At 49.7% G+C, this 560,159-nt stretch overlaps 4 protein-coding genes and 3 long non-coding RNA genes across 15 annotated transcripts; 2 read left to right on the top strand and 5 right to left on the bottom strand.

The window, feature by feature from the left end:
* Positions 1-82,104: 82,104 nt before the first annotated feature.
* LOC137214510 (uncharacterized) lies at positions 82,105-236,000 on the bottom strand. Its single transcript, XR_010938935.1, has 9 exons — positions 235,894-236,000; positions 234,738-234,800; positions 233,491-233,601; positions 228,290-228,455; positions 226,967-227,122; positions 128,256-128,311; positions 118,548-118,688; positions 87,033-87,209; positions 82,105-83,514 (listed from the first exon to the last, which is right to left on the bottom strand). It is a non-coding gene; the product is annotated as an uncharacterized lncRNA (long non-coding RNA).
* Positions 236,001-236,573: 573 nt separating this feature from the next.
* On the bottom strand, positions 236,574-343,752 carry LOC137214511 (uncharacterized). Its single transcript, XR_010938936.1, has 4 exons — positions 343,508-343,752; positions 333,286-333,365; positions 238,638-238,774; positions 236,574-236,705 (listed from the first exon to the last, which is right to left on the bottom strand). It is a non-coding gene; the product is annotated as an uncharacterized lncRNA (long non-coding RNA).
* Positions 343,753-356,503: 12,751 nt separating this feature from the next.
* On the bottom strand, positions 356,504-418,706 carry C20H16orf95 (chromosome 20 C16orf95 homolog). The gene is given in 9 exon segments (XM_067718422.1): positions 356,504-356,615; positions 401,342-401,464; positions 406,592-406,805; positions 409,595-409,631; positions 410,516-410,544; positions 410,547-410,661; positions 415,945-416,085; positions 416,840-416,894; positions 418,491-418,706. Coding segments are annotated over 7 exon segments (771 nt in total). The 5' UTR covers positions 416,840-416,894; positions 418,491-418,706.
* Positions 418,707-418,918: 212 nt separating this feature from the next.
* Positions 418,919-419,719, top strand: LOC137214317 (uncharacterized). Its single transcript, XR_010938852.1, has 2 exons — positions 418,919-419,115; positions 419,260-419,719. It is a non-coding gene; the product is annotated as an uncharacterized lncRNA (long non-coding RNA).
* Positions 419,720-424,183: 4,464 nt separating this feature from the next.
* FBXO31 (F-box protein 31) lies at positions 424,184-469,938 on the bottom strand. Of its 9 annotated transcripts, none has more exons than XM_067719791.1 (10): positions 469,555-469,937; positions 454,998-455,069; positions 451,474-451,560; positions 443,787-443,863; positions 441,047-441,214; positions 440,357-440,431; positions 432,883-432,992; positions 431,678-431,831; positions 430,247-430,608; positions 424,184-428,296 (listed from the first exon to the last, which is right to left on the bottom strand). In XM_067719791.1, exons 1-10 carry the CDS (start codon positions 469,901-469,903, stop codon positions 428,074-428,076), a joined length of 1,677 nt encoding a protein of 558 aa, XP_067575892.1. In that variant the 5' UTR covers positions 469,904-469,937; the 3' UTR covers positions 424,184-428,073. The 9 variants fall into 9 exon arrangements, with proteins under 9 accessions (XP_067575892.1, XP_067575894.1, XP_067575899.1 ...); XM_067719793.1 differs by lacking the exon at positions 469,555-469,937 and adding an exon at positions 456,183-456,721; XM_067719798.1 differs by lacking the exon at positions 469,555-469,937 and adding an exon at positions 455,744-455,897.
* Positions 469,939-477,301: 7,363 nt separating this feature from the next.
* On the top strand, positions 477,302-491,390 carry MAP1LC3B (microtubule associated protein 1 light chain 3 beta). Its single transcript, XM_067721396.1, has 4 exons — positions 477,302-477,458; positions 485,663-485,718; positions 488,283-488,389; positions 489,555-491,390. The coding sequence occupies exons 1-4, from the start codon at positions 477,419-477,421 to the stop codon at positions 489,727-489,729; spliced, it is 378 nt and encodes a 125-aa protein (XP_067577497.1). The 5' UTR covers positions 477,302-477,418; the 3' UTR covers positions 489,730-491,390.
* Positions 491,391-493,718: 2,328 nt separating this feature from the next.
* ZCCHC14 (zinc finger CCHC-type containing 14) lies at positions 493,719-551,825 on the bottom strand. Its single transcript, XM_067721387.1, has 13 exons — positions 551,198-551,825; positions 526,163-526,286; positions 518,926-518,999; positions 507,768-507,839; positions 505,013-505,122; positions 504,142-504,236; positions 504,006-504,060; positions 502,706-502,985; positions 501,136-501,227; positions 500,636-500,763; positions 499,286-499,426; positions 497,721-499,202; positions 493,719-496,582 (listed from the first exon to the last, which is right to left on the bottom strand). The coding sequence occupies exons 1-13, from the start codon at positions 551,762-551,764 to the stop codon at positions 496,527-496,529; spliced, it is 3,276 nt and encodes a 1,091-aa protein (XP_067577488.1). The 5' UTR covers positions 551,765-551,825; the 3' UTR covers positions 493,719-496,526.
* Positions 551,826-560,159: the final 8,334 nt, after the last annotated feature.

A 560,159-nucleotide genomic window follows, 5' to 3' on the forward strand; every position in this document is an offset into this window, starting at 1 on the left:
AGATATAGGTGGCATTTTGGAATGAAATATTGATTCCTCAATATACAAATTACATATCTGTATGTAAGTCAAATCATTATGCTTAAAATCATTATCACCTTCAACCTACATAGTGGATATGTCAATTATATCTCAATAAAGATTGTACCTCAAGAAAAAAATACACAGAGATACACAGAGTCTTTCAGAATCCAAGTTTAAAAAGCTGAGCAGTATGTGGTGAATCCTTTGAACCCAGGCAATGGAATCGGACAAACCAGGAGTGGAAACTCAGCTCTGGCCACGTGGCCTTGGAAGTCGCTTGAGCTGAAAAACGGGGAAACCAGGATTTCACAGTTCCCAGTGTTGCTTCAAGATAGCAGGGAACAGAGTAGCCTTGGATGACAAACGAGACAGAGGAAAGTCTTGAGATGATTACAGTGAATGGAAAGGAAACAGACAAAGAGAGGAGGTCCCCACAAGCAGAGAGAAGAGGGTGGACCCTGAGGGCAGACAAAGACAAGCCCATATTTGGAGACAGCACCAAACGTGGCCTGTTTAGAGACAGGTGGGAACATTCCCCTTAACAAGGAATTAGAAGTGCTGGTGGAAGGGACTCCACACCTCCACATTTCATGGCAGGAGATGATGGAGCAGTTTCCCCAAAGTTCTGAGCAAAAGAAAACAGGATGAAGAATATGAAGCCCAGGTACATTGTCTTTCAAGTATGAAGACAACAAATCGGTATTTTTGAGAACAAAACAAGAAAACACTGAATGCTACACTCATTCATCCCATCAGGGCACTGGAGAGTTCCTCGATGACGTGGAGCTGAACGAGAGACTTACGAAGAATCCCAAAAGAAGACACTGTGGGGAAGCGATGGGTGATACCATGAAATCCACAGAGATTGGGATTCTGCACACTCGGGGCGATTGTTGTTACAGAATAGAATTTACCCTAAACAGTATAAACCCTAAATATGGAACTTTACACCTGGGGGGATTAGTATTCAGAACACAGTTTATATCGTATGGGTCCCGTCAAAGGACACGTGATACAGGCGGTTAGCGGGGCCGCGTGGAAGCTGGAGCCTGGGGGGAGTCGAACAGCGTTGCCTTAAGGGCACAGCCTTTGGGTCACCCCTCCCCACAGTTTTGGCATCCACTTTTCTTAGCTTTGGAGTGATTTTTAGGAATCACCATCTTTTTTTTTTTTTTTTTAACATCTTTACTGGAGTATAATTGCTTTACAATGTGTGTTAGTTGCTGCTGTATAACAAAGTGAACCAGCTATACATATACATATATCCCCATATCCCCTCCCTCTTGTGTCTCCCTCCCTCCCACCCTCCCTATCCCACCCCTCTAGGCGGTCACAAAGCACCGAGCTGATCTCCCTGTGCTGTGCGGCTGCTTCCCACTAGCTATCTGTTTTACATTTGGTAGTGTATATATAAGTCCATGCCACTCTCTCACTTCGTCCCGGCTTACCCTTCTTCCTCCCCATGTCACCATCTTTTGTGGTAAAGAATTATTTTGGCAATTCCCTTGGTGTTACTTTACATTTTTTCAATTAAATTCAAGTAAAAGAAATACATTTTCATTTTTAAATAGTGTGGATAGTGTTACTCACGTGTATTAACTTCCTCTCTTCAGCTTTCTATCGATATTTGTGTATGTATGTAGGAGGACATTCAAAAAGACAGCCACATTAATATTAATCCCATTTTGGAGGAGTTAATACATTTTGGGCGGTTGGTTGCTTTCTTAGGAATTTCTGCTTAAATTTTTTTAAAAAGCAAGCATGAATGATATTTATAAGAAGCAATTACACCAATACTTAAAAATACGCCACTATATGCCTTTCTTGGAGAAAAAGAAAACCACAATGGAATATATCAATATATTGTACCTCCCTGAAAGATAAATCTAAGTTATTTAATTGTGGGAAATAAACCTATAAGCAGGCAAAAAACACTGAATCACTAAACGGAATTCCATTTAAATAAAAGGGCATCTGGCCTAACTCTGAGATGCAGATGTCAAATGCTTCCTTTTTTTTTTACTTTATAATTTATTCATGTATTCAACAAAGTGCCGAGTGCCTACCATGTGCTGGGCTTGTCTCTTTTATTTGATGACATTCCCCTAGGCTCCTACGGACGAACGACAAGATTACATTTAGACGAAATAAAAGTGAGATCCCAAATCATCAGAGGGTTCACTGAGTCACCGTATACCAAAAGGCAGCTTTGAGAAAGCACCCTCTTGGGAAGGAGCCATGACCGTAATGGCTGTAAGTGTTCATGCCCCCAAGATCGCACCTCACTCTTCTTCTAAGACGCAAAATCTCTCAAAAGTTTCCGGAAGAGGAGCCAGAAGCACGATGGTGAGAGAGTCTGCCAGCTTTTAGAAGGTCAGGTGATGCAGAAGTGCTGCTGGTTTGACTTACTGAATACACAACGAAAGGTGTATTTAAAAGGGAAACCCCAGGCTGGTGTCAGGCCAGACACGACCTCTTCCCCTCCTTCTCGGGGACTAGACCTTCGTTGTGACCTTGGCCTCCTGGGGAGACTAATTACAGCTCAGTCCCCTCTTGCAGGGACCCTGCAGCCCCACTCCCAGCCCCCTGCTGCAGCCTGTTGCCCGGTCTAGGGCTGCCTTCCACTGGGTGGTCCCTCCAGCACTGCAATGGCCCTCACAGTCTGTGGGCCCCAAGCCAGGCCCACCAGCGCCCCCACTGTCATCATCCTGCTGGATGCTGCGTTAGAGCCTCCCAGGCCACTTCCTGCCGAGATGCCGGGAGGGAGCTGCACTCTAAGCTCTGGACTGTCCAGCCTGTAACGGGCTGGAGCCCAGTCAACCAGCCTTGATCCAGAAGCCTGGGAACTCAAGCCTTGAGCATCTTAGGGAAAAAACAAGAAAGACTTTCCTCATTCTGCTGTCTTCCGAACACCACTCTGGATTCTGGCTCCAGCCCCTCTGAGATTGTAAACATCTGGGGGGTGACAGACAGCCTGACCCTGTGACTCCGCCGCAGGCCCCCTGTGGATACGCAGATGACGGGTGGAGAGCGGTCAGCCGTCCCAGCCCGATAAGGGTCCCTAAAAACCCCAAATCAATGGGCAGATTTAGCCTTCTCAAACCACGCCACATACCAGCATCTGTGACATATGGTACAAATAAAATGGGCTTAGTCTTACATCGGGAAGGAGGTCATTAGAGGCAGCTGAAACCGGGAAACCTCACGGCAAAGACAGAAAAGGCCAGGCTTGGAGACGACACGGCTGCACGTCCAGCTGCACACGCTCCGTGGGTCAACGCTGGCTTTGCGTCCAGCCTTGGAAGACTCTGCTCCTTCACTGGAGGCTAAATTTGTCCCCGAGCACCCACTGCCCTGTGGAAAACCTGGGCTAAGACTTCAAATATGACCTAAGTCTTGGTCAAAACACAGGCAGGCATTCATGTGAGTAACAGACGTGTCACTGTGTGCCTGCCGCACACGGTGCCCATGGAGGGGAGGAGACCAGAGCTTCTCCTCTGTTTCAGGACCTGCTTTGGGTCCAGCTTCCCAGGACAGGCCTCCGAGGGTCTGTCCTCCTCTTCTCTCTACTCCCAGCGCCCCGAGTCTGCACTTCCTGTGCTTCAGAGCCGGAGGCCACTCCTCAATTCCATAAGCTCGGGTCTAAATGCACCAAAGAGGAGGGTCCTCCCCCAGATGAGTGCCTCCTTGATAAATGGATGGAAAGGGCCCCAAATCTCCCACCTGAAAAGGGCCAGGATGTAAGGAGGCCACAGAACACGAGCAGTGATGCGGCCATGGGGACGGGGACCCGGCCGCCGTTTTCAGTACATGCTTTTACTTTGATTCATTTCCCCCTTTCTCTGTCCAGGCTGAAGGGTCACTAACAGCTCCGGGTCCAGAATATGCTCTGGGACAGTCGTCCCCTACCTTTTGCCCTCACAAACTATGACATCCAGCCCCCCACCCCCACCCCCACTGCCAGGCCTGCGAAAGCCCACTGAGCCACCTTTGTTTTGTTTGTATTGATCTGTTTAATTGCACGATTGCTTTTGAGGCTTATTTAAGGAGTGGTTTAATTTGTTTCTTCCTGGTCTCCTGGCCCCGCCCCAGACGTCAGGTCCTAGAGACAAGGGACCTGAGCTGTCATTTGCACGGAAGTGTCTTGGCGCCTGGAATCTAGTGAGCGGCGGCTGACCAGAGGAGGGGGTTGCCCACGAGATTGTGGGGTGCAGCCACGGCGAGCGCTCGGGCTTTAACTTTGACTGTGGCTTTTACCAATGAAACATTCCCTCCCTCTGCATTTTGTCCTAAGAGAAGCAGTAGCGAGCGGTGAAGACCTCGTTGTTTCCATCACCGTGGAAGCTGGCATCTCATCTGGAAGGCACCAGCCCTGTCAGGCAGGCCCGGCCTATCCAGCCCCCAGATGGGTGTCAGGCGGCTGGGACCGTCCCAGCTGGCTGACATTACGGCGGTTACTGTAATAAAGACCAGGGTTAGCTGACAAACTTGGTATTTTCTTATACGGCTGCTGTGAGTTTTACAAAGTGTGAGGCAAGCCTCAGGTCGGCAGCGCTGCAGCAAAACAAAAACACACAACAGAAAAAACCCACACTGCTGAGGTCAGCTGTTGAGGTCCTCCTCGTGTACAGCTGTTTGAAAAATACAACACGACACAACACAACACAACACAATACAATACAAGCAGCTGTGCGGTGGGGAGAAGTTAGGTCAAATCCAGGACTGAAAGAAATCTGTTTGGAGCTGCCATTGGGGGTGCAGGGCTGCCCCGTGGAACTGCTGCAGGGATTTAAAGAGGCAGAAGTTCATTTCCTGCGATTCAAGGAACTTTGCTGACGCCTGTGCTGGCGCGGGGTTCGAAGGACCGGGAATGGATCCGGCCACCCAGGCACACAAGACACGCTCCCCCTGCAGCTCGTCTAAATGTAGGGCTGCTCCACGTTGATTGACGGCCCGGGCAAACGACCTATTAATCCAACAGCAGCCCCACTTCTATTCCTAACTTACTGGAGGCAGAACGGCCACTGGAAGTGGTTTTCAACTGCTTCCTGTGGTTCCCCTGACTCTGCGGGGCAGGGGCTTCTATTTTTAGAAAGTGACCATTGCCATGAAGGTCCAGTCGGCCATAGATGCGATGTGGGGACTTGCGGGTGGCCTGGGCAGACTGGGTGGGCTCTTCATTCAGATGGTATTTTAAGAGTTCCTTTCAAGTGACGCATAGTGGAGAAGGCCACCACTTCCTCCTGAAGGATAAGAGGGTGTGTCGAGGCCAACAGACGCTAGGACGCTTGGCCGTAAAGTGTGTCACTGTGTTTGGAGGGCTGGTGGCCTCCCCATATGAGGCTGCATGGCTGGCGTCCATGAAATACCGAGATGTGTACACGCTCATTTGCATTTACCATGTACCTTCTCTGAGTATGACGGTACGTTGTGGATTTTTGTTCAGAATGGCTCAGTTTCACATATTCTGTTCCCCTCCAGTCAACGGGTCACGTGTTAGTTTGGGTTTCCTGGGAAGCAAATCCTGGCACAGGGGTTCACGTGCACGTTGCTTCTGTGGGAGATGGTCCCCGTCAGCACCCCTTGGGGCGTGGGCAAGCGAGGCAGGGATGGGAGACAGTCAAGGATGTCGGTGAGTCGGAGATTCCTCAGAAGGCACTGCGGGGCCAGGTGGCCCATTTCTCCAGCTCTCCGAGGCCGCAGGTTCTTCTGAAGGTGAAGGACCCTCTTTGTGGCCAAGCTGGGGCTCCAGTTGACACATAAGCCTGCAAACATGGGAGCAGGAAGCAGGGAACGGAGCAGGGAAAAGAATTCACAGAGCATCTGGATGGCGAGAGCTGAGGTTTCTGTTGGTTCTCCTGCCCCCTTGGCTGTTTTTTCTCACGGCTCTCATTTCATCACAGATGAAACTTTGTCACAATTCAGTATTCGTACAGCACTCCTCCTGGCTATGAAGCGTGATCTGAATGCTTTAGATGCATTTCTTTTTCTCTCTCTGTTTACTTTGCATCTTATTTTGTGCACTCATTTTATGCAAATCACACCCACAATGAAATATCCCCACGCGGCCACAAGGACAGCTAAGGTTAAAAAGGCTGATAATTCCAAGTGCTGACGAACATATGAGCAACAAGAACTCTCACACGTTGTGAAGAAAACAGGACGGCCTATCTTATAAGGTTAAATACAGACTCACCATAGGACCCAGTAATACCCGCTTCTAGATGTTACCCCAAGAGAACGCACGTCCACACAAAGTCCTATGCATGGATGAGCACAGCAGCACTACTCATAGTAGCCCCAAGCTATCTGGAGCATTCTGCCTGGGTTCAAGCCCCGCCTCTGCATGTTAAAATGCTGAGTGATGTTGGCTTAGAAACTTAGCCTCTTTGAGCCTCTCTTCCACATCTGTCTAATGGAAATAACAGTAGCGACCACCTCATAGGGCTGTTGTGAGTATTAAATGAGTGAATATGTCTGAGAGCTCCATATTGGGCTACTTGTGTGCCTCAAAAAGATATGTTCAAGCCCTAATCCCTGGAACCTGTGAATACGACCTTATTTGGAAACACGGCCTTTGCAGACCTCACCACCAAGGGCTGAGGTGAGATGTCTGCTGGGACTGCTTCCCAGAGGCGCACAGCACCACCCAGGGCCTTCTCCACCGCGTGCAGCGATGAGAGACAAGCTTCACGGGCATCCCTTGGGCCAGCAGACGGCCAGGGGTGTGGCCCAGCTCACCTGTATCCTACCTGCGCCGTCTTAACGGGTCCGTCACCCCCTGGGGCTGCCCCCGCAGAGCGCTGCCAAGCACATGTCCTGACATCGGCGGGCGGCCAGGCGCGCTCACACACATGCTTGGGGAGAGATGTGTATCACAGCCCCTGAGATGTGGGTTTTCTTCCAGATCAGATACGGGCCGAGGCCTCGCAGCTCCAGCAGAAGGGAGGAGAGGCACCGCACCTGAGTTGCATTAGCCAAACCGGCCCCAATTTATTTTTCCATGCCTGAGAGTAATGATACAGTTTTAGCCTTGTGAGATGCTGCACTTCAGGGAAAAGGCACGAAGACTCAAGCAGCCCTGAATGCGGCTGTGGCCAGGCCCCTCCGTGGACTCCCCCCGCCTCCCCGGGGCTCCGAGAGACCCAGCCCCCGCCCCCGGCGCCCCCACCCCACCCCGCCCGCTCCCGCCCCCGACACCCCTCTGCAGGTTGCCTTTTATTCCAACACAACACGCCAAAGAACGAGGTTTGGTTTTGGGAGCCCAGGCTTGTTGCTTGCAAAAGGCTGTCTAAATGGAGTGACGCAGGCGTGCTTTGGGGCTGGTCTGAGAGACAGAGAAGCCCGCGGACAACACCAAGCCCGTGGGCTAGTGCAGCCCCAAACCGGAAGCTTTCCAGCCAAGCAAGCGCGGTGAGGAGAGACTGGATGGGTCTCAGCTCAGACCACAGTCATGATGAGATCCACGCCTGTTCTTGGCAAGTATCCGATAGGAGAAAGTCTGCTTTCCGTCCTATACCACTTTCTGTTTGTGCTTTTTCTCCTTTATTTTAATGCAACTCCCTCTCCCCTTTAACACACCTTTAACCCTCTGTGACCTTGTGCACTCTCAGCAGCGCCGCCCTACTGAGACTTGTTCCAAAAAACCAGTGTCAGTCATTTACACATTAGTATAAATAAGCCATGGACGGGCTGCTTTTCTGGGCTGGAAGTGGCATTTAAGCCCCAGTTGTTCAGCGCTTGAACCAGCAGGCAGGCTGCGGCTGTCTGTATCTATAGCTGAAGCTGCTCCTGCCTGAGGTGGACAAAAACACGTTTGCAGCACATACTCATCACGGGCACGTGGGCACACGTGCGTGTGCGTGCGTGTGTATAGGTGCACACGCACACTCTTCCAGGATCCCAGGGTGGAATATAAGTCACAGTTTCCAAAGGTCATTATGGGTGTTCCAGCACTGAGAAGTGCTGCCAATGTTGTCCTCCGAAAAGGAAGCAAGTGAGTGTTCCCATGCTGGAACGAGCCGGCTGTGTCTACCCTTGATGGTGGCGGCGGGGGCGGGGGGAGGCGGGGAGGTCAGGTCCCCGGGACGCTGATGACCCTGGGTATGAGGTGTACGGGGCTTTGCGCTTATTACAGAGTCGCGTTATAAACAGGACTTCTTTTTAATGGTAGTGGGCACCAACTCAAAGACGTCTGCTGAAAAACTGTGCTCTTCTCTCTGCTGACTCATTTGGTGGGAATTACAGCCCCAAATGCCAGTGTGTGGCTGAGCCGCATGACCCTCCACTGAAAAATAAGGACAGGATCGTTTCAGTCTTGCAAACAAACAACGGAGATGCAGCCAGATCTTCTTCCTCTGTTTGTTTTTTTCATTCACATCAACAGCTCTACACCCAGCATTCAATGTGACCCCCCTGGGTCGGTGCCTCCAGATTTGAGAAGAGAGAGGAATGGGTCACAAAGTGACCGCGCTGCTTTTTAAAATTTTTTTTAATTTTTTTGCGGTACGCGGGCCTCTCACTGTTGTGGCCTCTCCCGCTGTGGAGCACAGGCTCCGGAGGCGCAGGCTCAGCGGCCACGGCTCACGGGCCCAGCCGCTCTGCGGCATGTGGGATCCTCCCGGACCGGGGCACGAACCCGTGTCCCCTGCATCGGCAGGCGGACTCTCAACCACTGCGCCACCAGGGTAGCCCTGCTTTTTTTATTTTTTAGTAAGTGAAAAGGAACCTTGGTATGTAACAGAGGGAGGAAATGAAAACTCTGAATGGTCTGATTTTTCGGCCGAGTCCTAGAAGTAGTAGCGTGATAAATAAGCTGAAAGGAGAAACAAAGCCTGGACTCCAGCTCACTCTGCCACTAACTAGCCTGGTCACCCGGACTGCCATTTTCCCTCTGGGACCCCAGGTTTCTCATCAGCGAGATGAGGAAGTTGGTGTTGGCCAGAACGGCGCTTCCCTGGAACATAGAACCCCAGGCCAGCACCCACCCCAGGCGCGGCTTATAGGTCAGCTCATGTTCTCCGGCAGACCTCTGAACCCTTCTCAACCCTGCTCTCTGTGAGCCATTAGCAATCGGTCAGAAATCTAACAGCTACATGTGGTTGTCATATCCACATGTGCTGTGTTTGCCAACTATTTCCAGTAGTTTCCTGTCCAGGATTTTGGTAGGATTGCACTGCCTGCCTTTTTGGGTGACTAGTTCAGGCCAATGAGTCATGAGCCAGTGAGAAATGGGTCACTTCTGGGCTGGGGTGCCTCAGTGCTGCCATGAGACCCTCCACATCCCCCATGCCTCACAGGGCAACTGGAATTATCAAGTCATTGGGCAGAGGGCCCTGCTGACCTACAATGGACCTGCCCCATGAATGAGAAATAAGCCTTTATTTAAAAAAAAATAAACCTCAGAATTTGGGGGTTGTTTGTTACTTCAGCGTGTCTTGGCCCTTCCTGACCGATACATCATCCTCGGCCTCTTGGGCCCTGTGGTTTTACAAGTCTGGGTCTGGTGACTTGGCCGTTCTGCCTGATTCAGAGCTGTCCCTTGGGACACTGACATCAGACCAAAAAGTTTATGGCAAGAACTCCCATGATGTTAGCGCTCAGATCTGTTTATGGTCCTTCAAGGACAGTTTTCCCAGCTAGTCGAGACACACCAGAGCAGAGCCAATGTCCAAACACTGACCACACCCTTCTGGTGTCGGGATGTCCTGAGAAGCAACATAACAGCTAGCAGTTCTACGTTCACCTCTCTTCGTTTGTACGACATTTGCCAGCTTGAAAAACAAGTTCTCACACCAGTTTTCCTTTAAAAATGGTGGGTCCGGGGCTGTCCAAGGTTCTGTGTTTTACTCCTAAACCTTTCCTCTAGACCAGTAGAAGCCATGACACTAAAGCAACGTGTGAAGACAGAGGGAAAGAACGCCACCCATGGTGCTAACCGACCGGAATCTTACTCACCAAAGAGGTAGCTTCCTCCAGGAATCATCCGGGCCCACGCGCGTGCAGGGCTGTGTAGGCGCAGAGATGGAGAGAAATGGACCCTTCCCTCGGGGCGCCACTGTCCAGGGGGTAGAGTGCAGTGTAGCAGGAGGTGGAGTCTGTCAGGCTTAAGCCTCCCTGTTAGAAAGTGACAATCCCGAGGTTAGTCTTCAGCAGAGAGGCTGAGTCACGTAACGCTCAGGCCTCTGGAGCCTGCAGACCTGTCTTCACGACCAGTTTGCCCACTTTACCACTTAATTCACTGTAAACGTGGGCCAGTTGTTTAACTGGACAAGCTGAAAAACCACCTGTAACTAACACAACACTGTTAATCAACCATACTCCAATATAAAATGAAATTTTTAAAAAAGTCATCTGTAAACCAGGCAGCAACATCCATTATTACTAACTTATGTATGAGTGATGGAGCCCATCCTTTGTGCCCAAGCCTGCTGCCCGACGTCTGCTGGGGACTCCCTAACCGCTGGCTGCTGTCACCCCACTTCCAGCAGGAAAGGGACACCCCGACACTCGAGGGCACCCCACACGTTCTGTCCCTGCCTCCCTGTGCTCAAGAAATCTAAGACTCACTCCCTGAAAGAAACATCGGGCAATCGAGGAGGCTCTTAGGAGCCCGACAAGCCTTTGAAGGTGCCGGCAGCCCCATTGCTGAAGCTTTAAGTCCCGAGAAACAGTCACTATATGAACAGAACACTTGCATTAAATGTGCCAGACATGTCTAAGAGGGTAAGAATACAGAATCCCTGCTCTTTTTTTTGCCATTTACAAAATTTTTATTCAAAAATTAACATACCGTAAGATTAATTTTCAAAATTCCATTTATAATAATGAACTAATTCAAACATACAGAAGAGCTCAACCAGCCCTTGCTTTGCACACTGCCGCGTTAACCCAACTCACGCATAAACCCACGGGCACGCGTGCCCGTGAATGTGGAGCCACCAAAGCCAGGACTCCTTACAGAGTGATGTGGTAAACACTTCTCTACCCCCTCATGGGCTTGACAAGCTTTTTAAACACTGGGATGGGATTTCTGGCAATTTTTGTTCCATCCTTTGCACTTCTCTGTGTTTTTTTCCCCTTGAAGTCTGTATATGGAACATGCATTCCCTCTGCAATCATACTTTACGGTTAAAGTAATAATGCAAAACAATAATGCATCTTGAACTCTGCTCTTGAACTGTTTACACCTGATAGCGTGTTTCCTTTCCGCCACACCCGTGTGAGATACTTGGGGTTAGTACTATTTGATTGTTGCGGACACAGGCTCAGAGAGGCGACGTGAGTTGCCCAGGGTCACACAGCTCCTAACAGGGTGAGGTGGAGAGTCAATTGGTGTTTTTTCATGTAAGACAGCTCTTATCACTGAACCAGAGCCACCTCCTTGGATGGTGAAAAGTTCTTGGGAAAATCTTACTGCTGAGATGATATGCCTTTTTAAAAAATAATTAATTAATTAATTTTTGGCTGCGTTGGGTCTTCGTTGCTGCGCGTGGGCTTTCTCTAGTTGCGGCGAGTGGGGGCTACTCTTCATTGCAGTGCGCGGGCTTCTCACCGCAGTGGCTTCTCTTGTCGTGGAGCACGGGCTCTAGGCACACAGGCTTCAGTAGTTGTAGCACGCAGGCTCAGTAGTTGTGGCGCACAGGCTTAGCTGCTCTGCGGCATGTGGGATCTTCCTGGACCTTTTTTTTTTTTTTTTTGGAAAGATGTGGCATTTTATTAACAGATGGTCATAATGGAAATGTGACCAAAATTCACAAATAGGGAAACTGAGGAACACATAAACGACTAGAATCAAATCACAAGACCTGAATGAATACTGATGGAATCAGCTCCGTCACAGTTACAGTTCTGTTTCCTATCCATTTTTCTTTGAATCCATGTCCCCTGCACTGGCAGGTGGATTCTTAACCACTGCTCCATCAGGGAAGCCCAAGAGACGATATGTCTTTTAAACAATGGCACACGTCCCTGTTGAAAGAAGCATTTCTCTTGAGTTAAGGGCTAGGAACTCACTCTCCTTCAGAGAGAATGCTGAAAAGAAGCCGTCAGCCCTTTCTCCCTCTCCCTCAGCTGAAGAGTAAATATACTTTGGCTGTGTTTAAGTTACGAGAACGTAAAGAGAGAGAAGTTTACTAGTTGTGGGTAATCTATACAATCTGTAACTACAAAATCATTTCTATTTACTTATTTTGAAGGGTCTAACCTGGTATTCTTTTAAAACAACCCCTGTGTAGACTGCAGAAAGGAAAACTAACCATGGCAACCTGGTCGTGGAAGACAGAGAGCTGACAACAGACAGCGTGCGATCGGAGTCTGAGGCTCAGAGATCATCTGAAGCAGCACCTCCTGAACTTCGCTCTGTGAGCGATTTTCCTGGGGCTCTTGTTCAAATGCAGATGCTTATTTGAAGGTCTGGTGTGGGGCCCAGGACTCTGCATTTCCAACCTGGAGTCTCAAGGGCCTTGGATCTGGTTTCGCAGCTCGGAAGCACGTTAGAATCACCTGAAGCTTTGAAGATCCTGGCACCTGAGCCCAACAGCAGACAGATTCAATCACACACCCTGGCGCTGGACCCAGGTGATCCCAGTGTGTGCGGCCAGGCTTCAGACTCACTGCTTACAACAAACAGTTCTCCAACCTTTAATCCCAGGAACACTTGACACGCTTAGACATGATTCAGGAGTTTTTTATTTTTATTGGAGTCTAGTTGATTTACAATGTTGTGTTAGTTTCAGGTGTGCAGCAAAGTGAATCAGTTACACATATACATATGTCCACTCTTGTTTTAGATTCTTTTCCCATATAGGCCATTGCAGAGTATTGAGGAGAGTTCCTCGTGCTCTACAGCAGGTCCTTTGATTCAGGATCTTGAAGAGCTTTTCCTATCCTATTTATCACATTAGAAAATAAAACTAAGTAATACAAAAAATTCATTAATTGATTCACTTTATTTTATGTTAAAATGAAAACTTGTTTTATGAAAAGTAACTATCTCACAAAACAAACAGAATCGAGTGAGGACAGTGGCACTGTTGCCTGTCTGTGCCTCGAGTGTCTGCGTGACTAGGACACGGTTCGGGCCTCCCCGCTGCCCCTCCCTGCACCCGACCTGCCGCTCTTCATCTTGTTTCATCCCCAGCGACGCTGGCCCAACGTGGAACTCACAGAAGAGGAAGCCGAGCTCCGAGGGTGCAAGGTCTCTGTCCAAAGTCACACCGTGAGTACCAGGGCCTAGGCTGACTGACTCTAAAACCAGCACTCTCAACCGCTAGGCTAGATCCCCCCCATGGGTGGACGAGACACAAGGGACTGGGTCTCATGCTCCGTAAGACCCCCGTGAACGTTTCCTGGAAGGTGCTCAGTGAGCCCCCAGCGTCCCTCCGTCTGACGCCTGCAGCCTGGACTGTCACGTGTCCAGCCTTCTCGCTGCCCAGCCTGCAGTGATGGATGCGTTTTTGTTTGATTCCGTGAGATTGCGCAAATTCATGCAGCGCTTCCTGTGGGTCAGGCACTCCTCTGGCATTCCATAAATACCAACCCCTTTTATCCTCATGGTAACCCTGTGCTGTAGGTTCAGTGTTGCTCCCATTTTACAGGTGAGGAAACTGAGGCCACACAAAGCCGGGATTTGGACCTCTGCAGTCTGGCTCCAGCTAAAGATCTGTCCTCTGCTGCGTCCAGTGACAAAGGGAGCTGCTCTGGTCTAGAAGGCCACCCTGAGGCGGTGAGAGCCTCTGCCTGGAATACTGGAGCATCTTTCCCTCCAGTTCAGAGCGTCCACCTTGGCACTGGGCTCTGGAGCCATCCACTGGCCCTGCCACTGCTCACCAGGGATTACCTCTGTCAGCCTGCAGTTCCTCCTCCGTTCTGTTACCTGCTCACGACAGCCTCTCCTCTATACCTTGCTGGCCGTCACTGTGGCTGGGGTGTACTTCTCTGCCCCTTGGTGACGGCTTTGGTTAGTGGCGTGTGGGCAGGAGTGACAGCATGTGAGTTCTGAACCAAGACCTGGAGAGCCACAGTGGATTCCTCTTCACCCTCTTGCATTCCTGCCACCATCACTGGAAAAGCATGCCCGTGTAGCTGCTGGTCTTAGAATAGGCAACACGTGGAGCAGATCTAAACCTGGCCCACAGCAGAGCCACCCGGCTTACAGATCTGAGAGAAAGAAACACATACTTGCTACTGGAAGCCTCTGCGATCTCAGGGTCATTTGTTACACAGCATTAAGTGCCGAGTGTGTCATTTGATAACAAGGGTGGAGACGATGTGTGAGCGGCTCTTAGTGCGGTGTCTGGCTCAGGGCAGCCCCCGTGAACATGAACCATTATAACAGCTACTTCAGATGCAGTTTCCACACAGCCCCTCCTCTTTCTCCTTCCTTAGTCAGCCGAGGCTCTGCAGCCTGCCCACCCTCCCCACCCAAAGGAACGAGGTGCTCACATACCACGGAGCAACAGGCTTGGGAGCCTGGGCCAGGTTTGTGGAAAACGGGAAAAAGCCCTGGCCTCAGTGAATGGGGTTTTTCAACCTTATCTCGAATTCTCTTGGTGAGGCTGGTGGGTTTGTGCCTGACGGTGTTTTCTGAAAGGGTCTTTGTGGTATGAGCGTGCATGAAAAATGAGAAGCAGGAAGGGAACAGGCTTGACTTTGTTCAGAAGTGTTGCGGGTTTCAAAGGGAACTTGAAGGTGAGTCCAGGGCATGGGCCTGGCTCTGGGTTTACAGCAGGCCCAGGACTCAGTGCCAGGCACGGAGGGAACCTGCCGTCCCGAAGGTGTCCTGGACGCCGTCCTGAGCCTGCTGGTGCCACACCTGCTTTCTCTCGTGACGTCTCACACAAACACACAACTTCAGCTATTTACTGGACCAGGAGAGCAACCCATGATCCAATCCTTTTCTGATCATCTAGAGAAGGCAGTAGAAAGGATCTGCTGTCAGGAGCTCGTTCCTCTCTGAGCTGTGTGACCCTGGGCACGTTAACTTTAGCTCTCTGAGCCTCTGTTTCCACGTCTGTGATAGATGGACACTGTAATGCAGACCTCATAAGGCTGTGCTGAGGACACAGCAAGAGCGAGCGTGTCCGAGCTTCCAGCCCCTTAACTGTGGCTCGATGCTGGCTGTTAGGACTGCGGTCCTCACCTTTCTGTTTCAACGGATGCCAAGCTCCCCCACTTGTCTCTTAGCTCTGACTCACAGTGGCCGCTGCTAAACTGAAATGCCCTCTGTTTATTGACATTTCTCATCTACAATTAACATGTAATGAGTGCCCTGGACGGACGAACGAAGAAGAACCTTTTCCTTCCAAGGAAAGTGGGAACTTACTCTGTGGTGCTGGGCAGCATAGTTAAGACGAATGGAATGAATGAGGCAAAGGAAACTCAAACTGGATATCAAGAAGTTCTGCGCATAACAGCTATTAAAGGAAACGGTGACAGGGCCGTGTGGTGAGCCAGGCGGAGCCAGGCTGGGAAAATACCGGCAATCTGTAATTTCACAGCAGGACAGTGGGAGACGTCGTGCTCGTGCCCAGGCAGAGAGGGGAGCAGGGGAGCGGGACGCAGCCAGCAGGGTGGCAGTGGCTTGTAACACTCACGCAGGTGTCGTACGGGGGCTGTTGCTAACCACTACGGGTCACTGCAACTAAGCCGGGCTGTCATTCGGGTCATTGCTGAATCTCAAAATAGTGCAATTATAGGCGAGAATCTGGAATCAGGCACTGTGAAGGGATGCATTCATTTAAAGGAGGGGCTTAATAATAATCTATAATAACTAAATAATAAATAATAATCTATCATAAGTAAATAGTGAGCAATAAGCTATAAATAATATGTAATAATCTATGACAACGGAAGGTACCCCACCTTCTTCACTTTTCACAGCCACTAAGAATTCATTTTCCAGAACATTCCCCTCCCCACCCCCAGTTCTCTTTTCCCAGACCAAATCAGACACAAAACTCTCGCAGTGCTGACTTGTTCTTGTTCCTCATTAATCGTTACTTGAATGTTCTGGAGGTTTTGCATTCCGGAACCTTCTTTGGCCTTCTCGTTTTTTGTAATTTTCCCAATGAGATAAGACATTTGGGGTCTGTTTTGGGAGTAGTGAGGGGTGGGTGAGTGTCAGTAAAAAAGAAAAACCCAAAACACGGGAAAAACTGTCTTCCCTTCGACATCCACAGACTCTCAGTCCATAACTGGCTTCTTCATTCCATTTCTGTTTTGGAGACCATCACAGAAAATCCCTGACACTGCCTTCTGCTGATCTGCAGTGTTTCTCTGTGTCTCAGGAGTCCCTGTTTTAGGGCAAGCACACAGGGAGATGGGGGTGACCCAGATGACACAGCAGCTTAAATGCGGCCCCAGCGTGTCCCCACCCCGGGGAGACAATGCTGGATGGAAAGTCGGGTGGATACGCTCATTGCGGCCAAGTGGGGACTGTGCTCCCTGAGCAAGTGCTCTGCAGACAAAGGGAAACTGAGTCGAGGAATGTTAATTGCTTCTGGTACCGTCCCATTTAGCCATGGATTAACCCTTATCAGCAAGTGGCTTCTTAAGTCTAATTCTGTCCCAGAAGGGAGGCTTGGCCTGTGCCGAGCTGAAGTCGGCCCTCATTTCCCAGGATTACCTGGCCAGTGGGGTCCCACACTAATCCCCACCTCATTTTAGTTAATTTCAACCTCCTGCACAGACCCTTTCCCCAAAGCTACCAATAAGAGACCAAAAAAAAGAAAGCCCAGCTTTGCTTCCTCCTCCTGTCCTTGCCCAGATTTTCGGAGATAAGAATGAGCCTGGAAAAGCCACCAGCAGACTCCAGAGCCCCAGAGAAGTGGACAGACTTTCCCCTGCGGAAAGGCCGACGTCCTCTTTCTTCCAGGCTGTGCAGAGGCGCCATCTGTGCCCGTCGCTGGGCAGGGGCATGCGTTTGGACCTTGCAATCCCCTGGGTTAGCTGCTCTCTGAGCCTTGCTGGTTGGGGACGACCAGGACCCCTTCGTGGGGCCGAGTTGGGGCTTACAGCCTCTCCCGGGTCCCGCATGGGGCAGCATGCTCGGTTGCGATTATTCCTCATGGTGGAGAGTTGGTCCAGGACTTTTTCAGGGGTCCCACTAGGGACTGCATCTTCTTTCTCTCCTTTCCTTCCCCAGCTAGCATGGGGAGCAGATTCTACAGGAATAACCAGGACAGGCCTGTGAGTCTGTGCCCTCCTTGCTAGGGATCAGCTCAGGGCAGGGGGGCGATCACACTGAGTCTACCCTCAGTGGGAATTCACGGGGAGGGGGCAGCGCTGCAGCTGTGTGAGCTCACAGATGACTCGGGGCCTGAAGCAGCCAGGTGCCTGGGGAATAGATTACGCCCCCCAGATCGACTCCTAGTGGCTGAGCTGGGGACTTCGGCCAGAACTGCGGGACCCGCAGGGAGAGCAGAGGCACCCCCATGGGGGAGAGGCTGCACTTTCCTCCCACTGCGTTTTTATTAATACGTCGCTCTCTATTTGAATTTCCTCCTGTATGCAAGAGAACAAGACAAAAATTCAAAACACCTGGTAGTTCAAAACTTACTCATTAAAAAAAAATCCTGCTAATAAAGATGATAGCAGAAAAGATGAAGTCCAGATGAACCACAGCTGCTGGTTCAAGTGACAAATTCGCATCCCTTTCTTCTCTGTGAGTGGGGAAAGGGGAAGGTATCAGCGGTTTAAAGTCGTTTAATGCAGATTTCCATCGTTGTTATCCTAAGTGGAATCATTGTTATCGTTGTAATAACATTTACCCAGCGTGCCTGCGCTGGGTGCCCTGCATATGGCGACCACATTGTCTCACAGAAGCCTGGAGCTTCCCGGCCCTGACAAGGGGGACGCTTCACGGGGCGTGGGGAGGGGGCTGGCGGGCAGGACGCGTAGGCCTCCCGATTCGGTTTGGCGGCGTTTCCCAGAACCTCGTAGACTCTTTGCAGCAGAATACTAGACGCCTGGCACATCGAATGGAAGGGGACTCTGCATTTGTTTAAACAAATGCTGCAGATTACTCTTAAGCACATGAAATGAGTTTCCCCATCGATAAAAACAGACAGATGCTAACGCCTCCCTCACAGCATTACTGTTGGGGTGTTCAAGGAAGACGATCCGGGCAAACAACAGGACAAGGGCACTGATTACTGTTAAAAGTCAGCAATTATTATTATTATTGTGGTTGTTACTGTTATGGTTATTATTGACAAGCAAACCCAGGCCCAGAGAGGGAAAGCAACTGGCCCAGGGTCACACGGTGACGAGGGGGCCAGCACCCACTGTGAACCCCACTTCGGGGCTCTCCCCAGCTCCACATCCCCTAGCGCCCAGTTTTCACTTCCTTATTGTGTGGACCAACTCTGGGCTGAGGTGGGGGGTGCTGAATGCTGAGTCCCTTCCCTCGTCTGGGTTCCCTACAGGCCCTCCCCCAGAAGGCATTTCCTCTGCTCCCGACGAGAAGAGAACATTTCAGGGTTCTCCCTGTTAGAGGCGTGATGACTCTCTAGATGTTTAGGTTCCCATCAGCCGGAGCTCCGAATGGGGCTGACGTGAACCATCTCAAGGCAGGAGGTTCCAGCAGAATGACCTTGTGGCCATTTTCTTAGGGAAAACAGGCCAATCGAGGCTTGATTCTTCTGGTTCCCACACACTGCAGTGGGATGGGGACGCCAGTTTGGCTGCACGATTCTGTCCGCATTCAGAGTTTTTTCTCGCTCATTCCGTAACCCGATCAGGATTCCAAGCCCATGTGTGTTGGGCTGTAGCTGGAAGCCCAAGCTCAGGGCTATAACCGCGGCCTTCAGGCCTGTCTCAGTGACCCAGGCAATTTGGGGGTCAGTTGAACAGAAGCGGGCTGCGAGTTCACAAGAAGGCCAAGTTGTGTGAACAAAATGCTTATGAGATTCCCGGGTTCACGTCTCGCCTTGAGGCGGCCTCACAGGTCTCCCCGGCAGGCAGCAGCAGGCCAGGCGGTGCAGCTATCGACGGGGAAGAACGATGAAAGGCTGGCCAGCCAGCGCGTGGGGACCATCGGTGGATCATAGGATCGAGTGGTTCAGAAACGCAACACGTCGTGTTCTCTTCCAGTAGTGGGCGGAAAGCTCTGGGTAAGATGAGAAGCAGCTTGAATCCGTTCCATGGAAGATTCCAGGAGGGGTTAGCGTTCTCTAATTCCCACTGCTGATTCTGCCCTATAGATTTTGTCAGGCACTGGGGGCTGAAGCATACCACCTTCCTCATTCGTGGGTTTTCCATCCAGGAAAAACTAGGAAATAATGGGAAACTTGAAAGAAATCCCTCAGCACGTGTTTCCACACCAAAGAGGCTGTGCTGTTTCCCTGTCTGGAACCTCTGAGGAGCTTGAGGCCGATGCACCCACCAGATGAAGAGTCTGGAGGCTAACATCTGCTCTTCGGTCAACTGCACCCAAGGGCATGTCCAGGAAAGGCTAGTTAGGGTGGACTCTCTCTGGTTGCCTCTGTTTGGTTCTGGGTCAGTTACGGCCTCCGTGGTCATGGTCCATGTGGTCTTGGCATCTCAAGAGCGTGAGCTCTGGAGCCAGGTTGCTCCTCCCATCCCTGCTGTGTGTCCTTGGAAAGTCAGTTAATGTCTCTGAGCCTCAGAGGTTTACACTCTTCATATGTAAAGCGGGGATATTAAAAGTACCACATCACTTGGCTGTGAAGATGAAACGCCGGGGGTGGGAGGGAGAGTGATGTACGTAAAGTGCTTCACCCAGTGCGGGGCACAGAGTAAGCCCTCTTTAAGGATACGTTGCTATTATTGGTGTTATCATCCTTATTCAGATAGTACCCATTAGTAAGCACAGCTGTGATCCCAGCTTCTGTTTTGTAGAATAGAAAGAGCCAGAGGTGGGAGAAGGCAAAACCAGGAAGAGAAACTCGTGGGGAAATGTCCCAAGTCTTTCTGAGCTCCTCTGCTCCATCTGTGAGTGGGAGGAGAGGATGCACCTACTCTAGTTGGGTTGCTGAGCTCTCGAGAGGGAAGGGGTCAATGGCAGGCCTCAATGCAGGAAATATGTTCTTTAGGCAAACCTCTGGGACCTTTCCCTTCCTGGGTTGGTGTCTCCTTCTGACCTCAGAGGTGAGTTTGGCCAGTCCTTTGGGCTATTCGTGTCTGTCGTGTTTGAGATCCCCAGAAGCTGCCCCAGGACAAGGATTCTAATGTGAGTTGTTTATTTGGGTGGTGATCCTAGGGAACACCAGCAGGGGAGTGGGCAGGTGGAGAAGGGACCCAGAGAAGGGACAGAGTCAACTGGGGAGGGTTGGAGGTGTCACTATCAAGCAAGTTCATCTGGGAAATGATGTAGAGCACAGACCTCAGGATTGTCGCACCCAAGGGAGGGAGCTGGGGTATTGACACGCCAACCCCCATTAGTCACTGACTGCGGGCTACTCCTGCGTGGGGGGAGGGCGGTTAATTCCCTGGAACTCTGTCCCGCCATGCATGTGTGTAGGCAGAACGGACTCTGGGGACCTCGGACAGCCCTCCACCAATGAGATGGGAGTGCCGAGAGCTGGAAGAGGTTAGGCAGTGCCCCGATGGTGTCAGCTACGGATCACTCAAGAACATCGTCTGCCTTCCTCTAGCCTACCTTGACTTCTTCCTCTGTTTTATTTCTTTCGTATTTATTTCCCAGTGTTGAAATGCTGCTGCCCTGCAACTCTATTTTCAACTTATTTTACTGAGTATATCTTGTGCCCTGTGTAGCTGGTAAGTTCTCTTGAGGGCGGGAACACGGTTTCCAAATGCTCAGATAACAGGACACAAATTCCAAACACAGATGTGTTCATGGGTTTCCTCTGTCCCTTGAGGCCACTGCAGAATATTCTAAAATCGCCAACACTGCCTTTCTCTTCCCAAAGGAGAGTCTTCAGCGAATGAGCAGCTAGGTCTATAGCATAATAATGGAATGAGGGGCTGGGGGGAGAGGAAAGCGGCTCAGGGCTCAGAGGGGAGTTTGGGAAGGACTTTCAGCGCGCACAGCTCTGATGCGGCATCTGGGCACACAGGGAAAGGAGGACAAGGAGGGTGTTTCCAAGCATGCTGTTAGGGATGGCAGGCCCAAGTCCCTTTGTGGTTTTAAAGAAAAGTAAGTAAAGTATCGGAGTTATTCTGAAATTACTTTTGATCGGTATACTGTGTATTTGGATTGCAATGGATTCTTGAGACCGAACTACGTAGATTCTGGGCTTAGATAAGGACTCCAGTGTATTTTCCAGAGGGCAAAAATGCACATGCCATAGGTAACCAGCAAATGCTTGTTGAATGAATTAGTGGATGCTTATGAACGTTTAGAGCTGGAATATGCCTGAGAGGCTCTAGTCTAGGTGTGTGACGCTCAAACGCCTCTGTAAAATTTCCAGATAAGACGCAAGATGCCCAGTGAAATGTGAATTTCAGACTAAAAAAGAGTACCTGTTAAAGTATAAGCATGTCCTCAGTACGACATGGGACAAACTTACACTAAATCTGCTAAATCTGGCAGCCTAGCTTTAGGAAACGTGCCGGTCGTGGAACTTAATCAAGTGCAACAAGCCATCGGAGGATCGGGAGAGCCGGGGAGTGGGGATGTTTCAGGATCGGTGGGCACAGGTCCTAAGTGCATTTCTTTAAAAAAAAAAAAAAAAAAAAACACAACAAAATCATCCTCTGGGCAAAACAAAATGCACCTTTTAAGCTAATGTCCTTACTTTAAGTAAGGAATCTGAAATGCAGAGGAGAGGAGAAGCAAGGAGCCTGCAGACCCCAGGCAGTCAAGGCAGAGACGAGGCTGGGCCCAGGTTCCTCCCCGGCAGGCCGCTGTCCCCTGCCCCACAACACAGGGCGGGGTGTGCATGTGTCTAAGGTGTGGCTTTTGATGCGCGCCCGCCTTCAGAGGGCAGGTGATGGGCGAGTATTCAGGGTAAGAGCAATTTCGTGGATCACCAGGTGTAGCCAGTGCACATTCCCCCCGAAGACCCTGAGTAGACCCCCTTGGTCTCCTCTTGCATCCAGCAGACACTATGGCTTTTCTCCCAGTGCAGCCAGCTGGTATTATTTTTCTTCATTTTTGCCATTTGAGGTGCTCTTGATGAAGGTACAACAGTTGGGATATTAGGTAACATATTCCATATCTCGGGCAAGTTATCCTGCCTTTTGAGTCTCATTTCCCTCATCTGAAAAATGGGAGGATGTCAGGTCTCTCTGATCTCTAATGAGGGGGACCGGTGCACCCCACTTTGCCTGGGAGTGTCCTGGTTTATGCCCGTTGTCCAGTGTAGTCATCAACTGCGCTCCCTTTGTACCCTCCAAGCCATCCTAGTTTGCATGAAAAATGAATGGTACACTCCTTCCAGGCAGCGGTGTGCTGGAGTCGCCCAGCATGGGCTCTCCAGACCTGATGACTATGTGTTCCCAGTGAGGTCCCACAGGTAGCTTGAAATCAGCTACAGAGTAGTTACACCACGGCCATGAGCAAGCACTGCTTCCGCCCAGAGAACTGGCTGTTAACACTAGTCAGCACACCACTGACTCTGCTCTCATGGTCGACAACCACGTTACATACATGTCTGGACAAACTGCCAGGTAGTCAGTGAGTGAGCATTTGACTCCAGAATCCATTTTATTTTTGTTTTTAGTTTTTGGCTACGTTGTGTCTTCATTGCTGCACGCAGGCTTTCTCTAGTTGCGGTGAGCAGGCGTTACTCTTCCTTGCGTTGCGCAGGCTTCTCATTGCGGTGGCTTCTCGTGTTGTGGAGTATAAGCTCTAGGCGCGTGGGCTTCAGCAGTTGTGGCACGTGGGCTCAGCAGTTGTGGCTCCCGGGCTTTAGAGTGCAGGCTCAGTAGTTGTGGTGCACCGGCTTAGCTGCTCCACGGCACGTGGGATCTTCCCGGACCAGGGCTCGACCCCGTGTCCCCTGCATTGGCAGGCGGATTCTTAACCACTGTGCCACCAGGGAAGTCCCCAGAATCCATTTTTAAAAAGATATTTTGGTCCATCCATGTTGTTGCAAATGGCAAGATTTCATCGTTTTTACGGCTGAGTAATATTCCATTGTACAAATGTACCACATCTTCTTTATCCATTCCTCTGTCGATGGACGCTTAGGTTGCTTCTGTATCTCAGGTATTGTGCATAATGCTGGGAGGGCAAAACGGGTGGTGGGGGTCAACAGTATGAGACGGAAGGAAACTAGAGTTCTGGTGGCGAGCATGCTGAGTGTGGACAGAAGTACAAATGGAATCCTGCACACATGAAACTTATATAATGTTATAAACCAATAAAAATTTTAAATAATGAAGAAAGCTACTTTGGTGACGATTGAGTTGACATAATCAGTGTTCTAGTTCTTCTGTAACTGACGCATGAATATGTCCACTTAAGCCAATGTCTGTCCTGGTCCTCAGTGGTTATAACGCTGTGAGAGCAAAGTTCCCTGGCTTTGAGTGAGTTTTTCTGTTTCATCCGTCAGTTTGGTTGGATGGACCTGGTTACTGTGGGACACAGTGTCTCAGCAAAGCTGAAAGCCCCAGATGCTCTCGAGGAAAGAGCAGCCTGCAGTTGGCTATTCCGGGTCGCCCCCTGCTTGGGTGACCATTTCACCTGACGCTCTTCTGAAAAAGCGCATTTAAAATGCAGCCCTTGTCACGTGTGGAGAGGCTGCAGGTGAGGCTAGCTTTGCTCCTGGGCTTCCTTCCCCGTGTCTAGGCCGACAGACTAGGAACTTTTCCCTTGAGATGGGGAGTCTTTTCCCCACCCCACCCTTGGGAAGGGGTGCTGATATCTCCCCACCCTCCAAGAAGGCATGCCTGAAATATGCTGTGTGTGCCCTGAGCACAGCCACTCACAGAGCCACTCCTCCGACCTCTGAGCTCCTTACGTCATCCGCAGGGAGCCCAAGACCCAGGGGTCATGGATGCTAAAGGCAACACAGAGGGTGAGCGCCGAGGCTTCAACTCCCAAGAGGGGTGAGATTCAAGCAGCCTAGAACATCAGAATGGTGAAGGCCCTTAGGGGTGATAAAGTTACCCCAACTCATTTTACAGATGGGGAAACCAAGGCTGAGAGTGGGCGGGGCCTCCAGGGAGGCGTCTGGACCTGGTTCCCCAGAAGACCTGACGCCGATGAGACACAGACACTTAGAGCACCGCACCTCTTGGGTCCCAGTTTGCTCATCTACAAAATGGGGAGATGAAGTGTCTACAGCTGAGGGGTTTTGAGACTGAAATGAGATAAAGCCTGCAGGGTGCGCACAGAATGCGATGGTTATGCAGCATGGTACTGGACCCACGCAGTTTGATAATCAGAAGTTTGCTGTTATTGTTAGTTGTTGTTGGGGTTTTGTTTTGTTTTGTTTTGTTTTGTTTGCAGTGGCTGTAATTCACTGCTTCTCAGAATCTGTGATCCCCCTTCTTTCCTTCCTTCCTGCGAGGAACCTGAACCTCCTAGTCATGTGATTTGTTCAGGCCCCAGGTGGTTTGGAAAAATCACATACTTCAACGTGCTTTGACGCCGTTATGGATTCAAGAATGGGGCTGCAACATAAACCCATCCAATCAGAGCAAATCTCGGGACTTGGGTTGGGTGAGGTGGGGGAGACACCCCGTCTCCTCTCCTGTAGGTGAAGAAGGAAGCGTGGAATCTGGTGCAGTTGGCAGCCACCTGACCACCTCGAGGGAAGTCATTGTGTAGGTGGAGCTGCCCTAGAGAAAGAGAAGCACAAGTCTGGTGGCACTGTCAACTGCTGGAACAAACCGAGCCTGAAGCTCGCCTGACCTCTGGATTCTCCACTTACATGGGTCCATAAATTCAAATTAACGCTTAAACTAGTCTGGATATGTGCTCCTTGCACCCTAATCCATTGAAATCCACTGCACCTCTGCAGTGAGGCAGTGCCAGAGCCTTCCAGCTAAATGAGACAGTGTACAGTGAGATAGAGACAGTGCAAAGCATCTCCTACAGCACTTAACACATACAGGCGCTCCACTGAAAATTCTTAGCTCTCCCTTCCTTCCATCCCTATTGTATTCAAAGCAATTTCAACTACACCGTCTAAAGTTAGATTTCCGGACTGCTCACAGAAAAAAGGCTCTTTGGCCTGGACTGTTTGGGGCTTTTTCAAGTAATTGCATGCCTTGGCAAATCTTAAGACGATGCCTTTATTCCTCCCTTGAGACGGAGTATGTGACACACAGACCCGCTTGGAATGCAGTGAAGCACCAGAACACCAGCTACAGGGTTGAATTTGAATCTGGGAACTGGTTATGTTCAGTTAGGATTTTAAGAGCTGCTCTCCCCCCATTCCGCTTGCTGCTCGGGACTCAGAAGCAAAGACAGGGGTCCAGCTGAACGTCACTCCTTAGGCCAGCGGGCGGCTCTCCCCTCCAAAGTGCAGCTCAGGGACCCAGGCCTCTCCCGCACTGCAGCTCTCACCTCCTGCAGCAGGGGTTCATGACCTGCACCCTTGGACCACGGGGAACCCAGGAGGTCCACAAACTAGGATGGGAAAAACATTCTACCGTTATTTGCACTAACCTCTCGCTGAATCATAGATGTTGCTTCCGACATGAATGCAGGCAGCAAATGATGGCAGCGTAGCAGCACCAAGGAAACTTCTCCCCTGCAGAAATCAGATATTTTCATATCACATTTCCGTTGTTGTGGATACCTTGAAACTTTGTCTATCCTCGTTCGAAATTACAGTCGACATCTTGTTATTGAATGTATTTGTCAAGAAATGCATACATTACTATATCACAGATGTTTACGTTATTGCAATGCTCTTCTGTGACCCTAATATGCTGGTTGTTATTACTATTATTATGTAATCATTATGTCCCCACATGTCAAATGTCCCTGTCATTCTCCCCAGGGAGACTGTGAACTCCTTGATGAAAAGGGCCGTGTCTGACCCATTTTTATTTCCTGTGTTGAGCACACGGTTGAGAATCCAGTAGGAACCTAGCAAATATTGGGCCAAGTGAATAATGAGGACGTACAGTTACTTCATGACACTCTTGTCATAAGCAAGGTGAGGGGCCTTCTCAAGGGACATGCTGGGACATGCACTTAAACGTGGGCCACATCCAAAACCCTGCTTCCAAGTGAGGTTTGCCTGCTCGGTCACACTCGTTGAAAATCAGTCCCACAGAGGTTGGGATTGACATGTATGCACTAATATGTATAAAATGGATAACTAATAAGAACCTGCTGTATACAAAAATAAATAAAATAAAATTCAAAAAACAAAAAGAAAGGAAATCAGTCCCCCCCACATACACGTGCACACATGTACAGGCACACACATGTACACACATACACACAGCAGCCAGAAGCTGCCCCCGGCCTCCAAGGAGAATATTTATGATTTTTAATAAATTGGGACCACGGCTCATTAAGCTCCTCACCCGCGCCCCCGAGGCCCCTGCAGGGCCCTGACGGTTGACTTTTCATATCTGAGCGCAGTGAGGCCGTGCATGCCACACCGATGAACTCACAGGGGACCCGGCTCTGTCCCTGCCGCCCAGAGAGCGCTCCTCTTTCAAATCAGATTAAAAGAAAACAAGAGTGTGGCCCATCCCCAGTGCGAGGAGCACGGAATTGTGTACTTCACTGAAGGAGGAATGTGGCCCATTAATTACTATTTGTCGTCAATTAATTGCTATTTGAAATATGGCCCCAGCTGTGAGCAGCAGGGGAGTGACAGTCGTGTGCTTACGAGCCGGTGTAATTCATCCTGGGGGCGGGCAGGGAGGCCCACGGAGGTTTGGGGGCATTTTTGTCGGGAGAGAAAAGATCCAGCAGCACGTTTCCTGAACTCATGAGTAACAATGATAAGTGAGGGGCTTGGGCCATCGGGGGCCCAGGCCAATGTATCCCATGCAGTTTAGAGGTGGGTCTTGGAGCTGGCACGGTTTTCTGGGGCAGTAACTGAACATTCCTGGCCACTGACGCCAAGGGCGGGCTTGACGTGGGGGGAGGTGTGGGGCAGCAAACTCCTTCCCTGCGGTGGGTTAAGGGACCTCATGGTCAAGAGACATTCACGGGCCAGCTGCTCATGCAGGGGAGGAAGGAGCGGGGTGGCAGGGGGGTGGGGGGCGTGATTTCACTCCCGTGGGTCCCCACCCCGACCCCGATCACCAGCCCAGGGGCCTGGGCAGTGACTTAGGTTAGTCAGTGAACTCAGGGCCAGCTGGTCCCAAAGCTTGGCCGTGGGGCTGAGTGTCCAGCAGTGCAGTTATTTCAAGTGTTAAGACAAGAGCGTCCCTCTTTGGGGGGATTTTTGAGTGAAGGATAACAGACATAGGGTAAAAGGGCGCAAAGCTTAAGCTCTATAAACTTTGCAAAGCGGACGCGCCTGCGTAACCATGACCCGGCTTAAGAGCCAGACACCCGCCAGCCCTCAAGGCTGTCCTGTGTCCCCACCCAGGTCGTTCCCCCCAACAGAGGAGCCCCCTGTTCTGGTCGCTCTCGCAGGAGAGGTTCTGGCTGTTTCTGAGCCTTTGACCGGGCTGCGACCGTTCCTCTCACTTAGCATAAGGGCTGTGACGCCCGTCCGGCCCGCAGCGTGCAGCCCCGACTTTCTCACTGTGAAACGGCAGCACTTCTCAAAGCCTTTGGTCTCAGCACACTTCCACTTTCTTTATGTCTATGAATGTATACTGAAATTTAACAAAATGGAGAAATTTAGAAACATATTTATTAGCTTATTTGGAAAAGTAATAAACACACTACGTGTTATTATAAATAACATGTTTTAATAAAAATGACTACATTTTCAAAACATGCCGTGAGTGGAGTGCCCTTGTTTTGCCTTTTTACAAATCTCTCTGTGTCTCACTCAACAGAGGAGAGCTGGGCTCTCACATCTGCCCCTTCATCCCGTCTGCTGCGATGTCACGTCACGCAGGAGTTCTTCTGGAATTCTCCTCCAGATGCTCTTGCGATGGGAGTATGAAAGCAAACGGATCTTGGTGATGTTATGAAAATGCTCTCTCAGATCCCCTGAAAGAGTCTCGGGGACTCCCAGGGTCCCTGCACCCCACTCTGAGACCCTCTGCTGGACGCTATTCCGGTGTGCGAATACGTCACAACGTATTTTCCATCCTCGTGTTGATGGACATTTGCGCTGCTTTCAGTTTGGGGCCATTCTGAATGAAGTTGCTATGGACATTTCTGCGTGTGTCTTTCGGTACCTCCCCACCCACACATACACACGCAGTTTTGCTGAGCACATACCTAGGAGCGGGATTGTTGCGTCCTAGGGTGGCTCAGATTAGGTTCAGCAGCTCTTCCCAAACTGTTTTCCAAACTGGTTGTTCCAGGTGGTACCCACCCCCCTGACCCCAGGCAGCATATGAGGGTGCCAGCTCATTTTTCTCCTCTTTTATTAAAAGTAAGTGATCTTATCACAGCATGGTGATAGTCAATGTAGGGGAAGAAAACTTGTGAACACGTATATTTTTAAAACCTTCCGTTTGGAAATAATTTTAGGTTTTCAGAGTTGCAAGATTAGTAAAGAGAGTTTCTGAATACAGTCCACCCACTAAAGGTAACTTCACACCTGACCCGTGGACCTTGATCAAGATGGAGAAACCAACACAGCTACAGTACTAAGACACGACCTCACTGGGATCTCTGTTTCCCACGAAGGCCCTCTTCATGCTCCAGGATCCCATCCAGGGGACCACGTCACATCTAGTTGTCACATCTCCTTAGGCTTCCCCGTCTGTGACGGTTTCCCAGACCTCCCTTCTTTTTTGTGACCATAATGCTCTGAAGAGTCCTGGTCAGATCTTTTGCAGAATGTCCCTTATATTGGGTTTGTGTACTGTTTGCTCATGATTAGACTTGAGGATATGGATTTGGGGGAAGAATGTCACAGAATGGATGTGTCCTTCTCATCCCACCTATCAGGAGGTGCATGCTGTCTGAATGGCTTATCATGGGTGACGATCACTTGATCACTTTGGGCGATGCCTGCCAGCTTCCTCCACTGAAAGTTCCCTGTTCTCCCCTCCCATGCTCTATCTGGTTAGGAGAGAGTCACCAAGTCCAGCCCATATTTAAGCTGCACGTCTTGGAGGGCAGAGTATCCGAGAATTTGTGGACATACGGCTACAGCCGTCACAGCAATCGATAAATCTTTCAGGGGAGACACTTTGAGGCTCTGCAGCTATCCTGCTTCTCTTAAATTCCCACCTACTAACTTCAGCATCATCGGTAGATCTTGCCACAGCAACTCTTCCTAACGATGATTTCTGATCTCCCTCATTCCTTGTACATTTATTATGTGGAATTCTTTTGTAGGAAGGATTTGTCCCTTCTCGTCCGTTTATTTATTTATTCAATCATCTATTTATATCAGGATGGGCTCATGGACATTTATTTTGTTGTTCGGGTAATAACCCAATGCTCTCATTATTTATTTTGTTGTCAAATGGTTCCATTTTGGCCACTGGAAGATCTTTTGGATTACTGACTTCTGTGCCCTCTTGACACTGCCCATCTTTTTTTCAAAAACACACACTTTAATTTCTGGCACTACCAGATGCTCCAGACTCATCTTGTATTTTCCCAGCACAGCCTTCAAATCAGATCTTCAAGGGGCTTTGAACCAGGTCCCTTTTCAACCTTCTCTAAAGTTATACTGCTTATTTACACGTGGAGAGTATTGTATAGGGTATTCTCATTTCCACAGGGTAAAAATGAAATGTTTTGTGTCATCAGTGGTTGAATGTGTGTTTTATGCTCTATCTTTATGACATAATCAAGCATCTGTTTTCCTGGTAACTTTCTTTCACAATTATAATGCTTATTGATAAAGCAGGTAAGGATTGCTACACGGTGGGGGCACCCTGTGGTTGAGGATCTGTAACACTGAAGTCAGCAAGCGGCTGGTGGGGACGTGGGCGGCGGCAGCTGAGTGCACAGACACTTCAGGCTTCTCCGTGATTGGTGTGATGTATGTTGACCAGGTCACTACACCAGCGTTTGGCCATTACTGCATCAGAAAGCAATGCAATCACCCAGGGTGACTGCGCTGGCAGACGGGACTCTCAAATATAAACCCCTAGGAATTCTACCCATTAAACATTCTTCATACCATCCTCGACATGGGTGACGCACTGAGTGGATAATTACACAATTTGGTGATGATGATTTAGACCCGTGACGCGACTCTAAACACATGTAAAAACATAGCTGGTGTTGAAAATGGTGCTGAGAATTCACGGCACGGCAGGGCCATGGCTCTTTTCTGCGGGAATGGAAGGCTTCCGATTTCACTCCTGACCAGTGGTCACTGAGCTCCTGAAGCCATACTTTTGGGTTCCTCCTGAGCCCCCAAATGTCAATGCTCTTTGACACTTTTCCCTTGAAGTGAGCAGTGTGACCTGGGCATGTGGGCCACCTCTCCATTCGGGTAGGAGGTCACAATCTGCACACACATCTGCTCTCCGTCCCAGAGAAAGGCGCTGACATCTGAGGGACAGAATGGCATTTCCATGTTGGTTGCTATGGTGTTTTTGGCAGGAAAGGGACTAGAACGGGTCTCTCTCTGGGGAGGGTATCTATCTTCTGATATAATTAGCCCACGTGAATCTCACCTCCTGTGGTTCCCTGGCCCAGGAGCTGTGCATTTGTCAAAGGGCTGTGATGGGACCCCCCACCTTGCAAGGGCGACATGGGGCTGAGGAATTTGCATCACCAGGAGCCCGCCTTGGGGGCTCTTCGTTCCTGATTCATGACCTAAACTGCCCACCTCAGAGCCGCCTGCTCTGAGCAGCCTTATTCAACCGGAGCTGAAGCCATTGGAAACGAGAGCTTATGGAAACTCAAAAATCACCATCAAAAATTTTCTCTCTTTCAAAGGCTGGATCTCAGTGAACGCCTTTCAGTTATTTTAGTGAGTCTTGTTGAAGATAATTTGGGGCAAAAGGGCCCATCAAAGCACTTAAGGAAAATGCGTACAGCAATGCAGAAAGCGTTCTTGTATTTTAGCTCCTCTCAAGCTAAAGTTGAAAAAAAAAAAAGCTATTATTTATTCAGTGCTTTCCAAGTGCTGGCGTTCGGCTAAGCTCTTTATGTATTTGAACCATATGAAAGTGCTAGTTTTGTAAATGAAAACAGGTCGAAAGTCAGTACTTTATACGGTTCAAACTAAGAGCTTGCCTCATTTCTTGCAAGTCTGTGAGACAGTTGGGAACGTTCCCATTTTATGGACGAATGAAGCAGAGGCTCAGAGAGGTCAAGTAACTTGACTTCGGTCACATAATTAATAAGAATGGCAGAACGAGTATTTAAATCCATGTCTACATGACTCCAAAATTCACACCTGAAATTACCACGACACAGTGCTCACACTGCACAGGTTAATTTCTGTGAAGTGCTCAGAATGGTTCTTGACACAAGGTAACTGCTACACAAGCAAGGCTCAATAATAACAAATCACAAAAGCATTTTGTATTCATTCCATTAATTACAGCATTAGATCCTAGTCAGCTACTTTGCATAAAATCCTCCATATATGGCTATGTTTGGGATTTGCCGAAAAGTCTCCCAGTCCCCCAGTCTTGCCATAAACCATGCACATGGCCCCAAACATCACCGCCTCATGCATCAGAGAACATTGTCCGCCAGATTCTTGCATGTAGAAATCGCCCACAGACCCTGGTCAAATTATAAATCTCCATTTTTCTTTCTGAAAACGTGGAAGCCATTACAGGGGCTACGTTTTCTTTTTTCATTACAGGCTTCTAGAAACTTAGAAATGGAAAGTTCCAGGGAGGGCATCTGGCCTATCAGAGCATCTTCCAGGAACAGAGGCTGGTGACAAACGGTCTGCATGTTAATCCCATTTGTGCCCCAAACCAGCTGTGTGGCCTCAGGAGCACCTCCGACTTCTCTGGATATGTCTATCTGTCTGTGACATGGGGGTTGGGCCAGATCTTTAACGTTCTTCTTTAGACCCAAGGTTCTATACAATTATACGATCTCACCATGAAACAATGAATCCTTGTGAAATGCCATGTTCCCATAGAGTTGGACCTCATGAGAGATAGCCATCAGCTTCTACTTAAAACCATTTTGTTGTCTACCCCCGATACCAAAACCAGACAAAGACACCATCAAAAAAGAAAATTACAGGCCAATATCTCTGAGGAACATAGATACAAAAATTCTCAACAAAATATTAGCAAACACATGAAAAAGCTCGTACACCCTGACCAAGTGGGATTCATCCCAAGTTCACAAGGATGGTTCAACATATGCAAATCAATGTGATGCGTCACATAAACAAAAGAAAAGACAAAAAACACACGATCATCTCAACAGATACAGAAAAAGCATTTGACAAAATTCAACATCCAATCATGATAAAAACTCTTACCAAAGTGGGTATAGAGGGAACATACCTCAACATAATAAAAGCTATTTATGACAAACTCACAGCCAACATAATACTCAATGATGAAAAGCTGAAGGCGTTCCTGCTAAAATCTGGGACAAGCCAAGGAGGCCCACTCTCACCTCTTCTATTCAACAGAGTATTGGAAGTCCTTGCTACAGCAATCGGACAAGAAAAAGAAATAGAAGGTATCCAAATTGGAAGGGAAAAGGTGAACGTGTCATTATATGCAGATGACGTGATACTATTTATAGAAAACCCTAAAGACTCCACACAAAAACTACCAGAACTGATAAATGAATTTAGCAAGGTAGCAGGATACCAGATTAACACACAGAAATTGCTGTGTATTTGCACACGTTCCGAATGGCTAACACATGAACCCGGAACAAAATTTACAAGGTACAAAAGGGTTTTCAGTGCAAAACAACTCCCCTGCCACCACAGTCTCTGGCCACCCAGCCTCCCCTGGAGGAGACTCGTGAAGCCATCACTCCCTCGAGGGTCCTTCCAGAGGGGGTCCCTGCGCGGGAAAGCAAATGCCCTCAACGTACAGGGTGCAGTCAGCCCACCTCATGTCCACCCAGCCATCTGCATCTCACCCGACCCCCGGGCAGCTCCTGCCTGTGTTGAGACAGACATCTCTGCTGTCGTCTCTGTGTCTCTCTTTGCTTTGGAAACTGAGTCCAGCTCCTCAGACCCAGACCTGATGGACCTCCCTGCATCCAGAGGAGAAGCAGCTGGGAGAAAAGGCCAAGTTCAGGTAGGGTGTGGAAACGGCAAATGCAGTTCACTCCCTTCAAGAGAGAACCCACCAGGAAGGGCGGGGAGCATCTTTTCTGCAGCATTTTTTATTGCGTGTTCATCTAAAGCAAGTACAAGTGATCCCGTTTGGACTGGGAACCCGGAAAAGCATTAACACTGCCAATGTCTCCCACGAATCCATGACTGGAGGCATTAATGCAACAAGCTTTGCACGTGGAGTAGATGGGAAATTCCTCACCGCAGCCCACACGCCCTCTGGGGTTTGGTCCTGTCCATCTCCACGGCCTGACCCTAGAGCAGCCCTGCCCTGGCCTCGGGGCCCTTCCTCCTGTTTCTCCACCACTAGAACCTTTCCAGCTGGGGTTTTCGGAATATGCTGATCAGTCTCAGGCACTCACTCTTCCCTGGCGATTCACAAAAGCAGCTCGTTTCCACCATCCAGCCATCACTCCAATGTCACCACCTCAGAGAATGCACCCCGGCCCCTGGGCCTAAACTAGCTAGTGCAACCAAGGAACTGAATTTTCATTGGTTTGATTTTAATGTATTTACATTTAAATGGCCATACATGGCTAGTAGCTACCATGGCTACCACACTGGACCCATTAAACCAAACCAGGATGACAGTGCAATGGCTCAAAGCTCAGACTCTGGAGCCAGAAGACTTGGGTTCCAATCCCAGCTGTGTCCAAGAGCAGATTCCCTGACTGCCTGGTGCCTCGGTTTCCTCATCCTTCTTTTTTTTTAATAAATTTATTTATTTTTGGCTGTGTTGGGTCTTCGTTTCTGTGCAAGGGCTTTCTCTAGTTGCGGCGAGCGGGGGCCGCTCTTCATCGTGGTGCGTGGGCCTCTCACTATCGCGGCCTCTCTTGTTGCGGAGCACAAGCTCCAGACGCGCAGGCTCAGTAGTTGTGGCTCATGGGCCCAGTTGCTCTGTGGCATGTGGGATCTTCCCAGACCAGGGCTCGAACCCGTGTCCCCTGCATTGGCAGGCAGATTCTCAACCACTGCGCCACCAGGGAAGCCCCTCCTCATCCTTTACATGGGGGATACAGCAGTGCCGATATCATAGGGGTTTTGAAGGATCAAATCAGCTGGGGTACATTAAGCACACTGCAGGGGGCCTGGCATGCCATGGACTTTGGGTAAATATCAGCCATTATTTTGAGTTACGCTGGAGAGATGGTGGCTGTGACTCCACCATGGGGCTGTTTATTTCTAATTGGATGCTTCAAGACCTCAACGACCAAAATAAGAGTGGATTTAGGTGGGATGAAGGGTCAGTGAGAGAAGGTATTCTGGAGTTAACACAACACTGACAGCTAGCGACAGTGGGGGCTCCAAGGGCTCAGGGTGCCGTCTGTTTAGTGTACCACCTGCGTCTGAGCACCGTGGTTGGGGGCCTGGCTGGGGACTCTGACTAGATGGGTATCTTAGGAGCAGCAGCCTCGGCCTACAGGGGCAAATCCACCTCCTTTGACACACCAGGAAAGACTTCCAGGGGAGGAGGGGTCATCCAGTGCAAGACCTCATGAGTTGGCCAAGAGAGCAGGTTCACCTGGGATGTCAGGACCCAAAGGGAGCAGCGTGGTTTACCCCGGAGAAGGGGTGTGTCCGCCACAGCCCTGCCACCTCTCCAAGCCCCTTTGCCCCAAATGGGACATCAGGTCCTCCCACCTGCCATGCCCCCTGCCTCACCTCCTTCCTTCTAGAGGCAGGGATGATGCAGCCTACGTCTGGAAGCAGCAGATTCCCTAAAAATGGCCTCACATTTTCCCTTTCCAGGCCAAGCAGAGGAGAAGGATGCTCTGAGTCACAGCTCTGCCTGCCCCTGACCAGGCTGGCCAGAGGTCCTCCCTTGTGTGCAGAGCCAAGAGGGTAGCCTCAGACGTTCCTGCCACATCACCGGCCCCCGTGTCTGTCCTGCGTCCGCAATTGCTACAGGCTCCCAGCTGGTTAGGGCTCAGTCTGCATTTCCCCACTCATTCCTTGGGGCAGCTCCTCGCTCCAGAGCTGTCCACGGCCCCAGCCTCCACGAGCGCCGTCCCTGCCCTACTTCGCACGTAGCACATGCGTGTCCGGCCGTAAACATGTAAGGGAGCCCTGCTGCGTTTGAATTCTACGAAGCACCGTCTTAGTGGCTGTGTATTGGTGACTTGCTTCCTTTGCTTGCCACCGCGTTCACGAGTTCATCTGCGGCCATTCACCGCGTTCACGAGTTCATCCGCGGCCATTCACCGTCATTCTTATAGATGGCACCACCGTCACCCACTGGAGTGACTGTTCTTACATATTTGTGTTGTTTCCAGCTGGGGCACCTGATGATCACGCTGCCGTGGACTGTCTTGTGCACCTGGACCCGGGTTTCTCCAGGGGATACACCTGGAATGAAATGTACACAGCTTCCACTTTCTAGATGATTCTAAACTACCTCTCCAAGAGGCATCCTGGTGTGTGTGTTTTCCATCTGCGATCAGCCTCCATATAACGTCTACCCATTGGTTCAAATTGTGTCCTCTGAGATCCAGAAGGGCCCTGCTTCTTCCTGCCCTCCTTCCCTCAGATAGCAGACTTCCCAGTGCATTAACAGATGCTCAGAAAAACACTGTGGAATGAACGAGTGCATGAGTTCAACTGGAAAGTGGTGTGTCCACCCTCCTTTTGTATTTGATGGTCAAATTCTTCTGACCAGAGCGATGCTCGCCTATAAGGCATCTTTGTGCGAATTAGGTAGGGGCACCCCCTCTGGGTGGGAAAATTGCAAAAAGTCACCGCTCTGCTAGAAGCAGTCCCAGTGGTTCATGTCATGGCCAGCCGGACCCAAGCTGGCTCCAGCCCCCTTGGCCTGGTGCTTTGGTGAAACACACAACAGGGCACAGCCTGCGGGGAAGGGCAGCCCCGCGTTCACCTGCCTCCCCGTGGTATCAACATTTGTCCCTGCTAATCAGCGTTCCTCCTAAATGGCTACTCGCAGAAGGTCACATAATCCCCCCAACCTTTCTAGTTCCCAAGAAAGCAAATTTTCTAAACCATGAAGACAGGGACGTGGAAGTGAAAAATATTACAGAACTTCTGTTTATCCGTGAACTTGAGGGAAATGACAGCCACGGATGAATCCAGCCAGGGACGTCCCCAACCCCATTTTTAAGGCTGAGCCTAATTCTAAACCCTGGAATCCCCTCTGGCTTCTGTTCTGGAGTCTCAGGCTGGTTGCCCAGGCAGGCGGCACAGTGACACACAGAGATATCATCACACCACGGCCCCCACGGCGTGCGGGTGCCGGTAATTTCAGTGCACGATTTCCAGAAAAGAACTTGACTCAGACCCAGTGGTTTGGAATTAACCTGCTCAGTTGCTCCCAACTTGGGAGCAAATCAGATTCCACATTCGGGGGCACTGTCTGGGCTGGAGGCGCCGCAGAAAGTCGATGGGAGGGAGTGGAACTTCTTAGCAAACGAAGGACACGCTGGGCAGCCCGAACCCTGCCAGTGTTCTCTACAATGGCGTTTTATTGCTACATCATGCAATTTCATGACAAATCCTGGGCTGCCCTCCCACGCCTCTTATTAAGTTATTTCTTTTTATTTTGCTGGTTTTATTGATGATGTCATGACATGGCCCATCAACCTTTAATTAAAACCATGGCCGCAGTGTTAGGCTTCCTTTAAACCGTGAAAGCCAGGGCTTTGGAGAGGTCCCTGTGGAGCGTCCCGATCCTCGGGAGCAAACAGTCACTGTGCGTTTCAGGAGGCACCAAGAGGTTCCCAGAGGGGCTGGGGTGTGGAGGGACTGCTGGGTGCTATGGGCTGAATTGTGTCCCCCGGAAGAGATATGCTGAAGTCCTGATGCCAGGGACTTCAGAATGTGACCTTCCCTGGCAATCGTCATCACAGATGTGATCAGAGATAAAGTCAAGATGGAGTGGGGTGGACCCTAACCGAACACGGCCGGGGTCCTGATGAGGAGACAAAGGCACAGAGGGTCAAGGAAGGATCCCTACAGGTTGCAGAGGGAGCACGGCCTGCCGACACCTTGATTCCAGACTCCCACGCCAACCAGACAATAGTCTGCTGTCTTAAGACACCCAGTCTGTGGTTCTTTGTCATGGGGCCCCCGCAAACAATACACAGGGTTTGGTTGGATCTCGCTGGGTTCCAGCGTGCCAGACCAGAGGCGGCAGGCGTGAGGCAAGTCCCATGTTCCCTCCTTCTGAACCCCAAGCCGGGCTTCCCCAGCGGCATTCCTGCCCTGGCATTCAAAGGCATCCTGTGCATGGCTCGGCTCTGCGGGTGGCTGGGTCAGACCCAGCCCTGGACACAGTTATGATCTGAAACCTCAGCAGTTGGGGGAAATCAACACAGCCGGCTAATTAACGATAGGAAGGCGGCTAGGGAGGCTCTGAGAGTTCCCTGGGTTTGATCTTGTCTGGGCTCCCCAAAAGCGCTTTGGAAAACCGGGGTGGCTCCAACATGACGGCTCACTTTCCCTTTATGCAGCACAAAGTTTAGGACCCTGACGTTGGGACCCCTGGACGTGTGCGAGTGTTTTTACTGAATCCCGGGCGGGGAGCCTTGGTCTCCGTTTTCAGGAGAATAAGTGGCTGGGCCCGAGGTCACACCGGGATGTCCGCACTGCCGTGACAAGCATGCTGGTTGTCTGCGGTTACAGATGTGGTGTGTGTGTGCATGGGGGAGGGGGTGAGTACAAGTGTGTGTGTGCTTGTGAGACAGGCATGTATAATTATGCCCCATGAGGAAGGTGACAGACCCACACTCTCGTTCTCTCCCTGAGGTTATCAATGGTCATTTTTCCTTTTAAAAGTTTCTTCTCACCGAATAGCTTCTGCTTCCTCCCCATTGCTGTTTGTGTTACTGTGGTAAAATGCACGTAACAAAATTTGCCTTTTGGCCATTTAAAGGCGCACAGCTCAGTGGCGCTAGGCACATTCACAACTGTGAGTGCCCATCACCTTGATCCAGTACCCAAGCAATTTCATCACCTGAAAAGACCCTGTGCTCGTTGCTGCCACTGCCCACCCCCCAGCCCTGACACCCACACTTCTGCTCCTTCTGGTGCCACGGCACACGTCCCTAGGCTGAGAGACCGGGGCGGGGGGGAAGGCCTAAGGGAGAAGGTGTCCCTCTTTTACTTTTCTTTTAAATTTATTAATTTATTTATTTTTGGCTGCGCCGGGTCCTTGCTGCTGTGCGCGGGCTTTCTCTAGTTGCGGCGAGCGGGGGCTACTCTTCGCTGCGGTGCGCGGGCTTCTCATTGCGGTGGCTTCTCGTTGTGGAGCACGGGCTCTAGATGCGCAGGCTTTAGTAGTTGTGGCATGCGGGCTCAGTAGTTGCGGCTCACGGGCTCTAGAGCGCAGGCTTTAGTAGTTGTGGTGCACGGGCTTAGTTGCTCCGGCAGCATGTGGGATCTTCCCGGACCAGGGCTCGAACCCGTGTCCCTGCGTTGGCAGGCGGATTCTTAACCACTGCGCCTCCAGGGAAGCCCCGAAGGTGTCTCTCTTCCTTGTCATCCTCCACTGTGGCTCACTGTGTAAGTGGCCAAACTTATCTGATTAGGCAGATTAGGGCCAGGTACACACCAAAGGGTCCAGCACCTGCTTGGACCCAGGGCCGTGTTCTCTGTAAGAAGTCATGCTTCAGATGCTTAATCCAGCTCAGACTTCAGGGCAGTCCGGGGTGAGGGGTGTGGTGAACTCACTCTGGCCCACAACATGCTCACAGTGTCACAGGTCAGAGGGCACGGTGTGGGATTTAAACCAATCACCAGCTCGCAATTCTATGGACAATTATCCATGACGCATGTTAAAAGGCCAGTGAGGACAGGACCCAGTCACCACACACGTCCTCCTGTAAGGGCTCATTTCTTACAAATGCACAAACAAATAAAATAAAAAGCCTGTCTCAGGATTTGGGTAAAATTATGAATATGCTTAGTGATACAGATGCAGTAAGAACAGCTTTCAAGGGTACGGGGATGCCTGGTGATTTAAAATAAACGGAGCTGGGTTAGGGAAGAAAGAAAATAGAATGTTTCAAACACCAAAACCCCCTAAATTCTCATCCCAGGAAGTCAGTGACCCCATGGATGGGCAGTTGGAATAAAGGGTCACTTGGAATGAGAACCTGAGACCGTCTCTATTACAAAGAAAGCAGAGGCGTAAGGGAATACCAATTGGTAACAATTAGAGCCGGATCAGATAGGTGGGGGAAAGTTCAGATCCCCTCTGGGGTATATTTATGTATCCTCTCTAGAGCACAAGGCTCGTTAACCTGGGACTGGCTATCGGCTTCCTCCATCGGTGACCTGATCCAGTCCCCCTGCAAGGAATTTCAACTGTGGATGACTTTCCTCCACATGAGCTGTGAACACATCACAGAGGACAAGTTTCCCCAACTGTGTGAAGCACTGCAGACCCAATGGCCTACGGGGACCAGGCAGGTAGTGTGGCCTAGGGAGGCGGATGGGGGCAGGCAATAAGGAAGAGGGGGGACTTGGCAAACTGAGAGCGCAGGGCTTGCCCAAAGTGGACGCCACAGCTGGGCTCCGGGCTCTTGTTTCCAGACGGGAACACTGGCCTGCTGTGGCCAGATCTTCTGAGTTTATCAAGAGCATCAGGCTGTGTGGATTTACACATGAGCTGTCCTCCTTTTTAAAACATCGAGGGCCAACAAAATATTCCTGCAGCAGTTGAAGACTCCTGGACTAAAGTCACAGGAAATGACAGTGACTTCTCTGAATGCATCGACCAAAACCTTCTTCTCCCATAAAGGGGTGGCCTTTGGTGCTGGGCAAAATACAGGTCTGCTCACTGCCTTCTGGCTGGGCCAGGGTGCATCCCACCCCAGACCTTCGCCCAATCTGTGCCTCGTGCCAGGAGGCCCTTCTTGCCCCTCTCTAAGTGTAAGTGGAGTATGAAGCCACGAGGTGAGATTTGCTTTATGATTTGCGAGGAGTCTGCCCGTGACTTGACCATGGAGATGGTCTCCAGTTCCCCAGCTGGCTGGTCCACCCACCCTAGACCTTGGAGTTCCAGTACTTGGTCCCGTCTCCAAGGCAGCTTTATTCATTCACTCACAAGAATTGACCAGATGCCTTCATGGTCTCAACACTGGGCTCTTTGGTGGCATTGATCTAAAGCTCAGCCTCCAGTTCACCTGGCGAAGAAGCTGACACAGGTCTGATGCACGAATGGTGGATCCATTCGAATCTCTGGCAGGGTCTCAGCCCCTGTGTATTTATAAAGGTCCCACTGAGATGGATGTTCGTTTAAGCCTGAGCGCTTTCTATGAAATCTTCTTATCCAACGAGCATCTCTCCCTCAAAATGCCCGAAACTTGTTTCTGTTCATTTGATACGTGGGACCACAAAAAAAAAAAAAGGGTACATTAGAGATGACCCCGTAAGGTCAGGGACCACATTTCAGCACCTCCGATAGCATGTTATTCAAGAAAGGGCTGTGACGATGGATGTCTCCACTTTCAAAATGACCAGGTTTATCAGCGTGAAGCTCTCGTTAGGAGAAAATCATCAGTTACCTGGTTTAATAAGCTAACAGCACGTGCATCTAGAGAGGTTCAAACTTGAAACCCACATGAATGAAAAAGACGCAGAACTATGGTGGGGTCCAATCGCCCTGGAATACGGAGCAGAGCTCACCACAGCCGTCACCTCTGCCCTGGGATGGAAACACGTCCCACTGGGTTCAGCTCCAGCAACTTCTTGCTGTGCAGTGGGTGTGATACAATTCACATGAGCAAACAAAGCAGCCCAGGTAACAGGACCGGCCTCGGCCTCAGCGTTCAGATGTTAATCCACCTAAGCCCCTGCGGTTGATAACCATGACATTCTGGAAACCAGACACCGTGGCTCATTACAGAGCAGTGGCTTGTGCCCTGAACCCTCGCCAGTCCCCGGGTTCAAATCCCAGAGGCCGACTTTAGTTCTAGATTTTCTTTTTCTCTTTTCGGTGGGACACAGTGTAACCTCCACTTCGTCTGAAACCCTTGGGCCAGGGTCACCTTTCAGCAAAATAGCGGCACCCTGCACATGGTCAGTGTTCATTTTTCAGTTGTCATCCCCAGTTTACCTTGCAGAACTTGACCTTTAAGTGAGTAACAAACAGCTACTGAAATCTGCCCAGGACTTTTTTGTTTTGCAGGCAGAACAGCCAGTACACCAGTCCCGGCAGGAAAGAGTGGGGTGTCCACTGCAGAGTAACAAGCTTTTGAAAGACAGATCACACACCTCCTTGGGCACATAACATGAAAACAAATGACCCCGGAACAATAGCACGCCGTCTCTTTGGCTGTGGGAGTAATGTGTCTATGTGGATGGCTTTCCAGGAGCGCCTCACAGGTACTTTGCATAAAGTGAATCTGGTTGGTCTCCTTGGCCTTATCTTTTCCCTGCCAACTTCAAAAGCTGGAGCGAGCCCTGTCCCACAGGGTAAAGTTTCCAGGGTGACAGATGCGAAGAGCAAATCGACTTGAGGTCAAAGGCAAAAAGAAAACAGTCTCTCATCTGATTAATGGTTTGAATTTAATTAGTGGGGAAAAGCGCAAATCATACAGTTTGTGACTTGGTCAAGCCCCAGGTCCCTTCCTGCAAAACTGCAAAACAGAAGAAGGGTCGGTTGGGCTGAAGGCTGACCTTTCCGAGATGCCTGCCGCTTCGTGCTGGTTTAACACGAGTTAAGTGCGAGTGGGCGGGTTGGTGATGTTCCAAGCCAACAGTGAAAAGGTGGTTTCCAAGGTTGTAAATGTGAACGCTTTGGCATATGAAATAAAATTTGAAAATATGGCAGCAGCACCATCCCATCTTCTAACCTACCACCCTGTGAAATGTGAGGGGCTTGGTTTTCGAGTTTCTAAGAAGTCTGGATTTAGAGCCATAAAGGATTAAAGCAGGTAGGGAGGGTGCCTTTCCAGGATTAAGTTCAGTTATTTGCATTTGCATTTGCTCATGCGTTCATTCCACAAGTATCTGTTGCTACTGGTGCCGGCAGCGGGCTGGGTGCCAGGGATAGGGATTTAGACAGGGTCCTCCTGAGAAGGAACTGGGGGCCAAGGAGCCAAGGGACTCAGCTAAGACCACACAGCAAAGCCGGGCGGCGTCTCCAGGGCCCAGCCACCACCCTCACTGTCATATAGGGGTCCCCAGTGGCACCCCACTTACAGAAACCAAAGAAGTCTTCACTCTTAAGAAGGGGAAATGGGCGAACGCATACTCATATTTAAAAAGAGCTCTATTTCAGAGTCACTTCTACCCTGGATGCACCTTAGAATTAAGCTGGAGATCATTACAGAAAGTAAAGAAGGAAAGAGACTCCGACCCCTCCCAGACCGGCCCAGCCAGGATGGCTTAGAGGGGGCACTTGGGCACCAGTTCCTCTCAGAGCTCCCAGGGAGCCTGGGTGAAGAGGCCATCCATGGCTCAGGGAGCTTCAACACAGGGCTGCTCTGGGTGAAGGCCAAGTTAGTCCATCACCATGGTGTCCGGGTACCATGTTCAGCAGCCTCCTCCCTGGTGGAGAGCGTGGAATCTCTTGTTGTCCAGGTCTGCAAGTAGAGCCCTGAGTCACCCCACACCCCCGTCCCTCTGCTCCACCCCCAGTCCTGTCCATCCCGACCTCCTAATCCTGTCTCCACTCTCTCCACCTGCTCTTCGCCCAGCTCCCCACCCCAAAGCCTGACCTGGGCTTCCAGGCTTCAGTGAGAATGATGTTTTGCTATTCTTCCAAGATCAGTCTCATTATTGTATTTCCACTTGTCTTACGTCTTACTGATCCCAACATCCCCTTGGGTCCCTCCAGTTTGGGTTTCCATTTCCTAATTATTTTAAATCCTAGGACTTTTCCTCCATTCTGAAATGGATAGCACAAAGGCATAACAGCTCCAGCTGGGGGATTCTATGTCTGATGTTGGAGAAACAGCGTCTTCATCCTTTACCCTTGTGAATGATTCACAGAGGGACCAGTGCCTTCCTGTGCACTCTAGATGAGCTTCCGTATACACACTTCCCATCCTTAATCATGTCTTCAAACAGAAAGGTGTAGCAAAAGGCTCAAAAAATCCTCCATAAGTATCTGATTAGTGAATGAATGAAGGAATGAATGAACTGCAGAGAGCCCAGATTCTTAGGGCAGATGGACCTGGGTTTGAATCCTGCTTAAGCCACTTATTAACTGGTGACCTAAGGCAAGTTACTTAATAGCTCTGAGCCTCGGATAAGGAAGCACAGCCTCAGAGGGTGGCAGTGAAGATTAAATTAGAGAATCTTTGTGAAGACCCAGCAGAGTGTCTGGCATGAAAGAAACAACTAAGTAGATGAGCTGAAAACAACAGCAAGGAATAATGTTGTACAATCATTCGGAGGTGAAGATGCCAAGCAGTGTTTGTTCAACTGTCGAGTTAAACCAAGCTTTTTTATTTTTTAAAAAAGTTGGAAGACCGTCCCTACCCTGGCCCTGTTTCGGGCGAGAAACTTGCTTTCCAAGAACTGAGAGTAGCTCCACGGTTTGGTATGAACATGGTTTAAATAATACTACTGTCATCTTTATGCCTTAAAAGGATCATATTTCACATACGGTTCTACAACTTCCTTTTTTCATTAACTATACATTTCATTCACGACATATTATTCACAGCACATCAATTTACAAAGATATCTCATTTTTAGATGTTTCCATAATACTTCACCACATGAACATTCCATAATGTTCTCGTCTCACCCCCTATTAATGCACTTCGGACTACTGCTAATTTTTTATAATTCGAAGTTTGATGTATATCCTTGGACACAGACCTTCATACTCTTTTTTAAGGGGTCAGTTGCTGGGAATGGAATTTCTAGATAAATTTGATAAATGGATAAATAACAATTTGATACAAAGGGCCTAACTGGCTTCTCCAAAACGCATACCAGCCATGTTTGAGAGGACTTGCTTCCTGGCATTCTGACCAACTTGGAACATTGTGGCATTTTTAAAATCTTGGACAATCTGGCAGACAAAAATAAGGTCTCGTTTTAAAATGTGTGCCTGTATTTGACTGCTAATAACGTTGGGCATATTTTACATGTAAATTAGCCAAAAACAACATACGGTACTTTTGGGAAATGTCTGTTTATGCCCTGTCCTTTGCCCATTTTTCTATTTTAGTTGTTTATATGTTTCATACTGATACATAGATGTTATTTTATAATATGAATCTTAATCATATGTCTGCCATATGTATTGCAAATTTCCAGGTAATGGTCTACCTTTCAATCTTTTACTACAAATTTCTGTAAATCGTATTGTATATCATTCTGCCTTATTTCACACAGACCACTGCACATAATTTAACTTCTTATTGGTCACCATAACCTGCCTCTCTCCAAGCGCCCTCAAGTCTGTACAACTGTTTGCCCTCTCATTAAATGGCCTCAGATCGCCATACACTTATGAGCACTTTCCTCTACTTTGGTTTCCCCCTTAGTGATCCACTATCCACATGTATTCCTTGTTATTAATGTATTAAAAATTATAATATTCTCCCCCGATTTCCTTAATGCATTTTTCTCTAGCAGCTACAGCCAGGGAACCAGACAAACAAGTCTGTAAGAACTAAAACTGTGTCTGAGGTAGGAGTCATTAGGTCGTACATGAGAACCCTAGGCGCTCTCCTACCAGTAAAACGCGTGAACTCTACGGCATCACTTCAGAGTTCTCAGAGTCATTTTGTATTTTCTTGCTCATTCTTGGTTCTTTTTCAGCTAGTTAAGAGTGCCTGATATTTGAAACCCCAGTTCCTATATGCCAGAGACCCTTAAACAGAAGCCAGTGACAGTGCCATCCTTGTTGACTGATCGACTCTCGGACCCAAGATGTAACCCAGTCCACCTCCTCCCTCTCCAGGGTTTGAAACTCTTCAACAACACCCTCAACCACGTGCTCCTCTAAACTTTCTGAACAATTCCCATGGTGGACAGACACACCAATTATTTAATCAGGGTGTTCCATTTTGGACAGCTCTCATCATTCCAAGCGGTATCGACATATGGAACCTAATTCCCCAGAACTTGCATCCCATAGTCCGACATCTGCTCTCTGGTTGGCCTAACTCTACCATGTGTCTTTTTCACAATAAGACCAATGGTTGCTCTGTGGTCTGCACAGATCTCCCTGGGTGGGCCTGAACCCCCGCACCAAAACCAACCTTTTCCTTCCCCGGGATAAACACCGGGCTTTCCAAGTCCCGCGTGGGGGTGTGGAGTCACACAAATGGAGCTGCCCTGAGCTCAGAGGTGGCGCCAGAGCCGAAGAGTGCCAACGCCGATGAGGTCAGCGCTATTCCAATCCCCTTAGCCCCCCGCCCCAAACACTGCGAGAAGCCTGCCCACCAGGCAAGGTGCATGTTCAATGTCAGCCGAGAAGGGCTCTAAACCAAGGCAGGTTAGGTATTTAAGCTTTCCCTGAACCTTGCTTTGGACGCCGGCAATTGGCTCTCGTTTCCTTCAGACCGCTCCTGATTGTTTTGGCAGCGTCTCTGACTGCGTCTCCAACACCAATTCTTCCCCCACAGATCCCCCAAAAGGAAAGAGATATGCACAAAGCAGGTAGTTGTTTCTGTTCAACGATCTGGTCGCTCAGAAATGAGAACCTGGGCCTGTTCCCCTTGAGGCACAGCACCTGCCCCAGCCGCCATGGGGGTGCCCCTGGAGGTGGGTCCTTGATGGCCCAGGAGGCAAAGGGCCTGGCCCACGTAATGCTGTGGCAAAGGGCAGCTCATCGCAGGGGTACTGAGCCTCAGCCCTGCACAGGACAGAGCAGCTCAGAGGAGGATGAAGACCACATCACCGAACAGGTCACTTGGTTGGCCAAACCCAAGGACCACCCTTCCTACAGGTAAGGAAACAAAGTGCTAAACGCCTGTAGTCTCGGGCAGGAAGAGAAATACCTGGAGCTTTCCTCCCGGACCTTCGGTATGTTCTCATCCGAAAATACCGAAATCCAAACGGGTGGATTGGACCACAAGGTCCTGAACGCTCCTATTAAATCTAATGCTCTTTGAGTCAAGCTGGTTACTTGGAGGAATGGGCACCAAACCACATCGACTGCCCTCACTCTCCAGGACCGTTTGTGAAGAACACGTGCACACAAGTCAGCACTGACGGTGCTGGGGTGTCCACCGGCCCCTCACGGGTCTGTCTCCATTGCTGCCATCACTGTTACCGTCATCGTCATCACCACCGTCACCTAGGGCTCTGGGACGTTTAGCTGGAACGAACGTTCAGGAGTTCGTGGTCGTCCTAGAGACGACACGCTGTCTCTCACTCAGGGAACATAAAAGTTGTGTTTTATGTTGCCTATTTTGGTTTTCATCTTGACAACACCCCTTTGCATCAAATTCCTCGTCCCTTCTCCATCAGCACATGGGTGCACGCACACAGTTTACAAACGGTGTGGGGAATGGGATAGAGCAAGGTGTCAATTTGATCACTGAGTGGGGGCATTCTGTAAGCGAGATGCCATAGGTGAGCAACAAAGTACAGTCGAGGAAGCAGACAAGCTGAGGCAAGGGTCTGAGGAGCCAGTGACTTTCCTGCACACTAGCAGGCAAGGGGGAGGACCGCGATTTCTCCCTGTTTTCTAAGCCAATGTGATATACTTTGACAGAATCATGTACATAATGTCTTAGATCTCTCTCCACTTCTTGCTCCTCCACACAAAAACCTTTCAGACCATCATGTAGAACAAGAAAAGGAAGAAGGAAGAACTTTCACTGTGTGTGCATATATCAAAACGTCAAGTTGTACCCCTAGAACAGTGGTCCCCAACCTTTTCGGCACCAGGGACCAGCTTCATGGAAGACAATTTTTCCACAGACTTGGGGTGGGGTAGGAGACGATTCAGGCGGTAATGCGAGTGACGGGGATCAAGGGGGAGCGGCAGATGAAGCTTCGCTCGCTGGCCCGCCGCTCACCTCCTTCTGTGCAGCCTGGGGTTTGGGGACCCCTGCCCTAGGGGGGTCCAAAATATACAATTTTGATATGTCAAATGATCTCTCAATAAAGCTGTTGGTGGCGGGGGGCGGGTAAGAGAGAAGGGTGGTAGCAGAGGGAGAAGCGAATCTCAGAGCATCACGTGTCCACTTCCTTCTACTGAAATCTAGAACAAAAGCATTTTGAAAGAGCATTAAAAATATGTCCGCCGGGTCATGGAGTAAAACCAAAGTCTTGAGCACTGACCGCACTAGAGGTCCACCAGTTCTCAGGGGGACCATATAACTGACTGTCCAAACTGGGGCCCATTTGAAAATGAAAGGAGACATTAGAACCAATTAGTGGGCATTAATTAATTAACAATCAGCTCAACTTAACTGTCCCGGCCCAATGGGGACTTATGTCGTCCTACAAATATGAGACCTTGGGCTCAGCTGATCTATAACTAATTTTTACCAAAGGATAAGTGAGAAAAATAAGGACAATGTAAGTATGTAGAGATGTGTCTACCATCATCCACTACCCCTTCTTGAGACGGTCTGTCCTTCACCTGTGATGCTGTTCTCCCCACTTTGTGTGTGTTAAAATGCTCTTTTTAAAATAAATGGGGACTTCCCTGGTGGCGCAGTGGTTGAGAATCCGCCTGCCAATGCAGGGGACATGGGTTTGTGCCCTGGTCCGGGAGGATCCCACATGCCACGGAGCAACTAAGCCCGTGCGCCACAACCACTGAGCCTGCGCTCTAGAGCCCGTGAGCCACTACTGAGCCTGCGTGCCACTACTACTGAAGCCCGCACACCTAGAGCCTGTGCTCCGCAACAGGTGAAGCCACCGCAATGAGAAGCCAGCGCACCACAACGAAGAGTAGCCCCCATTCGCTGCAACTAGAGAAAGCCCATGTTCAGCAATGAAGACCCAACACAGCCAAATAAATTAATTAATTAAAAATAAATTAAAAAATAAAAATAATAAAAAAATAAAATAAATGAATTTGTTCTAAGGGTAGATAACAGGGATATGTTATTTCTGTTGATCTGTTTGTTTGCTTGTTATTTTTCAAGTACTTAATTGACACAGTAAAAGTTGGTGAGCCTATGTCAATCCACCCAATATTTAAAACATTTCCCAAATTGTTTAAATCCCCAAATCTGGGACTACTTATGTGGATCTCTCCAGCTGACTAGGGAAAGTCTGGGTTTCAGCCTGTTGGCTGCCCCACACCCACACAGCGCTCAGACCCACCCATTCCTCCAGTTGTGTGGCATTATTATTTCCTAAATACTATTGCCCATTATTCATTTTTAACTTGGACCCCCTTCCCCGCGAATCATCAGAGGGGGTCAGGTCCCTTGAGTCCCAGAAGGGCAGCGCCTGCACCCCACAACGTTCGCCCATTCCCAGCCCTCCCCCACCCAGGAGCCGCGGCTCCCCCAGCATCACAGATACTGGAATTTGCCTCCGAACCATCTGGCCTGCATCGCCATGCAAACGACATCCCCACCGAGGGAGCCCAAGGCCAGGTTGCTATCTCAAGACCCCATGTTGGTTTGTTGTTATTTTTAAAGACAGCTCATTCAGCCGCGGCAGGGAACTAATTTCTTTTCAGCAGGGCTACAGCACCCATCCTGAAGTCAGGGCAGCCGGACAGAGATGGAGGAGCTGGGGGCGGGGGAACTCGTATTAGCACAATTTCTAGGCTCAAAGTCCTTTGTGACCTGAAAGATCTCCAGCTGTTAGATTATAAATTGGGGTTTAATTAGAGCCTTGTCAATCAACCCTTATCCCTGCCTTGGTTTGGGCAAATGGTTCTTAGTTTGGCAAGTCATTAATTAAGAGTTCGGAGAACACACGCTCAGGTTTTTGTGTCAAGCAGAGAAGCAGATGCGGGTGGTTTTCACTCTTCCAGAACTTCTTTTGTTCTCATTTTAGAGAGTAGAGATGCATTCCATTGGCTTCAGAAAGATAACCAGAGATGGGGAGGTTTACAAGTCTTGAAGCATCTATATCTTGTTAATTCAGGGGCAAAGACGAAGGCACAACTTTGTCTAGAGGTTGAAGTCTGAGATTTGTGTTAACCGCCACCTGACTCTCGGTTCTGACCGCGGCGCCAAGCAGCCTCGGGCAAGCTACTGAGAGTCAGCTACTGAGCTTCGCTCCTCCCATCTCTAAGGTGAGAGCAGCGATAGTAGCGAACTTGTCAATATTGCTCTTTCATTCAGCTATTATTTAGCGTCATCTACTAGGTCACAGGCACTGGGCTACGTTCTGGGAGTCTCACTGTCAATAAAGCAAAAAAGCCCTTGCGAGGTTTACATTCCGAGCGGGAGAGTGAGGGGGGCGACAGCACACCAATAAACAAATAAAGATACAATGTAATGCCCCGTAAGGCTAAGTGCCAAGAAGGAAATTGGAAGAGAGTGCAGGGAGAAAAATCAGACGGAGGTGTAAATGCACACTGAGGGCTTAGGATGGTGCCTGGCACATAATAAGCGGTCCAGTTAGGGATGTGATGATAATGATGCTGGCGGTGACGACGATGGCGGTGAGGATGGTGACGGTGAGAAGTTTGGTGAGAGCGATGATGATGATGATAACAGTGGTGTCAGTGACGATGACAGTGATTCCTGAAATTGTTGGCACACCAGATCCCTTCCTTCATCTTTTTCCATCCTTGGAAACAACACTTCAACCATCCTAACTGGAGTGAAAGGATGCCAAAACCATGCCCACTTTTTCTTTCTTCAAGTTCAACACTTCTCCTTAGATTTGGCCAAAGGTTTTGGAGCAAGTGTTCAGCTAGAGCTTCATGAAAAAGCAACACACATGCACGGCCCAAAAAAAGCATCCAAACTGGGAAAGAAAAGCGTTCCTTGTATTTTCTACTTGGCAACGAGCTCGTCTTAAATCAGAACAGGACTGATTCCTCGTAGATAGGAACTCTTAGAACCAGCTCTCCTACTGCCCTGAGCCGCACGTGGCTGAGTGCCCCTCAGCTACACCTAGGCCTTTTATTAGATTCTGGGAGGAAGGCTCTTAGGCCAGCCTGTTCCATTACTAATTTAGCACCGCAAAGGCAAAGCACAGCACGAGGAATGAACTCTGCTTGCCTCCCCCACCCCCCAGCCCTTTATGATTAGTGATCATCCCTTGGCAAAATAAAAGCGATGGTCATTTCCCTGTGAGCCTGTGACAGTGACAGAATAGTCCTGTTCCAAGGGCGTTTCTGGCTTCATCCCAAATATGAGGTCATCATGTTCATCTAGCTTTGGACAAAATCCACGTATTTGCCACTGAGGCTAGAGCCAGGCTAAGCTGGAGAATGAATCATCCCCATCCATCTCTCTCTCCCCGTCTCCGTGAGTGAAGGCGAGAAGATAGAAGGAGATGACAAATAACACTAAGGGAATCCCAAGCATTGCTGTTTCTGCTCATCCAGACACATTTAGAGGGAAAGCATTTTGTTGTATTAAGGGGCATTCAAACAATACTGTTAACCAGGAAGGATAAAAACAAAGTTCCGTTATTTGGGGATTTTTTCATTGCAGTGAAAACATTTCTAGCTTAAGAAAAAAAAGGAATCCATGGGTTGTTCTGGGATAGTGCAAAGGCTTGACAGGAGAATTCCAGAACCAGGTCTCAGAATGGCTGGGAAGCTGCACGGCTCTAGGGCCCTGGCGGGCAGCCTGTCTCCAGAGACCACCATCAGAATGAGTGAACGCCAACCATTCTAGCCTTTGGGTCAATGGACATCAGCCCAGGCGGCAGCGGATGGGTGTTTAAGGTGGATTTGCTAATGGACTGGGAGGGTACCTGGAGGGGCAGATCGAGCTGGAGGCGACCACCGAGGTGTTGGCCTGGCAGGAATGCAGTAAGAGCGGACGTTCTGGGTGGGGGTGGGGTGGGGGAATCAAGAGTTCAGATTCGAACATGAGAAATCTCCAAATCCAAGAATCTGAAGGAGTAAATCAGCCGGTGCAGAGAGAATGCTGAGTGTGGTGCCTGGCACCTGGAAGCTACTCAAAAATATTACCCATTTGGCCGCTTCTTGATCACCTTACAGCGGGCAGGGCTCTGCCTATCTTTGCGTGATTGTCAGCCCCCTTGCACTTATCTCCCCGTGAAGGTCCAGGAAATATGAGCTGCGACTCGATGGGGGCCATCCCGGGCGGCTGGGGGGAAGATCAATGTCCTGTTTGAAGGGCGAGTTCCCCAGGGTTCACGCGCCCACGCATCCTGAAACCCGATCACTGCTGTGTCTTTCATGAAGATGGAATCCTTGACAGGTGATTATTTTTGCTCCCCACTGCATATCAAACATGCTAAAGATTAGTCACTTGTTAAGGGCCACCTGTTGACAAGGAAGGCGGAAGGCGGCAGGCAGAGATTCCTGCTGTTCCGGCCGGGATCTGATTATGCGAAGCACCAAGTGCCTTCACCCCTGAAGCCACTGACAGCCAGGGAGCTGGGGCCTGGGGCTCTCTGGAATTTGGGCAAAGACCCTGCGGCTGGCTGGCCTCTTGGCTTAACGAGCTCCTACTGACCATTCAGGTCTCAGCTGAAATGCCCCTTCCTCCAGGAAGCTGCCCTGCCCCAGCCCTGAGGAGCCCCCATTGTGCGCTCTCATGGAGCACCTGGCTTTCCCCCTCCAGCTCTTCCTATATGCAGTGATTTTATTAATCATCTCTTATGATGTGTTCAGCACTTATCTCCCATACAACTGAGCTTCCTGGGGCGGAAGGCCCCAATCTTTGGATTCTTTAACTCCATCCCGGACTGATCAATATTTATTGACTGGCCGTTGGCTGCAGAACGGAATGGGAAAATACGGGTTTATGAGTAAATACAGTACAATCATCACTCTGCGCCATTCTGACCTAAGAGATTAAAAACAAACCCCCCCAAATTTGGATGACAGGTATTCACCAGTTCTAAAACCACTGGTTCCAATCTGTGGGCTACAGGGAGGGGCAACAATGTGAATTCGTACTGGACCAAGGATTATCTTTACTGAAATGTTTTATGATGAAAATTGAAAGACGTAAGTAGGGGAAAGTGTAATGAGCCCCCATACACCTACCAACTACATTCATCAGTGCAAGACTTCGCCATGCTTCCCAGAGTTCATGTCATTTCTTTCTTTTCTTTCCATACTTAAAAATGCATCTTTTAAAAACATAGGCATTTTCTTCCAATAATAGCAAAGGCATCTTGAGAGAAAATACTCTGTCCATATGAACTGGATTACGATTTTTAAAATGCACGCTATTGCAATGACCGATTTTCTAAAATTAAGAGTGTTACAAATTCACAGAAGGCATTCTTGTCAGGCTATATTTTCTTAACTCACAGACATTAAAAGTAACAACAGCTATCCTGAGGAGTCTGGGATATATTCTGATGTCAAACGTGAAAAGCACGGGAAACTTTGGTTTAAAACTTCATTTTAGCCACAACCAGGATTTCTCCCTGGGCCCCCTCCTGTTGGAAGTGGCAAAGGGAACAGATCAGAGAGGCGTGGGGGTCTTTTTCTTTGAGTGGTTTCTGCTCTCCCCATGCCGAGCTGCTCCAGGAGAGGTGGCCCGTGGTGAGGCCGTGGCCCAGAATGCACCCAGGGTGAGGCCAGTCCGGAGTGGACTCGGGTTTCTAAATTGCTTAGGGAGATGGATTCAAATGTCCAGTATGCGGGATACCTAACAGATAACATGGTTCTCGTCCTAGTCTGCTGTTTGCTAACTGTGTGTCATCGCTGGATCCTCTTAACGCCTGAACTACGGTGCTGGTCCTTTGCAAAATGAGTATAAGAATTCTGACCTCCCTGCCCCGCTTCTCAGGGTCAAAGACCCAAATGAGAACTAGAGAAGTGTTTGCAAGCTGCTGGGCGCTGCACACATTTTCAAGGGCACGTGATGTCCTCCTTTGCTCCGGGCTTTGTGAAGGCTCCTGCTTGTCGGGGGCGGGGTGCACCTTGGCGCTTCACCGAGCGTCGCAGCCACTTTGCCCTCCCACTCTTTGTCTTCATCCCAGCCGAGGTGGCCCCCGCCCGAGGAGGCCAGGACACCTGGACCCAACGCAAAGACACCCAATCGATCAGCGGCTTTGCCTACGACACTCCAGACAACTGCCCCAGCGGGTCCTTTCCTCGCCAAAAAGGCCAAATGGCCATCAAACGGTTGACCCCAACCCCCGCCCCAGTGCACAGCCCAAAGCTCCATGCTGCACATGCAGGTGGCGATGGCCTCGTCCACAGGGGGCAGGCTGGCCACTGCAACTGTGTGGTCCAACGCAGCAGTTTCGAGCCTGGCTCCTCTCATCCCAGAATCCCCCGGGGAGGTTTCAGAAAGGACCCTCACCCAGGCCTCACCCTGGAGACGCCGGGTTGGACTCTCCGGCATTGGGGTCCAGGCACTGGTGTTTGCTGACAGCACCCAGGTCGTTCTAATGTGCGGCCGGGGCTGAGAACCGGCAGGCTAACCGATCGCTCAGGTCACCACCTTGCCTGTTCCAGCTGCTGAGAAATAAATTAACCAAATCACTTGTTCGACAAAAATCGTTTTCTAACCAAACAAAATAATAAAAACTTTATCCAGAGCCACATGGAGACTGACCCACAAAGATCAAACAAAACCACCACTGGCCTCCAACCCTCAATGGAAGAGATTCCAGTGGGCTGAGTGACCGTGACAGCTTGGCTGGTCTTGTCCGTGTGGAGTTCACCTGGTGACGCTGTCGCTGGTTCAAGAGCCGGAGGTGAGCTTTGTGCCTGACCTACTTTAACCCCTTGAGCGTTGGCTGTTTCTCTGACAATATCCTGTCCTGCCAGGACCAATACTATTCATTCACTCGTCATTCTGACGGTTGTGGAGGCTTCCCTGCACACCAGCTGTGCTAAGTCACAAGGATATATCGATTAGGATTTGATCACTGTCTTCAGATGGGGAGGAGTTATGGGAATACAACAATAATTATAGCTGCAATTTATTGTGTTTCCTTTGTGCCAGGCATTCTGCTAAGAACCTGACATGCATTCTCTTGTCTGATCACTACGGCACCTCCATGAAGTAGTGAGTATTATTATAATCATTCTCTGTAGAGGAATCTGAGGCTCAGAGATGTTGGGTAATTTGCACAAGGTCACACAGCAAATAGTGCTAGAGCTGGCATTTCAACCCAGCCCATGACTCCAGGTGGATGCTCCTCAGCTCACACACTGCTGCTTCCCACAGTGGAATCACCAGGACATGGATCCACAAGCATCGGGAGGCTGTCAGTGAATGCAGAGGCTCCACTTCTGGGGCCATAAGAAGGCTTCCCCTCCACGGCAGCTTGTTGATATTGGCTGATTTTCAGCTCTGTTTACGCTGACTCCAGCGTGGCTCAGAGGGAACAGTGGGGCTGATAAGTGTTTGACAACCCGCACCCTGCACGAAGCCCTGATTGGCTGAGTTTGCCAGTTTCCACGATGTAAACACTCCCACCATGGCTGATTTTGAACTTCCAATGTGATGTCACTGAACTCAGAGCTGGGAGAGATGCCCACAGTCAGCTCTCACCAGCTGGTGTAAGTGGGCTCCAGCAAACCTGGGAGGACTTCTCTGATTCTCTCCACTTGAAGGTCTTTGGAGGACCATTAGGGATCATCTGATCCTTTCTAATTTTCGTTCACGCAGGAGTTTTTAGACTGGAGTCTCCATAACGGAAGGGGCCATTCCTAGTCTCGCTCACCATTCATCTACCCTTCTACAGTCCTGGCTTAGTGTCTGCTAAGGAGTCGTCCTCTCTGGCTTGATGGGACGATGGCTTGGCCAAGGTGGCAGTGATGGAGCTGGCAGGATTAGGGCTTGTTTCAAAGGTAGGGTTGATGGGATTTGCTGTTGTTCGGTGTGGAAGGCAAAAGGGAGGGGCCAAGCCTGACCCCTTATCCCGAGGATTGGAACTGGATTTTACGGGGATGGGAACCACTGGGAGGGGCAGGTTTGGGAGCATAGAAATGCAAAGCCTGGTTTGGACCATCCGAGTTGCCTGTTAGACCTGTAACAGGAGGCTGAGTAGGCTGTTATATATGCCAGTCCAAGGGATGTTGACAATGCAGTCGGGGACAGGACTGGCAAACCCTGGACCCCACGAATTGGTGGAAGAAGGGCTGAGGTGGAAACACTGGAGATGGTGGTTGGTGATGAGATGCTTGGAACTAGAGAGGGAATACAGTGACAGTCCATACGCTCTTGGGTTTGACCATGGAAGGGATGGATAAGAGCTTTGGAAGAGAAGATGTGTCGGCTCTGAGAGGCTTGAAGCATCATTGACAACTCTACATCATTATTAGGGCCACAAGTATCAGGACAGAAGCAGGTTTGGAGAGAGTGAGACATTCGGCGTATGAAAGAGAAATCAGTGGACAAAAGTTGGGCTTTTAAATAGGTAGTCCTGAGGAAATTGGTTATCAACAGGAAAAATAAATTAGATTCTTACTTCAGATCATTTACAAAAATAATTTCTAGATAAAGTCTTATAAAAGGATAAAACAAAGTTTAAAAATCTCTAGAAGAAAATGTAGAAGACTCTATGATATTAGGACAGAGAAGGACTTTTCTAAAAAGCATCAAAAATTCACAAACCATAAAGGGTTATACTGTCAAAAATTATGCTGTTAAATGTTCCTACATGCTAAATAAAGTGAAGAGATAACCCACGTGCTGGAAATATATTTGCAGCGCATACATGTGGCAAAGAATTGGTATCCGACCTACATATATAAAGAACACCTATGAATCAATAAGAAATGAAAAACAACCTAATAGGAAAAAAGGAGCAGAGGATATGAGCAAGTGATTCATAGAAGAGGACACCCTACTGACCTGTCATGGGGAAATGCCAGTTAAAGCCAAAAGGAGGTACCGTTTGTTCCCCACTGGTAAGTTTGGAGAAAGGAGACCACGGGGGTGTTGATGGTGTCTGTGAGCTTGAGAAGCTGACACCACAGCTCCGAGAACAACACCCGTCTCTACTGAAATCCAGTATGTGCAACCCTCTACCCGGATGGCACGTCCGCATAGACACCGAGAGGAACTTCCATCCACATATGGGACGGCCCACTGCTGCTGAGTGAATTGCAGCAAAAACTCTGAAATAACACAGATATTCACTGATGGGAGAGCTGATAACTAAATTGGGGGAGGTTCACTCAAAAGCACACTCCAGAGCGGCGAACTTGAGGGACAGAGCTACGGTATCACCACGGATGAATCTCCAGGCATCGTGCGAAGCCAGCAAAGCAATTTGCAGGATGAAATGTGCTGTAGGAAACCATTTATAGAGCATAAAAACGTGCAAACCAACACTTCACATTGTTTATGGAGGAATCTACACGTGGCCAAAATATAAAAACATGCCAGGGGATGATAGACATCGAAATCAGGATAGTGGTCGGCTCTCGGGAAGGGAGAAGGGAAGGCGGGGCCGGGGAGGAGTACGGAGCGGAGTTCCAATGCCTCTGCAATGTTTTCCTTCATAAGATAATATCCAGATAAACAGTGTAAAAGGCTAATGTTGGTAAATCTGAGCTCTAAGTGTATGGTTACTGGTTACTTTATTCTCTGTACTCATCTGTAGGCTTGACATATTTCAAAGTTTTTAAAGGACAGACATTCCTTTCTTACTGAGCTGGACTTTAGATTCTAGAACTTTCGGATTTTAAGTCTAGAGGAAGGATTTTACATATTGTTGAATGTCATCACTTTGGGCCCTTCATTTCAACCTGCTAAAATTCACTGAGTTCATAAACATTTAGGAAAGCACCTCCTAAACAGCAGGTCCTAAGCTGTGGGCTTTAAGTTGTTTAGAGAGGCATTGGGCATAACTGTCTACCGTCTTTTGAATCGCTACTTTCTCACCAGCTCATGAGAATTACTTCTGAGCTTTGGGAACTCTGCTGTTTGATAAAATGGTTTGTTTTCAGTCAAGTATTTATAAAAATAGTGATTAGGTCTGCTGCCCAACAATGTACATATAGTTAACATTATCGTACTGCACACTTAAAAATGGTTAAAATGGTACACTTTATGGTATGTATTTTTTAACCACCAAAAAAAAAAAAAAAAGAAAAACTGAGTAGGACAGCATTAAATGCAGAGCCCTGTGGCAGGCTACTAGAGACTTCTCTCCAGATTAACTTTACATCCTAATCGACTCCGTGCCCGTGCATGCACGTGTGCATGTCTGTACACACTACATTTCACTTACAGAAACGTGGCCCAAGTTTTAGATGGTCAATTCAGGAAGGAAAATATCCTGAATCACCTCGAAGCATTTTTAAATTGTTTGCTCAATTAGTAGAAAGAACAAAAAGTTTGCTGGGCACAGATCTTCTTGTGTCTGTTTATGAAACCCAAGTGACAGCATTACGGGAGAAAGAGAACACTCCGAGGGCCTTCTGTTGGCGACAGTGTCCCCTCTTTACTCTTCACCCCGGGCAGTGGTTGGCCCCTGGTGTTCTGAGGCCCCACAGTGGGTTTCACGTCTCTTCCTGCCTGACGACAAAATCTACCCTTGAACAGCCCCTCTCTGAGCTGTCTCATCTCCCCTCTTCCTTCTGTATTTTTATTTTCTTTACCACTCTTCTTTTCCTGCGTGTTTTGTTTTTTCCTTCTTTGCTATGCCGCTCCATCAATATTTAGTTTCTAAATATTTAGTTTCCACATTGCTGTTCTTGTACTGTTTAGCCAGAATCACTTGTCAATTCGCTCATTCACCACACAGCTCCTCGGCCCTGGCTGCAAGAAGAATCACCTGGGAAACTTCGAAGAGGTACCCCAGCCCCACAGCAGGCCAATTAAGTCAGAATCTCAGGATGAGGTTTTTTGTCAAAAGCTTCCCAGATGACACTGCTGTGCAGCCAGGGTTGAGAAATGCTGATTTCATAGATACTAACTAAATCCTTCTGTACACCAAGTTGGGGGTTCCTAAGGGGGTGATAAGGAGGCCTTCCTGGAAGAGGTGACGGGTAAGTGTGGTAGGTTGCATTTGCCGGGGCACAACAGCAGCGCCCATCCCGAAAGCTCCTGCGCCACGGGGACCCTGATGTTGCTCATCACGTGGTCAAGTTCTCCCCACCTTGAACCTGGGCAGGTTTGTCACTGCTTTCACCAGCAGAATGATGGACATGGTACTGCCAGCCCTTACCTGGGCTCTGCTTCCTCACTTGGTAGTTCCTGTCTTTCAAGGAACAGGTCTATCTCATTTAAGTTATCAAACTTGTGAGCATGGAGCTGCTCTCATAATTCCGTTTTTATCCTTTTAACGTCCACGGGATCAGCAGTAACGACTCCGCTTCCCTTTCTGAGCTTGGTCATTTGTGTCTTCGCTCTTTCTTTGTTCGTTAGCCTGGCTGGAAGTTTATCGATTGTGTTGATCTTTTCAAAGAACCAGCTTTAGGTTTTGTTGATTTTCTCTAAAAAAATTTAAAAGTTCCTGTTTTCAATTTCATAGATTTCTGCTCATTTTTAAAATGATTTCTTTTCTTCCACTTTAGGCCTAAATTCCTCCTCCTTCTCTAGTTTCCTAAGGTGGAAGCTTTGTTATTGATGTCAGATCTTCCTTTTTAGTATTTGCATTTAACTTCATACATTTCCCTCTTCTAAGCACTAGTTTCATTGCATCCCACAATTTTTGATAAGCTGTATTTTTGTTCTCATTTAGGTCAATGTATTTGAAACAATTTCTCTGGAGATTTCTTCTTGGACCCACAGGTGATTTAGAAGAGGTCTGTCTTCCTCTTCCTCGGGATGCTCCAGCTGCCATGACAGGGGAGGCCCAGGCCCCAGGAGAGGCCAAGTGTGGACACTAGCGGGCCACCTGCACTCAGCCGTGTCACTGAGCCCCCGAGAGGCCTGCACAGTTGAGCCTTCAGGCGGGGCAGCTGCAGCTGAGCTCTGCCCGCGATGGCCATGTTCAGCATCAAGGTAGGATCGGGCAGCTGCCGCTCTAAGCTGCTGAGTTAAGCTGTAAGCGAGGAGCAGCAGGTAACTGCACAGCCCGTGGAGACGGCGGGGACAGGCGGCAGGCTTCCCGGCCAAGGGGAGAGGAGTGCAGTCCCAGGTTCGGGAAAGGTCTGGCTCCTCTGTGGGCTGCAGGCCTCCAGCGTGACTAGAGCGCAGGGTCTGGGGAGAAAAACACCACCCACTCCACTTAAAAAACAGCAAAACGAGGAAGCGGAAACTCGCACGTCCAGTGTCTCCACGTTGCAGCTGCACCAAAGGCGTAGGCGCCGAGGGAAGCGTAGCACTGGCCCAGCTTCAACTCGGGGCCTCTGCAGCTTTCCCCCGCCCACGCCCCGTCCCCCAGAGAACCCACAGTGCCCCCTGCGTGCAGAACAGAGCCATCTCCCCTCTGGGTTTGGGCCGAGAGTGAGGGTGGGGTCAGCTTTGCTCTAGAAGCTGTCTGGATGGGAACAAGCCGTTCCTCTCACTTGACCTCTGAGGGTTTCGTTTATTATCCGGTGAAATGCCACTGGTGATGATCTCTCCTCGTGAGCCGCTTCCCAGCCGGGCACCGAGAACGTGACTGACGTCCAGACCTTCGCCAGCACCATCTCTACGCCTCTGGCCACGTCCACGGCTGCTGCTGGCAGCTCTAACGGGAGCTTTGTGGTCATCGTTTACCCTTTGTGACCTGCAGACATGCTTGGCTCGGGCACTTAGGGACCATACGTGCTGCTGCGAAGCTGCCTCTGCGCCCACGTTCCCCATCTTCAAGAGCAGAGCCCAGGTTTTTGTTGGGGACCCTTCCCCACCCTAAATGAAAGGTTGGAGCTGACCCCACGCAGGATCCTAGGTCCTTGCAACTCAGGTCTGGCCCGTCAGTGTATCACCTACTCCTGCCAGAGTGATTGGCTCATGGCCCAATGCGGCCAATCAGCGCCACTGACTCAGTCCCAGGACTTCTGTGGACGCACCCTGGTATCAGGCCCAACTTTTCTACTCCCAGGCATGTGTCCCAGGATATAAGGTTCCCGCTGATATAAGGGCAGAAGGGGCAGTTCGGTTTAGAACGTTCTCGCCTGGAGCATCCTTGCCAATTGTGTGACCTTTGCCCTCCATCGCTCTGCTTTGTGGTCCTCCCGGCTGTAAAAAGAGAGAGGGGTTGGCTTCGCTTCCCTCCAGGGCCCCTTCCAACCCTAAGACTCTGGGAATCCAGGAAATCCCAATTTAGATACACGGCTTCGGAAACTGGCAGCAGACAGAGAATGGAATCCGGAAGGCCCTGGCCATTGTGAACGCCAAGTCTAGACGATGGAGAGGGGGCCACTGAGGCAGGAAGAAGTGAAAGTCCCCTTCTCAGCGCCGCACCTTCCAGGAAGCAATAACCACACAAGTCTCAGCAACGCTCCCGAGGCTGCGATCTGGTTACCCTGGGGCACAGCCAAGGCCGCTGTTATTGTCCTCTGTCTGTTCACATCCAAACCCTCACACACCCAACCTAGTGCTTCCTCTGTGATAACACCAGTAGCAGGAGCTGCCCCCCGTGTCATCCTGGACAAACAGGTGATGTTTATTTACAGCGTGTAAAAGAGACCATCTGACCAGCCGTGCCAGCTGAGAGCCACGGAGGCTGATAAAGGCGGCTTATCACAAAGGATTAGCAAATGTTATTTTCTCTTTGTTTGTTTGAAGTCCGGCATTTGGACAGTCACTGTGAGGCCCAGTGTGGTCGGGGCCAAGTTTAACAGTGACCACAGAGATGGCAGTGATTGCTCGGTGAAGATGAAACAGAATGAAATGAGCCAGCCGGCCAGCGCTATGTGCCAGGGAGAGACACGGCAGGGACCGTCAGGCTGGTTTGACAGCGAGAGACACAGTGAGGGTTAGTGAACTAGGTTGGCTTTGGACAAAATAACCACATGAAGCGAAAATTCTATGTGCAGATGCCCCGGGCCTCTCAACCTTGATGTTCATCATATAAATCACTGAGGCACCTGTGCATACCCGGGCTGCACCCAAGCAACGGAATCCGACTCTGGGGGTGCAACTTGGGCGTCAGTAATGCAGCCGAGTGTGAGATGCGTGCCCTAGATTAATGCTTCTCTCTCATGCATTACGTCCCTGGGAATCTGGTTCAAGTGCAGGTTCCAATTTGGTAGATCTCGGGTGGGGCCTGAGGTTCTGCATTCCTGACATCTTCCTGGGGATGCCCACGCTGCTGGTCTGGGGACCACACGTCGGGTAACAAGCCTAGCTGACTGTTGTTCAAATGCCTCCAGCACTGCCCCTAGTACTCCCCGATGCTGGCAGAAGTGGGGCAGAGAGAGGGCTTCTCCTCTGTGGAAAAGGTGGGCTCAAGCTGCTACTGACCCAGCAGAGGAGAGCAGAGGTTGGAGCCTGGGGCACCACTGCAGCGGGTGGGACTGCGCGCCCTCTCAGGCAGGCGCCCCCAGGCTGAACGGGGCTGGGCTTTGTGGGTGAGCACCAAATGCGGGTCGGGGGACAAAATCTCATGATGAGATGCTTTCTAAAACACCCTTATTGAGATATAATTCACATACCATAACGTTCACCCACTTATCGTGCACAGTCAAGGATTTGTAGTATCTTCCCAGAGTCTACAGCCATCACAGCTATCTGGGGCTAGAATATTTCGTCACCCCCAAGGCTGCTATTTCAGGCCACTTTCACGCCAAGGCCAGCGCCACCTGCAGGAAGATTAGGTGCCTGAAGACTGTGTGCGAATACGAGAGGGAGCTGGACCCTTGGTTGGAAGCATGGAACACCGGCCCATCCGTCAGGGGAGGCGGAGGACACTGATTATCACCGACTTCAGGAAGCCCTCCAAGCCTTCCACAACCATTAACCTCCCCAGCCAGGCTGGGGACCCCGTGAGGGCAGGGTCTGTGCCTTTCTTCTCTGCAGCCGCATGCCTGGCCCCGCGCCGGACCACAGTAGGGTACGGTGAGTACGTGTATGCCAAGACCTTGCACCCAGACCCCGCTCTGCTACGGCGCTAGTGTCTGGGAATGGGCAGGGTGTGGTTTTGAATTTGTTCTCTATGATTTTAGTAGAACAAACACTGAATTACCACCCAGATGGCTTTGTCTCAATCTCACAGTTGGCACCTGGGTGTCCTCACGTGTACAACAGAGAGGAGCCCCCTCCCAGGCCCAGAGCTGTCCCAGGGCTTCTGTAACCCAGGAGCTCTGAGGGTAAAGTTGGAAGCAATGAATGGAGTTAAAGGTTGGAAAACTCTTGCTGAGTATAAAGCAACGGAGATTTCCCTGAAGTTGGAGATGCCTTCAGGGAGGGAGCCCCCATTTCTGGAGATATTTTAGGTGAACGCTTTCCCAAGATGTCACACAGGAGGCGTAGGTGACCTTGAGATCCTCCTGGAATAGGGTGCTCCTTCGGGTAAAAGACGGATTCTTACTAAGTGCTGACCATATGCTCACTCGTGATTTCTATCCTCCTATCAGCCAGGACGGACGAGGCTGGCTGCAATAACAAAACTTGGTGCTACAGACATGAAAGCTTGTTTCTCTTTCACACGATGTAATCCGCCTGCCCTGTGTTCTGATCTCCCAAGTGCTGGCTGGGAACTCTCTGACACTGACCCTGCCACCATCCGTGTGTTACCGGCTGCCATGGCACAGGCCAAAGAGTCCCAGCAAATCACACCCTGGGTTTTTAAACTTCCACCTGGAAGATACGTCACTTCTGCACACCTTTGTCTGCACCGCAAGGGCACAGAGAGGTGCAAGTCTACATGGGCCTAGAAGTCGGGGCTCAGCCCCAGTGACCACCACAGTTCCTCTCACTTGCGGGCTGCCCAAAGGCACACACGCTGTGGCTATTTTCCAGGCCGCATTATTATTATTTTATAACAACAGTCATGGTCATGATAACACATATTCAGTTATTAGGTGCAAAACACCACTCCATGTGCTTTCCATGAATGCATTCTTTCGTTCATTCCACAGTTATAGATTGAGGACCTACTATGTGCTGAGCGTTGAGCAAAGCAATTCACAATCATTATCTCATTTATTCTTTGGGACAACCCCATGAGACAGCGCACGCGTCAGGGCTTGTCAAGCTTAGGCAGAACAGGAATATTTAGGAATTTCTGTGCCAGACTCTCCGGACCAGATTCAGGCCCAGAGGCACTGGAACCAGGAGTAACAGCTCATGGCTGAGGCCCCTGGGAGGCGACACCGTAGCTCGAGGGCCGGCGCTGGGCAGGTCCTTCCCGCCACCAGCCTTCCTGTGAGGGAGAGTGGGTAATGGTCTCAGGACGCAGCACGAAGAGGAACCCTGTTTCCACGCTGCTCAGAAGCCACAACGCAGCAAAGGCTCACGACAGACGTCCTGTGGACGACAAAACTGAGCCTCCAGGACGTTCAAAATAAACCCACAAGGTAAACAACCACCACCACCCAGGCCCCAGCTGGACGGTGGCACAGCCAGGCCAGGGCAGTCCACTCCTGGCCCCACTGCCGAGCTGCAGGGCCTGGGTGTCACACGCGAGCACGTTCTAGGGGGGACGTTCACAGCCAGGGAGGCTGATGTGTGTCCCCCACTGTCACTGCAGCCTCCCAGGCTCCCAAATCCACAAGGGCAGGGAGCAGACAGCTCCCCGCAGACAACCTGCTCCTTCCCAGCTTCTGCTCGGCCTCTGACCCCATTTGGCCCCTGGGCACTGCCTTCCCGGCCACAGGACGGCTGTGAGGCTGGTGAGCAGGGGGGGTGGGGCGGGAGGGAGGCACGTCTCAGGCTGGATTTATGGTCTCACTCCAGCCTCTCTACTACGCGAGCATCTTGGGCAAACCCTTCACCCGAGTCTCAACTTCCCGGTGGGTAGAACAGGAATAAAGTAACAGCAGAGCTCTGACGATTATTGTTAAATGGGGATGATGAGCACGACAGCTAGTTCCAAGCTGAGAAGGGCTTTCTGCACATTAGCTGCTTTTCAGTGTCACCTCTGAATGAATTTGTTTCCATTTTGCCATAGACATTTGTGGATGATCTCCTGGTAGGACAGTGCCATCTCAACTAGTGATGCCATAGCCCAAAGGTTTTAACGACAGCTTTTCCTGACTCCCAACAAAGCCGTGACCTGCTCGCCTAGAGAGCCCCAGCCTGGTTCCAGCGTGGGGAAGGCGGCCCTGGGCTCCGGGGCAGTGGGTGTGGGAATGCAGTGGCGGTAAGACTCACACAGCACGGCGGGGACTGTGGGCTGGCTTGATCCCTTCCTGTGTCTTCTATGAAAGAAGAAGGAAAAAATCCTCCTTCTGAAACAAACCCCACTACGAATAGAACTAAAATACTCATTTACAGACTCCAAATCAGACGTCTTTTGGCTGTGAGAGCATCCTCTACATCTGACAAAACAGAGACGAGTGGCAACTGCCCTGCCCCTCCCCGGGTCTCCTTCTCCACCACGTCCTGGGACACAGCCTGCCCAGGAGATGAGTGCAGGTGGGACATTCGGGGCCCCTGGAAACCACCTGGCGATGCTCTTCTAAGTACCCTGAGGAGGTGGGGAGGAAGCCCCCAGCCAGTGGAGTCTTCCTGGCCTCTCACACGTGCAGATCGCCCCCTTTAACGAGCTGCAACAGGCTTTGGCTTGAAGCCTCTGGCAAACCCCGGCGTCCAGCGTGAGTTTCATAACACCGTTATGGTTTATTGCGTTTATTTTTACGTTAGATTCTAATGGTGACGAGAAATTACCATTTCCATCAACGGCCGTGATGCAAACTTCTTGCAAAACAAAATAAAATAAAAACGAAACAAGACTTGATTTAAAGAAATAGTAAGTGCGTGGTAATAGTACAAATGGAACGGAGGTAAAGGGAGACCAACGGTCAAAGTTTCAGAAATGTAGTTTTCATTCAACCAGACAGAGTGAAGGTGAATAAGACAAAGTGTATACAGCAAGAGTCCAATGTTATCAATATTTTAATTTACGTTTTCACTTCTCTCCTATTGCATGAGTTTCAAAACATCACAGTGGCTATGCCTGGGGAAGAGAGTAGGATCTCTACAGGGGGATCAGAAACCGCTGTCCCGGCGAATCATCACCTTTCAATAGCGAAGCAGAGACAGGGTGTCATTTGGAAAACGCATTTTCTCACCCAACCCCAGGGGCCATCCTTGTCCTCTGCCAGAAGCACCTCAGAACTACTCCCCCGCCTCCCAGTCTCTCCTCTGCTGACCAGTTCAGCACCTCATCTTGGCCTGGGTTGTTTAAAAAACTAAAGCAGGCCTTTTTTTTTTAAAGGCAACTTTAAAAACAATAGTCACAGCTACCGTGCATTACACATTCTCGTAAATGTTTTCCCAGAGTTATCTCTTCATCACACGCTCTGACAGGACTGTAGGCCTCTCCTTTCTCCAACGGAGCCACGGAGCAAATGGCAGAGGCTGGATTTGGGCCCAACTCTGTCCAGCCTCAGGGAGGTAGAGCCATTAACCTTGCAGTGAGGACTAAAAACTGCAAACGAGGGATGCAAAGAACATCCAAAAAGCCTAAGAGAGGGAACAAGGAGAAGACACAGAACAGCAAGAGAAGGATGGAAAATAGAAGAAACAAAAGGGGGAAAAACAGACGAAACTGTAAAAACCAATAAAACGTGTGAAAGGAACCATTCTGTTGAACGTGGGCTTTTGCAATCTCGGGCAGGATCACTTCCCCTTTCTTTTCACTAATGAGATGCCTCTATGCTCAGCGTGTGACAAATCGGTTTGGAATTACAATATTTTGACAGCCTCCTAATTGGCCTTCCAGCCTCTACTCCCACCCCCTCCAGGCCACTCTCTCTGCTGCCAGGGACATCTTTCCAACATGCCAATGTGACCTTGCCACTTCCCTGCTTTGCTTTGCATTTTTCAGTGGCGCCCCTGAGGGCTGGATCCAGTCCCAGGTGACCCCAGGCAACCTTTGCAGCCTCCCTGCAAGGAGCCGGCATGGGGTCTACTCTTCCATGCAGATCCCCCTGCCCTGACTCCTCTCTCCAACTCAGGACACTCTTGGGCTCCTGGGAGGGTCCCTGCGACATAGATACCTCGTTCTTTGCCCTGTGGCAGTGTCCCCACTTCTGTGGCTGGCTGTGCATAAATCTATCTTCTCTTTACTCCTAGAGCTCTGCAAGGGCAGGGCTCACATTCTGTCCATCTCTCTCTAGTGCCTCACCCAGGAAGAGAATGGCAGAGGCCAAAAGAGATGAAATGACAGAACAGTTTGGTCAGATGTCTCTCAGAGAAGTACAGATCCGGTAGGAGCAAAGAAAAGGGGTCATCAACCAAGTGTGGGGGATGGGCAGGGCAGGGAAGGCTTCCTGGAGGAGGCGATGGGCAAGCCGAAAGCTGAGCTGGAATCTGTCAGCTGAAGAGGTGGGGAAGAGTGTTCTTGGCAGGGTGGAGGGTTTGGAGGGGCAGGGAAGTCTGCCTCTTTGAGTAGAGTTGGGAGGATGGTAAGAGATGAGGCTGGACAGGCACGTCAGGGCCTGGAGTCCTTGCGACAGAGCTTAGGCTTCATGGTGAGAGCAGTGTGGACACCTAGCGGGTTTCTGTAAGCAGGAAGTAGTCTGGTTGGTTTCCATCTCAGAAAGGTCACTCTAGCCATAAAGGGGAGTACGGATTGGGAAGAGCGGTTGATGGGTGCCATGTCTGGCTGTGCAGGTTGGGCACTGCACAACTCTAGGGGTGCTACTGTCCCCTCTATGGTGGCTGTGGCAGTTGAAAAGGGCTGACCTCATCTGATGGCAGGGATTTCTGTCAGACGGTTGTCAAGGCAAGTTAGTAACAGGAGTTGGGATGTGAACCAGTGGCCTGGCTGTGACTGTAGAAGGAAGGGACCTGGTGCGTCCAAGAGACTCAGATGTGGATCAAGGAGGGCTTTGACCCTGTGACTTGGAATCAGCCTGGGACACAACCCAGCTGCCAGCTGGGTCCCTGAGTGTGTTCCTTGTGGGATCCAGGGCCACACAGAGGTGGGTTCATCATGACGCTAACGCAGTTTAGCTTCGGGGCCTGAACGTGCATTGGTCTCTTCCGATGAGTTCCCAAGGTCATAGGTTTCGGGGAAATTGGCAGAAGCAAGATGTCCTCATCCAATTGGCGGTGACTTCTGTCTCCCTCCCTCTGACTTGCCCTCTGCTGGGTGGCGTCTGCAGTCTAGGAGTGTGGCTGAGGGCAGCTGGCACGTGGAGCCTGGCTCGTGGAGGACGGACAGCTGTGGAGCAGTCGTTCTGGCACAGTCGGGATGCTGCTGGCTGTCCTGGCGGTGGGCACGGCTTCCTGTGCTGACTTTCCTCATAGCACAATGCGAAGGTGCAGACCCAAAAGTTGGACAGGTGGGATGAGCAGGCCCTGTGATGCCGCCACAAGAACTGCATGGGCAGTGGAGGGTATACGAGGTTGGGAGGCATGGAGCCAGTCGCTGGTCTGTGGAAAATTCCTCCAAACAGATGTGTGTGGTCGTAAAAGGAAGATTCGATTCTCTTGGACTCAAAGTCAAAATGGAAATCCATTTCCATCACGAGTACACTCAACAGTGCAGCGTACGCAGCGACGTGTGTGCCACCACCTTTTCAAAAAGTTTTGGTGGGAATGGTATATTTCATAAAGTTTGAGTATGCCATTATAATTGGAATTTGGAAAAGCATTTTGGAATACTTCAAAGAAACAAGTGAGAAATGATGAACGTATCTGAAAGGTACCTTCTTTTGTCACCTTTAAATTCCATTATTAAAGAATCAAGTGACAAATTGAGATAAGATACTAACAGAATATGAAACAAAAGAGGTAAACATTCTGACTTGAGAAGTGAATTGTAACTGAAAATGTCCAGATCATAACAAAAGCACTCATTAATTTAGAAGAGATCAATTTCAGATACAAGCGATGAAGAAGCACTTGGATAGTCTGAAAACCTAATGAACGTGGAGAAGTGAATCATGTAATAAATATTGCAAAAATATTTACATTTCTGGCTAGTTTGACACAAAATAATCGACATTGAGGAAGACAGCATAAAATTCGCAAATAAAAACAGTGCTAATTTTCCAAGAAAACTTGAAATGGTGAAATCTTACAGGTCCTACATGAAAGAAATTCAGTAGAAGTTTCCCCAAATTTGACCACAGGCTTAAAAATTTTCCAGAACTGTTGCAGTTGGTATCTATGGGCCAGGTAAAAGTATAATTATGCAATGCGAAACTAAAAGACCTTTTTTCTGAGCTACCAACAAGCATACACATACAAAAGCAAACCACAGTCAAAGATGTCACAGGAAATACTCGGCTACCTTTCCATTCTCTCTGTAGAAAATGATGCGGCCAAATTCGTATTATATGAAAAGGAGATCAGAGCTCGTGCAGCCGCCCGAAAAAAGCAGGGAAAAAAGTGCTACAGATGTGGGTCAGGCAGCTACTTAGTAAAAATGCTATGTTACTTTGTGTATTTAGTGATGTCTGTCACACTTGTCAGGTTTTTAACATCTGCCATTTGTTAAGGTTTCTTTTCTGAGTATTCACTTTTGTAACTGCTTTTATATTTGGATTTTGAATTAATTTTCTTAGAGAAGGACCCCCAGATCGTGTGTACTGCTGGAGCCCAGAAAACCTGAATCTGCTGGTGGGGCCAGGAATATGTGTAGTAACTTCAGACCAAGCGGAGGTCACCTGGGGTCAGACTGATACGCGATGGTGCGGCTGCAGAGCTCAGGCTGGGAGCCTAGCAGGGGCTCCAGCTGAACTAACACGGCTCTGACCGTGGGTTCGCAGTTCTGGGGGCCTTTGCAGGCCGTCCCATCATTAATATTACCCGGCTCAAATCTATGAAGTCGACACCTCCCACCCAGGGCTCTGTCCTGGAGCCAAAATAACACACTCTAAGCTCGGATACAGTTGAAAGTGAAACCGCATGTTTTCTAAAGGTTTAAAAGCTCTTTTGAAGAAGGGCAGAGGGTCAGGAAAGAAGGAGCTGCGTTTACAGAGATCTGGCAACCCTTGCACGAGGAAGAGTCCCACTTATAACGTGTGCTTTCTCCCTGCGCGCTGCCCTGGCTGGAACGGACAGGCCGGTCCACCTTTGTGTCCACAGTGGTGACAAGGGCTTGGCCTCACAAGTCAGCTCCTGGGAGCGAGGCAAGCTCAGGTGCTTCAGAGGTGGAGGGAGGGCTCAGCTCGGCAAGGAGGCGGGGAGAAGGAAGTGGGGTAGAGCTGGGGAGAGCCCTGAGCTGCAGGCCATGAGATGTTACAGCTGGCTGGGATCTCGGGAACAATTTACTCCAAATGATTCTCATATGCCCAGGGGAAAACCACCAAAACCCAGGAGCTTATGCATTTTGCCTGAAGTCACTATGAAATCTGGGGGGCAAAGGGCTGATTGGAAATCTGCTTTTCCACAGGAGTCTTTAGAATCTTATTCATCATATCGACACATAGTTGGTGTTCAGATTTTTCTGAATGAACTCACTGCTGGGGTACCTAAAAGGCTGCTGGGAGACTTCCCCAGTCATCGTTACGCTCACATTTTAAAGTACCACTTTGGGGCCCTTGTATCATTATTAACAACAGCAACAACATTAGTAATACTGACAGTATTACTAATAATACTGTTCCCCGTCCAGAGATCTTACATGATCTTACATCAATCCACACTGAATGTGACTTCCTTGAGCATTTCTATTCCACTCCATGCTTTGCACGGGTGGGAACAGATGGCGGCTTGAATCTAAGTTCTGTCATTTTTGGCTGTAGAAGCCGGGACAAGAGATGAGACATCATACAGCCTCAGTTTCCCCAACTGTAAAATGGGTCCGACAGCCGTGCCCCATCCCTGGGTAGCTCCAAATCCTAAATGCAAACCTGAAAATACAGCCAAGGGCCAGCCCCAGAGGAAGTGCTCAGGAAACGCAGCTAAAGAACAAAATCAGGTACCAGGCGTTGGAGCCATTAGCCCCCTACGGGGTCTCACTCCCTGGGGTGGATGGTTTTACGTGGGCTCAGGGTGCCCAGGGAGCTGGTAACACGCTAGGTCTGGGTGTGTCTGGGAGGTGCTTCCAGACGAGACTAGCACTTGAACTGGTGGCCTGAGTAAAGAGGCCACCTTCACCAATGGGGTGGGCATCTCCCAATCCAGCGAGGGCCTGAGCAGAACAAAATCCAGGAAGAGGGGCAAATTTGCTCTCTCCACTTGAGCTGAGACGTCCACCTTCTCCTGCCCTCAGATGTCTGACACCCCTGGTTCTTGGGCTTTTGGACTCAGGTGGTAACTTACACCATCAGCTCCCTGCCCGTAACCCCCCAATTCTCGGGCCTTCAGACTTGGACTGAACCACACCCCTGGCTTTCCTGGTTCCCCAGCTGGCAAACAGTGGCCTTCTCAGCCTCCATAACCAAGTCCTATAATTTATATATATATATATATATATATATATATATATATATATATATATATATGTAATATATAAAGTCTCCTATTGGTTCTGTTTCTCTGGAGAATTTAACACTTAACGACTGCTGTCAACTGACCGATATGGTAAGCAAGGGTGGCCCTACCATTGCTTGTTGAATGAAAGCGTGCATGAGTGACTGAGTGAGGGGGCAACAATCTGGGGGGCCCGTCTCAGTCAGCCCTTTTCTTCTTATAAGCCCTTTCAAGGATGATGATTTGGCAGGCTGTCAGTGAGAACGTCTTCAGAGGCAGGCAGGTGGCCCGGAGGAAAGAAACAGGAGGGACTCAGATGTCACTTTGTTCCCCACCAAAGACACCGAAAAAACTGGATGTTTAAAGCACGGTGGTCACTGAGTAAAATACACCCCCAGGTCTTCCTGAAGCCCACCAGCCTGCGACCTCCGACACATCACCCGGGGACGCCTGCTTGCTGGCGACAATTCTAAATGAGATTATTTCAGATCCCCAATCCCTTACTTGAAACTGCTGGGGCCAGATGCATGCAAAACTCAGACCTTTTATGGACTTTAGGAAGGTGATAGGGTGACTGTACCCTACACCCCGTCATCTTCCCGTGGGTCTGGGGCTGCCCTGTATCTTCAAACAGTTCTGCAGGCAGTGGTTGAGCTTTCACTTAAGGGCAGACTTCGTCACCAACGGAGGTTTTTTTAATCTCGGTTTTTCGGTTTTGGATACTGGAATTGAGGGGGAGGCATCGCAGATCTGTGTTGCCAGGGTTTTTAGTCTCTCAGGCGGATCGCAATAAACGTGCTGCCTCGAGTTTCCACGGGTCTCCTTCCCTTTGGCGGGCGGCGGCAGAACCTCCGGCTTCTCCTCCAAGACCAGGCACTTCCTCTGTTCTCCTCTCATCACCGACCTTTCCACCCAGACTTCTGACAGCCTTGAACGGATTTTCCTCTCTGCACTTCTTGCAGCATCAAGACTCTGAGTGCAGAGGCCAGTGTAGCTGCCGACGCAGAGTATCAGTACCAGGTGAGCAAACTGCTATCGGATGAGCAAAGGCAGCCCGTGAGGGCCACCCAGCCAGCCGTGGCGAACCGGGGCTGGAATCCCGTCTTTCAGCTCCTGCCTCCCAGCATTTTTCTCTAAGAAAGAAAATAGCCCAGGCTGTCAGGCCGAGGACAGTACATCATGGCTGAATTTGGCGAGGAGGCCTGTGGCCCCGATTCACATCCATCTAAAAGCCTCTTGCCTTTGGCAATCGTTTCTCCTGAAAGTGAAAATCCCTTTTGTCTGTGGGAAAAACCTCATAAAAAAAGAAAAGCCCAACCGAAAAGCACATTGGTTTCTATTTATAATTGGGGGGAAGGAATTTCACACAGATTCAACTCACATATGAAAAAAAGAACCAATTACTCAGAGGCAGATGTGTTTCCCATTTCCTATCAGCTCTAATTTTTTAGGTCACCACTCAGCTATTTGGAGAGTGTTTCATTTGAAGATGATTTCCTTATCGAGGACGCTGGGAGACGCTCAGCGCGCTACACTGGGAACACGCCCGTTCGCAGGGTCCCTCTCTGCTCACACACAGGAGGAGAGTCAGCCACCAGCTGCCACGCAGCACCTGCTGTGTCTACCCCCCAGGAAGCCTGTGTCACCTCACAGGTAGCCCCCAACCTCAGCGTGGGGGACACGGTTGAAAGCAGTTCCTAGTTTCATTTCTTGCTCACAGATAGGAGGAGAGGAATGAAAGAGAAGATGAGGGACCGACTTCCAGAAAGCCAACAGTGGGAGGATGGAGCTGGAATTCCCAGCCACCCTTTCTGCCTTGCCCCTCTGCAGCTGGCAAGTTCTATGGAAAATGAAGATGCCTTTGAATGAATTTCATTCCACGGTAAAGTCCAATCTCAAGGCTGGAGGAATTCAGAGAGATTTGAAACGTTTGGCCCCTTGGCCGAGTCTGTCTGTCTGTCCGACTAGTGGCCATGAGGAGGTCATGGCCTCCTCCCATCAGCCAGTTAGATCCAAGGACGGCTTGACCACAACCATGGGGCTTGCCACCAATCGGCAACTGAAAACCCCCAGAGCTGAATTAGTGGGGTAGGTGCAGCCTTTCTGCTCTAGTCAATGTGAACCTGGGTACCTGGTCTAGTGGTTCATGAAAAAGCAAGATAACTACAAAAAAATAAACCCAGCAATAGCAAATCTTGCTAAGTGGTAAGCATTTGCAGATGCTGCAGGAAAGGACTTTCTTTACATGAATTTTCTCAATCAACGCATGGTCAAATTGTGTCCCCGCAAGAGATGTTGGAGTCCTAAGCCCCAGTACTTGTGAATGTGACCTCATTCTCCAAGAGGGTCTTTGCAGATGATCAAGTTAAGATGAGGTTGTTAGGTAGGCCCTAATCCAATCTGGCAGGTGTCCTTATAAAAAGGGGGAATTTGGACAGATAGACAGAAACACATGGGAGGAGACCATGTGAAGACAGGTTGAATGCCATCTACAAGCCAGGGGACACCGGAGGCCACCACAAGCCCGGACAGAGGCCTGGAAGAGACTCTCCCTCATAACCCTCCAAAGGAACCAACCCTGCTGACACCTTGAGCTCAGATTCGTGGTCTCCAGAGCTGGGAGGCTGCCAGAGCTGGGTGCCTTTACTATTCCTGTTTTACAAATGCTAGTGCTAGAGAGAAGCTTTATAGATGCAGAAACTAAAGAAGTTAAGGGACTTCCCCAAGTTTAAACAGCTAGTGCGTTTTAGTCAGGACTTGAACGCAGCCCTCTCTGACTATAAAGCCCCAAGGATGTCAAGGATGCCCAAAGGGGTCCCAGAACGTGTGCAAGCTCACTTGGTCCAGTAGCAGCCAAGTGCACACGAGGACCCGGTCACTGCCGGGGCTCGGCCCCCCACGCCAGGCTGACCTCCACCCTGAACCAGGCAACGAGCACATTCGGGTCTGGAGTTCGGGTGGTGCCCGGGGATGCCCGTTCAATCGAAAGAGCAGAAGGTAGAGTAGGGGAGGAGCCTGCCGAACCCAGCTTCTCACTCTGGGCCACGCGGGCAGAACGGACGTGGCAGGCGGGGGGCAGGACACCTGGAAGAGTGAGGACACTCATTTCCAGAGCACCAGTTTACTCCAGGGTGAGTTGCTGCAAATGTCATCTTTATATTAAAGCAATAATCATAACTGACATTCTCAGTTAGAACTGTGCTCAGCTGCTGGTGATAAAGCCCTGAAATGAAAGTGGCTTAAGTAAACCAAGAGTTCCTTCTTGCTCGACACAAAGGAAGCCCGGGGGCTGGTGCGGTGTCTCCGTGACAGAAACATCCAGGCCCTGAGCAGGAAGGAAGGACTGGAACCTGTGCACACACTTGCTGAGGGGGATGGAAGGAGGACTCGGGGTGTGGGGACCAGGGAATGTCCTGCTGGGCCAGAGATGAGAGACCAAAAGGTCACAGGGGATGTCAGATTGAAGGGTTGGGTTGAGGGTCCACCACGGATGGTGGCGGCATAGAAGAGCGTCCTGGGGGAAGGGAGCACAGGCAGGAGTGTTCGTACACCCACACCCTCCTTCAGAAATGGGGACAGAGAGGACCTGGGATGACATTCCCCTGGCTAGACTGCCCCCCGCCCCCACCGATGGAGGGGGTTCTGCATTCAGCTGGCCTCACCACCACAGAGGATCCTGACTTCCCAGGTTCTCATTTCTGTCACAAAAGAAAAGAGGGGCGGGTCTTGCTTCTGTTTTAGGAGAGAATTGGGGAGCAGCTGCGACGTGTGAGGGGACTGGACGGAATAGCAAAAGGATATTTGAAAATCGTTTGCTTTGGTCCACTGATGCCCTTCACAGTGGTTGACAGATGCAAGTTAGCAACTTGGGTTATTTTTAACTTTGCTCTGGTTGCCGGACTCGGCTTCTCTGATGACTGCACTGTCCCGAGACTGGACCACATGGGTGATGGCTCTGTAGACAGGACGTCTGTGGGTCAACATGGAGAGAGGGGTCACTTCTAAATCCAGTCGGTAATGCAAAACCACAGTGGTCAACGGTACCCTTGAGAGCCATTTAACTCCCCCTGGAATGGCAGGAGCTGAGCTCTTAGGAAGCTCAAAAATCTAAGAAGGGACTTCTTTTGTTTATCTATGAATTTTGGCCAAGGTGTCCCTATCCCTGGGGCTGGCCTAGTTAAAACAGGAGGAAAGGAATTTAAAACATGATTTCCTTTCAAGCACATCTAATCAAATTCCGGTCTGAGAACTGTCCGCCTATGTGTGACATTATGATTCCACCAAACTACTTCACGGAGGAGGGGGTCCCGCATCCCTGCAAGGTTCGCCGGCCCTCCGTGCCCCAGACCCGCCTTCCAGGAGTCAAGGCCGTACTTCTTGTCTGCTCCCTCTGACAGATGCGCTTTCAAGAAACAAACCCTCCATGCAATCCAGCCTTGGGGCTTGGGGCTTGGCGACTTCTCCATGCCATTCGTCTTTCTAAAGTGGGAACATCAAGGTGGGAAGAGAAGGAAAAGTCAGCAAGCAGCCAGCCAGGAGCCGGCCGCCAGGGGAGGCTGGAGCCCCCGACGGCAGGACCACTGCTCAGAGCCCGGGGCCTGGGCCAGGCGGCAGGCACCCTCCGTGGTGCAGATGGAAACATCACAAACGGCCCTTTGTCGCCCCGCCGGGATCTGGGGGCGTCCCGTGAGCTGCAACGCGCACACACCCACTGGATTAAGAGCCGTCAGACTGGTTCCCAAAGCAAACACTGAGTTAATTTTTCCAGCATATTCCTTTCATGTCTGGGCTGCTTCAGGCTTCTCTGGGTCACTGGGCTCTTTGTTGCCGGCTTCGCTGAAGCCCCCCGGCCCACTCCGCCTCGCTGGCTCCTGGAGTCCCCTCCCCTCTACACCCAAGTCCTAATACAGTATTCCGTTTCGCTTGGGCAAGGAGAGCCCCCAAAGAGATTGGCCTTTGAAATACGTGAGTCAGAGAGAAGCAGCTCCTGGAAGTTTCAGATCGCATTTCTCTGGGCCCCTGGCACGTGTTGGCCTGTAGAAACCAAGTCCTCATTTCGGGATGTGTCCCAGAGTCTGCTGGGGCGTGGGAGTCTCACCCCTCCCCTACTCACCACGCCACACCACCCCTAATCCTTCTTAAAGTGCGCCGGGGGCTCCCGCTTCCCTCAGATCACAGCCACGCTCGTCCATGTGGTTCACAAGGCCCTGCCTGGTCCAGCCCCACCCTCACCACTCACCCCCAAGAACTCTGAATTTATTTTAGTTCCTTGAATGTCCCTGTGCTCTCTTACTGCTGGACACAAGAGGAAACCTATTTGCCATCTGTGTCAGTTAGGCTCCAATCAGGAGAGGAGGGAAAGCTCTGAATATTGAAAACAGAGAGAATTTAATACAGGGAATTGGCTGCACAAGTGATGGGACTGCTAAGAAGCCAACCAGGGGACAGTGAGGCGACCCATAGCTGAACAAGAGCAGTAGGCCTCCAGCATCACGAGGCTGGGGATGGAGGGGTGGGTCACCCAGCAGAAGCAGGAACCATGGAGGAGGGCGAGGAGACAGCCGTTGCTGGAGACGTCGCCCGAGGCAGGGAGGGAGAAGGGAACCCCCCTGGCTTCTCCCCTCCTCCTGCCTCTGACTGTCCCCCAGCGCCCTCGCTGGCTGAACTGGCTGGAAGTCAGCCAACGCAGAAGTCTGGGAAGGCGGCCTGCAGATGGCGGCCCGCCCATAAGACAAAGCAGGATGGGGAGGGCAGGGAATGCTCCTGAAGGCCAAAAGACACAGGATCAACGGCCCATCTCCGACCCAAGGTCTGCTTAGGAATCCTTCGCTCCGTATCCGTACTTCTTATCATCAGCTGCATCTATTATTCAAAGTGCTATTGGTTGTAAGTGACAGAAACTTACCTACGCAAGAAAAGGAACGTTGGTTTGCCTAACTGAAAACTCCGCTTTTGGGATTCGGTAGGGCTGAATCCAAGGACTCAAACAAAGGAAGCGGTCTCCCGTTCGGACCTCGTCGGCTCTCAGCTCTGCTTTCCTCTGTGCGGCTTCCATTTTCAGGGTGAGCGAGATGGCAGCTGCAGGCCTAAGACCCACCTTCTCAGAAACCTTGGTGGAAAAGCTGTCCTCCCGCTGCTAACAGCTCTAACCAAAGCCCTGGAACTGAGTCCTACTGGCCTGCTGGGACCTCGTGCCAGTCTTGGCACCAATGACTGTGGCCCAAGTAGCAGAATGTTCTGATTGGCCAGGCCTGGAGCCAGGAGATGAGGATCACATCCACCCAAGCTCACAGACGAAAAGGGGCAGAGGAGGTAATACCAGTACAGGAAGTAATCGATGCTGGGATGACAAAAAGATCCTTTGCTTATTTATGGCACTGCTACCCAACCCAAAGAATGGGACGACTGGTTCTATTTATGTCTGGGTACGTCATCTGAATCTCCCATCAGAGATGAAGTTTCTCCACCGAGGGGCCACATCCTAGGAGCACTTTATTCTGGTTCCTTCTCGTGGGTCCGCTCTTCACACAGTCTGGATCATGCACAGTTTTCCAAGCTTCCGCATCAGTTGTCCCATTTGTTCATCCTGATTATCCTGAGCAATAACTAGGAAAGAAGATTTTCTTGCCTCCTAGCAGGGGAGACCGTGGACTAGGGGGGTTGAGGGAAGTGCCCGGGGCCACTGCAAGGAACACCAGTAACGGCTACAGCCACCAAACCCACTGAGCACCGAATAAACACCAGGCTTCTAGTATCCTAACTCCTCTGGCCAGCAGCCCAGTGAGGCAGGCACGACTATCCAGTCCTGATGAAGAAATCAAGGCGCTTGCTTGAGGTCACACAGATGGTTAGTGATGGAGCCAGGACTTCATGTCAGGAACTCTGAGTCTAGAAAATGCAGGCTTTATGCCTCCCCCAATTCATCCTCTCTGCCTAAACATCCCTAGTTCCTTCAACTCCGTCTCGTGGGCTGGCTTTCCATACCGCCTCCACACCAGAGCCCTGGACAGCCCTGGTTTACACCCACGTCCCAGCGGAATGACCAGTAGCTGCCCTTCTGCCTGGACAGTACATTACACAGTCATCCCAGCCACAGTCAAACCCACAGCTCCCATTATTGTGCTGACCCCCTGCCCCACCCCTCTCAGCACTTCCTCCTGGCAGATGGGGGTACCGCCCTGGCACACCATCCAGCACCCCTGCTCCAGCATTCGGGGTTCAGGAGTGGAGCGGACCAGCAAGGCTTGGCTCAGCTGTTCTATCCCGAGCCAGGCCCCCGACAGCCCCACACCCAAGATGTCCCCGTTCCTTCTTTCAGGTCTGACTTTTCCCATCCGACTGGCCAAATACGAGAGTGAGGCCCTGGCTTTAATTTCCAAAACACTGTTGAATAAACCAATTTCTCTTCAGGGACTGGAGACCCGGGAAGCTCTCTCTTAGCTGGAGGCTGACGGGAGGTGCTGGCACCTTGCTCTGCGGTGTCCTGGCTTTGTCCCAGGATGCCAGGGATGGGGATCTGTAGCGCTGGGCTGGGTGAGAGTGCACCGCAGGAGGGGAGGCTGGCTGACAGAGGGAGCCATGGGGGCCGCGGGGTCTTCAGGTTGTCCTTCCTGTTTTGTCTCCACTGGCTCATTGGTTCAGCAGGAGACAACTTTCTAAGGTCAGGGTTCCATTGGTCTTCGGGTTTTCTGCCCACCTTCACTCTATAGGCGCAGCAGTGAGAAGCGAACCAGGAACGACTAGCAGGGTCCGGACCAGGAGCCGACGGCCCCAGCAAGCAGTCCCGTCCCCCACCCTGCCTTCCCGCTCGTTCCTGGAAGGAGATGGGTGCTGGGGCTCTAGCACGAACCCTGGCACCAAAAGCACGTAGGAAAAAATTAGAATCAATGCTTTTTAAAGGAACGCAAACTCAAAGGTCTGTGTTTTCCCACTGGGAGGGGTGAGAACCCATCCCACCATGGGGCTGCAAGGGGCTGATGGCCAAGCCTCCACCTCTCAATTGGGGAAAATGAATTGCAATCTGATGCTCCAAAGGCAACTCACTTCTAAATGTTGCGTTCCTCAGTGACTTCCCATTCCTTGTCCTCCATCACTCCTGCCCCAACGCTCCATCCTCCAGCCACACCGACCCGCTAAGACTTCCCTGACTGCTACGTGAGGACTCAGGACGCGGCACCAGAAGGCTGTCCCATCAGCCTGGAGTGAGCGTTCTTGCCTTCTCCCTTGCCATTTGTTAAGACCCAGACCAGATTCTGCCTTCCTTTGGAAGTTTTTCACACCCTGCCCCAACTCCTCTGCTCTGTGGCCCTGCAGCACCTGCACGTCCTTCGATTGCAGCTCCTACCTGTGACTGCACACCTGTCGCCTCCAGTGGGCTACGAGCTGCTTGAGACCTGGACAGACACCTTTTTCTTCTGTCCCCACTGAGTCTGACACAGCATTTGGAAGACAACAGGCACTTGGTAATTATTGAACGAAAGCATACTTTGGGCACTCGACAAATCCTAACGTGGAAATGGAAATTGGTTGCCTGCTCTGTGCTAAGGTGGTGCTCAGCTCTGGCTGCACCTGGGGGAGGGCAGCTTGCCAGGACCCCAGCCCCAATTAGAACATCATCAGGGTTCCTCCAAAAACTAAAAACAGAACTACCATATGACCTAGCAATTCCATTCCTGGGTATTTACCTGAAGAAAACAAAAACACTAACCCAAAATGATACATGCACCCCAGTGCACATGTTCATAGCAGCACTATTCACGATAGCCAAGCCATGGAAACAACCTAAGTGTCCATTGACAGATGAATGGATAAAGAAGGTGCAGTACATATATGCAATGGAATACTACTCGGCCATAAAAAAGAACGAAATAATGCCATTTGCAGCAACACGGACGCAACTAGAGATTATCGTACTAAGTGCAGCAAGCCAGAAAGAGAAAGACAAATGCTGTATGATATCACTTACATGTGGAATCTTAAAAAATAAAACAAACTAGTGAATATAACAAGGAAACAGACTCATGGATATAGAGAACAAACTAGTGGTTACCAGTGGGGAGAGGTAAAGGGGAGGGGCAAGCTAGGGGTATGGGATCAAGAGATGTAAACTCCTATGTATAAAATAAGTAAGCTACAAGGATATATTGTATAGCACAGGGAATACAGCCAATATTTTATAATAACTATAAGTGGAGTGTATTCGTAAAAATTGTGAATCACTATGTTGTACGCCTGAAACTTGTATAATATCGTACATCAAACACATCTCAATAAAAAGAAAAAGAACATCACTGGAACATTCTAAAAGATCTCAAGGTGAATTAATTAGCCAAGGGTGAGCCTGCCATGCTAGGGAATAAAAGCTGAGTAAGGCATGGTTTCCCCTCCTTAGAGACATCGAGATGACCAAGCTGATTTTTTTTCTCCAAGACAGGAAAAGAATAGTTCTCAAAGTGGGGTTCCAGTAGCAGCAGCAAGGCCTCGCCCAAGAATGTGTTAGTTCAGATTCTGGAGCTCTGTCCGTGAACTGCTGCATCGTAAGCTGCAGGGAGGGGCTGTGCTCTAACACAGCCTCCCAGGGATCCTGAGCGGGCTGGAGTGTGAAACCACTGCTCTAGAACTTGCCTCCCAAACTGTGACTCATTCACAGCCGCGTCAGAAAGGCCAGGTGTTGTGAACGTGTAGATTCCTGAACCCCTTTGCAGTGCCAATGACTCGGAGCCTTGGAGAGAGAAGCACGCCGGTATCGAGTTGGAAGATGGACGCACATTGTATAAATAGCTTCCCAGGTGCTTCTCAAGCTCACGGAGGTGTGGTAACCAGTGCGCTAATACGATGACAGCTCAGATAAATGCCGTCTGTCCCACTGCCCTCCCCTCTCAAAGCATGGACTTTGGTGAGTCAGGGCACAGTCAGAACGTTGGGTCCAGCTGCCTTCTGTGCGCGCACCTTCCGATCTCCTCCTGAACCTCCAGTACTTAGCGCGACCTGGAAGGTTGCCCAGGACCCTGCTTTGAAGTCTCTGGTTTGGTCAATTCCCAGCTCCCCCTGCACTGGGGCACAGGGGGAGCCCGAGCACCACCCCCCACCGGCACCTTGCCAGTATCTCCTCGGCACCCTCCTGCCTCGGGAAGGGACCTCCTCCTTCAGGCAGACGGGCCATCACGACTAACAGACATGGACGAGTGTGGAGCCATCACTTGGGACTCTGAGTCAACTCCCAGCTCCATGCCTGGGACCGGAGAGCTGCCAGACCTTCCACCAACGCACGTTTAATAACCCTATAATAACCCTAACACCCCCGCTTGTGAGCCGAGATTTCATTCTGTGCACATGTAAGCAAACACGTGAGCTTCTCAGCTGCTAACTCGGCAAGTGTAATTATATCCCGCGTTCCATTTCTATTCCATCGGTGAAGCCGAGCCAGGCTTGGAGGGAAACGGGGACCTGTCCCACCGAGGACAGCAGAGGCCCGAGCTCCGTTTCCTGTTGATGCTCCTGTGACGGACACGGAGCCAAGCTGCCCCTCCGTATGCACCAGCGGCAAGTTCTCGTCAGGCTCCAGGCAGCTGCCCACTCTGCTGTGCACAGCGTCTGCAGAGGCCTGTTAATTGGAGACTTTTAGGCCTCAGTATTCGCGGGTGGGCAAGAATGTGCCTGTCGGGGAGACGAGCCATTTCCAGATTTAGGAAAGAAAACACCTCGCTGTCAGAGCACCTGGTGAGCCCCACTGGGTACAGTGCACGCTGAATTCCGTCCACTCCTCACCACCTCAGGACCACAAAGGATGACCAAAGTCATATAAATAACCACACGGCCGACTGGGAAGGCCCATGAGAGAGTGGCTAGGGCCATGATTTTCAAACTGGGTTCCAAGGAACCCTAAGGTGCCTCAAGGAGCCCATGGGGAGACGGGGCTGGAGCATCTACTGATCATCTGTTGGATGACCTTGGGCAATGAATTCCCTTCTCTGAGCCTCACTTTCCTCACCTGTAAAATGGAGGTAATAGTGCCTACTTTGCCTACTTTGTACACTTATTTTGAGGACTGAATGAAACACCATCTAGACATGAGTGACAGCTTGATGCCCTTGTTCCCACTTTAACCCTGGAGGGTGATTTGGCAGAGAGGGCAAAGGGCGTTTGAGGAGAAAGGGTGGCCAGGTGACAGTGCACGTGTGTCATGTGCTGGGTGAGATGCACCGACCCAAGTGGATGGTGGGGCTCCACATCCTCTGAGCGCTGGCATGTCTCACAGCTCCCATGGCCCCAACTCCTTTCTAGAACAACCAGACTTCTCCTTTCATTTGCTTCCTGGACCCACACTGATCAGAGTCAGGCAATGGGTTTCTCTTTAGCATCTTCCTCGATTTAGGGTGAGGACACACTGTGGAAAACATATCATCTGACTGCCAGAAACGTTCGACCCTTGCAACCACAGATGAAGTTGCTTTGTTATTCCTAGCAATGGTCGTGGTGCTAAGACCATCATCATCATCACCACCATCACCCTCTGATCACCTAACCTTCCCAGTACCCGTATGTTAGGAGCTAGGGTTACTCTCATCTTGCAGACAGGGAACAACTGAAGCCCAGAGAGTAATCCGTCCTCAGCTCCACATCCTGGCTGTGCTGGGATTTGAGCCCAGACCCCACTGCTGACACTCTCAGCCATGGGTGCTCCTACGCCAGTTTCGGTGCCGAAGGGTGACTGGAGGCTACTTCAGCACTGCGTATGTATGCTCCATCAGCCCCACGATGTTAATGGCGGGGATGATGGGGGCGGTACTGGACCCCACGGTGAGGAGGAAAGCTGGACACGGTGGTCTTTCAGCTGGGCACCTTGCCCCTTCGCATAAAATCTGAGTTCTCTTAGGAAGAAAGTAGGGGAGGTACTTGGGTATTAGGACTCCTTTTGACGTTCAAAACGTGACTTGGGTTTATGGTGTCTAACATCACTATGGCCCTGCCTTCCCCACCGAGGGCCTTCACAAGCTGGGTCCATGGTCCCACAGTCCCTGTGAGGAACACAATATTAAATGGTGTATCTGGAGGGAAGCCCAGGGATAAGGGAAGAGTGGCTGCGTCTTTTCTGAAGGCGAGGAAAATCTCCCAGTCCTGCAATTCACTCCAGAATTATGGCCCGAGTTCTTTGTAGTGATCCATGTGATAGCTCTGCAAGCTCGAGTAGGACTGGGGGGTGTGGGAAAGATGGTTTTCATTCATTAGAATTCCGGGGGGGGGACCCATTTTCCCTCTAAATTTCCCCCTCCAACTTGAATCCTCTAAGGAATTCCCTCGAAGGAAATTCTCCAGCATGTCCTTTTCATCGAGAGAACACAGTCCATGTCACTTCAGAGAACATTCAACAAGGCAAGTTCATAGCTTTGGAATCCATCACACACACACCAAGGAAACTTCCTTCTCAGGCCTCTTGGAAAGGCTTTCCAAGTAGATTGTAAAGAGGTCCAGTGTGGTTGTTCACCAGCCAGAGGCGTGTCTGCACCCAAGTGAGCCTCTGTTCTTCCCTCTGCAACCCTGAGGCCCTTACGCCCCTGTCGTGTTGCCTCCAAGACACAAGCTCTGTGCCCCCCTTTCCAGGTTGGCATGGAGTCGGGTCCAGAGACTGTGCCAAAGGTGGAGCCAGGAAAAGCAAAGAGGTCTGACTCGTGAGGTAGGAGCTCCAACCCGGTCTTAGCTTCGCCCAGCAGAGAGGAAAATGCCACGAAGAGAACAAGTCAGACCCCAGGTACTCGCTCGTGAACCCTCAGGTCTCCTCTTCACGGACGCAGGCCGCACGTGTGACGGGAAGTGCATCCCGCAGTCACTGGGTGCGCTGGTTTCCACAGCTGCTCGCCCACCAGCAGGGTGACTCAGCAGAAGGGGCTCCCCTTGGTTACAAAAGTGAATACGAGAAAAATCACGTACTTCTTATTGGAAATACAGGCTGGGGCTTCCCCACCTGGCTGTTCTCTCCACATGCAAGGAGTCGGCCGGTGGGGCACTGCTGGGGGACGAATTCCCTGAGAGAATCCCACCCTTCTATCCAGGACTCAGAAATCTGGAAGTCCCATTCATTCATTCACTGATTCTATAAATATATTGAGCATCTTCTACACACCAGGCACTGTCCAAGGCAAGGAAGGGTGGCAGGGAATGAGGCAGATTAAGTCTCTGCCCTCAGGAAGCTTACATTCCAACGGCAAAGTGGTGTGTAGCCAATGCCAGGGAGGGGCAGTGCTCTGGGGACAGTGTTCTCCTCGGCTGGGGGCTGGGAGCTGGGAGCAGGGCAGACACGGGGGCCTCAAGGCCTGTCCGTGCATACGACTTCACCCTTTTTACAGCCAAGAGGTTAATCCACCGTATGATTCCAAACAGCAGTTCTCCTAAATGGATTGAATGAGCAGGGTACAGAGTGTTGACCACCAAAATGGTTAAATCTTTCTACGTTCATGATTTAGAAACGCAGTGCACTCTACTCAGCCCCTTACTTTCACTATGGGGCCAGTGGAAGCCAAGGGATTAAGTTTGAAATGAAAAGACCTGGTGTTATTTTTATTACAACATCTCCAGGGATGATAGATCAATTTCATCTCGCCAACTTCCAGCAATCGGTACTGAATCCCAGACATCCTGTGTCGAGAAGAAATGAGACGCTAGCTTCAGATTCTGTGTGAGAGTGTCACTAAGGCCTGCCCTGGGCCCAGGAGCAAGGGCAGCTCGTGTGTACAGTGTGCCCTGGCCCAGGTCTAGGCGGACAGTCCCAGCTCTGATGCTGAGCCCTCTGCAGATCTCAAAATATTAGCAGACTTATAAAAAAGTCTGTCTATAAAATTAAAGTATGGTGATTAAACAAGGTACACATCACACCACACTGCAGAGAGAGGAAGAAATGGGATGGTGTCAGGTGCTAAAAATATCCCACAGACCCTCCTAATGCATCACAATTTTCCAAAGGGTGGAGCCACTGAGCTGATTAGTGACAGGAAGGGGAGTTGGGGTGGCATGTGTGTATGTTCCATTTCTAGAATTCAGATGCCAGTTTCCTTGTTTGGGGGAAAAAGTGTTTAAAACAGATAAAACACAAGGAAAATGGAAAGTTGTTCAATTAATGTTGTCAAGGTTACAAGGCTCACATAATTAACATTGCAGCGCTTTGATGTAGAGATGCTCCACCTGCTTTGAGGAGCCTGTCTGAAGTTTCTGACTGCTGCCACCGTCACCATCATCACCATCTTCATCAGCACCGTCATGACCACCATCACCATCATCATCTCCATCACCATCACCATCAACACCATCATAATCACCATCACGAGTGCCATCGTTACCATTATGGTGATTAATGTCAACAAGCATCCCGGAGTAATTGTGAGATTCTAGAGCAAGCCTGAGTCAGGTCAGCGGGAGCAGACAGTGAGAGAAGCCTCATAAACGGCGCCTTTCTCTCTGCCTCCTCTGTACACAGTTATAGGCAACCGGGAGCCCGGCATTTTATGCACCAGCTGTAGTGTCACCTCTGTCCCCGAGTTCTACCCAGAGCCTGACCTCGTGAGTCAATTACAGCTGTTTTCACCGTGCTCATCGGCCTCCAGCATCCCCCCGGCCCCGCTTTCAACAAAGGGTGGATTCCCATGAACTGGCTTCTTTATTGCCAGCTGGTTCCGATTAGGGATGAACCAGTAAAACGAGGGGGTAATACAGTCGCAGTATGTTCCTAAATGTAGCACTTTTCCATGTGTTTTGATTTACCAGTTGACCAATAAAACCCAGTCCTTCAACAAGGTGGAGCCCACACCTCACATGTTTTACTTATTTTGGTAAATGTAGCTTTTTAGAAATTGAAAAAAGATGGGGGGTGACTCGGGTCGATTATATCTCTTGCAGTGTGTGCATGTGTGTGCGCATAAGAGTTTGTATAAGTGTATGAATGAGTGTAGGGGTATGTGTGTGAGTATGTGAGAGCTTGTAAAGGTGTGTGTGAGTGTGTATGTGTGTGGGTATGAGTGTGCACCATGGTCAGAAGCTGGGTCCCTCTGGCAGGGTATTAGGCATTGATTTCGGAGCATCTAATATTTCTATCCAAATACTCCCCGTCAGCACCCTTGGTTAAATGGACTATGAATCTAAGAAGAAATAACAACAGGGATGTTTCCTCCCTCATCTTGTTAACTGGGCCCTTCCCTCCAAAACATCTACCTGCCACCTGCTTGTCAGCTCCCCTGTGAAGGCAGCTGTGTCTCAACAATCTTCCTTTCCCTTGAGCTGGATGGAACTGTTGACTATTCAGGCAGCAGGACTTTTATCTGAAGTAGAGAAAGCCCCACACAGTAGCTTTCTGGCCTGGGAGCAGCTCTGTAGGCTTCCAGTTGGAATGAAGGACAGTGTCTTAAACACAAAGAAATGGCTTGGGAAAATTAGTACCAGGATGCTTTGGGTACCACTCAGAAGACCCTAACTCAGTCTAGAACAGGAGCCAGTGATGGGAGGGAAGATTCCTAACCCACAAAGCTCCGTGAGCCCCTCGCTCCTTGCATCTGTGCTCTGTTCCACGGGGGCCAGCCTGCGTGTCTGAGACAATGCTGTTCACAGCTGAACCTCCAGCCAAGTGCGGTGCAGGCATGCAGCTGGCGCTCCGTGTATGCTTGCTCACTGGACGCAGGATCAGAGCGGGCATGGGGAGAGGCCTAGGAGAGGTTTTCTGAGGGAAGCGGATTTGAGTTTGGTACTGTGGATTCCATCCAGGAGGAGAGAAAGGAGGTTTTAAATGAGACTTGGACCTGACCATTGGGATCAAAAAAACAGAAGGGGACTTGGAGACCACCCAGCCTGCTCTCCTGCGACGCACGGAGCACTGTGCCTTTAAGAACAGGAGCATTGTACATTATAATCTATCATTCATTCATTCAGAAACGAAACTACAATGTTGAGTCCCTGCCCTCGTGGAGTTTACCCTCCAGGTGGGAAAAAACAGAAAGTCAACAAGTAAACAAGCAGGAAAAACAGGTGATGAGCAGAGCACCACACAGGACGATTAGCACGATCACTGTCTCTAGACATTCCCGAAGCCAAACCTCAGGGAAGAGACGGGAAGAGCGTTCCAGGGAACAGCGAGCGCACAGGTGATGCCAAGGTGCACCAGGTAGGGAGCCACTGCTCAGGTAACAGGGAGCATCCTCTGGTGTTAAGCACGAGAGCTGGCTTATCTGAAATCTGTGCCCCCAAAGTGTGCTCAGGCCTTTCGGTGTGAGGACGGTCACGGCCACGGGGCAGACACGGGTCTTTGGTTTGAACACGATTATCCATTAAAACTTAATAATGCAGGTTTTTTCCTCCATTTTTCCTTAAACTTAGCAAGTTTTTCTGGCATTCAAAGAAGAAAAAACAAACCAATACAAATATCCCTTACTTGTATCTTTGCACAAGACAATGTGCAGAGGAAACGTCCAGTTGCTTCCTCTTCCAGGGGTCACTGCAGAGGCTGAACTCCGTGTCTCATGCGATCACGGCAGCCCTGACGCTTGAGGCTGAGTCGTCCCTCTCAGTAGGAGAATCGAAATAAGGTCAGTCTTCCCACTGGGCCAACCTGCGTGAAGAGGGCACTTCATTGTTTTAAGGTAGTTCAAAGGTGGTGGAAAAAAATCCCTATAAAAACAAGCAGGAGTTTATTAAAACTCTAATGAGTATACAGTTGCAGACACAGCGATTCATTCCTGGACATGGTTCCTGGGTTCATTTCTTTCCGCCCCCACGTGGAGAGATACCACCGGATAGAGGCACCAAGCAGACGGAGCCGGCCCAAGTGCTCCTGTGCAAGCCTTGCCTTACACTCCCCAGAAAATGGGACCGCGTCCTGGGAGACGGCCTCTGCGCGTTACGTCTCCCATAGGAGTGATTCAGTTTCTCACCACCACTAGTCGGACCGTCATGACACAAGTAGCTGGGGGTGGGGCTGTCCAGCTTCCTGCTCGGTAGCCAATATTTAACGCCAGCCGGCCATGCTAGGAGTAATGACACCAGCGGGAAACCAGGCACAAACTACGGACCTGCGGGCACCCTATTTCTAATGCTGCTCCTGGGGGCGGCCACTGTTGACAGTTTGGAGCATGTGCTTCTGCAAGCCTGGCAATGGTGGATCGAGAAGAGGCATTCTGCTACTGCGTGAATTCTTGAGAACTGCCCAGCCTAGCAGCTGCCTTTATGTCGCCATCCTCACAGCGGAGCAGAAGTGGTACAGAGGATTTTCAGAAGGGGGTCGAGTGTGTGGGTGTATGAAGTGTGTGGACATGCGTTCTGTGCCTCACTGGGGCGAAGCCAGGAGAACAGCAATATACTCATATTTTAGGTCTATGCTCAACAGTCACACTTACGTCCCACTGGATGGTCACTGTCTGATATCAACCGGGGGATGGGTCCCTGATAGCTACTTTCACTGCCTCCATCAGATGCGGTTTGTAACTGTTGATAATGACGATGATGATGGTAGTGAGACGGGTGACGATGGTGATGATGGTGGTGGTGGTAATGAGACTGGTGATGATAATCATAAGATGGTGATAATGGCGATGGTGATAATAATGTCAGTGGTGATAGTGATGGTGGTGATGATGATAACGATGGTGATACTGGGGATGGTGGTAATAATGTTAGTGGTGATAGTGATGGTGATAGTGATGGTGATGATGGTGGTGATGGTGGTGATGATAATGATAAGGTGGTGATAATAGCAATGGTGATAGTAATGTCAGTGGTGATAGTGACGGAGATGACGATGATGGTGGTGATGACTAACACGTATATGGAACTCACAGGTGCCAGGCCCCGGTCTAAGCCCTTTGCATACATTAACCTCTTTAGTTCTCATAATTACCCTGTGAATGAGGAATTATAATTGTCTCCATTTCACGGGTGAGGAAACTGAGGCCTGAAGAGTGCAGACCCTCGTCCAATCTCCAGACATTTTAGAAAAACTCACTGTGGGAGCAGTGGCACAGAGGAGTTAAAATAAAAGGTTTTGTTTCTTTGGAAGCAGTAAACATAACTATGAAAACTTGTTTTTTAGCTCATTTGGAAACTGAAGGTCAGCAGGATCACCTTGCCTTTTCTTTATTTCTTCCCTTTTTATGTATTTACTTTTAAATATTTGAGCCTCTGTTTCACTGATGGTCTGTGAAAAATATTTGTCCCTCTCGAGGTGTTTATTCACCCTGGAAAACTGGCTGCCGTCCAAATGCTGTGTTTTCCAACTATCAATGTAAACTAAGGATTCACATTCTCAGAACAGTTAGGTATTGTTCATTCATTAAAAACCCTTTAAACCTCACGCTGTTTATCTCTTTGCTTTTACCTTGTTTATCGTACAAAAAACAGCACAAACACGAAATGGAAAACAGACAAGACAGACGGAGTGTGTTTAGGATTTTCCATAGGTCCTCGACGTTTTCCAGTGACGTGGAAGCGGAGGGTAGACGGGTGAAGAAACGACCGATTGCTGTCGGCACACAGTGCAGAGCATTTGAGAAACCAGGGCACCACCCAGGGCCTCAGGTGTCCGCTGGGAGCAGCTGGCCGTGGGTCCTGACTGGGCTTGTGCTCCACGCGGATCCTTCGCAAACCTTCATGGTCCCTCAGCAGGGCCCCATGCTACGTGCCCAGGGCAAAACTGGGGAGAAACCTGAAATCCAGGGGCCAGAGGAACTTCGGTCTGGGCCAGGGAGTGAGCAGAAATTAAACAGGAGCATTCTACGACGGGTGACGGCAGAAACCATTCCGTTGTATTTTCTTTTCCTGAGCACACAGAGGAGTGCGTGTATTTCTCTTCCCCCTCCCAGGTAGGCTGGGGCCAGGTGATTAGGTCTGACCAATGGGCCGTGAGCAGTGACCCCTGGCACTTTGGGTCAGAGGCAGTTAGGGCAGGACTGAGTTCGCGACACTCTCTCCTCCTGGCTGTGCCCAGAGCGGAGCCTCCACCCGCCCAGGTCCCTAACTGGGGATGGGGAACAAGGCCCCAAGGGATTTCTTTGAACATGGACCCCCAAGTGAGAAGTAGACCTTCGTTGCGTGACGTCACCTGGGCTCTGGGGTTGTCACTCGCCCATCCGCTGATACAAAGGGGCAACCCCACAGTGCTGTGGGGTGCAGGGGAAGGTAGCGGGTGGAGACGGTGGTCAGCACGGGCGTCCCCAGGCTGTGAGGGGTAAACTGAGCCGCAAAGGAGTCGGCCAAGTGATAAACAGAGGGAGAGCGTCCCTGCAGAGGGGGCAGCTTGTGGAAATGCTGACAGGCGAGAACCTGGCACATCCAAGGCAACGCGGACGGTCCAGCAGGGAGGAGAGGGCACAGGTGCGGCTCACAGGTGGAAGGAGCTGGGGCCTTGAAGACCATCGTAAGGTCATGGTCTTAGCTCAGGCTGCCGTGACAAAGTACCGCAGACTGGGGGACCAAAACCACAGACACGCTTCTCCCGGCTCTGGAGCCCGGAAGCATGAGATCAAGGCGCCGGCATGTTTGGGTCCATGGTGAGATCTCTCTTCCTGGTTTATAGACGACGGCCTTCTCCCTGCGTCCTCCTCCTCTTTCTGTGAGGGCACTGATCCCGTCACGAGGGCCTCAACCTCTTAACTTCACCTAAACCTAATCACCTTGGAATTACACCTGCGAACACTGCCACATTTGAGGTTAGGGCTTCAACGTGTGAATCTGAGTGCGGCGGAGCAGAGCGTGGGGGACACAGTTCTACAGCATTGTGAAAACCGGAGAGAGTCATTAGGATGCTCTGAGCAGGGGTGACACAACCACACTGCATGGTAGCCCAGTGAGGCCTGGAGGCTGGAGAGGAACAGACTGTGGGGGGAAACTCCAGCTCCCTCTTTCACCCACGCACACATGTATTCCATTGATACGTACCGAGGACCTAGTGCGTGCCAGGCACTGTCCTAGGTGCTGGGGACACAGCAGGGAGCAAGACAGACCCAGACCCCTGTCCTCGTGGAGCTCACATGTAGAGACACACGTGGGGCTGGGGGCACGGGTCGGGGGTCTGGGTTCTCTTCTGCCTATATGCTGTATGCCCATAAAATGCTGAGCACACTCAGGCGATCGTGTTCCAGGTAGAGGTCTGACAGTGTATCTAGGGATAGTCCCTTGGGGAGGTAGAATAGGAGCAGGTCACCTCACAGCCCAGGGACCCCAGCCTCCAGCCCTCTGCCGGCTGGCCCAGCAGCTCCCAGACGGACATGCTTCCCCGGAGGCCCTCGAGGCACTTTCATGGTGCGTGGGTGACGCATCTGAAATATATTAACTGGTTTGTACTTATAATAATGTATTTTAAGAAAAAAAAATGACATAACCCACGCTAATAATTGTACTGTTTATGATGACGTTGAGTAAAAAATGAGAGAGGAGGGTGTCAATTCGAAGTCGATGCCAAGCAAATATTCATCAAAAGAGTCATGGAAGACGTGGCAGGAGGGTTAGTCACGGGGCAGCCGGGAGGGAGGCAGCGGCCCCCGCAGCTGCAGCCGGGGCCACAGTGCAGGGGCGGAAGGGCTGCTGCCTGGCTCCCCAGCGCTCCCTTTCCTCCTCCACGAAATTAGGGCAAAACCTTCCCTGATCACCAGGTGACCATATCCCATCAGTACTGCAGTGACTTCTTACCGTGCAGACCAAAGCCAGTTCCAAAACTCATCCTGCAGAGCGTCTGAGCAAGAAAAAACTGAAGATAAAAATGAAACGGGGAGATGCTGCCCCCTGGGCCGCTTCTCAGACAAGCAGACGGAAGCAGGTGGTGGGCGTTCTCTGAGAACTTGGAGGCTTGGGTGACAGGTCGTGTGCCCTGCGCACCGAGGTCCACGGTGCCGGGGGAGGGCAGTTTCTACAGTAGAGAACACAGCTTCCGGTGCAACCTGCTCCTGGCCGCTGAAGAGACCCACCGGTGCCCTGTGTGCAGGGCAGGGGCGTGGACCCTTCCCTCGCTCTTGCCCTGTCTGGGCACCATGCCCACAGATGGTACAGATGTCATCAACTCTCAGTGTTTATTTTTTGCTTTTTCCACTGCACATGAAGTCAGCTATCGGGTCAGACACGTTTTGCTTTTTTAATTTAGCCTGGCCTGTGACTCCAGCGTTGAGACGGGATCTAAGGGCAGGCTCTATCTGCGTTGACACAGAAGCGCCAACTGTGTCTCTCTGATGACAAGAGAAAAGCAGTTTTCAAAAAAGGGGAGAGCACGTGCAAAGCAGAGGTGGGGCCTCCCTGCTGTGGAGGGTCCTGGGGAGGCGGCCACCGAGCCGCGTCTACAGGAGAAGGAGGGGTGCTGTGACCAGCCGGCAAAGCCTGGAACTTCTTTCCTTCTGTTTCCCCTGAGACGCATGGTGGGTGGTGGGGCGGCTGAGTCCCTGGGGTGCAGGGTGGAGCAGCTCAGCTTCCTGAAGGCCCCACAGCACACTGAGTGGCCCAGGGTCTCGCAGGATGTTACTGCCTCGTTAGCCGTGTCGGCCCAGTGGTATTTGCTCAGCAGATGCCTGCTGCCACCTCTCATACACTCTTATGCTCTGGGGACATAACGGTGGATAAGATGAACCCACCCTGTCCCCACGGGGCTTCCCATGCGGGAAGAGAATGGATCCCATGAGCCACAGATGGTCTCAGAGCAAGAGTGGTCCTGCTTGCGCTCCCCTGCTTCCTTCCCACCCCTCCAGCTTCCCTCCTGGGCTGACCCTTCCATGCCTGACCCTGAAACAGCAGGGCTCCCCAGGGCCTGGGCCGGCCCTCCTCCTGCTCCAAAGCTGGACCAGGCCTCTTCTTCGACTCTCAGAGTTCCACCGAGCATCTCTGTGCTGTTTCCAAACAGAGCTCAGCCCTCTCCCCTGACCTCCCTCCAGCTGTGTCCCTGGAATCCACCCACCCACCTGTCCGGCGCTTGGGCAGCCTTGCATGGGGCAGGGCTCCCTCCACCTGCAAATCCGCGGTCACCGCTGGCCTGAATCTACCGGGAGCACGGCACTGGCCTCCCCCCGTCCCACGCGTCCCCCTGCTCCCCCTTCCTCGATCTCAGCCCAGCAGCAGGAGTGGTCCTTGCAAAACCCAAGTAGATCTGACAGCAAACGCAAGGGATGGTTTTAACACCGGCACCAATTTCCCAGCATCAGTTCCTCTCACTCCAAACCAGGCGATGCCCTCTGGCTGAAAGACGGTTATCTCCCTCACAGCCTTCTCACAGACCACCTGCCCCAGTCCCAGCGGCCTGCTGGGCCACTGCTGAAAATGGGCCGGTGGCATCCACTGCACCTGGAGCCTGGGCGACCCTCCAGCAAAGGCAAAGGTGAGTGTGAGTCACTGTGAGTGTGAGTGTGAGTCGGCTGAGCATTACAAGCCCCTGTGCGAGCCCGCCGCTGCGACGTGGAAGCAGCATTGTCCACAGATGACCTAACTGCTCTTTCAAGGATTTTTTCCTTCTGTACTGTTCTTAGCTGGGGGCCTGCAAGCTGACGTCAGAACTTACTTCAAGGAGAAGGAGGTCAGCCCCACTACACACAGTGCCAGGCCCCCTGCCCCCTCACTGCCACTCCCAGCCAAGGGGCCCAGAGACAAAACGTCACTCACTGTCCCCTGGCCAGACCAGGGGTGCCAGGAACCACAGAGGGCTGCTGGCCTCCCCTGAGGGCCCACGCGGCGGACAGCCCTCAGCAAACCCGAAGTCCTGCACGTGCTCACAGCCCTGCACACACATGCATGTTCACCCACGCGTGTCCTCCTCAGCTCCCTGCACACAAACTTTGGGGTGGGGATGGCGTCTGTCCAGTGGAGGACAGGAGCTGGACGTGTCCACCTCCACGCCAGTGCCAGAAAAGGGCGAGCACAGACACTGAGGCCTCTGCCCTCCACTGGGGTGTCCACAGGGCCCCCACTGGGTGCTGACCTCCACGGAAGGTCTGTCGCTGGCCACGGCCATGTCCACCCAGCAGGGGCTCAGCCAGCGCTTGCCCAGCCAGACAGGCGGGGTCCAGAGTTGGGCCAAGGTTGAGGTCGGCACGATTTAAAATGATGCCAACCCCCCGCGCCGAGAGCAAGGACAAGGGCAGGAGGAGTTTCATCCTCCCCCTCCCTCTGCCCTGCCTGTCTCCTCCATTCACTCGGGGGACAAACAGAGAATGAGCAGGAGCTCCCTCGTGCTGAGCCAAGGGACTCAGGTGGACGCTGGCCGCTGCCCTCAGGCGCACAGAGGCATGTGTGGCCCCATCCCCCTTCCTCCTCCACGGCTCCCCCTCAGCACAGGGCCAGAGCCGTCCTGTCCTGGCTGCAGGCCAAACCGGGCGAGCCCCCGAACCCCGCCGGAGTCCGTGCTGGGCAAGCCCTGCGCAGGCTACGGCTGGGCCTGAGGCTGCCCTCTGGCCGCCCATGCGAGGTGATCGCGGAAGTCGGTCAGCCCTGGCTGGGCGGGCGGGCTGATGAGGCCCCTTTGGCACGTGGTAAACGGCCTGCAGTCCGACGCTCCCGTGTGTAGACAGAATCCCAGTCTCCCTGACTTACGAGCCCCTGGAGGTGGCGCTGGGAGCCCGCGGCAGTGCCGCCTCCTCCCGCCTCTCCGTGTCCCGCACCTCTGGTCTGCTGCCCAAACCCAAGGATCTTCGCCAACTGTCAGCCCTGAGCACAGCTGGGGAGCCCGGCGCCCAGTGACCCCACAGCACGGGATGTTCCAAGTCCCCTTGCCTGGCCCTTGGCCCTTCTGTAGTTGAGACAGGAGTGGCGCCCTGGGGACAACAGTACACAGGCCGTCCAAGGACTGGCACACAACCCCCCTCTCTTTTAAGGGAAGTTTGAGAAAATCTGGCAAAGTAGAAAAGGTGGCACAGGCCACGTGTGTCTGTCTGCTCCTGGCTCAAACTCGGCAGAGGGTGGGGGACATACAAGGTCAGCTGGTGTCCCAAGGTCAGAGATCACTGACTATGTGGCCTTGGGCAAGTCACTTACCCTCTCTGGGCCTCACTTCTCTGGACAAGATTGGGGGTTGAAACTTTCAGCCGTGGCCCCTGCTCCCTGACTGCAGCCTCGCGTGTTGAGATGTGTCCGTCCGGGGCCCCAGGGAAGCTGTAGCGAGGATGGAGTGGGACGGGAGGGCTGTGCTGGGTGGGCCGGGGACAGTGGGCCCGAAGAGGAGGGAGAGCCTGGACCCGTGGACGCAAGGAGCGTGGGGTAACCTCGGCCTTCCGTGCAGCTCCGGGAAGGTCTCCGCCAGGCTGATGGCGAGCCCTGAGGGACGAGGCCCCTGGAGGGTGTCCCTGCTGGCAGAAATGGCGGGACCTTGCACTTCTGCTGTGCTTGGCCATCGGCTGCCCAGAAGGCATGCAGCCTCGGCCAGAAAGTCAAGGCAGGCCCTGCGGTCACCACAGCTGGAGGCACCAGCTGCCCTCACTCGCTGCGGCGGGGAGATCCGAGCCATACACGCCCATGGGCTACTGCCACGGGGCGTGAATTTCGTTTGCTTCTTTCAAAAAGACTTAGTATTTATCAAACATTTAAGAACACAAGACTCTACCAGTACAAAGAGATAAAAATATTGTGCCAGCATTGTTTGTAATAACCAAAGATTGGAAACAACCCAAACGTCCAGTATCGGGAGACGGGGCTCCATGCATTGTGGGCGTCCAAACATGGAGTACCATGCAGCTGGTTAAAAAGAACAAGGCTCTGCTCATGTGGCAGCAGCGTGAATTCCAAGAGAGACTGCTGAGCGACAGAAGACGAAGTGTGGGACGTGGGACGAGCAGGCTGCCGTCTGCGTCTGCGTGAGCAGGGGCAGGAGGCCACCCATTCCGCCGGCGTCTGGGGGAACCGCCCTGGAGGAACCGCTGAGCTGGGAGTGGGCTCCATCCTAACAGCGAGAGGGACTCACCGTCCTGTTTTACGCGAAGGCCTTACTGCTCTGAAACTACTTCTATCTCCCCGTCGCGGCTCGCACGGCTTCTCTTTACGGTATGAATTAATGAATGGCTGCGTGCAGGCGGACACAAAGCCCTCCTGTTCCCAGCGAGTCTGTTCTGGTCTGCAAGACGCTCTGCAGCGCAGAGAAGCAAGTCCACGCTGAGCTCAGCTGTGCACACTTGAGCCGCCGCGCCTTCCTCCTCCTCCTTCCCCTCCCCTCCCCCTCCCCTTTGCAGACTCGAGCGTCGCATGGAAGAAATGAGTGAGGGTATTCGCGGTGCACGAGGATCTGTTTATTCCTTATACCCTTACCATTTAATCGGCGTTTACACTCGCTCACAGTGCTTTTACTCTCCCATCCAAACGCCTGATGAGAGACAAACTGTTTATTCAAAGCTGAGAGCTTCAAGGAATGAATCCTCGTCACGAGGGAGGTTCTAAACACTCCCCAAAATTAACCTTCTCAGGACGGCACGGCCTCAAGGCCAGCAAGCGAATCCGGGAGGTGAGGCCTCGCCCTCACACACACTCACACTCTGACACATTCACACCGTCACACACATTCACACACACACACTCACACAATCACACCCTCACACAAGCAGACAACAAAGGCCACTTTCTCTCCCTGCAATGGGTTTTCCCCTAATTCCCTCGAACTTTCCCGTTTATTTCCTGTCCTTGGGAAAGGGAAATTTCGAAATCCTTTTGGGGTCTCTCATTAGGTCCTGACAAACGAGAGCACAAGAGGAACTTGAAGCCCACCATATCACCAAGTATGGGATAAAAATGTGCCCCTTCCCCTGCCCCCGCACCCCCAGGCATGAGCACGGGCTACCTAAGGCCCGGGAGGGCTGTTCCTCCTCCTGTCTTCCCCAGCTCCCAGCAAACGCTAAACTGGCCAGGTGGCCACACAGCCGGTAAAACCCAAGATGCAAATGGGCTGCTCTTCAAAAACAATACGGGGCTTTCTTTCAAGGCAGCCTGACCCGTCCCTGTGCCCCTGCCTCTGCCCTGATTGACAAGGCCCCTGGGACCCACAGGGTAAGGCCCTTATTAGGGCTGTGGCCTTTTCTGGGGCTTAGAGGCCCCCAGCAGATTATCGGGATGGCCCCGTGGGGACCCATCTTTCAGGTTGTCCTGTCAAGGGTTCCTGCCTCCTCCTTGGGATGCAGCCGAGGGGCCGGCGGGCGAGTGCTCTCGTCCACCATGTGGTTCCCTCTGTCCTTCCATGAGCACACAGATCACCCCCTGGAATGCCCTCATTTCCAGCCCGGGGGTCCCGGCGGTGGAGACAGGCTGCGAGCCGTGGGTGGGACGTTGGCTGCGGCTCCCGCCCCTGGGCCATGACTGTCACCGCAGATCTCCGTGAAGAATGAGCCCCTAATCCTCGAGGGCGCACAACTGTGGCCTTATATTTCCCCACAGCCCCCAGTGTGACCTCAGGCCCCAAGGCCAGACTAGGAGGGGCTCCTACTGCCACCCCACCACGTGGGGACATCGAGGCCCCAGAGACAATTCATCGCGGCTGCAGAGTTGGACACACCTGTGAAGAGGTTGGAAAGCCACAAACCCAGTGCCATATGCTTCTTCCGTCCCCACTCCAGGCCCACTGGTCTCCTCCTTGTCCTGGAACACGCATGACCTGCCTGCCACAGGGCCTTTGTACGTGCTGGGCCGCTGCTTAGAGCGCAGCTGGCCCAGCTGGCCCATTCCATTCACCCATGTACCTGCCAAGCGTCCCCACTCAGAGGCCTCCCTGTCCACCTTGCCCGCTGCCCCCACCATGTCTCCTCACCCGCCGGATGCTTGTTAGAGCCCTGGCTCCCCCAACACAAATGAACGGACCTGTTTACTTGTTTGTGGAGCCCTTCCTCCGCTAGGTTGTAGGCAGGCTTTTGAAGGTAGGAATGTCCGTGTATTTTGTCCACGGACGTATCTCCAGGCCCTAGAGAAGTGCCCGGCACATGGTAGGAGCTCAGTTAAGTATCGGACGGAAGCGTGGACAAAGGAAGGAGAGACGAGGCACCTGAGGGTTAGCGTCTCCGCTTTCAGCCACTTCCCGTAACTGCCCCGTCACCCCGGTGCCACTGCTCCCACCACTGAAGCCATCTATACAGTGTGCTGACCCCCCCTACACAGCCCCAGCCACAGGCGGCAGGTCCAGGGAGCAGCCTGACCCCAAGTGGGGCAACCAGAAGTCAGTCCCCTCCCTGAGAACCTGGAGCTGGGACCAAGAGAGGAGTCCAGCCTTACGTCCTAGACAGTATGTACACTGCTGTGAAAACGTCCACCGTAGCAGGGGAGACGGACTCAGGGGAGAAGGTCAGTGAAGCAAAACACAGACACACACGGGGTGTGGGGAGAGAGGATTCCCACACCATCCGGGGACCCGGTCCCACACCTTCCAGGGTCCAGCTCCATCCAGGTGTTCTTAGAAATTCCCCTTGTTTTGCAAAAGCTGGAACCCGTGCTCCACGCCAACAAGAACCTTGCTCACGCTCGCCCTTGGCCTGTCCTCCCACTGGCGAGGGGGCACTGGGCTTTGTGGGGATGGGACTGGGTGTCCCAGCACACCACCCTGACCTCCTGTGCTCAAGGAACCCGACCTGCTGGCGTGTGCATCATTTGGGATGTGCGTCCTCTGATCCACAGGGTCTTCTGAGCCCCTCTCTGTACTGGGGACACGGTGGTGAGCCCACGGGCAAGGCCTTCATGCTGCAGGGCTCACGGCGACCTCATGACCCCGAGAAATAAAGTCAGTTATTACTCTGTCAGTGTGATGGAGAGAGCTGAGGGGCAGGGAGGGGGCAGGTGGCACTGACACGGTGACAGTGGAATGAAAGGGTAAAGAGGCTGCAAAGGCCCGGGGGTGGGGCACGCCTGTCTGAGAAACGGAGAGCCAGCCATTGGTCTGGGTGGAGGGGAGTGAGCAAGGGGAGATTCTGGAAAGAACCCTGTGCGGGGGGGGTGCTCAGGGGACAACCGCAGACGCCTTTACAGGCCGTGCCTGTGACTTATTTGGGCCTCACGGGATCTTGGCGGGTCAGGAATGAGGAATGAAGACTCACACAGGTCAGAGGAGGTTAGGGTCACACGGCTCCTACAGGGAGGGTCTGGGGCTCGAACACAGCCCCTCTCCTTCCCACTGAACAGACCCTGTGGCCTAAATCCCAAGTTACCGTTGTACGCAGGGGCTGCACCGTCTCACATCCCCGCCAGCAGAGCACGGTGTTCCCGTTTCTCGGACTCCTCACCAGCACTTGTTCTTTTCTTTTCTTTTTGATTCTAGCAATCCCAGTGAGCGTGAGGTGGTATCTCATGGTGGTGTGATTTGCATTCCCCGGTGAGTACCCTTTTACGTGCTTGTTGGGCACAAAGGCTGCCGAGTGTGTGATTCCATTGTGTGAACCGTTCAGCACAGGCAAGCCCACCGGCAGGAAGCAGACTGGTGGTTGCTGGGGGCTGGGGGAGGGGCTGGGGAGTGGCTGCTAGTGGGCGCTGGTTTCCTTTGGGGGTGACGGAAATGTCCTGGAACTAGAGGTAATGACTGCACAACGCTGTGGACGTGCTAAATGCCGCCGGACTGCACACTTGAACACGGGTGAAATGGTGGCCTCTGTGTTTTACCAAAACAGGAACAGAAACGAAGGGCTCTCGGGGGTTCCGGGGAGGGCTCCCTGGTGATAACTGTATCATCTCCTAAAGTTCCTTTTTTCTGTATTTTGGCAAATTTATGGACAGGCTTGGACCCTCATCAAGGTTTTCAGGAATATACCTCGAGGAGAAAGTCTCAGGAAGGCCCACCGGGGCTTTCCCCACGTGTCCTGTCGGGGCCGAGGGGGAGACTGCCGACTGCCAGCTTCATGATAAACCAGATCCCAAGGTGCCCAGGAAGCACCCCTGATGTCACCCCCAACGCGGCCGGCACCCAATTAGATCCACGCCCAACGTGGAAGCTCGAAGAACATGGACCAGTAACAATAAACAGCTATTTGGTTACTTTTTATGGGCATTTGGACTGCATTTCAGGCAATTTTAGGCACAAATGCTAACATTTCCGAGGGTTCCCAAACTCCCAAACTGCACGTGAAATATCTACAGGGTGGACACCTGGAGTTTTACACTGCAGCCCCTCGTGCGGGCTCGCGGATGTAAATCTGAATCTGTCCCAGGTCCCCGGCGAGACCAGTCCAGCCCCCAGTGCGCTTTATTGCCGGTCAGACAGGCCCATCTGGCAGCGGCCCCGCGTCCACAAGATGCAGACCCCGTGGAAGGGGCAGCGGGCGGTGTGGAGGCGAGGCCGCGGGTCTGGGTCTCTCGTGCTCAGTGGAGCCTCCAGCCTTTGCTGTCGGAGACCGTGCCCAGCTCTCTCCCTCCTTAATCTGGGTTTGTCCCAGGGGGCCCCAGGTGGATGAACCACCATCACCTCCCTCCAAGTCTGTGGCCCCTGCACAGAGGGAAGGTTGTTCTCAGACCTGCCTACGGCTGCCACTGCTGCAGGGGGAAGATCAGGCTCGTCACCAGGACTCCCCGGGCTGACTCCTGCCCAACTGCCCTCAGCGCACCTGCTCGCAAGTTCCCGGGTCAAGAACCCTGCCCAGCAGACGCTTCACCGCTTGCGAGTAAACAGCTTTACATAAATTCACAAACAGCTGAGTGAACAAACGATGTTATCTAGTCGACGAACATGCTAGAGTGAACGTCAGCTGGCTGTGGGACGCACCTTGGCATCCTTCTATCCTGACGGCTCAGGACGGCGTCAGCTACCCCCTCACCCTGCTGTCTTCACCCCCTTTTCACTGGCGCATCTCCTTTCGGCCTGCTTCCACCTTTTATGATGATTCTTTCATGATTGCGACTAAACGTGTGGTTTTCTGCCTTCTTACATTAACGTTCCATCATTTATATTTCCCCAAGTTTCTGTAGGCTCTTCAATCAGCTGCTAAATAGTCCATCGTAGTTTATTGTTTCAGAATCGGACAACCACGTCCTTTATTATAGAAGCGGGGCAGCAAACAATGGTCTGGGGGCCAGATCAAGTCTCCCTGGAACGAGTCACACGCACTCATTCACGTGTTGCCCGTGGCTGCTTTTGCGCCACCTCAGCAGGGCTGAGGAGCTGTGACAGAGACCATAAGTATGTGGCCCGCAAAGCCAAAAATGATTTCTACCTGGCCCTTTAAGAAAGAGTTCCCCAACCCCTGTTCTAGGACATTTCGAGGTTTTCCAGATATTGGAAGTTAGATAACCGAGCAGGGAACATCCTTGCACATTTGAGTTTAAACTTTTGATGCCACTTCGCTTTGGTATAAAATCTTAGAGATGGAATTTAGTAAAGGGAACAAACATTCTATTTCCCTGAATTTGCAGTCATGTTGTACAAAATTTACTAGGCTACCAAAATTCAGTGAACTCTCTAGTTTCACTACTACCATCAAATAAGCACTGAATGTCAATGTTTATAGAATGTCAGGGGTTAACATGGGAAGCAGAGAAATGATACTTGAGGGCTTCTTTAATTTCATTACTTTGAATATTTAGAGACCAGATTTATATTTTGGTGATGTCTTTACTTTCCCAAAAGTCCAATGATGACGCTATGGTTTAAAGAGATCCCCAAACACCTTGGCTTGTTGTGAAAATCCTCTTCTAGGGAAAAGGAATTCCTGGGAAGAGGAAAAGGTGTTATTTTTCTAAGAGAATTAAATTTCTGTGGGGATAGCAATTTCAGAGGGAAGCTTTTCCTCTGTGCTGGTATATTTGCTGGGGAAAACTGACAAGATTAGGCCTAGGAACAAGCTGCTTTGGAAATGTGGGGTTTCCCCATAGCCTGTTGCTTGTAAGCCCCCAGGGAAACTCATAAAGAGCATTAATGCAGCTCTAACTGACCCCCTCCCCCACCCCCTGCTCCAGCCTTCAGGTTGGAGCTAGGGCTCCCAGTGAGCACTGCTGGTCGACCAGGTGGCCAAGAAGTGGCTGTTCTGTGCCGCTGGCTCTGGTGGGAGACAGCTCCAGGTTGGAGCCGTGTGTGCCTTTTGTATTCCCACGGCCTCTCCAGAGCAGATAGACACTTTCTAAGAGGCTGACAATTCCATGGCAGCAGACCAAGAGTCCCCAGGCGGAGGAGAAGCAAAGTTTCATGATTTGTTTATGCAGCTTCTCAAGTTGACCAGGAAGATATTGTTGGGTGTCACTCAGCCCCCGGCCCTCCACCCCGTCTTTACCCTGTGTGGCAGCCCCCTGCTTTGAGCCTGGATGTGGAACAAAGAAAGTTCCCTGGGAATAAAGTTGTAAATGAAAGTGTATCTCAAAACAGACCAAGTCAGGAACCCTCATGACTGTGGCCAACGCATCCCTTCACGATCCACCCGGGGGGATTTGACCCCCAGCTGCACATTAGAACCCCCTTGGGGAGCTTTTGAAAAAAAAAACCACTGACATTTACTTGGGGGTCCTACCCCCATATATTGTGAGTTAATTGATCTTGGGTGGGACCACATCACCTACATTTCTTAAGGGCTTCCCACGGAGATTCAATGAGCAGAGTGGGGACCCACGGCCACTACATAACTTTCTAGCTCCTCCCCTTGGCCCCTCCACCATCCCTTCACCCCCTCCGCCAGCCACACTGACATTCTCTCCGCCCCTCACCACCTGACCAACCCTCACTCACCCATGAGGACAAGCATCCAGTAAGATAATGGATGTGAGTGTGGATTGAACGTGGCCCAGATTTCAGAGGCTGACATACCTGAATTCTGATCCCAACTCCAGCATCCAAAGATTGCCTGATTTGGGGCAAACTTCTGCATGCTTTCAACCTATTTTCGTATCTGTATGCAAGTCATGATGGACTAAATATGAAGAATACACTCTCAATAAATTGTGGCTTTTAAATTACATATTATTATTTCTAAAGCATTGGCCCCTTAGAGGGAATCCAGCCACTGACTTTAATGGCGCTGTGAGTCCCCAACATGCTTGTACAAAGGGTCTTTGAACACTGCCTGCTTGTTGCCTCTTCAAGGATATTTGTGTGTGGACTCTGTCTTCGATCATCTTTAGGGATAGCAAATCTTTATAAGTTGGTCTGAATATTAGAATAGCCAAAAATCTTTCAGAGCCCGTTCTGATGATTCACTGATTTAACAAGCATGGCTTGTGTTCCAAGTGAAGAAATGAAACCAATTTCACAACTGGATTCTGCAGTACCTGGGTGGATCTGAAAGTCTCAAATGTCAACGACTAATGTTGATGGTGCCTTTGCAGATTGGGGATGTCTACCTATTGGTCTGTTTATTTAACAAGTGTCTCCCATTCCTTTGCAGAAGGAGGCTGGGGAGAGAGGGAGAGAGAGAGACAGAAAGAGAGAGAGAGGATAGATACATACATAACAGAAAACTACTTTGTCTTACAAAGTACACATAGAATAATCAAAGAGCATTGTGAGAAGACTAATGACAATCAGCCTTATGAAGCAAAATGTGTTAAGAGCCATTGTTTAGGACAGCAACCCTCAGTTAAATAAGCAAAACTCTGAGCAGAGACTGGAGGTGGTAGCTGAAACCTGGTCCTCTCACTGCTAAATTAAGCAGTGAATCATTATTGGACAGACTTCAGATAGGACACAAACATGTAGATAGTGTTGGTTATCCCAGAGCCAACGTTAATCACCAGCATCTAATAATCATAGGTCATAAAAGAAGTTTATGTGCATTTCCCGGACTTTCTGTCTCAAGCCATTGGTTTCCTTCAAGGCAAAATCAGTGAGGAAGGGCCATGTGGGGAAGTGGTTAAGAGCATTAGCCTTGCAGCCAAACGAGCCTGCGATGAGTTTGGCCCATGACAGTCTGGCTGTGTGGTCTGGGGCAAGACCCTTGAGCTTGGCACGTGGCCTGATGGGAAAATCCCTGGCTCTAGTCCTGGCTCTCCAGGCAGTTTTACACAGTAACTGCCCCTCAGTTTCTGCCTGAAGTTAGGTCTCTGCACCATTTCAAACACAGCTGCTAATGACGCTTGTCATAAAGACCAAGCAAGTGGGCCAGTTGTCAAGCTGTCATCTTAACCCAGCCCAGCATGGCAGCCATTCCAACTGTGTGCCTGGGTCATTGGGATTGTCCTGCTGAGCAGGGCCTGTGCAGCTCCTCCAAGGCAGGGATGGAAGAGATATGGCGCCATGGACAGCATCAGCCAGAACATCGAAGTCGGGAGGCCCTCTCAAGTCCAGTTGTGTGACCCTTGAATGAGCCACGTAACCTTTCTGAGTGTCAATTTATCTTTAACTATACGGATGTGACAGTGTCTACTCCAACCAGGGGACAAGTGTCTCTAAAGGTCAAAAGACACCTGCTGTTCCCTGATGCCAGTGCTAGAACACTGTACCCTTCTGCCTGTCAGAGGGTGGGGGGAGGGAGGGGCCCCTTGAGGCAGGGAACATGTCTTGTCCATCTACACACCCCCAACCCTGGCCATGAGAGGCCTCAGTTCAACTGGGAGGTCTGGGTCCAGGTCCTCTCCTGTTTCTTAACTTCCCTAAGCCTCTTCTATTTTCATCAAAAGAGACGGACAATAATGGTTCCAGGAGGATTAACCAAATCTGTATGTATTACACTTGCATGGCACCTAGAGGTGCAAAGTGCTCAGTGTACATGAAGGGAATCATCACCATCATCACCATCGTCACCACCATTATCATCATCGCCACCATCAACATCATCACCATCATGATCTCTAACTTCCATGTGCCAGGAACTGACCTAAGAGAGTCTGTAAATTGACCCACTTAGCCTCCCAACCCATACTGTGGGTACTTTGATCATTATTACCTTTGCTCAGTGGAGCAACCTGAGACACAGAGAGAGTGAGTAATGCTTGAGGCTGACCCAGGCAGGAAGTGGCAGAGGCAGGATTTGAACCCAAGTATCTGGCCCCAGAGCCTGCATTCCGAAATCTCTCAGCTAGGCTGAAAGCCTGTTTAAAGCTAGTCGAAAACATGCCGTTGGATGCACTTACACATAAAAACTTGATTTATATGCCTGAATAAAATTAGAAGATTTCACAGCTAATTGAACACACTGGACCGTTATGCCGGATAATCCAAATCAGCTCTTCTATTTGATCTTGCTTGAAACTGGTGGATGCTGTTATTACTACATGGCTAAAAATTAAGAGGAAACGCTTCCTGTGTTGTCTCACAGCCAAATCAGCTGAGTTTTCTAATACCTGTAATTATTAACTGGAAAATTTGTCCTGATCTCCGCAAAAGAAAGTTTCCAAGTAAGATCTTTATCAACCAGCACACTGTGGATATGGAGATAAACAGCCCAGCTCACCCCAAATGCCTTTTGTGTTGTTTATTTTTTAAGAACATGCACGATTTCATTTGAAGTTCGGCATTTTTGGTGGCTGGCTCTCTTGGCCTTCTGTTTTCCCTTTCCGCAGGTCAGCACTTCTTCCACATGGGATGTAGAGACACTGGGATGTTCGAGGCCATGTCCTACGAGGAGACTGGCTCCTTTAGACCTTGAGACCAGGCTCCTGGTGAAAATTTCAGAACAGTGACCACGATGCTGACTCATCGGAGGTCAGGTGCTTCCCCACTAGGTTCTCCATCCTAAAGCTTTAGGTCAGAGATGTTCTGGGGAGGGGTGTCGTTTGCTCCCCTTTTTTGGGGTGGGCAACCACAAACTACAACAGTAGTGATATAGAATACAAAGGAACATTCTATTTTGCAATATTAAAAAATTATGGGTGGAAGCTTTCTTCACAGAACTTGAAAACAAAGAGTGACAGAATACTTTTAGTCTGTGGAGATTTTTAGATGAGGTTGTGATTACTAATGAGAACTCTAATGAGAAGTTCCTCTCATAGCCCTTTGGGGGAATGGGCGTACAAATCAGTATGTGAAATGGGACGTGTTTCTGGAAGGGGATATTTGTGTAAGAAGGTTGAGAAACCCTTCTTTGGAAATGAGTCAGAGAATTAGTTGAGAAGAAAAAACCAGTTACTTTGCATTTATTCAATAAGTTATGTATTTATTCAAAATATATGAACATCACACCTGCTGGGTGGTCAGCACTGAGCATGAACGCATCTGAACTGGGAGAATGACAGCTCTGACTTAGGGGGTGACGTAAGAGCCTAGTGACACATGGTTGGGGTGGTGGCCCATCCTAGCCAAGACCCACGGCGACCCACGGGGGCCTGACCTTCCTTCTCTGAGGCCGACGTTCCCATCACGAAGAGCTGTCAGCATCTGAGTTCTTAAGAAAGACCACCGTCATTGATAAACCCTTGGTGGATGAGTTTCTTCTCAGAAGCACCATTTTATCACCTGTTCCTCCTGCTGTTGCACAAATCCCTGCAATGTGCCAGCCGCTCTTGTTTACGGTGTGGTCCTTCTTTGGGATGCTTCTCCCTCCAGCTGTGGAAGCATCTATTTATAGTTTTCCATGGAGTTAGAGGGAAAGGATCAAATCTTCTAGGTTCCACCACCTGGGAGACTGTTCTCTAAGGCCCATAGCAGTGAGGGGCACGTCCAGGGCCACGGTGGGGCTCACACACGTGTAGCTTCTGAGACTGGAGGCTGTGGATGGACACTATGCATAGCATGCCATGTGGAATCTGGGCCCGATGTTGCCAAATCTGTTAATTTTTTAAAAGGTGAAGTCTGTTTTTATAATGGAAAATTCTCTCATTTTTAAAAACCCTGGTTTTCCAAAAATGCATAAAAGCTCAGTTGAATCCTGTCGAACAAACTTGAGTAGAGGGACAAACTGCAAAAGGGCAGGTCTGCACTCTTCCCAAATGCTGATGAAATGAAAGGCAAAGAAAGGCTGAGGTACATTCCAGATTAAAGAAGACTCGTGTGACATGACACTGAATGCAACGCGTGGTGCTCGGTTACAGCCTGGACTGGAAGGCGAAAGTGGCCAGAAAGCACAGTTCTGGAACAAAGGGCGAGATCTGAATATGAACGTTTGCTAACGCACCATGGCAACGTGGTTGTGCGGGAGAATGTCCTTGTTCTTAAGGGGACAGCGCTGCAGCGCTCAGGGGCAGAAAGGGACACATCCTCCCCAAGTTACTTTCAAAGAGTTCAGCAAAAATAAAGAAGTAATGATCACGATGATGTTGACCGTGAGAGAGAAAAGGAGTGAAAAAGCAAACATGGCTAAATATTGACAGTGGGTGGATCTAGGTGATGGGCACAGGGGCATTCATTGTAATACCTGGCAATTATTCTATGGGTGGGCCCAACAATTTTTCAAAAGAAAACCTTCAATAGAAATAAATAGAACAAGAAAACGGAAGGCTGAGTGAGCCACACCAAGCTCTCTCACACGTCTGCTCTTCGTCGTGGACCCCCAGACGGAGGCTCCCAATGAGAAAGCATCCACCGCTAGAAGGGGCGCAGGTTACTAACTGGGTGTCTGACTGCAACCTTCGCGTCATCATTCAAGACTACGGAGGGCTGGGCGCAGAATGGGAGAACAGGTCAGGCAGTTCCTGCCCTCGTGGGGTTTGTGTTCTAGATGCATTCAGATAACCACCTACATGAAACGACAGACCGTGCTAGCACGATGAAGAAAGCAGAGTGACAGCGTGACAGCCACGTGACGAGACACTGTGTCTCATCCGTCCACAGGATGTCCTATGGACCCAGGCAGGGACGCCAGCTTTAGGTGGGGTGGGCGGGGTGCTGAGGAGAAGCCCAGCCCTGAGAGCATTCGGGAAGGACAGAGGGATGGACGATCAGGCTGGAGACGGTCCCGAGGAGGCAGCCAGTGTGACGATGGGGGAGCGGGGAGCAAGACCCACGTGCCCAGGCCCAGTGAGAAGCAGGAAGCCTAGGGGACATGGGGACGTTATTCTAAGGGTAACTGGGGACCACGGAAGTGAGTGACATGCACTTGACCCTGACCCTCTCTCTTTCCGCGTTGTTTTCGGAGCCCCGTGGCTGAAGATCAGAGTAAGAACAGGACCCCTTACATCCCACTGCTGTGTATCAAGCACAGCTCTGAGGACTCTGCATTTCTGAGCCGATGTAATCCCCACATCAGCCCAATGAAGGTGGGACTATTATCCCTATTTTACAGATAAGAAAACCAAGACGTCCAAGCAAAAAGCGCCCTTGTGGAGAATAGCTCTGTACTGGGTTCAATGGTGTCCCCTGAAAAGGTCCATTCAAGTCCTAAGCCCCAGAATCTGTGAGTGTGACTTTATCTGGAAATAGGGCCAAATCACTGTCCCATTAAAGAGGGGAATTTGGACACAGACACACACGGGGGGAAGATGCACATGTGAAGCAGAGGCAGAGAGAGACTGGAGTGATATATCTGCAAGCCAAGGAGCCCAAGGACGCCAGCAACACCCGAGGCAGAGAGAGGCCGAAGGATCCAAGGACGCCAGCAACACCAGAGGCAGAGAGAGGCCGAAGGACCCAGGCCGACACCTTGACTCTCACTTCCGGCCTCCGGACTGTGAGAGACGACATTTCTGTTGTGTGAAGCCGGAGGTTTGTGGTACTTATTTTGGGCAGCCTCAGGAACCCTCCACCAGCTCGTAGAAAGAGTTAGACTGCATGGATGCACACCCGACAGGAGGCTGGTGGCACTGAGGGGGTTCCTGGCCTCATTTTGGAATCGCCCGCACATTATTTGTGAGGGTCCCCCCAGCACTCATCATCCCCACCCCCAGCCTCCAGAACTGTCAGATGAATGTCCTATGGACACCACTGTCCCGCAGTCAGAAGGAACAGAAGCCCCGCGGTCACCAGTCCCTTCCCTTCCTTTCTCTCCTTGAGGGCCCAATTACATAAATTATGAGCTGGGGCCACACCCGAGTTCTCCCACCCACGTAAGGGCCGCCCAACCTGTCCTGACAGACAGCTGGCCACGGAGGGGGCGGCAGCCTCTCAGGGCCCATGCCTGCGGGACGGGACGGGCTGCACGGGGCCTCCGAGGTGTGAGAGCCACAGCCCCGCCCAGATGCCCGACCAGATCAGGGCGCGCAGCTGTCCAAATCCTGGTCCTGAAACCCGACGACCGACCGGGGCTGCCAGAGGTCAGGAGCACCCCCTTCCTAATGAAACATTTGTGGGAGAAACAAAGGAGACTTTCTCTCTGTACGTACGTCTCCCCTGGGAGGCAGGGAGAGAGGACAGAGCAGAAGGAGGGCCTCCGAGGCTGCGGAGGAAACCTGCGGACACTTGCCTTCGGCGAGGCTCCTGTGCCCCCACTGGAGGACCCCCGCCTCCGGGACATCTGGCTCCCAACCGGGAGCACCGTCTGCGTAAACAACCCTGTGAGCCGCGAGCTTCTCGGCTGCGAGGCAGCCAGTCCGTCCCGTGGGACCCTGAACGTCGCAGTTTCCACTTGTGAGTAAACAAGCCCTTTGATTTCCCTCACGAGTACGCTGGGAGTAGATACTTTGGTCCGACATCCAAGCCGGGAGATGGCCTGCTTTTTGTATAACGGTAGTGACTGTTTAGAGAACGGAGCGGTCGTTCGGCTTTCAAGTCTCAGCCAGAAATTACACGTAAACAAACTGTCGTGACGGCACCAATGAGCCCCAGATGTGGCTATAGGTAGAGGGTGGGGGCTCCTCTAGGCCGCCCCGGATCGGAGGACGGTGGCCAGAGCGAGCCAAGCCTCGGTGCAAACAGTGGGCACTCTGTAAATGTGTGCCTGTGCAGCGGACACCAGAATCACAGGATCCGAACTCAGGCCAGAGCAGCGTTCCGGCGGGCGCCTGGGGTCACAGCGGGGCTTCGTGCAGGGAGTGCCGAGGCCTGAGATTTGCAGCCATCACCCATGTGAAGGACGCTTCCACCCTAGATCCCAAGTCAGACGCGACACAGAAAGCAATGCCCGTTGTAACAGGAGGACGGGATGACGCTGTTCCGGCGGAAGCACGTGGCTCTTTCCCGAAGAACCCGGCATCGGTGTACACTGTGGATGTTACAATGGTCGGCAGCATCGGCATGGCCCATGAGCCAGGCGCTGAGTGATTCACGTCCATCTTTCCTATTAATTCTCCCAACATCTCACCAGAGGCCCTGTTGCTGTTCCCGTCCTACTTCTGTGCTGGCTGAGGCTGAGCGAGGTTCAGCAACTTGCAAAGTCCCACAGCTGGCAGGCAGAGGGACAGGGAGTGGGAGGCATGGTGGCCTGACTCCTGGGCAGCCTGTCCTCCGTGCTGGAGCGCTGGTCTCTCTCAGTGGCCTTTGCAACTCCAACAACCAGTCTGCTCAGAAGTTTCACAAAGTATCGCTAAGTCATGGATTAATCCATCTGAGTCTTTACTGAGTAGCTACTATATGTCAGGCCCTGCAGGCAGCTATGCACAGAGGATGTGTCTAGGCACTGGGCTAAGTCAGAGAACCAAAAAAGAGAGAAGCCCTGCTCTCCTGAAGTGGACATTCTGGTGGGGAGAGACACAGAATAAACATGGTAAAGAAGTAAATTACATCACACGCTAGGAAGAAGCAGAACAGGATGGGGGTTTGGGGAGCGGTGGGAAGGTGTGCACGTGGATTTACCACGTGCCAGATGGTAACGTGGTAAGCTAAGGTAACCCTTAGCTTCAAGCCAAGCTTCACCCTTGGCTTGAAGCTAAGGGTGAAAACATGAACAGTGTGAGGATCCTGCAGACAAGAAGTGACGGCTCATCGTGGGGACCAACATGGCAGCAACAGTAGTGGGAGAAGAGCTGTGATGAAGGTACAAACAGGGCTGCGGCAACAGGCGAAGGGTCTAAGTCGGCTCCCAGATAGTGTCGGGCAGCCCAGAGGAGGGGCAGCCCCGAGGTGCACACGTGGCACATCCCCTGCGGGGCACACAGCTACTGCTGCCATTGCGACGTCTCCAGGGCTTACCCCAGGCCAGCCCCTGCTAAAGGTTTCACACACTTAGCTCCTTGGACCCTCAGAACACCTCCACGAGGAAGAAACAGAGGCCTCAGAGACGTCAGAGCACCTGCCTCGGGTCCCACAGGGTGTAAATGGCTGATGCGGGCTTCCCACCCATATGCAATTCCCTATATCACGACGCTCCTGAAGGAAGGAACTACTGCTTTTCTTCTATCTGCTGTAGACCTAGCATGGTTTCTTGCATAGATTAGATGCTCAAAAAACATGCGATGAATGAATGAGTGAATGAATGCACTTTACAGCTGTGCTTTGTTTCCTATGTCCATCCATTCTCTTTCTCTCTGTCTGTCTCCGTCCTGTCTCTCTCCCTCTCTCTCCTCCTTCTACGTGTGTGGGACAGCGAAACATTTAGAGACACACATGCCCAGGTTGCAGATGTGCAGCCGGCTCAACTTCTGGCTGAAGGGCAAGCTGCCTTTCCTCCCGGCCGTGTCCCTCTGCCCCGCCCGACACGAGGACGTCTGCAAGACGCTCGGTTCTACAGCAACTTGGTACCTGGGCTTCCTTCTCCTCACTTCCCAAACCATCCACCCTTGGGATATAAGCGCACTGGATCATTCGCAGGCCCAAAGCCTTGGCCTTGCGAAAAGTTAGGCCTCTTACTAGCCCCAGGCCAGGTGGCCTCACTTTGCAATCCTCCAAGGCCGAAGGAAGCCATCCAAACTCAAATCCAATTAGTGGCAGCTTGCAAGTCCCTTCTGAATGGGAAGGCATGGAAAGGTGTGACCGTTCTTCAAAGGCTCCCAGCTCCTCCCTGCATCTGCTGGCCTGAGGCCTGGGCTGGCCCTGGAGCAGAGCGGGCTGAGGTGAGGACGAACTCGCCCAAGAGGCTCCGTGGGTTCGGAAAGCTGTCCCAGAGCGGGTGGGCCGCCGTGTCCGGCTGAGCCAGCTCTGAGTCCAGGGTGTCAGACGTTTATCCGAAGCCTCTCCAAACCTCTCACGTTGGAGAAACTGCGCTCAAGGCTGCCATCCATCAGTTTTCCAGCGAGACTCTGGCACCCCCGCCCTCCATCCTGGCCAGAATCACTGGAGCCAGCATCTTTGCTTCCACGGCCCAGGTCTTTTCAGTTGCACACAGAGCCCCATTGACTTCAAAGGCCAGAGGGGAGAGGACGTGGGGCCGGCTGACGGTGGAGGCTGCCCCTGTGTGAGGCCGGCATTTGCAGCCCGACCCCAGCAACAGGGCCAAGTATCCATGTGGACTGGAGGCAGGGGAGGAGAAGGGGGAGGAGATCCCTTGAAAATGAAGACCGGCTCAGGCCACACTCGCGTGAAGGCGGACTCCAAAAGTGCAGGGGAGCCCCGCGAGGGGGCCCTCTTTGGTCCAGGAATTGTCCTCAGAGCCCCCATTCCCTGAGCAGGGACCACCCAGGCCCGTCAGAGTCAAACGAAAATCAGAAGGATGCCAGCGCATCCCTGTGAGGACGAGCCCCCTCCGGCAGCCGCTGCTGCGGGGAAGCGAGCGCAGCCAGAGTGAACTGGGCCCCGAGAACTGGGCCCGGAGCTGTGGATGGCTGGTTCCCAAAGCAGGCGGCTGGAAGATGGCAGAACCAGGGCTGGAAGGGGAGTCTTCTCTTCTGCTTGTCTTTTCCTGAACCACTTCCCAGGTAAGACCTAGCTGGGGACAGGGTCTATCATTCACTCATTCACACGCTCAGTAAATGTGCCAAGGCCTCCTGGGGGCTAGACCCTAGTCCAGCCTGTGAGACACAGAGGAGAAGACAGAATTTAGTTTGCTAGAGGATACAGACCAGCAAACCAACAACGACAACACAAGGACTGCAATTACTTACAATCCAAGGTATACACCCTAGTGTTAAAAGGTCCCCAGATGACTTAACGTGAAGGCAGATGTGAGTATCTTATTCCTACCATGGTTCCCCAATAAACATCATTCCTGCAAATGCAAAACAGGGAGCTACTCCCCGAACAGGAGACGTCACCCCCTCTTTTGACCCTGATCTCCACGTTAAATCCCCACACTTCGGATGCCTTTACTAAAACACGCTTCCAGAACCTGAATCCAGCTTTAACCCCTGGCACCCAGCGATATGTACGTGGCCAGTCTGGTGCTAGCCTTCAGCATCCATTCCAGACGCGGCACTGAGGGATGGATGTGGTAACACTGTCACAAGGGCCCGGCCACGGGTCGGTTTGCTCCGTTAGACCGCATCTTGACACAGCAGATCCTCGTTGAATGCCTACTCTGAATTAAATGGTGACTTCACTCCATCCAAAGAGGGTGAGATCTTTTAATGTAAATCCAGGTCAACTGAGGTTTCCAAAGGAAACCTGATGGTATCCTCAAGCTGGATCTCCGGCCGACACCCCGAGCTCCACGCACCCCCTCGCCCCTCACCAACCCGAGCTTGCTGCGCCCCACGCTGGTTAACGTCAGCACCAGCCTTCCTCCTCCTGCTCAGAAACTCTGACCATCACTTACGCCTCCTTCCTCAGCCGCCTCCCGCGTTTCCAAACCAGCACAGCTCAGCAAACACACTCAGCCCCTAGACGGCTTCCTTGCCAATCCTTCAACGTACGTGCTTTACATCCAGCTCCAAGTGTCCTCCCTCTTGGCTGACTGTCTAATCTCCTCCTTCACAGAGAAGATGGCTCACTGGGCATTCACCTGCCCACTTAAACACCTCTTCCCCTCCCTCCCTCCCTCCCTCCCTTCCCTCCTTCCTTTCTTTTTCTTTCTCTTTATTCTTCTTTCTCCCGCAAGATTCTGACATTCTCAGAACAAGAATGCAGATGGACCCCAGAATCAGGGTTCATTCTCTGAAGACTGTGACCATGCAGTCCCCTCTGGCCACTCGGTGCTGGCTCATAGTAGGTCTGCAGGGAATTCTTGTTGAGCAGAGGTGACCAGACTGTTCTGAGCCCAAAGCTGGGATTTGTGTGAGCGATGGCTCTTTCCCACCAACAACCTATAACTCGTAGGGCCCGTGGGGGGTTTCCTGGTCTGGCTGGTTATTCTACGACCATCCAGCACACCCAGGTCCCGGGATGGAATCAGAATTTTGCTGCGGCGAGGGACCTCCTATTTACTATGGTGACGACCGCTATTTTATCAGTGCCAATGCTGGGCTGTGAGCCCTTTACACCTTTCGACAAGAACGCTTCCAAGATTAGCATCGTTATCCCCATTTGACAGATAAAAAGACTGGACACCAGAAAGGTGAAAAGGCTTGCCCGAGGTCACCCAGCTAGGAGGCAAGGGGGCTGAGCTGAAAGCCTGGTGAGAACACTCCAGCTCCCCTTCCCGCCCTCCACACCACGTTCCAGGTTGAACCCTCCGTCTCTTCCCGCAGCCTTGGGACCACACTTCTCCTTCATGGTCTCTGGACACTCGCCACATCACCTGGACGGTGGGACAGGCATCTCCGGGGACTTCAGATTCTCAGTGTCAGAGAGAAAGGCATCCTCAGGGATCACCTGCTCCCAACACTCTTGCTTTGCAAACCGAGGCCCGGAAAGGCTTGGGGGCTTGTTCTGAGTCCTAGGTGCCGCCAGACCCAGAAGCCCTCAAGTCAGTTTTCCTTCCAGCATTTTGCATTGGCTTGAACTTCCCCACTCTGGGAGGGCAGCGGGGGACAAAAGCTCCGAACTCCACAGCAGAGAAGGAGGGACCGCACTGGACGGATTCCTGAGGAGGTTCCAGCAGCCCTCCCACTCACACGAGCGTCACATGGATCGCAGCCTCTGGGCCGGGTCAGCAGAGCCCGGGCACAGACCCAGAATGCTTGGCTGCCCGTCACGACTCCTTTCTACATTTCTCGTGCCCTTGCAACCCACCTCTTTTCTCCTTTCGAGGCTGTTTAAAGAATAAAATGAGAGACTCTGAAACAGGATCACAGATTCCAGTGCCTACAGCAGCCAGGCATGTGCTTTAAATTACCAGAGTCTGGGCCAGGCGCAAGCCGGCAGGGAGCAGTGGGGACTGGAACACACTGAGAAGCACAGCCTTAGCCAAAGGGGATGCCCGCACCCACACCCAGCCAGTTGTTGCCATATCCGACTGCAGCTGGGCCTTCCAATTTGTCAAGAGAAGCCGGACGTCTAGGTTTTTAAATAAAATATTCTGTTTTTAAGCGCTATGAAGCAATTTTTAAAAATGTAAATACACCTACTGACTGATTCAGCCCCCAATCCACCACTTACACCCTCTGCTTCAGAAAATTGAAATCTCTCCGGCAGGGACGTCACTGCGCCCCGAGCTGCACGCCAGCCCCACAAGGCCTGTTCTGTCGTGGCCAAGCATAGCGGAAGGAGCCTTCTGGCCGAAATGACAACCGACATCAACTGTTTGAAATTAGGCATGTCTGTGCAACCTGCCACCCGTCTTCACGTCCGCAGTCTGCACCGCTATTAGCAGCTGGGCTTCACGGCGTGATGAGGACAGCAGGCAGAGGCCTGCACAGCGTCACCGTTCTCATCCTGTCATTAATGAGAGTCAGTTTACATGAGCACCAAGTGCTGATAAGGGTGTCTGAGGCCCATCACTGTAGCTGCCCCATAGAGCAGACAATTTATTGGACAGCCAAGTCCAGCCCATTAGTCATGGACTATTAGAAGACGTTTCAGATGTTGTCTTCAAACCATCTTTTGAAACCCATTAGACATGAACTTCACGCAGGTAATAGCAGGGAGGGTGGGAGCTGCGGGTCGCCTGGCAGCCAATGCAACAATTTCCATCCAGACACCCGCATGGACTTTTCGAGTCTTGGTGCCTGGGGGCCAGGAGACCTGGGGGCGTGCATTCAAGGCAACCTCTAGCCAACTCTGGAGGCTTGAGGAGTCCCAGGGCACCTCCAGGCTTCAGTACGTTTCTCTGTAAGATAAGTGCATCGCACAGGGGACTCTGAAGACACCCTCCAGCTAGGGTGAGGTGACCGGAATCCCGTGTACTCGGGACTCTCCTGGTCTCATCACTGAAAGTCCCTCGTCTCGGGAAACCTAGCAGTCCCAGGCACACCCAGTGCTTCGTCACCTCACTTCCAGCTCTGACTTTTAAACACCCATCAGACCAAGGAACGTGAGGGCACCTCTCACTATCAAAGCTCGGCAAATAAACACCAAGGTGGCACGGACACGTCAGGAGTGGTCAGGCCTTCTGAGAACCTCACAAGGGCTGGTCCCTCTGTCAGGAGCCTTTGCCTAAATGCCTTGAGTTTTCATGACACCTGAAGTGGGTTGAAAAGGGGGGTGGTGGTGAGAGCCTAAGTTCTTTGCAGATTCTTTTGTGGAAGAACAAACTATTGCTGTTTCCCTCTCGGGCTGAGTTTATTGCCACACACGTCTACTGAGGGGCTTTCTACGTGCAAGGCCCTGGGGACGGGGACAGCAGGGGGTGGTCGCTGAGAGGAAGCCACCTGCCCTCAAAGCTGACCAAGTTCTGTCAGGGACGCAGCTGTAGCACTGTGTATGGGGTTGTTTTCTACCCTGCCTTTGTGCTGTTTTATAGGAGGTAGAGAGGGATCAACAGATGTGACTTACGGTCTCAGGGACAACATGTACGTGAGCTCTCCAAGTGCTTCACGTAGCATGACTCCCCGGGCTCCTGTTAAAATGCAGTTCTGATCCTGTGGGGCCTGAGCCTTACATTTCTAACAAGGGCCTGGTGGTGCTAAGGCTGGACCGGGACCACACCTTGAGCAGCCAGGGGCTGGGTGACTGACTCCTGAGGCCGGAAGCTGGGTCTGACTCATCTTTTACCCACAGGAACAAACACGCTCTTCGGCGGAGTCACGCGGATAGGGAACAGACGAGCGAGGCACCATTTAACCTGGCCTGACTGCCCAGACCCCCAGTCCATGCTGCTCTCACCCCAGGCTCCCTGCAGCCCCAGACATCCCGTTCAGCCCAGTCCGCACGTCTGAGAATATTCGTCATGTCGATGGAACTGCCCCGGAACAGAACCGACCACGCAGGTAAAGATGACCGCAACCCAAGCCCAAGCCCCCTCCGCCCAATCCGCCAGGCCACAGAGGAGGTCCCGCCCCTTCTCCATCAGGCTCCAAGCAGGTGACTCCTTGGTTCTTCCCCCTTCTCCACACGCCAGCCTCCCCAGTGACTCGAGAACGTTGTATTTGTAAGCTACCTTTGCTCCAATTCGAAAACCATTAAAATAATCACAGATAAGTACAAGGATGTGCAATCTGGCTTGGTCTGTAAATAAGAAAAATTAGGAAAAGCCTTGTCAAAAATAGGGCTTGACTGAGTAATTTAAGGCATATCTATTAGATGGAACATTTGAGAACCATATTTTTGCATGTCAGCCACAGGAAGTGATCACCCCATGATAGCAATCTTAAGTACAAGGTTGCAAAACTACCTAGAGAATACAATACCGATTTTGTGAGAAAAAATATTCCATAGAGGAAAGCTCAAGAGAAACTGTCTAAAAATCTTAACAGGGTGCTGTCGGGAGTGGGGGTCACAGTGCTTTATCTTCCAGTTTGTCCTTTGGTGACATAGTCAAACGTGGGGCTCTGGACACAGATTTCTGGGTTCCAATCCCAGCTCCACCACCAGCTAGCTTTGTGGACCCAGGCAAGGTCTGAGCCCGCCGTGCCTCAGTTTCCCCTCTGTGATATGGTTTGGAGGGCGGACCTGGGAAAGGTCTGCGGGGAACGAACCGGTCCAGGAATTAAGGGGGAGATGCAAGGACCCATCATGAGACAAACCTGGGGCGCCTCAGACACCCTCCTCAACCCCCGCTCAGGTACAACACGCACGTGCACGCACACACACGCCCTACTTCAAGCTCGACTGGCGCCCTGGTCCTGTCTGAGATGTGGGTGCCAGAGTAGGGCCTCGCCCCCTCTTTGCTTCTGTCTGGCCCTCCCCCTGCCCAGGGAGCAGGTGGTGAAGGAGCTGCAGATGGGGAAGCAGCTTCTTCATGAAGACAGAGCTCCCGGCTGCGGGCCTCCGCTTGCTGGGTCAGCCCCAGGCTCAGGCTCCATGGGCAGCGTCCTGGGATGCAGAAGGGCAGGGTTGGCCACACGGGAAACCGAGGGGGCACCACCACTGTCCAGTTGTTTTCTGCGAAGGTCCCTGTGGGTCCCTCCGCATGACATCACAGCAAGCCTTTGTGCAAAAGGAAAAACAAAACCCAGGGGGCTTGATTCGGCTCCGATATGCACATACACAGGTTGGGATTTTCTAAATGACAGCACCTGTTAATTGTCTGGTTAGGTATGACCTATTAAACATTTACCGCCCATTTCCTGTACACGTCTGGTGAGGCCGGCAGGAAATTTAGAACAAATTAAACAGCAGCTGCAAGCCCTCATGCTTTAATGGTCCCCCACGATTCTGTGCGGCATTGGAAAATATTAGGGGCAGATCCGTTAGGGACAGGAGGGTCTCCTCAAGCAAGCCTCCACGCCCTCCTCCTCCTGCCAACCAGGCCCCATAAAGTTAAATTGGCCAGGGCGCATCTCCCCCTTCCCTGCTCCCCCACTGCCGTATATTTCAGGGGAGGCTTTTTCATCCGCACACCCCACTCACCCTCCTCTCTGTTCCCCCACCCCCTCCCAACCGTTCCCACACGATTTCACATGTGGTCCGAGAGGGGCACTTCCTGCCGTTATAAAAAGCAAAACCAAGACCCCAGCAAAAACAGGCTGTGCACAGAACACCCAAGTTGACAGTGTGAGAGAGAAGGCCTAATCCATTCCATATGACAAACAGCAGTGGCCCGCAGGGGAGGCCCAGCCCTGCGGAGAATTCACAACAGTCCCTCCTCCGCCCCTGTCCGCCTTCCCAACCCCCCCGACTCCCTCCTCAAGTGGACCCTTCAAAACAGGAGAAAAATATTCTTAGGAGCACGCCCCTAACTTTAAACTGATTATGTTTGGGTTTAATAGCCTACTATGCATTGTTCTTTCTTCACTTTGAAAATAAACTCTAGGAAGCATTAATGCAAATACAATATAAACACGCTCGTTCCTAAATTTTCGCATCTCCCTGGTGTGTTTGGGTTTGCGCCTTAAGATCGTGGCTCAGCTTGATGTAAGAACCAGATGGATCTTTAAATTGGAAGCTTTGCAAATAGCTCACCGTGTAAATAGACAGCTGTCCGGATGATGTGAGGGGCGGCGAAAGCACCCCCAAGAATACGGCTGTTGGTAACCGCTTCCATTGTCCTTCCGGAAACAGCAGAACGGAGAAGGTCTGTCCAAGTCCTCTCCGGTGGTTCTGCTGAAAAAGGACAGACGTTGCCTCAGTTGTAGAAGGAGGTGTAATTACAGAGGTTCGGATTTTAAGACAATGAAAAGAACAGATTTCTGTGCCAACCATACTTTAGTCAGTGTTTTCACATCTCTGTAGATAACCTTTGATGCTGGGTGATGGACAAACGTGCTTCATTCTTTCAGTCCCACCACTAGCAGCTCATCCAGGGTACCAAGCCTTAACCTGCTTATCAGCTGCCACGTCCAAAATAGAACTTTTCGACTTCCTGTTTCCTACTTCCTGCTTCCTGCCCCCCAGTTCCATAAACCATTCTCCTTCAGAGGCGGTAAAAATGGAAAGGACGAGATGAAAGAGTCCGTCAAAAGATTTACACTGGCCCATAAAAGTCTCCTCCGTGTTCCGTAGACTAAACTGTCAGTCCTGCCTTCACGGGAACTTTTATTGAGTAGTCAGTCTGAATTTTGTCTATCATTCCATTAAAACCTATGAGGCCAACCGTTTGCGGTGTGGTTGTTCTGGATGACTTGACAAATTAGTCTAGTAAATTTTGGGTGTCTTAAGTACTAAATTAGGTCATTTGTTTAATGAGCCAATCCACTGCCCAGAGTTTGACCTCAGCCCACGAAGGGGAGTTCACATGGAGTTCCAAGGCGGGGGCCTGGGTCCCTCATTTGTCTTCTGCTTCTAGAGAAAGTCCTCTCAAGCCAGGACTGGACAACAAATTCCAACCTTAATGCTGACTTGTTAGTGACGATCAGCAAAGCAAACTCCTTTGCTCCAGTCCCTCTCCCTCCCATCCTCCTCCTGCACTGCTGCTGTCACTGTCACCCACCTGCATCGTCTCACCTGGCCCTCCCAGTGACCCCACAATGGTGAGCTGGTGGCATCACTGTCTCCTTTTCTAAATGAGAAAGTAAATCTTGGAAATGCTAACCTCCCCAAGGGCACATTCAATCTCTCAGCCTCACTCATCCGTTACCTCGTTCACTAAATATTTAGTAAGCATCCCCTAGGTGTCAGGCCTGGGGTTCCAGCGCTGACGAAGCCATGGTCATGGCTTTCAAGAGCTTCATCGTTCGGTTGAATAGTCACGCATATCAATAAATGTAATACAATTCTACAGTTGCCGTAATTCCGGTGGACCGAAGGTACACGTAGGGCACAAAGGAATAAGCAACCACCTTTGTCTCTGACACGCTGCCTGAATCATGTACATGAAATCCAGCCTCTTCACTGATACCCACCCACCAGCATGGCATCCACTCACAAGTTTATGTGTGTGAACTTGTTACCTTCCAGCCATCAGAGCTTCCTTACTGGTTCTGGGAGTATATAGTATAAGGGGATTGGCATTCACAGTCAGGACTCAAAAGAACGGCCAACCCCCCAACTGCTCTGTCAGTTGGCCACTGCTCCTTTCTGGGCAGAAGGACAGTGTCGCTGAGATATACAACCAAGAGCTCCTTGAGGGCACGACTGGGTCATTTTCATCTGTGACCAACAGTGCTAAGGACAGAACATGGAACATAGCAGTTTCTCCCTAAATGTCTATTGATTTGAAAAGCTTTGATTTGAATGAGTTCTTTGAACACCAGTTACACATGTAGGTTCTGTGTGGTAACTCTCTGTTAACCAGATCATTCGATTTAGTGGGGTCATTTTTCCTTGTAGCACAAATGGGATGACATGAGCTTGCTGTAGACTCTCCAATAATGACCATCTTCACTCAAGAATCAATCTTAGGTTTAGACATGCACAGAACCTTAATTTAGCAAGAGAGAGTATAGGGGCCATCTTCCGTTATTATTTTATCCAATATCCCCACACTTGGTAGCGTTCCATTTCCTGTCTGCCTTACTCTCAATAGTTAAGGACCCATCCCAAGCCTGGCGAGTAATCAATCCACAACACATGCTCCTCTGGGGCAATAGTTTGTTTTATTATTCTGTAAAGGGCTCCTGAGATAGCTAACTGGGAAGAGGGACTTCTGGGGGGTGGTATGCTCAGGACCCTTACAAAGGGTTGTCACATGTGGGACAACTGCAGTGTGACTGTCAAAGTGACAGCCTCCCATGGCTGCCTTCACAAACCCCCACCCCGAGCCAGGTGGGAGTTCACTCTTCTGTCCTCTGCCTAAATATACACGGACAGCGTCAGAGGCCAAACCAGAGGTTTAGGTGTTTAGGAAAAACAAGAACCATTGAATAATTGCCTGGTGTACTTAGACCACGGGTGGTAACAATGCCAAAGAAATCGTTCGTTTAAACTTTCTGTATTTGGTGCAGGGATGTAAAAGCTCAAATCAGACACACACATACAGAGAGATTCATGTGTGTGCACACGCATACAGAGGGAGAGATTCATGTGTGTGCACACACTGACATGGACCTTGAAAATAATGTATGAAGGTAGAGATCACCCTCAACGAGGGTCTGAAAGAGACTCTAAATCTGTCTAACTCAGGCTTCACTGTCCCCTCTTTCTGCCCCACCACCCCAGTCCCTACTGGTTCATCCCTTCTCTGCACGCCCTGGAGTGAACCAATCACCCAAACCAGGCTACAAGCGGGTTGAGGACAATGCCTGTGCTTTTTCCTCGATTTTAACTGAAGTGTTATAAATACATAGTAAAGCACGCAGCAGCTTAGTGAATTTTTAAATATGTAAACCTGGTGTAGCTACCACCCAGATCAAGATAGGGAGTATTTCCAGTACAGCAGAAGGCTCTCCCGTACCTCTTCCCAATCAACATCTCCAAGGGAACCCCCATCACCATGGGTACCATCAGTGTTGCCCGCTGTCTAACTTCACATGAGCAGAACCCCACAGTCCGTACTCTCGTGGTAGGACCTCCTTCACTCATTGTTAGCTTGTGAGAGCCATTCGCGTGTGTGCAGGGGAGTTCTGTTCTTTTCTATTGCTGTGGATGTAATCCCTTCTGTGAATGTACTGCAATTTATTTACCCATTCCGTAATTGATGCACGTTTGGGATTTTCTCACTTGGGGTTATTGTGAACAAAGCTGCTATGGGTGTTTTTGGTCCACATGTGTCTCTGGTGGATGTACAGATTCATTTCTCTGGGGTGTATATGTGGGGTCATAGAATAGGTGGATGTTTAGTTTCGAAGGTACTGCCACCCGGTTTTCCAAGGTGTCTAATGGTCATGCTGCTTGTAACAGGGCATCCCCGGCTGTTTCTAGCCCTTTAGCCCTGTGGGTTTAAGGCTGCGTCTTCTTTCTTCTCAAAGCCTCCTTAATGCCTATTTCTCAACACTTGCCGAGCCTTCCAAGTGGCGTGTGTGTGAGCCTCCCGCCTTCTGCCGGCTGCCCCCTGAAACGAGCAGAGCGCGGCGGCTCGAAGCGCCAGCCTGGTCATGTGGCTTCCTTCGCGGCTGGGTGGCATTTCAGATGCTCCATTTCCCCAAACCTCCATAGAGTGGCAGCAGCCATCATGCCTTCCACCTTCTAAGGTTGTCTGGGGATAAAATGAGGTAAAGCCTGCAAGGTGAGCAGCACAGTGAACGCTCCATACAAGGCAGTGATGGCGGCCGGCGCCGGCGTAAAAACGCCAGCAAAGCAGGTGTTGCCAGCTTACGCACTCTGGCGTGTCGGGCGCTCCACAATGCTTACTCCCCCAGCATTCTGGGCTCCACGTCGCTGCCCGGAGTCTCCTGTTCTCATCCAGCTCTGTGGGTGCCGGGGAGGTAGTGAGAACACTGCTCCTGTCCACTCCTGGTAGGAGAGATCCTGGGGCCCCAAGGGCTTCAGTGGTCCTTGTAAAGCCCAAGAGGAGCACCGGGGAGCAGACCAGGCACAGATGCCCCCCTCCTGGCACTGCGGCTCAAATCTCAATCCCGACTCTGAGGGCTGAGTTGAATGCCACGTAGGAGGATGTTTTCCTTTCGGTCCTTTGCTTTGCTTTTTGGTTTCGGTAGGGGAAGCCCCCTCACCATCACCTCTTCCCACCCCCCTGAACAAAAACACCATTCTCCACGCTGAACTTTGCCCCGGCGCAGGGGGGTCTGGCTTCCTTTGCCACGAAGCCTGTCAGGTTTCGATTAGGCCAGGGAAACACCACAGGAAATGAGTCAAAGAAAGGAAGGCTGTGATTTTTTTTTAATTTCAAATACCAGATTTATTATTTTTTTTTTAAATGACGGTGTCCCGGCCGTGCCAGGTCGAGGAGGAATGTGGAAAATGTGCAACTCGAAACGTCTGGGGGGCAGCTGGATCCTCCAATTGTTTCTAATAAAAACCCATGGGAAGCTCTCAGCGGCCCCCGGGAAGACAGTGCACCCGCTGGAGGCCACGGACGCCGGGTCCTGGGCGACGTTTGGGCACAGAGGTGGCCAGTGTGGCTGGGCTTCTCTGACCTCCGTCTCCTGGCCTGGCCACGTGGTGGCCATGTGATGGGCCGGCCACCTTCCCTCCCTCCGAAGGGCTGTCATGACTACTTAACGCTCTAACCCTTGTGAACCTCAGTTCTTTTGCAGAAAGCACAGAATATACAGGCCATTCAAACCCTTCCATACACAAATGCCATCAGAACTGCCTGTGAGTGGAGGTGGCGTTAGCATGGTTGGGGCCACAGGTGTCGCATTCCACGCTGGCTCTGCCACTTCTGCGCTGTGACGCCCCAAGCGAGTGATAGAACTTTCCTGGGCTTCCATTTCTTCCTCAGCAAAGCAGGAGTTACTAGTTACACCTGCTCTGTGCCAGCCATTCTCAGTGCCTGCCATGGGGTAACTTAGTCCCCATCTAAGGAGGCGGGCACTCTTATTAGCCCCATGTTGCAGACGAGGAAACTGAGGCAGAGACGTTAGACAAGTCGCCCTAGGTGACACAGCCGTGGTGCGATTACGTCAGTCTGTGCCAAACCAGAGAAACAGAACGAGAGGGAGACAGATAAGAAGAGATTTAGCTCAAGAATTGGCCTAGTGATAGTGGGGCTGGCCAGACAAGTCCAGAATCCGCAGGCCAGACCCCCAGGAGGGCAGCTGGTAGCTGGCACTGCGCAGCGCGTAGCCCTTTCAGACTTTCAGGCTTCTTTCCCTTAGCAATATGCTAAGTGCCGCTCCACGCTTTAGCATTTAAGCTTCCTCTGTGGCTTTTCAGGCCTTGAGAGCTCATTTCTATCTAGTGCTGAATAATAGTCCACTGCCTGGACGTGCCACAGTTTATTTATCCGCTCACCTACCTAAGGGCATCTTGGCTGCTTCCAAGTTTTGGTGATTATGAAAAAAGCTGCTATAAACATCCATGTGCAGGTTTTTGTGTGAACGTAAGTTTTCAATCCTTTGGAGAAATACCAAGGAGCACGACTGCTGGATCGTGTGGTACGAGTATATTTAGCTATGGAAGGAACTGCCAGACTGTCCTCCAAATGTCGGTACCATTTTGCCTTCCCCCGGTCATACTGCTAATAGTAACTCCTTCTATGAAGGGCATGGTGTAGGGTGGGTATACAGGTGCTGAGCTAACGCAGGTGAGCTAAGATCATCGCTGCCATGCACAGGCGTCCACAAACCAGTCCTGCCGGGGGGGCCGGCGGGGTGAAGTTAACCCCACCAGATCTCTGTTCTCTCCCAAGCTGCAGAGGCTTGCCGAGAAGCTCCCGGAGTAGACGGCGCCCCATGCCTCTCGGCAGCCACCCCAGCACACACTCTCTCCGTCTCAGCCCAGGTCACAGCAGGTTCAGTTATTTGAACTGCTTCAGGCATCCGTGTCCTGCGGGCCTCCGGATAGAGAGGCCGGAGGAGACACTGAGGACTAAATCACGCTGCTCTGGCCTGGGCGCGTGGTTCTTACTTTTCATTTGCAAATAAAAACAATCAGGCCATCCAAGGCCAACAAACAGGGCTGCCTCCCCAGCTGCTCAGCTGGCTGGTCCCGCCCCAGCTGCAGGCTGAGGCCCTGGTGTAAGCAGGCCCCGTTAGGGCCTGGGACACAGGAGCACCTGCAAATCCCAGGATGGAGGCAGCCAGGCCCAGGGGAGGCCCGCACAGGGCCTTCCGTAGCTCTTTAGGGCCCAGGACGTATTTTCCAGGTGAGGTCTATGAAAGAGCAGCAGTGGCGGCAGTCCTCGCCATCGCCGGGGCAAGCGTCTCGAGTGCTTCCTGATCGCTTACTGCATGCCTCGCTAAGTGCTTTGCCCACAGTCTTGCGTGGCCTCCAAGCTGCCCCGTGACCTGGGTGCTGCTACAGACACAGAACCTGAGGCTTGGAGGGGTCCCGTGGCCTGCCTGGGGTCACCAGCTGTTGAAGGCCAACCTGGGGGTTCAGACTTAGGTTTCCGTGACGCCAGGGCTCACGGCACATGGCAGTCCGTGAACAACTGTTGACAGGTAAACGGAGAGCAAGTGCTGTCACTTAGTATGGAAAAAGCCCTTCCGCGTCCTCGCTCTGGACGGACACCAGCAGCGGTGCACTGGACGAGGAGGACGCACAGCGCATCCACAAGCTTCCAACTTCCTGATGGGCTTAACTCTTTAACCAGATCGCTGAAGCGCTGGCCCAGTGTCCCGGGCCTGGACACCCTCCCACCTTGCTGGAATGGTAATTCGCCAGCAGGCAGCCCCCGGGAGGCCCTGCCCTTCTTTTTAAAGAGGTTCCAAATGGCCCCCAAATCGTGTCTTTCTTCCTTGAGGCTCGGGCAATTTGGGTGTCACGGGGGCCTTTGTAGAGACGTCAATGGATTATTTCACGAGAAGAAACCCCCTCTTTACACCCTGACGTGGCTTCTGCTATGGAGATGAAAGATCCAGGGAGGCAGGTTGGAAAACAGATAATTCACGGGACTGTCAGAGCGCGATGATCTGAATTTCATTCACAGCAGGCAGAGCCAAGGGGCGGGGCCCGAGATCCCGCCCGGGGGTCTTGCTCCGGGGGGAAGCGGGCTGAGCTCTCAAGTGCCGAAGTGATAATCCAGCCCGCGGGGCCCGGACAAAGCTGGACATTTTGTCTTCACTGTCAGAACGCCACAAGCTCAGGAGCAGATGGAGTGGTGTCGGCAGTCGTAAAACGCCCCACCCCACCAGGGACAAGCAGGTTAACAGAAGGGATTGGCGCCATGCACATCATAAAAGCCCTGCAGGCCTGTCATGTTCCGATAAATCTTGATTTGGTAACGGAACAGCGCTCTGGTTCCCAGCCTTGGGTTTCACAGGTGAGCCGTGGGCTGACGGATGGTGTGGAAGCCAGTGGGGGAAGGGGGCAGGGGGAACCTCACCCGCCCACCCCTACCCCCCCTTGGATTCCCAGCGCCAGGCAGGAAACCCAGCCTGCAAGAGGCCAGGGGAGCCGTGGGTTCTCCCTCCCCATCCACGCTGGAATGCTGCAAGGCCACCGGCTCCATCCTCATCTCCTGGCCCTCGTGCTGGTAGCAAACTGTAGGAGCTCAATAAGCACTGTCTCTTCTCAGTTAGGCTTCCGGGCTTGCCTACCCATCAGAGAGGGGCTGCTGAGGAAGACGAGGCCCTGCTCTGCACACACAGGCTTGCTAGCCCTGCCCGGCACCCTGCACCCCACATCAGCCCCCCGAGGAAGGCGCACTTTTTCAGGATCCATCTGCCCGGGGGGGCACTTTGGAGCCATCTGTCCATCCAGAGGGGCTGACGTTTGTATTTTGCATGAAGGCGCCATCTTGCTGGCAAGAGCCTGGTGAAATGTCCACTCTGAACACTTTCAAATAAAGGACAGGGCCCGGAGGTGACACGGATGAGTGGGGTTGGCCAGGTGGGAGAAGAGGAACCCACGGCCTGGAGTCAGGTGCAAGAGGGAGCATCATGGGGTCATGCCCACCAAGGGCACATGATCCAGTGGTTGCCAGGAGGGACTCAGACCTTCTGACATTGAGAAGGAAGACACAATCTGGACTTCTCCTGATTAGTAAGTATTAAGGAGTCATTCAGATGTGAAATATGGTGCAGCATTTAGCAAGAGAGTCCAGGCAGGCAGCTTGGCCCTGACAGCCTCAGGCCTGGGTTCTGCGGTAGGATCTCAGAGCACAGAGCACAGAGAAGAAGGTCCTATAACTGAGGGGCTCACAGGAAGCCCCTTCCCCTCTGAGACTCAGTGGCCTCACATTTCCGGTCCTGCCTCCAAGCCGCCTGCCCCCTTTCCTGTCTGCGCCCCCGCCACTGGTCCTCCTGGGCTTCACGGTGAGTTCTCTGCAGTTCCCAGAGGGACCCTGCTCTCTGGCCTCGGCCATTTCCCTTCCTGAGGCCCCTGCCCCCGCCTCCCTGCACTTGGACCCCACCTCCCACTGCACCTCACGTTTCAACTCAAACGTATGTTGTGTGCCTGTGGTCCCCTCTCCTTCCTCACTGCCCACTGGCCCCAAGTCGCAAACCCTTGGGCCTTGCCTGCCCACCCCCGTCCTCTCCACCCCCACCGGGCCTTAAGCTCCCTGAGGGCCGCGGCCCCCTCCCTGAGTTATCCCAGTGTCCCCCCCCCCCACCGCCATGCCACCAGTTCTACCCAGCCAGCAAGGGTGGCCCCCAGGGCTCAGACACACCCCGCTCGGGCTGGCCAAGCACCCCAGGGGGCCTTGGAGGTAGTGGTGACTCGGAACCAGGACAGAGGAGACACGACGGGCGATGGCCAGCATCTAGTCCACGGCTGTCTGTTAACCAGTTGTGCACCATGGAGACGGGAAGCAGACTTGGGGGTCGTAGGTCTCGGGAATGAGGGGGCTGGGGTGATAGCTGAAGGGTGCAGGGGTGCTCTGAGGGTGATGAGACTGCCCCGAAATTTACTGGGGGATGGCTGCACATATCTGTGAGTACTCTAAAAACCACTCAATTGTACACGTCACATGGGTGACTTGTATGGACGCAAATTATATCTCCGTGAGGCTGTTAAGAAAAGGCTTGAAAACGGAATCCCATGGCCTGTCATGACGGAAGGCAGTGGAGGGCAGGACCCCCAGGCGCCCTAGCTGTGCTATTCGCTGACGGGGGCCTGTCCCTCCCGCCTCCCTGGACCAGCGTTTCCTCGTGCAGGAAGGGTGATGAGCTGTGTGCCCCTTAGAGGGCGTTGAGACAATTAAACACGAGGTAACGGAGTACAGCGTTTGGCACGGCAACCTTGTAAATTCTCAAGAAACGGCGAGAAGGGAGTGATTATCGTTGTCCCAGCGTGAATGTGGACCAGGCGCCCGCGAGTCAGCACTTGTTTCTGCAGCAGCCCTGCTGGGCCATCCCGTCAGCACCTGGCTGCTGGGGAGGGCGGGCTTCCTTCCTGAAGGGGTGGTGATGCGGGAGCTGCTGCCCTTCCATCAAGGCAGCGCTGAGCTCTCTCCCAGAGATAAGCGCCGGCCTGCTCGGCCGCATCCTAATCGGCAGCAAGACCCTGGGCTTGTGAGCTCTCCTGGCTGTCAGGAGGAACGAGGGCCGGAGGATGATTAATGAAAGAGAAGGAAATGTAATAATGCATGGCCGGCCCGCCAACAGCATAAATCTCTCTGGGGATTGTGGAAAGGATGGATTCCTCCCTCTCTGGGCCTTGAGAAAGGGCATCCTCCAGGTTCACCGGAGTCTGAGAAATAACCACGGACATTAAATCAAAGCTTACCTGCACTCAAGTCACACAGGAACCCGCTGGCTGAGGAAAATCACCATCCCGTGGGCCTGAAACGAGGGGCTTGGGTTAGTGGCATGCTGGGAAAGAGGTCTGGCTGCAGTCGGGCGATGGATGAAGACCACCCAGCAGGGGCTTGGGTTCAAATCCAGACCCCACCACTCACTAGCTCCGAGACCTTGGGCAAGGTCCTCGGTTCTCTGCTTCAACTGCTTCCTCTGGAACCCCCGCATGGCATTCTTGTGGGGACTGCCTGGGCCACCTGAGTAAAGCTCTTGGGAGGGAGACTGGCTGCTACTGTGGCCGTGCATTTGCCCTGCAGCATCTCAGGTAATCACCGACACTCTCAGGAAAGAGGAATTATTATTAGTCCCATTCTACAGATGTGAAAACAGAGGCCCAGAGCATGGCCTAACTCCTCCAAGGCTCCCCAGTGGGGACCGCCTGACCCTCACCGCACTGCCTTCCAGCAGGCTGAACCGGGAATTCGAAATCCTGCGGTCTCGTCTCTGACTTCTCACGGGTGGGTCCCAGGGCCTCCCGCACGGCCCTCACGCTACCATTTGTTAGGACTGACTGCAGCTAGAACAAATGTCCCCTCACCCCCCCAGGGCCTCCACAGCGGCCACGCTCCAGTGGCCTCACACTTATCTCCGCGGGGGCTGTTCTCCGCTGTTCCTCTCCCCATCTGTCCCTCTTGCGCACTGTCCCTCTTCATTTTAATCGAGAAACGTCCATTTCGCCCCACCCGGGGTCTGCACAGTGTATTGGCAGCTCGGAGGTAGGAAACCCGAGCCGGGCACTTCTAGGGAGGGACCCCTTAATGGTTCTAGCAGATGCCGCAGGAGGGAGGGGGCCCAGGCAGCCCCCAGCTGCCCACCCGGAGATAACCCCTGACCCCCTGCCTCTCTCATGGGGCCGTCAAAAAGCCCGAGCCCTGGGAAGGCCAATAAATCCTTGGGTGTTGCCCTCTCAGGATTCCGGCCCCTGCCTGGGAGAAGGCATTTAAACTTCTTAAAAGAACTCTTTTCTAAGCCTGCAGGAAGCCGCCTGGGCCCTCGGGGGGCTGAGGGCACTGGTTTCTGCGTGGGTTCTAGGACCTCAGTGCTGCAGAATTCCCTCTGTGCTTGGGCATCCTTGGCCCACAGCCAAGCAGCACCAGCCAGGGGCAGGGCGGGGGTGCCTGGGAGCCGAGACGGGGACAGGCGGGCACTGTGCACCCCTTACGCAGGCTTACTCTCACTGCCCACAGAAGGGCCCCTCGCTCACCTCTGGGACACCCAGGGGAGACGGCAAGAGTCCTTGGGCATAAAGGGGGTTGCGTATTACTCAAGAGGCCACCCAAGTTTAGAGGATAGCATGGAGCTTTTTAATTCCTTTTCAAGGTCATATATTCACATGGCCAAAAATTCAAGACATAAAAAGGTATCTCCCTCTCACCATTTCCCACAGACACCTTCCCAGGGCTACCAATATCTAGAGATCTTTTAGGAATATAAACATATAATTATGTGCATGTAAGTATATGAGTATGTACACTTACGTGTGTAAGTATACACACACACACAATCTTGTTGCTTTTCATTCAACTACTTTGGTGATCATTCCATATTGTTATATAAAGAAACCTCATTCCTTTTCATGGTTGCATACTATTCCTTTGAACGGCCCATTCATCATCTATTTATTTAACAGGCCCCCTACTTAATGATAAGGGCCTTCATGATAAACATCCCACTTCCCATAGGCAGCATCCCCGCCATGGCCATCTGGGACTGCCGGGCACTCTCAGGCTCGCCCTCCTTTTTCCTCCTCACAGTCTCTGCAACCCCCTTTGTGGGGTCCAACTCCAGCCTGAGGCTCTGTTCACGGCTGGGTGAGACTCCAGGTCCTTCTGCATCTTTAGAAGCACTCTCCTTGCTGATTTTGACCACCTTTCACACCCCGGAGCTTTCTCTCACATCTATACCGGAAGCATAGTAGGTGCTGGATCATCCTCATTTAAAGGAGGGTAGGAAAGATAAACCCTCATGGAGGGGGCCCCCCTCCACATGCCTCACGGGTCAGAAAAGAGCAACAGGTTTTGCCAGAGGGCATTGCGCCTCTGCATCTGTCCTGTGGTGGGACAGGAGGGGCCCAGTGGAGCAATGGAGGATTTGGGATCTAAAGATGTGGGTTGGCCTCCTGGCCATCCTGTCTATTAACCTGGGCCACCCTCAGCCGCCCCCACCTGTGCAACAGAACAGAACACACATGGTATGTTCACATGGCAGAAGCATTTAGCTGTTCAACCCTGGGCTCGGAAGTCAGCTCCAACTGGGTCCAAACTCTACCTCTCCTTCTTGGGCAGATACCTTTCCTCTCTGAGCCTCAGTTTGGATAAATGCAATAGGATGCCCTCATGGGCTTACAGGCTTATGTGATGATTAAAGAGATTAAATGCATACATGTAGCCACTCGGCATAAACTAGCGAATGGCAAGTGCTCAAGACATTTTCGCTTTTATTGTTGTCACTGATGTTGTGTGCTTGGTGCCACAGCAGTGGTGGCTGCTCTCTGGACACACTGTGCTCTTCTCCACAGATGTGCCCCACAGATCTCCGCACAACTGGTTCAAACCCCAAAGCGCTAGCTGGGCTCGCAGACTTGGACAGCTGGCAGGGTCACCACGTCATCACTCTCTGCAGGCGCTCGCAGGTCTGTTCTCTTCCCAAGCCACCACTTGTGTCCTTGCTTGTTGGAGCACACACCACGACTCTTTGCTGGGAGAATCCTGCCTGGAGGCAGGGGAGTGAACCAAATGACCTTCTGACCTCACTCCCAACCCCAACTCCAGGGTTCAGGATAGCCCAGCATGCACAGGGGCCCACAAAATTAGCCACACTTTCCGGAAGTAGGAGGTTATGCAGCTTATGCAGCGTTCCACAGCTCCCAGGGGCTTTTAGATAAGACTTGCTCCAGGCTCTTTTCTCCCCGGGACTTGTGGAAATCTCTGGGTCTGTCGGACATCAACTTGTCTCCTCCAGATCCCACCAATGACCTTCCATTGACCTTTGGATAACGGCGAGAGAAAACGTCATTTTTCCCCTAACCCACTGAACTCTCAGAAATGACAGAGTGACAGAGGCCAGCCTGGCCTTTCCCGCCGTCGCTGTGGCTTAGGGAAGGTACCCACCCCCAGCGAGGCCACGTCACCCAGAGCCCCCTACACCGAAAATGAAGTGAGGTCTTCCTGAGAGGGTGTCTCCTGCGAGGCACGGGAAGAGCGAGCAGGAAGGCCACGGGGCAGCCGATAGGACACCTAAAGGAAGAGGAGGAAACGGCCAGCGGAGTCTAGACGCGTTATCTTGCCCCCTGTGCGGGCACCGGCCCACGCTCATCCATCGTCCCTGGAACTGACTTCCTGCCTCAGGATTTACACCAATGACTTCACCCTCTTGCTATCTCGACAGTCCCGCTGCTGCCCGCTCTGGGCTCTCAGGAATTAGAGGCCAGATAACAAGTCTAGACAGCTCAGAAGTTTTAAATGCATTATCCTCCAGGGGGAGGAGGACGGCTAGCGACTAGCTCTGGGGACTCCAAGGCTGAAACCCTGGACCGCGTTCCGGTTCTGAGTCTGTGTGGGGAGCGTAAGACAACCTCGCTCCGCCTGCCCCTCCGCCCCTCCCTCACCCCCCGCCGCCCGGAGGCTGAAACAGGCACAGTAGAGCCACTCACCACAGACTCTGCTCCACCTGCCATTCATGGGAGCTCCACACCCCACCTCCCTGCCCCCGGTTCAGGGAGGACCCTCGGGGCTGCCTCAACAGAGCTGGATGAAGTCCAAAGGGCCCTCGTGTTCACAACCAAGGGCAGTGGTGAAGCCACACGAGTGGAAGGGAGCCCGTTCATTCAAACCTCAAGGGTCTCAGATGAAACGCTTGGTGCCCTGCTCGGCAGGTGACCTCGGCACGTACCCCCACCTGCCTGGGGGCCTATGCTGACCTGAATCAAATCCCCTCGCACGCGACGTGGCAGCCCCCTTTGCCGCCTTCTCCCACCCTTTACGTGTTGAACCGTGTCCTCCCCAAGTTCCCATGTTGGAATCCCAACGCCCAGTACCTCAGAATGTGCCCTTATTTGGAAATATGATCCTTGCAGATATAATTAGTCAAGATGAGGTCATATTGACGAGGGTGGGCCTCCAATCTAATACAACTGCGTCCTGATAAAAGGGGGGCTGCGGACACAGAGGGCACATAGGGAGAGGCCACCTAAAGACGACGGCGGAGATCACGGTGACACGTCTACGAGGCAAAGAGCGCAGCATGGCCAGGGAACCCCCGGAGCTGGGGAGGCCTGGAGCAGGTCCCCCTCGCAGACTTAGATGGAGTCAGCCCTGCCCACACCTTGGTCTCAGACTTGGGGCCTCCAGCCTGTGGGAGAGGACATTTCTGCTGTTGAAGCCCCCATGTGTGGTGCTTTGTTACTGCAACCCCAGCAAACTACACCCCACCTTCCTGAAGGACAGGGCCAGGCGAAGGAGTGCCTGGGGGCCGCAGAGAAACTACAAGCACCCCCTCAGACTGCTGACAACAGAAGGCTTCCCTGCAGTTGTCCAAGCCACAAAGCTGTCCAGTCAGCAGCTCACAGCTGGAAGGCAGAGAGTGGCTCCGTGGGGACCCGGGAAGGTTTTGTCAGCTCAGGACACGGCTGGAGCATCACTGTCGGTGTCCAGCCTGTACCCCTCGGTAGGCGTCGTCCCAGACAGCAATGGCTTCCTCCGGTGCCTGCGGCCTTTTATGGGCGCTTCCTCTGCTACAGACGAGTATTTGGCCCGCTCGCAGACGGGCAGGCCAGAATTGCCAGGGGCCACTGTCCTTGGGAGCAGTCCTCAGTCAGTGACAGTGACCGCTGGTGGGCAACGTCCCAGCTCCCTGGCTGAGCAGCTGAGAAACTCCGGGGGTGATCCACACAGTACCCCCCAAGCTCTCACCGTGGTCACAGGGCCAAGAATGTACCCGGCACTGGCCCCTCTCTTCCACCTCTCCTTCCCCGATGCCTCCTGAGGTCACCTTCCAAACAGGCGCGCCCAAACTTGACCCTGGTCTGTGCTGGGGGAATCCAAACCGAGACAATGGGAGGTTACACCTCGAGGCACAGAACGACCGGGAGGGGAAGGCACATCTCGGCTGCACACGAAAGGGGTGTGTGCCCCTGCGCACTGACTTCTCTGGGTGTCTCAGATAGAATATCTGTCCCCAGATTAACACCAGCCTGATGCGCGTGAAGGCAGAAGTTGCTAGTTCTCGCCAGTATCCATTCTCCTTCTTAGGGGATAATATTAACTGTAACTAGTAGGCATGACCGTCCTTCCCAGAGACTCACCATCCCAGATGCCGTTCTTACTAAAGGTGCAAGGTGCCAGGCGGGTGTGACCCTGTGTCTAGACTCTGGCCAGTGGGATGGGAGCGAAGTGATGTCCCGCTCCAGACACGTGCCCGCAGGTCCCCTTCCCCCCTCCGACTGTCTGGACGCAGCTGCGGCGATGGGAGCACCTCGTGCCCCTCAGGCTCATCCTCGTCCCCGGCTTCCCATCCTTCTCTCCTCCCCCCTCATCTCACACCAAGAAGGTGTGAGGGTTAAAAAACGCTGCAGAGTCTCGTATCGGTTTTTCTCCAGCAAAACCGACTTTGAAGCTTCTGACCCAAGCAAGCCTTTCATCCATTTTAGGAAGCCAGAGACAGATTTCATTTACATGAATCCAAAAATAATAAAGGGAGAGAAATAAATAAAGGTTGAGAAAGATCACCGGTGAATCCCTGAACTTGCGGATCCAGGAAGTGTTGGGAGAGCCGGGCTCCTTCCAGGAAAGACCAGCCTGTTCTGATGAATTCTGGAAAGTGAGCCTCCCCAGTATGTGAGAGGTGACCGGACACCTGGTGTGTGGGTCACCGGGAGGCCCCTCTGCCCGAACCTGCAGGAGCCCCATTGGGAAGAATTTCCTAAGGTGACGATGAGCAGGGAACAATGGGTGAGTCAGGTCTCTAACCGCCAGAGACGATCCTGACTTTCACAGCACGCTGCAGTGTTCAGAAGGTCCGTGTCACGCGGAGTTAAGCTGTGTGAGGCTCGGAGGCTGACGAGCAGCCCAAACCACTTCAGACTGATGTCCTGCACCATCCCCCGCAACGGGGCGAGCAGGCGGATTCGTATCTAAGATCGCTGTGGGTCCGGCTGCGGGGCCCGTGCCCTGCTTGTTGGCTGCACAACGGCCAGTTCAGGAGCCGCACTTCATCGCGGCTGGTCCGAGTGCATCCTTAGGGCTACAGGGAGGAGCTCAAGATCTGCTGGGCCCACTGTGCTGACCACGCCCCTCTTCCTAGGAGCGAGAGCACAGTTCTGGTTCTTCCCAGCTGTGTGCCCTTAGACAAGGCACTTAGCCTCTCTGAGCTGCATTCGGCACATCTCTTAAGTGAAGTCAGTACCCCTCTCTTACTGGGTACCTGTGAAGACTGGATGAAGTCATATGACTGTGGGCTAATGTCTGAGTCCCTTCGGGCTGCTATCACAAAACAGTACAGACTGAGTAGCGTAGAAACAACAGAAGCCCATTTATCACAGTTCTGGAGGCTGGAAGTTCGAGACGAGGACACTAGCACCGTCGAGTGACAGCCCTCTTCCGGGTCACAGACTCTCGCTGTGTCCTCACGGGACAGAAGCAGGGAGGGAGCCTGCGGGGTCTCTTTTACGAGGGCGCGAATCCCCTTCGCGAGCCTCCACCCCTGTGACCTCATCACCCCCCAGAGGCCCCACCTCCCAACAGCATCGTTAGGATTTCAACATGTGAATCTCAGGGGGACACAGGCATTCAGACCACAGCAGGTGATATCTGGTGCACGAATTTCCTATCCAGTCTCCTCCTCTACCATTTCCCTTCAAGAGCCGTGGACAGAAAAACTGGGCTGCTACGGGCCTGGGGCAGATGGAAGGCGGCGCGGTGTGAATGCGAAGCAGGGGGTGTGTGTGAAGGGTGTGTGTGGGTGCCATGTGGTGTGCGAATGAGGTGTGAACGTGAGGGGATAGAAGCGTCCCTGGACAGGAAGCCAGGAGCACTGGATGGGTGGGAACATTGAAAGCAAAGTTCCAGTTTTACAGTTGACGCTATCACTGTGGAGCAGGAACGCATACTTCCTGTGGGAGCGGTAGGGGTATAAGGCACACACAGGAGGAGGGACCCGACTTCCCGCAGAAGTTACCCTGGGGAGGGATGGAGGGAGGGACAGAGGCCTTTGGCTGTTTTAAATGGACAGTGTGGAGACAAGGACTGACCCCGAGAGGAGGTTTGTCCAAAAGCCAGTAAGCGTCTGCACAGGGGTCCATCGTTACTAATCACCCCTGCACTGCTTCACACCCACCAGGCGTGCAGTGTGTGCCGACGTGGACGCTGTTGGCCTCGTATCCAGTGGCACAACCATGGACACAGCCATTTGGCAGCCTCTGGTACAGCAATCCCACTCCGGGCACCCACCACCAAAACCGGGTGCTGTGTAGACAGGACACACGCGCCGGGAAAGGCAGAGAAAGTTCAGCCCGGTCAGCCTTCAAAGGTGACAGGGAGCTTAAGTTACAACATGAGGACTTTGGGGAGGTCCACTGGTCCGAACAAACCACAGACTGATTTGTTCTGGGTCACAGGTTATCAGAGGCTGTGCTTAAAGTAAGGGGAATGAGGAAGCGGGGTGTTTCATGTGGGTATCTGTGAGCAAAGGCAGGAAATGGCAGAGATTTTCTCAGACCAGGGAGGAGGGTGCAGGACCCCCTCCCCAGCAGAGGGTGCGTGGACACCCCGGCAAACCGATACAAACTCGGCAAACGTGTGAATTCAGGTCCACACACACCTGAGGGCCATTTCAACATGAAAACACAGAGAAAAGAAGCCGTCAGCCAGTTCCCTACCCCAGGTTCACCAAAGTGTGCGCCTCAGAACAGCAGGCCCAGGCGACATTCCTATACCACACACACACACACGCACATGCACAGACATGTGCACGCACACATACACACGCAAACACACACACAGCCAACGGGCTCAGAGTTCAGGGAGGGGTGCCGACAGCCATCCTCTCAGGAAGTCACATTGGACAAAAGGCTCAGTCTCAGGAACTCCCACCCCTCAGTCTCTCTAACACTTTTATCGAGATGTCATTCCCACACCCGACAACCCACCCATTTAAAGTGTAGAAGTCAATGGGCTTTAGTCTATTCACAGAGTTGTGCAACCGTCACCACAGTCGATTTTAGAATACTTTCGTCACCCCCAAAGAAACTCAGTGCCCTTTAGCCATAGCCCTCAAACCCCCATCTCCCCAAGTCCTTGGCCACCACTAATCTGCCTTCTGTCTCCGTAGATCTGCCTGTTATGGGCGTGTCCTGATAAACGGATTCATCTGATACGTGGTCTTTGGCCTCTGACTTTCTTCACTCAGCACGTTCCCAAGGTTCATCCACGTGGTAGCTACGTCAGCACTTCACTCCTTTTGTGGCTGAGTCATATTCCACTGTGAGGATGGACCCCATTTTATTTATCTTATCTTTTGTGGATTTTACTTTGAGACCAGTGCTGTTTTCTCACTGGTACACCAACACTAGTTCTGAGGTGAGGGTACTGTCCCGTGCTTCAGGTATTCTCAGTGTTCTCAGACAGGGGCCGGGAGGTGGATGTGCTCCCCTGTAGCGCTCCAGAAGCTGCCTTGTCTGAGAATTAGTGAAAGAGTACACATCTGCTGACACAGGTGACTGCAGCTGCCAATAACATCATAAAGTAGGCAAGGCAGCTGTGTCCACCCCCCAGTGTCCCGATGATGAGGGGCACGGTGACGGTGCTGCAGTGCTGGCCACCCTCCGTCCACAGACCCTGACAGCTTCCCTTGTCAGTTCAGAGGCCGTCCCTCTGCACGGTCCCGGCTGCCTGGCCATCTCCTCACTAAGAAGGTCCCAGGCACAGAGTCCAGGCTCGTGGTTCTGATGGACACGGCCTGAGCTCGTGTCCATTTCATGGCCTTCCTCTCCTGAAACAGACCTTCCCACTCCCCCTTTTAGCACCCAAGGGCATCCAGCTCCCCCTGGATTGATGTGGTGTGGATGTGGCAGGCTCTGATTTCACTAAATGCCCAGACACGAGTCCATGCTCCAGCAGCCGCGCTGTGCCCGTTGTGGGCACAGAAGAGCCTCATCGCTTTGGGGACACAGTCATGCTCTTATCTCTTATGGCTTCAAAGCAACCATATTTGGGAGTCAGATATTTTTCATAAACAAATAGGGTCAAAAGCTGATAAAAATCAATACATCTGAATCAACGCGCGGTTCCTGGTATGGCGTTCCAGCGGATATCTTGCAGCCCGCCAGGTCCCTTTGAAATGTTCACAACAACAGAAAGGCTTGTTTTTCCATCCAAAGCAAATGGAAATACTCGCAGGAGGGCAAAAACAAATATTGTTCAGGGGTTGGAGCGTTTCAGACAGCCCAAGGAAACTTTGGGATCCAGGAGATTCACAGCCCTCTGCTGTGTCCATCTGCCCAAGAGGGGTGCCCATAGAGCATGGAAAGACGGAAGGCTGTCTTGGGGCTGGAAGAGTGCGTGAGAAAGAACTCAGAGTGTGCAGAGAGCGGTTTCTGGAGCCAGGTGAACCTGGGTCCCATTTCTGCTGCCCCCACTTATCCACATTCCTTCCCTCTTGGAGCGTCAGTTTACCTGTCAGCCAAATGGGACAATAACGGCTACCTTGGAGGGGTGTTGAGAAGGTCAAATGAGTCACAGAACATGGTTAGGTCAGTTCTCCAGTTGTCCACATTAGTAATATTTTCGTATCGGAAACTAACGAACTATAAGTCCTTTTCAAATAGCTCATTTTCCATCTGTACCATAAAATCCAGCATGGTTCCATCTTATATTGCTGTTTCATGTCATTCTCAGAACCAGTAAGTGATAACCATGTACCTTCCAAGAGTTAGGCCCTGTGGGTGAGCCTTTTAGAGGCCACGCCTGATACTCCTTCTGTGCCCACAGTGGATGTGTATTAAGTAGTTACAGCTAATGGTCACTGAGCCTTGATGAGCAGTACCTCCTACAGCATGGCTCACTTAATCCTCAGGACAACTCCATCATCCCCAAGTTACAAATTGAGACTGAGGCTCAGAAAGGCGGTGACTGCCCCAGCGGCATCCAACTTGTGTGTGGCAGGGCCAGGATTCCAACCAAGACAAGCAGCCCCACTGTGTCCACATGGGGAAGTGAAGCAGGGGATGGGAAGCTGGGGTGGTGTGGACACTGCAGGGAGGATGGCCAGAGGACGGCTGGGGCCGGGGGTCAGGGGTGACATCTAGAGCAGTCACGTTTGGGAGAAACCAGGAGAGAAATATAAACCAAAGCAGTGGAAATGTAACGTGGGGCAGCCACAGTGGGCAACAGTCTGCCAGCTCCTCAAACAGTTCAAATAGAATTAGTATATGACCCGGCATTCGCACTCCTAGGTATGGACCCTAGAGTGGAGAGCAGGTGTTCAAAGACACGAACACACATGTTCACAGCTGCACTGATCACAGTCGCCATGAAGGTGGAAACAACCCAACCATGGTGGGTGATGGATAAACACAGATGCGGCCTCTGCATACAAGGGAACATCACTCAGCCATTAAAAGGGCTGAAGTCCTGACACACATTAGAGAGCATCACGCCGAGTGAACAAAGCCTGTCACAAAAGACCATACTGAATGACGCCATTTATATGGAATGTCCAGAACAGGTAAATCCACAGGGGCAGAAAGAAGACGGTGGTTTCCAGCGGCTGGGGGAGGGCAAGTGGGGGTGACTGCAACATGGGTATGGGGGTTCCTTTTAGGGTGACTAAAATGTTTCGGACCAAGATAGAGGGGGTGATTGCACAGCACACTGAATGCACTAAATGCCACTGACCTGTCTGCTTTAAAATAGTTAATTTTATATTATGTGAATTTCACGTCAACCGAAAAAGAAACAAACAAAAGGGAAGAGGCTGCTATACAGAAATAAAGAGAGAGATAAAGAGATCTACGTACCAAAGGACAGAGGAGAGCCCCAAGGTAGGAAGAGGCAATGTCCACCCTGAGCAGGGACGTGGACCTGGGTCAGCTCAGAGGCAGAGGCAGAGTCCAGATGTTTCTGGGGAGCAAAGAGAAGGGTCCAGGCTTGTTCTCGCCGGGCGCAGATTGCTTGGCAAGTGGGTATGGACCACACAACCTCACCCAAAAGGGCAGGCGGCTGAAAGGCAGTGGCATGAGGGTGCTGCCCACTTTGCCAACAGTGAGATTCATTCATTCACTCATTCATGAAACAGCATTAACTGAGCACCTATTATACCCAAGTGGGAACATTTAGTGGAAAAGGAAACCCAGTTCTTGCCCTTGTAGAAGTTGTATTCTAGAAAGATACACAGATGGTCAGCAACTGTGGTAAGTGACCTGAAAACTTAGTAGGTGCCCCAGTGAATTTCAAGGACCCCTTAACTGGCCAGTGAGTCAGGAAAGCCTTCCTGGAGGAAGCGATATTAACCAGGGAAAGAGAGGAAAGGAAGAGCATCCCACGAAGCCAGGATGGTGTGTGCCAGAGCCCCAAGGTTAGAGGGGGAGAACAGTGAGCCTGAGGGATGGAAGGAGAGCAGATGTGATGGGAGCTCAGAGAGGGAGGGGACCCAGCAGGTGGTGACAGCAGTGCCTAACATTTATCAGATGTTAACCATGTGCCAGCCATGGAGCTCAGAGCCTGACACACGTGCAGTTGTGTCATCCTCACAGCAGTCTAGGAGGTAGGCTCTACGCTTGTTTGTATTTTCCAGGTTGGGGGATGCTCAAGCACAGAGGGATAAATTAACTGCCCACGGCCCTCAGCCATGGAGCATGGAGCAGGCTTGCACCCAGCCAACAGGCGACAGTCTGGGCTCTGAGCGGCACACCCGTACATGAGGGAGGGCGGCAGGGGCCAGGCCAGTGTCGGATGTCACGGTAGGGACTTCCCACTTTGTCTTAAGAGTACGGAGAAGTTCTTGAGGGTCAGGCTCAGGGTCAGGTTTGCATCGTGAAGGCAACGTTCCTGGGAGAATGAACTGTTAGGCACGAAAGGCCAAGCAGGAAGACTAATTTGAAGATGGGGTTCACATAAATTTTCACTGAAATTCATGAAAATTTTTGTTTTCATGAAAATTTATGTATGTTCATAGTAGCTTTATTCAAAATAGAGAAAAGCTGGACACAAGCCCAGTGTCTTACCTAAGGTGAGTATTACACAGACAGCAGCGCATCACCATGGGGAATACTACACAGCAATGAAAAGGAGCGGATACCTCAAACAATGTAGCTGGAGCTCAAGAAAATGACACTGCGCGAAAAAAGCCTGTCTCAAAAGGTTACACACAGTGTGATTCTATTTATATAACACTTTTGACGTGACAAAATGACAGAGATGGAGAACAGGCTGGTGTCTGCTGAGGAATGGAGGCAGGTGGCAGAGGCTATGAAACGGGGCACGAGGGATCCTTGGGATGTGACGGAGCTGTCCTGTGTACTGACTGGTTGTGGTCACACAAGTGAACCCAAGTCACAAAACTGCTCAGGACAAAATACACACGCGCACACACACACACACACACACACATGCATTTCACACACAAATGAGTGAAATCTGGTGAAATCTGCATGAGGCGGATGGACTGCGTCTATGTTGGCTTCCTGTCGGGGCTGCTGTACTGTAGTGGTTGATGCAGGGGCTATTACGGGGGAACTGGGTAGAGGTACAGGGGTCTCTCTCTATTATTTCTTACAACTGCATGTGCATCTACAATTATCTCAAAGCAAAGAGTTTTTTAATAAAACTGAATTGAGTGTCACAAAAAACAAATAAAAATAAATAAAATGAGAAGGTGGGCTCACCAGGTGGGAGATGGGGGGGCCTTGGGCGAGGGTGGGAGCAGGAGAGCTGGGAACCAGTAAGGGGGCCACGCAGATACATCACCGATCACGCTGCTGCGTCTGAGCTGCTGTGACAACCTCGTTCTCCTTCCAAAGAGCAGGGCTGGCTGAAGCAGAGCTTCTCAACCTGGCTGCCTGTCAGGACCGTGGGGAATGAAGGCTTCCTGGGCCTCAGGTGGGGCTCGGGCACTGGCATTTTTTTAAGCCTCCCCACATGGTAGGAGTGCGGGCAGCCAGGGGTGAGAGGAGCCCACATCTCCAGCAGGCCCCGTTCTTTAGGGCTGGAAAAGGGGCTCTTCCCTCAAACCAAAGGAATTCAAGGGCCCGGGAAAGAGTCCATGCCCACAGAGACGTGGCAAGGGTTTGGTGTGGGCCGTTCTGGAAACTCTTTTTATTCTGCCTGTTCCCCCATCATTTTCTCGAGGGAAAAATAAATACCAACATCCCCTCTTGTGTCAAAGTGACGGGTGTGTACACCATCAGCGTGAAAAGTTATGCCCCAAAGCCCGGCTAGACAACCAAACGAAACCTCCCTGTCAGTGAGTAGATGTGTCCAATATTTCAAGTAAGATGGTTTAAAGCTATTTTTGTAACGTGACTCTAAGTGGATAATGTAAGACTATGGCGAAGCCCAGGGAATGAATACATTCTTGTTTGCAATTTGAAAATCAATAGCAGACTTGGAGAGCCTGCGAGCGTTCCTGCACAAGACGCCCGGTGTCCCCTGAGCCGGCCCGGCGGCAGCGGCGGCAGCTTAGATGGAATGAGGCGGCCCGGAGCAGGGACAGACCTCCAGCACCACCCCCACCCTCACCCCCCCGCCCAGCGCCAGCCTGGGGAACAGAGGGCTCCACCAGTGTTGCTGACAACCAGCCGCGTGCGTGCAAATGTCGTCCCCGGGTTCCAAAGCTCTTTCCAAATCTAACCTGCAACGCTGGGTTCGATGCCAGGGAAAGTTTACTTCACCTGCAGTGAAGGTCTTGCCCGTGTCCAGCCTCACTTGGCCTCCTTGGGCCCCAACATGCCAAGCAATGCCTCCGCTCTCATGGGCTCCCCTTGAGGGAAGGTGGCAGCCCTCCCCGGCATCAAGGCAGTCAAGTACTGAGCTCCAGAGTCCTCAGAACCTCCTGCCTGAACTGCTAGAAAATGCAGCCAAGCTGAGTGATAGCTGGGCCCACATCTGGCTTTGGGGCTCTGTGAGCCCACTGGAGCTGGGTACAGAATTCCACGCAGGGGGCCACTTTCCTGTGGCCAAAGTCCATGAGCTTTATAGGATTCTCACAGGAATCCTGAAGCTTGACCCTCTGTCTCCTAAGTTGGCCCAGCTCCACTGCCCCCACCCAAACGCCTGCACAAGGCTCCCTGTCACACCACTCTTGGAGCTTTCAAATATCTTTTTTCCTTCCTACAAAAGCGATGTGTTCTCCTTCCAGAAAGATGAGAAAGTCCAGAAAACATGGTGATTCCAGACCCCCGATGCTAAAACTCAGGTGTGAGGGTCTCTATTGGTTCCCACCCCAAACCCCCCAAAGCGCCCAACATTCCGAGGTGAAGCCCAGATCCTGTGCTGCCCGTGGGCCTCCGGGCCCCTCGCTCCCCACCCAGCACCGGACACCTATTAGCTGCTCTACAAAAGTCTGCATAATAAGGACATGGGTGTTTCCAAATCGGCATCTGGCATCGTAGAGATAAGACGAGAGATGTAACCCAGAGGACAAAGCTTGACCAGTACTTTAATCTCATTCTGCATCCAGCCCCTTTGAATAATAATAACCGCAACTATTTAGTGAGTGCTGTCTTGGTTGGGTCCCCCCAAGCACACGTGGGGACAGTGAGCTATTTTGGAGGTGAATTCAGGAAGCACCTGGAGGTGGCTGAGGGGGTGAGAACGGGAGGGAGGAGGCAACCCAGGGGCAAGATGAAGAGCTTGCTGCTGGCGTTAACGGGGGTGCTGGCCTGGTGGGGATACTCGTGGAGCCGTGTGAAGGCACCTTGGAATCATCTCCCTGAAGGACAGAAGGGCTGGCTGCTTGCCCACCTTCTCGTGCCTCTCACTGTGGCGGTGGAGGGGGCGTGCTGCTCTGGGGGCACTGACCCCCTGCGTGGCCCCCATCCATCTCTGAGCCAAGAAAGCTGTCGGTGAAGAGAAGCAGGTGCTTAAAGAGGGAAGCTCGGGATGATCCAGCCGAGTGTTAGGCGACCTCTGGAGAGGCGACGGAAGGTTCCGGTCACTAAGCGAGCATTCAGTCCGTGCCAAATGCCCTGCGAGGAACTTGGGCGCAGTTTCCATTTTCTTGTTAATCCTGACCACACCATGTGGTGAGGAGTGTGGCCCTCACTCTCATCCCAACTGTAAATAAGAGATGCCGAGATTCAGGGAAGCAGAGGAGTTCTCCCGTGGTCATCCTGAGCAGCTGGTAAAAGGCACATTTAAACCGAATCTTGTCGATGCCAAGTCCCACGACCTTAAGCGCCGTGCAGGGCGCCTCCCTGAGGAAGAGGGCTGTATTCCTCCTCTCCCGGCCGGCAGGGAAGGTGGTAGCAGCAGAGGAAACGCTGAGTCACAGCACCTGAAATTCTGCTGATCTGATCTGTCCCAACGCTTTTAGGAAAAACAATACACCCTCTTTGATCCATGTCCAGGTCCACGATGGGCTCAGGTTCAAAGTCAACACGTTCCCAAAGCGTGGAAGCCCTTGGGTTCTGGGAAAGTGGGGAGAACGGGTTTTTTTCTTCCTGGAGTTGAGGCAAGGTTTCCCCTCCTGGTGCCGCACGAGTACCCCTGAGGGGTAGTGCTGCAGCCAACACCTGGAGCGCATGATGCCGTGGGCCCTGCCCAGCCCATGGTGGGCACAGCCTTCCAGGAGAAGCCTTGACGAGATGCAGGGCGCCGGGCTCCCTGGAAGTCATTACCAAGACCGGCTGCGGTCACAGACCAGCGAGAGGGAGAAAGCACACACGAGGCCCCAGCTCCATCTCACCTCTGCCATCACCACGTGGGAAGGAGCGTCACAGACAGTGAAGCTCTGAGTCTCACAGGGACCCAGATGTGAAATACGCATCTGTGTGCGACAAGGAGGGCTTTGAAGGGAAGAGCGAGATGCAGAGGAGACGCAGAAAGGGGCGCCGATCCTTGCTGGGGCATGTCCCGTGACCAGCAGTCAGAGCCTTAGGGCCAACAGTCCCGCTCTAGAGGCCCTGCTTTCCGCCACAAGGCAACACTGCCTCCTCTGGGGTTTCTTTGCCAGGATAAGGAATCTGGGCACCCAGAGAGGACCTTGGAGGTCCTCCACGCAATACCCTCCTGTGTTCTCAGGCCGTCTGCAAACGGGGAAACTGAGGCACAGAGCAGGTAGGTGAAGTTTCTGAACCCACTGGGTGATCAGAACCCCCCCTAAACCAGGGGTGCCTAGGTCTCCTCCTTTGGGGCCTCTCGGATTCTCTTCAAAATGCAGCAGAAAGAAAAGTTCATGCAGGGGAGCAACTCCTGATTTTTGGCTTCATTTTGATGAAAAGGACTTCATACAGGAGGTTGGGAGGTGAGTGCAGGCTCGATAAGCACGCATGTACTCTCTCCCGGGAGGCAAGAGGCCAGCTCTGATGATAATACATTTCCGGAGACCGTTCCACTCTCCCCGACACACTTCTAACTGTGTCTGGAGTCTTTCCTTCCTAACCCACAGGATGAGCTGGGTGTGCGCTCAGCAGTCTTATCTCTTGTGCGGCAGCCTGGAGTGGGGCCAAGAGCTGTGAAGGCAGAGCAGGAGGGGAATCCCGGCCCCGCAGCGGTGACCCTGAGCATCACCCACCTGAGCTGCAGTTTCTCACCTGCTGTCTGCACACGCAGGTGTCACAGGAAGGACTTGACGGTAGGGTGAGTGGGAGTCCTCCAGCCCCGCCGGCGGCCCCGGCCCCGAGTGCGGGCTCTTCCTGCCGTGGTTCCAAAGGTGGAAGGCAAAGGGCAGCTTCCCTCCCATTTTCTTTACTACCTTCTCGTTCTTAAAGCCAAATGCTTCTTCAAGAATAGATGGGGCAGCTGGGCCAGCATGTCCCCACCTGGTGTCACCACTCACCAGGGGGTCCCCAACCATCTCACAGGGGCATCATGTAGTTCCCGGACCAAAAGAGAACTCAGTTCTCTTTACATAAATGGTATTATAATAAGTCATAAATCTATGATGCCTATGTTTCCCATATAAAATAAGGAGATGATGCTGCAGTTGGGGACAACAGGTGAGTGTGCAGCAAGGACTCAGGGCAGTAAAGCCACTCAGCCTTGTGCCCAAGCCGTGGGACAGGTCTCAGGGGTCTTGAGTTGTCACCCCGGCCCTGCCTCTTAGACCTGGCCTCTCCAAGCCTGTTTCTGGATCTGTCACAGTAGGGCAAGGCCCCCATCCCGACGTAGCTGACACATTCTGCAGCAGCCTGGGTGCTGGTTCGTTCTCGCCTGCGATAGCTCTAGGAGGAGTTACTCCATTAGTCCCTGGGAACAGACAAGGAAACCGAGGCTGGGAGAGGTGCAGTCTCTTGTCTGAAGTCCTGGGAGAGAAGGTTCTGGAATCCTGAGTCCCAAAGCCCATGTCACGCAGGTCTGTGCACACACCTCCCGGGCTGGCAGTCAGGACTACGTGTTTCTTTGTCGGCGCCTTCCAGTCCAGCAAACGCAGCTTCCAACACACATCCACACTGCTGTCTTTTCCTTCCCTTTCCCTGCCGGCCCCCGGACTCCACTGATCACCCAGCCACTCTCTGATAACGTGTGAGGAAACGCTGGGGGAAGGGGTACCTCCACCCTCCCACCTCCTCCCAAGATGGCGGTCTATGCTCTCCACTCTTGGGTGGGGTTGGTCCCCAGAGTCTGGCAGCCCTGGTGGCTTTGACGGGACGGTAGAGTCTGCTCTTTAGCAAGTCTCATTTCACTGCACCGGGACCTCGAGCTCCAGGTCTCGTTTTCCTGCATCTTAGTGATCACGGCATCCCCAAGGTCTTGCACTGTGCCTGGCACGGGGCCAGCAGGTAGTACAGGTGCACGTGGGCTCTGGCACCAGACAGACCTGCTACAACTGTACCCGGCTACCAATCAGTGATGTGACCACAGGCAGGTTACTTTACTCCTCTGAGCCTCAGTTTCTTCATCTGGCTCACCGGGCTCTTGGGAGGACTAAATGGAATGTATACAGCACTTAGCACAGCGCTGGCTGACAACACTCTAAAAATGACAGCTATCACCACAAACACCAACATCACCACCACCACCCCCATCATCATCGCAATCAACATCACCACCACCATCACCATTATCTTTATCATCACCACCATCGTCACCACTATCATCATCACCATCATCGTTATCATCATCATCACATCACCATCATCACCTCCTCTGTGGATGCTTTGCTGAGACAAAGGCTTATCTCACGTCAGACACCGCAGCTCAGCTTAGAGCTAGTTGAGAAGCAATCCAAAACACATCTGAAATCTGGCTTTCCCCAGTTCCCCGGCACGTTCGGTTTAGCTAGCCCACTCTGTCAGTGGCATGACAAAGGCAGGAAGCCCAGACAAGAGCCAGTGCCTCACATGATCTGATCCCTGGGGGTCCTCCATGCAATCTGGAACAGGTGGGCGGATTTCAGCAACACCACCTCTCCCCATCTCTGCAACAGACGCCCCCACTGGCTTCAGCCAGGGCACGGTGAGAATTACTCCATGGCCTCCTTCAAGACCTGCCCAGGAAGTGAAGAAGTCACTTCAGAGGCCCCCATCCAGAAACGGAACATTTTCTTCCCACTTGTGAGCTCAGTGTGTACTCAACCAGGATGAGAAGCACGCCAACAGGCTACGCCGGGGTGTCAGGAACGTTTAGATCCCTGAACAGGGAAATGAGAAGCAGGGCTATGCCCGCACTTCCGATGACCGGTGGCCATTGCTGAGTGTCTCCACTGTGGTAAGAGCTAATGGTTTTCTAACCCCTGAAGCATGTGGGTGACAGGGGAGATGCCCTCAACCTGTTTCCTTCCCACCTTCAGCACGGAGCTTAGGTCATTCTTGGCAGAGGGTGTGGTGAGCTTTTATGAGTGATTCCTTCCCAAGAAAGTGGTTGTTATACCTGTTTATTTGAAAAGGGGCCCAAGCCCAGATGTACCAGGTCCATGCTGAGAGCTGGATAATGTCTGCTGGTGAATTCAGGCCTTGGTCTGATCTCTGCTTGAACCCAGTTTTCTGAAGTATGTGCCGGCTGATGTTTCCCGAGGGTGTGCTGGTGGCTTCATGTATGCTATCATGTTTGCTCTCCATAACAACCCAATACGTTAAAAATGTTCACCATCCCGTTTGTGGATGAGGACATCAAGGCCGAAAGACGTTATATAACTCACTCAAGGTCACTCAGCTAAGAAGTGGGGACCTGAGATGCAAGGCCAGGAAATCTCTCCCCAGAACCCCATCATTAGCCACCTGACCTTTGGTCTGTGCTGGTCAGGACAGTCCCCTCCCACTTCTCACTGCTTTGTATCTCAGGGAACTACATTTCCCAGGCCCCCTTGCTCTCAGACGCCTGGGTAAGCTCAGCCAATGGGAGACACTGGTGCAGCTGGGCAGGGCAAGAGGAGGGAAAAGCTGGAGTATTTCTCCTTCCCGCTCTCTCTCTGCTCCTCTCCTGTGGGAATGTCCCTCCCTCCATGGTCCCTGTTCCCAGCAGACAGGACCACGAAGGTGCCAGCTCTCACCAGGCAGCCCTGGCTGCTGGGTTCCATGACACCATTCCCTCCCTTGTTCCTCCAGCCCAGGGAGTGCTGGTGACTTTCTGCTCTTGCTAACCCAGGTGGCACCTCGCTGTCCCTACTTGATGTCTCCACTCAACCACCACCTACAAATCCACACCCCCATATTAAATCCTCTCTGTAAAACACCTGCAGTGGCTGCTGTCTGTAGAAAGGACACAGTGCTCATGAGAAGAGCGGGTAGGAGGGAGGGTGGATACGCAGTGAGTGCAGGCCGTCTCCACGGCATCACCCTCCATGCCTATCAGACATCGGCTCTTTTTACCCTCACAAGAAAATCCCATAAGCGGGTGTCATCATTAGCCCCATTTTATGAGGAGGAAAGTCAAGCAACTTGCTTGTCTGACAGAGAACAGAGATAAGATCCAGACCTTCTCTTCTGGGCACCAAACCTGGAGCCCTTGGCCCTACACCCCAGTGCTGCCCCAAGGCCACTGCCTACCCAGGTCCCATTTGTGCCTCACGGGATGAGCTCACGCACCTGATGAAAACAAGCCCTAACCACCACCCGTGGAGAACATCACTCCCGCCACGTTCTGTCCCTTGGACTCTGACCACTTCTGAGTCCCTGGGCCTCTGGTGGCCGCACTGTGTGGCCTGGGCTGGTCGCCCTGAGCCCAGAGCTGCTGTGGCAGCCCCAGATTTATGGCTTTGTTATTACTGTGTTTTGGAGTTTTTACAGCCCCGCGCTCCCTGGAGAATCCCAGCGCTTTCTCTAGGACGTATCAATCAGACGGCAGAGGAAATATCCAAAATGCTGGGAACATCCTGTGTCATAGTGTCTCCCCGGCCTCCAGGTACCGGCAGCCTTTTGTCTGCAGCCAGGGGGAGGAGGAAACTGATAAAGGGCGGGGGCTGGGGGGAGGCCTCGCCGGCACCTCTGTGCCCTGGCTTGTCCTCCCCCGCTACAATGTCCCCAGCTTCCTGACCAAAACAGTCATCACCTTGGGTCCTCTGATGCGCAGCCAGCGCTCACGCCGGAGCGAGCCCTCTTAATTAGCCTCTCACTCACTCTGGGGCAGGACGCTGACTCTGCAAGGAACCGACACACTCGCCAGTGGGGTCCAGGGGGGTTGCGCCCACACGGAAAACAAGACCCCTTTGTCCTGCGGCTGCCCCTCCCCCACTGCCGGCCTCCCTCTCCCAGAATCCTCTGCTCCATGGCTCACTTGGGGAGACTCGGTGAAATTCTGAGAGGGGCCGAGGTGGGAGGGGAGAAATGGGCCTGGGTACAGGCGGAAGGATGAGAAAAGAGAGCAAGTTAGTTTCACGGTTAGTGCCTATTAATAAATATACACAAATAGTGAAAGAAATAATGATAAAAATAAAGAGGTCTGGAACCATAAACACTAAATGGTTAAAGGGTGGTTTTCTTTGATGGGTGGGAACAATTCTTTGTTTGTGTTTTTTTTTCCTTTAGGTTGTTCTATATTATTTAGAAAATATTTCATGAGTATCTATTATTTTTTATAGAAAAATTACAGTTGTTTTGATTTAAGAAGTGTAACGTTGATTATCTCCTCTAAGTTTCCTGCCAATGAAGCAAGAAGCAAAGAGGTATTTGGGAGGAGTGAGTGTGTAGACCCTGCCGCCCTGTCTCCCTGGCATGTGGGTGGGACAGCTTCTTGGTTCCTCCCGTCCACCGGTTCTAGATGCTTCCTCGTCCTACTTGGAGGGAGGAATGGCTCTTACGGGACCCCTGTCCTAGGGCCATATCCACCTTTGCAGTCACAGCCCTCACGAAGCCCCCAGACCAGAAGCGGCAAATGCGAGACCAGATAGCCCCGCCCCCATCCCCCAGCATACAGTACAGGGCCAGGTGCTCTCAGGACTTGTGGGCCAGGCCTCAGTGAGAGCCCGAGCCTCGTCAGCCAGCAGCCAGGTCCACAAGCTCACCTCATGGGCTTTGCGGTCACAGGCTGGGCCCCGGGTGGGCAAGGGCTGGATGGGGACAGAGGCACCAGGGTCACAGCTCAGCCTCCTGCCTTTTAAAGAGAGGCCACCCAGGTACTGGGCCCGGTGTCCCACCCCGAGAAACAAATGTGACCTGTCCTCTGACCTCCAGCTCACTCGCCTCCCCTCGGACCTGTCCCCAAACCCAGGGCCCTGAGTCCCTGCCTAGGCAGCTGCAAGGCCATGCCTGTGCTTTCAAGTGCAGGTTTTCGGCTTCCCCAGTGCAGGCTGCTGCTAAAAATACATCGTTATTGACGGGCACCATGTGGAGGGCTGTTTTCGCTGTCGGCAAAGCACAGTGGAGCCATTCATAATTTTGGCGTTAAGGGGCAGAAGAAATGCCCCCCCATGGTGACAGATGTCCCCACGTCCAGATTCCAGTCTGACCCGGGCCTCTGAGTTGGCGCAGGGCATCGGTGATGGTGAGCTGTGTGCAGATCGGGCTTCCCTCCGTGTACAATTCTCCTCTGGAGCAGCCTCCCAGAGTCCCTGGAAAGTGTGCCTTTTGTGGCAAGGGAGTTCCCCAATCCCTGAGCAATGGCGTGTCCACACTTCACCTGCTTCATCTCACTCGATTCACCCAACAGCATCGTCCACGAGGAAGTACCATTCCCATTTCAGAGAGGGAAACTGAAGCAACACTTCCCAGCTCAGAGGCTTTGAAACTGCTATTCCTTCTACCCAGAATTCTTTTCCATGTGATCATCACACAGTGGACCAGTGAGTCAGGCATGTGAAGCACATAGAAGTCTGGATGCCCTAAGGCATCACCCTGGAGGGACCACGTAGGGAGAGAGATGCCCGAGGAGCTGCAGCTGCCCCAAGGCCCAGCTGTGTGAGTCCTCCCAGCCCAGCTCCTAGGAGAAAAGAAGCCTCTGAGATGAGCCCATCTACCGGCAGCTGTGTGAGACAGCCTGAGTGAGAACCTCCTGGCTGAGCCCAGGCAACGCCTGGACTGGTGAGCCACAGCTTTGGGATGGTTTGTTACGCAGCAACAGCTGACTGGAACAGACCTGCAAGGCTGAGCCCCACCGTGCTTCCCGGGGAGAGGGCATCCAATGCCGACAGACCGCTGGGAAGAGACTCACGTCCCAGCTGAGTCTCCCTTAGCAAGAGCCCTGGGGGACTCTGACTTGCCTTCTCAGCTGCATCTCAGGAAAGCACCAAGTGCCAGGGCTGTGGGAAGAGTAATAACACTGAGAGGGGGGCTGTGTGACTCTGCAGACGGTGATGATGTAGGGAGGGAGACAGCAGCCCATGTCTCTACCTGAATCCATAAAAGGCTTCTAAGAAGGAAAACAAGGAAGCCATGCCTGAGTCCAGCGGGCGTCAGGAATTTTCACGTGCATTCCCCTTCCGTCCTCCCTGCCATCTCATCAGTTAGGTGTTATCACAACTTCCCTCTAGAGAGGAGACTCAGAGACCTAGAGTAAAGTGTCCAAGGGCACAGCCGTGACTACCAGAGCTCGGATTCAGACCAGGTTTGTCTGATTCCGCTTTCTCCGCCAATAACAAAATCACTTGGGAGGAAGGAGAGGGGAGAGGGTCCACACTGTGGGACCCACAAGCCAAAATACTACGTACAGAACTACCCAAGTTAAACACAGTACAGCTTAGAATTCTGGGGTTTGCTCTCATTGGGTTCAATACTTGTTCTTCCACTGAACAGCCTGGAAACATATGGCAAGCTTCAGGTGGCATAAATAAAGAGATTGGGCGGGTGGGCCATGGGAGCCAGGGGTCCAAGTGGTCCCCTGCAACAGAGAAAAGAGTTAGACCACAGACCTGGGCCCCATCCCTTCTGGTCATCCTGTTCTGTGAATTCAAATATTGCTCCAAAGAGCAGGGCCAGTTAGTTGAAAGCTAGTGCAGGACCTGCTTTGTCCACGATGAGCCTTTCACACTCTCCATGCTAGTTCCTTAAAGGTGAGAATTGGGACCTCGTGGCTCCCTTAGAAAGAGCCCACGAGAGCTCGCGTCTTCCCTTTTATCCTCATTGCTATCGTCATCCTCATTGTGAAGATGTCAGAAACTCAGTTATCCAAGGAATCAGGTTAAATAAGAAAGTATGTGCCTTTAAGTACCTCAAAGTTGGGGAAGAAAGCAAAGTCACAGGCGTCTCACCCTGGGCCTGCGGACTCACAGCTTAGGCACGTATATAACCCTTAGCCATTTTCAGAGACAGAGCTAATGCGTCAGCAGTGGCCTGGGACCTGTAATCCAAAGGGGTGGCTTATAGTTCTGGCTGCACCCCCGCTTCCCTGGGCAAGGTGTCCCATGTCTCTGAGCCTGAGTTTCCTCTTCTGTGCAATGCAGCAACGAGATGGATGGGATGACGGTCCTTTCTAAATCCATACTTTGGCTGAACAAGCCAGAGAAGGAGACTGGAAGAGACGTGTCCAGCCGTAGGGAAGCAAACAAAGCCATGAGGACACAGAGTTGCTGAGGGGACAGCAGTCGAGAGCCAGGTCTTGGGCAAGTTCACTATTTTCATGCTGGCGTGTGACCCTCAGCCGGCCACTTGACTGTCACAGGCCTGTTTCTCTCTCTGTCTAAACTGGGGTAACAACGCCTACTTCCCAGGGGAGCTGTGAAGGTTAAACAAGGTTATAGATCAGAAATGCTCAACTCAGCACAGCACCGGGCCCGGAGGGAGCACCCAAACCCTCGGCATGAGATGAGACAACAAGCCATGATCACCATTAAACCCAGGCGTCACAAGCCACCCCAAAACCTAGGGCCACAAAACAACTATTTTATTATGCGCCTGGATTCTGCAGGTCAGGAATTTGCTTAGAACACAGCAGAAGTGGCTTTTCTTTGATGCACACCTTTGGGGGGTCTCAGCTGGGAAGATTCAAACGGCTGGGGTGAGGTGAGGGAATGCAGATGTCCAAGGACTTGAATCTTCTGGAAGCTTCTTTAGTCACACACCTGGCAACTGGCCTGAGACAACTGGGACGAGGAAGGCCCGCTGGGACTGTTGATGGAATGTCAGCGTGTGGACTCCGTGCACGACTCGAGCTTCCTGACAGCATGGCAGCCTCAGGTCGGTTGGACTTCGTACACGGCCGTCAGGGCTCCAAGAGCAAATGTTTCCACAAACAAGGCAAGGGCTGCACAGCCTTTGTTGGCCCAGCCTTGGGAGACACGGAGCATCACTTCCACTGCATCCTGTTGCTCAGTCACCAGCCCACCCAGGTTCAAGAGGAAGGTCACGGGCCCACCTCTCCAAGGTGTGGTGTGTGCAGCTGTGTGTGCAACTGCCACACAGGGACATTCTGTAAGGCCCAGTGGCCTCCATCTCATTCAGAAGAAAACCAGAGCCCTTACCAAGGCCACCTGGTCTGCCCAGCCCACCCCTGCCGCCTGGGCCTCTCTCTGACCACACTCCACGGCCCCCTCCACTCCGGCCATGCTAGCTGCCTGGCTGAGCACATGCTCCCCCAGGGCCCCGGCTTGCCCGTTCCTTCCCCCTCACTGAGGTTTCTGCTCTAACTTCATCTTGTCAAGGAGGCCTGCCGCCCTGTGTGGCTAAAAGAACATCCCATCTCTCTCCACCCCTTACTCACGCTCTTGGTGTTCACAGAACTTACTGCTCCCCAGGTTTCAGAACGTCTACCCACACACACACTCAGCTACAGCTCCCCCGAGAACAGGACTTGATTCACAGCTGTATCCCCAACACCTGCAACAGGGCCTGGCCCTTAGCAGATGTGCAACCAATATTTGCTGAATGAATGAATGAACGGGTGACAGACCCAGGAGTTGATCTTGAGTTCCAAAGGAAAGGGCCCCGCCAGAGATAATGCCCGTCCCCGCCTCTGCACTGAGGGGCTTCCCGGACTAACGACACCAGCCTGCCTTCTCCCTCAGCTTCTCCTTCCCCAAGACTGTTGTGGGAAGGTCCGCCAGGCCCAGCTGCAGAACGCGACTGAGATCAGGGTGTTTGTCTGCATTTGATGGAAGACCCTGCATCCAGGGATGCTAATCCCACGGCTCTAATAAGAAGTCACAACTGGACACAAGGTGTGACAGGCAGACGAACTTTCCCCAGGACAGGTGGGCATCTTTAAACACTTAATATACCATATATTCATTGTAAAACAAACAAACATAGACTATAGGAACACAGCTGAGAAACCGTTGCGGGGGCGAGGGGGGAGCAGGCGAATTCTGCGGAATCCCAACACCCAGAAACAACACACATTTTGAACATGTTGGTGTGATTCCAGATGTTTTGGGTGACAAACGCTTTTTGACCTTTCCACTGAATATATACACAGGGAAAAGCACAGCCATCATAAGTGTACAGTTCAGGGACTCTGCCAACCAAGCATGCGTGTGACAGCGTCCGCGGGGACTTCAAACACAGAAGGTAGAGGTGGGGCTAGTCCCGCTCTGCTTTGGCCTCCATTCGCACAAACATATTTTCATCCTCGCATACACCGCGGCCCCACCCAAGCCTGCTGCCGCACACATCAGCCCACCTCCTTTCCAGGGCAGGCCGCCCACCCAGAAGGAGCTCAGGGGGCATCTCAGGGGCTCCCGCAGGCAGTCATGGTTTTCCACGGTGTATAACACGCGTGTGTCTCCCCCAACTGGACTGGAGCCCTCCAGGGCAGGTGTGCCAGGGCAGCTCTGCCCCGCAGCCCCCAGCCCCTGGCCCCAGGCCCCACTCCAGAGCTTCAAGTCTCCTTCTGAGAGACTCAAGATAGCTAGCGCGGTTTCCTGAGGCCGCAGGGGCCCTGGCACCACAGCTACCCCACCTCCCAGCTCCCCCACGGGCTCCAGGAGAAAATGGGAGCTGCCCCCAGCCCACTTCCTCCCACTGAGACTTCATGGCAGCCCAGCCAGCCAGGACGCAGAGAAGATACCAGCCCCTCGGCCCTGTAAAAAGCATTCTGTCAAAGAATTTGAAAACCGCGTCTCACATTCGGAGTTTGGAGAAGGAGCAGGGATGTAAAACACATTAGTCCCTCAGTGGCTGCCCAGGAGCCGGGGCATCGGGTCCTGACAGACGGCCAGAGAGCCCTCGGGGCCCTGGCGGCCAGGTGGAGAGAGGCTTCTGCCCAGCACTGCGTGCCCAGAGGGGAGGCCCTCACAGACTGGCGGGAACCAGGGACACACAGGATGGAGAGGGGAGAGCCCGAGAGGATGGGTCTGCAAACGCTGCTGACAGAGCACCTGGCCAGGTGGGGTGTCTACACGTGGTGGAGGGAGACGGAGAAGGAGGGGGCTTCCACATGGGCACACGGGGTTAGGGGGGCACCACCGACTCTTGGCTCTGGAAAGTCCATCGGCTGATTCCCCAGGGCCTTTGCACTCACCAGTCCTCAGCCTGGGACTTGCCCTGTGTCTTACACTGTTTGTCTCATTTCGTTTTAGCCAATGCCACCTCCTCCAACAAGCCTCCTCCGGTAGCACACTCTAAAGACGTGCCCCCAACATTACAGCCTTGTGTATGTGCACACACACGGGCCTGCATGGGCACTTGCACGCACAGCTGTGCACACACACAGGCATGTGTGCACACAGTCGCACACACACACACACACACCCCCCGCAATACAGCAAGGTGATTAGAAGACAGGGCTCTGAAACCACGCTGCCCTAGTTCAACTCCTGCCTCTGCTATGTGACCTTGGGTAGGTGACTTGACCTCTCTGTATCCCGGTTTCCCTGTAAGTGAAATGGTGGATGATACTACTGCCCACTTCCTAAGACTATTGGGGGAATGGTAGAAGAGGTAACTGGTGCGCAGGACTTAGCCTGACTTTGCAGGGTTAGGACACAGCGAGGCAGCTGGCATGCTCACCCCATCAGCACTGTGTCAACTTATTTTAGCTGCTTGTTTGCTAACTACTCATGCACCTTCCTCCTTGTAACGTAAGCTTCGTGGGGGCAGCCTGGCCTTCAGTGGAGGGAGACAAGTAATAGTGGGAGAGACGAGACGCTGATGAGGGAGTCTTCCCAGCCCCCTCCCTGGGAGCCTGGTCATGCACAGACCGCACCGGCCACACGCAGAGAAGGCCACTGTGACTAGGGGCACAGCACCACCGTCGCGACATATGACGGGTACGAGCCATCGCCCGGGTGCCGAGCACTGCGCTAGGTCGAAATCTCATTTCATCCTTGAGACCAGCCTGTAAGTTGGATCCTTTAACAATCATTGTTCAGAAAAGGGAAATGGAAAACCAGAGAGGGTAAGTAAAGTAGCCAAGGTCACACAGCTGTTAGCAGTAACGACCATTTGAAACTCAAAACATTCCACACTCACACTCCTGTGATGTGGATGATAAAAAGTCTTTCCTTTTTTTCTGGCTACACTGGATATACATTTTCTCTTTGAACCTCACAACGACCCTATCGGCAGGCCCTAATACGATCTCCTTACTAGCAAGTTAACTGCGGCTTGGGGCAGTCGGTGACCTACTCAGAGCCACCCGGAGTCACAGTGTGTGGCGGAGCCTGACTCAAACCCAGGCCTGACCCCAGGCTCTTGTGCACTCTGCTGTGACCTTCACTGTACCCTCCCCCATACAGATGGAGGCAATGGGGCTCAGGGAGGACAAAGGACACGCCCAAGCCCCCAGGGCATCAGCACTGTGCAGTGAGGACCAACCCAGGCCCTGTTCCAGCGTCCATCCGCCCTACCCAGCGCAGGGATGCTGGATCTTGGGATTCTGGCCCACGGTTTCATGGGACACCCGCCCAGATGGTCACAGTCACAGTTGGGAAGCAGCTTCGTGGTCACCTTCCCTTTCCCGATTCCTCCCAGTGGGTTAACGAGGAGCAGCTCCCAGCCTTTCCCTCAGAGCCCCCAGCCCGCTCTGTCCCCAGGGGCCCCCATTGCCGAGGTGATCAGTGAGAATGACGGCAGCCAGCTGCTCACTCTGGCCCCAGGGAGACAACGCTGCTTCAGTGACACGCTTGGAACTTTCCCCACGGTCCTCGGCCGGAATCACCGGATGGCCAGGCCCCAGGAATCTGCCTGCTTGAAGGAATCAAATCCACCACTGCGCTGCCCACGCTCGGGACCCGGGGGGGGTCTCCTGGAATAAGGTTTACAGGCAACTTCTGGATTTGATTACAAGGAAATCTGCTCCCCATCTCAACCCCTCAACTCTCCCTGCCCTCCACTGCAGGAATGTGACGCTGGCTGAGTTCTCAGCAACTCCCTCATTTCTCGCAGACACTAGGCTGGGAGCCAATCTTCCACCTAGCTTGTGCACCTCACGGATTACAGGGCAACTGAAAGAAACAGTCAGACTTCTGAGCATCTACTAGGTGAGGTACGAGTTTCCTAGGGCCGCTGCAAGGAACTGCCACAATAGAAATTTATTGTTTCTGAGTCCTGGGAGCCAGAAGTCTGATATCACGGTGTGGGCAGGGCCAGGATCCCTCTGGAGGACCTTGGGAGGGTCCTTCCTGCCTCTTCCAGCTCCTGGGGCTCCAGGCGCCCTTGGCTTGTGGCCGCTTCCCTCCAGCCTCTGCCTCCATCTTCACATGCCCTCTCCCTGCGTGTGTCTCTTCTGTGTCTCATAAAAGAAACTTGTCACTGGATTCAGGGCCTGGCCAGGCAATCCAGGATGACCTCATCTCAAGATGCTTAGTTTAATCACATCTGCAAAGATGCCATTTCTAAAAAAGGTCACATCCACAGGTCCTGAGGATGAGGACACGGACGTGTCTTTTTTGGGGGGTGGGGGGCACCATGCATCCGGCTACAGTGAGTTTTCTCCTTTCTTCTGAGCAAGTGCACAAAGGCCCATCACCTCCCGGGGCTGTTCCTGCGAAGAACTGAGCTGGCAGGTGGCGGGAGGTGGGAGGGGCATGCCCTGTGGCCTCAGGTCTGCACCCTCAGGAGACCTTGGTCCTGCCACCATCCTCTGTGCTCAGAGCTGAGGATGCAGCATGAACCACAGCCAACCGAGGCCCGGCCTTCTCTGAGTTTACAGGCCGGTGGGGGAAACAGACCGTAAACAAACATGAGAATAAATGGATAAATAAATACATAATGTGGTGATAAATACTATAAAGAAAAACACATCGGGGTGAGGCTAGAGAATGAAGGAACAAGAGTGCCTCTTTAGACAGAGTGCTCACTGGAAGTGTTGATGACGACCAAGCTGTAGAGGTAAGAAGTGAGTCCTGAAAATGGCCGGGGGCTTTTGCAGGCAGAGGACAGCGCCGTGCAAAGGCCCTGTGGTAGGACTGCACTTGGCAGAGCAGCAGGGAAGCCAAGGGGTCAGGGGGATGGTGAGGCAGGATCATACAGGGGCTGAGGAGCCCCAGGGAGGGTTTTGTAATTTTCCCTAACTGTGCACAGAAGCTGCCGGAATGTGTCCAGCAATAAGCGATAGAGTTGGATTTGCCTTCAAGGGGGTCACTCTGGATTGTGAGTGGACAGTGGAGTCCAAGGAGGAATAAGCAGGGAACTAAGGGAAGCCTCGGAGCGGGGCGGGGGGGGGGGGGGGGGGCGTGGCCTGTGAGTCAGCTTTGGGCAAAGCTCGAATCCTGCTTCTGGCCCTGGCACCTCAGCTGTGCAGTGAGAGGTTAAAACGGGAGATCCCCACAGACCACACTCAGCCACTCCGGAATCACGCAGAATTGTACACCTATGTCCTTGTGCCCCGTAAGGAACAGGACAGCACAAACCGTCTCCACCTGAAACAACCAATCAACAGCCCCATCTCGGAGCATCTTATGGGAAGTTGGGCCAGGAACAGGGCTTTCCCACCTCAGCACTGTTGACATTTGGGGACGGATGATTCTTTGTGGGGGACCGTCCTGTGCACTGTGAGGTGTTGAGCAGCACCTCTGGCCCCCACAGTAAATGCCAGTAGCACCCCCTCCCCCAGTTACAACCACCGACACTGTCTACAGACATCGCCAGTGCCCACTGTGGGGTGCAATCGCCCATTAGAACCCCTGTCCTGGGGGATGGTCGGCACCGTCTGGCACAGCACAGGGCTCCTGTTCCCCCCACACCCAAGCTGGCCCTCAGACCTTGGTGGGGATAAGAGCGCTTTCCTGGGCTCCGGTGGGGCGAGAAGGAGGCCACTTGCCCAGAGACTGGCACCCAGCAAACCCTGGGTGCTCCTAGATACCCCTGTCATCACCACTGGGTCCCAAGGGCCCATGCTCTCATCCTCGTCTGTGACCACCCAGCCCTGTGGCCCGGCGGGTAGCCTGCTCTCTGACGCACAGACTTCTCAGCCCTGAAGCAGGACCAGTGATAGAATGAGCTGGTGTGTGTGGACCAGCAACTCCTACCCTCGGTTCTCGACCCCAGAGGCCCGCCGTGCCTCCTAGCTCTACCCCCGACGCCCCCTCCGTGTCTGCAGCTACTCTCTCGGGACCCTCCACACCCCTTCCATGTCCAGCAGCCGTGGACAGTGGGTGCAAGGGAGGGCGGCAAGAGGACTGTGTCTGGGCCGTGTGACCAGCTGCCAACCAGGACGGGTTCCTGGAACACCCGCTACCTTGGTGGGTGACGGGCTTTGATGGTCTGCCAGGAATGACAGCCAGGCCCTGTTTGCTTCCCTTATCTGAGTGTTTTGCACCAATATTACCTCCTGGCCCCTGTGTCCCCTTATGGTGGGTATCAGCAGGCAGCCACGGCATCCGCTGCGAGGTGAAGCCCGCAGTGACCTTTCCCACACCCACCTGTCTGCACCGAAGATCGAGGCCCCCTCCCTTTACCTGGACCTTCCGGAGGGTCACCCCCAAAAAGACCTGTCCTCTGTTAGAATTTATCTCTGTCCCAGGAGTGCTCTAGAACCCCATCATTTCCAAGAAAGAGCCCCAGGGATGCGAATATTTACGAGTGAGGAGGAAGCTCGGCTGTGTTCTGTTTCCAATAAGCCAGCACATGAGAACCACCTGGTGTGTGAGTGTCCTGCGGCGGCCGTAACAAAGGACCACGAGCCGGGCGGCTTAAACGATGTCCTCTCCCACAGTCTGGAGGCCCGCAGTTTGAGATCAGGGTGTCACGTCAGCAGGGCTGATTTCTTGTGGGGTCTGAGGAGGCCCAGCTCGGGGCGGTTTGCTGGCCATCTTTGGGCTCCATGGTTCGTAACTGTGTCACTCTAATCTCTGCCTTCAGCCTCACGTGGCTGTGAGTGTCTCTGTTTCAAAATGTCCCTTTCATAAGGACACCAGTCACAAGATTAGGCCCACTCTAATCTTAACTCAGTCTCAACTTGACCTTCATCTCCTGATGACAACCCTATTTTCAGTAAGGTCACATTCACAGGTACTGAGGGGGCAGGACTTCAACATCGTTTGGGGGGACACAGTTCCACCCCTAATTTAAAATAATACACCAAAAGTCCTGTCCCACCCCGATCAAGTAAGGCAGGGTGTGTAAGGGGAGCCCGGGTGATTCCAGTGTGGAACACGTGAACTGCTGCCCTAGCCCATGAGATGTGGGGAAACTGAGGCTTAAAGCAGGAGTGAGATGCCCATGGTCAGCTGCTGGCGCAGGCGGCCTGCAACTAAGCTCTACTCCTAGTTCGTGCCATGCCCTCGGCAACAGGCTTTCTTTGCAAAGCCGGCTCGGGACCACTGCTCTCAAGCCTGCAGGGTGGAAGACACGCACCCACGGCTGCGCTCAGAGCTGAGCTCCGTGTACCACTTTTCCAGACTAGTATCCTGCATTCTTTGGGGTTTAGCCTCACAACCTTAAGTGGTGCGTGGGAGTATGAGCTAAGAATCAGAGAGGCAAATTCACTTACTCAATGTCGCACAGCCTAGTAGGGGTAGGGGGATGGGGAAGCATTCAAACCTAGGCCTGTCCAACTCCACGGACACACAAGTTCCCCAGCTGATACTGCCCAGGAAAGTCAAGGTTGCTGGTGCTGGTCTGTCGCAGATAGTTATGGGACACACTGGACCAAGTGATGGGAATCTTCCTGTGGTCGATTCAAGAATAGCTCAGAATGAGACAGACCCATGCTCTAGTCCCAGCTCTGCCACTTTCTAGCTGGGTGGCCTGAGACAAGTCATTTAACCTCTCTGTGCCTCAGTTCCTTCAGCTGTAAAAGAGGCATGAGAGCAACACCTATCGCTTAGGGTTGCTGGGGGACTAAATACATTAATATGAACAACACGCTTCTCATGGTGTCTTGAGACGCATCAGCTCTATCATTTCCGAGGGCAGCTCGCGGCTGCGCAGAGCTGGGCCCAGTTGTCCCCCAGCTGCTCTCCCCAAATTTATGTTTCTGATCAGCTCCTGGCCCGTCCCCACTCGCACCCCCCATGGACCCATGACATCTCACTCCAAGGCCTGTCAGAGCTACTATTAAGGTGATAAATCTCCCACCAGCCCTTGCCTGCCCTCCCTCCTCTCTGCACGGAGACTGTGCTGTTATAAATGTGTCCGGCCTGTGAAACCTAACCCACCGTGCCCTGTGAAGGGGGCAGCATCTGCACCCACCGGCACTTTATCTGATTGGAAGCCAATGCCTGTGCCGCCGCCCCCCAACCCCAGGCTCCAGGGGACGGTCTTGCCAAGAGGGGCTTTGCTGCTGATTCTAATCTGGGCGCACCACCAGGGTGGTCAAGATTCCACAGAGGAGGGCCAGGTGCAAGCTACAGCAACCACAGGAGTTAGCACAGTGGGAGACGAAGAGGTGAGTGAGTCCCCAGCCTGTGCTCTGGGATCTGTCTTGCCATGTGTTTTGAGCAATGATAACATTCTCATCTGTTCTTTTGTAAAAGGAACTTACTGGCTTATATAACAGAACAGCCCAAGAGTAGTTTAAGGGTTTCAGGCACGGCTTGCTCCAGGATTTAAACAATGTCTCCAGAAACTGACCTTGTCTCCATTTCCAGACTGCACCACAGGTTCTAGGGACTTGATGTGATGTCTTTTTTCAGGGGGAGGGGCATTTCTCCACATATTACATACACACATACAGGGTGCAAAAAATGCCTTGCCACTGGCACAAACAACAAAAATGGTCACTGTTTTTGCTAAGGACAAAACTAATATTTGATTTTGACCCTCCGGTTTATGAAGCCCTGTGCCTGGAAACTTTATTTAACAAATAAGTACTATTTATGAAGTACTTACTATATGTGATCTACTTTGAAGCTCTTACCTGCTTTCCAAGGTGGAGGCTACAAACCCATTTTACTTATGAGGAAAACTAAGAGAGTATTTAATTTGGCCAAAGGCAGAGTATAGATTAAGCTGGATGCCATCTGACTCTAGAGCCTGTGTCCTTTTCAGTACGTCCTCCCGTTTCCCTTGTCTGAAAATCCATCATTGGAAGGTGAATTCATTTCAACGCTATGCATTAGTAAACCTGAGAACTCACGACATGCTGCACTGGGTTAGTACTTTCCTACGCTCACTGACTCAACAAATGTTAAGGCATCTTTCCATGCAGCCAGACACGATGGTCATGTAGAGAAGGAAAGGCATTTTTCTCTGCCCTCAAGAAGCTTAGAATCTGATGATAAAATATGACTGTTGCAACCCATGTACTCCACATGAAAATTCTACAAGCAGGCATAATACTGATTGCTCTGTTGTTGACGAGGACACTAAGGGTCAAAGAGCCCCCCCCCCCAAGTCAGTGAACAGTAGAGCCAGGGTTTACCAGCCCTATATCTTGTCCCCCTTCAATGGTTGGTAGCTGTGTTCTTTTGTTGAAATGCTGTGAATTTTTTTAATGTGAACTTGGGAAAGTTAATTAACCTCTCTGAACCTCCTTTTTTTTTTCTATAAAAAAGGATGTATCTGTTAGGAAGCCATTACAAGTGATAGAAAAAGCAACCTCGAAATGCCCTAAGAAAAGCAGAGAATTAATTGGTTCACATAACTGAACAACGCTGGGGTACAGCCACTTCACATACACCTGGACCCCTGTGAAACAGTGTCAGCACGAATGCGGTTTTCTCTCTGCATCTGCCAGAAGCTCAATTTTGCATCCATGCTCAGGCCTGCTCCAGCCTCACAGGGTGGCCACATCTGTCCAGATTCTAGTCCAGCAGGAGAGAGGAAGTATCCTTCTTCAGCCTAGGCTCCCTGCATGGTCTCCAGGCATCTTCCAGCTGGGCTGCCCCAGTCATTCATCCGCCCTTGGACCAAGCAGGCTGGATGGGGTGAAATGACCCGCTGAGCCTGGGTGAGTCTAAAAATCAGGGATGTTATCCAAAGAAGGAGAGATGGATGCAGGGACGTACATACATAACAAGCACCCACACAGAAGGGCTCAACGCTCTCTGCTCTGAACGCGCACTGAAATCACTTGGGGGCAGTTTGCAAACATGCCAGTGCCTCCTAGGCCCTGTGTAAGATTAGGTACGTCAGAACCTTCGGAAGGGGACCACATGCTGTGCTTTATCAGCTCCCCTGCTGACACTGCTGGGTAGCGAGAATGAGAACAACAGCTCACATACTCGACTGAGTTTTATTTTAAAGAACAGTGTCTTAGTCTGCTTGGGCTGCTACAACAAAACACCAGAGACCGGTGGTTTAAACAACAAACATTTATCTTTTTACGATTCTAGAGCCCAGTAAGGCCACTATCAGGGTGGCAGCATGGGCAGGTTCTGTGAGAGCCCTTTCCTGGCACGTGGATGGCCGCCTTCTCCCTGTGTCTCTTCCTCTTCTTACAAGGACACTAAACCCATCAAGAGAGCCCTGCCCTCATGACCTCTCTAATTCTAATTCCTTCCCAAAGGCCCCATCTCCAAGCACCACCACATTGGAGGTAAGGGCTTCAACATATGAATCTGGGGAGCGGGACAGAATTCAGTCTATAGGGAATGGGGTGGCACCATATTGTGAATATAAACCCCCAGATGATGCTAAGATAAGGGATGAGAAAGGAAGATAAGGTGTGAGAAATGAATATTCTTCTACTTAATAAAGTAAACGTCACGACGATGATGATACAGGGGCAACAGGCATGGAATCTACACATGCATTGAGAGGCCTTCTCCATTAAATGGACTCACTCAGATGTCCTCTGAGGGGCCCAGTAAGCGACTGACCCCACTGCAAACTGTTTTTCCACTCGGTATTAACAGAGGAGAGGGCCAGACATGGTAAATTACTTGGACCCTTAAGATGACCCAGTTGGAGTCCCCCTGTGTGAGCCCACCGGCTGCCTGGTGACTGACGGGTAGACACGTGGTACAATCCATCATGAGGGCCTGACTGGGAAAAGACAGATCAGTGGTGGAGCTGAAACAGATGTCAGGTGGGAGGGGCGCTGAAGGAGACTGGAGAGCCAGCCTGGGGGCCCAGCTGAGCGGCAGCGCCAGGGTTTGGGACACCACCTGCCTGACGGCTCATCAGAGGTGGCTCCTCTCGATGGCCACAATCTCAGGTACTGCTCTCTTTAGAATGAGTGACTAAATACTTAAATATTATTGTGACATCAAGATAGCTATAATGAACAAACGCCAAATTTTCAGAAAAATTGAAAATATACTTTTTCATTATCACTATATTTGGGGTCAATTACTGTCATTTTGCTGTAGGGTCCAATGTTATTCATACTTGAGGGAGCCTTAGTGACATCACTTGTACATCCTATGTGGGGACCCTCACCATAAAGAAGACCTCAGCCGAAACACCGAAAAAAATATTAGCACAACATTCACACCATGTTAAGAAATACATCCAACATCTTGACAATGGTTTCTGCCCCAAAATGACTGAAATTTAAAGCAAATTTTGACTTTTTGGTCACATTAAAAATACCTTGATGTTGTGTTCGATATGTGTGTTTCCTACTGAAATTTCAGTGTTTCTCTAAAGAGTTTGGATTAAGGGTACTGCACAGTCCTGGAACCAGTTCCCAGGCTCGAGACTTACACTAACTGCTTGCTCTGTGGGAGAGATGTACATCCCACAGAATGCCCAAGCTTGAAAACACTCCTGGAGAAGACTTGCACCGGAAGTTTTCCAACAGTGATCCCTAGACTGGATGCTTTGAAACCACCTGCGAAACTCACACTCTATGGATGCACGATCAGTCCCACTCCTCCCGAGCTGCACGGCCTTCTGACTCAGCAGAGCTGGAGTATGTGGGGCCCAGCCATTTGTACTTTTCAAATGCTCTCCGAGGGACTGGGATGGACATCCAGGGACATAACCCTGAGCCTGGCTCCACTTCCTCATCTTAGAGACAGGGAGTGTGAGTATCCACGAAAGGGGAGCCGACAGTCTGGGTCCACTCGGTAAGGAGAAGAGCCTCAAGGACTGTGGAACAACAGCAGGGCCCCTGGCGTCCACTCTGCCTCAGAGTTTCACCAAGACAACGTCAGTGGGAGAAACCCCTTCTCAAAAAAAAATTCGGCCAACTCCTAAGCCTGGTCTCTGTGAACGTGACCTTATTTGAAAATAGGGCTTTTGCAGATATAATTAGTAAAAATGAAGTCAAGCTGGATTAGGATGACCCCTAAATCCGTTATGACAGGTGTCCTTATAAGAAGAGGGAGATCTGAGACACACACAGAGGGGAGTCGTGGTGACAGAGGCAGAGATGGAGTGAAGTGGCCACAAACCAAGGGCCACCTGGGGCTGGGAGAGGCAGGAAGCATCCTCCATTAGAGCTTCCAGCGGGAGCACCGCCCTGTGACACCTTGATTTCAGACTTCCGGCCTCCAGGGCTGTAGGGCAATAAGAGTCTGCTGCTTTACGCCCCCCAGTTTGTGTCTTTGCTACGGCAGCCCCAGGACATTGACAGACCGACTAACTGCAGGGTCACCAGCACGACTTGCCTCACCCAGCTCTGAGCAGAAGGGAAGCGCCAACCTGGCGGCCGCAGCTTTGAGCGCAGCTGCCTCTACAGAAACTTCTGTGACATATGTCCTTCCTCCAAACACACAAAACTGGGTGTTTCCCGGAAGCAGAAGTGACGGTATGGGAGGCCTCTGACCAGCCGAGCCGGGGGTAACGTGCATGGGAGGCCTGGGCAGGCACAGAACACTCCTCCCAAGCTTCCCACCCCCCCGCAGTAGCCCCGTCGCTGAGCTGGGACGCACTTCCTCTGCCCTGGGGGGGGGGGGGGGGGGGCGGGGCAAGAGAAGTCCCATCCAGTCCCGCAGGACGTCGGCAGCGTTCCATCCGCTCCCAGCGCCATGTGTCTGCTGAGGAGTCCAGGTTCCAGGCGGACTCACTGCCCTCAGGACCTGGCACCCCGCAACACTGGCAGTGACGGGCCAGGCCCAAGTCCCCATCAAGCGGAGGAGGCAACTTGGCGCAATGGCCAGGGGCGTGTCAGGGCCGCCCCACTGCGCTGGAACGCGACCTCTGCCGCTGACCAGGGGAGAGCTTGGGGAAGTTACTTAACTCCTCGGAGCCAAACCTCCTCATCTTCAAAAGGGGGGAAAATTGCATTTATCCCTAGCGAACAGCGTTGGGAATAAGAGCCACAGTCTTAGCACAGGACGCGTGTGTGGTGAATACGGCCGTTACTGCCGCCTTGATTCTGGCTCTGCCTGTCAGCAGCCACAACCCAGCTGTCGGGCAGCCCCCGGGCAGCTTGGACTGAGGACAGAAGGCCTTTGGAAGCCCAGCGGAAGCAGGAAGCAGGCGAAAACGAGAGGCCTCTGAAGGGGGCCCTGGGCATGTGCCGGGCTGGAAGCAGCTCTGTGTGGACAAGCACAGACAAGGAGGCGGGAACACCTGGAGCAACATCTGCTTCTGAAGACAGGGGTGGGGGGCGGGCAGGGAGCCAAGGGCCAGGAGCTCCGCAGGGGCGGGTCCTGCTCACAGTGCCCACCACCGCTTTCTCCACCCATTTGTGTCCCGCCCCTGAAAACCTCCAGGGGCTCCCTAGCGCCCACAGGGTCTGTCTGAGTGCCTCTCAGTGCTCTCGGGTCTGGCCTCCGCTCACCTTGCCAGCTTCGTCTTCGCCAGCCAGGCCCACCTGCTGGAGGTCCTCTTGGTGACCAGTGTCCCGTGTGCAGGCTGGTGGTCACTCTTTCCTGGAGCCCTCCTAAGAATCTTCCACACCTGCCGGCCTTTGGCTTGGCCTCTGGGGCTCAGTTCTGATGCCCCTGCCCCTCCTCTGTGTGCTCAGGGCCCACCCTATCTCCTCGGCAGCCCCAGGGCTCAGCTTGGTGCCAGGCACGTGGCAGGTGCTCAGTGAACGAATGGAATAGGCAGATTTGTTTGGACTTGACAACAAGTAACTTTGAGTATCTACTGTGTGCCAGGCTGTTCTAAGTCCTGAGCTCTCAGGCTCCCATTCTGGCTGGATGCATTCAGTAAATAGGGAGATAACTGAAATATGTTTTACAGCGTGCTAAGTGCTAAGAATATTAAAGAGCAGATGCGTGGCCAGTTAAAACACACAAACAAAACCCCAAATTGCCAAAGCAAACTTGAGAAAGAAGAACGGAGCTGGAGATATCACTTTCCCTGACTTCAAACTATACTACAAAGCTACAGTAATCAAAACAACATGGTACTGGCACAAAAGCAGACACACAGATTAGATCCCTGGAACAGAACAGAGGGCCCAGAAATGAACCCACACTTATAGGTTCAATTAATTTATGATAAAGGAGGCAAGAATATACAATGGGGAAAAGACAGCCTCTTCAATAAATGCTGCTGGAAAAACTGGACAGCTATATGTGAAAGAATCAAACTGGACTACTTTCCTAACCATATATAAAAATAAACTCAAAATGGATTAAAGACACAACTGTAAGACCTGAAACCATAAAACTCCTAGAAGAAAATGGGCAGTAAGCTCCTGACATTGGTCTTAGCAATATTTTTTTGGATCTGCCTCCTCAGGCAAGGGCAACAAGAGCAAAAATAAGCAAGTGGGACCACATTAAACTAAAAAGCTTTGACACAGCAAAGGAAACCATCAACAAAATGAAAAGGCCACTGACTGAATGGGAGAAGATATTTACAAATGATATGTCTGATAAGGGATTAATATCCAAAATATATAAAGAACTCATCCAAACAGTATCAAACAACCAGAAAATCCAATTTGAAAAATAGGCAAAGGAACTTAATAAGCATTTTTCCAAAGAAGACATACCGATGGCCAACAGGCACATGAAAAGATGTTCAACATCACTAATCATCGGCGAAATGCAAATCAAAACCACAATGAGATAACATCTCACACCTGTCAGAATGGCTATTATCAAAAAGATACGAGGGCTTCCCTTGTGACGTAGTGGTTAAGAATCCGCCTGCCAATGAAGGAGACACGGGTTCAAGCCCTGGTCCGGGAAGATCCCACATGCATGGAGCAACTAATCCCATGCGCCACAACTACCGAGCCTGCACTCTAGAGCCTGCGTGTCACAACTACTGAGCCTGCATGACACAACTATTGAAGCCTGCGTGCCCTAGAGCACGTGCTCCGCAACAAGAGAAGCACCGCAATGAGAAGCCTGTGCACCGCAACAAAGAGTAGCCCCCGCTCGCTGCAACTAGAGAAAGCCCGTGCGCATCAACGAAGACCCAACGCAGCCAAAAATAAATAAGTAAATTTATATTAAAAAAAAAAGACAAGAAACAATAAGTGTTGGTGAGGATGTAGAGAAAAGGGAACCCTTGTGCACTCTTGGTGGGAGTGTATCTTGGTGCAGCCACTATGGAAAACAGTGGAGGTTTCTCAAAAAACTAAAAATAGAACTACCATATAATCCAACAATTCCACGTCTGGGTATTTATCTGAAGAATATTAAAACACTAATTCAAAAAGATATATGCACACCAATGTTCATTTTAGCATTCTTTATAATAGCCCAGTTATGGAAACAACCTAAGTATCTATCGACAGATGTATGGATAAAGAAGAGGTGATATAGATAGACAGATATAAAGAGAGAGACATAAGAATAGTGTGCAACCATAAAAAAGAATGAAATCTTGCCTTTTGCAGTGACATGGATGAACCTGGAGGGTACTGTGCTAGGTAAAATAAGTCAGATAGAGAAAGGCAAATACTGGATGTTTTCACTTATACGTGAAAGCTAAAAAATAAAACAGATGAGCAAATATACCAAAATAGAAACAGACTCACAGATACAGAGAACAAACAGTGGTTGCCAGATGGGAGGGGAGTAGGGAGATGAGCGAAAAAGGTGAAGGGAACTAAGAGGTACAAACTACCAGTTATAAAATAAGTAAGTCACAGAGATGTAATGTACAGTACGGGGGATATAGTCAAAAATACCGTGATACTTTATATGGTGTGTAATATATAAAGATATTGAATCACTATGGTGTACGCTTGAAACTAATGTAATATTTTAAGTCAACTATACTTCAACTTAAAAAGAAAGAAAGAAAATAGGAAACTGAGGAGGAACATATGAAATTGGGGGGTCAGAAGAGTTGAAAATTCTAGAGTGGACTGAGAAGGGCTTTCTGAGAAGGTGATCTTTGAGTATAAACCTAAAGCAGTGAGGAAGTGAGCCATGTAGATGAACGGGTGGGAGAAAGGAAGGATGGATGGATGATGGGTGGATGGAAGGAAGGAAGCGAGGGAGGGAGGGAGGGAGGGAGGATGATGGATGGATGAGTGAATGAACGAATGAACAAATGAATAGTCCTATGATATATACAGACAATTTCTCTCCAACACTATTGCTGTTCTTTTTCACGTCTGGCTATCTGCATCCCACCTGTCCTTCAATGTCAGAGTTGGAAGCCTCTTGTAGCTAGACTGCATCCATATTTTCTTATACAGGTTCCTTAGAGTCTGTACCCCCAATTCAGGTGGACTCTACAACAGTCTTCCCTGGTGTGAAATCAAGCAAGAGAGCTTTAAGGCTCACTCCTGAAAAAGTTACCTGCAAAACTAATCTTTCTACAATGAATTCCATTTTGTCTTGTTTATTTTTATCAGTTTAAATATTAACTCTTTTGTGAGGGAGAAAGGAGATAGTTTCAGGGTATTAAAATTCAAGAGCACTGAAAACATTAAGCAGATCAGTTCATGTCATGCTCTACTATGTTCACGCCACATTCTGGTGCTAATCTGAAGTCTTAAAGGGACAGTCTTCCCAAATAAGTGCAAAAAAAAAAGGGATGACAGATCTTGGCTTGCTTCCAGTGGTTCAGGAACTTTTTCTTAATCATAAGGAAAATTTCTTTATTTGGGGATCTGAGGAGAATATCAAAAGGAGCCACTGCATGAGGCCTCACGATGTGTGGTTTATCTCGTTATCTGCTCACGTGAAGCCGCCCAGGGTCACACAGCTACTGGGTCGCTGAGCCAAAATTTGATCCCGGGTGTGCTAAAAATATTTTTTTCTCCTACAAAAGGGCTGTGTCCTTAGAGAGTGACCCCCTTCATGAGAGGAAGTTGTGAGTTTAAGATACAGATCAAGGCTTTCAGAGCAAGAGTGACCCAGCTCTCCTCTTTAAGTGGGGCCAGCGTGTCTGTCCCAGCGTATCGAGATGGTTAAAAGTTCAGCCCCAGAGTCCTGGATCTGACTGCCTGAGATGGAGCCCAGCTCCTCGACTTACGAGAGCGAACCCGGGCCACGGCTTTCACCTTCCTGTGCCTCGGGGTCCTCGTGTGTAAACAACACCCGATAACACATGAAACCCATCTCAGGGTTGGCAGGAGGATTCAGAGCAGTAAGACGTTCTAGTGACGCAGAGCTCGTGTGCCCTGTGCCAGCGCTACTTCTCCTGGGTGCCGCCCCCACCCCCCGCCAGACTCGGCCGTGTGTCCACCAAACCTGCCCCGGCTAGACCGCCCCCTACCCCCGCAGGCAATTCCCTTCCAGGTCTGAACACCTTCAGAGGGAGGTTTCTGTACCTCCCCAGGGCTCTTGCACATGTGGCACCTGCGGTTAGCTGACATGTTTTGGCTTGGTGTTGCTTCCTCACTTTAGAGTTCATCTGGGTGATTCGTGTCTTTGAGACGCACTATAAATATACATATTTGTGACCACCAGGTGATTTAATATTATAAGGATCACAGGAAGAAGCCTAACACTGTTCCTGACACCTAGAAGTGATTTTTTTTTTAAGGTATTTCCCTTAGAAGTTTCACAGAATAAAATGTTAGTTAAGCAATTGATAAAGGCCCCCAAATAAGTCCTTTAAAATATAGTACCCTCTATGATGCAAAAACACAGATGATTCTCGCAGGCCTTCTGCTGAGCGAAGAAGCCAACACAAAAGAAAACACTCAGTACGGCCCCATCACTGGCAATTCAAGAACCAACAAGACTAGTCCAGTGTGGAGGTTCCTTAAAAAACTGAAAATAGAGGATCAACCAATCCCACTCCTGGGCATATATCCAGAAAAGATGAAAACCCTAATTCAAAAAGATACACGCACCTCAATGTTCATAGCAGCACTATTTACAATACCCAAGACATGGAAGCAACCTAAGTGTCCATCAACAGATGAATGGATAAAGAAGATGTGGTACATAGATACAATGGAATATTACTCAGCCATAAAAAAGAATGAAATAATGCCACTTGCAGCAACGTGGATGGACCTAGCGATTATCATACTAAATGAAGTAAACCGGACAGAGAAAGACAAAAGTTATATGATAACACTCATATGTGGAATCTTAAAAAAAAAAAAGATACAGGGGCTTCCCTGGTGGCGCAGTGATTAAGAATCCGCCTACCAATGCAGGGGACATGGGTTCGAGCCCTGGTCCAGGAAGATCCCACATGCCTCGGAGCAACTAAGCCTGTGCGTCACAACTACTGAGCCTGCGCTCTAGAGCCCGTAAGCCACAGCGACTGAAGCCCGCACGCCTACAGCCCATGCTCCGCAACAAGAGAAGCCACCACAATGAGGGGCTCATGCACCTCAACGAAGAGTAGACCCTGCTCGACACAACTAGAGAAAAACCCACGCACAGCAACGAAGACCCAATGCAGCCAAAAATAAATAAAATAAAATAAGTAAATTTATTTTAAAAAGATACAAATGAACTTATTTCTAAAACAGAAATAGACCTACAGACATAGAAAATAAACTTACAGTTACCAAAGGGAAAAGGGGTGGGGGAGGGAAAAATTAGGAGATTGGGATTAACATATGCACATTACTATATATAAAATAGATAACCAACAAGAACCTACTGTATAGCACAGAGAACTACACTCAATATTTTGTAATAACCTATAAGGGAAAAGAATCTAAAAATGTGTGTGTGTGTGTGTGTGTGTGTGTGTGTGTGTGTGTGTATAATTGAATCACTGTGCTGCACACCTGAAACTAAGACAACATTGTAAATCAACTATACTCCAATAAAATATATATTGGAGAGAGAGAGAGGAGAACCAACAAGGCTAGTCTAGGGTGTGGAATCAGACAGAAGTTTCCTCACTGTGGAAGGGGGTGATATTGGCTGGAATGGGCAGGAAGGCGCCTGCTGGGGGCTGAAACTGTTCTGGACTTTGGTCTGGTCAGTGGTTACGTGGTATGCACCTGCCAAGGAAAAGTGCACTGAGGGCTACACTTAAACGTGTTCCCCTTACTGAATACGCGTCTACCCCAATACAAAGTAAAATGGCTCTATCCTAGAGGGATACTGCAGGACAATGGACTTCAACGATGTGTATAATTTTTAACAGGAAACTCATTTACATGGCCCCGAATTTAAAAGATCTACATTCAAAAGCTTTACCACATCCTTATTTCCACCCCCCTCACTCACTCCCTACATGGCCTGCCAGGTTCCAAATGCCTCCAGTGTGTGTTGATCCCGCATGTTCTACAGAAGTGTTTCCATCTGACCAATAGCAACAAGTAAGAATTATTAAGAGCTTGCCACACACCTGACATCATAAACACCGCTTATAAACATTCTATTTTTGATCCTCCTTTTACGGGTAGGGAGATTGAGGCACAGAGATAGTAAGGAATTTGCTCCAGACAAATGGAGCTGGTGGGGGCAGAGGCGGGGTCTGGGCCCGCGCATGAGCCATGCCCTCACCCCTAGGTCGTATGGTGCTGGACATACGGCCGAGGACCCTGACCATAAATGCTAGTCATGAATTATCTGGCGACAGACCCATGCGGATACTGTTGGGAAGCAAAATCCATCTCTTTTACAACTGTCCTCCTGACGTGTTTATAGATCCACGTATCCAGGGGGCGGGGGGAGGGGGAGAGGCGGCTCAAAGCGTTCGGGGCCAACCGCCCCCACCCCCGCCTCTGTGTAACCACGGCAGGAAAGTGAGGGAAACCATCCATTCTGAATGATTTCTACAAAAGCAGGCTCCAGAGTTGATGTCTGCCACATGTACCACCCAGAGCCTGGCTGTCTTTAAAACATGGCCAGAAAGCAGAGCGGGGCCAGCCAGGAATGCGGGGTCTCCATCCTGATATCTCGGTGCTCAGACCCAGCACGGACCTCCGCGCTGCAGCTTCTGACGGCTGTCCTCCCACTCATAGCACACAGGCTGTCAGGGGAGCCCCAGGGGAGCCCCAGGCGGAGAATGCGCCGGAAGGCTGACCATCACCCGGAGTCACCTCCAGAGGCAGTGGTGTCCGGGGACACCGGCTACCCCGGCTTTTTCCTCTGAGCGGTAATTCTCCAACAATACGTCTTTGTGGGGCTCGGCTGTGGGCCCGGGGACGCTGTCCTGAATGAGGCACGGTGGTTTCTGTTCTCTTGGAGTTCACGTTATGACTCCCCCCTTCTCCCAGCTCGAGAGAAAACACCCCAAAGGCAGCTGGAAAGGCAAACTTCTGATTACTGGGGAAACAGAGCTCAACGTTAGAATTCAGGTGTTACCCTGTGTAGAAGGAAGGGGAGGAGAAGAGGGCAGTGGTGTGTGGCCCCTGATGCCTGACGGGTTCAGCGTTGCCCCCGCACACGAGGGCCCCGCAGGACTGCCGAGCTGTCCGTCTCTGCTGACAGCGCCCAGACTGGGCAAGCTATTTATAGAACTGGAGGCCTGCTGGAGGGCTGCATCTGGAACCAATTGAGGGAGGCCTGGAGTCGCTGTCAGAGCCTGGCACCCACTCGACGATCCCCCAGGCAGGACTTCACCAGAGAGTGTCAGAGAAACTGGGATGTAGCCGCTCCCTCGGAGGGCCTCCCAAGACAGTCAAGTTAATTTGAAAAGACATTCTGAGCTGGCCAGTGGATCCTGCTCGCAGTGTCAAGAGGCAATTACCTGCAATTATTATGCAAGCGTCTAATCACTGCACGCTGGCTAATTAGTTACAAATTGCTCAGCAATAAATCGCCCTGGGCAGAAAGACCTCCCTCCTCTGGAATGTGAGCTGACTCCTGAGGGGTGAGCCAGGAGGTGGCCTGGCCGGCCCACGAAGGTGGGTGGTTGCTCCTTGCCCCAGAGGCCTTCTGAGAAGTCGCTGAAACCTCGGCCCACAGTACACACGGGCACACCAGAGGGGCACACTCGCTTCTTCAAGGTGTGGAGGAACGGGGTCTCCACGATCCCAGGTCCTGCGCTCAGGCTGGGCTTCGCAAAACCTCCTCTAGGCCAGCGTGCCCTTGCCACCCCGGGGAGGACACCCCTGTGGACGGGGGGCTGCTCGGTGTGGTCTGTGCACTAGCAGTGTCGACAGCCCGTGGGAAATGCAGACCCCTACCCCAGCCACGGAAGCAGGATCTGCATCTTCGCGAGACGAGCCCCGGAGACGCAGGTAAAGCCCTCAGCTGCACGATGAACACCTCCCGGGCCCGAGTTCCTGTGCTCTGCACGGCACACCCCCAACAGCCTGCACCCGCTGAAGATAACTGGGTCGGTCACGGGACCACAAGCTCCACAGGGCAGGCGTCTTGGGTCCCCATGTTCTAGAACGGTGTTGGATATACAGTAGGTGCTCAAAAGATGGTGAATAAACGTGTGCACTGACAGAGAGATGCCCTGTGTTTTATTTTAAAGCCCTGGTGTGCGTGCTCAGAGGGAACGGCAGACTTTGTGAGCAAAGGTTCCTTTCAGAATTTTATAAACAAAAAAGATTCTCATGTCACTTCTGTTGCTCACTAACATTGCCTGGAACGGCAGGAGTAGAATATTCTTGACCAGCCAGTCATCCCTGCTTGAGCGGTTCCTGAAAAATGGTGGTACTGGCTGCTGTCAGAATCTGGGAGGCGGCAGCCGCAGTGGCTAGAGGGTCTGTGGCCTCCGTTTTGCCTTCTGGAGAGCAGCAGGCTTGAACTTTTGAACCTGAGCTTTGCTGAGAAAGACTCCAGTTCCCAGGTCTTGGCCTGAGACATCCCCCACCCCTAGGCCGGCTGTCCTACAGGGGGTCCTGACCCTCAAGGGGACACACTCTCCCCCAGTGACACTGGTGCTCCCTGATCCTGGGCTGACGGCTCAGGAGTCCTCCATGAATCTGGATTAAGGGGCCTTCCTCACCACCCCTCTTACTAAGCTCCAGCCTCTATGTATCCTGCTGCCCCACAGTAGCCAATAGCAGGCCCTATTTATGGGGTGCCTACCGTGCACCAGGCAGCATCTTGCATGCACTGTTTGACGCTGAATCAGCTTCTTGAACTTGCACAGCAGGTCTAGCGTGCAGGTATTGCTCTTACACCCATTTTACAGACGGGACACTGAGAAGCCCCATGAGAGAAGGGACGCCCCCCTGACCCCCCACCCTGGAACCTCAGTTTCCTCATCCAGAAAATGGGAGAATGAGTCGGGCTCTGTCTGCCTCCTTCTCTGGATGGGACCAAAACGCTGAGGCTTATGTCTGCACTTTGGACCCTCCACGCCTCACCTGAGACAAAGTCCAAGGCAGATGCTAAGAGAAATGCTTCCTAAGGTGCCGAGTTCGAGGGTCGAAGTGCCAACAAGTATGACACGCTCGTCGTGCTCCAGGGCCTTGTAGGGATGAACCCAGTGAACCCCAGGAGGTCTATCTGTGGCCCCCCCCCCACACTTCACAGATGTGGAAACTCAGGGGCAGCGTGATGAAGTAATTTGCCCAAGATCACACACGACGGACATTTGAATTCGCATAACAGATGTACAGAGCAGGTATTATTTTAGACCCCTCACCGACCCTTCACTGGGGTGCCCTCTGTTCCACTCGTGGGCACCTTGACCTGGGGCTTATACTGCCAGGCACTATGCTCCTCTGTCGTGTAAATGAGTGATCCGATGATGATGACAGAAAGCTTACCCTCTGGTTCAAATCACACCTTTAAAGTTCCTTGAGAATCCAGTTCTCGGCCCCAGAGGACGCTCTGGATTCCTGCGGAGTTCCTGACCTGACACCCCCTCACCCCCCCACTCCCCATTCTAGTGGTCAAACTCCCAGAAAGCTTCACTGTGTGGCCAGTGGGAGGTGTGCAGGCTGAGAGCAGGGCCATGGAACCTGAGGGGTTTAAAGTTTCACTTTGGCCTGATGACTGCTTTACCAGTCTAAACCTCAGTTTCCTCCCCTGGGAAGTGGGAATAAAATAGTGGAGAACAAAGGCATGTATGGGTTGGAACAGTGTTCCCCCCCAAATTCATGTCCTTCCAGAACCTGATAACGTGACCTTATTTGGAAAGAGGGTCTGTGTAGATGTAGTTAGGATGAGGTCACACTGGATGAGGGTGTCCTTGTAAGCATAGGTGACACAGAGAGACACGCGTAAGAAGGCCACGTGAAGACAGAGGCAGAGATTGAAGTGATGCAGCCGTAAGTCAAGGACACCTGGAGCCCCCAGGAGCTGGAGGAGGCATGAAGGACCGCCCCGCACCCCCACCCCACCGAGCCTCCAGAGGGAGTGCAGCCTCCTGATCCCTTGATCTCAGACTCTGGCCCCCGGAGCTGGGAGAGGACATTTCTGTTGTTGTGAGCGCCCGGCGTGCGGCGCTTGCTGCGGCCCCAGGACCCTGCGCCATGCCCACACAGCTCCGCTCAGGGAGGACTCTGACTTCGTGCCAGCTTTCCCCGTCGACATTAGGGTGCCTATCACCTACCCAGTGGCCCTTGCCCCTCCGGGAGGGGCAGCACAGAGGTGAGCGTGTGGTGAGACACCCAAAGCGCCAAGTGAAAGGGCAGGGAGAGCCCTGTGGTTTGGGGCCGTCTTCTCTGCCCCATCCTGGGGCTTCCGGGCAGGAGCGCTGAGTCAAGAGTGCCCCAGCCAGCAGAGCAGACCAAGGGATGTCGAGTCGACCGCTGCATTTATCCGGCTGTTCAGGGAGCAGGACCTCACCCGCCCCTTGAACCCGAATACAGATGTGTAGGGGTCAGAGGCCGGGCTAATTAGCTTAGGAAGGCCACGTACACTTGACCGGACCCACAAAGGTCATCGGGAAGCCCCTAGATGGCCCCTTGCTATTTTTAGCCTTGAGGGCCACATGACTGGACCTCGACTTCAGCGTGGCCCAGGATGACCGGGGGCCAAGCGGACAGAGGGGCAGGAGGAAGAGCGTGCGCAGAGGATGCCCGGCCAGGCCCTGGTGACCGCACGGGGCCGAGCATTTGCTGTGACCTTGTACCTGCCCTGTCCCGGTTACTCCTCACAGCAGTCCTGTGGGTGCGGCCAGGGCTGGCCCCATCTCAGAGGTGGGGAAACTGAGGCACAGAGCGACGCAGTGGCCTATACGAGGCGCCCTCCGGACCTCTGTACGATATGAGAATTATGTTTGAGGGTATTTGGGGGCTAGGGTGCCTGTGGAGTGGAAAAATACATATTTTGACACAAGATTCTGGGATGCATTGCAGCGGGGGAGTGCTGGCTTCTCCAAACAGGAGCTTCTACGGCAGGTGGCTGAGGGGCAAAGAGGGGCCCCAGGTCCAAGCCCCACTCCATCACTTCTGGCTGCAACCCCGGGGCAGGTGGCTTACGCACACCGGCCTGTCACGGCTGTAAAATGGAGATTCTGGCCCCGATGGCAGGGGAAATAGGTGGCATCGTGACGGGCTTAGCACAGCTCCCGGAGCTGCTGGTGCTCCACGGGGCTTCCTGCGACACCCTGGCCACCCCATCCTGCCGCTGGAGCACGCCAGCGATAGGAGCAGAGGGCCAGCCCGCAGCCGGGGCCTCGCAAGGGTGTCCCAGAGACGGGCAGCACACAAGGGCAGCTGGCGAGCAGCAAGCGGGGAGGGGAGGTGGAGGGAGGGCCAGCCAGGTCGGCTCCGAGGCTGCCACATCCCTAGCACGGGGCCGGCAGCAGGGCTGTCGGCTACGACGCCGAGTGCAGGAAGACGGGCGCTTAATGGAGCTCTGATTACAGGGAGATAGGGCTCCGATGGCTTCCAAGGGCCCCCTTTGTGGGATTAGTATTTATTACGCCCTGAATTAGCTGGCAAGAGGGTCGGCTTCTGTGGAGACATTTCGCAGAGCCTCGAAGCATAATGTTCCTTTTATTGCTCCATAAACAGCCCTCACGCTCTCCCTCCTCTTCCTCCTGCTGCCCCCTCACTCCTGTCTTTTTAAACCTTTTAAACCTTTAATCAGAGACTAATTGGGCAGAATAATAACAAATCCCTTTCAGCTTTGTTCTTCCAGAGCCCTGGCCTGGAGGTAACTAAGGTGGCAATACCCAGAGAAGCCCCCATACGGCCAAGTAGCTGGCCGAGGGCAGAACCTCAGGTGTGTTCTATGAAATACGGACTTGCTTACACCCCAGCTAAAAAGTGGGAAGAGGCTGTCATGGAGGATATTACCACTGCTGCATACGTGTCGCACACTGCACACCTCTAGGGGGAGCCTTTTCAACCTCACCTCTCTGATTGGAGCGGTGCAGTGCACACCCTGTGCAACTGCACACAGCACCCTATTTCTACAGCTACCAGGTAAAACATAAATGCAAAGATACATAGTGTCAGCAGTGGCATATTAAAGGTGACTTTTCTTCTGAGCTTCCCCTGCATCTCCTAATTGCTTTTCTGTAGTGATGAGGCTTGCAAAAACATGCCAGGCCCAGTTCTAAGTGCTTGGTGTGTCCAGTAATTCCACGCTGGCCACTCCTGGCTCTGTGCTCCCTGTCACCAGCGGTAAATTGCCTCTTACTTCTCCATCCCCAGGTGAAGTGAACTACATTTACGTTAACTGACCCAACCAGACCCCACTTCCAGCGCTCGGGGGCAGCCCTCTCCCCTCACCCAGCCCCTGCCATTCCCTCACTCTAACCCTTTGCTCCCCATCACACGGCTTTCTGGCTGGATTGTTCCCTATCAGGCATTTATACTCTAGCAAGAATTTTCAACAACGCATGTTCTTTCCCAGGGACCTAATTCCTCACTGAACAAGTGAGATTCTTGAGAGATCTCAGCAGGTAAGCAGAGAGAACCTGGAATGGGAATAGGGAATTATGCTAATAACCCAGAAATCAAACTGGTTAGGCATTGCTGAAGAGAATCATGACATCCTAACTTTTAGGAACAGAAAGGATGTTAGAGATCTTTTAATCAAGCCCATAATTTTAGATGTGAGAGAAATGAGAACCAGGAAGGAAAGTGGTTTATGCAAGACACACAGCGAGTCAGTCTCTGAGCAAAACCATGAGTCTAGTTCAAATATTTTCTTCTGCGAGAGAAGAGAATATAAGCATTCGAGCAAGAAACCCTGCCCCAGAATGACTCAAGCCCTAAGACGTGAAAATACGGACACACTGCAGGTGTCGGGGGTGAACACATAGGGTGCATGTGTCTAACTCTCCCATTTTATGGGTGGGAAAGCTGAGGCCTGGGGAGAGTTAACAGTGCAGTTGTCATTTACTGAATGCTTGTGACTTGCCAGGCACAGGGCTAATTGTGCATATCATCAAATTAACCTGCATTACCACCCCACGAGGCAGGTAGAGGTTTGGGAAGTGCTGGGTTAAGGCAATTGATACAGGTTTCCATGTTTATATTTTAACTGCAGGGCTTTTCAGAGCCTTCAATATGCTTATGTGCATTGTGCATCTCCAAGAAATAGAGGATAGCTGGGTTTCCCCAGTTATTTGGGCAAGGAAACATCTTTTCATGAAGCATCTCCGGGGACACACTTCGGTTCTAGATTTGAACCACACACGCCATTCCAAGGGCTCTGCCAAGACAACATGTGTTTAAATGCCCAGTAAGTGGTTCCAGTTGTGAGGGCCCTGAATTCCAAAGACAGGGAGAGGTCACCTTGTAGTTATGCACCACTGTGTAAACGGGTTGAGGGCACCTTCTAGAGCAGAGCTTTGAGCTTTTTGCTGGAGTGGGGTGCAGGCGAGGGACAGGGAGGTGGGTGTGCAAGACACTATCAGTGGCACAAGGAAAACTACACTTCTCGGCCCTCCTGCCCCTGGAGAGGGCGGCACGTGCCTGGTTCTGGCAGGTCTGTGAGCCACAGTGACGTGGGTGATTCCCAGGCCGAATCAGTAAAGAGCGGTGGGGCGTCCTTAAGCTGGTTGCCATGTGCCCTCTTCCCCGTGGTGGCAGATGTGAAAGCCTCATGTTGAAAGGATGGGGCAATAAGGTGGAATTAGCCTCGATCACTGAGTCACTGTGTGGAGGATGGTTGCCCAGGAAGGTTGCCTGAGGCTGCAGTGGGTTTGGCATGAGTGGGAGGTAGGTTTTTGCTGTGCTGCGTCACTGCGATCCGGGAGCTATTTGTTAGTGCAGCATGGCAGAGAAGAGCCAGGCTGCTAGAGAGAGCACTGACCAAGGATTGGCAAAGCAGACACGAGTCCTTCCCCGTAGCACATACGGCTTAGCAGGGAGACTAGACGTGTGTGTGAGAAACCAGAACAGGGGTGGGTGGTGGGTCTCAAGGGCTGCAAGTACCATTCTGTGCCAGCTCTGTGCTTCACCCGATCTCAGTCAGCCTCAGAGAGGCGATGGCAACTGAGTAGAGACTTGAAGGACAGCTTGATCTGGGAGATTAGATGCTATTCCAGGTAGAAGGAACAGCACGAGCAAAGGCTCCAAGGTCAGAAATTACAGAGTGTGAAGCAGAGCCAGTTTTGTCAGAGGTGAGGACATGGGAAGAGAGGTGGCAGAAATGCCAACTAGAAAACACCACTGGCCCCAAGATGACAAAGGGTCTCAAGTTTCAGACGAAGGGTTCTGGAGGCAGCTCTACTACTGGCGCTTCTCCCAGGAAACTCGGGTCCCATGAGCTGCGCCTATAAGGTGAGAGTTCTATAATCAGGAAACTGGGGGAAAGCTTTATCGCCTGCCTCCTTCTGAATAAATCCCAGGCTCGTGAACAGGATCAAGGCTCTGAGAGTTCCTACAGTAGAGAATCGAATCCACATTTGCTTAACACAGCATTTCTCAGCCTTGTTGGATCAAGCAGCTCTTTGTGACAAGCCCTGGGGAACGCTGTTACAGAGAAGGGGGACCAGCAGATTTATGAGCAGGAGGGGGCTTGACCAGAGCCCCGAGACGATCAGCCAGCATGAGGGACATGGGCACATGTGCTCATGTGCTGCCCCAGCTCGCATCCACCCAGCCCCTCCTCTGACTGCCCACGCCAGGTGGACTGTCCACACAGCCCTGGGGCCCCTCCTGCTGACCACATTGTGCCTCAGAGGCTGCAGGTCCTCACTTTGCCATGGAGGCTGTGGAGGAGGCCCCTCCGGCCTCCCTGAGCACCATTTGGAAGTTAGGAGTTGACCAACGAGGGAAGAAAACCAATGGACAAATACCCCTGCCCCCGTCTTTGGGGCAGACAGCTCTGGGAGGTGTTCTGTGAGAGTCTTAGGCTGTCCTGGTAGGACTGAGCCCCCGCTGTCCCCAGTGACCTCAACCTTACACCCTCCTCCTCCCCACTCCCTCAATCCTGGCACCCTACACCACCTCCCAAATAAACCACTAGCTCCCAAGGGCGCAGCTTTGGGGGGCACCCAAGACAAGGCCAGGAACACATTAAAGGAGTCAGAGGAGGGAAAGGCTAGATAGATATGGCGAGAAGATCTCCGAAGGGTTTTGCAACAGGTCCAGGAAATAAATAAACCATAACAGTCCGAGCGAATGCTGCTCCACAGAGAAGCAGCAGCGACAGCAGCCGATGACGAAAGCCATGTCTCACTGGGCTTCCTTGGGCCCACAACCTACCCAAGACTTCATCACTCTTTCTAAGCCTCCCTTCAAAGACTTTTATTAATTCCTTGATTTTTATGGGTTTGGAAACCGAGGCTCAGAGAAGCACACTTCCTCTGAACTGGGGGACTTCCCATCCTCACAATGTTCTGGAGGAAGAAGCAACAGGATTTGACAACCATCGGATGTTCGGCAAGGAGGAGAGAAAAGTTGACGCTGAGGTTGGCATGCACCAAGAAGGCTTCCTGGAGAAGGCTTCCTCTCCAGACACAGACCCTTCATCAGAATCCAAGGCAAACACGCAACATCATTATCATTATTATTACTAGTATGACTAACCCCATCCCAGGGGAAAGCCTTGTGCTTCGTGGGTGTCGGTAAGTCTTAGTTCATTTATAGTCAAATACTGGATCACCCAGAGTCTTTAAAAATGCTCGTTTACCAAGACAGGAGGATCTGTAAGTCAAGTGCATTGTCAAAACCAGGAAACAATAACCACCTAATACAGACCACAGCTCAGGTATCAGCTAGAAGAAGGTGAGTACCAGCAAAGCAGAGAAGTGGCAACTGCCTGACCTTTGAGGCATCACAGACATCCAGTCTGGACAAGCGTGTTCCCCCCAGGGCGTTTGCACACAACGGATTGTTAGTCTCTCACAGAACAAGCCAGGGAGCGGCAGCGCCACTTGGGGGGACAGTGTCCTGGCCTGGAGTCCAGCTGCTGGTCTGCCCAGCAGACACTCTCCCCAGCAGGGCTGTGCAGATGAGGCAGGTGCCTCCGCCGAGGGCTGTCAGCTTCGAGCTGTCAGGCTGGACGAGCCCCTGCCCTGCTCATCCCACGGCCCCCACAAGCCCAGGTATGGATCATCACAGATCGTTTTACTCCCAAATGGAGTTATAAATCAGTCCTTTTACAGGGATGGTTCCCACAAAACGTCCTGCTTCACTGTCAGGGTAAAAAGGGAAAGAAAAAAAGGCGGCGGGGAGGGGGACAAAGGCCTGGGCTCAAAGCGGAGGGGCAAGACGACAATATTTGTTCAGCGGGGCTGGAGCAGGAGACCCCGTGAGAGCCCCGCGTCTGGAGAGCCAGTCTTTTGAACTGTCCCACCTTTGTTATCCTAAGAGGCTTGATGATAAGCCCACCCAGCACAAAGATACTCTCAATCCAGGCATATGGACCCCATTAATCCGCCCTCGCACCTTTTAAGAACTTTGCAGCTCCTGCCGCCCACGAACTGAAAGCAGGGCAAGAGCCCCAGGGTTAATTTTCTTAAATGGATTTTAGTCAGGCGCGTCCTGGCCTCTCTGGACTGCGTAAGGTTGACAGCTAGACCGCCAGCCGCGATCTGTCTTTGGGGTAATGACCGCCCTGCGCCGACGCCCTCGGTGGACGCAGCGAGTGAGGGACTCGCGGGTCAGCCAGCTGAGATGCCCCGCTCGGCCCAGGTCCAAACCCCAGCGGCCAGCTGTCTGACCATGGGCACCCTCCTTGGCGTCTCTGGGCCTAAGCGAAGCAGCAGCAATCGTGACCGCCCCGCAGCACTGTTAGGCGGGTGACAGGAGTTCAAATGTGTGACGCGACGGCAGCAGCTCCTGGCACATGGTAAATGCTGCACAAATAGATGTCCATCGGGGGAGGGAACGAACGCGGCAAGGTTCAAAGCGAGACTGGTCATCAAGACGGCACAGTCGGCACTGCACTGAGGGCTTCAGCGGCGGTGTTTCTAACGCGCCCACCGCCCTTCTGGGCCTTAAACTGGCATTTAGGTGAGCGGCCCCATGCAGAGATGCATGTCCACGAGAGCCTCCGGGCACGATTCATCTGCACCCAGCTCTCATTAGGAAATGCCGGTTTCCAGATATCTAAGCGGGGTGTTCTGTTGGTTTTTCCCGCAGGACTCTCGAGAGTCTCAAGTGTGCTCGTGTATGTTGAGACTCTCTAAGGCGTGTGGCCTTGATCGAGTCACTGAGTGCCCTGACCTCAGTTTACCCATCTTTATAGCGGGGACAATCGTAACAGCAGCCTCCCAGGGCTGTGCAGTTGTTGAGAGGATCCCGTGAGATGGGCATCTAAACTGCCCATCACAGGAAGGGCCTGGAGTAAATGCTCATGGACAGTAGCTGTGCAACTTTGGCTCCATGGAGAAAATACTGGTGCCCTAGCTCAGGGACAACCAGTGTAGGTTAGAAAAATGGCAATCTTCCACCAGTCACCCCCTCTGCAGCCTCAGGCTGGTCTGTCCCGAGTCTCCGCCAGTTAGCGGTTCCAGGCTGACATCAGAGGCAAGCCTTCTCTTTGGTCCAGCCGAGCCCCCTTCCGGTGTGCAAGGTGAACCCTCTGATTCTGCTCGTGTGCTGGTCACACATCGGCCTCTCTGGACACAGCCCTCTCATTCCTGGCATTTAAGGGGCAGCTCAGGCCACACACTTGTAATTTGCCTTATTTTTGTTTTCCTCTGGCCACATTCATTTAGAAGAAAATGATGTAGCTCTAGAAACACGCTATGAGGAGTCCAGCCCCCACACCACTGTCTGCAGTTAATTTCACAGAAAGCACCTCCCCTGGACCGCAAACACCATCGACGGAAGCAACTCGCCACTAGCCTTACAGACCTGAGCAGATCCCGCCACAGGCAGAGTGACGATCCACCAAGGGAAGTCACTGGAAAGGAGCGGCCCCAGGTCTGGCCAGAATCGCCTGCTGTCTGTTCTCCGGAGGGAACCAGCGCCACAGACCAGACAGTCTACAAGGAAATGGCTTCATATCTGACATTAAATTGCTGACCTGGAATTCACTACGTACTCCTGAATTCTGTTTCTTAATTGTTTTCCTTTTTTTAAAGAAAAGAGTATAGGGAAAGCGTAGGCAATTTCCCCAAACAGAGAGGCTGTTACTTGGCAAAAAACACACTGAAGACTTAGCAGTCCTGAAGTTTCTTTTTTCGTTTAGGTTTATAAGTGTGCCTGTACTTGAGATGGCTTGTGTGTAACAATCGGCCTAGATGAACTTTATCCAATTGTTCCCAGGGGATTGGAAAAGCATTGACATGTAAAATGAACCCACCTTACATATCCAAAGGAAATGAAATCAGGATCTCAGTGAGATCTGCACCCCACGTTCACTGCAGCATTATTCACAACAGGCAAGACATGGAAACAACCTAAGGGTCCACAGACAGAGGAATGGATAAAGAAGATGTGGTATATATATACAGAATGGAATACTACTCAGCCCTCAAAAAAGAATGAAACAATGCCATTTGCAGCAACATGATAGACTTGGAGGGCATTATGCTCAGTGAAATCAGTCAAAGAAAGACAAATACTGTATGATATCAACGTTTATGTGGAATCTGAAAAAGCCAAACTCATAGAAGCAAAGAGTAGGATGTTGGTGTCAGGGGCGGGGGAAATGGGGAGATGCTGGTCAAAGGGTACTGACTTCCAGCTAGAAGGTGAGTAAGTTCTGGGATGTAGTGCACAGCATGGTAACTAGAAGTAACGATACTGTATTACGTACTTACATTCTCACCGCAAAGCAGAAATCATAACCATGTGAGGTGATGGAGGTGTTAACTAACCTTATTGTGGTGATCACTGTGCAACACACACGTGTATCAAATCATCACGTTGTACGCATGGAACCTACACAATGTTATAAGTCTATCACGTGTTTAAAGCCAGAAAAAAGTGTACCAGATGCACCACACCAGTGAGGCCATCAGTAATAAGGGACACTGGGGGACGGGATACAACCACACTCTGCACTCTCCATTCAAATTTCCTGTAAACCCAGAACTGCTCAAAAAAGTAAAGTCCACGAAAAATGAATGTATTTTTAGAAAAGAAAAGATGAACCTGAGGTGTTTGGAGCTTACAGTTTATGGCTGATATTGGGCATGGGTGAGGGGAGGCGGGTGTCCTGCTGGAAGCTCTAGATTCCCAGAGAAGTCCTCGATGCTGTGACCTGCCATCTCTACGGTGTGACCGCCCTGCTGCTCAAGGCCACAGAGCCTGTGGCTCCCCTCTGTCCCGGGTCAGTCCTGTGAGGTGGCTTGCGGGTTTGGGGTCCCAGTTAGGTCACCAGGGGCCTGCGGCCTTAACTCTGGACCTGTCCAGAAGTGGCAGTGGGCCAAAATCCGCGCCTTCTGACCAAGGCTACACTTGAAAGCAGGCGTGTGTCCTTCCGCCTTGTGGAGAATCAGCGTCTGTCACCAGCCCTCGCACAAAAGCCTCTTTATTCCTCAGACACCAAAGGAGTCCTTTTCCACCAGCCCCACCCCCTCCCCAAAGTGACATTTCGTCAGCAGTCTCCTTCCCAGCCCCAGCCTTGTAACCACCTGAGCGCGCCACCCAGGCTGCCAAGCCCCAGTTCCGCAGGAGGGCGTTTGGCACCGGCCTCGCCCACACTGAGGGCCTGTGTGCCTGGGAGGCTGCTTCTCACCCGCCCGGCGGCACTGGCTCTGGTTTCAGCCACCAGCTTCCTCTCCCCAACAAATGCGCCTCAGAAAGCACCCAGGCCAGGAACTCTCCACCTTAGCTAACACTTCCGCTTTCCTGGCGGCTCCTCCCAGCGGCCCTGAGTCCGCTCAAGGCCCAGCTGAGCTGAGCCAAGCCAGGCCCTGACTTGCAGCCCCAAGAGAGACAAGAAGGGCAGGAGACCACTCGTGGGTCAGAAACCAGCTTCTCCTCCACTCAGGAGCAACACCAACACCCAACGAAAGGGTGGTGACACACGGAGGCTCACAAGCCGGGATGGAAAACTGCACTCCCATCCTCCGGACACTGGCCTGCAGGTGCCCGGCACGCACGGAGGGTCCCACGCGGGGCTTCCAGAAATCCTGGCTGTGGACCCTCCTGCAGGTGAGGGGCGCAGCTCAGCCTGCACACTGGGCCTTGGTGAGCCCACGGGGCTCTCCCTCCCCGGTAGCCTCGTGAGCCCCTTCAGCAGCTGCCCAGAGTGAGAGGGACCCCCACACGCCTGTTCCTGGCTGGGCATCCATACTACAAGGGCGGGCTGGGGCTTGGATGTCACAGAGGTGCACGCTTCTATTGTGTTACTGGGAATCCCCGGCTCTATTTCCTCTGCTGCTGGAGAAGCTAGACCAGGCCCGAGCTTGCCCCACACCCTCTCTCGATTCCTGACGCTCGAGGCCCCTGAGAAGCAGCTGAGCAGGCGCTGCTCTTGTTCACGCTAGGCCCCTGGCACAGCGCTCTGGGGTCCTCCTCTATCTACCCAGCCCCCTGCCCTGCACAACTGCCTTGAGAGGCTCTGAGGTTGAGCCTCTCAGTTTGGTTAGCTGAGGATCCCAGTGTGGGGATTCATCCTAAAAGGTCTATATCCCCATCACCTCCCCCAGAGACCCATGCAGCTCCCTCCAGCACGCTCTTCACGTCCTACCTCAAGGTTCATGGTCTCCAGAGGCCTTCCTGACTACCTTATTTGAAATTGCAATTTCAGGGAAGTGAAGGTCTAAAAATAATTTGTTTCCCTTCCATTAACAAATGTTTGTTTAACATCCACCGCACACCAAGCCCTGCATAAGGCCCAGGAGCACGAGCGGAAAGCCCGATCGTGTAGAGGGTGTCTCTTCACCTGCTGACACGAGTGGGAACTGAGTAAGGCTCGGGGGCGTGAATCGACTCGCCCAAGGCCATTGGGATTCTGAGTGAGAGTCAGGACCCTACTCGGGGCCGAGGGAGGCCTGCAGCCAGGGCAGGAGGAGGCCTGTGAGCCTTCCTTTAGGGAAAAAGGCCAACCCAGCGATTTATCATGGAGCAATATCTCGGGAGACGCAAGCCAGAACGCGGTCAGGCGGGCGATGATGGCTTTCACAGCAGACAACGAGCCCCTGTTTGGATGGAAAGATACCCAGACGGCTATAATTTAATTGTGTTTATGTGTTGCAGTATAATCCGTTTTAAATATGGGTGGGCGAGGGGTGCTGGACTGGAAGGCCAGGAATGAAATCCAAAATGAAAAGTATTCAGGGTGGGTTCAGGCCACCCTGCAGTCACTGGGGTGGGTTCATGACTGTCAGGAAAGCAGGGTCTCGGGGTCCTGACCTTCTCAGTTTCAGTGTCTTCACGTACAAAGTGAGGTGTAGTGAGATAATAAGATTCTAAATCAGCAAAGATCTCGACCTGCTCTAAGTCCACCTTTGAACCACTGGGGTGATAAAAACAGCCTACACGTGCCAACGGGAGATTCTGTGCCAGGTGTTGCTGTGCTAAACAGACTGACCCACACAGTCTTGGGAGATGGGAGGCCGAGACACAGAGAGGCTAACAGCTTTCCCGAGGTCACAAAGCCAGTAAACGATGAAGCCAGGATGCAAACCCAGCCACTCCACCAGACTTCTGAGGGTGGGAGTGGGCGTGGCTGGCAACCTCAGCGTGAATTCCAGGCTGAAGGAGGAGGAGGAGCCAATGGCTCGCAGAGGCTGAGTGGTCACACCTCTCCGAGGTGCACAGGCAAATTCCCAGGCCTCTGCCATCAGCAAGGAAAGGAAAGAAAAAGCATCCCGAGTGGAAGGGAAGAAGCAAAATTAACTTTACTAATAGATGACATGATCGTGTATATAGAGGACACAGACACACACACACACACACACACACACACACACACACACACTCACATGAACTAAACACAAGGTCATGAGACACAGGATCCATACACAAAAATCAGTGTTGTTTCTATACACTAGTGATGAACAATCCAAAAATAAAACTAAGAATACAATTACATTCACAACAGCATCACAAGAATAACATACTTCGGAATAATGTTTTTTTAAAGTACAAGACTTGGAGAGCGAAAATTATTAAACTACAGAAGAAAGTCAGAGAAGACCTAAATAAACGGAAGGATGGTCCATGTTCATGGATTAGAAGACTCACCACTGTTAAAACGACAGTTCTCCCAAACTGATCTATAGGTTCAATGCAATTCCTATCAAAATGTCACAGGGCTTTTATTTTATTTTATTTACAGAAATTGATAAGCAGATTCTGAAATGTTTCTGAAGATACAAAAATGTCTAAATGTTCTAAAACTCACTCATGGAGATGGCTGCACCACTTTTTTTAGTGAAGTTACTAAAATCATTGTACATTTGAAATGGCTGAATGTTATGTAAAATATATATCTGTAAAGTTGCTTTAAAGATTCCCAGGATGTCTGTGTTTAATAAGAAGGACTCGGGGGCTTCATCCCCAATTCCATGGGCAACAAGGAAGGTTCTTTAATCCCAAGAGCCTATCTAAGTTCAAATCCCCCTTGCCGCCATATAAGCTCTGTGACCTTAAGCAAGACACTTGCCCTCTCTGAGCCTCAATTATTTCAGCAATCAATTGGAAATAACTGGCACACAGAACTGCGGTGCCAGACTTTGGACCCACGGCTCCTGATTTCTAGTCCAGAGCTCTTTCCATTATGATTCTGCATTGTACGGCCCTTTAGTCATCACAGATTCCACGAGTGTCTGCAGCTATTGCTAACCTGAGTCAGCCATGAGTGATTTACAAAATGAAACGCCGGTGCCACCAGAAAGAGGAGGACTCGGCTCCCTGACCCCTGCCCGTCCACATGCCTGGGGACCACCAGCCTCCATCCCTGGGCGGACACAACCACGACACCTCTGTCAACATGCCCCTAAGCCCCTCAGTCACCGCATTTCTCCATGACACCACGTCCTACCAGGTCCCCATTCCCTCCATATTCTCGCCACCCCAGTGACCCCATCTCCAGAGCCTCACTGCCCAGCCCGGCCCTGCAGTCCCCCCGCTTAGCTGAGCACCTAAAGCAGTCAGACAATGAGACTCCAGCTAGAAATGTTGTTGGCTCTTATTTCCTGGACTGTGGGCTTTCTCTCCCCATCTCCTCGGGACAAAGGGTCACCGTGGCTTATATTTCTTATTTTACATGACGCTTCCGAGCTCCTGTGTGTCGGACCGTGGTGGGTGGTTCAGTGGAGACAGCAGTCTGTGAACTGGCCAGCCGGAGGAGAGCTGGCCCCGAAGCAGGCCAGAAGCAGCATTCCGCTTGGCAGGAGAGGCATGGAGCTGAAGATCTCCAGGAGGGAGAGAACAAGAGAGGGGAATCCAGGATGGCGCCAGGAGCCAAAGCTCCACTCTGCCCAGCAAGTGGGGGCAGGTAAACCGAGGCACCTGGCTCTGGGCAGCTGGCAGAGACCCCAGGAAGGCTGGGATGATCACATCCATGAGCCAGGCTGGGACTTCTCCCCCAGTGATAGCCAACCACGCACCTCCCTCCCTGATATTTCATCCGAAGCTGGGAGAGAGAAGTCCCCAGGCTGGGGGTTGGGGGAGGCTGAAAGGAGCCCGTCCATTCACCCCACAAGTGGACGGGTGACCTGCCCACGCAGGCCTGTCTCACGGGCACCCCCCCCAGGCCATGTGGAGAGAGGACGCACTCAGTGGTAGAACAGAGAGGGTACAGCTCTCCCAGCGGCCCTCCGGCTTCTCCCCCCGTATTTTTTCCAGATGAAGTTGCACACACATCATGAGAACAACAGAGTGGGACTGAGGGGAAGCTGAGAGAAATGTCCAGCCAGTTCGGCAGTGTCCTCAGCAGAGGGGGCGTGAAGCCCGCTCAGGGCTGCGTTCCCCCCTGGCATCTTCCTCCTGTCCCTCCCCATCCCCCTTCTTCTCTCTCATTCCTCCTCTCAGCCCACCGTCAGGGCTAAATATTGTCCTCAGCAAGAGAGGACTAGAGAGCCTGCACTCCATCACCCCTTCCTGGCTGTAGGCCCTAGACCAGGGCCAGCACACTTTTCTGGAAAGCGCTAGAGAGTAAACAGTTTAGATCCTGTGGGCCATGGTCTCTGGCGTTGCAGCACAAAACCAACCATGGATGCCGGATAAATGAATGGGCATAGCTGGGCTCCAGTAAAGCTTTATTCACAAAAGCGAATGGGGGGCCACATGTGGCCCTCAGGTCCTGGTTTGCTGACCCCCGCCAGAGAGTGCCAAATGGCTTCATGGATTTGTGAGGGTGTCTGAGGTCCTCAGCAAATGTGAAAGAAAGCAATAATAATAGCAATAGCGATGATGACGATGATAAACGCTGAGTGCCAACTTTCTGCCACGGCAGTACCCTAACTACTGAATATCTATGGAGCTGGGGAACACTGATGGGCGAGACAGAGGGGACCCCTGCCCCCCCCAGAGCTTGCAGTCTGACAGAGAGTTTCCAGACACCAAACAAGGCAGGGGTCGTGCAGATCCCCATGTGACAGGTGAAGAACCTGAGGCTCAGGGAGGTCATGCGATGCCCACAGTGACATGTGGGGGGGGTGACATACTCGGCGAATCCCAGTCGCTCCCAACTCCTGTGTGACACGCACGTGGCCTCACAACCTGCGTGGCCCCCGGGAGGTCCCCCGCCCTGAGCTCCGTCCAGAGACGCCTGAGTGAAGGCACACAGCAGAGGATGGGGCCGCCTCCCTGCGCCACAAAGTGGGACAGTGAGCTAGTGCTTCTCTGAACGACACATGACACATGATGCTTCATGACATGAGCTTTGATGCTCCTTGTTAAACAAAGACTTCATTCTCTTGCCAGTGTCCTCATCTCAGATGGGAAGAAGGCTTTGATCTACCGATTACATTCCTGTGCTGTCAGGTGACAAACGTCTCCGTCCTGACACCATGGATGACAGATGTGCCTTTGACTAACAGCATGTAAGAAACTCGGCCCCTCGGGCCAGCCGGCGCCCAGTGAAGGGCAAGCCGCGGGCTGCAAGTGGAGCAGGCGAGCCCCGGCCTGCCTGACACGGGACCCCGCAGCAGCCCACACAGAAGAGCCCGGGGCACGACCGCGGCAAAGTCCCCCAAAGACTAATCCGCCGTGAGTTGGGGTCGCACTGCAGCAGCCATGCTGTAAGGAAGCAGAGGGGTCCCTGGTGAGAGAGGCCCCCCGAGGGGGGAGGGGCTGAGCCACCGTTAGGAGGAGAGACGGGGCCACCCGCGTGGAGGGCACCACAGAGCTCCCAGTTGAACGCAGCCCGCAAGTAACCCCAAGACACCACGTGAGCGGGACCACCAGGCAGCCCACAGAACAGTGCGAAACACAAAGTCGTTGTTTAAGCCACTAATTTGGGGGTGGCTTGTTAGGCAGCAGTGGGTAACTGAACAAACGCCCACCACTCCCTGTAACCACAGATGACTTCGCCTCTTCAGCTCATCCATATCTGCACCGAAAACTGTGGCAACCTTGCTGCAGATGCCCTCGGCCCCCCTCCCGGCTGATTCCTCTGGAAAGGAATGCGGGAGTGAGGACGGCCGGACTCCAGCCACCTTCTGGACAAGCGGCCACCAAGAACTGACACCATCACTGCTATTTGAGCTGCTCGAGCTCACTGGCCCCGTTGTCACTCCTTGTTTCTATGCCCCAATCATCGGTGGCAGATCTCTGCCTGAGCTGCCTGGCCTGGGAGCTGTGATGTCAGGACCCGGTGGGGCAGTTAACGGCCAACCCAGAGTCAACAACCACACAAGCCGCCCTTTCACAGGAGAAGTCAGAGCAGCCGCTCCCCATGGCATTGAGCAGTGAGAACCCTGGCCTGATGGCCCCATTTTGCATGGCTCTTTCCTGCTGACAAGGCCCATGGAGGGGACAGGGTGATCTAGTGGACAGAGTGGTTCCTGGGTGGGTCTAGAACCTGGGAGGAGTCGTCCCCATTAGGAGGGGCTGCAGTCCGTCTTTGAGTGTCTGGTGTATGCCAGGCACTGTGCTAGGACATTTACGCACAGATGGCATTTTTTAAAAAGGTCCACCCACCTTCTTCAAGGGGATGTTTAGGGAGGTGAAATTGTTCCATCTGACCCTGGAAGGTGGATAATCCGCAGAACGCCCAACACCAAGAGTGAACCCTACAGACTTTCGTTAGTAATAACCCATCAGTGGTACTTCATCGCCTGTCACAAATCATCACACGAATGAAAGATGGTATTAGTAGGTAAAACTGTGTATGGGAACTCTCTGTACTCTTTGCTCAACTTCCTGTAAACCTAACACCTCTCAAAAATGAACTCTATTAATTTAAAAGGAAAGAAGGAAGGGAGGGAGGGAGGGAGGGAGGGAAGAAAGAGAGAGAGAGAAAGAGAGTGCGCGCTATACCACTGAAAAGTTTTGAAACTTTGGAGGGGTGACCCGACCCATCTGGTCACTGTTGGTGTCTCCTGGATGTGAGCATTATGGTGTCTGACCCGGCAGGACCCGGCCTGTTGGAGAAAGGGCAGGGGTGGACGGTGGAAGGGCAAGCACTAGGAGTCCAGGAGGCTGTTACCATCAGCCAGGTGTGAGATGACGGTGCAGACCAGGGGTAGCCCTGAGGGTAAAGCCGACATTTCCAGGGACTGGGGCAGGAACACGAAGGGAGAAGTGGTGCCCACTAGCCAGTCCTCTTATAACTGTGAGCTCTGCCATTGGGGTGAGTCATTCTTGCAAATAACATAAATATCAGTAAGTTTGTGTACGTTCAAATCCCATGAGCGGTGTTCCAAGAAGTAACAACTTATGGAAGCAAAATAAGGCCTTAAATTGGTAATTTTGACATGATCCTGTGCAGCCCTGCTAACGTTTCTAGACGGTCTGAACTCGGCGTTATTTCCGGTGTATGAATTTTTGCTCTAGGGCACCGATCTTTGTAAATACTTTAACAGAAGAGATGCAGGCAGAGTGGTGGATGTCACTGCGGAGCGCTCCAAGTGAAATCAGAAACTGATCTTACACAAATGTGCTAGAGCCAGTTTCAACAGCAGAACCACAATCAGGCCAGCGGACAAAATTTTTTCACTGTTAAAAAAGGAATTTAATTTACATAAAGTAACATGCACTTAACGCCCAAACTGCAAATGATTTTGGATGCACTCAGCCATTCAACCAATGTAGATGCCAAATAAAGGAAACTTTTCTAAGTCTGGATTATCTGTTACAAAACAAACATCAAGACCTTCAGATAGGGCCATTACTGGATTGTGTTTTTTAAATTTCATCATCAAGACTGATAAATTTTAATTACTAAATATTTGCAGTACTGCAATTTTTAAATGATTCTTATTTGACATTTTATTTTGTGTTAATATGTCTTACTTTTAATCATTTCTATTATCATACATCTGAATCAGGTGCAAATTGATGTGAAATGCTATCTATTATTGAATTATGTAATATTGGCAAAATATATTGATTTAAAACAATAATAAACTATGCTTTATCATTGTACTTTTTAGCTGAAAAAACTCTGAAACTTCTCATATAATCCAGTCCCAGAAAAACGATTAACCATTTACTATCATGGTCTCTCATTGTTATTTGAATCACTGTAAGTGCTGTAGAATATTACATAATTTATGATTTCAGAAGTTCTTGCATTTTCCCAGGAATTTTGCTATGTTATTCCTGAGTCCCAAAGATCAACATCTGTGGAAAACTGGAAGTCTTAGCCTGAACTGAGATCAGGAGCCAATACGAGCCATAGAACTGGAGGAAGACACGGAGCAAAGAGGAGACGCGTTCTGCAGACAATGGCCAAAGCCAGCGGCCGAGGTCGCTGGTGTTTCACGAGGGATCAGGGGGCTTTGAGAGAACATAGACAAGCAGATACTTGGGCTGGGAAGATGCACACTCTCCCTCAATCTGCCCTCCACTGCAAGCTCACAGCTGCAGTGATGCCCTTATGGGTGCCTGGGAGCACCACAAGCTCCCGACCAGCTGCTGAGGTGGGGACACAGTCTGGCGGGACCGCTCAGGCCACACAGGCGGCCGCCCCTCCAGACAGACACAGGGGCTCCCTCTGGCCCACCCCACCACGTGCAGGCCACAGGGGCTGCAGAGCGAGTGGGCCGGTCCTCCGCCCCCCGGTCCAATTTGGCCCCAGTTGCGTGGGCAGCAGCTTCCCAAGCCCTGTGGGCAGGGCCTCCGACCGGGCTGGACGCGAGGCTCTGGGTGCACATGTGGTGTTTTTCTCTGAGGCCTGTGAGCGCTTATCCATGTCATAAATTGTCACCTACTTCCACTGAGGGATTCAGGCCTGCGTTTCCAGGGAGGTCTTGGCTTTCCCAGGACTAGGGAAGCGAGGGCTCCTGATTAGCTCGTGGGGAGGTAAGAGTGACCTCCTACACGAGGATCCACGGAAACGGCTCCTGGTGCTGGTTCATTCACGCCCTCACTCGCTCACCATTCAGCAAGCCCTTGGCCAGTGCCCTCTGGGTCAGGCCTGTGCTCCAAGTCTCAGATGTGAAAAGAACACACAGTGCAGAGGGGAAGACAAACACTTAAAAAGGTGGTTGCCTTTTAGAGACACACTCTGAAATATTTACTGATGACATGATGGACGTCTGGGCTTTGCTTCAAAAGTAACCAAGAGGAAGGGAAGTGGCTGGACCTGTGTTGGGGGGCAGGACTGGACATTCGGAGGATTGGAGTGGGGCGTGATAAGTTTATTGTCCTGTTCTGTCCTCCTTTGAGTAGAAATTTCATAAGAAAGTGTGACACAAATGATGACAGTCACGATGAAGAAGCACAGTGTAAGAATTAAGAGGGTGAGGGCTCGGAGCCCAGCTCTGCCACTAACCAAGGGTGTGGCCTTGGGCAGGTGTCCCAACCTCTCTGCTGGTCAGTTTGCTCATCTGTAAGGTGTGGAGAACACTAGCACAGCCTCGCAGCGCTGTGGGATTAATGAGCCGTTGTCTGTGACATACTTGGCAAGAGCTCAGGAGGGTCCCCACTAGGTGAGCTCTCCCTACCTGGTGTGATTCTCTTCATTTTCTAGATGATGACACTGAGGGTCAGAGTGGCAGAGACATTTGCTCAAGGCCACACAGCTCAGGAAATGGCACAGCCATGACTGGAACCCAAATCTATGGGGCCCCAAAGTCCCTTCCACTCCAGTGTGGGGGTGGGTGGAAATGGTGCGGCAGGGACAGGAACGCTGGCCTGCCTGCCCGGATGCAGCCAGCTGCAGGGAGCACCCCGAAGCCCCAGATGCTCTGCCAGGGAAAGACCTCCTTCCTTGGGGATGCTGACACCTCTCCCGAGTGGGTCCTGCAGGGCGACCTGGACGTGGTCGGACATGGGTGCCCTTGGCACTGGGAGGGAAAAGTCTGGGTAGACTAGAGCAGGAGGTCAGGGACAAGCGTCCAAAAGCTATTTTGCCATTTTCCCTGAGCTGTGCTGTGCACCTACACCACCTCCAGGGATGCCTGTTCTTCCCTTGGTTCCTAAATTATACATCACCTCCCCCAGGAAGCTCTCCCAGCCTCCACAGCCTGGAGGTTCCTCAAAAAATCAAACACAGAATCAGCATATAACCCATCAATTCCACTCCTGGGTACAGACCCAAGAAAAGTGAAAACAGGTTCTCAAGCAAAAATTTGTACCTGAATGTTCATAGCAGCATTATTCACGGTAACGCAAAAGACAGAGACAGCACAAACACCCACCAATGGATGAATGAATAAGCAAATGGTAGTCACAATAGTATGCAATATTATTCAGCCATAAAAAAGATTTGAGTATGGATATGTGGTACAAGGCACGTGAACCTCGAAAACAGGCTAAATGAAAGAAGCCAGACACAAAAGACCCCATGTTGCATGATTCCACTTACATGGTGTCCACAGCAGGCAAACCCGTAGAGACAGAACGCACATTCGTGGTCGCCAGGGGCCGGGGGAGGGGAGGGGGAGTGACTGCTGATGGGTATAGGGTCTCCTTTTGGGGTGACGGAAATATTTTAGAACCAGACAGAGGTGCTGGCTGCGCTTAATGCACGAAAACTGCCACTGAATTGTACACTTTAACACGCTGTGTTTCATGTTATGTGAATTAAACTCAATTCTTTTGAAAAAGGGAGAATGAGGTCCGGGACGATTCGAAGCCCTGGAAAGTCAATTATTCCACTCTTGACATTATATAAGCTCGTGGCTGGCGATACGGGGGGTGTCAGGAGGCCGCTGCGCTGGCCAGGGACACAGGGTGCGGCTAGAAAGCTCGAGGTTTAGAGTAACAGGAAGCCTGAGCAGCACCGTAAATCGGGATTTTCTGACCGCGTTGCTTGTGCCGAGCAGAACGAAGTGGACTGAACATCCTGAGTAGGTGTGAGTCCCCACTGCCAGGCCCTGCCGGGGTCGGGGGGCAGGGGGAGGCCTCTAATTTCACACTGGTCTCAAACTGAAAATCGCTCAGCGAAAAGTGAGGTTTCAATGTTCTAAGGAAAAGCGAGCTGGAAGCAGCGTTAAACATGAGCCAGAGCATTTCAGTAACTGCAAGGAAAACACAGACGGACAAATGTCTCGCGTGGCTGAAGCAATTGGGGGACTATTTCCTCTTCTGGGGCCCACGTAGGAGCTCAGCCCTGTGGCTTCAGGTGACGCGGCTGGGCCTCGGCCAGGCCGTGTCTGCCTGCTCACAGCAGCTCCTCAAGCCTTATTATCCACCAAGCCTCCCAAATCTTCCCCTGCTGGACTCTGCAGCCTCAGGAGTGACTGCACTCAGAGATGGGACCACAATATTTCTGGATCCAGGTTGGGTAGGAGCAGGCATATAGGGTTCATATAAACCCCCAGTGTTTGTTTCCTTGTCTCTAGGGTATAAAGCACTGCCTGGGCCCATGAGCAATCTCTCTCTGAGACACGGTCTTCTCGTCTGTATAATGGGGAACTGACACCACCTCGCCATCTGTTCCGAGAATTAGACTGGGTTTTGCCCTCCGGTCTGCCTGGCATGTTCCTCCTTCCCTTCTCTCATGGGCCAACTCCATCATCCTTCGAGTCTCACCTTGAACCTAACTCTCAGGGCTGCCTTGACTGAGCCCTAGACTGGGTTAATCTCCTTGGGATACCCTCTCCCCTGTGTTGCCCTGCTGTCAATCTAATGCTACCTGGAATTATTTATATATGGGCCCACCTGGAGAATCCAGGATGCTCTCCCATCTCAAGGTCCTTAACTTACTCACATCGCCAACTCCCTTCTGCCAGGTCAGGTCGTATATCCACAGGTACCAGGATTAGGACACGGACATTCTGGAGGCCATTATTCTGTCTACCACCAGTGGGAAAACTGCTCTTTCACCTTCATACAAAACAGACACAATTTATGGCCTGGTGGAACTGGCAGCTTGGTAGGGGAGAAAGATAACGAAACAGCTGCATGAATAATTGCTCTAAGGGTGGCTAACCTTTCTATCTCAATAATGACAATGACAACGACAAAGAATATATATTTATGTAGTACTTCTTATATACCAGGCTTTTTGTTAAACACCCACAGACGTTACCACATTTCAAACAATTATGCTAGAGGGTGTGTCTTATTAGTCCCACTTCAAAGAAGTGAAAACTGAGGGAAGGTTATGACTGACCCATGGGTTCATAAGCATATGCAGACCCAAAGCTGGGTCCTTAGCCATTGAATTGCAGTGGGCTGAAACTCATTAATTATGTTCAAATCTACAAGTTCACAATGATTTTTTTTAAAAAAACTAACTGATCACCTTTTGAGAATTGCAAGGAATCAATTTATCAACTAGGCAAATAAAATGAAAGACTCAATCATTTATCCTCTCTTTCCTATGCGAACTGTACCACTGGGTAACCAAATAGTAGACAGAGGGGAGCATCTCTGTATAAACTTACTCCAGCTAATAAACAAAAACAAAATGACAGAATCAGAACTTCACTGTTTCGCAGCACCTAATGAGTTAATGGAAAGGCATTAAGCACCAATGGCTGCTAAGATCACAACAGAGTGGAAATAGGGAAAGAACCTAGGAAGAAAAAAAAATCATAAGTCTCTTCAACAGTCAGGGGGAAGACCAGTTCTGGAAACACACAACAGTAATTTTAGTCCCAACAGGTACGTGTGTGTGTGTGAGAACACACACTTGGACAGGTGTAAACAATATGCTGGTACTTGATTGAGATAAATTTTCTTATGCCTTGGAAGCAGAACATTTAAATAGCCAAAAAGGAAATAAAAACCCTAACATTAATCTAAAAATCTCTTCTTTTCATAAGAGACCCAACGAGTATGGATTGCCAAGTTGCACTTAATACATGTATTTCATTGCCAGGGCAATTCCATTGTCCTTTATATCTATTTTTGGTTTTCATCCTTGAGGCAACTAATATTCATTTTCAGGAAACAAACCTATGAAAATTATACCAGCTTTTGTGCAACATGCAAAGTGAGTGCGTGCGGGTTCAGCATTTCCAAGCAGCGAAGGATACTCCGCATTACTCACCCTGAATTCCCAACATCTGTTGGTCAGCAGGAGAACTAATTCTTCAGGAAAGGGCCCCTGCCCTAATTAGATTTTACTTGCCTTATTAGTAAATCTCATTCACTGACTTAATGAGAAACAAAAGTCATGTGATAAAGGAGTCACGAGCAATAAAATGTTAACTAAATTTATACAGCAGAGGGCTTGAGATTTTCCCTCCATATCAGCAAAACTGAAATCCACAGTGGAAACAGGAATTGCTATAAATGGCTTCAGACCTAGGCATGGGGATTTTTTATATTCAGGATGTAGCTTATTCCTGAGAGAGCACACACAATTTAGGCATTTAAAGTGCTAGACATGTCCAAATCTTTACTAATTGGGAGCAGTAATAAGAGCTAAGATTTACTGCATACTTCCTACGTGCCAACCTATTCTAATAACTTTAAATGCATTAACTCATTTAACTTCATGAAGGGAGGCTATTAGAATTCCCATTTTACAGACGGGAAAACTGAGGCTCAAAAGGTAAAGGGACTTACCCGAGGTTACTCAGAAAATAATTGGCAATGATGAAGTCTACCTCCAAGCCAAGAGTGTTGGACCCCTGCACTCCCATTGCTCCTAATACTTAAAATTGAGGGACATGTGTGGGGTTTTTTACTTTTTGAATCAAAAATTAGCTTTTTGAATTATTATAGACCAATTCAAGAACATGACTGCACGTCGGGATCCCCATGGATGTCAGTTACAGCTTGACTACAACCACATTTTTGGTTGGTTTTATCACGGTATCTGAATTTCAGTTCACGTCACAGGAAAGACTGAGGTCATCACGTTTCTCAAAGGGGAGCACAGGCTTTAAAACTCAAGGTCAGGATGGAAATCCATCACTGAGCAGCACATCTTCACGTGGCAAGTTAGGCTTCCCTGATGTGGCCCTGCAGCCCCTGTGAGCATGAGGGGAGAGGCGTTCGCAGTGAGCACGCCTGCGGTTTGGGTGGGAATGCGTAGTTGTGAGGGCCGGACTTAGCGTAACTCCCTCGGTCACCACAGGAGCGCTGAGGGGGCAGCACTGTCATGGTCTCAGCTTTTGGTTAGAAACGCCCACGGTGGAAGGACACCCCTGTCCAAGGAGGACCAGGAACTTCTGACCCCAAGCCCAACATTCCTTCCACCGCAGCGCAGCCCCTCTGCCAGGCCTCTGAGCTAAAGCCCTCAAGGGTATTCAAGTCCAACCAGAGAAAGAATGACTCTTGTGTTGTCGGCTGCTCTGTCCCAAGCTATGCAGACATCTGGACGTGCGATGCTCAGCCTCCTCTTCACCTTAGGACACCTCTCCCCTGGGGCAGCGAGGTCCCTGAGGAGCTGTCCACCCAGCTCCCTGGCTGCAGGCTGGGCCACTCAGGTGATCTCTTCCTGGAATCCTGTGTGAGTGGAAATCCACTGGAGCCAGCACATGGATGCTTCCCTGGGTATGTGGACTCCCTGTGCTCCAGGTGCCAAGACACCTGATGCTGGCTGGTGCCTCCTTCCTAGAGTCTGCATGTTTGGTTCTTCTTTGGAATCTACCAGCCCCCAGTATCCTTCTGCTAAACCTTGCTCTTGATTTTTAATCCTGTTTGCAAAGTTAGCTGGGACTCCTAGTTGTGATTGCCAGGAGCCCCTCGCAACCAGCCTAACCCAAAAGGCCGTTCGTGGGTTCTCTTAACGGGAGAATCGACAGGGTAGGTCTAGCCTCAGTCACACTTGGACTGGAAGCTATCAGGAATCTGTCCCTTTCCATATCTTGACACTGGTTGTCTTGATTTTGTTCTCAAGTAAGAATGATCCCCAGCAACACCAGGCCTTACTTGTCCATAAAACGTGGGTCCCTGAGAAGGGAGCTCATCTCTCCCAAGAGCTCTGGGAGAGTCCCAGGGAAGACTAGGGTTGGCTTGGGATGGTCCCATGTCTATCTCTGTGCCCGTTATTGTGGAGGGGAAGGGACGTGGAACACTCAGAGTGGCCAGGCCCGGGTCACACCCCGTCCATGGGCCAGGAAGCAGGGCCAGGCTTACCTGAAATGCACAGATTACTGTGGAATAAAATGCTGGCTCTCCGAAGGGAATGATGCCAAACATGCCCCCACCCCCACTGCCCACGCAAAAAACAAGATCACTCTCATTGCAACCAAAGGGCCCCGTCTGAGGCCCCTGAATTCACTGTGAGTGGCAGAGATTCTGAGATAAACCAGAGCCCAAGGAAGGTTGGATTACTCAAGGAGCTTCCGGAAAAGACTGTCCATGGGATTTGGATAGCTTGCATGGAAAAAAGGATGACCTTCCAGGCAAGATGAAGGATGGCTGTGGGCCCCGCCGGGGACCTTGAGAAGGTCCACCTTCCTTCCAGGTCTGGAGGGCTTCCAATGGGTGAGCAGCGGGAGAGACGGTCCAGAAAGAACAGTGCATCCAGATTGGGTCATCCCAGAAGGGAGCTAAGAGAGCCCTGCAGAAACCAAGGAGTCGAAATCCACCCCCTAAGCTGGAACTTTCCTAGGGAAGGATTGGCTTCCACACCCTTCAGGCAGAAAGAAGACAGCATGAACTGCGAGGTGCCAGCTGGGAACACGGACATTCTGCAGAGCATGGTGGCAGGAGGGTGTGGGCCGCCGTTTCTCCTCCACGCTCCGCGGACTAACCCTGGCGCCGTCAGCCTCCCAAACGTCTCCATGCAAGGGTACGCCATCTTCCTCCTCTCCAGAACACAGGCAGACACCCACCCTCAGGACAACTCAGCCCACAGCCTGGAAGACAAGGCTGGCCCCAGCACCTGGGAGCCGGTATGCTCCTCTGTGACACCTGAGACCAGCACCAAAGCCGCTGCCAGGCAGCACAGCACTCGGCTGGGTTCTCTATGGCCCCCCAAAGATCCCCGGAAGGAGGAGCCCCACTGCCCACGTGGTGACCTGCCCTGTCTGCCTCCCCACCCCCTAATGGATTGTCCTGGGACCCCCTCCCTGAGATATGAGCCGTTGCCTCAGGTCTGCTTCTGGAAGCTCTGCGAGGGAGAGGATCTGCGCCTGTCTTGTTCTCTGCTGAATCCTCACTGCACATAGGAGGTGCTCAATAAATTTGATTTGCGTGATGAATGAATTAAGATGCCTCAGCCTCACCCTCTGAGAATCAGCACTTAACATTCTATTATTTGACATGGACACGCTGATTTACATGTCAGGGAATTTTCTAGAGAGAGGGAAAGAAAATGACCTGCCCAGGGGCAAACAGTCAGTAGCTGATGAGGAACAAGGATTCAGACCACCCATGGAGACATTTTCATTTTAAGAGAAAGAAGCCGAATCCAACCAGTTTATGCCAAAGGGGATTAATGATAAAGACACAGGGGTCCCAGGAGCTGAAGAGCAGGCTGGGTCCATCTCCTCTCTCTGCCCCTCCACTCACAGAGGGAAGCAGGGCCATGCCCAGGACACGAGAGTACACACCTTCCCAGGGAGGATGCCAGCCCAGCCAGGACCCAGGAAGCTCCAGTTGGGAGCCCTTGGGGACCAGTCCACTCTGGCCAAAGGAGTGGACGCTCATGGCACAAGCATGGCTTCCCAGGCATCGGGGGTGTATTCAAGGGCCATCTAGGGTCCACTTCACCCACCCAACCACCTACCAGCCCCAGGCCTACCCTCCAGCTCCTAAACTTGAACCTCTTCCCATTGTCACAGTCTTTGCCATTTACACACCACAATCACACACACCAGATTACCTCTCCTCTTCTTTGTTAATAAACTCACTTTTTAAACCTTAATGTGGGTTTGATCTGTGAGAAATGTTTTCATAATGCAAAAGCACGTGTGTCAGCTACACTGGAGCGTGAGAGCCAAAAGGAAAAATCGGTAACACTCACCCTGCCTTCATTTAAAATGTTTATATTTTGTTCACCGTGCATTACTTTTCACATTTTGATTTTTCAAGTGCTGCATTGAAGTCGTGTTTATCTTGATGACGGGCTTGTTTGGTGCCCCCTTAAACTTTGCACCCAAGGCCAGTGCCTCACCTACCTCTCTTAGCCCCTTCCCTGCATCATCGTTTAAATAAAGCTTTAAAATACTCGGGCTAGTGTCACCTAACCTCTCCTCCATCCTGCACGGTCGGAAACACTCACTTCACCTGCCTAAAATAGAATCAGTGACACAGATGAGCTTCTGCAAGTCTGCTGGTCCAAATCCCTTGTCTCCAAGCGCAGGCCCGACAGCTGTCTAAAGGCAGACTCAGCCAGGGCCCAGGTCTGCCGAGGCGCCGCCCTCTACCCAGCCCCTCTGTCTCCTGATGAATCAGGGACGAAAAAGGAAGTCAGGGCTGCGGCCTCAGCTTTCTGCCGGTTTTGTTTTATTTCTGGAGGAGCCAACCAGCTCTGGCCAAGGAGAGAATCATAAATTCCACTGGGAAGGAGCCTGGAGCTCCTGAGACGTGGCCAGGGCTGCCCCTGGGGAGCACAAGGCTGGCGGGGAGAAGTCACAGCAAATGCCCCTTCCGCCTCCCCACGCCTGCGCCCAGCATTTTCAGGCAGTGACATCACAGTACACAGGGAGGAGAGACCACCCCTGAAAGGAAAAACAAGTCACAAAGAGGGCAGGGGGTAGTGGGAGGGGAGGGAGCCAGCCCTCCTTTGCCTTGGGGAACACAATCAACTCAAGAATGAAAAATTCTCTAAGTTATAAGGGTGTTGCTTTAAGCTCATCCCTGGGTGCCAGGCCCGGGGTGACCATGAGATGCATCATCTCATTTAAGCCTTCCAAGGAAGGTGCTATTTCATTCCCATTTTACACATGAGGAGACTAAGGCTAAGAGAGGTTATGTGATTTGCCCTAAGTCTCTCACTCAGTAGCAAATGGAGCCAGGATTCAGGCCCAGGCTGCCGCATGTACAGACCCCCTGGGAGCAGACAGGCAATAACCCCAATTGAAGGAGCCCCATCCTCTGCCTGCAGGAAGCCCCCAGCAATCTGGGACAGAGGTCAAATGCATGTTCCCCAAAGCCCTGACTCCAAGCGGGTGCCCCCCTTCCCTCCATGGGCTTCCCTCTTCTCTCACCTCTCACTCCCCACCTCCCACCCACCATCAGGCTCCCAGACCCCCCTCCTTCCCAGATTTTTTCTTTTCCCAGATCACTTGAAATGTCTGTGTGGCTAGGTCTGTGCCCCAAGCTTGCACCCCTCATGCCAGAAAGAAGTTGGCCCTGGGCGGATGAAACCCAAGATAGATCTGTCCACCCACGTGTGAGATTCCTGCAGAATTATGTGCATTTTTTGGTGGGGAGAGGGGGGCTTAAATATTTCTGATGGGACCAGACCAGGGCTGGCTGGAACCCTTCTCTGAATGGGCTTTCCACCCAGACGCTCCACCTCACCACTTATCAATTAACCGTCAGTGAAGGACCCGCATTCCTGCTCAGCCGAGAGATGTACCACCTCCAGAATGCACATGGTACTGCTTTCCACAAGTAGGAAAAGAAGCTTTCCTACTGCGAAGCCCACTTCCTGCTCAGACCAGGTGGAAAATCTGCTAAACTCAAAAGGTCAAACCTAGTTTAATTTTATACCCTTTTGTTAAGAATGTTCCCTTAAAAAAAAAAAAAACTCATGTTTCTTTCCAACTTTTCAAAAGTTAATTCATGTGGAAGAAAAAAAAAGATTAGGATAAAATTTCAAATATTAAATTCAAATGCAGGATTAATGACTTTTATTTCTAAGCCCAAGAGGTTGTCTGGAATTTAGGACATTTTTGGAGTAGTGGAGACCAGACATAACCAGATGCGGTTGTGTTTTGGACCAAGTCAGCACAAATTTCATACCTTGAAAGATTATATCCACGTCTGTCTTAATACAAACAGTCCCCCCTTTTCCAAAACTCTCCATCCAAAATGAACCCAGAGCCATCGGCTTGAAGACAAAGACTAAACACTTTTTAAATGTAAGTGAAAGTAGCTGACGACTGTAAACCCTGATTAAAATACCCCCACCCCGTGCAATTCAACCCTTTCTCCCCATCTCCCCTCACACCCTCCTCAAATGCACAGACACCTAAACACAGGCCAGAGGGACGGGAGAAATGGCTAGTCTGAAAGAAGAAAAAGCAGCCTTTCCGTAACGTACAATTTCCCTCGAATGACTAAATACTGTGATAACATGCCTGGTGAGGCATCTCAAGTTCTGAAGAACCTGAAAATACTGAACAACCTCACACGAGGGTCCTGGCTAATTTTCCAGCCAAAGCAGTTTGGATTACTTAGGATAAAGTCTGAACAGAAGTCTCGATGATTTAGCCCAGTCCACAGATGAGCCTCATAAAACAGTATCAGGACATGAGTGCACACAGGATGGACATGGAGCAGTGGGAAGGGGTCAGCTGGCTGAGGGTCCAGGGCTGGCCAAAGGAAGAGTGTGGTCTGTGGAACATGAACACACCTTGAAAAAGAACTCCATGATCCAATATGTTTGGAAAATATTCCACACTCTAAGACAGGGGTCAGCAAACTACAGCCCAAGGGCCAAGTCTGGCCCACCACTTGTTCTTGTAAATAAAGTTTTATTGGAACAGGGCCATGCCCATTCATTTACATATCAACCATATCATGGTGTTTTCAGGTGACAACAGCAGAGTTGAATAGTTGCAGCAGAGACCCTGTCATCCACAAAGCCTAAAATATTTACTAGCTGGTACTTTAGAGATAAAGTTTGCTGACCCCTGCTCTAAGGCCATCTTCAAGATTCACAAATCACATCATCACACTAGAGACTCCAAGAAATCCAGCAGCAAGGAAATCCATTCCACTTTGTTCACCATAATATTTCACAAGCATATTTGACTTAAAAAAAAAACAAAACACCTTTTCCCTCCATGAGATATGCATCAATTCCTCTCATAGGATGTGCTCCACATACATTTTGGGAAATACTGGGGTGTGTGTGTGTGTGTGTGTGTGTTTGCATGTGCCAGAAGGAGACATATTAACACAATCTTCACAGGGGAAATGCTACATATCTATTTTCAGACACTTCTGGTCTAATGGGCAGTGGACACAAGAACACTATCAAAGTGGTTCTTCAAACAACTCTTGAGACGGATTTAACACATATCCACACAACCAAATAGAATGGTTCAATTTGTTTGGAGGGAGAGAAATGGTTTCATTTCAAATGATTTGATTGTTTCCAAGACAGACATCTCCTTGTTGTTAAAAGAGAGGATACGTAGATTGATGGCAGGTCCCCGTGGTGAGGGGGAATAAAGAGGAAACAGATGACTGTGTGCTCCCAAAATTCATGTGCTGAAGTCCTAACCCCCGGCACCACCAAATGTCATCGTATTTGGAGAGAGGGTCTTTAGAGAGGTAATGGAGTTAAAATGAGGTCACTAGGGGGTGGGGCTCTAAACCAATAGGACTAGTGTCCTTCTAAGAAGAGGAGATTAGGGCACAGCCACACACAAAGGGAAGACCATGTGAGAACACAGTGAGAGGGTGACCATTACACACCAAGGAGAGAGGCCTCAGGAGGAACCAACCCTGCCGACACTCAATCTCAGTCTTCCCAGTCTCCAAAATCCTGAGAAAATAAATGTCTGCTGTTCAAGCCACCCAGGCTGTGGTACTTTGTCGTGCAGCTCAATCAGACCGACACAGCAAATAAGGCTTGTTAGCAGAGAGCTTATGAAAGGCATCTGATCTCTTACAGCTATGTGTTATGAAAAATTCTCCACAGCTAATCTTCAAGCGCTCAGCATACAGTTACAGCTGAGTTTCAATCCAAGCACTTAGTAGCTGTGTGAGTTTGGGCAAGCTACTTACCCTCTCTGATGCTATGCTTCTTCATCTGTAACATGCAAACAACACCTTCCTCACCTGTGCACCTTCCCCAGGTGTTTGTGAGCATAAAGTGAGATCACGGATAGTGAAACACGGATAGCAACAGAGAGAGCTATCGGTGAGCAGCAGTTCTCATGAGCACTATACTCCTTGCAGCCTAAGGCCACATGGATTGGGACCCACCAACAACTTACTAAGGGTCTTTAAGGGAGAAAAGAGACCCTAGAATATATGTAACCATCAGCGACAAGATGCACGCTGATTAGAGAAACACTCTGACATGAGCGAAAACGGACATGTGTTTTTGGGATTTGAGAAAATGTGATATTCCTCTTTGTTTTATATTTAGAGAAGTGCCCACAGCGTTGGGTGTAGAAATGACAATAACAGATTCTGGTGCTGGGATCTGTTGTATGGCCTGGGACACTGCGCTCCTAAGTCTTGGGCTAATATGTTACACAGCAACAGATAACTGATACGGCAGTGATTCCTTGTGTGACTGCACTGCTCCAGGACAGAGTTCAGTGGGGTATAATTAAATTATTACATTACCTAAATAATTTAAATTATATTAATATAATTATTATATATTATTATATACAATAATTAAAAGAGCTATAGACACAAGAACACCACAGGCTCTACTCCAGGCACAAACTGGGGGACATTCTTAGGCCTATTCATTGATTTATTAACGAGTGAACAAATATAAAGTACCCACATGTTAACAGGCAAGTGATTCATCAGTAGGGCAGCCACGGTCCTTCCTTGCCTTCCGGGAGCTTACAAATCACAAATATGTCCAGTGCTATGAAAGCAAAGTGTGCCCAGTATAGTGGGACATAAAACAGGTGACCAGACCCCATCCTGCGGGTCACGGGAGTCTTCTCTGAGGAAGGGGCATTCAGAGGGGATCCAAAGGATGAACACTAGAGGCGGGGTGGGTGTGGCGGAAGGGTGTGCCAAGCAGATGGAACAGCCTGTGCAAAGACAGGCAGGAGAGAGCAGTCCGTCTGGCCAGGGCACTAAGAGGAGGCCCCTGAAGTCAGAGAACGAGCTGGAGGAGGGAGGGTTGAGACGTGGCTGGAGGGTAACACCTCCTCCCTCTTCTTGATTTTCAGCTGAGCATCCACAAACATGAACTACACAGACTCTCCAGCTGGGAAGGGTCTTGAGATCCTCCTTGTGTTGGCCCAGGCTGTGGGCACTGTCCTCCCCAGCACAAGCTAAGCACTGTACCAGCTCCAAGTCTTAACTCAACGAACCCACTTCCGTGCTCACATCCTAGCCCAGTGTGGCCAGAGGCGAGCTCTGCTCCCCGGTCACTGGGCCCCAGGGCGGTTCCGTCCTGGCTCTGCTCTCCTCTGCGTCTTGGGGCCTCTTCAGCACATCACTTGTGGCCGCAAGCCAGCCAATGGCCACAGCCAATCCCAAGGGAGGCTGGGCTGTGGAGGCTGCGGTGTCCCAGGAGGAAGAGCAGGGGCGGTCTCTGCTAAGGTGTGAAAGAACAGACTGGATGGGCTCTCTCTGCCTCTGTGACAGGTGGGGAGGGTCTACATCTCACCTCTCCATTGAGGAGAAAGGTCTGGCTGGCACTGGGGAAGAGCCTTCTGGGCAGGGGTCTGCCCGGCGCCCTCCCATCCAAGCCGACGAACCACACCACACAGGCGGCAGGTGGCCCTCTTCCTGCTCACAAGGGAGCCCGTCTCCAGGCTGGCAGACCCTCTGCACTGGGGGCTCAGAGACCTCCTGGGTTTGACTCCTGAACCCACCAAAGGCATCTACTGACCAGCGTTGCACAGGTGAGCTCACCTCCCGTGAAACAGGCACCACAAAGCACTTAGCACAGCACCCAACACAGAGCAGTGCTGGACAAGCATCAGATACATTAAGTAGTAGAATACAAATCCATAAATTCATCTAATGGTCACACTAGGGTGTTGTTTTTTATTTATTAATTTACTTGCTTTCCCTTAAACCTAGAGGTAGGGCTCTGTGGTTCTACCATCTCATCTGGTGGCCCCAGGAAACCGCCTGGAGAATCTGCTCCTTTCCCGTTGGAGCACCAGCCTCTCGTGATAAAATCCACAGCATGTTCTTGCCCCAAATATTGCTTGAATGCCCTGGATGTGGTAAACGTTAGTGGTTAGAAGCATGAACTCTGAGGGAGACTGACCGAGTAAAACTCTAGCTCTGGACACTAACCAGCTGTGTGACCTTGGGCAAGTCACTCAACCCCTCTGAACCTCGTTTCCTCATATGCAAAATAGGGATGACTGAAGTACCTACTTCATAGGGTTGTTGTTAGGATTTAAAGACTCACTCTATATTAGGTTATTGGAACAGGCACGTAGTAAGCATGGTGTGTTCTCTAGTACTATTATTACATGGAGCTGCTAGGAAAACTTGCTCAGAAAATGTACACGTTATATATTATATACAGAATGAGGCCTCCAGGAGTGAGCACTGGTGTCATATTTATTATAGTTACAAGTGCCCCCTGTTACCTGAATCAATTAGTTTCTGAGTTTGAACAGTGAGAGTGTGGAGAGTGGATGTGGGTATAATGACCATTTTGTTTCATTGCCACTCAGATGGCATAGAAGCAGCAGCCATTTTTCTGGTGGACCAGGGAGGTGCCAGGCACCAAGACACCCACCCTCAGGGCTCTTTCCTTTCCTGGGAGACGCAGGCCAGCTCTTCCCCACGCAGCTCAGCCAGCCAGGGGCTAGGCAGCCTGCCCATTCAGAAGACGTGCTCCCCGGGGACCCATGAGGCCCAACGAGCTCTCAGGGCAAGAGGAACGGGCCTGGGCTCTGCCAGGCTCAACATTCCCACAAGCGCCACTAGCAGGATGGTCAGAGAGATGGAGGTCAGGGGGCCTGGAGTCAGGCCTGGCCAAGGCAGGGGAAGTCTGCGACATGCCCATTTGCTCCCCTGCCTCAGGGTCACGGGAGCTGGAATCAGCCAGCTTGCCTCGAGCCATAGGCCCTCCATCTGTCATGACACCCCAGGAAAAAATACAGTGAAATACTGTTTTTTCATCCCGTTTATTACCCGAACAAGACTTAACCTGGAAGCACCATTGGCACTGAACGGCAAGGTGCAGCCGTGGCCGTGGTGCCCAGCTTGCCCGCAGCACAAGCACGCTCACTGTGGGGCCCCGGGTCCTGGAGGCCCAGGCCTGCTCAGGAGAGATGATGGGGATGGGAGAAACGGGGCCAAGGGGTGACATCCACGCTGATGGCTTTACAGCCTCACCCCCACCCCACAAAGGCTGCCATTACAGTGACGTCAAGGGACTCCCTGGCATGATGTCACCGTGCTGGGCGGGGCCGCCCGCTCTGTAACCCAGAACCAGAAGTCAGCTTCTTCCGGTTACAAGGGGCTGTGACCCTCGGGCCAGTCCTTGGACTGGATTCAACGGGGGACCGTCCAGAAGCTGTGCCCCTTCCCCCACCGAGAGGCTCACGGGCACGGGGTGGATCTCCACAGTTAAAGAGAAACGTCTCTGGATGCTGCTGTGGTCAGGATCCTGGTCTGAGACGCAAAAGCCCCGGCAATGGGCAAACAATCCATTATCATCAGCCACTGACCTCTCGGTGCCTGCAGCTTCCTGCCACTTCCTGGGCCCTCCAGGGACTCCAGCAAGTGTAGCACGGGGCCCATGCCCAGAAGGTCCCACCCTTGGTTCAGTGCTCTGCTGTAGCTGACTTGAAATTCCTCATCATTTTTGACCAGGGACCCCGTTTTCATCTTGCACTGGGACCCCCACATTATGCAGCCAGCACTGCCCACACCTCACCCTCCCGGGTTCCAGCAGCCCCATCGCTGACCCTTCTCACCCACTGACCTCCTTGCAGCCGAAATCTCAGGAAATCCTCAAAACAACCCCAGGTTTGGGGACTAATTCTGCAAACATGGAAAATGGGATGCATGGGTAGTAAGCAACGTCCTAGACCCACCCGGCTAGCAAGAAGCAGACCCGAGGACCAAATGCAAACTTCTTTAAACCCAGAACCCGTGTTCCTCTCCCCACATCTTCTTCCCCTGAGTGGGGAGGAGGACCCAGGAGAGCCTGGGAGGGGGTCTCAGACCAGCTCAGTGTTGCTGGGAGGAATCGGGTTATTGTCCCGGAAGAGATATTCTAAGTAAGGCCCCAGTGGAGGCACTGGTGGGCAGGAGGCCAAGGTCAATGGGTGGTGGTAGGAGACCCGCAGCTCTGCAAGGGTGGGGGGCATTCTCTGGGGCCCCCTCTCGTTTGACCTCCCTTCCACTGATCTTCCCTGAAGGTGTGCTCAATGAGGTCACGTCCCGTGGCCCCATGCCACTGCACCCAGGAGCCTCTGCCACTGGAAGGGGTTGGCCTCACAAGAGTAAGGAAACAGGGAGCACACAGCCTCTGGGACCCCCGCGATGGCCTGAGTCCCTCCTTCGGAATGAGAAGCAACCTGATTCCATCGTGTCCATTTCGGGGAAACATCAGAAACATAATCAAGAGCCCCAAGGAAACAGGTCTCATGCAGAAGCAGATGGGGCCAAAAGCAAGGGCAAAGGAGCTCAGGAAGGCCAGTCCAGAGAAGCGAAAGCTCTGAGAAAATCATAACAGCCTCCAGCTGAGGAAACGTGCAGACGATGAACACTGGGCACCAGCATTCCCATTCAGATACCACAGTGGCAAGTGACAGAAATGCCGACTGAAACTGGCACAGGCGATTTATCTGAGATAAGCCAGTATTCGGGGAGGGACGATGGAGAGCTCCTGCCATCTGCGTGCGGGACGCCAGCCTCCTGCTTTCACGGGTGCAAATTCCCCCCACCCCCCGCAGCTGCTGGCCAGACGGTCAGTAAGACGGCAGAAGTGAGTGGAGTGTCTGCAGGTTGGCCCTGAGCCCCTCCTCAGACCCACACCACTCCGCAGTACGGACGGGAACTCTGAGAGGATAAGGGCCGCGCACTTGCCTCCAAGCCCCAGCCCTGCCGTTTACTGCCCGTGGGTCAGTCCTCCAACCTCTCATCGGCTTCCCGGGGCTCTTAGGAGAAATAGCAAAGTTTGCATCCCGACCTGGAGGCCTGCGCCAGACAGGAGTATTATTCCCACATAACTGAAGCTCCCTGGGCTGAATTAAGTAAAAAAGCAACTTAAGAGGATGTTGCACGGCCGACATTATCTGCAGTCCTGGGGAGCAGGAAGAAAGGCTGAGTGGCCAGGAGTAATTCCCAAAACCACGCCAGAGAGCGGGGACAGTGGGACCCCGGCCATTGCCTGCTGCCCCTCCATGAAAGCCTGCACTGTGTTACAAGCTGGCTTCGGCTGCACTAAACAGAAACCGGAATACCAGTGTCCGAGATGAGCTGTTTGTAGAATTTGTTTTTCTCCCACAAAGGTCTGAGTTCTGCTCTCTGAAACCAGCAGGGTTTCCTCTCTGCCGTAAAGCATGGGGTTCATCCATGTGGGCTGTGACGATGCACCACAGTGTCTGCATCGAGCCACTGGGAGGACACAGAGGGGGACGAGGAGATGGCCCCTCCTGGTAGGGACACACGCCAGAGATTGCACGTAGCCCTTCTTAAATCACACTGGCCAGGGCTCGTCACATGCTTTCATACAGACTCTTCGTAAATTACTATGGGGGATCGTAGGGGTCGATGGTCGGGGGGAATCAGCAGTGGCTACCTCCCTCTCTGCACCCCAGCTGCCCTACCGCCACCTCCTTTTAATTCTCTGGACAGGATGAGCTCTTTGCATAGGCTGTTCCCTCTGCCTGGAACACTGTTCCTCTCCTTTTGTCTAGTGAACTCCTCCCCCAGATCCCACTCAGACATCACTGGTCCCCGTCAGTCTCCTGCCCTGTGTTCTCCTCATCCTGGTCTTGCTGCCCCAGCACCTTCCGTATTCTGCGATTATCCCTCTGGGTGATCATTTGACTGATGGCTGCTTCCTTCAGGAGGTGGAGAACTTTCCAAGGACGTGAATCTTGGTTTGCTTCTCCTTAGGCACTAGTGCCCAGTCCAGGGCTGTAACTATTGGCTGAAGGACTGAATAAATCAACGTGCCTTCCTGAGCCCTGGGTCCTCCCGTGCAAACGGACGCCGCTCAGAGTTGTTACAGGAAACACAGTTACGATCCTAAGGAGAGCCTCGTTCCAAGTAGCAGGTGCTGTTACCCCTTTGATTTGTTTGATCCTCCCGGTAGCCCTTAAATTAGCTCATGTTATCACCCCCATTTTACAGCTGAGAACACCAAGGCAGAGAAACTTCCCAGCTAAGTGGCAGGCTGGGAGGAACCCCAGGGGCCTGGCACCACACAGCAGGGGCTCAGGCAGTGTCCTTTCTACCCAGACACCCCTGCTGAGGAGCACACACCCAGTGGGGAAGGGCCCAGACCCGCTCCTGTCCTTGTCCCCAGGCCTCTTCTGGGAGCTTCTCCCACCCTGACCCTAACTCCTTCGGCAGCAGGTACCCCCAGAAGTCCAGATCCGGATCCATGCTTCCACAAAACCACTGCCCCTGGAGTGTGGCCGTGGGGCCTGGCCCCCTGCAATGGCTCCCAGAGACACACAGCTGGGTGACACACAACCGCCCCACCCCCCAACTCTGGGCCACAGACCAGCAAACGGGCAGTCACGTGCTCTGCCAGCGAGGAACGAGGGGCATCCAGCCCTGCTGGCCACGAGGATGTCCAGGAAATGCCAAACCATGCCCCAGGGAAGAATCTGCCTGGAGTAACTCAGCCAGTTTTTACACCGCTCTTTAAAACAACTACTACTCTGTCTTGTTACAAAATGGATACACATCCAGTGCTGGACAAGAACCGGGAACACACAGAAAACAAGGAGACACGAGGATCGCCCACAACCCCTGCAGCTCTCACGCTGGGCCAGTGCCAACCCGGCGCCTTGCTGTCTGTAGCGCACCTCATTCTTGACGGAGAAAACTACGTTTCAGCAACATCACACATTTCCATGTGTGCGTCCTTCTAAGACTTCCGGATCCTGGGTGTCATCTTTTACAGGAGAACAGGAGTCGGCTGTCACCATACCTCTCATGGGGCCACGTGTGCGTGGTGAGGGCGGCGGTGGTGAACGCCCCGTCCCCTCCCGATAACATTTCCCGAGGCCCCCTCCGTGCCCTGGGGGAAATACAGAGCTCAGACTTGGCTTCTGTGTCCCACCCCTACCCGCACCCCTCAACATCGTACTACCCAGGGGTAAAGATAGGAGAAAGTTAATTTATTTCTAACAAACGTTTTTCTAGCACTCTCCATGTGCTAGGCATCGTTCTAAGGACTCTACAAACATTAACTTGATTAACAGCAACCTTAGAGGTAGGTACTCTTATTTGCATCATACAGATGAGAAAACTAAGACCCAGAGAAGCCAAGTGACTTGCCTGAAGTAACACAGCGACTTAACGGTGGAGCCTAGATTCAAACCCAGGCATTTGGGCTCCAGAGCCTACGCTGGTACAAGCTAATTGACCATGATGTGAGGACCACGTTGGAAATGTGGGAGGTGACACATAGGTCACTAGCTCCTGCTAAGCCAGCACATTTTTAAAAAGAATTCCAACAAGAGGAATTAGGCATAAAGCAGTGGTTCTGAACCCTGGCTATACGTGAAAGTCACCTGAGGCAACTTGAAAACTGCTACCCTGGTTCTAGTCTGCTTGGTTTGGGGTGGGGCCCAGGAACCAGTACTTTTTAAGACTTCCCAGGTGATTCCAATGCGCGGCCAGGTTTGAGAACCTCAACTCTCAGAAGGAGGCTCTCTCCACACATCCTATGCGACTGTGGGCTATTTGCTTAGCCTCTTAGGCCTCAGCCTCCACATCTGTGGAATGGGAATGCCATTGCTCTGGTGAGCACACACCTCACAGGGCCTGCACAGACTGTCGGCTCTTATCACAAAGCACACCAGCTCTCAGCACCCAGGCAAAGATCAGTGTTCGAGTCTGCTTGGGCGGCCATAATAAAGTACCACAGGCTGGGGGCTTACTAAAAAGATTTATTTTCTCACAGTTTGGAGGCTGGAAGTCTGCGATCAAGGAGTCGGCAAGGTTGGTTTCTCCTGAGGCCTCTCTCTCTGGCGTATAGGCGGCCGTCTTCTCCCTGTGTCCTCACGTGGTCGTCCCTCTGTGTGTTCGTGTCCTGATCCCCTCTTCTTATGAGGACACCAGTCATAGTGGATTAGAGCTTATTTTAACTTATTACCTCTGTAGAGGCCCAGTCTCCAAATACAGTCACATTCTGAAGTCCTGGGGTCTAGGGCTCCAGTACATGAACTTTGTGCAGGATTCAATTCAGCCCAGAACAATCAGTAACTGCAGACAGAACCTGTTTTGAGGTGCTTCCTTGGGCATATGGCTGAGAATCCAGAATCTCACACTTATGTCCCCAAAGCAGGACACAGCGAGGTGGGTGGTTTTCACTTAGCTAGTGAGCGCTTGACAATCTCTGAGCCTAGGTTCCCGATCTGGGTTTCACCCCTGCCAGCCCTTCGAGGGTTAATCCAAAGGTCTCTGGAGTTGGGGGGATTTACTGCCCCCAGACCTTTATCATCTCACCCTGACGTTGAGGGCTCACATTTCCCACTTAATTACTTGTCCGGCAATCAGAAGAGATAGCCGGTCCTGTGCTGAGTTGGCTGCAGCTGTGAACTGTTTATTTACTTTTCCTCAGTCCGGGAATGGCTATAATTTAAAGGTTCAGATCTCAGCTACCCTGCCTGGTGCAAACCCTGCTTAAACACTTCCATATTGCTCGGGTGGAATGCGCTGGAAGCTGCCCCCACTCCCCTCCCTGGACACAGAGCGCTGAGAAGGCAGGTGTTCCTGGTTACGGAGGCTGCAGGGCTGGGTAAGGGGAGAAGGCTGCCCACCGTTACTGCCAACTCCGCCGTCCACCCCAAGAGCTCACGGAAAACCTAGAAGCCATAGTAGGCCTGAGGACCACGAGATGGCAGGACGGGATGGCCCCAAAGCACCCCAGTCCCACAGCAGTGGTCCCTGCCACAGTCGAAGCCACAGCTCGCACTCATTCCTGCACCAAATGGTGTAATTACACTGAGGCTGTCAAATGGCATCCAGATGGCCTCGCCGCTCGCACCAGCGCTTTAATAAGCTTCTAGGCGTGACCTTGGCAGCTTGTGCCCCACCTGCGCAGCCCCCGGTTGTGAAGCCCGAGCCCACAATTAGATCAGATAATGAGCGCCCAGGCGACCAGCCTTGAACTCTGCAAGCCCTCTTCAAGGGGTGCCCAGAGAGTCACCCCACGCCACTGACAAATGGCATGCGTTCCACCACAAACGGAGGGCCGCCTGTGCACAGCTCCCCTGGAGGCCTGCCTGGGGAGATCAGAGACCCGAGACCCAAGAGCACACTTGGGGGCCAGGCAGCTCCCAGGCAAGCTGTTCCAAGAGCTGAATTCTGGCAAACCAGGGGCTCAAGCCTGACCGCTTCCTCCAAAGCCCCAGGCAGCCCACCAGGGAGGAACTGCTTCTAACACTGCCACTCCCATAGGCACCGACAGGTGGGAACCCAAACATGGGAATCACCTGCTGCCACAAAGCTGCACGTGACCTCCAGCAATTCATCCCCTTTGAATATCCTCGAGCCGGAGTAACTCCACAGTGAAGCTTTCAGTGATCTTGCGCTGAAAAGAATCACATTCCACTGGCCATTCTGAAAAGTCAGATTATTCTTTCCCAGCATGGGGCACATGCCTCAGAGAGTGACAGAGCTAACATGCCTACACCAGGCACCAATGCCAGGACTTCACACATAGTGACTAAACTAACCCTCAGACGACCTGGATGCTGTTGTTATTCTCCCTTTGTAGAAGAGAGAACTACAGAGAGGGTAAGTAACCTGCCCAAGGTCACACAGCTAGGGAGTGGCAGGAACGGGATTTGAACCCGGGTAAGGAAGCAGACGTCATGAGTGCATACAAGTATGATCGCATTTGGGTAAACAAATAATAGCTAAAGTTTTACTGTGACGCCTGTATGACAACACGTTGTATATTTTAAACAAAGTTTAAGAGTTTTTGCAAAGGTTTGGAAAATGCCGAACAGTCCAAGAAGAGCCCGCATGCTGATATTCTCAGGGCCCTGCCAAGCCGGAGAAAATGGGTAGATACAAAGAAAAGAGCAAATCAGAAGCCTTCTCCATGATGGGTTGGCGCAGAGGGCGATGGGAGAGGGACCAGGCACTTGAGCTCTTGGCCGCGGAGACAAGTTTCTGTGGGAGAATCTTGTCCATGATCTTTGCCAGGTTTGCTTCTCGCAGACCTCAGACAGAGAACGAGGGGAGGCTGAGACCCGACAGGGAAATGCAAAACGTGTTTGTTCTGACTCCCTCGTTATGTTTGACTCTTTACAGGGAATCAGTATTCCCCTCACAGGCATCCTGGGTTTTAATGGTCCTATCTCAAGTTGTCATTGAAAACCTACTCTTAAGATTGTGTCACCATTCTTAGTAAGATGTGAATGACTGACATTTAGGAAGAGGGGATTGCATTTCAGGTTACCACCTTAAGGTCATCTGGCTTTTCAAACAAAGAGACCATGAGAAGACCCAAGATAAATGTGATGCATGGAAAAATCATCATTTTTGCTAAAATAATGGGAGGGACACAATGGCTTTTTTAAATACCTCTTCAAATAACACGGAATGCAAAGTAAAGATGATGTGACTTAATGTGAGGAGATGCCCAAGAGGTCATGCCTGTGCAGGTTTTGCTCTCGGTCCACACTCTTAGGAAGGGGAGCCTACTCTGTTCAAGATTCTGTGATAGAAAATCTTGAGGAACCGGGCCTTAAATTATGCAACTGGTTCGTTCCAGTGGTGACATCACCTGGCAGGTCACAAATTTATTCCAGCGTGAGCTGGGGTGGGGGTGGGGGGGTTCCTGGCAAAAATGCTAGGACTCAGAAGCCACCAGTATTAGGTACTTGGTGATCTGTCCTAGAACCGCTGCAGCCCAGCCAAGCGCTCCTGAACAGATCAATGGTGGACCCACCTCACCATCCAGGGTGTGTCTGCACGTGTGTGCGCACATGTGTGCATGTGTGCTGGTATGCATAGGTGTGTATGTGAGTGGGTGTGTGTGTGATAAGGGTGCGTGTGGTGTGTGTTATGTGTCCAAGTGTGTGCATGTGACTGAACATGTGTATGTGCGTGTGAGTATGTCTGGTCCTTTCCAAGAAAAAAAAAAGTCTCAGAAGACAGCACGAGACCATTTGGTCAGCCACCATATTTCACGTTTTATTGCACCCCTGCTTTGGAAAAACATAAGCCAATAAACGTGAAACCAGTTCTGTGCCTGCAGCTTCCTGCTTTGGGTCAACAGAAACCCTGGGATGAGACAGTACTGGGAGATTCCCGACAACAAAGCAAAAAGTTCATAAAAGACAAGGACCCAAAACTCTGAGGACCCCACTGCGTTCCCCGTCATGCTTTCAGAAAAGACCGTAGGACTCGAACAGACAGGGAGTGAACCTGTCCAAGCCCCTAGTCACCCAAGAACCCACTGATTCTGCCAGACAATCAGGCTGCCTGCTCCGGCCTCTTCCGCTGTCTCCATGCCTGTCTTTCCACAAACGGGACCGGCAGTACAGAGCTCTCAGAGGCCCAAATTCAAATCCCAGACCCACCACTCATCACCAGGCCCTTGTGCAAGTGAGGAATCCCTCCTGGCCGCTCCAGCGTTCCCATCCGCGGAAAAGAGAGACCACCACCACCAACACTGTCACCAACTCTGGTGCCGCCTGAGCGCTTCAGCATCTAACTGCGCTTCCCCCTCCGAGGACTGGTGCCCTAAGGATGTACTACCGCACCTCCCGCAGGAGGGAACCGGGCACAGGAGGGACGCGGCGGGGAGGGAGCACTGGAACGAGGGCACTACCTCTGCCGCTGCCCACATTTCCAGGAGGGGCTCATTGCCCCCCACCCCACCTCATCTGACAGGAGTGCCTCTGACGGGTCTTGCAGGATTTCATCCTCACTGTTGTAAAGTTTCCTCGTGGAAAACACGAGCATTTTCCTGGTCTCTTCTTTAACTTGATGTGTCCTAAGGAGGGTCAATCCCCCTCTGGCTCCGACGCCTCAGCTCTGAGAATCCCAGGGTCACTCCGTGTTTCCCAATTCAGGGCTCCTGTGCCCCAGGGGACAGCAAGGACTTGAGTCCCTTGTATTACTGTCAACATTTGGAAATTTCCAATGCAAAGAGCCCTGGTTCCTAAAATGAGGCCTAAGAAGGTGCTCAAAATACTCACAGTCTCTGCTTTTGACTCCAGCCCTGGGAGTTCAGTGTGGTCTGCCCTGAGGTTATGATTATCAGAAGCTTTGCCAGGAAGGTTATATCACTGAATACCATCATGGGCAATAAGAATTCATCCTTTCCTGAACACACTGTCTGTGCTTGCTGTGTGCAGGGCACCCTAGGATGTCTCCCGACTACCCCGTAACAGAGATAAGATCATCCCCAGTCAGCAGAGGAGGAGACTGAGGTTCCGAGAGGCTCCAAGACTCAGAATGACCAGGAGGGGTAGCAGTGAAGATGACTCTCACCTGTCTGACCCCAGAGCCTGCCCAAGCTGCCAGGCCAGGCTTCTCCCAAATGTTCCAGGTCAGAAGAATTACCTGGGGGTCTGGTGTAAACTATGAATCCTGGGTCCCAGGCCACTTCTCGTGAGTCTGACTCTGAAGCCGGGGCCTGAGAATCTGCATTTTCAGACAACCATCGCTGCCCCCTCTCCATCATACAACTAGATTAATTACCTGTTTCCATGCACATTCCATGGCTCGACACATCTTTCAGATGCTGGTACTGATGGGGAGGGGGGAGGACGGAAACCTAGCCTGGGCCAGGCAGGCAGGCCTCCCCTGCCCTCACCCGCCTGCACAGCGCCCCCGAGGGCCATGCGGGGCACTGCGACCCCCCAGCCTCCCAGCAGGGAACCCACCCACTGCCCCTACAGAAAGAATGGGCGGAAATGGCCGCAGGCAGGAACTCACCCCTGCCATTCCACAGCGCTCTGCAGGGGAGGGCCTGCAGAGGAGCTGAAAAGGCCAGGGACAGGGAGCCAGCCTTGCGAGAGGGCCTGGCAAACAAAGCACAGCCCCCCCAGAGCAATCACCCGCCAAAATCTGCAAGCTCATCACGGTGCTTGGGAACCTCGAGGGGGGGACACAATACAGGACGCATCCTGCTCGGCAGAGATAAGAGAATTCCCAGGTTCTCACTGCCCAGCCTCCCCCTGGGGACAAAAGAGCTGGCAGGGAGCTTGGAGGAACGTGAGAAAGATGCCCGAGGCCAACACTGCACGAAGCTCTGCACCCCGCACTCCCCACCCTGCACCTCTCACCCTTCACCCTTCGCTCATCCCTGAAGTCACTCCTCAGACTGACCTTCAAGCCCACCCTACGTCTCGCTGGTTGTGGGGCCCTGAACAAGTGGCTTTGCCTCTCTGCTCCTCAGTTTCCCCACCTGCAAAATGGGGCTGCAGGTGGGAACTACCTCCGTCCCTCCTCGGGGTTTTGCTGCAATCCATAGTATGCTTCTGGAGGACCCACTGTGCGCTCGGCACTTTCCTGTATCACCAGGTCCAGCCCTCGGCCAGTCCCAGTCCCAGGAGCTGGGCTTTGGCACGAGCCCCTTGGCCCAGCGCGGAGGCCCATGTGGACGTGGGGGAAGTGACGTGGTGGGGCCCGAGGCCGTGCCCGCCCATCTTGGAGCTCACCACTGTTCTGAGAGCCTGATCAGTACCAGCCAACAACACAAGTGGCGGCTCCAGGACTCCAGTTCCCTTCTCATCCGTGGGTCATGCCTTTAGGCTCAGTTTAATCCAAACGCTGAGCATCTGTTTGCACACATCAAAAATGACAATAACCGCAAGAATGAAAGCTACTACTTACAGCTCACTTTCCATACGATGCCCTGGGAGGGTGGTGCTGTTATTAGCACCCCCAACAGTCGGGCCATTGACATTCTGAGAGGTCAAGTCATCTGCGCAGCGTCACCCAGTGGTGATCAGGGGAGTACTGTGCCTGCACAGTGCAGGGACCCAGCCCTCGGGACCTCTCTCTCCCCCTCTGGGAATTCCTTTCCCTCTCAAGGGCAGGGACCTCACCTGTCTCTCTCTGTGTCCCCAAAGGATGCCAGCACGGCAACCAGTCAATGGACAGTTCGAAAGCAAAAGTTTCCTGGGTCGCTTTGAGCACGTGGTTTCCAGAATGGGCAGGAGGTGGCACCATGCTGCTTGGGGCATGTGGGGGTCAGGCTCCCACCTCTAGAGGGACCCATGCTACCCATGAGGTCTGTTTCCTTCACTCCAGGTGGACTGAATGAGTTGGTGCAGAGCCAGTGTATTTTGGGGGGAATTCAATGATAAGGAGTCCGTCATGGAGACCAGCTAGGAACCCAGAACCTGTCCCGGCTCTCCAGGCAGAATGGAGGCGGTGGGGATGCCCTCAGGACCCTAGTGGGACCACTCTGTTCAAAGTGCAGTGAGTCCTTTGGTCAGGACAGAGCTGACCCCCCCACCCCGTGAAACGGAAGCCCAGGGCACGGAGAGAGGGGGAGACACACCTCCCTCTGCCTCACTGATGCCAGAGAGGACCTGCCACTCAGACCTGCCCGCACGTGCCCCTGGGGCACTCGAGCTCTGAGCATTGCCAGGAGCCCCGTGTGGTGCACATCCTCTCTTGTTCCCAAGTCAAGGAGGTTCTGGAACCCAGGAAAGCCAACTCCAAAGCCCAGAGCCTCCCCCACAATTCCAGAGGGGGAGATTTTAAGTCTCTTTTTAGAGCTCCCAGAGTTCCTGTCAACCACATCCCACTAGAAAGCTTTAAAGCCATGCCCTGAAAGCCACCACTTCCTCCCTCCTGGTGCCCTCCCTGGGAAGATCTGCTGAAATAAACTCAGGAGCGTGGGAAGGGGGCTGTGGCAGACACTGCAAGTGTGCTTCCCAGAGTCTTTGATGCCCACCTTCTCCCAACTGTGTACCTTACCAGCCTCTCTTGCAGCTAGACGCAGCCAGTGACACAGTTCTGACCCATTAGATGCCAAAAAGAGTCCGGGACACTTCTGGGAAAGCTTTTGCTTTCCTGATAAAAAGGGGCAGAGACCCAGCTGGTGCAGTCCTGGAAACCTGCTCCTCCCCTCCCCCCTTGAATACAGACGTGATATCTGGAGATGCAGCAGCCATCTTGAGACCATAACAGGACAGGTAATGGAAATGTGGCAGACAGAATGACACCCACCTCCCAGAAGTGCCCACATCCTAATCCCCAGAACCTGTCAGAATGTTAAGTAATATGGCAAAGGGGAATTGAGGTTGCTAATCAGCTGACCTTGAAATGGGGAGATCATCCTGGATTCCCCAGGTGAGCCCAATATAATCACTGGGTCCTTAAAGGTGGAAGATGGAGGTAGAAAAGGGGATCAGAGAAGAGCTGTGATGAAGAAAGAAGGGCAGAGATGCAGCATTGCTGGCTTGGAAGATGCAGGAAAAGGCCAGGAAGTGGGTTTTCCCCTTGAGTTCCTGGAGGAACACAGCCCTGTGACACCTTGACTTTAGAGACCCGGGTGAGACCCGTGTCGGACTTCTGACTTCCAGAACTGTGAGAGAATACATTTGCGTTGTCTTAAGTGGCCAAGTTTGTGGTCATTTGTCACAGCACCTCCAGGGCACTGACACAAGCCATATGAGATGCTGGCTTGCCCTTGTCGAGCAAACAAACTGAGGCCAGCAGCTGCCTTTCTCCAGACATCCTTGTCGTGTGAGAAGAATGACCCCATGCTGGTTTAAGCCACTTCAAGATGGACTATTTGTGACTTGAAGCTTAACACGTTTCTAACTGCCATCTGTGTCAGCCGGAGAAGCTTTCATTTCAAAATTCCTTTTGTGAGAGAGAAAAAGCATCACCAGCTAAAAATGTAAATTGAACCCTAGGACAGTACCCCCAAGGTCTGACGATGAACTTCGGGCGGCCCTGGGACCTTTCTGGGGAAAGGAAGGTATAGTGAGATCAGAGTCCCTTGAGCAATTCTCTTCATAAAACTTTCTCTTCATATAATGTCCTAAAGCCCTCAACATTCTAAAAAGGGAAACAGATTGTTAAGTAAATGTTTATTGAACCATAAAGCGGACCTATGACAAAAAAGTTAATTGCAATAAACAAAAGGGTTATCTTCTCTGGGCACTGTGGCCACTACATGGCAGGGTCCCTGGCATAACAGATGTGTTTGCAGTTGCCCACCTGATAGGACTGGTTGCGACTTCTCCAGTTTAATGGCCACTCGGGACTCGGTTCCTTGTGTCCTACTCTTTATGGCAGGCTGTTTATCATTGATATGACCTCTCTCTGACAGCCCTTTTTCAGAAACACAGCTTTACTGTAATGTCATTTCTGAGCTGAATTTTCCCAACCTATCTGATTGCTCACTTTACAACTGGGTTTCTAGGAGTGGGTTGCGGGAAGATGCCTTTGCTTACTCACGACGCGCAAGGAGACTGTGATCTGGGAAGGGACGTTTGTTGGGGACCTGCCTTGAGGGTCACTCGGCACTGGAGTGGGCAGCCGTTTGACTCTCGCTGCTCCCGGTGTGGTCTGACCAGGTTACGGATGAAAGAGATAGTCCAGCGCAAGGTCTAGCAGAGGCCCGGCAGGTGACCATTGTTCAGCAAACGTTAACTATTGAAATGCCCTTCTCTCCAGCACTCCCAGCCGCCCACGGGGTAAGTCTGGGGAGCGTTCCCACACTCCAGGCCAGGAATCCGAGGCTGAGCAGGATTCCATGACAGCAGGACAGCAGCCCATCTTCCCGCTCTCCCTGAGACGCCTCCCCGCGGCGCCCACGGCCATACCTGAATGTGAGCGGCCGGGGTAGCCCCAGGTCCCGTGTTCTTTCCAAGGCCAGCACCGTGCACCCGCCTTCCTCTCTGTCCTCACGAGAGCCCTGTGAGGGGCCTTGTGCTGCTCACACTCAGGACGAGGAAGCCACAACCTCAGGGGGCCCTAGTGTCTTGCCCACCATTCTGAGACACTTGGAGACAGGTGCGAACGCAGGCGGCCCAACGGCACGTTCTGGGCTCTCATCTGTGACCCCACAGCCCCGCTGGCCGCAGCACAGCCTTCTCTGGCCCCACAGAGTGCAGCGAGGTCAAGCGGGCTTTCAGCCAAAAGCAGAGAGGGTCCCCTCCGAGGGCCAGGCTCTGAGCTCAGAGAACCGATTCGCAGAAAATCCCAGACTGACGGGGAGCCCAAGAGAGGTGTGGGGCCAGAGAAGGGAAGCCGTGGGCACCCCAAGGCCCACCACGCAGGGCCTCCTGGGACTGTGACCACAAAGGCCAGGCCCCCCGCCCTCCTCCCAGGCTCGCCCACAGGTCACCTGCGCCCACCTGAGAGACCTTCCCGCAGCCTGCCACAGTAGCCTCTGGGCACGGGCTGGGATCCTGGCGCCAGGCGAGAGTTTTGCCACTTGAACCCCTCTCTGGTTCTGACACCTTGTGACTCTGGGCAAACCCCCAACCTCTCTGTGCCTTGATTTCCTTCTCTGTGAAATGACAGTTGTAAAAGAAGGCTCCTGCTTTTAAGGGAAGTTTTGGCCCAAAACACCGATCCTTTATTTTCCCGACTGGTAGGAACATATTAATTCATTTTATTTTTAAAGAGGCCATGAGTGAGATATCCAGAATGTAAAGAGATAAACATCCCATCAGGAGGGTTTTTGTAAAGAAAAGTGTCTCTTTCTGCTTTGAATCAAGAGAGCATCACGTAATCGTCAGATGTGACCCACGCCGCCTTGGCCCTCTGCTGGTCACCCAACCACATCTGTTCCCCACCCCATTCCTCCCTGTTGACAGGATTCGGGTTTTGTTTGGTTTGGCAATGGACCCGACTAAAAATATGCAATTTCCCAGACTCCTTTGCAGTGAGAGTGGTCAGGTGACATGGTCCCAGCCAAGGCAATGGAGGTGAGCTGCCCAGAGGGGCCCTTCCAGAGGGACAAGACGGTACAGCATCTCCCTGGCCCTTTATCCTTCCTGGAATGCCACGAGTCCCAAAGATGTGGCATTCACCTCAGGACCTGAGCCCACAGGCCCAGAGCCCAAAAGATGGAGCGAACCAGGCTCCCTGCCCGGTCTGCCCACCCCCACCTTCCCCGCCTAGGACAACACCCCTGTTATCTGCAGCTGACCCACGTGCACCTGAATACTAGGAGCTGCAACCCTGACCTCATCTTTGAGGAGTAAACACAGAAGAGGTTAGACCGGCCATCTCCCTGGAAATAACTCCCACCCAGGCCTGGGGGCCCCACCTCCCTCTTGCCTATCAGAGATGATTGACATCAATAGCATCCAATCACAGTGTTCTCTGTCTTCTTTGGGCACTGAAAGGCAGACACCTCTGTTCACTAATGTAAATATTGTATTTACTGGGGCTTATTTATTTATGCATTTCCTTAGTGGAAGCAGCCTTCAGGTTCCCTGAGGCGTAACATGACATGCAGGCTGCGGCGCCCTGGAGCTGCTGTCTCCTCTTGAAGTGGTGACTGACGGAGATGGCACTCAGGCAGAGGGCCTCGGCGTCTCCGTCTGTGCAGTGGGGATGCCCAGACCGTGCCTGCCCGGTCCCGGGACTGCCCCCATCTCGGTGATAAGACCAAGGCTGTGGTCTCTGAGCACGTCCCCCCTCGTCCACTCTCCCCGTTCCGGCCCACTGGGAGGTCCCCACACTCCCCTTGCTGGCCCTTAACCCAGGCCAGTGCCTGGAATACAGCTGCCCCAGCTCCCCTCCAGGCTGAGCCTTCACATCTCCATTCAGAGGCCCTTCTTAGGGCTTCCCCGAAACCCCCTACATGCCCAGTGCCCCATCCAACGCTCCCCCAAAGCCTGCAGCCGCCCAGCACAGTCCGGCCTCCCCGTGGACTGTGGGCTGAGATAGAAATGAACTTGCTTGTTGTTCACGGCTGTAAACCCAGAGCCGCCCAAGTGCTAAGCACGGAGTCAGGCTCCACAGACACTTGCTGCCCATGGAATGACTGGCGCTGACCTAGTGGGAGATGCTGTCATTTCACAGTGGTGGCTATGGAGGGCTGGGAGGTACAGCAAGGCCTCATTTTGCCACATCTGTGTTTTCTCTCCCACACACCATGTCCTTACACCTCCTACCCTTGGGGAAAGGAGGAGAGTGTCTCATCGCATTGGCCCCGGTGCTGCGACAGGAGAGATGCCTAACCCCAGGTGACCGAGAGTTAAAGGAAGGACAGCCTAAAAGGACAGGAGGGAGAAGTGAAATACTCAGAATTCCCTTCAGTTCCCCACTGCACTGAAGCCTTGAGGCAAGGAGGTGAGTCACTAGTTGGAGAAGCGGGAACCGCGCTTGGGGAGAAGGAACAGCAGGTGCAAAGGCCTTTGAAGAATGGCGGGTTGTGGGTGTGTCGGGGAGCAGAGTGAGGAAGGCCGAGGCTAGACTGTGGTGGTTGTTGGTTTTTATAACACGGTATTATCATTAACTCTGCTTATAATAATGATAATGTCTGTCCAGCACCAACTATGTTCCAGGTACTTTACCTACACCACCTCAGTCCCTACACACCCCAGGAGGTAGGCCCTACTATTATCCCATTCTATAGAGGACAAACCTGAGGGCCAGAGAATCAAACTGACTTTTCCCAATACACCCGACAAGAAGGGGCAGAGCTGGGATCTCAATCCAGGCTCCTGGCTCCTCAAACGTTGTTCTCAAATGCCATTTTATACCGCGGTCCTTGCCCTTGGGCAACGTGAAAAGAGCTGTTTGTCACCCGGCGATGATGGATCACTCAGCTCTCAGCACATCCTGCTACGTAACGAAAGCACAAAACCTGTGGCACGTGAGGGCAGCATTTATACCCTGTGTCATAACTGGTCGGGTAGGCGTCGCTGCTGACGCTGGCTGGGCTACTTACATGTCTGTAGTTCTGCTGGGATGAATGGGCGTCTCCCATCCTTCCTCAGCCGAGCAGCTCAGGCCCTGCTCACACAGACAGCAGAGGCACACGAGGACTAGTGGACATGGGTAAGAGCTCCTCCAAGCTTCTGCCTGAGTGACGTCTGCTAACATCCTATTGGCCAAAGGAAGTCACATAGTGAAACCCAGACTCCAGGGACAAGGAAATCTACCCGCCTCTTAGTAGAAGGTGCTACAAGGCACTCAGCAAAGGGCTTGGACCCAGGGAGGGCTGAGGCCCTGAGGCCACTTATGCATTCCACCTGTCATAGGTGAGGAAGGCCCAGGCCAGGGCCAGAAGAGATGCTGGGTGGGGAGACAAGGGGGCCTCTCTGAGCCCGGGTCCTCCCCTGGGCAAAGGAAGAGTGACTTGTCCAGGGTCCAGCACGAGGCAGTAGGAGAGCTGGAGCCCTTGTCCAAACCGTCTGACTCCAAGACCCCTTCCCCTTGAGGTGTGAGCCTGGGTGGATCACTAGATCCAACCAAGAAAAACAGAAACTCCGCTGAGTATTTAAAACAGAGAATTCAATACGTGGAACTGGTTGCTCTGATGATGGAAAACGGAGAAGCCAACCGTGGAGCCCAGGAGGTATGCACCGGCAGGAAGCTGCTGGCACCCTGGGGCCAGAGGGACAGAGAGGGGCCGGGGCTGGCAGAGCCTGCCCCTGCAGCAGCACCGCTGCTGAGCTGCTGAGATGGGAGCTGGTGGGGGAGGACTGGGAGGGGGAGGGGGAGGGGGAGGGGAGGGGAGAGGGGGAGGGGAGAGGGGGAGGGGAGAGGGGGAGGGGAGAGTGCCCAGCTTCTCCCTCCTCCGGCCCTCCCTCCCAGCTCTCACCAGCGCCTCTCACCAGCCAGACCCAGCCAGAAGCCAGGGGAGCCTGCGAAATGCAGCCTCTCAGCCCCTGCAGCACAGAGCCAGCCAGGGAGGGTTGAGGGATGGGGCTGAGGGCACAGAGAGGGAGCCTCCCTAGGGACAAGTGGCCTCTGTCTCCCGTGTGCTCCAGGCCAGCGCACACATGCAAAGCCCTGGTTCTGACCCAGGAGAGCTGGGTGGGGCCTGAGACTCTGCATGCCTAACAAGCGCCCAGTGATGCCCAGGTTGCTGGTCTGGGGGCCACACTTCCCGAGGCAGCACCAGCAGGGAGCGGAACGCCTACAGGGAGACGCCCAGAGAACATTCGTTTAGTATTTACTGCAGCTGGGCTTTCCCTCCTCCTTCCAGCCTCTGAGGCAGGAACTGCAACGGGAGAGAAAATCAACACCACCAACTCAAGAGACTCACCGGGGTCACCCCTCTCGTAGGTGGCCGAGATGTGATGCCAGGAGGCCCCTCGGCCCGTTTGTTCCTGGGCTCCGGGAAGTGGCCCACAGATGGCCACGACCCAATCGTCCATCTCGCATACGCTAGGGGCCCAGCCTTCTCATTCACAATCTCAAATCCTCACGACCTGAAAAAGAAAGATCACCAGCTCCATTTTAAGTCGGAGGAAACCTAGGCTCAGGAAATTTAAAAACTTCACCACAGGTCCCCAGTGAATGAAGGCAGAGCCCTATTTGAACCCAAACCTGCCTAAACCCTCTGCTCAGGCATCACCCCTGCCTCTCAGGCTCACCCTCCATCACTCAGCAGTACTGAATTCGCAGAGCCTACAAGGCCCTGTTGAAGAACGTGGGGCCTGTGATCCCCCACCTGGATTCAGACTCCAGTCCTCCCAGCCCTCCCAGCCCTGCGCACGAGCTGTGCTGCCTGGGAATCTCACTCAGGTGCCTCAATCGTCAAGTGGGGACAATGACATTCCTAACTCCATCAACGCGCTGGGAGGCACCATCCAGTTATCCCGTGCGACCCTTGGCACGTTCACACTCTGGATAAATATCAACCTTGTTGTAAGTATGCAACATTCATGACGCTTAGATTCTGGTGGAGAGACACAACGCACAAATCATCAAAACTAGGCATTCGTCGTGTGACTGAGTGTCCAAGATTAGATTCCAAGAGAGTGTGCGTGATGGAACAGCAGCACGGCACTCTCCGAGCCCTCGCCCAGGCCCTGTGGGACTGGATGCCCACGAGGCGGCCCGCTCTGTGGATTGCTCACAGCTCTCCCAGATGGGAGCATGTCCCATCTCCTCACCAAGCCAGCCTCCACTGCTGCCTGGGCTAAGACCTGGGGAGAGCAGCCTGGAATGTTTGGGGCCCAGACACCTCCGATGCAGAGGCGGCGACACAAGGCCACTGAAAGGTGGCCTCAAACCTCACTTCTCCAAACCGCACTTCTCCAAACCGCACACAAGATGCTGGGCAAGTCTGTTTCTGAGAAGACAGGCAGGGATTTGAGCTTCTGGCACTTGTTTGCACAAAGGATTTCGGCCTTCTTTCTCCTGTCACACAGCTTAAACACGTTAGCTGACCCTTAAATGGAATCCCCACAATGCCCCCCTCTCCCTCCAAGAGAATTTGCAGGGGGGGGGGGTGCGGGGGGGGATAAAATGCATTGTGTCCCGAGGGCTTTATTCCCGGCACTGTAGGGTTGATGACTCCATGCTAACTGTATCTTCTGGGTTTTTGAGTGTCTTTTTCTCTTCTCCTTTACCTTTTAACTAAAACACAACATAAAATAAGCGTTTTGATTGCATTCAGCTGTGAAGAGGGACGTACATACCCACCCACCCCACCTTTGCTGGCAGAGATCAAACGTGAATTTCTCAAAAAACAAAAAGTGGAAAGTTTACAAATACAGGACTCAAAATCTGCAACAGCACACCATCACTCCAAGCCAGGGATGTGTGCAGTCTGACATGCTTGTAGGCAAGCAGGCCTCCATGCTGTTTCTCTAATCCCACGTGCAAAGATGGTACCAGGGCCACTTTCTTCCAGAAAAAAAGAAAAAAGAAGGCCCAGAAGAGGCAATAGTCTCTGCATCAGCTCAGGTCCTATCAGCCTGGTTGGCAAACTGAAACATAATATTTTAGGCTGAAAGTGGTCAAATAGGCTGTTGAATTCATTTTCTAAAAAGTCTCACTCCGAACAAATTTATTCATTTACACGAAGTCTGAAAGTGCTTTTCCTTGTTGGGTGTCTGAAACCTGAAATATGTTCAACCAAACAAGAAAATGTTCGCTGTTGAATGGCCTATTGGAGCTGTCACAAATGTGATTTCTGGGAATAAACAAGATCGTAAGAAGGCTGGCCGGAGCAGAAACGTAAGTCAGCGTTAATAGGTGGTGTAACTAAATTATCCCTTAAGCCAAGGTGCTAAGTGACACAGCTTTTTGTGTGTGAATTATAATACAGTCGCCTCCCTGGGCCTGCACAGATCTGAATTGGACCTCTCTCCAGAATCACTAATTTTATTTTTCAGTTTCTATGTATCAAATAGCTCCCTCTGTTCTGCAGGCGAACCAAAGTACTTGAGACATACAAATTCATATTTTCTCCATATCATTTTACAGAGGTTCACTTGATACACACCTGGCTCCATAAACAATGTTTATTTTTTATGGGTTAGTATCTTCCTCAAGAAAATTAAAACTAAGTTTCAGGAAGCTTTATTTTCATTCTAACTATTGTTCGCTGGTCACTGCCACTCAGTACTTAGACGACTTTTTCCCCAAAGGGTAAAACATCTTTAAAGCGGAACACAGTCTATTTAAACAGCTGGTTTTTGCGCAATCGTTTTATCAATGCCTAGATTCGAGGTATGAGTAGTCGGTGACTTGCTCAGTTGTAAATTCATACAGGTATAAAAGCTGGCATGTCACTCAATTAAATTTTTAGAGAGCAACGCATGATTCATTACTACCAGTATGATGGGGTTATTGGTCTCTGCTGCATTTACATATTTCTATGTCTTTAAATAGGATTTCACATTTGGAGTGAAATGAATTCCTGCCTATCTCCCGGCCAAGGACAAATGATAACATTATTTTTAGGAAAAGAAATAGATCTTTTTGTTGCCGTTGTTGAATTCCAGTTTGTTTAAAATAATTGTCAACATGCACCCTATTTCTTTTTAAATTAAAGAAAAGATACAGCAAATTATTCCATAAAACAAATTAAGGAATCGTGTTGTCCCATGAAGAATCAAAACATTGAAATTATCCAAAAATGTTTTTAAATCATTTTAACATTAAATATGTTGAACGACGTGCTCATGGTTATTGAGACTCTCTCTAGCAAGAGGTGGGGATAGAAAAATGTTTGTTTGTTTTTGAAATCAAGTAGAAACTTTTCCCAGTTGGAGAGGAGGAGCTTCATTCCTGGGAGATGGAGGTTTAAAAGCTTTAAAAAGCCGGCCATACCATTTAGCAGGCGCTGATATAACGAAATACAATGCCCAGGGTGGGAGGCCCACACACATTCATCACTTTCAGAAGGAAAATACTTTTTTGAGAAGGTGAGACTCTGGTATCATTATCTGTACACTCCTGATTTTAATTGGCCATTTGTACGCATATAAGATTCCATGCAATACTGTAACACGTATATTCTTCGTGAATGTTACAAACAGAGAATCGTAAGTATATCGTTTACGTGATAAAACATAGACAGGCAACAGATAAAATTTTGAAAAAGCTGCTAAGCGTCTTCCATTTTTATTTTGAACATTTCCAGAAAGTATTTCGTTGAACTCTAGCTGGGTGATGTCTCAGACCATTTCAGGACGGTGAGACACTTGGTAGTTAACAGTCGCCTTAAATACTTTTATACTCTTGGATGGCTTGGCACGTTTCAGGCCAGGGCTCAAAAAAGTTTTTCTTCTTGCTTTTAGAGATCACTGGATGCACTCCGGAGAGGTGAAGGGGGTAAATCTCAGTATCTATCTTCCCCACCCCCACCCGTGGGTCACTCTAGAAGTAACATCGCCATCTACTGGACAGCAGGGGAACCTCCCTAAGAAGGGGAAGGTTTCTGTTTCGGCAATCCAAACTAGAAAGCTTACAAAATATATTTAAGATGTACAATGCCATAGCTTCAGGAACAGAAGAGCAAGAATAAAATACTCTAATCAAAAGTGCAGGAAAGTGGAAATACCCTTTTTGCACAAACTGGTCTGCAGCAATTTTGAAAACTGGTTCTACCCCATCACCCCATCCCCTGCAACAACTCCCAGAGAGGAGGTGAAAAAAGTAAGACAATTGCTATTTTTAATTTCTAAGAGTTTTTATATTAGTTATGAATTTCTGAAGCGAGAGGTGTTTTTTTTTTTGGTCACTAGTCAGCTCCCACCTTTTTCTCTGCACACTTCCTGGGGGTTGGGGACACGGGGGAGGCACACACACACACACACACACACACACATTCACACACACTCTCTCTCTCTCCTTTGGAGTTCTTTAACCTAACAAGGCTTTGGGAACACAAGAGCATAAAACTGGGATAACCCAAATATTATTCTAAACTCTTTTTTCAGGCACTTAAGCAAAACAACTACCATTTTTGAAGTTTATATAACTTTTCCTTATAAATACAATCACATTCCAATTATACATCTGCATGATGTCGATTTCTGGATTTTCTTATGCAAGTAACAGTCCTGCTTTCCCCCCTTCTTCCTGCTCCTAACTGATCACTGGATTGGCCTTGAAATTTGAGCATTAATTGCTTTCTCTTGGTAATTAAAGTCAGGGTATTCTTTTCATGAGAGAACTACATTGTTTTACAATTTCCCATACTCCTTGGAATAGTTTCACAGAGGAAAGGAAAGAAGTCAATTGTGGCCCAGAATATTAACATATGTTTTCTTTACAACCCTCCCAACACTTGACAAGATGTTCAGAAAAAAAATTTGGTAAATAGATAACATGTTAAATGAAAATTACAATTAAATTTATTAAGTATCACAATTCACCCATTTTAAAAGAGAAACATTTCTACTGAATTTTATTTTTCTTTATTACACATCATAAAAAAATTTTTAAGTGTCCTAGGAGCCTTAAAGTCAGGCTTTAAGTGGTATTACAGTCACAGATTACTTCATTTCATATATGTATTCATTTCACATATATATATATATATATATATATACCAAAGTATTTACATTTTGTAACTTAATTTCTCACTCAATAGAGTTTGAAAGATCTGGACATTATAAAGGCAAACTCATTTTCTGCTGGAATGAAATGAGAAAATGAAAATTTTAAAAATTCATTTTATTAGGTAAATTCAGTAGGGACTCCCTGTTAGCCCCTGAAATAAACCAGCCTGCTTCTGTTTACTTTCTCCATCTTTCGGAGCCTTAAAATGAAAATTGAAGTCACTGCAATAGGTAAGCATACTCCCCCTCCCCTTCCTACCCGATGTTTGTGTAGAAATTGTAGGGTCTCTTTTCCTAAAAGTTGAGAATGGTGCTGAGGGCTGACAGAGTGAGTTCAGCCTAGGAGCCCCGCAGAAAGCTCACTGGTAGAGAAAGAAAGGGTCAGCGGGACGGGACGGGACGGGACGAGCGGGGTCAGAGCCACAGGAGAGACTGGAGTACTCACAGTTTCCAGTGACTGCTGCTGTCTCTCTGTGTCCTGGTCCCGATTCCAGAAGGAATGTGGCTCTTTGTGCAGAACCAGAATGCACATCCAGGAAGCTGGCAAAATCACTAGCTAAACAATCAATAGAGGAAACACAACAGATTAAAGTACCAAATTTGTTTTTTTCTCCAATAAAGGAAAAGAAAGTGAGCAGAGGGGAGGGTGGGGAAAGAAGACATGTTACAATTTTTTCCTGTGACCTGAGCTGGGCCCCAGGTTAATCTCAGTTCAAATTTGGATATTTGCTCTCCTGCACCCGCATAATATAAAGGATCATTCGACCGCCTGCAATGGACGCAGGCTTATCGCAAACCCTGAGATTCACTGTGTGAAACAGTCTGAGTTCCTGCCGCAGATCTGAAATGAGTTTTCCTATGAAAATACACTTTAAAACTCAGCGACCCCCGCCCCTAACGAATGCCTTCAGTGACAGGAAATGTTAACCATTTTAAGCACTTTTTATTTGCATTTGCTCTGAAGCTGAGGGAGTGAGGGGAGAAATGTACATTTAATGATTGGTCGTGAAAATCAGATCATGGAGTGAGCGTGGATCTGCATGTTTCTGAGCCGGTTGGGGGGTGGGGGTATTGAGCATCCTGGGTCCTGAATTTGCCCAGACAAGAGTGACTTCGCCCTGAATTCCCACAGAAGCTAGAAAGCGTTTGCATATATAGCAGTTGAGCCGTATTTCAAATTCTCTTGCTCTGTTGATAAGTTAAAGGCAGTCCCCTTCCACTTTACAGCTGGGGAGTCTACAGAAAAGTGCCTGTCTCACACTGTTTGTGGCACTGAGATGTGTTTGTGCGAGTGTTTTCTCCCTGGGATCAAAAGGGGAAAAAAAAAATTTCCCCCCGACTCAACTAAACACTGAAGCTCAGAAACACACGGAATGTGTATAACATTGTCCTTCAGAAATCCATCTTGATTTTTTTTAAAAAAACTCCTCTCTTTGATCAAAAGCCGACAGAGAATTACATTTTTCTCCATTCTGTTGCATTTAACGTGGACTAACACGGGGTGAGTTTAAACAAACAGATGGCCTGGGCATGAATGCTTCTTTCAGTTTGAGTAGCTCAAGGTGGGCTGGATCCATGGGGGGTGGGGGTGGGCCGCAGTCCGGAGGATTAGTTGGAGGGGAGGAAAGCTGCAAAGTTGAGGGGGGAGCTAAGACAAGAATAAACCCATGATGAAAACAATTTTTAAACTACCTCTCTGCTTTGAGCCTGCGATCCTCCAGCAAGTGTGCAGTGTAACTGTTGAAATTCTTCTGCCTAAAAGATAAATGGCCTACTTGATTCAAGAGAGTCAAGTAGGAAAAACAAAACAAAACAAAAACTCTTCAAAGTATATTTTCAGAAGATAATCTAATGCACAATGAACGCCCGGTAAGAGGGGTGTGCAGGGGAGAAGGCCAGCTCCTCGTGGGAAATCCTGCACGACAGTGGTACTCCAGCCGCCTTGGGGTGGAACGGGGGCCAACTGAGAAAGGCCAGTCCTGGGTTGAGGGTCTTCACAGGGTTGAACTGGACCTACCCACCCCGCCCCCCACCCCGAAGTCCCAATCAGAACGGCTGCTCGTGGCCTCCCATGTGGGAACTCTAAGCCACTGACCCACACGCCATGAAATCCTTCAGCCCAATGGGAACATACAGGGCTGTGCAAGACTGGGGCGAAAATTCTGGGGCGTGTGGACACTTGGAGGTCCCTGCTGAGAGCTACGCAATCTGCACTGTGTCTTCCCCATGTGGGAGGACGGAGGTGCTAGCTGGTGCCAGTCTACCCGTGGGTGGGCCGGCCATGGATGCCCCCCTTGGTCTCAGAGACCTTCCAGAATCCTCTTCCTCCACGGAAAGTCTGCAGAAGAGGGACAGCCATCCTCGCCTCTGCCCCACAGCCTGGGAGACATCTCACGTCTCCACATCTCAGGTATTAAACCCCAGCCAACTGTTTGGACAGGGTCTGTGCCCTGGCTTCAGGGCCCGGTGGGTGATAAAATGCAGAGGGCATCACAGAGAACCCTCTGAGCCGGCGTTCCCTCTCCCTTTCACTGCCTGCAGAGCAAGCATGACCTTCCCTCCGTGCTCCTTCCCTCTGGTGCTCAAGACGCCACTGAAAGGAAGGGGAGAAAAAATCAACAGGCCGTGTAGAGTCACTTGTCAGCAATGGCACACACCCCGCTGGGGTGCTTAATTAAAGGTCAGGCGATTTCTGCAGGATCAAACCAGAGAGAAGGAACCCAGACCCGGCCAGGCTGCTGTGTGGAAATTCAGGAGGCCTCTGGCCCGGGGACCCCACGACCCAGAGACCGGCCCCATGCTCGCAAACTTCACCGCGTCTCTCGAGTTCCTGGGCCCTGAGCTGTACCTCGAGCTCTTGGTGCTCAGATTCTAGCTTCCTATCCATGTTGGGGCAGACACAGCCCAAGCCTGGAGTTGGCAGGATCCCGACAACTTGGCGAAGGCAAAAGAGCCCGCAGGGGGAGGAAAAGGAAGAATGTTCTAGAAGGAGACAGAGCCCAGGCGCTGGGCCGAGAAGGCAAGCGACACCCACTTTTCTCCCTCACCTGCCCTTTCTCTGCAACACCGAAAACAAACCAGGACAGCAGAAACGTATGTGCATAAAGAATGCAGTGACTGCACGCACACACACATGTACACGTTTTATTTTCAATTTATTTATTTTAAATGCCAGACTATTTCTTCTTACTAAAGGCCTTTTCTCACACTGTTTTATCCCCTAGTTTCACAGAGCTTCCCTCCTTCATGTAAACGAAGGCATTTCCCACAGCCCTTTGGCTGGAATGTTCTAAAATGCTAGCATCGACACATTTCTATTTCATTTTATTGCAGAAAAGTTGTTTTATGGCACAGAGTGTGTGGTGTGTGTGAAGAACGAGCAAAGGAGGGGGGTTCTGCTGCGGAGGGGAGCTGCCCCGTGGTGCCGTCGGCCTCATATAAATCCTGAACAGTGACAGTTGAGCTGGCAGGAGAATTTGGGAAACCAACAGACAAAATATACAGTGCAGCCCATAGGCCTCACCTTTACGAGGCAGAGAGAGCTTCTGGAATGGGTGGGCCAGGACCTCCGAGGCCACTCATTAGGCACTTGATGAATTGGACATGGGGCCCACTGCCCTCCTGGGGCAGTGAAACGCTCGAAAACCAAGTTTTATTAACCTAATAAAATGAAAGGGAAAAAAAGTCAGGAAAATTTCAGCTGCAAGAATAAACGCGAGGAGCGTAGCAAGTTAACCTACTTTTCATGTATTTAGAACCGTTTTGGCAGCTACGGGCAGTTCCCAAAAAGACCCCACATTCCTAACATCAGATTTCAGCCAACTGGCTATCAACTGGCCACGGCAGCCTAGGAGATCCAGGGATGCGTTGTCTCCACGGTCCCGGGAATGAATACAAGTCAGTACTTTTTCATCACGTTTAACGACAAAGCCAGGGAGGGAGAGAAGGAAAAATGGCAAAGCAAGGTCTTCAGGCGCAGACAGGGGGTTTGGAGAATGAAACGGACGCTGGCTGAGGTCTCGGGAATGCCGTCGCACCCAGAGTCAGGGCTGCTGCCTCACAGGGGAGCAGTAACGAATCGGAGTAGTTCAAGCCCAGGCAGACGTGCCAGGCTCTATTTTACCCACAAACGCCTCCAGGGACCCTCAGCTTGGGCATGGGGGCTGTGAGGGTCCCTTCTCAGAGACCAGCCCAAGCCCAGCCTTCTCGTGCTCCTGGAGCCGCTCGGGGCCATCTCAGTGGACCTGGAGCCTGCTTTGTCCAGGGGCCTGTCCAGGCGACCACTCCCCCCCAGGACGCAAGGGAGCTTTGTTATCTGTGGGACAGAGAGGCACAGGGTGCTGGCCAGCCTGTGTTCACACAGTGCCCCTGCACAGGGAGGAAACATTTCGGCAGCAGATGCTTCAGCAGGACTGTGCAGAGGAGGCAAAGATGCCTCCTCCCGATTCCCCACTCGGTGTGCGGGCTCAGAGCCGGCCTCGCGGCACCATCACCCATGGGCAACGTGTCGGCAGCAAACTTTCCATCAGCCAGAATCAACAAGCCCCACCCCAAAACCTCACCTCCTGGTCCTACTCAGCGGGCCGGCCCACACCTCCCCATGGCCATTCCTTTTTTTTAATAACACACATACACACACTACTGCCACTATGCATGTGTACGACCACTGTCCACTCCTCGCTGGGCCCAGCTCCGGCCTCTGGGCAAGCCTCTAACACACACCCGGCCCTCCTGCGTGCAGATAACAGGATCTCATCCGCACGTGCTCCTGCTACCCAGTTCCTAGGGTATTTGTGCAGCTCTGAAGGGTGGGATAGCTCTGGGCTTTGTTAAGTTGCTTTAAAATTTCATTGCTACAGGGGATTTCTAGGGCAGTGAAACTCTTCCGGATGATGCTGTAATGGTGGGTACATGGCATCACGCACTTATCCAAATCCACAGAACGTCCAGCACCGACTACGGACTTAACAATGATATATTGATATTGCCCCATCAGCTGCACCAAATGCACCACACCCATGCAAGACATTAGCAATAGGGGAAACTGAGGTGACGGGGTAGCAAGGAGATGGGGACTGGCCTTTCTGCTCAGTTCTTCTGTAAACCTAAAACCACTCTAAAAAATGAAGTCTACTAATAAAAGAAACCTCGCTGCCAAAGTGATAGAAGGAATTTTCCTTCACTGCTCTCTTCCCCGTTTGGTATTTCCTGGGAAAGCAGAGAAGTTCAGAAAGTAGAAAGTTCAAAACAGAACAAAAATCCTACCAGCGCACAGCTATTCCACCCACCCCATTCAAGGCCATCCTGTGTTGGGTCCGGTCTCGGAGGACGTTTTCCAAGACTGGTTTCTGCAGACAGGGGTGGCCTGATGCTTCTGCAGTAGCGACAGTGATAAATCCAGGTTACTTGAACAGTACTCTCATTTATTTTTTATTTTTACACTAACGACCCATGGTTATGAGTGCAGTGACGTGATCGCTGTTAAATTTACAGTCAAATGTCAGCCCATCAACCAGGATTACCACGGTCATTCTGCCCCTGCCCTCTGAGGCCAAAGAGAAGGGTTCTGAGCCCACCTGTGAGCCCACAAACCTGGCACGGGTTGCGCAGGAGAAGCCACCCTGGGGTGTAGACTCCGAGGTGAAAGCTGACCTGAAGAGCCTCCTGCCCCAGTGGGAGGAAAGATGGGAAGCTCACTGCCAACCTCTAGGGAAAGATGGGCCTTGTCCCTGTGAGAGAGAGACAAAGATGGGGAGAGACAGAGATAGTGAGTCAGAGAGAGAGAGATGGGAGGAAGGAGCACAGGGACAGAAAGAAACAGAGACAGAATGAGGGGTGTCTGTAAGCCAGAAACTCGGCCTCCCCCCTCATCCTCCCTGGGAGCTGGCATCTGTAGCCCCGGCCAACGTAAGCGTGGACGCAGGGCAGGCACTGCATTTACACCATTTATACCGGGCCTGCACCCCCGCCGCTGTCAGCCCTGACACTCAGGCCTTGGCATGTCGGTTGCTCCGTCCTGCAGCCTCAGTGGCGCCACCAGGTGGTGAAAGCACAAACCCAGGTTCCCGCCCTCCAGCTCCGCTGCAGGAGCTTTTTACGAGGGTGGCCCCAGGATTTCAAACACCATGCACACACAGAGGGAGACACCCAGAACACCCAAACCACCGGTTCCATTCTGCCTGGAGCCAACTCACACGCAGTGTGAACCCACAGCGCCGCCTAAATCCAGCCGGCGGAAACATGGGGAGCAGACCCGATGTCTGGGGCCCCCAAAGGAAGGGGGCGACGAGGAACTCCAAGCTCTGGGTTTGGGGACGTCAGCCCCAGTGATGTGATCGCAGCCTCCTTCCTGCCCTTTGTTAGCTCAGAGCCAGTTTTCAAACCTCTAAACCTGGCCCAAGCCCCTCACGCTTAAAATTATACTATAGGGTTGGGAGGGTGGAGAGAATAGAGGATCTCTAGCAGGAAATACACACATCCAGAAAAGAAGAGCCTCCTTAATATTCAGCAAGGTTGTGGGCATTGGGGTGGGGGTTACCAGGCAAGGACGGGGAGGGGAGGCGTGCCCGGGCACACCTGATCTCCCCATCGCCATCCTTCCTCAGAGTCACTTTCTAGACCGCACCACAGAGGTTTTTACGGCACTTCTGAACTGCTAGTTGGCATTGAAAATAAACTTCAGCTAGTACTACCCATAAACAAGCAGTAATTGTCAGAGCTGACGTTTATTGGGTGTTCCCAGCAGGCTGAGCTCAGAACCTGACACATGTTGACACGCTCCACCGCGCACTTCTGGGAGGCGCCGCTGGCACACCCATTCTGCAGATCAGAAAGCAGAGTCACAGTAGCTGTGTCACCAGTAAGTTGCTGAGCTGGATCCACAGCCCACAGCCAAGCCGTCTCTACCCACCTGTGTCAACCCAGGTGACGTGAGGGGCTGCCTCTCACTAAGCATGGTTATGAAAACCCAAGAGAGAAGGAAAGCAGATTTCACTCCATTTACTTCTCCATCAAAGTTGTTTTAGGAAACAGGAAGCCCAAGGAGAAATGTTGGGCCAGGGGAGACTGATGAAAACAGGCCCAGTTGGGCCAAAGGCTAGACACAGGAAAAGCCAGCTCCGAGGGTAGCGCGTACCTTTGGGGCCGTCTCCTGGCGTCAGCCCTCCTGAGCAGCCTGGAATTGGCTGCCCAGGAGGTTGCTGCCCTTCTGCATGGACACTTCTACCAGAGAACGGACAACTTTCCAGCACACCGACGAGAAGCTGTACAAAGTAAGACAGGGGTGAGCACACAGACCTTGGGTCAGAAACACGTGGTTTGGGTGTGTGAGCTCTTTCCCTTGCTTTGGGGCAAAGTGTTGGCCTTGCAGAGCCTCAGCTCTTTCATCTGCAAAATGGGGATCATCACACCTGGTCTGCATGTCCTCATGTATGACGTGCAATCCAGCATCAGGTGGGGAGGAGAGGCCCAGCAAGGCCATGTCACCAGGCTCAGGGTTCCCTTCATGCGGCCTCAGCAATGAGCACAGCTCTTGCCCTGGGGTCTTGGCAACACCTCCCATCCGCATGGTCCTACTGACCCCACAGGGCTTTTATCCTGACTACCCAGCAGTCTTCAATGGGAACATTCGTATAATAAAATGCTGACTGCACAAAATGTATGCACACTTTTGTAAAATATCCAAATGCTCAGACAAAGGCTAACGCACCAAAACGTCAAACTCTGGTGATGTTTAGACGATAAGATTACTGATAACCCTTTTTCAATCCATAATGTTTAATGTTTTAACTACTTGGATAATAAATAAAGGAAATTAGGAAAAGACAAATAAATACAGCTTAGAGGAAAACAGATGCCTTTTTCTCCTGAACGACACTCATTTCCCACGTGATCGGTGACAATCAAGGCCGCACAACCATGCGCCTTGTGCATGGCGCTGAGGCTCTGCAAAGCCAAGCACTTTGCCCTGAAGCAACGGGAAGAGCTCAGACCTCGCAGGGGCCAGTGTCTGGCCCCTCAGGAAGGACCCCGTCCCTGCCCCTGCCCCTGCAGCGCCCAGGCAGGGTTCTGGGTTAGGTTGAGGAATGCTCCCAGGCCTCCTGCTGGAGGCAACTGTCTGCCCCGACCGGGACCCAGTCCACCCTTCCCTTGCCATGGAACATTCACGCTTCCCTACAGCTTTTCTTTCTCCCTTTTTGCAATTATAGACAACGATGCAGCCCCTCTATTTGTGCACAAAGTAGCTTAGAGCTCTGGATGAGTGCACGGGGGATAACATCCAAGCTGCACACCGCTGTCCCCATGAGCCAAAGCCAGAGCCAGCTGTGGTCTGGGATCTCTTTGTTTTAAGCTTCTCTGGTCCTGAGGATAAAGACCAGCCCGCGCTGGCAGACAGTGCAGCAGGCCCAGCGTCCCGTTCCGTCCCTCACACGGTAGGGCCCCTGCTAGAGCCACGGGACTAAAAATAACCACCACAAACAAATAAAAAGCAAAGCAAAACAAAACAAAAAGCACCCCAGCATCGAAAGTAAATTCACAGATGGAAAATCCGAGGCCCAGAAATTGAGGATGGGACCGCAATCGAATCAAATCCAAATTGCTGGGGAGCACACTGGGAGACGCCGGTCCCTGGCTGAGCTGGGACTCTGCCTATTAAATGATGAGGCAGATGGGCTGCCCGCATCTGCTGACACTGTCAGAGGAAGCCCGTGACCACTGTGACCCCAGAAGGTGTGAGTGGACAGAATCGACACTCCCAGGGCTTCAGCCCCAGCAGGACAAGGGGCCAGACATCAGAGAATCAAATTTTCTTTTGCCCAAAGAATGCTTTCCCCTCAGATTATCAGCCAAATGAATGTGATCAACAATAAAAGGACTCCTCCCTAGTGTCGTTGGATTATTGCATTCTTCTCCCATCCTTTTACAGGAATAAGCATTTCCTTGCCTCTCCCCTAACTTGCGGTACTTCTGTTTCTCCACTGCCCCCACCTCCAGCCCCACTCACATGAGGGAAGCAGGCTCGCCAGACAAACATTCTCGCACACATTCCTCTGACCCTTCCAACCCACCCAGGTCTTGTACTCCTTGTCTCAAACTACTCAACAGCCGGCCACCTGAGTCACTGAACAAGCCGCATGCATGCTGTACCCTCTCGGGCCGGGCTGCTCACGCTGCTTGTGTCAGGTCGATGTTTGGGATGTGCCCACCCCACCACAACCCCCCTGGTGATAAAGACCCCGTCATCCCAGCGCTGAGCCCCTGCTCGGACTCGGGTAAAACCCCTCAGAGTCAGCACGCCCCCCAGTCGGGCCGCAAGGTCCAAATGCATGTGCGCTCCAACTTTCCAGAACCATCACCAGGTCTCGTGCCTTCACCAGCCTGCAGCCTCTGCATGAGCACGGCAGCCCCTGCATGATGGTGATGTCCCCCACCCCCCGTGGTGGCCAGCGAAGGGGTTGCCACCTTCCCGACGGTGTCCGTCTGAGTCAGCCCCACTTCACATTTCGGTCATGCCAGAGCTCAGAGGAAGCACGTGTTGCCCTTGCACTAGTTTTGGCTCAGTTCCCTGCCTGGTCACGTGTGGGGGGTCCCAGTGGCCACTACGGGGCTCCTGGATAGGACGTGACGTTGACCGGTATGCATTTAGCTGTTTTACGCACCCCTTGTCCCATGGGGACTTGAAGGGGTTGGGCTCATCTTCTGAGGCCCTTTCATCTGCCTCCTAACCCATGAGTCCAACCATGAGTTGGCTCTGGCCACACCTGGGCCATTTGTCCTCAACAAAACAGTTGCAGGTAACAGGACTGTAAGAGGAGAACACACACACACACACACACACACACACACACACACACGGGGTACATGACCTGTGAATAAATGTACATGTGCACATGGAGAGGAAAAATAATAAACTATGCCGTAAGTCAGCATTTCTCAAACAAGACTCCCCAAGATACGACTGTTAGGCCTTAAATAAAACATCCCACGCTTAGTTAAATTTGGGCTGTTTCTTCCAACGCTCTCGGTGCTTCACAGCGGGCCAGAGGCTCTGAGAAGCCTCGCTAAAAAGCACCTGCTCAGCTGTAGTCCGGTTAGCATCCCCGGCACGCATCTGGCTTTTGGACTCTTTGTTGGAGCACACACATCCGTTTCACTACTCCACACACCCGTGTGCAAAAGCAGACCCATCGCCTGCCCTCCTGGAACTCTGTCCAGTAACAGACAGACATCAGTGAACCACCACACAGAAGTAACGCTACTCTGTAATGAATGTTAGGAAATCAAGTGGCTGGGGTGCTGCGAGCCTGAAGGAGAAATCCAGGACGAGGCTTCCCTGCTGGGAAGCGACGCTGGCGGAGCAAACTGGTATCAAAGTGGCAAATCGAAGGAGATGGTAACTATTCAAACCGTAAGCCGTGTTATGGACACGGAGCCCACGTGTGCTCCAGAGGCAGGAGGGAGGGGACATGGCAGATCTGAGGACCAGCAGAGACCAGGGTGATGGAAACAAAGCAAGGCATCACAAGGACGGCTGGAGATGTGGCTGGAAAGGAGATGGGGCAGAGAACACGGGGACTCTTACCACATTAACCATTTTGCACATTACCACATTAAAGCCCCCAGCCCAAGCCCACCAGACACGTGGCTGCAGGCAACCAAGTTGGGTTTATTAGCTCTCTGAGCAAGGGAGAGCCCACCGTGAGGAACCACAGCATCTCAAACTGGGAAGTGAGGAAAGGACACCAGTAGGGGGTGTAGGACAAGAGCTAGTAACAGGATGGTCTGGGCCGGGATCGTTCAGGATTTGTAAGCTAGACAGGTGACTGCAAGAGACGAAGGGTAACAGGGGTAGGGCATGACGCATGATCAGACTCGGATTTGGTGGAAGAAGAGACCAGATTACAAATATATATTTTAACTGATGAGGTGATGTTCTGATTCTGTTTCACTGTGAAACAAACCACCCCAAACTTTAGTGGTTTAAAACAACAACAATTATTTTGCTCATGAATGTGCAATTTGGGCAAAGCTCAACAGGGCTCACCTCTGCTCCTCTCCCCCACCAGGTGGGCAGGCTGGAAGGCTGGGGGCCGGGCATCGTCAGAAGGCCCACACGTCTGCTGCTCAGAGCTAACTGTCAGCTAACGGACTGGCTGGCTGCCGGTCAGACCACCCACACGTAGCCTGAGGGTCCCAGGAGAGAGAACCCAATGGAAGCGGTATTGCCTCTTCTATTTTCTGCTTAGAAGTCATCATTTCTGCCACATTCTTTTCACAGAGGCTGTCACAAAGGTCAGCCCATATTCAAAGGGAGGAAAATGACATCCCCCCGTTTGTTTTAAAACCACCACAGTAAAAAAATAAAAAGAGGGAAGAAGGATGAGGGATAACGTGATGAGATTTGCATTTTGAAAAGATCACTCTGGTTACCATCTGGAGAATGGATCTCAAGGGAGAGAAGGATGCATGTGCGGAGACCAGGGAGACGGCTGGGACCATAAACTAAGAGAGAGCTGAGTGTGCTCTGGGCCAGGGTGGCCGAAGCAAAGGTGCAGAGTAATGAGAGTTTCAAGAGCTAATAACGATAACGTTTCATGGGAAGAGCCAAGAGTGAAGAAAAATTCCTAGGTTTCTGGCTGACTTTGTCATCACTCTCCTCTCATCTCTTCCTCCAGGCCTTTGCATGCCTCATGGTGTCACTGAAGTATTTGTTCAAATGTCACCTCGATCTAATACAGCCACTCCACTGACCCACCCATCAGTCTCTCCTCACCCAGCTTTGGTTTTATTTATGGCATTTACCCTCTCCTGAAATTGTGTGCTATGTTTGTTCCTTTGCTTGATTTATGTTTGTCTCCTCCACTAGGGTACAAACTCCATGACAACAGGGACCTTGCCCATTGTTCATCTGTAGAAGATCTCCAGTCTCTTACACAGAGTAAGTTCTCCAGCGACATTTTTCTAAATGAATGAATGATGATGGGAGTGGTGGCAGAAGTGGCATTTCCTGAGGTAGAGACCCTTCAAAGAAGACTAGGTTAGAAAAGAAATGATGACTTTTTGTGGGGACCTGCTGAGATGCGAGCTGCCTTTGAGATACCCACAGGAGAAGATCAGTTAGGCAGTTCAGAATATGGACCGACGCTCAGAGCAGAGTTCCAAGATGGATGTACAGATCTGTGCTCTCTGGGGAAAGGTAACAATTAAAGCCATGGGCATGAACGAGCTTGCTTAGGGAGAAAGTGTCAAGTACGGAGTAACATAGGCCTAGAAATGAATTCTGAGGAATCCAAACATTTTATGGTCAAATAGAGGGGGTGAGCATGCACAGAGAACAGAGCAGAAGCACCCAGAGAGTTGGGAGGACAACAGAGGGAGTGCGTGCCATGGAAGCCGAGAAACAGGGTATTTCAAGAAGGATGATGTGGCAGACAGTGGCAAAGGATGCCCATGGTCTGAAGTTAGGTCCAGAAAATGTCTAACTGGATATAGTTATGTCACGGTCATTGGTGACTTTGGCAAAAGCTGTTTGATGAGAACAATGGAAGTGGAAACCAGATTACAAATGAAAGAAGATTAGAGAATGAGAACAGAAAGTACAGACCACACTACTGAGACACGTAGCAGAAAGGAGAGGAGAGTGAGCAGGTGACAAGATGGAGCATCACGTGGGGCTGATCATGTATGTTTGTTTATTTTTAATGTGAGAGAACTGGTCATGTATAGACATCTTTTTTTAAAAATTTAGTAGTTACCCCAGGGTTTGCAATAAATATCTTTATTTGATCAGAGTTTACCTTGAAATAATATTACATGGATTTACATGTAGTATAAGAATCTTACAAACTACACTCCCAATTCCTCCCTCATACTGTTTTTGCTCTTATTATGCATGTTACTCTTACATACGATACAAACATACAGCACATTGTGACTGTGGAGTGGAGTGGGAGATGAGAACATGCTCTCACCATAGTTTCCCTATTTGGTTTTAGAAACATAAAGACTTAGTGGAATTGTGTTTTCACAAGTAGCTTTCGAAGCAGAAGCTACCTACCCCCATCCAATCACCAAGGTAATTTTTGCTGTCTTATAAAGGAGAAGAACTTGGCCAGGTTATACTCAGGGCAAACGGAAACTGGGAAAATCAGACAGCTGAGGATTCTGTCCAGACTTGCTTCTGACCTGCCCCAATTTGGGTCTTGCTAGAATATTCCAAAGGTTGTTTCAGAACATTTTCCTTATAGCCAAATGCACTCTGTGCTCACTCAGTCCACTTCCTTTTTGTTTCGGGGTGCCGTGGTATCCCAGAGAAATTTATGTCAGGGTTCAATTCATTTCATTTAAATTGTCAAAATGCCTAACTCTGGGCTCTTCAAGCCCTCCCCTCTGACCCAGGAAGTATTCCATGCCAGCTTCAAGTTGAATTCCATCCCCAGTCCAAGTTCCAAAGGATGGGATTCTACTGAGAGCCCTGGAGCCTGGCCAGGTTCTATGGGTTCAGCAGTTGGAAGAGGGTATTGAGTCCACTTCCAGGTGGACTGAGCCACCTTCCTCTTCCTACCAGTGCAAATGCTTCTGGCCACTGGCTTAGTCACTCTTAACTTTAGACATGAGAAAAATTCTGTTTTCCAGGAGACAGCAGATGGTCACGTCAAGAGCTGTGGAAGTCTGTGTAACTCAGCAATGGCTGACCTCACAGGCCCACTCTGGGATCGTGTCAAGCCAATGAGAAGTGGTTAAGCCATCACTTATGGTCAGATAGTGTGATCAGAAAGGAAGACCTTATGATGCACATAAGCTTGTGTGTAACTGTCCCAGGAAACTGCCCCTTAGCAGGCCAGCACACACAACCTTCCAAAAGAACATGTGTTTGCTCCCTTGGGCATGACCTGCATTTGACTTCAGAGCTCCTGATTCAGCTCAGCTATAATGAAGGCTCCTGGGGCCAACACAGAGCAAAACACAAGAGACTGCAGCCAACATGGAAGAGTCAAATCCCCCTGGAGTATTTCCTCTGCCTCCCTGGACTGGGAAGGAGAGTCCACCAGTCTTCCCCACCCACTAAAACCACCACCCAGACCCTACCCCAGGCCTTAGCAAATGCCCTGCCCTCTAGCATCTGAAAGCCAGCCAAGGGATCATCTCAAAATTCACATCTCCAGATGATCATGACTAGACTCCATTTCCCAGGACTACTGTCCTGTAAAGGTGAGGAAATAGGGGTTACCACAGATCTCTAAATATGACATCAATTGACTACAGAATAAGTCAATCACAGGGTATGCCACACCCACAATTTCCTAGGCAACCAAGTTCTTAATCAGGCAGTCCTCTTGGCCCTAACTTGCTGGACAAACCCTCTGAAAGGCTGGGATTCACTCAGGGGTGACAAACTACATGTGAAATGCATTTTGAAGCAGGGAGCCATTTACCACTGTCATGTGCCTAACTAGTCCTCCAACAAGTTAACCTGGGAGAGCAACTCCTTCAGGCTCTGGAAGCAAGTTGGAATGTTATGAGAATGAAAAGTCAGCATGCATGTGGAAAACTAGGAAGGACCAGGTGCTGCTGCTAAATAGGTGGGGTGAATGGCTGGTTAGGCAAAGACTGGCTTTGGGTAGAGTCAGTGTGAAACTGGCTTTCCCGGTTTGCACACTGATGTCTAATCCTCATGACTTTCTGAAATGAGGGAACATCCATTTCCACTTTGCAGAGGAAGAAATCGAAACTCAGTTATGGGACTTGTTCAAAGTTTCATAGCTGGTGGTGAGTGACAGAGTAGGGATTCAAACCCAAAGAGCTTCAGGATCATGACTGCTCCCATCAAAAGGCTACAGTCATTTAGAATGAGTATATTTTTATTAAAATGCTTGATAAGCAAAAATTAAGCTCAACATGTGACCAAGGTGGATTCTAAGAACATGAGAGCTTAGGGGGAAAGTGAATTTAAGCCATTTCTGAATCTCACAAATCTAATACCATTTTTATGAACCCAATTCCATTTTTACAAGATTAATTCCATTTCCCAAATTTTTCATCATCATTTTTCATCAAGCCCTCCTCTTCTTTTAGGAATAGGTCACAGGTTAGGTGTAAATCGGTACAACACATCTGTAGAGCAATACAGCAATGTGTATCAAGAACGTCAAAAAGATTCCTACCATTTGATTAGGGTGACCTGACAATTTATCATCCAAATCAGGACACTTCTGAGAGTAAAAGAGAGCACTATTACTAACCATATCAGGAGAAAATAGGGACTAAATGGGCCAACCAGAGGCGTGGACCACCTACTTTAGACAAAATAAGTCTATATCCAAGACCTATCCTAAAGAAATCCACTCATTCATCCATCCTTCATTAATTCATAAATATTGAGTACCTACTATATGCCAAATACAACATTTATATTAAAGGACCATCATAACAATGTTGATTTTAAGAACAATAATTGGGAAAACACCTACAGATCCATAGTTAGTTATATTCGGGAAGATCCAGATGATGCGAGACTCCAGGAGATTATTAAATGGGAGACATTAAAAATCCAGTTTTCCCATAATGAATCAATAGAAAACATAAGCAATATATTAAATAAAAAGTATAAAACAACTGTATATTTAGCATGATCCCAATTTTAGAAGGATATATAAGCATGTGTGTGTTTATGCATCAACGTAGACAAAAATAGCAATATATCGAAAGGGTAATGGTAGATTTCTCTGGATGATAACATTATGAAAGGTTTCTATTTTATCCTATGTGGGGTTTTCTTTCTGTATTTTTATATTGGGTTGGCCAAAATGTTTGTTCTTTTTTTTTCCATAAGATGGCTCTAGTAACACTTAGTTGTCTCTAACTTCATTCGAAACAAGTTTGTTAGCTTGTATTGTGACAGCTGTCATATCAGCGTGCATTAAAAAAAAAAAAAATCAAAAGTGGTGAACTTTTGTGTAGCCATTTTAATATTGAAGATGGAAGAAAAGAAGCAACATTTTCGGCCTATTATGCTTTATTATTTCAAAAAAAGGTAAAACTACAACTGAAACATAAAAAAAGATTTGTGCAGTGTATGGAGAAGGCGCTGTGACTGTTCGAACGTGTCAAAAGTGGTTTGAGATGTTTCATGCTGGAGATTTCTTGCTGGACGATGCTCCACGGTCAGGTAGACCAGTTTAAGTTGATAGTGATCAAATCGAGACATTAATTGAACACAATCAACGTTATACCACGCGGGAGAGAGCCGACATACTCAAAATATCCCAATCAAGCGCTGAAAATCATTTGCACCAGCTTGGTTATGTTAATCGCTTTGATGTTCGGGTTCCACATAAGTTAAGCGAAAAAAACCCTCTTGGCCATATTTCCGCATGCGATTCTCTACTGAAACGTAACGAAAACGTTCCGTGTTTGAAACAAATTGTGACGGGGGATGAAAAGTGGATACTGTACAATAATGTGGAATGGAAGGGATCGCGGGGCAAGCGAAATGAACCACCACCAACCACACCAAAGGCCAGTCTTCATTCACAGAAGGTGATGTTGTATACGTGGTGGGATTGGAAGGGAGTCCTCTATTATGAACTCCTTCTGGAAAAGCAAATGATTAATTTGAACAAGTACTGCTCCCAACTGGACCAACTGAAAGCAGCACTCAATGAAAAGCGTCCAGAATTAGTCAACAGAAAAACGCATAATCTTCCATGAGGATAACGCAAGACCGCATGTTTCTTTAATGACAAGGCAAAAACTGTTACAGCTTGGCTGGGAAGTTCTGATTCATCTCCCGTATTCACCAGATATTGCACCTTCGGATTTCCATTTATTTCAGTCTTTACAAAATTCTCTTAATGGAAAAAATTTCAATTCCCTGGAAGACTGGGAAAGGTACCTGGAACAGTTCTTTGCTCAAAAAGATAAAAAGTTTTGGGAAGATGGAATTATGATGTTGCCTGTAAAATGGCAGAAGGTAGTGGAACAAAACGGTGAATACGCTGTTCAATGAAGTTCTTGGTGAAAATGAAAAATGTGTCTTTTATTTTTACTTAAAAACCAAAGGAAACTTTTGGCCAACCCAATATTTTCCACATGAGCATACGTTAGTTTAGTAGGGGAAACAGGACACAAAATATCACTGGCAGAGTCGGGAGAGTTACATTTTGGGTGCAAAGGGCAGATGTTCCCACCTAACAGTGGGACCTTGGGCAAGTGATGCTGCTTCTCTGAGCCTCTGTTCCTACCCTACGGAACAGGAACAGTGACTGTGCCTTCTCTTGGATCTGTGGGGAGAATGAATGAGCAGGACTGGTCACCTCCCCTCCCCAACCTGTCCTTGTCCCACTGCCCCCATCTTGGTCTCTGGCTTTCTCAGATCCAGGCCTTTCATCTCACGGAAGAAGAGCTGGTTTCTGCAGTTCCTTAGCATGACAACTGCAAGAGTTTCTGGTAGCCCCAAAGGTGATGTCTTCTTGCCAGAGTCACTGGGCTCTGGGAGCCCCAATCCTGGACCTTGCCAAGCGCTCACTGTCCTCAACAACAGTAACACATCAACAGATCTTTGTTGAGTGGACTTGCAGTTCAAATCCCAGCTGTGCATATCACTGGCTCTGGGACCCAGGGAGGGCTATTTTACCTCTCCGTGCCTTGGGTTCCGCAGTGTAAGATGAGAATGAGATAGAACCTTCCTTCTGGGGCAGTTGTGTGGGATAAAAGAGAGAGTGTGTGTAAACACTCGCCCGCACCTGGCCTGTAGCACCTGCGTAATCAGGGTTCACTCTCTCTGCTCACTTGGGGTGCCTCCAACACTCTGCTTTTAAGTCTAAGGGATGCAAATGTCTACAGGATGCCCACGGCAAGCAAGTCCAAACCATGCATCTGTGAGTGGAAAATGCTCCTTCCCGGTCCCCACTGTGATTAGAATTGTTCCTTTTCGATTGTTTTTCAATTTGGTAAGATACGCATAACATAAAATTGTCCATTAGTGTCATTTAGTACATTCATAATGTACTAAGTCACCAGTATCTAGTTCAGATCATTTCATTACCTAAAAGGAAACCTGCACCTGCTGGCAGTCACCCCCATTCTTCTTCCCAGCCCTTGGCAACCACTAATCTGCTTTCTGGCTCTACGGGTTTACCTATTCTGGACATTTCCTACAATAAGGGCCTTTTGTGACTGGCTCTTTTTTTAACTTAGCACAATGTTTTCGAGGTTCAGCCACATTGTACCATGCATCAGTGCTTCCTTCCTTTTTAAGACTGAATAATACTCCTGCATCAAAACGCCATATTTGTTTATCCATTCAACTGTCAATGGACATTTGGATTGTTTCCACCTTTTACCTATTGTGAATAATGCTGCTACGAACATTTGTGTACAAGTTTTTGTTTGAACACCTGTTTTCATTTCTCTTGGGTATAAACCCAGGAGTGGAATTGCTGGGTCAGAGGGTAACTCTTATGTTGAACCTACTGAACGCACAGCAGCTGCACCCTTTCACATCCCCACCACCAATGTGTGAGGGTTCCGATCTTTCCACATCCACATCAGGATTGTCTCTTGACCAGCTCTCACCTCAGGCTAGGCTTTTGACAGGCACAGGGTTAAGCCAGGCTCCTTCCAAAACGTCTGCTCTCCCAGGGAGGTCCCCTGCCTTGGAATGTGGCCCGGCACCACGTAGAAGGGCCATGGAACGATGCTCACCATCTCTGCATGAGGCTCTGTTCTGGCCTGCCTGGCACTACATGTGTAAGGAAAATGGCAAATCCCACCAGCACACAGGATGGCAAAGTCCCCAGCACCTGGGCTCCCAGGGGCAGCAGACACACAAATGGCCCAGGCACTTTGGAGACAGTCCCTGAGAACACATGTGGTTCCCATCAGGCGTGTCCTGTGCAGCATCCTGTCTGTCGACAGCTTATTATTACTGACAAAGTATCCTCCCTCCCAATCTTAGGGAGCGCTCATTTTTCCCGCCTATTAAACCTGATTGGAACATTGGGTTTGATTGGACTCAGCCTGGGGCCCTGTCATAAGCCGCAGCAGCTCTGTTTTGTGGTGAAATGCTTGAGATGTGTGGAAATAGTATCTCCCTCAGGGCGCTGGATTCCCCAGTGTTAGAAGTGGGTTTTGCCAAATGAGAGTAGATGGTGGTGCCAGCAGCTGGGGGTGCAAGAAATGGGGAGATATTGGTCAAAGGGCACAAACTTCCATTAAGAAGATGGGCAAGTTCTGGGAGCTAATGCACAGCATGGTGACCAGCTAACAACACTGCCCTGTATGCTCTAAAGCTGCTGAGAGAGTAGACCTTAAATGTTCTCTCCACACACACAAAAGAATGGTAGCTATGCGACGTGATGGAGTTAACCAACCTTGCTGTGGTGATCATTTCATAATATACACACGTATCAGATCATCACGTGGGACACCTTAAACGGACGTAGTGTTATGTGTCAATTATATCTCAGTAAAGCTAGGCAAAATAGAAGAAATGGGTTTCACAACTCGCTGGTTCCCTGGCCTCCCAAGCTTCATTTTACGCACCTAGTAAAGGGCATCCAAAAGCATCCAATTATTTTGATAAGCTTCTGCTTTAGAATCATCTCATGGCATGTGTCTTAGCTCTTACTGCTGCAAAACAAATTACCCCCAAATTTAGCAGCCTGCAGTGGTAAACTGTCTTGTGTCCTGCAGGATTTTCAAATGTACCCTGGATAGTCATGAATTTTAAAATCCTATTCATAATTATCTGAGTCCATCTGACTCTAAACATAAAAACAATGTTTCAGTATGTATTAAATGTCTCAGGAATGTAACCAATTGTTCAGAATTCTCACATACCACAAGAGGAAGGCAGGCAAGTTCGAGTCTACAGAAGTTGACTCCCTTAAAACTATCCATATTCAAGCAACTCCTAGAAAGCCTCCATGTATCCAGGGGAACAAGAGCTGTCCTATAACAGCCCATGATGGGGGTGTGATATTTCATCGTATAACCTCCCCCTGTTCCATGGGACACAGTGGGCCAGGCCACCAGTTCAGTTCAACCCCCTAGTTTACAGAGGCCAAAGAGAGCAGGCAGCTTGTGTAAAGGCACGGAGCAAGTGGCTAAGCTGATCCTAGAAAAACCCCAAGCCCATTTTCCTTGGTAAACTCAACTGAGAAACAGAAGTCATCCTCCTGGATGCAGACCCCTCCGATCCTAGCGTCCCCCACATTTGTCAGATACAGCAGGGAAGCAGGTGCAGGGCATGCCCTTGCCCCAAATACAGTGGAAGCTGACTTCCCAAGCAGCCCCCACACCTGGCTACTCAGCAAGCCTCCCCACTGAAGAAGGGCTGGGGGCTGGGGTCCAAGGGCGACGAAGGAAGAGCAGAGCTTGGTGCAACGGAGAGAGGGATTCTGGTGCGGATCCCAGCCCTCCCAGGTCTGTATCCCTGGTAACCAGGACCTCTTCCTAAGGCATCTCCAAATATGTGGCAGGTCCTGGGAGCCACATGCAACCTGGTGGCGTGCCCTGGGGTGGGCTGGTCTCGCTGCCGGACTGGGGAGCAGAGAAGACCATCACTTGTGGGTGCTCACTGCCGAGGATATTGTGTTTGGGCTGCGTCCCGGGGCCCACAGCACACTTTTTGTCTGCTCTGGGGCTGCTCGGCTGTCTCAGGTTGCACGCTGTGGCCAGGCTCTCTGCCTTTCACCAGGAACCCCTTGGAAACTAAACAGACGTCTGAGGGGGGGGCGGGGGGTGCTGTTCATTCTGCTGGAGAAATAACAATTAGGCAGCCAGCAGGACAGTGAGCACCTGGAGAGGCTCTGACTGCAAGACAGCAAGGGCCGAACAGAACTCACGAGTAACCTCGCCAGAGACCGCGGGGTGGGGAAAAGAATTGGGTCAGAGTGATTTTTAAGTTGCAAGAGCATTTGGTGAAGGAGGAGGTCAAGATGTGTTTCCATGCACTGTTTACGAGAGGAACCTGCATGTTTATAGGCCCCTGTATGATACTTGCTGCATCTCATGGTTTGTTTTGTTTTCTAGCTAAATTATAAATGTGCTCTATTTGGTGGAATATACGGGTGCAGTTTATTTGCTGGTGTGCATGGCACCCTTGGACATGAAAGCCGGGGACTCCTAAGAGGTCTGTTCATTCCTTTTCCCCCAAACCTCAGCCTGAGGAATGCTGTAACCACCTCACACCTGCGTGTCACACCTTCACTAATTACCAGCTATTTTTTCTTTTTTAAAAAATTTGATTTTGGGGGCTTCCCTGGTGGCGCAGTGGTTGAGAGTCCGCCTGCCGATGCAGGGGACACGGGTTTGTGCCCCGGTCCGGGAGGATCCCACATGCCACGGAGCGGCTGGGCCCGTGAGCCATGGCCGCTGAGCCTGCGTGTCCGCAGCCTGTTCTCCGCAACAGGAGAGGCCACAACAGTGAGGCCCGCGTACCGGAAAAAAAAAAAAAAAAGATTTCATTTTGAAAAATGTCAAACCTACAGAAAAATTGCTAGTGAAGTGAACAACTGTCTGCCTTTCCCCTAGACTCACCCCTCCTCTGTCACACACACACTAACAGTCACAGACATTACTGTCATTGTTGCAGAACCTTTTGAGAGTGGACACACTTGAATGTGTCTCTCCTAAAAACCACACCGTTCTCTCACAGAACCATGACACAACGATGCAGCTCAGGAAGGCCATCACTAGGCCCCTGCTGTCATCAGATACACAGCTCGAGGTCAAACTTCCACACTAGTCCCAATTACGCAGCATTAGTTGCCCCATCACTTCAGTCTCCTTAAATCTGGGACATCCCTCAGTCTTTTCTCCCGACACTGGCATTTTGGGAGGGCACAGGCCAGTTGTCTTGTAGAATTTCCCTCAATTTGGGTTAGTCTGATGGTACCTCACTGTTAGATTCAGATTATGTGTTTTGCGCAGGAATACCCCAGCAGTGACGTTGAGTCCTCAGGGCGTCATATCAGGGGCCCATGATGTCATTTGTGTCCCATTAATGATGCTGGCTTGGTAAAGGTGGGGTCCCCCAGGGTTCCCCACTGTAAATGCACCTTTCCTTTCCTCTGTAATTAAAGTAATCTGCAGGGACAAGGGCTGAGCAGTGCTGATGCCTTGTTCCCAACAAACTCACTTGTGGCTTTAGCATCCATCAGTGATTCTTGCCTGAGTCAACTTGATTGTTTCTCTAAACAGACTCACATTTTGCTTAATTGATTATTTAAGAGGAAAATAAAACCCCTGCCATAAATGAAACACTAGTATCATTTTTTCCTTAAAAAATAAGGACATACAAATACAATGAAAAATGTTAGCTACAACTGCCCTCTTATGACTCTGAGCTGAGGCTTGCTCTGTGTTGCAAAGGAGAAATTATCATGTGTTTGACAGCTGTTAAGGACACATTAGCACCCAGCAAAGACTTTCTCAGTGTTTCCTCCAAGAACTAACCTTGTAAACGGATACTTTATAGCACCAAGAAGCAAATGTGAGGGCTCTCTGTCCTACGGAAACCCCCAAAATACCATATGTGCCTGTCGGTGAAGAGTGACCCCCAAACCATTAGGTGATAAGAGATGATTCCTGGGCTGGAACACCCAGAAACGATTTTATAAGGATACATTTGTGCCAGAATTCTTGCATTTTTGCCTTAAGTTCCATCAATTTCAAACTCCCTTTTTCTTCCAAATGGAGCAATCCTGAGGAATAGTTTCATAATCCAATCCACGTCTTACAATATAATAGAGTTCAGAAGTATTTAATTCCAGTGGATCCTGGCTACAAAGTCCAAGCTCACACACAGTGAATTTCTGTAGCCCTTGTCAGCTCTAGGCTGGGTGAAAACTGGACTCGATTTCCACTTTCCCTGCCCTATTTCACCCCCTACAGTAACCTTAGTCCCTGTAACTTGTTTATTTTTGAACTTCCATGACTTGGTGCTCATAAAACCTGTTAACCCTGCAGCCTCAGTCCATAACCCAGGAGTGAGCCACTTTCTTCCAATAATTATCTCTCCCAGGGTATGAAACAGATCTTTAAAACAGAGCTGCTCTATCGGGGGCAAGAAACCTTCAGCCTGCTTGCCCATTCCCCCATCCCCTCTGAGACGACCCCTCGCCACCACTGCAGAACGCCAAGCACTGTGCAGGAAGACCCCTGATGGAGAACCACCGTTCTAGAGCCCAATGACTGCATTCTAGAGGACCAGGAAGGTGCACTCCAGCATGCAGAGAGAGTGTGTTCTAGAACACAACAAGAGGAACCCCTGTGGTGTGGGGCCCAGTGTGTTCCAGAGCACAGAGGGGCCAGTGCACTCTCCCAAGTTCATTTCGTATTTATTCTTGCAGATTTATTAACCACTTGGAAGAAAAGGCATTAAGCAGACATCTGCCACGCACCAACCTCTTGGAGCACCGTGGATTTCACTTAAATGCCCACAACGGTTGTCATGTGGCGACAAGATGGCAGTCAGTCCCACATCACAGCCGAGGATGCTGAGGTCCGCAGACACAAGAAGGTTTGCCAGGCTACTCAGCCATTCGGTGGCTCAGCCGGGCATCTCTCACCCCACAGGGCCACACTTGCAGGCAGGGCAAACAGAGAGGAGGGAGCCCAGCCGAGTGGTACCAACCTCTTCCCACTCTAACGAACCCCTGGGAAAGCTGTCAGGATGAGCTTCTCCTGAGTTTAACTCACAGGAAGGAAACCCGGGAACAAGATACAGACTGCACCGTATGTGTTTGGAGCTTGGTTCTTGCTTTCTGTCTTGTCTTACTACACCTCCCTGTGGGGTCTCTGGGGAAGCTTACAGGACGCCTGTCCCAGGAGAGTCCTAGACGTTACCCTTCAGGCTGCTCCAGACCTTTGCCAGCAGCCAGGGGCCCACCTTGGTGTCACTTTCACCTTCGCAGTCAGAACAGACAGCAGGGACCCTGCTGACCCAGGCCAGCACTTCACATGTGACCACAGGTGGGCGGGGGTGGGGGTGACGGTTTCATGTCCCACAGATGTGGCTGATGCAGCCAGTACTTTCCCTTCCCCTGGGGCTCAAGCGGAGAGCACAGCACACAGTGACAGCCATGCACCCCTTGCAGCTAGCGCCAAGAGCTGGCCTGTCAGACAGACCTGGTTCAAGTCTCAGCTCTGCCAATAATGGACTGGGTGACCTTGGACAAGTTACTATCCTCTTTGAGTCTTCGAGTGCTACGAGAGCAACTACAAAGCTTTCTTGGCAAGGTTAAATGGGATAACATATGTAAAAAGCTTGGAAGAGTAGCTAACGCATAGTCAGCCCTCAATCCATGTAAACTATTACTAGAACAATCAAATTCAGGACAGGGTGGCAGAACTTGCACTGGAAAGGAACTGATATGCTTTAGTTATATTTACATCGTATATACAGATATATTGTATGGGTATGTTCAGATACACACTGTATCACTGAACCCCTCAGCTATCTAGGGAGTGGTTTCACACACATACATTGCATACATAGGTTCAGATATACGTTGTATCACTGAACCCCCAGCTATCCTTTGACATAAGAAATAGTTTACATACACATACACTGAATACAGATGGTTAGATACAAATTGTGTTACTGAAGACCCATTATCCTATGTAGGAAGAAGCGTGTGTGTATGTGTGTGTGTGTGTGTGTGTGTGTAAAATTTCTACATGTTCAGATATTATATTGTATCACTGATTCCTCCCCAAGCTATCCTCTGATCTAAGAAGTAGTTTTCATACATATTCATTGTATACATATGGTCAGATACGTATTATATCACTAAATACCCCTCATGTTATCCTATGATCTAGAAAGCATTTTTCACACATGTACCTTATTTCTAAATGTTCAGGATATAGACACAGGATGTCCTTCCATTTATTTAGGTCTTCTTTAATATATTCCAATAATGTTTTATAGTTTTCATCATATAAGTTTTGCACTTCCTTAACTTTATTCCTGAGTATTTTATTCCTTTTGATGCTACTGTCCGTAGAACTGTTTTCCTAATTTCATTTTCAGATTTTTTCATTGCTGGTGTATAAACACACAATTGATTTTTGAAGATTGATCTTATATTCTGCAACCCTGCTGAACTCTTCTATTATTATTACAGCTGAGCCCAAGATCAAAGGAGCCTGAGTTCCTGAATCACCACATGGAAATGCCTACCAAACCCATAATCAAGTGTTGCATGAGCAACAAACAGACTCCTATTGTGTTAGGCACTGAGACTGGGGTTTATCTGCAGAGCAGCTGCCATCACCTTAGCTAATACAACTTTCAACTTAAACGCCACTTCCTTTCTTGATTACTCCCTCCTAACTTAGGAGCCTTCCCTTGATTCTCTCTCTTATTTGTTTCCATCCTAGCTTTATTAAAAATTGTAATTCTTGCGCTTCCCTGGTGGCGCAGTGGTTAAGAATCTGCCTGCCAATGCAGGGGACATGGGTTCGAGCCCTGGTCCGGGAAGATCCCACATGCCGCGGAGCAACTAAGCCTGTGAGCCACAACTACTGAGCCTGCACTCTAGAGCCCGTGAGCCACAACTACTGAGCCCATGTGCCACAACTACTGAAGCCCGCGCGCGTGCTCCGCAACGAGAGAAGCCACCACAATGACAAGCCCGCTCACCGCAACGAAGAGTAGCCCCCACTTGCCGCAACTAGAGAAAGCGCGCACACAGCAACGAAGACCCAATGCAGCCAAAAATTAATTAATTAATTTTAAAAATTGTAATTCTTTAACTATTTGTGTCATTGATATAATGTCTTGCTTCCCCTAAAGGCAGAGACTGTATGACCTCATGCATCACTCCACTGCCTGCTCGATATAGCACAGACCACACTAAGCAGGTGCTCAGTACATATTTGTTGAGTACATGAACACATATTCTCTTTTTGTCTGGCTTCTTGCTGCCATGCTCTGAGCACTTACTTTGCGCCAGGCAGTGGCTGAGGGCATTATGTGCACTACAACTCACTGAGCCCTCCCACCAACCTTCCGAGAACTCTACAATGACTCCCGTTCCACAGTGCAGGAAAAGGAGCATCAGAGAAGTGAGGTCACCTGCCCACTGGTACTTAGCTAACAAGGGACAGAGTCGGGATTTGAACCCAAGTTTGAACACATTCTTCTACAAGGTGTCTGTTCAGTCATTCTGCAAATTAGACTTCTTGACCATTTTTACAAGATCTAGTTCTGTGGGCAGCCCTTAGCTATGCCAACTCCTTCCAGGCAAAGTGCAGATCTGAGGGTTTGGGGGTCCCCATGGCTGTTGAGGTCCCAATCAGGCACCACCTGGTGAGAAATATGGTGGCCGAGGTGTAGAGGGGGTGCCTGAGGACTTTGGGGAACTCCTGGCCTGCCTCCCCTTCATTTAGCTTACACACGAGGAAACTGCGGCTCAGACCGGCTAAACAATATAGCCAAGGTCACAGAGCTAGTAGGTGGCAGAGCTTGGACTGGAACCAGGTCTGATCTGACTTTTCTCTCTTCTACCGGCAGTCCACCATAAACAGGTGTGCCTGGCTGTAACGCATCTCCTAGAGATACAGGAACAACCCCACCCAGAACGTCCTCAGGGTTTACTGGCTGCCAGTCTGGGAAAGTCTCTTGCAATATATATATTTAAAGTTTTGCACAAGAGCAGAATATAAAACACCCATATATAAATATCTCCCTCTCTCCTCCCAGTCTCCAATGCCACATTCACTCTGATTTATGGAAGCATTTCCTTGCAACAGGATATGCTGGAAAGTTTGAGCCTGGCTCAAGAAAGACTAGGGTATGTTAATTTCAAGGCAAATTAATTAAAATGCAATCCAAGCTCTTTGGAAATAACACAGAAACAGTATTCAATGCTTGGTGTCCCTCCAGACAGAAACAGGGCCTCCTGCCTTTGGCCAGTATAGAGACAACCTTATTATGCCTCATTTTCATCTTAAGACTTTCAATTTCATTATTCAAGGAGCTCAGCTTTGGGTATCACCTAGCACTTTTGTCATTAGTATTCCAATCTTTTCATCTTTTCAATAAATATTAAATATAGAAACTGCTGAGTCAGTTGGTGTTTGATTCAGGGTCCCAGCTTGAATCGGATGGTACGTTAAAGGGAGGTAATTTGAGCAAAGTTTAACAAAGGGACTGCCAAGACGTAGGCAGAATTTAAGGAAACCAACAAGGGGTGGTGCAGAAGCCCCAGGTAGTAAGAGCAAGGGTGGTACCTCTGCAGGGCTGCAAAGGGAAGGGAAGGGAACGGGTACCAGAACCCAGACAACGTACCATCAGGGTGAGGGTCACCTGACCAGAGCCGTGGCCTTGGTGCTTGGCAGGAAGAAAACTGAGGGAACAAACCCTCCCCCTGTCTCTCCTCCCTCCCCCTGGTCCCAGCCAGGCCTCCCACTGGCCAAACCCAAGCAAGAGGTGGACAGTAAGGAAGCCACTGGTGCAGCCCATGCACATCAGGCTCCCGGGGCACAGACCAGGGTGGGAAGGTGGAGGTGGGATCCTGACAGCAAATGGAAGACACCCAGCACAGGTGATCTCATCTCTGCCTCTTTCTAGACGTGTGCCCTCGACACAGGACTTACCCTCTCTGTGCCTCGGTCTCCTCTTCTGGTAAACGGAGATAAGAATGGTCCTGGCACTGGTAACTTTGTTGTGAGGATTCACAGCGAGCCCTCAGCTAATCACGGCTACTGTCGATACCTGTCCTGGTCACCCCAGGACCCCATGCGCTGGGGGCAGACAAGACTTGGCTATTGAAGTGGCGCTCGTGTCTTGGCCCTACCTCCCCATGCTCCCCAAACACATGCTGAGACCTCGGAGCCACATACCCCATATTCCAGGGGGATGATAATAACAACAACATCAATAACAGAACGACCTAAGAGGATCATTGCAAGCATTAAGCATGTATTAAGCAATTAATTCACTTTGGTCCACAGCACATGGACCAAGGCAAATGTGGTTAACTGAAAAAAAAAAAAATGGTCACAAGTTTTCACAGCCTCAGAAATGAGATGTCGCTCTCCCATCATGATGTGAAGTCTATTTCCCTGCCCCTTAAGTCTGGACTGCTCTGTGACTTGCTTTGGCCAACAGTACATAAATGGTTGCACAACAATTTGGAATCCAGGCCTCAAGGGGTCTTGCCCCCTCCCTCTAGAACCCTGAATGCACATGTGGGCAAGCCCAGCTAGCCTCTGAAGGATGGGAGACCAAACAGGCAGTGATGAGTCACCCCCACTAAACCGTCCCCCATCCAGACCAGCTAGCCCAGCACTGGCCCACCCAACGACCACAGATGCCTGAATGAGTTCATCCAGGACCAGAAGAACCTCCCCACTGAGCCCAGCCCAAATTCTATATAGAATCACGAGTTAAATAAATGGTGGGGTTTTAAGCTGCTATGTTTCAGAATCATTTGCAATACAGTAAGAGCTAATTGATACAGTAACTATTCAATAATTGGTAGCAGTCATTATTATTGCTGATATTTTAGTAGTACTAATAATCTGGCTAATAGTAGTATTAATCATCTCTTCCCCACAAATATTTGCACAGCTCTCAGAGCCATGAACTTTCCATGTATCAATATTATTATTCAATCTTCATAACGACCCTTCTAGGTCATGCTGTGGTCTCCATTTCACAGCTGAAGAAACAGCTTTGGCAAGGGGATCTGACCCTCGTCCAGGAAGTGAACAGCCAGACCTGGGGTCAGAGTCTAGTGCTGCTGTCCCACTGTCACTACCGGGCCTCTTGGGATGGTCACTGTACATTGCCTGGATTTTCCCTAGGGCATGGCGTTATCTGAACACTTTCAATTTTAATAACCTAGCTATTACAGGGTGATGGTGTCAGAACATTCTGTACAGTGTTCTTTCTACTTTGGTCCAACTATCCAAGTCAAACCCTGCCTGGACTCTTTCAGTGACAGAGGCTCAAAGGATGTCATCAAGACTCTGCATTGACGACATTCCCAACAACTCCAACAAAAGTGCTATAGCCAGCTCTGACTGATGACCCTGGGTCATCTGCCCACCCCTGAGCTGTCCCATGTGTTCAAGGAAATGAACAGCAGTTATCAATAGGTCTTAAGAAAGTGTTCAAACCTGGATCTGTGAGGGCGAGGCCAGCCCAACCCAAATGCAAGGGAGGAAATTGGGTAAGAGGATCTCCCCTGGGAAAATCAGGATGCCATTACGAAACAAGAAGGAAGGGCAATGGAGCCCAAACAGAGAGACCTACCTAATCCCAGCTCTGAGCTTTGACTTGCCCCAGTCCAAGGAGGGTCCTGAAACCCCCAGAAGAGGAACGAGCCTCGCACTCTGACCACATCTAATCCTGGTACCTTCTACACACCAAAAGATCTGCTTTCTAGACTCACTCAAGTAAGAGAATCTTCGGCCATATTTTGGCACCTTCCCACCACACCACCCTAAAACAGCTACAGGTCCTTCAGTAAGTTACTTAACTTCTTTGAGTTCAGTTTCCTCATCCATAAACTGAAGATATTTATGTTGATACTCAAGACAGACCATAAATATAGTCCTAGACAAATATCTTAGCTAAATTTTTCATTTTTCTTTTACTTATTTTTTATATAGCATTTCACAAAATAGACTGAAAAGAGATGACATTATTCTTATTTGCTTATATTATTAAATGGGAACCCCACCCATGCCTAAGTCTGTATGGTGTCAGCATCCACTTACTGCCACTTCTCAACACTCTTCCTGTCTCTGGAAGTTGCTGTTTCTTGGAGGACAGTTTGACCGATGGGAAAGAGTCATAAGCAGGTGGCTTTGGTTCCTTTCTACAGGTAGAAAGTAGTCCCAAGAATCAAACAGAAAAATGTTGAGTCAAATGTCAGCCTCATTATTAGCCACGGAACTCCAAGATAAAGGATTAATCTGCTCATAATGAATCAAATCGCTATAGTGTATAATTTGAAAAGGTTCCCTTAAAGAAGAAGGGACAGAAAGGAGTCCATCTTTTCTGAAGTGAAGCTGCACCAGTAATGACAACAACAAGTGGCATTTCTTGAACACTAAGACCTTTATACACCAACTCGCCAAACCCTTCAGCAAGCCGATGTGATGATGGTACTACCCCATTCTAAAGATGAGGAAACTGAGACCTAGGGGACCGAGGAGGGAACTGAGTAAGAAAGGAACAGGCAGGGAAAGCAAAAGAAAAGAGAAAAATAAGGAGGAAGAGAGGAAAGGGAGAAAATAAATGACTTCTAAGGTTTTGACAAAGCTTCTTATTTTCTTTTTTCTCTTTTAAAGGATGAGGGCGTAGTCACTGAGAAAGAAAAATGGGCACTTCTGCAGTCAAAAGGGAATCTTTTCATGTATTTTACTATCTTTAGCTCTATAATTAAAGAACTTTGGTTTCTTACATAGCAAACTTTTCTTCCGCTTTAAAAACAATGTCACTAGAATAATCTTGGCCGGGGGTTGGGGGGCTGCCACCTAAAAACTGTCACTGTTTCCATAAGGTGGCAGCTTTAAGTCTCCTTCTTTCATTTCTGCACAGCAATGCAGTACAAAGAATGCTGGCTGCCCCCTCGCAGCAAATGACCACATTAAAATTCATTCTCTCCTTTCGTCTTTTTACTGTTTATTTTACAAACAGAGACACTGTGTCTGAACACTCCAGTGGCTCAAAGACATACTTTTCTAGTGAAACCTAACTACTTTCCACTTTCATATCTGAAAATGAAGCAAAGTCTTCCTTCAAAAGAATTTTCATCCAAATGCATCTACTTTCCAGCGGAGGTGGGAATCACACCCACTCATCCAAAATCCATAAACCCACACCTCTTTTCCAAAGCCCCATGTGATGCAGATCTCCCTCTGAGAAAGAAAGTTAAAACTGAGAATTCACGAATGAGTGCTAAGGTCAGGGAATAAGCAAGCTATTCTATTCTTCATGAATGCGAATTGAACTCACACCCTCAAGAAAACATGGAGGCATTTGGGGACCATTTCTTTAAAGATCAAAGGACAGGCAAGGATCTCCTAAACAGGACACAAAAAAGCACTAGCCAAAAAGGCAGATGGATAAATTGGACTTTATCAACATTAAATACTTGTGTTCATCAAAAGATAACAATTTAGTAAATCAAAACTACAATGAGGTACCACCTCACACCAGTCAGAATGGCCATCATCATTAAAAAGTCTACAAATAACAAATGCTGGAGAGGGTGTGGAGAAAAGGGAACCCTCCTACACTGTCGGTGGGAATGTAAGTTCGTGCAGCCACTATGAAGAACAGTATGGAGGTTCCTCAGAAAACTAAAAATAGAGCTACCATATGATCCAGCAATCGCACTCCTGGGCATATGTCCAGACAAAACTATAATGCAAAAAGATACATGCACCCCTATGTTCATAGCAGCACTATTCACAATAGCTAAAACGTTGATACAATCTAAATGTCCATCAACAGATGAATGGATAAAGAAGGTGTGGTACATATATGCAATGGAATACTACTCAGCCATAAAAAAGAACAAAATAGTGCCATTTGCAGCAACATGGATGCAACTAGAGATTATCATACTAAGTGAAGTAAGTCAGAAAGAGAAAGACAAATATCATATGATATCACTTATATGTGGAATCTAAAATATGGCACAAATGAACCAATCTACAAAACAGAAACAGACTCACAGACATAGAGATCAGAATTGTGGTTGCCAAGAGGGAGGGGGGTGGGGGGAGGGATGTTGGGAGTTTGGAACTAACAGATGCAAACTATTATACATATTGGGTTGGCCAAAAAGTTCGTTCGGGGTTTTCGTAAGACATGAGTACAGAAAAACCCAAACAAACTTCTTGGCCAACCCAATAGAATGTATAAAAAACAAGGTCCTGCTGTACAGCACAGGGAACAATATCCAATCTCCTGGGATAAACCGTAATGGAAAAGAATATTAAAAAAAGAATGTACATATGTGTAAAACTCAGTCACTTTGCTGTATAGCAGAGATTGGCACAGCATTGTAAATCAACCATACTTCAATTAAAAAAAAGGTTTAAAAAAAGATAATTTAAAAAGTCAAGGAGTAAGTAAGCTACAAATGGGAGGAGATATTTGCAATACACATACCTGAGAAAGTACTTATATCTAGAATATATAAAGAAATTCAATAAGTCAATAAGAAAAACAGAGTATTCAATTAAAAGTAAGCAAAAGCCTTGCAGAGGCAACTCACAAAAGATCTAAATGATCCTATAAGCTACGAAAAAGCACTAAAGCTCACTTTTTATTGCGAAAATGCAAACACTGAGATAACACAGTGACACCCCATCAGAATGGCTGAAATCCTAAAAGACTGATGATGTCAACTGGGGCCACCGGACTCTCATACACTGCCAGTGCACACAGTGTCACCATTTTGGTTAAGTGCTTGTCATTTTCTATAAAACTAAATATATAGCTGCCTTGTGACCCAATGATTCTCTTCCTAGGCATGTATGCATGAGAGACGAAGGTCTCCAAATCCTGTCTCAGGGTCTGCTCCTGTGGGGACCCAAAGGAAGACCCCTCACTCCAGCATAGACTAGCAGTTCGGGGAAAGGGTTCTGGAGTCAGAAGGACCTAAAACTAAATTCAGGCTCTTCCAATACCAGCTGTGTGGTCTCAAACAAAGGATTTAGACTGGAGTTTCTTCATGTGTAAAATGGCGATAATATTGGAGCCAACTCACAAGGGTTCTGAGGCTGCAATGAGTTAATGCACACAGGGCACTTTTCACAATGCTTGGCCTGTTGTCAGCACTTCAAAGTGCTCAATGTTACTGTCATCAGCATCATCAAAGTTTGGAATCATATGTTATGCTCATTCTGCAATACAGAAAAGGCAAACTATTTCTAACATTTTATGTACCTAGCCCTTTTGTTTTTGCAGAATGTTTAAAGAAGTTCATCAGTGGCTCTACTTGGAACCATAGATGTTGGGGAAGGTAGATCTTGGGACATCTGACTGTAGCAATAACAGAAAATAAATGCTGAAACACTGGTTGAAAAGATTCCATTTCACTTATCTGTTTCTCCACAGAGACCACACACTGTGAGATACTTGTAAGATTAGGTTATTTTCTGGAAGAGCAAATTTACCTCATCTCTCTCAAGAAGACTGATTTATTCCACAAGTTTATCCCAGGCCAACCAAATTTAAGCAGACTAATTTAAAGCTACATTTGAGTAGAACTAAATTCCTTTCATGAACACTTTTCAGCTTTTCTGATGAGCACATTTTATGTTGGAGGGTGCTCACCTTGTCTTTACTATTACATTCTTGCCTCCTTTTTTTATTGGCATAAGGGAAAGATTATAAGCCTGCTGAACATTTTTTCTTTTTTATGTCTTTCATGTGTTCTTTTCAGATAAAGAATGTGATATGTCCATTTAGAAACTGCCTACCTGCAGGAAAGAAAAATTTACAATAGCTGACACTTTTTGTGCAGCCCCAAATAAACAGTAGGTAGCCTTCCTGGGAGTGGATGTGGATAGCAGGCATGTCATTTGAGAAACAGCACATTAGGTCTCTTCTCTCTGTCTCTCTGTCTCTCTCTGTCTCTCTGTCTCTCTCTAACTTCCGTTGGAATCACCTGGAGAGGATCTATGCTGGGAGTATATGATGGCCGCATTACAAACCAAAGACAAACAGGAAGCTCAAGTCACAGAAGGATGAGCAGTCAGCTGTTAAGCTCCGGGCTCAGACTTGGGCCCCTACAACTCAACACTGTACTGTTCCCAGTGACCCTAGACACATGACTTCACCCCTCCAAGCCATGGTTTTCTCCTCTGTAACGTAGAAGTAGCAACAGTGCCTGCCTCACAGAGTGGTCAGGATGCTTAAATGAGATATTGCTGGTCAAATGCCACCAGACCTGGTTTCAAGAAGCTGTCACTGCTACAACTATTCAATCCAGATTGGTTGACGCTTTGGGAAGGTGAGACCACCACTTTCTAATTTAGTGGCAGCATTCATTCATACTACATATTTTTGTTGTGGCATGAGTTCTTTTTCTTTGTGATAATGTGGAGTACATATCAGTCAGAAGGCATTCTGGGGCAAGGGACCAAATGCTCAGCCAGGGATGGCTTAGATGATAAGAATATCTAGTTGTATCACATGTTTAGAAGTCCCTAAGTAGGTGGTCCTGGGTTTGCTGGCAACACAATCAAGTCATCTTTGCCCAGGCACTTTCCATCGTTCTGCTCTGCCATCCTTACCTTCTCTCCCTTAGGTAATCACCTCATGGTCCCAAGATGGCTGCTGCAATGCCAGCCACTTCAACCATATTCAATGGCAGGAAGCACAGCAGGGCCAGGGCAATAAAGAAGAATCTCTTCATGTGACCCTTTACACAACTTCCTTTCCTTTATCAAGGAAGAAAATTCTTCCCTGAAAGCTCTGCTGACCTCCCTCTGACTTATTGACCAGAACAGGGTCACTTGGCACGCCTGGCTTCAAGGGAGGCTGGGAAAGCACATATCTGGATCATCCAGGCCTTTGTAGCAAGAGAAAAGCATTGGCAAGGGCTTTGGTGTAGCTGACCAATAGTTTCTGCTATAGGGTGTTGGACTGTGGTGCAAAATTGGGGATATCCAGCCCTATGCAGCTGAATGAACCAGGAATTGAGAAGAAATGTGGCACAACCAGACTTCCCAGTTCCCCCAGCCTTCCTGCTAACTTCCAGTACAAGCCTGAGCAAGCACCTCACCCTTCTGAGCATCCCCTGAAGAAGGAGAGGCTTCGAGCAACCTCCCAAAGAAACAACAGGAAGTCATGCCATTGGTACTTTCAACCACATAAGAAAGAGAATAAAGATTATTGGGCAGTGAAGTACTGATTTATCCCATTAATTACTGAGAGAGTGAGCCCGTTAAGACTTTCAGAAGGAGGGATTCTCCGTAAAGCTGGGCGGGGCATGCAGGGCAAAGAATGCTTTTGACACAGAAGAGGTCTGAGCTATGTGTTAAAGGGTGGGTTGGTCTGGAACAGTCAAGAGAAGGGGGAATTCCCAGCAGAACGGGGTCAACAGAAGGGTGGAGGTGGGAAGCCCAATGTTTACCTGGAGGTCAGTAAAGAGGCAAACTTAACCTAAAGCCATGTTTTCAGCAGCCTGTTCTACCCCAAACTAGTCACTCAAGATGTTACAGGAAGGACAGGGTTCTGGGGTATGTTACATTAGGAGACATCTGATACTCTAGCCCAATGCATCCAATGAAAACACAATGCGAGCCACCTAAGCAGTTTAAAACTCTGTAGCAGACACGTTAAAGAGGTAAAAAGAAACAACTCACTATGCCCCAGATATTGTCATTTCATTATGTAATCAATATAAATAATGAGAGATTTTGCATTCTTCTTTTTCATACTAAGTCTTTGAAAGCCAGTGAGTATTTACACCTACAGGACACTGCAATTCAGACCAGCCGTATTTCTAGTCAATGGCCACACGTGGCTGGTGATTCCCGCATCAGAGGGAGCAGCTCTAACTCCATGCGGAGAATGACGTGCCACGGCCTCTCCCTTTGTCTTCTTTCTTTTTTTTCTTAGCACTTCTTGCGGAGAAGCAGTGTTGTAGGGAGCTCATAGCAGGAACTGCCAGCTAACACGCTGCTTCTGGTGCTTTCCCCCGAAACACCCCCATGGCAGGAAGAGCAAGCTAGGACCTCGGAGGGGGTGGAAGGAAATATCTGCACTCTTCGCTCAAGCCAGTCTGCTGCCAGTGTGGAATTTTCTTTGAAGTCTTCTGTTTCACTGTAAAAATTTATGGAGATTTTACACTCTACCCCAAAATATAGACGTGTTTGCTTGAATATTGAAAATGTTTTGGATTACTTGGCGTCTAGGAAAAATCGAAGCTTACCATGTTTATGCTGTAACTCTCTCTGCCCATTCCATCTACCCTTGGGGTTATGGACCCCCCAATTTAAGATGCACAGGATTACCTGATCTCCAAGTTTCTTTCCAGCTCTGGAAGGCCAAGACTTTTTAAAAAATTAAGTTGGAGAGTCTGCTCCCTTACATTTAGGCAATCCATGAGCCTGTGTAAAGTTTGTTTTTTTTTTCCTTAACCATTCTGATCTAGGATAACTCACTAGCTGGGAGGCTTTAGGTATCAGATCTTCCAATTGTTCCCTTTTCTCTGCTAGTAACTCTTCCCATTCATGCTGAAAATAATCCCTAGGTCTCCCAGAACTATCCCCTAAATATCCCCTAGAACTGTCCCCTGAAAGTACCCCCAGAAGATGCTTCCTCCTGGAAGAGAAGTGGTTCTTCCTGAAACTACTTATGAAAAATCAACATTTAGACAGACATTCCAATATCATTACAATTTCTAGTCTTTATGAGAGGTGCTATGTTGCCACTAACTAAAGTGGTAAATTTTGTAATTATTACAAAAATTTTATATATATTATACATTTATAAATATTATTATATTTATTATATATAAAATATAAAAATGTTAATGTTCCTCCCATCCGTGGTGGGGTGTGTGTTCCCTCCTCTTGAACCTGGGGGGAAGTTTGTGACCGTCTCAACCTGTAAAGCACTGGTGGAAGTGACCACCAAGACTAGACCAAGAATTCTTCCTCCTTGCTGTGAGGAAGCCCAAGCAGCCACAGGGAAGACCAAGCACAGAGATTCTGGCTGAGGGAGCCTAATGGGGTCCAGTTAACAGCCAGCCTCACACACCAGACAGGTGAGTGAACCAGCCTTCAGGTATTTCCAGATCCCAGCCATCAGGTATCCCCCAGCTGTCAAGCCTCCCCAGCTGACACTATACAGAGCAGAGCAGAGCTGTCCCCACAGAGTCCTGCCCAAATCGCAGATTCATAAGCAAAAAATGAATAAATGCTGTGGTTTTAATCCACTACGTTTGGGTGGTTTGTTACAAACAGCCTTCAGAGTCAGGCAGACCCGACTCTGGGTCAGGTCTGCCCCTTGCTCTGCAATCTCCCCACCACACACACACACACCAGTCACACCCGCATCACACACCACACACACACACACACACACACACACACACACACACTTGCAAACAGTGCTGAGGGCATGCAGTTGAACTTACAGAGGACGGGGCATTTTTGGTGAGGCCCCCAGCTCACATCTAAGTGAGACCCAGTAAGTCATCAGCAGCACCAGAGTTAGTAAAACTGTGATCGTGAAGGGAGCTTCCCCTGTGTTCGCCCCGAGCTGGCTCTGCTCTGAGCACTTCTCCTAGACAAACTCATCCAACCCACAGCGGCCTGAAGCCCGGAGGACTCTATCTCCCCATTTCCCAGGAAGGCGTGTTGACCAAGGCCACGCGGGAGAGGAGCAAAGGGACCCTGGCCTCTCATCACCAGTTTCCTCCCGAGGTTTGTCAGCAAAGCCGTCCCAGAATGGAGCCGTGAGGGGTGTGGCTGTGCACCCATATGGTTTGCTGCAGAAATTCATGACCCAGGGTGTCCAAGATCCCATGGGGCTGTTAATGATATACAATATAAGCACTGATTAAGTTCTGAAATCTAACAAATTCTGAATTCTGAAACAGATCTGGCTCCCAGGGTCTGAGATAAGGGACACAGATAAGAAACCTGTGGGACAGATTGTTTGGATCATGAGTCCCAATTGTGGACAATTAAAGAACAATAAGCCCGCTCACATTCATGGGGGCTTATTCATGGGGGCTTATGCATTTCGCACAGATTATCTCATTACTGCTCACATCCACCCGGGGGTCAGCAAACCGGGCCCACACGGCCGCAGAAACGCTGTCCAGCCTCCAACCACGCTCTGCTGGGGGGTCAGCAGGCTGACCGCCTGTGAGGGTGGGATGCACGTTCGCACCCTTGGCACCTATCGGGTTTCCCAGAGCCAGCGCCCTCCCTCGCTGGTGCCAACATCAGGCTCCACGCTAAGCACCAGATTAGAGCTGTTTGTCACGGGATTTGCAGGGCTTTCCCCAGCAGGCGAGAGAGCCAGCATTTCCCCAGAACGCTAATACAGCTGGCTGTCGGGGGCTCCCTCAGGCAGTGAGCACATGGCTAGGCTTGGGGATGGGGACAGACAGGATTGGGGAGGGGAACAGTCGAGGGGCCCCTCTACCAAAGAGGAGGACGGGGACCCTTGCCCCTGACAAATGCCCTGTGCTTCCAACCCTGGGGTTCTCTGCCACTTCGCTCCTGAAATGCCGTGCCTCTTGCTAAGAGCTTGGTTCTCAAGCGCATGGATCTGGCTGGAATCCCAACCCTGCTCTTTACTCTGGGACTTTGGGCTAGGCACTAAAAGTTGTTGTGCCTCAGTTTCCCCATCGATGAGGTGAGGATGTTAACAACTGCAAGTACAGACGTGATAACAAGTGAAGGAAGCCAACAGGCCATGTGATTCACAGATATGCAAGTTCCACAAAACTCATGGCGATACAAGTTGGGATGGTGACAAGCTGGGGAGATGGGCATCTACCAGGAAGGTCCGAGGGGACCCTGAGGGCGCTGTGAATGCTCTGTGTCTTGACCTGGGTAGTTGCCGCACAGGGTCGGGCGGTGGGAACGCCTGAGTTAATAACTCACCGAGCCGTGCACTCAGGTGCGCTGAATTGCATTGAAGCCATGCCTCAATGAAAAGGAAAAAGTGCCAGCACATCGTAAGGGCTCGAAAGATAGCAGCTCAAAAAGCATTTGTGTGTGGCCTGGGCCCACACCACCTCGCTTCAACCAGCAAGCAGACCAGCGCCTGGGAAGGTCCTGGCGATTTCCCACCATTAAGGCTTTACCATTTTTCTTAAGTAGGGTTCTTTCTGTTCAGTTTGGATGCGCCTGCAGCCTTCTCTCTGATTACGGTATTTTTTTCTTTTGAGGGAAAAGAGAAATTGGGGAGTAGAGGGCAGGACAGAGGGTAGAGCGAGAGAGTTGGGACAGGGCCAGTGGAACCTTCCAAGACATGGTGTCAGCACACGCACCCTGGGGTTTCCTCTGTGTGCTCCTGGGCTCGATTTTTCCGTGAAGGCCCACATTCCAGGAGGGGACCTTCAGCCTACCCAAATGCAGCTCCATGGTCAAGGCTGCCCCCCATTGCAAGACCATGGCAGGTCCGAGACATGGCACCGAGATACAGCAGATAATGGTTGTAATTTGTCCCAGAACAGAGTCTGCTCAGAGTGAGGCCCGGAACCTTCCCTCCCTCCAGGCCAAAACACCTCCTGCGGATTCTTTAAACACTGCTATGTTTGTCTAGAAGGGTAGCTGAGGCTTTGCTGAGGCTGATGGTTTTTAGTGGACTTACTTCTCACCTCCCAAGAGGAGGTCTCTGTCTCCTCTCTGCAGGTGGCCCTGGCAAGGAGAAAGCAGGGGCATGGGAGACACTGGACCTGCCGCCCCCTGCCTGAACTCACTGGCCATCCAGGAGGGGTATGGCTACCTAGACATGGCTGGCCATCTCGAGGCCCTTAACTGGGTCATACAGGCAAAGTCCCTTTCACTCTGCAGGGTAACATGGTCATGGGTTCTTGGCATCAGTGGACGTCTTTGGGGGAGTGAGACATCTTGCTCACCACACTGAATGTGTGTAGACTCAATCTGTCCAAGGAGAAAGAACTAGCTTGAGCCTCAAAAGGTTTGCACCAGTTTATGTTCCAGCCGGCAGAGCACGAGGGTCCCTATTTTCCCACACTCCACCTTCCTTCCTTTCAACCCCTCCGCCTTCTCCCAGAGAGGCCTGCTCAGTCACATGAATCTACACCCTGAATACTAAAGTGAACCCAAATATATTATTGCTCCCCCCCCAAAAAAGTAACATCAAAAGTAAAACAGCCCAATTAACAACATCTCTTCTGAAAGCACCACTTTGTGAAAAACCAAAACGTTGAGAAATAACTATTTTGCAGTCATGAAATGAATCTTCCAGAGTCCCACTTTTAAAACTAAAATCTCAGATTCCACTTCAGAGGCATTGGAATGAATCTCCTCCCGTGGTTGGAGTGAATTCCAGAAGTGACAGATGTCTTAAGGATAAAACTTAAAAGAATACAGCAGTGTTTTTAAAAGGCTATTTGTCCACCCTGAATCTAACCCTGAACTATATGTAGAATAACAGACATAAGTGAGATCAGCACAATCAGCAGGGAAAGTTAACAAATGATCATGAAAAATTCGATACTGTGTGCAGTGATAGTTCAGGGGCATGTGCCTGTTAAAATTTACCAGACTTTAATGTCCCTTCCACAGGTAATCAAAAATAAATACAATGACATTCTGTATTTGTCAACAAAAAGAGAGCCCTGCTTAGCTTGACATCACCTCTGTGTCCAAGACCCAGGAGAGTCCACTCTATTCATCTCGGAGGATAATCACCTGTGAGATAAACGGCCGTCTTATAAAACACAATAAAATACAATACCCAGTGCTGGCAAGGATGCAGTAAGACAGCGGCCTCGTGCCCTACCCCGTGGGAAAAGAAAGCAAATTGGCAGCCAGTCCCAAGAGCCTTGACAACACTTGGACACTTTGATTCTTTAATTTGTTCTGGCCAACTGTCCCAGGGAAATAATTCTAAATACTTCACATAGGAAGTGCTGAAGAAATAGCCACTGGGTTGAACTGAGCTGGACCTCAAGGCAACCAGGGGGCTGGAAGAGGAGGAGGAGAGTCCGAGGTGAGCTTTGGGTATGACTCACACACCCTTGAGGGAAATAACCAAATGTGAGAGCCCACAGGAGGGAGAGCAGGTCCAGGGCTGAGGAGGGACATTCCTTCCTGCCTGGTGGGTGGCCGCCCTGTTGTCACCCCTCTTCCCTCCATTGGAGCCCCTCCCAAGGTCTCCTCTTCCCACCATGTGGAAGGGTCACCGCCACTACTTTCCCGCAGAGCAAATCATAAACACCAGAGAGAGAGGGAGGAGGCGAGGGAGAGAAGAGCCTGGGTCAGAGAAAGGGGGAGGGGGGAGGTTGCAGGGAAGTATGGGAATGAGGGGGGGGCTCCACAGCATTTAGAAGCACGAGGCCGGAGCCACGAGCAGGAGCTCAGGCTCTGCTGGAGAAAGCTGCTAACACGTGTATTCTGATGCAGTGACCACACCAGACTCTGGTCCTCACTTGATGGACCTGATCGGGGTTAACTGCCCATTTAATCAGAAACAATGCAGAGTGTGCCGCTGGCAGAGGGACACAAGAGCATGTTCCTGCACCCTGCTGCCTGGAACACAAACACAATGGCCGCCCCCCCTTGCTCCTCGGGCCACACCTTTAGGTGGCAGAGTGGTGAGCAGGAAGGAGCCTTGACCCCTGAAGACTCTGTGGAGCAGAGGCACCCACCGCCCCAAATGGCCACCCCAGGACTCCCATTACATGAGAATGAAATCAACATTCGTCATTTTTAAGCTGTTTTCTTTTCCAGCTTCCACCATACATAGCTGAGTCTAATCCTAAGTAGCAGAGTGACCAGGAGATAACAAAGATATTACTTAATGTCAAAACATCAGCATTCTAATTATATTATAATTTTTAATGATGTACAATTATAACATCGTATCACTCTTAGACCTGGGCCCCCACCCTGGAACCCACACCTCAGGGGGTCCCACATTTTGGAGCACAGCCCTTAAAATTTTCTAAACTCCCTCCAGTGGCTGGAACCAGACAGGAAGGCAGTGCCATCCAGGTAGGACACCCCAATCCAGGATGGGACCCATCTGAGCCTTGGTCCTCATTCCCTCCCACTCTCCCACCCTCTACCCAATAGGAGAGGTCGACCAAATGCCCTGAGTTTTGGTACTTGTGCCTATGGGTCATCTGGGGTTCTATGGCCACTGGTGCCAGCCTGGTGTCACCAACTGATGCAGTACATTTTATGCAGGATCACAGGAGACTGGGCCACTAGAATGGACTCTGATTTGGAGTCATTCAAACTGTTTATTAAGACAAGAGCCCTGGGCTTCCCTGGTGGCGCAGTGGTTGAGAGTCCGCTTGCCGATGCAGGGAACATGGGTTCGTGCCCCGGTCTGGGAAGATCCCACATGCCGCGGAGCGGCTGGGCCCGTGAGCCATGGCCACTGAGCCTGCGCGTCCAGAGCCTGTGCTCTGCAACGGGAGAGGCCACAGCAGTGAGAGGCCCACGTACCGAAAAAAAAAAAAAAAAAAAGACAAGAGCCCTGCAAAAAGTATCTGCCACGGACTTCCCTTGTGGCGCAGTGGTTGAGAATCCGCCTGCCAACGCAGGGGACATGGGTTCAATCCCTGGTCCCGGAAGATCCCACATGCCACAGAGCAACTAGGCCTGTGAGGCACAGCTACTGAGCCTGTGCTCTAGAGCCCGTGAGCCACCATTACTGTAGCCCACGCACCTAGAGCCTAGGCTCCGCAACAAGAGAAACCACCGCAATGAGAAGCCCGCGCACCCCAACAAAGAGTAGCCCCCGCTCGCCGCAACTAGAGAGAGCCTGCGTGCAGCAACGAAGATCCCACACAGCCAAAAATAAATAAATAATTTAAAAAAAAATATGCCTGGCGCCCCACACATCCTAGGGGCAGCCCTGTCATTATTATTATCGAGTGCTAATAATTACTGCTAATAACAAATAGTCTCTGTCAATCCAAACTCCACAGCAGTAAAGCTAACCCCTCCTGCAAAAGTTGAGGGACTTTAGGACCAACGTCCTATAGCCAAGCAGGGGCCAGCCCATCAGCGTCCCACAGGATTCCACTCCTGGGGGAGTAGAAACCCACCCACCACCTTCCCTCCCAACCTGCCATCCTGAAGGCTTCTCAAAAACGCAAGCAGCTGCTGCCCTCTCTCTCTCTCCCCCCATCTCTATTTAAAATGCCTGCCTAGAGTCCAGCAAACACCGAGGAAGTATGGGCACTTCCAGGAGCAGCAAGGCTGACAAGGTGTCCGGGGCCCTGCCAGGCACCGAGAGCTCCACACGCTGACCATTTCGTCACAGAGCCACCCTGTGAGTTAGGTTGCTGAGTGTGCCCGGTTTACAGCTGAAGGGACCGAGGCAGAGGGCCCACGCAGCATTAGGACGTGGAGAAGCCCTGACTCAATTCGAGGCTGTGCCTGGATGCAGAGCCCCACGTGGAGATCAAGGAGGGAGGGAAGAAGAAGGTAAAGCAGACGGTGCAGGGAGTGAACAGAATCACATTACGTTGTTCAGAACATTTTGTCTAAGGAGAAAAAAGCTGTAATGGTGCCCTCAAACTCGCTTTGCATTAGAGTTCCCGGGGGAGGCTATTAGCCTTCCATCCTCAGACCCCAGCCCGGGAGACTGCCTGAGCAGGTCGGGGGCGCCTGGGAACAGGTATTTTCACTCCTGGGTGATTGTGCCCTGCCACCAGGGTGAGGAGCCACCAGATGTGATGGTCTCTAAGTGCACCCCCTCCAGCATTCGGGCCCTTCCACCACCTCTGGGGAGACAGGCCCCTCCCTGCCTCCCTAACCCAACACAGGCAGGCTTCCTGTGCCTTGTTTTTATATTACAGATAAGGAACCTGAGACCCAGAGCGGGAGAGGGCCCAGGCCACCGTCATCCCGCGGGTTACTGATGAAGCTCACTGCTCTCGGTTCCCTTGCTCTGGACTTTCCGCTCCAGTCCAAATGCCCTCAGGGCTGTTTCTCTCTGCCATAGAGAGCAGCCTCCGCTACGAGCATGAACGCCAAAACATAAAAACAGACAAGGAAAAGTCTTGTCACCACAAGGGTGCCCGCCGTGTCCTCCTAGGGGAGTCCAACCTGACAAGCAGCCCCATCATTAAACCACCACAGTCCTCGCCAGCCCGGCAGCTGGGCATGTGTTCTCAGGCAGGCACCTCCCAGGGAAGGTGATGGCAGTGGTGCCCACGGGGGCAGGGGCTGCCTGGGACACATGGGCCCATCCAGCAATCTGTTTCCAATTCCCTGACGCAGGGGTGATTTATCCTCCTCACTCGGCTGCCGCAGGCTCCGCATGCCTCAAGGATTACACGCTGAGTGAACTCTGTCGGGTGCAGGACAACGCGTTCCATTGTTCCCCCCGCCTTTCCAACACCCTGATTGGCAAGAAAATGTCTCCGAGAGATGGATGGAAAAAAAACATTCCCCAGGCCGAGGTCTCCCCATCAGACTGATTAGCTACCAGCACTGAGGTGGCTCTTTGCAAGACCGGCAGACTGGGGTCTTTTCTGTTGCCAGAAAGGCTCTCTTCTCCCTCATCAGGAAATTAACTTCAAAATGAAGTGGGGCCCAGGGGACTGCCCACCTCGACTTCCCAGGGCAGGTCAAACTGCAAATACTCCACCTATCACTGTTTGTTAGTATAATTGTTACTATTACAGTTTATTGAGCATTTACTACGTGTCAAACCTTGTGCTAAGCTATGTAATTATCCTGACGGCAGAGAATACGTATAAGGCACTCACTATACGTCTGGCACTGTGACTAGCGCCTTCCTCCTCGTTCAACCCTAACCACACAACGCTGGCCCCGTTTTACAGCTGCCCTGGCTCTTCCTTGGCCAGCAGCACAGTGAGGAGTCTGAGAAGGGATCTGCCCGCTTATTATCACCGAGTGCTGGTCATCACCGTCGCATGTGTACCACTGCGTTGGATAAATGATGTCACCGGCACAACAGGTCCATGAGGGTGAGCGCCAGGGCCATGCAGAAGGCTTTCCCTTGTGTGAAGGCCCTGGGCCAGTCACTGAGCAAAGGGGACCGGTGGAGGTGTCAGGGATGAAGCAGAACCGAAACTGACGGAGGAGATGGGATACAAGAAATGGAAGTGTCAAAAGGGGAAGATGTGTCAGGCCCAGGAAGAGCAGAGGCAGAAAGGGAGAGGCAAGAGGTAGCCAAAGCAAGAGGTTGGATAGAAAACTGTTCCCTGTCTCCTGTTTTCCGCATTCGGAACTCTCCTTGTGAAACGCCCCAGCCTGCCTTTTCCAGCCTCAGAAAATGTTGCCAAAAGTTCACTGCAGGAGAGGCACTCATACAAGTGAGTAAACGCCTTTTAAGGATGGCAATCACTTGTCACCCATTCTTCTCACTCTGTCCTGGTCAAACATCACTAGTCAACCATGGGCCCCCCTAGAAAGTCTCTACCAATCGATCAGAGTTTGTGCATGAAACAAAACCCATTTGCTATAACTGCTTGGCTCAGGTGATTTTCCTCCTTAATCCCCTCTTATGTTATTTTTTTTGTACTTTTTTTTAAAATTTATTTTATTTATTTTTGGCTGTGTCGGGTCTTCATTGCTGCACGTGGTCTTTCTCTAGTTGTGGTGAACGGGGGCTACTCTTCATTGTTGTGCACCGGCTTCTCGTTGCAGTGGCTTCTCTCGTTGCGGAGAATGGGCTCTAGATGCGTGGGCTTCAGTAGTTGTGGCTCGCGGGCTGTAGAGTACAGGCTCAGTAGTTGTGGTGCACGGGCTTAGTTGCTCCACAGCATGTGGGATCTTCCCAGACCAAGGATCGAACCCATGTCCCCTGCGTTGGCAGGCGGATTCTTCACCACTGCACCACCAGGGAAGCCCGCCGTCTTATGTTATTTATGGTCATAGCTTTCTGTCCTTTGGACCACCGAGCATGGTCCCATGGCCTCATGCAACAGCCTCCAGGCAGATCTCCAGGCTCTGTAGGAGCACTGTCCCAGAGTGCAGGTTGTCTTCTCTGAATTACACAGTTGGCATCTCGAAGCACAGTTGTGTTTGAAGGCTTTCGGACCAAATGCTGCCTTCCCTGTGACCCATCTCTCTCCATTAGAAAGGTATGTGTATGTCACAAAAAAATAGAAACCAAGACAGGACTGTCTAGAGGCTGGAGAGACCCAATACCAGGCCCAGCAGACCCTCAGGCCAAACAGAGCTACCCATGTGGTTCCACCGACATGAAGTCTCTGGAATTGGACCTTCCTAAGTTTCCACCATCAGAGTCCCTTTGCTGTTATCTTCCAAGCAGCTCCACTGAAATGGAAAACTGCTGCCCAGGAAACAACCTATGAACCTATTCATACCTGCCACCTCAAAGCTTTCTCATTCTCCGTAACAAAAACACACGCAAGCTTCAGCTAGGAATACAGAATAAAAGAATAATAATGAACAAAAAAGCAGAATGATTATAAGAAAAGATGAAGGGGAGCTCAGTGCATCCTGGGCAGTGGCCCAGGGCCCTGTGCTCAGAAGGGCCCTGGGCTTGGTTCAATGTTCTGATATCGCCATCTTGAAATTCTTAACAATCTTATTTTTTACCAGCTCAGTCCTGCCGGAGACCTTGAGGAGATGGTGTAGGACATGCCTCGGCACAGCCCCCTCTGACAGGTGAGGAGTCTGGGGTATTCATCCTCCACCTCCGTCCATCACTGACTGAGGACCCCCAGCATCTCTGGTCTGCCCAGGTGTGGGCTGAGAGGAGCTATCAGGGGAAGTTTGGGGTACCTGCAGAAGGTCATCAGCATGCACTGGGAAGGTGGGCGCCAAGGGCATGAGGGCAGGGCAGTGGCAACCTCAGGCACTGTGAATTACAGAACTAGAGTATGGGTAACTAGGACGGTTTACCTATAATAACACCAGGGAGAAAACTGTACCTAGCTGCAGCCTTCTAATTCTACACAGAGCTTAAATGCTGGTGTGAGCTAAGAATCCCAGAGGCTCAGGGGTCCACCCTTTCATTCCACAGATTCATGAACACACAGAGCACAGCATCCCTCTCCACAGCTCTCTGTCTTGGATTACGACACAGCCCTTCTTAAAACTTAGAATGAGATGCAAACTCGCCCCCATGGCCTACAAGGCCAAGCGCTCCATGACCTGTGCCCCTCACTCACTGTGCTCCAGCTGTGCTGGCCTCTCCTCACATCAAGTCCCTTCCCACCTGTGGGCCCTTTTAGAAGCTTTGCCCTCTGCCTGCAAATGTTCATCCATCTTTCTCCCCTTCATGTCTGGATTCTCGTCATTCTTCAGGGGACAGCTCAGATGTCACCTGCATATAGAGGCCTTCCCAGACCAGTTAGTCCCCTTCCCTTAATTTCTAGCATGGCTCCCTGTCTGTATCCTCTAGAGCAGTCATCAGAATTGGTTGTGAAGTTTTTATTTGCTTCCTCTCCAATCACCTGTCTCCACACTAACTGTACTCCATGAGGCAGGTACCATGTCTGTTTTGCTCACTGATGCGGTCCTAGAGCCTGGCACTGTGCCCTGAGGCTCAATATTTGGCAAATGAATGAATGATTGTGACTTCCTGAAGTTCTCTGCCTTCAAGGGGAACATCCGCTGGTCACCACTAACATGGGAAATATTTCAGGCATAACTGCTGTCACATGTAGCAGCTGGACCCCAAGGACATCACAGGTTTGGGGGTTTGATGGCCCCCCAGAGACATCCACTACTAATCCCTGGAACCTGTGAATCTATTACCTCACAAGGCAAAGGGGAATTAAAGTTGCAGACGGAAGTAAGTGTACTAAATCAGCAGACCTTCAAATGGTGAGATCATCCTGGATTCCACAGGCGGGCCCAGTGTAACCACAGGGTCCTTAAATGTGGGAGGTAAGGCAGAAGAAAGAGTCAGAGAAAGCGTTGTGATGACAGATGCAGGATCAGACAGATGCAACATTGTTGACTTTGAGGCTGAAGGAGGGGGCCACGAACCAAGGGATGCAGGCAACTCTAGATGCTGGAAAAGGCCAGGAAACAGATTCTCCTCTGGAGCCCCCAGAGGGAATCAGCCTTGCGACACCTTGACTTTAGCCCAGTGAAACCCACATCAGACTTCAGACTTCCAGAACAGTAAGAGAATTGACATGTGTTGTTCTCAGACACGAAGTTGATGGTACGTTGTTACAGCAGCCATAGGACACTCATACAGTGTGGCAATGCTTTCTCTAAGAATCTCATTTGATTCTTGCAGCAGCCCTGCACAGCGGGAATATCAGTGCCCCCATTTTATGGATGAGGAAACTGAGGCACAGAGAGACTAAGTTGTTGCCCGGTTCCAGAGCAAATAGGTGGCAGAGCGGGCCTGTGCACGGGAGGTAGTCCCCGGAGTCCACCTGGTGCCCACAGTGGCTGCCTCCACAGACGGCTTTGGTGATAGAATGAGATAATAGGTGTGAACACTTAGCACAGCCCTGGCACATGGGAAACCCTCACCACGTGGGCCTGGCTGTGGTCAATAGCATGGGTCTGATTCCTGCTTAGAGGGCCAATGGCTGTCATCTTCTGAAATGAGCCTTCATGGCTTTCCATAGCTCCCTTGACCCCTGGGCTGGGCGCTGGTAAGCTGACCTGCTGATGTACTGCACATCTACAGTTATGCTGTAATAAAAAAGCCGTGAGCTTGGGCCAGTGGCAGAAGGCCTGGGTTAGAATTTCCACCGGCACCAATGAGCACGTGCCCTATGTGAGGGTGTCATAGAGATCACCCACGAAGGCGCCCTGTCCCTCCCAGCACACGGCGGGTGTGTGCAACAGTGCTGTGTCTCTTCCTCCATGCCTCTCTGACCCCCGCCGCCCTGTAAACTTGAGGAGCCCCCAAGGCTTCCTGCTCACCCCGACCAGCTGCACAGAAGTGGTCGAATCTCGCCCTGAACGTGGGGGAGCCTGGGTTTCCCTTGTCCTGTCCCTCTGTGAGTGGCTGCTTGTACGCTCCATCTAGCCCCTGCTCCAGGGCAACAGGACATGTGGACATGCAGATGGATGTCTCCTGAAATGATCCCTCTGGGAGGGCAGGCCCAGCTGTGTGTTCATCTAAGAAAAGGGCAGGCGGCCACGGAAAACAGCCCTGCCCATCTCCCTCAGCGGCACAGGCATTCTCAAACCTTTGCTTCCTGCTGCCTCTCTCCCCCAGACCCTGGCGCCAGGTTTGCACTTAGCCCTGAAAAATGAGAAAGGGCTCGGCTGGGAAGCCAGAAGCAATGGAGCTCTGTAAAGGGGCCCTGAATTTTTAAAAAGTTAAAAATTAAATGTAAATCATCAGTGACTTGGGAAAAAACATTTCTCTCCAATCCAGAGGTTCTTAACCTTTGGAGGAACTCGGACCCCCTTGAAAGTCTTATGAAACTAAAGAACCCCTTCTTGGAATGTTTATGAACATATAAAATTTGCAGGATTACCAAGGAAACAATTATATTGAAATACTGTTATCAAACAATTTTTAATTGTAAATGTATAGTCAATATATGTGCTTTTTTTAGAAACACAGATCTCACAGAGACTCTAACAGCTTCTTTAACTCAAAGTAGCACTGAACTCAAATTATATTTCAAAATAGCAGCTGTGACTGTACTATGACAGGAAATATCTATGATTTCATTGGTGACAAAGTCACAGATTCTGCTAGTGCTACTGGCTTATTGCCTTTGACCATAACGAAAGGAAATGCTACATTTTGGTTAGACAAAATAAAGATGTAATATTTTTTCCTCCAGGTTTGCCGATCCCCTGAATTCTCTCCACGGACAGCTTGGTTATGCACTAGGAACCCCGGTGACAATCATGACAGTCACTCCTGGCTGCCACTTGGATCTCACCCAGAGAGTGAGCAAAAAGAAGGCACTCGGGATAAGCCTTCAGTACCTTCAAGCTAGTACATGAAGTGTAAGATAGTCTAAATTTCATGTTGGAAAACAAAAGAACACCCTCAAATGTGCGGGAGGGGTGGATTTTGAAATAGCTTTGGTGGTTATGTCTAGATACAGAATTTAGAGTAATTTTTTCCCTGTGCTCATCTGTCTTCTACATAAATATTATTTTTTTATTATTAAACATATAGTAAAAGCATTCACTGGGTAGAAATGACTGCAAACAGAGAGCTTTCATATTAAATTCTGCACAAAAGTACTGTTTACATTTTCCACAATGGACGCACATTACATTTTAAATTAAAAGCTACCAAAAATCATTAAGTTGTACACTTTAAATGGGTGAATCATATGGTATGTGAATTATATCTCAAAGCAGCTAAAATTTTTTAATTCACTGGTTTTTGGAGACTCTACTTGGATACACATGATTGATTGACTTGAATAACTACTTAATTAAAGCAAATCAATCAAACTTTAAAAAGAAAAAAATATAAGCCACTTGGGAAATGTAAAAATTGTTTGGATATTGGATGATATTAAGTAATGATTGTTAAATATTTTGGTGTGATAATATTATGACTGCGTTTAAGAGAAATGACTTGCATAGTAAGGATCATTTCTTTGTGTTATTTCCTGCAATGTGAGTAAATCTACAGTTCTCTCAATATAAAATTTTTAATTAAAAAAAATGAGTGAGATCCTGTTTTTCAGAGATACATACTGAAATAGTTACAGATGAAAAGATACAGTATCAGGAATTTGCTTCAAAATAATCCTGGCTTGGGGAGAGTGGGTGGAAGCAGAGAAAATAAGATTGGTGAGTTCATAACTGTTAACGATGGGTGACGGGCACGTGGGGCTTTGTTCTACTTTTGTATACATCTGAAATTTTCCATAAAACATTTGTAAAAGCTAACCTTAAAAAAAATTGGGCTTCCCTGGTGGCGCAGTGGTTGAGAGTCCGCCTGCCAATGCAGGGGACACGGGTTCGTGCCCCGGTCCGGGAGGATCCCACATGCCGCGGAGCGGCTGGGCCCGTGAGCCATGGCCGAACCTGCGCATCCGGAGCCTGTGCTCCGCAACGGGAGAGGCCGCAGCAGTGAGAGGCTCGCGTACCGCAAAAAAAAAAAATTAATTGGATGGGCAATGATAATGAAGGTAATTCACACACAAAGTAATAAGGTATCTAGGAAAAAAAGTTTTGTGTTTTAAAAACTCAAGAAAGAAAGAATCACTGTCACTGTTCTCCTTTTGTTTTATAAGTTGAGGGGATTGTAAGTAACAAACCTATTATCCTTCCTCCCCCCACCAACGTAAACCACCCCAAAGGGGAAGGACGGCCTCACCCAGCATGCCATTTGCAGGCAGCAGGCTTCTGAGATGGCCCAGTGCGGGCAAAGGTGCCCTGGAATCAAGGTCCAGACCCGGGGTCCCAGGCCTACCTCAGCTGCAGCCAATCCCTTCCCCACTCCAAGCCTCAGTTTCCCCACTGTCCAAGTGAGGAATTTTGCACCAGAAGAATCTCTAGGCTTCCTTCCAGCTGGTATGCTCTGTGATCATCCGAGCTGTGTTTACTTGGGCTCTGGATGAGCAGGGATTGGGGCCCACAGGCCGCGCTCCATCACGCAGGCTCTGACATGCCCCTTGCCGAGATCCCAGGGAAGTCACAGGCCCCTGCCGCTTCCCAAAACACGGGCGTTCCATACCCTGCCGCGGGCCCAGCGTGCAAGGCTGGGCGGAGGTGTCCGCACATGTACTCATCCTGATGGCAAAGGGCCAGGCCAAGGGTGTTTACAGGGACCCTGCAGCGAGGGCAGAGGGTGTGAGCAGTCAGCCCCTCTCTGGCCTGGCCCGTGGACACCCCCTTCCTTTGGGCCTCACCCTGCCCCACCTTCTGGCACCCCCTGATTACACGATCGTTTTGCCAGCAGCTCCCTGGCTGTGACCCGGGCAATTGCAAACACATGGGACCTGGCTGTAGCCAAGAGTGACAAGTGCTGCGTGGTGTCACTGGCTGGCGATGAGGCCTGGACGAGGCATGGACCCCTTCAGAGTGCCCTTGACTCTCACGTAGCCAGATTCATACCCAAGTAGGCCCCACTTGTAAGCTGACACACGGATAGCGTGGCTCACCTTCTTAACGTACAGCCCTCCCCTGCCCTGCATTCAGGGACCCCAGCCCTCTGCCATTCGGGCTCTGGACACCCTGGCCCCAAACCACCATTTCAACCCGATCTCCAAACCTCTCCTCAAAGTGTCTTCCCTACGAATGAGTGCTCTCCAAAGTGAGTTCCATGGAAGCCCATCCTACAGGATAGTCGCAGTCGTCACGCCACTAAAAGGCTCCACGGTCAAAAAAGTTTGGCAAACACTGGGTTAAACCAATTTCAACATGTCTTCTGTGTATTCCACAGGCCTTCTCAGTGACTTTGCGATGAGCATTGTGAATTTGAACCAGGGGATGCCACGTTTTCTCTGCTGATTTGGCCCCAGAAGTTGTATGTTAATAGGCATCCTGGGGACCAATCATCCATGTACTTCAGGGAATTCTGCTCTAGACAGGCTGACCTCCACCGTCACCGGTATGATTGAGGGCTTTTGTGATGTTCCAGCATTTTGCTATTCATTCATTTGGAGTTGGCAGGTTTTTCCACAATCAAGCCCGTTCACCCTGATCTCATACTCTGACAACTGATCTTTGTATCAGGACTTTGCATGGACTATGAATTTGCATCCATCTGCTTGGACTCTTGTTCTGGTGACCCTCTAATGGTCATAGCTGGGGCCACACTTGTCCTTAGAGCATATATTTTCTGACCTTCCAAACTTTCAACCATTCAAGAAAATGTTATTGAGCACCTAGGACATGCACGACGACAATGCAGCAGAGGTACCCAGGCCCAATGGGAGAGCCACCAAAGCGCAGTGAGCCTCTAGCGCTGGTTTATACCTGCAAACATCCAGCCAGCGGAGCTACAGCAATAGTTTTGAAAATGACCAGAAGATGTTCCAAGGAAGTCAGGAGTCCCACAAGTCCAAAACCAGGGCAAGCAAAAAGAGGCAAGAGTAGGAAGCTACCAGTATTCTCAGCGGCAATCACGGCACCCTTCCCAGTATGGAGACAGAACGGTCAGAATCTGACCCCCAAGCCATTTCTGTTTAAGCCCCCAGTTTGTAGTCACTTGTTTCAGCAGCCCCAGAACACTCACGTGCACCCCCGAAGCTGACCACCAGGGAGCCCCCGATCCCTTCCTGGGCCTTCAACTCGCCTTTCCCCCCAAGGGGGGCTCAGCCCCTGCCCTGTCACGTGCTCTTCAGGACAGAGTCTCAGACACACCACGAAGAGCCAACATGTGGAGACTAAGTTGCCCACTGGGAGCTGTGTCCTAATTCCTACCTCTTGCTAAGTAATGAACCCCAAAGCCATGAGAGTGGGAAAGGTCTGCGGCCTTAGAAGGCACGTAGCCCAGTGTTGCTACATGAGTGGACCAAGGACCTATGGCAGAGTGAAGAGGCTGGCAAATTCTATCTGGAAAAAGCAAGTGTAAAACTGGACAACATTATTAAAAGCAACAATGTCAGGGCTCTGGAAATTGAGCAAAGGCAGACAACAAACTAGGAGGAGCCTATTCTTGAAAAACAGCTTCGGCTTGGGGTACAATCACTGGGAATCTGTAGCCTTCTCACCTGAAGCTGCTGCCACCCACCCCTCCCACACGCCCATCCCCCTTGGTCAGCAAGAAATGTGGCTTTACCAGCATGGGGCTGGCTTTGCAAACCAGCAGCTGAGCTGCTGGCGGGGGCACACTCAACCTAGGGCTGGGGTCAGCTAACAGCAGTGAGCTGGAAACATGCAAGGGAACCCCCAGCTCCCATGGCTGGAGGCTGTGATCTCATGGGGAAAAGCATCGAGGCAGCCAAAAGTTGAATGGGGATCCGGGAAAAGAGAGCAGCACAGAAGGTCAGGATAAGATCTCCCCTCATCCCTGCCTGTCTGGGAAATGAAACCAAGAAGCCCACTAGACAGCAAGAGCAAAGGAGGCTTGAGGATTGACTGAGCTGTGACCACGCTCCCCAACCACAGAGATCCACCCACATACAATGGAAGCCTTTGGGCACAATGTTCTGTGCACAACCTTGCAACCTTGGCCAAATTCACTGGCTGAACCCTGAGCTGTGCAGACACTAGGGGACACTAGGAGGTCAGGCTGAAAAATGAAAACAAGAATCAAGTGAGTCTGAGCAGAGCCATTGGTGCACTGCAGGGGAGATGGATTTCACAGTTCAAGTCCAAGAAAGTTACTTTAAAAAAAAAAAAAAAGCAAAAACAAAACAACTCTCTAAAATACAATTCAGAATCCAGATTTGCTGCAACATAGTATCTAAAATGCCCAGCACCATGGAGGGGCCCATGTGGCGAGGAGCTGAGGCCTCTTACCTAAAGCTCAGTATGGAGCCATCTCAGAAGTGGATCCCCCAGTCCCAGTCAAGTCTTCAGGTGAAAGAGCAGCCCCACCACCAACTTGATTACAGCCTCATGGGAGACCATGAACCAGACCCCCACCCAGCTAAGCTGCTCCTGAAGCCCTGACCCTCAGAAACCATGTGAGATAGTAAATGTTCACTGTTGTATTAAGTGGCTAAGTTTGGGGATAATTTGTTACACGGCAATAGATTACTAATACACCTGACTTCTATAGTGGGGATGGGGGTAGGGGAGAGGAAGGGCTATACTTTCCCCTTCAGTGTAGGAGATATGGAGTCTCTGGAAGAAATTTAAATTCAGTTCCACAAGCATGCATTAGGCTCCTGGGCCCACAGAAATAATATGTAGGCGACCACAATATTCTAAACACACAAAAAAGTCACCCACTGTTATCTCAATTTGCTCTTTCAAGTCTGAAGGATTTTTTTTTCCTTTCTACACAAAGCGATAATGGCAGGACCCCTTGGAATTTTCTTCCCCCAGATGGAAACAGTGGGGTTATGGATGTAAAGCAAGCTAAGGATTTATTCCTGGTGTCCATCAGTGAAATGAACACAGCCAGCCCTGAAAGGATTCCATGCTTCAGTGGCAACAAGAAAATCAAATAAAGCTGCACATGTTCCAAAGAGGGGGCTGCTATTAAAAACGTGGTGCTAATTAGCTCCCTTGAGTAATCATCCCAGGAGTGAGCAGGGAGGAAGGACAAGAGAATTTGGGTTCCACGAGGCAAATATTTAGAACGTGTACAGAAGCATAACTGTGAAGAATGGAGAGAGATTCAAATAGGGTGGCTGAGTGAGCTGATGGCTGGGGAAGGAGGGTCGTCCTGGACAAGACTGGTGTAAACGCAGCAGGAGACCAGAGTTTCAGAAGAGAACATCAAGGCCAGAGTGTTGCTTCCCACACTGCATGCCTGTCCCACTGTGAGATCCAAGGGGCATTCGATTCAGATACCAGAGAGAAATGGTACCTGCAGGGGTCTGGGAATGAGCATCTCAATGAGCCTGCCTGGGGCAGTCATCATCATCACCATCATCATCAACATCAGCACCCATGTACCCACTGCAGGCCTAGGCAGCTGGTATTATTATTCTTCCCATATTACTGATAAAGAAACTGAGGATCAGAAATGTTGATTCACTTGCCTCAAGTCACACGGCTAGTGAGTCTATTAGAACAAGCATTCAAGCCTAGGTCTGACTCCACAGCCCCAAGTCTTAGCTACAATGAGGCACCTTCTGCAACAGTTAGTGAATAATGTACCAGTAAGAATTCCCTCTGTGAAAGTTCTAAAGTAGCAGCACCCAAAATTCTAAGGCAAAGTCTTTAGCTGCTGGGTGTCATGTTGCAGCCCATTAGAAAGTCCTTAGGCAAATAGAGTGCTGATGGAGCCTGCGCCATAAGAGAGAGATGAAGAAGGGGAGTTCTGTTTTTCTTTCTTTCTTTCTTTTTCTATTTTTTAAACCTAATCCCACTTAAGGGAAAACAGTTTGACTTGAAAGGGAAAGTGGCTGCTAGGGATCACAACTTGTTGAGGAGAATTGCTTTTTTATGGTTCTCCTCCAAAGCAATAGTTCATTCAAGGGTCTTTACTTGATTTTTTTCACTTTAATTAGGTTTTTTTAATAGGTAAAGGTTTTATGAGACACAAAATGCAAAGGAAACAATCAAGTAACCAGTGAAAATTCCCTCCCCATCATTCCTCAATCACCCCATTTGCCCCTCTTCTGGAGACATTTTTCTGGCAAGTTCTTTTCCACCAAATTGCAGCAGATTATTCACTAATTCTACATCTTGATTTGTTCACTTGACAACATATCTTAGGTAAATAAGTTGCCACAAGTAAAGTATGTAACACCACCCCCAGCACACAGTAGGTATTTGGTGTTTGTTACTGTTGCTGCTACCATAATCATCACCAGCTCCATCTCATCTCCATCTCCATCATCATCAACAACTCTATCTCAATTCCATCATATCTCCATCTCCATCTCTATCTCATCTCCATCTCCATCATAATCATCATCTCCATCTCCATCTCATCTCCATCTCCATAATAATCTCCATCTCCATCTCATCTCCATCTCCATCTCAACTCCATCTCATCTCCATCTCATTTCCATCTCCATCTCATCTCATCTCCATCAACATCTCCATCACATCTCTATCGCATCACCTTCTCCATCTCATCTCCATCTCCATCATCATCATCATCTCCATCTCAATCTCATTTCCATCTCCATCATCATCTCCATCTCTAGCTCCATCTCCATCATCATCACCATCTCTATCATCATCTCCATCTCCATCTCTAGCTCCATCTCCATCATCATCACCATCTCCATCATCATCTCCATCTCCAACTCTAGCTCAATCTCCATCAACTCCATCTCCATCTCATCTCCGTCTCCATCATCATCACCATCTCCATCTCCATCATCATCATCTCCATTTCATCCCCATCTCCATCTCCATCTCATCTCCCTCTCCATCTCATCACCATCTCCATCTCATCTCCATCTCTACCATTGAGTCATTCCACATCAGTACAGGAAGGATGTCCTCTTTCTTTTTCCCATCCATTATGCAGATGTATCATAATTCAACCAGTCCTTTTAATTGACATTTAGCTTGTTTCAATCTTTTAAGGTTACTGCTGCTGCTGCTTTGGTAACTCTGTGCATGTGTCATTTTGCACATGTACAAATCTAGTCCTAGGATAAAAGTCCTAAAAGTGCAATTGCTAGGAACAGGGCATGTGCATCTGTAATTCCAAAAAATATGACCAAATTTCCCCCATAGACACTGTGCTAAGTATTACTCCCATGAGAGCCATGGTCCCCACATTCAGCTGTATCATGAGGCCTGGGCACCCTTGTAAGCATCTCATCCAGCACCCCACTTCCTCCTGGACGCCCCACACCTCACATGCCAAAGGGCCTACTCCACCCCATCACGCACCCTTCACACCAGTTCTTCTGCTCCTCTTCTGTTCTCAGCCTTGCAGGCATTGTTACCTGCAGTACTTCCTCAACAATCCTCTCTCCTTCCCCTTCACCAACTGATGGCCTGTCCCAGGCCTAGCTTACCTCCATCCCTCTTGCCTGGACCACACCAACGAGCTGCAAATTCTCAGCAGTGCAGGCCCCAGGGATGTTTAAAGAGAAAAGGCACCGAAGGGTCTTTGCAGAAGCAGGTTCAGGCAGGGGGCAATCACAGCACTTGCTTGCAGGTCTGGGGTGCTGAAATGGACTTGGAGGGAGAGCTAACTGGGCCATCTAGGGTGAGGGGCTTAGGCACCCAGGTGCACAGTCCAGAGTCAGAAAAGATGCCTAATATGATTTTAATTTTCTTAAATTTACCAAAGCTTGTCTTGTGGCATAGCAGGTGATCTATGACAGAGAATGTTCCATATGCACTTGAAAAGGCACCCTGTATTCTGCTGCTTTTGGATGGAATGCTCTATATATATCAATTAGGTTCCTTTGATCTAATGTGTCATTTAAGGTCTGTGTTTCCTTATTGATATTCTGTCTGGATGATCTGTCCATTGATGTAAGTGGGGTGTTAAAGTCCCCTACTATTACTGTATTACTGTTGATTTCTCCTTTTATGTCTGTTAATATTTGCCACATATATTGAGGTGCTCCTATGTTGGGTGCATGTATATTTACAATTGTTATATCTCCTTCTTGGACTGATCCCTTGATCATTATGTAATGTCCTTCTCTGTCTCTTGTAACAGTCTTTATTTTAAAGTCTATTTTGTCAAAGTATTGCTACTCTGGCATCAACCTAAGTGTCCATCAACCGAGTGGGTAAAGATGTTTTTTATACACACACACAAAATGGAATATGATTCAGCCATAAAAAAGAATGAAATTTTGCCATTTGCAGCAACATGGATGGACTTGAAGGACATTATGCTAAGTGAAATAAGTCAGACAGAGAAAGATATTTATTTTTCTGCACTGTACTCTGTGATACTGTATGATATCACTTACATGTGGAATCTAAAAAGTACAACAAACTAGTGAATATAACACAAAAGAAGCAGACTCACAGATAAAGAGATAACCCCAGTGGTTACCAATGGGGGGGGCAATATAAGTGTGGGGGAGTGGGAGATACAAACTACTGGGTATAAGATAGGCTCAAGGATGTATTGTACAACATGGGGAATAGAGCCAATATTTTATAATAACTGGAAATGGAAAGTAACTTTCTAAATTGTATAAAAATAAAAAAGAAATTTTGGGGAAGCTGCTGCATAGCACAGGGAGATCAGCTCGAAGCTTTGTGATGACCTAGAGGGGTGGGATAGGGAGGGTGGGAGGGAGGCTCAAGAGGTAGGAGATATGGGGATATATGTATCCATATAGCTGATTCACTTTGTTGTACAACAGAAACTAACACAACATTGTCAAGCAATTATACTCCAGTAAAGATATTAAGAAAGAGAGTAAAAAGAGTAGAAATTTTTAAGACATTTGTGATTACATTCAGGGTCCACTAAGATAATACAGGATCATCTCCACATCTCAAGATCCTTAATCACATATGCAAAGTCCCTTTTGCCAAATAAGATCACATAAATAGGTTCAGGGGATTTGGGCATCTCTGGAGAGCCTACCATACTCTCCTTCACCACATGTTTCAGCTAGCTGTTCTGGAGAAAGGAGCCCATAAATATCATTTTCTAGGGTGTTAAAGTAAAAACTTCCCAGGCTGGAGTCCATTCTATCATTAAGAGGCTCAAACTTTTGGCCCATAGAAAAGACTGAATCTGGTCAAGGTGTGGTTTGGCTGTTGTGCGATGCAGAGAGATACTGTGCCCCTCTCGGGCCATAGCAGGGAGATGACAGCTTACATTTAATTATAGGAGACACTATTCTTGCTTACTTTGTCTTTCAAAGGAAACACTTGGGGCAAACGGGAACTCAGGCCTAGCCAAAACCACATGTCCCCAGGGCCACTCTCTTTGCCTCTCCCAGAACAGCCCTCATTTTCTGAAGGCAGGAACTAAGCCTCAAAGATCCGAGACCTTTGGCCTCTTGATTTTCACCAGGGAGCCTGGTGGCAGGCAAGGGCAGAGATAAGACGTCTCCAAGGCCTTGGCTGCACCAGAGGGGCTGAGAAGACGGCAAGAGGAAAGAGCCAAAGCCCCGGTTATCTGTAGATCCAAACCATCCTCAATGCAGCCCTGCTTCCCGCGGCTCCAGGGGCAGAGAGCTGCTCTCACCAAGCCAGCTTCCAGGAGAGAGGTGTGGGAGGACGAGGGCGTCTTCCAGACCCCACTAGCGAGGTCTGCTCTCCCTCACTGGCGTCTCAGACGGTCGCACCCAGTGGGGACCCAGCACAGACGCCAACCACAGGGACATCTGAAGGCCAGTGCCCGCTGGGATTAGAGGAAGGGCCTGCCAACAATGCCAGGGGCTATCACACATGCAGGGCCCTCACTGCCAGACCTGCTGAACTGTCCCTCCCAGATCCCAGTTCTGGGCAACCACAGTCAAGAGGAAGCCTCTGAATGCCTGCCTCAGTTTGCCTTTTCAGTCAGTGGGGTCTTCATGAGCAGGTGGTCAGGCATTTCAAGCCCAAATTCTACCTGTACCTGAAACAGTCACATCACTGGGGCATAAAGCTCTTCTCCTTGGGAGACGCAGAGAGAGGCTGCTCTCTGGGAATCATTCTTGAATTACTTGGGCATTTGTCTCAAACCCTCCACTTTGCCTCGGGTACATAGATGGGGAAAGATGACAAGGCCGGGACAGTGCAGCCACTTTGGACGCCATGCCAATGCTCCCCCACCTTCTGGACTCAGAGCCCACCTCTCCTTGGCAGCCACCGCCTCAGCTCCTGCTGACGCTCACAACATCATGACCACACCTCTCTGGCCATGCCGCCGGGAGAGACGCCAATGGAATTACCCAACGGGGCCCTTTTTGGGAAAATTAACAAAGCATCTTAGAGAACAGTTGTATCTATGAGCCCTGGGTTCTCAATTTCCATCTCAGAAAGGAGAGCGAGACTGCGTTCATGACAGTTCAGGGTCCTGAGTGCCCAGTCCTGGTGCTTAGAGTGTTGTCACCATGTTCTCAGCTTCTTCAGAAATGACTTGTCAACTTCACTGAACAGGATACACAACTGACAGACAAACTTAAGCACTAAAGCTGGGGATTTGATCTCTATGTCTCATGCTTGAAATACAGGCAAAAAAGACAAATATCTACAAAATCCAATTCCGGAGACTCAGCCAAGTTTTGTGAGAGAAAGTGGCTGAAGAAGGAGAAAATTTTTTTCACCACTGAGTCGTAGTTCACCAGGAATAGAACTTAAACTCAATTAAAAGAGGCATTGAAACTCTTTTATTTCTACAGCTTCAGTAATGAGACATCTTAAGACTGGGAAGAAAATACTTCTCTGGATTTTTACATTAAGGGAATAAGCCTCTTTGGGGATGTTTGGCATATAGGATGCTCAGGAAACAAAATAATAAAACCAAAAGCAGGCTCTTCAAAAAGACTGATAAAACGGACAAGCGCTCTTAGCAAGTATAATCAATGAAAAGAGAAGGGAAAGTACAAATAAAAAGCATTGAGAACCAAAAAAGGTAAATCATATCCACAGACGGGAGATTTTAAAAGTCATAAGAGACTCCTACATACAACTTTTCTTTTTTCGGTACGCGGGCCTCTCACTGTTGCGGCCTCTCCCGTTGCGGAGCACAAGCTCCGGACACGCAGGCTCAGCGGCCATGGCTCACGGGCCCAGCCGCTCCACGGCATGTGGGATCTTCCCGGACCGGGGCACGAACCCGCGTCCCCTGCATCGGCAGGCGGACTCTCAACCACTGCGCCACCAGGGAAGCCCCTACATACAACTTTTTAACACAAGTCGGAAAGTGTAGATGAAATGGTGGTATATTTGGAAAATGTAAATCACCAGCACTGGCTGAATAAGACGTGAGGATGCACAGACACACGGTGTGTCGTGTTTGCCTCCATCACATGGCCATCAACCCGCCAAGCCCCAGGGCTGTTGTGAAGGAGAAGGGAGACCATGTGCGGTCACGCTGGCAATGGCAGAGCCTCACACCACGTGAAGGCTCCCACCCTGGAGTCCCCTTGTAGAGATCAGGAAAGGTTCAGAAAGGCCTGAAAGGTATGGTGCAAATTTAAGAGTGTGTTCATTTCCTATGGCTGCTGTAACAAATGACCAAAAACTCAGTGGCTTCTCTGAGGGCCCCAGAGAAGTCAGATTCATAGAGATAGAAAGTAGGACAGTGGGTGCCAGGGCTGGATTGAGGGGAATGGGAAGTTATTGTCTAATGGGGACAGTTTCAGTTTTACAAGATGAAAAGAAGTATGAAGATGTGTGGTGGTGATGGTTGCACAATGCTGTGAATGTACTTAGTGCCACTGAAATGTACATTTTAAAATGATTATAGTGGTAAACGTTATATATATTTTACCACAATTTTTGAAAAAAGAATTTTTGGAGCAGAGGAATGTGCAGGCCCTTCCCGGCCTATACCTCCTCTGGACCTTCAAGTGCATGAGAACTTGACCAGGAAGAGGAATCAGCTTCCAATGAGCCCTGACAAGAGTGAGGTAGTCAGATGCTGGGTTGTAGGGTCAGCAAGCTGAGCTCACAGCTCACCTCTGCTACCAGCCAGCTGTGTGACCTCAGGCAGTTTACTTAACCTCTCTGAGTCTCAGCTCTCCCTGTGTAAAAAGAAGATAAAACCACCAACTTTGTAGGATCATCATACCTGGTGCCCAGCGGTGCAGTTATTATTCATCAGCTAAACTGGTTGCTCTGTGTTTATAAACTGCCGTCCCACAGAGCAGCAGACAGGAGGCCCGGATGCCCCTCTCCATTCTACTTTCTTAATCACCTCCCCCTCCTTTCTTGACCTTGGTTTGCTATATTTGCTACTGTCGCTGGCAGCATATCGACACCATCTCAGAACTTCTCTTTTGCTGAAGCAGCTAAAAGGGCCACATTTTCCTTGACTCCCAAGATGGGCAAACAAACCCAGCCTGACCCTTGGGAGCCCACTTGAAGCCTGTAATGAGCGGGGTGATGATTCCAGAAACAGCCTGCCTGGCCACCCCCGCTGCTGAGCACAGCAAGCCCCACTGGCGACATGGGTCACAGTGGCGACATGGGTCACTCTAATTCCCGCTCAGCACAGACTCCAGGAACACACAGATCCTGTGCGAGGGCCAGCACCCCTCTGGGATGCCGCCTGCCAATGCCAAAGGCACCTCAAGGTCCAGGGGCTGGGTAAGACCACCCCGCCAGGCCCCATGCTCTGGGATTGCTTCTCCCTGACAGATAGGCACTAATATCTCCTCGGGGTTGGAGGAATGGTTTTCTCCCTCTTCCCAATGCGCCCCGCAACTTCTGCTGCTCAGGCAGTCAGAATTCAAAGGAAACCAGAGCTCCTGTCTCCTGGCCCATGTCACAAAGCAATGCCACTTGGGATTTGTCCAGCAGGGCAATAACGCTGGACCTCAGAGACAGACTTCCTGGAGGAGAAGAGGGCTGTGACATCTGTTTTTATTGCTTCTGAACCCACTAGGTTACTCCCCCTCTTTGAGGGAATAACAACTTTAATTGAGCTGAGGCTGCCCTGGTGGTCTGGCCCTGGGGGGCCTGAGCCACGCCCCTCTCTGGGCTGAGCCTAAATTGCAGGTTGGGTAAGTGACTGTCGTGGGGCCTGTCTGAGAAGGCAAGAGCAGTTCAGTTCTTTGCCATCCATGTTGCCCTCAGTTAAAGCCACTGATCCACTAGGAGGGAGGATGGGGAAGTGTTTTCCCAGAAAGACAGAGCTGTTGACCCAAGTCAAGAAGTGGAAACAGCCCAGATGTTCATCAACTGACAAATGGAGAAAGAAAACGTAGATTATCTACACAATAGAATATTATTCATCCATAAAAAGGAACGAAGTATTGATCATGCTACAGCGTGAATGGACCTTGGAAACAGCATGTGGAGCAACAGAAGCCAGACCAAAGGACCACTTATTGTATGATTCCATTTATATGCAATGTCCAGAATAGGCAAACCCACAGAGACAGAAAGTTGATGAGTCTTGCTTAAGGCTGGAGGTGGGGGAAGGGAGGAAGGGAAAATAGGGGGTGACAGCTAAAGGGTTCAAAGTTTCCTTTTGGGGGTGATGAAAGTATTCTAAAATTGACTGTAGTGGTGGTTGCACTTAACTGTGAATATACTAAAGACCACTGAATTGTACACTTTAAATGAGTGCTATGGTATATGAATTATATCTCAATAAAGCTGTTTTGTTTTGTTTTTCCTAAAGAAAGGAAAGAAGGAAGGAAGGGAGGAAGGGAGAAAGAAAGGAAAACAGAACTAGGGCAAACCCAGCTTCACTACTTATCACCTGTGTGACCTAGGGCAGGTGCCTAACCTCTCTGTGCCTTAGTTTTTTCACCCTAAAAGAATGGCCATAATTATATCAAATGCTCTGTCATTGTAATTATTAGATAAGGTGTGTGAACACTTAGCATGGCGTCTAGGTGTCAATACACAATCCCAATCGTGGACCATAGAGAGACTGTCACAGAGACCAGGCAAATGGAGATGAATGTATCACTTTTATTATTTATAAAGCTCATCGGAGAACACAGTTCTGGCCCAGCCAGTTTATGTATGGGCTAATTGCACAGAACCTCCTTGGGGCAGGGGAGGGGGTGCTGTCCCAATAGGACTTAGGGCACAGAAGGTGAGGAGGGGTGCCTCCAAGTAGGAGGGGACATGTTTAAGCTGATCACAAGGAAGAGCTAGTGAAAGATCCCCCCATCAACAGTGGGTCAGTATATTTATGATCATTACAAACAGTGAAGAGCAAAGGCAGTGCCTGGCAGGCATCAGGTGCTCAGTAACTTCTTAATACGTTAATATAATTACACATTTTTATATGTTTGAGTATTGGAAAACAATTGAATCACCGAAGTATTAGCAGTACATAACTCTGGGAGGTGGAATCATGGGAGATTTGTATTTTCTTCTTTGTGCTTTTCTGTTATTTTCCAGTTTTTTTCTGATGAGCATATATTTTTATGTTATTTTTAGGAAACATTCTTTGTGGGTTCTAAGGATTTGAGGACACACTCCCTGCCCTCAAGAAGCTAAAAACTCTATTTAGGAAGAAGATACTTTACACAGCAAACCATTAGAAAAGGGCTTGCAGGTGGGTAATAGGAACTCAGAGGAGGAAGAGGCCCTGTGGGGGGTGCTTTCCAGACTGGGGGAGTCAGCCTGGTAATTCGAGCACCGAACGACAAAGGTTCTCTTTCAGCCAGACAATCCCAGTTCCCACACTTTCCAGGTCACATAATTGGTCTCAAAGCCAGATTTCCAACATCTTTGGCTGTAGTGACAATTTCTGACTGCGAGCAGCCCTCTTCAGAGGATGTCCTAGCCTCTGAAGTACATTCCCAGCCATTTTGAGTCTTTACCTTGGTCCCATTTGTGTGGTTATTTATTTTCAAATGCCAGTGGTCAAGCCCATCACTCAGTACCGGAAACAGTGGTCACTCAGCACCTATCCCTCCTCATACTGCAGGGGCTGGAAGACTGGGAACTTCATTTGCCAGGATCCTTTGCCATCACGATTGTTCTAGACTAGACTCCAACGATGAGCCAGCCACACAAGATTTGAGAAGTGGGAGAAAGCCGGCCAACATTGTTTCCCTGGCACCAGTGGGCAGACATGTGGAATTTGGCAGCTCTAAGGTTTGCAGCGACTTCTTACGATCCCCGGCAAATGCTGTGATTGTCAGCAGCAGTCTCCTGCAGCTCCTGAGGTTCCTGGTTCACCAAACTTTAGTGGCAAACCCAAGCACAAGTGACAATATTCCCTGACCTTCTTCCTCTAGCTCTTCAACAGTTTTGAAAGCGTCTGAATGAAATCTATTCTTTTCTGAGGGATGCAAGAACTCTTCTGTCTAATCCACAGATCATGGAAGCATACGTGGATCAAACACCTCCGCCTTGCAAGCACAGTGTGAAGCATTTTACCTGAATTATGCCACAATACGAGTTACCTATGAGATTACTATTGTCCCTATTTTCACTGTCTCCAAGCTCACAGAGAAAATAAGAGGTAGTGCTGAGACTTTCATCCAGGTCTGCCTTACTCCCCAGCTAGGACCCGTCTGAATGCCTTACTGAAGCCTCTACCCAAGTTCAACACACACTGGACCTTCTTTATCTACCAGCCCAGAAAATGTAGATTATGCAAGGAACTCTCTGGAGACACATCACTAGAAGTAAGGGTCCAGGAGAACCTGGGAGAAGACTGCATCCTTAGCTTGTTTCATTGGCACCTCCTTCCCTCCCTTGAGACCCAGTGATAGGTCTGTTGACAAAGTGCAATGTCCAGTCTCACATGGGTGTAAAATAATCCCCAGTGGGGCAGACATCACTGTCAATGTAGGCATGTATTTCTAAGAGAACTTGAGAATACCAGGATTGGGGAGATTCTTGGACCATTTTTAAGACAGTAATTCCAAAAGAGCCACTTCCTAGATCCCTTGAAACTCTTACAATTTGTGCCATCTCTAGAAGGATAAAGCACTGGCAGGTTTGTAGATTTCAAGAGGATGTTGGTAACTTTATGCACTTTTTTTTTATATATATATATATTTATTTATTTATTTATTTATTTATTTAGGCTGCGTTGGGTCTTTGTTGCTCTGCCCGGGCTATCTCTAGTGGCGGCGAGCAGGGGCTACTCTTCATTGCGGTGCACGGGCTTCTCATTGTGGTGGCTTCTCTTGTTGCAGAGTACAGGCTGTAGGCGCACGGGCTTCAGTAGTTGTGGCTCGCGGGCTCAGTAGTTTTGGCTCATGGGCTGGGCTCTAGAGCGCAGGCTCAGTAGTTGTGGCGTACGGGCTTAGTTGCTCTGCGGCATGTGGGATCTTCCCAGACCAGGGCTAAAACCCGTGTCCCTGCCTTGGCGGGCAGATTCTTCACCACTGCGCCACCAGGGAAGCCCCTTTATGCACTTTTAAATGCAGCAAAACCTTTGTTTTGAATCCAACTCAAATGAAAGGTCAAAGCCTCCTAGAGCAAGTTGGGGTGGAGGAGGGGAGTTCTCTGTCCTTCTCTGCTCTGATTCTTTCAACCTACTTGGCTTCGGGAAGGAAGCAAACCAATTCAAGAAATGAGACTAAAGGAGTTTCTGGTTTAGGATTATTATTTTTGAAATTGTTGGAAAATATGTATATATTTAATTTAGGTCCATTAGAGCTTTCAAACTTTAATGTCTAAATTGCCAGGATTATATGAATTCCCTTTCAAAATCACTGTTGTAAAAAAAAAATCTGTGACGTGGTTTGGAACTGTCTCCTCACCCTGTAAAGTGATATCACCGTTTGGTGCTTGATCCTTTCCCTTTTAATCAAAGCAGATGCGCCCTTTCAGTTACTCTGACTTTGAAAAGTCCCAGGGAAGACCTTCTCCCCTTCCCACCATGGGAGCCGGGTGCTTCTGCCGACAGTGAGCCCTGATCCAGAGACCAGCTCAGGATCCCCTTTTCATGGAAATGGTTCAGGGAATGCTGGAACCACATGATTTATTATGCTAAACATTTCCCCTCAGTAAAAAAATAAATTGTGGTAGAGTAAGGTTTGGAGCGCCAAGCAGGTGGTTCTGAGCAGGGAGCAGGCATATCCAGGGCTGGCCATGGAGGGAGGCCAAGTGGCCTTGGTTTCAAATGTCTTCAATTTTTCCAAAGTGAGGACACAGCAAAGGTTTGAAAGTTCCCTAAAGAGTCCAGAGCTTGGCTACATCACGTCATAACTGGAGGTTCTCTAGGCCAACAAGAGCCTGCACACGTGAGCCCCAGAAGGTCCAGGGTTGGGCCACAGGGGCAAGCAGTGGGGATGAGCACACAGGGCTCTGGGCCCCCCACCTGTGCCCCACATCTGCAGCTGTCTGTTTTGTTTTGATATTGGGTTCTGCAATGGATTTCAGCTGAAGAAAGTTACCTGAGACAAAGAAAAGTTTAAAAACCTTGCACCTTCTTCAACATTTTTCAGATGAAGAAAATGAAGTCCAGAGAGGAGCAATGACTCTCCTAAGGCCAAAGCACTAGACCCACAGACCCTCACCTGGAATAACAACGTTACTCGTTCTATGTTGTGTTACCTATGCAGACCCCGGCAAGCTGGTCACCAGATTTTTACCTTTTCCTCCCGAACACACCGACTATTTATTTCCCAGCTGTGGTTAGGTGTGCCCACATGACTGACCCATAAGTGTACTCCTTCCTTTGTCTGCTGGCCAGATCCAGAGGACGCAGTGAAAGATGTGGAGCCTGAGTCCCTGAGTGGCCGTGTTGAGCAGACACCAGGAGTGCCACGCTACCAAGAAGGAAGAACACTGGAGGGTAGAGTGTGAGTGAGAAATAAACTGCCATTTATGAAGCCATTGAAATGCTGGTTATTTATCACAGCACTTAGCCTGCCGAGACTAATTCAATACTACAAAACAACTACTTTACCTCATTTCGGTTTTATGCACACCCAGAGTCCATCTCTCCTTTTGGTTACCGCTTTTCTCTTTCCCTCCTCCCTCATTGGTTAACCCTACTGCCAATCATTTGCCCCACCCTCCCCAAGCCTGGGGTGTGGGCACAAGACCCAACATCAGCCAGTCAGAGTCTCTGGCCTGGGACTTTGGCTCCTGAGCAGAGTAAATGCGGGAGAGAAACGGGTTGCAGCTGATGCTCTAGTTCCAGTCTTTTCCAAACCTAACTGTTAAGCTTTTCCTCCGTGCTCCCACCATATCCCTCCAATTAAATTTTTTCTTTTTTTTTCCCTTAAGTTTGTCAAGTCCATTTCTATTCCTCACAACCACAACAAAAAGAATAACAACAAAAAGAAACGAAATTGATACATTATAAAGATGAAATAATAATAGGATTGCCTAACATGGGGTAGTGTCATATCTCACCTAATGGTTTCAGAAAATATCACCTTATTTAAACCTCACACCTGCCCCAATAAGTAGATAATAACACCCTAAAATCAGTGAGACTGAGAGCCCAAGAAATGTCATTTGCCCAAAATCACACAGCTAGTGAGTGGGGCAGACTTAGAAGGCTTGTGGGTTCAACTCCAATATTCTACCTGATAGTCACCTTCACAGGATATGAACGCATTTTTGTTATGTTTTTAATTGAAAAAAGTAATGCATGGATATTATTTTTTTAAGACCTTCAGTTTCTCTTGTCACCAGAACCACTTTTAACAGTTACTTGTGCATCATTCCAGAATTTTTCTATGCATATACCAGCATAAATATTCTTTTTTTAAATCTAGATGAATGGGCACACACTCTTCTGATCTTACTTTTCAACCTTGCACCTTGGAGATGGTGCCACAGTTGCACACAGACACCCTTGATAGTTTAGTAGTTATCTAGTCCTGCTTATAGGCAGGTACCATTATTTATTTATAATCATCTACACCAACAGACATTTCAGTGGATTTCAGCATTTCAATATTCAATATTGACTTCGTATATTTATGTGAATATTTCAAAAGAAATACAGTCGACCCTTGAATAACGTGGGGGTTAGGGACACCAACCCTCCGACAGTCCAAAAGCTGCGTATAACTTACAGTCAGTCCTCAGTATATGCTGTTCCTCCCCATCCACAGTTCCATTTCCTGGGATCCAACCAACCACAGATCGTGCACCACTGTCGTATTTACTATTGAAAAAACTCCGCATATAAGTGGACCCGCGCAGTTCAAACCCGTGTTGTTCAAGGGTCAACTGAATATTAATTTCAATATTCATGGGCCTTTGGGCAGATGCATGAGTTCAGCTGCAGGTTGGATTCCTAGATGTGAAATTGCTAGATTGAGAGGCACAAGAATTTTAAATTTTGATGCATGTGATTGACTTGTTCTTTCAAGAAGCACCCCTAATTCATGTTCTATGCAAACACATCTTGAGAAAGTTGATAAGTGGCCTTGAAATGTGAGATAGCATTACAGACAACTGAAGGGACATGGTTGGTCCAGAGTTGCTGGGTTCTATGGCCCAAGCATAGAATTGCTGCCTTTTGCCCATGGAATGCTAAGATTGAAGCTTTTGACCTTTGGTTAACGGCCAGAAGACATTTGCTCTGAATCACTAAAACACACACACCCAAACAAACAAGTTTCCCTCCACCCTCAACAGAAGAGGGGGCGTTTAATGCATTCCCCACCCCTCCCCAAGCCAGGTCTTCATGTCCTGAAGCTCTCAGCTGAACACACAAGAGCTTCAGAAAAAGTTTCTGGTTTGGATTACCAGAAAAATAATGTGGGACAGTAAATAGGCCTTATGACTGTTTATGAGGAAGCTATGTGATGCTTTTACTGCCTTCACACCAATAAATGTGGACATCAATTTAATTATTTGCTACTTCCCTGCCTGCCCCCTTTCCACAGAGGAAAAAATATCACAGAGTGTTTTCACCTGGTCTACAGCCTCATCAAGGACCACTGAATGAGGGCGTGAGATGCTATCTTCCGACAAAGTCTGAACCATGCAACTTCCACCTGGAGCAAGGACTCAAGGGGTGACTCGCTGACCCCATGGTTCCCAGGGTCCACCCTCTGGACACAATATTCACTGCACATTACCATAAACTAAAACTGCTATTCTCAACACACACAACAACCACTTTCTCATTTCAGTTTTATAATGATTCTGGGAAACGGGAATCCTTAACCTCTCTGAGCCCCGCTTTCCTCATCTAGCAAAGAACCTGATGCCAGAGCTCTATGTGGACCCAGGAGGTAGAACAGGGTGTCCTGGGTTCAAATGCAGCAAGCGCCTGACTCTCGGTGGTCTAAACAGTCTACAGCTTCTCAGAAGTCTGCCCTCTGACAGCTCTCTGATCTCATCTCCTACTACCCCCTCCCCTCCCTCCCACACCTCCAGCCACTCTCAGCCACACTGACCTCCTTGCTGTTCAGTGAACATTCAAGGTATGCTCCTACCTCAGGGCCTTTGCACTGGCTGTTTGCCCCAGCTGAGATTCTCTTACCCCAGGTTTCCACATGGCTCCCTGTCAAACCTCTTCCAAGACTTCTCTCAAATGCCACCTTCTCCGAGGGGGTTCCAAACTCACCATCCTATTAAAGTTGTACCAGCACCCCCACCTCCAAGGCTCTCTCTCCCACTTCCATGCATCCTTTTTGCTCCACAGCATGTCACTAGCAGGCATACATTATATTAACTTATTTACTTGTTATATCTATCTATCCCCTAGAATGTAACCTTTATGAAAAAACAGGGTTTGTTTCTGTAGTTTTGTTTTAATTTGTTTTTGCTCTTCTCTATTCTATCTCCAGAGACTAGAACAGTGCCTGGCATAAAGTGCAAGTGAATTATTGAAAGGTGAGTGAATCAGGTGAGATGATGTGACCAAGACCTGCAATGTGTTCTTCAAATTGTGTTCCCCTTCCTGGCCACACAAGAATACTACATTTCCCAGCCTCCCTTGCAGTAGGTGGGGGTCAGGTGACTGATTTCTGGCCAATGGGATATGGGCAGAAGTGCTCTAAGAAATGTCCTCCAGGTTCCTCCAGCTCTCTTGTCCACTTTGTCAGTGGCGATGGAGGCCACATAATGAGACAGCAGAGCCACATAAAGCAGCCTGGATCCCTGAGTCACAGCATGGAGGCAGCCACCCAAGAGAGTCACCAACCTGAACAGGACTTTATGTGAGAGAGAAGCGAACCTTTACGGTATAAAGCTGCTGAGATTTCAGGGTTTATTTGTTACTGCAGCAAAGCCTAGCCAATCCTAACTAATACAGGTGGGAAGATACTGGACTAGCACTCAGGAGGCCTGTGTTATAAATACAGTCAGTTCTTCTACCACATGACATACATATTCCTTAAAATCACTACACCATGCAAAAGCACACAATTAAAACCACAGGGCTTATGAGAAGAAACAGATTTAGGAGCACAGCACTCAAAAACTTCACCAGTGACACATTAAAAAACAAATGATAGGAAGCCAATAAAATGGTAGGTATCTCAGTTTCACACATGTTAAATTGTTAATACATAAATATTACAGTAAATATGACACTTGACCTTGAAAAAGACCTGAAGTTTACTGGAGAAGGGAGCTTCAGACGGCTTGCAGCTTATGAGATATTATGAGCGGTGGAAGGAAGCTTATCTGAATTTCTCATCTAGAAAGTTCTACTAGATATGGGATCAAGAAACTATAGCCCTCCAGCCAAATTTGATCCACTTAAATAAAGTTTTATTAGAACACAGCCACACCTGTTCATTTGCATATTACCTCTGGCTGCTTTCACACCACAACAGCAGAATCAGAGTGGCTACAAGCAAGGCCAGCAAAAGCTCAAATATTTACTACCTGCTCCTTTACAGAAAATGCTTGCTAACCCCTGTATGAGATGGTCTCTGGAATCTCATGGGTGTGCCATTTTCCTTACCTCAATTTGCCAAAAGAGTGGTGATTAAACCCGTAGTTCTGATCCCCTCCTATTCTAACAAGGAAGGAGGCGTGGACACACACATGCACACACACACACACGTGCACACACACACACACACACACACACACACACACACACACACACACGCTATGGCCAGACCTCATCTGCATAAGCCATCCAATCCTGCTTTCAGCTCTGCCACACCCCAGGCACTGTGCCCATACCTGGGGGCAGTTGTCCTCCTCACCCACCCGCAAGTGCTCTCTGGTCAGCCCACACCCAGCACAGGCTGGGAGCTGGGGTGAAACCTTCCATTTCCCCTTCCTCTCGGGGGATGCCCCGGAAAGCCTGTCTGTCTGGGCCACTGACGGGCTGGAGGGAAGGCCATGAGCTTGACCTAATGGGTCAAGTGCAGCATGCCCAGACTAAACATCCTTAATTAAGCTCCCACAAAGGTTAAATGGGCAATTAGACTGCCCGAGGGAGGGCCAAATTAGACAGATGGGCCGTTTACCCCCACAGGACCAGCTAGAACTTCCCTCTGGAAGGGACACCCTCCATCCCAAGACAGGACAGCCCCCACCCCAGGCATAAACTCTGGTTTGCCACAGTCCATCCAATGCATGGTTTCTCAACAAAGGGTGGAGTCCCTGGCCTGTGGGAGTGTCACGAGTAAAAGTCTTCATAGTGACATCTGCTAACCTTCCAGGCCACGAGCCTCACAAGTCTGAGAATGAAATGGGACAACTGTTCCAGAGGGGTCCTTGCACACGTACGGGAGCCCTGGCACTCCCTGTCTAGCACCCTCCAAAGTCCATCTCACTTAGGACAAGTCCGAGAGCCAAAGAGAGGCTGACCAGGCTCTCCAAGCCTCCTGCTGACCAGCGTGCATCGCACCACAGCCTCGGGGGCTGGTCCTGCCCAGCCCCACTGGCCTCCAGGCCTTTCCGTCACTTTTCCTCTGTCTGGGATGCTCTTCTCCAAGATATCAGCCTGGCTCGGTCTCTCACTTCTGGGTCGTAAGCCATCGTATCACAGAGGCCCTCCCTGGTCCCCTTCCACCCCACCCCACCCCACCCCCTCCCTGGCCCTCCTTGAATGTCCCCCACCGCACAGACACCACCTGAGGTATGTGACGTGCCGTTCACTCTCGGCCGCTCGTGCTGGGATGCCCACTCTGTTCACAATGCACCCTCAGCACCTAGACTAGGTGTCCAACAATGTGGCTGGATTAAGAAGTCAGTCCATGAGCCACGTGCCTCCTGGTGCCAGGCAGAGAGCCAACCTGCCTTCTCACCCAAACCCCCCCAGTAACTAACTAAACCCAATTTACAGAAGGGGAAATCGAGTCTCAGGGTCGCTAAATGACTTGCCCAAGGAAACACAGCAGGTTAAGCGGCAGGATTCAAACCCAGGCCTGCCTGGCTCCCACACGCAGGCTCTTAATCACCATGCACTGCAGGGAGTGCATATCAAGGCCGAGGACAGGCCCCGTGTGTGCTTCCATGCCCACTTACATGTAAGTCAGAGGCAGCTCTGGATAACTGGGATGGTGGCAGCATTCCCACTCACTCGCCTTCTGGAGGGCCAACCTGAAAGGAAGAGACAGGGTCTCTCCCTCAACCAGGCACAATCATCAGCTCTCTTATCTGTGGCGAGCAGTGTCTCATTAAGAGGCAAGGTGAGAATTCCTGGGTTACTAGATGGATGAACAGAGAGGGGCTGTCATTCACTCCTTTGTGGGTGCATTGAGGACTGCCCTGGTGGGGATAAGCTTAGGCTCCTCTTGTCTCCCAGCTTCAAACAGAAAACAAGGGCAGGGTCCCCTGCGATCCCTCCGCACAGACACCAGGCAGCTCCCCTCACCCCCTGGCCCTCCCTGCCCAAAGTAGGGCTTTCCACCCACCTCTTTCTCATCATGCACACAGAACATGGTAACATTTGTGCAGCCCACAGTGATGATCTAGAAGGGGTTGGAGGCATCTACTTGGAATCTGGTGGAAAAAGCATCAAGTTTTTCTTTGTATGTTTTAAGTATGCTATGAAAAATATAAAATTCAAAGTTGGGGAAAATGTTTAGATATTGAAAGAGTATTAAACTTCCAAATAAAGGCAATTTTGGGTTTTTTAAAATAACCTCTTGATCCTGCTTTCATGAACATAATTTTATAGAAATTTGGCTTACGCTTGAAATGGCTACACGTCAGCCCACCTTCTCCTAGTTTTTGTTCCTCCCAAAGCAGACCTGATGTGAGGACTTGAGAGGAAGTAGTTTATGAGGGAGGCGACCCCAGGAAGCACAACTGAGAAAATAAGAGAGTGAGACAGTGACAGAAGACAAACCAATAAGGGGTGCATTAAAGATGGGGGGAGCACTGCGGGCACATGGAACTCAGTCCCACTGAGGACCTCTGAGAAACCACATGGAACATGTTCAGAATTGCCCCACTGCCACCGCAAGAAAACTGCAAACCAATATCCCTATAAATATTGATGCAAAAGTCCTCAACAGAATCTAGCAAGTAGAGTCTAACAGCTTATTAGAAAGATTATACAACCATTACCAAGTGAGGTTTATCTCAGGAATGCAAGGATGGTTCAACATATGAAACTCAATCAACATAACACCCTACATACCTAGACCATTGGAAGGGGGACTACGTGATCATCTCAACTGACAGAGAAAAGGCATTTGACAAAATCCAACAACCTTTCATGATTAAAAAAAAAAAAAACACTCAGAGAACTAGGAACAGAAGGGAACTTCCTCAACAAGACAAAGGATATTTACGAAAAACCCACAGCTAATATTATGCTCAATGGTGAAAGACTGAAAACCTTCCCTCTATAACTGAGGACAAACAAAGATACCCACTTTCACCACTGCTGTTCAACATCGCACTGCAAGTCCTAGCCAGAGCAATTAGACAAGAAAAAGAAATAAAAGGCATCTCAGCTGGAAAGAAAGAAGTAAAATGATCTCTCTTTGCAGATGACACGATCTTCTATACAGAATTCTCCCCTCCCCCGGAGGGCAGGGAGTCAGGGGTATTTGTCTACCAATGCTCATCACTCTACCACCACCACCCCGACCCCTCTGCATAGGGGAATGACCCATCTCCTCACTTCCAGGTTGCAAAGTGAAGCGAAAGTGAAGCAAGCTCTCAGGAGCCAAAGACAATTCTCAATCAGAACAGAAGAGGAACTCAGGTGCTTGAGGTGGGGGGCTACCAGCTGCCTGTAACTCATCTACCAGAGCTGCAGGTGAACTGAGGGGCTAAGAGGATATGGGACAAGGCATCTGCAACATCCACCACTGGTAAGGACATTTTAGTGATGACCTTCAAGCTCTTAATAATCACTGTCAAGGAGACATTTTGTTTGCACAAGAAGGTGATTTTTTTAAAAACTTTTAACCAATTTTCACAACTATTTCAAAATGTAAAATAATTGAAACTGTCTTAAAGATTCTCACTGTAGATCATTTTCTATTATGGACAAATGAAAAAAAAAGTTCTTGAACTAAAAAGAATATCTCAAATCCAATTGAATTTTGCCATATCAGATATTTCAAAATAAGGATGTAATCTTTTCTAGAAATTTCATATAAATGGAATCATTGCATATGTGCGCTTTTGCATCTGGCTTCTTTCACTCAGCATGTTTTTTGAGCTGTAGCTGGGTCATTGCATGTAGGGGTAATTCAATCTTTTTCATTGCTGAGTTGAATTCCGTTGTACATCTAAAATGGGTGACTTTCAAGGTATGTCAATTACACCTCAATAGCGCTGTTTAAAAATCAGTAAGTATGAAGCTCTAACTTCCAGAGTGTGCAAGCATCCTTGATCCAGCCACCTTGGCCCATCACAACCTCAAGCGGAACTTAACGTCTGTTCTGGTGATTCCCACCCTAACCACCTTGGATGCATGCCATGCTCCCTGTGCTGGACGGAACACAAACTCCTAAAGCAGCTCCGGGGCCCTTTGTCCGTGATGGACAGTGGCCCCCTCTGCAGCTGGACACTCACCTGGCTGCCCAGGTGGAGAGAACCTCCTGGGGTGCTGATGGGAGCATCACATGCTGAAAGCCACTCACAGTAAGGGACGTACTGCCAGACACCAGGCTGCTGGCAGCCAAGGCAGACTGGCGCCTCGGGCCTCCCCCTGGAGTGAAGGGTGATACTGCTATGAGCCATAAGGTTGGGCCACTCTGGCCTGGAAAGACCACCACCTCACTGTGGGGCCTGCAAGCCCCCCAGCCAATCTCCCTTGATGTTCTAAACAGAAAACTAAACAGTGTTTCACTGTTTACTCTAATCCCAAGAGCTTTTCTCATTCCAATGAGCACGGTAAGCTGTTTCACCCCAGGGCCTTTGCACATGCTGTTCCCGCTGCTTGTGCTGCTTCTGTTGCTTCTTAACCCCTCTTTATACAGAAAAATCTCACTGCAAAGGCCATGTGCTTGGGGAAGTCCTGGCTCTCCCCCAAGCCAGGTCAGACAAGCTCACAGCACTATGTCATGTGATTTGAGTTCCCTGTGTGATGCTGTGGAACATCTGCCCCTGCTGGACTGAAAGTGCTCGGGGGTAGAGAGCACACCTGCCCTGCTCACCGCAGCACCTTGGTGTCCAGCATAGTGCCCAGTACACAGGATCACTCATGAAATGCTGGGTGAAAGCACGAATGAATAAACAAGCTCGTGATGGTAGAGTTGGTCAAGTCACTCAACCACTTTGAACCTGATTCCTTAATTCCATAAGGGGATAATGTATTGTCCACACTGGGGGTATTATGACAATTCCAGGGGCTAACGTGCATGGACACAGCCAGCCCCAGGCCTAGCACACACACCACAGTGACTATTCACTGAGCACTGTCTATGGGCCTAGACCAGTCGTGTGTTATAGCCCCCTGAGTCCTCCCATCAGCCCTGTGGGGCTTCAGCACTGCCACTATTCCCATTTAAGAGGTGAAGAAACTGAGGCATAGCAGCGCTTAGTGACTTGCCCAGGTCTGACCACTAAGCACCATGCTCTTAGTCATAAAACTCTGTTGCCAAGTGAGAAAAGCAGAGATGAAATTAGTCAGATAAATCTCCGGCTGGTCTGTATCTGATGCTAACAGTGGTCTCCCCTACGAGGTGGGATTATGGGGTTTCACTCTACAGTTGGCATGCCTGTGTTTTCCCACAAGGAACATGAATGACTTGTGTAAAAAGAAGTATGGAAAACAAATGAAGGGGGGAATTGCTCACAGACTCCACCCTCCATGGCTGGGCAGCCCAGGGTCCCTAGGGACCCGAGGCCCTCACACAGGAACACCCAGTTAGATGCCCTCATAGACCCTGGACCCTCCTCCAACAGCCACGACCTTTCACCCAGCTGACCAAAGGGAAGACCACCAGGGAGGGAGAGGTCAGCCAGCGAGGGATGGTGGCGGGAGGGTGAGGGCACTTTCAGGAGGGGAGCTTCTGGGGGGCCTCTGGGCGAGAGGGGTGGGCTGAGGGACTGGGGAGGGGAGGAAGGCGGGCGGGAGGGGCTCCAGCAAGCAGGGAGGTCACAGGAAGGGGCGGGGTCCGCAGGGGACGCCCAGGGCCTTATGCTTCCTTCTTTCCCAGGAATCCTTTCATTCGAGGGAAAACCGAGGGGGCGGGAGAAGGCAAGAAAAACAAAGAAATGGAGAGGAAGAAGAGAGAGGCGTGGAAAGAGAGCGAAAGATTGAGACAGAGCGGGAAAGAGCGGCCGAGATGGAAGAAAGGGGCAGAGAGAGGCCCAGGAGACCAAGATGACACAGCACACCGGCCACAGACTTGGGGAAACACAAACAGAGACAGAGCCGGGAGGGCAGGGAGGAGAGACGGCAGGGTCTTAGCAGGCCTCTTGAGCTAGAAGGGACCACAGGGGTCAGCCCCCTTCTTCTATAGCCAGATTTTCATAGAAAACCTCCACACGGACTCCAAAGAGTACAAGATCCTAGCAAAGTTCAGAGCCAGCAAGGTATCCAGAGAATTCAAGTTGGGTCAGAAACAAAACAAAACCAAATAACGTGCAAGAACCCCTCCCCTCTCCTCCCTCCCCTCCCCTCTTCCTCCCTCTGGTCCTCACTCTCTCCCTCCCCCATTGACCTGAGGATGGGGGACCTGAGGAGTTGGGGGAGGGCAGGCAGCAGGTTTGGCTGCAGAGGCCTGCTCCTCATTAAGGCTGCTCAGCCTCTCGACACAGCACTAATTACAGTTGAGTATGTCATGTTATTTTGATTCATATTTCCTGCCTGGAAAACAGACTGGAGTGTTGGGCCCTGGGCCAGGCCGCAGGCCAGAGGGCAGGGGCAGGGACCTCCCCTTGCTGACCAGAGCCCCCTGCAGGAAGCAGGAGCTTTCCAGGAGGCTGAGCTGCAGCACGGTTGTCCTCCATCCCACTGCCTGCCCCCCAGTGTTCACCAGGGGCAGGGAAGGGGGTGGGCAGTATGGACCTCTGGTCTGTGCCCAGTGCAAATCCTGCCTTGGCCACTCCTCCCAGCCCAGCCTCACGTGTCCCAGCTGTGAAATGGGAACATCAGCACCATGGATCTACAGCGAAGCCCTCTACACCACGCTGGACGCACAGCAGCCTTGTGTTTGCCGTCATCCTTATTCTTGTTAAAACTCAGAGAGCAGTGGCCCAGGGACAGAAGCCCCCTGGAGACTTCGCAGTAGGCGGATACGAGGGAGGGCTCTGGGCTCTGCTGAGATCCTGTTTCCCTCCCTGTAAAATGGGTTCACACTACACCTTCCTCACAGGTCAGGGGCAGGTGACATGGGTCAGTTCCTGCACAGCGCTTTGGAGGATGCCTGGCACAAAGTCTGCTCACAGACAGAGCTACTGTCACTGTCCTCATCACCACTATGGCTATGACCAGGCCTAAGACCGCCAGACAAGGGGCTGCCTCTGCTCCATTCCCCATAAAGTTTCTAGCTCCTCCCAGGACTGACCCTGACCTCAAACAGCGGAAACCCACAGCATTGCAAAGTCGGCTCCAGGGACGTCTGCCCACCCCAAGTCCATTCTCAGGGAATCACCCGAGTCTGCAGCACAACCAGGCTGGGAGGCTGGAAGCAGGGTTGGGGGCTGCTGTTGGAAGCAAGACTCCCACCTCCTTCACTTGCCAAGGAAGCCAAGAGCCAGCACCAGGGAAAGCTCTCAGGGACACACTGCGGGGGTAGGGGTCATTTTTCCTTCAATCCATAACAGACAAGCCCCCGAGCTCTTCCACGTGCCAGACACGGTCCTGAGTTCTGCCCTCCAGGGCTCACCATCTGCTTGGGGTAGACAAGACTACCCAGGCGTTGTACCCACGACCAGTGGGATACTGCGTGCCCAGCCCAGGAATCAGAACGGAGGACAGCTCACCAGGGGCCGAGCCCACAGCTGGGGAACGTTGACCAATGATTTAAAGTAGTATCACATGTGTATTGTTAAGTGAAGCAAGCAAGGTGCAAGACTATAGATACACACGTGTATACATGCACACATATATACATGCATACATATATCAATACACACGTGGATATATATGCACACAGATACACACACGTGTGTGTAGTCACTTACATGCTCATATATAAATACAAAAATAATGCTATCTTTTGTATGAGAAAGATAAGGAAATAAAAATCTGTTGCATGAAACAACACAAGCGTCCATCAACAGATAAATGGATAAACAAAATGCGGCCCAGCCCTACAATGGACTATTATTCAGTCTCATAAAGGAATGAGGCACTGATACGAGCTACAACAGGGATGGTCCTCCAAAACATTGTAAGTAAAACATCCAGACAAAAAAGACCACATATTATATGATTCCATTTATATGAAATGTCCAGAATGGGAAAATGGGTAGAAAGTGGATTACTGGTTGCCAGGGGCTGGGAGGTTAAGTGTAAATGGGCACGAGGGAGTTTACTGTGGGGTGAAAGTATTCTAAAGCTGATTTCAGACAACGTAAACTTACTAAAAAACATTGAGCTGTACACCTGAAATGGCTGAACTCTGTGATGTGGAGAATATACCTCGATAAAGTTGTTTTTGAAAAGTTTCTGTTTTTTGGTTGTCTGCAGGAGCAGCCGGGGGACAGAGGAGAAATGAACACACGCCATCCTGCGGAGAAGAGAGGGGTCAGCTGAGGGACAGGATGGGAGTGAAGCTGCTCAGCAACTCCTTTCAGCTTGATTTTTGAACCAGGGGAGTATCTGCCCCTTCAAATGTAATATTTTAATATAATATCCATTTGAGGGGTGTCACTGTGTAAGGCTGAGCATCTCCAGATGCCGCCAGACTCCTGCAGAATACCCCAGAAGTGGACTCCAGTCTCCTGACCCCAGTTCTAAGCCCTTCCAGTGTTATGGCTGAGTGACCAAAAGGTGAAAAAATGACAGGGACCAAATGGCGTCTTGTTCCAGGAGACAGACAACCATCGCTGCTCCTGCCACTGCTTTCTGATTCCCTGAGAGTCGTATCGTCCCAGCTGCCAGGGCCAAACGGCCCCACTGGAAGGGCTGGACGCAGTGCCCCAGGGCAGCAGCAGCAGCATCAACATCCCCTCTTGAAAGTAGAGGGAACTGAGGCCCAAGCTCCTATGGAACAGAGCAGAGAGATCTGAACCAGACTGGCATCTCGTCTCACTAGTTACATTCTCAGCTGCTTCTGAAGGAAGCCCAGGGAGTCATGGACCTGCTTCTGCAGAGGTCAAAGGCACCGGTAACTCTTGATTAGACTCCCCCCCACCCACGCTCTGCTCCCCACCACGAAAACAGCCTGCAGGCTCCTTTACTTAGTCGTCCTGGAGAAACCAGCGAGAAACTGGGGCATCCCCAGGTTGTCCCGTGCCCTCCACCGGGTGGGGAGACTGTGGACAGGGCCCCTGCAGCCAGAGGCAGCCCTGCACCAGCTCCTGCCTCCGTAAAATCTCCGTCCCCCTTCGTTACGTTTGCATTGCTTTCCCAGGGGGCCTCAGGCTTACAGTATTATGTTTTAACCTCGCTGGCAAGTCTTGAGAAAACACTTCGGGCATATTTCACTAGCAAAAACAAAAGGCTTACAGTCCAAACAGTGCCCAGCAAAGACCAGAGGAAGAGGGGTGGGGGGTGGGGCGGGAATCAGACTGAAATTTCTTTAATGGATTCTTGTTTTTAATTGAGATAAAACTCACCATAAGAATTGTTTAAAGTATGCAATTCAGTGATTTTCAGGAGAGTCACAAAAATGTGCGACCATCACCACTCTCTGATTACAGGACATTTTCATCATCCCAAAGAGAAAGCCGTCCCCATCAGGCAGCCATTCCCTATTCTCCCCTCCCTCCAGCCCTTGGTAGCCACCAAGCTACTTCCCATCTCTGTGGATTTGCCTACTCTGGACATTTCATATAAATGAAATTCATACACTATGTAACCTTTTATGTCTGGCTTCCTCCACTTTGCATGATGTTTTGGAGGGATATCCATGTTGTGACTCAGAACTTCATTCCTTTTCGGAGCTGAATAATATTCCATTGTATGGATAAATGACAGCTTGTTTATCCATTTATCAGTCCATGCATGTCTGAGTTCCCTCTGTCTTTTAGCTGCTATGAATAATGCTGCTAAGAACATCTGTGTAGTTTTTTGTGTGGACATGTGTTTCATTTCTCTCGGTTCTACACCTAGGAGTGAAATTGCTGGCAGAAATGAAGTCTGGTCCAAAGGCTGGTGTTCTCTTTGGAAAAAGATACGTTTCCACTGGCCCCTCAACCACAGGAAGGGAGTGGGAACTTGCCCACCGCAGACATGGGCAAGAGGCACTCAGGAAGTAGTGGTGGGCGGCGGGGCCGCGGGGGCGGCCCTAGGAGGTGAGAATCTGGGCCGTGCTCTGGAGTGGAGGGCTTTGGCTGAGCCTTGCCGGGTGGGGTGCACAGAAATAGCAGAATTTGAGAAGTCCAGGGGGCTTTCCAGGAAGGAGGCACAGCATAAGCCAAAACCTCATGGTGGGTATGCACATAGTCCCCAGACCACCGGTCAGTTTGTGTGGAGGAAGAGGCTCTCTCGGGTACTGAGCTGCGAGCATCGCTATGTTGTAAACCCTTCCCAGCTGTACTGCCTGATGTCCATGGGGTCTGCCCAGCAGAGTCCTGTGGCAGATCCAGGTAAACTCGCTACAGGTGAGAGGTAAGCGCCAACATGTGTGGTTGAGAGGACCCCCAAAACATGCAAGAGCTTTGTTTCTTGAGAATCCATGAGGATATTCTGGGCAGTAAAAATCCAATCCAAATATCAGCCCAATATAGAAGGGCAGCCCCCACAAATGTTGATTCATTCACTCATTCAACGAGTATTTCTGAGTCACGTGCTAGGTGTTGCAGATGCACCAGTGGGTGAGAGACAAGAGTCCTTGCCTTTGCCGGGCTCACAGTCTGATGGGGGAGCCAGATATTAGATAAGTTAAAAACCATGATGCAAACCAATAAAGAAGAACTTCCATGACGCTCTTTAAAAAGAGGCTTCCTGATAAATAATTATATTTCAAAACGATAAGATGTGATCCATCTTCTCTTTGTCATAGAAATGTGAAATTTTGTCTTCCTGAAACTGAAGATACTGATTTACGTTGACTACACGGCTGTGTATTTATTTATTATTACATTATTATATTGTATCATATTATTTGCTTTGCTTATAACTGTGATAAATATTTGTATAAGTGAAAATAAATCAATAACAATTAATTTTTAAAAGTCATGATGCAAAGCATGATGGGTGCTAACAAGGAACTGAGCAGGAGGTGAAGCAGAGGGAAGCACCGAGAAGGGGGAGGACCTGCCCGGACAGGCGGTCAGGAAAAGCGACCTTGAAGCCCAACCATGAGGACATCCAGCGTCCCAGGCATAGGGGATGGGGCATGGAGGGCCCCGGGTGGGGAGGGGTGTACTGAAGAGGCTGGTGGGCAAGGTGGGAATAACGGGTGATCTCAGGGAGACTCCTGGGACTTGGACTTTCTTGCAGGGCAAGAAGAAGCTGTGGAAAGATTCTGACCAGGGAGTGACTGTTCTGGTGTCATACCCCTCACTCAGCTGCTCTGCTGACTGATGGGTAGATGGACTGGACACAGCCCACATCACAAACGCTGGTGGCTGGGCCCACGTGGTCATAATGCAGCGAAGACACAGTCACGGAGCCGAGGCCCACTGTGGAGCTGGAATGTCGGGATAGTCTGGGGAGGGCCAAGGAGGCTGACAGGGTAACTGACAGGTGCCTCGAAGTGTCACCCAAAGCCCCTGCATGGAAAAGCATGTCACGCTGTGGAAGAAGCAGAGAGACCACTGGGAGGGAGGTGGGAGCCGGCCCCCAGGACCCTGAGCCAGCCAAGGGATGAGGTGGTCCCTGCTGGCGAGCATCTGGTCCCTGACCCTGGCAGCCAGAGGGCACAGCCAGCACAGAGTCCTTACCCTCTGCCCACTCCCACGTGGAGAATTCTGTTTCCCCCTGGAACCTTCCTCATGAATATTTTGCACAGAAATGAGAAGTCAAATTCCGGGCTCCGGACAGAGGGTCACAGATTTCAGAAAGTCATCTTTAGAAAACACTGGTTTCTATTTTCACCAAATCCCTGGGAGATGAGTTACGAAAGCCTGAGGCCTGGGAAAGGCTGAAGAACAAAACTAGTGGGGGGCGTGGGAGGAGGTGGGGGGAACTGGGGGGCGGGAGGCATGGAGGGCCTGGGGATGTGGGGGGTGATTTCACTTGGATGCAGGAAGCGGGTGTCTAGAGTGGGTGAGCTAAGGGTCTTGCGGGGACACCAGAGCTAGAGTTGGACAAGTGCTTTTTTTTTTTAATTACCTACCCGAAACATAAAACTTGATGTATCTTTCTGTACCAAAAAACTTACTTTGAGCCAATGCCGGGAAGAAAACACTATACAATGAGGGCTGGAGAGTCATGCGGCTTAGATAATAATATTACTACTAAATAACAATGTTAATCATTATAATCGTTAGCAACATAAATAATAATCATTACTAAACCTTGATAATTCACATCATTAATTAATGAGTAACTAGTAATTAAAGTGATAGCCGCTCCACGTGCTCCACAGTCAGTCCTCGCAACCCTGTGAGGTAGGTGCGATTTTCCTCTCCTGAGTTGGGTGTAGAGATGCCCCCCATGAACGCTTGCTTACATTCGCCCGTCTGTCCATCCATTCATTTGTCCTATGAAGCCACAGTGACAAATTCACAAGCAAATACAGCACTTACATAACTAAATGCTAGGCCTGCCCAAACAAGCCATGGAGTTAAGGAGCGAGCAGATACCACAGCTGGATGAATTTCAGGATCAGGCGACCTGGGCTCAAAGCCCAAGCTCACGTGCCACCTGTGCGACCTTGAGCAAGCTGCGTGGTTTTACTGGACTCCCATCAGCCATACCCCACATGGCCATTCCCAGCGTAAGGAGTCGCGACACCAGGCAAGCAGCACAAGCCCTGGCGCGCAGAGAGCAGGCCGCTCTGGCAACTGGCGTCACTGCGGACTAGGGGCGTCTGTCGCAACAAAGATGAAAGCGAGCAGAGCAGAGTATTAAAGAATGTAGCCTTAAGTGTTGGGGGTCACACATAACTTTTATTTTCTTAGAGATGATGTCCAGAACCACCTGGATTTTCTACTAAAATATAGTTTCTACCGGAGAAAACGAAGTGAGTTATTATTTTTTTAAAACGGAAGTTCATCATGTCTGACAATCCTTACCTCTGCTGGTTGGGCCAGAGAGGGTACAGTCAAGGACTGTGTGAGTCGGCGGATAGCCCTTCCAGGCCCCCAGAGAAAACCAACACATGCATGTTGCCAGCATCTCAAGTGAAAAATCTCTCTTTTCATGACTCCCTGAAACCTGCCCTAGTAAACCCTGTGGGGTCTGCTGGGGAAGCTTGAAGGTCAAGGCCAAAAACCCATGTAAAGAGAGAGCCTGGCTTTGATTGGCACCTGGTGGGCCCACCTAAGACAGGCAGCTGACTGGAGGCCACGCAGGAGCTGATGGCTGGTCAGTGAGGACAGCTCTGCCGGCCAGCCTACGATAGTACCTAGCCCAGGAGGTGTGGGCACCCCCACTTCTGACCACCTAGCTCCTCCTTAAAAATGTCCCAAAGCACCCAGTGAACACTGAGGGTGACCCTCCCAGGGTCACCCAGGTCAAGGTTGCTGCCCTGATTATGAAAACAGCAGAATGCTCAAATCACTTTGTCTCTATATCTTTTATGAGCCTCGAATCGTCTCCTCCCCGTTGGTGCAAAGATCCTTATTACAGCTATAAATTGAATTAAAAACTCACATTTAATATTTAGTTATGGTGCGGTTAACAGCTTTATGGGCCAGGCCGCTGCCTTCCTATTTGCTTACAATGTTGTCCTTTATGTTTGCCAAAACCAGGCTGCTTGAATGACGGGGCGGATGCCAAGTTATTAACAATTATTACCTTTTACAGTCATTTTTGGCCCCAGCATGCTTTTCTGGTGGTCTCATAATTTCAAAACAGGGACCTTTGAAATCGTACCCGAGACCAAACAGGCCTGCAGAGGGCACTTCCTCCCTCCTGGCCGAGTCCGGCCCATTTCCCATTGTGAAATGTTTTTCCAGCCCACATGTGCCCAGCATGAGCCCAAGCTCTGGGCCTGTGGTACAAACCATACTCCCAGTGAAAAGGAGCCCTCTGTGAGGCGGGGGCCCCTCCGAGGGGGCCCCTCCGAGGATGCCCGCAGCGCAGCACACGTCACGCGGCTCGCTGGGACAGAGGGCAACATCAGGGCCGAGAGGGACAGACTCCAGCAGTGACGTGGGCGGCCTTCACTGTTGTCACCCAGGCCATGAGCTGAGGGTATGCAGAGGCCCCACACAAAACCACCAGCCCCGTGACCCCACTGCCAGTAGGCCCCTCTCAGAGCTTCTCTGAGGCTTTCAAGTCTGGCCCGGATCGTTAACTGCATAATTATATCCCACGCATGCATGATCTGGACGTGGGGTAGGGGTGTGTGTGTGTGTGTGTGTGTGTGTGTGTGTGTGTGTGTGTGTGTGTGTGTGTGTGTGTGTGTGTGTGTGTGTGTGTGTGTGTGTGTGTGTGTGTGTGTGTGTGTATGTGAGTGTGTGTGTGTGTGTGTGTGAAAGAGAGACAGACAGAGAGACAGAGACAGACAGAGGACATTGAGATATCTTATGACCTCCTGGTTCTCAAAATAATTTTTATGAAATATATCTTCCTTAATGTCCTGCTTGCTTTTTAAAAAAGTGTGTGTGCGTGTATTTTTTTTTCTGGAATTCGACAGTGGTCATGGTTGTACAACACTATGAATCTATTAAAAAAGCACTAAATTATACACTTTAGACAGGTAAATTTTATGGTAGATGAATTTTATCTCAATAAAGCTGTTTAAAAAATAAAACATCTCCTACTGCACCCCACACATCTCCAGCCCCTGCCAGAGCCTCCCCTGTTCCGATGCCTGGGTGGCCGTCACCCTCCCTCACACACATCTGATTCCCAAGAGATGACCCAAAGTGTGGCAGGTTTCTGCAGAGTGATGTGAGCTGGGTACTCATTCTATCTCAACCTGGCTGGGTCCCCCGTGCAGCTGCCACTCTGCAACAAGATTTGCTTTCATTGGGTACCAGACTCAATGAGCCTGTGGAACAAAGGCCAATGCCACCAGACTCCAACACAGCAGCATGAATGCAGGCAGTAGGGCTGTGTTTGGAAAGCAGGCATGTGGGTGGCTTTCAACTCTGATGCAAAGGACTAGCCAGTCTCTTTCATCTGTGGTGACCCAGACTCTAAATGGCCATACTGAGAAACGTCAACCACATGCTAGAGACGAAATCCTTAAAAAAAGGGCTGTGGCCGATTGAAGATGGACAGTTTTTGCTCCTCCCACCACTATGAGGCCGTCTAATTCCCCTCCTCCTGAATCAAGGCCAGCCCTAGGGACTTGGTTGGCCAATGGGATGCGGCAGGGTGACAGGTTAGGATGCCCAAGGCTAGACCCTAAGAAGCCTTCTGCTTCTATGTTTTCTCTAGGAGCACTCACTCCAGAAGCCCTGAGCTGATGTGACTGCACAGACACTGCCCTTCAGGAAAGGCCATCTGGAGGTGACAGTTCTAACTGAGCCAGCCTTCCAGCCACCCCTGCCAAGGTGCCTGCCACGTGAGCACAGCCACCTTGCACCACAGAACAGCCCATCCACTAGCTGAATATCAGCGAGTGACAAGCTGAGCCCTGCCCAATTCCTGACCTTTATTTTGGCAAGATAAAATAAAATGTTCTCATCTTAATTTCTGCTACCCAAATTTCTGGCACTGTGTAATACTGAACTGGACGCTCTCCATGAGGGTGATGCTGCTGCCTAGAGGGTGTGTGGAAACTAGGGGCATATTTGATTGAAACACTGACGGGGTGATACTGGCATTTATAGGAGGAGGGGTGCAGTCAAGGGATGGCTGGCATCCTGCAATGGACAAGAGAGCTTCGCTCAACCACGAATTACCCACATCCTGTGTGACTTTTGACACTGACAGAGATGAAGGTTCATTTTATAATTATCGGAGCCTGGAACATGACTCTTTTCTATATACAGATATAAAGCATTTTGAAATAATTTTAACATACCCTGAATTTTCCAACTACCATGTAAATCAAAGGAAGACTACAATTTGCTTGGTTCGAAACCTCATGAAAAATTGTTCAGCACACACAGTGAACGCTGGCAAGCATTCATGGTGTCCGAGCCATCCACACAGCTCTCAAGAGCGCTCCTTCTGAGGCTGCCGCCCTCCCGGTGAGTTTGAGTCTATAAGCAAAGATACTTAGTCTTTATTTCAAAATCTCAAATATGAAAAGAAGCGCTTGACAACATGCCATGGAGAAATATCTCCTTTAAAACCCAGATTCATTTATAAGGGTAGAGAAACATTTCACTACATGGTCAAGACTGCTAGTACAGGCGAGCCTGAGCACTCGCACATTGAAACGTATTTTAAATAAATAACTTCCCTATATTGCTCCTTTATGTAAGAATAACAGCACTGTTTTTGAAATTGTGTTTGTAAGTAGGCTATATCACGTGAATTCCATCAGGATAAGAAAGGAGGCATTGTGAAATCGTTGTTATAAAAATGAGGCGCTAGGTGTGACAAGGTTGAAAACCATTGTGCCACATGTACTCGGGTTCCTGGTGCCATCCAGGAAGGGTGGGAGTTTCCTGAAAGATTCCAAAGACCCTGTCGACACTGTGATCCTTTTTGCTTACTCCCCCTAGCAAAGGATTGTAATATCGTCCTAGCAGGACGATATTAAGAGATCATTAGGAGAGAGAGAATAGTACTTAGCTGGATATTGAGAACAAGCAAAATGAACAAAGATCTTTATGCACAGGTCAATATTAGTTGGCAAAACGTGTCTCTGACTCTCAAGAGCAGACCTGGGCTGTGATCCCTGTTGCCTAACTCCTATGTGACCCAAGGCAAGTCAGGCCCCCTCTCTGAGCTTCTTCCTTGTCTGTAAAATGAAGGAATTGAGTACGGCGATTGAAAAGAGTCCCTCTGCTTGGGGAGTCCCTGGAAGATGGCCTGTCTGCCATGACCTTCTCCAGTCGACAACTGGTCCTTCCATCCAGGGACCAGGAGGGGAAAGAATCCTCAGAATCATAAAGCACCATTTCAAACTGACCAATATTAAAGATAGAAAAGAAAAAATCCCACAACATATTAATGGTTCAGAGCACGCATAGCAAGATCATTTCTGGAGAGGAAAAGAAAGAAAAAAAAATAGGGGCTTTTCAGCCTGTGAATAAAAAGTGTCCTTTAACAGGCGATAATTATATACAGGAAGGCAATTAAAGTTTTAATAATTTAATTACCTTCCTGCAAACCCATCAAGGTAAAATATGGAGTGAAAACATTTTTGAGGGCCAGCAGCCATGAGGAGCGGATCAAAGGCCCCTGAGATAGCTCAGCTCTGAGGCAGTTGACACATTAATTTTTACGGGCTGACCGCCGTTATTAATAGAAGAAACTAGATGGAAGTATTTTTCCACGGTGGGGGGGACCACATCATCATTTGATGCCTGATGTTACAGCAAACATAGTTTTGGCTTCTCCCTGGAAATAAATCTTGTTTTCTTTGACCTTCGTTTGCTTGAGGCAGGGCCAACTTTCAAGACTGGACTTCATAGAGAGGGCTCCCCGCTCAGGGCTGCCATGTCGGAACATCAACAAGAAACCGTGAAAGGAGATCAAAGGGGGTCCGGTCAGAAACCACAGAACAGGGCTGCCATAGCCAGGCACAGTTGGGCGAGCGCATCTCAAAGCCGGCCTGAGAGCCCCCCCAGCCTCAGAGTTCTCACCTACCAAGGGCCAGCTGCACTGCTCCTTACAAACATCTTTAAACCCACCCCCTACTTTGTTGTTGCTGCTGTTTTTATTGTTGTAAAATACACATGACATAAAATTCACCATTTTAACCATGTGAAAGTGTAGAGTTCAGATGATTTACGTACATTCATGATGTTACACAAGCATCACCTCTATCTAGTTCCCAAGCTTTTCCCCTCCCCACACGGAAACCCATCCCCATCAGCAGTGCTCCCCACTGCCCTGCCCCAGTCCGGACAACCACGAATCTGCTTTCGGTCTCTGTGGATTTGCCTGTCCTGGACACATCCTATAAATGGAATCCTACGCTATGTGGCCCTTTGTGACTGGCTTCTTTCACCCATTATTTTTTATGCTTATTTTTATTTTTTTAACATCTTTATTGGGGTATAATTGCTTTACAATGGTGTGTTAGTTTCTGCTGTATAACAAAGAGAATCAGATATACATATATCCCTATATCTCCTCCCTCTTGCGTCTCCCTCCCACCCTCCCTACCCCACCCCTCTAGGTGGTCACAAAGCACCGAGCTGATCTCCCTGTGCTATGTGGCTGCTTCCCACTAGCTAGCTATTTTACATTTGGTAGTATATATAAGTCCATGCCACTCTCTCACTTCACCCCAGCTCACCCATTACTTTTTAAAGGAAGCTTTGTATTATTATCTGTAATAGAGGACCTGTATCACTTGCCATAAATGAACAATGATCATAAAAATTAATACACTGAAAACTAGCTCAGGTCCCCAAGTTGCTGTAGGACACGGCACAACCCCCCAGAGGGTCCACAACGAGGAATCATTTTACATCAGTATGCACACTTCTGCTCCACCCTACTTCAAAGCCACACAACAGTGTCTGTAGGCCTAAACTGCATACTAATACACTTTCTATTGATAGATATCCATGACGTTTCCATTTTGTATCACAACAATGCTGAAATTGACATCTTTGTAACCATTCCGTGTGGCAATAATCTGGATATAAATTTCTGGAGTGCCTGGATCAAAGGATGTGTGCATTTTACATTTCAGTTCGTGTTTCCAAGGGTTTTCTTTAGAGGTGGTCTCAATTCCTCCTCTCAGCATCAATGCATGAATACGCCCGTTTCTGCACGTAACCACCAATATCATGAGCTCCAGTCTCTAGATCTTGGCCGATCTGATAGGTGAAAAATGCATACACCTCACTGTGGTTTTAATTTGCATTGAGATGAGTATTTCTATCTCCATTTTATAGATGAGAAAATAGACTCACAGAGGTTAAGGAACTCGCCCAAGGTTACACAGCGAGTAAGTGCAAAACCAGGATTTGGACCCAGGTCCACCAGAATCCAATTCCTGGGCTTGTCCCCCTACTTTCCTGCTGCTTCTCATGGCACGTGATGGATTCTGCCACTTGTGGATGTGGCTTGTTCCACAAATGGAGGGGAAGCTCCTGGTTGGCAGGTTCTATATTCTTTCCACAAGCCCCACTGTGCCTGACTCGACACGTAGGATATGAGCACCCCATAGACACTGCTGGTGGAACCACTGGATTGGATTATCACACCTGCATACCTACAGTGCCGCCTAGCATTGAGGAGACCACAAAAGGAAAGGACAAACTATGGGGACAAACAGCCAGAGTCGTCATCACGGGAACCTCTGTGACCTTATAGTTTCTGCCGTTTCCCCAAGCTGTGGTCACAGGGAGGTCACACCTGGGCTGAAGGATGATTTATGCCAGTGCTCACAGGCACTTCCGGGGAAGGGACAGCTGGGGATGAAGGTGTCAATGCCTAAATATATAGAATCGGGAAAAATAACCAGGACCATCTTCCACCAACTACATGCTTGGGGCTGGTGGGTTTCACGGGTTCTGGCAAAAATGAGAGTGAATTTTTTTCAGGGTGTCAGGTGTTTATTAGAACTTATTGTAAGTACTAATAGAGCCCAAAAGACCAACTGAGTGGACTTCTCACAGTCCTAAGGAAATAAACTAGGGCAGCGGGAGCCAGTCTCATGCATTTGAAGGGCTCCTCACAGCCTTCTTCAGTTCAAACCCGTTTCCATTTTGTGCTTCACAGCAACTTTCTGAGGCTGGTGCTGTGGTTCCCTTTCACAGATAAGAAAATGGAGTTCCAGAGTGACAACATAGCTTGCTTGAGATCCCACAGCTGGCACTGCCAGATCCAGAAGTGGCTTTGATTGCATTCAATACCAAACAAGTATTCCCAAAAGGCCCCCTTCCCAACACCCTCTCTGGGAGCCAGGGGTCCCCCAGGCCTTGTTCTTTCGGGGACAGCCCCAGGTCCTGACCTTGCCGCTTCTGCTAAAGAGAACATCTCCCACGTCCTGGAATGCAGCTTGGCGGCAGGGGGGTTGGAGGCTGCCGGGACCTCTCTCAGCACCCCTGCTCCCCTCCCAGCACTGAGGTCTGACCTAATCACGGGCCGGGCAGCTGCGGGTGGTTGGGTGGGAGGGACTGCACACCTCACCCTCCCCTCCTGGGCTCAGCAGGTACCGGGTGTGGGCCTGACAGCACGGATTCCGAGAGAAGCTCCATCAGCCCCAGCCCTGACCCGAAACCCAGCTGGGCGGGTCTGGGATGAGGGACTACAGCACCACGCCTGGGCCCCACGTGGTCATGGATGTCTGGGCCGGGCTCTAACCATCCCCTTTACAGCTTGCAAGGGCAAGCTGGGGTCTGAGTCTACATCTACAAGGCAGGGATGGGATGAGGTGACCAGGGAGAGCACCACCCTTCCTCTGGGCCCCTCCAACAAGATGGAGGGTCCACGAGAGCCACCAGTAGGAGGCGGGCCCATGAACTAAGCAAAATACACCAAGTCCGGGGTGCCCTTAGCGGCCAAGCGCCTCTTCTCCCCTTTCTTCCAACCCACAACCCTTCCTCAGGGAGTGGCCCCTCCCGGACAGGTGATGGCGTTGCCAATTACAGGACTCTGCCCACCAGCCATCATGATGGATGAGGGACGGGCACATGATGAAGCAATCATGTATCCCCTGGGGTTTCTCCATGGGGTCTGCACAAGATTGTTCCGTGGTAACAAGGCTGCAGTCACACATTGTCCTGGGAGAATAAACCCCAGAAGCAGAAATGGGAGTGGGAGACAGTCCTGAAGCAGCTGGCATCTCCCACCTGCCCCTCCCAGGACCCAACAAATTCCCCTTGTTTTGCCTTTGCTGTCTCAGAACGAATTCTTACAGCTCACATATCCTGAGCACGTGCAGGGGCGGGGGGTGGGCACTGTTCTGAGTGCCATGCTTGGATTAACTCATTCCGTCCCACCAGAGCCCTCCAGTGAGGAAAGGAGACATGCAGGTCAACAGCTCACATGGCACAAAATCAACAGCGTGGGAGAGTCTGGATCTGAACCCAGGCCTGTGAGCTACCCTGGCATTCAGCAGAGCTTCACAGGTGAGCATCACTACCACCAACCAATAACCAGAACTGCCTTAAGGTCAAGTGTGGCCACAGGACCTGTGTCGGCCAAGAAAAGGGGAGTGAAAGTGGCACTGCCCCTCCTGGGCAGAGGCGTTCCACCCTTGCAACTCTTCTGCCCTCCCTCACCCAGTCTTGACATCATCATGGACACATGTACTGATCTGGAGGTGCCTCTAGATCCAGGCAGCCTGGACGTTAAGCAAATTCACAGAGGGCAGCTGTCCTGGGAGCCACCTCCACCCACAGTCAACTCTGTACCAGCAAGAAATCTACACTTGTCATCCTCAGTCACTGGCTGTTCAGGGCTGTTTCTCACTGCAGCAGAGTGTGGCCTATTCTGACCGCAAAGCGTTTGTCCAACTTGCAAACAAGAGGCCGCCCAAACTCTCAGGCCAGCACTAACTCCTGTAACTTCCCAACAAACTGACACACCCCATTCTGTTCGTTTTTGTTGATTAAATTGGTCTTGTAAAGGGAGGCTTCCTCCCCACCTCTCGGGTTAAAGCCCCCTCAGAGCTTGACAGCATCCCTGTGCTGTAGACCCCTTTCAGACCCAAATGAGAGATCCCCTGCTTTGTTATCCCTCCAAGACCATTAGCAACAGATGTGACTGAGGATGATGCACTGACTTAGGATGAAGCCCAATTACACAGGCTCAATTACTACAGAGAATGGACCCTTTGGAAGCCAAAGGGCCTTCAATTAGTGCAATTTCTGCAGAAAATTACTTCTCAAAACCTTGAGGTGAAAATGACCAAAGGGGACAATAAGAAGGGGGGCTTGAAAATGATGAGATAGGGTTAAAATGCAGGTGTATTGACCGTGGGGGACTCACAAACACCATAGAGCATCCGATTTCAGCAAAGGATAGTCCAGCCAGAAAAAAACGCACACACCTCTGAGCACACAGAGTGGTTCCTGGGAACCCGGAGCCTCATCCGTGGATCCATATTACTAAAAGTTCATTCTCAGGATCATTCTCAGCAATAACCCTCTCAGAGCCCCAGAGTAGCCCATCCAGCCTTCACAACATTAGAACTCATCTCTCTAAACCACTTTGTCCGTCAGTACAGGCTCACCTCAGAGATGCTGCAGGTTCAGGTCCAGGCAACCACAGTATAGAGCATAAAACAATAAAGCGAGTCACACAAATTCTTTGGTTTCCCATGCATATAAAAGATATGTATACACTATACTGTAGTCTATTAAGTGTGCAACAGCATTATGTCTTAAAAAATGTGGAAACCTTAATTAAAAAATACTTTATTGCTAAACAATGCTAAACATCCTCTGAGCCTTCAGCAAGACAAAATTTTTTTGCAATGGTAACATCAAAGGTCATTGATCACAGATCACTGTAACAAAATATGGTAACAGTGATAAAGTTTGAAATATCGCAAGATTTACCAAAATGTGACACAGAGACACGAAGTGAACAAATGCTGTTGGAAAAATGGTGCCCGCAGGCTTGCATGATGCAGAGTTGCCACAAATCTTCAATTTGTAAAAATGCATTATCCGCAAAGTACAATAAAGCGAAGCACAGCAAAATGAGGTCTGCCTCATTATTAAGCACCTACTGTGTGCCAGGCACTGCACTAAGCCCCAGGGACACAACAGCAAATGGAGACCCAGCCCTCAAAGAACCCACCATTTCATGGGGGAAGGGAGACAAAGGCAGGTCCACAAATAAGTAGGACAGGTCGATCAGCACTGTGGACATAATTGAAATGGCCCCCCACCACCTTCCGCATGCCTGGTGGTCCTTGAGCTGGAATAATCGGGGGGCTTCTCGGAGAAGGGGACTTTTGAGTTGCAAATTGAATGAGAGAAGCACGCAGGGTGATAACCAGACCCGAGATGGAGAGGAAGATCCTGCTAGGAGCTACAGCCATGCATGGCTGAGGCTCTGCATCACCTGCCTTCCCTCAGGCCGGATCTGGGCTAAGACAGGCATGGGGAAGATGATGAGTGGCCACTAAGGGTTCAGCTGCCCAATCGGAGCCCCGGACACCAGTCTGACCTGTCACCTATTCACTGAGTGCTCTTGGTCAGGTCATTTCCCCTAACCTCGGCTCCCTCACCTGTAATGTAGAAAGAATGATAATATTTGCCGCTTAGGTCTGTGCACTTTTGGACATTTATCCCAGAGAAATTCGAATAGGTTCAAGTACAAGTCTTTCCACTCATGTTCACAGCAGCTTTATTTGCAACAGCCAAAAGTTAGAACCAGCCCAGGCATCCTCAAACGGGTGTATGGACAAACTGTGATACGCCCTCACCATGGAATACCACTCAGCAAGAGAAAGGAATGAACAACACCTGGATGGACCTCCAGGGAATTTTTCTGGGTGAAAAAGATCCAGTCCCAAGGTTATATCCTGAATGAGTACATATATATGACATTTTTGAAATGACAGAATTTTAGAAATAGAGAAAGGTTAGTGGTTGCCAGCGGGTAGAGAAGGGGTGGAGGATGGGGCAGGAAGGAGGTCGGCATGGTTATAAAAGGTCAACAGGAGGGGTCCTTGTGGTGATGAAGCTATTCAGTATCTTGTCCAGCTACAAAATTTGGACAGAACGTGCAGGGCAGCCATGCAAGGCCCATGGATAGTAAAGAGCAGGCAGATTAAGAGAAAATTTCAAAATATCACCAAACTAGCAGAAAGTCTCCCATTTTTTCCTCCAATATCCCCTGTATGGGCTCACAGTGGCCTCAAACCTGGACACAGGTACCAGGCTCAAGGAGAGACAGAGAGACCGAGAGACAGGTCTGGGGGGAAAAACACAAGCCCTCCAGAAGGGGGAAGAGACACAGCAGGGAAATCTTGTTTCAATTTTTATTTTCTTCTGTTCTCTTGCACTCAGTCCTCAGACATTCCCGGGGCATAGGTAATGACAGCAGCCACAGCAGTGACCCATGGCCCCTACTTGAGAGGGAGCAGAACCTTCCTCACTGATCAGAAAAGCTGTGGTCCCGCCTCTGTCTCCCAATCTGGATGCAGGCACAGCTATCAACTGTGCGCAGCAGAGCAGAGTAACTCAAGTCCCAGCTCTCTGAAGGGAGGACCCACAGCGAGTCCAGGGAACCAGAAATCACTAAGGAGCCCACAGAGTGGGAGGAGGCAAGGAAAGGGACCCTTTAAAGCTGTGCATGAGCTCCTGGGCTCACCCCTAAGCTGCATGCATGTGCACGTGCCTGACCCTGAACAGCATACCTAAGACTGAGAACTGAACACAGAACAAACCATCATCCAGATCCAAGACTGGCCACTGGGTGGTGCACACGCAGGGCAGCTCTGACCAGCATGGCAGAGCTTTTGGAAACTGACCTGCCGTCAGGACCACAGCCGGCAGGAGGCTGGTGGGAACTTGCTGAACGGGTCAAATGCCCGATCAAACAAAACTAAAGTCCTCTGTGGCATTTAAACAAGACCTAGAGCCTCATAATATAGTATTCAAAATGTCTGTAATACAAATGAAAGTGACTTAGCATATGAAAAAACAGAAAAATCTCAACTTTTACCCTCAAAGACAAGGACCAGACCCCCATACCTTGATGACGCAGATGTTAGAACAATCAGAAAGACTTAGAACTAGCTATTATAAAAATGCTCCAGGAAGTAAGGGCAAACACTCTTAAACTGAATGCAAGGATAGGAAGTCTCAGCAAAGAAAGATAATATAAAGAAGAAGCAAATTGAAATTTTAGAACTCAAAAGTACAATAACCAAAGTGTTAGAGCTCACCAGATGGGCTCATTAACAGTATCGAGACAGCAGAGGAATGAATCATTGAGTACGAGGATAGATTATCAGAAATTATCCAATCTGAAAGACAAAAAAAAAAGGGAAGGAAAAGAATTCTAAGAACAGAAAAAAACAAATGAACAGGAACTCATGGACCTGAACCAGAAGGTCTAACATTCATGTCCTAGGAATCCCAGAAGGAAAGGAGAAAGAAAAAATGCAGTGCAGAAAAATATCTAAGAAAATAATAGCTGAAAACTTCTCAAATGTATCAAAAAGTGAAACCTACAGATTCAAGAAGCTCAGTGAATCCCCAAAAGGAGACACTCAAAGAAACCCATGCCTAGATACATTCTCATCAAAATAATCAAAGCAGAAGACAAAGAAAAATATCTTGAATGCAGCCAGAGAAAAGCAACACATTACTTACAGGAAAACAATGAAGCAAAACCCAACAGAACTAAAAGGAGAAACAAATCCACAATTATAGTTAGAGAGTTCAACACTCATCTCTCCATTCAAGGAAACAAACAAGACGAAATCAGCAAGGATATGGATGAACTGACAACACCATCAAGCAATTGGATCTAATTTATAAAACACCACCAATAGCAAAATGCACGTTTTTTTCAAGTGCACACAGAACACAAAGATCAACAACCACTTCCTGGGTCATAAAACAAACCTTAACAAATTTACAAGAACTGAAACCATACAAAGTATGTTTTCTAATAATAATGAAATTAAACTAGAAATCGATTACAGAATGATAACAGGATATCCAAAAACTTGAAAACTAAAACATATCTAAATAATTGATAAGTCAAAGAGTTCTCAAGGAAAATTAGAAAATATTTTTAATTGAATGAGAATGAAACTACGATGTAACAAAACTTGCAGAATCCAGCTAAAGCAGTGCTGAGAGAGAAATTTTTATCATTAAATGCTTATTTTAAGAAAGAAGAAAGGGCTTAACCCAATGATCTAAGTTTCCATCATTAGAAACTAGAAGAGCAAAATAAACCAAAGTAAGCAGAAAAAATATATAATAAAGAACAGAAATAAATGAAATTGAAAAAAGAAAAGTAATAAGGAAAAATCAGTGAAATGAAAAACTGGTTTTTCAAAATAATAAAATTGATAAAACTCTAGCAAGAATGACAAATAAGAAAAAGAAGATACAAGCTATTAATACCAGGAACACAAGAAAGCATATCATTACAGACCCTCAAACATCAACGATGCAATAAAGGAATACCATAAACAACTCTATGCCAATACCTTTGACAATTTAGATTAAATGGGAAAATTCCACAAAAACTAGAAACTAACAAAATTCACCCAAGATGAAATAGATAATATGAATAGTTTGATAACCATTTTTAAAAACTGAATTCATAGTTTAAGATCTTTTAAAAACGAAGTTTCCAGGTCCAGGTAGTTAAACTGATGAATTCTACCAAACATTTAAAGAAGAAATAACACCATTCTATACAATTTCTTCCGGGAAAGAGGAAAGGAGGAAATACTTACCAGTTAATTTTATGAGGCTGGTACCTGATACCAAAACCAAAACCCTGATACCAAAACCAAAGATAGTACAAGCGAAAATATTTTAAAAGCTACAGACCAATATCTTTCATGAACATAAGCACAAAAATCCTTAACAAAATACTAGAAAATTGAATCTATCAATATATAGAAGGAATAATACACCACAACCTAGTATAGTTTACCCCAGGAATGCAAGGCTAGTTCACTATTCAAAACTTAATCAGTGTAATCTACCATATTAACAGTCTGAAGAAAATCCATATGATCATGTGAATTGATACAGACAAATCATTTGACAAAATTCAATATCCACCAATGATTTTTTTAAAACTCTCTAAAAACTAGAAATACAAGAGAACTTCCTCAATCTAATAAAGGGAATCTACCAAAAAAGAAAAAAATTCCTACAGTCAGTATCATACTTATGATGATGAAACACTTTTCTCCTAAGATTGGGAATTAGGCAAGAATATCTATTCTCAACACTCATGTTGAACATCATCCTGGAAGTCTCAGCCAGTGCAATAAGACAAGACAAAGCAATAAAAGATACACAAATCAGGTGGAGAAAAAGGAACCCTCCTACACTGTTGGAGGGAATGTAAATTGGTACAGCCACTATGGAGAACAGTATGGAGGTTCCTTAAAAAACTAAAAATAGAGTTACTGTATGATCCAGTAATCCCACTCCTGGGCATATATCCAAAGAAAACTATAATTCAAAAAGATACATGCACCCCAGTATTCATTGCAGCGCTATCTGCAATAGCCAAGACATGGAAGCAACCTAAATGTCCACAGACAGATGAACGGATAAAGAATATGTTTTATATATACACAATGGAATATTACTCAGCCATAAAAAAGAATGAAATAATGCCATTTGCAGCAACATGGAGGGACCTAGAGATTATCATACTAGTGAAGTAAGTCAGACAGAGAAAGACAAATACCATATGGTACCACTTATATGTGGAATCTAACAAAATGATACAAGTGAACTTATTTACAAAACAGAAATGGACCCAAAGACATAGAAAACAAACTTATGGTTACCAAAGGGGAAAAGGGGGGTAATAAATTAGGAATTTGGGATTAACACACTACTATATATAAGACAGATAACCAACAAGTACCTACCATATAGCACAGGGAACTATACTCAATATTTTGTAATAACCTATAGGGGAAAATAATCTGAAAAATTATATTTATATTTATATATATATATATATATATATATATATATATATATATATATATATATATATATAACTGAATTACTTTTCTGTACACCTTAAACTAACACAACATAAATCAACTTTACTTCAATTTTAAAAAAGGCACACAGGGACTTCCCTGGTGGCACCATGGTTAAGACTCCACGCTCCCAATGCAGGGGGCCCAGGTTCAATCCCTGGTCAGGGAACTAGATCCCACATGTATGCCACAACTAAGAGCTCACATGCCACAACTAAGGAGCCCTCCTGCCACAACTAAGACCCAGTGCAACCAAATTAATTAGTTAATTAATTAAAAAAATTTTTTAATGGCATACAAATAAGAAAGAAAGAAAACTCTCCCTATTCACAGGATGGCTAAAATAAAATGTCTAACCACACCAAGTATTGGCAAGAACATGGAGAAACTGGAACTCTCCTACACTGCTGGTGGGAATGTAAAATGATGCAACCACTCTGGAAAACAATCTAGCAGTTTCTCAAAAATGTAAACATTCATCTACGATATGATCCAAAAATACCGCTCCTAGGTATTTTCCTGAGAGAAAGGAAAACACATATCCACACAAAGACATATACACAAATGTTAACAGCAGCTTTATTTGTAATAGCTCCCAGCTGGAAACAACATAAATATTCATCAGTAGACGAAAGGAAAAACTATGATAAATTCATACACTGGAATATTAATCAATGATAAAAAGAAAGAATTACTGATGCATGCTACAACATGCACCAATCTTGAAATAATCATGCTGAGTGAAGCAAGCCAGTCAAAAAACAAACACATTAATATAAATCTAGGAAATTCATATTGCCATTGACAGAAAGTGGATCAGGAGTTGCCTGAGAATGAGGTAAGGGGAGGGTGAGAGGAATCACAAAGGACACTAGGGAGTACCAATGACATTTTCATTATTTTGATTTTGGTAAAGGTTTCATAGTTGGATATGTATGTCAAAACATCAGATTCTATTATTTAAATGTATACAGTTCCTTGTATGTCAATTATACTCAAAGATTTTTTTTTTAACTCAACAGGCAGAAAACAAACAACCCAATTAAAAATGAACAAAAGGCTGTAACTGATACTTAGCCGAAGAGGGTACAGGGATAACAAATAAACACATGACAAGAAGTCTAACATCATTAGCCATCAGGGAAATGCAAATCAAGATCACGATGAGATACCACTACACACTCACTAAAATAGTTAAAACTAAAAATACTCACAATGCCGAGTGCTGGTGAAGATGCACAGAAGTGGGAACTCTCACCCTTTTCTGGTGGAAATGTATAGTGATGGAGCCACTCTGGAAAACAGTTGGGCAGTTACTTAAAAACTTAAACATTCACCTACCATATGACCCAGCAATCTCACTCCTGGTATTTACCCAAGAGAAATAAAGACATGTTTACACAAAAACCTGTACACAAATGTTAACAGCAGCTTCGTTCATAATCGCCAAAATCTGGAAACAATCCAGAAGTCCTTCAACTGGCGAACGATAAACAAATCACGGTCCATCCAAACCATGGAATACCACTCAGAAAGAAAAAAGAGGAGCCGTTGATACATGCAGCGGCTTGGCTGGATCTCAAAGGCATTGTGCTGAGTGAAAGAAGCCAGGCTCTAAGATTCCATTCTCTATGATTCCACTGATATGACACTCTGGAGAGGACAGAACTATCGTGATGAGGACTGACCAGGAGTTTCCAGGGGCTGGTGATGAGGGGAGGGTGTGACTGCACAGGGGTACATGAAGGAGATTTTTGGAGTGGTGCAGCTGCCCTGTATCTTGATTGCGATGATGATGACACAAACCTATACATGCGTTAATACTCATAGGACCATACAACAAAGAGAAAGTCAATTTTAGCATATGTTCACTTAAAAAAATAAAAAGGTAGGAAGGAGTGATGGGTGTTAGAGCTCTGTGGCCCCCCACCCTAGACCCTGTGTTAATGAAGAAAAACATCTCCCAAACCATGTGACTCCAATCAGAGCAGTAGGACCCTGGCTCTGCATCGGTTGGTGTCCAGGGAAGGGGGACAGATCCTCCCCGTGCGAAATGGAGAAAATTCACATTTGTTGGAAATCGCATAATCATGATTCTCCCACTCAGCCCATTTAGTGCTGAACCTAGAATGAGGTAATTATGCAGCCCAAGGAATCTTAACAGCATGGAGGAGAAACCCAAGCAAAGCCAGTGAGGGGGAAGTTCTACCAGAAACAGGAAATTTGAGCCTGAGCAGAGGTCTCAGGGCTTCGCTCCCTCCCGCGATTGTGAGTTCTCAGCCAGGGCACTGTTAACCCTAAGGCGGCTCCGAGACTCCAAGTCTGCAGCAAACGTGCTTCTAAGGCAGACTTCGGAGTAAATCCCCACACATCGCTTGTCCTCAGCCCGCCACAGTGGTGAGATGGGTCTCGATGTACAGACTGACCACACGCACTGCAGGACATTTGTGTTCCTGGCCCCTCCCCATCACTGTCAGAGCCAAAAGTTCCATCCCCGTGTTTGTCCAAACAACCCTTGGGCGGTGCCTCTGCTTGAGTGGCTGGAAAAAGAAAGGGATGTTGAGTTGGAAAAAACTGCTCTCTTCACCCTGATTGGAAAAGTGTCCCTAGGGCCCAGGGAACAACACAATTTCACGCAATGAGATGAAAAATCTTAACGTACAAACACCCTCAGTAGTTTTAGTCCCCTGTCTGTGAGAAAGGATGCCAGTTCCGACCACATAACCCCTCCCTTCCTCAGTACCCTTCGAGGAGTGGTCTGTGACCCTCCGACTGAGCCGCATGAAGGTTAAAGCCTTCAGCAGGGCTACACCTGGACCACAGGACTTGTGGTTCAGACCATCAGCAAGGCAGCCTGAGGCCAAACAGAATGCCCTGGATTTGGAGACAGAAAACCTAAGTCCAAGCCTGGACCTCACTGCCTCACCTCTCTAAGCCTCAGGGTCCTCATCTGTAAAATGGGGATAACAGGACAAGCTCTTTCCCACGCCACAGTGCTTCACACATTCTGTTCCCTCTTTCTGTGGATGCTCTTCCCAGGCTCTCATAGCTGTTTCCTTCCTGTCCCAGAAGTTTTCTTGCAAAATGCCACCTCCTCAGAGGCACCTTCTCACCCACAGTAAGCTCCCAGCCCAGGCATGTATCACAGCGTCCTGTTGGGTTCTACCAGGCGTTTGCCACTACTTGGATCGTCTCCGTCCTCTCTAGGCCACCGTTCTCTTCCAGACGAGAATGCAAGCACCAGGAACGCAGAATCCTGGTCGTCTCACCTCCCCTCTACACACTAGGACCCAATACACAGCACACGCACACTGCATTTTGGTTGGATGAGTGATGATTCCCCAATTTCCAGGGTTGCTTCAGGGTCAGGGGAGCCTGGGCAAGCAAGTACTCTGCACCTCAGAGTTGGTGGGTCTCACTAAGTAGACCTCTGAGACACCCACTCACATGCTCCCTAGGAAACCAAGAGCAGGAGTTTGGTGTAAAAAGCCTCAAATCATAAGATTCAGAATGCTGCATTTCACCAGCTTGCCAGAGTACAATTTTGCTAGGAAATAAAAATACGTAATATTGCCACAAAATTCAGAACCAGTAAGAGTCCCAGTTTACTAGCCAGACCAGATGCATCTCTCCCCCTGTGTCAGTTATGTTCACCAAACATTCAGGAATCGACTTACAACATTCTTTCAAAGCAGGAACCCAGCCGAGGGCTCCACACTGGAACTTAAATTATATTTGGACGCTAAGCTTACCACCTAAAATAAAACTGAACTTCTCCATGGTGTCTCAACACCCCACCCTCCCAAGACTGATCCATCAGCTGACATTTAAGTTAGGAGAGCAGGGTCTGCACTTTGTAGCAGTCAGACCCCAGGGGCATCACCCACCCTCGCAGTGCCTCAAATTTCCTCATCAGTGAAATGGGGATAATACTCACTACATAAATAGATAAATGAACACCAATCCTTACAACAGCATTAGCCCATGGTAGGCACTTAATAAACATTCCTTGTGATCTGTATTCCTCGCTGGGAGGCTTTGAGCAAGCCATTTCACTTTTTGAGCCTCATTTTCCAGTCGGCAAAGTGGTTACAGAAATCCTTTCCTGCTTGCAAGGCTGCTGAGACAGTCAAATTAGATCACTTCCAAGAATGTGCTAGTTCCCCAGGGTTGCATGGTCTCCCCTTGCTGACTGAGGGGAATTAGAGAGAGGCTAACGAGGTTTTAAAAGCATTTCTTCTCTAAGCAAAACCTATGGGGATGAAAATCCTTTCCTGACCTTTTAATCAGAGCTACGAACCAAGTGCTAGGGGAAAAGGGAGAGGGAGTGGGGATATGTGCTATGATAGTCATTGGCATGGGGGTACCAGGACAGCAAGATGGAGTGGTGGCTAGAGGTGCAGGCTCCAGGCCAGCTGCTGTAGGAGGGAGGAAAAGGGCAGTGGGGCTGGAGATCTAGAGGGTCTAGCTGCACAGCACCACAGCTAGCCCCACATGGCACCCCTGTGCAAATCTGAAAAAGATATCCCTTCCCCAAGATACTCTGCTGCCACTTTCTGCAAAACTGACACAATAAATATACAAATCTACAATGACTATTACGTGAGTGGTGCCTTGGATTGTGCAGTATACAACCTATACAACTGTACTTAACAGCCTGAGGAACCCATGCACCCAGTAAGGCTTAAGGAAATCAGCTGAGCACAGATATGCGGATTGTAAACGGTTACAAAACAGAACATGGAAAAGAACCTCAGCAGATGTGGAGAAACAGGAACCTTTATACATTACTGGTGGGGATGTAAAATGACTCAGTCACTGTGGAAAACAGTTTGGCAGTCCCTCAGAAAGTTAAACATAGAAATACCACATAACCAGTAATTCACTCCTAGGTATATACCCAAAAAGAATTGAAACAAAAAGTTGTACACAAATGTTCATGGCAGCATTATTGACAGTAGCTAGAAGGTGGCAACAGCCCAAATGTCCATTAGCAGAATGGATACATAAAATGTGATTTATCCACACAATAGAATAGTAATCAGTCATAAAAAAGAATGACACATGCTACGATGTGGATTAGCCTCGAAAACATTATGCTGACAGAAGCCCATCACAAACAGCAGCATGATTCCATTATATGAACTGTCCAGAAGAGGTAAATCAAATCCACAGACATAGAAAGCAGACTAGTGATCGCCAGAGCCTGGGGAGAGGAGCAAACAGGGAGTGACTCTTTAAAGGTACTGGGTCTCAGGCTTCCCTGGTGGCGCAGTGGTTGGGAGTTGGCCTGCCGATGTGGGGGACGTGGGTTCGTGCCCCAGTCCAGGAGGATCCCGCATGCGGCTGGGCCCGAGAGCCATGGCCGCTGGGCCTGCACGTCCGGGGCCTGTGCTCCGCAATGGAGAGGCCTCAACAGTGAGAGGCCCGCGTACCGCAGAAAAAAAAAAAAAAAAAAAAAAGGTACTGGGTCTCCTTTTGGGGTGACAAAAGCGTTTCAGAACTAGATAGAGGTGATGACTGTACAACAGTGAATGTACAAAATTCCACTGAATTTAGCATTTTAAGATGGTTAATTTTGTGTAATGTGAGCATCACCTCAATTTTCAAAATCCCTCAGCAGTTACATTTAGTAAAAGCCAACAAGGACAGAGAACGACACACAGACCAGGTGCCCACCCCTTATGCTAAAAGGACACATAATCCCTGTCATGAACTTAGATCCCCTTGGGAAAGAGAAGAGAAGGGATGCAGAGGAAACTGACTCTCCAACATGAGAGTCTTAAACTCGGTGTGACCGAGTTCCTTGGAACCGGCACATCGGATCTTCCAGCACTCAGTAGAAACGGGATCTCAAGAGAGAAGTTTGATTATAGGGAAATAGGGAAAGGCACAGCTGTGCACACCAGATTCGAAAATGTGAAAGTCAAAATCTACACTCGGAGTAGAATCCTGTTATCATTCCCATCGCACGGACAAGCTCACCAAGACCTGGGGAAGCTAAACCACCTTGCCCAGGAGACACGGCTAATACCTAACAGGCGAACCCAGGCAGCCTAATCCTAGAACCCCAGTCTGGACCCACTCCCTCTACCACCTCCCACATGAAAAGAGGTCATCAGGCTAAAAAGGCTGTCAGAGCAAAGGAGCAGAGGGTTAAAACAGAATGCATGCTTCTGGGAGTACGCAAAGCTTGATCTTGGAGATGATGATGGTGATGACGGGCGTGGGGATGGTGATGACGATGCTGATTACGAGGATGATGGTGATGATGATGATAATGTCGGTGGTGATGGTGATGATAGAGATTGGAATAGTGTGCACAGCACAGGATAGGTTTAGTGATTTACTCAGGAAAAACATTTAAAATCCTTTGTATAATTTCTGGCATACAAGAAAGCCCTCAGTGAATGCCATCTATTGTGACTGCTGTTGTCATCATTATAAACTTCTGGTTTTAAATGACTTGTAAGCCATTTTAAGTAGATTTTTAAGCACCCCTCAACCTGCGACCTGTATTCATTAAGACTTGAGGCCCATCTCAAGCTGGCTCATGCCAATCAGGGGATTACTTGCTTCTCCTAACTAGAGAGTCTGTGCTGCAGTTAATATGGACAAGGCTCACACAGTGCTCCCAGGTCCTGGTCTCCCTCCTTCCCTCTGCTGTTTTCCTCTGCTCCGGGTTTCCTTTTGGGTAGGTTCTCCCACAGGGATGGCAAGGAGCTTCAGGCAGCCTCACGTCCAAATCATCACAGCTTGACAATCCCAGGGCAAACGGAGCGTCTCCTTTGCAGTGTTCCAGCAGAAGACTCCTGGAGGGCTCTCACTAGATACATTTGGGTCATACGACATCTCCGAACCAGTCATTGTGGTCAGAAAGGGTGGAAAGGGTATTCTCACTGCTGAGCCCAGGTCCTATGCTCCTTCAGTCAAGTGGACCGGGGGTGGAGGGAAGGTGATTGATTCCTTGAAGGGGAACAAAGGGGAGATGGGTGCAGAGTGGGCAAAATCAGCAGATAGCCACTGCATGCCCAGGGCATTGGGAGGTCTAGGCGTGGCCAGCTTGCTCCTTAGGGGAAGCATCCATTCAGCTGGCATCTACTGAGGGCTTGCATGCACCAAGCAAGTGGACCATTTCCTGCAGATCTGGAGAAGCTGGCCTCTTACCGGGATCCACTGCAGTTGTGGACGAGAGAAGACACTGCCTCCCTGGTCCTTCCATTACAAGAAAGGGTTAAAATCTTGGGGAGGAGCCTCCCCATTTGGGCAGCCCGATGGGAGGGAGGGAGCCCACCCACAGGCTTCCTGCAGGGGAGGGAAAGACTGGGTGGCCTGAGGCAAGGTATGCTGGGGTAGGCCTGCTTACTCAGAAAGCCCAGGGGCAGCAGATCCTGGGTCAGAGTTTAGCCCCAGAGAGCCAGGAGAGCCGCAGGGTTGAGTTCATTGTTCTTAACTGATATCATGATGCATCTTCTGGAGAAGAAGGAAATGATCTCCCAGGAATGCATGTAAAGATGGTCTACGGGGTGTTTCTGGGATTAGGCGGGCGACAGGAGCTGCAGGATTGAAAGTGGTGTGTGTGGGGGAGAGCGAATGAGTGTGTGAGCACGTGTGGTGTACAAGGAGGAGGAGGAGTGCAGGGACCTCCACTGTCTTAGCCACTAACTCCCTAAGCCAGTTAGGGTCACAGTGAACCTCCCCTGAGTGCTGGGCACAGAGCCAAGCGTCTTCTGCTGTCGGCAGCTGAGTGAGGCGAGGCGCGGACTAACTCGGCTGCCGTTTCTCAGAGGCACTGACTGACCGACGTGGCCAGCGCTGCGGTCTGGGACTCACACCCAAACCTTCTGACTCCGAAACCACCACCTTCCCACTACAGCCCGTGGCCTCCCATCCCCGACAAATGGCTATCCGTGTCTCTTTGTCCAGGCTTGGGAAACTCACTGAATCTGAAGAAAACAACCCTCCAGGCCAGTGGTACAAACTAGGGACCTTTGGGCTGGATTCATCCCTCACGTGGGTTTTGTTGGCCATCACTTTGTTTGGTAAAACTCTGGACTTTATTATCTTCAGGCAGTTCATCGTAGCTCACCACGCCATATTTCCTTACATCCCCAAACGCCGATCATTTCTGTTATCTGCCCTGCTACTCGAGGCCTTTCAGGGAACAGGGAATAACCAGCTGCTGACAGTGCTGTCACACAGGTCTTTGTCAAACTGAGCTGTGACTTCAGCCCTCCAGGACACAGTTCTGCCTCGGTACCCAGAAGGTGTCTAGTCCATCCTCCCATGATGATGAGGATGATGACAGTGATAGTGAGAAAGGTGGTGATGATGATGTTAAAGAAAAAAACCACTCATGACCCTTGTTAAAATGGTGAGGCAGCCTTTATTCAAGACTGTTGCAATAGGTGTAGGGTCCACTGCAATGAGATTTTGCAGGAGGAAAGAAACAGAGATTGGACTCAACTCTGAATTCAACAATGAAAAGTGAGAATTTACAGCCAGTGTCAACAGATGGAACATTAATAGTAGGAAGCATCAGGGATGGATGAGGGAGACTCTGGCTACCCAGACCCAACAGGATTCTTGCTGAAGGCAGCCCAGGGGGTCAGACATCAGCAGGGAGCGTGGGGATGAGGAGGTCGGGTGGTCAGAAGTCAAAGGTGGGCGACTCTGGCTAAACCCACCGAGCAGGCTTCTGGTTAAAACTGGGCTCTTGAGGACATGCCCAAGGATGAGGCCTCGTTTAAAAAGTGCTCAGAGGTGCCTGACTAGAGTCTGGTCAAGGGAGAGTGGGTAAGTGGTGAGTGAGTGACTGGCCCCAAGCCCCACCCTCAACACGTCTGCAGTTGTGCAGCCCAACGCTGCCAGCATCTGCTCATCAAGTCTGACCAAGGCAAAGACAACTTTTGGCTGTGGTTTCATTTCAGTTATAAAGACACATGTTTTGAATTTTGAAACCACTCACAGGCCCTTCTTTCTCACCTTCACAGAACTCCCAGGGTCCTAGGGCACAATTAGGAAGTGCTGGTCTCGAATAAAACTGTGTTCCGGTCCCCAGTGGTAGGGAGTGTGGTCAGCTAGCTGTCAGTCCGTTCAGGTCTCTCCCAGCTGCAGAGAGCTGCCCGGCCAAGCCAGCCTCCCAGAGGCGTAGGTATAAGGGCTGGGCATTTAAGCCGACAGACACTCTGACCACAGTCCTCACTCCAAGTGCCCCATCAGACTGGCCCAGGCTCTACCAGGCCACATCGAAGTTCAGCTTCTTCCTCTACCCAGTCCTGTTTCCTCTGCCTTCCTTTCAAAAGTATTAATCCCCCAAAAAAGTCTTATACCCAACCTGTCTCAGTATCTAGTTCCAAAGGCCCACCTGTGACAGAGGCAGTGAAGAATTCTGGGGCTTCCCCGGTGGCGCAGTGGTTAAGAGACCGCCTGCCAATGCAGGGGACACAGGTTCGAGCCCTGGTCCAGGAGGATTCCACAGGCAACTAAGCCCGTGCACCACAACTACTGAGCCTGCGCTCTGGAGCCTGTGAGCCACAACTACTGAGCCCGCATGCCACAACCGCTGAAGCCCACACACCTAGAGCCCATGCTCTGCAACAAGAGAAGCCACTGCAGTGAGATGCCCACACACCACATCAAAGAGTGGCCCCCGTTCGCCACAACTAGAGAATGGCCTCGCAGCAACGAAGACCCAACGCAGTCAAAGATAAAAAAAAAGAAGAATTCTGACCTTTCTCCCCTCACACAGTCTCAGTGCTGGGGGGTCATGGGCGTATTTGCTTGACACCTCCAAATACATTAGAGAGCCTCAGTTCTCTGAGACAGAGCAGCCGGGCTGACGATGGAGATGGGATGAGGGAGGAAGGGCAAGGGAACCAGAGCCTCTCTGACCCTCCAGTTACCCGCTCTTGGCTGAATACACTGTGGGAAATCAGGGTTTACAGTTCCTTTCCCCAACAGAGAAAGAAGTGCCTTCAACACTAGAAAGAGACGTTAACACGGGGTCTTTAACACAGTGCCTGGCAGCCAGTCGGCCTTCAGCAAGTCACAATTATGCCTGTCCCACCACGAGGGGTCCTCCAGATTCATTTCCGTCGCTGGAAAGAAATAGATCAGACTTTAAGTCTCATATGTGGAAAGGGGCACTGAGAAGGACTGTGCTCTTGCACAGACGGCTCTTTCTGCCGTGCGGGGGCAGGGAGGCCAGTCCTCTGTTGCAGGACTTGATTTCCAAGTCCAGGTTGCCGCTCAGTCAACAAATCCAACTTTGTTTGGCAGCGAGGAGACACTCATCCCTTCTACCTTGCTAATCTGCTGCCTGGAAGCCTGGCATACAAAGCTTCTAGATTTGATGCTCTCTGATAAAGGAGGAAAACATCCCACTTCCCCGACAGCTGTGAGGCCCTGTGTCCCCTGCAGAGGGTGAGTGACACAGCCATTGTCAGCCCCAAAAAGGGTTCAGACAGGAAAGGTCAAGCCCCCGGGGACAAGGTGGAAAGGTGGGCGTGGCCCCATCAACAAGTAAGGGTCACCTGAGAGCTGAGATGGGTCTTGCAGGCCCTGTGTTTCCTGCATTCCAAGGAGAGAAGCATACACATGGACATTCCACGAATAATGCAGAGGCTCCACAGCCTCTCCTGGGTGTCTCGTTGGGCGTGCACACACACACACACACACACAGGTCCAACTCACACCTGATCTTCCGTTTTGTGTCAGCAGGAAGAGTGGGTGGGAAGGTGACTTTCCAGGTTGGAGGGTCACTGACCCTAGAATGCAGCAAGCAAACATCCTAAAACACCACAGAGAGCCTCTGGAAACTGATTGGAACCATTTGTGTGGTCGACAAGAATGAGGGCCGCAGAGGACTGGAAGGCCAGGACAATATCTGCTCTGTTCTGAGGCCGGGAACAGATGCCAGCGTTCTTTTGACTTTACAGCTTTTTCTTGGCTTGTGAGGGAAAAAGAGGCTGATTAAAAATGGGGCCTGCACTGGCTGACGAGAAGCCTGCCAGAATGTGGCACAAGCCACGGTGGGCCCGGCTGGAACCCTCGTTGATTCCAGCTCCCACTGGACACATGCATCAGGCAGCCGCCGCCAGCCTCCAAGGCCAAGAGGCCCCAGGGATGCTCCTTCCCTGTCTCTCGGGCTTTCTTCCTGCCCCTGCACCAGAGGCCATTTCCAGGCTAAAAGCAGAGCTACACCAACACCCGTCCGCCTTCCTCCAATTAATAAAACCTTTCAGAAATGGATGGAAAGATATTCAACCCCTCCAAACCCATTTCTTCCTGTAGCGGTGTCGTAGGTAAAACCGAGTAAGCCCAGGGCATTGAGTTTCACTGGGCGAGTCACTGTGTGGTCTGTTCTGAGAGCCAAGACTTTCCAACCATACATTTCAACAGCGGTTACTCAAGTTTGGGTAAGAAAACACTTACCCAATTTCCGAGCAGACGGTGAACCACGGGGCCTGTAACACATAGAGAGAAGGAGCACGCGTTTCCCGGCAGCGCCCGGCTCCCAGGCCCGCGTGCACGTCCGTGGGGCTGATACAGGATGCGGCCAGGCCTGCCAATTAGCCTCTGGCCCCTTCAGTTGGAGATGGGGCAAGGTTCCCCCATGTGCAATTCAGAGAATTTCACACGGTGCCCGCTCCCCTGCTAGAGGGGTCGAGGCTCGTGGGAGGAAGCTGGAATGCAGATTGGAAAATGAAAATATTCTGTTAATGAGGAGCCAGAAAAGACTGGAAATGCCACAGCTAGAAGGGGCCTTGGAGAGGGGCGAGCTCAGGTCTTGGGGCCTCGGTGGCCTCGTGCATAAAATGAGGGAGTGGGGGTGGAGGTGGGACTGAGGCCAGCGGTCCAAGGCCACCCAAGGTGTTAGTGGCTCAGCTGGACTCAGACCCCTGACCCCAATCCAAGGCTCTTCCAGACACGTCATGCTCCCCATCCAGAATGGAGCCCAGTGAGCGCTCAGCTCAAGGCAGCATCCATGGAAGTGTTTGTTCTGCTTACACCCGAGAGGTAACTCTCCAGACCAGAGGATCGTCTTACCTTTCCTTTACACAACCCTCTGGGACGGATCTGACCCCCTGAGCCACTTCTAACCGGGCTCCTTCATTCATCCCACAGTGTTCTGAATTGTCCCACGGTGTGTGTGTGTGATATTTACTGAGCCCCCACCAGCTCCATCCCAGCCAGCGATGTGCTGCTCCTGTTCTGGGCTCTAGGGATGCAAGTACAACCAAGGCATCACCCCCACCCTACAGAAGTTCTAAGCCAGCTGAGGAGGCAGATGCTGAACCAACAACTGGTGGTAGTGTGATGAGCAGGACAGTGGTCCTCACTTTCCCACAGACTGGCAGTTACCTAAGGATGGGGCAATATGTTCTCTCCACCCCAAAGTTCACTGATGACCAGAGGACTGATAGCAACACACGCTGTTGGTTGGTTGGTGGCTGGTTGACTCATTACTGGTTGGTTGTCATTGGTTGAGTGGGTGGTTGTTCATTGGTTGGCTGGTTGGTTGGTTGGTTGGTTGGATGGATAGTTAATTGATTGACTAATTATTGGTTGGTTGTTATTGGTTGAGTAAATGGTTGTTAACAACAGGTTGGTTGGTTGGTTATATGGAGGGATGGATGGTTAGTTGATGGACTATTTATTAGAGTGGTTGTTATTGGTTGGGTGGTGGTTGTTCATCAATTGGTTGATTAGTCGATTGGTTGTCTGGCTAAAAACAAAAGCCAGATCTAAACCAGCATGATGTCCTAAAGGGAACATGAACTTTGGCATCAGAGAGCATGGATCCCACTGCCAGTTCTGCCACTTCCAAACTTTACAACCTAGAGAAAGTCCCTTCTCATTGACACTTCCAAGCCACAAGACCCTCATCTGTAATACAGAAATAATAGCACCTACTTTGCAGTTAATATACGTAAAGTGACGAGTACATCAGTGGCACTCAGCAAATGGAAGCTATTATCATTACTATTATTCATCATGGAAATGAAGAATTAGAGTCTGTAACTTGTAAGGCATCTTTCTTTCTCACACACCCCCAACGTAATGTCACTCACTTCAAGATCTGCACACGATCACACAGGCCCGTCTATGTGGTGAGTGATGGGCCCAGAAAGAAATAGGGCTCATCAAAGCCATTGCATAATAAGAACTAACCTGTAATTTAGTGCATAGACCTCTTAAAGGAGTTTCAAATGGCATTGTCATTCAAGGGTCCCCTCCCTTGGTCATTTGGGATTAAAAGCCAGCACCAAACACAAGCATCTGACGGAGAGAAGTTCTCCCCAAAGCTCACCTAGCCATGATTCACAAGCATCCAAAACACTTTACGGTTTGCAAAGCACATTTATATCTAGAGGTCATGTGACACCCAGTATACTCCTGGAAGGCAGGCAAAGCTCAGTTAGTCTCCCCACTCTACAGATGATGCAACTGAGGCTCAGAGAAGGAGAGTTACTCAGACAAGTCACACAGCATAGCCCAAGGGAAGTCCTACGCCTTTGTACTGGGGCACAAGTTTAATGGGTATTGAACAGGAATCCTCCATCCCAAAACATCTCTGAAGTTGATGTTCCAATGTGAAATCCAAGGCAGGTGCTTTTGTCAACATGCTCTCCAAGGACAACCCACTACTCAAACACAGAAAGGTTCTAAACCACCATTTTTTTTAATTTCCCATGAAAATCCCAAAGAGCCATAAATGAAAATAAACATCTGGATATTAACATTAAGTCAAACATCATACAATTCTGGAAAATACCAGGGTAACAAGATGCCAGCTCAAATGACACTGGCTCAGCTCCCATGACATGTGTGGCAGGGGCCAATGCTCAACCTATCTCTCCAGGATTCTGGGAAGTGGGCATGGCTTCCTTCTTTTTCCTAGTCATGTCTGGCTCCAAGTTCTTGTTTGCACTGAAGTTTTCCATTTATACATCATATCACTGTCCTACATGTGACCGTCCCTGTCCTATTGGCCTAGTACAATAGATTAGACCCAGTGAAAAAGAAAATCAGTTAATGAGATGATAGAGCTAAAAGATCACATAGAATGCAACATACGGAAATTAAGAGGTGGAAAATATTAAGAGGAGTTAAGAGACATGGAGGACAGAATGAAAAGCTCCAACAAATATTTAATAATATTCCTTAAGAACAAAATAGAGAATGAGAGAAAAGCACTTTTAGATGAAATAACACCTAAAGTTTTTCCAAAATCAAACAAGGACATGAATATTCAGACTGAAGGAACATACTGACTCACAAGCAGTTTGGGATGGATGGATGGAAGGATGGATAAATGGGTGGATGGATGAATAATCTAGTGGTGGATTTAAATAATGACATACCTGTGAAAAGATTCCCTTAGCTTAAAAAGAAACAATAAAATCCTAAATCACCTTGCTGCCAAGTTCATCTCCCAGAGGATGGAAAGAGATCTAAAACTCTTAAGCTCATTCTGACCAATGAAAAAGAACTGAAGAACTTCTTCGAGATGTGGCAATATAGGAATTTCTACCCTATATTGGAATTTGGAATACCCTACCCCACCTCATAGACATAAATAAACTCCAGATGCACTAAATGCTAAAGATGAAAAGCAAACTATTAAAACATTTGGAAGAAAATATAGAATAGCTTTATGAATTTTGAGAATAATTTTTTAAACGAAAGGTAAAAATACAAAGATACATCATCATCATGATCACCATCATCAAAATCATCATCACCACCATCACCGCCATCACTATCACCACCACATCATCAAAATCATTATCATCACCACTATCATCATCATCACTACATCATCGTCATCACCATCATCATTATCATCAACAACTAACACATAATGAGCACTGACCATACACATTTGATCCTACACATTCCATCTGCATCTGCTCGTTTCACGCTTATGAAAACCATCAGAGGCATACGTAAAAACACTGTTCCCATTTTGTAGATGAGAAACCTAAGGTTCAGAGAGGTTATGAGACCCGCCCCTTGTCCCACAGCTGGGAAGTCATGGGTTTGATGCCAGGGCTGGCCCATGTCCATGTCTTCCATCCTGCCTCTTTAGGTCCTGGCTCATGCCTGTCATTCTGAGCTCTCCACCAAATGTCTATGACCTGCCACCTTGAAGCCCATCCTCTTCATGCAGGGGCCAAAATATATTCATCCACACATTTCACAGAGTTTGTTAAGACCTACTAGGTCCTGGGGGTTCTGCAAGACCCCAGAGAGGTTGATTTCAATTTCACATGACTCATTCATCAGACTGATAGGAAACACGAGGGCAAACATTTTTTTAAGTTTAGTAACACAAACAAACATACTGAATATTCTCCAAGGGTTCCATCATATAAGCATTGATATGAGGGCACTGAGCCTAATGGAGAGTGAAAGATCGACGCTGGGGAGGGTGGGAGTGAATAAACCCTCTCTGCACCCCCAGGTTTGCTGGAGAAAACTGTTTTCGCAGGTGGGAAAATGACTACATTTCAATCAGGATCAAATTCCGAAGGCTTTGCCAGCGCTCACAAGTGCCCACATGGCACAGAGCCCTGGCCTGGCCAAGTTCCTGCTCAATAACCTATTTCTACAGCTCTTTGGATGTTAAAAAAATGAAACACAAGATAAACTCAGCTGAAACCCAAACGAATGGATTCGTTCCCATTTTAATGCCATTTGAGGGTGTTTTATAGCCTGCACTGTGTATCTTTTGCACGTCTATTTTTAAATACTGCAAACTTAGTGATCATGATAAAATATATAAAACCCTTTACGAAATTCCATCTACAAAATTACAGCAAGATCTAGGCGGTAAAAATATGCGGTCAATGTTGTTAGGCAGTGATGGCAGGACCTGAATTGTACTGAATCATTCGTTTGAACGAGGGGCACAAGCTAAAATATCTTGGTCTTCTTCCTGAAGGTTGTCCCAACTGTAAACCCACCCCCTCCATGAAAATGCAGCTGAGTGAAAACGGGGGTCAGCTCATATTCTCAAGACCATGCTTCTATGAGGAAGGCCTTCTGCCACTTTAATAAAACCAGCTAACACCTACTGCAGGCTAGGGGCTTTTCTACATGCTTACATATATAAATTCATTTAAGACTCACCACAGCCCTGTGAGACAGGTAATGTCATTGTCACTACTTTACAGAACTGGAAACTGAGGCACATAGAGGTTAAGCAAGTTGTCCAAAGACACACAGCTAGTAGGTGGCAGGCCTAATGGCTCTGATCCCCGCTCTTAACCACCACGCTCCCTGCCTCTTGTGGATGCCTGCTAACAAGGTCATACTTGATCACTGGTACTTTGCTGCCCGAAATAGAGATAATATAAGAATCCTGGTTTTACCTGTTAGAATATGATTCCCTCCCTCCAGAAGAAGCAGGCAGTGATGCCATCCAATAACTGTGCCACTACTAGCCCACACAGAACTCTGGTGTGAATTAGAAAAAGGTACCCCTTCCTCAATCTGTCAGAAAATAGTCATAATATACTTTTTGTTGGAACAAATCACTTTATTACCAGATTTTATTATGAAAAGTGTCATAACAAGCCCCCATATCTATGATATCTGTGATGCAAATGGGGCCCTTAGGGTTGTGCAGTGCACAACCTGAGCAACCATACATAGCAGTCTTACCCTCCATCCTCAGCCGAGTCAAAACAAATGCAATTTGGACAGTGTCTCTGCAAAACCAGAGTGCAGTAAAGCAGAGACACTAGGAGAGTGGTCCCTAGCGTCACACCTCATGTAGTCATTGTTAGGATTCAGCAAAGGTAATACAATTAAAGTGTTTCTAGAAACTGCTCGGCAGGTGTCAGTTATTGCTCTCATTAGTCCATTCAAAACACCTTCCACTTTCTCATCCTCAGTTGCAGCCCACGGACAGCATTAGAGAGACTGGAAATTTCTCCTCCAGGGAGAATCCTCAGACAATCAAGTCTTAAAAGAACTCGCTCTTCAAGGAGGTACTCAGCCACGTTTCCTTACATGTTCTGTTAAAACTTCACCACAATGTTACTTCCCTTTTTCCCCTTCGTGGAAATGCTGCGTTGCTCGTGAGCAACGTGACCTAACATCGGCTTTGACTCTTCACCCCACTAAGTACCATGAGCGTGCACTAACCCTCAAGGCAACACTCTGAGGGAGGTATTTTATGCCCGTTTTACAGATAAGAAAACTGAGGCTCTGCCTGGGGAGCTGAGGACCAGACCTGACAATTCCAACCTGATGTATTTGGACTTCATAGCTATTGTTCTTAACAAAGTGGTAATTCAGCCAAAATAAACCCATTTTGTAAATGTAATAGATAAAGCTGACAGCAGTCAATCACAGCCCCGAAGCACACACAGCAAATGAAGATAGCGGCCCTCCTTGGACAAGAATCCCTTCTACTTTCCTTGAAAGAAATAAGGGGAAACAGAACAGGTGATCGCTGTTCATGGCATTTGGTTTCTCGTGGAAACAGAGGCTAGAACTCAAGGTGCTCTGAGATTTTTAATACCTTCTCAACTCAAAGCACCACATGGAGGGTTATCATGTGTGAAGGGAAACATGTTTTCCACGTAATATTTCCCTTTCCAGTAGGACCCCATCACCCTTTTTAAAATAACAGCGTTATTGACATCTAATCCACACTATGCTGGGTGCTTTTATAGCTGTCATCTCATTTAATCCAAATCATTGCTCCACTGCACAGATTTGAAAACTGAGGCTCAGAGAGGTCAGTGTTCCCAAGGCCACCCAGTTGCTCCCTGGCAGGAGTAGGATTTGAACCTGGATCTGCCTGAGTCCATCTCCAAAGATCTTCCTACTCCTCCACGTTCTCTCTGCCGGAAGAGAAGGATGAGGCTGGAGGGTACAGTGACGGCAGCTACCCTCTCACCATTTCACTGTGGGACATTTTAGAGACAGCTACAAAACTGCACTTTTATTTGGTTTACATAAACTCAAACGCATGCAATTTATCACTTCACCCATGCGTATCCTTGGGTTGGAGACGTGCCCACATCTAGGGAACCCCTAAGAACAAGCATTACACAAATAAACTTTTTTTCTAAATTCCCTCTGATTCCTGGAGCTACTGAAACAGCTCGCCAATATTTCTGTAATTTTTTAAATCCCACAAAAGAAAGTTAGTGTACAACAGAAGCCTCTGTGGTTCTCGGCTGCATCCTAACCATCCTCGTGCCAAGTCTCTGAGTAGACTGGCCCTAACAGTGGAGCCCGGGAGAGCACGGCCTGCCTGAAAACACCAGTTCTGATATTTTACTCTGAAGTACGATGCCAGCCAGTGCTGAGGAGTTGAAAACAAGGGAGCAGGAGCTCTCAACAAACACCCTTCCATCGTGGACCTGAGGTGCCAACCAACGGTTTAACCATCATTAAAGCCAATGAATTAAAACCAGGAAAATACCGTTATTTTACAATAAATTAATTCAATGCCTTAAAGCCAATTAATTTATTTTACAATAAATTACAGCCAATAAAATACAATTGAAACCAAAATTCATTGCCTTTGGCACAATTACAAGACAACTGGAATACGATCTAGAGAGAGTGTCCTCAAGTGACAAGATCATGGACCAGCAAGGTGAGGACCCCAGGTCCCCATCCCAGACCCACTCACTGTCTGACAGGCCCTGGCCGACTTATTCATCAGTTTTCTTGTGGTAAAATGGGGACACAGGGTGTGGTATGGTGTGAGGCTGTGTAAATGGTGTAGCACTCTTCAGGTGTGTGCTCCAGCTTGTCACTAGAGGACACTGTGCTGTTTAACGTGTTCCTCCACAAATGACAACGAATGTGGGATCATGGAGTCCAGAGATGGCAAAAGGGTCTCCACTCAAGTCTAATGATTGGAAATGGAGAACTGTGCTAAGAAGGATTCTGAGGCCAAATGTAAAGTCGGTGGGACGGAACTCTCTGGGATCAGTCAGCAATGTCTGTCACGTTTGAGGTGGGGGGGGGACTCGGGTTAAACAAACGATGTACACTCCCCATAGAAAACAACACACGATCACCCTCCCCAAACTATGAGGTTATTTTCTTTATAAAAATATTCAAAAAGTGAGACCTTTGGTAATATATTCCAGGCATTAGCCATTCTCCACAGGAAACGCTCTCTAAACAGGTTTAATTCTTGTGAACTTTCCAAGGAAGGCGCAAATTCCATCTTCCTCTACTCCAGACTTGATACCCTAATGAAACGGGTGGTTTCCATTTTCTCAGGCCTCCTACTTTTCCAAACAGGACACAGAGATGAGCAGTCTTCAAAGAATTTTTCATGTTCATACACAAAGGCAGATTTTCCCATCTGCCTGGAGGTTGCTTTTGGGCCACGGCCATGGGAATCACAGAGAGCACTGCGACATTCGACATTCCGATGAGCTCCCCCGACAGAGCGACTTCACCCCTGCCAGGGAGGAGGGACCCCGCTCTGCACTTGCAGAGGCCACACTGCCCCCAGACGGCTCAGCTCTGCTCTCGGCCCCAAGGCCTGCAGCCCCTGGCTGCCGGCTGCTCCCCAGGCCGCTGCATCCTGCTGGTGGAGCTGGCGCTGCTCAGAAGGCCCACATCTGCGGCCCTGGCCACGAGCGATTCGCGCTCCCCATCGCCAAGGGCTGCAGTGCCAGCCCCACCTCGAGAGCCGGACTGTGGTGGTCTGTCTGTGTTTGTTGAAATTGGGCCGGGAGATACGGCCTCGCAGTCAAGATTGCCTGGAATGTGAGCCTGAGCGCTGTGCAGACGGCTCTGTCAGCAAGCTCAGGAAACGGGCTGGAAGGCTGGGACGAGGCCCAGGTGTGGACCACGCAGCTCGCCCAAGAGCACGCCATCGGGGAGGGGGAAACCGAGGGACGCCGCCAGTACAGACGTCCCTTCTGTGCTGATGCCGTCCTGCCTTCTCTCAGTTTGCAGCATGAGGCCCTGATTTCCTTGACCAAGTAGAAAACCCAGTAGGAAGCGCTGATTTTCTTATTTGACCAGTAGGGCTTTTTCCAAAAGGGAAGATGAATCCTGCTGACTTTCCGGAGAATGCTAGCACTTCTTATTTTCAAAGGCACAATCTCTGGGTCCCCTTCTTAAAATAAGAACAAAACAACATTCGTACTAATGAAAGAAGTGCCCATTTACTGAGCATTACTAGAGAGAGTAGAGTGATATGCAAAATGTTTGCCCACCACTAAGCCATAGGCACCGGCTATGGAAAGCACTGGAACGGGCCTCAGAAGCCCCCCACTCTGCCAAATGCTACTCTTCAGTCGCTGGGTCATGAGGAGGTTTGGAGGGGGCAGCAGTTATTTATGAATGAGTATGGCAAAACTGCAGCATTTAACCACAGCTGTGCTCCCAACGCCTTGTCCCTGAGTGCTAGCCCCGCTGAGAAGCACCTGTGCAAGGGGATCTCCAAACGGCCCCCAACAATTCTGCCCACCTCGTATGCACAGGCCCTCCTTCCCAGGACTCGGGAGGGCCTGTGACTGCTTGGCCAGCGGAAGTGATGTCTGGGTCATTTGAGCCCAGGTATCAGGAAGACCTGGCCCTTGGAGGCCTGCGTCTCCTCTTAGGAAATCCAGGCCACCCTGTTGGAGAGAACAGCTGTGCGAAGAGACCTGGAGAATGAGACACCATGTGGAGAGAGGCTGTGGAATCATGAGGCTCACCCGAAGGCTGTTGTCTTGAGCCCCTATGCGTGAGGACGGTTCGTTACGCAGCACTAGACAACCAGAACAGCACCTAATATAAGTCCCCTTCTGTATTTATTATTGCAGTGAGGTGGGCGTTATTATACCCATTTTACAGACTCAACAGATTAACGCATTTGTCCAAAACCACACTAAATCCTGGAGACCAGCTCCGCTGGTCCCCTGACACCCTAAACCGTCGTAACTTACAGAAGAACCCGAAAGCTCCTCTCAGGCCCTCACTCTCAGACCCCCACCCTTCACCGAATCATTTAATGTCTCCAGAAAACAGCTGTGTGCCCCGTGATTTCTGCTCATGATCTTGTCAACCTTCCCATTCTGCCCACTAGGGGTCTTGGCCCTGGGTGAGCATCCCCGGTGCTATCAGAACCAGCAAGCCCACCGCTGTACTGGGTGTAGCCTCCCTCCCTTTCAGAGCCCCCACCCTGCCCCCTGCCCAAGCACCGTCCTGGGAAAGCCGCCCGGCCACATGACGAGCTCTGTGGGTATATTTAGCTGCTGGGAGACTTCTCAGGATGGCATTGTTGATCCTGGACCCCAAGCCAGCCTGAGTGGAAGAGCCGTCATGCGGTTTTCTCACTGCCCACTCTTCATGTTTTACACGCTCACTCCTCAAGTTCCTCCGAGGAACGAAGATGTTGTATAACATTTATGAGCTTTATTCCTGCTGGTGCTAATGGAACTGGAAAAAATTTTCTCATTTCTTTTCCCTGCTGGAAAGTACTTTTCCGTATTTTTCTCTTTGTTATGAAATCTCCCCAGCTATGTTAGTTAATTATTCAAAACAAAACTGCCCAGCGAGACTGAATTCATACCCCCAGAGAGTCAAGTGTTTTTATTCCTGTTGTGTAGTGGTTCCCGCCCCCACCCTCCTCTCCCCGAGGCCCTCATTAGGGTGATGGATGCCCGGTGTGCACCACAACAGGCTGAAGAGGGGAAGAGAAGCACACCATGCCCCCCCAACCTTCATGTTCCTGCATGGCCCCATTCTCCTGCTTCCCTGTGCTCATCCTTCAAGGCTCAGTTCAACTGCCACCTCTGCCAGGAAGTCCTCAGGGAACACTCCCTCATCTTCACCTACCACATCCTCATTGGGCGCCTCTCATATAACCCTGAGTTCCTGTCTGTCATCTAATTTCGCTTTTTAAGGCTCATCTTCTCAGCCAAATCCTACGCTCCAAATTCCAACCTCAAGTTCTTGCAGACGGCATCATTGTCATCACACACCGCACATTCAGACCCTATCCCCAGCACTTCCCAGGATTACCTCATTTCATAATAAAGACACTGATATCCCCATTCGGCAAAGGAGAAACCGGGGCTCCAAAAATGTGCCCCATAAGGCGTAGCTGGGACATGAGCTCAGGTAGCCTGAGGTCAGGATCTCTGTTGTTAACCACGTTAGTAATTAACCCACAACCCTAACTGAGCATTACAGGACAAAAGAAGAAAAAGCGGAAGACCACAATCTAGCTTTTTCCTGCAAATGAGCAGCAGAGAAAAGGACAGCTCTCCAGTGAGGATACCCCACACTGGACAAGACGTACTGAGACAGGACCTCCATCACATTGCTTGTGAGAGTCAAAATCCATACACACGTTCTCGGATTTGTTTTGGCAGTGTAGTGCAAGAAACCTAAAATCAGCCAAAAGGTTTTACTCTATGACTCCTGCTGTCCAAATCTCTCTTAAGGATATGAGCAAAATGTGGGTCAAGATTTACACACAGTGACAGTCACTGCACATGACTTCCAACAGCAAAAACTCAGAAACAATCTAAATAAACAGCAATAGGACTGGAGTGTGGAAACATGGTGATGTTTACTTTCTTCTTTCATTTTTCTGCATTTTCCAAATTCCTTCAAAATGCATGTGTTGCCTACAGGATCAGGGAAAAAATCAGTAATGTTTTTAAGGCAAAGCAGGGACACAGGTCACGTCATCCCTGCTGGCAGAGAAGCATCTTTGTGGAGGGCATTCTGGCAGCACACGTCCCAGTCCAGCAATTCTCCTTCTAGGAATTCACTCGACATAAATCCTGACACAAATGCTCCAAGATACACGCACAAGGACATTCAGTAGAGCACGACTTGTAATGGCAGAAGACTCAAATTAACCTAAAAGTTTACCCAAAGGGAATGGTTAAATAAATTATGGTACATCCATACAAAGGAATACTGTGTGATTAAAAGAAAGAAATGGAGTACAACATGAAAAATTGGCCATGATACATTGTTGAGTGAAAAAAGCAGGTTGCAGACCTGTATGCATAGCATAATCCCATTTGTGTAAAATAGTATAGATATATGTGATTGTTTATACAGACGTTGGAAAGTCTAGAAGGATATACATCAAACTCTCAACCAGTTGTTACCTGGATGGGGAACAAGTTGGAAGAATGAGGAACTTTTGTGTTTTACTCAGTTTTTATATTGATTGAATGGTTTCCAAACGTGGTATTGCTTTAGGTAAGTAAATATATTCTTTCTTTACTTTCTGTTATGGAATAATAAAACATATGCAAAAATAGAAAGAACAGTACAATTAACTCAATGTACCCTACTCAAGGCTTCCTCACTTTCTGGTTGTGTGACCCAGGGCAAGTTTCTACCCTCTCTGTGCCTCAGTTTCCCTGCTGTTATATGGGGATAACAAGGTCACCCACTTTCTAGGGTGGTAGAGAGAACTAGATTAGGGAATCTGTAAAAGCTGCTGAAACCATGCTGGTACATCAGACGCTAGCTCATATTCCGCGACCTGAAGCAGGTAGCGACGGAGCCCAGTGAGCCCACGATGGATTAGCAGATCCTGGGGCATCGCAGGGCAGGTAGCACAGTGGTAACAACTGTTTTGTTACGAAATCAGCCAGTCATGGTGGTGCTACTTCCTACCTTTTCGACCTTAGGCAAGTTACTTCACCTCTCCCAGCCTCAGTTTTAGTATCTGTAAAATGGGGTGCTGATGAAACCCTAGACTCATAGGGTGCTGTAAAGATTTGATAACCTAAAGCATGTAATGCTAAGAGCCAATGCTCATGGGAGGATGACTCTGCTCCAAGCACCTAGTTCCAGGCTTTGTCTGTCTTACCGCATTTAGTGTCACCAGTGCCCTGGGAGAACTGGTCAATTTTCACCCCGTGTAAGGTTTCTAGAACTCTGCCAAGCAGGCAGGACTTTAGCCGGTCCACAATCCCTTATCTAAAACCTCTGGGGCCAGGTGTGGTTCAGAGTTCAGAGTTTTGGGGATCTAAAAAGGCAATGAGGCATTCATCCCATATGGTCTTCACACTCCAGCAGGGTCTGGGGCAGCCTCTGGGATCAAGCATGTTGACACCCTGGCAGCAAAACATATGAACATTCCTCCACTAATTGGGATAAACAAAGACCCAAATAGACTCACATCAGTTCAGGTCAAGTTTTACCACCCAATCAGTTTGGGGCAAACTTCAGAAAAACGTTTCAGTGTTCCGATATTCTGAGATTTTGGCACTGCGGAGAGAGGCAAGTGGGCCGACAGTATAAACATCAGAGAGACCACACATGGGGTGCAGTGGGCAGCAAGAGTGAGTCATATGTCAGGACCTTGTGACAGGAACATCAGGCCAATAAGGGGCCTTGAAGACCCCCGGGCCCTTTCACAAATAAGAATCCCAAGAGCCCAAGCTTGGATAATCCTCTGGACTGGGGGGAGGGTCAGGCAGAAATGGGGTCCAGGAAGGCTGAGATAAGGGTGGGGACAAGGTCTTTACCCTTGGTCTCTTTGTCCATGCCCTCATTGCCAGGGGGCACTAGGATCCCTGAGCCCCTGTGAGAGCCACCAGAGGTGCTGTGGGCTCCAGCCTCCCTCGAGGCCCTGGGATGCAGGTAATAGCAGGGCCACGTCAGAGGCATGCAGTAGAGTCTACTCTTGTCACTAGGTCATCCCTCCTACCTTCCATATGACCCCTCCTCCTGATACACACACTGTCTCTCCCCAACCCCTTCTTCTAGTGGGGGTGGCCATACTCTGCCATGGCTTCATCTCTGTGGCCACAGCTGATTGGCCCAGGGGAGAACCTATGAGCCAGTCAGAGTGCTTCCTGAGATTTTTCTCAGCAACTGGGAGAAGTAGCAGGAGCATCCCCTCTCCCCTGGGGCCTTATGAGCCAGGAGACAACAGCTCAGATGCTGTCCTTCTGCCCTCATGTGGAGGAATCTGTTTTGGAGAGTGAGTGGAGAGTGACATGCTGACAGAAATGGATATGGGAGAGACAGACATTTCTCTTGCTCCCCTGGCTGGGCTGACACAGAGACCCAGGTCCACACCTGCCCTCCCCATGGCCTGGATTTCATCCTTTCAAAAAATCCCCATTTGTACCTAATTTCCATTGAGCTGGGGTGGGAACACAATGTGGGGGAAGAAAGGGTCCTAGCAGCTGGCCACGAGCAGCTATCTGGCTTGTGAATGAGAGCTGTGTTGCAAAGAAAGTTCCTCCTTCTGTATTTGTTCAGGAGGCTGGGGTGGGGGGTGGGCACATCTTAACCCAAACCCACCCAGCACCTGTTGAGAAACACTGATCCCACTGCGGAGTTTGGACTTACACGGACTCTGTATAACACCTTATAAAGCAAGCCACTGGTGTAGAAGATTAAAGAACACCATTAAGTTCCTTGTTTTATTTCTTCTGAGACTGAACGAAAGCTGGAAAAGCGCAAGGAAACGTTGCTGAGTTATTTACTCTCTTACCAGGGGCCGTGCATCGCCTCACAGAAGCAGCCCAGTCGGTCACGGTGGTGGTTTATAAGGTGTAAATGTAGGGGGAGCCAGTGCCATCCGAGCGAAGCTTGGCGCAGCCCCACAATGCAAAGAGAAGTCTGTGCCAATAAAAGCTCCTGGGGCCGGTCCGGCGTCCTGGCCCCGGAGGGACCAGGAAGGAGGCCTGTCCAGCTCCACGGAGTCCCTACCATTCCTGGGTGGAAGGTGTGTCAAGACCCTGCCCACTGGGGCGGCTCTGTCTCTTTGTGGATTCTGCAAATCCCTTTCTGGAGCCCAGGGCATGTGTCAGAGAGAAAGCAGCCCCTTTCATTTCTGGACCCCGTGCAGTGTGTGAGGAGGGGCAATTCACCCTAAGACCAAAGGAGGCTCGTCCCACATCCCACATGCGAGGCTATCTGTGCCCCTGGCCTCCCTTTTTGCCTGCTCCCTGATTATCTTGGTAAAACACCTGGGAGTCGCAGGGGACTGAAACTGACTTGAGTTGGCCCAAGCCAACTCAAGAGATGGATTTGCTGTAAGGTGATATGGGTGGTTCATGAGACTCAGGTCTCAGAGGGCTGGAATGGGAACAAAAGGCCTCCAGAAATTGGGGCCCCCATCATTAGGTTACTCATTTATGTGTCCCATGCTCTTGCGTGGGCATTTTCTGACTCTTCCTGACTTCACACCCACTTTCTCTGGTTCTCTGTGTGCGTGGTGGAATATGAAGGCCCCACAGCTCCCAGCAGTACACCCACACTTCAAACCACCTCTGAGAGCAGTTTCCAAATCCCAAACTTCTACATGGAAGAACTGAACTGGCCAACCTGCATTCAAATGTCCACCCCCCTGCCCAAGTCATCGTGGCCAGGGGGCTCACATAAAAAGTCACCACCGTGCTCTTTTTTCTCCTGGAAGCCATTCTCATGTCCAGTCAACAAATAACACATTGAGCACCTACTGTGTGCAGGCCTGGTGGTGGGGGGCAAGGGGGGTGCCATGATGAGCAAAAGACACCTTGTCTCTGCCCTCAGGATGTCCCTATCTTGATGGGGAGCGGCGGGGCATGCAGATAGGAATTTAATAAGCACACCAAGGGAGAGGAGAGGGTCACGGTGAAAATAACTTGTCATGGCGGGGGAGGGTGGGGACTTGGTCTAGGATCTAAAGTGACACATGAGTTAAAATCTAAATTCTTTAGACGGTAACCAGGCAAATGATGGAGAAAGAGCCCCCATGCAGAGGAAAGTGCAGGCAAGGCCCGCAGGTGGGAAGGGAGAGGCTGACTGGCTGAGTGAGGAGGGGGACCTGGGGAGCAGGCAGGGCATGGGTGCAGCTAGGGAGGCGGGAGGGGCGCCTGCGGTGCTGCCAAGGCACGGGCAGAATCCGATTCCCCGTAGCAGCAACAGCAGCCACTGGAAGGCTTTGGACCGAGAAGCAAGTCAGGTGTGGATGGGAACTTGGAGCGCAGCTCGGTTCCAGGTGAGGCTATGAGGAGCCCACCTGGGTCCAGTTCCTGTGAGTGTAACTCCCCAGGTCTCCATTCTCAGTCCCGGCTCTTGGCTTCCACCATCTAGCCAGAACTCTACTGTAGAGCGCCCGACGGTCTTCCTGACTCTCTGCGCCACCTCTGGCTTTCCCACCCTCAGCCCTGGGAAACGCAACAGCATGGAGAAAAATAGTTACCTTATATTTAGCCACATCTCCACCGGATGACTAACATCCCGTCCCCACGCCACAGGGAAACACAGACTCAGCACACAGACTATGAGACAGCAGGCTGCCGCAGCTGGAAGGCCTCAACCACAGAATCGGGGCAAAGGAGGGGTGCTAGGCAAACCATCACAAGACACCCATGACTCCCCGCTTTCTCTTTGCCTGTTAAGACGCAACTTCAAGCCTGAATCTTTGAGCCTGTCCAAGGAAAGCTGTGTGATAGCGGGTGGTGTGAGAACAGCTCAGACAGTGTGCACCACAGCACTGGGCAAGGTTAACTGGGTTGGCCGCACATCCCGATGCAGCAGGTACTGTTATCTCGCCCATTCTGTTGATGAGAAAGCAAAGGCACAGAGAAGTGGAGCTTCTCGTCCATGGTCACCAGCAGGTGGTGAAGCCAGTTTTGAAGCCATGATGGGGCTCCAGGGTCCCCACTTTTCACACTACAGACTACTGCCTCCTACAAGGGGCTCCATGAATACAGACCAGATAAGCTAGGTTGTGCTTTGTGAATTATGTTCCCATCGAACATCCAGTCAAATTCATACTACTTGAGACTGAGGCAGGGCCTGCAGGACCAAGCCCCGCCCATCCTGCCCTCACTGGCTCCGTTCTGCCCCGTGGCCAGGCATCCACACCCACCCTCTAAACCTCCTCCTGAAGCTCATGGACAAAGAACAGCCTGCTCCTCTCCCTCACAGCACCCTGTGCTCTTCCCTTAGAGCGTGGATCTCCATCTGGAAGGTTACACTTACACATGTGCTTAGTTCTGTGACGAGACTTGGAACTTGCAACACGCAGAGACTGTTTCTGTTCTGCCCACTGCTGAATTCTCAGCATCCATTGCACGGCTTAGAGCATAGGATTATTTATGGATAGAAGTGCGGGAGAGGGAGGGAGAGAAGGAGGGAGAGAAAGGGGGAGGTGAGAACCCAGTGTCCCAGGAGCACAGAGCGTACACAAGCACCTACACAGCACGTGCCTTCCTACTGCCTCTCTCTGATGAGTTGGTCAATAGATATTTGATATAGTTTCAATTTTTTGAAAAGTAGACTTTAATAACTGTCATCAAGGATGGCTTCCGGAGGAAAATCAAAGATGAACTAGACCTGCAGGATGGCCTGGTTACGTGGGTGGCACTGGCACATCAGGCAGAGGCAGGACAGTCCTCACCAGGCCCCAGGGGGCCAGCCCCACCCACACTGGTCCTTCTTTTCTACTTGGATGGTGCGTCTATTTTGAATGTTACATCAGACGGAAAGACATGTTAGCAGGAATGGGTAAGATATTTTTAAGGAAAGAGACTGAATTATTCTGGCTCCAATGAGAGAAATCATGTAGGAGGAAAGTAAACTGGATGAATCTGTAGTGGTTAAATAAATCACTGTGCATCTAGACGATGGGACAGTCTGTATCATGGGCCAGAGTGAGTAGATATGTCTGCGCTGATACAGAAAGAGATCTAAGATATATTAAACATAACCTATTCCCAAAAGTATCTGGGACACACGGGTAATTGTAAAAAAAAAATAGTATTGAAAAAGTGGTATGGGTAGAATTATACCATTTATGTTTAAAACTATACGGCTATAGATGTAAAAGTAAATATGATTTTCTATATCAAGAAAATTTCTAGAGAGATGATAATGAAAAATCACCCCAAACCTGGTCTCGGACAGAACATTCTTCCATGATGTCATTACAACCTCCTTTTGGGAAGAAACTGGCATTTCTGATAAATGCTAAAGCAATTTTCAAATAAACTTCAAGTTCACCCTCAGTCAGCAACCAATGATTGTCAACCAGTTATTCTTTTTTTCTTGTGTCCATGCTAAAGATTTAGGAGGTAGAGGAAGCTCTTAGTCTTTATTTGATATGGTTTTGTAATCTCTGAATTTTTTGCCATTGCCATCTATTATTTTAACAAATGTTTTTGAAGATTTAAACATATATCACGGCCAGGTTGTGGAAAAGCTTAAATGCCACATGGGAGTATCTGGAAACTATCACACTAGTGATAAGGAGCCACGGAAGGTCTTTGAGCCAAGAATTCCCTGGACTAAAGTGTCATTTTTAGAAGATTTACCCTGAACTAGTGGTGCCTTTGCTCCTTGCCTGACTGTGTTCTCCTGAGCTTCTCCTAAAATGAGGCTTGGAAATTACAGTCCTTCCATGTGAATATTCACAATAGATTTAAATAAAAAGTCGGCCTCCCTGGTGGCTCAGTGGTTAAGAATCCGCCTGCCAACGCAGGGGACATGGGTTCGAGCCCTGGTCTGGGAAGATCCCACATGCCGCAGAGCAACTAAGCCCGTGCACCACAACTACTGAGCCTGCGCTCTAGAGCTCGCGTGCCACAACCACTGAGCCTGCATGCCCCAACTACTGAAGCCTGCGTGCCCTAGAGCACATGCTCCGCAACAAGAGAAGCCACCGCAATGAGAAGCCCGCGCACCGCAACAAAGAGTAGCCCCTGCTCGCAGCAACTAGAGAAAGCCCGCGTGCAGTAACAAAGACCCAACGCAGCCAAAAATAAATATGATCTCAGTTTGGAAAAAGAAGTTACCTATAAAAAATTAATTAATTAATTAATTAATTTAAAGTGGTTGTTAAGAAAAATCGTGAAACACTTTGAAACAAAGGATATCACTGGAATCAATGAAATCGACTGACTGAATTAAAATAGTAACGGATACTTCATTTGAATGCTGGGAATTGTCTTACAAAGCCTCTGGAGTTGCCCTGGTCTTCAAGTGTGTATTGTACACACTACAAGACAAGTGTGTATCATAGAACACAGAGTAATGCAAAATGACTCCTGCCCCAGAAGTGCAAATAAATTCTGTCCTGCAGAGATACAATTCATTCACCCCGTAGAAAAGATGATTCCAAACACACATATTCCACCCCAGAGATAAAAACTAGGCGTGCGCCTACTAGGAAATTCACTTCCATTTGCCTGATTGCCTACAGACATGTTTGTTCTTCACACTCTCCTTTGAACCGGCTGTAACATCATACCAACTTATTAGTGACCTAAATAAAGTCTCTAATCTGTCTTCATTTTACATTTGCATGAGAGACATGATTTTACCTTTTGAAAACTATATTTTAACATGACCAGGTCAGAATGGAAGAAATGAGACAGTGGCTCTGCCCCACAGTTATCATCCGAGTAGAGAGGAATGAGAGATGACCAGAATTTGGGGCCTGAGTATATTATGACTGAGTATATCAGGCGGCCAGGACTGGAAAAGAGATGTGATTTGGAAATAGTTCAGCAGTCAGTTGGGCATGGAGTGGCAGGGGACTGTTCCAGATGTGGCAGAATGGGGTGGGGGTTGGGGAGCAGATGGAGAAAGAGTTGGGAACAAGAGAAAATCTGATTATCAGATGTGCAAACAGCTTACAGACATATTTCTGTAATTATGTGATGCTAAACAGGACAGAAAGAATGAAGAAAAATGAAGAGCTGAGGGGACTGGATGTGGAGAAACTTGTTATTCTTGAATCTGAACAATGAGATGTTTTCTTAGATAATCAGATAAGAGAGCAAAAAAGAGACTTGTTCCAAGCTGCACCGAAGCCCACGATCAGAAAGTATTTACATTGAATTTAAAAGCTAATGCAATTACAGGTCAGTGATCAGGAAAGCAGTGTTTGCCTGTTAACCCACTCTCCCTACCCAGGGACAAATGCGCAGGCAGGCTGTATTTTGAATAATAATAACCCGGATAGCACCAAGAAGAAGTGAGCTTTGGGGAGAAGATCCAGCCTCTAAGGGCTAGGTCTTCTGGGGGTGAAGGTGACCTCAACGAGGAACAGAAGGGAAGCACCCGGAGTCCTTTTCCTGGACTTCAGCAGCACTTGGGGTTTGGGCTCTGGGACACTGATTCCCCGGACTGTCACACACTGTGTCACTTGCTTTGCAGGGCACGGAAAGGACATCCACCCAACTAGAGTGGGCTTTCTGCTCCATTCCCTCAGTACCTCTGTGAGGTTGGAAGAGATTTTCCTAGATGGACAAGGAACTGAACCTTCCACTGGTTTCACCTACTATCACCACAGACCAGAACAATGTTTCAGACTGAAACCTCCTGTTTTTTTCTTTTAAATAATGTGACTCTCTTGGTCTACGACTCACATGGGGATCAGAGGAGTATAGCATTTTGGTCGACCCCAGAGATTTTGAAGCTAGGGCTCGAATTCTTTCAGCTTCTGCTTGTTGACCTTGGGTGGGCTCACCTTTCAGACCCTCAGGTCCCTTGTCTGTAAACGGGGTTAACGTCCCCCAGAGCTGGGTCCACTGGGGGCCCGTGACTGGAGAGCACTTCGCATGGTGCTTGGCTTACACTGGACCCTTACTCAGTGGTGGCTGAACTTCATGATGTTGATGGTGAGTAGTTGCAGGAATAGTAAAGTAAAACACACAAGCTGGATACAGTCGTTGTGTTAGAATAGTGGGAGATTGCTAATAATCGTTTCTTTAAATTTGTCTTGAGTTTTGTCACATTGCAGTCTTTTCATTTGTAAAATGAAGTAAGTCTTGGATTCACCAGGATTTATTTCTAGAATACGTAAATAATAATTAGTAGCACTTACTGTGTGCCCAGCACTATTCTATTTAAGCCTCACAACTAATCTACGTGGTTGGTGTTACCACCGTTCCCATTTGACAAAGGGAGAAGCCAAGGCCCAGAAGGGCTAAGAAACCTGCAAGGAGGTGGCAAGTGGAATATGTACCCAGCAGTCCAGTGCCAGGAATGCAAGGGTCCGTCTGCGGAGACAGCACCCTAGCCAGGAGAGACAGGGAAGGTGGAGGCCAGCACAGACCGAGCCTCTTGGCCAACAGCAGGCCTTTGGCACACCAGGCCTGAATATGCCTCTGAGCTGAGTTAGGGGGGTCCCTCAAAGATGCCCCGAAGGCCCTTGTTCCCTGTACCTTCCAACTTGCATTAAGACCGAACCTGTTCGGGCCGCCAGAAGCCAACTGCCTCTTCGTGGCACAGGAGAATCCCCCAGCTGTCTTTGTCAAGAAACACGCGTGAAGGAGCGGCACCCTGGCCCAGCTGGCAGGGTGTCCGCTGTGGGAAGACTGCAAGACAGATTTCAGCTGGGACAGACAGCTTCTCCTGCCCAGGGACAGCCCACGCCAGCCACCAGGTGAGGGACCCATTAGCTCATGAAATCAACTTTCGAGACCCCCAGTGGCAAAGGCAGCATCCTATGCACACAGTTTTCCATTTGTGCAGGAAGCGGCAGCGATGAAGAGAGATGAGCCTGGAAGTAAAGTCAGGTTCAATGATTTTATTGAGGCCAGGGCTGCACTAACCAGCTTCATGGGCACCATGCCTCCCTGGAGATTTGGGAAGAGGTAAGCCAGTATCTGGAGATCAGAGCATGAAGACATCCGCAGAAGGCAGTGTTTGGGCACAAAAAATATGCTTCTGTGTAGAGCTTCAGGACGCCTGGGCTCGGCTCAGCCAAGCTAACAGAAAGACCTTTCATGGGGCTCTCAGGAGATATTTCAAAAAAAGAAAAGTAGAGCCTTTCAAAGAAGAAAGTTCAGCCCTCAGCAAAAACTGTTCTTTAAAAAAAAATTAATCAATTTTTGTGGTTTCAATAAAAGCAAAGGATTTTGTGGTTTTCCCTGAAACTTTTCACCATTTTCCATAAAAACAAAAGGCAATATTTGAAACCATTTTTTTCCCCAATGAAAGTGGCGATGTTTTTGCCCAGGGACGACTTCTTAGAAAAACCTCTTTGCAGTTTTTCAGCCTCGTGATAGCCCTGCTTGAGCCCGAGAAAGCCTGACACCCTTGTCTGTGCCGACGTATTTCACCTGCAGCCAAATGTGTACGCCTTGGATCACAGAAATGTGCTTCGGTTGGGAAAATTCCACATGATGAGATGAGATCTTTTCTTTCAAGAGGTTATATTAGAAGGGGGCCATTTTACTTTCTAGGGAGTCCAACATGGCAGTCTCAAAGCGATTTCTGAGATGCAAGCTTTGCGCCTTAAGCAGGTCTGATTGTGGACAACAAAAGAATAATCCCCCCATACCATTATAGTCACAGGAGCAGAACTCTCACACGTGAGATCTCAAAGGAGTCTGGTTTAACCCTCTTATTTTACTGATGAGGAAACTGAGGCCCAGAGAGGTTGTGTGCCCTTCCCTAAAACACAGAGATTATTGGCAGAACTGCAATTCAAATCCAGGTCTCTTTACCTCCACCCAGTGGTTTGCGGGTTTGTTTTGTTTTTTTTCCATATCACACATCCTCTTTCGGTAAGATTTGCTTATTTTTATCAGTTCTTAATTCCTGGGGAAAAATATCATCTATACTTTTGCCAGCAAACTTTAACATTTTTTGAGCACCTGAAACTAAAGGTCAGTAACTTTCAGCTTCTTGGATTTGAACTTGAGCAAGAGATTCCACACTCTCACAAAATCTTCCTTTTAGACCAGGATCAAGAACGTTCCAGGAACTTTAAGGAGACAACTGAGGACCGTCAGCCCCTTCTGAATTTCTGCCTCCCTAACCTTTAACATTAACAACACTCTCTTAGTTTTGCTTTTTTCCTTGGCTGCTAGGAAGCTCAGAGCTAAGTTGTATGCTTAATTCCCTCAGTCTAGATTTTGTAATACAATTTCTGTCTATCTCTGCACTTTTATTCTCCTCAATCTCGCCTTTTATTCTGGATTAATGATTTTTATGCTTTGTATTTTAGTTTAAGTCATTCTCAATTTCTTCTGAAATCGGTTAAGAATAAATATTAAAATAAATAAATAATTGCTCTCTCAGATCTCAAACCAAAATAAGTAATAAAATTACTCTGTGACAGAAAGAAGTGTGCAAGAGAAACACAAAAGTAAATATAAAAAGAATTTTCCCCAAAAAGCCAGCAAAAGAAAACCAATATGTTACTGGTCAACCTTTCAGAAACACAGAGTTTTCACTGTAGGTCTCTTGTCCTACTCTATTAACTGCCATGCAGAAGCAGTGAATCACATCTGTAATTCTGAATCTTAAACCTGAGGATTCATTCTTCCTCCAGTTGCCCAGGTTCTCAGAACTGGCAGGACTGCTGAGAGTATCAATTCAATTACACAATTAACAGATAAGGAGAATGAGGCCCAGAGAAGGTACGTAACTTCTCCAAGGCCGCACAGCTTGGAAGTGGTGAAGTCAAGATCTGGGGGCTTTCTACAATATCACATCCTCCTTCACAAACCAGCCTGGTTCCACTAAACCACATGAGACAGACCTAAGAATTTCATTCACTGACATAAGATTTTGTTGCTGTTGTTGTTGTTGCTGTTTTCAGGACAAGCTAAAAGCTAAATCAGAAGAAAAAAGGCTAAGTTTCTACTCACCAATCTATGACAATCAACAAGCTGTGTGTGTGTGTGTGTGTGTGTGTGTGTGTGTGTGTGTGTGTGTGTGTCCAAGTACCTTTGTTGGGGTAGGACAGATGATCTAAAATTCCAAGAATCTTTGTAGGTAAAATTTAGGAAACTATTTGTAAAACAAGTTGTCACACCTATTCAAGGAGCACTTTTTTATTCAATAAATATTATTTATTTTTGGCTGCGTTGGGTCTTCGTTGCTGCACGCAGGTTTTCTCTAGTTGCAGTGAGCGGGGGCTACTCTTCGTTGCGGTGCGCGGGCTTCTCATTGTGGTGGCTTCTCTTGTTGCGGAGAATGGGCTTTAGGCTCGTGAGCTCAGTAGTTGTGACTTGCAGGCTCTAGGGCGCAGGCTCAGTAGTTGTGGCACACGGGCTTAGTTGCTCTGCAGCATGTGGGATCTTCCTGGACCAGGGCTCGAACCCGTGTTCCCTGCATTGGCAGGCGGATTCTTAACCACTGCACCACCAGGGAAGCCCTATTCAATAAATATTTAACAAGAGCCTCTTAGGTACCCAGCGCCATGGAGGGGAGGGCAGCAGTAAACAGAACAGAAAGGTTCAAACTCTATGGACCTCCACATCCTTATTCCCAAGGAACCTACGTCTGAGAAAATACACTCTGTCCAACCCAGTACCTCGAAATAAACTCCAAATTGCTGGATGTTGAAGCATGAGAGAAACCCACAGCCTCTCTATGAAACCAGTCTCTTTTTGAACAGAGAGAAGGAGAGCTTTACTTTCCATAAGCAGCTGCTCCTGTAAGGTGAATTGAGACAATACGATCATTTAAACTTTCCCCACAGAATGTGTGGTATCGCAGGAATGTGTGTTTGCAGCCTGGAAAACTTAGACTCACTGCGCCCACACATTCAGCCCCTCCATCTTCGCAGAATCCCTGCTTTAGTGTCTGCTGAAAACTTAATGTCGAATTAAATGGCTTTCCCGAAATCTGGGACACACAGAGACAGGCTTGGGATCTAGAACATTAGTTTTCTGTGTGTTCATGGAGAGGGATTGATTTAAATATGTTGAGGGCGTCTTAGTGGTAAAAGCGAGTGGATTTTTTTAAGGAAAATTTTATTGGGAATATTTTTTCCCCTTAGGTGTGAAGTTTGGCAGGTAACTGCATTCTCTGATGGACTGTTGAAGACTCGGTTAATTAAAAACAAGATTTGGGTCCAAGGTAAACATCTTGAGCCTGCTAAGTCTTCTTAGGATGTCTGTCTGAAATGCTTCTGAAAATAGTATAGCTTTCTATAAAGAAATATTAACCGGTGTTCATAAATGGAGTTGACTACGTTCTAACTCAGCCCTTAATAAACTGGTATTAGACGAAGGGTTAGTCTCTGATTTTATTTGAAAATCGCAAGAGGAAAAGCAACTCCAACCACTGCTTTCTTATTCGTGTTTCAGAAATAAGGCAACGAAGCCTCCTCTTTAGTTAGAGCTGTGGGAGATTAAAACAGCCCCGTTGGCTTGGTACAGGGAACGGGCACAGCTAATTGCCCTCTGCCTATTGATACAATCAGCTGCACAGACAGGAGGACAATGGCTCATCCACGGAGTCTTAGGTCGGGACACCTAATCCTCACTCATGCACCTGTGCATCACGCAGCCAGGGGCCATCTTCACCTTGAGACGCTCTCGTCTTCTCCATTCAACTTCCCTTAGTTCTTCTTTCAGTCCTCACACTACACTGTGCTAAGAGGAATTTCAAGGCCCCTGGAATTCCCACGAGGAACACAGAATGAGAATGGTACCCTTTGATTCAGGGGAACAACACCCCCAGGGAGCCTTCCATCCTTCTGGGCTGGACATCCGAGGCCTCCTGGATGAAAGACAGTGAGCTTCTGCTGAGCACCCTCTGGAGGCCAGGCACCAGGCAGCAACACCCCCCCATTTCAGGGTAAGCTGATGAGCAGAAAAGTTAAGTCAATTGCCCTCCTGCCCACAACATGGTGAAAGGGGGATCTGAACACAGACATCTGGAGAAATAGGCAAGACAGTAAAGAGGACATAAGTCCCGTCCAGCAGAGAATGAGGACCCATTCCCAGGCCTCAGCCATGACCCCCGATCATGAAATCATACCTTCAGAAGCCGTAAACACATAAGGCAAAAAGAGTCCGGAAAAAAAAGATGCGTGATCCACTTACAGCCAGCTCCCCTGTGGGGTGGGGCAGGGCAGGTCTCCTTCCCCGCGGCTCTGCTGGTCTGACTGCCCACGCCCCTCCTCAGCTGTTCACCAGGAGGCCCCACCCCCACCCCAAACACTGCCAGTGCTTCTCCCACCCCCTTTTCTGGCGTTCACCAAACTTTGCGTGAGGAGAAATGAGTGAGTGTACACCTAAGCACCGTCTCAGTAGAGTCGTTATTAATCACCAAAACATCAGCCCCAGGAGGGTGGGGATCTGGGTTCATTCACTCAGTACTAATGGTGATGCCTGGCCACAGTAGGTGCTCAATAAATAAAAGTCAGACAAGTGGATTATGCAAAACATATTAGGTCTCCTGGGTCCCAGTGCCAACTCAACGAGACTCTATCACTTCCCTGAGCACCAAAGGGATCTGACCCTGCACTCGGCCCCTCAAGCCCAGCCATACTCTGCCTTCTTCCCATCCACCTCAGGCCGTGGGAGAGAAAAGAGAAGCAGGGGCTGCTCCCTGGCTTCCCCTAAACCCTGCACGTGGCAGGAGTTTCTGGGAGAGGCCCCAAGTCTGGCAGGCGAGGACTGGAGGTCACAGCCCCTGGCAGAAGAGGACCGGGACTTTGCTCCATGTAGCTGACCATATCCAGTCCAGGCATGAGGGTCCAGCCTCCAGGGCCCAGGCTTGTCCCGCTTTCCCCCTGGTTCTGGTGTGTCCCCCATTTTCCAGAGCACATGGGAGGAGGAAAGCTCACCCTGGCCGAAACCCTGGACATCTGTTTTCAAGGTTGAGGCTCTGTCCAGCAGGAGACACTCTGTGGATGGGGAAGGGTCCCCCCTGCCCACAGGGAGCTCCCAGCCTGGCTGGTACCTGAGCGTCAGGTGAGCATCACTGCCTTTGTGGGTGAAAAATGAGGCGCTCCCCCTTGATCTCTGTTTGCCCAGAGATGGGGAGAGAAGGCAGGCCCTAAACATCAGCAATGAATTATCCAGTATGTGTGAGTGTCACGTGGCTGCTGTAACAAAACTGCACAAACTGGGGCACTTAAAATGCAGAAATCTATTCTCTCACAGTTCTGAAGGCCAGAGTCCAAAACCAAGGTGTTGGCAGGGCCACACCCTCTGACACTTGTGGGAAAAATCTGTCCTATGCCCTTCTCTCAGCTTCTGGTGTTGCCAGAGGTCCTTGGCATTCATTGCCTTGTAGATACATCCCTCGAATCTCTGCCTACCCCATAGTCACATGGCCTCTCCTTGTATCTCTGTGTCTCCCTCTTCTTATAAGGACATCAGTCACTGGATCAGGGCCCACCCTAATGACCTCATCTTAACTGGATCACGTGCAAAGACCCTATTTCCAAATAAGGTCACTGTCAAAGGAACCAGGGGTTAGAACTTGAACATATTTTTTTCAAAGGAAACAATTCAATCTGCAGCTGTGCTTGGAGAAAATCAAGCAGAAAAAAAGAAGTGCCAAAGTCCGGGGCAACGTGTGCCTGTGTCTCCAAATGGGGACATCTTCAGAGTTCGTGGTCTTGGTGTCCAGGACACGAGTGAGACCATCCCCTTCAGACCCTCAGGATTCTGAGGTCACTGTACCCCCTTTTCTTCTCACTCGCCCCCTCGAAGCGAAAGTTGAAAGTCACCAACAGCATCATTTGGTCGCCAAGCCTCTGATGCCAACACTCTCGACTCCTCTCCACACCCGGGCATCCGTCGGGTGTGGGGGCAGGGCTCTGTCCAGCCTGCGCTTTGGGCAAGAGGCTGACACGTCTCCACTAAAGCTGCCTCATAAAAGCTGGAAATATATTGAGCAGAGGGTTCCATTTCCTGCCCATGCCAGCAGGCGTTCATACCAGGCTTTCATTCTCAGCCAAGCACTCGGGGAAGGTAACGCTGCAAACCATTTTTCTGAATAAATGTTTACACTGTATAATTTTCCTTTGGTGCAAGGCATTTCATCTACACGGGAAAACAAGCCAGAGACAAGGCCGGCGAGTTGTGTAGAGGCAGGACTCTTCAAACTGCGGTTCGGGGAGGGGGGCGGAGCCTTGAAGAGTCTAGTTAGAGGCAGACACAGCCACCCCGCAGCCCTCTTGCTCCCCTTCCTCGCCCTGGAGCTGCAAACAGCATGCATCCCAAGATATCTCAGGGGGTGAGGGTTCTACACATTCACTCAGTTTCTCCCGGGCCCATCTGTCCCAAATATCCTAGATAAGTTTTTCTTTTGTTAATGCCCCATTTGTTTAAGGGGCAATTTTCCTGAACAGACCAGGAAAGATTTTTTTTTTTTAATTAACAGACTTTAGTTTTTAGAGCAGTCTGGGATTTACGGAAAATTGAGCAGAGTTGCCACACGCCCGGGAGGCGGGCTCCTGCCCAGGCCGTGGCCGCCAGCTGATGTCCCATGTGAGGCAGGCGACCAGCTGTGACCGAGGCCACCATGGGAGTGGGGGCACCCCAATGGGCCCAGCCAAGAGGACCCACTCCCCGACACTTTGATTCTAGAGGGAGTGCAGATAAGTAGGCGAGAGGAGCTACTGCTAATGAGTGTATGACAAAGGGGATAACCAGGACAGTATGACAGACACTGAAGGGGGAGCCTGCTCCGACTGGGTGCTCAGGAGCAAAACTTTTACACAGTGCTGTTCGTGGCTGGGTTTTATTGGTGATATTGAAAAGTTAGAAACAGCCTCAAGGTTAAAATACAGGAGTGTAGTTAATTAGCCTCAGTACCCAATGAATGAAATACTATGTAGCCACCAAAGATAATTTAAAGACTGCGTAATGCCTGGGGAAATGCCTACAATATAATTTGAAGTGAAAAAAAAGCAGAATACAAAACTGTACTCACGTGTACCAACTAGGAGCACTTAAAAGTATATATACCCTGGAGGACTTCCCTGGTGGCACAGTGGTTAAGAATCCGCCTGCCAATGCAGGGGACATAGGTTCAAGCCCTGGTCCGGGAAGATCCCACATGCCGTGGAGCAACTAAGCCCGTATGCCACAACTATTGAGCCTGCGCGCTAGACCCCGCGAGCCACAACTAGTGAGCCCGCATGCCACAACTACTGAAGCCCGCGCCCCTAGAGCCCATGCTGCACAACAAGAGAAGCCACCGCAATGAGAAGCCTGTGCACCGCAACGAAGAGTAGCCCCCGCTCGCTGCAACTAGAGAAGGCCCATGCACAGCAACGAAGACCCAGTGTAGCCAAAAATAAATAAATAAATTTATAAAATTTAAAAAATATATATATACATACACACACACTGGAAAGAAACACATCACATTTAACAAGGGTTGTACTAGAATACAAAATTGTACACGTGTACTAACTAGGAGTAAATAAAAAAAAATACACACTGGAAAGAAACATATCACATTTAACAGGCGTTGTATTTAGCAGCTGAAGAGATGGAGGTGCATCTCTTAATGAGTACATACACCTTATACAGAAGGTGGGAAGAAGTTTTAAACAAAGAAATGACCCGAAAGTTCAAATCAGTTCTGGTGTCAGTCAGAGGCTATGATTTAAAAATCAATATTTAAACCAGTATTACTGCATCTGACATTTAGCTATTTCTGATCACTCACTACTAGCTAGCCTAAAACCTGTGCTAAGATAATACGCAATACATCCACATGTATATATTTATACCTACACACATATATGTGTGTGTGTGTATGTGTGTTTGTGTGTGTGTATATATATCCATCAGGATTTTATTTCCCAAGGAAGAGTTACAAATCTTAATTTGTTTGGAAAAAAAACCCCTAAAGGTGGGCTCCAAATGGTCTTATGAAAATAGATGACCAGCCAGGATTTAGGAATACACGATGCAGAGAGGAATAATTTTACACATGACACATTCCTGGCAGAGTGTCAGCCATACATTTTCAAAATTATTTTTTAATTAATTTCAATAGTAAAAAAAGGAAAGAAACAAGTCATTGAATAATTAAATTCCCTGCCTCTAAGCATTTTCACTTAAATAGATTCATTTGGTTTTTAACTGACTCAGTAGAAATTCATAGGCCAAAAAACTGAGGTCTGAGCTAGTAACCCCAGCCTCAGACCGTAAACCTGGCTGCTCTGAGCTCTAATTCAGGCCCAGTTTAAACTCCCCCTGTGGTCTGGGCAGCAAGGTACTTGGGCCTGGCTTGCCACTTCTTAGCAGAGAAAGTTAAAAATCACTGTGGATTCTGCAACGTTGGTTGTTGCTAGTGAGTCTGGGTCTAGCCACAGTGTGGGCTGCAAACCCCTCTGGGCTCCACAGACAGTACCCACCTGCCACTTGCCCGCTAGGGGCTGTGAGCTAGAGAATGTTCCTCTCCGAGCCTCATTTTCCTCATCTGAAAGAATAACAAAAGCACCTCTTGCATCAATAGTGAACAAAGTAAAACCAGGACTCATGAGTCAAGGGATCCCATGCGATGGTTTTCACTTCCTCCTCCCAATTCTTCTTTAATAACTGATTCACCAAATGATTGAGTTGAACCTTGTATTTTTTCTCTTTGGCAAAGGCTGGTTTTGAGCCAATGATAATGGCTAGTTTTACTGAGCACTTACTGTGTACCAGGTTACGACCATATTAGTACTAACCACATAACTCCACCAAGAGCCCTAGGAGTTACTAACCTCATTTCCCCATTAGACACATGGGAGGAGCTGAGGCTCAGTAAGCAGAACTAGGATTTCAACCCAGGCAATTGGACTCCAAGCCCACATGCTTCACCCCTCTCCATGCTACACGTGAGGGGGAACAGGAACACAGGTGTGGGTGACCTCACTCCCCACATGCGAATGTTAACTAGGATCAGCGATCCACAGGAATCCAAACAGCTCCCTCCTCCTGCCCACTCCCACCAGCCCTCAACTCCAGGATTCTAAGGTTAAGGATTCCAGTCTTGACTCCACCATTTTCAAGCTGTATGATCTTGGGTGGGCTACTGGACCTCTCTGTTCCTCCTTTTCCTCAGTTTCAAGATAACAATAGAACCCACCTCATGGGCTGCTGTGAAGATGAAGTGAAATAATGTACGTAAGTGTGTACAGATCAGGAACTGAGATTCAGAGAAGCTGCATGCCTTGCCTGACACTCCACAGCCTAGCCCCTGAACCAGCTGTAATGGAAGCTGGGAGGTGAGCCATTGACTTAGACCTGGGTTGGCAAATTGTTTCTGTAAAGGACCAGGTAGTAGGTATCTTGGGCTTTGTGAGCCACACAGTCTCTGTCACAACTACTCGACTGTCATTGCAACGCAAGAGTACTCACGGAGGAGCCATCAATGAGTGATGTGTCTGTGTGCCAATAAAACTTTATTTACACAAACAGGCGGTGCCCTTGGGTTGTAGTTTGCTGACCCCTGACATAGATGGGGCTGGGGCTCGGTGCCCTGGACTAGGTCAGAGTTCTGGTAAAAGGAAAAGGCAGGGTGGATACTGGGTAGGAAAGAAACAATGTGCTGTCATCACTAAGCTAAATCTATGTAGCAGGGGCTACAAAGTGCAACACAAAGGAAGAGCTGGGGGCACTGCCAAACGGAAGACGAGCTCTGTCCCAAGTGTACGGTGTTCCTTGCTCCATGCCACCCTTGGGATTCCCCAGCAGACCCCAGTCAGGTCTGCTTTCTGGGTCGGAAACTCTCACTTGCCTCCTAACAACGTGGGCAATGGTGGGCATTGTGCCTGCTGCTGGGCAGTTGGGTAGGGACAGAGCTCCTTTCACAGCCGGGGTCTCCCACAGAAGGTCTCCTCTGCCAGTTTACACCTGTGGCACAGACTGGAGTCAAAATCCCCAGGCTCCTTCTAGTCTCAGGGCCTTTGCACATGCTGTTCCCTCTGCGTGCAGCACCCTGGCCCCTGTCTGCTTTTCACCTGGCCAAGTCCTCCCCCTTCAGGTCTCAGAGCAAGCATCAATTCCCAGGGACCACCTCCATTGGCCAGATGCCCCCCCCTTCCAGCTCAGGGTCCTCTGTACAAACCCCAATACACCTTCACCCCCCTTGCAATCCCAACCACACTGTGGTTCTGCAGTATTTACTTGTCTCCCCCACTGAACTCGGAGCCCCATGTGAGCAGGGACCTCACTGGTCTTATTCTCTGCGGTTTCCCCAGCTCCTAGCTCAGGATCGTCAGATCAAATATTTGTTGAACAAATTAATAAATGAACAGAAAGAAAACTAAATGTGCAAGTAGAATTCTCCCGTTCCAAAGGTGATGTTACACTCAACAGCATTCCATCATCAGAGTAAGCAGTGTGTTTTTACTTTTTTCCTCTCCTACATTTCCCCACTTCCTTGCTTTCCAAATTTATAAACTGAGGTAAAATGAGCTCACATAAAGGACTAAGCTATTTTTGAAAAAAGTTTTTCAGTGACTGATGTATTTCATTAGCATGGAAAACAATATAGCTACATTATACGTTTTATTCAAACTACTAATCCACATGTGTGCAAATCTGCCTCTGAGGACCACTTAGTATTTTTACAATATGCTTTATTTCCCCATTGTTCCAATGTAATTTTTTTTTGCTATTAAAATACATAATACCGTTCTAGAGAAGAAAAGAAGTGTCACTCTAACCAAGTAAAAGCAGAAGACTAAGGGCTTACAGATCCACTTTTCCCTTTGTCTTTGATGAGGGAAGGATCTGAAATTAACTTCACCACCTGGATTACAAAAACATATGGAAATGGTCATAGACAGGCTTGAACCCATCACGCTACTTCAGCTTCCTTTCCTCAAAACCAAGAGGCTCAGCTCATCCTTCTCTGCAGAGACACAGCAATGTGCAGGTAAATATCCAACATCGCTTCTCCATCAGGGAGCCCTGTACCGGGGCGTTTGTCGACTGCCCGCTGTACCCTCACATTGAGGAGAGAGCTCTGGCCTCTTCCTCTTCTTCTAAGGACACTGACTCCATCTTGGGGGGCCCACCTTCACGACCTCATCTAACCCTAACCCTCCCAGAGCCACCACCTCCAAGTATCACTGCACTGGATTTGGGGGGACACAAACATTCTGCCCAAACACTGACTGATATTTATAATACTGATAATATTTTTGATATATTGAGTTAAATAAGGTATATTATTAAAATTAATTTCACTTTCACTCTTTATCATGAGCCTATCAGAAAATTTAGAATTATACATGAGTTCATTTATATTTCCACTGGATGGCGCTGGTTTAGACAGACCACGAATGTGAATCCCATTTGCATAATGTACTGTGGGACCTTGAGCATCTAACTGTGCCAGGTCCCTAATCTATAAAATGGCTGTCACTCTGGCACATAAAGGTGAGCTGTTTTAATGTGCAACAGCCCTTCCAAGTGGGCCACTTTCCCAGGAGCAGGTGTGTCTGCTGGAATCCTCTCCCTCAGTGAAAAGCTCCCCACTTCTCTTTAGTCCTGGCGACCTTTGTTTGGTGAAGAACTGATTGGCAGGGAGACACTAAGCAAGAAAAATAAACGGGACCCCTCTCTATGAGGTTATTTAAAAGAAAGCTTGAAAACAAACAAATGAAGAAAGAAGCAGTCACCAGAAATCTAAGTCGTTAATGAGGCACCCTTAGAACTCACTCCAAGCTCCAGACTGGGGGCAGGGCGGGGGCGGGGAGGCAGGCAGAGGAGGGCTGCAAAGGGCAGTGGAAACGGGGAGGTGGGGGGAAGATGGGGAAAGGAACACCCAGCTCAAACCAACACAAGTCTGACAGGCGGAAGCTGACAGGGAGTTCAGGTGAGGCGAGGAAGGAGGCCCCCACGTTTGAAGTAATTACTGAATCATTTTGCACCTTTCAAAAGAGCAAAGGGCAATTTCCAGCTCCAAATATCTTTGCAACATTCCCCACTGCAAAGCCACTCTGAACCCGGCTGACTGAGCAGCACTTTCATCATCGGCTCTGCCAAGCTGGGCTTGGAGAGAGGGGCATTCTGCTGGGGTCTGTGTGCTGCCCTAGGGCTGGGGCTGCAGAGCAAAAATGCAAGGATGGTTTGTCTGCCGCCACTGGGATGGAACCAGCTGGAACCCACTCACATCCTGCACCAGACGGTAGTCACGCTGTGATGGATGAGGGTCAAGAACCTGCCCCTGACCTGTGTCCTGGGGGGCTGGACTTCGCTTAGAGCTCCTGGGTCTTCTGGGGGGAGGGGGCTGAGGCTGGCTGAGCCACATGGCAACAGCTCCTGAGCCGTTGAGAGGCCACTGTCAGTGGTATTCTGTGGATATTCTGATGACCAGGTGAGAGACTCTGGTTTTGCAGAAATAAAGTCCTACATCCTGTTGGTTTCAGCAAGGACCGTGCCCTCGCACCCCATATGCCACCTGGAAATGCTGGTTCCTAAGCTGCTGAATGGCCAGGTCTAATGGAATTATTCACCTGCCTGCTTTTTCATAAGATTCTCATTAAAACCCTGCCTAGGCCAAGCTAACTAAGTCCAGGCTCCTCTCCACCTCTGCTCTGCTCCCTCTCACAGCACTCCACGCTGACCACATGCCCCAGGAGTTTCCCAAAAGGCATTGCATCATCACCTCTTCATGCCAAATGCCACACCCTCCTTCTCCTGACCCCCTGGAGAAGCCTTCCTGACTTTCTCCTGCTTCTGAGTTCAAGGTTCCCCTCACTCCGTTGGCCACTCTGGTCCCTGCACGACTACTGCTGCCCTCTACTCTCTGCATCATAATTATTTCTAGGTTTATTCATTTCCATGTCTGGCTGCCAACTCATGGGAGGCCTATGAGTGCTTCTATCTAAATCACCTTGGCATTCACACAGCACAGGTGGTGAATGCAAATGAAGAAGTGTATGAATGAATGAACAAATAACTGAATGAATGAAAACTGACTAGGCAGACATTTCAGAGCCTCCCTCTTTAACAAGGAGCACAGGCATCAAGAGCATGGACTCCGAAGCAACTGGTCTGGGTTTGAATCCCAACCCACAACCCCCTCCTTATTATGTGACCTTGAGCAAATTACTTAACATTTCTGTGCATAATAACAGTACGCACTTCCTCCGGTAGGAGTAACCAAGTTACTCTATTTGAAGTCCTTAGAGCAGTGCCAGACACATAGTAGAACCAGGGACACTGCAGAGCGTCAGCACAGCATACAAAACCAAATGCTTTTTATGAAATTCTGATGTTGATCCCAACAGCCCACTTTGAGCTCACTGCCTTAAAACAGAAGGCAAGGAGTTAAACCCTTCAGCCTCAGGAATAGGGATTAGCAGCATTGTGTCTGTTTAGTTATTCAGCTCACTGCCTCTCCAGATGAAAATATCCTTGAAAGATTAGATTATGTAGTGAGAACTATAGCCACAGTGCCGAGAAGCGCTGCTGTCGCCTCCCAGCTAGGCTGAGGTCTCAGGCTAATTTCCCGTAGGTGGTCTGGGCCAGATTTCCTGGAGGCCCGGGACAGAACAAACAGCCTTTCCTGTCCCCCAAGGATTATAGCGTGAAAGCACTTTTTAAACCTTAAATTAAAAAACTGAAAGGCCGTGTCCATTCTGCAAACTCCACATACTTAATTTTTAAAACAGCAACACGTCAAAGAGCTCTCACAAATGACGGGTCCCTGCTTTGGGCTATTGAAAAGTGTTCTCCTTCAAGAAAAATAATTCAAGCAGAATGACATGTACCTGAAAAAATGATTCAAAGGGCTCCTCTCTTCTTCTGGAATGGTCTTCCATTCTCCAGGTGTCAGGGCTGTGGGAGATGTTGACAAGCGACGTTTGGGAACTGTTCATACTCTGATATTATAATGTTCCAGGGGAGTCATGGCTTAGCACCCCTGGAATAGGAAAATCTCCTTGTTCCAGGTATGAAATGGACCATCATATGGAAGAGAAAAGGCCTGGCTTTCTGTCAGAGGTTGGAGATGGCTATGTGCTTCCTCTTCAGATTTGTGACAACTCCCAGAAACACTCACATGGGCAGAGATCAAACCTTGAGCAAAGCAGCCAGACTCCAGATGGAGTTGAAATGGAAAGTTCTTGGGTAAGCATCACAAAGTCTGAACTCAAGGCTCTGCCGCTTCTGGGACCCTGGGCCAGTTTCGTGATTTCTCTGAGCCTCAGTTTCCTCATCTGTATAACTGTAGAACTATCAGTATCTGCTTCCCAGGCTGGTAGTGAAGACTCAGTGAGAACTTGTACTTGAAGACTCTGTTTTGAAAACTGTAATTTGCAATACTATGGTATGCAAACGGGAGGGAGTCTCCTCTGGAAGAGGCTTGGTGTGTTGTGTCTTGCTGCCCTAAGAATCTTTTTTTATTATTATTATTTTTTGATGTGGACCATTTTTAAAGGCTTTATTGAATTTGTTACAATATTGCTTCTGTTTTACATTTTGGTTTTTTGGCCGGGGGGCATTTGGGATCTTAGCTCCCTGACCAGGGATCAAACTCACACTCCCTGCGTCGGAAAGCGAAGTCTCAACCAGTGGATTGCCAGGGACGTCCCAAAATCTTTAAATCTTATAAAACACCCAGGTGCTCAACGAGACCTTCACTGCTTCCTTTTTTATAATGGAAAGTCATCTGGAACTCAATCTGCTGTCCATCAAAATTCAGTGTTCTCTCTCAACATTGAAGAGTACAGGACAGACATATAAGGATGACCATGGAGAGAACGCGCCTAGATACTCTGTAAAATGGAAGGGAAACCAAGTCCCAGCACAACATGCCTGCAGCCTGTGAGCTGTGTGGTGGCTCACTATTGAATCTGCAGCTCCCAGCATCATACCTGGCACATAGCAGGTGCTCAGAAATATTAGGTGAACCAATAAATATGTACAGAATTATTCTATACATTGAATATTGGCTACATTGAATGTGGTATTAAATGACAAAAGTGTTTCTATCTATACACATATATAAGTGCCTGGGAAGGAACCTGGAAGGAGGCTCTGAAACCTAGATACTCTGTTACATGGAGGGTGATTCCCTGGGGAGGGAAGGGGCAGCACCTTTTGCCCTGAACTTCAGAATCATTTGAATATTTAACCCTGAAAATATACTCTTGCATAGCTTGGATACTCTATAAAGTAATAAAGAAAAACAAAAACGAAACTCATTTATAACTAATACCTCCTACTGGATGACAAGAATTCAGGAACCATTACAGAACGAGTCTTTGGAGCCCCATAATTTGAAATTCAAATCCGTAAGCTCAGGGGAGAGAGCTGCACAGCATTGACCCCAACCTCCAGGAGCAGGAACGGGGGTGGGGGTGGGGATCAAAGTAGCGAACTATTTTACCTTAATGAGCATGATAAAGGACCAAAGCTGGAAACCAGAGAGCACCCAGCTCTTGCCTCTGTATCTTTATTAACCAAGATCACTTTGGGTTTATAATAAGACACTCAAAATACACAGGTGAGGACAGTTCTGGCATGGAGCCACTATGGGAGCAAGGCTCGGGGTGGCCCGATTTCCTTTCATTCTTTCAAAGCCAGATTCAATGAAGACTGTGGACATGAGAGAGGCCCCAGGCCATACTATCCTCAAGGTACAGAGAGGGAACCCAGCCGGAGGTTTCAGAGGAACATGACACGTTTTCTTCTTAGTGTTTCTTTTCTTACATACACGCACGCACACACGTGTACACACTAAGCAGCCAAGGAACTTCTAAAACAAATTAATCCCAAAATTAAGGTTAGGAAAGGAAACTCCCCCGGAACACCAATCATGTTTGAAGCTGGGTTTTGTTTATTTGTTTTAGAGCTATCACAGTCTCTTTCCTGAACAGTAGGTGAAACTATCTTTGGGGATCAGACAAAGAGATCTCCCACTGGCTTTTAGTCAAAAGCTGAACACATGTTCCATCAACTACAGAACCAGCCACCAAGACCCATTATTTGGTCGTGGCTTATGAACTTGCAAACCCACAGAACATGCACCCCGACACTCACGCCCGCATTTGTGGTGTCACATTGACTCAAGTGGTCAGAACTGCAAGTCTGCGTGGCACTGAGATACCCGTTAATTGCCCAGTTCTCCGGGGAACCCACTGGGTGGTGGAGGCTGTCCCGTGGGACCTAGTCCATCGCCTTGTTCGGCCTTAATCTCAGAAGCACCCCCACGACCCCTTCCCAAATTTGCCATCATGACAGCTTTCCCAGGTGTGCCGCTCCCTGTCTGCCTCCTCCCTCCCCAAACACCCATGTCGGGGCTCTGGTCCAGGCTTCCATATGCACCCAGGAGGCCTTGGCGGGGAGGAAAGGGGAGTTACTCTACATGACCCTGAAGAAGACACAGACGGAGAGCCCATGGAGAGCTGTGGCGTGACTGAGCAACATTTACTCCAAGAGACAGTGCAGACCTGGCATCCAGCCACCTGCCAACCAACCTCCACTCCATCCTATGAGCAGTAACTGGCCTTTCACCTGAATCTTGTCTCTGTCATATACACCCAAAGAGTCCTGCCAAAATCAGCTTGTGTGTGTGTGTGTGTGTGTGTGTGTGTGTGTTAAAATACATGTAACATAAAATTTACCACTATGACAATTTTTGAAGTGTACAACTGAGCGGCATTTAGTACATTCACAGTACTCTACAACTACCACCTCTGTCTAGTTCCAAGGTGCTTTCATCACCCCAAAAAGAAACACTGTACCCATCAGCAGTCACTCCCCATCCCCTTTCCTCCCAGGCCCTGGCAGCCCCTGGCTTTCTGTCTCCATAGGCTTATCTACTCTGGACATTCCATACAAGTGGACTCATACAACATGGGACCTTTTGTCCGAATCTAGCTTTAGGGCAGTCCTGAAGCAGCACTCACCCTCAGTGGGAGATGGCTTCCTTCCTTCTGACAAAGCGCTCCATGGGAGGACGATAAAAATGGCTTTCAGTCCTCTCCTCACAATGAGTGCTTGCTCGCCGCAGCTGGAGTGGACGGCCTTGATCATGAGAAACCCTGTCAGAGTTTGAATCCTCCGTCTTCTCCTTCCTTCATTCCATTGTAAGCATTTATGTGGCACCAACTGTGTGCCAGGTGCTGTATGCCAGCACATGAGACGAACAAGGGGCAGCCACTGCCTTCCAAGAGCTCACATAGCCCAGGGGGGCTGGGGCAAGGCCTCTGTCCTGCTCTGCGACATGGGCCCATCCCCTTACCTGGCAAAGCTGGCGTGGCATTTGTATGACAAAATGAGAGCCAGGATTCGGGCAAGGGGGGCAAGGCGCCCAGGGTGCATAATTCAAGGCGGTGGTCACTCTCAGGGAGGTGTACATGCAGGGCTGGGTGGGCACCACCTTAAACTTTGCACGCTGGGCCTCACTCCCCTCACCTGGTCCAGTCCTGACAGGACATAAATCGTGCAGCCAGCACAGTGGGCAGGCTGATGTTCCAGGGCTTCCTGGTGTTTGAGGCTGGGCAGCATACCACAGAGAGCTTTATACCTTTAAGTTAATCACAACAGCAAGCCTGAGACAGCTCAGCTCCTCCCTTCCTCTACACACCAGGCTCAGAGAGGTTAAGGAACTTACGTAAAGCCACAGAGCTTGTGTGCGGCATCACTGGGGCTTGGGCTCAATGCCAAATGGTCACAGAGCAGGAGCCTATCTTAATAATGAAAGCATCTGTCCTTACTTAGTGTCCCAAAGTGGGGAAGCTTTTCTGAAAGCCTCACCTGCATCAACACATCTGTGCCTCACTACCCTAAAGGCAGGTACTAAGGAGACCCCTTTTACACCTGTAGCCCGGAAGGGCTAATCTGCTTGCTCCACTGCCAGCCGGTGGATGAGCTGGGGTGGGCAACAGGATGGCACAATCCACCTGAATGACTTCTGCGTTTCTTTGCATGACATGATGTCACATGCCTCTACTATACCTCTTGGTATACCTCATCAATATTTATTCACCCCTTGCCCATAAGTTCCGTGGTCCACCCCAGAAGCTCACCACCTGCAGCACCCTCTCCCAGAACCCTCTGCCCGTGGCCATGAATTCAGCTGTGGTGGCTGGTTCCCAGTGAAGTGGACACACCTGCTGGCAGAGCACACATACAGCGATGCCGTGTCCTGCGCGTTCGCATCACTGCACAGCCCCACCACGACACACACGCTCGTTGGAAAACAACTCGAGATTCCTAGAAGGTCCTAGACAGGCACAGAGAAGCTCGTTTCTGATTTCATAGACCCTCGGCCAGCAGCCTGGGACTGCTGTTCTCTTACGTAGCTCAGCCAGTTATCAGTCAGGGCCCCCCGAGAAAGAGAACCAACAGGAGATGTGTGTATATGATGAGACTCGTCTTAAGGAAGTGGCTCTCGTGGCTGTGGGGCAGGGCAAGCCCAGAATCCACAAGGGCAGCTGCAGACTGAAAAGTCAGGCAGGATCTGATGCTGCCGTCCTGAGGCAGAATTCTTCATCACAGAGAAAACTCAGCTTTTGCTCGTAAGCCTTTCATGGGATTGGATGAGGCCCACCCAGATTCTCCAGGTTACTCACACAGCCTACTGATTGGCCACAGCTACCAAAAGCCTTCTCGGCAACCCCTAGATTAGCACTTGATCAAATAATTGGGTCCTACAGCCTGACCACGTCTACACACAAAACTGACCAACCCATGGCCCATGGGGGTCTCAGCCAGGCGGCAGATCCTGCTCAGGTGTCAGACCCCATCGAGACCTCAGACCCGCCCACGGCTGCACAGGCCAAGAAGCCATAGTTGAGACACAAGCAGGTGTCACACCTGCTCCTTCTCACTCCAAAACGCTTCATCTTAGGACAGCATGCTGCTTCTCTCCATGAAACATGATTTGGGGTACTCTAGTGCACCGTGCAAGATGCAAACAGTGGCTTTACACACACGTGGGTGTCTACCCATGTAGAAAATCCAGACAGGATGTTGCCAGAATCTTTTGGTTGTCTCACAAGAGCTGTCTTGCTCAGCAATTGCTTCTCAAAGTTACTAAGCAACAAAAAGAAACTTCAAGTTTTAAATTTCAGGGGGCTAATTCTCCCACCTAGGAGAATTATTTAATAAAATGACTACTACGAAAAATCCCTACAACGGAAAAACCAATGTGCGATGTGACCCCAACCACACCCAGGAGGATAAAATGGCATGAAGCTGTTGCTACGCCATCTGACCCCTGGAAGTAAAACGTGTTCGACTCTCCCTCATGAGATGGCTGGTGGGGTTGGAGGACTCAGCAAGAAGGTTACATTAAACCAGGTCCCAGGAAGTCAGGTTCTCCTAAAGCCCCCTGGTATGTGTAATTGCAAAAACATGAGAGAAGAATCACAAATATACTTTTCACTGTGATTGAAGAAATGGCAGCAAAGTCTACTGGGCAGAAAAGGGGGGAAGCCCCCTTGTTTATGAAACAGGAGGGGGAGGGGAAGGGAAGGAAACATTTGGGATTAAATATTGTCGTTTTGAGTGGCGCAGCTGATAAAAGCCAGGAAATTCAAGATGTGTGCACCGACAACCTGCCACTCCAATTTTACACTCCGGACCCCGAACAAAAGCTGCTCTGTGAGGTGCCAGGATGGCGGCCGGCGTGGCTGCTGAGGGAGGGACACAGGCCCCCTTTCCATTTAACGGCTGTTCAGTGCCAAGGGTGAAAACGAAAATGTTGTTCTGCGGCCCAACGCTGGGCCCCTACCCTGCCCCCAGCTCCAGCGACACGGTTCCGTGGCTGGGGCAGACGCATCTGGCCTGTTCTTCACCTCAAAACACTGAAATACAAGGGTGCTTCCACCAGTGGGATCCCCCCATCCCCATCTGGACACAGACAGGCAGCTGTAACGTCCCCAGTCTTCAGCCCAACTCCCCTGGCACTGTCCCTGCCACAGCAGATCCAACGTGGCCTCAGCCCAAGCGGCCCCCTCCACAGAAAGCCAAATGCAGCACAAAGGATCAACCAGGAGGGACTCCAGCCTGGACCGTGTGCTGGTTCCAGTGAAAGAGCCCCTGAAGATGGCAGGCACTGCAGGCGTCCACACTCTGGGGAGAAATGGCAGAGGAACTAGAGTCCCTGCATTTGTTTATTGAGTTCAGCCAACAGTCTTTGAAACTTCAGTTGAATGGTCCTCCAGATAAAACCCTTGGTTGGACACTCAAACATAACCTTGCCGGGTGGGAGCCCGGGAGGCTGGAAGTGAGGCATCAGGACCCAGTTCTGTGAGCTCTGCGTCCTGGAGATAAAAGGTGAAGGCAGGCACGGCAAGGCCTCTGCCCAAGTGAGCAGCTGGACAGCGAGCGTGTTGAGGCATCCGGCCTTGAGAAGGAAGAGAGCCGTCAGGTAAGGAGCAGGAGACAGGAGAACCATGAATCCATCACTCTCCCTTTTATACAGCTTAAGGCTGAAATTTGGGCTCTGAGGAAAGCCATTGGGCAGCTCCACGGTGCACATCTCACCACGTTTCAGGAGAGCAGACGGTGATTGAAAAGTCACCTCCGAAGGCCCCACCCAGAACCCATGGGCCTGTGGGAGTGAAGTCCACACCCACGTGGGTCTACCTTGCACCCCTGGCCCGCCCTCCGCCACACCTGAAGCCTTTCCATCGCCATGGCTTTGCCTGGACTGTGCCCTCTGCTCAAAACACCCTTCCCATATGTCCTCTCCTGAAGAAATCCCACTGTCATCTCCTCTGTGACACCCTACGCCAACTCGCCTGGGCAGACCAGGTCCCTCGCCGCCCCTGTCCCCCGAGCACCTTGGTCAGAATCTCCAGAAAGACTATCACACACTTTCCCCTCTGAGGCCCGAGAGGCGGGGTTGGGGGTTCTCATCTGTGTCCTCCCGGCTCCCTGTGCACAGATGGTGCTCGGAAGTGCCAGCCCCACCTCCCTACAACAATAAGGAGGGCTGCATTCCCCAACAAAACCCCTCGGTCAAAGCAGCGTGTCAGAGGCGCCCACCATCTTAACTTCAGCACCAAGACCCACCAGCCCAGCCACAGTGCTGCTTTCTACACAGTGGGCACAGGGCAAGTGCTTTATAGTCACCAACTCACAACCACAACCACCCATGGACATCGGGACTTTCATCTCCACTTCTCTCTTGCAACTCGCCCAGGGACACAGAGAAAGGGGCACAGCCCAGAGCCCACCTTTTCCAGCACTTAGAAAAACAAAATTGGGTTCTCAGCCCCACCAGCCCTTCCTGCAGGATTTCTAGGCAGAGCTAAAAAAAATCTCTTCTGACTTAAGATGGGTCCTCCTGTGAGCAGAACTCAAAACTCAGACACAGAACCTGAATGGAAGCCTTAACTCATCATTTTATTTTCGGAATTTTTTTTCTTCCAGAAAACTAGTCCAAATGCCCATGATTTTCCCTTGATCTTAAAGTCTCATTTGGGGGACAAAAACAAAAACGGTCATCTCTCTGCTCTCCTTCACCTCCCAACCTATAAAATGTGGGGCAGCGCCACCTGCTGGCCAGCGGGTACAGGACAGCAGGCGTCCAGCCGAGAGGTGTCCAGTGAGCTGGCCGTCCCTGTGATCTCCTGAGCAGTTTAGCCTCTTCAGTCCCAATCAGGAGAGGAAATAAACATGGACAGGAGGTGTGGGAAGGAGGTTGGACTGGCCTCCGTGCACTCGCTTATCTGATGCAGGACCTGCGATAACACAGGAGCTTCCAGGACTGCCCAGCAGCCTATTTCAAAGGTCAAGCACCAAACGGGCACATAAGCCAGAGGACACAGGGCTTCCCGGGACTGGGAGAGCAGCCAAAGGCAGGCTTTGGGGGAAGGCAACCGGGCCAAGCGAGCCCCGACCATGGGCCAGGTTGGGGGCCCCAGGGAACAAATCGAGGGCAGGAAGGCAAGTGCTTAGCGTCCAGTACAGGACCTGGAACAGGGGGAGCCCCAGTAAATATGTCAGGAAGCAAAATGAACTGAGTCAATCAGCAAGCAGGCCTGCCTGCCCTGAGCCACAGCTGTGGGCATGCTGGGGGTACAGCCTGAACAAGGGGTACAGCCTGAACAAGGCAGACAGGGTCCCCGCCAGTCCAACACACACACGGTAGAAGAAAACCCTGGAAACACACAAATAAATACATAGATAACAGTCCCACATGGTTTGTTACAGTAAGTTAAAGTCTCCCGGTAAGGCCCTCCATATTGCTCCCAATAAACACTGTTATAGGAGGAGACGGGTCCGCCAGAGACAGAGGCCACTTGAAACTTTCATTCAGTCGTTCGTTCGGTAAATATGGACTGAGCATCTAACACAATGCCAGGTACTGCAATAAGCACTTTGGTGCATTAGATCTTCACCACAACCCCTATGAGGCAGGAGCACAATGTGTATTTCATAGATTCAGAAACTGTGTTCCAGAGAAGTTAATTAATTTATCCAAGATCACACAGCTTCTCAGTAGCAGTTGAGCTCAAGTTCAAGCCCAATGCCCAAGTATTAAGCGTGCTAAGCCCCATGATGGTCCTTCATTCAGGAGATATTTACTGAGTTCCTGTTATGGGGCAGGCATTGAGCCAGTTCCTCAGGATACATCAGTGAGCAGAACAGAACAAGTGCCCTTCCCTCAAGGAGCTGAGCCTGGGAAGACAGATGATAAACAAACGAACAAGAGAATGAGATGCAGGGGGCTGTGGGGGACAAACTGCTCAAGAGCAGAGCTGGACAGACCCACTTTCAAACTTGGCTCTGATTTCCTCTTTCTGAACCTCAGTTTCCTCATCTGTAAAATGGAAATAAGAGTAGTGCCAATGTGAAGATTTAAGAATACCTGGCACCCAGGACATACCCAAGAGAAGTGGCTGTTTGTATGAGTAGTTCAGAAAGAAAGACTGCATAAGGCAGGGGTTCCCAACCCCCTGGCCACGGATTAATTAAGAGGGTGTCTGCCAGGCTTCTTCACTATGAAGTTCATTCTTTACCCTTTGTGATTAGTTTCTCATGGGGAGGTTCTTTGAGACCACATAGATACTCTGTTACTCAAGAAAACTTTACATTAGCATCCAGTAATGATTCTTGCCTGAATCAATTATGGCTATGATGGCTGTCCAGTGGTGAGTTTCTAACCATTTCCTCTAACTTTATTGGTTGGCACTGCAGTATACCTTTTCTCAGAGACAGATTACCACGTAACAGTGGGAAATTAGTCTCCCTGATTCCTTCTTGCCCCCAGCTTTTCTCCACACAGTAGTTAGAGAGATCCTTTGAACAAGGAAATCAAAGCCTGTTCACATGCAAAAGAATGAAGCTGGACCCCTACCTCACACCACACACAAAAATTAACTCAAATGGATCAAGAAGCTCAATGTAAGAGCTAAACTTTAAGCTCTTAAAAGAAAACATAGGGCTAAACCTTCATGACATTGGAATTTCCAGTGGGTCCTTAGATGTGACATCAAAAGCACAAGCAATAAAAGAAAAAAATTAGATAAATTGGACTTGATTAAAATTTTAAAGTTTCAAAATACACTATCAAGAAGTGAAGAGACAACCCCATACCTAGGGGAGCAATAGGAGGTGGCCCTCTTCTGGACTGAAGCCCTGTAGGGTATGGAGACATCCCCAGCTCAAGTTGCCTCTGCACAGGCCCCCATGAACCTCCTGCCCTTTCCATCTGACAGCTCCATCGTCTGCACCAAATGCTGCTTACTGCACACACCTGATGCTTCTGCTGCCCCGACTTTTCCTCATTGATCATGCAGACAGTGCCTCTCAAACTTTAACTTGCATACGAATCACCTGGGTCTGTTAAGTTGCAGATTCTGCTTCCATGGGTCCGGGGTGAGGTTGTTTCTGTGTTTCTAAGAAGCACCAGGGATGCCACTGCTCTGGTCCATGGACCACACTTTGAGTCACAAGGTAACAGATGATCTGTTCACTGTATCAAGAAATGGACAAGAAGTCCTCCTCTCCTCTGCCACTCCCTTCCCTGCACTGCCCAGGGCCTTGGGAAGGGCTGCCTCCCTCTGAAGGCAGTGCCAGGTAGATGAGGTTTGTCCACTTGACCTAGAACTTGGAGACTGGGCAGAGGAGGGGCCCATGAACCACTGGCAAAGTCCTTTCCCCACCCCAAGAGCTCGACTCTAAAAAGAGACTATCTTATGGAGAGGCAAAATTTTGCAATTCTTGTGTATTCCAAAGCTGATATGGTACTCTTTTCAGGATTCAGGGCAAACAGAACAACTGACTTAAAGGTTTAGCTGGGCATGGAGGAGGAGACCAAAAGCAATAGCTAGTGCCAAGTGAGGACCAGAAAAAGAATCCTTCACATCCCCCTACCTGTCCTCACTGGGTACCCTTTAAAGTTGGCTGGAGCCCCTGCCTACATCTAGTGAACTCACAGGAAGGAACAGGTGATGGGGGAGTAAAAGGTAGGAGAGAAAATGGAGGATACTTAATATCTGAGGCCAATTCTATGTCTGGTTCTCACACTTATCTTCAGCCACTTATCCCTCTTTTACAGACAAGGAAACTAAGGCTCAGAAAAGGTTAAACGGTTTGTCCAAGGTCATTCGGCAACCAAGCTGGCAAGAAATGTCTGTGTTCCTCACTCCTAAATCAAGCTCCTTTCTAATAGGTCTCTTAAATTGAATGTTTATATTGAGAGAAAAATCAAAGTACAAATGGCATTTTGTGGGATGGCAACTGCACAAATCAATGTATTCCAATTAATTTGGAAAATCTTCTTGGGAGAAAGCAAACATTGTATTGAATGAGGGGAGGCAGTGAAACTGGTGGTCAGGGCAAGAATCATTTTCCAGATATAGGATCTTAAGGAATGGAATGAATGGTTTGCAGCTATTTATTTATTTATTTTAATGAGCCAGCAGAACTCAAGAAAGCACCCATTCATTCAAAAGCATTTAATAAGCATCTACTGCATACCAGGCCTTGTGGTAAAGGGGACAGAGAGAGAGACAGGGTCATCGCACTTAGTCCCTAACACAATCATCTGTTATTCCTCTTTATACATGAGGAAACCAGGGCTCAGAGAGGCTAAGGAATCTGGCCAACTGGGATGTAAAGCCAGGTGTGTATGATCCCAAAGTCTACAGTCAGGGTACTACCCATATATCACCCCTTAGAGATGAGGACATCAAGTCCTCATCTCTGTGACTACATGGACACAGACTATACCTGATATTATTCTCAATGTTGGCCTAGATTCAGAAAAAACACACTCTATCTGCCGATCCAAGTTAAGTAGGAAACTAGTGACATGCTGTCTACAAGAAATAAACTTTAAATATAAAGACATGGACATATCTGAAGTAAAAGGATGGTCTGGCAATGATAGAGTAATAAGCACCAGATTTATCCTCCTACCTTATACACAAAAGAGAAGAAATATGCAAGCAATCTCAGTTCAAGAGAGTCATGCCTGGGAGAATGAAAACAGAGGTGAGTCTCATGAGAGAACACACATGGTAACAGAGACAGAGAATGCCCTCACTGAGACCATCAGTAGATGCAATACAGCTGAGGAAAGGATCCCTGAAGCTAGGTCAATAGAAATTATCCAAACTGTAAAACAAAGAGGAAGGAAGAGAGAAAGGAGCAGGAAGAGAAGGGGGAGAAAGGGAGAAAGAAAAAGAGAGGGAGGAAGAGGGTGATGACAATGAGGGGCTTTAAATACACTTGGGACAAGATAAATAATCTAATATACATGTAACTGAAATCCCAGAGGGAAAAAGAGAGACGTGATGGTGTAGAAGATATATCTGAAGAAGTAATGGCTGAGAATTTTACAAAAGTAATAAAATATATTGTCACAAATCCAAAAAGATCACAGGACTCCTAGCAGGATTATTAAAAATAAATAAATAAAAACAGACACATCGTATTCAAAATACTGAAAGACAAAGAGAAAATCTTAAAGGCAGGCCAGAGAAATTAAGGAATTAAGGAAATGTAAGAATGACAGCAAACTTCTCATCAGAAACTATACAACACAGAGAACAGTGAAGTGGCATCATAAAAGTGCTGAGAAAAAAAATAACTGTCAACACAGAATTCTACCCCCAGTAAAAAGTACCTTTCATAATTGAAAGCAAAATTTAAAATTTTTTCAGAAAAACAAAATCTGAGATAATGAATTATCAGCAGATTTGTGCTACAAGACACTAAAGTTCAGTTTTTCAGGTGGAAGGAATATGAAACAAGACAGAATCATAGATCTACAGAGAGAAATGAAGAGCTCTGGAAACTGTATAAATGAAGGTAAATATAAAAGACCTTTTAAGTAACTTTTTAAGATTGTTTAAAGCAAAAATAGAAGCAAAGGATTGTGGATTTATAGCCTATGTAAAAGTAACAGGTGATAAGAATAGCACAAAAGATGGGAGAAATTGGGAGTAAACTGTTACAAAGTTCTCACACCAGACAGGAAGTGATATATTATTTGAAAGTAGCCTGTGAAAAGTTAAAGATGTATACTCTAAACCCTAGGACAGCCAACAAAATATCATTAACTGTTTAACGATATAAAAACAATGTATTGTAGAGTTCATAGCATCTGTAGAATAAAATGTATGAGAAAAATAACACCACGGTTGGGGTTGCAGGAAATTTTTACTCACATCTCTTTGACCAAACCAACCACATCTGTAAAATGAGGACACTGCCCACCTCACAGGGTTATGAAGAGACCTAAATGAGATCACATGTGTGCAGTATGGAGCCCAGCCCTGACATGTAGTAAGTGTTGAATGAATGCGTGAATGTTCAGTAGCATACATCCCATTCATTACACGACAGAGTTAGGATTTCTGCCAAAGCAGAGACCCCCAAAAAGCTGAATGTAGACTTCCTACTTGGGGCTCACAAGGAAGTGGGTTAACTGCCAACCAGCTCTGTGTCTTCAAGTCCTGGTCTGTAATATAATCTATAATCAATTCCACCTCCAGAAACTCCCCACCTCCCAGGAGCTTGTAAGTGAGGCAGACAGAGTTTAGTCAGTAATGGCAGTCAGGAAAAATAAACTTACCTAGAGAAAGGAACAGAGAGAACCACAAACAGCTTATGCTGAGAAAAGGAATTCTGTAATCCCCCCAACATCTGTAACGCACATTTACCTTGTGATGGGCATCGGCACTTCTGTGTCTGACCTTGGGAAGACCCTAAGAAGTCTGGCTGGTTTGAAGATGAATGTATAAACCACACACAAACTTTACAGCAAACCAGCCAAAACATTCTCCAATCTGCCCTTGACATGTAAATATTACTATGAATCTAATATTAGATAATACTGCTGTGAATCTAATAAATCCCTAATGGAATAACAATTTGCATTAGGTTTTGGGTCCAAATCCTAGGCTAAGAGCAGCAAGTAAAGCCTACAGAATGATCTCTAAATGGGATGTTGGTCAAAGGAATGACCCATTTTCCATTTTGCATGGGAGAAACGTGACTCAACTTAGAAGGGGGAACTGCTTGAGGAAAGGAGGTGATGTGAAAGCCCAGGGCATGTCTGGGTGGAGCCAGCATATCTTTGAGGCTGACATATTGGATGTTCCATGCCCCGTAGGCTATCTTCCCAGCCCACCATTCTGCACCATTCTTCTGCAGCAGCCAGCTGTGCACAGATGCAGTCCAGCAGTAGTGTACTTCACTGCACTGTGCGTGCCTTGCTTTCTGCCCAGCTTCTCTGCCTACTGCCTCCAGAAGCCCGTCCTGTCATGGAAGAGCCAAAGACATATCACCCTGTGGGACTGCCCTCCACCAACGAGAGATCAGAGCCAGTGGGTAAACATTCACCCCTTCGGGCTCAGTGAACAATCGCTAGGCTCATTCTACATACTTCCTCGGAAAACCCCGACAGAATCAAGCCCAATCGCCCACTGCATGGGTTAGCAGCAGCCCTGACTGGGCTCAAAACCGCCTCACGCCTCTTCCCCCAAAGAATCGGTTTGCTCAATGACCAACTTAACTTTCAGAATTTACCAAATTTAACAATTTACCAAAATTTTGTTTATTTATTTATAACATTTAAAGTGATTTGTGTTGGGTGGAACAGTGTTAATACATTTTGAAGATTCTGCAAAGCTTTAGGTAACTAATTTTTATTTTGTCTTCATGATAGCATTTTAAGGAACATGCAGCTGCAACTCTCCAGCAAGAGGGAGAAGGTAACCAGGAGACGAGCACACAGAACAGCCTGGGCTGATGATCCCAGGCGGGCAGTAGGAGACAGAGTGAGGTGGTGGGGAGGAGGCTGCCCCAAACCCTACATCCTGGCCCCACCATCTTCCTCAACCCTAACGATCCTTCCAGGTTGGGAGCCTGCGCTCTGGGCGGCTGCCGGGTTTAAGTATCAGCAACAATTCCTGAAAGCTGTGCAGCCTTGGGCAAATAACTTCAGTTTCCATAAGCTCCTCGATAAAAGGGGGAAACTTCCCAACCCTCCACCCCACCCCCACCCCCCCACCCCGGCCAGAGGACTTCAGAGGGGGTGAGATAAGACGGCATGTGTTCAGCCCACAGTGCAGCAAAAGTATGATAAACAAGGGATGCTTTAATCATTGCTCTGGCCACAAATATTGCCTAAGGAGCTCCTGCAATTCTGAAGACGTAGCTGGAAGATACAAGATTCCTCTTGGCTACAGATGTGGTCACTTTTTAAGAGACACTGACTCGTGTACGAACCTTCCTGCACCACCTCTTCCCCAAGCCCTGGGCCAAGCACTGAGAACATCGCACACAATACTGCCCTCCAGAGGCTTCCAGGCGGGACACAGCAGGGAGAGGGGCACAGGGAAGAGGAGCAGCATCCACAAGAAAGGGACTCTGAAAGGGAGAAGCGCAGGTAGGGAGGGCTCTCCTGGCAGACAGAGTGAGAGGAGCAAAGTAAAGGAAGCTGGAAATAAAAACTAGGGGACCAGTCTGGCTGGGGTGGGGGCCGGAAAAGCCTGTGGCAGATGGGGTTTCACAGGTCGTAGGTCTCAGATGACTGAGGACTTTACCTACCAATAGAAAAAAAATCTATTCTTGCAATCAATGAAAGACTTCCTTTAGGGGGATGGAAATTTTTCCTTTGAAACTCCAAATTTTAATTTGCATCACTGGCACAGATATACATTACCCATTTAAGGAAACAGTTTCTGAACTCCTGAATCCTGCAGAAATTCTCCTGGGTATGTAGATCTTGGTTCTCCCTATTTGTCACCTCTGTGAAATTGCACTCAATCCTGCTCTAGCCCCAAATGCCTCTGAATAAATCTCACAGAATGCTGTGGTTGCCAGAACCCAATACGGATTACTTGATCTGGTGAACACTAACAAATTAGGAGAAGGGTGTGACCTGTGGCATGAGACAGTGAACCTCTGAGTGGACAGCACTTGGCAAACCCCTGCCTTGCTGAAAAACAGTGACTCCTCTAAAAGGAAACTTACAGAGACTTCCCTGGTGGTGCAGTGGTTAAGAATCTGCCTGCGAATGCAGGGGACACGGGTTCAAGCCCTGGTCCGGGAAGATCCCACATGCTGCGGAGCAACTAAGCCCGTGCAACACAACTACTGAGCCTGCGCTCTAGAGCCCATGAGCCACAACTACTGAGCCCGCATGCCACAACTACTGAAGCCCATGTGCCTAGAGCCTGTGCTCCACAACAAGAGAAGCCACCACAATGAGAAGCCAGCGCACTGCAACAAAGAGTAGCCCCTGCTTGCCCCAACTAGAGAAAGCCCGTGTGCAGCAACAAAGACCCAACACAGCCAAAAACTAATTAATTAATTAATTTTTTTTAAAAAAAGGAAACTTACAGCTGCGGGAGCGAGAAACAGTCCCTTATCTTAGTTTTGTCACCTGTAAAATGGGAATGACAACTGTGACCTACCTCAGAGCTGTTCTAAGGAATAAGTGCAATATTCATGTGGCACAGTTAATATAGTGTCTGCGACATATGAAGCATTCAATAAATGGTACCTAGCTATGTTTACATCATCATCATCACCATCACCACTATGACCACCCTATAGCTAAGTGTGCCTAGATGGTAGCAACACCCCACTCCATAATCCAACATTCAAACACAGATTCCCCTCCTGGACATGGGGGTAGAATGCTCAAATGCGAAACATTCTGGGACTGAAGGCAGATACTCAGCATGCATCATCACCCCTCTCTACTCCCATTCCTGCAACAGACATTGCTAGTTGATCACAGAACTCAGATGCAGTCTCCTCCTCATTCTTGACACACCACTCAGACCCACCAACAGATCAGAATTGGCCCAGGAGATGAAATATATCTACCCACTGAGACGTCCATGCCACTAGAGGCAATGGGCTTAAATTGTAAGAAGTAATTGGGCTGCCATCTGTTAAGGGACAGGCTGAATGGATTCCTGATTAGCCAGCAGAACTTTAGCTCAGGGTCCAAGGTTTTAAAAGCAAATCCAGGTTCACTCAAAAAGTATGAGAAATGCAGTAAGATATCCGGAATTGAGTCCCAGGACATTAATGGGAAAGTTGGTGAAATTTGAATACCATCTACAGTTTACTTAAGAGCAATGTTCCTTAGTTTTGGCAAATCTAAAGTTATTACAAAATTAAAACTTTATTTAAAAATTAGTCTGACTGACACAGGAATAGCCAGGACCTGAAACCCAGCTAGCTGCTTCACCTGGAAGACAAGGTGACCAAAGCTTCAATCCCCAGAGCTAACCTGGAATAAACATGTCATGTAACCATGACAACCGTAAGTGCCCGATTTTCTAGGATCTTCCCAATTTCCAATATTCAGATATGATACCGACTAACACTGATAGGTATAAACCTTCCTGTATAATTTTTGGTTTCCCTTCATGGAATACTCTTCAAAACAAACAATTTATTTGACTATCTTTTAAGATTTTTTTTCTCATAAATTCATACATCTGAGAAAAAAATTTTGTCAGTCTGTAGGTCTCAATTTTTCTTTGTTTGATAACATGATCACAGTCTATAGAACCTCAGTGCCTTCAAGCTCTGAGGCTCTGTCCCTTCACATCTGTTCCATTCACTACTCACCCCTTTGGAAGGAGACATCCCTGGGTTGAACCCACACTCACTCAGTGACCAGCTGTGTGACCTTGGGCAAATCACTATACCTCTCTGAGCGCCTCCATTACCTCACCTGTTAAAGGAAGGCTGGATTAAGACCATGCATGTAAAAAGCCTGTGGAACAGGTAGAGGTGGGAAACAGTGAATAGTAGCTATCACCATTGTTGGCACTCAGAAAATATCAGTTCACTTCCCTTCCTCTTTCCCACCACAGAAAAGCAAAACGTTCTGATGTAATCATTAGTAATTGCAGCAAAGAAGGCTTGTCTAGCTCATTTCATAGAAGCATCTTCTCACATCCTACATTCCTGAGCACATTCATGATCATCTTCCCACCTGATAGGTGGGTATTAACTGAGTGAACATCTCCAACTCTTACTAGATCCAAGATACTTTCCTGCAGGAAGAATCAACCAAGTAGATGGCCAAGGCTGCAGTCATAAAGGCTCTACAGGAGCAGAAGGATCTTCAGCCAGGTTCACTCAAGTGGCTTTTGAGGCCGAGGTTCCTTACCATGTGGCCTCTCCATAGGGGTGCTCAGGACATGGCTGCCAGCTTCCACAAAGGAAAGGATCCAAGAGAGAAGGGGAGAGGGCAGGGAGAGAGACAGAGAGACAGACAGAAAGACAGAGAGACAAAGAGACAGAGAGATGGAGGAAGAAGGGCAGTGGTGGTGGGGGGGATTCACAAGAATGTGAATTCCAGGAGGTGGAACCACTGGGCATCAGGGAGGCTGGCTGTCACGACCTGAGGTTTGTTCCCAAGGACAACGTCTGGGAGCACAGATGGGGGTGCCTATGTCATCCTCCGGGGCATGGTCAAGTGGCTGCCATCAATTAGGACCGAAAGCAATCCTGAAAAGAATGAGAAGGCTGCGACTTGACAGTAAATGGGAAAGGTTGACACTGCTTCTCACTAGCTGCAACACAACTGGCAGGCGTATACCTCAGGCATTAACACCTCCCTTGAGCGAGGGTAATTATTTCAGCACATTAGCAGGCTCGGCCTCATATGCATTTCAGAAACTCAACCAAGAATCAAAGCCAAGAGGTCACCCCTGCAGGTCGTTTTCAGATGGTCTTAAATTTTATTTAAGAAGGAAGAATTTGGGATTGCATAAACAGGGGCCACCTGTGCCCAACCCACCGGGTCATAATCAGCTTCTCTCTCACCTGGGAGTACAGAAACCAGAGAGAAGCTTGAAAACCCCAAGCAAACTTTGGAGTGCTTTGAGGAGAGTGGGAAGGAAAGCAGCTATTTTAATAGGAAAATAAATGAAGTGATAATCTTTTTGTTTTTAATCTTTTCACTGTGTCCAGAGGTAGGAAATTACAACCTGTGGCTTCCTCTCAGGCGAGCCCTTGGAAGCCAGGCCCTCAGGGATGCCCAGGAATCTAGAAGTCACAACAACTCAAGTAGCAAGGAGCAGTTCCAGGGGTCCAGCCTGGTGAGGCTCCTGCACATTTCACATCTGTGCTCTGAGAGGGAACAGAACCAGAGCACTCTACCTCAGTTTCCTCCTGTGTAAAGTGGGGTGAAAATTGTCTATTTCAGAGTACATTTTTATTATTATTGATCATGGCTGTAACTTGGCTACATGTATTGAAGGTTTGCTTGCTCTAGGCCAGGCATTGGGCTAAACCTGTCACCAACACAGCCTCACTTGGCAAGTGAAGAAAAGGGAACTCAGAAAGGTGAAATCACTGGCCTCACCCACTGGCTGGCTGGACACACACACTGACCCCAGGACTGGTGGAATAGAGCAGGCCTCAGCCTGTGATGGGTGGATGGGTGGATTGATGAACGAACGGATTAGCAAATGGAGGAATAGGCCCACTGTACTGGTTGTGACAAGTCCAACTCCTTCCCTTAGAAGAAGTATTGGAAATTTCCATGTGTTTGCTTTCTGCAGTCTGTGAAAATGTTCCACAGGAGAACAAGCTTTGGCTGTGAAATACTTCATCTTTTCCCGAGGAAAAGCAGCACCACTTTTCTCTTTCTTGTAAGTGAGGTAAAACAGTTTACATGGCCCCAACAGATCTAGCACCTTAAGGGTCAGGAGCTGGGGACTTCACCCAAACACATACAACATTAAAGTTCCCCTGAAGTTAATGTTACCACTGTTTTGTGCCCGTGAATAAAGCATTAAACAAATATTGAGCCTGACACACCTCATTACCCAAGGTCGTTAAGCGGCTCAGGAACACCGCAAGCTACATTTGAAGCCAATTAAGAGGCCTCACACTAGGCGCTGGAACCACACGAGTGGCTGGCACATCCCCCAGCACATAGTAGGCACCTCGTAAAACACAGAGAGCAAGTCAACAGGATCCCCCTGCCCTGGAGATTAGCTGATTCCATCAACATGCTCTGTCTCGGATCCCAGCCCACAGGTCCCCAAGGCTGCATGAGACACAAACCACAGCACTCAGAGTTAAGAACAGCTGTGAGCACAAAAAGCAAATGATCTACACCAATGATAAATACCAATGATTCAGGTTTTGTTTTCAATTATTTTTTTATTGTGGTAAAATGCACAAAATTTACCACCTTTGCCACCTTTAAGTATATACTTCAGTGGTATTAAATACATGCGTAATGTGATATTATCACCACCATCTATATCAAGAACACTTTCAACTTCACCAGCTGAAACTATGTGAGGACCCTTGAGATTCCATATGAAATTTAGGATGTGTTTTTCCATTTCTGCAAAAGACATCATTGGCATTTTGATAGGGGTTATGTTGAATCTGTAGATCACTTTGGGTAGTATTGACATCTAAAGAATATGAAGCCTTCCAATCCATGAACATGGGATATCTTTTCAATTACTTGTGTCTTCTTTAACTTCTTTCACCAATGGCTTTAGTTTTCAGTATACATGTCTTTCACCTCCTTGGTTAGCTTTATTCCTAAATATTTTATTTTTTGATGGTACTGTAAATGGAATTGTTTTATTACTTTCCTTTGGGGATTGTTCATAGTTAGTGTACAGAAATGCAAGTGATTTTTGTGTATTGACTTTGCATCCTGCTACTCTGCTGAGATCATTTATTAATTCTAACAATTCTGTGAAATCTTTAGGATTTCCTACATATAAGATCATATGATCTGTGAAGAGAGATCATTTTAATTCTTCCTTTCCAATTTGAATGGCTTTTGTTTCTCTTTCTTGCCTAGTTGCTCTGGCTACCACTTCCAGTACATGTTGAATAAAGTGGTGAAAGCGGGCATCCTTGCCTTGCTCCTGATCTTAGAGAAAAAGCTTTCAATCTTTCACCACTGAGTATGGTGTTAGCTGTGGGGTTTTTATATATGGATTTTACTATGTTGAGATAGTTTCCTTCTATTCCTCATTTGTTGAGCATTTTTATCATGACAGTTGTTTTTATTTAACAAATAATTCCTTGGCACTTATCTGTCAGGAACTGTTTAAACTGCTTTATAATTATTAATTCATTTAACGGCCACAGCACCTTATGAGGTAGAACTATTGTTATCTCCATTTTATAGATGAGGAAACCAAGGCACAGACCAAACACACAGTAAGCTGTAGAACTAGGATTCAAACCAGACCACCCAGCTCAGAGTCCATGTTTGAAATGACCAGGAACCAGAAGAGAGGTCAGCAGGTTGAATATTTATCATATCACAGACACTTTAAACTTACCACATTACCTAATCCTTCCCCAAACTGTATGATGTAGATATCTGTAAACCCATCTTACCCCTGGGAAACTGAGGTACAGACACTTAGGAAACTTGCCCAGGGCCACACTATTAGTGAGAGATAAAGGCTGGGTTTGAATTTAGTATGTTTAGACTATGGAGCCACAGAGCACCCTGACAACTCCTCAGTGGTGGGAGTGGCGAGGAGGAGGTCCTCCAAGGTTCTGCACCAGAAGAACACAGACTGTGGGATCCCGAAGCTGGCCCTCCTAGGCTGTAGAGAGCCTCTAGTACATGATCACTGATGGCAGAAAGATGACCCGGAGACAAGACTTGGGGGAGGGGGGAGGAGAAAGGTGGGTAAGAGGGTGGCAGGAGAAGGAAGGAGAGGAAATGAGGAAATGGGAGAGGAGAAGAGGGAGGAAGTGGTGGCTGGGGGGTGGTGGTGGTAATGACACCAGAACCCATTTTTATTGCTATAGCACATGTTCAATCATGTAGGAATACCTAAGTATCATTTTAGTGACCAGATCACAGTCTTTCTGCATGGTGTGTATTCTCAACTTTCTGCCATCCAAAAATCCCAGTGGTAGAGAACGTCCCGTTTGCTGGTGCCCTGGATGACCCGGAACATGCAGGTGGCAGGACCCACTGCAGCCAGCCCCCCTTCTGCTTCAGTCTCCATCCTCCCCACCCACACCCACACCCACCCCCCAGGTGATTGCATCCAGCCGCAGGGCTCCAAAACAAGTCAGCTGGGAACTCGGATTTACACCTCTAGCCCAGACCTCACCCTTCCACACAGACTCGGTTCTAACAGCCACGCCAACACCTCCACGTGGCTCCTCTGCAGTGCCCACCACTCCCACTCCTTCCCCCCTGCTCTCCCACCCCAGCCAATCCACCAGTATCTCAGGCTCGTTCCCACCATCCCAGGTCGCAAGGCCACCTCTCCTCAGCCAGTTCTCAGTATGGCCACCAGAGGGAGCGAGTTAGTATCCAACCTGGGGCCACTCAGTCAAGGAGCTTCCAAAGGGTTTTCCTAAGTCAGAATAAACCCTAAGTCCCTCCCATGATGCCAAGGCCTCGGGACTGGACCTGAGCTGACCTCCAGACCTCCATTCCTGACCACAGTCCACTTCATTCTCCACTCTAGCCACAGTGGGCTCCTGAACTTCTTCACACTCCCTGCATGTCCACCCTCAGAGCCTTCGCACCTGCCACTCCTCTGGCACTCTGTCCCCACACTCGCCCCATTCAATCCTCTGCCCAGGGTCTCCTCTTCAGAGAGGCCCCCAACCCAATCACCACCCGTCCTTTTTCTGCTTCGCCTTTCTTCCTAGCACTGTCACCACCTGACCATCTCTTTGCTTACATATATTTTATTGTCTTTCACTTTCTGTCGAGTCAGACCTGCTTGAGAAGAAAGCAATGTCTACGAAATGGCACATCTCGGTCCCCAATTTTGTCCACTGATGACAACTGGAGGCCCATGAGGGTTGAGGCATTGCCGTCCCAGCTCATAAATGTTAGTGACTCAGGGACCCACACAAGTCAGCATGTGCTGAGTTTTATGCCTGGCTAACTTTCCATGCTTCACACATGCCCTTGGCCATGACCTCAGCCCCCATTACTGGTGCAAGTCCAAGGACATTCCAGTTAAAGATGCCTCGCTCTTTTGTCTTGTTTTGTTTTGTTTTTAGTATGTTGACTGGCATTGTCAGCTGTCCTCAGCTGGAACCACACGGGATGACAAAGGCTATGGACAGACCACTTCCAGCAGAGGCAGTGCAAACACCCGCAAACTTGTAAGGAGCTGCTCACGGCTCAATTAAACAATGCCAATTAAAATGACACAGCAACAGCATGCTTTACCTCTCAGGCTGGCAGAGATTCAAAAGAGGAGGAATGCCTGGTGCAGGTATGGGGAAGGGAGGCCCTTTCACTGCTGTGTGGTAGGGTTGCATCATAGAGGCACTCTGAGAAACATCAATACACCTGTGTCACAGAAATAGCAGGCAGGAGTCACCGCACAACCAGCACTCATGGCACTGCCCTGCGTGCACAGGTCTCTTCAGACACACGTCTACAGTACACACTCCCAAACATATCTGACAATGGAACCCTCTAAGAGCACCAAACATAGTGAATGTTCCGTGGAATGCATTTTGGAAAGAATTGCTATCTGCAAAACTTCCAGCAATAGTGAAGCTGAGATATAGGCTAGGAAGGTATCAGCATTTAAAAGAAACAGAGTTATGGGAGAGATCCTGGTTCTGTGTGGTCTTGTGTGGTCCCTTGTAGTCCCATGTGACGCCATGTGGCCATGGGTGGTCCTGTGCAGCCACAAAAGACCCTCTCTGGGACAACAGTTTCACCTTTTTCAAAAACAGGATAACAATAATTATCTCAGCTTCCAAGAATCAAATGTGAGAATTGTAAGAATTAAATGAGGTCCCAGGAGTAAAAGTATATAATTTAGTACTTTTAAAATCTGTATATCACACGTTTATCTATTCTCAAAATTTTCCAAAGCAAACTGTACTGTTTTTTAAATTAAACTTTTGAGATATTTGTAGATTTACATGAAAGAGAGATCCCATGTCACCCTTCAGTTTGCCCCAACTATAGTCTTGCAAAACTATAATACAATCTCAAAGCAGAACATTGATAAAGTCAAGAGAGAGGATATTTCTTTCACCTCGAGGATGCTTCATGTTGCTCTTGTATAGTCACACCCACATCCCTCCCACCTCACCCTCTCCTGAATCCCTGGTAACCACTACTTTGTTCTCTATTTCTATAATTTTATCACTTCAGGAATGTTATACGGGACAACTGGATATCCACATGCAAAAGAATGAACCCCAACCCCTACCTTCACACCATATACAAAAATTAACTCAAAATACGTCAAAGACCTAAATGTCAGAGCTAAACTATAAATCTTTAGGGAGAAAACATGAGTAAATCTTTGTGACCTTGGATTAGGCAATGATTTCTTAGATATGACCATATATCCTAAAGCACAAGCAACCTAAGAAATAATTGAAAATTGGATTCCACCAAAATTAAAACCTTTTGGACTTCAAAGGATATCATCAAGCAAGTGAAAAGGCAACCAGCAGAAGAGGAGAAAATATTTGCAGAAGATCTATCTGATAAAGATCTAATATCTAAAATATATACAGAACACAAACTCAACAGTGACGCAAAGAAAGAGATAACCAATCAAAATATACGCAATTGGTTTGAACAGACATTTCTCCAAAGAAGCTATACAAATGGCCAATAAGCACATGAAAATACGTTCAGCGTCATTAGCCATTAGGGAAATGCAAATCAAAATCACAATGAAAGGGCTTCCCTGGTGGCGCAGTGGTTGAGAGTCCACCTGCCGATGCAGGGGACGCGGGTTTGTGCCCTGGTCCGGGAGGATCCCACCTGCCGCGGAGCAGCTGGGCCCGTGAGCCATGGCCGCTGAGCCTGCGTGTCCGGAGCCTGTGCTCCGCAACGGGAGAGGCCACAACAGTGAGAAGCCCGCGTACCGCAAAAAAAAAAAATCAGGGCTTCCCTGGTGGCGCAGTGGTTGGGAGTCCGCCTGCCGATGTAGGGGACGCGGGTTCGTGCCCCGGTCTGGGAAGATTCCACATGCCGCGGAGCGGCTGGGCCCGTGAGCCATGGCTGCTGAGCCTGCGCGTCCGGAGCCTGTGCTCCGCAACGGGAGACGTCACGGCAGTGAGAGGTCCACGTACCGCAAAAAAAAAAATCACAATGAGATACCATTTCACACCCACAAGGATGGCTAAAATCAAAACAACGTATAATAACAAGTGTTGGCAAGGACACAGAGAAACCAGAAAGTTTATACCTTGCTGGTGGGAATATGAAATACAAAATGGTGTACAGTTTTCCACCGTGAAAAATTGAGGCAGCTCTTCAAAACATTAAAGAGAGTTACCTATGGCTCAGCACTCCTAGGTACATACCCGAGAGGAATGAAAACATGTTGACACAAAAATCTGTAAACAAATGTTCACAGCAGCATTATTCATAATAGCCAAAAAAGTAGAAACAAAACAATGTCCACCAACTGATGAATGGATAAACAAGATGTGGCATGTCCCTAAACTACAATATTATTCAGCCATAAAAAGGAATGAAGCAGACTTCCTGGGTGGTCCAGTGGTTAAAACTCTGCGCTTCCACTGCAGGGGGCGTTGGTTCAATCCCTGGTCGGGAAACTAAGATCCCACATGCCGCAACGCAGCCAAAAACAAAAAGGAATAATGAAGCACTGACACATGCTACAATGTGGGTGAGCCTTGAAAACATTATGCCAAACAAAAGAAAGCCAGACACAAAGGACACATATTATATGATTCCATTTATATGAAATGTCCAGAGTCGGAAAAGTGAGAAAGTAGGTTACTGGTTTCCAGGGGTGGGGAGAGAAGGGAAGGGGGAGTGAGTGCTTAATAGGTATAGGGTTTCTTTTGGGGGCAAAAAAGGTCTGGAATTAGATAGTAGTGATGATTGCACAACCTTGTAAATACAGCAAAACCCACTAAATCATACACAGTAAAAAGGTGCATTTTATGGTATGTGAATGATATTTCAGTTTTTAAAAATTCAAATTACATGCAATTTTATGTTACTTAAAGTGAGACCCACATGAAACAGGTGCTAAAACCACTTCAGGATCCTCGTCCAGAGGATCTGCTGTCCTTGCAAAGGGAAGAGAGACTCAGTGATGGGCCCCCTCCCACAGGGGCACAAAGGTGAAGAACAAGTCCCACCTTCACAAAGGAAAATCACAGGTTATCATCTTTAAAGTAGCCACTTTAAGAGTTTCACAAATAACATTTATTGACTGTATTCATAATGGAATCCCACCCGCATTCACACAACTCCACTACAACTAAGAATCACCTGATGATAAATAATTTGGATTGACTCTTGGATGTGAATTATATGATCTGAGAAAACGGTGGCTATTACAGACTCTTCCTGATGTGATGGCTTTCGTTAAAGACCTTGAGTATGACTAACATTTGTGTTGATGTTCTTGACAGTAGCTGTTGATTCCAACTTCAAACCTAAACCAACTGGCTAGAAAGCAAAGAGAAAGGCAATTACTAGGAACTGCCCCCCAAACTGAAACCACATTGCCCTTGCAGGGCCTGTTTGGGGAACCTCCGAGGGGTGGAGGGTGAAGGAAACCCCACCACAGAGCGGGATGTACACTTGGTCCCTGAGGAGCCCAGGCAGAAAACAGGGTGCAGCCTTGGCTGGCTCACTTTCCAGCTGTGGGACCTGAGGCGACGCACTCAACCCCCAGAGTCCACTCTCCCTTCTGGAACTCCGAGGAGAATCCCAGCTTTGCAGAACTGTGGAAGGAATCAAATAAAACGAAGGCTACGGCAAGTCCAGCCACAAAGGCCAGTGCTTGACTCATCACTACTCTTCAGGGCTCCCTGTCGGGCAGTTCAGAGCTCACCTGATCTCCTGAGGTCTCTGAAGTTCTAGCAAGTCTCTGCCAGGCCAGCAGATGGGCCAACAGCCTCTCCTGAGATAGGCTGGGTGTGTGCTTTGGGGGATCTCACAGGGCACCCCACATACACCTCAGGCAGGTAAGATATTTCTCCTAAACAGGTGATTGGTGCCTGACCTCTGCCCTAAGATCCTGGCTCTGAAGCAAACACGTCTTATAAAAGCATTAGCAATTTTCCTTTGGCCCACCTGGACCAACTACTTAACACAGACCATCTACAGACAAGTTTCTTTCTTTGCTCTTCCCAGAGTGGGAACCAGGGAGTCCAACTAAATTTGACATCGAGATGGCAAACACAGACAGAAAGATGAAACTTAAAAAAAAAAAAAAAGAAGGAAATCTCACAATGCTGCCCCACTAAGGTTCACAGATCACGCAAAGCTGACGGACCCCCGCCCGGCCCCTTCCTGGGGGCACTCGCCCTAGAGAAGTTGCAACCCAGGTCCATATAGGCACTTGTACGCAGATGTGCATCACAACATCATATGTGACCGCAGGGAGTGCCCAATACTAGGAGAGTGGACAAGCAGGATGCTGAGAGAGGAACTTCCACTTCCAGACAAGATGGTGGGACAAAGACAGGGCTACCTTCCCGTCTGAACAACTAGAAAACTGGGCAGAAGACATCTGAAACTGTTTTCAGATACTGGACACTTTCTAGAACATTCCCCTTACAACTGTGTGGAGGAGACAGACAAAAAGCAAACCAGTCAGTATGTGTAAATTCTAATTGTGCACAGTTACGTGTTGATGTGTATTTGCCTACTTACATACCTGTGTGCGTGTGTTTGCACGTATGTACATACAGGTGTGATAAAAGAAACAGAAAGAAGGGGGCGGATGGGGGTAATGGTTGGGGAGATGGGTAAACTGGGGCAGCGGAGTTTAGAGATGGAGGAGGAGAGCTTTTTCCAAGAAAACTAAAGCAAACAACCAGGTAAGGGGACACCCTGTCTTGAAACTGAAGTCGCCCTGGAGGCTTCCTGGGTGGTGGTAGGGGACTGAGTGGGGTTCCAGGTCAGAAACACAGGCCTGGGCAAGGACAGTGGGTCCGAGGCCAGAGAAAGGGCTTTTCAATATGGAGCCTTGATGGTTGGGGCTGGGCTGGGGGAGAGGGGAGAGGCAGCAGGTCCCCCAAGGGTGCGATGTGCTCAGACCTCAGAAGGCTGGCTAGTCGAGCTGGCTTAAAATCCACTTCCAACCCCAACACAACAGAAATCTGCAGAAACTGGAACCAATGGTCTTTTGGGGGCAGGCGAATTTGGGAACTTGGGAACAGGGAAGAGAGGAGGAAAGAAAAGTGGGTGGTCCCAAGACACCCCACCTCCCCACCATCAGCCCTGGCCCTGGCGTATCTGGATTGCTCTTCCCTTGCATTTTCTGGAAGAAGATACCTGTGTCAGGTGTGAGCAAGAGTCCAGACAATGGTAACAACATAACAGGAATCATGGCCGTGCTCATCTCTCACCCTCTGCTGAGCAACAACCAAGTTCTCCCACATCCTCAACTCAACTAAACCCTGGGAGTGAGATGAGCCCAAGGCCACCACTGCCCCACCCGCACCTGCTCACCGGAGGGCCACGATGACACTCATTAGGGCCTGGAGGACGATCAGGAGGCTGAGGCTGAGGGGCAGGAGGGAGGCCGGGAGGCTTGCTGGCTGCCCTGGGGACAGCGGCGCAGCCTGGTGAAGGGCCTGGAGCTGCTGCCACTTGAGGAGACGGCGCCCTTCACCATCACAGATTCTCCAGCGGTTGTACCCAGAGCGCACGTCCAGGGGGACTTCTAGGCAGAGAAAGAGAGTCAGGCCTCAGCGGGGTGTGGGGACAGGATGCTCTCAAGTCTGCACCCATGAGAGAGCCCTCTGGAACCCAGGGCAAGGAAACCAGGTGTCCCAACAAGGCAGGTCACAGCCCAGGGGTGTGCCCACTGAGATGAAGAGAGCACTGCTGTTTGTTTGTTTCTAGGGTGATTGCGGGGCCTCGTGGCTGTGTTTTCGGAGTCTTTATCTTTTAGAGCTGCCTACTGAAATATTTATGAATGAAATGATATGGTAGTTAGCTGGGATATGCTCCACATTAATCTTTTTCTTTTTCATTTTTTTCATTTTTTTTTTTTTTTTTTTTGGAGGTGGGGATGGAGTGGGTGAAGCACATATGAAACCACATCTACCAGGAGCTGATCATGGCTATAGATGAGAGACGGGAACTTGGGCTTTAGTGGAGTATTTGAAATTTCCCATAATAAGAAGTTAACAACAACCACATCCACAAACAGAATTCAAACATCTCCATCTCCTTGATGCTCTTTAGCTTTTTCAAGACCTGCTTTTGTCACATGTGACCCTCTTGATGTTATATCTGTTATTTACTTTATTACACAATTAATATGTTACTACTAGAAAATGTACACTCTAATTATACTAATATAAAATGCGCTCAATATAAAGTATATTTTCCTTATAAAAAATTCTACCACAAAAGCATAAAGAGGAAAAGCACATGAGCCCTCTATTTACAAGGAAAATACAAGATCAGAAACACAGATTTTCCCTTTAAAATGGAAATCAGCTGGATTTGAGGCCAAGGGAAGCATCCCATATTTTTAATCACTCTGTACAAAGCTCAGCTCAAGGAAAGAAGGATCCCTATCTTCCTGGCAGCAGTGAGACTCGCTCTCTCACTCCTGTCCTATGAACACCTTCTGGCTTGAATGGGTTTGAGGCTTGAAACATTAACATAAATCACCTGAACTATAAAACAATGGCTGGAGTAAAAATTAATACTGGTTTTTAACAACGTATCAGTGGATGCATTCTTCAACAATAAACTGACTGAACTTTTAGACTTTCTTAAAGATGCAGAGTGTTCAAAGCCAAAAACAACCAATAAAAATAAGCCCATAAATCGGTGATTATAGGGTGAGAAGAGTACTTTCTCAGGTGGTTCTCGTTCTCCTGCCTGTTTTTTGTTTTTTCGTTTTTGTTTGTTTTTTGTTTTTGATGAAGTGATTTCTGGCTCTTCCACCTGAAGCTTGAGGCAACGTATTGCTACCTGTTTTGCTCATCATGCACCCCACCAAGAGCCTCTCTTTGCTGGGCCTGACCTGCCCCCTTCCCCACCCACAGGGGTTACCTGTGACTGTCAGCTGAGACAAATGATAACAGCCTTCACCTAAGCACCATCAGAGCTTTCATTTTTAAAACTGACATTAATGGAGTCCTATTGCCTGGGCTACAATGACTTCTTTTCCTACACTGCAATGTGCGTGGGAGTCCATTTCATCATCCCTAACAGTTGCGAACTCTAGGCAGCTGGTGCCACATTTCAAATGCACCCCCATTCATGTCCATCCTCCAACTGAGAGACACTTAGGTTGCTTCCAGTTTTTTGCCAAGGAAATCACTGCCGCAGACAGACGTGCGTGGAGTGTCTACACGTATTACCCAGATGTGGGCTTGTTGGATTAAAGATTGTGCACGTTATAAAATTTGATCGATACCTCCAAACCTCCCGCCAAAGGCCGTGACAATTCGTGCTCCTCCTAACTGTGCTACTTTTATAATCAAGAAAAAACTAGGTATCTTCTGCATGAAGAGGTAGGCGTGTGGGATAGTGGCTGCTCGTTTCCCAAGCACTCTCCCCCTTAGCTGAGTGCCCCTGGGCGGGCCTCTCAAATCACCTGCACATCACAGGAACCCCATGTCAGACATCCAACCTCTCGGTACCTGTCCAGTCCCTCCTTCACAGAGTCCATCAAGGGGACTCACTATGCCCTCTGGCCCCAGCACGAAAAGGGGAGGGTGTGATCTGAGCCAACAAATCGTCCACTCCTTTGCTCACATGCAATGCAGAGAAAGCACACGTGTCGGCTATCTGCAAGGGAGAGCACCTCCGCTCATTTTAGAGACAAAGAAAGTAAAGGTGCGGGTGGAGACACCACCTCCTGGTGCACCATGACTGAGCACGTGAGTACATGCATACATCATGCCGCAGATATATGGATATGCGAACACACCTTGTCATGACTACACTGCACTGTGAACATATGAACATGCGAGTATGTGCTATGCCTGTCATGAACATATGAACGTATGAATATACTGTATGATGAATATATGCATAAATGTGGTGCCATGAACATATAACGTGTCATGAATATATGAAAGTAGGAATACATCAACATACAAACATATATACTATATCATAAATACATATTTATACACAACACATACATACACATACCATATCATGAATTATAGAAGAGTAGAGCTTAAAAAACACTTCAGATACCACCTAACCCCAGGTTGCAAATTGGTTTCTTCCTGAGAGCCAATGTTGATAACTGGTAGAGTCTGAGTCTTCTCTGGGTTCACTGGGAAAACATGGGGGATGATTAGTGATGCCTGGTGAGGGTAGGGGTGGGAGAAGTGGTGTGTGCGCCAGTCTGTGGTCTTCTTTGTGTTACACCCATCTGGGGATGACAGAAGTCTCCCCCACCCCATCATGATGTTCATGAGACCCCCGCCTTCCTTGGGGACAGGGAAGGGATGAGACATGTGAGCAATGAGTTACCTGGGATGCCTTTAAAACTCTGCTGCCTTTTCACCACCTAAGATAAAAGATAAGGATGTGGGCAAGCGCTGTCAGCCCCAGCGATCCACCAAGAAGGGGTCCCAGTGATTTGGCCTGGAAACCCCCTGGAAGGGGTCCACGGCCAGCTCAGAATGCAAGTTGTGCTCTCCTTTTAAAAAGCCTCTGGGTCTTAATTCTGGGGGCAGCATGCTACTTGATGGCAGAAAACCAGCAGCTGGAATGTGGGTGAGGGCAGAAGGAAGCCTCTTGCTCCAGAAAAGCTTGCTCAGAAAGCAAGGGAGAGAAGTGGCCCTGGAGCTGAGTTGGGCTGGACCTGGCTGACCATCTCCCACCACAGTTGCTGGCCTGGAACCCAGAGCTGTGGAGGTACCAGACAGAGCCAAAGAGTAAGGACAGACACTCGAGCAGTGGTCCTTCCCCAGCACCCTCCCTCCAGGCCTGCCAGGCTGGGGCTACAAGTGCAGAATGCTCAGACAGGCGGAGAGAGCTGAGGGGGAGAGGAGGCAAGGAGAGGGAGGAGGGGTGGGAAGGAAGAGGGAGGGAGGTGAGGGAGGTGGAGAAGAGGGAAGAGGGAGGAGAAGGCAGGAGAGGAGAAGGGGACAGAAGACATGGCCGGAAAGGTGACTGCTGTCACCTTTGTCACCTTTCTGATGGCACCCTCATCAGAAAGCAGTGCACCCCACCCTTCCCAACACCACCAGGACACCTGGCCTGGGCCTGCCCTGAGTACCACTTGCCTCCTGCACTCTGCTGCCCTAGGCCACAGCTTCCAGAGGGCCCCCAGACATCAATGGAGACCACTGTGGGGAAAGAACCCAGCACCCTTTCCCTCATCTCTGGGTCCCTCCTTAGCCCGCCTCTCACTTTCAGGCCTCGCTGCCATGCGAGCCTCCCTCTTACCTTCTTGTGAGACCTCAGGACCTGGGGCCCCAGTAGGGCATCACAGCCTGATCCCTAGGCAGCGGGAGGCGGCCCCCAGAGTGGTGGCATGGGCAGGGGCATGCCTTGGTGGTTTGGGGGACGTAAAACCAGACCATCTTTTGGATCTAACAGAGGAAGGGAAGAGAAGGTCCAAAGCGGGGTAGAGCCAGGCCCCAGACAACCTCAGCCTCGGGGACAGGGCCCTGGAGAGCGCCTCTCCTGTGCCCCGCCCACAGCACACCCCAACAGCCCAGCTGAGGGAACAGGTCCCCATTCCATGATATTCCCAGGAGTGGCTGGCACCCTCACGACCCACCACCTGCATCTCTGCAGTGGGGCATCTGTGTGGTACTGTGGCGGGACACATGGGTGGGAGTTGGGAGGCCTGGCTCTGTCCTGAGCCTGGCAGCCTCCAGGAACAACCCTTAGGCACAACGTTTAGCCTCTCTGAGCCTCAGCATTCTCGGCTAGAGAGAGGGCTCTGCCAGAATCCTGACAACATTGGTCAGAGTCTAAAATGGATAGTCTTTGGTCCAGCAATTGCACTCCTGGGACTGTATCCCAGGAGGACACATGAGCATTTGCTCAAGAACACTCAGTACAGCACTGGCTGTAGTGACCAAATAGCCTGAATGCCTATAATAAGGGACAATAAATAATGGACGTGGGAACAGAGGGAATGGGTGGCCTTTGGAAAGAATGAGGCAGACCTGTCTGTCCTGACACAGAATGAGCATAGAGACACGATATTAAGTGGGAAATGCAGCACCGTATGCTACCATTTACATTTTTTTAAAAGGTGGCGGGGGGGGGGGCTTCCCTGGTGGCGCAGTCGTTGAGAATCTGCCTGCCAATGCAGGGGATACGGGTTTGAGCCCCGGTCTGGGAAGATAGATCCCACGTGCCGCAAAGCAACTAAGCCCGTGCACTACAACTACTGAGCCTGCGCTCTAGAGCCCACGAGCCACAACTACTGAAGCCCACGTGCCACAACTACTGAAACCGGCGCGCCTAGAGCCCGTGCTCCGCAACAAGAGAAGCCACCGCAATGATAAGCCCGTGCACCGCAAGAAAGGGTAGCCCCTGCTCGCCGCAACTAGAGAAAGCACGTGTGCAGCAACAAAGACCCAATGCAGCCAAAAATAAATGAATAAAATATAAATAAATTAAAAAGAAACCAATTTTGCTCATGGGGCAAAGCGGCCAGGCCCCAGGGATCAGCCAGTCCCACTTTGCCAGCAAAGAGTCTTGGTTGTGGGGTTGGGGGGGAGAGTCAACCGGGGCTTCTGAGAATGTTTTATACCTGAGAAGAAAGAGAGAGTGGGAGAGTAAGCCTTTGGAAGACTCCGAAAGACTCACTTTCTGCCATGTGTAACACAGTGTAAAACAGACCCGTGGCCACCATCTAAAAACACTAGAAATGACAGCACAAACACTCTGAGTGGAAGGATGAAGAGAATCTGGGTCCCTGAAGACATCATAAAGCCAAAAAACCAATCCTAGAAGAACCCTCTCTCTACCAAAGACCCTGGTTGAACCCACTGTGGGTCAGTTTTCTGTTTCTTGCACCTAACACTTCCCTGCTGATGGAACAGGAGCCTGAGGAGCAAGCGGAAAGGGGACTGGATATCCAGGCAGGGGCAAGGTCAAGAAGGACCCCAAGAGTTGTGTCAGGGAGTTTGGTCCATATTCTGAGGGAAATGGGTCTCCACGGGGTAGTGACAGGACCAGATATATGGTTTTAAAAGCTCACCAGCTACAGATCAGAAAATGGACAGTCAGAGTTAGAAAGGATGTAGGCAAGGAGACCAGCTGGGAGGCTGGGCAGTCACCCTGGTGAGATGTGCTGGGCACCTTGACTTCTATATTCCTTCCACCCTTACCCCTGACACCCAGCAACAAAACTCAGTGGGGAGAGTGCTGGAATCCGAGCCAGAGACCTAGATTCTAATCCCTGATCTGCTATGGACTGAGTGGGTGATCTTGGACAAGCTCCCGTCCCTCTCTGGACCTCAGTTTGCCCATCTGCTAAAGGGAGATGATAATACTTACTCTGCCCAACTTTCAAATGATACAATGACCAACAGGAGGGACTGAGGCTATCACCTCTGCCTAGAACAATATGACTTAGTCATCTTGATACACTGACCCCTTTGAGAGTCTATTAAAAAACAAGAAACGAGAGATTCCACATTCTACAATCACTACAGAGTCTACTGATATTAAAAGGGCAATAAGGAAATATTATGAACAACATTATGCCAATAAATTCAACAACACTGATATAATGGACAAAGTCCTTGAAAGGTATAAACTACTAAAGCTCACTCATGAAGAAATAGATAAACTAAATAGCTCTGTATCTACGACAGAAATTACATTTGTACTTGAAAACCTCCCCACAAAGGAAGCTATAGGCCCACGTGGCTTCACCAGCAAATTCTACCAAACACACAATGAAGAAATAATACCAATCCTACACAAAGTCTTCCTGAAAATGCAAGAATACTTCCCAACTGATTCTACGATGCCAGGATTAATACATCATAATTAAATGGGTTTGAAAGGTTGGTTTAACTTTTGAAAACCAATCAATGTAATTCATCACATTAACAAACCCTTAAAGGAAAACTATAAAACGACTTCAATAGACACAGGCAAAATCCAACGCTCATTTCTGTAAAAGCTCTCAGCAAACTAGCAATAGAAGGGACCTTCCTCAGCCTGATAAAGGGCATCCAAACCCACAGCTAACATCATACTTAATGGTGAAAACTCAAACGTATCCTCTAAGATCAGGGGAAAAAAAGGATGTCTGTCTTCTCCACTCCACTTCAATAGTCTACTAGAAGTTCTATCGTGTATCAGACAAGAAAAATAAATAAAAGGCATACAGATTGGAAAGGAAGAAATAAAACCATCTCAATCTGGAAATAACATAATCTTCCATGCAGAAATTCTGATGGAATCTACAAAAACAGCTACCAGAATGAGTTTAACAATATTGTGGGATACAAGATCAAAATACAAAAATAAATGGTATTTCTAAATATTAGCAATGGGCAAACATAAACTGACTTTTAAGAACAATGTCATCAAAAATATGAAATACTTATAAATAAAACTGACAAAAGATGTGCAAGACCTGTACACTAAGAACTGCAGAATACTGCTGAGAAATATTAAAGAAACCTAAATAAATATAGAAATTACCATGTTCATGGATCAGAAGACTCAATATGGCTAAGAAGACAATTTCTTCAAACTGATCTACAGACAATCCCAATCAAAATCCCAGTAGGACATTTTTGTAAAAAATTGACAAACTGGGCTTCCCTGGTGGCGCAGTGGTTGGGGGTCCGCCTGCCGATGCAGGGGACGCGGGTTCGTGCCCCGGTCCGGGAGGATCCCGCGTGCCGGGGAGCGGCTGGGCCCGTGGGCCATGGCCGCTGAGCCTGCGCGTCCGGGGCCTGTGCTCCGCAACGGGAGAGGCCACAGCAGTGTGAGGCCCACGTACCGCAAAAAAAAAAAAAAAAAAAAAAAAAAAAATTGACAAACTGATTCTAAAATTCAAGTGGAAATGCCAAGAGCCTACAATAACCAACTGTGAAAAAGAAAAACAATGTTGGAGAGCTAACACTACCTGATTTCCAGACTTTTTATAATTATAAAGCCACAGTAATCAAGTTAGTGTAGTACTGGTATGAAGATAGACAATCAGATCAGCTAACAGAATACCGCAACAGAAACAGACCCACGTGTATATGGACAATTGGTTTTTGACAAAGGTGTAAAGGCAAGTCAGTGGAGAAAGGATGAGCTTTATGATACGTGGTATTAAAACAACTGGACATCCATGTACAAAAAATGAACTTCAGTCCATACCTCATGTCATATACAAAAACTGACTTAAAATGGACCACAGACCTAAATATAAACAGTAAACTATAAAAATTCGAGAAGAAGGCATAGAAGAAACCTTTCTGACCTTGGGTTGGCAAAGCTTTCTTAGAAATGCATAGAAAGCATGATCCATTGTTGTGCTGGGGACAGGCACACCTAAACAAGATCCAGGAAAGATTAAATTGATAAATTGGACTTCATCAAAATTTAAAACTTCTGCCCTTTGAAAGATAGTGATAAGAGGATTAAAAGACAAGCCAAAGACGTGGAAAAAAACACTTGCAAATTAAATATCTGGTAAAGAACTTGTATTCAGATATATAAAAAACTCTCAAAACTCACTAATCTAAAAAAAGCAACCCAAGTTTTTTAAAGGGGCAAAAAAGACATATCAAGTAAGATATGCAGATGGCAAAAATATATGACGAGATGCTCAACATCATGAGTCACTGTGGAAATACAAGTTAAAACCTCAATGAGAGGGAATTCCCTGGTGGTCCAGTGGTGGGGACTCCGCGTTTTCACTGCCAAGGGTATGGGTTCAATCCCTGATCGGGGAACTGAGACCCCGCAAGCTGTGCAGCCAAAAAAAAACACACACACACAATGAGATACACACCTATTAAGATGGCCAAAATTTAAGACTGACCAAACCAAGTGTTAGTGAAGATGTGAAGGAACCGGAACTTTATACATTGTTGGAGAGACTGTGAAATGGTACAACCACTTTGGAATACAGTTGACAGTTTCTTAAAAAGTTAAACAGATACCTACCATATGATGCAGCAATGCCTTTCCTAGGTACTTGCCCAAGAAAAATGAAGGCATGTTCTCACAAAGACTTGTACACAAATGTTCACAGCAGTTTTATTTGTTGGACAAAACAGAAAAAGCTGGAAATGATCCACACACCCTTCACTGGACGAATGGATAAACTGTGGTCTATCCGTGTAACGATACTACTCAGCAGTAAAAAGTAATGAACTATCAATGCACACAACCACGTGGAGGAATCTGAGAAATAATTGTGCTGAGTAAAAGAAGCCAGACAAAAAGAGCACATACTAGACGATTCCATTCATATAGTGTGAGTTGGTGGACAGTGGTGAGCATAGCTGCCTTCCATTTATATAACATTCAAGGAAATGCAAATGAATCTCTAGTGACAGAAACAGACCCACGGTAGCCTGAGGACCGCGGGGCAGAGAGGGTTGAGTGGAATTTCAAAAGGGCACAAGGAAACCTTTTAGGGTTGCGCACATGTACCGCACTACTCCATTTTATACAAGGGACTTGAGCACCCTGGATTTTGATATCCACAGGGGTCCTGGAACCAATCCCCTTTGAATGCCTAGAGATGACTGTACATCGTCACAATTGTAGAGGTGGTTTCACAGATGTGTGCATATGTCACGATTTATCAAACACTACATTTTACGTATGTGCCATTTATCATATGCCAATCGTATCTCCATAAATCTGAACCCCTGATTCAAGTCACCTACCTGCTTTCGGGGTCTCAAGGACAGAGGGACCCAGTAAGGCAGCACTGCCTCAGCCCTGCGCACCGGCAGGCGGCCCCCAAATTTGGCCTGACACTCACAGCAGATGGGCTCTCGGTGAACAGAGCTGGGGACAGGGCACATCTGAACAAGAGGCAGAAAAAAGAGAATTGAATGTGATGCTGCATTAGTGATGTGAGTCAAGGTACTCTCTGAAACAGTAAATCCATGCTCAGAGGGAGCAAGGTCAAGACAGGGCATCCAGGGGCAGGCGCAGGGACAGGAGCCTCAGCTCCCGAAGCTCACAAAGAGGCAGGCTATCTCGGCCTGCCCTGAGGCCCTCCAAAGTCACTTAGAGGGGGACCACCAGAGCCTGCAGACCAGGTATGCTGGGATGTGCGACCACTTACAGCCACATTACCATGAGCAAGTCTTGGATTTCCCCCCTAAAAATGGGGAAGTACAACCAACCCTAGCAGGGGTTGGGGGGGAATGATTGCTCTTTTTGTGGTAATCCGTGTCAATCTGCACACAGTGCTTTATGTTTGCAAAGGCTTCCACAACCATCCCATGTGACCCCACCACACCCACAGGCAGGGGCAGAGGAAAAGTCATCCTCTCCAGGGGCAGATGGAGCTGATGCCCAGAGCAGATATTTTAAGGGGCAACATTGGTTCTCCCAGGCCTCCTGAATCCCTGTCATGAAGAATTGAGCAGTGGGGGAGGCAGTGGGTGACCCTACATAGAGATTTGGGGGCTTGCATGGTCCCTGAAACCACGGACTCCCCTGACACACCCTCTCGTGAGACGCTGCTTCTGGACCCACATTCTCTGCTCTCCCCACCCCACAGGGGCGTGTCAGAGTTGGAGCAAAGTAGTTGAGATTTGCTTTCCTTACCGAATGATCTATGGAACACACTTCTTCCCCAAAAGTTTGAAATGTGCTTCTTTCCCTAGAAAAGAACAGGAAGGCTTAGAAAGTTCTGGGCTTTGTGTAAACTGGGAGCAGGAGTACTAGGGTGAGGGCCTGGGCCAGCTTGGCTCATACCATTAAACCCCAAGAGTGGAAGGGGTTATCATTCTGAGCCTAAGAGGGTGCAGGGGGTGACAATAGAATCAGGTATGTGCACACTCACATGCTAAGGCCTGGGGGTTCCCAGACGTCAAGCTATTGTGGAATCCTACATCCCCAAACCTATGTGCTCCAGGCACACTAGAGCTAAACCCGTGCTAGGCCCTTTGGGAAAGACAGGAACATTCCAACCTGGTGAGAATTTTCCAGGACGTGGAGCTGCCCACCACAACACATATGATGCTTTAACAGACACCCTGAGCATACTGGGAATACTGAAGGACAATATCGTCAAAGCTCTACATCTAAGGAAATTCCTTGCAGCATAAAAACCTGGGTGCTTTGTCTCTGGGACGACAAAGCATTTGGGGCTGCATAGACTCTGTTACTCTTCCCATTCTCCCCAAAACAAGTTGCTAGAATGTTGGCCACTGTATGGAGAGTGTCCAGTGGGCATAAAGCCAACACAAAGCAAAGACCAGCTTCCCTGAGAGCGATGTATAACACGGAAATGGTAAAAGTGAGACCATCATCGTAATCACCATTATTGCTATCTCACTACAGCAATAGCTTCAGGTCACTGAGCTCAACTGCCCCAGCTGATCCCTGACAACACAGGATGTGGGATGCTGCCCTGCACAGTACCCAAGCCCCCAAACGCTCAGGACAGCATTGCTGTTTCCTTGCGGCGGGCCACAACCCCAGCCAAGAAGGTGAAGCCAGCTAGTTTCAGAGGCTGCCTCAGAATTGTATTATAACCCAAGTCAACCCAATGAAACCCATTCTGGGACTCTGTTAAAATTACTGGGAAAGGGAATGGCCTTTTCTGTTGAGGCCGTAAGCCTCCGGACGTCTTAGGTCATTTTGCCTCCAGGAGGGGAAGAAAGCAAAGCCGAAGATGGAGACAAACAGTCCTTGACCACCGTCCCTGAGCATCTGGACACATCCATTCCTGACAACCTCAGGTGAAACGCTGAATTGCCCTTCCGGGCTTACATGATGTAGGTATGGCGTCTGTCCTGCCTACCTGGTACAAGCTTCTATGGGACAGGGTGATTTCGGGGTGCTGGGGCTTCCCCGGGTGACTCGGGGTCCGTGTTCCCCAGGTGACTCGGGGTCCGGATTCCCCGGGTGCCTCGGGGTCCGGCTTCCCCGGGTGACTCGGGGTCCGTGTTCCCCGGGTGACTCGGGGTCTGGCTTCCCCGGGTGACTCGGGGTCCGGCTTCCCTCAGGTGACTCGGGGTCCGGCTTCCTCAGGTGACTCGGGGTCCGGCTTCCCCGGGTGACTCGGGGTCCGGTTTCCCTCAGGTGACTCGGGTGCCGAGTTCCCTCAGGTGACTCGGGGTCCGGCTTTCCCAGGTGACTCGGGGTTAGGCTTCCTCAGGTGACTCGGGGTTAGGCTTCCTCAGGTGACTCGGGTGCCGGGCCCCCAGGTGTGGAGTGGTGGCCCAGAGTTTAGGACTGAGGGGTCACTTGCCTGTCATGACGCGCTCGGGGTGAGTGCGCGCTGACAGACCGAACGGACACCCGAGGGCTCCCGGAAGTGCCCGCCGCGACTCTAAGTCGTGGAGAGGGGGGTGACGAAGCTCATGATGACGGCGGTGACGAAAGCGGGGACTGGCCCAGGCGTGACACTCCTCCCTCAGACCGTCCTCCTCTATGCGCCCTGTCCCTCCCCGGGGCCTCCTCCGACCCCCAAGGTCCCTCCGCTTCCGCCCCCCCCGCCCCTCAGAGGCCAGGCTCTTCCGGCGACGGCCCTCTGCGCACGCCGCTGACTGGCCCTCATTCAGCCAATCAGACGCTACCTTCTAGGCACTTACTTGGCAGCTGATTGGGCCCTGGCGCCACGGGCCTCGGGGTCAGCAGGGCGAGGTCGGCGGGGCGGGGCGGGGCGGGGCTCCTCTCGGGGACTGAGCGGAGGTCGGGCCGGCGCGGTTGACCGCGTGTCGGTTGTGGCCCCGGCCTGGCCTGGATGGGCGTCGGCCCCGGAAGAACCACCCCCTCACTCCCGGGAATGCCCACTCACCATTTCCGAAGGACGGGCCTGCGGGGCCACGGGGCACACTAGCCGGGGTCTCTGTCCCCTGGAAGGAGAGAAAGAGGTGGGACCCGCCCCCCGAGGCCGCAGGGGCGCGGTGCCGGCCCAGGGCCTATTCCGGATACCGGGGAGCATCTCGGTAGGAGTGTGTCCCACGCAGGACCCGGGACGTACTTGTAGTTGAAGTCGTTGTTTTTCTGACACTCAGATTTAACCGGGCGCCCCGCAAGTCACTGGCTGAATCGGGCTCAGATTGTGACTTTAGAGAATGTGTGTTTCTTAAGCAACCTGGGGGTTCGAAGGCCGTGGAATTCAAAACAACTGACATCCAGAGATGCCGTGCGGTTCTGAACTCTCGGCCCGTTTCTCTACCCGTTGATCTCTCCTTCCTCCCCCTCGCACGTGTGCGCTCTGGGCAGTTTCCGAAATGAAGACACGATGCTTGTCTTCACATTTTAGTAAAATTGAATGTTTTCTGCCTCTCTGTGATCTTTATCACAAGATCAGATTTGTATTTCTTGGAAGCATGGGAGTTCCCTGCTGACCTAGTGGTTAGGATTCCGAGCTTTCAATGCCTTGGCCCGGCTTCAATCCCTGATCGGGGAACTGAGATCCAGCGAGCCACACCGTGGGGCAAAAAAAAAAAAAAAGTATTTCTTGGAAACAGACTTCTCAGTGTTTGTTTTGCTTTTTTTCTTTTTTTTTGGGGGGGGGGGCACATCTCCACGTGCTGCGTTCTAGCCATGGACAAACAGGAGTTCCCGGGCACTGCTCAGGATTCTTGGCTCCTTTATTAACTGGTAAGTTCATGAAGTGTAAACAGGGCTGAGCTTCCAGCCAGTACCCCCACGCAGGCTCTCCGGGCCAACACCGATGCTGACTGGGCAGCACCCCACCATATTAGCTGCTAATTATTTCAGACACCACCACCCCCCCACCGCATGTGTGTCTATAAATAATGTCACCACTGGTCTCTTAATAGCTAATGACAAAATTATCCAGGAATCTCACCATTAGCCTAGCATTTTATTTATGGCTGTCTTGTCTCTGCCAGCCTTGGAGGGCCCTTGGCTTCCTTGCATTCTCCTCCTGAGCCCACTGGAACATCGTGGTAGCATAGAATACAGGTTTGTGCCCCCCTAGAAAGTCTGGCCCTCACCCCTTGGACTTGCCATCTCATGTCAAGAGTGACTCATCACCGTCCCCATCCCCACCAAAAATAGTTAAAAGGACTTACGGTACCAAGTTTGTAGAGGATGTGGCAGCTGGAACCCTCATACATTACTCACAAAATGGATACAACCATATAGGCAAACTATTGGGCAGTATTTACAAAGCCTAAACGTGTGAATACCCTATGGCCAAGCAGTTCCCCGCCCCCCCCCGGGTATACACCCAAGAGAGTGAGAGCTTATGTCCACTAGAGGACACAGACAAAAACACACACAGTGCTGGCTCGTCCAGCAGCTGGAGGACAGCCACTTCCCACTCTCACACGTGTCTATATCTGTGTCTTCGAGAACGTTCCTTAAAAAGTATGTATTGGGGCTTCCCGGGTGGCGCAGTGGTTGAGAGTCCGCCTGCCAATGCAGGGGACACGGGTTCGTGCCCCGGTCCCGGGAGGCTCCCACTTGCCACGGAGCGGCTGGGCCTGTGAGCCATGGCTGCTGAGCCTGTGCATCCGGAGCCTGTGCTCTGCAATGGGAGAGGCCACGACAGTGAGAGGCCCGCAAACCGCAAAAAAAAAAAAGTACGTATTACTGGTAACCCAGAAAAGAACCAAAAAGTTGTGCTTTTGTTTTGAGGTTGGCTTATTTCAAGATAGACTTGCCTAACTGACCTGTGACAGGCATAGGAGTTCCACAAACCTAAATCCTACGGATTAACTGAAATCATGATTTTCAAATAAAATCTAAATAGGAACTGTAATTCTTAAGTTCTCATGTCTCATAAGTTTTTGGGTCTCTCTGACGTTGAGCACTCAAGTGTCTTCCCAGCCCAAGCCGCACAGCGGTTTTGGTCAAGATCACACCAGGTGCCACTGTCGTCATGGCCCTGGACACAGGACTCACTTTTTACCCGGATGGGGGCCCTGCATGATGTGACAGGTTCCCACCGGTGGACAGCATGATGTCAACTCTGCTGCCCCAAACCTTACCCTTTCCTCGTAGGACCATAGGCTTCATCGTCACCCTCACTGACCGAGACACCTAGACTTCTCTCTTCGGTGGCTGTGACATCAGCGTCTCGGCTTCCCTTCCCTTCTTCACTGCGAGCTCCTGCAATCTGCTGGGGGACACAGGACCACTCCTCACTGTTGTCAGAGGGCTATGAAACGGCACAGCCGAGCCAGGCCACCAGGCTAGGAGAGTCTGTTCGTTTTCAAGTGCCTCTGTCACTGTCTCACCCCCACCTCCGAGGTACCAAGGGCCCCGTCCTAGCGCCTTCCCCGAGATCACTGAAGTGTCCTCTAGGAGAGGCCTCGGCACCATGTTCCCTGCACCCATGGCGCCCCATGGGAGCTTGCCTTCCAATAGAACTGTGGAACGCTGGGAACAGGAGAGACATTCTATGGCAGTGGGGCCATCCACCTGGGCTCACACACGCACACAGACCCACACAAATGCATACAGTACATATAAACTGTATCTGTGGCGTTAAATTGTCATGGGGAGTATTAGGGAAAAAAAATGTCTAAAAAGGCTCTTTGGAGGGAGATGATAATGAATAAAAGACTGAGAAACTGCTGATGAAAGAAACCAGACTAAAAAGCTACATACTATGCAATTCAGTTTGACATTCTAAAAAAGGCAAAACTAGGGATGGAGAAGAGATGAGTGGTTTCGGAGCGGGGCACTGGCTATGAAAGGGCAGCACCAGGGATTCTGAGGAAGATGGAACATTCTGGATCTCGACTGTGGTGCCTGTTCACAGCTCTATGTGTTGGTCAACTTAAAGAAATTTACTTACGCTAAAAATTGACGTAATTTATAACTCAAAAAACCTAACCATGAAATAAAAAAGGACAGTCCAGTGATTCCCACTACAGTGCCAAGAACAGCTATGTGTTTAAAATCATGTTCCTTGAGGTATTTTCTCTGGAATCCTCTTCCCAAAAGATTTTGGAAAAGGAGATATTTGTGCAACATCAGAATCCTTTGGGGGGTTTGCAAAACTCGACTGCTCAACCCCTCTCCCCAGAGATCACAGTTCAGCATGCCAGGGCTGGGCAGGCATCTCCCTCCTGCTGAGGACCTGGTGGCGCTGAGCTTCACGCCTACCCACCCTTCGGGAAGCCAAGCCACCAGCTCGAGTGGCAGGCAGTGTTGCTGTTGCCACAACAGCCGTTGCCCACTCCTGCCCACCAGGAGCCGGGGAAATGTGCCGAGGACGGGGCCGGTACCAGGGAGGAGCCCACGGCTCTGGAGCTTTGCAGACACCCCGTTCCTGGGCCCCTGCTGAGGTTCTGGGAGTGACGTCCTCCTGGGTAGAGAGGGAGATAGGTGAGGACACAGCACCTCGCCCACCATCTGGGCCCTGCAGGCCAGGTACCACATGACCACCTGCACCAGCTTCCATCTCAGCCTTGACCCCTCATTGCACTGGAGACAGATCATCACCTGATACAGCACCCAAGAGTCAAGCGGAGGCTACCTGAGCCCATTTGGGGGATGTTCTGTTCTGTGACCTGTGCAGGACTGAGACCCTGCCACCCGTTCACTGCTGTGTCCCCAACACTTGGCACCCTGCTTGGGGCATGGAGGTGCAGGTACATACCCAGTGGTTCTCCACCAGGTGACAGTCCCCAGGGGACTATGGCCGCATCTGGAGACGTTTTTGGTTGTCATGATGGGGGAGGCCAGGGATGCAGCTCAGCCGCTACAGCAAGCGGGGTGGCCCAGCACAGAATCACCTGGCCCCTAAACGTGGAGACCTTATGACTGGTGGAGAAGCCCCGCCCCAAGCAAGCAGCCGGGCTTGGGGACTGAGAAGCTCTAGGGGCCTAGGCAGCAGCGGGGCTGGTTTCCCCTAAAAGATCTTGTGTCTGGGGCTCGGCCTAGGCTGAGGGTGCGTGTGCGTGCCACGAGAGCAGGGCCGTCGGGTGGACCTCAGGTCTGCTTCTCAGGTCCGCCTCTAGGGCCCCTCGTGGGTGTCCTGGGTGACCGGCTGCCTCCTTCCGAGTCCGCTCCAGGAGAAGCACCTGTTCATCCCAGGGCGGGGCAGAGCTGCCAGCCCTCCCCTCCCCAAGTTTCCTGAAAGGCGGCCTTCCATCACTCATGGATTTTCAAGTCAAAGTGGGGGGAAAGGTCTGAAAACTTTACCCAAGTGGCGTATCTTCTTTCTTTGTTGTTTTCACCTTGCTGGCTGGGGTCACACAGCGTGCAGCGACTCTACGTGCCCACTAGAGGGCGGGCTACAAAGGGACCCGGTCACAGGGACGCCGGGCCGGAGGGGAGCACACTCCCCAGGGCCACCAATGCAGCCTCCTGCCGCGGGGAAGGGCGAGCACGGTGCCTGCAGGGATGGGGGTGATGCGACGCCCCGGATGGGGGAGGGGACCTAGCCCCAACCCTTCTCAGGGCTCCAGGCCCAGCTGGATGGGAACATGAGGTACTTTTACTTCCTACATAAAACATTTGAATTTTTCACAAGAATATTACTTTTGTAAACAGGTTAAAATAATACATAAATGAGCTCCTCAGCTGTATGCCCAGCCGCTGAGCACATGCCCTGCCCTATCTATCCTGCCCTTCTGTTCTCAGAAACAGCAACTTACTTAGACTTCAGACTAAGAAAACCCACTTCGGCCCTGCCCTCAGGGCTGCCTTGCTGGGGAGGGGGACACATGTCTGCTGGGTGAAAGGGAGGAATCCAGGGACCCACGGTTGTCTGGGTTCCCCGGGGGTCACTCACCACTCCATTCCATAACTGGGAAAATCAAAGTTTTGTCAAAATCAAGTGTGAAAAGTGCAGGCCCCTGGGGAGGCCCCCCACCCGTGCCCCAGTCCCCTCCCTCGACCCGCAGCCCCCTCCCACGATCGTCCCCTGTCCACATCCATAGGCCATGTTGCTTAGGGCTCCAGCCTCCATCCGAACCACATCCCGAAAGGAATAAATTACAAAGCACACAATAAGATTTCAGAAGCTGCTTTATGGAGAAACAACCCCGCATGGTTGTCGTGTCCGGGTCACAAGCCGGGGCCCAGGCTCGCGGCAGCTGCTTCCTCGGGTCCTGGCCCTGCCCCAGCCGCACCTGGCAAGCCCGAGCGGATGCCTGAGAGCGACCACAACTCTTTCCATCTCCACTCTTGTCTTTCTCACTCACGGGGTGGGGTTTCAAGATCACACAGGATGAAAGTTTTTCTTCTCCAAGCGGACTGTATGATCTCAAACAACCACCAAAAGTACTGAATTAAGCTAAAAAAGCAAAATGTTCTGATCCCTTCACGTGCTCTGGCTGCTCTCCCGGCGAGCACAGAAAGGACCCAGAAGAGGGGCTGCCTTTCTGTCCGAGCCTCAGGTGCCACTGCTGGTCACCTTGGCCCCACGGAAGGCTGGCCTACAGGCCACCCAGCTGTAAACGACACCGCTCCGTATGGTTCCCATGCACGGCATCAGGCAAACTGACGGCATTGTGGCTTTCTTCTGTCTCTAAATTGTTCTGAGAACATACAAATTACACTTCAGATCTTCTCCCAAAAGTAAAGACAGAGAAGTTGGCCTACGTTAACACTGGGATGGACCATGAATTGGGTCATCTTATCCTCAAGGCAGGTGAGGGTTATATGAGAACATTCCCGTAGGCATTCTTGAAAGTATCCAAAAGAACATGGCTACTGAGTCACCGTCAGGTGCTCCCAGTCTACACTCGAGACACCGTGGTCACAAGGAGCTTAGGAAATTCCCCGAATGACAAAGGGCTGAGCAGGTTTCTGATCCTCTTCAGCTCAGCTCACAAGCACTGAAGTGTCCTCACAGCAGCAGCTGTGCAACCTGGGCAACCCGCACACTGCAACCAGCCCTGAAGGTGTCAGGCCGAGAGGGCAGCTGGCTAAGGGAGGGGTCTGGTCATCTGGAAACAACTCAGTTAGAAAGTCTGGCAGGACAACTGCACCCCTGCGCTTGTTCTGCAGGAAGCGGGAATGTAGCTAGTTAGACCGCTGTGCACTCTCCCGCCCTCCGCGTTGGCCAGGGACGCAGGCACCTGGCACTGAGCAGCCTGGTGTCGGGGCAGGAGGGGGCAAGGGGCAGAGCAGGGCGGCTGTGGCTGTGAGCACCAGCCAGTGAGCTGGACTGTATTGGAGGAGGGGCCAGGCCCACGTCCCACGGCCAAAAAATAAGGTCATTTCCCACAGCCTCACACCAAAAAACGCTCAGCCCCAACAGGGAAAATCGCCAGTGACCCGTGTCTGAAATCTCCAATCACATCATTTCCAATCGACTAGCAGAGCGTGGAGCCCACCCAGGTACACAGAGGTGCACCTGAGCTTCCTTCCCCAACCTCACGGCAGCAAAGTGGCAGTGAAGGCGGTGCCAACCATGGGAAACATCTAAAGACCCTCCGAGGTCCACCCACCACCCCCAGATCAAGCCCCACGTGGACGCTGCCAGCCCCTAACCTGGGTCGAGTGCACCACTGGAACCTGATTTTTCAAAAGCCCGGTTGCCTTGAGGCCTCGGACAACGACGTCAGCCTTTTTGAATCCTCGCCTACAAGTTAACTGGTTGGAAGTTCCCCTCCTGAGCTGGTTGACCGTCTGCCAGGAAGGGGAGCGGCCAGTGCCCGCTTTGTGCACAGAACCGCCACTGTCCCTACACCTCACCTACTGACATCAAGAGCTGGCTGAGCACGGGTCAGACTGGGGGACCTCTGCATGACCGGCTGTGCGGATGACAAGCCCTCACCCTTCATTGCTGCTGACCTGCCTGGCGTCACCCCGGCCACTGCCAGCTAGACAGACCCCACCCACAGGCCCAGGGGCCCCGCCTGACACCAGACACAGAGGCCAACGTGAACGCAGCCAAGAGACCAGGGTTATTTTAGTCACTGTTAGTGGAAACCATGCGTAGGCCAGACACTAGAGGCAGAACAGCATTTGGTTTGAGACTGGTTTTTAATCAGAAGTGCTCGTCTTCGATCTGTGTGCGCTTTGCAACACTGGGGGCCTCAGAGGGAGACGGTCCCTTGGCTCTGGGTAAAATACGCATTTTCTTGATTTTATTTAAACAATGATGAAATCTAGAGAGGAACAGCCTAGCCCAGCTGTCCTCCATTTTCACGGTCCTCAAGGCTTTGCGGCCAGTCGTCACCGTTGGGGACGGCCATGCTTGGCACGAGAGAAGAACAGCCACGTTGTGAGAGGGAGGGAGCGGCCTCAGGCTCTGAGGCTCAGTCCTTCGAGAGACGCGGGAGCTGGGACCACGTTCCCACCCGACCCCGGGTCCTGCTGGAAGGGTCTGGGAGGGGGGCCTACGTGCCTCGGACGAGACGGCCGACAGTGCCCGGCGTGCCCAGGGCAGCCCCACGGAGCCTCCGGGGAGGCCCAGCCTGCGCTTCAAGGCCATGCACAGAGCTGGCTGCTTCTGTGATTCTGGGAGCAAAGGAAGGCCAGGGTCGCCAAATGTGCTGCAGCGGGGGCGGTGGGGGTTGTTGTTTTAGAAAAGGGCTGGTCAGGGAGAGCGCCATCACGAGACACGGGCCACGCTTCATGGGACACCTCAGGTTGGTCTCTACATAAAGGCACCACAAAGCTGCCCCTTCCCTGGGGCCCCCGCCCCCAGTGTGAGGGCTCAGCGCAGTCCAGCCGACAAGGACGAGCAACTGGGAAGGAACAGAGTCTGTCCACCCCGGGAAGCCACACGCCCTGGTAGGCAGGTGCAGCCTGGAGGGAGGGCTGAACAGAACTCCAGCAGGTCTGTGCACAGGCACGCGGGGCTCCGCTCTTCAGGAGACAGCAAGATCAGAGCGAGCTCACAGGGGTCCCCAAATGAAGGGGTCAACGTGACACAGGGACGATGCCAGCGGGAGGGTCTGCATGCTGGAGGCTCCCTGAGGGTCCTGGTCTCCAAAGTGCGCTCCCTACGTGCAGCGTCCAGAAAGCCCCCCCCCCCCGCAAAGGGACGCCACGCTCACCTGGCACAACCCCTTCTGCTGCTTCGCCCCTCTCAGAGCGGCACCTGTGTAAAGCAAGCAGGAGGAACAGACGCAGGTCATCTCAGAGGGTGCCCTGTCCTGGTTCTGAGACCAGCGGCTGCAGCTCAGGGTCTGACACCGGTGAGTGCGGGGCAGGGGCAAGGCGTGAACTAAGTGAATGCCTGTCTGAACTGCCGCAGTGAAGGTCTAGGTTCTAGAGCCTGAGAGGCCGGGCAGGCACACCGCACCGCAGGGACCGGGCTCGGGCGGTGCTTGCAGGGCCTCCGAGCTGCTGGAAGGCCTGCAGTGGCGTTCCCTAGTGACCCGTATCACTGGCCCCATTCCACTGATTTGGAAACTGAGATCGGGGTGAAATGCCTTTGTCCAAAATCCAAGCAAGTCGGTAGAGAAGTGGGTCCCAAGCCCGACTCCCTGGAGCCCTTATTCCACACACAGTGCCCCACCTGCCCAGGCTGTGTCGAAGGCACCAAGGCCCTCTGGCTCACTTCCTGCAGAGGGGATGGTGGAGCCCGCACACCTCACCCATGACCCCTTCCATCGGCTGGAGGCAACAGACTCTGTTGCGTTGTGAACCTCCCTGGAGGAGGATTTTGTTTTCCCTAGAAAATGGCCAATTTCTCCAGTTCAGTCACCTACGTGCCCTGCAGCCCGTCCTCTAAGGCGGTTTGTTCTGGTTCTGTTGTTTGTTTCAGACATGCTCAGCTTTCCCATTGCTACTGGCAGATATGTGGGCGTCCACGGAAAGCGTCTGGGGAGGCCGCGCAGAGGCTCCTACGAGGAGGTGGGTGTTCCGGTCAGAGGCCGCGTCTCCTGAGCGCACACTGCTGCCCTCCCAGCCCGGGCCGCCTGCCGCGGGGCGGTGGGCCATCAGGAGGCGAGGGACTGGATGTTCTTGAGCATTTCCTCAAACGCCTGTGGGGACGGGGCGTCCGCATTCCGGAAGGCGGCCTGGACCCTGCTGTATAGGCTGAAGGACTTCAACTCCAGCCAGATGAACCCAAAGCGATCCTCGTCGAACAGGACGAAGACCCCGGGGGTGCGCTCGGGGCTGGTGAAGCCGTGGCCGGCGATGAGGCCCGTGCCGTAGAAACTGAACAAGGACAAGAGGGAAAGCGCGGGGAGAGGGGATGAGCGGGGCCTCGAAGGCGCGTGCTGGCCCAAGCCCATCACCCGTGGTCCTGGACGTTCTGGAACATTCTCCATTCCACCTCCAGGCCACTTCCACCATCTGCCAGCAGCTCTGCACAGAGGTGGGGCCCTGCGCCTTCGGGGAAGCCGGCGTTCACCCCACACAGTCGGGCTCACCCCGCCGACCACTGCTCTCTCTCTACCAGCTCATCCAACGAAAGGACGAGGGTTCCAGGCAGCCCCACCTCGTATTCTCTATCCCAAAGTACATGTCTTTATGATGCAGACCCAGGTAACAGAAATCGCAATTCCCGGGACAGTTAGGTCCACGTATGAACAACTCAAATGGAATCGATAATGATTTATTGGCATGCAACTGACATTAACCAGAAGCAGGACTTTCAAATACCCATTACAGCCAAGTTTTGAGACTCAGGCTGTAATATGTTTATTTCTTTCTTGCAAAGAACAGGTGACGAGGAGTTAGGGGTTGGCCTGAACCTCCCAATGCGTGGAATGGTGCCTGGGACGCCCACCTCTGCCCACCATGCTGAGGCTCTGCCTGGCGGGAGGGGGACAGCAGCCCTGCGCCTGAGGGCCCATGGCTCAGAGAGTTTCGGGGGGGTGCACCAAGCTTAGATACACAGAGACGTGTGTTGCGCAGGCACTGTGGCAGTGCCAGAGAACGCATGCACCCCTCCTGGCCGAGCCCCTGATGTTTACCACCAGGTGGAGGACCATCCCATGACACAGTCAGAGGCTGGGCCAGAGCTTCCAGGCCGGCGCTGCCAGAGGGCTCTGAGCTGGCCCTGCGATGCTGCAAGTTGTCAAGTTTCCCAGGGATAACAAAGCCTTTCCCTTTATGACCTTTCAAAACTTCACACATTCACTATGTGTACATCTCCCTCCAGAAAAGCCAAATTCAGCCTCTTTTATCACAACTGTATTAACATGAAGAAAATGTAATGAATTTTTTCCATCAAGTCCACGCAGACGCCTAAATTCCCTTGGGGGAGCTCGGCGTGCGCCTGCCTACATGTGAAAAGCCTAGGAGACCACTGCGGGCACACGAGAGGCAGCAGATGGCCCAGAGGTAAAGAAAGAAACCTTCACACGTAACGTGACAAAGGCAGAGAAAAGTCGGCTGTGATAATCTGCCAAGAGACTGACAGGTTCCTCCCTCAATGAACCCCGAGGTGACTGTCCATGAGAACTCTCTATGGCGATGGAATGTTCTAGACCTGCACTGTCCAACACACGAGTGGCTACTGAACACTTGAAATGCGGCCAGTGTGCCCGAGGGCCTGAATTTTCATTTTATTCTCTGTAGTTAAACTAAACAGCCCTGGAGTGCAGGGGACCGGGGCAGGGCGTGCATCTCTAAGACAGGACCGTGCAAACAGCACGCCAAGTGAGGAGCTAGCAGCAGCGGGCAGGCCCTGTCCCAGACCGGGGCCCACGGCCTCTGTGGGGAGGCTGTTAGAGCCGGGGAGAAACCACATGAAGAAATGAGGAGGCGGTGAGACCCCAGGACAGGCCTTCCCTGCAAGGCCGTCCAGGACGCCGCGAGCAGGCTTTCCAGGGGAGGCGCGGGGAGGGACGCCACGGCCTGCTTTCAGTGCTGCCCGACGTCTCACCTGTCTGCCTGGCTACCTTTGATCTCAGCGGCTGTGCAGTGAGAGACGGTGGGGAGGAGGCCCCCTGCCTGGCAGCTGAGGCCCCCAGAGGGGTGAGGGGACAGGAGCCTCACAGTCTGCTCGGCCCGAGCTGGGACCCGGCCCAAGTAGGCAGAGCTTCCCCACCAGTGCAGGGCCCCCAGCGCAGGGTCGGCCCCACCCCAGGCCACCTCCCTGCCGGCCGGGCAGAGCCCCCTCTGGGAAGCCCCGTCTTGCCCGCCCCGCGGCATCCTTACCACATCCTGCAGGTCCGGGGATAGTCCTCGTTCCTCGAGCTCACGCCCACCGGCAGCACAAACGGCTGCCCCTGCCCCGACTGGGCGGGCGGCTCAGCCGCGGCCTCGGCCCCTCCATCCCCGGGCCCCTTGGCCTGCTCGGCGGGTGGCTCCGCGCAGGGCTGGGGGCTCTGCCGGCCGAGGCCCGCGGCGTCCTCGGGCCCACCTTCCTGCTGCTGCTCCTGGCGCACCTGCTCGCGCACCTCCAGGACGATGCGCGAGAGCTCGTTAAAGTCGCGGAGGCTCTCAATGTCGGGCAGGTGGATGCGGTGCCTGAGGTCGATCTCTACTGTCTGCTGCCCGGCAGGGATGTTGGGGTCACCCTGCGGAGCCAGCGGGCGGCGGTCAGCAGGCTCAGAGACCGCGGCCTCCAGCCCCGGTCACACCTCCGGCCGAGGGCACTCGCTCAGCCTTCCTACTGATTTGGCGGCAACCCCTTACAAGTCAGAAGATCCTAGAAGCCCTTACAAAGCAGCACCCAGCGCAGGCAGCCTTCTGTGAAGGACCTCTGAGGACACGGAACAACAGCACCCACGAGTGACCCTGGGAGGGCCCGCAGGCACATCTGTGCCCAAAGACCTCAGGTGGGAGCCAGCCTGCGTGACAGCTGAAGAGATGCGCGGCCTAGAGAGGTCCACGGACCCTCCCCGGTCAGACGGGGGACAGGCCGGAAACACCAGCCCAGACTGTCTGCCTGGAACACGAAAGCTCCCCAGCATGAACCTGGGAGAACGCCCAGGCCCTCGTCCACAGGGAGCCCGGCCAACGGAGCTGCGAGCAGTGCCCTGTGAGGACCAGGAAGAGGCCTGCTCTGCGCCTCCGCAGAGACTCCCCCCCTCACACCTGCACAGCGACAGGCGAGCACGTGGATAGCAGCCCCTAGAGCGGGTGACAGAGGGCCTGTCATCCGGGACCCCCACTCAGCTCAGAAATCCTCCCACTGCGTTCCCGAGCGGCTGAGGCCAGGACGGGCCACGGGGGCCGGAGGGCTAATGCAGAGGGTGTCCACCATGGCCACACCTCAGGGTCACCCAGGGAGCTCCTGGAGCCCCTCACCCGGCCCACCCCCATTAAATCAGAATCTCTGGGATGGGGCCCCAGCATCAGTGTCTCCTCCACCTCCCCAGGGATCCAGGGTGTGGCCAGGGCTGAGAGCCGTGTGGTAAGGCTGCCTTGGAAACATTCAGAATCGCCGGGGGATCCTATGGAAGGCAGGCCCTGGATCAGCAGGTCTGGGTGGGGCCTGCGTTCCCAGCAAGCTCCCCGGGGAAGCAGTGCCACGGTCCGGGGCCCACACTGAGCAGCCAGGGTGCGGCCCGAGTCACACTACGCCACGCCGATGTGATGGAGTCCACACGGTGCTGGGCCTGCCAGGGCAGCCCCTGGACTCACCGTGATCTTCGTGCCCCTGGCGTGCTTCCCGTGGAAGCTGAGCATGACGATCTCCAGGCCGTGGCTGCCGTAGGTGCCCTTGAAGAGGCCAGGCCTGATCAGGTCGTCCGGGTGGCTGGGCGGGAGGTAGATGCGGCGGTAGGTCAGGCAGTTGCTGCAGGGGGAGCGGGCAGCATGAGAGCTCGGCCACAGAGCCGCACGGGAGCAGGGGCAGGAGTACAGAGCTCATGCACCTCCGGCCGTGCTGCATAGGGTGGGCTGGGCAGGGTGGCCCAGGGCAGCCAGGGTTAGCTCCCCACTAGGGGCACCCCTCGTTCCTGAGCTATGCTCCCCCACATGTGCACAGCACACCTCACACCTTCTCCATCACCCCGGGGCAGGGACCCCTGAGACTGCAAAGGGGCTAAACAGGGGCCATGCGACAGGGTCCGGGGGCAGAGGGCACGGCAGCAGGGAGGCTAAGAGGCCCCCCGGGTAGACATGGGAAAGCAACTATGAGGCTCTAACACACAGGCCAGGCCCGTGACAGCACACAGCTGGTGGGTGATGATAGTCCAACAGACAGAAAACAGACACCAAGGTGGGCCAGGGAGTGTGCTCACAGTACCCTGAGAAAAAGACCATGTTCACAGTACGCAGAGAGAGGGACTGTGCACACAGCACCCACTGGGAGACGGTGTTCACAGTACCCAGAGAGGGACTGTGCACACAGCACCCACCAGGAGACTGTGTTCACAGCACCCAGAGAGGGACTATGCACACAGCACCCACCAGGAGACGGTGTTCACAGTACCCAGAGAGGGACTGTGCACACAGCACCCACTGGGAGAGAGCCTGTGTTCACAGTACGCAGAGAGGGACTGTGCACACAGCACCCACCAGGAGACTGTGTTCACAGTACCCAGAGAGGGACTGTGCACACAGCACCCACCGGGAGACCGTGTTCACAGTACCTGAGAGGGACTGTGCACACAGCACCCACCGGGAGACGGTGTTCACAGTACCCAGAGAGGGACTGTGCACACAGCACCCACTGGGAGACCATGTTCACAGTACCCAGAGAGGGACTGTGCACACAGCACCCACTGGGAGAGAGCCTGTGTTCACAGTACCCAGAGAGGGACTATGCACACAGCACCCACCAGGAGACCGTGTTCACAGTACCTGAGACAGGCCGCTCACACCCAGCGAGGGGCTGCACTTACTCGTACTGACTGGTGTAGATGAACTTCATCAGGATGAGCTCCTGCATGTGCTCGTGGAAAATATCCTCCAGCGTCCGCCCCCATTCTTCCCTCAGCCACGTGCGGAATTCCTTCGAGAGAACACAGGTCACGAAAACCGCCACAACACTAGGGCTCGGAGAGGCTGTGATGCTGAGTGCATGGGATGAAGACAGAGGCCGGGCAGGAGGGAGGGGGGGCTGCTGTGTGTTTGGTCTCCCAGCTCCTGGCCTCCCTTCCTGTTGAGGCGTGGCGCCAGGGGCTCTGGTCCCCACTTCCCCCGCCCGACTTCAACAGGAAGGAAGCGCAGGGACCGTGGGGGTCCTTCGGGGAGGATGGGGCCGCAGCCCATGTCGAGAGCGCCTAGGAGGCAGCTGGGCAAGCCTCGCTTCTGTGCCACCCACACAGGTGGCGTCTACACTGAGCCTGGTTCTCAGGTTTCTGGGGGAGTGGGCACAGCAGACCCCCGTGCCGGCCAAGTCAGCAGAATTGCCTTCTGTAGCCACCAATGAGGAACAGGACAGGGACAGGCGGGGCAGAGAGTGTGGGTGGATTTTCCTTTTTAAAATGTGCCTTCAGGGCTTCCCTAGTGGCGCAGTGGTTGAGAGTCCGCCTGCCGATGCAGGGGACACGGGTTCGTGCCCCGGTCCGGGAGGATTCCACATGCGGCTGGGCCGGTGAGCCATGGCCACTGAGCCTGCGCGTCCAGAGCCTGTGCTCTGCAACGGGAGAGGCCACAACAGTGAGAGGCCCACGTACCGCAAAAAAAAAAAAAAAAAGTGCCTTCACTGGGATTGACATATACACACTACTATATATAAAATAGATAAGTAATAAGGACCTACTTGTACAGCACAGGGAACTCTACTCAATACTCTGTAATAATCTATATGGGAAAAGAATTTTAAAAAGTGTGGATATATGCATATGTATAACTGATTCACTTTGTACAGCAAGAAATAACACCACATTGTAAATCAACTATACTTCAATAAAAAATTTTTTAATAAAGTAAAATAAAATGTGCCTTCACAGTTATGTTCAGTAAGTATATTTGTAAAAAGAAAACTTTTATGAATACCTCATCCGCAAAGCCCAATAATTCATTATGGAATCGAACAATGAAGGATATTTAGTGCTTAACAGTTTCATTCTGTACACCTAACATAACTAATCCACAGCTCTGGGGTCCTAACTCAACAGTGTTTCTAATGAATATCTAGAATTAGCTCTACAAACAGAAGCAAAAGCAATTTACAAAAAGAAAAAAAAAAGCTACAATCTGTCAATTGCTTTAATATGTTACTGCCCAAACCCTGGCAAAGAAGAGAAATTACTAGTGACTGAAATAAACAACTATTAGAACTACAAGGTCAATGTATAAAATTAACTGAATTTTTGTATACTAGCAGCACAAAACTGGAAAGTAAAAAAAAACTTAAAAATCCTACTTACAACAGCCTCAAAAGACAGAGGACTTAGGAATAAACATTACAAAACGTGTGATACCTCTACTCCAAAAACCACTAGATGCTGCTGAAAGGCGGGGGAAGAGGCCTACAGAGCAGAGGCACCTGCGAACCGGGAGACTTGGTATTGGGTCAGCAACTGTCTCCAGACTGATCTACAGACTCAACATCAGGCCAATAGTAATCCCACCATGCTTTCTGTAGAAACTGACAAGCTGATTCTGGAATTCGTTTGGAACATCCAGAGCAATCTTGCAAAAGAACAAGGTTGGAGGATGTACACTAGCGTGCACTGTGACCCACTACAAGACGACAGTAACCGAGATGGTACCTGAGCAAGAGGGCAGAACTAAAGACAGAGCCTGGAGGGAGCTCCCTGGTGGCCTAGTGGTTACGATTCCGGGCTTTTGCTGCCATGGCCTGGTTGGGGAACTGAGATGCCACAAGCTGTGCAGCCAAAAAAAAAAAGAGAGAGAGAGAGAGAGAGCCTGGAAACACCCACGTGTGTCTCAGGAGTGGACTTTCGATCACAGCATCCAAGCCACCTCCCAGGGAAAGAAAGTCTTTTACACAAATGGTGCTTGGACAACTGCACAACCACAGGGAGCAAAGGAGCCCCAATCCCCACCTCACACCACACACAGGAACCATTCAAGATGGGTCACAGACCGAAAAGTAAAGTGAAGCTACCAAACTTCTAAAAAGAAGAGAGAGAGAGAGAGAGACACTCTCTTTGCAACTGGAGGGTAAGCAAAGTTTTTTAAGACAGAAAACAATAACCACTAAGGAAAAAACTTGACAAATTAGACTTCACCCAAATCAAAATCTTCCACTTAAGTGGCTTAACTCATGAAGGGTAGGCCCTTAAAAAAAAAAATCAAATAGAGAAATAACAGATACAAATGGAAGTAAAAGAATGTAGTGATTTCAGTGTTGCCATGGTGCATAATCAGACTTGAGCTAAATACCATGAAGCTGGCCTGTGAACAATCATAATCTTATTTACTTTGCATGAGAAGGTCAGTCATTAAGAATACCAAGCAGACCCAATTACTCAGAACAAATATGCTTACTATGAAATTATCTTACCAGATATGTATCCACAAGGAAAAACACAGGGGCCTAGAACATATCAGACAAGACTCAGTCCACTATGGACCCAGGGCTTGTCCACCACGGCCAACACCGCCCCATCACTGCTTCACTCTGCACAGCGGCCTAGGAGCTGGGTGCTAACATCTTCCCTGTTCTACAGAGGTTTGGGGCTTGGAAAAGTCAACAGACCTTTCCAGAGCCACCCAGCTAGCAGGTGGCAGAATTAAACCTAACCAAAGGGCACGTGCTAACCGGTCTCATCTCTGCCAGGGCCAATGCCAAGGCTGGCAGGAACGTGGTGAGGCAGGGGGCTCACGTGCCCTGGTGGGCTGTAAACGGGGACCAGCAAACTGACAGCACGTAAAGAGAATCTGGAATATCTTCAGGGCCTTTTACCCAATTCCATTTCTGTACAATCCAAAACCACAACGTTTTTGCAGAGTTCAGGCAGTGGGTCACAGTAATAATGCCCGGCATCTCTCCTGGGCGGCTCCGACCAGCTCTGGCACTAAGTCATTCAGCGTCTTACTCAACCCTCCAGAATCACTCGGCACCGCAGGTAATCTCATGCCCCATTTTACAGACAAGGGCTGAGGCTCCCAGAGGCTAAGTCACTGAGTCACATGGTCAGGAGGGTAACAGGGGAATATCTGACCACAAACCCCAAGTCCAACTGCAGGATGGTCACACACCTACAGTCATTACAGCGCAGCAGATGACAGATGGAACGCTGCATTAAAAATAAAGTTTGTAGGGACTTTCCTGGTGGTCCAGTGGTTAAGATTCCACACTTCCAACGCAGGGGGCATGGGTTCAATCCCTGGTCAGGGAACTAAGATCCTGCAGGCTGCGCAGCATGGCCAAAAAAAAAAAAAAAAAGGTCGTAAAGAATTCTAATGAGACTGGGAAATGTTTCTGGAATAACGGTTAAGCTAAAAAAAAAATAGAAAAACTATCCAAATTAGATAGTTAGACTGCAATGACATCACGAAGGCTGAAGGAAACTTGAAGGGATGATGGAGGATGGGCACGGAGGCCGCTCCTTGTGGGGCTGTGTCAGCACTCTTTTCCCTCCCGATTCTGAGGATTTCGGATCTGATGATGACGAGGTATCATTTTAGGAATGTGGCGAGAAAGTACATAAGACAAAGGAAAGCAAAATAAAAGCCACTTGTGTGCAACTGAGGGGAGTCCAGCGCCAGAGCCTTCTGCAGGGCCGAGCAACCGCAGGTAGGGCCAGGCCACACGCCCTTCCCAACCTCTGCTCCCCCTCACAGCGCCCCCCCACCCCGATTTCCAGAAGCCTCAGGCTGCAGGGCCTGGACGGGCGCGGGCAGGGAGGGAAGAGCCAGGAAGAAGAGCAGGCAGCGTTTGCAGCGGGAGCCAGAGAGCAGACGCACTGCTGGGGTCTGGGCGGGCGAAGGCCTGAGCTGCTCTCAAAGGCCCAGGAGATGAAGCTGCAGTTTGAGCAGCACAGGGAGGGCCCCCAGGAGGGGCACGTAAGGAGCAAGCAGGACACCCCAGTCCTGAGGGGCCAGATCCCGCCGCAGGACGTGGCCTTGGAAGGTGCACAAAGCTGGCAGAAGGCCCAGGACTGGGGACTGGGATGGGGAATGGGGCGGTTGGCAGCCTCAGGATGCAGCTTATGCAGAGCTGGCCTTGGGTGGTGACGAAGGGATCACAGCCAGCACGGCCTGCAAGGGCTGGGGCGGGCATCTCCACATCTCTCCACGGTGCCAAGGACAGCCTTCTGCCTGGAGACAGTGATAAGCAAGGCCCGTTCACCTTCCTACCCTCCTAGGCCACCGGGAGTCCTCCATTCCCTTGGGAAGCACCCTTGATGCCCAGAATTTTAAGTGACCATCAACCATCAGAGCGCAGAGCAGCCCGGAATCCGGGGCCGAGACTTTCACCTCTTCTTCAGAGCTGTCAGGACACACGGCAGTGCCCACCTCACGGCTCCTTCTCTCTCCCTGGAGCCTGAAGCCACGCTCTGGGTCTGAAAGACTCAGCTACAGAGTGAAGATGTTTCAGGCTGACACAGGAATCCATGGGAGAACCCGTCCCCCAGTCCCCCAGCTCCCCCCTTGGAGGGCAAGAGGGAGGGAGACAGGAGACGGCACAAGGAGCCAGCAAAGTGGCCCCGGGCAACTGAGATGGACAGAGTGACTGTGCCTCACACAGCAAGCCCCCTTGCCCCCATGACTCTAGGATGCATCCCTCGGCACCTCAGGCAGCCCAGCCCCTGCTCTGCCTGCAGACGTGCGGCATCTCCCCACCCCAGACCGGCAGGAGTTCCAAGTCCACTGTTAAATGATTCCCAGGCCTAGAGAGAAAAGAAAGGCTCCCCAGTTCTAGAAGCCAGCAAAAGACTGCTCCTAAAGCCAAAGACAGCACAAAAAATGTTAGACCAAGCCCGTTCATCAATGCAGAAGTCCTAAATAAAACAGGATCAAAGAGCATCCAGGAGCAGAGAGAACTGTGCCCCACGATCAAACAAGCTCTCTTTTCACGACTTCAGAGTGGTTAGAAATCTATTAACATAAGTCATCACATTACTAGATTAAGGGGGAAAAAAATCACCTGATGGTTTCCACAGATGCTAAAACAAACTGGTAAATTCAACATCATTTCTCAATTAAAACAAAGCCCTCTTAATAAAACACGAATAAACAGCTCCATCCCTAGCATAATAACGTATATCTTGACCCCAAGGCCACCTTGCTGCCTCGTGACAGGACCATGTGAACCACACCCACCACTAGACAAGGGTGTTGTCCTCACCACAAGGGGTCAAGGAAGAAGGAAATGTCATTATTTGCAGATAATCAGTATTATCCTGGAAAACTCAAGGTAATCAACTCAAAGGTGCTCATAAATGAAAGAGAAGAGGCAGTAAGATGGGTGGCGTGCAACAGCTTTTATATATAAAGTCACCAGCTGAAAGATACGAGAGCCAAGAGTCCATTTACAGCAGCAACGAAAGACCAGACGCTTTACAACAAACGTGCACGATCTACCTGAAGAAAATCAAATTCAAATGGCAGCACAGGACGAAGATGGCATTTTGAATCGTAGAGAAAACCTGCATCACTCAGCACCAGTGCTGGGGTGACTGAGGGGTACCTGCACTACAGCCAAGGCGGGCTGAAGCTCACTCTACAGAATAAACCCACAGAACCAGCGATAAATGTGGGAAACAAACGCGTGAAAATGAAAACACGAGCGCGTCTGTAAGTATAATTTCAAAGTGGGGAAAGGATTTTAAGATGACATCAAACTAAGAAGCTATTCACGGGCTTCCCTGGTGACGCAGTGGTTGAGAGTCCGCCTGCCGATGCAGGGGACACGGGTTTGAGCCCCAGTCCGGGAAGATACCACATGCCGCGGAGCGGCTGGGCCCATGAGCCATGGCTGCTGAGCCTGCGCGTCCGGAGCCTGTGCTCCGCAACGGGAGAGGCCACAACAGTGAGAGGCCCGCATAGCGCAAAAAAAAAAAAAAAAAAACTAAGAAGCTATTCAGGAAGGGGAACTCCCTGGCGGTCCAGTGGTTAGGAGTCTGCGCTTTCACTGCCCAGAGCCCAGGTTTGATCCCTGGTCGGGGAGCTAAGATCCCGCAAGCCACACAGTGTGGCCAAAAAAAAAGGAAAAGACATATACAATTGCAAATATAAAAATTAAAAACTAAATTCTACAAGTGAAAACATACCTCATTTCAAACCAAAAGACAAAAGAATGAAGGAGGAAAAAATATTTGCATCTCGTATCTTGAAGGGTTCACTTCCTCACAGGATGAAAACTCCTACAAATCAATTAGAAACATAACAACACCAAACAGAACCAGGCAAAGGGTATGAACACAGATTTCACAGAAAAGGAACCACAGGACACTAATCCTAGCCTCAGACATAAGAGAAATGCAAATTAACCACCAAAGTCAGGATTCCAACAAAGCATTTTATTCTCACCTTAACTTCTAGGTGTTTTTCTAGTTTCCCCAAGGAGCATGTTATTACCTTCATAATGAGAAAAAATACCATTCCGTCTCCAAACTGGTGAGGCCGCACACGGCAGTTGGCTCGCAGGAACTTTCTCTGATCCCAGAGTATTTCCAGAAGTCCATTACATGGCCCTTTTAAGGTCTCAACAGCTGAGGAGGTTCTATTCTTGGAAAATATGCTGTTGACGTGTTTCACTTAAAAGTGGACTTGGAACAGCCACTGATGTGTATGTGGTTGTATGTGAGACTGAATGACAGTGTTATTAGGGAAGGAAGCACGTCATTACCGTCACCTTCACATACCATGCGTTCGGGAAAACAAGGGCCTCGTTTACCCTCAACAGATTCCAAGCAGCACGTGCGTACTCTCCATCTGCGCTGTCTCCCTGCAGACCCCTGGCTACCAGGGACCCAGCAGACTCAGAAACGCTAAGAGATGCACCCGACAAATAAATGCAACGAGCATCCTGCATTTAAAAGTCTGAGGTTCTCCTAAGAATGTTTTGAGATGGTGGTGTAACTAAAACTCAAAGGCGACGTGAGATTACTCGTGCAGAAAGGAAACCCGAAGACACTCACGCAGGCTCACCCACCACATGGCTGTGACCTGGGAACCTCCACCACGGGGTTCACGCCAATAAAGGCCTCTGGTCTCCCTGCAATTCACATCCAGGAAGAGACCCCACCGCCCACGGGCCTGTTGTCAAAGGGGCGACGGAGAACCAGGTAGAGAACTATTTCTACTCGGCCCGTTCATCCTGGGGGTGGTGGGGACTCAGAACCTGGGCCCAGCACACACGCCCACAGCGCCAGCATGAGCCCGGGAGGCGGCCCTCCCTTCAAACCACCCACCCTCTCAGCTGCCCCACAGGACAGGAGGGTCCGGCCTCACCTCCTGCCTCCCACCAGACATCCTGTGGTGGTCCGTCTGGTTGCACTTGGTGGAGAACTCGTCCTTCTTCACGATCTTGAGTGTCCACAACAAGGAGAAAGGGTAACGAGTCAGCCCCTAACCCCCACCAGAGCAGGCGTGCACCAGTCCCTCCCGCACCCACGCATCCCACTCATCTACAGGACCCCAAGAGGCCACCAGATTGCGGCTGCTCTAAGAAGGAAGGCTGGAACCCCCCTGAGCACACGCTTCCCTCCCAGGGGGCCAGGCGTCGCTGTCCCCCGGGGGGTCCGAGAGCAGCACAGAGGGGCTGGCGCTCTCCTACTGAGACAGAGAACAGGCTTGCTCTCGGGCTGGCCACCTGCCAGGCCCACATCCGAGAGCAGAACGTCTGGTTCCAAGTTGATGCCCTTGCGAAGAGGAGAAAAAGGAACAGTGAGGAATCTCTCTTGGAAGGACAATTGGCTCTAACCAGAGGCAGAATCAGGGGAGGCTCCAGCAAGTGAATCTCTGAGGAGCAACAGCGGCATAGCACACAGAAGGGCCGGGCCAGGGCCCGCTTCCCGGTCCTGCTGGCCGGCATGGGCGTGGTGCACAGCTGGGAAGACCCTGGCAAACAGCTGGCAGCAGGCCCGGGACGAAGTGAGGAGACCCAGCCCCTTACCTGCACACGCTGCCCCGCGTGCTCACCTGGACGTGGCCATTGTGGGGCCCCCTGTGGCCGTACATGCACTCCACCGTGGCCGACTTCCTCTCCATCAGGTGGATTCGGAACAAGGGCTTGAACCGCATCGGGTCGTCCACATGTGGGTCGTGGGGAGGCAGGTACATCCAGCCAATGATGAACAAGCCATCCACCTGTGCAGAGGTCCACACACGGCTGAGGGGGAGGCAGAGGCTCAGTATCCGCACCCCCCAGATCACCACGAGGACCATTCTTGTCTTCACACTCCGGTCCCGCAGGGACCCTGGGGCCTCACCTAGCGCAGCAGGACGAGCACAGCCCCGCCCACCAGTGTGTGTTCATCGAAAAGTGGTTTATGCAACATGAAACATGGTGACTAAAGTTGATAACGTTGCTATATCACTGAAATCTACTAAGAAATAGAACTCAGTGCTCTCCCCACCCCTCAAAAAAAAATAAAAATGTGAGGTGATGGGTACGTTAATTAACTAGACGGGAGAATCCTTCCACAGTGTACTTGTACATCAAATCAGATCACCACAATGTACGTTTTATATATCTTACAGTTTTGTCAATTATACCTAAATAAAGCTGAAAAAGTAACTAAATGTTTTAATAGAAAATATAGTGGTTAGCCCCAAATCCGAGCAAACCTTTTAGAGAGAACTTCCGCTATGAAGTGGGGGTGGGAAGGTGCCGGGAGCACAAGCTAAAAGACATAAGAAAGAAGCAGGAATGATCCAGAAGTGCGACACCCAGTAGGGCAACTGACCAGAGGAAAACGGGAGTGCTGCTTTCCACAGAAGAGACTCAGGAGGCAAAACAAAGCAGGCAGCACGAGGGCCTGCTTAGATCCTCGTGAACAAGCCAGCTGTCAAAGGCGGTTCTGAGACCGTCAGGGAGCCTCGAGCGTGGACTGGGCCTCAGGTAATCCAGGAACTACTGCCACTGCTGTGAGGCGTGGTCAGGACCTCACATGTGTGGGAACGTGCGAAACACCCACATGGTTAGAGATCCACACTGAAGTACAGACATGAACTGACACGGGCCTGGGATCTGCTTTAAAGTACGGAAAAGAAAAGGCAAAGGGGCAGAGACAGACACCATGAACCTGGCGCACTACGGCCAACCTCTGAGTCCAGGAGGTGGGCGTCTGTGGGCGTTCACCCAGCCATTCCCACTACCCTTGTATGTGTTCAAAATGGCAAATGATAAAAGTGGTGATCAGGTCAAAGGAGGGGGCAGTCTCCAGGCACGTTCTCAGTGGAGGGGAGGGGGTGGCCTCTGTAGCCCACTGGGGATGGCCCAGCAGTCGCTCCTGCCTTCCTGGCGGAGCCTGGGTCCACAGCTTCCGGCTCTAGCGACAGAGGAGAGAACTTAATCGCTAACCATCTGAGACAAGAGCCAATTGGCGGTGTTCTGTCATAGGCTCCATTTTCCCCTAATTATCCCCTGCTTTCAGAAGCCTTTTTTTTTTTTTTTAACTCTATTACTCACTGCCAGTAAGACAAACAATTATCACCCTCCCCGACTAAAAGAAAGGAAAGAACCTGCCCACGCTGGGAGCTGTCTGTCTTGGCCCCTGTGAGAATGTTCTAAAAGCAAGGCTTCCCCAGTGATATTAAACAGAACAAATATAAAGCAAGTTTCTTAACAGATGTTTCCATCAAATTATAAAAAATATGAAGCAATATTTATCCCTGCCCAAACCCCACCTGGTGAGCAAAATACAGAGTGACGAAGTAACCAGTCACCCCGTGGCCTACGTGAACCAGGCTCGGAGGAGGCCACGAGGAGGCTCCCTGGGGGCCCCAAAGGCCACAGCGAGGCAGACCCGTAAGCCGTGACACGAGCTGCGGCCAGTCCCCTGGACTTGGCTTCTGGCCTGCCAAGCGCGTGTGCAGCGCCGGCCAAAGGGCACCTGGCTGTGTTTTCCCTGCACCATCAGCTGCGGCAACATCGAGGCCAGGCCCCTGCCCAGAGCTCAGCAAGTACAATGGCCCCACTCAGGTCCCGGCTTCTGTCCCAGAGGCACCACTCGTGCCTGGCAAGAGCACCGGCGAGGGCTGCATCCTGCTAGACACCGACACCAGTTAAGCCCAAGAAAAGTCAGATCTGAGTTTCTCAAATGGACCCAAAAATGAGCAGCTATTATATGCTTCTAGGCAAGTGACCTAGAAGCATATAAAAATTAAAACCAGAAGACTCTTCTCCTGGCTACGACCAAGGAGCTTGTATCAAACAGCCCCTCCTGCTGAGATCAGCTATAAAGCCTGAATAAAGTAAAGTTAAAATGCTGCTTGTAGACCTCAGGGGGCAAGCCTGAAGAGAAGGGACAGACACCTGCCATGACACCAAGCCTATGCCACTTGGTCCCTGGGTGGGGCGGGCCTGGCGTGGGCTTTCTGTCTAGGGCCAGCCTCCGAGGGCCCCACATGGCCTCCTTTTCTTTTAGCCTGCAGACCCGATTTAGGGCAACGAACCAGTGCACAAGCCAACACTGGAGTGCCCCGGGGGTGTGAAGGCCGATGGCCCCGAGTGTCCAAGAGGCAGGGACCAGGGAAGGCATCCCGTCACCACGAAGTTCGTAGGTGTGGCAGAAGCCAAGAGCTACTTAAAATGAATCTCTGCTCGCTAGGAAAATAAAACCTGGCCCAATGAGTCTTTGTGAACAGCTGGCCTGCCCCTTGGAGGGAGGACGCAGTCCCGTCCGCAAGAACCCAGGCCCGACACTCTGGGACTTACCACCACGTTCAGCAGTCCTCCATACGGCCCGATATCTGGCTGCCACAGTCCCAAAATGTGTCTGTATCGGTGAAGCACTACAGGGAGAGAGAGAGGACAGGACTTCATCAGAGCCAGCTGATCTTCACTTTACAGTCAATAATCGGAGGAAAGAGCGTGAGGAAGAGGAGGGACGTGTGAAGAAATCCCTAACGGAGGCTCGTAACAGAGCCTCCCAAACAAATGTGGATTCAAGCAAATATTACAAGTGTCTAAATCATTCTAAGAGTAAAAATGTAACAGACAACTGGGTCATTTTGAAATCCAGCCTCTGTGTATCAGCTCCAATGACAAGGAACTGCTGCCTCGAAGGACGTGCAGTGGGCGCCCTTGTGAAGCAATGAACCTCCCCTCCCATCAGTCTACACAACGGAGGAGATGTGGGACTCTTTACCAGGGGCAGAGTCCAAAACATCATGGGGCTGTAGAGTAAGATTTAATTGGATCAGCTGTCTTTCTTTTAAACACACACACACACACATTCCCCCTTATTTCAAAAGCAGCGCATGTATATTCACTGAGGGCAACGGGAGAAAAGGACACCTGATGCCGACCTGAGACCCCACTGCACGGCCATGGCCAGCACAGTAAATGCCCTGGGAAGAGTCCTTCGCTTCCATTTCCTCTGCATGTGTATTTGTTGAGTGAACAGTGAACAAGTGAAAGAATGAGCAAACTGCACAAAGAAGACAACCAGCTCATGCAGGGCCCTGCCTGCCCGCTTCAGGGTCTGGGGTCTCTCTGCAGCCAGTGTGTGGTGGTAAAGTTTATATGTCAACTGGACTTGGCCATGGGGGGCCAGACATTCGTAGTCAAACATCATTCTGGTGTGTCTGTGTTCCCGGATGAGATTAACATTTAAATCTGTGGACAGAGAAAGCAGATTGCCCCCCTAGCGTGGTGGGCCTTGTCCAATCAGTTGAAGGCCCGAGCAGAAGAAGGCTGGTGCTCCCACCAGTAAGGAGACACTCCTGCTGCCTGGCTGCAGGCTGGGATATCAGCCTTTTCTAACTTCGAACTCTAACTAAATCATGGGCTCTTCCTGAAGAGGACAAAAAGGCTAACCCTCCCACAAACACAGGGGAATTTTCTCCTGCCCGACTGCGTTGAGCTGGGACATTGGTCTTCTCCAGCCTCTGGATTCGAACTGAAACATGGGCTCTTCCTGGGTCTGGAGGCTGCCGGATTTCGGACTGGAACCACACCATCAGCTCCTGTGGGTCTCCAGCCTGCTGACTGGAGATCCTGGGACTTGTCAGCCTCCATAGCTGTGCGATCTAATTCCTTATAATAATCTCTTTATACATGAAGAAATTGGTTGTGTGTCTGAAAACCCTGGCTAATACTCAGTGGGAGCCATGGACGGTCTCCAAGTGCTGGAGCTGCATCATCACAACCGACTTCAGGAAGGAAGACCAAGCAGCAGAGCCCAGAGGGACCTGAGCCCAGACAGCAGTTCTCCAGCCACCACTTGGTCTGGGGAACAGAGAAGAGGAACATGAGGCCAGAACCATCCCAAGCCTGCAGGGCATGCCGACGGCTGGTGGGAAAATACCAACCGTTCCCTAGGTTTCAGCCTAAAGACACACTTCTCTAAATGAGCCTCGGTGGTCTGCACGGCGCCTGCCACTCATGCCGCGTGCAATCCTCTGAGTCGGTTTACAAGACACACATTAAAGTCAGTGGTTATTTTATGGCCATACCCTGATGGGTTTTGTGTTTGTTAAACAAGCAATAATAAGCAGGGTCAGGAGCCATAAACAAATACTGAACTCAGACAGTGCAACACACACTCAGGTGTTTAGGGGTGAAATTGACTGATGGCTGCCAGTTACCTTGAAATGCATCACAAACAGGATGGACGGAGGGGCGGGTGTGTGGGAGTGAAGTGGAGCAGGGTGCTATGGAATCGGGTAAATGGGTGTTCACTGCACAATTCTTTCTACTTTTCTGTGTGTTTTTAAAATTTCACGACAAAATAGTGGATAAAAAATTAAATGGGCCCATACAGCATGGTCTTCTCTTGGTCTCCCCTCCCCTCATCTCCCAACTTGACTGCTGACAACGTCTGGTTCTTTCCAAGATCAATCAATCTGATCTCGAAGCCCCTGGAAAGACTGTTCAAAGAATGTGCCCCAGACTCAGCAATTCCCAAAGGGGAGTTCCTTGTTTTGCTTTAAAAGCAACATCTCTTTGAAATAAAAGTTCAGCCTCCCATGTGCGCTTAGAGCAGCAACTGTCTCTGGATTTTAAGCTCTGTGCCCATTAGAAGACTCAGGTGTGCCCCTCACCCCCGCTGACACGACGCTGGCTCGCCCAGCCTGGGCCCACCCAGGACAATCCGAGGGGAGGTCAGAGACCAACGTCGTCATGTGGACCGTGAGGCACGGGGTTTCCTCAGGCCACGTGACACCTGTGTTCTATAACGTGTTCTTTAAGAAGTCTCAGTTAGTCTGGCAGAAGTGACCTGAAAGACTCAGCAAGTCCAGGCAGCACTCAGACAGAAGGAGTCCACTTGAGTCACATGAAACTCTAGGTGTCAGGAGTGGGAGGGCAGCCTGTCCCCACAGCGACCTTGTGTGCCCGGGGCCTGCCGGGCAGGGCAGCTCTAAGGCGTCACCACCACAGGAGGTACGGAGCACGATGAGCTCAGGCACCAGCCCCTGTGCTCTCCTCTGACCCGCACCCGGACCCTGCCTAGGGCACACAAGGGGCCTGCGGGCTTAAGACAGAATCCACAGCACCTCCTGGCCCAGGCGCTGACCACACCCCAGGGCTCCTCGCCTGGAAGAAGATTCCAGCTCAACAAGTCCTCCCGACGCTGTTTCCAAACAACCACTGACCGTGCAGGAGAGTAAACGGGATTAAGTCCCAATGACACCGGCTCAGGTGCAGACGGCGGGCTTGGGACCTAGGACAGCAAGTGGACTGGGTCAGACCCTTCGGGTGCTTTCCTGTCAGAGACAGGTGTGCTGAAAGGGCCCAGCTCTTAGGAGACCACAGAAGACAGGCATTCATGGGCAAGGGGACCCAAACACCAGAGAACCACACTTAAACTCAGTCAGAATAACGACAACACTCCTGCTCTGAGCCCCACGAAGCACGACTTGGGCCTTCCAGAACGAACACCAGCTCAGAGACTCTTCCAACCATTGATCCCCGAGGTCAGCATAGTTGTGTTCAGAAAACCATCCCTGGCTCTAACACAACCCTCCTATTCCCCAAAATAGGAACAACAGTCCAAGATGGCTAAGGGGCGGCTCAGCTCAGGAGCTAACAGGAAAAGAGTCCTAGGCAGGTTTCTCATCTGCCAACAGGAAGGGTCACTTAACAGGCCAAGTGGGAAACTCCGATACACTGGACAACACCCAACCCGAAAGATCCAGCTCTCCTTGCACAGCATGCTCTGATACTGAGCAGTCGCTTCCCCGCTGTCCTACCAGCAGCTGTCATTGCCCACCACACTCGGGACAGCGGCCCACCACCCAGCAAGGCCATAACATCATTCTTGAATCACCACATCTGTCGCTGCAGAACTGAGGTTTCTTGCCCAAAGCCAAATCATACATGCAACTAATGGTATCTCCCACCACTTGCTAGAAGCTTTTGGTAATTAGAATAAACTCAGAGGAGGGAACACTTCCAAACTCATTCTATGAGGCCGGCATCACCCTGATACTAAAACCAGACACAGACAGCACGATAAAACAAAATTACAGGCCAATATTCCTGATGAACATAGATGCAAAAACCCTCAACAAAATATCGGCAAACCAAAATGGATCATAAACCATGACCAAGTGGGATTTATCCCAGGGATGCAAGGATGTGCAACATCCACTAATCCATCAGTGCACCACACCACATTTACAAAATGAAGGCTAACAAGTCACATGACCATCTCAATCCATGCAGAAAAGGCTTCTGACAAAATTCCACATCCATTTATGATAAACGGGTATGGAGAGACTGTACCTCAACACGGTAAAGGCCATGTATGACAAACCCACAGCCAGTATCACACTCAAAATGAAAAGCTGAAATCTCTTGAAAGACAAGGATGCCCGCTCTCCCCACTTTCATTCAATGTAGGATTGGAAGTCCCAGCCAGAGCAATTAGGCAAGAAAAAGAAATAAAAGGCACTCAAATTGAAAGAGAAGAAGTAAGACGGTCACTATTTGCAGATGACATGATACTATATAGAGAAAATCCCAAGGACACCACCAAAAAGCTATTAGAGCTAATAAATGAATTCAGTAACATTGCAGGATACAAAATCAATACACAGAACAAAATCAGGAGGAACATTCTATAGACACGTAAGTAGCAGAGGGTCTCTCCTCTCTCAGACGTACATACCATTGGTGCCCCACTGCCCTTTCCAGGAGCCCCCTTCTGTTTTATTCTTACCAATGGTCTCCTTCCTTCCTCAGTAACCATCCTGCAATGTGCTCTTAGCTCCAGTTGGCAGACTGGTCCTTCCCCTCCAAAGACTCTACCCTGTGTTATCTGCACCTGAGGATTAAAAGTGGTCTGTCTGTCTCCTCACCAGTGGAGGGGGGCGGTTTCCACCAAATCCCTCATATCTACTCGAGCAATCTGAAGCACTGCTAAGATGCTGGGTGTGAACCTCAAAACCCAGAGCCCTACAGGTACACGACGTTATTTTTAAGTTCAAAGTGCACTCGGACAGTCACCATCGATTAGCACATACAGACACGTGTTAGACCCATCGTAAAGGCAATATACCCCCTAGGACACTCCCGACGCCTTACAGACATGGATTATCAAGACCATCAGGAAGCTACATACACACACCAAGAGCAGCTGATCTGGGCCACAAGGCTGTGGGGAGATATCATCTCTTGGGTCCAAGGGAACGTGGCCCAGAGGACTTCAGAGGACGAGTGGACACGAGGCCCCACGGCTCTAGGAAGAGCACAAGTGGATGAGGAACAGCCCCAGGGCCTTGTTCCTTACAAGCCAGTCATCACAGCACACGTCTCTGGAGCTTTGGTGAGCGTCAGAGGATGAATTCCGAGCTGCCCTCGGTTAGGACACGCTAGGACGCTGGAACACAGAACACCTGGGCGTACAGAGGTTTCAAATTCAGTTGAAACTGGTTTTTTGTTCACGCACGTAAGTTTTTCACTGATGTTTTAGGAAACCATCCAGGTAACAGACCAGTCCACAGAGAAAGGCAACCAATGCTGACAACTGGTTATTTTCATTATGTTTTCTAGATCTTTCAAGTTTTCTACTGTATTTTTATAACTACACTCACACCTCAATGGGACAGTAGTCCCCAATTAAAACAAGTCTGCAATACAGCTACAAGCAGCTGGGGGGCATCACGGCATGTGGCTCTCGTCGGACGTGGTCTCCGAGAAGCATGGTAGGAAGTCTGGACGCAGAACTCGTCCTCATCAGCTGCAGGAAGCTTCTGTCCACCGCTTGGGGACAAAAAGAACACCCTCCAAAACAACTCTAGGTGCTTCCTAGGTCCTGGCCACCCCCAGAGGTGGGTCAGAATTCCACACTAGCCCCATGGTATTAAGTTCCAGATGGCCTGTTGTTCCAGAAGAAGTCTGTGACAGCGGTGTGACATAATGGACCTCTAAGTGCTTGTCTGCTTGTATCGAAAATCCCGCGGCACCCAGTTCCCGTCAGCACAGCCAGTGTCATTGATCCGCTGTTCTCATCAATACCCGCTACGTCACCGTCTCTCCTGTAGGGCTGGAGAAGGCACCAGGGCTCACTGACTGCTAAGCAGGGAGAGCAGCCCAGTCCATGACAAAATGTTCTAGAGAGCCTACTGCTGAGATGGCAGGGAAAAGAACGGAACTTGTGTCCTCATAGCCAGCCGGCCCAGCCCCACACTTGTGGTGATCGCTCCCACACCCATCCCCCCAGGGCCTGGGTGACACACAAGGTGGGTTTGTTAGCCCAGACACGCCCCCAAAGCATGCTGCCCACACCCAGGCAGCGCTGTCCGGACCCCAGGATAACCCCGAGTAAAATGGGGCCAGCCAAGCACATGGCAGCTAGGTGGCTGGAGTCTGATGGGGGTTAGGAGGAGATCCACAAACGACTCTATTCCCTCTACTCTGAGTAGGTTTTGTTAGAAACTGGGCACTTCTTTTTTTTTTTTTTTTAAAGATCATTTTTGATGTGGACCAGTTTTAAAGTCTTTAGTAACTTTGTTACAATATTGCTTCCGCTTTATGTTTCAGGTTTCTTGGCCACTAGGCATGTGGGATCTTAGCTCTCTGACCAGGGATTGAACCCAAGCCCCCTGCATTGGAAGGCGAAGTCTTAACCGCTGGACTACCAGGGAAGTCCCGAAACCATGCACCTCTAAGACCTAGGAGTGGGTCTGCCCCACGGTGGCAACACCGACATGAGGAGCACTCGGAGGGGTGGAGTAAAGAGCAGAAGGGTGTCCCTGTGCTTCTTGAAACATAAAAACAGCTTTCGGGACTTCCCTGGTGGCTCAGTGGTTAAGAATCTACCTGCCAACGCAGGGGACACAGGTTTGATCCCTGGTCCGGGAAGATCCCACATGCCGTAGAGCAACTAAGCCCACGAGCCACAACAACTGAAGCCTGTGCACCCTAGAGCCTGCAGGCTGCAACTACTGAGCCCACGTGCTGCAACTACTGAAGCCGCGCACCTAGAGCCCACGCTCCACAACAAGAGAAGCCACCGCAATGAGAAGCCTGCGCACTGCAATGAAGAGTAGCCCCCGCTTGCTGCAACTAGAGAAAGCCCGCGTGCAGCAACGAAGACCCAACGCAGCCAAAAATAAGTAAATAAAATTAATAACTTAAAGGAAAAAAAAACAGCTTTCAGTGCATCTCGGCTCAACCCAATAAAAGGCAGGGACAGCGGGCTTCCCTGGTGGCGCAGTGGTTGAGAGTCCCCCTGCCGATGCAGGGGACACAGGTTCGTGCCCCAGTCTGGGAAGATCCCACGTGCCACGGAGCAGCTGGGCCCGTGAGCCATGGCCGCTGAGCCTGCGCGTCCGGAGCCTGTGCTCCGCAACGGGAGAGGCCACAGCAGTGAGAGGCCCGCGTACCGCAAAAAAAAAAAAAAAAAAAAAAAGGCAGGGACAGCATTCATCACCTATGGAATGTGGCTTAGAAAATCTCCAGAGCTCAAGTAATGCCAATCGAAGGAGGAATCAGGACCTAAGTAATCAACTGTTTCTACACACTTTTGTCGTGTGTGTGTATGTACACTTTGAATTGACAAATGCTGTGCAAACGTGACTAATAAAGCCCAGATGTGAATGCTTACATTCCATTTTGCAATAGAAAGGTTTTGAGGCTTCCACTCTGCCTCAAGAAGCGATAAATTTTAAAATGCACAGCAACATGGTGATCTTGCTTGGTACAACCCAAAAACCCAAAGCTGCTGCGGACACCCAGCCCATCTGTGCAGCTGCCCTGGAGTCGCCGCTCAAGAGTGACCCTGGTTGTGCCAAGCCACGGAGGACGCTGCAGCGAAGTGCAAACCAGCAAACGCCAAGGAGGTCAGCTCGATCTCAGGGCCGAAGCTGCCTCGTGCTGTAAGTGAGAGGCCCTATCCATGCAGCTTCTCGGTCTTGCTCACCCACAAAAGCGGAAGCCAGCAGGAGATACGTACGGCAGGTGTAAACATCTCTGTATTCCATGTGCTCGTAATCGGGAAGAATTTTCATGAAACGGCCCGACTTCACACGAGGGTTTATACCTGAACAGACACAGCAGGGAAAGGGCTGAAGATGGTTCTGCCTTCTCGACTGTAGAAACCATTTTCACAGGACTCAACGCCTGTCCCTCACCGACATCACACGCTTCCCTACATCCTTGACCCCCAGAACCAAGCGGTCGCCAAGGAGGCAGGTCTGGCCAAGAAGGAACTGTGGTGACAGGTGCTCCTGTCAGTCAGTGATCCACACCAGGAACTCATGATGGCCGGCCCGCTCGGGACCCCCTCCGGGCTCTCTCCCCATCACCCACCACAATCAGCGGGGCTCACCGAGGTGGGAGGGCAGAGGTCGCAGCTCACAGATATTTGGGGTGGCTGTGTAGGGAACCCTGTGCCCCGCTGCACACCTGGCATTGTCCTTCACCTGCTGCACGTGTGTGTTTTGTTTTTGACAAAGGACCGTGTTTGCCAGCCTCCTAACTCAATCAGACCCCTTCACCCCTGGACTGAGGTAGCTGACTCTACCATCTAAGCAGGAACTAGGGACGACTGTCTTCTACCACCTATTCCAGAAGCTAAGTGATTTTCTCCTGGATAAGGCCTTCAAAGCAAATTCACAAAAACACAGTTCCTGCACTGTGAAGATGAAAACTGAAGCTCGCTTTGGCCGGGGCAGATCAAACGCTCAGGGGTGCTGATAATAGATAATATGAATCAGTCTCTGGATTTGGCGACCATGTTCAAGGGGTTAAGAACCAGCAGTCAAAGAAGTCTACAGACGTCCTCCTTTGCCTCACAGTGACCTCACCGTGGCCCTTGTCCCCTCTCCCTGGCCCACCTGGACCTCCCCCTCTGTCCTACTCACCTGCCCATCCACCTGTGCCCAGACGTCCCCTCCACAGGACAGATGTCCCCAAGGCCCGGGCAACCCCTCTGCCCACAGCTGAGATGAGCTCTGTGGGGGCCTTCATTCTCACACGTGTTCTCCTCTGGGTGCTTCAGCCCCCAACACCTAGCAGGTACGAGCACCTGCCTCCCTCCAGGAGTATTTTGAGGGCTTACAACTCTTAGACAGAACTCAAGTGGCTTTGAGATGATATCATCAAATGGCCTAACAAACTCAAAAAGCAGTGAGATGATAAGGACTTCTCATATTAGATCCTCATGGAAACAGCTGACCGTCCCCAAAGCCAGGAACCTCTCGTTTCTGTGCGCTCACAGGGACTCCTGTGGGGAGTGTGCCTCTGACTTGGACACGACGCCCATAGCGAGGGCGGCCTCCTGGATTCTCTGCTCTGGGAGACTTAAGACACGGACGCTGGGGAGCAACACTGAAGCAGAGAGTGGAGCGGGGCCCTGGGGGCAACCCCAGGATGGAGGGCGGGACGGGAGGGAAGGGGACACAACCACCTTTCCAGCCCTGGAACTCCGGGCTCTGCAGGGTTCAAAGTGGCACTGTTCTCACCACTGAGACCACAAGACAGGAAGGAGTTACATTTTCACGAGACGTGACCACTCGGGCCCCAAGACCCACTTCCCCTGGAGACACGCATGCTCTTGGGTGGGTGGGACATGAAGCAGAGGCCAGAGAAGAAACCAAAATGCGAAGCTGCACAGGGAAGGAGGCGCGGGAGGCCTTGCGCAGACCCGCCCTGCCCTGGGCTTCAGGACCAAGGACAGCGGCACGGGGGTGGGGTGGGGCGCTAGGTCGGGATGGCGTCTGAGGGTGGCTGAGGATGCAGCCCGAGCCCCTCGGCAAGTGGGGACAAGCGGATACGGGGAGGTGGCAGAGGTGAGGCTGGGACACACAGGGCTCCCAGAGAAGGTGGGAGGGGCAACAGCCTCGAAGGCACAGCCAAGCGCCAACATCGAGAACCACACGTGCCCCGGGCGGCCGGGGAAGGTCCACGAAGAACTTAGAGCCTCCAACAGGAGATCTCCCCGCTCGTGAGCAAACTCTAACCCAGGAACACTGGCCAACCCAACATCCCAAATGGCCACGGGATCGAGGTGGAGAGAAGTCTGACGGGATGAAGAAATCAGCCCAGATTGAGGGACCAACTGCGCCCCCCCTGGGCTGTCTCCCCACAGAGCTGACGCTCCGCAGAAGTCCACACTCTACCTGTGCGGGGGATGCGGGACACAGGAGGAGAGGCGTCTCCCAGGGGGACTCTGAGAGCAGCAAATCCACTGAAAAGAGGGAACACAGCAAGCGACACCAACGAGCAAGCCCCTGACACTGGAAGGAAGCCTCCAGCACGCTGGCTCCCACCCAGCAGCCTGGCACCCGGGAAGTCCCTCCATCCTGAATCACAGGTTTTTCCGAGCAGGAGCCCAGTCCCCAGCCTCTCGGTGTTTAAGTAAGAAGCATCATCTGGTCTAGGTGTTCAGGGCAGAACTGGTGCAGAGTTCAAAAGAATGTGTAAGCCAGGGCTTCCCTGGTGGCGCAGTGGTTGGGAGTCCGCCTGCCGATGCAGGGGACACGGGTTCTTGCCCCGGTCCGGGAGGATCCCACATGCCGCGGAGCGGCTGGGCCCGTGAGCCATGGCCGCTGAGTCTGCGCGTCCGGAGCCTGTGCTCCGCAACGGGAGAGGCCGCAACAGTGAGAGGCCCGCATACCACAAAAAAAATAAAGAATGTGTAAGCCAAAATCTACCAAGCTGGTTTTAAGATGAACACTTAAGGTCCTTTTCAGAGAGGTCAACAGGTCAACCTCAGGCCAAAGAGGAGCGGGCCATCGTGATCCTTCTTTCCCCGTCCTTTACTACCCAGCCCCGAGTGTTAACAACACACGCCACACCCCGCCGGGCAGGGACAGGCAGGCTGCTCCCCGCGGGACGGTGTGCCCACTGCCCCTGGGTGATGTCAGTGCCAACGGACACCCTCACAGCCTCACGCAAAGGGCCCTGAGGAAGGGCCAGCAGAGAGGTGCTTGGGGTCGGGGGCTCTAGGCATCACGGAGCATTGCTGGCGACTCTGGAAAGCAAAGGGGCGGGGACAAGAAATGGGGGCGCTGGGAGACTCAACGTGCCTGCAGGAAACAAGCCAAGGAAGGGCCGGGGCTGGTGCGGTCAGGGTGGCGGGGAGGGGCCCTGGCAGCTGTCACGGCTGCATGTCACAGTTGCTCCTGGTGTCCACGTCTCCAACCAGGCTGCGGGCCTGGGATCTAGAGAGACGGGCACCTCCAAGCACACCAGAGTTGTTTCCAGGGCAGCCACGTTCCCCAGAGGAAAGACACCTTCATCCACCTGCGCTGCAAAATCAGGGTCATGATTCACTCAGAAGGGGAGAAGAGAGCCCCCGACCTTGTCAGTGCTGTTACTACCAGCGCTGTCTCTACAACGTCAAAACTGAACTTAAAGCATATCTGAGAACACACCTGTGGGCTGAGGGCCATGGACTTTTATTTTCCGTGGCTGATGTCTCTGAGCACCTGCTTCTGGAACAAGTTAACAGAAGATGGTGACAGATTAACTTACACTTCGCGTAGACGTCTCGACAAGACACGCCCGTGATCTCCAGCTTCCGCAAGTTTTCACAAACGCCGTACTCTGCAACAAGAAACGTTTGCTGGAAATTACAGTCAAGAAGTCATAAAGCAGCAGAAATATTAATAGACAGACGTGCGGGTGGGGGTGGAGCAGGCACGCCTCAGCCTTGGCCTTGTCTTCTCCGCCTGACCCTTCTTTCACTGTGGAGGTTTCATGGCCCTTCTCCACAGTCAACACCCTCACTCACCAATGAAGCCACTACTCTATTTTTAGGCAACTCCACTCCGCATGAAATAGCAACCTGCCATGTCTATTCTGATAAGCTCTAGAAACCTAATCGCTCAAACTCACAACCAGACACCCTGGTTTATGACCACGGTGTGGCAGAAACTCAGAGTCTGGAGACGATGCGAGTTCCCATGGAAATGAGACCATCACTGGTGTCAGGGTTCCACGAAGGCCCCCCTAACCCCCTCCTGATTCTGTGAAACGAAGACACAGCTGGGGCTGCCCAGGACGGCCTTGAAGCAAATCCCTGACACCCACCTCCACGGCCAGCGCTCTGCCCCACCTCCGGGAGAGAAACCCAGGCGTGGAGAGGTTGGTGACTCAGCAGTCCTTCCAGAAGGGGGACTGCAGTCTGGCCAGCAAAAGGCTGTCCACCTCATCACATCACAGACCCCACCCCGGCCCCAAGGCCTGGTCTTTTCAGTGGAATGGATGATGACACTAACCCAACGCTTCTGCGAGGATTTTGACCATATCCAAGCCAAGCTCAAGATGCAGACGGTGGAGAAACCAGTTGGGGCAAGGCGGTTAGCAGCTGGCAAACCTCCCTGAGATGGGCCTGCCCGACGGTGCTGCTTCCCCTGTTCCACTGCCGATGAGCAGACCATGGCCTTGCTCGTCACCAGACAAAAACACACGTTTTATCCTCCTGCCAGGAAGAATGTGGACTCCACTCTGGAGTGTTATGCAAGTTACAAGAACGTGTCAGGAACTAGATAACAAAATGTGCTTGTTTGTGACCTTGGACGGGGTGACACCTGCATGTCACATGAGTCACCAGCAACTGAGAGGCCCTGGTTTGTCAAAATCCTTGCAGACCATGCCAGGGACCAGCTGGAAGGGCCACTCCCGCCCTTGTTGGCGACCAAGCTGCAGCTGGTCTACCTGTGCTCTTGAGAAGAGCTCTGCTCCACAACGAGCTGTCTTCATGATTCCCCGTCTGCTCTGGGATGTCCACCACAGCCAGGTGGCCCTCCTGACGACCACAGTGGCTGTCACCACCTCGTGTGCTCTCCATAAACAGTGTCCTTCCCTCGCACCAACCAGGCACTCCAAAACCGTCACCGCACAAGACTGGTGCCTCGGTTTGTTTCCTATGTCATGCTAAAGGACAGGTCCTCTCCCGGTTCCAGCAGTGACCAGCGCACGGGATAGATGAGATGCACCTCTTGCTGCCTTGTTGACGAGACAGTTTGGGAGCCGGGGTACAGGTGAGGCGCGGGGTAGTCTTCTCTGAACTGCGCGCTTTTGTGATACACGTGGACACTCTGCCGGTGAGATGCAGGGCACAGACCCAAGGCGCGTCCGAGTGTGCCCCGGCGGCCTGCAGCACACTGAAGCAGCAGTGTTGCCCCACAGCATCTGCCGACCCAGTGGGTGACTTTCGCATCTGAGCCCAGCGATCCTCCGACCTGCTAGAGACAACGCACCACGTCCCAGCACCCGCTCAGACTTCCAAGCGATTCTAAGGGTTTTAGCCAGGATGACCAAATTGTCAAGAATCTCTGCACATCGTGTCAAGAAAAGGTGCTGATAATATCACACAAGAGATGACCCTGCACAAGCAGACAAACCATCCACAGGAACGCCACTAGCAATCAGAAGAACAGCAAAAACATGATGCAGTGCTCATAAATACAGCAATGCTTAGTGGGTTTTTCTTAATGTTCCCAGAAGATAATAAATTCACCGAAGCGGAACAATGTCATTCTGACCCAACTGCTCCTTCAAGAAATGTTCAGTATTTTTCACATGATGGAAAAATCTTTTTTTTTTAAACAGTGGCTCAGAACAATTCCACATACTCTGACTGTTCCATAAACCTTCCCATAAGTCATCAGGGAAAGTGCCCTTAAAATAGCATTAAGGCCAGTGTACATGCAGAACCACGGATCCTTCCCCCTAGAAAAACTCACCAGTGTTAACGCCATCCTACCCAAGACCAGCATTAACGCCGTCCTACCCAAGATGGTTAAAGTTAGCACAGCAAACCGTGCTGCCCACAGCTGCTTTCTAAGTGCCAAATTTGGGTTGCAGGCTGCCGATTCAAATACTTTCCTTGCTAATCTATGACATAAAGTAGCTTGTGAAAGTCTGTTTTCAAAGTGTCTACTCCAAAAATGGCAGCAAGTAAAAAGAAAGTTGGGAAGGGGGAGAAAAGTGGGTCAGCTGGACTTGAGGAAATTTAAATTAACCATGGAATTACCATATGATACAGCTATATCCTATTTCTGGGTACGTACCCAAAAGAGATGAAAGCAGAGACTCAGAGATGTTTGTACACCCATGTTTACAGCAGCACTACTCACGATAGCCAAGAAGGGGAAGCAACCCAAGCGCCCACCGATGGTTGATGGGCAAGCAGAACAGGGTCCATCCACACGATGGAATATTATCCAGCCTTAAAAAGGAAGGAGAGGGCTTCCCTGGCGCAGTGGTTGAGAGTCCGCCTGCCGATGCAGGGGACACGGGTTTGTGCCCCGGTCCGGGAAGATCCCACATGCTGCAGAGCGGCTGGGCCCGTGAGCCATGGCTGCTGAGCCTGCATGTCCGGAGCCTGTGCTCCGCAACGGGAGAGGCCACAACAGTGAGAGGCCCGCGTACCGCAAAAAAAAACCACCAAAAAACAAACAAACAAAAAAAAGTAAGGAGAGTCTGACACCTGCTATAGCCTGGCTGAATCTTGAGGACGTTTTGCTGAGTGAGATAAGCAGTCACAAAAGGACAACATTGTATGACTCCACTTATATGACGTCCCTATAGAATAGCCACATTTCACAGAGACAGAAAGTAGAATGGTGAGTGCAGGGGCTGAGAAAGGGAAAACGGGGAGTCAGTGTTTAATGGGGACTCAGTGTCAGCTGGATAAGACGGAAAGGTTCTGGAGATGATGGGGGTGACGGCTGCACAACAATGTGAACATACTTAATATCACTAAACTGTAGCTTAAAAATGGTTAAAGTGGTAAATTTTATTTTGTGTATACGTTACCACAATAAAAAAATTAAGTTGCCACTTCAAATACTCCAATCAGAAAATTTCCAGAAAGCTATTGAACAAATGTTTTGCCAAGACGGAAAAAGAGCCCAGGAATCTGGGCCAAGTCGACACTGAAGCTCCATCCTCTGGTGACCTGACTGCCAGGGGCGCATTTCCTGTCCAGTGAGGTCAGTACTGTGTGACGGTCGTTACCGAAAACCCCTGCACCCAGAGCATGTGTCTGAATGTGCAGGAAGTCTATTCAGTCTCTGCGGGTGGGAATGGGTGAGAAGAGTTTTCTCTCTCCCTCTTTTCCACTTTCTTGTTCCTTAGGAGTACCTAAGGAATACATGCTGCTTCCTGAGGTTCCTTCCCTCGAAGAGATTAACGGAGATTAACAGAGGCAGTATCTGTGCCAGCCGTGGCTGAGATGTGCACGCTTTCTGCATCGGAATGGAACATGACAAAGTTAACATCATAATTCTATGCACTGCACCTGCCTTGGTACCTGCAATTAGAGGGAACTTAGCCCCATGCTCCCCATAAATGCCACTTATAAGGGTTCCTGCCACGTTGGAAGGGCACAGCACTAAGACAGTGTCTGAAGCAAGCTGGTGGGCACACAAGATAAGGCTGGAAAGGGGGTGGTCTCCTGGTCCTGCCAGAGCCGGGAGTCCACAGGAAACGCAGAAGCACTGAAGAGTCTCAGGTAGAAAAGCAGCCTGGACTGGGTAACCTGTGGGTGGAGCCAGCGGAGACACACCTGGAGACGCAGGTGGGGGGTCCCGTGAGGAGGCCACTGCACCACCAGGTAAGTCAGAGGTGGCAGGAAAGGATGGGGGAACCCAGCTGGAACCCAGCTGTGGCCTCCGGCAGGCAGGAGAGAGTGGGAGAAGGAAGAGTGGAGGAGCGCTGCGGGCTTGTTTCCCACCTGCTGTAAACTCACACCGTTTTCCAAATAAAACCAAAAGGCAGTGTTGATTGCAAATTTAGCACATTTTTGTTTGCACTAAGTTAGGGAATAATTATATCCCTTAATAAAATATGGTTAAAACTTTACTTCCGAGAGACTTCCCTGGTGGTCCAGCGGTAAAGAATACGCCTTCCAATGCAGGGGACTCGGGTTTGATCCCTGGTGGGGGAACTAAGATCCCACATGTCACGGGACAACTAAGCCCACGCACCACAACAACTGAGCTCGCGCACCTCGATGAGAGAGCCCACAGGCCGCAAACTAGAGAGCCCACGCGCCCTGGAGCCTGCACACCACAACTAGAGAGAAAAAACTTGCACGCCACAACTAGAGAGAAGCCCTCACGCCGCAAGGAAGAGCCAGCGCCAAAGTGAAAGATCCTGCGTGTCGCAACTAAGACCCAACGCAGCCGAAAAAATAAATAAATAAATAAAACCTTTACTTCTGAGGCTGATAAAGGAGGCAGAGACAGGGGAGGGAGCTGGTGGGGAGGGGGCTCTGCCAGGCTCAAGGGTGTCAGGCAACTGGCCCCCAGGCTTCCTGACACAACTGTTCCGAGGACACCCCTGTGACAGCACAGTGCCGCTTCCAAACCCCTCTGTGTCCCCTAGCTCGCTGCTTTCCTTAGCTATTACTATAACTGCATGAAATGCCTTTTTTTTTTTTTTTTGATAATGTAGCAGATCTGGAAAAACACTGTGCAGCCAGCTCATCTTAGGATGGGAAGAATGTAAAAACCAAAACCTGGATACAGCCCATAGGCATCTCCTATTCAACACCTAGAATATTCGGGATGCTAACCAATAGTTCCCAAGAACAGCTGACAGCACCTACATACTCCACGCGACTTCTTCCCAACCAGCTCCACCCCTACAAAGATGAACAGTCTTGGTGCCAACAGCAGCCTCGAGAAGCCTCGCCCTGCCAGCCAGAGGACGCTGACCCTGTCCAGCTCCACGACAGGTATCCCTGGCCAAGGGAGCCCCACTCCAGTGGAAGCCCACCTGTCATGCCCGGACACTTCTTCCTAGTGCACACACACCTGCTCGGTCTCGCCAGCCACTCGTGAGACCAGGAGGTAAGCAGAGTCTGACTCTGCCATCACCTCGCCCCGGACCCCTTCTCAGATTTCAGACACTTCCCGACTCCCCACTAATACTCCTCATACAGGCTTGGCTACTCTGGGTTTCCTCCCCTGTCCATCACCACTGGGCAGACAGTGAGGGTGTCACTGGCAAAGGATGCTGACTCACGAGTTAGAACCCAGGCCGCCTCCTGACCGGTCCTGGCTTTCTCACAGGACACCTGTTCCTCCAAAGTCCCAAAGATGCCCTTGTATTTGCACACTCTTTCCAGCCAGAAAGACAAACCAAATGCATTATGTAATCACTTTGTAAACACAGCGAAACAGTGAAAATGGCCCATCAGTTCTTCCTGGCAAGGCAACCATATCTGCCCAATTAAGCAAGGCCAAGGGGAAATCTTCACTCGGTGCTTTCTGGGGGCCAGGTCCATTTTCCAGCTCGCTTTTGTAAGGTTAGCAATGTCCCTCAAGAGGCACCGTTTTCCTTTACCCTCTCCTACTTCGCTAACTGGACGGATGAGGTTTCTCTGTGAAGCAGCACATGAGATTGGACTTCCAAAAATACAGAGACTGTAGTCCTGACAAGAGCAAAGCGGAAGAAAAGGATAAATGTCCCCCTACGATTCTGAGATCCTGCTGTACGTCCAGGAGAAGAAAAGGATAAATGTCCCCCTACGATTCTGAGATCCTGCTGTACGTCCAGGAGGGGGCCTGCTTTCCTCTTCTCACGGCTGAGGCACGTATGCTTCTCCTACCTCAACACCGCCCACCCCAGCCCCAAAACAGGAAGGCTCAACAAGAATCATAAAATATGCCCAAAGCCGACTTCAAAGCCTACGACTTGCCCATTTCACCTCTTCCCAAGACGACCCTTCCAATTTCAGCCATGGTTAACAAAAGCCGCATTTCTCACATTTCACATCAGCACATCAAACAGAATAGAAAGCGTTTTCTTCTGCATGCAAATACAAAATTAAATATTGGTTTTTAACTTCCCATTTCTGTCATAAAGCTCATACATTTTGGGAAAAGGGTATTTCTAATTATGATGGAATTGAAGCCCACTTTAGACTCACAAGTGATCAAAATATTATACAAATATTATTCCAGGTGTCATTAAAACACTTACCATCAAGGGGAGAAATGGACAAATATATATTATAAATTCAAAACCTCACTCTATGTCTCAATATTTAAGAGTTTGGTGTAGAAGGGAAAATACATGTGGGAGCACTTCCTTTGCATTTCCTTTGCTTTTAAATGCTTCTTTTGTTATTATTTGAATGTTCTGATTTAGAACCATGGTCTGAATTTTCTAAACACCTTAGCCTCAGGTAGACCGGCCAGCATTTAAAAATTCACCAACTAAACAGTGAAATGTTAACCAAAAAAAGCCTCCTCTCGGTCAAAGACAAAGAACGAACTCGGCTGCTATGCTATGCTCTGAGAAACGATGGCTTATTTATAGCCCCACATGCCAGTAACTGCAGGAGGCCTGAAGCCAAAGGAGGGATGCATCAAAACATTGCTGGGCTCCCGACGCCGCGCCCACGCTGCCGGCTGGGGTTGCTCTGGTTTGGTTTCCTGTAAGAGGGGGAATAGCGCCTATTTGGTGTATCTGCCCCCGAAACAGGAACACAGATTGGGCTTCTCAGTAGCAACTTTCTTTCACCCGCCCCCAGAAATACCACCTGAAAATAGTTAATCAAATAGCTCCAACAGGCAGGAGGCTCAAAAGACCAAATTCTATAAAAACAACTGATTATTATTGTTGACTTATTATTGCTAGGACACTGAAAATTGTGAGATTCTCATCAAGCGCTATAAAGCCTTCTCATTTTAAGTTTGTAGCGTCCCTACGCCCCCCCGCCCCTGAGTCATCCTCTCATTTTATGAAGAGCCACTGACATGCTCGCCCTGCCCATGCCCTGGAAGTCCATCACAGCCCCAAACGCTCTGAAACAATAAAACACAGGTGCGTGGCACCCTCCTCCCTGTGCCCCTTTCTGTGGCTTGTCTTCTCCTCTGGGAAACCCAATTATCAAAATACAGAAAGCAAACGTGTAAACACTGAGTAGTAAACGTGCAGACTCACTAACGTCTCACTCACCTTCCCAAGACACTAACAAATGGAAGCACCATCGTGCCGTGTCAGGGCCGGACCTGGAGCTTCTGGGCCAGGAAGCCTGCTGGGCTAGGACCACCCAGCTCCTGCTCACCAAGGCTGAGGGCACTGGTTTTTGCCTCTGTGGACATGACTTTGGCCTTAACACCCACCATAACCAAATGTCTAGTTCAGGATGGAAGAAGTCTGGGGCTCAGGGAAATAAGATCAGACTTGTCTCACATGCGACTATTCTTATACATATTCCAGTCATAATTAGACTAACCCTACGAGATGCCTATGAATTACGCACGGAACTGCCAACCATCCAATGTTGGACCCAGATGAGCTGGAAATGAAAGCTACCAGAATGAACTAGTGAAACTGAAGACCTTCATAACCTCGGGACAACAATGATTACTTAAACCCGAAGTTAAAAGTGCGTAGCTTTGATTAACGCTGTAGCTTTTGCAGAAGTCACTTTGACTAATGCAGTAACTTTTGCAAAAGTCACTGTAAATGAAGTTAAAAAGCAAAGGGTTATTGACTATGAGAAAATGTTTTGCGTATATTAAACAGAAATCGACCCAGGTTAAATAAATAAAACCCGCAAATCAATAAGAAAAAATAACGATAGAGAAAAAGGGCAAAGATTAAGGATACGCGAATAAGAGAAATCCAAATTGCCTATAATTTTATTTCTTAAATGTGCATCTTCATGAGTTATCAGCCGTCTGCAAATTAATATGAGATGCTGTTTCTCACCCAGATTGACACAGATTTTTAGAAATGAATCATCCAAACTAGAAAGAATTCAGAGGACACTGGATTAAATGAGATAACTTAAAGAACCCAGACCACAAAGACAGCTACTGTGTAAACAAACACAGAGCATTCCTGTCACTTTCGGTGACTTGCCTGTGCACACCCTCGTGACAGGTGTGCAAAGAGGAAAATACAACTATGTTATATTTGGAGTGAAGAATCACTCCAAAAAAATAACTGGTCAGTATCTAGTAAAACTGCAAATCTCACAGCCCACTACCCCGGCAACACCACTTCTGGATATATTCCTTAGAGAAATTTACAAATTTATCTGCGTCTGAAGACACGTAAGAGCTTCTTTGCTGTAACACTGTGTACACTGTATGAAAAAAATTAAAATGAGCAAAGAACACATGTGGCCTCTTCAAATTATGAACCACCACATAGTGTTCAAGAAGACTGAACCAGACTTAAATATATTAACATGGACAGAATTTAAAAACACAAGTTGACAGGGGGAAAAGGCAGATGCACAATACTTATGGTATGATATATTTCTTAAAATTAAAGTACCGTAAAACAATGTTACACATTGGGGATGTTACAGGAGTATGTATATACAAGTAAACTCAACCCACAATAGTGGTTGCTTCTTGGGAGTGGGAAGGACAGGGGTGATCAGGAGGGACTTAAATGCTGCCTGAGAGGTTTTCTTTCAAAAAAAGGTAGAGAATTCAAAAGCAAATATGACAGAAGACTTAACTGTTATTTACTGGGGATGACTAGGAATATGCCTGTTTTACCATGTCTGTTTTTCATTTTCTTAATTTCTCAAAGTGAAAATTCTCCTAGCTGCTAAGCCACCTGGGTGAAGAAGAGACCTTGATCCTACCATCACAGTGTCTGCTGTCCCAGAAAAGCTGAACTGAGAAGCACAGAAGGAGGCAAAGAAGGACTGAAGAGTCCTTCCCTGTCTGCCCCCCAAAGTCTTTCCACATCTTCGTGAGGACTTTTTATGCTTCCACTAGCAATTCTAAGAATTTGCCCTGAGCTGTACCTCCAGTTAATTTTACTATGTGGCATACCTTTGAGTTTTCTGATTATACAGAAGTCTTCCGTTACTCTCTCTTGCTACATACCTTACAGTTTCCCCAGAGACAACACCCGGAGACCACCACACAGGTTTGGCTGACTGATGGAGAAACTCCACAGAGCACAAAGGAACATCTGTGATGAACCTGGGTCTCACAGGTGTACAAAATACAAAACAAAGCAAATGAAAAGGTGGAACTCTCTTTGCCTCTATTTTAAAATGTCAAAAGAAACTCACTTGCCAAATAGATGACAAAAGGTTAATACTGCTAATATTCAAAGAAAAGAGAATGAAAAGAAATGAAGACAGTCTAAGAGACCTCTGGGACAACATTAAACGCACCAACATTCGCATTATTCAGTCCCAAAAGGAGTACAGACAGAGAAAAGACCTGAGAAAATATTTGAAGAGATTACAGTCGAAAACTTCCCTAACATGGGAAAGGAAACAGCCACCCAAGTGCAGGAAGCACAGACAGTTCCAGGCAGGATAAATCCAAGGAGAAACACACCAAGACACATAGTAATCAAATTGACAAAAATTAAAAACAAAGAAAAATTATTAAAAGCAACGAGGGAAAAACAACAAATAACATACAAGGGAACTCCCATAAGGTGAACAGCTGCTTTCTCAGCAGAAGCTCTACAAGCCAGAAGGGAGTGGCACGATATATTAAAAGTGATGAAACAGAAGAAACTACAACCAAGATTACTCTACCCAGCAAGCTTTACAGACAAGCAAAAGCTAAAAGAATTCAGCACCACCAAACCAGCTCTACAACAAATGCTAAAGGAACTTCTCTAAGTGGGAAACAAGAGAAGAAAAGTGACTTCCCTGGTGGCGCAGTGGTTAAGAATCCACCTGCCAATGCAGGGGACACGGGTTCGAGCCCTGGTCTGGGAAGATCCCACATGCCGTGGAGCAGCTAAGCCCATGCACCACAACTACTGAGCCTGCGCTCTAGAGCCCGTGAGCCACAACTACTAAGCCCACATGCTACAATTACTGAAGCTCATGTGCCTAGAGCCCATGCTCTGCAACAACAGAAGCCACCACATTGAGAAGCCCACACACCACAACTAGAGAAAGCCCGCACCCAGCAACAAAGACCCAATGCAGCCAAAAATAAATAAATAAATAAATAAAATTTTTTTAATGTAAAAAAAAGAGAGAGAGAAGAAAAGGACCTACAAAAACAAACCCAAGGGTTTCCCTGGTGGCGCAGTGGTAGAGAGTCCGCCTGCCAAGGCAGGGGACACGGGTTCGTGCCCCGGTCTGAGCCTGTGCTGCAACAGGAGAGGTCACAACAGTGAGAGGCCCGCGTACCGCAAAAAAAAAAAAAAAATTAAGAAAATGGTAATAGTAACATACATATCAATAATTACCTTAAATGTGAATGGATTAAATGCTCCAACCAAAAGACACAGGCTCACTGAATGGATACAAAAACAAGACCCATATATATGCTACCTACAAGAGACTCACTTCAGACCTAGGGACACATACAGACTGAAAGTGAGGGGATGGAAAAAGATATTCCAAGCAAATGGAAATCAAAAGAAAACTAGAGTAGCAATACTCATATAAAATAAAATAGACTTTAAAATAAAGAAAGTTACAAGAGACAAGGAAGGACACTACATAATGATCAAGGGATCAATCCAAGAAGAAGATATAACAATTATAAATATATATGCACCCAACAAAGGAGCACCTCAATACATAAGGCAAATGCTAACAGCTGAAAAAGAGGAAATCGACAGGAATACAATAATAGTGGGGGACTTTAACACCTCACTTACACCAATGGACAGATCATCCAGACAGAAAATTAGGGCTTCCCTGGTGGCGCAGTGGTTGAGAGTCCGCCTGCCGATGCAGGGGACACGGGTTCGTGCCCCGGTCCGGGAGGATCCCACATGCCGCGGCGCGGCTGGGCCCGTGAGCCATGGCCGCTGAGCCTGCGCGTCCGGAGCCTGTGCTCCGCAACGGGAGAGGCCACAACTGTGAGAGGCCCGCGTACCGCAAAAACAAAAACAAAAACAGACAGAAAATTAATTAGGAAGCACAAGCTTTAAATGACACAATAGGCCAGACAGATTTAATTGATATTTATAGCACATTCTATCCGAAAACAGCAGATTACACTTTCTTCTCAAGTGCACATGGAACATTCTCCAGGATAGATCACATCTTGGGTCACAAATCAAGCCTCAGTGAATTTAAGAAATTTAAATCATATCGAGCATCTTTTCTGACCACAATGCTATGAGATTAGAAATAAATGACAGGGAAAAAAATGTAAAAAACACAAACACATGGAGGCTAAACAATACATTACTAGATAACCAAGAGATCACTGAAGAAATCAAAGAGGAAATCAAAAAATACCTCGAGACAAATGACAATGAAAGCACGATGATCCAAAACCTATGGGATACAGCAAAAGCAGTTCTAAGAGGAAAGTTTATAGCAATACAATCTTACCTCAAGAAACAAGAAAAATCTCAAATAAACAATCTAACCTCACACCTAAAGGAACTAGAGAAAGAAGAACAAACAAAACCCAAAGTTAGTAGAAGGAAAGAAATCATAAAGATCAGAGCAGAAATAAATGAAATAGAAACAAAGAAAGCAATAGCAAAGGTCAATAAAACTAAAAGCTGGTTCTTTAAGAAGATAAACAAAATTGACAAACCTTCAGTCAGAGTCATTAAGAAAAAGAGGGAGAGAACTCAAATCAATAAAATTAGAAATGAAAAAGGAGAAGTTACAATGGACACCACAGAAATACAAAGCATCCTAAGAGACTACTACAGGCAACTCTATGCCAATAAAATGGACAACCTGGAAGAAATGGACAAATTCTTAGAAAGGTATGACCTTCCAAGACTGAACCAGGAAGAAATAGAAAATATGAAGAGACAAATCACAAGTAATGAAATTGAAACTGTGATTAAAAATCTTCCAACAAACAAAAGTCCAGGACCAGATGGCTTCACAGGTGAATTCTATCAAATATTTAGAGACGAGCTAACACCCATCCTTCTCAAACTCTTCCAAAAAATTGCAGAGGAAGGAACGCTCCCACACTCATTCTACGAAGCCACCTGATGCCAAAACCAGACAAAGATACTACAAAAAACAAAATTACAGACCAATATACTGATGAGTACAGATGCAAAAAATCCTCAACAAAATACTAGCAAACAGAATCCAACAACACATTAAAAGGATCATACACCATGATCAAGTGGGGTTTATCCCAGAGATGCAAGAATTCTTCAATATATGCAAATCAATCAATGTGATACACCACATTAACAAATTGAAAAATAAAAACCATATGATCGGGCTTCCCGGGTGGCGCAGTAGTTAAGACTCCGCCTGCCAATGCAAAGGACATAGGCTCGAGCCCTGGTCCAGGAAGATCCCACGTGCCGCGGAGCAACTAAGCCCGTGCACCACAACTACTGAGCCTGTGCTCTAGAGCCCGCAAGCCACAACTACTGAGCCCGCGCGCCGTAGAGCCCGTGCTCCGCAACAAGAGAAGCCACCGCAATGAGAAGCCCACGCACCGCAATGAAGGGTAGCCCCCGCTCACCGCAACTAGAGAAAGCCCGCACACAGCACCAAAGACCCAAAGCAGCCCAAAATAAATAAACAAAATAAATAAATTAAAAAACAAACAAACAAAAAACCCGTATGATCATCTCAATAGATGCAGCAAAATCTTTTGACAAAATTCAACACCCATTTATGATAAAAACTCTCCAGTAAGTGGGGATAGAGGGAACTTACCTCAACAGAAAAAAAAAAAAAACACTGCTAATATTCAACAAGCTCTTACTAATTTGTAAGACAAAATAAACTCCCTAAGAAAAAATGAGACCAAAAAACCCAAAACAAAACACAAACATGGAATTCACAAGAGGTGAAATTAAAATGGCCAAGAAGCATCATAACCATTTAGGGGGTGAGGGCTTCATCTGCATCATCCCATTTAACCCTCAAAGTCACCCTATGGGAGCAGCACTTGCCAATAACACTTGGGAAGGTGAAGCAGCATCTCCAGGATCTCAGAGCAGATAAACAGATTACAAATCAGTCTTGACCACTGAGCCTTATGGCAGAAAGAAGATGACTGACTGATCCCCTGCTGGGAAGGATATCTGGAAAGCGGCCTTCTCATGCAGTCTTCCTGGGGGTGCAAATACCAACAGCTGGGCAATAAGTATCTAAGGTGTTATCAGCGTGCACACCCCACTGCCCACAACCCCACTTTGGGAAGTACACTCCAAGAAGATAATCTCAGAAGTTCTAAAAGGTACATGTAAGTCCCATGTAAGTCCCATGAACTCCTATAAAAGGCACAAAGGCACTCTTGACAGCACTGTTTACAAAAAGAAAAAACTGCAAACTTAAACGTCTATCAGTAAGGGACTAGTCTGTGGCATACATAGACAGTGGAACACTATGAAGCTTTTTTTATACTAAATTTTTCCAAAATTTTAAGAATGGCTTATCTTTGATTGCAGGGGTCCCGGAAGATATTTTACTTTCTTCCCTTTGTTGTCCTTCGCTGTTTGATTTTTTTTTCTTACCTATTGCTTTTACCAAAACATGAGAGCTTACTGAACATCAGAGATCTATCAACGTTCAAATGAACAGAGAGACTTGAACTATGGATTAGGTAAAGCTTTCTTCCTGAGATTTGTTACAAAACTACTCACTATCCTCACTTCGGCCACCACCATCCCTGAGGGGAGGCATCAGCCCCCTGCAGCACTGCCCGGCTCCACCCACCGCTCCACAGACCAGGTCCTCGCCCTCAGGAGACACTCCAAACCCTCGGGCTCCCCTAACTATTCAAGTTCACCCTCATCGTTCCCGTCAGCTCCGCCCCCAAGGACTGGGGACCAAGGACAGACGTCAGCTTGCTCCCCGGCCTAAACTCAGCCCCAGCTCGCGTCACTGCCCTCGGCGTCCTGGCCCCCGCAGCTGGGGGACCCCTCACCCCTCTCTGATCACCCCATGCAGGCAGAACCCGGTCCGCCGCCCACCCGGAACTCCACCGCGCCCGGAACCCGCGGTCCCGGGTCTGTGGCAGGGCCCCCCGGGGTCACAGCACGCCCCGGCGGCCGGGACCCTCCTGGAGCACCGTTCCGAGGTAGGTGCCCTTCCAGAGCCCGTGGTGACCCCGCCCAGAGCTTCCCCCGGCCAAGCCCCCTCAACCAGGCCCCGCCCCGACGCACTCACCCTCGCGGCAGCGCCGCCTCCAGATGGTGTCGGTGTGCAGGATGCGCCGGAACTTGGTGCAGACCTGGGCCAGGCTGGGCAGGTCGGTGCCGGGCAGCGAAGCGAAGATCTCCACAAGCAGCTCGGGCGGCAGCTCCAGCAGTGAGCAGCGCGGGGGCGACGAGGGGCCCGCGCTCCGGCCGTCCCCCGCCCCGGCCAGCGCCGCCGCGCCCGCCTCGATGCGCTCTTCCTCGGGATCCGTGTCCGGCTCGCTGTCGGCCGCTGCCGCCTCGGCCGGGCCCCGGCGCTGCTGGCGGCGCCGGCATCCCCGCGACGGGCCCACGCCGCAGAGGCGAGCGCACACCGCCATGCCGGCGACTGACGGCCGCCGCGCCGCCGCCGCCGCCGCCGCCGGTGCGCACGCGCCGCCAGAGAGCCGAGCCCCGCCCCACCCCGCAAGAGAGCCTATACCCGCCCCGGTGAGAGTCTAGCCCCGCCCCCTAGTGAGTCGAGCCCCGCCCCCCGGAGGATCCGAGCCCCTGCCCCAGGAAAACAAGACACGCCCCTGGGATTCGAGCCACACCTCTCCCGACTGTCAAGCCACGCCCCGAATGCATAGGCGACCTCGCGGTCTAGGGCTTGGCCCCGCCCACCAGGGAGAACCTGCAAAGACCTGGGCCGAACCCGAATGCCTCCCGCCTACCCCCGCCCTCCCGTGTCATTGAGACCGTCTCCCCGCGGCCCCACGATCCCACGACCCCCGGGGGGACCGGCGCCTGGGCAGCAAATGGCGCGCTGTCGGGTGTGAGGGCTGAACTTACCACCTCCCGAGTATGTGGCTGACGCGCTCTTCCCGAGATCAGCCCCGAACACCCTACGGGGCACCTCCCCCCAACCCAGAATGCCCCAGGAAGGCCCGAAGGGCCCCCGCAAAACCCCCCAGGAAGGCCCAAAGTTGCCCCCCAAGAACCCCCCCCGAGCACCCTTCCATGAAGAATCCTCCAGGAAAGCCCAGAGGACACTGCTCCGAGGACCTCCCAGGAAGGTCTGGAGGAGCCCACCAGAACTCCCCAGAGGACCCCAAGAACCTCGCGCTAGGTGTGTAGTCAGTCTGATCTTGCTGTGCCCTAGTTACCTTATTTATTGGGTTCTGGAGGCTGACTGGGGCCTAGGGCGGGGGTGGAGAATGTGCAGACCTTCTCCTGACAGTGGCTTCACCTTAAGGAGCGCTGATAACAAGAAACTGTCCAGAGAGGAGGGCCAAGGGTATGGATGTGATTACAAGATTACAGGATTATAGGAGCCTCTGCCTGGGTGGGCCCAAATCCTTTCTGGTCAAGACTGACTTCAACGCCCTGAAGTGCTGGAGAGCCCTTCAGGAGCCCAAAAGGAAGACTAAGCAGAGCCCGAAAGGAAGTTAAGAATCCACAGCCCACCCCAGTGTTTCTGGTCAGTGTTTCTATTTCTACTCAAATAGAAAATAGTGACCGCGCCAGTTCCCTGGGCCCAGCCTCCACAAGGTCCTGGCTATTCACTACCTCCCTAAGGAGGTCTCCAAGCAGAAGAGAGGGCTGCCTACCCCAGTCCACAGAATCCCATAAACAAGGAAGTTCATCTTCTGACAGAAGTAACCATTCTGTACTTCAAACCTCGACCATCTCAACTCCAGGCAATTGAAAAACAACATGTAGGGACTTCCCTGGTGGCGCAGTGGTTAAGAATCCACCTGCCAATGCAGGGGACACGGGTTCAATCCCTGGTCCGGGAAGACCCCACGTGCCACGGAGCAGCTAAGCCCGTGCCCCACAACTACTGAACCTGCGCTCTAGAGCCCGCGAGCCACAACCACTGAGCCCACGTGCCACAACTACTGAAGCCCGCACGCCTAGAGCCCGTGCTCCACAACAAGAGAAGCCATCCAATGAGAAGCCTGCGCACTGCAACGAAGAGTAGCCCCAGCTCGCCGCAACTAGAGAAAAGTCCGCGCGCAGCAATGAAGACCCAACACAGCCAAAAATAAAAATAAATAAATTTTTCAAAAAAAAAAGACTCCGCACTCAAAAAAAAAAAAAGAAAAACATGTACCTGCCCTCCCTGTATCTCAACGGTTTTTCAAACTGTCCTCCACCCTGTTATCAGAACTCTCTTCCTGCAAATAGCAACACATAAACAAAAGCATACTCATCACTTCACTCACCTATTTAGAAATATTTGACTTCTTATGACATCACACAAAGTACCTCACAATCCTGTCCTAACTTCCCAGTCTGGCGTCATCTCCTGTGTCTCTACTGAAACTCACCGTGTCTGCCCCTTGTTCAAGCTGTCTCCTCTGCCAGGAGAACCCTCTCCCCAGTCTATGCCAGTAAACAGCCACCCCTTCTCAGAATGTCCCTTTATTACAGCACCATCATTTGTTTTGTTACAAACATTTGCTTCCTTTAGTAGCAGCCTTACTAGATGTATCTCCTGTCACATGATAGACCTGCTAACACACATCATGTAATCAGCAAATGTGTACTGACTAAATGTCCAATGAAAAAGGAACAAATGGTAAACTAGCTAGAAGGCTAAAAAGTGAGGAACGTGAACCAGATTTAGAGAAGACTAGTGGATTTATCCCCTGAACCATCCAAGCTAGCAAGTCTCCCAGCAAACAGAAATGCATTAACTAATGTAATAAATATTTATAGAATGCCTGACTAACCTACATGCTATGTTCTCTGTGGACCCATAGATTGTAAAGCATGAACTTTGCTGTTGTATATTTCAATCAGTTTGTTTTCTTAAATCTATCTACTCCCTACTAGGTCCTATTAATAAAATACAGTATTCACCAATTAATAAAATACAGTATTCTCCTATTAATAAAATAGAGTATTCTCAGGTCCTATTAATAAAATACAGTATTAATAAAATACAGTTTAGAGTACATTAAAATGTACAAAAATTTCCATCTTTAGAAGAATGGTTAACGTATGTTCATAATTTGAATAATGCATAATTCAGTGAAAAGATACCTCTAAATCTATATATTCTTGACAGCAGGAACGACAGAGCGCTGTGTACAATAACCCACAAAGGTGTGAAAGGATGGAATTTGTGCTGACCATCAGAACAGAAAGAAAAGGATGGCCGTGAGAGCTTGGGTAATCCATATCAGTGGAGAGGAACCAGAGGCGAAGAGTTAGGCTGTAGCAGAGAACTATTACACATTGAACCCTGAAAGCTTTGCGTCCTTTGAACTTTTACAATCCCTTATATAGAACTGTATCCCTTACAAAGAACGCTAAGGAGGATACATTCATAAATGAGAAAAACCTAGATAGAAGAGGCCCTTTTTATGGAAAATTTTAAAAATTCTATACAATTTTAAGGCTTACTTTTTATTTCCAGTTATTACAAAATTTTGGCTCTATTCCCCACGTTGTACAATACATCCTTGAGCCTGTCTGACACCCAAAAATTTGTGCCTCCCTCTCTCCCACTCCTATATTGCCCCCCCCAGCGGTAACCACTAGTTTGTTCTCTGTATCTGTGAGTCTGCTTCTCTTTTGTTATGTTCACTAGTTTGTTGTATTTTTAATTTCATTATTTTTTTTCAAGAAAGCAAAGTGAGGATTTACTAAGCGAAAGTACCATCTCAGTGGGAGAGTGGGCAGACTCAGGTGAGTAGCTGCCTAGTTTGTTGTATTTTTTACTCATACCACGTATAAGTGATATCATACAGTATTTGTCTTTGTCTGGCTTATTTCACTTAGCATAATGCCCTCCAATCCATCCATGTCGCTGCAAATGGAAAAATTTTGCTCTTTTTTATGGCTGAGTAGTATTCCATTGTGTGTGTGTGTGTGTGTGTATACATATATATATATATATATACATATATATATCACATCTTTATCCATTCATCTCTTGATGGGCATTTAGGTTACTTCCATATCTTGGCAATTGTAAATAATGCTGCTATGAACATTGGGGTGCATATATCTTTTCGAATTAGTGGGGTTTTTTTCAGACATATATTCAGGAGTGGAACTGCTGAGTCATATGGTAGGTCTATTTTTAATTTTTTGAGAAACCTCCATACTGTCCTCCACAGCGGCTGCACCAAGAGATCATTTGTTTTAACAGTATGTCGGGAATATAAGAATGAAGTCTTTGTTAGTGAGAACTGATAACAACTAAGGAAATTAGTAGAGTACAGGACGAGGCATTTCTCAATTGGTTGCCTCAAAAGTAGTCGTTCTTTCAGGTTGCCCCTGAAAGTAGTAGTTCTCGAACTTAAGAAAACCCTGTTAACTTTCCCCATGCTGGTTCTCAGAATCCAGATGTGAAAAAATGGCATCTTGCCCACTGCTCAGAAGAAACAGTCAAGGTGAATGGAAAGAAGGGAAAATATTCAAAGGCTAAGCAAGAGGTTTGAGGTGTGAAATAAGAGTCTCAATGATTACATCCTTTAGTCCCAACATGGGCAAAAAGCTGGAAAAATAGCAATCCTTCAGAATTTGTTTGGAATTAAACAAGCAAAAAACTACAACAGAGAAAACCCTGTGGAATGCCTGCCAGCTCCATTAGTTGTTACACACTCACTTAAGAGACAATGTTAGGTTTTAGGAGTGATTTGAGATCACTTTCCTGCATGCACCAGTGTGCTGGTTTCTGAAGTTGTACACCAGAGCCAGAGCGTCCTGGGAGAGGAAGCACTTCCACATGGTGCCTTTCTCGCTTCGGACAATCCCTCCTGGACCTGGTGAAGACATTCCTGAGGACTGCAAGCTATGGAGCATCAGCTGCAAAACCCTCCTGGCTGAGTCCTTTCTGAGAACAGCGGGAACACTGCTCTTGAGCAATACTTGTTTGTTTACTTTAGCTAAAGAGCAGAGATGACACAAGACTGATTGGACCACTGGCCAATAGTGGCCCAGACAGCAAGGAGGGTGGAATATCTTTCCCAATCAGAAAGAAGAGAGGCAGGACAGGCCGGGCAGGCCTGAAGAGCTGAACTAACTCTCAGTGTGACTTGCCCTCCATACTGAGTGTGGCAAAATAACCCTAACGTGTTCTGCCCCGCCAGTTAATGTTTCACGCTTCGTGTTTTTGTTTTTTTTTCATGCCTCGTTTAACAGATTCTTAGAAATAGCGAGACAGCATGATTTACAGCATGTTACTTCACTAATGCTGGGACATCATATTCAATTTCTAGCTGTTACCTTATAGAAAGAAATAGGGCAAGAGTTACTTAAAACTGACACTGCTTGGTTTTCTAGAATGATTATTTAATAGCTTAAGAGTACCATGAGATTTCTGGAGAAAACACTGAATAAATTCACATGACAGATGCGGTCTTTTCTACTGTATGTGGATTATTTCAAAGAAGAGTAATATTTGTTAATCGTTTAAAAATAAACCGTACTATTCTTATATTAACTAGCTTAAAATAGATCATGATATTAATTTACCACTCTGAATATCATTTACTACGTCGAACATATATTAAACTGCAACCTGGGGGGAGATTTCCCTGGTGGTCCAGTGGTTAAGACTCTGCAGTTCCACTGCAGGGGGCACGGGTTCCATCCCTGGTCGGGGAACTAAGATCCCTCATGCCACATGGCACAGCCAAAACTAAACAAAAACAAAACTGCAATCTGGGGGCACATGAAATTTTTCACATACACTCAAGCACACTTGTTTTCAAATTTTACATGAAGTTATGGTACTTCTTGATTGATATTTATTTGCATATGACTAAATTAGTAAACTAAATATAATTTATATTTTATTTCAATATGTTGTTCTTACATGCTCATGAGACACCTTTACACACCAACTGCTCTGGATGATTTTTCTGAGACACCTATAGGGAAGTGTGGTTTTAGATTCAAGTAGAAAGTGGAGATAATAGCATAGCAATCACTGTAAATGTGCACTTCAGTACTTGAAAATCACAAAGAGTAATCCTGTCCCATCTCTATCACAGCCCTTGAGGTAATCCCTGGGGCAGTGAACCCAAGGCCTGAGGTTATTTGAAAGCTTTATGGATGCCTAAGGGACTGGGAAAATATGAAACTCTCCTTCCCCTCCCCCCAGCTCCAGATGCCTGATATCGATTTTTTTTTTTTCACTCCTCTTGCATTTGGAACAGTTGTCCAGCAAGGGAACAAAAAGTCCATTTCTTACAAACTACCAATTAAGCCAAAAAAGCACTCACCAGTCAATACTCAATATCATAAAAACCCAGAAAAGAAAGCAATACACAGTCCACGCAATCATTTAAGACTTCGAAACTGATCATTCTGTGTCTGGCAGAAGGTAGGTGCACTTACTGGATTTCCCCGCGCCCCCCTCATCGTCACAGAATAAATCAAAAACAACCAAGATAGTACACTTGGAGCTTAAAACCTTCCTTTGGAACACTGGAAAACAGACAGAATGTTTAAGTCATCTTTATTAACTGTACACTATTAGAGATTTTTCAAGGTAAAGAGCTGTGACAGAAAGAGGAGAAAAAAAAAAAACCTGGGAAAGTGACATATGCACAAATGCACTTTTCTTTCGTAAATAGTGGCACAGTACAGAGCTACAACTAACATCACTGTTCTGGCAGCTAATTATAGAAGATAATTGGCTACTCTGTAAAGAAAGAAATTCCAGGTGCATTGGAACCCCTTTGAGAAATATATTTTAGTAGGTTTTGTATGTTTGTATAATAACTGTATATTAGCACAATCCAATTACTTTATGAAACAGACATTTTAAGAAAGGCTTTTACAAACTCAAAAAGGGGAAAATACTTTCAAAGTATGAAATATTAAACAGCAAAAACAGCCAAAGAATCACGTGCTGTTCATTCAGATACCTGTTTATCAGATGTCTGAGTTGGGCAATAACTGATTTGATAACTGAACGTTGCGTAGTATCTGTATTCTACCAGGCCTCTTTCATTTGCTCCTCAGAAAGCACTTGGAGTTCTAAAATAGTATTGCCCTCTTACACACGAGTCGGAGACTGAGAAAAATGGTTACGTATTCAAGGTAGCTCAGCTAGTTAGTGTTTGAAAGACTGAGCGGTGTGAACACGGGTAAGACTCCGTATCTGAGACCAGCAGAGATGAATGAAAGGCAGTGAACCCTGCCCAGGTGTGGGCAGGCCCGCGCCCTGTCAGCGAAGGTAATGCCCAGGGCTCATTCGACCACCTGAGTTACCTGAGGTCGGATGCCGAGCTCAGGGCACGGACTTTCTCCAGGGCCGGACTTTACCGACCATAACCTGAAATAACACAGTTGCGGTTCTCTTCCTAGTTGGGACAATGCGTGCCGGAAGTTACCAGTGGACAGTTTCCTTAAAAAAGAAGAGAAAACTGAGACGTACTTGACGTGGAAGCCAACGAAAACAAAGACACAAAAAGCCGCGGGCGGAAAAGCACCAGCAGCCCCAAAGGAGGCAGGGGCACAACACCCCTTTATTTTCAGGTGCAAACATCACCAGGCATCAGAACCGGCACCGGGAACAGGAGCGAGGCCGAGTCGCGGAAGCTCGGCCGCAGGGGCAGCACCGTGCGTGTCTGCGCGGCGCCTTTCCGCGGGTCACAGGCTGATCCAGCGCTTGCGCTCCCCACGCGGGCCGCCGACCGCCCCCACTCCCGCCAGCCCCGACCCCTCCCCCGGCGCGGCGCTCGTCCTGCTTCCGCCACGCCCGCCATGGCGACGGCGGCGGCCCGCTCCTGGCCCCGCCTCCCGGGACGCCGCGCAGGTCACCTGACGCGGCTGCGGGCTGAGAAGACACAAGAGCCGTCGCTGTCGCCACAGTCGGAACCGTCTCAGCCACCGCCTGGAGCCGCCGGGACTCTCCACCTCGCCGCCCCCGCCCAGCCTGCCGCGCCATGCCGTCGGAGAAAACCTTCAAACAGCGCCGAACCTTCGGTGGGTGCCGCGGGGCCGGCCGCTGACGGAGGGTCGGGGGCCTGAGGGGCCGAGGCGGTGGGGCCGGCCCTGGCGGAGGGGCTCCGGAGAGGGCGGACGGGCCGAGGTGCCGAGGGCTGAGGGGCTGAGCCAGGCTGAGGCGGGGGCTGCGGGAGGGCCGGGCCCGGGCGGCCGAAGGGCCGAGGCGGGGGCCTGACTGGCCGAGGGCTGCCGGGCCCAGGGGACTGCGGGCCCGAGGGGCCGGAGTGCGGGGGCCGAGGGGCCGAGGGCGCACTGGCGCGGAGCTGCTGAATCACCTTTTGGCCCCGGGAGGCCGGGCGGGTGGTGGGCTCGGGGCCCGTCAGCCCTCCAGCCCTGGGGTGTTAGGTCCCCAGGACGAGACGAGCGCGAGCCGCGCAGGGGGTGTCCTCCTTGTAGGGGAGGCTGGCCCGGGCGTCGGGCTGGGACAGGTTCTCCGAAGTGGTGGCAGCGGGGGTGCAAGGCAGTCGTCTTCTGGTGCGTCGTCCGGGTGACACCTGGTCCCTTTACGCGTCAGGCCCTCCGTGGAGAGGAGTGACTCCGAGGCCGCGCCTCCTCACGCCTGCCCCTTCCCCTGCAGCCCCGCGTGGCCGGGACGTCTTGGTCCTATTTGTGGCACAAGAGCTAGGGTGGGTGGCTCTTCTAACCGGCGGGCGACAGCATTCTTTGAGAGCAGCGGCGAATCCGTTCTCTCCCAGTTCAGGCTAGAATCCCCACTTAGCTTGCTGGCATTTGGTTGAAACTGGAGGTGACACCATCACAATATTTACTCCTCCACAAAACCCATGGGAAGGAAGTGATTGGTGCTCCCTTTAAGCAAGACAGTTCTGCAGTAACAACGTGGCCTCCTTGCATATCGCCGTGTAGGGCTTGTTTATCTCAGCCCTGGAAGGCCAGGTGGAGTAGGGCGGCACCAGCGTTCCTTCCTGCTCTAATCTTTAAGAGCTTGAGCAGTAAGTATCGCTTTCGTCTACTTTTGTCTAGTTTCCTGGAGTCTAGAAAAGCCGAGCATTCACTTGAGCTAGGATATGGTTTTGTAGATCTCGTTATTGATAATTGTTTCTTGTGCCTTGGAAGCTCCAGTAGATGAAATTCACGCTGACCTGTGGAGCATATCCTTTCAGCCTCTTGAAGCGGTTGGTTAGCAAAACTTAGACGTGTCTTTTTTTTTTTTAAAGAAATTTTCTCTTTAGTGACTTTCATGAACTCAAGTTGATACTCATGAATATTGCTTACTTTTTATGCAGCCATGAGAACAGCATTTAGAGCAGATTTGCCGTTGTATCTGGCTTCTGTCCTTACAGACTCTGGCATTGAAAGCTAACTGGGGACATTTGTATGGGATAGATGCCCATTTTCTCATGACCAATACTATAGTTACTTTCTTTTTGCTTAGAGTATTTTTAGGTTATCTAGAAAAATCACTTAAGAAGAGTAGGTGGTAAGAGTAGGAAAGGTGAGGAATAACTAGAATAAAAGTGAGAATAAATGAGAATAAAATAGCGAATTAGAAGGAATTCCCCTGGTGCCTGTGGCCTTGAGGGTAGACCAGCAGGTATGCCTCATTTTTTTCTCCATTAGTGTATTTGTGGAGTTTCCTCTTTGTTCACCTTTACTCCCACTCCTCCTTTTTTTCTCCCTGGTCTCCTGACTCTGATTCTTTTTTTTCTACTTTTATTGAGAAATGACATTCATCACTGTATAAATTTAAGGTATTCAGCATGATGGCTTGGTTTACATATATTGTGAAATGATTACCATAATAGGTTCAGCTAACATGCATCTTCTCATAGATAAAATAAAAAAGGAAAATTTTCTCCTTGTGAAGAGAACTCCTAGGATTAACCCCGTCCCCCCCTTTTTTTAAAAGCGCTCTTTAATAGTCATTTTGCAGGGCTTCCCTGGTGGCGCAGTGGTTAACAATCCGCCTGCCAATGCAGGGGACACAGGTTCGAGCCCTGGTCCAGGAGGATCCCACATGTCGCGGAGCAGCTAAGCCTGTGCGCCACAACTACTGAGGCTGCGCTCTAGAGCCTGTGACCCACAACTACTGAGCTCACGTGCCACAACTACTGAGGCCCGCGTGCCTAGAGCCTGTGTCCATAACAAGAAGCCACCACAGTGAGAAGCCCGCACACCTCAACAAAGAGTAGCCCCTGCTCGCCGCAACTAGAGAAAGCCCACGTACGGCAATGAAGACCCAACACAGCCAAATAAATAAAAATAATTTTTTAAAAAATAGTCATTTTGCAGAAAAATATCACATCATTTAATGGCTACTGCCTTTCCTTGCTACTGATTATGGTAATCAGCACTGACAATTTTCAGAGATTTGTAACACAGTAAATGAGGGAAATAAGTTGTTTGGAGATACCTTTTTTTTTTTTTTTTTTTGCGGTATGTGGGCCTCTTACTGTTGTGGCCTCTCTCGTTGCGGAGCACAGGCTCCAGACGCGCAGGCTCAGTGGCCATGGCTCACGGGGCCAGCCGCTCCGCGGCATGTGGGGTCCTCCCGGACCGGGGCACGAACCCGCATCCCCTGCATCGGCAGGCAGACTCTCAACCACTGCGCCACCAGGGAAGCCCTGGAGATACCTTTTTTGTTTTTTTTTTGTTTTTTTTTGTTTTTTTTTTTCTTTAGCGGTACGCGGGCCTCTCACTGTTGTGGCCTCTCCCGTTGCGGAGCACAGGCCCGGACGCGCAGGCTCAGCGGCCATGGCTCACGGGCCCAGCCACTCCGCAGCATGTGGGATCTTCCCAGACCGGGGCACGAACCCATGTCCTCTGCATCGGCAGGCAAACTCTCAACCACTGCGCCACCAGGGAAGCCCCGGAGATACCTTTTTTATAGACACTAAGACCAGCCCCAGTTAGCTTGAACAGTACTGTTCCCAAGTGAGTGAGTTTAGGTTAATTAAAAATTGAGTATATCTCTGCTGTGATATATTCTACAAGGGTTAAAAGGGTTGAGATGAATCTTAGGGCTCGCCCAAAACAACCACTTACTTTTGTGGCCAAAGAAACTGGGTGGGGCCCTGAGAGGTGGAAATCATGGTCCACCTAGTGGCAGAGTCTGGACTTGTACCCTTCTGATAGGAATTCTGTCCTCCAGTAGGTAGCCATCATTTCCAGTACATGAAGTGGGCCAACACTCTGAGTCAAGAGGCAATAGTGTTTCCCTACAAATGGTTTGAAAATTTTTATCAACTTCAGAAGTTGTATTTGAGCAAACATTTTTGGATTCAGTCTTCTCAAATGTCATAATCTCACTCCATTTTCTTCTAGGGTTGCCCTAGTTTAATAACACATCTGTCTCCTAGACATCATTTTGCTGAGATTCAATGTTAAACCTAGATCTTAAGCTTCACCATCAATAACAAAAGGTCTGCATGTCTCGGAAGTTCATGTGATGGTCTAGAATAAATAGCTCCAGCTATGTAACAGGGAGACTGGAGAAGGAGATTTATGCCAACACCTAGGTAACACTCCCGGCTCTTAAGCTGTGTCACTCACTGATGGGTGGGATTTTATGTTTTTTATTTATAGGCGTATTGGGGAAAATATTTATGGTTCCACTTCAGTGAACTAAATCCTGGAAAATATATGTAAGCCTTACTTTAAATGCCCTAGGGAATCTATCTCAAAGCATCTTTGCAAATAAGACACCTTAGACTCCTAGTTTCTATTTTTGTAAGGCTTATAAGCGGTCTTAGAGACAGGAAGAGGAATCTGGGGAAGTATATCATCCATGTACAAGCCTGAGCCCTGGGGAATACAGACATGACTAGAGCTGGATCCCTGACCGCCAGGGGCAGTCTGTTGAGAAAGGCAAATGATAAACAGATCATCACAACATTAAGAAAATAATTGAGTAAAAGAAGTGCTCTCCTGTGCCTTTGATCCAGTGGCGTTGGTAATGCTTTTGTTAAATATACTGTTGGCTTCTAAAAACAGCCTTCTATTCAGAGTTAGGCCTCAGCATATACCATATTTATTTAATCACTCTGGGCTCACCACTGGATTTTCATTACAACTGGCCAGGATGCTAAAGACATTCCTGCAGGACTTTGGTACTACTCTTTTCACCTTAGGGAAGTCACTTGTCTTCCTCTGTTGTCTCACCTTTAATGAAAATAATCATTTTTGCCTTCCTTTTTGGATCAAATTTGGGGGATAAATCAAGATAAAACTTTTGACGCTGTAGTTTGACTTTGAAGCCCCACATTTACAGCCCATTTTATTTTTTCCTGCTCCACTCACCAAAATAAACCTGTTTTCCTTGCATAAAAAATTCTCTCCCCCTTATGCCTGAATGATTCCTTGAACCTTTTAAATTTTTTTGGAAGAGCTTTTAAATGTGAAACATTTCGGGGTGTATTAAACTTACTATTTATTGGCTACAGTGAATTAATTAAATTGTGATTTCCGCTTGCTTGTGAAATCTACTCTGACAAGATGGAGGTTTTTGTTGTGAAGATGGCTGATAGCTAAGTGTAGATGGTAGAGCGTCTTTTCTGGGGTAGCACAGACATAGGGACAGGTCTTAGGGCTGAGAGAAATGCTGAAGTATCCATGACACTCCTAGAAATAGAGCGGGGTTCTAAGGATGATAGAAAGGAAAACTCTTCCTTTGTGTCCCCTCTACTCTGCAGTACTCCATAAACACTGCGGCTCACTTCTGACACCAGACAAGCAATTCAGCTAGTTGTCATCCAGTTTAACTCAATTCTAGCGCTACCTGGTGATAGCCTCAGATCCAGCAGGTTAAGGGCTCCGTCCCACCTGACAGCCCCCCCCGCCCCCCACCAAAGGCTAATTGCAAGTACAGGTCCTTGCTCTGACTAGCTATAAATCAGTTTCACAAGACCACCTTGTGTTTGATTAAATTACTAGAGTGGCTCCCAGAGCTCAGGAAAAGCCTTTAATTACTAGATTATCAGATTATTGCAAAGGATATTAAAGCATAGCAGGTGAACAGCTGAATGAAGAGATACATGGGGTAAGGTACGGAAGAGTGCTGAGCACAGGAGCTTCTGTCTCCATGGAGTTTGGTGATTGCACTCTCCTGCCACCTGGAAGCCCTCCAGACCCTTTTACTGTAAATAAGTTCGTTTGTATTATTTTTTAGATTTTACATGTGATACCATATATGATATTTGTCTTTCTCTGTCTGACTTACTATGATAATCTCTAGGTCCATCCATGTTGTTGCAAGTGGCATTATTTCCTTTTTTTTTTTTTTTTTGCGGTACGCGGGCCTCTCACTGCTGTGGCCTCTCCCGCTGCGGAGCACAGGCTCAGCGGCCATGGCTCACGGGCCCAGCCGCTCCGCGGCATGTGGGATCCTCCCGGACCGGGGCACGAACCTGTGTCCCCTGCATCGGCAGGCGGACTCCCAACCACTGCGCCACCAGGGAAGCCCCTCATTTTTTATTTAATAACACCTAGCATTTATTAAGCATTTACTATGTGCCAGATATTTGCAAGGGGCGTACCAACATTCTCACTGAATCTTTTTTCTTTTCTATTATGGTTTATTACAGAATATTGAATATAGTTCCCTGTGCTATAAAATAGGACCTTGTTGTTTATCCATTCTGTATATAGTAGTTTGCATCTGTTTGTCCCAAACTCCCAATCCAGCACTCCCCACCCTGGTCCGCCTTGGCAACCAGAAGTCTGTTCTCTACGTCTGTTAGTCTATTTCTGTTTCATAGATAAATTCATTTGTGTCATATTTTAGACTCCATGTACAACTGATATCATATGGTGTTTGTCTTTCTCTTTCTGACTTATTTCGCTTTGTATGATAATCTCTAGGTCCATCCACGTAGCTGCAAATGGCATTATTTCATTCTTTTTGGCTGAGTAGTATTCCATTGTATGTATGTAATACATCTTCTTTATCCATTCCTCTGTTGATGGACATTTAGGTTGCTTCCATGCCTTGGTTATTGTGAATAGTGCCGCTGTGAACATAGGGGTACATGTATCTTTTTGAGTTAGAGTTTTCTTTGGATATATGCCCAGGAGTGGAATTGCTGGATCATATGGTAGCTCTATTTGTAGCTTTTTGAGGAACCTCCGTGCTGTTCTCTATAGCAGCTGCACCAGCTAACATTCCCACCAACAGTGTAGGAAGGTTCCCTTTTCTCCACACCCTCTCCAGCATTTGTTATTTGTAGACTTTTTTTTTTTTTTTTTTTTGTGGTACACGGGCCTCTCACTGTTGTGGCCTCTCCCGTTGCGGAGCACAGGCTCTGGATGCGCAGGCTCAGCGGCCATGGCTCATGGGCCTAGCTGCTCCGCGGCATGTGGGATCTTCCCGGACCAAGGCACAAACCCGCATTCCCTGCATTGGCGGGCGGACTCTCAACCACTGTGCCACCAGGGAAGCCCTATTTGTAGACTTTTTGATGATGGCCATTCTGATGGGTGTGAGGTGATACCTCATTGTAGTTTTGATTTGCATTTCCCTAATAATTAGTGATGTTGAGCATCTTTTTATGTGCCTATTGGATGTCTTCGTGGATGTCTTCTTTGGAGAAATGTCTATTTAGGTCTTCTGCCCATTTTTTGATTGGGTTCTTCGTTTTGTTGAGTTGTATGACCTGTTTGTGTATTTTGGAAATTAAGCCCTTGTCGGTCGCATCATTTGCAAGTATTTTCTCCCATTCTGTAGGTTGTCTTTTCGGTTCTTTTTTAATGTTTCCTTTGCTGTGCAAAAGCTTGTAAGTTTGATTAGGTCCCATTGTTTATTTTTGCTTTTATTTTTATTGCCTCGGGAGACTGACCTATGAAAACATTGCAGTGATCTATGTCAAAGAATGTTTTACCTCTGCTTTCTTCTAGCTAGGAGTTTTATGGTTGTCCTCTCTTACATTTAGGTCTTTAAGCCATTTTGAGTTTATTTTTGTGTGTAGTGTGAAGGTGTGTTCTAACTTCATTGATTTACATGCAGCTGTCCCACTTTCCCAGAACCACTTGCTGAAGAGACTGTCATTTTTCCATTGTATATTCTTGCCTCCTTTGTTGAAGATTAATTGACCATAGGCGTGTGGGTTTATTTCTGGGCTCTCTGCTCTGTTCCGTTGATCCATATGTCTGCTTTTGTGCCAGTACCACACTTTTGGTTACTGTAGCTTTGTAGTATTGTCTGAGGTCTAGGAGGGTTATGCCTCCTGCTTTGCTCTTTTTCCTCAGGATTGCTTTGGCAATTCTGGGTCTTTTATGGTTCCGTATAAACTTTAGGATTATTTGTTCTAGTTCTGTGAAAAATATCATGGGTAATTTGATAGGGATCACATTAAATCTGTATATCGCTTTGTGTAGTATGGCCACTTTAACAATATTTTTCCAGGGACTTCCCTGGCAGTCCAGTGGTTAAGACTCTGCCCTTCCAATACAGGGGGTGCACATTCAGTCCCTGGTCAGGGAACTAAGATCCCACATGCTGTGCAGCCAAAAAAAACCAAACACCAATATTCTTCCAATCAAAGGGCATGGGATATCTGTTTCTTTGAATCATCTTTAATTTCTTTTATTAATGTTTTATAGTTCTCAGTGTATAACTCTTTCACCTCCTTGGTCAGCTTTATTCCTAAGGTGTGTTTTGTTCTGTTTTGTTTTTTTTTCTGGCTGCGTTGGGTCTTTGTTGCCGCGCACAGGCTTTCTCTAGTTGTGGCGAGCGGGGGCTCCTCTTCGTTGCAGCATGTGGGCTTATTGCGGTGGCTTCTCTTGTTGCAGAGCACGGGTTCTAGGTACATGGGCTCGGTAGTTGCGGTGCACGGGCTTAGTTGCACTGCGGCATGTGGGATCTTCCCAGACCAGGGCTCGAACGCGTGTCTCCTGCATTGGCAGGCAGATTCTTAACCTCTGAGTCACCAGGAAAGTCCCTGGTGTGATTTTAAAAGGTAGTTTTTTTTACATTCCCTTTCTGATATCTCATTGTTAATGTAAAGAAATGCAACCAATTTCTGTATGTTAATCTTGTATACCAACCTTTGCCAGGTATGAAGTGTTAGTGTTTTGTTTCTCTCAGTTCTAGGGAAGATGTCTTTACTGCTTTGCTCTGCCACAGCTAAGGACAGGTGGATTCAGATATGGAAGTCACCAGGTAAAAATGCAGGAAAGAAGCTGCATTTTTGGCCCTTAATAATGCCTGTGTTTCTTCCTTTCCTTTGCAGAACAAAGAGTAGAAGATGTCCGACTTATCCGAGAGCAGCATCCTACCAAAATCCCGGTAGGTAGTCTCTGTCTCAGTTGTTATTAATGTACGCGGGAAAGAGCACGGCTTAAATACAACTTTAGGACAGTGCTGCTATGTGCGACTGACGGGTTTCTTTTTTTAATTTATATTTATTTATTTTTTATTTGTTTGATTATTTATTTATTTTTGGCTGCATTGGGTCTTCATTGCTGCACACAGGCTTTCTCTAGTTGCGGTGATGGGGGGCTGCTCTTCGTTAAGGTGTGCAGGCTTCTCATGCGGTGGCTTCTCTTGTTGTGGAGCACAGGCTCTAGGCACACAGGCTCAGTACCTGTGGTGCACGGGCTTAGTTGCTCCGTGGCACGTGGGATCTTCCTGGACTGGGGATCAAACCCGTGTCCCCTGCCTTGGCAGGCAGATTCTTAACCACTGCACCACCAGGGAAGTCCCTACCTGATGGGTTTCTATAGGAATCCTCAGCTATGCAAATGGTGTGTCAGTTTCATGACCTAGAATGGAGATACCTTAATCTACAGTTTAATCTAATCACATTCTGTTTCCTCCTAAGTCTGAGTTTACTGTGTTAATGTTACACACTTCACAAATCAAGGGTATTTTACTTGTGGGGGAAGGGATAGAGGGGCTAGATCTGTTGGTATTTTATCAGTGAAAGTTGGTATCCACCCTCTTTTGAAGCAAGCAGAGACTACTGCTGTGGGAAAATCAGTAGCCCTCAAGATTTAAATGTGACGGCGCATTCTAGGCTGCCTGACTTTGATGCCCCAGAGAAAGAAGTCTCTCCTTATATTTTATTTCTTTGCAGGATTGAGGAAAGATGCTGCTCCTGTGATGTGTAGGGACCTCAGATGCTTATTGCTGTGCCCAGCCAACAGTGTCCTGTGTGCCCTGGATCCTTTGGTGGTGGACCTTAAATAGGTTTCTGCTGAGGCACTAGGTCTAGAGAGAAATGGTCAAGGAGCTTTTGGCTTCAGACAGTGGCTGAGTTCAGGCCTTAGGTTCAAGGTTGCTAAGTGATCTTGGGCTCATTACTAAAATTCTGAGAGGAGCTGCCATATCCTCATCTATACAATGGGAAGAGAATCCACCCATGTGGTTGGAAAATTTTGCATAATTCTGGGGACATGCTTGTTACCTCTTACAGACCACTTCCAAAGAAACTCCACTGCTAAATTCTGCAGAAGCTTTCATGGTTGGCTTTCTGATTGATCATCTCATACCAAAGTGGGGGAAAAGAAGATGGGAAGATCAGTGGGGCTGGGGTTGTGAGGTGCACAGAAGGGAGAATAGGATGGGTCTGCTCAGCAGTGTCGTGACTGTAGGATTCTGTAGTTAGAAGATATGTTTCTTGGACTGGTTGGAAATTTCAGTCTGTCTTCACACTCAGGGCCAACATACGGCCTGGGGATGAGGCTTCTGGGTAATTTCCTTTTCAAGGTTTTTCTTCACTTTTGAGTACCTGCTGTGTCTCTTTGCTAGCAGGTACTCGTCAGTCACTGGAGACAAACAGCCAGCCCAACAGTCTGCCAGTATTTGTTCCATAGCCTCCTTCTGAAATGTGAATGTCTGCATATATCTACAGTCATCTTTTCTGCTAGTAGTTTTAGGTTTTTTACAGAAGTCACATTCATACTTGTAGATACCATGTTCTGAACACACCTCAGAGATAAAGCTATTGATCTTACCAGGGAGGGTGACGACAGCTTGACCTGGCCTTACACAGAACCTCATGTAGGCCCCGTGCAGTGCAACAATATACATACAAGCATTTTTCCCTCTTCTGAAGATTTTCCATTCCTATCTTACAACTTCTCATTGTCATGACAGGGTAAAGAATTGCTCTACGTGGAGAAGGATGTCTCTGGTGCTCAGTAAACAGGTAGTATTGAGGCTCAAGGGCAGTCACCAGTTTGCTGTCAGAGACTACATAAAGTGGCTTAGAACTAGAAAAAATTTTTTCCTTTATGGAAAGGAGGAAGCATGGCAAGGAGCTAATGGATTTATTTCAAGTCATAATGTGGAACTATTTTTGTTCCCTGCAGAGTTCATCAAGGATATTTTATCAAAATGGCAGGATCTTCGAGACTTCTGCAAAAAAAAAAAAAAAGTATCTCCAGACCAGCTAATCATGGTCTCTGCTTCTCAAATATTTACTTAGGATTTGAGTCTATTACCAGAGTTAAGATCTTACTTACGCTTTTAATAAAAGTTTTATTAAAAGACTCTCGTCATGTCACAGGAAATGGTGATGTAGAACTGGCATAGATTCAGATCTTTACACTTAGAGCTGGTACCCAGCATCTCTGCTGTTATAAGGCTTGGGGTCTTTTTCTGACTAGGTAGTATATTTTCATGGTTCCAAATACCAGAATTTATAGCAAAGTTTCTTTCCCCACCTCAGGGCTACCTTGCCCCTCCCTGACGGCAGACATGTTGGCTCGTGCACCATATTTCGTAAGGAACAGAAGTGCTGTTTTAAACCCCGTTTTGGCGTGTGCCAGCTACAACATAGGACGTATCTTACCGGTTTTTCTTTGTTAACGGCTATTTTTAAATCACTTTTCTGGCTTCTTTTCTAGGTAATAATAGAACGATACAAAGGTGAGAAGCAGCTTCCAGTCCTGGATAAAACAAAGTTCCTGGTGCCTGATCATGTCAACATGAGTGAGCTCATCAAGATAATTAGGTATTTTATCATCTTTTTACTTTATTTCTTTGGGTAACTTCTCATTCTTTATCAGGCTTACAGATAAATCTTCAGTCTAGCTCTGATAAAAATCTATGCAACTTAATAAAACTGTAAGACATTTCACTTCTGAGTTTTTCTATTTCTTACCTGCTGGATCTCAAGTCCCTTCTGATCCTTTCATCATAACATCTATGTAGATGTCTCTTAATCAGAAAAGTTTTATGTAGGAAAATAAGTTAAGAGAATTAGACGTGGTCCAATGGTAATAAATTGCATCAGCTTAGATCTTAGTTTGTAAATTATATTTTGAACTATTTTTATCACATTAGACACTGGTGGCTACTCAGATAGCATACTAGTTTTAAAACTGGCCTCAGGACTTCCCTGGTGGCGCAGTGGTTAAGAATCCGCCTGCCAATGCAGGGGACACGGGTTCAAGCCCTGGTCCGGGAAGATCCCACATGCCGTGGAGCAACTAAGCCCATTCACCACAACTACTGAGCCCGCGCTCTGGAGCCCACGAGCCACAACTACTGAAGCCCGCGTGCCTAGAGCCCGTGCTCCGCAACAAGAGAAGCCAACACAGTGAGAAGCCCTGCGCACCACAACAAAGACCCAACGCAGCCAAAAACAAATAAATAATTAATTAGCAAAATAAATAAATAAAACTGGCCTCAGGAAAGTAGTAAGAATGATCTAGCAAGGATTATCATTAATACTTACCATGCATATAGTCGTAGAAAACATCCTGTGTCTTATGAGAAGAAACATTCAAGTCATCGTAAGGCATATATTTCATTTTGCCAAAAGCAGCATTTACAAAATCTTTGTACTTTTTTTTTTTTTTTTTTTTTGGCGGTACGCTTTTTTTTTTTGCGGGCCTCTCACTGCTGTGGGCTCTCCCGTTGCGGAGCACAGGCTCCGGACGTGCAGGCTCAGCGGCCATGGCTCACGGGCCCAGCCGCTCCGCGGCACGTGGGATCTTCCCGGACCGGGGCACGAACCCATTTCCCCTGCATCGGCAGGTGGACTCTCAACCACTGCGCCACCAGGGAAGCCCAAAATCTTTATACTTTTATATTGATCCAGGGTGGGTGATATTTTTTACACATTCTCCCTAGGTATTGATGTATCAGTATTTCTTAACGTTTTCTTTCAACAGAAGGCGCTTACAGCTCAACGCTAATCAAGCCTTCTTCCTGTTAGTGAATGGACATAGCATGGTGAGTGTGTCCACGCCAATTTGTGAAGTGTATGAAAGCGAGAAGGATGAAGATGGATTCCTGTATATGGTATACGCCTCTCAGGAGACTTTTGGAATGAAATTGTCTGTGTAAGACTAAAAGAAAATGTGTCTGTTCTAGAATTTAAACCCTTACCAAGGAATAAAAAAGGGATGTTACCAACTGAGATTGATCAGTTCACCTAATCACAGATCATCAAAACAGTAGTAGTGTTCCTGCCTAGGAGTTTTTAGCAAGTTGTTTTTTTGTACTTCAGGCAGAAAAGCTGGGCTCCAAATGAGCACATTCAGCTTTGGGAAACTTCATTATTTAACCTAGGCTGTCTTGTTTTCACATTTAGAAGTTTAAAAATAAAATACTTTGCATTCTAAGTTGCCAATAAAATAGACCTTCAAGTTATTTTAATGTTTTTCCCCCAAAAGGAACTTGCAATTTGAGCATTCAGAGAGACATTCAGTCTTCTCTCTAGAGAAGAGAACCTGCCAGCTTTTTATAGAAGGGTTTCTACTCAACTAGAGAGATCTCCTTAAGAGGATCTTTAAGCCTAAATTGTCAGGCATAGCCAACCCCCACCCCCAGCCCATTTGCCATAATAGCTGGCAGAAAGCAGGGTGGACGCGAGTGTATAGGAAATAAGAAAGCTGAGCTGCTGTCCAGGGTTCCTGATTGCTAATAAGCGTATTTCACATCAGTGCTCTTGTCATAAAGTTTTCATTTGGTTTGTTCTCTAGGCAGTAACGCAGAAAAATACCACTGCTCAACAGGAACCTTGAATAATTTATAATTTTGGTCAAGTTTCTCAAAAGACCTAGAGAAAGAGAATGACATTTTTTTTTTGTTTTGAATATTCTCTTAAGAGCTCAAAATAGTGCCTGCTTTGGTAAATAAACAAGCAGTTCCATGGGTTTCATTCTTCGGGACAAAGGTAGAAAGCTACAGGATCCTGAAACAAAAAGCATTAAAATTCAGATACACCTCCTCGACCTTTTGGCTTAAAGCTGTAGATGATCCGTGTTTTATGTTACGTATGTGACTAAAATATGTTATTAAGTATCTTTAAGGGTATTTCAGTTATCACAGTTAGGTCAAGCAGTCCTCAGAATTCCCCCACTCCATGTGCATGTCAGTTTTGAAAATAGCAAAAGGAAACATGTTCTTCACAGATATTAATGTCAAACGTTAAGCATTTTCAGAGTCCTACTAGAATAAATAACCAGTGCTTCCTACTACCTGCATGGGGTTCACTATGTACTGTTTTTGTGAGAGCTGTCGCAGAAGGCTCACAGGCCCCCTTGAGACTGTACAGTGGCAGGTCGCCATTAACCCTTGTGCATTTAGACGTGTGTGTGGACAACTTGTATCAGTGAGTGGCAGTTACTTATCGTAACTGAGGAAGAAAAAGCAACATTACCGCATATGGGCCCTCAACCCCGATCAACTACTCTTCCCGATGCATGCATCTGTCCACGTGGCTAACTTTTAATATGTATATTTTTACATTATGTAAATTCTTAATTAGCCTGTCTTGTTTAGATTGTATACATCATTATATCTGACATTCTTGTAACTACTATGTGACCGATAAGATTCCTTTAAGAAACTATGCTTTTTAAAGACAAAAGTACCACGCTGAGAGGGGTGACTTACTTATATCCCACATTAGTGGGTGGTTACCCTATTTATAGGATCTTTAAAACAAGTACATTTTTAACGAACTAAGGTGAATAAAGGCACAACTAAAAACTGTCATCAAAGTTCAGTTTAATGGATTAGCATTTGAGACTTGCAGTCTATACCATCCACAGCCAAGTGGGTCATATCCTTTCCAATGAGGAGTGCTGAGGCTGGTTTCACTGTGCCAGGGTGGAGGGACACCCACCTCTGAAGGTCTCTGCCTTGTCATAAGCGCCTCGCTCGCATTGGTCAAGGTCCTGACTGACTTCAAAAAACTCAATTCTCTTAAAGGTACAGATGTGCCACAAAGTACGGGGAGACGGGATGGGGGAGCGACCTAGGTGTTTTGTGGAAACAGGCACTTGAAAACCTGATCTAAATGAACAAACGTGTAACACGAAAAGTACTGAGAGTGTGGGGGGCGTTGTGCGGCACATGGGACCTGAGGTGGCCGTGTGGGGAGCCGCGTACAGTACAAACAGCAGATGCGCACATGCCCTCCACCCTCAGAGGCCCTGGAAGTGACCAAACAGAGGGGCTGCTAGCAGGTGCCAGGAGTGGCCAGCTGTGTCACCTGATGCTACTTACCTGACAGGGGCCCTGACTAGTCCGAGAACCGTGTGCACGTTTTCCTCCGGGTGACGACAGGTCTGACGACAAGACCAAGAGAAAATGGGGACTCCTGCTGGGGAAAAAGCCCCAGAATTCTCCCTCTGGGGCCTGGCACTGCTCAGGACAGCACCGTAGTCCTGGGCGAGCACAGCACCAGCCCAAGTCCAGAGAGGACGTGGCCTTAGGTGGCAGGGCACATTCATCATGAGTTTGGAAACGTCCAAATGATACTTGATCTAGTAATGCTAATAACCTTGATTGTTCACGGGTACCTGAGAGCTGGAACATCTTTAATCCAACCCCAAATCAATTCACATTTCTATTCACAGCAAGGACATTTTTTAAACACCTAGGAAACGTGACAGAAAATGGATTTAAGACCAGGTGTCCCTTTTGCAAGGCTGGGAAGAAGGCGGAAAGGTCAGACTCCCTAGTTTGGAGGATCGTGATGTGAAAGGCTGTGCGCTTCATACTCTATGAGACAAAGACCTAATAAAAAGAGACTGCTCTTTCTTTTTTTTAATTTTTATTTTCAGTACATTAAATTGACTCATAAAAACATTCTAAAAATGTACAATTTTTCCTTTTTAACAAAGTATAATAAAACATAAAAACCCCAAAAACAGAATACTTGACATTTACAATTCAAAATCAAATTAGCAGAATATTAAATATTTACAAAACTATATCTTTTAAAAATATTTATAAAGTTACATGCAATTTTGTAGAATTGACATAAAAGAATGGCTCAAAAATGGGAGAATTTTCCTTCATTCCTAAAAAGAAAATATGTCCAATAGAAGCTGGGAAGATTCTTGAGTGTACACGAGGTCTTCAGTTTCAGTACCAAAGCCTGTCTTTGTGCATCTAAGAACTTTACGCATGTGAGGGGCTTCTTAACACCGGGGTGACCTGGCAGGCGCACCCCTCCCTCCAATAACAGTGTAGTAACATTGACCTTTGGCCTCAACCAGCACAGTACATAGTTTGCGAGTGTTGATTAAAGATAACTCACTTTGATTCAGAACCTCGGGGCTTTTCAGTAATGGAGCCTCTTCAGAACCCATGGCTTTAAATGTCCCCTGCCTCATTCATTGGGAGTCATCTGCACTTTGGAAAGGACGGCCAACCCGCTCAGGTTCCACAGGCCCATCCACTGGGACGGGTGGTCGAGCTGAGCAGGGTCAGGGTTTCCCTTACAACCTTTAAGACTTCAACACGTTACGCCATCAGTTATCAGTGTGTAAAACTAGCAAGGCATCAAATAAGCCACCACGGAAGCAGGAGGAGTGACAACGACAGGGAGCGAGGAGGGCGTGGCCCACTTCCTGCTCAGCAAGTGCTCACTAGCAACACTGCAGTGAGTGGACAGATGCAAGCCTCGGTCAGCCTGTGCTCAAACAGGAACGCATTACAGCTGCATAATGTCAGGCAAAGTTACTACCCGCTATGCATCGCCATACGTAGTGTGCCGTGTAACTAGCTAGGTGGACTTCTTGCGATAAAGGACCTAGAATTCTAAATAGTGAATTAAAATACTGAACCTACTAACTACTGTATTAACAAGCTGACTCGTGTAATTTTTTGGAGATTATAAATGATGCTGGTTTTTTAAAATACCCAATCACATGTCTGCTTTCAAGAAAATAGCTTTTTCTTTATTATTCTAAGTGCTAGCTCCCATTTTCTCAGTGCTCTTTAGCAATTAGAAGTTTTTAACATTTATACACTTTCCAATGTTCAATATAATCATAAAATAAAAATTAGAAAATAAGGTAGAAAATTGAGTGTTCTGCTTTAAAAAAAAAAAAAAAGATTAGTGTTTTATCCCAACGTTGTATTCTACTTCAATCTGTACATTCCACTTTCCCCATTCTTGGAGATAAAAAATGGGGTTAGAAACTTTAAAATACGACAGACTACACAGAGCAAAGTGGCTGGTGCCACACCTACCTGGTTGCCACAGCATTTGGAAACTGAGCCCACAATTTCAGGAAAATAAGTAGTTGCAAGGGTCAGTCTGATCTGTGTTTCTAGCTGATGAGGACGTCCTCTGAGGAAATGCCAAATGCCCTCTGGGCTCACTGACTGTGGTTGCTTCTGGAGAGAAATTTCATCAGAGAACACTGCTAGCAAATATTCCCAAGTTCAAGCATGGGACTCACTTGGGAAGAGGTCTCACGGAGCGGCAGCTGAACGCTTTGTGTCCCGGTGTCTCACAGTTACGTTTTACCACTCTCAGCTCGGAACGGCCTCACTGGAGACGTCACTCTGCACATGCACTTTCAAAGACAGCTGGAAGTTTCTCTAAGACCTCTGATGACTGGAACACAGCCACACAATGTCTGAACTTATTTCCCTCAATTTGAATGTCATACTTCAAATTGAAGTTCGTTTTAATTTTTTGTCGTATTTAACGCTAACCTCTAATATTTATCAAAACAGTTATAAGGGTAACAACAGACACACTTTCATTCCCCAATACTGACCACTAAAACAAAAAACCTAAATATGATTTTTTTCTTTTGTTATGAGACGGTTTTCAACAGTTTCACTGTGTTGAAATAGGATTTATTTAAAATAGTTCTTTGTTTAAAAAACCAAAAATTTTAAAAGTTTGGCTTTCAGCACATATCCAGGCCACTGTAAGGGCCTTCAGAAATATTAAAATCGTAAACATCAATGAACACTCTAAGTCTTCCTTAAACATAATATGACAAGTTCCAGTCTAGTACTCTTTAAGGCAAAGTTGTGTCAGTTCTCGTAATTTTGACATTTTGTAGTGTTTATAATTTAAGAGATCAATGTAACATTCCCCCAAAATGCTGTTGTAAGCATCATCATTACTTCAAAACTGTATGTAATACTGTGTACCAGGAAGAGAGAGAAGAATACAGAGGTCTGTCAATTCTGCATTGCATAGAAATAAAACTCTACTAAAATAAAACTCTTAAAAACTCTACTAAAAGCCTTTCATTAAAAAAATGTAACAACTTTCTGCTTTAGTTTCCATGAAGCAGGAAACTGATCTCAAAATTTGAAGCCTTACATCACAATGCCTCAAATTCTAGGGTATTCTTTTGATTTACACCAATTTTACATGAGGCTGATTGTCCCATTTTAAGAGTGGTCTGAGTATTGTGATTTTCTTTTTTTAAATAAATATTCAACTGGAAAATCCCTGGGCAAGACCTTACCAATCAATATTTTAATATTGAAGGCTTTAGCATTTAAAACAATATTGTTTGAGCAGAAAATTCCCTTTAGCCTGGAAGCTTTAAGTCCCTAACTTTCGGACCAAAAGCTCTCATTGCAGTGGGGTGAAATTGAGAGCTGTGTGGTGGACTTTATTTCCCACCTTGGTAAAACTAGACTTCTGCAGATCTTGTAGCTCTGTCCTGTCAGTGTATTCTCTTTCAGAGTCTTACCACTTTCTATTGTAGTTTTCCAGGTAATTTTTAACGGAACTAACTATTGATACACAGCCTAATACAAAAGAAGTTGACAGGAGAAAATTTCCAATCGTTTGCTCAGAGATCAAAGGACTGTATTATTGTTGTTGAAATGTCTGTCTCAAGTGTGAATCCATTAGCAGTGAGCCTTGGGGTCCTTGGGAAGTCCATGGGAGATAAAAGAACTTGCAAACTTGGCTAAGGACGTGCAGCATCCATGAGTGCCGCTCACGAGGTGTGCCGCTATCGCGTCTCTGCCAGAGTTCCTTCGTGGTGGAAGACGACAGGACTCAAAGCTCGGAAGGGCTGGGAAGGAAGGTGTCCTCAAAGCTTTGACTACTAGGGATTCTCTGGGACTTGGACCCTTTTAGAAATTAAGTTGTTGCAAGTAACTATTTCTATTTAATAATGTAGTTTAAATTTATTTGCAGGAAAAAAAAAAGAAAAAAAAAACCCTGAAACTGCTACAAGTGCTTTTAAGGAGGGAAGGAAATACTAAAATCTCTGTTGTGTACTAAATCGTGTAGCCTGCTGGTGCGGACTCTAAGAACGGATTCTCTGAGCGTCTTGCACTGACTGGTCTCAGGGAGTTTGTCTCCCAGAACTGCAGAGATGGACATCGGTTTACATTCTTCAGTAGTGCAATCCTTAAAAAGCCCAGAGATTAGTGCCTAACCACTTTAAGAACGAAACAGAACAGAACAGAACAAAACAAAGGCGACATTTTCCCTCACCAGGGGTGTCAAGAGTCCGACTGGTAGAACTCCACTTGGAGAACTCCGACCTTCAGTTCTCGATTCCAACCTCACGTAGCTGCCCTGGAATTACGTGTGAGCCTAGAAGGACCAATTACGGCAATGCTCTTCAGGAGACGGGAGGTCTCTGCATTGCAACCAAGGGTGGAGGTGGCCAACTTTCACCCACAGTGGAGATACCCACTAGGCCAGTCCTGACATCAAGCTCCCGTCTAGGATTTTGGCAATAAAACTGAGTTTGATGCATTCCTACGCTAGGTTTTCTATCCAGTCTAGTAAAGTAAAGCACCTTTGGATTAAAAATATTGAGCTCAACAGCAACTAGACTTCTCAGTTTTGTATTTAATTTTCCTTAGGTCTCCATGGCTTAATAGTGTTCTGTTGCCAGAGAAAAATATCAATCTGTGGAGTCCAGACTTTCTGCTGGAGGGGCATATTTCAACCTAAAAGTACCTAGAGAGGGGGAAAAAAAAGAGATCAAATTTGAATCACCATAGAATTACTGCCATGATCTGTCCAAAGTTATTTCCAGAGTCACTGGTCAAGATCTGGGTGCTGGAAATCCAGACCACCTGTTCTGACCACTCCCAGCTCCCCTGGCTCCACCCCGCAAACTGGACATTATCTTAACAAGTTTATCAAATCAGAGAAGGGGTGAAAAAGACTGAAGAGTTCCCAGTCTGTTTCTTCATTCTTTGGGAGCTCAGACAGCACAGAATTGGCCCCCTTCCTTGGGACAGGGCAAGGGAGGCCTGGCCGCCACCACAGGCCTCCGGGCTCGCTGCGTCAGGAGACGCAGCACCACCTCTATCAACGGGGGAGGGGGGGCCCACAGCCCACAGTCACTCCACCTGCCACCAGACCTGATTCCAAGTTGTCTGTAAAGCTCTCCAGGTGACTAAGGGGCACAGGCAGGTCTGGAACAACCCTCAAAAGTCTCCAGAAAGCAAGTGGCTGACTATCCAAGGTCGCACAGTGAGCAGTCGCAGGCTGGGACCCGTTTTCCCAACGCCCAGCCTAATCTTTCCAAGGAAAACAGCAAGAACAAACCTGGTGTGGTAACGACAGCAGACACACACTTGACTAAAGGAGACAAGAAAGAGTAGCAAAGGGGGAAGGAAGAAGATGCAGCACAGAGAGTGAAAACACCACGTAGCCGCCACACAACGCCCACGGCCATGGCCACTGCCACTCTAGACGGGGGAAGAGAAGCGGGGACAGCGAGTTCCACCTGTAGCGCCTGAACTCACATGCCACGCCCTCGGTTCTCAGTTAAACACCGGCGGCGGTGGCACTAAATCACCCATGCTTCCTCCCCAGTCACGTGGCACAAAAATAACAGACCAAGGAGCCACTGGGCCACAGCCAGCTAGCCACACTCTAAAATGAGAAGCAGGCTGAAATCACAGAGACAGTCTCAGAACCAAAGCAGACCTTCTGGGGGCTGCACAGCCCATCAAGAGTTTCGTGCTTTTTCAGAGAGCATTTGAAAAACCACTTCTTGCTTGCTTTAAAAAAAAAAAGGAAGTTGACTATTACTTTCACAGAAAGGACGCTCCTGTCTGGAGCTCTCCACCTCGGGGGCCTTTACCTTGCCGGTTGAAGTCCATGGACGGCTGCTTGCAGTCCTGAGCGCGGTGACCGGTGGCCCCACAGTTGTAACACGACAGATTCCCGCTCTTTTTGTGACTGGAGCCGTTGCTACTACCCACCAAGCCCTGGGCCTGGTAGACGCCCGCCGCCCCCATGAAGTTCTGCACGGGCGGGACGGTGAAGGCCGACTGGCCGCCCAGCACGGGCTCGGGGCCCACGCCGCTGCTGTAGGGCGAGTGCACGACCGGGAAGGCGCCGCCGCCGTACTGCTGGGCGCCCACGTAGCCACTGCCGCACATGGGACTGAACGGCAGGAACGGGAAGGGGAAGACGGACGGCCCCGAGAACGGGTGCTGGAAGTAGTTGGCGTAGCTGACAGTTAGGCCGCTCGAGCCGCAGCTCCCGCTGCAGCCGCAGGACGTGCACACGACGCAGCCGGGGGGCGGGGCAGGCGCGGGCTGCTGGGGCGCCGGCTGCTGCTGATGGTGGTGGTGGTGGTGGTGGTTCTGGGCCGAGGCGGGGAGGTTTCCGGGGGAGCCGCCACCGCCACCGCCGCCGCCGCCGCCGCCGCCACTGCTGCTATAGAAGCTGCTTTCGGGGACCGAGGAGAGTGCGGGGCTGGAGCTGGGGGCGGGGCAGCTGGGCACGGTGGCCATGTTCGCAAAGGACGTGGCAGGGTGGCTACCGGCAGAGGCAGTGTTGCTGTTTGCGCAGAAGCTGCCCTGCAGGGGGCCCACGGGCACACTGCTCATCGCAGAGAAGGCAGCTTTGGTGTTGGCTGTGTACAGAGCAGTCCGAGGGTTTATTATGGCAGGGGGCACGCTTATTTGCACGTTGCCGGAACAGGACGTTTGCCCAGACACGGCAGAGTCTGCAGGGACAGATGAAGACACCAGAAGTTTGATGGGTGGCCGAGCCACATGGAAGACGGTGCTGGACGTCCCTGCGGCAGCAGTGCTGGTCTCCACCACCAGGGCCGGCTGCTGTGCCGGCTTCATCACCCTGTCGAGGGCGGACGCGTGGACGACTTTGGTGCGGGGACCAAAGGAGACGGTGGGCGACACAGAGCTGCTGTCGTTGAGTCCAGAAAGGACCTGCATGGGCTGATGGGGGGTGGACGCGGGTAGCATGTCCATCATGGTGCTGCCAAAGTTCTTGTCCACTTTGATGCCGCTTCTTGGTCCAGAGACTTTACTGCGCTCCTCGAGAGACAGCAGCGAGTGCACAGAGGACGAGAGGAGCTTCATGTCCGCGCCCCCCCTCTCCGCCTTGTGCACGGAGTTCAGCATCCGGATGGGCGCGATGTGCGAGGCCGCCGTCATCATCTGCGGGGGCAGCGGGTGGTGGCCTGACGGATTGGAGCCTGCTTCGTTCTGCACGGGGAGGACCTGGGCTGTGGGCCTGGCGGAACTTGAAGTGAAATGGTTCAGCAGCATCACAGGCTTCTCCTTGTCAGAGCCCTCCAAGTGGATCTCCACACCTAGAGAGGTGGAAACAGCGTCAGCACAGCTTCCGCAGACCAGGGCGGGGCAGCACAGCGCGAGCCACACGGGGCGTGCTTACGTCTGTCGTTCTCCTCCGCGCTGTCCGAGCTCTCTTCCCGGGCCTGCACGCCCATCGGGCTGGGCGAGGAGCTGGAACATTCAGAGGAGCTGCCTTCCCGGGCCGTCTGGTGCGGGGGCTGCGCCACCTCCACCCGCAGTGCTGCGGAGAAGGCACAGGTGACAGCCCGGAGGTGGCACCAAGGTCCGCGAGCCACGGGATGCCGACGGGGGCTGTGTCAGCCGGCGCCGACCGCGCCCTCTCCCACCCGCATGCATGCCTATCGGGCTCATTTTCTATCCTGTCCCTATTCATACAGGGCTGAGGCTCACAAGCTCGCCAGGCGGCGGACGCACACGTGGCCGTGCTCTCAGCCTCCCCAAGCAGACGCTGCAGGACAGGAAAAGGACCCCCAAACCACCGGGTGCTACAACAGCCACACTCCACAAACAGACATCTCCGTTTTCTGAGGACCGGGGACATAAGACCTTTTCAGTCAAATAAGCACTGAAAAGATGCACTGACATTTTTTCTTCCTGGTTTACTGTCACTCTTGATATTTCTAGTGCATGAGGAAAACAGCAGAACAGCTGTTACCGTGACCCTCCCCCTCCTGCCGAGGAGAGGACGGCAGGGAGAAGAGGAGGAAGGCTGGTGGCGCGGCATCAGGGACTTCAGGATGGACCTGCAGGGCAACGGCCTGAAGCCGCCTCCACACCCACCGTGGTGGGGCGAGGCTGTCATCTATTTTGCATACTTCCTACTCTCTCCCTTTCACCAGAGCAGTTTCTGGGTCTAATGCTTTTGCCCAAACCACTTCAGGCGAGTCACCAGTCTCCAGCTTCTAACACAAACGTCCCTTCTATTTTCCTGTCGCATAAACTATAAAAGCTAAAATAATGAAAAGTAACTCTTAAGTATGAGAAAATGGAAACAGCAAAGTCCCAATTTTGGGACTTCCGTGGTGGCTCAGTGGTCAAGAATCCACCTGCCAATGCAGGGGACACGGGTTCAAGCCCTGGTCAGGGAACTAAGATCCCACATACCGTGGAGCAACTAAGCCCGTGCGCCCCAACTACTGAGCCCACGAACCTAGAGCCCATGCTCTGCAACAAGAGAAGCCACTGCAATGAGAAGCCTGCACACCACAATGAAGAGTGGCTCCCACTCGCCGCAACTAGAGAAAGCCCACGCACAGCAACAAAGACCCAACGCAGCCAAAAGTTAAATTAATTAATTTAAAAATAAAATAAACTAAAATAATGAAAAGTAACTCTAAGCACTAGAAAACAGAAAGGGAAAAGGGGCGTGACCTGTGGCCTGGCCCTCCTCCGAAGGGTCCCAGGTCCAGGCGCGCCCGGCCCCACCCACCTGCAGCATGGCTGCTTCGCACCGGCTGCACAGGCCCCACGTGGCTGGTGGGGGGAACGCGGGCCACTCCGCTGCTGCTGACTGGGGGAGGGGCCGAGGGGTTCAGGCACCGTTTCTCTGACTTCTCCCTGTGCGACAGGAAAGCACAGCAACAAGCGAGCGTTCAGTTCTGCTGCAGAGCCTCTCCGTGTTTCAGTCTCTGCTTAATGCAGAGCCTCTCCGTGTTTCAGTCTCTACTTAATGCAGGGCCTCTCCGTGTTTCAGTCTCTACTTAAGAAGGCTGATTTCTGCCAAAATAATCTCCAGGGTGGAAGATAATGCATTCTGACTTCTCAGATTCACTCTAAAGGGTCCTTCCTAGCAAACCAAAGCCACATTTGTAGAATCTTAAGAGCATTAATTAAGGTTTGATAAGCAATCAGCAGTAATAAGTCCTAGCGTCTGTTCCGCATGTTAGAAACTAAAATGAAGACACATTCTGTAAACAATCTCACACTCACTTCTCCAACTCCAGCTGAGTCTTGAGCTTCTTCTTTGCTCCCATGGTGAGGGATTCAAATTTATTTAGATCTTCTTCCGTAAGGCTCAGAAACTTCCACAGAAGAAACAAATTACAAAGTGTGAGAATTAATTAGGATTCTGAAGACAAAGAACTTGGAGTTTAATTTCATAAATGTATTCTACCTCTAGGATATGTAAACAGATCAAACTTAAGTAGATAATAAAAGACTGGGGATCGCTGTCAAACATTTACTTGCTAAATGACTTGGTGTCCAGGGTCCAAAATATAAGACGCTCATTGTGCGTCTGAGGGTCACGGGCTGTGCCCACTGAGCCTTCAGCACAGGCGTCCGAGTGACAGGTGGGTGAAGACTGGGCACCTGGAAGGTCCGTGCTATGCGGGCAGGAGACTGAAACAGTGTCTGCGTCTCAACTGCTGCAGAGATGCAGCTGGTGGAAGTGTCTCCCCTCCCGGGGCTCTCCCGCCAGCGACAGGAGCAGTCTTCTTTAGTGGCTCTTTTTTCTTGAGATCATGGTCATTTTAGGGACAACAGCAACTTTGCTGGGTAGCCAATGATCCAGAAAAGTAGATGCCATCCAAACTGAACGGCGCCCTAACTCACTGGCCTCATACTAAGAAAAAAGATGATACTTGGTTCTCACAACGGTCCATAACATGATTTGTGATCTTAGCCTTTTCAACTCATACATTACGCTAAAACTTTTTAAACTGATCATGACCAAGGTTAGTAAAATCTGTTGTTTTTAAGACTTGTGAATCCTAAACTGAGAGTATTGAAAATTTACTTAAAATGTATTTTTTATTAGCAGTAAAAGCTTGATTTCTAGATTCTTCAATTGCAGATTTTTGGACAAACGAAACGTTTGCAGAGATAAAAGGCACCAAGTCACTTTATCCAGCAGGGGGAGCTCAGAGTTCAAACATCACATACAGGTCCAATTTACTTTTACCATTGACACTGAAACTTAAGAAATTTCAGAATTTTTTTAACAGTGAAAAAATGCTCCTTGTCAAAACTGTATTGTAAAAGATAACTGCTATGTAGGATTTCTTGAAAGACATAAAATTCATCTATTCCTTTAGCTCTAAGAGCCTACATGAAGGCAGGTCATCAGACAACCCTTTTGCACTGGGCTCTTGTAAAAGGCTACGCTGAGGGGCGTCTAAGAAAGGGGGACGCGGGGCCCACAATTCACTACCTCTACCCACTGAAGGGCTGCTGGAGACATAGCCCTCAGTCACAGACAGTGAGTGTCTCGTTTGGGAAGACCCCAAACTATCCTAAGAAAGCTGTTTACAGACAACTGTGATCCAGTTTTTGCTTCAGCTGCAGGTCGCCTCCAAATTCAAATCCACGGCCCCTCCAGCAAGCTCACAGGACTTGCGGGGACACGCATCTGCAGGTGTTAAGGACCAGGTGGTATGACCTCCACGACACACACGCTGCAGAAACCCAACTCAGTTCCTCTAGGAATGAGGTCCAAAGAAATTGACGGGTGACCTGAGACAACAAGCACGTTCTTGCTGCCTGCTAGTAACCAACGTACCTTCTCCATCGTGAGCTGTTTAAAGACGGGGTAGTACTTGTGCAAACGCAGTTTCCGAAGCCAGTCTAAAATCCCATTTTGCTCCTGGGTCTGCGGGGCCTGCAGGCTGGAAGGCATCAAGATAGCGGGCGAGCTGTCCATCGGGGTCCGGTAGGCCAGAGCTGAGCCTGCACCCCCCGCATGCGAGCAGTGGGGCAAGGCGGACGTGCTGGCCGAGTGCTGCACGTGATGCTGGGTGCCGCCCTGAGACGACGGGATGCCGGCCACTCCGCACACAGGCCTGCGAGGACAGCAGACAGGTAGTTTTCAAAAGACCACGGCCTCCACCGAGGACCAGCTCCTACAGCCTGGACTGCATCTGCAGCCACGTCCACTGCTGGCGCCAGAGCTACAGCCACCACCACCCTGGGGTGACCGTCTGAAGGCGTGGACGTGTGCGTGCACGGACGTGTATGTACCCATCTAGATGCTGCGCTTGTACGTGTGTACATGTTATGTATATGTACACGTCTGTGTGTCACCACCAGACTTGTGGCTTTGCTGACTAGTTTCTTTCTGTTGCTTCTATCACAGGATGATACTGATAATCATATATTAAAACTCCAAAATCTTTAATATTCAAATTAAATTTTTTTTTTGAAAAGTAAATTCTAGAAAGCTGAAGGACCAAAGCATCACCCTCTGTCCCTGCCCCTTCCACACTAAACTGCAAACTGACATATTACATGTTTACACACTCCAGGCAGAGGGTGAAGAAAGTCAGCACCTTCAAAGACCTCATTACCTGACTAGAGCTCACAGAACCGTGTGTGTGTGTGCGCGCGCACGCGTGCACACACCGTCTGTGATGTTAGCCCATCTTAATGCTGGCTGTCAGTCCAGATGTGCAGTCTGTCTGTCACCCGCGCACTGCCACCATCACTGTCGGGCCCTGTGCTGGCAGAGGGGCCTCCAGAGCAGCGACTCTGGCCCTTCGTGGGCTTAATCACTCCCCAGGAGCTTGTAAAAATGAAGATTCTCAGAAATTTTGGTTTCCTAGAATGTGCAGGGCCCAGAAACTGGCATTTGCAATAAGGGTCTTTGGGAATTTTAATTCCAGGGGCTCTGAGAACCACTTTTTTTTTTTTTTTTAAGAAATCAAAAAGTGGATTATCTCTATCCAATTCTTCTCTCAATATTATTATTCAAGACTAAGATCAAGAGTGACTTAACTCTAGAAACAACTATTTACACAAAATGAAAAGCTAGCTCTGCAACAAGGCTGACTGGAAATGTGTTGGTTACATGGTAGAAGTCTCACCTTCCAGACACGCCCATCATGGTACCGACTTTAGACAGGGAAGGGTTGCCAGGACCTACAAGTTAAAATGGATATAATTTATTTACAGACCATAAAAATGTTTCTACTTTTATTGAATTATGTTTTACAAACTCACCTGGACTTTGAAGCTGTTGGGTGGGAGATGAAGTGCTGAAAAATTTCTTAACATGGTCATTTTTTAATATGTGAGAAGGTAATGAAGCCAAATACCTAGAAATGAAACAGAGTGGTTTTATCAGCATCAAAACGTGTTACCAAAAAGTAACTGGCAGAGAAATTTTAACTTTCAATTAAGAGATATATATAGCAGAGAAAAACTAAACAGAAGTGCCTTAACCTATATTCTTCCTGCTTTATTCAGTTTCATTCTTGGTATGATTCATACTGTTTCCTGGTGCCCCTTTTCCTTATTTACACTGTACTACGCTGTATGAATTGAGTCTCTCAGAGCCCACGACCCGGGCCATGAGCACAGCTGGGGCCGTCACAGCTGCTGTGTGGCACTCTGATGTTGGCCCCAGTCCCCGGGGCCCTCTGTGCGCACGTACAAGACCAACGCGCCAGGACGTCATCAAGGGTCCAGAGCCACCGGGCCCAAGAGACTTTTTATTAGGTCCTCATTTTATCCTTTCAACTATAGGACAGAAGCAGATTTTATTTCATTAAGACTGTCAAAATTACATTAAATGGTGGCATACACTTTGAAATTCCTTCACTTATATATTCTCAAAATCATGCCTAGATTATTAAAATCCTTCAAATTCTCCATAACTGATGAAAACCCCTAGAGGCAAACAGGAGACCTGAACCATCCAGACCGCATGTCACCTGAGGAGCCCCTCAGATGCCTATAGGCAGCTCACGTCAGGCCCCACCCGCACTGCACAGGGCCATCGGCGGCGGCCCGCACTGCACAGGGCCATCGGCGGCCACAGCGCCGTAGGGGGGCCGCTGGCCGTGGCCTTGGGTGGGGTGACGAGCATTACCTCAGGTCCGCTTCCAGATCCATGTGGTTTCGCTCTACATAGAATGCATCTGGGCCAGCTAAGCAAGGAATGAATTTCTCCAAATTTTCTTCAGGACACAGCTGAGATAACTGAAAGACGAAAAGGCATGGGAAGTATGTCACAATTCATCTTACGGAACCAGAACTCCTCACTGCGGGAAACACTTGGGCAGGTCCTGGCTGCTGACACCTGCTGCTGTGATTCTGGGAGCCACCTGGGCTTCTGCGTCCACTTGGGACGCAGGAAGCAACGACCCACCACAACATCAAGAAGAAGCTCGACACCCCACACCGCTGTGCCTGCTCTTGAGCCCAGCAGAGGGCTGAGCTGCAAGGCCACCAAGTGAACCGAATTCCAAGACGGACCTGCCCCTCTGAGGACACAGGGCACGTGAACTGTCTCAGCCGTGGCAGAGCCCGCGGGAGAGGTGGCTGCCATACAAGCAGGTAGAAGAGATCGGCTGGGATGAACACATCCCCACAGGCTGAGTGTGCGTCAGTCAGCAGTCAGCCCGGAGCCCAGACACAGGGGGCCTGTGTCCTCATTCCCGAGCTCCCTTCCACAGGCGGGGAGGCTGGAGAGAGTCTGCACAGGTGGCACAGGGGTGAGGCAGCTGCCCCTGGGGGTGAGGCTGGAAACCCCATGCCTTTCCCTGGAGCCTGCTCTCAATCCAAAGCAAAAAGCCCGTAACCCGCTGGGGGAGGGACGAGATTGCTCGTGCTCCCAGAGCTCAAGCAAAACCCCCCGTTTCTGGGGGCTGAAATGCCTTCATGCCTCTGGAGGAGGAGGGGAAAGTCCTCCCGGCACCAGGTCACAGGCAGAGATACCCTGCTTCTCAGGGAAGATGAAAACAAAACCCCTCTGGCCCCAAGGAAGGGGCAAGAAAGCCCTCCTGAGCCGAGTCAGCTGCTGCTGGGGAAGGAAGGGGCAGGGATGCTGAGAAAGGCCCCCCACGACCCTGTGGCTAGAGCTGAGGCTGCACCAGCAGGACGGGGAACCGCTCCACCCTCACCACGCATGCATCACCACGCAACAGGTGACAGCAGTCTCCCAGGGAGGGAGGAGTCAGCGGAGCAGGGAGACCCCTCTGTGCCACAGGTGAAGCAAGACCACGCCAGGCTCCTCTCAAGGCTCAAGGGACCAGCAGGCCTCCCTGGAGGAACCTGAGGCCTGTGGTGCAACAGCAAAACCCAAACCCAGCTCCGCTCCTGATGACATCAACCTGAAGCCCCACCGCCGGCCCGACAGACGCAGCAGCAGGCCCGTCTCCAGGCTGGTTTCTAGATGTGACGTCTCATGTTCAGTCAAAAATTATAAGATAAAAAAGAGGGGGCAATCTATCATCAAGATAATCATCGGAACCAGACTGGAAAATAACCCAGATGTTGGCACTATCACACAAGGACTTGAAAATAACTATGCTGAACATACTAAAGGACTTCGTTTCAAAAAATGAACAACATGCATGAACGAGTGGGAAATTTCATCAGAGAGATGGAAACTTTCTATTAAAAGACGTCATCAAACGGAAAAGCTACAGAAAACAAAAGAACAAAAAACCCCAAAATCATGGTACTAGAGATGAAGAATTCAGCTCGTCAGCAACCTGGGCAGAGCTGAGGAGAAACGTAAGTAAACTTGAAGACGGGGTCACGTACACATGATTCAAGGCCCGGAAGAAGAGAGAGTGGGGCAGGAGAAATATCTGAAGAGATAATGGACAAGAAGTTTCCAAAATTACTGGCAGACAGCAAGGCAGAGACCAGGCAGGGCAGAGAACCCAAAGCCAGGTGAGTATCAGCCACTGCAAACACCCAGACGAAAGGGTGGCAAAGTCGGCCGGCATCAGCGGAGTCCAGAGAAGCGCTTTTTCACAAGACAAGAGGATAGGCACAAAGGAGAGGAAATTCAGTGTTCTAAGTGGTGCAGAGGAAACAGGGAACCCCCGGGGAGGATCACTAATCAATCCTAGAAAGCACGGCACTGGGGCGTCCTTCAGCGTATGGCAGGCCTGAGTAAGAGGCACACGCAAACAACTTCTGCCCAAGCTTCTCACACAGGATCCATCCACTCGATTCTCTCCTACGGGATTATAGCCTTAATTTTATAATCAAATTGCAAGCCACACCTTGGAGACACTTCAGCTATGTTATTCCACACAACAAAGGTGACTACTTCAGCTGAACAACTGCGGCAAAGACAGTGGTTCACTGCTCCGGCACAGGCCAGGCCAGGGGACTTTAGACACACAGGTGTGTACGTATATAACACGTGTACATGGGGGTAAAGAGGTAATTCTTTAGTAGTGCAGCTTGTTCAAATGGTAGTTTTTGAATCAATTTTAAGCCAAACAGGTTGTACATCATCTGTATTTCAACTTTAAAAAATAAAAACAAACAGGAAAATTCAATATGTAAACGGAATAAGGTGGAAAAAGGTGACCTGTCTGCCCACTGCCGCCACGTGAGCCCCTCACTCAGCTTCGGCTGAGCTGTAACAAAACACCCCTTGGGCGCCTTCACACTCACATCTTTCTGTCCCATCTCGTTCTCCACAACCGGAAGGAATGTGGACCGTGGCCCTGAGGGCCACTCGCCCTGTTGGAGCACGAATCCCCGGCCCTGCACTCACTGCACCCGCTGAAGGCTGCAACCACGGAAATTACCTGGCAGTCCAGTGGACCGTGGGGAATGAGACCCTTTTAATTTTTGTAAGAGCCCTTAAATCACCTTACCTTTGAAATAAATTCAGTCACTTCAGAGGAAGATTTGGTTACTGATGTTACTGAAGAATCAGACCACAAGACCTTAAAAACAAATAAACAAACAAACCTTAAAAACAGACGCCACATACTTAATTCCCAACACACTTGTCCAGGGATTCGTGGCCGGTACAGGCGCAGTAGTGGGACGAGCCCTAGTGCGCCTCTTGCCTGGAGCGTTTATATACCCCTTGGCTTGTTACAGAAAGAATGTTCACGCAACTCAAGTGCATTAAAGCTTAGCTTCCTGTTTTGCGCAATTATTCAAAGAGCAGTGTTATCACTCAAGTGTGGAGTCTAAGGCTGCTCCTCAAAGCGTCAGAAAGTCCCTGACGACCCCGACTGCAAGCATGTGTGTGAGCACAGCATCCTCACGGGGACCTCCTCCGTTCAGGTCAGTCTACGCAACTGTGGGTGTGGAATCAAGAAATTACCAGAAACGAGCCCATCCAAACAGTAAGTACTCCATACATTTCAGTGCTGGGGGCATGCTGACGGGAGGAGGCCAGGTCCCAGCCCTCAGGAATCTGACAGAACTGCGGGGGAGGGGGGGGGGTGTGTGTGACACAGGCCAGGGCAGTCAGTACCAGAATAGCGGGGAACATCCTCCATTGCAGGGGGCGGGGTAAGAATTCGGGGAGAAAACATCAGAAACGTCTTTCCGGAAGTTCTACAAAGCCCGGTGTGTCTGTTTTCCCTTCCTGCACCTACGACAGCAGCAGTTTTAGTTCATGACTCCACAAATGGACTGTTCCCCGGGGCAGAGGGCTTTCCTGCACCGAGGAAAGCGTGAGCTGAACTCAGAAGGCGCGAGAAGGACAGAGGGGACAGGATGAGATGGGAGGGAAGCAGGGTCCATAACAAGAAGGGTTAAACCACGAACAAGGACGTTTACCCTAAAATCCAGAAGGAGCGTTGGAGGATTTCAAGTCGGGAAATAAAATGACTGAGTGTATTTTATCACCAATAGGAAAGCGTTGTATTTACACTGATTTAGAGAAAACAGGCTGGAGACACCAAACAACTCTCATGCTCTCCTCCCACCCCGTGCTGGCCTTCATCTTCTGAGAAGCAGCCCAGCATGTTTGCTGACGGTCTCCGGGGCCTGAAGCGCTGGCCGTCTCTCCTCTCTGTTGAAATTCACGTGAGTTCCTCTCTGCTCTGGTGGCTGTCACATCACATAACAATTACTAAGGTATGTTTTTCAAGCCCCCACAAAATACAAGCCAATCAAGGAAAGGGACCTCTCTTCTTCATCTCTGAATTCCCTATGCCTCCCAGAATTTATCAAGGCAAGTGCTGGCATTTCTGAATGAACGTGCTGTACCATCCCAAATCTACCTACACTAAAATCAAAGCACCTACGCCATTTTTTCTGTCTAAAATAATTAAATCTTTTAACAACACTAAAAGGAAGTTTGGGGGAGAGTGAGCTGCTCCGCACATAAAACACCAGTAACATCCAGGATTAAAGGTGAGAACTTTCTAGCATTACATGTACGACCCAAAGTACAGCTGACGTGGTTTTCTCAGTAAAATATGCCGCATGTCACGTGGCACGAACGCACCCTAACCCAACTAAAGCGTGAAGTCCAACACCCAAATGGGGAGCACGGCATGGACACACCATTCTATGCTGAAACAGACAATCTGCTTCCCCGACAATTACATATTTTAAATAGGCGCAACTATTCTAGGTTGTCTGCTCCCGGTATATTTTTCTTTGACTTCCAAAAGGACTTGCTGCTCCAACCAGGGGCAAGGACTGGAAACCAGCAGACCTCAGCAGCACTCTGCTCTGCAGGTGACGCAGGCTGGCCTGACCCAGTCCCCTGAGGAAACCCCCTGACGCAGGCTGGCCTGACCCAGTCCCCTGAGAGGGCGGGCCCCTGGAGGGGCATGGACACGGGAGAGCAGCCTTGCACTGTGCCACGTGCTAGAGACACGTGATCTACCACGTCCAAGACAGCATCGATCATAAGCTACCCCACTGCTGATGTACCACCAAGAAGAAACACTGCCAATCAAATGACGGCACAGTGTTTTTCTACCACCCATAGTCGCTCAAAGAGCCACTGAGACCTGCTGAGATGGATTTTAATGTATCTTAAACATACACAAAAAAGCATGGGGACTTCCCTGTGGCACAGTGGTTAAGAATCCGCCTGCCAACGCAGGGGACACGGGTTCGAACCCTGTTCTGGGAAGACCCACACGCCGTGGAGCAACTAAGCCCGTGCGCCACAACTACTGAGCCTGCCCTCTAGAGCCCGTGAGCCACAACTACTGAGCCCACACGCCTAGAGCCTGTGCTCTGCAACAAGAGAAGCCACCGCAATGAGAAGCCCACGCACCGCAACAAAGACCCAACACAGCCAAAAAAAGAAAAGCACGGTATGCGCAGAGTACATAAGGGTACTGAGGATTTCTTCACACTCAGAGTCTAACTCCTCTGACCCACTGTCCGTCTCAGCTCTCAGCACCCTCTGGAGAAGGGGCAGCGTCTTCTTCACTCACACAGGCAGCAGCTCAGGCAAAGGCCCTGCCACTGCTCAGGCCACAGCCCTCACGTGAGCAAGCAACCCAGTGCCACCAGACCTGCCACCAGACCTCTGAGGAGCTCTGAAGTCGAATACAAGGACAGGCAAAGCAGTCACAAAGAACAAGGCAGCCTGGAGGTGGCACGGACCATGCACTCAAAACTCGCTTTTAAAACTAAAAACTATCAACGAGATTCTCAGTGAACTGAGAGCAGACAGCATCGCCAAGAACAGGATGCTACGAAAAAAGAATCGCCAGGGAACAGAGGTCTCTGTTGTTAAAAACAGGACAGCAGAAGTGAAACGTTCACTTCAAGAGATGGAAGATGAGGGAATCTTCCACAGGATAGACCAAAGTCAAAGGGAAAGAAAATAGAGGGAAAAAAAATAAAACAGAGGACCAGTCTTGAGGTCCAACAGGCAGACAGCAGGAGTTCCAAAACAAGAAAACTGAGAAAAACAGGACAGAGGAAATCAAAAGGAATGATTCCAGAAAAGGAACTCAAATTAATGGACTTAAGTTAAAAGGGCTGACTTGCATCTCAGCACAGTGGATGATAACCTACACCCAAGCCTGGCTCTGAGAAATGTGCAAAGGCTGGGGACTAAGAGAAGATCCTAAAGCCTTTAGAAATTATAAAACAGGGCCAACACTGGATCAGGAGTCAGAGCAGATCCATGCTTCTCAACAGCAACACTGCAAGACAGTAAATAAGAAGTGCTTCCGAGTTCCTAAGGAAAAATGACGCCTGCTCTAGAACTGTATTCCCAGTCACATGTCAGGTCAGATGGATGAAGACACTGCCAAACATGAAAGCCAGAAACCGTACCTCCCCGGGACCCTTTCTAAGAAGCTACTAGAACAGCTATTAAAACCTAGAACTAACCCAAGGCAATAGATGAGTTAAGAGCTGAGAACAGGGTATCAGAGCCAGGAGGGAGGAAGGGACCCCGCGGGTGATGGTACGGGGGCCCCGCCATGAGACTGCACCAGGCCGAGTCCAGGTCGGAGCAGGGCCGTAGCTCCAGAGACGAAACCGATGGAATGCGGGATGCATTTGAACACAACCAGGGAAAACTTTAGGGGTGACTTTGTTTTCTAAGTACTTGTTCACAAGCAACAAACAAACAACAAGAGACAATTAACTCCCGGTAGAATAAAGTATCGGAAAGGAAAGGTACTAAATAAGCATATACCACATGGCTTGGGTAGCAACAACCTTCACACAGTCAGGCTAATTATCATACAAGCAATGAGGTGTACTATCACAAGAAACAGTTCCCTGCTCCTCCGGGTGGTGTAGGCACAATTACTGGACTCTCTGCACACAGAGAGCTGATGAAAACAACTAAAGAAAAGAAAAATAGTTTTCAAGACTCATCCTTAGCTAATAGTGATAAAATGTTCAGAGCAGTTAAGACTGTTTCAAGATGAAAAACTTCTAAAGAAAAGATACAGCACTAAAATAAAATGTAATGTCTGGGTTCTTAACAAAGACTGGCATAAAAAGAATGGGTGTTTTAATGAGTATTGCTCCACAGTTCCTTTTAAGTCAATACAGCTCTCCCATCTACAGGCGTTTCAAGTGTTCGCGTAATCTTCTGATGTTTTTTTCCCACCCTGTCCTTCATGTGTAATAAGTATACTTTAAAAAGGTTTTAGTTATTCAACAGTGAATTTGGAAAAGCTGGTAAAATTTGGACATGTCACATGTACACAGATACAAAATAATTTTTGTATTTTCAAAGATTCTGTCATTTTCTTCCTGTATTTGCTTTCCTCAGTAACTAGTAATTACAACTTCAGCAAAAACAAAACCAACTCCATGAAAAAAAAGAACAGGAAACTCAAACTCCTGCTTGCAGTCCATTTGTTACTTACGTCTTCCTATAAAATAACCACCTTTCATTTGTCTCCTGGAAAACAATGACACATAAAAACTAAAAGTAGAGATAAACAAAGCTGAGAAAAAGGGGAGGGGGAAGTCGCTGACTTCTCCTTGAATGAGTGAAAGCTTTCAGAAGAAACCGCTTCTCGAGTCTTCCTATACTGTTAGCAGTAGAGGGTACATCTCACCGTGGTTAAGGCAAAGACTCCTAATAAAGTTCTTTATTGTTCTGGCCACAGCACGATAGCTATTTATATCCATGTTCAAAAGACAACCTATTTAAAGGACAATTTATCCTAATTATTTAGGGCTCTGTGGACAAAAATTAATCCTCAGGTAAACTTCTTTCTTTCTTTCTGTTTTTGGCTGCATTGGGTCTTCGTTGCTGTGTGCGGGCTTTTCTCTACTTGCGGCAAATGGGGGCTACTCTTCACTGCGGTGCACGGGCTTCTCATGGTGGTGGCTTCTCTTATTGTGGAGCACGGGCTCCAGGCACGTGGGCTTCAAAAGTTGTGGCATGCGGGCTTCTCATGGTGGTGGCTTCTCTTATTGTGGAGCATGCGCTCCAGGCACGCGGGCTTCTCATTGTGGTGGCTTCTCTTATTGCGGAGCATGGGCTCTAGGCGCGTGGGCTTCAGTAGTTGTGGCACGCGGGCTCAGTAGTTGTGGCCCGTGGGCTCTAGAGCACAGGCTCAGTAGTTGTGGTGCATGGGCTTAGTTTCTCTGCAACATGTGGGATCTTCCCGGACCATGTGTCCCCTGCATCGGCAGGCGGATTCCTAACCACTGTGCCACCAGGGAAGCCCTGGCAGGCAGATTCTTAACCACTGTGCCACCAGGGAAGTCCCAATCCTCAGGTGATGTTTTTAAAGGTTTTATTGAGTATAACTGACAATGAAATGCACATATTTAAAGTGTACAATCTGACCAGTTTGGACATACGTATACACCCATGACACCATCACTCCAATCTATATAATGAACATACCCACCCGTCCCTCCCCAGGAAGCTATTGATCTGCGTTCTATCACTGCAGTTATTTTGCATTTTCTCAATTTACATAAATAAACGCATACAGTGTATGCTCCTTTTTTCTGGTTTCTTTCACACAGCACGATTACGCACTTTCCCCCACACTGCCAAGTGTATCAGTAATTCACTCCTCTATTCTGAACGCTGAACTGTGTGGCTGCGATACCACAGTGTACATCCAGTCTCCTGATAATGGATATTTGGGGCGTTACAAACAAAGCTGTTATGAACATTCGTGTACAAACCTTTGTACGAACGTGTACTTTCATTTCCTTTGGTTATTGACCTAGAAGCGGGACCGATGAATCAGATTTTAGGGATATGTTTGACTTTTTAAAAACTGCCGAACTGTCTTCCAAAGTAATCTCACCATTTTACACTCCCATGGCAGTCCTTCCACACACCTGCCAGCAGCTGTCAACTTCAGCCACTGTGACGGGCGTGCAGGATGAGCTCACCGTGGTTTTAATCGGTGTTTTCCTAATGGCTACCGATGCTGAACATCTGTCACGTGTGCTATTTGCCATCCATACATCTTTCTTGGTAAAATGTTCACTTTTTTATTGGGTTATTTTCTCACCATTGAGTTTTGAGAGTTCTTTTTCTAGTTTGAATACAAATCCTCTATCAAACATGCAATTTGCAAATGTTTTTCTCCCGGTTCTGTGGCTTGGCTTAACTTTCTCCACAGCGCCTGTCAAAGAGCAAGTTTAAACTCTGATGAAGTTTAATTCATTTTGTCTTTTATGGCTCATGTTTTTGGTATCCTACCTAAGAAATCTTCGCCTGTTTAAGTCACAAGCTTTTCTCCTATGCTTTCTTCTAGAAGTTTTATGGTTTTACGTTGTACATTTAGGTCTGTGATCAGTTTTGAGTTAATTTCTATATAAAGGGTGAGGTTTGATGAAGGTTCCTTTTTTTGGCATATGGTTATCTGCTTCTGAACCATTTGCTGAAAAGACCGTCTTTTCTTCACTGAAATGCCTTTATACCTTTGTCAATAATCAGTTGACCAGGGTGGTGTGGCGTCCGGGGCCCTTAGCCCGAAGCAGACGTGGCCTGGCCCGCGGGATAGAGCAGTCGCCACCGCCAGGCCCCGAGCCGACCCCAGGGCCACCCTGCAAGGAGCCGCGGGCAGCGGGAGCCTGAGTTGCTGCCAGTGCTGGCACCAAAACTGACAAGCTGCTCCTAAAATTCACATGGAAATGCAGCATCCCCAGAAGAGCCAAGACAATCCTGAAAAGGAAGACCAAACCTAAGAGGACTCACACTTCCCAATTCCAACGTCAAAGCCACAGTACTCAAGACAGAGCAGTGCTGGCCTAACAACAAGAGAGATGAATGGAACTGAGAGTCCAGAAACAACCCCTCACAATTTCGCTCAACGGATTCTCAGCAATGGTGTGAAGACCCTTCAGTGGGGGAAAGAATGGTCTTTTCAACAAATGGTGCTGTCCAATAAAGATGTTAAAAAAAACTGTAAAATAAACAAACAAACAAAGGGTGCTGGACAACAGGACGTCCACATGCAAAAGGACACATTCGAACCCCTACCTCACACCATACACAAAACATCAATTCAAAATGAATCAAAGACCTAAATGCAAAAGCACAAACAATACAATTCTTAGCAGAAAACACAGGAGTGAATCTCTGCGACCTTGGCTTAGGCAACGACTTCTTAAATACAATACCAAAAGCACGAGGAATGAAAGAAGAAGTAGGGAAACTGGACTTTATCAAAATTTAAAACTTTTGTGTGTCAAAGGACAGCATCAAGAAAATGAAGAAAATTCCCACCCAATGGAAGAAAATATCTGCAACCCAGTAATTCCAGTCCCAGGTGTGTATCCAAGAGAAATGGAAGCACTTGTCCACACAAAAACTTGTACGTAAATGTTCATAGCAGCATTACTCATAAGAGGCAAAAAGTGGAAACAACCCAGAAGTGCATCAACTAACTGCTGAGTGGATGCACTAAATGTGGTCCATCCACACGGTGGAATTTCACTCAGCCATAAAAAGGGAAGCACTTATGCATGATATAACATAGAGAAGCCTTGAAAACATTATTTGCATGAAAGAAACCAATCACGAAGGATCACATATTGTATGATTCCATTTATGTGAAATATTCAGCACAGGCAAATCCACTGAGGCAGAAAGTAGGTTAGTATTTGCCAGGGACTTGGGGAGGAGAAGTGGGGAATGACTGCTAATGGGTATGGGGCTTCTTCCTGGGATGATGGAAGTATTAAAATTAAATCGTGGTGATGGTTACAAAATTCTGAATAAATTAAAAAAAGCCACTGAACAGTTTAAATGGATGCATTTTATGTTATGTGAAATCTATCGCATCAGAGGTGTAAAGAAGAAAGTCAATTAGAAAATTTTAAAACCGTCTAATCTTTAAAAACGCCACCAAGGATATTCTCCTAAAGTCTTCAAAACAACCAACTGAGCGCTTTACATGTGAGTCTAGCTAGGGCCCCACTGCCCCGGGGCACGGCGTCTCCTCCCTCTCAGCAGCACCTTTAACACAGGTGCTGAAATCGGGTACCGTGAGTCTTCCAGTGTTTTCTTCGTTTCAGAATTGTTTGGACTGCTCTATAGTGTTCTCCATATAAACTTTATTTTATTTTATTTACTATTTATTTATTTACTCAGGCTGCGCTGTGAGGCTTGAGGAATCTTAACTCCCTGACCAGGGACTGAACCCGTGCCCTCGGCAGTGAAAGCGCGGAGTCCTAACCACTGGACCACCAGGGAATTCCCTCCATATAAATTTTAGAATCGTCTTATTGATTTTTTTTCTTTGAAATTTATTTATTTATTTTTGGCTGTGTTGGGTCTTCGTTTCTGTGAGAAGGCTTTCTCTAGTTGCGGCGAGTGGGGACCACTCTTCATCGCGGTGCGCGGGCCTCTCACTGTCGTGGCCTCTCTTGTTGCAGAGCACAGGCTCCAGACGCAAAGGCTCAGCAGTTGTGGCTCACAGGCCCAGTTGCTCCGCGGCAATGTGGGATCTTCCCAGACCAGGGCTCGAACCCGTGTCCCCTGCATTGGCAGGCGGATTCTCAACCACTGCACCACCAGAGAAGCCCCTCGTCTTGTTGATTTCTAAAACAGAAAAATGCTACTGGGACTTACTTTTGCCGGGTGGTCATGTAAGATGACAGAAAGTTTGTAAGTTTAAAGGTACATGGAAAGATGTTCTCCCACTGTCCACAGGTTCTCTCTCTTACAGAACTGTAGTCCTGACCACAACAAGCTAGAGAGATGGCGGTTAAACGCCCGAAGCTATGTAACTACAAGGCGCTTCACTTTTCGAGTGTGACAGGAGTCCCAAACCTAAGCACATGCATATCACACATTCGTACCCTACAAGCAGCCACTTATTTACGCGTAGGAGAGTGCAACTCACCTGCAGAGAACAAGCACACAGTTTAAGCTGCGCAAATGAACCGTGTGCTTTATAAATAAGAAGATGGTTGTGTTTTTTTTAAATCTTCCTTGTATCTTTCCTTTGTGCCTCAAATTACCATCAACAAATGTAGTGTGGGCAGTAAATCCCTCAGGGCGTATCAAGTTAGTATCCCAAAAGAAAATGAGTCGGACTGCTGGCTAGTGAAGGATTATCACTTTCCTAAACACAAGAATCCTTTTATCAGTTATCGCATCAGGAAAAGCAAGCTTTTCCGATAACCAAACCTTTTTCTTTAAGTACCAAAACACTTCATTCAGCTTAACCATTTGGGGTTCGAAGCGTCTTAAACTGAACTTCAACCCAGCTGTCCGCTCTGCTTTCAGAAGACTCACGGCGCCCTACCCTGCCAGCCTGCCGCCTCCCCACCCTGATCACAAGGCCCTCCTCTGGGGAAAGGCCACGAGAGGCCAAGTGTCTACCCTGCCAAGGCTCACTTCTTTGCAGAGAGGCTGTGGACTGGGGCCGAGTCCAAGCCCAGTTTGATCAGACGGGCTGTGAGTGGGATCTGAAGGGCTGTGAGTGGGACCTGAAGGGCTGTGAGTGGGACCTGAAGGGCTTGACGCTCAGCAGTTCCCACACACGCAGGCCCTGTGCACGGGGACCATGCCCGCCACCAGCCCCTCAGGCGATATCCGCCAGCCAGAGGCTGACTGCAGAGGAGAGGAGCCAACACACCCAGCGTTTCAGGGCCTCGCTGGGCTCCCCAACCCCAGCAGGCCTTGATGATGCTGGGGTCCTGAGGTTCTCTGGTTGCTGACACTTGGCTGCTGGTCGCAAGCTCTGACAACCTCCAAAACCGAAGGGAAGCCTTTCCCGTACATCTATGGAGTGACAAGTGATTTGCACGATGCAGGACTTCCCAAATCAAATGAGGGTTTTACCCTTGTGGTATTAAAAGTACCTGAAGTATTCTGATGTAGCTACACTCTTGGAAAGGTTAGTAAGCTCCACAGTGCAAGTACTAGACACTAACCAGAAGCTGCTATGCCTGAGAACACTCTCCAGTAAAGCTGGAAGCAGATTCTCCTTATCAATCAGTTTCCTACGATGCATGTGGTCAAAGGAGAACCTCGCACAACAATGGGGTAGTAGCAGAACCCTGGTGACACAGCCAGCCACGCACACGCAGCTAAGCGGGACCAGGAAACTCAGTCTGGCCAGTAAGACATAAGTGGAAGTGTCTAGTGGCTTTTCTTTTTGCCACGCCTCGTGGCATTTGGGATCTTAGTTCCCCGACCAGGGATCGAACCCACGCTCCTGGCAGTGGAAGCGAGGAGCCCTAACCACAGGACTGCCAGGGAAGTCCCTCTAGTGGCTGTTTTTAAGAATGCTCCATGAAAAAGAGGTAAAAGTAACCTTTCACTCTCCTCTTCATCCCATGTCCTGTTGCCTGGAATGAAAACGTGAGGGCTGGAGTCCTAGCTGCCATCTTGGACCATGAGGCTAAGGGCCACCTCCTAGAGATGTCAAAGCAGTCAGCTGGAGGGAACCTGGCTCCCTACGTATTTTATGGAGCACAGATGCCATTCCAGCCCCAGGGCCGACTCCTTGTACACTCCAATGTTGTTTAAGCCACTGTTATCGTAGATCTGAGATTCTAATGAACAGTATGCCTCAATTTTCACAGTTCTCTACTTTAGCCAACTCTGGTGACCAGCCACCAGCAGCTGAGCATGTCAGTCTAGAGAATGTTCCCCACACACACCAAGGAGTTTCTGTCATCCAGGAGGCACAGAAGAACAACAGCTCATCTTTGCAGCCACTTACTATATCCAGACCCTGTACTGAGTGCTTTGAATGAACTGTCACATTTAATTCTCCCCCAAACTCCATCCTGTTCGACTGAATGGAGGTGCTGGGGCACAGAGGAGTCCAGCATTGTCCTCGGTCACACGGCGAACAGGAACACAACAGGACTGCGCACTCCAGGCTGTGGCCGAGCCCAGCCCCTCCCCCTCGTGGAGCCTGCTGAGGTCCAGGGGGAGCAGCCCCCCAGGCCCAACAAGCCCACCGTGGAGACGGTCCACCCACAGGGCCCAGTCCCCACTTCTGTCTCCCGCAGCAGTGGCACAGTGCTTTGCAAAAGACTCGTCTTTTATTTAGAGACATAAAAGTACCACTTCATGGTAAATGTTTCCTTCCTATCCCTTAGAGGAGAAAAGGAAAAAAAAACTTAGCATCTTACCTCAAAGGAACATTCAACATTTCTTTCATTTTTTTTGTGTGATAATCCCTTCAGGTCTATCTTTTCAACACTCACTGTAAAGGTAAACAAAACAAAACAAAACAACAACAAACAAAATTATAAAAATGAAGTAAGAGCTTGAAGTACATATGATTAGTTTGCATTGATACATTAGCAACTTTTCACAGTACGGCTCCCAACACCCGGCCCCGTCTCCTCCGTGGTGGGTGAGCTCGCCAGGAACGAAGAGGCTGCTCGCGCGGGAATGGAAGGCGAAGTTGAAAGTGACACAGAAAAAACAGGCAAAAAATAAAAACAAATCATAGAGAAGAAAGAGATCGGTGCTTGAAAATGCACAAGTGCACAGGCCATAATTATAACTGAAGATTAGTTATGATCTGTTCTCATTTCTGAAAAACTAATGCTCAACGTTTTCCACAGTGATTATTTAGAGACACAGTTGCCCAGAACCTCTCACTGGCATCTCCTCATCTCCTCCTTCTAGGACAAAGCCAGGCTGGAGGTGTGAGGAGAGCAGCTGCGGAGGAGACCCTGCAGACCCCCAGCACTGCCTCTGCAAAACAGAGCAAGGACGGGCAGAGGCCGCAGTTGCACAGGTGGACAGGGATGAGAAAAGGTCGTCACCGTTAGAGTTCCAAAGCCATCACCTCTGCATACCTCCCTTTTCACACGCAAGGGTGCATTTTTTTCTCCTCAAAAAAGAAAATGATACAATTAAGCTTCTAAGCCCTTAAGCTTTAAGATGCAAATATCTGAGCACAAATATTTGTTGAAAATAAAACAGCACTTATCAAACATGATGTAGTTTCCAAACTCCCAAACCACATTAAGGTACGTATGTCCTATTTCTGATTCAAATACTAAAGTTTCTCAAGTACCGAGTTAACTGATTCTTCAAGCTTGTGAACCTTGGGCAGGCACACGGGCAGTCAGCTCTTATGCGAAGACCCTGGCAAATGAGGGAGGCTTTACTTTCTGAACAGCACACGCACCTTCTTGCACTATTTCTCACCGACATTTCCAGAGGTCCCTTGGCTGTGCACTATGGGGATTTCTACAAAGCTTCAAAACATGTCTAGCATGACACACTCAACATAACTTATTAAAGCTATTAAGTTACACTTTCTGCAGACGCCCCATCTCCTGGTCGGCCATACCTTCCATAGTTTTCTCCGGGCCACCCCCAGAAAGCTTTGTGCTCAAAAGTTTGGAGGGAAAATCTGAGAAACTCCTTTTTGTAGGATGCCCATGTACATTAGCATATTAAAGGCTCTGAGAAGTCCTGCAACAAATAAATCTACATTTTTAAACCACAATTCCTCAATTTCTTTGGCCACAGAACTCTCTCCTCCCCTAACACGTCTGAGCACCCCAGAGAGCAGCGAGCAGCTCTGTGCACCGGGCTTCGGGGAAGGTTCTAACCCTGCACTGCCCACGGCTGCAGCCACTGACCACACGGGACCACTTAAGTTGGTACTAATTACAATTGAGTAAAATTAAAAATCTCACTCCTCGGTTGCACTAACCGCATTTTAAGCGTTCCCACACGTGGCTAGCAGCTATACCATACTGCAGCAGACACAGAAGCCCGGTCATCCCAGGGAGCTCTACTGGGCGGCACTGTTCTAAGCGAGGGGCAGGCAGGCTGCAGGCTGCCCTCAGCCTGTCTGCCTGTGTAAACAGGCTCCGGGGCACACAGCCACGCCGTGGGCCGACGTACCGTCAATGGGTGCTCTCCACCCCGCGACGGCAGAGCCCGGCGGCGGTGCCAGACTCCGCACGCTTCCCAGAGCCAGAAATACTGACTTTCTGGATCTTTGCAGAAAAAAGGGTGCCAATCCCTGCCCTAAACCAACAACTGTTCATTCACCAACTCGTCTTACAAAGCTCCTGCTGTGTCCCGGGCTGTGTTCCAAGGGCTGGGCACACAGCGATCAGCACCGTCCATGGGTTCTCGCACTCACAGAGGTTACGGCCTGTTGGGGAAAAGCGCTTTCACGCCCTCAACTTTCCTCACGAGTCTCCCTAATTTTATAAAGTTGCATCGGGGTTGATAGGGATCTTGGGAGACACTAGAACCCATTTGGTTTAGAGTAGTTTTAGCTTAAAATAGCTCACAGGAAGGAATTACTCTAAAAAAAAAAATAAGAATGTTTTCTTCCTTTCTGGCAAAACAAAGAAAACACTACATTTAGCAGCTGTGCACTGCCCGACCTCACTCAGTGAAACTACTCACTGTTCCTGTCTGACTTCCCCAGTCAGATTGTCAGCAAATAAACAGCTCTTATGTTTTCCCAATCACTATTTTTAAAAACTTACCCACAATGACCTCACCCTAATCCAGATCCTTTACTTTTTTAAACAACAGAATATACAAAGTCAATGAATACAGAAAAATGTTATTCGGCATTTTCCCAGGCCACAGAACACCAACGTGTACCTAAAAGTTCCAGGACTGAGTATGAGGATTTATGAAAAAAAAGAAAAAAACCCCAACTGGACTGAAAGCGGGAAGTGACTCATATCTGGACAGGAAAATGTGAAAAGCAGATGAATGTTACTCAGCTGTTTTCAAATAAAAGAGGCATTTTGGACCACAGGACCGAAATGCTTGTGAGACCTCTTCAGAATCACCAGCCCACCTGACGCGGTGTTCTGTGTCCGCGCCATCGGCCCTCTGCAGGCAGCTGCAGCGGCCCCGGCACTGCCAGGATGGCTCTGGACCACATACACGGCCGGCTGACGAGTTCTGCTGCTTTTCTCTTGGTGCCGCGCCCACTGTGTGGCCACTCGGGGCTCTGAGGGTGGGAGGACGGCCTGCTGGGGCGGGGGCAAGGCGGGTGGGAGAGATCGTGCAGACGGACTTCTGTAGCAGATGCGAGTGGCGACGGTGGCTAACACAAGGGGCAGCTGGGGGGTGCTGAACCGGGCGGGCTTCAAAGGTGTGTAAGCATACTCTCGATTTTGGAACTATTAAAGACTATGTTTATAAAAATTAAAACATGAAAAATGCTTATAATATTACCTGAAAAATTATAAACTGTATGTATAACATGATTATAGTTGTTTAAAATGTTAAAGAAAGACTAAAAATAAATTATCAAAAATGATAGGGTTGGGCTTCCCTGGTGGCGCAGTAGTTGAGAGTCCGCCTGCCGATGCAGGGGACGCGGGTTCGTGCCCCGGTCCGGGAAGATCCCACATGCCGCGGAGCGGCTGGGCCCGTGAGCTATGGCCACTGGGCCTGCGTGTCCGGAGCCTGTGCTCCGCAATGGGAGAGGCCACAACAGTGAGAGGCCCACGTACTGGAAAAAAAAAAAAAATGATACGGTTAATTGTGTTTGGTTGTGGAATTACGGGTAGTTTCCCTGCCAAATTTCTGTAATGCGGTTTCATAATTTTAGAGTGTTTACCTACACGCATATAAATTTGTTGACGACCCACTTAAAGTCTACTGGTAGATAATGCGGCCTCCCTCCCTCCCACCACCCTCGTGAGCCCTGCAGACTGTGTCATCTGTCACACACGAAGTCTCAGTACTTTCTGAAAAGGGCCAGCAAACTTGTGTCAACTTGAGGGGCTAGATACCAAACCATCACCTGCAGGGAGAGAACACATCCGAAGACAGGATTAGCACCAACTGGAAAGACCCCGAGCCCAAACGGGCGCGATGGGAAGAGCGCTAGGGGGCTGGGAAGGACGTGAGCCTCGCTGGGGTCCAGACTGTGCAGAGGCTCAGGGCAGGGCACCCAGGGCTGGGAACCCGGGACTCGAGGCCACCAGCCTGCTCTCACGTAGAGATGCAAAGAGCAAGGTGGTGTGCTGTCTGCTTTTAACATTTCGTGTGTTCAAACCTTTCTTCTTTTCTTATTCACGACGTACACCAGGAATTCTCCTCAAATCTTACAAGTTAGAGCACACCGCCTTCACTAAGATGTGTAATTGCACTGAACTACCATTTTTATAATTGGATCAATGCCTAATTTAAAAACCAGAACACTAACGTAACTGAAAAAGGAGGGAGGGAGGGAGATGTGCATAGAAGAGACTGTAAAAGGCCCCGCAGTAAGAGCCCAGGCAAGCATCCCCAAAGGCCTGAGCGGGGTCTGGCGGACTCACAGATGGACCAGAAAACCACTCCCCGGACCTCAGCCAGGGGAGCTCCTGCGAAAACCGCCACAGCCTAAGGGCCACCAAAGGCCTTCAAACGATCTACAGGAGCTGATGGCCGGCCACCTCACACCGAGAGAACACGACACCTAGAGATGATGGCTTTAATATGTCCCAAGAATGCGGCCCTCTTTTGGAACATTTTCCCTAAAGTCTTCTGGAAAAAACCAGGTGATTGGTAGTTTTCTGCCAATTATGTGTTTTACTTGATTTCAAAGTATCTTTATGAAACAGCTTAATTCTGTACACTCAATAACAAGAAACCACAAATTACCAAAACTGTGCCAAAAGAAAGCAGAGTAAAGAGGGTATTATTCACGAGGAAAGGCAAAGATGGAGACAGTCATGTTCCAGCACAACACCGTCTTCTCTCGAGTTGTATACAACAGTACTCAGTGTCTTCATACTTAAAGACTAATATTTGAGATGCCTCCAGCTTTACAATCGTTATTACTGAAATCCAGTTTTCATCTAAAACTTGAAAACCTGTATTCTTAAAAGTCTCAGGTGAATAATGACGTTCCTAAAATATCAAGTTACTTTCTCACTTTCATTTAGTTGTCTGTGTTGATGGGAATAATTTTTTAAAAACACTGCTTCTTTTAACTGTCCTTAAAATTCAAACATACACTACTATGCTGATTAAACTGATCCTCTTTCCTACATCTTTTTAGGTCATGTTATATTTAAGAACTCTGTAACTTATTTTTCTTTGATTTTTTTATCATCTAGCTACCTTGCATTAATTTGATTTGTCAGTTCTCCAGAAATATAGAAACAAAAGCAGTACATGATCCAGAAAACATAAAGCTGACAGAACATATTTCTAAAGCAGCAAAAGTAGGAGACGAACACACATGCCATTGGAGCGGTTAGTGACACGCACTTGAACCCAGGGCCTGAGGAATTCACTTGCTTACGTATTAAGGCAAACGTTTTATTCAGCCTTAGTACGCACGAGGCACAGGAGCAGCCGTAAGTGATGGAAAAAGGACACAGTTCACAGCAGTGCTGTGGGGCTAGACCTCAAAGGGAAGGGCCCAGCGGGCAGAGCGACACGGGGGTCAAGGCCCAGGGATGACAGCACCTGTGCTGGACGAAGCTGTGCCGTGGCGGAGACGGGTGACAGGAGGCCAGGGCAGAGAGGACAGACCCACAACCCACTCGGCAGGGCTAGGGAAGCCAAGGGGCTCTGCAGTCAGACAGGCTGTCTGAAACATGACACTTTCCAGCTCCGTGACCTTGGGCGCAGTTATTTAATCCCTGAACAAAACGTGCTCTGTGGGACTGCGGCATCACCTGGCGGGCTTCCACAAACTCCAAGTGGCTTCCCGAGGAAGGCTGTACCTGAAAATCTTCACAATCAATAGTACAGAGAAAAAGGTAATGCTTTCACTTCATGTGTACTTGAGTTTCCTTTTCTACTCTCTTCTAACACAAGTGTTGGGATCTCAGCTTATCTTAGGAACACTGCTTATCTGTGACTCAGTTCTCCTGTCTGTGAAATGGGGACTGTTGTTAGAATGAACCAGCTCATACCTGAGCCCCACAGGTTCTTAGGAAGATCAGATGAGTTAATGTATGTAACGAGCTTGGACACCACCTGCCAAGAGCAGTCAGGGTTTCAGATTGTCCTTACTGCTGTCCCCTGAGCTTCAGTACTGAAGAAATACAAAAATCTGACCTCTTTACAAGCTAAATTGTGTCACTGAAAACTTCTAAGAAGCAGAGACAACCCACAACAGAAGTGGGATACAGAAAAGACAGCAAGAAAACTTTAATAACACTCAGAGTGGCTTCAGACTTTCCGAAGAGCAGTAACAGGGCACCGGGGAAAGTGCGAACGACAAAACCAGGTTTACCTGCTGGTCAATTTCTGGGCGGAGGAGACCATCATCCCCATGACCACTGGCTGGAGAATACCATAGATAATTAGCAAGGTCTGCCTATTCTCTAAGGATTACGATGTCTGAGCGCAGACAATAACGGTCCTACCACAGATCTGCCTTCCCGCACCCAGGCACATCGGCAAGAGAGTGACAGACACAGCCGTTCAACTGGCAATTATATTAAAAAACAGGAACGAGGGGGTCTTGATAATTGTGCCTACAGGAAAAAGCACAATGGTGAAGGAAAGGCCTTCCCCTTAAGACTGCGAGGGTGTAGGACACAGGCTCCAAAGGTGCGGGGACGGGCTGGGGACAAAGGAAGCAACGCTCCATCGGGAGGCGCTCCTCCCTGGGCGACACATGCAAGGAAGAAGTCCCTTGGAGCGAGTGAGCGACAACCACCCACCCGGAAGCTGAGGTCCTGCTGTGTCTTCAGAAAGACTGACCCTCCAGCTGAGCCAGAGGTGAGCCGACCATGCGCTCCCAGGGCTGCTAGGAGCGCAATCTTCCCCCCCCACACACCGAGCGCGTTTCCAGGCATCCGCGCCTGGCTCTAGACCAGGAGGCCCAGAGAGCCCTGTCTCTCCCCAGCGAGCCCCCCAAACCCCGCACAGCTGGCCGGGGGACAGCCAGCCCGACTCTGTCTAGTGTGGCTGCACAAAGCCAGACCTTCAAGAACCAGGGAGCTCGGCCTCCTCCCAGACGTGCCCTGCCGTCTCCAGAGGTGCACTGTCCACACTGAGCTAGTGCAACTGCATGAAATAAATCTAAAAGTTCAGGTCCTTACTCGCGTGAGCCACATTTTCCAGGCTCGGAAGGCACGTGTGGCTGGTGGCAACTGCCTCAGTGCAGAGAGAACATACCGTTACTACACAGAGCGCTACAGGGCGGCGCTGCCCTACAATTCAGGACCCACTGCCGTGTGGGGCGGGGAAAGGCACAACAACTTTCACTTTTTCCCCCTTAATAAACATCAAGATGTGAGATGTTTACAGCCGAGATCCACTCGTGTGTAACTTGCAGAATTTAGAAAAACAGTACATCTCACTAAGACTAGCATCCCCAAAGATGTGAGAGCATTTAACCAAACGCCACTGCGAACGTCTCCCCCTACATCCGACGCTGCTCCCCTCTGACCCTGCAGACCAAGCGCTCACCTCTGGAGTGCTTCCCTCCAGGCCTCTTGGGCAGCGACTCCTCAGTGGAATGCGCGGATGTGTGCAGGGCGTTCTCCAAACTGTTACCGACACTGCTGACGGGGGTCTCCGTCCTGGGAGTGACCTCAGGGGACAAAAATAGAAACATCTTATTTTCTTCCATGTAGTTCATATGGAATGATTTCCATTTTTATTTAAAAGACATTTAAGTTTATTGTATCTTCAAACTTTTCTATAAAATGTGTATTGCTAGTGCAACTAGAAACCACTTCCATCAAAAGACAAAAATTTCACCAACCCAGTCCTCACCACTGAAACTTAAAAACATCCCCAGTTTGAGCAAACGTGGAAGTTCATGTCTTGTGCCAGTGGTTCACTCGCTGGATAGAAACTGTTAACCAAGCCATCAGGAATCATATACCTATATGTGAGGTACAACCTGATTTTTTATTTCTTTAAATCATAGAGTTTCCTATAAAATTAATTACACAGCAGAACTTAATACAGTCCTTCTATAAATCTTGAAAAAAAATAATAAAATGCTCTAAAAAAACCCAGTAAAGAACAGAATACAACTTGATGTATTGGGGGGGTACATTTCTAAAAAGCAGATTCTAAAATTACAATTCCATTTCTGGGAATCTGTCATACGAAGTACTTACACGTGAGAAAGATGTGGGGCGGGACGCTCACTGCAGCATTTGTAATAGTAAGATACTGAAAACACCTTAAACAGCTACTGATAGAGACCCAATAAATAAAGGACTGCTGCCCACAGATCCCCACTCTGCACGATAAGGAAAGCTCACCTAGACCAAGTGTCCAAAAGAAGCCAGAAGGAGTGTTCCCTGCCCCCTCCCGTCTTAGGGTTACAGTGAACGTGTCCATGTGTAAATAAACAGTCAGGGCCCGGAAGGATACGGCAAACTCGTAACCGTAAGTGATTTCAAGACATGAGAGGAGGCTCTCTTGGGCAGGGTGGGGAGGGTGCAATAACTTTCTTTTTTTCCCCGTAATAATGACCAGTATTTGAAAATTTTATAGCCAAATATATTTACTACTTGTAGGATTTAGAAGAATAAAAATGACCAATGCTTTAATGTCTTCATATTCACAATTTAATGTACATCAAAATTTCAAAGGACAGTAGAGAAAAATTAAAATTTTAAAGTTTATCAAAAGAGGTGAGTTTTAAAAGGTGGAGAGGGGCTTCCCTGGTGGCGCAGTGGTTAAGAATCCGCCTGCCAATGCAAGGGACACGGGTTCGAGCCCTGGTCCGGGAAGATCCCACATGCCGTGGAGCAACTAAGCCCGTGCGCCACAACTACTGAGCCTGCGCTCTAGAGCCCATGAGCCACAACTACTGAGCCCACGTGCCACAACTACTGAAGCCCGTGTGCTAGAGCCCGTGCTCCACAACAAGAAAAGCCACTGCAATGAGAAGGCCGCGCGCCGCAACGAAGGAGTAGCCTCCGCTCGCTGCAACTAGAGAAAGCCCGCGCCCAGCAACGAAGACCCAACGCAGCCAAAAATGAATGAATGAATGAATGAATTTAAAAAAAAAAGGTGGAGAAACACCATGCTACATACACAACAAAGGAGAAGATCTGGGAAAAAGTGGAGCATGCCTTCTGGTCCCAACCCTGACCCGTGTCAGGAAGCTCTCCGGCCTTCACTGTCCCTGGTTCTCCTTGTTACCTGGACAGCAGGTGGGCGGCAGCACAGCCCCATGCCCTGCTGTGTAAAGCCCGGGCCCAGGGCATCAGGCAGAGGCAGAGGGCGTGGAGCAGGCGGAGGTGGCACCACTCCTGCAGGGCAGGACGGTACATGCCATCTCGGAGACAGGACACCCAACCCTGCACAGACGGAGCCGCAGCGACACCACAGGCTGCCCGCAACAAGCTCCGCCTGCTCTCCCTGCCAGCCTCTGGCCAGGAAGGCCTCCTGCTGTGCACGGGGACACGCAAGGACCCCACGCAAGGACAGCAACTCACCGCAGGTCTGGTTAGTCTGCAAGTTTATGTAGCTCGAGGAAAGAACTCCTCCCCACCCAGTATTCCTCCAAAAGGTCAATTCATTTGATAACATTTACCAAGATGTTATCAAGACAGCTACATTTTTCAGTTACTTATATTTATAATTTAACTAAATTGGATTATTTCCTTAGGTGTGGCAAAGTTTCTTTCATCATCCAATGGTCAGAGTATTCCAGAAATGAACTTCTCTCCTATTAAATAAGATAATAGCACTAACGGGTACAAGTAATTACTCAAAGAGCAAGATTTTAAATTCCAAACAGTAAATATTACTTTGGGAAACAACTCAGGAGGTTACTATTTTCAGCTACACACTGAACATAACGGCAGCAGACTCCCCGCATCTGACCTGACTCCTAGGAACCCCTGTGTTCTCTTAGCTGCCCCGGCAAGTAATTCTAGGTCCTGGTCCTAAGAAGAGAGAGGCTGAGCTGTCTCAACAACCGACAACGGAAACACTGGGCCTGCTGGCCAGTGAGGAACCTCTCCGCCCCAAGCAGAGACACACATGCCCCTGCCCACCCTGCAACAGCCCAAACGGCGAGAGCAGAACGCCATCCTCCAGACTCAGCCTGTGGGGAGGTGGATGCAAGAGTGGACCAAGTGCCCTCCAGCCCCTCTGGTTAACACTGTGGTTGGAGAACGCAGCTTGTGAAGCAGGGGAAGCAGACCCACACGGGGTTCTCAGCCCTGACTGCACGGGGAACCCTGGGGCACTAAAAGAATGCAGGCCGACACCCCGCCAACCCAACCAGGACTTCTGGACTGCGGCCGGGACACTGGGGTGGTTCTTTTGTTTTGTGCGTGAAGCTCCCAGGGCCCCACGTCCAGATGTCTGACTGTCCCCAGAGGAGAACAGCGAGCTCCTTCCCTGGATTCACAGGAAAAGCTACAGGGTGTAGGTCAATGTGCCGGGGCTACGAACAGAAAGGGGAGAATCTGTGAGTTCCCCATCGAAATGTATGCACTGCATCTGACATAAATACGTGAAAGGAAACTCTTTAAAACTGTAGCTACGGGGAAAACAATATTTGTTTTCCTTGGTACTTTTTCCGCAAAGCATTTCCTCCTACTCTTCCAAATGTTCACTTTTTCCAACCAAGCCTTTATCTTTCCTTTGCTCCTTTGTTTACATTGAAAGCTGTCTTCACTTGCATTTCCCAGAAATGCTGTTTGGGGTTATTTCTGGTCAAGTTAATTTGCCCCACGTGACCTATGCAGTTCAGCTCAAGTGCTCTCTGACTCAGGCTCACAAGCAGGGCCCAGTCAGCAGCTTGGTGGACACGAGAATAAAGACTCGCTCGGTTCCCAGTGTCGCCTTCTGCTGCTGCTGGGCAGGCGCTGAGAAGATGCTCTCCGATGACAGAGCCCAGCTCAGCCTGGACGGATGTTTCCCTTTAGGCTCAAAGTCCCTTTTCCTGCAAGCAGCCGGCTCTATTTCGAAACGACGCCCGACGTGCTTGCCGGCCAGCTCACCTCCCGTTTCACCTTCACAGCTGGCCTCTCCTACGGCCCACGGGGTCTGGCTCCTGTCACGGCCCTGACATCCCCCACGGCTCCCCTCCGCTCCATCCACTGCGGCCACCGGGGGTGGGACCGATGGCCGGGAGGCCTTTGCCCCAGCTGTGCCCTCAGCCGGGAGCCCCTCGACCCCATCTCGTGCACGGCTCCGGCTCCACAGCTGCGGCCGCAGCCTGCTGACCATGCCACCATGGCCAAAACTTCGTCTGGCAACGTGCAGCTTCCTCCACTGCACCTAGCTCGTAGGGTTTTTGTGAGAATTAAATGAAAAGCATTTAAAGTAGCTAAGTGTGCTGGAAAAACAGCCAGGATTCAGTGAGATGTTAGCGGCTGCTATGACCATTGCACGTGCCGGCCAGCCATGAAGGCCATTACACAGGCTCAAGTGCCAACACACGGCGCTGTGAGGACACGTGGAGGCGACAAATGCCCACGAGGTCCCGCAGAGAAGCTCCCCTGGGCAGCCTCGAATCCGGGGGCAGCGTCCGTGCTCGACCCCACTGTCCGCACCCCGAGTGCAGCACGCAAAGCTGCACTGCTGACCACGCCCAGGGTCCAGGTCCAGGGAGCCCCACGGTTTCCACATCCCCGTCCCTGGAATCTGGGGGCTGCCTCCCCCTCTGAATAGACACTCCACCTACAGATGGACTCTTCCGTGACAAGCGATCAGCGCACTGCAACTACAGGTAGACAACTGCCCTTACGAGCAATGATCACATGTCACAGGCGAGCAGTCTCATCCCCAACCAGCAAGTGCAAATCGGTGCAAGTGTCCCAACAGCAATTAGGTGCACGTAACAGACTTCTATTACATCTGTACCTTTGGACCCACTAATCCCGCGGGGAGGAATGTATCCTAAGAACACAGCCAACGATACAAAGGTTTGTGTGCAAGAAGGTTCATCTTAGCTCTAGAAGGACAAAAATAGGGAACTCCCTGGCAGTCCAGGGGTCAGGGCTTCGAGCTTTCACCGCTGAGGGTGTGGGTTCAATCCCTGGTGAACTAAGACCCCGCAGGCCGTGCAGCGCGGCCGGAGAAAATGACATAAACATCCAGCAAGAGTAATATGTAAGGACGTAAATAAATTTACATCCAGGGGCTTCCCTGGTGGCGCAGTGGTTGAGAATCCACCTGCCAATGCAGGGGACGCGGGTTCGAGCCCTGGTCCGGGAAGATCCCACATGCTGCAGAGCAACTAAGCCCGCGAGCCACAACTACTGAGCCTGCGCTCTAGAGCCCGCGAGCCACAACTACTGAGCCTGCGCTCTAGAGCCCGCGAGCCACAACTACTGAGCCTGCGCTCTAGAGCCCGCGAGCCACAACTACTGAGCCTGAGCTCTAGAGCCCGCGAGCCACAACTACAGAAGCCCTCACACATATAGCCCGTGCTCCGCAACAAGAGAAGCCACCACAACGAGAAGCCCGCACACCCCTTCGCCACAATTAGAGAAAGCCCGTGCACAGCAACGAACACCCAACACAGCCAAATAAATAAATAAATTTACATCCATATGATTAAATATTACGCAGCCTTTAAAAAATAATTTCAGAAAATGAAAGGCACGGAGAACACGCACACTTAGATGTGTGAATTTTGTAATATATAAATTGTGTAGATACATATACCACAGGCATTGAAAAAAGAAGAAAACACGCCATAATTTTAATAGTATTTACTATCTGAGTGATTAAAAATATACTCTTCTGTTTTTCAATTTTTCTGGAAGGAACAATCACTATTAGAATTAGGGAAAAAGTTAAAGATACTAAGTCTAAATGAGAGCACCTTCCTACAAGATGCAAACAGCACGAAAAAGTCCAACAAAAGCAAGTTCTAAAGCCGCAGCTGCTCATCCCTTGCGCGGCTGTCCTGCCCCCCCCAGGCCTGGAGCGGTCTGGGAGCTGTCGGAGGTGCTGAGCAGCACCGGCAGGACAGGAAACCCCGTGGTCTAGGGAGGACGGCGGAGCTGAGGCCTCGTGGGACCGGGAGTCAGCCAAGCAAACACCTGCAGGAAGGGCTTCCAGGAGCAGGGACAGATGGGTTGGGGCCCCGAGTCTCCAAGAGCTGGACAGCAAGGCCTCCTTGGCCGAAGCTCATGAACGCCAGGGACCTCCAAGCACAAGCATGAACTCCAGCAACTACAAACAGAGTCCCTGATTTTCAACGTGTTTTCCAAGTACCACCTCTATACTGGAAAGAACAACATGTTAAATACTTCTAAGTCAATGGGAAAAAAATACATAAAATCAAAAAGAAAAGTGATTTGTAAGCATTTTACTAAAATAGTGATTATGTGTCTCTAAAACCCAGAACAAGAAAATAGATAGTTTAATAGTGAAAGCTATTTGCTGACTTAGGACAAGCGGAAGCCAGAGCTAACCAAAAACCGTTTTCCACATAAAAACACTGCTTTTAATATTTCTTACCCTAGGGCTCTGCTCATTAAAAAAGAGAAAAGGAGGGAGAAAAAAACGATTACCACTCAAAAATCTCAGCACAAGGTAGCAAGTATGTAACCAGATGAGCTCCAGCAAAGCGGCTCGAAAGCATGCTCTTCCCTAGCAGCCTTCAGGGCGGTGCAGCCCCACCGCGCACCCAGCCTCACTGTGCACACCGGGAAGCTCAGAAATTCAACTCCAGGCCACCATGCAGCCGGCAGCCGGCAGTTAAACCAGAGCCTGGCGGTGGCGGAAGGCGCCCGGAGCCTGACACCTAGCAGGGGCCACCATCGTCCAGCTGGTGACATGGCCGAGGCGCAGGGCGTAGCAGGACAGGCTTCGTCTGGACAGCCGCACTGCCAGCCTCTCATTCAGAGGTTTATTTTAAGCAATGTCAACAGCTTAGGTGTGTTCTCCTAGAACTGAACAGACAACAGGCAGCAAATTTAAGGCAGGGGCGGGAGAGCATTAAAAACAGTGGTGTCGAAAGAAAGGTGCAATGTTGGTGGTGAGGACCATGAATGACGCAAGGGGTCACACAGGAGTATTATTAAACCCAGAACTTCGAAAGGCACAGCCACGTGGGATCTCAATAAACTCTGAAGACAACACTGAATGTAAAATACATTCAGGAAGGCAGCCCCTCCCCCTTTAGGAAAAAGGTAAGGCGTGTGACCGGTGTACTCGTGGAAACCACTTCAAATGCAGGGCTGCGGTCTTCTGCACGGCAGTGTCAATTTCAGGTAGCGTTTCTTCTCGTGGACATCACAGCCAAAGTCGGTCCTTTTTACCCTCAGGACTTTTGACATTAAGTGCATACTACACACCATATTGTTAGCGTGCGCATTATGGCCAGAAGTGTGCTTAAATATTGGGGTTTTCTTTGAGAACATGAGTCAAAGTCTAGTCATAACGAGTAAACTGGGCTCTAATGACCATTTTGGTTCTAGATTTAACATTCAAGCACCGGAGATGAACCTCGCAGAGCAGCACACGTTCCGGTGGTTGCTGTTGGACCCCCCAGGGTGCGAGCCACGATACGGGTTCAGTGCAGAACACTGGGGCATCCGGGATGGGGGACAACAGGCACCCAAAGCAGCTGGAAACGAGCAGCAGCCGCCCAGCTGCAGACGAGGACGCACCGAAGGCCCAGAGAGCGTGAGTAACACGGGCCCTGGGGCGTTGCTTCTACAGGAGCCACCTGAGCAGACGCCTGTGACGAGCACGGCCAAGCTGCTCAGCCGCTCAGGGCCAGGTAGCTGCTCAGGGAACGATCAGGCCGGAAAGGGCCCAACGCGTGATCAGAGAAGACACTCAGGTCAAGAAATTCAAGAGGCACCTCCAGCCGCAGATGGCAGCAGACCCTGCACCTGAGAGGCACACGGGTATGGGCGCTGGGCCTGCCCTTTCACACACCAGACCCTCCTCAGCACCCTGAGTGCCAGAACACCTCAGCAAGCATCTTATGTGCTGTCTCCAAAGGACACGCTGATCTCAAGGCACCGGGCCAGCCCATTTCTCCGCCTCTGCCCAGAGCCTCACCTTGACAGTGACGCGAGTCCCAGCAAGCGGGAAGCACTCCTTCACAGCTATACTTCCTCGGGGAGCGTTACTCCTTCTTGGACCCATGGTCTACACTGACCACAACGCTTGGATTACAAAACACAGGTGGTTCTCCATTCAATAACAGCTGAGTAGTCAGAGCAATATTTTGCAGATAAGCATAAGCTCTGGAGAAAGCATATAAAACAATGAACCAACACAACCAAACACAGGAGAAACCAGGGGGAGGTCTCAGCTTGGAAGTGAGACGTGCACGGGTGAGCTCCTGTGCAGCAGTCCTAGGCCGCACCAGAGAGAAGAGCAGCTGAAGCTCAGGGAGGGCCCCAAGCCTCACCAACTCAGAAAGCCAGAGATCGGAATGCTGGTGGACTCCAGCAGCTGGAAAGCGAGAGGGAAACCCCGAAAGGACAGCGCCCGGAAGGGGAACGGCAAATCCTGCATATGACTCCTGCCCACGCTCCGCGTGAGCCCTGAGCCGGGCGCCAAGGGCAGGCTCCTGGCGGTCACCCCAGGACCAATCAGCCGCACAGACCGCAGCAGCCAGCGGACACCGGAGAGGGCCTGGGAGGAGCCCAGCCAGGTCCACTACACCAAACAAACGCAACTTGGCGCCAACACCCTTCAGGAGGACAGAACAAAATGCAGAGTTTCTACAACGCCTCCCACACAAAGTCCAAGAAGCGATCCGTAATTACTGGCCACATAAAGAAACGAAAACGAGACCCACAAAGAGAGAAAAGGAGGGCAGGCACAAGACGAGCCGGAGCTGGGGCCCGAGGCAAGGGGCGAGAAGCGGCTGCTGTAACGAGGCTCCAGGACGGGAGGGAAAATATGCCCATGGTATACGAACCAAAGGGAGATCTCAGGAGACAAACAGAAACTGTTTCTAAAAATGGAAACTCAGGAAGCAACCAATCTCCTTCAGTAAGTGAATGGATAAATCAACTGTGAACTTCCAGACAATGAACTATGACCCAGCTCTGCAGAGAAATGGGCTGTGCAGCCATGAAAAGACGTGGGGGAAGCTTAAATCCATGTTCCTAAGTGAAGAAGCCCATCTGATCCCAACCATGTGACATCTGGAAAAGGCAAAACTATGGAGACAGTCAAAAGATCAGTGGTGGCCAGGGGTTGGGGGGGGCGGGTATGAATGGGTGGAGCACAGAGGATTTTAATGACAGTGAAAATACTCTGTTACACTGTAACAGTGGATATACGTCATTACACATTTGTCCAGACATATAAAATATACAACACCGAGAGTGAGCCCTAACGTGAACTGTGGACTTCGGGTGATCATGATCAATTTTTCTGGGAGCCTAAAAGTGCTCTAAAAATTGTCCTAAAATAACAAAAAAAATTTTTATGGAAATTCTAAAACAAAAAGTGCTATTTCTGAAATAAAAAATCCACTGGATGGCCTTAACAGCAGTTTGGAATTAATAGAAAAGTCAGTGAACTTCAAGTCAGATCAGCAGAAAGCGTCCAATCCAAAACACAGAGAGAGAGAAATATTTTGGGGGGGGGGGGGGAAGAAGAACAAAGCTTCCAGGACCTGTGGAATAATATCAAAAGGTTTAACATACCTGCAGCTAGAGTCCCAGAAGGAAAGAGAGATGGAGACAGGAAAACCGTGGAGAAATTATGGCTGAAAATCTCCCCAATTTAGTAAAAGACATAAATTTACAGATCCAGGAAGTTCAAAGAACAGCAAACGAGATAAATTCAAGAAAACAACACGGTCAAGCTGCTCCAATACCAAAGCCAGAGGTGATCTTGAAACCAGCCGGAGGGAAAGAGCACTTCGGATACAGAACCATAAACCGAATGATGGCCGGGAGACATGTCTCAACGCTTTTAAAAGCTAGAAGAAAAAGAACAGTCAACAAAGAATCCTACATCCAGTGAAAACACCCTTTAACAATACAGGGCAAAACAAAGCATTTTTGGATAAAAGAAAACAGAGAATTTCTTGCCATCAGCCCTGCACTCCAAAACACGCTGAAGAAAAGATTTCCAGACTGAAGGGACATGGTAACAAACCGGTTCTTCTGTAAGAAATGGCAAATACGTGGGTAAACGTAAAAGACTATATTTTATCTTAACTTAAAAAATATATACTCCTATTAAAGCAAAAAATATATTGTAGGACTAAACAGCCTATATAGAAGCAACACATATTTAACCACAGCATGAAGGACAGAGAAACCTTATGGGTACAATACAACTGCAAGGTTCTCAGTCTCCACATGAACTCCTGGAAGGCAGACTGTGAAACTTCAGGAACCCCTGGACCAGCCACTAAAAATTGTGCAACGAAGCAAGCCCACAGCTCAAATGGAGTCTATGAGGCCCCTTAAATGAAGCTCCAGAGAAGGTGGGACTAATCAATGGTGGGGGAAAAATAGAAGAGAAAAACAAGAAAAAAGGCAGGAGGTAGGAGATAGCAGGGTTTGGTGGCCGTAAAGGTGGGAACTGACCCAAAAAAGAATGAGGACATTTTCTGGGGTGAGAGTAATGTTCTGTATCTTGGTAGGGGTTCATTCATTTACCAAAACTCAAGTGGTGAAAACACTCACTCGTCACTCACATGATGCACCTAAAATGTGTGCATTTTGTGATACACCACCTTAACAAACTGAAGAATAAAACCATGTGATCATCTCAATAGATGCAGAAAAAGCTTTTGACAAAATTCAACACCCATTCATGATAGAAGCTCTCCAGAAAGTGGGCACAGAGGGAACCTACCTCAACATAATAAAGACCATAGATGACAAACCCACAGCCAACATCATTCTCAACAGTGAAAAGCTGAAAGCGTTTCCTCTAAGATCAGGAGTAAGACAAGGATGCCCACTCTCACCACTTTTATTCAGTGTAGTTTTGGAAGTCCTAGCCATGGCAATCAGAGACAAAAAAGAAATAAAAGGAATCCAAATTGGAAAAGAAGTAAAACTGTCACTCTTTGCAGATGACAGGATACTATACATAGAAAATCCTAAAGATGCCACCAGGAAACTGCTAGAGCTTATGAATGAATTTGGTAAAGTTGCTGGATACAAAATTAATGCACAGAAATCTGTTGCATTTCTATACACTAACAATGAAAGATCAGAAAGAGAAATTAAGGAAACAATCCCATTCACCATCTCATCACAAAGAATAAAATACCTAGTAATAAACCTACCAAAGGAGGCAAAAGACCTGTACTCTGAAAATTACAAGATGAAAGAAACTGAAGTCGACACAAACAGGTGGAAACATATACCATGTTCTCAGATTGGAAGGATTAACATTGTTAAAATGACCACACCACCCAAGGCAATCTACAGAATCAATGCAATCCCTATCAAATTATCAATGGCATTTTTCACAGAAATAGAACAAAACACTTTTTAATTTGTATGGAAGCAAAAAAGACCCTCAATAGCCAAAACAACCTTGAGAAAGAAGAATGCAGCTGGAGGAATCACGCTCCCTGACTTCAGAGTATACTACAAAACAGCAATGGTATTAGCACAAAAATAGAAATATAGATCAACGGAACAGAACAAAAGGCCCAGAAATAAACCCACACACTTACAGTCAGGAGGCAAGAATATACAATGGAGAAAAGACAGTCTCTTAAATAAGTGGTGCTGGGAAAACTGGACAACTACATGTAAAAGAATGAAATTAGAACTTTCTCTAACACCATACACAAAAATAAACTCAAAATGGATTAAAGACCTAAATGTTAAGACCAGATACTATAAAACTCCTAGAGGAAAACATAGGCAAAACACTCTTTGACGTAAATCATAGCAGTATTCTTTTGATTTGTCTCCTAGAATAATGGAAATAAAAACAAAAATAAACAAATGGGATCTAATTAAACTTAAAAGTTTTTTTACACAGCACAGAAAACCATAAACAAAACGAAAAGACAACCTATGGAATGGAAGAAAATATTTGCAAACAGTGCGACCAATAAGGGATGAATTTCCAAAATATACAAACAGCTCATGTGGCTTAATATCCAAAAAGCAAACGACCGAATCAAAAAAATGGGCAGAAGGACTCCCCTGATGGCGCAGTGGTTAAGAATCCACCCGCTAATGCAGAGGACACAGGTTCAAGCCCTGGTCTGGGAAGATCCCACATGCTGCCGTGCAACTAAGCCTGTGCACCACAACTACTGAAGCCCGTGCACCTAAGAGCCCGTGCTCCGCAACAAGAAAGCCACTGCAATGAGAAGCCCACACACCACAGCGAAGAGTAGCCCCTGCTCGCCACAACTCAGAGAAAGCCCGTGTAAAGCAACAAAGACCCAACACAGCCAAAAATAAATAAATTTATTTTTTTAAAAAATGGGCAGAAAACCTGAATAAGCATTTCTCCAAAGAAGATATACAGATGGCCAACGGACACATGAAAAGATGCTCCACATCACTAATTATTAGAGAAATGCAAAACAAAACTACAATGAGGTATCATCTCACACCCGTCAGAATGGTCATCATCAAAAAGTCTACAAACACCAAATGCTGGAGAGGGTGTGGAGAAAAGGGAACCCTCCTACACTGTTGGTGGGAATGTAAATTGGTGCAGCCACTATGCAGAACGGTATGGAGGTTCCTTAAAAACTAAAAACAGAGTTACCATGTGATCCAGCAATCCCACTCCTGGGCATATACCCAGAAAAGATGAAAACTCTAATTCAAAAAGATACACGCACCCCAATGTTCATAGCAGCACTATTTACAATACCCAAGACATGGAATGTCCACCAACAGATGAATGGGTAAAGAAGATATGGTACACACACACAATGGAATATTACTCAGCCATAAAAAGAATGAAATAATGCCACGTGCAGCAACATGGTGGACCCAGAGATTATCATATTAAGTGAAGTCAGACAAAGAAAGACAAACATCATATGATATCACTTATATGTGGAATCTAAAAAATGGTACAAACGAACTTACTTACAAAACAGAAATAGACTTATGATTACCAAAGGGGATAGCGGGGCGGGGGGACAGGGGGACGGTATAGATAAACTAGGAGGTTGGGATTAACATACACACACTACTATATATAAAATAGGTAAACAACAAGGGCCTACTGTATAGCACAGGGAACTATGTTCAGTATCTTGTAATAATCTATAATGGAAAAGAATCTGAAAAAGAATATATGTATGTATAAGTGAATCGCTATGCTGTACACCTGAAACTAACAAAACATTGTCCATTAACTATAATTTTAAAAAATGGTTAGCAAATATAAAATACCTAGCTAGTGGGAAGCAGCCGCATAGCACAGGGAGATCAGCTCAGTGCTTTGTGACTACCTAGAGGGGTGGGATAGGGAGGGTGGGAGGGAGACGCAAGAGGGTGGGGATATGAGGATATATGTATACGTATAGCTGATCCACTTTGTTATACAGCAGAAACTAACACACCATTGTAAAGCAACTATACTCCAGTAAAGATGATAAAAAATAAATCAGTTAAATTAAATTAAAAAATGGTTAGGGCTTCCCTGGTGGCGCAGTGGTTGAGAGTCCGCCTGCCGATGCAGGGGACACGGGTTCGTGCCCCGGTCCGGGAAGATCCCACGTGCCGTGGAGCGGCTGGGCCCGTGAGCCATGGCCGCTGAGCCTGCGCGTCCGGAGCCTGTGCTCTGCAGTGGGAGAGGCCACAACAGTGAGAGACACGCGTACCGGAAAAAAAAAAAAAGGTTAAAACAGAAAAAAAAAAGTGTGCAAGTCACAGAATGTAAGTTTTACCTTTAAACTAAACTATACATACACTGAGCTGTAATACTGAGGATATCAACGACAGGCTACTGAAAGAATAAAAATGAATGAGTAGGGGTGGGGTGGCTGGGAGAAGAACCACATCACTATGACAAAAGGTTCCGAGGAGCAATCAGAGCCGCCCAGAGGTGGCTGGGCGCCCGCAGCTCACATAACTGCCAATGCCTCCCACTTCCTACTCCACGAGCCACAGAGCTTAGCCTCCTTTGTCTTCTCATTTCATATTCTTCAGGATTTTCCTCTCACTTTTAATGAGGAAGTAAAAAACCCCACCACTTTTAACATAATTTTGGTGTCACATAATACACACAGCCCCTTACTCATGTCACCTCTGAAGTTACGTATCCTTAAGCCCTGTGTCTGTCTCCTTGCTGCCAGAATGGGGACAGGACGGGATGGGATGGAACCTCCCTCACAGGCTCACTGGGAAGACCGCGCACACACATGAGAAGCAGCCCGCAGAGTGCCCCGCACAGGGCACGTACCCCTCTTGTGTGCGTGCTACCTGTCCTCTACTCATCTCTTTCCTAACAATTCTGAAAGAAAGAGAGTCATTGTGATTGGTAAATCAGCCTCCCCAACACGAATATGAACAGCACACTGGTTCACGAGCTTCACACCCAGTCTTTAAAGTACAGGAAAAAACCCACACAAAATAAGTGTTTTCAGAAAAATCCCAGCCTGCAAAGTACCCGTACCAGAAACATGCTCTGTCAGGAAGCTGGCGACAGGAGGACCATCCTCCCACGGGGAAGAGCGGAGTTCCGGGGAGTATTTTAATACTTAATTGCGTCCAGGTGGAGCACACGCACCACCCAGCGCTTCCCACACAACCTCAACCCCCAGTACGTTCAAAGTATGTCATTAATTTAATTGACTTTATTATAGCTAGGTTGTTACCATTATTCCCAAGCTTTTAATTTTTATTAAAATGCCCAAATGTGATGGGAGAAGGGACTGTTTCTCTTCCCCACAAATTAACTCTCCTCCTTTTTCAGTTATTTTTTCTAGCCTAGACTATAATATTTCTAGAAGTGGTTCCTACATATACATGTTTTAATTAGATTCACTGTGAATCAGTAAGAAAATTGAGGATACAATTTCTTTCTAGTAATTCTACTGAAGTTCTTATGTAAAGTCCCAAATAACTAGGAAATGATGCTGTAATGCTCCCTTCTTATGATGAATCTGGTGTCAATGTTTAAAGTATAAAAGACATACAAACTAACAACTGGGATGATAACAGTCGCTCGGTTTACTGCCGTTCTATAGCGCATTAAAAAACATCTAGGCTTACCATGATTTACAATTCTGCAAACACTAAAGGAAAACAGCGAAAGAGCCTTATGTTTAGAGATACGAGCTCTAAGCCACCTCTCCAAGACGACTTGATCCACATGCACGGCTCCACAAGTGGCCAGCCCACCAGAGCACCGGACGACCACACGCCCTGTCCCCAGCTCTCACCTCCTCCCCAGCTCTGGGTGTACTTGTCCATAAACTTAGTTTTGTCACAGCGTAACATAAAGCCAAACCATCCCACTCAGAGAGTTTCTCTCAACAGAAGCTTTTGCATGCTGGCTTTTGAAAAAAAAACCAAGTAGGATACAGATGTTAAAATTTCGCTAGAATCTACGGCTGTGTAATGCGTAAGAGAAACAGCCATTGGATAAAGGCTACGGAGAGTGTGAGATGGTAACAGATATTACTACTAAGGCCACAGAGAAGAAAAGCACTAAGGAAGAAAAGGTTTTCACTGGGGGGGCCTTTCATAAACACCAACAAGTCCCTTCCACTGGGTTTTCACAGACTCTCAGGACACAGCTCCTACTAGGTGGCAGGGACCGCTGGCCTCTGGGATTGAAAGACAGAGACACAGTCTCTGCCCTCCAATAAGGCAAAGTTTGGTGATGAAAACTTAAAGAACCCTACCATAGTAGGGTAAGGACTAGGTCAGCAGGAGCCAGAAGGCTTATTTAATACGTGTGCACCAGGAAGTGTGGGCTAGGGTGCCCCTGGCAGCAGGTGTCCCATCTGAGAGGACAGCATCTGCAAAGGCTCAGGGCAACGAGGCAACACAGTGAACAGGAGCAATATAAAAGCTGAATATAGCCAGGCAAGGGGCAGATCACAAAGGACGCAGCACACCATGCTGAGAGCTACGTGCCAGAGAACAACCCTCCTACGGGCATCTTACCAGGACCGTTCCTGTGCCACCCTGGGAACTGCCGTTAGAGGCTCAGAGGGGCCCAGGGGGACTACGGGGTGCTACAGTACACAGACCCAGGCCAGGGAGACAAGTAGGTGTGGTACTAGACTACAACCAGGTTAAGGTCGGCACCTGAACATGTCACTGTTATTTCTAAAAGGAGTTAAGGTACCGAAATTTCTGTTTTAAATTTAATCAACAAACAAAAGAGAGAAGTTATAAAGTTGCCTCTTGTAGACTTAAAACAATGGCATCAGTTAATTCTACAAAGAGGTCGTCACTCACTCACATTCCCGTCTGCTTCTTGACTTGGGATGAGGCGGGGCCGTGTGGGGCTAGGGCTGTGCTTGTCCCCAGAAGATGGCTTTAATCTGTACCCTGAATCCCTGATAAACCACCCCAAATCCACCTACTAAGGAGTGTCCCACAGATGTAACCATCATGCCAAGTGTGTTAGGGAGAGGTGAGGTGGGGAGAGAGCAAGGGACAGACAGACAGAACCAACGCTGACCCGGGCTGCGGCAGGGCCGATGGAGAACAGTAAGTCTGTGGAGATGCTTGGGACCCGAGAACAAGCTGGTTGAAAACGAGAAAGCAGGCGTGGGCGCCTGGCTGGGGATCAGGACAAGGGCGCAGCAGTAAAGGATGGGAAGAGAGGACCCTGCCTCTGGACACGCTGAGCTCCCTGGGACACCCAGCTGCAGCTCAGTCCCAGTTAGTTAGAGATTTGGGGGTAACCAGAGAGAGTGGCAAAATCACAGCTGAATATGTCATGAATTATAAAGTAACAAGAGAAGAGAGAGGAGGAGAGAAGCCTGAGGAATACCATCATCAAAAGGGCAGGAGAGAAACGGAAAACAAACGCTCATAGAAGCAGGAGGAAGTCGGCGGCGCCAGAGAAGTAAGGGAGGGGGCCCGGCTCCCAGGCAGCGGGTGACTAGGCCCCGCCCAGACCCTTTAACCCAGCATCTCAGCAGCCCCATTTGTTTAAAAAATAAATAAAATAAATAACACCATCCCCTGGGGAATTTCACTGCGCAGGGAACCCACAGAACAAATGAGAGATGAGAAGGATAAGGGCTGAAAAGTAGCCAACGAATCTGGCAAATAAGAGGTCATCAAGATAGAGACATCAGAGAGACCCAATAGAGAGTCTAGAAGTAAACCGAAACATACTTGGGAAATACGCCGTACCGTAAGAGACAGCACTTCAACTCTGAGAGGGAAAGGATGCATCATTCAACAAATGGCACTGGGACAGCTAGGTGGTCATCTGGAAAATATAGACCCAGCTTTGTACCTTACACCAAATAAACTCCAGATGGATCTGTTAAATGTAAAATGAGAAACCACACGAGTTTCGTAAGGAGACACCACCGGGAACGGTTATCATGTATAATGCATGATGTGTGTATGAGCACAATCTATGCATATGTCTAGTACTAGGCACGACACATTGTGTACACTGCATTTCTAATTGGGACACAACACCCAGAAGCCAAACGAGACTGGTAAGAATGACATTAAAAACAAACAAACAAACAACAAGAACTGCATAGTAAAGTCTTTTGGAAAAAACCCAAACCTGGAAAACAAATACCTACAACTTCCACTAAAGACAAAAGGACAATTTCCTTGAAACTTAAAGAGCTCCTAAAAAACAATAAAGAAAAGATCAACAACCCAACAGAAAGGGGCAAAGGATACGGAGAGCTCAACAAAGATAAATAAAATGGATCACCTGCAAACATGTCCCTGCACTGAGCAGCATTCCTCGCCTAAGTGTCCGGCAGCAGCCAGCGGTGCGCTGACGCCTCGCAGGAGGGGAGGGACGCAGACAGGTGCTCACACACGCTGTGGAGGTCCCACAAGGTGCAGCTCGGCGACACCCCAAATAACTACATAAGCGCAGACCATGTGACCTGCCACCAACGCCACGTCCAGGCTTCTGCTCTGGAGACACACTTACCAACATGTGAAAGGCCACATGCAGGTGACGTGTACATTATATGGAAGTGACACACATTGTCTGTAACAGTAAGATGTGCTCATCAGTAGAGACACACAGGGCAGCCACGAAATAGAATGAAGCAGCTCTGTGGACTGACATGAGAGTGCTCATCAAGAAAGTCGCCGAGAGAAGCAAACAAGGGACAGACCTGTGTGTGCAGCAAGACACCAGTTACCTATTTGTAAACACAGAGAGTCTTTCTAGAAGGTTCTACAAGGAATAAAGAGGGGAACGGAACTGCATGGGTTCCTGGGTAAAAAAAAAACAAAAAACCAAAAACTTGTTTTTTTAATGTGATATAAAAGGTATCAACAACCAGGTAAAGGAAAGGAACCTGGAAACGTCCTGTGTGTCCTCCCCTGATTGCATGGGGGATGGGGGAGGGGCAAGAAGGGGATGTTTCGTTGAATATTCTTTTGTAGCTTTTCAATTTTCTTTTTACTTCTCATTATCTATTAAAATATTTTTAATTTAAAAGATTTATTGGGTTCCCTTTAATAAAAACTGTTCTAGTTGAAGAGGCTGGGGGCAGAAGCCAGGTTCCAGGAGGCTGGCTGTATTCTCTACCACTGGGTTTGTGTGTGTGTGTGTGTGTGTGTGTGTGTGTGTGTGTGCGTGTGTGTGTGTGTGTGTGTGCGCACGCGCGCACGCACACACGGGCAGAATAGCATGTATGGGAGATCCTATTTGTATTTAATTATGTATATATGATGTTTTCAAAGAATACATAAGTATACATTTATATAGGCATTAGAACATCAGAAGGATTCACACCAAACTGTTAAAAATGGGCTCTCCCTGGAGCGCAGGCCTGCTGACTGCTCTGGGGCAGGACTTGGTCACAAAGGAACCAAGAAGTGAGCGGATGACGGAGGGGACACGTGGAAGGAAGGGTCTCGCTGTTTCCACGAAAGGGCTGATGCTCCAAGTGGGAAAACAGTGGAGGTCAAAGGTTGCTGTGGGGAGGTGGGGAGGTCAGGAAATAGCAAAGCGCAGCACGTGACCTAACGATGTCCCTGAGGAAACAGGCAGATGTGACCAGAACAGAGACAGAGGGACTGCCTGGGACAGAAAGGCAACCTCTGCCCCAAAACGTCCACCCGAAGCTCCAACCCCCAGAGGCGCGTCCACTGGCCCTGCCTCTGAGGTCATGGCCATATACTGTGCCAAAGAGATTATGTGAAATGAGCAATTACTTGAAAGATAGTGGGTCTTGCCTTTGTCTTCTCTTCACTCTAAATAACGTCAGGCCTTCTAACCCAAAACAAAACAGACTGCTTAAGAATTAACCAAATATTTTATTAGTTCTTGATAATTGCTTTTCGCTTTTGACAGGAAACGCTGCTATAATATGTTAGGTCTCACAGGGCAGCTATAAAATAGAGTGGCTATTATAAATAGGGAGGCTCCCACAAAACCACTACAGAGACTGGAGAAAAGCTGCCTGGTTGAAACTGATTTCTAAACTGTATATGTCAAGGGTAAAGTCAAACATCAGAAACCCTTCAATAATCTGTAAACCAGTTAGTGAACTTGGGGCAACAGTTCCTACTCAAACTAATGAGACAAGTAGTGTTCTGAGGAGGGTTCTCAAAAAAAAAAAAGATACCCAAAGCATATTTTTTTCTAAAATCCAATCCATCTAAGGCAGGAAAAAATAAAAAGAATACTGAAGTAGAGACTGTTTTTCCTAGATGTGATAAAATTTTTCCTCTGATTTACTAACAGCCTCTAAGGAGGTCAGCAGTCAACGATTTAGCAAACAGAAAGGATGTACCAGCTCGGGTCCCTTCTCCTAGCTTCCTTTCAAGTTGTAAAACTCGGAAGTGAATTTGTTGGGAAAATACGTATACTAATCCAAAATGTCCTCAATCCAAAAGGAAGGTAAATAAAGTATACAGGACTGAGAAGAAAGATGGGTACAATAAAGACTAAGTGAACAATGAACTTCAAAAACTGCAGAAACGAGGCTAATGTTGATGTTCATCTGCAATTACGTTCTAACTTGTATCAGTAATGCTACCCCATCGCTCATCACACCCTAATATGACATGACACTTCCAGCTTCTACAACTATACTCCAGAACACAGGTGGAACAGGAACTCAAAAATGTTTGCTGAGTTAAATAAAGCAAATGCTAACTAGCTCCTGTCAAAGTAAACAGCCTTAAATTAACCTGAGGGCAAAAGACAGTCATTAAAGTGCCACACAATCTGAGCCATTATACAGGAGAAAAACAGCAGGACTGCGACTCCAAGGACAGGTGAGGGGTCTTCATTTTCAATGAACACACCAGCAGCAGAAAAGCAATTAAAACTGTACCCCAGGATGTCTCAATTCCTTATCATGTACTTCACTACAAAAAGAGGACACTCTTTGGGACCTATAAAAGCTGGCCAAAAAAAAAACCACTCCAAGCTCTCTCAGGACGCCCTCTCCTGCAGTGTGATGAAGGAAGCCAGACTTGCGTGGAGACTGGTGACCTTGGACCTCAGCTGCCTGGAACAAGTGTGAACAGGGAGCCGCACTGGCCTTCCAGGCACAGCTCTTCCTTTAACCTGAGTGGGAACAACAGCAGCTCCAGGCAAAGTCCCTTCTTGTGGTTTCAGACGACTTTCAGCTCCAACAGTCCAGGGTTTAGGGTTAAAGGAGAAACCAGAGGAAGCCATTTCTACAGCACGTGACAAACCACCAGGTGTCTCACCTCTGAACTGCAACGATTTCCAACAGCTTACGAAAAGCAACGAGACAAAGCAAGCTCTCGCCTGCCTTGGGCAAGAGATTATTAGCAGGTTTGTTCACCGTATCTGCGTGGACCCCAAGTTTCTCGGGCACTCAGCCCCCAGAGGAGGACACACACCCCGAGAAGGGCCACCACCCACCACACTCCTGCACTAAGCACTTTAGACACAGTTTCGACGCCCTCTGGAAATAGGTCCCTGAGGATCCTGATCACGAGGATTCCGGAACGGGAGGGCAGGAGGGGCTCACAGCGTGACCACGGAGCTGACCATCAGTCCTGAGAGCAGAGTGGCCTCCGCCACCTCTCACTGCAGTTCCTCTGGGAGGCCAGGGACAGACCTGCCGGGCGCCGCGCCGACGCCCAGCAATCCGCCGGGTGGACTCTTAACGTGAGAGCCAGGTCCCTCCGGACGGCCGTGTGTGGGCGACGCTCCGGAGACGACTGAGCAAGCGTTAGGTGGAAGGGATTAAGACACGAGCCTACTAGCCGTGAATGAAAAAGTCTAGAAGCAAGCACCGGAGACAACTCACAAACCCATCAACTGATGGATGGACAGACAAAACGGGGTAGAGCCACACAACAGAAATTATTCAACCTGAAAGGAGTGAAGTGCTGACACAGGCTACACAGAACATGAGTGAACCTTGAGAACAGGAAGCTAAGTGAAAGCAGCCAACCGCAAAAAGCCACCTAGTGTGTGATCCCATTTCCATGAAATGCCCACAACAGGCAAATCCACAGACAGAAAGTGGATTAGTGGTTGCCACCGGTGGGGGAGGGTGAATGGAAGTGACTGCAAATAGGTACAGGTTTCTCTTAGGGGTGATGAAAATGTTCTGGAATCTGACAGTGGTGATGGCTGCACAGCTCTGTGAATATACTAGAAACCACTGAATTGTACACTTCAGAGGAGTGAATTTCATGATATACGAATTAAGTCTCAATAAATAAATAAGCATATGCCACAGCACTTTGTCACTTATACATAGAAAAGATGGTAAAGGATAAATTTAAACTTTTCCCAAAACTATGGCTTTATAATTAAATAAAAGGGAAAGACCGTTTTTCGCACTGCACACCTGCAGCACCCAGCTACGAGCGCAGTGAGGCCACCCACTCGCCCTCCAGCCTATGAACACCTTCCTTTCTGAAAGTAAAAAGGTCTATTTTACATTCTTCCCACTTTTAAACTTCTTCTACAAGTCCTTGGAGCAAGAAGAATTTTAAAATAACCCAGTGAGACTTTGGAGAAGGAACTGCAAATACTATATCAGAAAATTTAATTACAAGAAGTATGTCCCTTTAAATAGGATAAAGAATAAAAAACAATCAACATCTTTATCTCTAAAAGATAAACACAAAGTCTCTAAGCTCAAAGAGTTCAAAACAAAACACAACGTCTTACAAAAGAAATGCAAACACAGCTTTAAGGGGCTGCTTTTTCAGGACTGCACTAAATATTAGATTTAGGGATACTAACAAGGCAAAAGGCTTACTTGTTAGATTTCACAGGACTTGTGCATCAGTGTCAGGCATAAATTTGAAAGCAGCAAAGGAACAGAAAGTTAAATGAATATGAGCGAAGTTAAGTTCAGCAGTGACACAGGGGATGTACCAGGTAAAACTAGACACCATGGGCTTCCCTGGTGGCGCAATGGTTAAGAATCCACCTGCCAATGCAGGAGACATGGGTTCAAGTCCTGGTCCAGGAAGATCCCACATACCGTGGAGCAACTAAGCCCATGTGCCACAACTACTGAGCCTGTGCTCTAGAGCCCGCGAGCCACAACTACTGAGCCTGTGTGCCACAACTACTGAAGCCCACGTGCCTAGAGCCCGTGCTCCGCAATGAGAAGGCACCGCAATGAGAAGCCTGTGCACCACAACGAAGAGTAGCCCCTGCTCGCTGCAACTAGAGAAAGCCCGCGCGCAGCAACAAAGACCCAATGCGGCCAAAAGTAAATAATAAAATAAAATAAATAAATTTATAAAAAAAAAAACCAGACACCATGATTGTTTCTGAAACATGGAAGCAATGGCCCCAAGGTTCCTCATTATAACCTCATTATTAAATGTCAGGCAAAATTCTCCAATTTCCCACGGATGAACAGAACAACAAAAAAAAAGCCAGCTCCAAGTAACTACACATTCAAAAATCAACTTAGAAAACACCAAAACTCCAAAACATAAATATGTCACTCCCTGACAACGTGCCTTGCTTAAGTTAGTACTCCTAGAGAATTCTCTGGCGGTCCTGTGGTTAGGACTTGGCGTTCTCACTGTCAGGGGACGGGGTTCCATCCCTGGTCGGGGAACTAAGATCCTACAAGCCCAGCATTGCAGCCAAAAACAAAGTTAGCACTCCTCTATGGAAAGCCAGAGAGGACAGGGCCAAGACAGCACTCATAGAACATCTCCTGGGCGCTTCACATGGGACCTCATGGAACCCTCCAAACGAGCCCATGAGACAGGTAACCTGCCTTCCACCCCAAAAGGGAAAACCAGGAGGAGAGAGGATTCTGGCCAAGGTCACACAGCTGGTCAATTCCCAGCCCCTGCATCTCATCAAAGGGGTTTCTGGCTTGACAAAAAGTCTCTCTTAAAAAAGGTATTTTGGTTCTAGCTTTAGCTCGCTGCCCCGCCAGAATAATCGGCACCTTCTGCTTTTATAAAGTGATTCATCCGTACACACACAGGAATCCGCTTCAAGAGGGGAGTACGACACTACCAGTGTTTACAAACACGAACAGAGGACTGAGACCTCATGAAACCGGCCACCAGGGACTGAAACCCCATGAACACCAGCAGCCCAGAGCCTACTGAGTGCCCTGTGGACAATGACATCTTATAGGGCCCTGCTTTCCCTTTGTCATAGCTGGAAAAACATTTTTAGGATGGGATTTGAACACACGCTTAAAACAGGAAACCAAAGTCTCAGAGGTGGTTCATATCTCAAAAAAGATACGACACGTTAAAAACCAATGTAGGGGGGCTTTCCTGGTGGCACAGTGTTTAAGAATCTGCCTGCCAATGCAGGGGACACGGGCTCGAGCCCTGGTCCGGGAAGATCCCAAATGCCACGGAGCAACTAAGCCCGTGCAACACAACTACTGAGCCTGCAGTCTAAAGCCTGCGAGCCACAACTACTGAGCCTGCGTGCCACAACTCCTGAAGCCTGAGCGCCTAGAGCCTGTGCTCCACAACAAGACACCGCAATGAGAAGCCCACGCACCACAAGTAAGAGTAGCCCCTGATTGCGGAAACTAGAGAAAGCCCGCGCGCAGCAATGGAGACCCAATGCAGCTAAAAAAAAAAAACCAACCAATGTAGGTATCACAACCCCGTCTCAAAGGAAATCATTAAAAGCCACAATCCACAGTTGAAAGAGCTTAAAAACCACCACTAGCAAACCAGAGAAACAAAGCTTTAGTTTCAGACAGCACAGACACTATCAAAAAGCACTTAGACTACTGGTATGACTGCAATCTTTTACTACCAAAGAAAGTCAGTTTTAATCCTAAATCACACAACACACGTGGTCAAAGATAAATCCTTTTGCTTGGAGCACAATTCTGGCACAGGGTCCCAGGGGGCTGTTAAAAAGACACTGGAGCCCCAAATGCTTTGTGTTTACATAATTTTTAAACATCTAGACAAAAGTTCACATTTCTAACTGAATGACCACTCTGCCCTTCCTGTTTAATTTGGAGACAGGAGATCTTTTAACTCATCCTAGTTGGACTCTCAATCAGCCTAGGATTTGTTTCTAAAAAGGAAGGCGGGTCACGGAGAAATAACTGTTTCACATGCGTTGAAGGCTCCAAACCTGCTTTTCCGTCTGTTACAACAGCCCTGTTCTTACACACAATATAAATACAGACACACGTACACATTCAGAAATACACATATACACTCTATACACATATATACGTGAGCACACACTCACGTATACACACAATGCACATACACTCAAGCAGACGTGTACTCACGTACACGCACACACTGACACACGTGCACACGGCGGCCTGCGGCCCATGGCGGCCTGCGGCCCACGCCGACCCTAACCTCCTCGGGGCGACGCCGACCCCACCACTCCCGGGAAATGGACACCTAGGCCGTGGGAGCCCCAGCACAGCACCCCGCGAACGTCTCCTATCGTTACAGCGCCTTCTAATCTCCACCTCACTAGCGGCTTCCTTTTCTGATAATAAACACCAGATTTGGAGAAACCAAGAGGACACAATGTGTAACAGTTATCTGTCGCCCAAGAGCCCGATGAAGGGGACAAAGGCCTTATCGCACTTCCAGCTTCCCGCGGAAGACGTGTACCGAAGGCCCGGCGGGCCGCGAACTCTGCCCGGTGCGCCCTTCCCCAGTCCCGGAGCCCCCTCCCCCGGGCCCCGAGCAAGGCGGGTGCGACGGGCCCCAGGGGGCGTGGGGTGCCGGGCGGGGTCTAGGGGTGCGGGTTGGGAGTGCAAGGAGGGAATAGGGGGTTGAGGTGAGGGTGGGGTCTGAAGTGCAGGAGGGAGACGTGGGACACGGAGTGAAGTGCGGAGTGGAAGCTTGGGGTGGCGAGGAGACGGTGGGGCGGAAGCCTGGGGTGCGGGTAGGGGTTTGCGGTGATGTGGGGTGCCAGTGGGGGCTTGGGGAGCGAGGTGTGAGGTTTGGGGTTCAGGCGGGGGCTTGGGGCGCGGGCACGCACCTTGTGGCAGGCCGGGCATGTGGGCAGCGCGCTCTTGCCCCCGGGGCCCCCGCCGCCGCCGCCGCCGCCGCCGCTCAGGCTGCTCTGGATCTGCGTGAGCTCCTGGCGCAGCACCTGCTTCTGGTGGAAGCTGAAGGCCGGGTGGTTGGAGGCCATGGTGAAGAGCAGCAGGAACTCATCGCCTGTGCGGCCCTCGTTGAGCTGCAGCCCGTAGTTGTGGATGATGGAGTCGATGTGCGTGAGCGTGCGGTAGAGCACGCCCGCCGCCTCGCGCTGCTCCGAGCCCAGCAGCGCCAGCGACACGAGCAGTTTGCTGCGCACCACCTCGTCTGTCAGGTTGGTGAGGCTGCCCAGGTCGGCCGGGTTGTTGGCCTTGATCTCCGAGTCGCGCAGCGAGTGGTAGTCCTTGCGGGCCAGGTCCTCGAGGCACGAGCCGAGGAAGCGCAGCTCGAGCGGGATGCACAGGTCCAGCAGGCCGCAGAGGAACTCTACGCGCTGCGGCGACGGCAGCTCCGAGAACCAGCGGTACACGCCGTCCCTCTGCAACGGGCAGCGCTTCTCCACCATGCTGCCGCCCGCGCCGCGCCGCCACGCGGGGCCGGGGGCCGCCGCCCGGGGCCGGGGCCGGGGCCGGGGGCGCGGGCGGGCGCGGCCGGGGGCGCGGCCGGGGCCGGGCGAGGGCGAGGGCGGCCGGGCGCCGAGGGCCGCGCCGGGGCCGGGGGCGCGCGGCGCGGGCGAGACCCCCGCCAGGGGCCGGCGGGCGGGCGCGCGCGGGGCGCCGGGGGGGCCCGGGGCGGCCGGGGCGGCCGGGGGCGGCGATCGGCCTCGGGCCCCCCGCTCACGGGCGGGCTCCTGGCCCGCGCCCGTCCCCGGCGGCGGCCGGTGCGCGGCGGCGGCGGCGGCTGCTCCTCGTCGTCGTCGTCGTCGCCCGGGAGGCGGCCGCCCCCATCTCCCCCCGCGCCGCAGGGTCTGTCACTGCGGGCCGCCCCCCGACGGAGCCGCCCGGGCCATGCCGCCGCGCCGCCGCGCTGGGCCGACGGCAGTTACCCGGGACGGAGGCCGCGGCGGCTCGGGAGCGGCGCTCGGAGCGGGCTCGGGAGCGGGCGGCGGAGGGATCTGCGCCGGCACTTGCCACGGCCTCGCGCCTTTGCTCCCAGCGCCGCGGACGGATCCGGGCCGAGCGCCGCGTTCGCAGCTGACGGGCGCCGGGACAAGGCGCAAGTGGGCGGGGAGGCCGCCTCTCACGACAGCCAGGCGGCCGGGCCCGCCCCCCGAGCTGATTGGCTCGGGCTGCGCTTTCTCTACCCATGATTGTTCCGGGTTCCCAATCCGATTCGCCCCTGACCCGGCCACGCCTCCGTGGGGCTGTCGATCACGTTGGAACCGCCCCGGCCCGCCCCGCGGCTGCCGGCGGAGTCAATTGGCCGGCGGGTCGGGCGGGCCGAAAACCCGAGGCGGATTTCTGGTTGCTTTTGTTCACACAGATCTGCGTGGAGCATTGTTTTAGGTGGAAGCGGGAGTCCGGGCTTCCCGTTTTATTCCTGAGCGTCACAGTAGGAAGGCAGCGAGTGTCTTCGAAAAGCCGCTGGAGCGGGGCTCCAGAGACCCGCGTCCCCATCCCCCCTCTGTCTCTGCGAAGCTGTGTGACCTTGGGCGAGTCGCTTGGCCTCTCTGAGTCCTGGGCGCCTCCCCCGAAAATGAGGGTGATGACAACCGCACCCGGGGCCCGTGAGAAGGTCGTGAGCTCACAGAGGCCCGGCGCCCTCACCTCTGAGGCGGCTGGCCTGCCTTGAGATGTGACGGGAACAAGCTATGTACGAAAACCTCATCCAAATTGAGCCATTAAGTCGGCCTCCTTTCAGCGGGTTACTTCCTCAGCTCTGGGAACCGAGAGGATGCAAGCACACCGGCCAGGGTCAGGGAGCATTTGCATTGGCACGGATTCTGGGTTGGGGACAGGCGGGGGAGAAGCTGGTGGCCCAGCCACCTATAACCCTACAGCTGCAGGCAGCGGTCCGCCATCTCCAGATAAGGAAACCGAGGCCCGGGAGCAAGAAATTCATTCTTCCCTGCCCGTTCAGTAGAACCTTTCTTCTGACGTCCTGTGGTCTAGGACGGGGCCTGTTCCTGCATTTGTTCAGCAGCTCGACGGGGGCCTGGTGGACGCCAGTTTCTGAGCCCTGGGGGGCCCCTTGCGAACAAAGCCTGCCCTCCCGCCTTTGGAGCTGACAACCTGGTCCTGGGCAGTACACAATAGAGATTGATTGAATAAATGAATGCATTTCTTCAGGACATGGTCCAAGGTACTAGAAACTTCCTAACAAGACGTTCTGCAACCTCTGGACTTCAAAGTTGAACAGACATTGCAGAGCCATACTTGGGGTGGGGGGAGAAGATTTGCTTCCCAATCCCCCACCCCCTCCACTCCTGGGACAAATCTTCCCTGAGCCACCTGGTGTTCTTGGCCATCGTGGGAAGGAGCAGGCATCCAGGTGAAGGTCAGTGTAGCTTCCCAAGTGTATTAGGTCCTCATAGGCAACAGGGGCAAGGCTGGGTCCAGCTGGGTCTCCGCACCTTACTTCTCCAGTACAGACTCATTTCTGCGAATAATTTAATCCTTGTTCTCTTCGACCTCACCTTCTCAAGTGATTCCAGGGAAGTAGCCGCATTCCAAAATCTACGACATGAGGAAGTGAAGGAACATGAAAACCAAAACAGTTCACCGTTGCTTTCTTTTGATAAATTAAGTTCCTTGGAATGGAAAGGTCTTGGGACCTTATCGGTGCTGGGGTTTTCCTCAAACCCAGCCCTTCATGGCTGTGAAATCCCTAAGCTCCAGTGCCAGTCGACCTGGATTCTACTCCCAGCTCTAGCAGGCTGTGTGACCTTGGCTGCACATTCAACCCCTCTGAGCCTCAGTTTCCTCATTTGTAAAAAGCAGCCGGGAGCCCCGCCTCCCAGCTGGCAGTGGAGGTCAGAGATGCTAATGGGAGCCCTTGACAGCTGGGACAACTGAGCCACAAGTAACTGGATCAAGGTCTCCCAGCTCCCAGCCGCCTTCTTGCCACTTCTGCCTGTGCTATTTGCTATTTAATGTATGCACTGGGGTGAAGGGTGTCCACCAAAAGGTCTTGTTCACCCAGAACCTCAGACTGTGACTTTATTTGGAAATAGGGTCTTTGTCATTATAATTCAGATGAGAATCAAGATGAGATCATGGACTAGAGTGGGCCCTAAAGGAGAGTGTCCTTGTAAGAGACAGAAAAAACCCAGAGACTCGGGAAGAAAAAGCCATGCAAAGACAGAGGCAGAGCTTTGGAGCCAAGGGACACCTGGAGACACCAGGAGCCGGAAGAGGCAGGAAGGACCCTCCCTGGAGCCTTCAGAGGGAGCATGGCCCAGCAGACATGTTGACTTTGAGCTTCTGGCCTCCAGAACTGTAAAAGAATACATTTCTGTTGTGTTAAGCAAGTTTGTGGCTGTTTGTCACAGCAGCCCCAGGAAACTCATACAGTGTTGTTTCCCCCTCAACTTCAGTCTAGCTCAATTTAATTCAACAGATATTAAATCCCTGCCCTGCTGGACCAGACCCCACTAAGGGTTTGGGGCTTCCAAGGAGAAATGAGACCCAGGCCCTCCGACTCTAAGGAACTGACGGCCTGGAGTCCCTGCTGTGAAGCAGCTGGGCCACCAGTCCACAAGGGAGCTTTCCCTTCCGCACACTGTTCCCTTCCCCAGGGGCCTCCTGGGAGCGGAGCTGGTGGGCACTGACTCCCAGCCGGCCCTGAGGCTGCAGTTTTCTCTCTTTTCTCTGCTCTCCTTGCTCTCCCAGCCACCCGGGGATCCTTCCCTGAAACAGCCTCCAGCCCTGGGCTATTTGGAGCTTCTCACTTTCCCTTGCTCTGCAGCAGGTGACCCCTGGCTTCCACTGGGACTTGAGTGTTTCTCCAGCTGCTACAAAGTAGAGAGGCTGGGGACCCATGGGAGGAGATTGAAGGGGCATCCCTCCATGTGAGAGAAAGGGGGCTGCAGGTAACAGGGAGGTGGGGCTGTGTGTTCAGCAGGGAGAGATTCCCCACACAACGCTGAGCAGGACAGCAGGCTCACTTGCTCCTTCAGGCCATACCTGCCACATACCTGTGCCTGACACAGGGCCCGGGGATGACAGTGCAATCTAGGAGAGCTCTCGGTCTACAGTAGGACAATGTGTCTGTCTGCATTTTCCATAGAGCTGGGGTGGAGCAGAAATTAATATTATCTTTGAGAAAGAGAAAGATTTGGGGTTCACCCAAAATTCCCCAAATGATTTTGCAATGAAGCTGTGATGTGTGAGGGATGACTTCTTGCATCTGAATCAGTGACACTGTTGAATTACTTCAGTAGGCAGGGACCAGGCTGAGACAAGAGGTCAGCCAGCTGGAGTACGGCTCTCCATCTCCCCCACCCCATGGCCTTGCTTCTCCTCTCACTTAGAATCCCGGCCAGAGAGGAAGAGCCTGGAGGCCAGGTTGTGGTTAGGCAAATGAAAACAGAATTAAGATTGAGACTCTGATTAAGATGAGGGTGCCTTAAAAACACAGGCTCCGTGCCTGGACCCACCACTTATTTTTCCCTGAGATGTGTGGCCAGGATGTGTGTGGTCTCCACTTAGATGCTTTTGTTTGTCCTAGGCCCTGCCTTCCTGTGATTGAGAAAGGAAAGGGACCCCTAATGTGCAGGACTTAAGCAGTGCCTCCCTAAATCCTACTGCGGGATCCTTGCTCGGTGCCTCGGCTCCCGATAGCCTCAGTGATGGCCATGAGGCAGTGATGGCCACGAGCCGGTGTGAGGAATCCTGATAGTGCTGTCGTTGTTCCCATTTTACAGATGCAGAGCAGTCAGTTGTGGGCCTGGGGGCACGCGGTTCAGATACGTTGGAACCAGATCCTGACCTAAGTCAACTGCCAGGACTCTGTCCCTCAGGGAGGAAAGCACAAAGGTGACAAGTCATTATTCTCTGTTTCTGCAAACTAGAGATTCCAAAGGTATCTGTGGCATGCCACTTCTTCCTAGCCCTAACTGCTGCCAGAGTCCACCTGGGGTCATAAATGGGCAGTTGACCCCAGCCACATCTGGCCCTGTTTCTGCGTGACCACACGTTCTCCTCCAGGGCAGATCTGCTTTCCAGGGTGTCTTTGACCTTGGGCTGGAGGCAGTGTTTCCCCAGTGGGAGTTACCTGGGCTCTTACTTAAGATGCAGATTCCCAAACCGGACCCCAGGTGTTGAGTCAGACTCTGTGGGGCGGGGCCTTGGAATCTGCATGTGGCGAGCTCCCTGGGGCACACAGAAGTTGGACGACCCCCCTCGGGCAAGGCCTTCTTGCTCTCAGGCTTCTAGTGTGCGTCCGTGGGTCGACAACTGCAGTCATAATCAGAGTGAAGTCCGTGTTACAGGCCTACCATTCTGCAAGGATCTCCCTATTTTAGTTTATTTTTTGTTTTATTTTATTTTATTTTTATTTTGGCTGTGCTGTGCGGCATGTGGGATCTTAGTTGCCCGACCAAGGATGGAACCCGTGCCCCCTGCATTGGGAACACGGAGTCTTAACCACTGGACCGCCAGGGAAGTCCTGGATCTCCCTATTTTACAGGTGGGGAGACTGAGGCTTAAAGAGGCCATCCAATGATTAGTGATTCATTAATAATTAATAATTCTCATCATTAAGTTCTGCAGCCTTATTTCTGTTGTATATTTGCTTGTTATTTACATTTCTATGTTTCTTACGCCGAAAGAATGATATCCTCTGAAAGCTAACTGTTCACTGCTGCTCTCGGTTTTGAGAGTTTTGGGTTTCTTTTGTTTACCTTTTTACAATGGAAGTTTTCAAACATACCCAAAAGTCGAGAGAATAGCATAGTCGTTCCCCAGGTCCAACAGAGATGACAGTTTACCACTTTTATTTCATCTATTTCTCTCTGGAGTGGGAGAAATACATATATTTTCTTTCTGCAGTATTTTAAAGCAAATAAATTGGGGGTTATATATATATATATTTAAAAAACACTTATTTTGTCTGATTGCAAGATAATACATGCTCCTTGTAAAGAGATTATCTCACTTAAAACAACTTAAAAGTCAAATAATGTCACTTGTCAATCATAACCGACATTAACATTTTAAAATATATTTTTCTAGACACTATTGTATTCATATATACACATGCACACCTATTTTTACAAAAATGGTATATTTCTCGAAATTAGGACTGTGCTCCCCTTTTTGCCATCTGTTTTGTCCACCTAACAGTATACCCCAGATGTCTATCCATGTCATGGAATGTCTTCCAAATCCTGATTTTCAAGGGCGGCCCAGAATCTTGTTTGAACGTATCATGATTTATTCAACTAATCCCCTGTTGTCAGGCATTCAGGTTGTTTCTGTGATCTGCTGAGTTTGAAAAGGCAGTTCTGCTTGTCCTGGACTTTGCCCTAGGCTGAAGCCTGACCCGCCTCCTCTAGATCCTGCGTGGGTTTCTGAGAAGTGTCAGGCAGGGGCAGAGACAGAGGCACTGGGTAGTTCCCAGTGCCTCCCCAGCCAAGTCTTCAGTTCTTGGTTTGAAGTCTCAAGACACAAGACACACCCAGACCCAAGTGTGGGTGAAAACCACCTTCCAAAGGGAGAGAACGTGTTGTTTGGGTGACGAGGTGGTGTAACTCCAAAGTACGGAAAGTTTCTTTTCAAACAATCATACCAGAGCTCACCCAACACAGTAACTCTCCCTCCTTCAAAGCAGTCACCCCGGAATGCAGTCCTCTTACCGAAAGAAAACTGTGATTGCTTGAAAATACATCCGTGAACTCTTTTAAAACTGTCCCCAGAGTCTTGTGTAAATAATGTCTGGATGCACCGTAGGCTGAAAAGTCTTCATGCTTCTAGGTACATTGAGATCTGGGAAGAGCCTGTGTTCACCAAATAAATTGCAAACCCAGAATTTGCTATGTCTAGTTTGAGCAGAAACAGGTTTATTAAATTATAGCAGAGAAGTGAGAATCTGGCAGGGTCGGAGAACCGGGTGTGGTTGCCATTCTTGTGTCTTTTTGTAAACAAATTGCCTGTTCATGTTTTTTGCCCATTTTTCTATCAAGTTTTGGGTCTTTGTTTCTGTCCATTTTTAAGATTTTTTTTTAGTATATTAGGGATATTAGCCCTTTCTCTGTGATTTATGTTGTAAATATTCTCTCTCAATTTGTCAATTGCCTTTGACTTCGTTTATGGTGTTTTTACCTTGAAAAGATTTCTTTTAGTTTTATGTAGTTAAATTTATTCATCTCTTATTGCATGGGGATTTGGAATTGTGGTTAGAAAACCTTTCCTTACACCCAGCTTATAAAGAAATTGACCCATGTTCTCTTCTACTATGTATACGGTTTCGTTTTGTCATATTTAGATCCCTGATCTGCTTGGCGTTTACTCTTACGTAAAATATGAGGTATTTGCTTTTGAAACCCAGTTCTATTAGATGTACTCATTAAACCATCTGTTTTTTGGGTTTTAAAATGCTTTGAAGAGCCAGGCAGAAAGCTAATGAGCAAAGCTATAGAGGGTAGAATAAAATAGGGCGTGGTGAGGTCTACAGCCAACCAGAGATTACATTTAAAAAACACAACCACACAGCGGGTATATTAGTTTCCTAGGGCTGCCGGAAACGAATGATCACAAACTCGGTGGCTTAAAACAACAGAAATTTATTCTCTCACAGCTCTGGAGGCCAGAAGTTTGAAATCAAGGTGTCAGCAGGGTTGGTTCCTTCTGATGTCTCTGAGGGAGAACCTGATCCAGGCCACTCTCCCAGCTTCTGTGATTCACAGCAATCCCTGGCTTTCCTTGCCTTACGGCCACATCACTCTAATCTCTGCCTCTGTCTTCACGTGGCTTCCTCCCTGTGTGTCTGTGTCCAGACTTCCGTCTTTTCATGAGGACACCAGTTGGATTCAGGGACCACCCTTATCCAGATGACCCCATTTAACTTGATTACATCTCCAAAGACCCTATTTCCAAATAAGGTCTCCTTCATAGGTTCGAGGTAGACATGAATTCTGGGGGGACAGAGAGGGAAAAGCAGAGCTATCCGGAGCCCCTGCAGCCTGTGTGCTGAGAGCCTGGGGGCCCTCCATGGATGCCTTATGCTGCTGTTGAAGTCGTTCAGGAGTGACAAAGAGTCTGCTGAATTGGGAAACTCATCAGACTTTACTCTGAGAATCAGTTTTGAAAAGCACTGACAGGTGGTCACTTTAAAATGTTCTGAGAAAGGGACTTCCCTGGTGGTCCAGTGGTTAAGAATCTGCCTGCCAATGCAGGGGACACGGGTTCGATCCCTGGTCCGGGAAGATCCCACATGCCACAGAGCAACTAAGCCCACGAGCCACAGCTACTGAGCCCACGTGCCACAACTACTGAAGCCCACGTGCCTAGAGCCTGTGCTCCTCAACAAGAGAAGCCACCGCAATGAGAAGCCTGCGCACTGCAACGAATAGCCCCCGCTCGCCACAACTAGAGAAAGCCCGCGCGCAGTGACAGTGACCCAACGCAGCCAAAAATAAATAAATAAATAATAAAAATTAATTAATTGTAAAAAAATTTTAAATAAAATGTTCTGAGAAAAGGAAAAAGAAACCAGAGGCCAAGTCTCCTAAGTGTGAACGAATAGTTGGCCTGCCCCAGAGCCTTACAGAAGACAGGCTTGTTTGATATAAATATTTGGGTTTCCCCCTGGAGGCCTGGCCTCTGTTATGCTTTTTCCTTCAATGTAAGGGGTGAATTCATATTATAAATCCCTCTGTGCCAAAAGTCGGCCCAGTTTGTACCAGAGAAGGAGAGGGGTGGTGTCTCCACCCGGAGATCCAGGGGAGGGCTGTCTTTGCAGCTAATCCCCCCTAAAGACCCCACCAGGGTAGGTAGAATTCTAAGGATGCCCCCAGCCTC

The sequence above is a fragment of the Pseudorca crassidens genome, chromosome 20, assembly GCF_039906515.1.
Source record: "Pseudorca crassidens isolate mPseCra1 chromosome 20, mPseCra1.hap1, whole genome shotgun sequence".
NCBI classification, from domain to species: domain Eukaryota; kingdom Metazoa; phylum Chordata; class Mammalia; order Artiodactyla; family Delphinidae; genus Pseudorca; species Pseudorca crassidens.

Excerpts from the sequence above, each read along its gene's own strand:
- MAP1LC3B (XM_067721396.1), top strand. The coding sequence starts at position 477,419 with ATGCCGTCGGAGAAAACCTTCAAACAGCGCCGAACCTTCG. Across the intron at positions 477,459-485,662 it reads CAAACAGCGCCGAACCTTCG|AACAAAGAGTAGAAGATGTC; the intron begins GTGGGTGCCGCG and ends TTTCCTTTGCAG. Across the intron at positions 488,390-489,554 it reads GAGCTCATCAAGATAATTAG|AAGGCGCTTACAGCTCAACG; the intron begins GTATTTTATCAT and ends TTCTTTCAACAG.
- ZCCHC14 (XM_067721387.1), bottom strand. The coding sequence starts at position 551,764 with ATGGTGGAGAAGCGCTGCCCGTTGCAGAGGGACGGCGTGTACCGCTGG. Across the intron at positions 526,287-551,197 it reads CATGCCCGGCCTGCCACAAG|GTCACTCCCAGGACGGAGAC; the intron begins GTGCGTGCCCGC and ends TTGTCCCCTGAG. Across the intron at positions 501,228-502,705 it reads AACAGCTCACGATGGAGAAG|TTTCTGAGCCTTACGGAAGA; the intron begins GTACGTTGGTTA and ends CTTCTGTGGAAG.
- FBXO31 (XM_067719791.1), bottom strand. The coding sequence starts at position 469,903 with ATGGCGGTGTGCGCTCGCCTCTGCGGCGTGGGCCCGTCGCGGGGATGC. Across the intron at positions 443,864-451,473 it reads CAGAGATGTTTACACCTGCC|TGCTTCACCGATACAGACAC; the intron begins GTACGTATCTCC and ends CTCTCCCTGTAG. Across the intron at positions 428,297-430,246 it reads CCCCGGACCTGCAGGATGTG|TTTCTACGGCACGGGCCTCA; the intron begins GTAAGGATGCCG and ends GTCCTTGTTCAG.